At 43.7% G+C, this 420,148-nt stretch overlaps 3 protein-coding genes across 4 annotated transcripts; 1 reads left to right on the plus strand and 2 right to left on the minus strand.

The window, feature by feature from the left end:
* Positions 1-26,417: 26,417 nt before the first annotated feature.
* myo5b (myosin VB) lies at positions 26,418-307,753 on the minus strand. Its single transcript, XM_072252190.1, has 39 exons — positions 307,264-307,753; positions 229,833-229,943; positions 219,653-219,824; positions 210,269-210,413; positions 196,966-197,122; positions 187,648-187,791; positions 183,416-183,497; positions 176,524-176,631; positions 175,429-175,538; positions 170,911-171,176; positions 163,811-163,892; positions 162,353-162,493; positions 157,584-157,706; positions 139,803-139,886; positions 117,041-117,184; positions 109,352-109,449; positions 100,986-101,072; positions 98,179-98,290; positions 96,001-96,212; positions 92,950-93,106; positions 88,387-88,626; positions 83,731-83,967; positions 80,132-80,225; positions 75,682-75,830; positions 71,443-71,562; positions 65,247-65,375; positions 64,618-64,683; positions 60,242-60,481; positions 56,228-56,325; positions 49,446-49,644; positions 47,450-47,543; positions 44,583-44,723; positions 43,203-43,354; positions 40,918-41,007; positions 37,803-37,953; positions 35,345-35,630; positions 30,107-30,281; positions 29,005-29,085; positions 26,418-27,106 (listed from the first exon to the last, which is right to left on the minus strand). The coding sequence occupies exons 1-39, from the start codon at positions 307,288-307,290 to the stop codon at positions 26,954-26,956; spliced, it is 5,457 nt and encodes a 1,818-aa protein (XP_072108291.1). The 5' UTR covers positions 307,291-307,753; the 3' UTR covers positions 26,418-26,953.
* An 18,060-nt stretch (positions 307,754-325,813) lies between these two features.
* cfap53 (cilia and flagella associated protein 53) lies at positions 325,814-367,142 on the minus strand. Of its 2 annotated transcripts, XM_072252191.1 has the most exons (8): positions 366,957-367,142; positions 364,386-364,612; positions 359,385-359,558; positions 354,938-355,241; positions 350,848-351,066; positions 336,404-336,620; positions 331,461-331,563; positions 325,814-326,214 (listed from the first exon to the last, which is right to left on the minus strand). In XM_072252191.1, exons 1-8 carry the CDS (start codon positions 367,053-367,055, stop codon positions 325,989-325,991), a joined length of 1,569 nt encoding a protein of 522 aa, XP_072108292.1. In that variant the 5' UTR covers positions 367,056-367,142; the 3' UTR covers positions 325,814-325,988. The 2 variants fall into 2 exon arrangements, with proteins under 2 accessions (XP_072108292.1, XP_072108293.1); XM_072252192.1 differs by lacking the exon at positions 359,385-359,558.
* A 124-nt stretch (positions 367,143-367,266) lies between these two features.
* On the plus strand, positions 367,267-394,961 carry ska1 (spindle and kinetochore associated complex subunit 1). Its single transcript, XM_072251736.1, has 7 exons — positions 367,267-367,610; positions 370,450-370,552; positions 372,017-372,141; positions 383,411-383,505; positions 388,047-388,181; positions 389,914-390,083; positions 394,266-394,961. Exons 2-7 carry the CDS (start codon positions 370,471-370,473, stop codon positions 394,412-394,414), a joined length of 756 nt encoding a protein of 251 aa, XP_072107837.1. The 5' UTR covers positions 367,267-367,610; positions 370,450-370,470; the 3' UTR covers positions 394,415-394,961.
* Positions 394,962-420,148: the final 25,187 nt, after the last annotated feature.

Here is a 420,148-nt window from a genome sequence, read left to right on the forward strand (position 1 = left end):
GCTTGGAGTCAATGGACTAGGCCATGCTCAAGGACTCGTCTGTGGATCTGAATGAGTACACCGTGGTGTCAGGGACTTTATAAAAAACAGTTGTAGGTCTTTCAGAGTCTACCCCAACCAGAAGCCCTAGATGGGGCATGAGATCCACAATCTGCTGAGGGCCAGAGCACTCTAGTCTGGTGACCAATAAGCTAAAAGAGGTCCAAGGACAATTTCCGGAAAGCCAAAGGCGAAGTGGCAATTTCTGCCTGAACTTGACTCAATGAAGGATGCTCAACAGTTGTGGCAGGGCTTGAATGCCATCACCTCTTATAAAGTGAAACCAAGTGAATTAAGCGACACCAGGGCTTTGCTTCCAGGTTAGCTCAACGCCGTCCATGCTCACTTTGACTGTCAAAATGTGGAGGGACCATCACGAGCTCCCACAGCTCCCAGTGATCCTACAATTTCAGTCTCTGAGGCCAACGTGCAAGCAGCCTTCAGGAGGGTGAACCCACGGAAAGCATCCCGATCAGACAGAGGACCTGGCTGAGTGCTAAAGATCAGTGCTGAACAACAGTCTGGAGTGTTGGCAGAGGTCTTTAACCTCTCGCTTCCGCAGGCTGAGGTGTCCACTAGCTTTGAGTGGGCTTCAGTTACACTGGTGCCCAAGAAAAACATGGTAGCCTGCCTCAGTGAGTCCACTAGCACTGAATACACAGTGATGAAGTGTTTTGAGAGGTTGGTGATGAAACATATCAACTCCTGCCTGAGGAGTGACCTAGATCTGCTCCAATTTGCCTACTGGTACAACAGGTCCACAGCAGATGCCATCTCACTGGCTCTTCACTCAACCCTGGAACATCTGGACTGCAAAGATGCACACATCAGATGCTCTTTATCAACTACAGCTCAGCATTCAATACAATCATACACTTAAAGCTTCAAGACCTTGACCTCAATACCTCGTGCAATTGAATCCTTGATTTCCTCATTTGCAGACCCCAGTTAGTTTGAATTTTCAACAACATCACCATCAACACAGGTGCACCAAAAGCTGTGCCCTTAGTCCCCTGCTCTACTCACTTTACACCTCTGACTGTGTGGCTAAGCACAGCTCCAATGCTATATTCAAGTTTACTGATGACAGTATCGTTGGCCGAATCAAAATAGGGGACTCAAGAGTTAGGGGGTCAGACAGGCGATTCTGTGGATGCAGGAAAGAAACACAGATGGTATTTTGCCTCCCAGATGCCAGGGATGTTTCTGATCGCATGTACGATATCCTGAAGTGGGAAGGAGAACAGCTGGAGGTCGTGGTACATATTGGTACCAATGAAATAGGTAGGAAAAGGGAGGAGGTCCTGAAAACAGACTACAGGGAGTTAGGAAAGAAGCTGAGAAGCAGGACCTCAAAGGTACTAATTTTGGTATTACTGCCTGTGCCACGCGACAGTGAGTATAGGAATAGAGTGAGGTGGAGGATAAATGCGTGGCTGAGGGATTGGAGCAATGGGCATGGATTCAGATTTCTGGATCATTGGGACTTCTTTTGGGGTAGGTGTGACCTGTACAAAAAGGACGGGTTGCACTTGAATCTGAGGGGGACTAATATCCTGGCAGGAAGGTTTGCTAAGGCTATTGGGGAGAGTTTAAACTAGAATTGCTCGAGGTGGGAACCAAACTGAAGAGACGGAGGGAGGGGCGGTTGGATCACAGATAGAGAAAGCTTGTAGGCAGTGTGGGAGGGAGGATAGGGAGGTGATAGAGAAGGGATGCGCTCAGACTGATGGTTTGAGATGTGTCTATTTTAATGCAAGAAGCATCATGAACAAAGCGGATGAGCCTAGAGCGTGGATCAGTACTTGGAGCTGTGATGTTGTGGCCATTACAGAGACTTAGACGGCTTAAGGGTAGGAATGGCTACTTGGAGTGCCAGGCTTCAGGTGTTTCAGAAAGGACAGGGAGGGAGGCAAAAGAAGTGGGGGCATGGCACTGTTGATCAGAGATAGTGTCACGGCTGTAGAAAAAGAGGAAGTCATGGAGGGATTGTCTACTGAGTCTCTGGGTGGAAGTTAAAAACAAGAAGGGGTCAATAAGTCTACTAGGTGTTTTTTAATAGACCACCCAATAGTAACAGGGACATCAAGGAGCAGATAGGGAGACAGATTCTGGAATGGTACAATAATAACAGGGTTGTCGTGATGAGAGATTTTAATTTCCCCAATATTGATTGGCATCTCCCTAGAACAAGGGGTTTAGGTGGGGTGGTGTTAGTTATGTGTGCTTAGGAAGGTTGTACTTGATCTGGTATTAGGAAATGAACCTGGTCAGGTGTCAGGTCTCTCAGTGGGAGAGCATTTTGGAAATAGTGATGTGAGGGGGTCCAGGAGTGCCCTTATTAACTATTTGTAGAGAGACAAAGAGAGTCATTTATCATTGATGGTTTGTTTTGAAAAAGAGAGAGACAAAGATTGACAGTTGGACTGTCACGTCAGGGCACAGGAGGTGACTTTGGGGTTTCACTTTGGAGATAACACTAAGCAGCTCGTAGGTTGCTATGCTGACCACCAGCACATCATTGATATTCCTTTCAAGGATTTGTTGCTTGCTTGCATTTCTTTGCAGACAAAGGAAGGAGGGACTGTTTGAATGACAGGTGATGCTCAGCCTGGTGAGTTAAATAGGAGGTCAGATGATACAGACTTCAGACACATGATCGGGACACTGAATGAGCATTGTTGTGCCCGCAGAGAAAGTGGTTTTTGGAGGATCGATCAGGCGGATTGATCCAGTTGCTCTGCCAGTGAAAATTCAAAGGCAAGACCGGTGGGGAGTTGTCCATGTGTCCGACCCTGGCCTGGGTAGACAGCTCAACCACACTGAAGTACGGTCCCCTTTGTTGTTAAAGTCACAGTCGGTGACTTGTGAAGGATTTTGGAGGACGACGAGAAGATCAACTGCAACAGCTCACCTGAAGATTCGCTCTCTCGCTCTCTCTCTCTCTCGCTCTCTCTTCAACTAAATCCCACAAACTGAACTGAACTTTACTCAACATTGTAAGACTGTATCTTTTTACCCCCAGACTTAAAGAAGCTTGGTTTTCAGACATATTTTTCCACACCTACTGATTTACTTATATATATGTAATTATTGCTAACCTGCTTGATTTGGGGATACGAACTGACAATAAACTGGAATGGTCAAAGAACACTGAGGCTGTCTACAAGGAGGGTCAGAGCCGTCTCTATTTCCTGAGGAGACTGAGGTCCTTTAACATCTGCCGGACGGTGCTGAGGATGTTCTACGAGTCTGTGGTGGCCAGTGCTATCATGTTTGCTGTTGTGTGCTAGGGCAGCAGGCTGAGGGTAGCAGACACCAACAGAAACAACAAACTCATTCGTAAGGCCAGTGATGTTGAGGGGATGGAACTGGACTCTCTCACGGTGGTGTCTGAAAAGAGGATGCTGTCTAAGTTGCATGCCATCTTGGTCAATGTCTCCCATCCACTACATAATGTACTGGGTGGGCACAGGAGTACATTCAGCCAGAGACTCATTCCTCCGAGATGCAGCACAGAGCGTCACAGGAAGTCATTCCTGCCTGTGGCCATCAAACTTTACAACTCCTCCCTTGGAGGGTCAGACACCCTGAGCCGATAGGCTGGTCCTGGACTTATTTCATAATTTACTAGCGTAATTTACATATTACTATTTAATTATTTATTACTATTTTCTACTACTATTCTATTACTATTTATATACCAAGAAAGTGGATGAAGGGAAGGCAGTGGATATTGTCTACATGGACTTCAATAAGACCTTTGACAAGGTCCTGCATGGGAGGTTAGTTAGGAAAATTCAGTCGCTAGGTATACATGGAGGGGTGGTAAATTGGATTAGACATTGACTCAATGGAAGAAGCCAAAGAGTGGTAGTAGAGAATTGCTTCTCCGAGTGGAGGCCTGTGACTAGTGGTGTGCCACAGGGATCAGTGCTGGGTCCATTGTTATTTGTCATCTATATCAATGATCTGGATGATAATGTGGTAAATTGGATCAGCAAATTTGCTGATGATACAAAGATTGGAGGTGTAGTAGACAGTGAGGAAGGTTTTCAGAGCCTGCAGAGGGACTTGGACCAGCTGGAAAAATGGGCTGAAAAATGGCAGAGGGAGTTTAATACTGACAAGTGTGAGGTATTGCATGTTGGAAGGACAAACCAAGGTAGAACATACAGGGTTAATGGTAAGGCACTGAGGAGTGCAGTGGAACAGAGGGATCTGGGAATACAGATACAAAATTCCCTAAAATTGGCATCACAGGTAGATAGGGTTGTAAAGAGAGCTTTTGGTACATTGGCCTTTATTAATCAAAGTATTGAGTATAAGAGCTGGAATGTTATGATGAGGTTGTATAAGGCATTGGTGAGGCCGAATCTGGAGTATTGTGTTCAGTTTTGGTCACTAAATTACAGGAAGGATATAAATAAGGTTGAAAGAGTGCAGAGAAGGTTTACAAGGATGTTGCCAGGACTTGAGAAACTCAGTTACAGAGAAAGGTTGAATAGGTTAGGACTTTATTCCCTGGAGCGTAGAAGAATGAGGGGAGATTTGATAGAGGTATATAAAATTATGATGGGTATAGATAGAGTGAATGCAAGCAGGCTTTTTCCACTGAGGCAAGAGGAGAAAAAAAAACAGAGGATATGGGTTAAGGGTGAGGGGGGAAAAGTTTAAAGAGAACATTGGGGGGGGCTTCTTCACACAGAGAGTGGTGGGAGTATGGAATGAGCTGCCAGAGGAGGTGGTAAATGTGGGTTCTTTTTTAACATTTAAGAATAAATTGGACAGATACATGGATGGGAGGTGTATGGAGGGATATGGTCTGTGTGCAGGTCAGTGGGACTAGGCAGAAAATGGTTTGGCACAGCCAAGAAGGGTCAAAAGGCCTGTTTCTGTGCTGTAGTTTCTATGGTTCTATGGTTCTATTTCTATGACTATTACCATTTACTATTTACTAATAGTAATATTACTATTACTATTTCTATTACTATTTCTTATTTATGGTGCAACTGTAACGTAAACCAATTTCCCCCGGGATCAATAAAGTATGACTATGACTTATCTTCACTTAGTTTACTGTATTGCGTAGTTACTAATAAATATTATTAGTTTATAGCAATACTAGACTCCAAAGTGGTTTCTATTTCTTCTGGTTCTTTATTCCCATCACTGGGTACGTGATCAGAATTCTATCTCCTTTACCATACCATTGGAGACGGATAGGAGCAGATAAGTCAGGAAAATGTGTAATTGGAGTAAGGGGAAATATGAAGCTATCTGGCAGGAACTTGGAAGCATAAATTGGGAGCATATGATCTCAGGGAAATATAGGGCAGAAATGTGGCAAATGTTCGGGGGATATTTGCGTGACGTTCTGCATAGGTACATTCCAGTGAGACATGGAAAGGATGGTAGGGTACAGGACCCATGATGTATAAAGGCTGTTGAATAGCTGTTCAAGAAGAAAAGAGAAGCTTACGAAAGGTTCATAAAACTAGATAATGATAGAGATCACAAAAATTATAAGGCTTGTAGGAAGGAGCTTAAGAATGAAATTAGGAGAGCCTGAAGGGGACATGAAAAGGCCTTGGCAAGCAGGATTAAGGAAAACCTAAGGCATTTTGCAAGCATGTGAACAGGAGGATAAGACGTGAGAGAATAGGACCAATCAAGTGTGACAGTGGAGAAGTGTGTATGGAACCGAAGGAGATAGCGGAGGTACTTAATAAATACTTTGCTTCAGTATTCACTACGGTAAAGGACCTTGGTGATTGTAGGGATGACTTACAGTGGACTGAAAAGCTTGAGCATATAGACGTTAAGAAAGAGGATGTGCTGGAGCTTTTGGAAAGCATCAAGTTGGATAAGTCACCGGGACTGGACAAGATATTACCCAGGCTACTGTGGGGGGTGAGGGAGGAGATTGCTGAGCCTCTGGCAATGGTCCTTGCATCATCAATGGGGATGGGAGAGGTTCCGGAGGATTGGAGGTTTGCAGATGCTGTTCTCTTATTCAAGAACGGGAGTAGAGATAGCCCAGGAAATTATAGACCAGTGAGTCTTACTTCACTGGTTGGTAAGTTGATGGAGAAGATCCTGGGAGGCAGGATTTATGAACATTTGGAGAGGCATAATATGGTTAGAAATTGTCAGCATGGCTTTGTCAAAGGCAGGTCGTATCTTACAAGCCTGATTGAATTTTTTGAGGATACGACTAAACACATTGATGAAGGTAGAGTAGTAGATGTAGTGTATATGGATTTCAGCAAGGTATTTGATAAGGTACCCCATGCAATGCTTATTGAAAAAGTAAGGAAGCATGGGATCCAAGGGGACATTGCTTTGTGGATCCAGAATTGGCTTGCCCACAGAAGGCAAAGAGTGGTTGTAGACAGGTCATATTCTGCGTGGAGGTCAGTGACCAGTGGTGTGCCTCAGGGATCTGTTCTGGGACTCCTTCTCTTCGTGATGTTTATAAATGACCTGGATGAGGAAGTGGAGGGATGGGTTAGTAAATATGCTGATGACACAAAGGTTGGGGATGTTGTGGATAGTGTGGCGGGTTGTCAGAGGTTACAGCGGGACATTGATAGGATGCAGAACTGGGCTGAGAAATGGCAGTTGGAGTTCAACCCAGATAAGTGTGAGGTGGTTCATTTTGGTAGATCAAATATGAAGGCAGAATATATTATTAATGGTGAGACACTTGGCAGTGTGGAGAATCAGAGGGATCCAAGTCCACAGGACACTCAAAGCTGTTGTGCAGGTTGACTGTGTGGTTAAGAAGGTACATTAGCCTTCACCAACTGTGGGATTGAGTTCAAGAGCCGAGAGGTAATGTTTTTTTTAGATTACGAGAACACTCAGTCCTCTTTTATTGTCATTTAGAAATGCATACATGCATTAAGAAATGATACAATGTTTCTCCAGAGTGATATCACAGAAAACAAGACAGAGCAAAAACTAACACTGACAAAACCACATAATTATAACATATAGTTACAGCAGTGTAAAGCAATGCCATAATTTGATAAAGAACAGACCAGAGGCACAGTGAAAAAAAAGTTCTCAAAGTCCCGAGTCCCCGATAGCAGGCAACAAAAGGGAGAAACTCCCTGCCATAAACCTCCAGGCACTGTCAACTTGCTGAGACCTTGGAAGCAGCCGACCCTGAGTCCATCCGTCCGAAAACTCCGAGCTTCCGAGCAGCCTCTCCGATACAGTCTCCCAAGCGCCTTCAACCTCTCCCCGGCTGCTGAAACACACAAAGCCGAGGATTTCAGGGCCTTCATCTGGAGTACTCCATCTGCTAATGTTATAGCTATATAAGACCCTGGTCAGACCCCACTTGGAGTACTGTGCTCAGTTCTGGTCACCTCACTACAGGAAGAATGTGAAAACTATAGAAAGGGTGCAGAGGAGCTTTACAAGAATGTTGCCTGGATTGGGGAGCATGCCTTTTGAGAATAGGTTGAGTGAACTTGGCCTTTTCTCCTTGGAGCAATGGAGGATGAGAGGTGACCTGATAGAGGTGTATAAGATGATGAGAGGCATTGATCATGTGGATAGTCAGAGGCTTTTCCTCAACGCTGAATTGGCTATAACGAGAGGGCATAGTTTTAAGGTGCTTGGAAGTAGGTACAGAGGAGATGTCAGGGGTAAGTTTTTTACACAGAGAGTGGTGAGTGTGGGGAATGGGCTGCCAGCGATGGTGGTGGAGGCGGATACAATAGGCTCTTTAAAGAGACTCTTGGATAGGTACATGGAGCTTAGAAAGATAGAGGGCTATGGGTAACCTGAGGTAATTTCTAAAGTAAGTATATGTTCGGCACAGCATTGTGGGCCAAAGGGTCTGTAGATTTTCTATGTTTCCATTATATTCTTGCTTTCTTTTATTCATTTGCTTAGTTTGTTGTATTTTGCACAGCAGTTGACACCGAATTTGATGAGGTCTTTCATTGATTCTATTATTGGATATATTGAGTATGCCCTCGAAAAAAAATCTTAGGGTTGTATATGGTGATATATTTGTACTTCGATAATAAGTTGGACTTGGTTGTCAGTGGCTATTTGAGATATGCTCTATTGGGAGCATATAATCGATATTGGAAGCTTAGCCCCTCTACCACACCCCAGTGATAACAACTTGAAGTAATTCTGCTCCAATGTCTTATGGTCTTCTTGTGCTCATGTTCAGTTAAGTTTCAAGTTTGAGAATGAACCTGAAACCAGCTAGGATACTGGCTTTCTTCTTCCCTGCTGCAGTTAAATGCAAATTACATTTTATGTTTATTGCATTGCTGAGAGAAGCACTCTCTATGTGCCATGCAAAATTATTAATTGAGAAAGACCTTCCCTGCACAAGGACTCGCTCACTTCGCCGTCTATTATCTTCATTATTAAACGTATAAAAATGATGCTTAGAATGAGAAAAATTAGTTTGCTGCCATCAGGCTAGCTCTTACAAATGAGACATGTACAATTTACAGTCAGGAACCACGTGGTTCATTCATTGTTCCCATTTTCTTTGGAAATTAGTAATGAGGAGTACTCCCAACCACACAACTTTATCATTTCCTGTCAGAGTCACCTGATATACAGCTGTGGCCAGCCACAACTGTATGGCTAGGCACAGCTCAAATGGCATCTATAAATTTGCAGACAATACAGCTATTGTTGGACAATTTTAGTTGGTAATGAGGATATGTACAGGAGCGAGATACATCAGCTGGTTAAGTGGTGTTGCAGCAACAACCTTTGGATCTCCCCCTCCTCCCACTTTCAAATCTCTTACTATCTCTTTCAGTTAGGCCTGACAAAGGGTCTTGGCCCGAAACGTCCACTGTACCAGTTCCTATAGATGCTGCCTGGCCTGCTGCGTTCCACCGGCATTTTGTGTGTGTTGCTTGAATTTCCAGCATCTGCAGATTTCCTCATGTTTGCGTTTTTAAATTTCACGACATATGGCTTTGCTATTTCATCATGGTTGATCCAATTTTCATCTCAGCCCCAGTCTCTTGCCTTCTCCCCATATCCCTTCATGCTCTGACCAATCAAGAATCTATTAATCTCTGCCTTAAACTTACATAAAGACTTAGCCTCCATAGCTGCTGGTGCCAAAAAAGTTCCATAGATTAACCACTCGCTGGCTAAAGAAATTCCTCCTTATCTCTGTTCTAAAAGGACATCCCTCTATTCTGAGGCTATGTCCTCTGATCTGAGACTCTCCCACCATAGGAAACATCCTCTCCACTTCCACTCTATCAAGGCCTTTCACCATTTGATAGGTTTCAATGAGGGCACTCCTTATTTTTCTGAATTCCAGTGAATACAGGCCATCAAACTCTTTATAATGACAAGCCATTCAATCCTAGAATCAATTTCATAAACCTCCTTTGAACCCTCTCCAGTTTCAGCATATGCTTTCTAAGATAAGGGGCCCAAAACTGTTCACAATGCTCCGTAGCTTTATAAAGTCTCAACACTATATCCTTGCTTTTATATTCTAGTCCTCTTGAAATGAATGCTAACATTGCATTTGCCTTCCTCACCACAGACTCGACCTCCAAATTAACCTTTAGGGAATCTTGCACAAGGACTTCCAAGTCCCTTTGCCCTCAGCTTTTGTGCATGTTCTCGCCATTTAGAAAATTGTCAACCCTTTCATTTCTTCTACCAAAGGGCATGACTGTACACTTCCCAACGCTGTATTCCATCTGCCATTTCTTTGTCCATTCTCCTAATCTGTCTAAGTTCTTCTGTAGCTTCTCTACTTCCTCAAAACTACCTGCCCCTCCACCTATCTTCAGATCGTCTGCAAACTTTGCAACAAAGCCATCAATTCCATCATCCAGATCATTAACATATAAGGTAAAAAGAATCAGTCCAACACAGACCCCTGTTGAACACCACTGGTCACCGGCAGCCGGCTAGAAAAGGCTCCTTTTATTCCCACTCCTTGCCTTCTGCCAATCAGCCACTGCTTTATCCATGCTAGAATCTTTCCTGTAATACCATGGGCTCGTAGCTTGTTAAGCAGCTTCATTGGCTGTCACCTAGTCAAAGGCCTTTTGAAAATCCAAGTACACAACATCAACTGATTTTCCACTGTCTTTCATGCTTGCTGTTTCTTCAAAGAATTCCAACAAATGTGTCAGCTAAGATTTTCTCTTGATGAAATCATGAAGAGCCTATTTTATCATGTGCCTCCAAGTACCCAGAGACCTCATCCTTAATAATTGACTCCAACATCTTCCCAACCGCTGAGGTCAGACTAACTGGCCTATAGTTTCCTTTCTTCTGCCTCTGTCCCTTTATGAAAGGGAGTAACATTTCCAATTTTCCAGTCTTCCAGAACCATTCCAGAATCTAGTGATTCTTAAAAGATCATTACTAATGTGTCCACTATCTCTTCAGCCTCCTCTTTCAGAACGATGGTGTGTACACCATCTGGTCCAGGTGACTTATCTATCTTAAGACCTTTTCAGTTTCCCAAGAACTTTCTCTCTAATTAGGGTAACTTAACACACTTCATGCCCCCGACACCCAGAACTTCCACCATACTGCCTGTGCCTTCCACAGTGAAGACCGGTGCAAAATATTTATAAAGTTCATCCGCTATTTCATTCTCTCCTATTACCACCTCTCCAGTGTCGTTTAATTTAAATTTATTATTTTTATATTTTTTTTTATCATTATTGTACTCCTTTATCTTACTGTGTTGTTTTTGTGCTGCATCGGATCTGCTGTAACAATTATTTTGTTTTCCTTTACACTTGTGTACAGAAAATCGAGTCTTAAATCTTGCATCTAGTTCAGTGCACAGTTGAGCTAAAATTTCAGAATGTGAAATATTACTGTCCACATGGGAGAGTCAGATACATCAGGGAGATTGAAGTCCTGGTTTGTTTAATTGTTATTCAACTATACCTGTGAACAAAGACAAATGAAACAGCGTGTCTCCAGGGCTAAGGTGCAAAACAAAGTGCCAACAGTCGCACACGACAGAAGACTCATAGTCATAGTCATACTTTATTGATCCCAAGGGAAATTGGGTTTCGTTACAGTTGCACCAACCAAGAATAGAATATAAATATAGCAATATAAAACCATAAATAATTAAATAATAATATGTAAATTATGCCAGAAAATAAAGTCCAGAACCAGCCTATTGGCTCAGGGTGTCTGACCCTCCAAGGGTGGAATTGTAGAGTTTGATGGCCACAGGCAGGAATGACTTCCTATGACGCTCTGTGCTGCATCTCGGTGGAATGAGTCTCTGGCTGAATGTACTCCCTGTGCCCAACCAGTACATTATGTAGTGGATGGGAGACATTGTCCAAGATGGCATGCAACTTGGACAGCATTCTCTTTTCAGACACCACTGTCAGAGAGTCCAGTTCCATCCCCACAACATCACTGGCCTTACGAATGAGTTTGTTAATTCTGTTGGTGTCTGCTACCCTCAACCTGCTGCCCCAGCACACAACAGCAAACATGATAGCACTGGCCACCACAAACTATAACTATAATAGCAGAAAAACATAATCACAAAGAAAGAAACTCTTAGTTAGGAATATGGATGATAGAAAAATGGAGGGCTATGTAGGAGGGAAGGGATTAGATTGATCTTAGAGTTGGTTAAAAGGTCAGCACAACATTGTGGGCCGAAGGGCCTGTACTGTGCTGCACCGTGTGATGTTCTAGGCAGTAAAGAATCACTTCTCTCTTTAAACATTCTCTTCTGCAACTGCAGAACATTTAAAAGACTTCATTATTTTGTAACTTTACCAAGTATTAATTTCTAAGTAAAGATTTTAATAAGGCTAATGATTGCATTGCAGCGCACACAAAATGCTGGAGGAACTCAGCTGCACAGGCAGCATCCATGGAAATGAATAAACTGTCGACATTTTAGACTCAGACCCTTCATCAGGACTGAGAAGGAAGGGGGAAGATACCAGAATGAAAATATAGGTGGAGGGGATGGAGGATACCTAGAAGATGATAGTTGAAGCCAGGTGGTTGGGAAAGGGAAAGGCGAAGGAATCTGATAGGAGTGGAGAATGGACGATAGGAGATAGGGAAGGAGGAGGGGACCCAAGGGGAGATGGTAGGTAAAGTGCCAGTGGCGAATAGAAGAAGAGGGGAGGAGAAGGGAATAAATTTTGCCAGAAGGAGTAATTGATGTTCATGCCATAAGGTTGGACTCAGATGGAATGTGAGGTGTTGCTCCTCCACCCTGAGGATGGTCTCATCGTGGCATGAGAGGAGTCCATGGACCAAAATGTCTGAATGGGAATGGGAACTGGAATTAAAATGTCTGGCCATCAGAAAGTTCTGTTTTTGGTGGGTGGAGTGGCGGTGCTTGACAAAAGCGATTCCCCCAATTTACGAAGGGTCTCGCCAGTGTAGAGGAGGTCACGTTGGAAGCACTAGCTACAATAGAGGATCCCAGCAGATTCACAGGTTAAATGTTGCCTCACTTGGAAGGATTATTTGTGGCCCCGAATAGAGGTGAGGGAGAAGGTGAATAGGCAGGTGTAGCACTTTGACCACTTGCAGGGATGAATGTCAGGCTGGAGATTAGTGGGGAGGGATGAACGGACAAAGGAATCACAGAGGGAGAGATCCTTGTGGAAAGCAGTGAGTGGGGGAGGAGGTAGAGATGTGTTTGGTGATAGGATTCCTTTGGAGATGGCAGTAGTTGTGGAGAATGATGTTTTTAGATGTGGAAGCTCTTGGGGTGGTAGGTAAGGACAAGAGGAACTCTATCACTGTTAAAGAGGCAAGAAGAGGTGAGTGTGCATGTTCATGAAATAGAGGAGATGCCTGTGAGAGCATCATCAATAGTGGAGGAAGCAAAACTCTGTTCTTGAAGAAGGGGGATGTCTCTGATGTCCCGGAAAGGAAAGCTTCTGCCCGGTCACAGATGCAGCAGAGCTGAAGGAACTGAGAAAAGGGAGTAGCATTTTTACAGGAAACGGTGGGAAGAGGTATGGTCAAGATAGCTGTGGGAATTGATAGGTTTAGAAAAGATGTCGGTCGACAGTTTGACTCCAGAGATAGAGGCAGAGATCAAGAAAGAGGAGGGAGGTGTCAGAAGTGGAATAAGTGAATGTAAGGGCAGAGTGGAAGTTACAGGCAAAGTTGATGAAATGGGTGCATGAAGGACCATTAATGCAGTCATCAATGTAGTGGAGGAAGGGATGGTAAGCATTACTGGGGAAGGCTTGGAACATGGACTGTTCTGGGTAGCCAACAAAAAGGCAGGCGTAACTGGGGCTCCTGTGGATGCCTATGGCTACCCCTCGAGTCTGGAGAAAATACGAGAAACCGAAGGATAAATTGTTGATGGTGATGACTGTTTGTTTATTTCCATGGATGCAGCCTGGCCTGCTGAGTTCCTCCAGCATTTTGTGTGTGTTTCTCTAGATTTTCAGAATATGCAGAATTTGTTGTGTTTATAATAATTCCATTCTGTGTTTAAATGTTATATCTTTGTACCGTCCCTCTCCCCTTAATTTCCATTGAAAATATTGTTTCCATAGCAACACATCAGAAAGCAAAAGAGAGAGTATAAAACAGAGCAAAATTTAGTGGGAAGGTGGTGGATTGGAAAGCTTTTACAATCCAACAGAAGGCAACTAAAAAGCCATAAGCAGGGAAAAGATGAAATATGAAGATACAGTAAGCTGGCCTGTAATATCAAAGAGGATACCAAAAGTTTTTTTCAGATATATATAAAGAGTAAAACAGAGGCGAGAGTTGATATTGGAAGTACTTTGCATAAGTCTTCACTGGGAAAGACACTAGTGTTATGCTGGAAGTTCAAGACTGTCAGGGAGCAGAAGTGAGTGCAGTTGCTATTACTAGGGAGAGGGTGCTTGGGAAGCTGAAAGTTCTGAGGTTAGATAAGTTCTGTAGTCTGGATGGACTACAGTCCAGGGTTCTGAAGGAGGTAGCTGAAGAGACTGTGGAGGCATTAGTAGTTATCTTTCAAGAATCAATAGATTCTGCCATGGTTCCGGCAGTCTGGAAAATTGAAAATGTCACTCCACTCTTCAAGTGGAAGGGAGACAGAAGAAAAGAAATTATAGGCCAATGGTCAGGAAGATGTTGAGTTGATTAAGGATGTGGTTTCGGGGTACTGGGAGGCACACAATAAAATAGATCAGAATCAGCATGTTTTCCTTAAGGGAAAATATTGCCTGACACATTTGTTGCAATTAATATACCGGGATTTTGAACCTTTGAAAAGACAGAGAAGGAGGTAAAGTGTGTGTGTGTGTGGGGGGGAGGGGGGTGTTGCAGTATTAATCAGGGACAATATCACTGCTGCACTTGGGAGACATAACAGAATGGTCAAACTCTGAATCCTTTTGGGTAGAACTCAGGAATAGGAAGGGTGCAATTACACTGATGAGATTGTACTACAGATCCCCAATATCCACTGGGACATTGAGGAACAGATATGTAATCAGATTAAGGAAATATGTAACAATAATAGGGTTGTTGTATTGGGAGTTTGCAAGTACCCTAATATAAATTGGGACCTTCTTAGTGCAAGGGGATTGGATGGGGCAGAATTTGTTAAGTGTATTCAGGAGGGTTCTTAAATCAATATATGAATGGTGCAATGAGTGGAGGGGGTGTACTGGACCTGGTGTTGGGTAATGAGCCTGGGCAGGTGACTTGACCAAATCAGGTGGTGAGCATTTAGGGAACAGTGACCACAACTCCTTAACTTTCAGGATAGCTATAGATAAGGATAGGCATGGTCCTTCCGGGAGAATTTTAAATTGGAGTAGGGCAAATTATGAGGGCATTAGACAGGAACTAAGAAGAGTTAATTGGAAACACCTGTTTTTTCTGGCAAATCCACATCAGATATGTGGATGGTGTTTAAGGATCAATTGCACAGAGAATAGGAAAGGTAGAGTCATTGAAAAGTACAGCACAGAAACAGGCCCTTTGGCCCATCTAACCATGCTAAAACCATTAACATTGCCTACTGTCATTAACCTGCCCTCCATACCCCTACTATCCATGTACCTATCCAAATTTTGCTTAAGCATTGAAATCAAGCCTCCATGCACCACTTGTGCTAGTGGCCTTTTCCACACTCTCATGACCCTCTGAGTGAAGAAGTTCCCCTCATGTTCCCCTTAAACTTTTCACCTTTCACCCTTAACCCATGACCTCTAGTTGTAGTCCCACCCAACCTCAGTGGAAAAAACCTGTTTGCATTTACCTTATCTATGCCCCTCATAATTTAGTATACCTCTGTCAAATCTCCTCTCTGTCTTCTATGTTCTAACGAATAAAATCCCAACCTATTCAATCTTTCCTTATAACTCAGGTCTTTCAGACCCGGCAACATCCTTGTAAATTTTTTCTGTACTCTTTCAACCTTGTTTACATCTTTCCTACAGTAAGTGCCCAAAACTGCACAAAATAGTCCAAATTAGGCCTCACCAATGTCTTATACAACTTCAACATAACATCCCATCTCATGTACTCAATACTTTGACTTATGAAGGCCAATGTGCCAAAAGCTTTCTTTATAGATGCTGTCTACCTGTGACACCACTTTCAATGAATTATATACCCGTATTCCCAGATCCCATAGTTCTACCACACTCCTTAAGTACCCTGTGTGAGACCAAGCATACTCTTTGTTCTGTCACACTACTGAGTACTGTGTTATATGTTCACTGTATAAGATCCACCCTGGTTGGTCCTACCAAAGTTCAATATCTCACACTTGTCTGTATTAAATTCCATCTGCCATTTTTCAGCCCATTTTTCCAGCTGATCCAGATACCTCTGCAAGCCAATGATAACCTTCCTCACTGCCCATTACACCGTCAATTTTGGTGTCATCCACAAATTTGCTCCTGTTAGAAGGAAGGACAGCGATGGAAAGATAAGAGAACCTTGGATGTTCAGAGAGATGATGAAATTAGTCAGGAAGAAAAAGGAAAATTATATAAAGCTTTGGAAGTCAGGACCAAATGGAACACATGATGAGTATAAGGAAGCCAGAAAAGAACTAAAGAAGGGAATTAGGAAAACCGGGAGGCGCCATGAAAAGTCCTTGGCAAGTAGGATTAAGGTGAATCCCAAGGCATTCTACACATACATTGAAAGCAAGAGGACGATAGGACCACTCAAGGATAAAGGGAGGAACATTTGCTTGGATGGGGAGAGTGTGAGTGAGATACTTAATGAGCACTTTGTTTCAGTAGTTACCAAGTAAAAGGATATGGAAGACCAGATCATCAGTGCTGAGACTATAACTACGTTAGGGCATCTAGAGTTCAAGGAGGAGGAAGTGTTGGGTCTCTTATTGAGTAGTAAGGTGAAGAAGTACCCAGGGCCTGATGGGATTTACCCCGGGTTATAGAAGGAGGCAAGAGATGAGATTGCTGGGCCCTTCACCAGTATCTTCGTGTCCTCTCTAGGCACAGGCAAGGTCCTGGAGGACTGGCGAGTGGCTAATGTTTTACCTCTACTTAAGAAAGGAACTACCGACTGATGAGTCTCATGTCAATTGTATGGAAGTTGCTGGAGAAAATTCTTAGGGATAGAAAGTGTGAACCTTTGGAAACTCACGGCCTAATTAGGGAGAACCAGCATGGGTTTGACAATAGACAATAGGTGCAGGAGTAGGCCATTCGGCCCTTCGAGCCAGCACCGCCATTCACTATGATCATGGCTGATCATCCACAATCAGTATCCAGTTCCTGCCTTATCCCCATTACCGTGTTTGTGCACAGCAGGTTGTATCTCACCAACTTGATTGAGTCTTTCGACAAGGTGATGAGAGAGGTTGATGAAGGTAGGGCAGTGTATATTGTCTACATGGATTTTAGTAAGGCATTTGACAAAGTCCCTGGCGGGAGGCTAATCCAGAAGATTAAGATGCAGGGGGGTTGCGGTGAATTGGCTGTTTGGATTTAGAACTGGTTTGCGCATAGAAGACAGAAAGTAGTGGTTGAAGGGACTTATTCGAACTGGAGGTCTGTAATTAGTGGTGTTCTGCAGGAATCTGTGCTGGGACCCCTGCTATTTGTGACGTATATAAATGACCTGGACGAAAATGTAGATGGATGATACCAAGATTGGTAGAGTTGCAGATAGTGTAGAAGACTGGAAAAAATACAGCACGATATAGATCAGTTGCAGATGTAGGCAGAGAAATGACAGACAGAGATAAATGTGAAGTGTTGCACCTTGGTAGGGCAAATGCAAGGAGACAGGACAGTGTTAAGAGCAAGGTCAGTGTTGCTGAGCAGAGAGACCTTGGGATCTAAGTTCATAGCTCCTTGAAAGAGGCTACACAGAGCGATAGGCTAATGGAATGTATTGAGTTCAAAAGTCAGGAGGTTGTTTTGCAACTTTATAAATCTCTGGTTAGGCCACATCTGGAGTATTGCTTACAGATCTGGTCGCCCCAACTACAGGAAGGATGTTGAGGCTTTGAAGAGGGTGCAGAAGAGGCTTACCGGGATACTGCTTGGTTTAGAGGGCATGTGCTAGCATGAGAGGTTGGATAAACTTTGGTTGTTTTCTTTTGAGCGTCAGAGGCTGAGGGGAGATCTGATAGAGGTTTAAAAAATCATGAGAGGCAGAGATAGAGTAGATGGGGAATATCTGTTTCCCAGGGTAGAAGTATCTTAATACTAGAAGGCGCTCATTGAAAGTGGGGGGGGGGGGGGGTAAGGTTTTTACTAGAAGAGTGGTGGATGCTTGGATTGCACTGCCCCGGTATGGTGGTAAAGGCAAATACATTAGAGATTTTTAAGAGATGTTTAGGTAAGCAAATGAATGTGAGGAACATGGAGGGATATGGACATTGTGTAGGTAGGAGGGATTAATTTTAGTGTGTTTTTGATTTACTTTTTAGCTGGTTCGGCACAATATTAGCAGCAGCGGTACATTACAATACATAATAAACTAAACCACAGTAAGTTTATACATCTCTTTTTCTCTTTTTTTGAACTACTTATTTAATTTAACTTCATAAAGAATTAGACAAATAGTGCAAAAAGTTAGAGAAAAGAAAAAGTAGTGAGGTGGTGTTCATGGGTTCACTATCCATTTAGAAATCTGATGGCGGAGGGGAAGAAGCTGTTCCTGAAACATTGAGTGTGTGTCTTCAGGCTCCTCTACCTCCTCCCTGATGGTAGTGATGAGAAGAGGGCATGTCCTGGGTGATGGGCATCCTTAATGATGGATACCGCCTTTTTGAGGCATCACTCCTCAAAGATGTCCTGGATGCTGGGGAGGCTAGTGCTCATGAGGAAGCTGAACATGGATGACACGTTCACATGGATTTTAGTAAGGCATTTGACAAGATCTCTCATGGGAGGCTGATACAAAAGATTAAGATTAAGTTTAAAGTCAGTGCGAATTGGTTGTTTGGATTCAGAACTGGCTTTCGCACAGAAGACAGAGAGTAGTGGTCGAAGGGACTTATTCTAGCTGGGGGTCTGTGATGAGTGGTGCTCTGCGGGGATCTGTACTGGAACCTCTGCTGTTTGTGATGTATATAAATGAAAACGTAGATGGGTTCTTTGGAACAAAGAAGGTTGAGGGGGGACTTGATCGAGGTATTTAAAATTATGAGGGGGATAGATAGAGTTGACGTGGATAGGCTTTTTCCATTGAGAGTGGGGGAGATTCAAACAAGAGGACATGAATTGAGAGCAAAGCGCAAAAGTTTAGGGGTAACATTAGGGGGAACTTCTTTACTCAGAGAGTGGTAGTTGTGTGGAACAAGCTTCCAGCAGAAGTGGCTGAGGCAGGTTCGCTGTTGTCGTTTAAAGTTAAATTGGACAGCTATATGGACAGGAAAGGAATGGAGGGTTATGGGCAGGTCGGTGGGACGAGGTGAGGGTAAGAGTTCGGCATGGACGAGAAGGGCCGAGATGGCCTGTTTCCGTGCTGTAATTGTATATATGGTTATATAGGTGCGCTGGTAAGTTTGCAGATGATATGAAGATTAGTGTTATGGATAACATAAATGACTGGTAAAGATACAATAGATCAGATAGATGCAGATATGAGCAGAGAAATGACACATGGAGAAATGGCACCCAGCCAAATGTGAAGTGTTGCACTTGGTAGGGCATCTGTAAAGAGACAACACATTATTCAGTGCAAATTCCTTAACAGTGTTGATGAGCAGAGGGATCTTGGGGCCAAGTTCATAGCTCCCTGAAAGTGGTTACACAGGTTGACAGGGTGGGTAACAAGGCATAGAACATAGAATAGTACAGCACAGTAAGGCCCTTCAGCCCACAATGTTGTGCCGACCCTCAAACCCTGCCTCCCATATAAGACCCCACCTTAAATTCCTCCATATACCTGTCTAGTAGTCTCTTAAACTTCACTAGTGTATCTGCCTCCACCACTGACTCAGGCAGTGCATTCCACGCACCAACCACTCTCTGAGTAAAAAACCTTCCTCTATTATCCCTCTTGAACTTCCCACCCCTTACCTTAAAGCCATGTCCTCTTGTATTGAGCAGTGGTGCCCTGGGAAGAGGCGCTGGCTATTGACTCTATCTATTCCTCTTATTATCTTGTACACCTCTATCATGTCTCCTCTCATCCTCCTTATCTCCAAAGAGTAAAGCCCTAGCTCCCTTAATCTCTGATCATAATGCATACTTTCTAAACCAGGCAGCATCCTGGTAAATCTCCTCTGTACCCTTTCCAATGCTTCTACATCCTTCCTAATGCTTCCACATCCTTCCTATAGTGAGGTGACCAGAACTGGACACAGTACTCCAAGTGTGGCCGAACCAGAGTTTTATAGAGCTGCATCATTACATCGCGACTCTTAAACTCTATCCCTCGACTTATGAAAGCTAACACCCCATAAGCTTTCTTAACTACCCTGTCCACCTGTGAGGCAACTTTCAGGGATCTGTGGACATGTGCCCCGAGATCCCTCTGCTCCTCCACACTACCAAGTATCCTGCCATTTACTTTGTACTCTGCCTTGGAGTTTGTCCTTCCAAAGTGTACCACCTCACACTTCTCCGGGTTGAACTCCATCTGCCACTTCTCAGCCCACTCCTGCATCCTATCAATGTCTCTCTGCAATCCTCGACAATCCTCTACACTATCTACAACACCACCAATCTTTGTGTCGTCTGCAAACTTGCCAACCCACCCTTCTACCCCCACATCCAGATCGTTAATAAAAATCACGAAAAGTAGAGATCCCAGAACAGATCCTTGTGGGACACCACTAGTCACAATCCTCCAATCTGAATGTACTCCCTCTACCACCACCCTCTGCCTTTTGCAGGTAAGCCAATTCTGAATCCACCTGGCCAAACTTCCCTGGATCCCATGCCTTCTAACTTTCTGAATAAGCCTACCGTGTGGAACCTTGTCAAATGCCTTACTAAAATCCATATAGATCACATCCACTGCACTACCCTCATCTATATGCCTGGTCACCTCCTCAAAGAACTCTATCAGGCTTGTTAGACACGATCTGCCCTTCACAAAGCCATGCTGACTGTCCTTGATCAGACCATGATTCTCTAAATGCCTATAGATCCTATCTCTAAGAATCTTTTCCAACAGCTTTCCCACCACAGGCGTAAGGCTCACTGGTCTATAATTACCCGGACTATCCCTGCTACCTTTTTTGAACAAGGGGACAACATTTGCCTCCCTCCAATCCTCCGGTACCATTCCCGTGGACAACGAGGACATAAAGATTCTAACCAGAGGCTCAGCAATCTCTTCTCTCGCCTCGTGGAGCAGCCTGGGGCATATTCTGTCAGGCCCCAGGGACTTATCTGTCCTAATGTATTTTAACAACCCCAACACCTCCTCTCCCTTAATATCAACATGCTCCAGAACATCAACCTCACTCATATTGTCCTCACCATTATCAAGTTCCCTCTCATTGGTGAATACCAAAGAGAAGTATTCATTGAGGACCTCGCTCACTTCCACAGCCTCCAGGCACATCTTCCCACCTTTATCTCTAATCGGTCCTACCTTCACTCCTGTCATCCTTTTTTTCTTCACATAATTGAAGAATGCCTTGGGGTTTTCCTTTACCCTACTCGCCAAGGCCTTCTCATGCCCCCTTCTTGCTCTTTTCAGCCCCTTCTTAAGCTCCTTTCTTGCTTCCCTATATTCCTCAATAGACCCATCTGATCCTTGCTTCCTAAACCTCATGTATGCTGCCTTCTTCCACCTGACTAGATTTTCCACCCCACTTGTCACCCATGGTTCCTTCACCCTACCATTCTTTATCTTCCTCACCTGGACAAATTTATCCCTAACATCCCGTAAGCGATCTCTAAACATCGACCACATGTCTATAGTATATTTCCCTGCAAAAACATCATCCCAATTCACACCCGCAAGTTCTAGCCTTATAGCCTCATAATTTGCCTTTCCCCAATTAAAAATTTTCCTGTCCTCTCTGATTCTTTCCTTTTCCATGATAATGCTAAAGGCCAGGGAGCAGTGGTCACTGTCCCCCAGATGCTCACCCACTGAGAGATCTGTGACCTGATCCGGTTCATTACCTAGTACTAGATCTAGTGTGGCATTCCCCCTGGTCGGCCTGGCCACATACTGTGACAGGAATCCATCCTGGACACACTTAACAAATTCTGGCCCATCTAAACCCTTGGAACTAATCAGGTGCCAATCAATATTAGGGAAGTTAAAGTCACCCATGATAACAACCCTGTTATTTTTGCACCTTTCCAAAATCTGCCTCCCAATCTGCTCCTTTGTATCTCTGCTGCTACCAGGGGGCCTGTAGAATACCCCCAGTAGAGTTAACTGCTCCCTTTTTGTTCCTGACTTCCACCCATATTGACTCAAAAGAGGATCCTGCTACATGACCCACCCATTCTGTAGCTGTAATAGTATCCCTGACCAGTAATGCCACCCCTCCTCCCCTTTTTCCGCCCTCTCTATCCCTTTTAAAGCACTGAAATCCAGGAATATTGAGAATCCATTCCTGCCCTGGTGCCAGCCAAATCTCTGTAATGGCCACTACATCATAATTCCATGTATGTATCCAAGCTCTCAGTTCATCACCTTTGTTCCTGATGCTTCTTGCATTGAGGTACACACATTTCAGCCCTTCTACCTTACTGTCTTTACACCGTTTATTCTGCTTCTCTTTCCTCAAAGCCTCTCTGTATGTTAGATCTGACTTTACTCCATGCACTTCTTTCACTGCTCTATCGCTCTGGGTCCCATCCCCCTAGCAAATTAGTTTAAACCCTCCCGAACCATGCTAGCAAACCTACCTGCAAGGATATTGCTCCCCCTCGAGTTCAGGTGCAACCCATCCAATCTGTACAGGTCCCACCTTCCCCAGAAGAGATCCCAATGATCTAAAAATCTAAAACCCTGCTCCCTGCACCAACTCCTCAGCCACACATTCAACTGCCATCTCCTCCAATTCTTACCATCACTGTCATGTAGCACTGGCAGCAATCCTGAGAACGCCACCCTTGAGGTCCTGTTCTTCAGCCTTCTGCCTGGTTCCTGAAACTCACACTTCAGGACCTCATCCCTCTTCCTACCTATGTTGTTGGTCCCAACATGTATCACAACTTCTGGTTGCTTTCCCTCTCGTACTAGGATGTTGTGCACCCAGTCAGAGACATCCTGGGCCCTGGCACCCGGGAGGCGACAAACCATGCGGGTGTCCTTCTCACGTCCACAAAATCTCCTGTCTGCTCCCCTGACTATAGAGTCTCCAATGACGACAGCTCTCCTCTTCTCCGTCCCACCCTTCTGCACCACCAGGTCAGACTCAGTGCCGGAGGCCCTGCCACCATGGCTCACACCTAGTCGGTCGTCCCCGCCAACAGTATCCAGGATGGTAAACATTATTCAGGGGAATGGCTACAGGGGTGCTCTGCACTACCTGTCTGCTCACCTTCGCTTTCCCCCCTCTGACTGTCACCCAACGACCTGCTTCTGACAGCCTAGGTGTGACTACCTCCCTGTAGCTCTCATCTATGACTGCCTCATTCTCCCTTAGGAGTCGAAGGTCATCCAGCTGCTGCTCCAGATTCCTTACATGCTCTTCCAGATCACCCAGCCGTATGCACTTCTGGCAGATGTGACTCTGCGGGAGAGGGGAGTTCTCCCAAGACTGCCACATCTCACATGAGAGGCACATCACCATCTCAGGAGACATTGTAAAAATTAACTGCGAGCTTAGCTTGTCCTCCGCCTCTTCTCGTCGAAGCCATGTGGCTTGCTTGCCTGTAATAGTCAAGGCATTGAGTTCAAAAGTCAGGAGGTTATGTTAAACCTAAGTTAAAGGTTAGGAGAGGCATAAAATAGACAGACAGTATCTTTTTTCCCCAGAGTTGACATGTCTAATACCCGAGGGCATGCATTTAAGGTGAAAGGGGGCAAGTTCAAAGGAGATGTGAAGGGCAATTTTTTTTTACATAGAAGGAGGTGGGTGCCTGGAATGCACTGCATGGTAGAAGCAGATACATTTGAGATTTTTAAAAGATGTTTAGATAGGCACATGAATCTGAGGAAAATTGAAGGATTTGGGTATTGTGCCGCTAGAAGGGATTAGCTTAGTTAGCCACGTGATTACTAATTTAATTGGCTTGCCACAACATTGTGTTCTTGTGCTGTACTCTTGTATGTTCTAACTCCGCAACAGAGATTGAATTGACATTGTCTTGCTGAATGAAGACACTTTCCCATCCAGTCTTCAGAACATCCTATGCTGACCCCATCTGAATAAATGAATCACTTTATTCCTCAGGGACACACGAGTCAGATTTCAACAGTACAACAGTCTGTGTAAAACAGTTTTTAATTACCTCAGCTGTGCTTAATTCTTTTCCAACAATATCTGAACATAATGCTGCCTCTCTTTCTCATGCAACTTAATAAAGTCATATATACTTATACCATCGTTTTTTCTTTCATAAATCTAAATTAAAAATAAATGACTTTTAAACCTTGAAAAAATCAAACTTGCCTAACTTAAAATATTACAAAGAAATGTTTTCTCAATACATTTATGTAATCTGTCAATATTTGAACACAGTACTTTAATATCTTCTTTTGTAACCAGAAATACTTTATTATTTTACCCAGTTCCATTATCCAGTGTAGTTTTCATTAGACACTGCAAAGATAACGAAGAATTCAAGTCTCAAAATTCAATCTTTGCCTCTTCAGGGCTTCCACTTCATTGTTCCAGTGTAGAGGTGGGAAGAGCAGCTGGAGAAGTTGGAGTAGGAAAGTATGAGGATCAAGTATTTTGCTTGTGAACGTGTGTGAATTCTCTGAGATTTTTATGGAGCTGTCAGCTTGGCTTCATAGAATAATGACTGACAATGAGAATTCATACACTGTGCCCTTTACAGACCATGTGTGTAATATGAATACACATCGTATGTCTACAACTGTGTTTGTGTCAACAGTAATCAATTCTCCTGCAACAAGTTCAATATAGGAACATGCAAGTGGAAAAAAATTTTGATTCAGGACTAGGTGTTGGAGTGATTTAGTCAGAGGTGTAAAAGGCACATGGTTCCCACACATTGGCTAGTGTTGTAGGACAGAATAGGACAGTTAAATGGAATGCAACTCTCTATAAAACAGCAGTAAACTATATTCAATTCATAAATGTCTGCTAGATTTAAATATCATTCTGCCATGGATGGTCCCAAGCCTGGCTGTGAAAGGGGGAGGGGTTGGGCGCAGGGCCAGCAAACCTATCCCATAAAGACCCAGAGTTACAGAAACACCAACAGAAGTTGCAGAGGCCTCATCCCTGGAAGAGGAAGGATCTTTGAAGATGGAGACAACTTGAAAGACTGGCCCAGGACAGAGGACTCTGGCAAGCTGCTGTTGGTGGCTGTACGGGTGATGGGCTTAAGAAGAAGATGATTTAAATATGACGATTCTGACTTTGCCAGTGTGGTTTTGTTGTCTCTGTAAAGGAGACCTCTCTCAGGTGTTAGATATTGCAAGATCTGTACAAATAATGATTGGCAACGTCCTGAATTGCAACACAATGGGGAAGTTTCTGCAAATCACAATTGATCAATAAATCTATTCACCAGGAATGTTGCGCTGTCACCATCTCACAAGCTGTGAAGCTTTTGTGGTTGTGACATGATGCATCATATCAATGTCACCAACTGAAATGGTGATCGTTTCTGGGGGTTATGTGGGGACACAATGAAATTGATCCCTCAAGCAAGGCACAGTTACAGAGCGAACAAGCTCACAGTGGAAGCTTGCAGCAAACTGCTCAATACCTTTTTGGCCAACTTTCATACATAGAAGCATGATTTTTCTCAAACAACAGTGATAAAACATATCCACACCAGCATAAATGAGGGGAAAATAGATTAGACCAGGGGTTCCCAACCTTTTTTTAGGCTATGGACCCCTACCAGTAACCATGGAGTCCATGGACCCCAGGTTGTCAACCCCTGGATTAGACCTATAGAAAGGTGATATTAACCCTAGTTTGGCTGTATGTATTGACCAGACCCAAATCCCAGCCTTCCCTTACACAAACACAAGACATTCTGCAGATGATGGAAATCCACACACTAAATACCAGAGAAACTCAGCAGGTCAGGCAGCATCTATAGAGGGGAATAAATAGTTGAATTTCAGGCTGAAACCCTTCACATCAGTACTGGACCATCTTGATGATCCAGTCCTGACTGGATATCCAGTCCTAATGTAGGGTCTCAGGGTCTTGGCCTGAACTATCGCCTGTTTATTCCTCTCCATAATTTCTCTGAAAAATTAGATTGTATCTCTATAGAATACACTGGAAATAATTCAGGAAATATGTAGCTTGTATGGTTGATGGTTGGTTTGAACTGTTCTCCAGTCTTGGAAATTTACTTGCAAATGTTTCATCACCATCCGAAGAGACATCATCAGTGAGCTGTTAATTGTAGCGTCTTCTGAATGCATGGGCTTTATACACTTAACAATCAGCTGATTGGTTGTCATTACGGAAACTTAATTGTGATGTGGGGAGGAAATCTCATCACTGATCGGTTGTGTGGAAAGCTTTGTGCGTTGTGGTTTGGAATTTTACCTCAATGGATCATAAATAGGATCAAGGTCTACATGTCTGTATACAGAAATGTTCATGATAGAATTCCTAGAAGCATGGTTTTCCACAAACAATCCTGTAAACATTCAAATGGACCTTGATCCTATTTATGAGCCAATGCGGGCATAATTCCAGACCACAATGCACAGAGTTTGCCACACAACCAATCAGCGATAAGACTTTCTCCCTACATCACAACTGAGTTTCCGTAATGACAACCAATCAGCTGATTTGTAAGTATATAAAGGCCAAGTATTCGGAGGACACCACAATTAACAGCGCATTGATGGTGTCTCCTCGTATGGTGACAGAGAACAATTCCACCCAACCATAGATTGCTCTGTCACTGAATGTATTAGGAATGCAAAGTAGGCTCTTCCATTTCAGACCTGATGAATTGTGACAGGAAGCCAAAGATGAGTTGCAAAACATGCAGAAATCACGTTACAAATCCAGCCTCCTCTTCTTCTGGTTATAAAGTTTACATGGGTCATAAATATCAAAATCTGTGGCGCGGTCTTCTCTGTTTTTATATTATACTCAACAAGTTGTCATTGCTTTGTTAATTATAAAAATAAGACATTGTCTATCACTGCAGATGCATGATGTTCCATCTAAATAAATTACAGATGGTTTGTGTGAGATGTTTATTCGCAACGATGATGGGTTATTTCGAGTTTTGATATGCTTGTGTGATTCATTGTTCCAGTAATCACTGAGACGCAGCAACCTTCAGGTTTCCTCCTTCTCTGTAAACGTGCACAGAAACCCTTTGCTCTACACTCGGATGAGGAAAGTCAAGTTCAGGTTTGCTGGGATGTGTATGGTGTCCAGGTTGAGTGACGAAGGGTTGAATGGGAACATAACAGGAAACATGCGCTTGAAGTCCAACAGTAGCTGAGGCTGTTCATTGCGGTCTTGTAAACTGGACTGCACGGGGAGAAAACAATGATCAGTTCTACGAACAGGTACACACGCATGTATTCTTATACAAGTAAATTTCACAGCACAGCTACGCACTAGTGCACAAAAGTTTTACTCCACAAGAAAATACTTATACATAAGTAAATTCTACTACACAAGTATAAGACCATGACATAAGAGCAGAATTAGGCTATTTGAGTCTGCTCCACCATTCCATCATGGCTGACTTATTATTCATCTCAACCCCATTCTGCTACCTTCTTCCCATAATCTTTGATGCCTGACTATCAAGAGCCACATCAACTTCCATTTTAAATATACTCTATGACTTGGCCTCTGCAGCTGTCTGTGGCAATGAATTCCATAGATTTTACCACCCTCTGGCTAAAGAAATTCCTCCTCATCTCTGATCTAAATAAACACCCCTCAATTCTGAGTTGTGTCCTCTGGTTCTACGCTCCCCATTATAGGAAACATCATCTCCATATCCACTCTATCTATGCCTTTCAATATTTGATAGGTTTCAATGAATCCCCCCACATTCTTCTAAACTCCAGTCAATACAGGCCCAGAGCCATCAAACACTTCTTATACTTTAACCCTTTCATTTCTGAAATCATTCTCGTGAACCTCCTCTGGACCTTCTCCAATGCCAGCACATTATATGCACTCATTCAAACTTTGTATATGTTTATGTACAATAAGGTTCTTTAAGGCTGTCATAGCTGTTTGGGGGGGAGGGGATGGTGGGGATGAGCTCCCACTACCCATTAGATGCTCCTAATGGCATGTGCCTCAAATAGTCTCTGGCAACCAAGCCCAGCTCTTGACCTTCGTGGGTGGCTTAGCTACAAAACTCGGTAGAACCATTTCTACTGACAGGAGGAGGGGCAAAGGCAGGTTACTTACACCTTAAAACCAGTTGCCCTGGACATATAGGTTCCTTCAACCACTATCGGCAGCTCATCTAGAAGGAGGAAAACTCTGATCTCCAAGCTCTGCTGCCTTGTGACTATACCCATTCACGGGGAAGGCTTCGGAAGCAAACCTCAAGGGGGAAATCCAGAGCTGGAGTCCTTAAGGCAATCCTACATTGAGTTCAGTGCTGACTGCCAACCCTGAGAAGCCGCTGGTGCCAAACAGTATTGTTCTCTGCCGTTCCTTTGCATTCATCAGCTGCGTGGGGAAGGAAGCTGTTACGTGGATAACAGCCTGTTCTTCATATCGTACTGCCCTGGCTTGTGTATCACATAGACAGCTAGAATGCAATATCCATGGTCAACCCTAACCAACGGAGGGCCTCTCTCACACAAGGAAACAGAGTAGTGATTATATTTTCCTTTTTTATTCGCTCTCAACTGAGGACTTTTCTCCACCAGAAAAAAAAACAGATATTGTTGTTGCCGGAATGTATGGTGATACTTGCTGGCTGCCACCAGCATCTCCCCAGGTTGCACTGATGTTCATGCAAAGGGCACATTTCACCGAAAGTTACGATGTTCAGGTGATAAATAAATCTGATCTCTGAACAGTACAGCATGGAAACAGACCCTTTGGCCCAGATTGCCTATGCTGAACATGATGCCAAATTAAAATAAACCTATTCTGCCTACTCATGGTCCACACCCGTTCCTCTATATTCATGTGTCTGTTGTGTTCTGGATCATAGCCCTCATTCATCAAACTTCTCTTAAATGCTGAAATCAAACCCACATCCACACTCTCACCATCTTTTCTAAAATGTCAGCAATCAACACAATTGCAAATTTGTCTTAATTGGTAAAGGTGAGTAACTGAATGGCATTTTTCAAAGAAAAACTTTGACAATATCTTGCCAAATTATTCTCAAAGCATCATGTCTCCAATCTCTGAGCGAACACCTTATTGATCCATGAAATGCTTACCTGAATATTTCTAATGAAGGATACAGTTACACGTTCTTCAAACTCATTTAGTGGTGTGTATAGGTTTAATATTTTGACAATCTGTTTTGAAAAAAAGAACAATATTTTATTGAGTTGAATACATAGCAATCAGATAAACATGACACATCCAAGGTCTGGGGGAGTCTGGTCCCAGAGGGCACAACCTCAGAATATGGAGATGTCCATTTAGGACAAGAGATGAGGAGGAATTTCTTTAGCCAGAGGGTGGTGAATCTGCGGAATTCACTTCCACAGATGGCTATGGAGGCTAAGTCATCAGGGTGGAGGCTGGTAGGTTCTTGTTTAGCCAACCTCTGCTTTTAATAAACCAAATTACTTTGCCTCCACATTGGTCTGTGGCAATGAATTCCACAGTTTCCTCACTCTCTGGCTAAAGAAATTCCTCTTACCTTTGTTCTAAAGGAACATCTCTCTATTCTCTGTTTTGAAAAATTAATATCTACCACCTCTACATTCTTCTCCTGTTCATTGATATTAATTCCAGTTTCCTTCTTCTCACTGTTATTGACGTAGTTGTGGGGATCTCTGGAGTTGATATAGTCAGCATAAGATATTAACACGTCTGACGCTTCGTAGCAGACTAACACAGAAAATGGAGGAACTCAGCAAGTGAGGCAGCATCTAAGACCATAAGACATAAGAGCAGAATTGAGCCTTTTGGCCCATCGAGTCTGCTCCACCATTCCAATATGGCTGATTTAAGGAATAAGGGGTCAACGTTTCGGGCTGAGACCCCATATCAAGGTGCTTAACAATGGAGGAGGAAGAATTTTTTCAGCCAGAGGGCGTTGAATCTGTGGAATGCATTGCCACAGACAGATGTGAGTATATTTAAAGTGGAGGTTGATAAAATCTTGATTAGTCAGGGCATCAAAGGTTATGGAGAGAAGGCAGGAGAATGGGATTGAGAGGGAAATGGATCAACCATGTTGAAATGTTTCAGACTTGATGGGCCGAATAGCCTAATTCTGCTCCTATGTCTTATGGTCTTAACAGCTGTTGAATTGACTGAAGACTGACAGCTCAGCCAGAACCACATGAATAGTGAAAGGCCATTTACCTGTTGTGTGGACAAATCTTTACACATCGAGCAGATGGCTGCAGCATCTTCAGTGGATTTCTTCTTCACTTGGAGAAGTTGTGCAGCTTGGATTAGAGGCTCCAATGTCTTCACGGCCCCACTTTGTTGTAAGTTTTTTCCTCGCAACCACTCTTCTAGCTGGCTGATGTTATATCTACCGAAACAAATCTGATAGTTATTTACACAATATTTTTAGAGAAAAAAAATCCAAATAAACCTGAGGAAAACTCATATAAATCTTTGAATTAGGATGAAGGAAAGGCCATCAAATCTGAGGCGTCACTTCATAACATCACTACTGATCGAACTGCAGCACACACAAGTGCTGGAGGAACTCTCCAGATCACACAGCATCTATGGAAATGAACAGACAGTTGAAGTTTCTGGCTGAGACCCTTCATCCGTATTGGAAAGGAAGGGGGAAGATGCCAGACAAAAAAAGGTGGGGGAAGGGGAAGAAGGATAGCCAGAAGGAGAAGCCAAGCAGGTGGAAAAGGTAGAAGGCTGGAGAGGATGGAATCTGATACAAGAGGAGAGTGGACCATGGGAAAAAGGGAAGGAGGAGTGGCACCGGAGGGAGGTGATCAGTACGTGGGGATAGAAGAAAAGGGGAGGACTTTTTTAAATAGCTATTTTAAAATGATAGCTATTTGTTGAATTATTTGTTGAAAACATTCCATTAACTGTCCCATTATTCTTCCTCAATGTCTTGTCTTCCCTCCTCCCCAATGCCAAACCAACTCATTATACAACAAAATCAACTATTCTTCACAACCATGTCATGGCTTTTTCACTAAGTGGTGGTGTAGGAGCCTGAAGACACACACTTAATGTTCAGAACAGCCAGAGAAAGCAGGATCTCCCAGTGGCCACACATTTTAATTCCACACCCCATTCCCATTCTGACATGTCTATCCACGGCCTCCTCTACTGTAAAGATGAAGCCACACTCAGGTTGGAGGAACAACACCTTATATTCCGTCTGGGTAGCCTCCAACCTGATGGCATGAACATTGACTTCTCTAACTTTCGCTAATGCCCCACCTCCCCCCGTACCCCATCCATTATTTATATACACATTTTTTCTCTCACTCTCCTTTTTCTCCCTCTGTCTCTCTGACTATACCCCTTGCTCATCCTCTGCCCCCCCCCCCCCCCCGTCTTTCTCCCTAGGCCTCCCATTCCATGATCCTCTCGTATTCCTTTTGCCAATCACCTGTCCAGCTCTTGGCTCCATCCCTCCCCTTCCTGTCTTCTCCTATCATTTTGGATCTCCCCCTCCCCCTCCCACTTTCAAATCTCGTACTAACTCTTCCTTCAGTTAGTCCTGACGAAGGGTCTTGGCCTGAAATGTCGACTGTACCTCTTCCTAGAGATGCTGCCTGGCCTGCTGCGTTCACCAGCAACTTTGATGTGTGTTGTTCAGAACAGCTACGTCCCCTCTGCCATCCAATTTCTGAATGGACAGTAACCTCTACCCCTCACCACTGTGCTCTCTATTTCCACTATTTATGGATTGAATATTTATTTCTTATTGCAATTAAAAGTATGTTTTATGTTTTTCAATGTACTGCTGCCACAAAACAGCTCATTTCACAACACATGTCAGTGATAATAAACCTGACTCTGGTTTTGTACAGTGAAAACCTTTGTTTCACATGCTGGCCTCACAGATCATTTCATTGCAATAAACCGCCATGTTGCCTGTTTTAGAGTGTCTTTGCCAAAGGGAGGGGTTAAGAACAAACAACATAGAACAGTACAGCACAGGAACAAGCTCTTTGACCCACAATGTTGTACCGAACCAATTAAATTGGTAATCAAATGGACAACTAAACTAATCCCTTCTGCCTACACAATGTCCATATCCTAATGTCCTCATGTTCACATGCCCATCTAAATGTCCCTAATATTTCTGCCTCTACCAGCACCCCAGGCACTGCATTCCAGGCACTCACCACTCTCGCTGTAAAAAAAAATAATACTTACCCTCACATCCCCTTTGAATTTACCCCCTCTCACCTTAAATACATGCCCTCTGATATTAGACATTTCAACCCTGGGAAAAAGGTACTGTCTCTCTACTCTATCTATGCATCTTATAATCCTATCAACCACTATCAGATCTGCCCTCAGCTATGCTGCTCCAGAGAAAACAAACCAGGTTTGTTCCACCTGCCGGTATAAGACATGCATCCTGATAAATCTCTTCTGCACACACTCCAGACCCTTGACATCATTCCTACCATGGGGCATGGACCAGAATGGTATGCAATACTCGATGCATTAAACTTGGTTTCTCTGGGGCACTGGAACCTCAGGGACAATCTGATAAATGAGAAGCATAGACAAGGGAAATAATTGAAGTATTTTTCCGCCAGGGTGAATATGTCATATTCTGAGGGTCATGGATTTAAGGAGGGGTGGGGACAGAATTTAAAGGTTCAACACATTGCTCAACCCACTGACTTTTTCCAGCAATCTGTGTATTGCTTGAGATTCCAGTGTTGGCAGCCTCTTGCGTCTCCAAGATTCAAGATTGTTCAATGCTATTTTGAGTACACGAGTGCAAAGGAGAACAAAATAATTGTTACTCCAGATCTGATACAGCACAAAAAACGCCCACGAAAGATAAAGAACACAATAATAAAAAATATCATGAAGGATAAGTGCATAAGATAGCTTATATGCATTGATTGAAAGTGACGCTAGACACAGGAGTGTTTGTACATGAGATAGCTGACAGGAAATGATAAAGTAATGGCGGTTGGGGGTGTGGAGGGGTGGGTTAGTGGGTGGAGGTGTTGATCAGCCCTACTGCTTGGGGAAAGTAACTGTTTTTGAGTCTGGTGGTCCTGGTGTGGATGCTACATAACCTCCACCCTGATGCACTGTATCCACTCTTATTGCACTGTAATCTTCTGCAAAACAAATTCCATTACAGCGGTTAGTGGTCTATTACAGGTCTAGGACCTGGATTCAATTCCCACCGCTGCATGAAAGGAATTTGTCCATTCTCCCTGTGACCACGTGGGTCTCCTTCGGGTGCTCTGGTTTTCTCCCACATTCCAAAAGTGGACTGTTCAGAAGCTCTATTGGTCACATGGGTGTAGTTAGGTCACAGGGACTCATTGGGCCAAAAAGACCTGTTACCGTGCTGTGTCTCATAAGGTGTACATGCAAACACCACACAGATATTGCCTAGGTCAGTTCTCACCACCAGTGGTGATGATAGAGGCAGCCTACGGGTTACTAGGTTAGTTGGTCACATGGGTGTAATTGGGCAGTGCGGGCTTGTTGGGCTGGAAGGACCTGATATCTCTATATAAAAAACTATATTAAAAATTTAGAGCTGTATCTCTAAATAAAAAAACTATAACCTCAATATTTTGCTTGCTTTTTACACTATTTATTTTTTAATATATTTCCTATGGTAACAAAGTAATTTTTATTGAGTATTGTACTGTATTGCTGCAGCAAAACAACACATTTCATGATGTATAAGACCATAAGATACAGGAGCAGAATTAGGCCATTTGGCCCATCAAGTCTATTCCACCATTTCATCATGACTTATCCAATTTCCCTCTCAGCTCCAACTTCCTGCCCTCTCCCTGTATCCTTTTATTGCCCAACAAATCAAAGATCTATCAACCTCTGCCTTAAATGTACCCAATGAATTGGCCTCCACAGCCATCTGTGACAGAGACCTATGGAGAAGAGGGTTCGGTGGGTAATAAAATGGACGAGTTCACGGCGCTAGCCAGGCGTCAGAGAACATTTCGGAAGTGCAATGTGATGTGTTTCACTGGAACGGGGCTGCACGAGGACATACCCGATCAAAACTTTTCCATGGACGGCTTCCAGACCATTCCGGCTGACCGGAAGTGCACTGAGAGTGGTAAGCATAAAGGAGTTGGGTGCTTACTGTTCTGGTTAACAACAGATGGCGCAATCCTGGTCATATTACAATCGAGGAACATGTTTGTAGACCAGATATTGAACTTTCTGCTGTTGGACTCCAGCCATATTCCACTGAGATACAACACTGGGCGGCACGGGAGGTTGTTCCTGCCTGTGACCATCGAACTTTGTAGCTCCTCCCATGGAGGGTCAGGCACCCTGAGCCAATAGGCTGGTCCTGGACTTACTTTCCATCTGGCATAGTTTGCATTTTGTTGTTTGATTGTTTGTGGTTTTTGTATTGCTATATTTATGCTCTATTCTTGGTTGGTGCGGCTGTAACGAAACCCGATTTCCCTCAGGATCAATAAAGTATATCTATCTATCTATCTATCAAATTCCACAGATTCACCACTCTTTGGCTAAAGAAATTCCTCCTCATCCCTGTTTTATATGGACATCCTTCTATTCTGAGGCTGTGTCCTCTGGTCTTAGACTCCACCAACATAGGAAACATCCTCTCCACATACACTCTTTCAGATCGGTTTCAATGAGATCCCCCTCATTCTTCTAAACTCCAGTGAGTAATATATCAGTGATATTAATGCTAATTCTGATTAGGATTCAAACTCAATCCTCTTCCACCATGTAAGGAATTATTCCAGCTATTGAAATGGTTTTCTTAAATGTCTATTGACTTAAGTTTTACCACACACTTGCTATCTTGATATCATATTTACCTCAAGAATTCACGCTCGCTATTAATCAGTTCCTGCATTTTTAGGAAGCAATAACAAACTTGCATGGCAGGGTAGAGTTACGTCTCTACCAAAGGAGGTGTGAGGCGCTCCTTCCCTCTGCTAGCCTGCAGGTCACCCTTGGGCAAGGTGTAGCACCTGCTTAGCCTCCCGATCAGGGTCAAGTGCAGGCATGGGAGCAGGTGGTGGATGGTCGTACGAGCAGCTGATGCATATTACGTCCCGGATACGTGACCACTATGTCAGGCAGACAATCTCTGAAGAGTATTGACAATGGCTGGGGTCACCTGTCTTGTAAAGACACTGCCCAGAAGAAGACAATGGCAAACCACTTCTGTGGAAAAAATTGCCAAGAACAATCGCGGTAGGTAATGGAAAGACCATGATTGCCCACGTCATATGATGCACATAATGATGATGAGGAATAACAAACTAAATTCTTTACCAACACTTTTTATCTTGTTATTTGGGCTTGGAGATTCCTAATTAATCTTCAACTGCAAAGGGGTGAGAGGGGATTAATCTGTAGAGCCTTGGCATCCTGCACCAACCATACCTGATCTGCATTCCCGTACTCCATGAGCAGACGTCCTTCCTCAGCAGCAGATTGTTGAGCGTCACAGCATTGATGATGTAGAAAAGTTGCCGAAAGACCTGCTGGATAATCTCCGGATCCAGTCCATGCTCACACATAGTGTGGTTTAACAAGTTCAGTTGGCGCAACATGGCATCTAGCGTGTAGCTGTCGTCTCCGTCCACCCTGCTGGAAGAACGCTTCCTGTAGCCCGTGGGTTTCATGCTCGACAGACCCTGGATACTCTCATTCTCCAGCATTGCAGACACTTCATAGGAAAGCAGCAGTATTAACATCCAATTAGCATTACAACAAAACTTATGACAGGGTAAATGCAAGCAGGCTTTTTCCACTGAGGTTGGGTGAGACTACAACGAGAGGACATGGGTTAAGGGTGAAAGGTGAAATGTTTAAGGGGAACATGAAAGGGAACTTCTTTACTCAGGGAATGGCGCGAGCGTGGAATGAGCTGCCGACAGAAGTGGTGGATGTGGGTTCAATTGCAGTATTTAAGAGAGGTTTGGATGTACACGGACAGGAAGGGTATGGAGGGCTATGATCCAGGGGCAGGTTGATGGAACCAGACAGATTAATAGCTCAGCACAGACTAGATGAGCCAAAGGGCTTGTTTCAGTGCTGTACTGATCTATGACTCTATAAGGAAGGATGGGAGTGGCATGGGAGGAACAGAGTCCAGGTGCACATTGACGGAGCTACACATGGACTAAATGGGCTGAAGGGCCTGTTTCTGTGCTGTAGTGATCTATGGCTCTATGACTCAACATGGATGGGAGGAGTGTGGAGAAATTATGGTCGATGGGACTATGCAAGGATTAGATGGGCGGAAGGGCCTGTTTCTGTGCTGTGGTATTCTGTGACTTTAAATTGTTTACTTAGTCTTTTGCTGAGGAACATTAAAAATCAACCACATTGCTGTGGAATCACAAATACCAGTTGGCAAGGCCTTGCAGAGGGCAGTTTACAATCAGCCCCATTGGAATTGGACACGGATGGTGGAACCAGGTAAGATTGTAAGACAACCTGGGAGTTTCACGGTGGAATCCTAACTTCCATACACAGTTATACAACTCATTAATTAAACTTGAAATCCTCGATTGCCGCGATGGAACTTGGTGTCGGTTTTGGAATTGGATTATTATTGTCGCATATACCAAGATACTGTTAAAAGCTATGATACTATGTTTTAGTTTGGAGAAAATCAGAAGTCAAACTTTTGATCCTTGATTTGATTTTGAGAAAAGGTGGGGTTCATTTGCCCACTACTATTATCTGATTTGAGTTAATTAAGATAGTTTCCTTCTGATTTTTGTTTAAATGGATTTGAGTTGGCGGATTGATGTTTTTCTTTTATGGAAACTTGTATGGCGTATAGCTCCGGGGTTGTGCTCCCAATGGGTTTTTATTTTGTTTTAGTTAGTAGGGCTTCTTTTTTTTTTTCCCTTTTTTTCTTTCAAAAAAAGATATTCTTAACACTATTTTTTTCTTATTATTATTGATATATTGTTTAGCTTTGTTAATCAGTTATTTGGTAATTTAATTCTTCATTGTACATACTGACTTGATTACCTTAACGTATTTTTTTGTTGATCTTTAATAATAATTAATAAAAGAAGATTTTAAAATGAAAAGCTTGTCTTACACATTGTTCATATAGCTCAGAGGGCATTAAGGTAGAACAAGGCAAAACAATAACAGAATGCAGAATAAAGTGTAACAGCTACAGAGAGAGTGCAGTGCAGGCTGACAGTAATGTGAAGGATCAAAATGAGGTAGATTGTGAGGCCATCTTATGTACTAGGAAGCCATTCAATAATCTTATAACAGTGGGTAAGAAGCTGCTTCGAGCCTGGATCGGTGAGTGTGGTACTGGAATTGGTTTATTATTGTCATATGTACTGAGGTACAGTGAAAAGCTTGTCTTGTAGACTGTTCATACAGATCAGATCATTATGCACTTTTGGGTATTTAGCAGTCTAGGGGCCCTGCGGTAGCGTGGCGATTTGTGCGACGCCACGGCAGCTTGGGGTGCTAGAGTCCGGAGTTCAAATCTGGTGTACCTGTAAGGAGTTTGTTTGCTTCCCCCCGTGACTACATAGGTTTCCTCCGGGTGCATCAGTTTCCTCCCTAGTCCAAAGACGTACGGGTTAGAAGGTTAATTGGTCATTGTAAATTGTCCTGTGATTATGCTAGGGTTAAATAGGTGAGTTGCTGGGCGGTGAGGCTCACTGGGCTGGAAGGGCCTGTTCTGTGCTGTATCTCTAAATAAGATAAATGAAATACGGAACATTGAGGGAGAACAATGTAACACAATAACAGAATGCAGAATAAAGTGTAACAGCTACAGAGAAAGTGCAGTGCAGGCAGACAATAAAGTGCAAGAAATAGAATTTAATAAGGATGCCTTGATGACAAGACTTACCTATCATTGGCTGAAGGAGACCTTCTGCAACCTTAACCAGTTGCTGATAAATCTGAATGGAGAGGTCACTCAGAACTTGGCGGTACTCCGTGAGGTCAAAGTTCTTCAGGCTGTGCTCATTCTGCCGCGAGTTATTCTGTTTCATGAAATCCTACAGGAATTGAGATGGAGGGTGAGAACGCGCAGCTCCGCAGATGCTTTAATGGCAAAGGTTGCTGGCATAATGAGATCATACACATAAGAGGTTCTGCAGACGCCGGAAATCCTGAGCAACACACACAGAATGCTGGAGGAACTTAGCAGGTCTGGCAGCAGCTATGGAAATGAATAAACAGTCGACATTACCAGGCTGAGATCCTTCCTCAGCACAAGAAAGGAAGGGTGAAGAAGCCAGAATAAGAAGGTGGAGAGAGGGAGGAGGGGAAGCTGGTAAGAGATGGGTGAAGCCAGCTGGGTGGGGGAGGGTGGGATGAAGTAGGAAGTTGGGAAAGGGAAAGGACTGGAGAAGGAGGAATCTGATAGGAGAGAACTGTGGAGGAGGGGCACCAGAGAGAGGTGACAGGCAAGTGAGGAAAAGAGATTAGTGGGTACCACATAGAGAAATGAAGAAGAGTGAAAGGGAAGGGGGAAAATTACTTAAGTTGGAAAAATTGATGTTTAAGCCATCAGGTTAGAGGCTACCCAGTCAGATATGAGGTGTTGCTCTTCCAGCCTGAGAGTGGTTCATCTTCACAGTACGGGATGTAATGGACTGACATGTCAGAATGGGAATTGGAATTAAAATGGCTGACCACTGGGAGATCTTGCTTCCTATGGATGGAGCGAAGTTGCTTAACAAAGCAGATATGAGTGCATGTCTTATGAGAATCAGAACCACAATCGGGTGGGAAGATTGAATGGACTTTTCTCCATTATAGGAAGGATGTGGAAGCTTTTGAGATGGTGCAGAGGAGATTTAGCAGGATGCTGCCTGAATTGAGGGGAAACTTCTTTACTCAGAATGAGCTGCCAGTGCAAGTGTGGATATGATTTTAATATTTAAGAGACATTTTGACAGGTACATGGATAGCAGGGGTATGGAGGATTATGATCCAGGTACAGGTCGATGGGACTAGGTAATTTAAATGCCTCAGCATAGACTAGATAGGCTGAAGGGCCTACTTCTGTGCTGTAGTTTTCTGTGACTCTATTAGAGAGCATGTGTTATGAGAACATGTTGAGCAAGCTAGTGTTTTTCTTTTTGGAGCAAAGGAGGATGAGAGGCAACTTGATAGAGATGTACAAGATGATCAGAGGCATAGATTGAGTGGACAGCCAGAGACTTTCTCCCAGGGTGGAAATGGCCAACACCCTTCTAAAGTATGGTACTTCAGTAGGACCAACTAGTATAAGTCTTACATGGTGTATGGTAGGAAACCGAGGAGTATGGTAGAACAAAGGGATCTGGGAATACAGGTATTTAATTAATTGAAAGTGGCATCACAGGTAGATAGAGCATTGGCCTTCATAAATCAAAGTATTGGGGACAAGAGATGGGATGTTATGCTGAAGTTGTATAAGACATTGGTGAGGCCATATTTTGATTGTGTGCAGTTTTGGTCGCCCACCTACAGGAAAGATGTAAATAAGGTTGAAAGAATACAGAGACAATTTACCAGGGTGTTTCTGGCTCTGGAGGACCTGAGTTATAAGGAAAGATTAAATAGGTTAGGACTTTATTCCTTGGGACGTAAAAGACTGAGAGCAGTTTTGATAGAGGTACACAAAATTATGAAGGGTATAGATAGGGTGAATGCATGCAGGCTTTTTCCACTGAGGTTGGGTGAGACTAAGGGTGAAAGGTGAAAAGTTTAAGGGAACATGAGGGGAAACCTCTTCACTCAGAGGGTCGTAAGAATGTAGAATGAGCTGCCAGCATAAGTAGTTCATGCAAGCTCGATATTAACATTTCAGAGAAGTTTGGATAGGTACACGAGTGGTAGAGGTATGGAAGGCTATGGTCCCAGTGCAGGTTGATGGGGTTAGGCACCTTAAATGGTTCAGCATGGGCTAGACAGTCCCTCCCACATAGCCCAAACACAAGAAATCCAAAGCAACACACACAAATACTGGAGGAACTCAGCAGGTCAGGCAGCATCAATGGAAATGAATGAATAGTTGACTTTTTGGGACAAGACCCTTCATCATGACTGGAAAGGAAGGGGAGAAGTTGATCGTTTCAGGCCGAGATCCTTCATCAGGACTGGAAAGGAAGGCGAGATGTCCTTCCTCTTTTCCACAGATGCTGCCTAGCCTGTTGAGTTAGTTCCTCCAGCATTTTATGTGTGTTGCCTCCCACATAGCCCTCGATGTGCCTATCTAAGAGTCTCACAAATGACCCTAATGGATCTGCCTCTACTTTATCTTGGAACTAGTGAAGGAAGAGATGGTTTTTCATTGATTCTATCATATTTCGTTGTTCTACTGTGAGTGCCTGTAAAAAAAAATGAATCTCATGTTGTATATTGTGACATATACATAGTTTAATAATAAGTTTATTTGACCTTTGAAAGCAGATAATTGTTACTACAGACTTTAGGGGAATATCCAATTGCTTTTAAAAGAATTTGATATTAGGCCACTTTATGATATGCATGAATTAAAGATTCAAGATTAACACACACAAAAACTCAGCAGGTCAGGCAGGGTCAACAGAAGTGAACAGGCAGTCACCATTCCGGGCAGAGACCCTTCACCAGGATTCCAATATCTGCAGAGCCTCTTGTGTTTAAGATCAAAGATTAGATTTATTTGTCACACGTACATTGAAACATACAGCAAAATGCAGCTCCCAAATGTTGCTCAACTTTCAACGTCAACATAGTATACCCGCAGCTTAATAACCATAAAAATATGTCTTTGGAATGTGGGAAGATACTGGAGCACCCAAGGAAACCCACATCATCACAGGGAGAACTTAAAACTCCTCAATTTTGTCAGCTTGGATGAGCACGGGATATAGTGTCCTACCTGTTCCAACAACGACATCCTGCACTTTAATGAATGATCCCTTATTTTTGAGAATGAACAAGAGAACATAACCCACTCACAAACGGAAATGATAAACCAGATTTACCTCATCCCCACTGTATTGTTTTAAACAATGTAATAGGCGGCAAGTGTTGGATAACCAAAATGACATCATTTCAAAGTCATCATTGTGTTTCTGTAAAAGAAAGTTAAAAAAAAACTTTAAACATCAGAGCGATTTGATGTCATTGCTGAGAATAGAATAAAATAACAAAAATAAAGTAACTCGGACCCAGAACACATGCAAACTTACAACTCAACAATATTTTATTCTGCTTGTGCACAAGGGGAACAGCACGGCCCTTGTCACCCACACTATTCTGAATTCTCAACAGAGGAATGCCATTTTTATACAGAATTTGCCAGCAGTTGTTAATATTGATTATTTGGTAAACTGTGCATGCCTGAATTCCTTATTTGCAAGATCAATCACCATTCATGATAGACCTGTTAAAACAATAGAAACTACAACCTGACAACTGATGATACTCTGAAGTTAGTAAAGTAATTGTCCCCCGAGTTTGTGTGTGTGCCTTGCATCATTTATCTCAATTCCAGACACCTGGGGCACAAAGGGAAGCTTTGTTCTTCAAAGACCGTTCTTGCCTGACTGTCTGCACTCTATCTTCAACTTACCCTTGTCTGGATATTATGTTAACCCTTACCTTACCACCACTTCCACTAATACAGTTTAAAAACAAAGTACTTCCAGTTTCCTTCTTGGCTCACTGTGAAACTTAACAACACAATCAGGAAGGTCACAGATTCAGTCTTTGAGTTTGCATTGAATTAGCTGACCCTGGCTGGGGTGGGGACTACAAAATTTATCGACCCACTTTACCTGTGCAGTATGGAGGGGAACAGAAATAATCCAAGGCTCTGGTCCTGCTAACTATCGAGTGATGATTGGCTGACTGGCAGAAGGAAAAGAGTGGGAATAAAGGGAGCCTTTTCCTGGTGGTCTGCTAGTGATTAGTGCTGATCTTCAGGGGCCAGTGTTGCAACCGATTCTTTTCACGTCATGTGTCAGCGATTAGAATGGTGGAATTGATGGCTCTGTGGCCAGACTTAGCCATAGTCATACTTTATTGATCCCGGGGGAAATTGGTTTTCGTTACAGTTGCACCATAAATAATAAATAGTAATAGAACCATAAATAGTTAAATAGTAATATGTAAATTATGCCAGTAAATTATGAAGTAAGTCCAGGACCAGCCTATTGGGTCAGGGTGTCTGACCCTCCAAGGGAGGAGTTGTAAAGTTTGATGGCCACACGCAGGAATGACTTCCTATGACGCTCTGTGCTGCATCTCGGTGGAATGAGTCTCTGGCTGAATGTATTCCTGTGCCCAACCAGTACATTATGTAGTGGATGGGAGACATTGACCAAGATGACATGCAACTTAGACAGCATCCTCTTTTCAGACACCACCATCAGAGAGTCCAGTTCCATCCCCACAACATCACTGGCCTTACAAATGAGTTTGTTGATTCTGTTGGTGTCTGCTACCCTCAGCCTGCTGCCCCAGCACACAACAGCAAGCATGATAGCACTGGCCACCACAGACTCGTAAAACATCCTCAGCATCGTCCGACAGATGTTAAAGGACCTCAGTCTCCTCAGGAAATAGAGACGGCTCTGACCCTTCTTGTAGACAGCCTCAGTGTTCTTTGACCAGTCCAGTTTATTGTCAATTTGTATCCCCAGGTATTTGTAATCCTCCACCATGTCCACACTGACCCCCTGGATGGAAACAGGGGTCACCGGTACCTTCGCTCTCCTCAGGTCTACCACCAGCTCCTTAGTCTTTTTCACATTAAGCTGCAGATAATTCTGCTCACACCATGTGACAAAGTTAACTACTGTAGCCCTGTACTCAGCCTCATCTCCCTTGCTGGACATACTTGTGGACAATACAAAGATAAGTGGAGGGGCAGGCGGTGTTGAAGAAGCAGAGAGTATGCAGAAGAACTCAGACCAGGGGTTCGCAACCTTTTTTTATGCCATGGATCCTTATCATTAACCGAGAGGTCCATGGACCCAAGGTTGGGAATCCCTGACACAGACAGAGTAGAAGAATGGGCAAAGAACTGGCAGATGGAATACAGTGTCAGGAAGGGTATCGACAGGAAATGATGAAGTAGTGGTAACACATTTAACTCAAAATTATTTCAGTAGGTAACCAACACCCATTAGAAGATGACAGGAAAAGTGGGATCTTATGATTTTTACACAAATATATCAAAGTCTAATAAATTGTCAGACCGTCCCTCAGCTATGGCATAACCTGCAGAGTATTTGGTGGTCAGATTGATGAGCTGATCGTTTACCTTTAATACTTTTTTGATGCTATTGATAGTCCCAGTTAGCAGTGAGTGGACCTTCTGGTCATCGTTGAGATAATCTGCGTGTCTAAGGCACATGAAGAGGATATATGCCGGCAGGCCGGGCACGGTGGCAGACACTGCTTGGGGTTTCAGATCTACAAAGTACAGAAAACAAGTGCCATCAGCAATCTATATCAACTGAGGAGAAAGCTGAGAATTAATCAGAATCAGGTTCGTAATCACTGCCTTAGATGTTGTGAAATGTGCTATTTTCCGGCAGCAAGACATAAAATTAGTAGAAAATACAAAATTCCTAAATATTGTAAAGAATGGAACGACGGTTCATGGTCCATTCAGAGATCTGGTGGCGGAGGGGAAGAAGCTGAGCGTTTGTCTTCAGGCTCCTGTACCTCCTCCCTGTTGGCAGTGATAACAAAGAGACATGTCCCAAGTGGTGAGGGTCCTTAATGATGGATGTCGCCTCTTTGAGATATTTGTCAGTGGTGGGGAGCATTGCGTCCATGATGAAGCTGGCTGAGAGTACAGCCCTTCTTGATCCTTTTCCAACCCTCTTTCGATCCTGTGCATTTCAGTCTCCATGTTAGTCACTAACGTAGCCAGACAGAATGCTCTCCACCATATCGGTGTAGAAATCTGTCAAATCTCCTCAAACTTTTAATGAAAAGTTTGGTGTGCCTTCATGTAAATGCATCAATAAGTTGGGCCTAGCGATGTCCCTGGGTGTCCACATCTTCAGAGATATTGACACACAGGAACGTAAAACTACTCACTATTTCCACTACTGATCCCTCCATTAGTTCATTCCAGTAACTCATATAAAATAATTAATGCTGGAACTACTCCTTTCCATTCTTCATACTTTGCAACATTGTACAATCTACTTCTATCTTCTGCCCAACATCCACAAACAGCAGTCTCAGCAGAATGGCGTATATTTGAAATGGAATATCGAAGCCTGGATAGAGAGCGTGTAGGGAGGATGTGGAGAAGTCTAGGACCAGAGGGCACCGCCTCAGAATAGAAGGACGTCCATTTTGAACAGAAATAAGGAGGAATTTATTTCACCAGAGGATGGGGAATCTGTGGAATTCACTGCCACAGACAGCTGTGGAGGCCACGACATTGGGGTATTTAAAGAGGAGGTTAATGGGTTCTTCATTAGTCAGGGCATCAATGGTTACAGGGAGAAAGCAGGAGAATGGGGTTGAAAAGGAATATAAAATCAGCCCTGATCAAATGGCAGTGCATGCTCGATGGGCTGAATGGCCTATGTCTTATGATCTTATTCTATGTGTGCTGTAACCAGAGTTTCATAGAGCTGCACCTTTATTAACTTAAGTATCTCCCAGTTTAACAGCATACCTGTGATGAGCCTGCGAATAAGTAGCGGTTCATCCTCCTTATAATATTCCAGCATTCCCTGGAACTCCTTCTCCTTCCGTTGCACAGTGACCTGTCGGGTTAGCTGTTCTCGTCTTGCCTCTTTCTGTGCTGTGTTTCGGGCTTTTGGTATTCAAACACAACACTAAGTTAACGAGGTCAAACTAACAATGATTAAGAAGCATAACAGTTTACAAATGCAAGAAAGAAATATTGGGTAACACACACAAAACGCTGGAGGAACTCAGCAGGTCGGGCAGCATCCGTGGAATCGATGAGTCGACGTTTCGGGTCAGAACCCTTCGTCAGGACTGTAGAGGGAAGGGGCAGAGGCTCTATAAAGAAGGTGGGGGGAGGGAGGGAAGGAGAAGGCTGGTAGGTTCCAGGTGAAAAAACAGTAAGGGGAAAGATCAAGGGGTGGGGGAGGGGAGACAGGGAGGGGATAGGCAGGAAAGGTGAAGAAGGAATAGGGGAAAACACAATGGGTAGTAGAAGGAGGTGGAACCATGAGGGAGGTAGTAGGCAGCTGGGGGAGGGGGCAGAGTGACATACGGATAGGGGAAGGGAGGGGGAGGGGGAGGGAATTACCAGAAATTGGAGAATTCTATGTTCATACCAAGGGGCTGGAGACTACCTAGATGGTATGTGAGGTGTTGCTCCTCCAACCTGAGCTTAGCCTCATCATGGCAGTAGAGGAGGCCATGTATGGACATATCTGAATGGGAGTGGGAAGCAGAGTTGAAGTGGGTGGCTACTGGGAGATCCTGGGCTGTGCTTTCTACAAGCTACCGCCATCAGGAAGGAGGCACAGGAGCATCAGAACCCACACCACCAAGTTCACAAACTCACCCCTGAACCATCAGGCTCTTGAGCCAGAGGGGATAACTTCACTCACCCCATCACTGAACTATTCCCACAACCTAAGGACTCTTCATCTCATGTTCTCAATATTTCTTGCTTATTTTTTTTTTCTCAGCTCTAGCTGGTAAAATCTGAGGTACAGGCATAGCCAACACACTCATTTCTCAATTGCTGAGAACTTTTGGACTATTCTAGTGGTGTTTAGTATTGTGGCTTTCTGAAGATTTACATAAATATTGCTGTGTAGCCCTAATTGTTTAATGCTATTGTGTAGTGACTTGGGGATGATACCAGTTGTAGATATTACTACAGGGACAATGTATACCCTGTTCATGTTCCGAAGTCTTCCAATTTCCTCTTTTAATTCAGAGTATTTCTGGTGTTTTTCACTTACTGATTTCTGTATGTTATGTGTGTTTGGAATGGCAATATCTATTCAATAAGTTGTTCTTGCTTGTTTGTCCTGTATTATTGTATCTAGATGGTTATTATTATTGTTATTATTTCTTCTTTCCTTTTGTAATTACACAGTTTGTTGCCTGTCATTGATTCTATTATGGATATTGGATTTATCAAATATGCCTGTAAGAATATGAATCTCAGCATTGTATTTGGTGATGTGTATGTACTTCAATAGTAAATTTACATTGAATTTTGAATTTAACCTACTAACTTCGGAGTGTGGGAGGAAACCAGAGCACCGGACGGAAACCCACATGGTGGATGGGGAGAACATACAAATAACAATGGAATTGAATTCCAAGCTCCCTGAGATGTAGTATCATCGTGCTAACCTCTAGGTTAACATGCCACCCTAAATTTGGAGACGACTGAGCTAAATTCTGTTCTTGTCATACATCCCTATTCAGGCTTTTCCCTCATTCCATCAGATTATCAGATTTCTGCACGGACAGCACGATCCACCCACAGGGAAGAGATTAGATTAGATTAGATTACGAGGACACGCAGTTCTCTTTTATTGTCATTTAGTAATGCATGCGTTATTGCCTTTTACATGCCTCACAAAATAAAGTTTCCCACAGTGTGACCTGTGGAGCCTGTTGATTTAAGGTTCTATACATTATTTCAACAAAAATAAGATTGCCTTGGAACGTGTTTTTTAAAACTTTTTTTAAGAGGTCCTTCTGGCCTATCGCGCTGCACTACCCTGCAACCCACCTACTTAACCTGAGCACTAAAATAGTCAGTTTACAATGGCCAGTTCCTTGGACCCTGAGAGGAAACTGGAGCCCCAGGAGGAAACCCAAGCATTCACAGGAAGAATGTTCAAACTTTCTTACACAGGATTTCGGAACTGAACTCTGAACCCTGATGTTCCAAGCTGTAAGAGCATCGCGCTAGCCACTGGGGGTTACTGTGGTCCCTCAAATATGACATTTTAAAGAAAACACATAGAATTTTAGACTAGTTAGCAAAGCTGGTAGTTCCTCAAATGAAATTTTGTTTTCATATCAGAATATAACACGGTCTGACACAGTGATAGGTTCACATTTGTATCCCCAACTTCTGATCAGTACCAACAACTGAAAAGCAGAAAGATAGAATCCATCTTTCCCTCACGTTGGGTGAGATTGGAACTAAATGCCATGGGTTAAGACTGGTAGGTGAAATATTTAAGGGAACATGAGGGGGAAGCTTCAGCAGTCAGAGGGTGGTGCAAGTGTGGAACGAACTGCCATCAGAGGCGCTGGATGCAGGTTGGATTGCAAAACTTAAGAGAAGTTTGGATAGGTGGGATACTGAGGGCTATCGTCCCGGTGCAGGTAGGTGGGACTAGACAGATTAAAAGTTTGGCATGGACTAGATGGGTCAAAGGGCATGCTTTTTGTGCTGTTAACGTTTTATAACTCTACATGGATGGAATGGGTGTGGAGCAATTATATTCCAGGTCCAAAGCACAGTTTAGCATGGACTAGATGGACTGAAGGGCCTTTTTCCGTGCTATATGACTCTAAACGCAATTATACCTTCAAGCTCTTGCACTTTCTTCATGTGAATCTTGAGTTGCTTCTTCAGTTTCTTCTCATTCTTCTCCTGTTTTTCCACCAGCTCCTTAAGGTCCTAGAAAAGAAAATGAAAACAGTTTGGAGGGAACAACACTTGCTTGACTAAATTGATGGTCTTCCACAGGGTATCCAGCAACCTATCTTGGCAGCCTCCAACCTAATGGCATGAACATCAATTTCTCCGTTCTTCGGTCATTTTTCCCCTCCCCCTTCTCTCTTTTTTCAATTCCCTATTCTGTCCTCTTACCTCTTCTCCTTATCTACATGTCCTTTCGCCTTGGTGTCCCTGTCTCCCATGGTCCACTCCCCTCTCCTATCAGATTCCATCTTCTCCAGGCTTTTCTATCTGTCACCTCCCAATTTCTTACTTCATTCCCCTCCCCTACTTGCCTCACTTCATCTATCACCTTCTAGATTGCTGTCCTTCTCCTCCCCTATCTTCTTGTTCTGGTATCTTCCCCTTCCTTTGCAGTACTGAAGAAAGTACGCTTTGGCCCAAAACGTTGACTGTTTTTCTCCCCCTCCATAGATGCTGCCTGACTTGCTGAGTTCCTCCAGCAACTTAAGTGCATTGCTCTGAATTTCCATTATCTGCAGAATCTCTTGTGTTCCTCCCTTGTTTCTCTTGTAATGGCAGTCAATTGCTTTCTTGCTCATCTTTGTTCCACCTTCAATACTCAGACATCCAGTCAGATTTAGGATATGGCCAACTGGGCGTTGAATGGGCTCAGGTACTGAGACAGCTTTGACTTTATAGGAAGCCACAAAATGCACAGCCAGTCTTTGTGTTTAGTAAACTTAAAGTGCTTTGTGACTGGCAACACTGGACGTAATAAATACAAGGATAAAGTATAAAGCAGCCATTGGCCAAGGTGAGGGATGACCTGGGTCATTGGGAGACCGAATCAGTCAGTCTTAGTAATGGAGCTGATATATCCTTCTTTTTGAAGCCCTCCGTTGATTGGGGTCATCCATGCATGTTGAGCCCTAGCTGACTAAGTATCTGCAAGCCAGGGCAGTACGATAAGGAGAGCAAGCTGTGGCCCATGTTGTGGGCTCCCCCTCTCCACATAGATTCATCCAAAGGAATAGCAGAGACTGATACAGTTTGGCACCAGAGGCATCGCAGGAGCTCCCAGTCAGCGTTGAACTCAGCATAGGACTGCCTTAGGGATTCCACCTAAAAAAATTTCCTTGGGGTTTATTCCCTAAGCCTCCCCCATGAGTGGGTACAGCTGCAAGGCAGCAGAAGTATGAGACTAGAGCTTTCCTTCTCCAAGATAAGCTGACAAGTCCCATCTGCCTGAAGAAGTGGTTTTAAGGCACCAGTAACTTGCCATTGTCCCTTGTCCTGTCAGTAAAAATGGTGCCACTGGGCTTAGTAGCTAAGCCACATGTGAAGGCCAGGAGCTGGACTTGGTTGTCAGAGGCTATTTGAGATGTACGCAATTGAGACCCTATAATAGGCAGTGGGAGTTTATTCCCCACCACCTTCCCCAGCTATGACAACCTTAAGGAAAAGTTCCGCCATGACTAATCTATTATCCCTCTCAACCCCATTCTCCTGCCTTCTCCCAGTAACTTTTGACACCCTGACTAACGAAAAACCCATCACCCTTAGCTTTAAATATACTCAATGGCTTGGCCTCCACAGCCACCTGTGGCAATGCATTCCAAAGATTCACCACCCTCTGGCTGAAGAATTCTTCCTCATCTCTGTTCTGAATTGATGCCCCTCTATTGTGAAGCTGTGCTCTTTGGTCCTAGACTCTCCCACTATGAAAACATCCTCTCCACATCCACTCTATCAAGGCCATTTAAGAAAGGTCACACACACACACAGAATGCTGAAGGAACTCAGTGAGACAAGCATCTCTGGAGGGGACTAAAGAGTCAACCCTGCGGGCTGAGACCATACATCAGGACTGGGTCATGTCTACGTGATGGATTTCCTTACCAGGTTCTCATTGGTGAGACGGGTGATCTCCTGTTGTATGTTATACTCAATGCGTGCATCTGGAGACATCTGTAGTGTCTGTGTGAGCACCTGTTGCTGCTTTTCCATCTCCTCCTTCAGACTCTCGATCTGCGTCTGCAGTCTCTCCACCTCTTCGTCGTGTTGCTTGATCTGAGACTGCAACTGTGCCTCAAGTAGCCTGCAGCACAAAGGCAACAACTATCAGCCGGAGGGGTTTGTTCATACACACTCCAAGGCCACCTTATTAGGTACACCTGTACATCTTAATGCAAATATCTAACACAGATATCCAATCCTGTGGCAGCAACTCAATGCATAAAAGCATGCAGGCATGGTCAAGAGGTTCAGTTGTTGTTCAGAACAAACATCAGAATGGGGAAGAAATGTGATCTAAGTGACTTTGACTGTGGAATGATTGTTGGTGCCAGACGGCGTGGTTTGAGTATCTCAGAGTCTGCTGATCTCCTGGAGTTTTCTTGCACAACATTCTCTGGAGTTCACAGAGAATGGCGCGCGAAAAAACTCTCATGTGAGCGACAGTTCTGTGGGCAAAAATACCTTGTTAATGAGAGAGGTCAGAGGAGAATGGGCAGACTGGTTCAAGCTGACAGGAAGGCAACAGTTACTTAAATAACCACACATTACAACAGTGGTGTGCAAAAGCACATCTCTGAATACACAACACATTGAATCTTTAAGTGGATGGGCTACAGCAGCAGAAGACCACAAACATACCCTCAGTGGCCACTTTATACCGAAGAGATACCGAATAAGGTGGCCAATGAGTGAGAGAGAGAGTGTGTGAGTGTGAGAGGGAGTGAGAGAGAGAGAGTGTGTGAGTCTGAGTGCGCGCACGCATGCGTTGTTATGCCATTTCTTAATTACTCAAAACATTGTGACTTTGGTACTGAATAGTTCCATGCTGGTATCTTCCACCAACCACTCATCAAATTTATTTTTGTTTAAAGTTTTCCAGATTCTCTTGATTCTATTATATCTTCTTATATATGGAAGAATAAGTGTTCAAAATTAAATAAAATTCATCTTCAGAAAGATAAAAAGAATGGAGGATTAGCCTTACCAAACTTTAGATTTTATTACTGGGCAGTTAATATAAGAAATCTTACATTTTGGTTATATTACATTAATTGTGAGGATTGCCCGATGTGGGTTTTTTTTTAGAAGCTAACTCTGTTGATGAATTCTCTATTATTTCTCTTCTTAGATCCTCATTTCCTTTGTCTCTGAGTAAGTTAACTGACAATCTGGTAGTTAACCAAACTATGAGAATTTGGATACAATTCCGAAAATACTTTGGCTTACTGAGATTTTCTCTTTCGAGTCCCATTTTTTCTAATTTTTTTTTTAAACCCTCCATGATTGATGTGGCTTTTAAAGAATGGGATAGATTAGGTATTAAATGCTTTCAGGACTTGTTTGAGAGGGAACTCTTTTTTCGTTGAACAACTGTCATCTAAATTTAGTTTACCTAAAACTCATTTTTCTCGATACCTACAAATAAGAGATTTTTTTACGGTCTCAAATAAGTACATTTCCTAAAAGTCCTGATCAGAATCTATTAGATGTAATTTTTAATTTGAAACCTTTTTATAATGGATCTATATCTAATATTTATAATATGGTGTTGGGAATGAGAAGTGTTCATTTAGATAAAATTAAAAATCTTTGGGAACAAGAATTATAGACTTCAGTTTCTGAGGAAACTTGGAATCCAATTTTTAACTGGTTAACACTTCATCGTTATGTGCCCGACACTCTCTCCTTCAATTTAAAGTGGTCCATAGGGCCCATATGACCCTTGTTTTTATTTGGGTATATCTCCGTATTGTGATAAATGTAATAATGGAGAAGCTTCACTCATTCATATGTTTTGGACATGCCCGAGTCTTGAAAAATATTGGAAAGAAGTATTTCAAACTTTCTCGATACTTTACAAAGTAAACTTTAAGCCTAATCCTTTGACCGCTTTATTTGGTATTGTTGGAGGAAAGGATATTATTTTGGAGTCATCTGACTTACACATTTTGACTTTTATTTCTCTTATGGCCAGAAGGACACTTTGCTTGAATGGAAAGATGTGGGCCCTCCTATTCACGCTCAATGGTTACGTGATGTGATGTCATGTTTAAATTTAGAGAAGATTCGATGTTCAATCTCTGAACCTAGCCAAGATTTCCAAACATTGTGGGGACCTTTTTTGAATTATTTTCCAAACCTTTGATTTGCTGTTAAAGCACAGATGATGACTAATAATTTTTTTTCCTTCTTTTCTTTACTAATCAGCTTCGGTCTTGGTAGTGGGTTAGATTTTTTTTATATAATAAAGTTACTATATTTCAATGCTACGAATTAATCTGTATGAATATAGGGTAAGGAGTCTTTATATGCGATTTAGTATAATATATTGATATATAGTTTTTCTTGTACTCTGTATTCTTATATGTAAAATTAATAAAAATATTGGAAAAGGAGAAGAAAGCTTTCCAGACTGTTGAGTATGGATTGTTCATATTCTAGTCTTTGTGCAACCTCCCAAGGCAATTTGTATCAATGTGCAATCATTCTGCAGTTCTTACTTTGGCCAACACCAATTCCACAACCTACAGACTCATTTTCAAAGACTCTGCAAATATAATTTAGTTTCTGATTTGCACAATTTGTTGTTTGCACATTTTTTGTTTGTCAGTCTTTATGTATATTTTCATAAATCCTATTTCATACTATGTGCCCTCTAATCCATCTTGCTATTTCAAGATTCAGGATTCTAGGTTATCTATCATGTGTACATCAAAACATACAGTGGATTGTGAGGAGCTAAGGATGATGCCTTTGCAAATCAGTTTAAATCTCCTCTTCTCATGTTTTCTTTTTCCTTTTCATGGGTGCCGGGGTCATGTTGGAGTCCATGATCTACAGCTGCACTCAAACTACATTCTTCATGGACGGTAGGTTCTCGCTCTTGGAAGAGCCTGGCTTTTCAAGATGCCCAGGTGCAGCCTGGAAGATGTGTGCCTTCGGGAAGTGGCCCCGTGGACGACCCGATTTCTCACCAACATCGCCTACTGAATCATGACGGGAGATTGAGAAGTTGAGACGGCGGGCAGTGCGTACAGCTGTCGACGCCTCCTGCACTTGAGCTATCTCCCTCTTTCTCTCTTGATGCTAAGTGTGAGTCTGTTGGAATTTGAGTCTGGGTCTCAGACAAGAGACACAGCAGATTGGAACATTGGAACAGAGAGCTATTTGGTCTTCCTTCTTGCTGTGGCAGAAGCGATATCTCTCCTCCTTGCTAGGGGAGGGAGAGAACCTGTCTGAGATGTCAAAGTGTTGGGATGGACAGCAGTTATTGAGGAACCCCTGATGATGGTATCTAGGGGCTTGCATGTTGGGTGGGTGGTGGGGGGGTGGTGCTTGTGCTGGAGCAAGTGGAGGAAGGGGGAGGGTTGATGCTTTTGCTGCTGTCTGTGAACGGGAGGGGGAAGGAGAGACTTTGGGGTTCTAGCTTCATTCTTTGGGTCTTTGTTCTCTCTGTTTTGTGGATGGCCGTGAAGAGTAAGAATTCCAGGTTGTATACTGTATACCTTCCCTGATAATAAATGGAACCATTGGACCATCGAGAAAGTGTCAATGGCGTTAACAATCAACAAACCCAAGGGTGTGCTGGGGGCAGCCACACATTCTAGTGCATGGCAGAACAACGCATAACGCAACAAATCACAACATTTTATACCTTAAAAGCGCCATGTAAAAAATACCAAATGCTTTTGGTCCACAAAACACCGAATGTGGACTCCTGACATGTTTTACAGTTATTCAAAAAGAAAAGGCAAGCAAAGTTTGACCTGGCAACTTGCTTTAGGCCTTGATATGCCAGGCCAAGCTCTCCATCTTCATTGAGGTAGCGCCAGTCTTCAGCCTGGCTGCAAGGGTGTGACAGGTAAAAGGAAACAGGAACAGGGGAAAGAAGGAGAAAGGAGCAAAAAAAGTGTCATTCAGAAAGAGAAAAGCCAAAGTCACCACAGAAAGCAAGAAGAAACACCAACATTTCAGAGGTTTACGAGGGAAAATAAGGTAGAAATCCCAGAAATTAAGGTCAGCATTACTAGAATTGGCTGCTCTCACCCTAACAGCAAGTGTAAAGTGTATAGAACATTGAGGATTGTGCAAATGTGTCCTATACCCACATTCCACTCTGTTAGTGTGAAAGTGAGAGAACACAGCAGCACAAGGAGGTGCTGGGGATCCAGAGCAACACACAAAATGGTGGAGGAACTCAGCATCTATGGAGGAGAATGAACACTCGGCGTTTTGGGCTGAGACCCTTCATCAGGACGGGAAAGGAAGGGGGAAGATGCCAGGATAAGAAGGTGGGGGGGGGGGAGTGATAGGTGAGACCAGGTGAGGGGGAAGGAGGGTTGCGTTGGGGAGGGGGATGAAGTGAGAAGATGGGTGGTAATCGATGGGAAAGGTAAAGGGCTGGAGAAGAAAGTTCAAAATAAAATTTATTATCAGAGCACATACATGTCACCAGATACAACCCTGAGATTCTTTTGCTGTGGGCTACTTAGCAAATCTAAAAATTAGTAAATGTAAATTGTAAACATTAGGAACGGTAAACTGTAAAAATGCAGATATAAATAAATAGCAATAAATAATGAGCATGAAATAACAGGATAAAAGAGTCCTTAAATGAGGGTAGCTATCCCCTTTTATTCAAGAACCTGGATCTGAGAGTCTAACATACGAAGGATCTGATAGGAGAGGAGAGTGGACCGTGGGAGAAAGGGATGAAGGAAGGACACCAGAGGGAGGTGATAGGCAGGTGAGGAGAAGAGAAGTGGTAAGAGGGGAGCCAGAATAGAGCATGGGTCGGGGTGGGGGTGGAATCACTGGAAGTTAAAGAGGTCAGTGTTTCTGCTACCCAAATGGAATACGAGACCATAAGACATAGGAGTAGAACCAGACTAATTGGCCCATCAAGTCACAGCTGATCCACTATCCCACTCCACCCCACTTTCCCGCCCTCTCCCCGTGACCTTTGATGCCCTGACTACTCAAGAACCTATCAACCTCTGCTTTAAATGTACCCAATGACTTGGCTTCCACAGCAACCTGTCGATTCACTACCCTCTGGCTAAGGAAATCCCTCTTCATGAGGTGTTCCTTCTTCGGCCTGAGAATGGCCTTAACACAGTAGTAGGGGAGGCCATGGACTGACATGTCAGAATGGGAATGACAGGAGGAATTTCACACAGAAAGATGGAGGTGAGTTTATGGAAGGAGCTGCCAGGGGAAGTGGTTGAAGCTGGTACAGTGCTATCATTTAAAGAGAACATGGATAGGTCCCTGGAGGGTCAAGGCTTAGAGGGATATGGGCTGAATGCAGGAAACTGGGACTAGCTGACTTGGCAGTGCGGTTGGCATGGATTTGCTGGGTTGAAGGGCCTGTATTCGTGCTATATTCCTCTATCATTTTTTCAAAATCTCCTTTTCATATGTAAGGGGTTTCTTCTTTCATGTTACTTGCCAAGGCTAATCAAATGCCTTCTCTGTAGTGTTATAATAAAATGGCTTCTTTGTAATGTTAACTGCTGAGGTAAGGGGTTCTCTGTAACAGCATGTTTGGGTTATAATTACTGATAACGGGACTTGTATTCATTTGCTAACCAATTGGGATAGATGTTATTCTTTCTTGTGTGTCTGAAAGCTGTTGTTTGCGCAGGATTTGGGCAGAATGCGCCATGGGGGAGGAGAAAAGACGCACCCGAAGGGATGCTGTGACCCGGTGAGCGGACCAAACCCTGAGCGGGGGCTCGGGACCCGGCAGAATTCGGAGGAGATCGAATGGTGGAAAGTGGATATTGCGTGAGCTCCAACAAATTAATTGTGCACAGACTGAATAAAGATACAGTGGTGCCTTTGGTTCATTTTATTATAGTTCAAGTAAGAATTATAAAATCTTAATTATTTAACCACATCCTGTGTACGGCTTGTCACTACGGGGTACTGATTTGAAATGGGGGACACATCACACAGCATTCACCCAAACAAGAGTTATAAGATTTGGCCAGGCAGAGGGTTATCACCCTAAGATCATGCCACTAGGCAAAGTGAGCATTACGCATATTAAGAAGGTTGGATCTCGTTCCTGCTGTTAGCTAATTTCCCCTGAGGTGCAAACAGAAATAATAGAAAATCAGTAGTTGCCACAGATTTGCTGACAGAGGAAAAATGAGATTAGTATTTATTTATAACCCTGATTGGTATCCACTGATTTGGGTTAGAGCAAATGCCTGAATCAGGTAACTTGTGTGATGAGATATCTTGTAAAATAAAATGTGACCCTGTTCTGAGATCTGAAATGCAATTCGGTTAAGGACAACCACCAGCAAAACTCTTTTATTCCATCAGAAACACACGAGAAATTCTGCAGAAAATGAAAATCCAGAGCAACACACGCAAAATGCTAGAAGAATGTAGCAGGTCAGGCAGTATCCATGGAGAGGAATAAACAGACACGCTTTGATTCAAGGACTCAGTGAAGGGTTTGATGGGTCCCGATGAAAGATCTCGGCATGAAACATCAACTGTTTATTCCTCTCCATAGATGCTGCCTGTTCTGCTAAGTTCCTCCAGCATTTTGCATGTTTCATTCCATTAGCCTGAACTTTACTTCTGAACTATGCAGACAGAATCTGTTCTGCGCTCTCTCTTTAAATAAATAAATAAAACCAACATACCTATTAGTCTCACATATGCCATTGTAGGCCTCAATTGCATCGTCCTTGTCTGTGTTTTCATCACTTCTTTTCCACTCATATTTTTCGGTCACGTTATCCTACAACAGGAATTGAAAATTACTTTATCTGACATGTCCAAACGTAACTTTTAATTCAGCCAAAATGTGCGTTCTATGTGGAACACCAGGGAAATAATCACTCCCATCAGGAAAGAGGCTATGTAGCATCCATACCAGAACCACCAGACTCAAAAACAGGAAGGCTCTACAGCGGGTGGTCAAACACTGCCCAACACATCACTGGCACCAGCCTACCCATCACTGAGGACATAGATACAGACAGGTGCTGGAAAAGGGTCAGTAACATCATGAAAGATCCACCCACCCTGCTCATGCACTGTTTGCCACATTCCCAGCAGGAAGGAGGTTATGTAGCATCCACATCAGGACCACCAGACTCAAAAACAGTTACTTTCTCCATGCAGTGAGGCTGATCAACATCTCCACCACTACTTTATTATTTCCCATTAGTCACCTTATGTACAGCCTTATGGACTTACTATCGATTTTGGGAATGAAAGGGTTACCATATGAGGAATGTCTGGCAGCTCTTGGGCAGCATTCCCTGAAATTCAGGAGAATGGGGGGGGGGGGAGAATCACATGGAATCATTCCAAATGTTAAAAAGCCTGAACAGATTAGATATGGCAAAGCTATTTCCCATGGTAGGGGAGTCTAGGATAAGAGGGCATGACTTCAGGATTGAAGGACATCCATTTAGAACAGAGATGCAGAGAAATTACTTTAGTCTGAGGGTGATAAATCTGTGGAATTTGTTGCCATGAGTAGCTGTGGAAGCCAAATTATTGGGTGCATTCAAAGCAGAGATAGATAGATTCTTGATTAGCCAGGGAATCAAAAGGTATGGGGAGAAGCAGGGGTGTGGGGATGACCGGAAGAATTGGATCAGCCCATAATTGAATGGTGGGACAGACTCAATGGACCGAATGGCCTACTTCTGCTCCTATATCTTATGATCTTATGTATATAAGCTATCCGATGTATTTCTATTTACTGTATTTTTAATTATTGTGTTCTTTATCTTATTGTGGTTTGTTTTTGTGCTGCGTCAGATTAAGAGTAACAATTATTTGTTCTCCTTTACTCTTGCGCACTGGAAATGACATTAAAGAATCCTGAATTACGGTTTTGCAACAAACATTAAATCTTAATGATGCATTCACAACTTGTGAAGACCAGATGGATAATTTTAAGGTTATGATAAGAGACACAGGTCAAGTGGACAGCCAGAGACCTTTTCCCAGGGCACAAATGGCTAATACCAGGAAGCGTCATTTTAAGGTGATTGGAGGAATGTATGGGAGGGGGATTGAATATCAGAGATATATATGTAACGCCGTGGTTCACATTTTTACTGTTACTCTGTAGGTATTTCATTTAGCAGTTCTGTGAGAGCTGCCTGTTCTGCTTTCAGCATGGTTGGGTTACTGTTGAAAATGGGGAATGTGTGTCATCCAATTAGGATGTTGGAACTGGGGGGAGATTTTTCTTGGTGAGGGACACCAAGGTTAGTCTTGGGCCTTTTGTTTGGTGGGAGATGAAGGGAGAAGACGCTGGAGAGAACCGGTCATAGGATTTGACCTGCTGCGGGACCACGATTCAATGGAGCCAGGAGCCAAGATCAACTGGGGATTGGTGAATATGAATTTTGGGAAGAGTTGAGCTCCAACTTGTGCACATTTGAATGTTTAATTAAAATGGGCCCTTTTCTTTTTGTTTCTCTTTACTAACCCTTTAGTTAAGGTTCATAAATATAATTCCTTATACATACATACACATTAAAGGAATTATAAAGATAATAACAAAACATATATATATATATTTTGTTATTATCTTTTTTTACATGGAGTGCATGGAACATCCTGCTGGGGGGGGTGTTGGGGACTGGTGATAGTCACATGGATGATAGAGAAATTGAGGGCTATGTAGGAGGGAAGGTTTCGATTCATCTTAGAGTAGGATACGTGGCCTGCTGTGATCCATGAAATGAACAGAAATCCCTACGAGATCCATGAAGCTGACAAATGAACTGTCTCATCGCCTCGGTAAGCAGGACTGGTTAGCACAAAGCTTTACCGCACCAGCGACTGGAAGATCAGGGTTCAATTCCTGCCGCTGTCTATAAGGATCCTGTACGTCCTCCCCGTGACAGAACGAGCACAAGTATCTTTCCTACCGCACCTCACAACATTAATCTCATCCCTGAGCTTGCTATGTTTTATGTTCTTTGTTTTCAGAAATAAAATAATAGGAGAAATTACTTAAAGTTAGACTCAAGGCTCTCGGTTCCTAAATGTCACTGGTTTGGAACTCGGAATGTGGAAGGAAACCGGAGCACCCGGAGAAAACCCATGAGATCACCAAAAGAACACAGAAATTCCTTGCAGACTGTGTCGGGATTTGAACCCCATCACTGATCACTGGAAAGCTACATTACTGTACCTTCCCCAATAATAAACTAACTCCAGTCCCAATCCCAAGCACTCCTTCCAGCCTCTAACCCAAAGTTTTAACCTCCTCCAGAGAAAATTCTGCATTTTCTGGGCAGAATAACAGGTCAGTAGTGACTAGATGGGCCAAAGGGCCTGTTTCTGTGCTGTAGAGCTCTTTGACTCTCTGCTCCCCAAAGCCATCATGTAAGACTCCACTTCTCCAATGTTGAACTTCAGTCAATATGGACGGCACAGTCGCGTAGCAGTTAGCGCAACGCCTTACAGCAGCTGTGAGATCCAAGTTCCATTCCTGTCGCTGTTTGTACGGAGTTTGGACATTTTCCCTGTGACCACGAGTTTCCTCGGTGCGCCAGTGTTCTTCCACAGTCCAAAGACATATGGCTTAGGGTTAGTAAGTTGTGGGCCTGTTATATTGTTGGTGACACTTGCGGGCTGCCCCCAGCACATGTTGGACTGCATCACGGCCTGGTTCAGAAATTGCGCCATCTTGGATCACAAGACCCTGCAGCGGATAGTGAGGTCAGCTGAGAAGATCATTGGGGTCTCTCTTCCCGCCATTACAGACATTTACACCACACGCTGCATCCGCAAAGCAAACAGCATTATGAAGGACCCCTCGCACCTCTCATACAAACTCTTCTCCCTCTTGCCATCTGGCAAAAGGCACCGAAGCATTCAGGCTCTCACAAGCAGACTATGCAACAGTTTCTTCCCCCAAGCCATCAGACTCCTCAATACCCAGAGCCTGGCTTGACACCAACCTACTGCCCTCTACTGTGCCTACTGTCTTGTTTATTATTTATTATTTATTGTAGTGCCTGCACTGTTTTGTGCAATTTATGCAGTCCTGGATAGGTCTGTAGCCTAGTGTAGTTTTTGTGTTTTTTTTTTCTTTACGTAGTTCAGTGTAGTTTTTGTATTGTTTCATGTAGCACCATGGTCCTGAAAAACGTTTTCATTTTTACTATGTTCTGTACCAGCAGTTATGGTTGAAATGACAATAAAAAGTGACTTGACTTGACTTGAGATACAGTGCGGAACAGGGCCTTCTGGTCCACTGAGCCACACCGCCCAGCAACCCAACGATTTAACCCTAGTTAATGGGAGAATTTACAATGACCAACTAACCTACCAACCAGTACATTTTTGGACTGTGAGAGAAAATTGGAGAACCCGGAGGAAACACTTATGCTTATGGGTAGAATGTACAAATTGCTTACAGAGCATGCCGGAAATAAACTCTGAACTCTGACACCGCGAGCTGTCGTAGAGTCATGCTAACCGCTATGCTACTGTGGCACCCTGTTTCGAAGTACATGTGATTGATAAAACTAATCTCGATCTAATCCAGTTCTGCCCGTCCCTCCCACTGCCACTTTCAGTACACAACATTACCGTGGTCATGTGATTGATAAGGCTAATCTCGATCTAATCCAGTTCTGCTCATCCCTCCCACTGCCACTTTCAGTACACGACATTACCGTAGTTTTTGCCTCCTCATTCTGCTGAGCCGCTTTGACTATCTGAGTTCTCAGCATGAGGACCTCCTCCTTCCGCACCTCCAGCTCCTCGCTGGCCATTTTCAGCTGATGTAGAAGTACACCGTAGGCATTTTCTGATTCATCATTAGAGTCCTCCGCCGCCGATCTCTCTGCCACGGCTTTCCTTAGATCATTGAGTTCGTTCTTCAGCTTCTTGTTTTCCGATTCGAGCTCATGTCGCTGTGAAGTGATGTCAAATTGGAAAATACCTTTGCTTAATTATTTCAATTACAGTTTACCATTTTATTATTGATTTTCCAGTAAATTACATTTCAAAATAGAGTGATACACTCAATGGCCATTATTATTTAGTACACCTGCTCGTTAATGCAAATATCTAATTAGCCAATCATGTGGCAGCAAATCAATATGTAAAAGCATTCAGACATGGTCAAGAGGTTCAGATGTTGTTGTTCAGACCAAACATCAGAATGGGGAAGAAATGTGATCTAAGTGACTTTGACTGTGGAATGATTGTTGGTGCCAGATGGGGTGGTTTGATTAACTCAGAAACCTGCTTATCTCCAGGGATTTTCATGCACAACAGTCTCTAGAGTTTACCGAGAATGGTGCGAAAAACAAAAAAAATCCAGTGTGTGGCAGATTTGTGGGCGAAAATGGCTTGTTAATGAGAGAGGTCAGAGGAGAATAACCATACTAGTTCAAGCTGACAGAAAGGCAACGTTAACTCTAATAACTACACATGCAGAAGAGCATCTCTGAATGTACAACCCGTCCAACTTTGAAGTGGTTGGGCTACAACAGCAGAAGGCCACGAACGTGCACTCAGTGGCCACTTTATTAGGTACAGGACGTACATCAAGTGTATATTTCGAAAGCAAGAGTTGCAGATGCTTAAAATCTGTAATCTATAAGTTTGCCAGTGACATAATTATTGTTGGCAAAATTTCAGATAGTGATGAGGAGGCATACACGAGCAAGATAGATCAGCTGGTTGAGTGGTGTCTCAACAACCACCTTACACTCATCATCAGTAAGACCAAGGAACTGATGGTGAACCTCAGGAAGGGGAAGTTGAGGGAACACACTCCAGTCCTCATCGAGGGATCAGCAGTGGAAAGGGTGAGCAGTTTCAAGTTCCTGGGTAACAGCATCTCTGAAGACCTATCCTGGGCCCAACATGTTGATGCAATTACAAAGAAGACATGACAGTGGCTGTATTTCATTAGGAGTTTAAGGAGATTTGGTATGTCATCAAAGACTAGCAAATTTCCACAGATGTACTGTGGAAAGCATTCTGACATTCCTTTTCTGGTTTGGACTGAACATTTAACATTGTCTCTGAAAGTCAATGTCATTCTCTCTAAACCCATATTAAATTTGATACACACAGTGAATACATCTATCCATCGTCCTTCATTCTTACTGCTTTCGGACTGACTTGAATTTTCACACTATCTCCATTGCTTCCATTGACCTTAAGAAAACTTTTGAAAAGGTAACACCTAGAAGGTAACTGAAGTCTAAGACATAAGAGATTCAACAGATGCTGGAAATCCAGAGCAATACACACAAAATACAGGAGGAACTCAGCAGGCCAGGTCAGTTGCTTTGTTTGTGTTTGTAAGACCCAGCTGGGCATTGATAATATGGAATGCAACAAGTCCGGTTCACTGCTTTTCTGGCGAACAGCAGGAGAGCTGCGTGGCCGCTATTGCAGCAAGGACTAGGCCTCAAGCCAGGGTGTCGCCTGCTTGCAGCCATCCAGGAGAGGGTCGTTGGACTTGGTCTGGTGGTGGTGTGGTGCAATGCAGCATCCATGCTGGGGGTGTTGGTGCTGCCCTCTTGTGCTCACTTGGCAAAAGGCAAGCTGTATTGTGTTTTACTGCAGACTGCTGCAACATTCATACTCTCAGGGACTTGGACGAAGTTTTTTGTGTGACTGTATGTTTACTGCTATCTTATATGTGCCTTGTACTGTGAATAACTGCTGTTACTGTTACTTTTGCATCTTTGCCCTGGAGTAACACTGTTTCGTTTGACTATTCATGGGTATTCATGTTTGGTTAAATGGCAAATCAACTTGAACTTGAACGTGATCTATGTCGGGGAATAAACCATCGACATTTTGGACTGTGATCATTCATCAGAATTTATGCCTTTGTCCACTGCATTTTCCCATCTATAAATTTATGCATTTTGAAGGACTGAAATCATGCAATTTGTTGTTTTGTTGTAGCAGTACAGTGCAATACATAAAAATTACTATAAGTTAAAATAAGAAATACAGTATATTAAAAATAATTATGTAGTGCAAAAAGTCATCACTGTCGCCATCAGGTAGATGGGACAGGTGCCTCAGGACTCGCACCACCAGGTTCAAGAACAGTTACCATCAGGCTCTTGAACAAAACGGGATAACCACACTCATTTAAGGACTCTTTTATTCTCTTATTTAATGCTCATTATTTATTGCTATATATTTATACCTGTACACAGGTTGTTTTCCATTGATCTGTTTACAGTTTCTGTTCTGTAGATTTGCTAAGTATGCCCACAATAAAACAATCTCGAGGTTGTATGTGGTGACATGTATATACTCTGATGATAAATTTTGCTTTGAGTGGCGGAGGGGAAGAAACCGTTCCTGAAGTGTTGAGTGTGTGTCTTAAGACTCCTGTACCTCCTCCCTGATGGTAGCAATGAGAAGAAGGCACGCTCTCTTCTCATTAAACAATGATATGGTAAATATTTTTTATAGAAGCATGATGGTTCCTCTCAGGCACTCTCCCAGGGGAGATCACTGACCTTTACCAGTATTTTTATTGAATTTTCTAAAGAAACATTTTTTAATTGATTTGCTGTACATGAGCATGCTAGAGAAAAAAAACTGCTGAACTTGGCACTATATGAAATGTAGGAATCGTACATTGAGCCATTTCTACAGAGATATCTAGCCTGCCAGGCAGGTCCTCAACTCGTAATACAGACCTAGAGTCTACAAGTGCTGTTAACTGAACACATTAAGCCATCTTCACTCTGTGACATTCACCGTAATATGCTAAAGGTCATGGGTTAAGGGTGAAAGGTGAAATACTTAAGGGGAACCTGAGGTGGAGCTTCTTCACTCACAGGGTGGTGAGAGTGCAGAACGAGCTGCCAGTGGGAGTAGCGGTTGAGGGTTCAGTCGTAACATTAAAGAGACGTTTGGATAAGTACATGGATGCGATGGGTATGGAGGGCCATGGTACAGGTGAAGGTCGTTGGGTCTACGCAAAATAACGGTTCAGCACAGACTGGATGGGACGAAGGGCCTGTTGCAATGCTGGGGTGCTCTATGATTCCATACATCCATCTGCTGATCTCCTACTGAAAACCAACCTGTACTCCTTTGCCTGCGAACTCTGACCAGAATCATTCACTGATCCCCTCTCCTCAGATGCTGCTGACCAAGCTGCTGGGCTTTTCAGCATCTGCAGTTTCATTTTTAAACATCCAGTCTCCGTGCACTGGGTCCTTCCACATTCCTCCAAGCAGGCTCAAGGGCAGCTTCTAACTCGCTGTCACAGGAACACCGCTCAACTTTTCCTCATAAGACAAGCTCTCTAATCCAGGCAGCATCCTGGTAAATCTCCTCTGCACCCTCTCTAAAGCTCCCAGATGCTTCCAGTAATGTCATTTTGATGGACCGTGGATGAAGATCTCTTTTGGGGCTTTTGCTGTTGCTTGTATGGTGGGTGGGGAGTGGGGGGGGGTCTGTGCTTTGCTGGCACAAGATAGAGGGCATGGGGGTCGATGCTTTCACTGCTGCTTCTGTGAAGGTTGGGGGAGGGTGAGTTTCAGGCTACAATGTTCTATCATTCATTCTATGGGGTCGCTTGTTCATGGACGTCTGTGAAGAGTACGAATTTCAGGTTGTGTATTGTATAATTTTCTGATATAAAAGAAACCTAAGTCTACAAAAATAATCTAATGAGATGACCAGACCGAACACAATACTTCAACTGTGGTTGCTCTCTTCTTCCCTGTTCTCTCGCACAGAAGGGACAAAAGCCTGAAAGCACATACCACTAGGCTCAAGGATAGATTTAATCCAACTGTTATAAGACTATTAAATAGTTTCCTAGTATAATAAATTGGATTTCTGTCCTCACAATCTATCTCATTGTGATCTTGCCCCTCTTGTACTGCTCTTTCTCTGTAGCTGTTACACTTTATTCTGCATTCTGTTACTGTTTTACCTTGTTCTACCTCAATGCACTGTGTGATGATCTGATCTGTATAAACAGTTTGCAAGACAAGTTTTTCATGCATTGCAGTCCCTGTGACAAGAATAAACCAATTCCAACACCTACCTTTAAGCTTTCATAGGCCATTTCTGCAGCTTGTTCGTTATCTGGGATGCTGTTGTACGCATTTGCCTTTGTGGAAGGAAAGCAAATTTATTGTCACAGAATGAAAAATAATGCTCAAATCAGAAATAAATAAACTGTCATTATTTCCCTCTGATTTTTCTCCACAGACACTGGATGAGTTTAGGGTAGAGCTCCAAAGTAGAAGGGAATTTTATTTTGTTTTATTTAGAGTTACAGCTTCGAATAGGCCCTCATGGCCCAATAAGCCGAGCCACCCAGTAACACACCGATTTCACCCTAGCCTAATCACAGGACAATTTACAATGACCATTTAACCTACTAACTGGAATGTCTTTGGAATGTGGGAGGAAACCGGAGCACCTGGAGGAAACCAAATGCCCATGGATGGAATGTACAAATTTGCTTACATAGGACGCCGGATTGAAATCTGAACTCCGATGCTTCAAGCTGTAATGGTGTCTCGATTACCACTACGTTACTATGGTGCCTATTTATTCTACCAGGCAACCACTCAATCGTTTAATGCCAGAGAGGGGAAAAGATGTCTGTATCCAAACCAGCAAGCAGGACTGAATACAGTTGGCTGCAGTTCGTAGTGATTACAATACCATCGTTTTGGTTTCCTTTTGCTCCAACTCTGCGCGTAATGACTTTCTCTCTTGTTCCAGCTCCCGCACTCGTTTCTGCAGTTTCAGGAACAGAGTCATGTCCATAGCAGCGTTCTCCAGACCTGCTTCCTGTGAAGGACACGGCATGAAGTTCATCAAACACAGATACTTCCACAGTCTACACACAAAGACCTATGATTACATGTACTGACATACAAGAAAATACACTGGATTCCAGATAATTGGATCATCAATTAATCAGGGCAGCCATTTATTTGGAACAAGTCTTAAAAGAAAAAAATCTAATCTAGAAAATAGCTGGGATTCCCTATGTATATTTGAGATATTGTACCTCTTAATTGGGACAGGAGACTTGTCAAACAGATTCGGATTAGTGTCAGTTGTGTGCACTTGTGTGGCCACTGGCCACTACGCCATGTTTAGAGCAAACATTTTTTGAATTGTGTCAGTTGCATATGCTTGTGTTCAAAAAGCAGAAATTTTTGTTACTGATAGTTGGTGAGAAAATAAGCAGTAAGACAATCCAGAACTGTTTACCTCACTGCATTTTCAAGCATTGAGGCTTTGAGATTTCAGAAACAGCCGAGAGTAAAAATGAAATGGTTTCACTGCTTCAACAAGTTAGGCACTACGAAGAATTTGAAGACATCGAGAATCATCTTGAATGTTACTATGAAAATAAAGATTTGGAGGATGCAAAGATCTCCAGGCTGCACACAATTATTCCTTGATTAAATTAACTGATAGATAAGAAGGTATTTCACAGCTTTGCACTGAAACATTATTGGACGGTAATGTAATAATGTTGGTTTAATGTATAGCTATTCTATATTTTTGTCCACGGCATCACAACAGACCCTGTATGGGTCCCATATGTACTCAGTGGCCACTTTATAAGATACATCTGTCCATCTGTTTGTTATTGCAAATATCTAGTCAGCCAATTCTGTGGCAGCAACTCAATACATAAAATATAAAAGCATGCAGACATGGTCAAGAGGTTCAGCTGCTGTGCAGACCAGACATCAAAATGAGCAAGAAATGTGATCTAAGTGACTTTGACTGTGGAATGATTGTTGGTGCCAGATGGGGTGATTTGAGTATGTCAGAAACTGCTGATCTCCTGGGATTTTCATGCACAACAGTCTCTAGAGTCACAGAGCATGGTGCAAAAAACAAACAAAAAAAAACATCCAGTGAGCAGCAGTTCTGTTTGCGAGGACAATGCGTAAAAGCATGCAGGCATGGTCAACAGATTCAGTTATTAATGTGTGAGGTCAGAAGTGACTGGTTCAAGTTGACACGAAGGCAACGGTAACTCAACCATGTGTTACAACAGTGGTACGCTGAAGACACAACACATTGAACCTTGAAGTGGGTGGGCTACAGCAGCAGAAGACCACAAACATACACTTAGTGGCCACTTTATTAGGTACGGGAGGTTTCTAATAAAGTTGCCCCTGAGGGTATGTCACAGCTTTGCATGAAGAAACCTGTCTGTCCTGTTGGGGGCGATCTTTCATTGATTCTATTCTGTTTATTGGATTTACTGTGAATGCCCGCATACGAATCTCAGGGATGTCTGTGGTGACATATTATGTACTTAGATAATAAATTTATTTTGAACTTTGGATAAAATCTAAAGATTAAACATGATCTTTGTTTGACAATTATACATAGAAACATGTGGTGAAATGTGTCATTTGCATCAATAACCAGCAAAGTCCAAGAATGTGCTGGGGCAACTCAAACATGTCACACTGTTTCCAACAGCAATATAACATGCTCACAACTTACGAACACTAAGCAGTACATTTCTGGAACGTGGGACGAAACGGGAGATGGACAGCCAATGTCAGGCGTGCGTAAAAAGAGCTACCTTTCAATCAAGATGGCAACAGAGATTTAAACTGTAGAGCTTTGTGGCAGTTTCTCTGAGTTGGGGAGTGACCAAGCAAGAAGAGGGATTAATTAGAAAAGGCCAATAGAAAGAACACAAGTGCAAGTGGAGCAGCCAGTTATTTTTGAGAGTGCCAGTGTTTAGAGTGGCTTTGGCTCATCAGTCTTAGGCAATATCTGGCTTGGGTGAAATAAAGTAATCGGTAAGTTTCTCTCTTTCTGTTCATATTTGTTCATTCCTCACCTGTTAGGGCATATGGATTAGTGAGAATGGCTCTGGGGTAGTGTTTTGTACAGTGTCTGGGATATAGGAGGTCTCGGAGACCTGATTCTGCTCGAGGCACACCAAGTTGTAGTTCCTGAGAGAACATATTGAGGAACTGGAGCTGCAGCTCGATGACCTTCGACTCAAATGGGAGAATGAGGTGATAGGCAGGAGCTACAGGGAGGTAGTCACCCCAAGGTTGCAGGAGACAGGACACTGGGTGACTGTCAGGAGAAGGAGGGGAAATGCACAGCCAGTGCAGAGTACACCTGTGGCCATTCCCCTCAATAGTAAATATACAACTTCAGATACAATTGAGGGGGGATGACCTACCACAGGGAGCCATAGTGACCAGGTCTCTGACACTGAGTCTGGTTCTGTGACTCAGGACAACAGAGAGGTAAAGAGGACTGCAGTGTTGTTAGGAGATTCCCCAGTCAGAGGGACATAGACAAGGTCCTGTGGGTGCAATTGAGACACCCAGATGCTATGTTGCCTCCTGGTGCCAGGATCAGGGATATCTCGGATCAGGTCCGTGGCATTTCCATGGCATGGCTGAGGAACTGGTGCAGGGGGCAGAGGTTCAGATTTATGGATCATTGGGATCTCTTCTGGGGAGTACGACCTGTAGAAAAGGGATGGGTTACACCTGAACCCAAGGGGGGCCCAAAATCCCTGTGGGCAGCTTGGCCAGAGTTGTTCAGGAGGGTTTAAGCTAATTTGGCAGGGAGATGGGAACCAGGTAGTACTGAGGATGAGCTAGTTGCTTTACAAACAGGTAACGTGTAGTGAGACTGCTAGCAAGGAAGAGCTAAAGATCGGGCAAAATAGCAGTCAGCTGGATGAGTTGCAAGGTAAAGAGTGGTCAAAATTGAAAAGGATGAATACAGGACCGAAGGCATTATATTTGAATGCACGCAGTACACAGAATAAGGTTGATGAACTTGTAGCACAGTTACATTTTGGCATGTAAGATGTTGTAGGCATAATTAATCATGGCTGAAAGATTATAGCTGGGAGCTTAATGTCCAGGGATACACATTGTACTGAAAGGACAGGAAGGAAAGCAGAGGGGATGGCATTGCTCCACTGGTAAAAAGTGAAATCATTAGAAAGTAGTGTCATAGGGTCGTAAGGTGTTGATTCAATGTGGATAGAGCTGAGGAAGTGCAAGGGTAAAGAGACCCTAATGGGAGTTGTACACAAACCCCCAAACAGTAGTAAGGATGTGGTCTACAAAATACAAATGGAGATAGAAAATGCATGTCGAAAAGGTAATGTTACAATAGTCATGGGGGATTTCAATATGCAAGTATATTGGGAAAATCAGGTTGGTGTTGGATCCTTTGAGGAAGGATTTCGAGAATGCCTATGAAATGGCTTTTTAGAGCAGCTTGCCGTTGTGTCCACTAGGGGATCAGCTATTCTGGATCGGGTGTTGTGTAATGAACCAGAATTGATCGGGGAGCTTAAGGTAAAAGAACCCATAGGGGCCAGCGATCAGACTATGATTGAATTCACCCTGAAATTTGAGAAGGAGAAGCTAAAGTCAGATGTATCAGTATTACAGTGGAGTAAAGAGAATTAGAGGCATGAGAGAGAAATTGGCCAGGATTGATTGGAAAAGAACACTGGCAGGGATGATGGCAGAGCAGCAATGGCTGGAATTTCTGGAAGCAATTCAGAAGGTACAGCATACATACATCCCAAAGAGGAAGATATATTCTAAAGGCAAGATGACACAACAGAGGCTAACGAGAGAAATCAAAGCCAATATAAAAGCCAAAGAGAGAGCATAATAGATAAAAAATTAGAGGATTAGGAAGCTTTTAAAAACCAACAGAAGACAACTAAAAATAGTGATTAAGAAGGTAAAGATAGAATATGAAACTAAGCTAGCCAATAATATTAAAGAGGATACCATAAGTTTCTTTGGTACATAAAGTGTAAAAGAGAGGTGAGAGTGGATATCAGATCACTGGAAAACAATGCTGAAGAGGTACTAATGGGGGACAAGGAAATGGCAGATGAACTGACTAAGTATTTTGCATCAGTCTTCACTGTGGAAGACACTAGCAGAATGGTGGAAGTTCCTGGTGTCAGGTGTCAAGTGTGAGAAGTTACCATTACTAGGGAGAAGGTTCTTGGGAAACTGAAAGGTCTGAAGGTAGATAAATCACCTGGACCAGATGGTCTACACGCCAAGTTTCTGAAAGAGGTGGCTGAAGAGATTGTGGAGGCATTAGTAATGATCTTTCTAGAATCACTAGATTCTGGAATGGTTCTGGAAGTCTGGAAAATTGCAAATGTCACTCCATTCTTCAAGAAGGGAGAGAAGCAGAAGAAAGGGAGATAGTCTGACCTCCGTGGTTAAGAAGATATTGGAATTGATTGTTAAGGATGTGGTTTTGGGGTACTTGGAGGCACGTAATAAAATAGGCCATGGTCAGCATGATTTCCTCAAGGGAACATCTTGCCTGATGAATCTGTTGGAATTCTTTGAAGAAATAACAAGCGGGACAGACTAGTTGAACCAGTTGATGTTGTGTACTTGGATTTTCAGAAAGCCTTTGACAAGATGCCACATATGAGGCTGCTTAACAAGCTACGAGCCCATGGTATTACAGGAAAGATTCTAGCATGGGTAAAGCAGTGGCTGATTGGCAGAAGACAAAGGTTAATTTGCAGGTTGAGTCTGTGGTGAGGAAGGTAAATGTGATATTAGCATTCATTTCAAGAGGACTAGAATATAAAAGCAAGGATGTAATGTTGCAACTTTATAAAGCACTGGTGAGGCCTCACTTGGAGTCTTGTGAACAATTTTGGGCTCCATATCTGAGAAAGGATTTTCTGAGACTTGAGAGGGTTCAAAGGAGGCTCACGAAAATTATTCCACAATTGAGCGGCTTGTCATACTAAACAGCATTTGATGGTTCTGAGCCTGTTTATACTAGAATTTGGAAGAATGAGGGGTGATCTAATTGAAACCTAATGAATGGTGAAAGGCCTTGATAAAGTAGATGTGGAGAGGATATTTTCTATGGCAGTAGAGTCTAAGACCAGAAGAAGCGGCTCAGAATAGTGGGGCATCCTCTTAGAACAGAGATGAGGAGGACTTCAGCCAGAGAGTTGTGAATCTGTGGAATTCATTGCCACAGGCAGCTGTGAAGGCCAAGTCATTGTGTATATTTATGGCAGAGGTTGATAGGTTCTTAAATGGTCAGGACATGAAGGGATACAGGTAGTAAGCAGGAGATTGGAACTGAGAGGGAAAATGGATTAGCCATGATAAAATGGCAGAACAGACTCAATGGGCCAAATGGCATAATTCTGCTCCTATATCTTATGGTCTTATAGGAAAACCAGAAAAAACACACGTGGTCACAGGAAGACTATACAACCTCCTTACAAACAGCGTCGGGAATTGAACCCTGTACTTGCTGGAGTTTGGAAGAACGAGGAAGGATCACATTGGAGTCTATCAACTGTTGAAAGGACTAGATAGAGTGGACATGGAGAGGTTGTTTCCAATAGTGGGAGAGTCTAGGACCAGAAAGCACAGCCTCATAATAGAGGAACATCCACTTAGGACAGAGATGAGGAGGAATTTCTTTAGCCACAGGATAGTGAATCTGTGGAATTCATTGCCACAGATGGCCAGGTCGTTGTTTTCACTGAGCACCTGTTCTTCGTTATCAGGCTAGACCAGTTGAACGTGTTTATTTGTTAAACAGCTGTGGAGGCAGTCATTGGGTATACTTAAAGCGGAGGTCGGTAGGTTCTTGATGAGTTAGGGTGTCAAAAGCTATGGGAAGAGAACAGGAAAGTGGGATCGAAATGAAAATTAAAGCAGCCATGGTTGATTGACGGAGCAGATTCGACAGGCTGAATGGCCTATTTCTGATCCTGGTTGTAAAAAGCAAGCTGTGGTTAGAGATCTCTCACTGTATTAGTCGGTTGGAAGTCTTTGTGTTGCCAAGTTATGAAATTGTAGAATCTAAAATCAGTCACCTCAACCAGCTGCACGGCGTCCTCGGTGTCCCCGATGTCAGACATTGAGATGGAGGGATAGTTGGAATCAGATTCGAGGCTGCTTTGATTGGAGGGGTTTCTCCGGTGGCCTGGCGTTTGCTAAAATAATGTGAGAAAATAATTGAGGAATTAGTGGAACAAGACAGAGCAAGGATCCGGGAATTAGATCTTCATTTACATCATCAATTATTCTCCCAGGAACAACTCTATCATTTGTATTCACGCTCTGTGCATCTTGGGTCATTATTTAATGAAATGCATCAGTAGTTATTGGGCGGCATGGTAGTACAGCATCTGGAGTAACACGTTACATTACTAACAATCAGGGTTCAATTCCCACGGCTGCCTTTAAGGAATCTGTACGTTCTCCCCACAACCACTCCGGGCTCCTCCCACATTCTATACGGGTTAGGGCTAAAGATGGTGGAGAGGGTGCAGAAGAGATTCACCAGGATGAGCCTGGATTAGAGAGCGTGTGCTATAACGAGAGGTTGGACAAACTTGGGTTGTTTTCTCAAGAACAACAGAGGCTGAGGGGAGATCTGAGAGAGCTTTATAAGATTATGAGAGGCATAGACAGCATCTTTTTCTTTTTCCCAGGGTTGAAACATCTGATACCAAAGGACATGCATTTAAAGTGTGGGGGGGGGGGTAATTTCAAAGATGTGAGGGGCAAGTTTTTTTACACAGGGAGTGGTGGACTCCTGGGGTGGTGGTAGAGGCAGATACATTAGAGACTTTTAAGAGGTGTTTAAATGGGGACATGAATGTGAGGAAAGTGGAAGGGTGCGGGCATTGTGTGGGCAAAAGAGATTAGTTTAGTTGGCCCTTTCACTATTGCGTAGGTTCACAAGGTTAATTCCTGGGATGGCAGGACTGTCATATTTCGAAAGATTGGAGTAACTGGGCTTGCATACTCTGGAATTTAGAAGGCTGAGAGGGGATCTTATTGAAACATATAAGATTATTAAGGGATTGGACACGCTGGAGGCAGGAAGCATGTTCCCGCTGATGGGTGAGTCCAGAACCAGAGGCCACAGTTTAAGAATTAGGGGTAGGCCATTTAGAACGGAGTTGAGGAAAAACTTTTTCACCCAGAGAGTGGTGGATATATGGAATGCTCTGCCCCAGAAGGCTGTGGAGGCCAAGTCTCTGGATGCTTTCAAGAAAGAGATGGATAGAGCTCTTAAAGATAGCTGAATCAAAGGTTATGGGGCTAAGGCAGGAACTGGATACTGATTGTGGATGATCAGCCATGATCACAGTGAATGGCGGTGCTGGTTTGAAGGGCTGAATGGCCTACTCCTGCACCTATTGTCTATTACTAATTTAATTGGTTTGACACAACATTGGGCCAAAGGACTTGCTCCTTGTGCTGTACTGGTCGATGCTCGATGTTCTTTGGTGACACTTGTGGGCTATCCCCAGCTCATCCTAGACTATGTTGGTTGTTGGTGCAAATGATGTACCTCACTCAATGTTTCAATATTGCGATGTACAATGTTGCCCCCTCCCATCACTGCTGCCCTCCAGTGTTCACTCAGTGGAAGACAAGCTGGATCAGGACAACAGCCCATGCACCATCAATCTACAGACCAGGGACTGGGGCGATATTTTTTTGGTGACTATGTTTTTCTGTTTCTGTAAGAATATGTGCTGTGTGCTGCTGGCTCTATGTTTTGCCCCCTGGCCCTGGAGGAACGCTGCTTTACTTGGATGTATTCATGTGTATGGTTGAATGATAATTGAACTTGAGCTTCAATGTGACAAAGGAAGATAATTTTAGGCAATACACAAATGCCTTCAAGCAGTGTTGAGATGTCACGTTAAACACTGCCGCTGACAAAGGAATCGTGCTGAGCGGTAACGAAGATTAAAGTTCTGCTTTCTTTGTTGTGTACTTAGAAACGTACGATGAAATGTGTTGTTTTGTGTCAAATCAGGTCAGCGGGGATATGCTGGGTTGAATCTATTTGGTAGAAGACATGGACGGTTCTAAGCCCGGCTGCGACAGGGGCTAGCAGTCCCATCCCATTAAAAATCCAGAGCTGCAGAAGCTCCAGAGACGACTTCCTGGGAGAGGAAGGATCTTCGACAATGGGCTACACCTGGGGATAACTTGGGGGACTGGCTCAGGTCAGAGGGGTCGGGAGAGCTGTTGTCAAGAGCCGATGCCCCAGAAGGGGTGATGGGCTTAAGAAAGTTGTGTCCTGCACTCCTAAAGACCAACAAATCATGGAGAGGATAAAATGCTGGAGGAACTCAGCAGATCAGAGAGCATCCATGAGAAATGAAAAGCCTTGACCTGATATATATATTTATTTAGAGAAACAGTGAAGAACAGGCCCTTGTGGCCCACCGAGCTGCACCACCCAGCAACCCGTAAATTTAACCCTAGTCTCATTACAACGAGCAATTAACTTACTAACGGTTACGTCTTTGGACTGTGGGAGGAAACCGGAGCACCCGGAGGAAACCCAGGCACTCAGGGAGAATATACAAACTTTCTAACAGAGGACACCGGAATTGAACTCTGAATTCTGATGCCCCGGGCTATAACAGCGTTGCTGTAACTGCGGCACTACCACCACCCCTACCCCCCACTCCAGAAAACACAAAATGCTGTGGGATCTCAGCAGGTCAGGCATGCTCTCCAGAACTGCTGTCCATCTTGATCCACATCTGTGGCTCTCCGAGACAGAACAGAGGCAAAAGACGCCTCAGTTCTGTGCCCTTGTCAGAGTTGGATTGCAGTGTAAAATTGCTTTTTTGTTTTGTTTTTGCAGTTTAACTTTTCCAATGCCAGCTTGTATTTTATATAAAATCACCAACATACAGTATAGCTGAATCTGTATCTTTCTAGAAGCTTCTCTGCAGCAGGTGTCACACCACTGAACCTGCTATTTCACAGACTATTCTTATCACTGGAACGTCTTGTTTTCAGATCACAGAACATTACAGCACAGTGCAGGCCTTTTGGCTCACAATGCTGTGCCGACCTTTTCAAACATAAACATAGAAATCTACAGCCCGTTACAGGCCCAGGACTTGGACAAATTGTTAGAATGGGCAAAAAAGTGGCAGATGGAATACAGTGTTGGGAGATGTATGATAATGCATTTTGGTAAAAAGGAACAATAGTGCAGACTATTATTTAAATGGGGAGAAGGTTCAAACATCAGAGGTGCAGAGGGACTTGGGAGTTTTTGTACCAAATTGAATCTCTGGTAAATAGAAGGCAAATGCAATGTTGGGATTTATTTAAAGGGGAATAAAGTATAAAAACAAGGAGATAATGCTGAGCCTTTATAAGACACTAGTCAGGCTGCACTTGGAGTATTGTCAACAGTTTTGGGCCCCATATCTCAGAAAACATGTGTTGTCATTGGAGAGAGTCCAGAGGAGGTTCATGAGGATGATTCTGGGAATTGAGGGGTTAATATAGGAGGAGCCTTTGGCAGCTTTGGGCCTGTATTCACTGGAATTTAGAAGAATGCTGGGGGGATCTCATTGAAACCTACCAAATGTTGAAAGGGCTAGATAGAGTGGATGTGGAGAGGATGTTTCCTCTGGTGGGGGTATCCAGAACTACAGGGCACAGCCTCAGAATTGAGAGGTGACCCTTTAGAACAGAGATAATGAGGATTTTTTTTAAGCCAGAGAGTAGTAAATCTGTACAATGCTCAGCCACGGACTGTGGTGGAGACCAAGCCTGTGCATATATTTAAGGTGGAAGTTCATCGTTTCCTGATCGGTCAGGGCATCAAAGGATATGGCAAGAAGGCAGGTGTATGGGGTTGAGTGGGATCCAGGATCACCATGATGGAATGGGGGAGCAGACTCAATGGGCCGAATGGCCTAATTGTGCTCCCGTGCCTCATGGTCTTATGTCTAAATGACCGGGAGAGAAATTGAAACTATTTCTCTACTTCAGTAAGTTAGGAGTACAAAGAATTTGAAAGTATTGGCAATCATTTTCAATGTTATGATGAAAATAAAGATTTGGAGGATGCAATCATCCATAACATTGTATGAAAGCAATCCAGTTTCTTCACTTCAGCTAATTGGGGCAGCCACTTAACTGGACCAAAATGTACTGGTCTTGTTGTGTCCCAATGAAATGGAATCCATTGTTAACCAGAAGTATTCAGATGTAAATGTAGGCTTTTTAAACTACAGTACTTGTTTGTATTAGTCTGTAAAAGTTTATAGAAACACCTTAACGAACGTCATCTCCTCCTGCAGATTGTCATAGCGCTGCTCCAGACGGGAATACTCCTTCAGGAGGTTTTGATAGCGAGATCGTTCTTCGTCTATCTCCTTCCTTGACTGCGCATTTTCCTTTGCTATCTTCTCTGAGAATTTTTCTGTAGACACAGTACAATCCTGTTATAGGCGGTGGCTTGGGGCAGAAAAGAATGTGCCTAATCAGATTTCTAATTTTCCTGTGATTCACATTTTAAAGAAATACTTCAATTGCACCTCATTAGGGAGATGAAGTGACCCCTGGGAGCCTGTTTGGATCTGCTGTGCCATTCCACTTGCAAAAGGCATAGACAAAAGATGCACAATAGAGGTGGCACTATGGAGCATCAAACACGTTAGAATTCTGCAGTAGAAGGAACTTGTAACATAAACAAAGTAATTTTTACTATTACCCATGGAGGTGAGGGGTGCAGAAATGTTTTAAAGAGAAAGTTCTACATCAGTTAGGACATTATGGGCAAAGGATGAATATTCTGTGATTGCAGTCACCTGCAAAACGTGTGATCTCCCCGCAGCGGCCATTTTATTAGCTACACGTGTACACCTGCTCATTACTGCAAATATCTCATCAGGCAATTATGTGGCAGCAATTCAATGTATCACTCAGTGACCACTTTAATAATTACCTCCTGTACTTTATAAAGTGCCCACAGAGTGTATGTTTGTGGTCTTCTGCTGCTGTAGTCCACCCACTTCAAGTTTCACTGAGTTGTGTGTTCAGAGATGCTCTTCTGCATACCACTGTTGTAACGTGTGATTATTTGAGCTACTGTCACCTCGAACCACTCTGGCTATTATCCTCACACCTCTCTGAGTAACAATGCATTTTTACCCACAGAACTGCCACTCATTGGATGTCTCTTTTGCTTTTCGCACTGTTCTCTGTAAACTCCTCTAGAGACTGTTGTGTGTGAAAATTCCAGGAGATCCTCAGTTGTTGAGATACTCAGACCTTACCATCTGACACCAATAATCATTCTATGGTCAAAATCACTTAGATAACATTTCTTCCCCATTCTGATATTTGGTCTGAACAACAATTGAACCTCTTGACCACTTCTGCATTGAGTTGCTGCCACATGATTGGCTGATTAGATATTTGCATTCATAAGACACAAGGGCAGAATTAGGCCACTTGGCCCATCGAATCTGCTCTGCCATTCAATCACGGCTGATCCTTTTTTTTACCCCTCCTCAGCAATACTTCCCAGTCTTCTTCCCCATAACCTTTGATGCCATCTCCAATCAAGAACTTATCAAGCTCTGCCTTAAATGTGCCCAATGACCTGGTCTCCACAGCTGCCTGTGGTAACAAATTCCACAAATTCACCACCCTCTGGCCAAAGAAATTTCTCCGCATCTCTGTTTTAAGTGTACGTCCTCTATCCTGAGGTTGTGCCCTCTTGTCCTAGGCTTTCCCCACAGCAGGAAGCATCTTTTCCCCATCTACTCAGTCTAGGCCCTTCAACATTCAAAAGGTTTCAATGAGGTCCCCCCTCATCCTTCTAAATTCCAGCGAGTACAGACCTAGAGCTATCAAACGTCCTTCGTATGATAACTCTTTCATTCCCGGAATCATCCTTGTGAACCTCCTCTGGACCCTCTCCAAAGCCAGCACGTCTTTTCTAAGATGAAGGCCCCAAAACTGTTCACAATACTCAAGATGAGGCCTCACCAGTGCCTTATAAAGCCTCAGCATCACATCCCTGCTCTTGTATTCTGATCCTCTTGAAATGAATGCTAACATTGCATTTGCCTTCCTCACCACTGACACACCCTGCAAGTTAACCTTTAGAGTGTTCTGCACAAGGACTCCCATATCCCTTTGCATCTCAAACTTTTGGATTTTCTCCTGTAACAGTGCAACAAGGTCATCCGCCTTACTTCCTATACTCTATGCGTTAGGATAAAATACTTTGCATACTGTATTTGCTACCCTTTTTTGATTCTGCATCCCTAACGCACTGACACCCTGCAAGCTGCAATCTTGCCCTATCACCTACTCTTCCTGACAGTCTGACTGCACGCTATCTTTGCTTTTTTTGCTATCTGTCCTATCCTGAGTCTCTTCACTCTGGTTCCCACCCCACTGCCTAATTAATTTAAACCCTCCCCAACAGCTCAAACAAACCTGCCCACGAGAATGTTGGTCCCCCTCGGGTTCAGGTGCAACCCATCACTCTTGAACAGGTCATATCTCCCCCAGAAGAGATCCCAGTGATCCAAGAACCTGAAGCCCTGCCCCCTGCACCAGCTTCTCAGCCACACATTAATCTGCCAAACCATCCTGTTTCTACCCTCACTGGCTACCCGGGAGGTCCTTCTTCGCAACTTTCTACCTAGCTCTCTAAATTCTCTTTTCAGGACCTCTTTGCTTTGCCTTCCTATGTCATTGGTACCGATATGTACCAAGACATCTGGCTGTTCTCCCTCCATCTCCAAAATGCTGTCCACGTGCTCCCAGACATCCCTGACCCTGGCACCTGGGAGGCAACATACCATTCAGGTGTCCTGTTCACATCCACAGAACCTTCTGTCTGTTCCCCTGATTATTGGGTCCCCTCTCACTACTACTCCCCTCTTCTCCCTCTTTTGCTTCTGCCAATAAAGTGGCCATGTGTGTGTGTGTGTGTGCACGCGCGCACTCCTGCCTTACCTGACATTGCATTTAATTAATAATGATTTCTTACTGTAGTTTGTTAACAAACCAAGAACACGAAGAATGTAAAGTCATATGATTTATTAAATCCCTCTGTTCAACTATACCAGAAACTCCAACCTCCATTTGCAAATAATTCGAGGATATTATTGTCGAAAGAATTAATTCTTTCGCTAAAGTTCAAAGTAAATTGATTATCAAAGTAAATATATGTCACCATATACAATCCTGAGATTCATTTTCTCGCGGGCATACTCAATAAATCCATACCTGAATAATAACCAAAACAGAATCAATGAAAGATCGTCCAACTTGGACCACCAATAAATAAGCAATATTGAGAGCATGAGATGAAGAGTCCTTCAAAGTGTGTCCATTGGTTGTGGGAACATTTCAGTGTTGGGACAAGTGAAGTTGAGTGAAGTTTGAAAAGACACAAACCAGATTAAACATGTTGATGTGTATGTAAAACATGGCAGCCATAAAATGATCATGTTAGTTTCATCTCTTGACCAAAATTTCTTTGTTATGTCCTTTGGGTAACTGTTTACAGATCCCTCGCTATTATCCAGTAATTCACTCTTGTTTAGTTAGTTTTGTTTTGCTGTGATAATAGAGGCATACAGTACAGAAAATGGATTTCTGGGCTGAACGGCATGATCTCGAATTCCATTTATGTATTTTAGAACAGATGATTTGCCATAACTCAAGGAAAAGTTTTATATTAATGTTAAATAATAATGTTTTGTATTAATGATTTCAAATGTTATAATAAGGAAAATATTTGGTGGGGTAGAGGTACATTTCCACTGAAGCAGGTGTAAGGTGCTCCTTCCTCCCACTAGCCTGCAGGTCACCCTTGAGCGAGGTGTAGCACCTGCTTAGCCCCCTCCCCCCACTGCCCCCCCCCCCGATCAGGGTCCCATGAAGCCATGGGAGCAGGGGGTGGATGGTCATAGGAACAGCTGGTGAATATCACAGGTCCTGGTTATGTGACCATTGACGCCAGGCAATCACTGAAGAGTATTGATAATGGCTGGGGGTCACCCATCAAAGACCACGATCACCCACGTCATACGACATGGCACATAATGGTGGTGATGATCGAGGAGGAAATGTTATCTTGTTTCTGTGAGTGAATTTGTCACTGTGGTTTTAGTAAATCCTAGTCCTGTAATTTGATTTATTTTTATTTATTTAAGACTCACAAATTTCTACAGGTGTACCATGGAGAGCATTCTAACTGGTTGCATCACCTCCTGGTACGGAGGGGCCACGGCACAGGATCAGAAAAAGCTGCAGAAAGTTGTCAACTCAGCCAGCTCCATCGCAGGTACTAGCCTCCACAGCACCAAGGACACCTGCAATAAGTGATAGCTCAAAAAGGCAGCAACCATCATGAAGGACCCCCACAATTCAGGACATGCCCTCTTCTTAACAGAAGAACTTCGTGCCAGCGCGCTACTTCATCGGCTGAGGTACAGGAGCATGAGGACTGGGACTGCCAGACTGGGTAACGGCTGTGAGGCTAATGTATACCCTGCCACCACTGAGGTCTCATCGCTAGAACACCAAGCTGTTTACTGTTTACCTGTGCTAACTTATTATATGTTATTAACTTATTTATGGTAATATCATGCTGTGTGTGATGTATGGTTTGTTGGTGCGTCATAGTCCTGAGGAGCACGGTTTCATTTGGATTTATTTATGTTCAGACAACAATAAACTTGAACTTGATCTCACCTGCTGCGTCCTTGCATTCGCTCATGATGCGTTGGTTCAGTTCCTCCTTTTCATGTTTCAGAAGTGTGTTCTCCTGTTCCAGTTCCAGCACACGCTGTCGAGACAAAAAGCAAGGGTAACGTGTCAGCAATTCATCAGCCTCTTGTTCCCCGAGAACGTCGCTTTGTGCTGTGCTGTGCCTCCGTTCACAACCACCAATTCGCACATCTCAATACTTCAAAGTATATTTATTCTCAAAGTACGTCTATCTCACCATATAAAACCATGAGATCCATTTTCTTGTAGGCATTCAGAATAAATACAAAGAAACACAATAGAATCAATGAAAAAACTGCACACAACAAAGAAGGACAAACAACCAATGTTCAAAAGACAACAAACTGTGCAAATACAAAAAAGAAAAAGAAACAAAATAATAAATAAATAATAACTTATTGTGTCAATCTGCCTGCGTCACTTTCCATGACATCCTAGCAATGCATATCAAAGTTGCTGGTGAATGCAGCAGGCCAGGCAGCATCTCTAGGAAGGGGTACAGTTGACGTTTCAGGCCGAGACCCTTCATCAGGACTAACTGAAGGAAGAGTTAGTAAGAGATTCTCTATCATCTTCCGCCTTAAATATACCCAAATCTCTTACTAACTCTTCCTTCAGTTAGTCCTGACGAAGGGTCTCGGCCTGAAACGTCGACTGTACCTCTTCCTAGAGATGCTGCCTGGCCTGCTGCGTTCACCAGCAACTTTTATATGTGTTGCTTGAATTTCCAGCTTCTGCAGAATTCCTGTTGTTTCCATGACATCCTAATTGGTTTGGCATGGTCTCTGCTCCACATGTGACCGCAGGAAACTTCAGAGAGTTGTGGACACAGCTCAGAGCATCATAGGAACCAGCCTCCCTTCCACGGACTCTGTTTACACTTCTCACTGCCTCACCATAATCAAAGATACTACCCACCTCATCCCTCCCATATGCAGAAGATACCATCAGGTTGGGAACCCTTGTTCTACCTGAATGTACTGTATTGATGATTTGATCCGTATGAACAGTCTGCAAGTCAAGCTTTTCATTGGATCTTGGTACATGTGACAATAACAAACCAAACCCAATTAAATGGTTTCCTAGTATGATAAGAGGGACTCTTAGCCTCACAGTCTACCTCGTTATGATCTTGCACCTTATTGTCTACCCGCGCTGCGCTTTCTCTGTAGCTGTTGCACTTTATTCTGCATTCTGTCATTGTTTTACCTTGTTCTACCTCAATGCTCTGTGTAATGGTTTGATCCGTACAAACAGTATGCAAGACAACATTTTAACTTGGAACGTGTGACAATAATAAGACCATAAGACATAGGAGCAGAATTACACCATTTGGCCATTGAGTTTGTTCCATCATTTCATCATGGCTGATCCAATTTTCCTCTCAGCTCCATTCTCCTATCTTCTCCTCATAACCCTTCACGCCCTGACTTATCAAGAACCTATCATCTTCCGCCTTAAATGTACCCAATGACTTGCCTTCTACGGCCACCTGTGGCAATGAATTCCACGGATTCACTACCCTCTGACTAAAGAAATTCCTCCTCATCTGTGTCCTAAATGGACGTCCTTCTCTTCTCAGGCTGTGCCCTCTGGTCTTAGACTCCCCCAATGTTGGAAACATCCTGTCCACATCCACTCTTTTGAGGCTTTTCAACATTCAATAGATCCCCTCTCATTTTCCTAAATTCCAGCGAGTAGAGGCACAGAGCCATCGAATGCTTCTCATATGAAGCCTTTCATTGCCAGAATAATTTTTGTGACTCTCCTTTGAACCCTCTCCATTGTCAGCCTACCCTTTCTTAGATAAGGCTGCATGCGCCAGTCGTGCCTGTTACAGCCGTTCCGACTAGTTTTCTTACTTTTTTAACTTACGTTATTTGTTGCATCTTTTTCTCACAGTAACACGCTGAAGCTGCACCCTCTCTAACATGCTGGTGGAGAGAGTTTTATTTGGGTTTTTAGCGTTGGAAATAGTTACACTCGGACACGTCTTATTAGCGGGACAGCAGTATGGTCGCATTGTTTATTCCAGGGACCAGCTGATTGCGCTAATGCCGGCTGGTTTAGTGAACAGAGTGGCGGACACCCCTGCTGAAATCTGGAGGAAAACACACAGAGGATGCAGAGGGGGATCAAAAAGGTGAGGGAAGAGGACCGGGTCGAGACAACAGAGACTTATGGAGAAGAGGAGTTATAAGCCGTGTCGCCCCTCTCTCATTATGGGCAATGTGAGATCGCTGGGTAATAAAATGGATGAATTGACGGCACTAGCCAGGAGTCAGAGAACATTTCAGAAGTGCAATGTTATGTGTTTTACTGAAACGTGGCTGCACGTGGACATACCCGACCAAAAAGGGCTTCCAGACCATTCAGGCTGACTGGAAGTGCACTGAGAGTGGTAGGCGTAAAGGAGGGGGGCTTGCTGTGCTGGTTGTTGTGTACATCCCTCCCTCTGCCAACCCGACGTCGGCGTGTAACATCATTTACGCCGTTGGGCACAGGATTACATTCAGCCAGAGACTCATTCCACCGGGATGCAGCACTGAGTGTCATGGGAAGTCATTCCTGCCTGTGGCCATCAAACTATGCAGCTCCTCCCTTGGAAGGTTGGACACTCTGGGCCGATGGGATGGTCCTGGATTTATTTCCGTCTGGCATGGTTTACATATTATTATTTGATTGTTTGTGGTTTTGTATTGCTATGTTTGTACTCTGTTCTTGGTTGGTGCAACTGTAACGAAACCTAATTTCCCTCGGGATCAATAAGGTATGTCTATCTATCAATCTATCTAAAACTGCTCACAATCTTCCAAGTGAGGCCTCACCAATGCTTTATGAAGCCTCAACAATACATCCTTGCTTTTACATCCTAGACCTCTTGAAATGAATGTTAATGTTGCATTTGTTTTCCTCATCACCAACTGAATTTCACAGATTCAGCGAGTAAAATTATAGATTTTTTTTTCCCCAGCATAGAATGAATATACTTATAAAGAATTGCTTTGAAGTGGTCAGTAAGCATTTTCCGTCATTATTTGTTTGTTTAGAGATACAGTGTGGAACAGGCCCTTCCAGCTCAATGAGCTGCACTGCCCGGGACCCACCAAAACTGCCTCAGAATACCGGGGGTCCTTTTAGAATGGAGATAAGGAGCAATTTCTTTAGCCAGTGAGTGGTGAATCTGTGGCATTCTTTGCCACAGGCAGCTGTAGAGGCAAAGTCATTGGGTGTATTTAAAGCAGAGGCTGATAGGTTCTTGATTTGTCAGGGCATGAAGGGATACGGGGAGAAGGCAGGAGACTGGGACTGAGAAGGAGACTGGATCAGTCATGATAAAATGATGGAGCAGACTCGATGGGCTTAAGATTTAACCCTACAGGACAATTAACAATGACCAATTAACCTACATCTTTGGACTGTGGGAGGAAACCCACGCACTCATGGGGAGAACGTACAAACTTCTTACAGACAACGTCGGAATTGAACCCTAAACTCTGACACCCCAAGCTATAGTAGCGTCGTGCTAACTTGGTTGATGTTGACTCGTGTTGTTCAGTTACCTGCTGAAGTTCTGCTTTTTCTCTTGCAGAAGAATCCTCCAAGATTTTGCGTTCTTTCTGTGACTTCTCAAGTTCCTTGTGGAGTTCGTCAATCTCCTCCTGTAAACTGGTTGCTCTGTTCTCCTGGCCCTGCTGTTCCCGGCATCGCTCCAACTCCTTCTGGAGTTTATCAATTTCGGTCGCCCGTGCTGTATTCACTGCCATTATCTGCTCGGTTAGTGCCTTGTACTCCTTGTTCTGTGGAATGGATCACAAACATGGGTTAGGCGTTGCCTGGATTGGAGAATACATTGAAAAACTTTAAGATTAACTTTATTTGTCACATGGATGTTGACATACGTCATTCTGCATCATTTCAAATCAGTGGGAAATCTGCTAGGCAGTCTGCAAGTGTTGCTTCTGGTGTCAACACAGCATGCCCACACCTTACTAACCCTAATCAAATTAAACCCGGGCACCTGCAGGAATCGCGCGCGGTCACGGCAAGAATGTACAAGCTCCTTATAGACTGCAGTCAGAATGGAACCCTGGTCTTATTATGTGATTGTGATCTTGTGTGGGCTTACAGTATGTGACTGTTGGTAAATGTGTCTTTGCACCTTGACCCTTAGTGACGCTGTCTTATTTGGCTGTATTCATATATGGTTAAATGACAATTAAACTTGAATTGAATTGAATTACAACTGGCTCTGAAATCTTACACAGTGCCACCCATACAGGGAATGAGAAATTTACTGCATGAGGAAGGGTTGAGTGAGCTAGGGAGTAATAGAAGATAGGAGACAACTTGACAGAGGAGGATACGTTTAGCAGAGGCATTGGCAGAGTGGACAACCGTTACCTTTTTTCCCCAGAGTGTGGGTTGGATGTCAGAGACAGGCCTTTCACACAGAGAGTAGTGGGTGCCTGGAATGCACTGCCTGGGTCGGTGGTAGAGGCAGATACATTAGATACTTTAAGAGACGTTTAGATGAATAAAATAAAATGGAGATTTATGGGCCGTGTAGGAGGGAAAGTTTAGATTGATGGTGGAGTAGGTTTATATAAGTCTGCACACCATCATGGGCCGAAGAGCCCATTCTGTGCTATATTGTTAAGACCATCAGACATAGGAGCACAGTTAGGCCATTTGGCCCATTGAGTTTGCTCTGCCATTTCATCATGGTGATTTATTAACCTTTCAACCCCATTCTCCTGCCTTTGACACCTTTACTAATCAAGAAATTACCAACCTCCATTTTAAATATACCCAATGATTTGGCCTCTGCAGCCGCCTGTGCCACTGGATTCCACAGATTCACCACCCTCTGGCTAAAGAAATTACTCTTCAATCTCCGTTCTAAAGGGATGTCCCTCTATTCTGAGGCTGTGCCCTCTAGTCCTAGACTGCCCCTCTGTAGGAAACATCCTCTCCATGTCCACTCTGTCGAGGCCTGGGGTTCCTAATCAGGGATCCACAAAGCCCTTGCTTAGTGGTGTAGGTCAATGGCATAAAAAATTGAGAACTCAGCCAGGGTTACAGGGCAATAGAGGCATGGTGCAGTTAAAACAGAAAGCAACAAATACTGGACTGAAAGTGTTATATTTGAAAGCACTCAGCATAAGAAATAAAATGGACGATCTTGAAATTCAGCAACAGATTGGCAAGTATGACATTGTGGCCGTCTCTGAAACTTGGCTAAAGGATGGCTGCCATTGAGAGCCAAACATCCAAGGATATATGGTGTATCAGAAAGATAGGTTAGTAGGCAGAGGGGGTAGTGTGGCCCTGTGTATGCGAAATAATATTAAATCATTAGAAAGGGATGACATAGGATTGGAAGGTGTAGAGTCTCTACGGGTTGAGTTAAGAAATGGCAAGGGTAAAAGGCCCCTAATGGCAGTTGTATACAGGCCTCCAAACAGCAGCCAGGATGTGGATTACAAATTACAACAGGAGATAGAAAAGGCGTGTCAGAAGGACAATGTTGTGATAATCATTGTGGATTTTAACATGGAAGTGGATTGGGAAAACCAGGCCAGTACTGGACCTCAAGAGAGAGAATTTGAAGAATGCCTAAGGGATGGCTTTTTAGAACAGCTTGTTGTCGAGCCACCTAGGGGGTCGGCTGTGCCGGATTGAGTGTTGTGCAATGATCCGGAAGTGATAAGAGAACTTAAGGTTGAAGAACCCTTAGGGAACAGTGATCACAATGTGATCAAGTTCACTTTGAAATTTGAGAAGGAGAAACTAAAATCCAATGTGTCAGTATTTCAGTGGACTAAAGGAAATTACAATAGCATGAGAGGGGAACTGGCCAAAGTTGACTGGAAAGGGACACTAGCAGGAAGGACAGCAGAGCAGCAATGGCTGGAGTTTCTGCAAAAAATGAGAGAAGTGCAAAACAGATATATTCCAAATAAGAAGACAGTTTCGAATGGAAGAACAACACTACCGTGGCTGACAAGTGAAGTCAGAGCCAAAGTAAAAGCAAATGAGAGGGCATACAAGGAAGCCAAAGCTAGTGGGAAGCTAGAGGATTGGGAAGCTTTTAAAACCTTGCAGAAGAAAACTAAGAAGGCCATTTGGAAGGAAAAGATGAATTATGAAAGGAAGCTGGCGACCAATTTCAAAGAAGATACTAAAAGCTTTTTTTAAGTATCTAAAGGGTAAAAGAGGGTTGAGGGTAGATATAGGACCAATAGAAAATGACGCTGGAGATATTGTAATGAGAGACGCAGAGATGGCAGAGGAACTGAGTGCATATTTTGCATCAGTCTTCACAGTGGAAGACATCTGCAGCATACTGGACATTCAAGAGTGTCAGGGAAGTGAAGTATGAGCAGTGAAAATTATGACTGAGAAGGTGCTGAGGGTGGATAAATCTCCTAGACCTGATGGAATGCACTCTCGGGGTCTGAAGGAAGTAGCTGGAGAGATTACGGAGGTATTAACAATGATCTTTCAAGAATTGATAGATTCTGGCATTGTACCAGATGACAGAAAAATTGGAAATGTTACTCCGCTATTTAAGAAGGGTGGGAGGCAGCAGAAAGGAAACTATAGACTGTTAGCTTGACATCAGTGGTTGGGAAGTTGCTGGAATTGATTGTTAGGGATGAGACTACGGAGTACCTGCAGGCACATGACAAGATAGGCCAAAGCCAGCATGGTTTCCTGAAAGGAAAATCCTGCCTGACAAACCTACTGCAATTTTTTGAGGAAATTCCAAGCAGGGTAGACAAAGGAGATGCAGTAGATGTGGTGTACTTGGATTTTCAGGAGGCCTTTGACAAGGTGCCGCATATGAGGCTGCTTAGCAAGGTAATAGCCCATTACAGGGAAGTTACTAACATGGGTGGAGCATTGGCTGATCAGCAGAAAACAGAGAGTGGGAATAAAGGGATCCTGTTCTGGCTGGCTGCCGGTTACCAGCGGAGTTCCACAGGGGTCGGTGTTGGGACCGCTGCTTTTTACGATGTATTTCAATGATTTGGACTATGGGATTAATGAGTTTGTGGCTAAATTTGCTGATGATACAATGATAGGTGGAGGAGCGGATAGTGTTGAGGAAACAGAGAGCCTGCAGAGAGACTTAGATAGTTTAGGGGAATGGGCAAAGAAGTGGCAAATGAAATACAATGTTGGAAAGTGTATGGTCATGCACTTTGGTGGAAGAAGTAAATGGGCAGACTATTATTTAGATGGGTAGAGAATTCAAAATGCAGAGATACAAAGGAACTTGGGAGTCCTTGTGCAGGATACCCTAAAGGTTAACCTCCAGGTTGAGTTGGTGGTTGAGAAGGCAAATGCAATGCTGGCATTCGTTTCTAGAGGTATAGAATATAAGAGATGTGATGCTGAGGCTCTATAAGGCACTTGTGAGACCACACTTGGAGTATTGTGTGTAGTTCTGGGCTCCTTATATGGGAAACGATATAGTGACATTGTCCTGACGAAGGGTCTCGGTCCGAAACGTAGACTGTACCTCTTCCTAGAGATGCTGCCTGATCTACTGTGTTCACCAGCAACTTTGATGTGTGTTACTGACATTGGAGGGGGTTCAGAGAAGATTCACGAGAATGATTTCAGGAATGTAAGGGTTACTGTATGAGGAATGTCTGGCAACTCTTGTGCTGTATTCCCTGGAGTTCAGGAGAATGAGGGGAGATCTCATAGAAACATTCCAAATGTTAAAAGGCCTGAACAGATTAGATATGGCAAAGTTATTTCCCATGGTAGACGATTCTAGAACAAGAGGACACGACTTCAGGATTGAAGGACGTCCATTTAGAGCAGAGATGCAAGTAAATTACTTCAGTCAGAGGGTGGTAAATCTGTGGAATTTGTTGCCACGAGTGGCTGTGGAGGCCAAGTCATTGGGTGTATTTAAGGCAGAGATAGATAGGTTCTTGATTAGCCAGGGCATCAAAAGGTATGGGGAGAAGGCAGGGGAGTGGGGATGACTGGAAGAATTGGATCAGCTCATGATTGAATGGCAGAGCAGATTCGATAGGCCGAATGGCCTACTTCTGCTCCTATATCTTATAGTCTTATGATGTAGGCCTTTTAATATTTGATAGGTTTCGATGAGACCCTCCTCATTCTTGTAAACTCTAGCGAGTACAGACCTAGAGCTACCAAATGTGTTCTTTCCATACTGAAAGCTCTCTCACCTGATCATCCACTTTCCGTTGAAGTTGAACAACTTTGTTCTCCATGCCGCTGGTGAGCTTCTTGTAGTGTTCCACTGATCGCGCTTCAATGCGCAACACCTTCAGCTCGCGACGTGCCTTCATCCGTCTGTAACAACACTGCAGGTAAACGACTGCATTGCGAATCCTGCGGAATCGCTTGCGAGTCATCCAGCCCCTCACGTTCTTCTGAATGACGGTAGCTTTGTGCTGGAATAGTAACTGTGGGAAGAGCAAAGTGCAGGAGCGACATCAAAGACAACCTGGATAACCAGAGACACCGGGGAAATGGGCAGGAAAATTACACAGATTCATACACAACCAGTCCACAGAGACACCGGAGAAATGGGCAGGAAAATTACACAGATTCATACATAACCAGTCCACAGAGACACCGGGGAAATGGGCAGGAAAATTACACAGACTCATACATAACCAGTCCACAGAGACACATGGAAATGGGCAGGAAAATTACACAGATTCATACACAACCAGTCCACAGAGACACATGGAAATGGGCAGGAAAATTACACAGATTCATACACAACCAGTCCACAGAGACACATGGAAATGAGCAGGAAAATTACACAGATTCATACATAACCAGTCCACAGAGACACCGGGGAAATGGGCAGGAAAATTACACAGATTCATACATAACCAGTCCACAGAGACACTTGGAAATGGGCAGGAAAATTACACAGATTCATACACAACCAGTCCACAGAGACACATGGAAATGGGCAGGAAAATTACACAGATTCATACACAACCAGTCCACAGAGACACATGGAAATGGGCAGGAAAATTACACAGATTCATACATAACCAGTCCACAGAGACACCGTGGAAATGGGCAGGAAAATTACAGATTTATACATAACCAGTCCACAGAGACACCGGGGAAATGGGCAGGAAAATTACACAGATTCATACACAACCAGTCCACAGAGACACAGTGAAAATGGGCAGGAAAATTACATAGGTTCATACAAACACACACACTCTCTCTCTCTCACACACATATTCACAGATACACACACTCTCTCACACATTCACACAGACACACACACTCTCACACATTCACACAGACACACACACTCTCTCTCACACATTCACAGACACACATGCTCTCTCACACATTTACACTTACGTACACACACACACTCACACATACATACATACTCACACACTCTCTTACAGACACATACACACACACACACACATACACACAACAGCCAATGGATATCCACATTCTCCATTTTGGGGGAGAAATCTCTTTAAAATAATCAGAGAGACCACAGCCTGTACCTATACACTAAGGTACGTATCCAGACGAGATTGAGAGGGACATAGAACAGAGAACAGGCCCAAAGTAATTTAACCACAATGATCACGGAAATGAAAAAGTGATGGGACTAGGCAGAGCAACAGTTCAGCACAGACTAAAGGGCCTGTTTCTAGGCGGTAATAATCTATGATTCCATAAAGATGGTTTTGACATCCATTGCTGAGGATTATATTGTGTCATATACACTTAGTGGCCACTTTATCAGGTATGCCTCTACACTTGCTTGTTAATGCCAATATCTAATCAGCCAATCAAGTGGCAGCAACTCAACGCATAAAAGCATGCAGACATGGTCAAGAGGTTCAGTTGTTGCTTAGATCAAACAGAATGGGGAAGAAATCCAATCCGAGTGACTTCGACCATGAAGTGATTGTTGGTGCCAGACAGGGTGGTTTGAGTATTCAGAAACTACTGACTTCCTGGGATTTTCATGCATAACAGTCTCTAGAGTTTATAGAGAATGGCGTGAACAAACAAAAAAAATCCAGTGAGCAGCAGTTCTGTGGTCAAAAACACCTTGTTAATGAGAAAAGTCAGAGGAGAATGGCCAGACTGCTTCAAGCTGACAGCAACTCAAGTAACACTTGTTACAACAGTGGTGTGCAGAAGAGCATCTCCGAATGCACAACACATCGAACATTGAATTGGATGGGCTACAGCAGCAGAAGACCATGCCGGGTTCCACTCCTGTAACTAATAATGTGGTGACTGAATTAAATTTTTGTAATTTCTACTTTAATTCTGTAGTTTATGGTAAACAATTTTTATTGAAAATTATTGTGTTCATTAATTAAAATGCATTCATTAAAATTTAATATAGATTAAAACACTTTTCAAAGATTCACAAAAATTTGTTTTCATTAAATTTGACTTAACCCTCACTTAAATTAGAGAAATAACATGCATTTAAGCATAATTTTGGTATTTTGTAGTGTGAGTACAAGAGATGGTAAATTATATTGCTGAGAAAACATACTGTTCTACCACAACGTTCAGGGTTTGCTGAGGTGTTTTAAGTTTGAATTGCAGACAAAGTTAAAGGAATTAATTAATGTGTGTTTCAACAGCGTTGTGATATTACTGTGAAGGAACAGTGAAGAATATTATGTCTTGTCATCTGACCCTTGAAGAAGGATGTTGAAGCATTCATTAATAATTACCTCATTTTTCACACTATTCCTTCCCTTCTGCAAATTAACATTACAGGATAGGATCAGCCATACCATATCAAAAAGCTCTTAACACTGTATTGTGTACACAGTCATAGAGTATTACATCACGGAAACAGGCCCTTCAGCCCATCAATTCCATGCTGAACTGTTATTCTGCCTAGTCCCATCCACCTGCACATGGCCCATAACCCTCTATTTATTTATTTATCTATTATTATTCTTTTCTTTATGTATTTGCACAATTTGTCTCCATTTGCACATCAGCTGTCTGTCTTTGTGTGTAGTTTTTCATTGATTCTATTGCGTTTCTTTATATTTACTGTAAATGCCCACAAGAAAATGAATCTCGGGCTTGTATAAGATGGCATAAATGTACTTTGATAATAAATTTACTTTAAACTTTGAACATACGCCTCCCATCCATGTACTTATCCCTTATATGTTGAAATGAAATCCACATCCACCTCTTCTGCTGGCAGCTCATTCCACACTCTCACTGCCCTCTGAGTGAAAAAGTTCCCCATAAACTTTTCACCTTTCACCCCTAACCCATGACCTCTAGTTGTAGTCTCACCCAACCTCAGTGGAAAAAGCTTGCTTGCATTTACTGTATCTACACCCCTCATAATTTTGTATACCTCCATCAAATCTCCCTCAATCTCTTTTTGTGGACTCCCTACACAATGTGAATTCTCAAAGATGATACGTAAAATTTAATTCCATGTAAATAATTTACAAATTCATGCATCTCATATTGTTGGTACCACCAAAACCTGATGCTCTGGCTTGTGATTTCACCACCTTTGGTTTCCAGGGCTAGGAACAAATCGTTGAAACGTTTATTTATTTAGCAATACTTTCAAACCACGCCACCCAGCAACACCACAACCCCGATTACCTTAACCTCATCACAGGGCAATTTTTCAATGACCAATTAATCTATTCAAAACATCTTTGTAGCATGGGTGGAAAGCAGAGCACCTGGGGAAAACCCACTCATTCCGGGGGGAAGACGTACAAAGACTCCTTACGGGCGCCGTCGGAATCGAACTCCGAACTCCGGAAGGCCCGAGCTGTAATAGCGTTCTGCTCACCGCGATGCTACAGTTCAGTCCATCAATATTTAAATAGAGCTAACCAATCAGGAAATGAATCACAATGAAGATCCTATGTCAACTGCAGAGTGGTATGAACTGCACACTTTATGTTTTCATAGAGATACAGCATGGTAACAGGCCCAACGAGCCCTCTCTGCCCAACTACACCCACGGCCAATTCTCCAACTAACCCGTATGTGATGGGAACGTGGGAGGAAACCAGAGCACTGAAAAGCATTCGGCTACCTTGCCATCTATCATTTCATGGGCATCAAAGTCACTTAGCAAGGAGCTACTGCTGAAATACAAATGTAAACTTTTTTAAAATTCAGAACAAGTCAGAATGAGCACAAGTATTGGTCCTACCCCATACCATAACATTAATCTGTTTTCATTGTGAAGTCTCTTCGAGGGACGCCTTCCCTGAAAAAGTTTAAATCTTCTCTTTGACAGGAGTTGAGTGAGACCCACTCTCACTGATCCCCTTTCTCTGATTTCTGCTGCTCTCGGACTCCTCAATCATCTTCTAACTTGTCCTCTCCCCCACACACCCCACTTCTTTACTCTGGCATCTTTCCCCTTCCTTTCCAGTCCATAAACATCAGCTGTTTATTCCTCTTCACAGATGCTGCCTGACCTGCTGAGTTCCTCCAGCATTTTGTGAGAGCTTTGTGGTCTTTACTAGAAGATGTATGAAGTCGTGTGGTGAAAGCAGAAGCTTTCTGTCAGCCCAGAATCACCACCATAGGAACATGGAATGTAAAGACCGTGTATGAACGTGGAACTTGCTGTCACAACCTTGAAGCTGAACATGGACTACACCTGGGGACAATCTGAAAGACAGGCCCAGGACAGAGGACGTTGGCGAGCTGCTGTCGGCGGACTACACCTCTGTAAGGGTGATAGAGTTAACTAACTCACTTACCTCACGGTACACCTGACGCACAGACCTCCCCCGAGCGTACGCCTGAATTGTGATAGCTGCGTTGCGAAATTTCAGGAACTTGCGACGGGCTGCCAGCATCCTGCACTGTTTCTGCAAGATTATCGCTGCTCGCGATCTCCGCAGGAAGTCCGCCAACCTTAGAATGAACAGAGAAGAAAGTCAAAGGAAGAGCAACTTTACATGCAGCACAACTCACCCGCTGCTCAATTCACATGCCTGCACCTGAGACACCCCTTAGCAATTTCAACTCATTTATGGAATACAAACGCGAGGATGTCAGCTTGAGGCTCTACAAGGCTTCGGTCAGACTGCACTTGGAATATTGTGATCAGTTTTGGGCCTCTTATCTAAGGAAAGGTGTGCTGACATTGGAGCCAGCAGGAGGTTCACAAGAGTGATCCCAGGAATGAAAGGGTTAAAGTATGAGGAGTGTTTGATGGCTCTGGGCCTGTACTCACTGGAGTTTAGAAGTATGGGGGGGGGGATCTCATTGAAACCTATCGAATATTGAAAGGCCCAGACAGAATGGATGTGGAGAGAATGTTTCCTATAGTGTGGGAGTCTAGGACCAGAGGACACAGCCTCCGAGTAGAAGGACATTCCTTGAAAACAGAGATGAGGAGGAATTTCTTTAGCCAGAGGGTGGTGAATCTGTGGAATTTGTTGCCACAGGCCAAGTTATTGAATAGATTTAAAGCAGAGATTGACAGGTGGTTGATGAGTCAGGGTGTTAAAGATCGCGGGGAAGACAGCAGAATGGGGTTGAGGTGGATAATAAATCAGCCATGATGGAATGCAGAACAGACTCGATGGGCTGAATTGCTTAATCCTGCTCCTCTGTCTTATAGTCTTAGACTCTTATGGAGCTCAGCAGGCCAGGCAGCATCCATGGAGGGAAATAAACGTTTCGGGCCGAGTCCCTACATCAGGACTGGGAAGGAAGGGGGCAGAAGCTAGAGTAAGAAGTGGGGAGGGGGAGGGAGGAAAAAGCACAAGCTAGCAGGTAATGTGAGACCAGGTGAGGGGGAAGGTGTGAGGTGGTAGAGGAAAGATTGAAGAAGGAGGAACCTGATAGGAGAGGAGAATGGAATTTGGAAGAAAGGGAAGGAGGAGGGGAACCAGAGAGAGATGATAAACAGGTGAGGAGAAGGTAACGGGTGAGGGGGACCAAAATGGGTAATGGAAATATTTTATCAAAATACCTTGAAGTACTGAAAATGAATTAAAATCATTATGATAAAAAACATAATAAGAAATGTTTTTATATTTGTTATCTTCCTCAGAGGTGTAAATCCTATTTAACTGTCTCCCAATCCCCAGCTAATCTCTGACCGCAAAGTTCAAAGTATCTTTATTATCAAAGTGTATTATCATCATATACAATTGTGAGATTCATTTTCTTGCGGGCATTCACACTAAGTACAAAGAAACACAATAGAAGTCCTGTACACAACAGGATAGACAAACAACCAATGTGCAAACGACAACAGACTGGGCAAATACAAAAAGAAATCATAATAATAATGAACTAAGCAATAAATATCAAGAAAATGAGATGAAGAGTCCTTAAAAGTGAGTCCATAGGTTGTGGGAACTGTTCAGTGATGAGGTGAGTGAAGTTGAGTGAAGTTATCCCCTCTGGTTCAAGAGCCTGATGGTTGAGGGGTATTAACTGTTCCTGAACCCACTGGTGTGAGTCCTGAGGCTCCTCTAACTTCCTCCTTATGGCAGCCATGAGAAGAGAGCATGGCCTGGGTGGTGTGGTTCCTGATGATGGATGCTGCTTTCCTGAGACAGCACTTGGTGTAGATATGCTCAGTGGTGGCGAGGGGTTTACCTGTGATGGACTTCTGCACTTCCCACTGTGCAGGTGTGGAAACTGGAGATGAATTGAACAGGTAAACAGGGATAATTGATGGTTCTGATGAAGAAATGGAATTGTTCCTCTGAGGGCCAATATGGAACTGAAGGATCAAATAGCCTTCTTCTGTGTCATTATACAATGTAATTATTTTCTAATTCAATGCTCTTCAATTAGGCTCTCCTGTTGAAGCTGCTGGACTGGTTTTGAGCATTTGTCATGGTCAATGGGACTATTCACAGCTAACAGCTCATCGAAGGGTCAGCGGTGGAAAGGGCGAGCAGCATCAACATCTCAGAGGATCTATTCTAGGCCCAACACATTCTAGAAGGCACGCCGGAGGCTCTACTTCGTTAGCAGTTTGAGGAGATCTGTGTTAATGAGTAGGTGCAATGGTACACCAATGAAAGTGTCACCATTGACTTTTGCAAATCTCTACAAGAGCTTTCTGACTGGCTTGCATCACTGTCTGATACACAACCCCAATGCACAGGATCACAAGAGGCCAAAGGGCATTGTAAAATCAGCCAGATCCATCAGAGGCCCAACCCTTCCCACCATCGAAGATATCCTTACGAGTTGATGCCTCAAGAAGGTGGCATCCAACACTAAAGGCCTTGACATCATGCATCATTCCCTCTTCTGTGTACTACCATCAGGGAGGAGGTACAGGAGTCTTAGCACCCACAATGAATGATTCAAGACAGCATTTTCCCCTCTGCCATCTAAATGGTTCATGAACACCATCATATTATTCCTTTTGATTTTAAACACTATCTAATTTGTAATTTATAGTAATTTTATACCTTTGCATTGTACCTCACTATTTTTTTTGCCCTCATCAATACTACATATATATATTCAGAACTATTTTGCTCACTGTGATTTCAAGCATTCTGCCTTGGAGATGCCAGAAATGATGGGAGTGAAAATGAAATGATTTCACAACTTCAATAAGTTCAGAACTCTGAAGAATTAGAAGGTATCGACAATCATCTTGAATGTTACAATGAAAATGAAGATTTGGAGGATGCAATTCATTATCTGCACTGATTTTGTTCATTTACAGTCAATTAAAAACATACAGCAGCATACACTGGATAAATTCCTCTGATGATAACTATTAGGAACTAATACACAGAAACTGAAGATTGCGCAAATGGATCTACCTGCGTGCCTGATAACCTCGGACGTATCTTTGAATTGTGATGGCAGCCTTCCTCATCCTCCTGTACTTGATTCTCTGCAACCAGCCACGAACCGTCTTCTGGATCATCATACAGGCAGCCCGGAACTTGTCGGCTCGAAGCTTTTCCAGGTACGCCACCTGACCAGCACGGAAAAAGATCTTGGTTTTGCCAAACTGGAATTTATCCGGATCCTGACAAGACAGAATAGAAGTTCAAAGGTCAAAATAAATTTATTAGCAAAGTACGTGTATGTCACCATATACAATCCTGAGATTCATTTTCTGCAGACATTTACAGTAGAACAAAGGAATATAATAGAATCAATGACAAACTACACACAAAGACAATACTTTACTTTATACTTTATTGTCGCCAAACAATTGGTACTAGAACGTACAATCATCACAGCGATATTTGATTCTGCGCTTCCCGCTCCCTGGATTACAAATATTAAATATTAAAAATAGTAAAAATTAGTAAATATTCAAAATTTAATTTATAAATCATAAATAGAAAAGAGAAAAATGGGAAGACAATGTGTAAAAGACAAACTGAGCAAGTACAAAAAAACACACAAATAAAAATAAATAAATAAGACTGAGAGCATGAGTTGTACAGATGGTGGAGCATTCGGACGCAGCAGCCTCTGGGGGGGCAAATCAAAGGTGTTTTTTCTTTGTTAAATGTGTTTTATTATGATTGCAAGATGGTGCTGGGCTCCAAGAGCTTCAGGTGCTTTGGGCTACCCTATCAGTGAGCTGCTTGTTGATTGGAGGAGCCGGCCAGGCTGGCGGAGGAGTCCTGTGGCGTCGGAATAGTTGCCAGTGTGTCGGGGCAGCCGGATTGGGTTTGGAGGACAGGCCTGGTTACAGATGGTGTTGCTGCTTGCTACCCGAAGGCACTGGAGTGCTGCACAAAGGCGGCGTGCAGTGTAACCGTGGGTGATTGTCTTGTACGTTTCTCTTGCGATCGCAAGACCCTGTTGGCCATTGATAATGTAAGGTGCCAGAAGCCTGTTTGCCCTGTTTGGTGGCATGGCAGGTGGCATGGGAACCGTGTGGCCTCAGCTGAAGTGAGGATTGGGCCTCAAACGACGGGTTTGCCTGCTGCTGCAGACCAGGAGAGGGATGCTGGAGGCGGTGTAGCATGGCATCTGTGCTCGGTTGCGGGCTGTCCTGCAGTGTTTGACTGGTGGACTCGCAGGCTGGATGGCAGTAGCTGTGCACTGCTGGGAATCTGTACAATTCACTTGTAGGTCTTCCACTCTGCTTCTTGGAGTACATACCCGGTTTTTTGCTTACTATTTTGTACATGCTCAGGAGCCTGACGGTTTTAGGGTAATAACTCATCTTGAACCTGGTGTTGTGTGCCCTTTGGCTACTGCACTTCCTTCCTGATGGCAGCAGCAAGAAGAGAGCATAGCGTGGTTGCTGGGGGTCCCTGATGATGGTTTACAACTCCCACTGATGTAGGAAACAGAGTAACTTATTGAGAGATCTGAACGGTTTGCAATGCCAAAGGCGGGATGTAAACACAGAGCAAAACAAACAACATGCAGACCTTAGCAAGAGAAGGCACCTCTCGTCACCTGTTGACAAAGACTGGCCTTTTTAACTAACAGTTAATTTGTTCACATATATACAGAAAAGGGCCAGTAACATCCCACCAACTCTACTCATGGATGAAGCCAGGACCGTCAGGCTTCACCTAGCACCTTCCAGCGACCCCCCTTCCCCTTCCCCCACCTTTTAATTCTGGCATCTTTCCCCTTCCTTTCCAGTCCTGAAAAAGGGTCTCGGCCCGAAATGTCGGTTCTTTATTCATCTCCATAGATGCTGCCTGACCTGCTGAGTTCCTCCAGCATTTTATTGCTTTGTTTCCAGCATCTGCAGTATTTCTTGTGTTTAAGACTCAAAAACAGTTCCTTTCCCCAAGCAGTGAGGCTGATCAACCCCTCCACACCCCCAATCACCGCTACTTTATCATTTCCTGTCAGTCACCTTATGTCCAATCAATCTATGTATATAAACTCTCTCATGTATTTATATTTATTGTGGTTTTCTTTTGCATCGGATCCAGAGTAACAATTATTTTGTTCTTTACACTTGTGAACGGGAAATGACATTAAATAATCTTAATTCTTGAAGTCATGATTACCTTGATAATATTATCCAGAAGCCTCCTGCAGGTCTCTTTCTTATCATTCAAAATTATGTTCTTCTTCCTCATTAGGACCCGATATCTGTCAAAGAATTCGTGGTACGTCCACCTATTGAGAAATAGCAGATGGTATTTAATCTGGGCAAACAAGGCATTGCAGGGTTCTGAGGAACAATGATATACAGAGAGCCCTGGGGATTCTGGTCCATAGCTCCCTGAAGGTGGATCACAAGTAGGTAGTGGAAAGTGGACAGTTTGTTTGCCTTCGTTGGTCCATAAGAACATATATGGTCCAATTTAGGTCTATAACACAACAGCAGGGATGCGATGCTGAGGCTTTATAAGGCACTGGTGAGGATTCACCTTGAGTATTGTGAACAGTTTTGGGATCCTCATCTGAGAAAAGATGTGCTGGTATTGGAGAGGGTCCAGAGGAGGTTCACAATGATGATTCTGGGAATGAAAGGGTTATCATACGAGGACGGAGTGACGGAGGATGAGAGGTGACCTGATAGAGGTGCATAAGATGATGAGAGGCATTGACCGTGTGGATAGTCAGAGGCTTTCTCGAGGGCTGTAATGGCTAGCACGAGAGGACACAGTTTTAAGGTGCTTGGGAGTAGGTACAGAGGGGATGTCAGGGTGAGAGCGGTGAGTGCGTCGAATGGGCTGCTGGCGACGGTGGTGGAGGCAGAAACGACAGGGTCTTTTAAGAGACTCCTGGATAGGTACATGGAGCTTAGAAATATAGAGGCTATGGGTAACTCGAGATAATTTCTAAAGTAAATACATGCTCGGCACAGCATTGTGGGCCGAAGGGCCTGTATTGTACTGTAGGTTTTCTATGATTCTATTAGCTCTGGGTCTGTACTCACTGGATGAGGGGGACCTTTCAAATGTTGACAAGCCTAGACAAAGTAGATGTGGAAAGGATGTTTCCCGTGGTGGGGGAGTCTAGGACAAGAGGGCACAGCCTCAGGATAGAGGGGTGTCCATTTAAAACAGAAATGCAGAGAACTTTTTTTCACTAGAGGGTGGTGAATTTGCAGAATTTATTACCACAGGCAACTATGGAGGCCAAGTCTTTTGGTGTATTTAAGGCAGATCTTGATAGGTTTTTATTTGGACACAGCAATAAAGGTTATGGGGAGAAGGCCAGGGAATGGGGCTGAGATGGAGAAAAAAGGTCAGCATGATTGAATGGCAGAGCAGACTTGATGGGCCAACTGACCTAATTCTGCTCCTATGTCTTATGGTCTTATATATTGGAGCAGAATTAGGCTATTCTGTACATTGAACAACTTCTGCCATTCCATCATGGCTGACTTATTATCCCTCTCAAACCCATTCTCCTGCCTTCTGCCCGAAACCTTTGATGCCCTGACTAATCAAGAACCTATTAACCTCCACTTTAAATACACCCAATAACTTGGCCTCCACGGCCATCCATGGCAATAAATTCCACAGACTCACCACCCTCTGACTAAAGAAATTCCTTCTCATCTCTGTTCTAAATGGACGTCACTCTATCCTGAAGCTGTGCCATCTGGATCAAGACTCCCCCACCACAGGAAACATTTATCTAACAAAATATCCACTCTATCAAGACCTTTCAATATTCAAAAGTATTCAATGAGATCCCCCCTCATTCTTCTAAACTCCAGCGAGGGCGGACCCAGAGCTACCAAACACTCCACGTGTTAGCCTTTTCATTCCTGGTATCATTAACCTGGCATTATATCCTGGCAATCAGGGGTGAACATACAACTCTGTGAAGTGCTTGTGTGCTCCCTGTGACCGCATCAGTTTTGCCCAAGTGCTCCAATTTCCTGCCATGTTCCAAAGCCATACGGTTAGGGCTGGGGTTAGTAAAACGTGGGCCTGTGATGTTGGTGGTAGAGCACGGCAACATTTGTGGACTGCCCCAACACATCCTTGGATGCAAACAATGCATTTCACTGCATGTTTCGATGTACATGTGACAAATAAAGGAGGCGGGAGGAGAAGATGGCGGCACGACGCAGTGAGCGCAGCCTCTCCGGTGAAATGATATCGTATTTGTTAAATAGGGTACCATGCACAATTCTGATTTGATGGAGACAGCCGTGAGAAGTACAGAGGAACATCTGGAGAAACTTCTGAAATGCCCGGTTCGCTGCCGCTGCTACTGTGCGATCGAGAATCTCTGGAGGGAAAGCCCCAAAATCCTCGGCTTTGCCTGCTGCTGGCGGCCGGGACTGGGGTCGAAGTGCTTGGCAGAGATGGTACTCGGTGCTCAGTGTCAGAGGGCTGGTCGGAGGCTCAAAGTTTTCGGGCGACTCAGAGTCGGACTGTGGTCGGGCATGGCAGGGAGAGTTTTCTTCCTTCTCCCGTCTGCGTGAGATGTGGGACTTTCAGAGACTTTGAACTTTTTTACCATGCCCATGGCCTGCTCTTCGTCAAATTACGGTATTGCTTTGCACTGTTGTAACTATATGTTATAATTATGTGGTTTTTGTCAGTTTTTCAGTCTTGGTCTGTCCTGTGTTTTTGTGATATCACACTGGATGCATTACTAAGTGACAATAAAAGAGGACTGCGTGTCCTCATAATCTAATAATCTAATCTAATCTTTAATCTTTCCCTACGGAAAGCAGCAGGAATTGAACCCCAGTCACGGGTAGTATAGAGCTTTATACTAACCACAATGTTACCATAGCGCCCCCTAAGTAAGCAGTTATCATTTAAGATGGGATCTTTATTCTACAGTCCAAGCTATAGATTTGAGATTAACCTCAGTACAGTGGAAGGAGCAGTACACCTACCTGGAGGGATATCCTGCGGCACTAATACGGATCGTCTCCAACACCCCACAGGCCCGGAGTTGCTGAACAGCTCGTGCAGGGTCAAACCTGGAAAAGAAAGGAGAAATTCAGAAAGGTTGCTGGTTCAGCCTACCCACCATCAGGGACAGAGATACAGAAAGGTGCCAGAAAAGGGCCAGTAACATCATGAAGGATCTCACCCACCCTGCTCATGGACTGTTTGTCCCACTCCCATCAGGGAGGAGACTACGTAACATCCACACCAGGACTACCAGACTCAAAAACAGTTACTTTCCCCAAGCAGTGAGGCTGATCAACACCTTCACCCACTAACCCACCCCTCCACACCCCCGACCACCACTACTTTATCATTATATTTCTCATTATCATTATTTTATCTTTATCATTAGCAGTATTTTGTGTTTACTACTTTATCACTTCCTGTCAGACAACTTATGTACAGACACTCCTGTGCCTAGAGTCACTCTATGACATACAATCAATGTATATAAGCTATCTTATGTATTTATATTTATTGTGTTTTTATTATTATTGTGTTATTTATCTTATGTGTTTTTTGTGCTGCATTGGATCCGCAGTAGCAATTATTTTGTTTTCCTCTACACTTGTGCACTGGAAATGACATGAAACAATCTTGAATTCCCAATCCATTTACTGTTTAAGAACATGTTTAATTGTACTTGGGTTGAGAACCACTGCTGATGATGATGGGATTTAATGCAGGCAAGAGTGAGGCGTCATGGCTTTGTGACTGGTAGGTCATGTTTTCTGAACGGGTTTCCAGGGAAGTTGATGGACAAAAGGCGCTGGATGTTGTCTACATGGACCTTGACAAGGTCCTGCATGGAAGGTTGGTCGAGAAGGTTCAGTCAGTCAGCATTCAGTATGAGGTAGTGAATTGGATTTGACATTGGCTTTGCGTGAGAAGCCAGACAGTGGTAGTATACAGTTGAGTGGGGTGGCCACAGGGGTACTCTACGCTGGCTCTTTAACCTCTTTCCTCTTCCTGACTCTCACCCAGTTTCCTGTGTCCTGCACCTTGGGTGTAACTATTATGTCCTATCTATCACGCCTTCAGCCTCCCGAATGATCCAGAGTTCATCCAGCTCCAACTTCTTAACACGGATTGTTAGAAGCTGCAGCTGGATGCTCTTTTTGCAGGTGTGGTTGTCAGGGACACTGGAGGTCTCCCTGCCTTCCCACATCCCGCAAGAGGAGCATCGCGCTATCCTGTCCAGCATCCCCACTGCTCCAAGTGTGCATAAGAAAGAAAGAAAGAATAAGTAATGAGAGAAGATCTACTTATGGCCTATGCCTCTACTCTCCAAAGCCTTGATGAGCTGAAGTATCAACTGCCCACTCCGAGACGAGCTGCTCCGCATAAACTAAACTTCTTTTTATTTATTCCTTGACAGGAGTGATTACAAGAATGGTTCCAGGTAGGAGAGGGTATGAGGAACGTCAGGCTGTAATCACTGGAGTTCAGGAGAATGAGGGGGGAATCTCATAGAAACATTCTGGATGTTAAAAGGCCTGAAGAGATTAGATATGGCAAAGTTATTTCCCATGGTAGGACAAGAGGGCATGCCTTCAGGATTGAAGGACGTCTATTTAGAATAGAGATAAGGAGAAATTACTTTAGTCAGAGGGTGGTAAATCTGTGAAATTTGATGCTGTGAGCGGCTGTGGAGGCCAAGTCACTGGGTGTATTTAAGGTAGAGATAGATAGGTTCTTGATTAGCCAGGGCATCAAAGGGTATGGGGAGAAGGCAGGGGAGTGGGGATGACTGGAAGAATTGGATCAGCCCATGACTGAATGGCGGAGCAGACTTGATGGGCCGAATGGCCTACTTCTCCTATATCTGATGGCCAGATGTCTGATCTTTGTCGGGGTGTAGTCAGAGGTAAGTGCAGGTTAGAACACAGAGCATTACAGTACAGCAGAGGCTCTTCAGCCCACGATGTTGTGCTGACCTTTTAACCTACATTAAGATCAATCTAACCCTTCCCTCCTACATAGCCCTCCATTTTTCTATCACCCATGTGTCTATAGAGATTTATAAATGTCCAAAGTGTTTCTGCCTCTACCACCACCCTGGCAGGGCATTCCACACACCCACCACTCTCTGTGTAAAAAAAACCTACCACTGACGCACCCCTCCATAATTTCCTCCAATCACCTTAAAATTATGACCTCTCATACTAGCCTTATCCACTCTGGGCAAATGTTTCTGGCTGTCCACTCTATCAATGCCTCTTATCATCTTGTATACCTCTATCAAGTCACCTCTTATCCTCCTTCGCTGCAAAAAGAAAGCCATAGCTCACTCAACCTATTCTACACCACAAGACACAGGAGCACAATCAGGCCATTCAGCCCATTTCAATCATGGCTGCTCCATTTCCCTCTCAACCCCATTCTCCTGCCTTCTCCCCATAACCTTTCACGCTCTGACTAATCAAGAACCTGTCAACCTCTGTCTTAAATGCACCCAATGACCTGGCCTCCATGGCCACATCTCGTAAGACATGCTCTCTAATCCAGTCAGCATCCTGGCAAATCTCCTCTGCACCCTCTCTAAAGCTTTCACATCATTCCTATAATGAGGTGACCAGAACTGAACACAATACTCCAAGTGTGGTCTAACCAGGGTTTTATAGATCTGCAACATTACCTCACAGGTCTTGAAACAATCTCCAACCCTTGACTAATGAAGGCCAATAGATAATACATTTTCTTAACCACCCTATCAACTTGTTCTGCAACTTTGAGGAATCTATGGATGTGAATCCCAAGATCCCTCTGTTCCTCCAAACTGCCTCTAACCCCGTCTTCTGCCTTGAAATTTGACTTTATAAAGTGAAACACTCCACACTTTTCTGGGCTGAACTCCATCTAAAACTTCTGAGCCCAGCTCCTGTTGCAACCAATGACAACCTCCTACACTATAACAGTACACTTCTCAACTACTTTCTCTGGCAGCTGATTTCGGACACTCACTTGCCTCTGGGTAAAGACGCTACCTCTCAGCTCCCTTTTAAATCTCTCCTCTCTCATCTTGTGTCTGTGCTCTCACTTTCCATTGTTGTAATACTGAAAAGAGGATTTTTATAGGATTTTAAACATAGAAAACCTACAGCACAATACAGGCCCTTCAGCCCACAAAGCTATGCCGAACATGTCCTTACCTTAGAAGTACCTAGGCTTACCCATAACCCTCTATTTTTCTAAGCTCCATGTACCTACCCAGGAGTCTCTTAAAACACCCTATCATTTCCGCCTCCACCACTGCCGCCAGCAGCCCATTCCATGCACTCACCACTCTCTGCCTAAAAAACTTAACCTTAACATCTCCTCGGTACCTACTTCCAAGCACCTTAAAGCTATGCCCCCATGTGCTAGCCATTTCAGCCCTGGGAAAAAGCCTCTGACTATCCACAAGATCAATGCCTTTCATTATCTTGTAAACCTCTATTAGGTCACCTCTCATCCTCCGCTGCTCCGAGAAGAAAAGGCCGAGTTCACTCAATATATTCTCATAAGGCATGCTCCCCAATCCAGGCAACATCCTTGTAAATCTCCTCTGCACCCTTTCTATGGTTTCCATGTCCTTCCTGTAGTGAGGTGACCAGAACTGAGCACAGTACTTCAAGTGGATCCCATGCCTCCTTACTTTCTCAATAAGCCTTGCATGAGGTACCTTATCAAATGCCTTGCTAAAATCCATATACACTACATCTACAGCTCTACCTTAATCAATATGAGTTTAGTCACATCCTCAAAAAATTCAATCAGGCTTGTAAGGCACAACCTGCCTTTGACAAAGCCATGCTGACTACTCCTAATCATATTATGCCTCTCCAAATGTTCATAAATCCTGCCTCTCAGGATCTTCTCCATCAACTTACCAACCACTGAACTAAGACTCACTGGTCTATAATTTCCTGGGCTATCTCTACCCCCTTTCTTGAATAAGGAAACAATATCCTCAACCCTCCAATCCTCCAGAACATCTCCCATCCTCATTGATGATGCAAAGATCGTCACTAGAGGCTCAGCAATCTCCTCCCTCGCTCCCCACAGTAGCCTGGGGTACATCTCATCTGGTCCCGGTGGTTATCCAACATGATGCTTTCCAAAAGCTCCAGCACATCCTCTTCCTTAATATCTACATGCTCAAGCTTTTCAGTCTGCTGTAAGTCATCCCTACAATCGCCAAGACCCTTTTCCATAGTGAATACTGAAGTAAAGTATTCATTAAGCACCTCTGCTATTTCCTCCAGTTCCATACACACTTTTCCACTGTCACGCTTGATTGGTCCTATTCTCTCACGTCTTATCCTCTTGCTCTTCACATACTTGTAGAATGCCTTGGGGTTTTCCTTAATCCTGTCCACCAAGGCCTTCTCATGGCCCCTTCTGGCTCTCCTAATTTCATTCTTATGTTCCTTCCTGCTAGCCTTATAATCTTATAGATCTCCATCATTAACTAGTTTTTTGAACCTTTTGTAAGCTCTTCTTTTCTCCTTAACTAGATTTACAACAGCCTTTGTACACCACGGTTCCTGTACCCTACCATCCTTTCCATGTCTCGTTGGAACGTACTTATGCAGAACCCCACGCAAATATCCCCTGAACATTTGCTACATTTCTTCCGTACGTTTCCTGAGAACATCTGTTTCCAATTTATGCTTCCAAGTTCCTGCCTGATAGCCTAATATTTCCCCTAACTCCAATTAAACGTTTCCCTAACTTGTCTGTTCCTATCTCTCTCCAATGCTATTGTAAAGGAGATAGAATTGTGATCACTGTCTCTAAAATGCTCTGCCACTGAGAGACCTGACACCTGACCAGGTTCATTCCCAATACCAGATCAAGTACAGCCTCCCCTCTTGCAGGCTTATTTACATATTGCATCAAGAAACCTTCCTGAACACACCTAACAAACTCCACCCCATCTGAGCACCTCACTCGAGGGAGATGCCAATCAATATTTGGGAAATTAAAATCTCCCACCACAACAACCCTGTTATTATCACACCTTTGCAGAATCTGTCTCCCTATCTGTTCTTTGAAGTCTCTGTTATTATTGTGTGGTCTATAAAAAACACCCAGTGGAGCTATTCCACCCACAGAGACTCCGTAGACAACCCCTCCATGACTTCCTCCTTTTCTACAGCTGTGGCACTATCTCTGATCAGCAGTGCCATGTCCCCACCTCTTTTGTCTCCCTCCCTGTCTAAAGTCTGGCACTTGAAGTAGCCATTCCACAACATCATATCTCCAAGTGCTGATCCACGCTTTAAGCTCATCCACTTTGTTCATAATACTCTTTACACTAAAATAGACACATCTCAAACAATCGGTCTGAGTGCATCCCTTCTCTATCACCTGCCTATCCTCCCTTTCGCACTGTCTCCAAGCTGTCTCGATTTGTGAGCCAACCTCCCTTCCTCCGTCACTTCAGTTCCATTCCCACCCCCAGCAATTCTAGTTTAAACTCTCCCCAATAGCCTTACCAACTCTCCCCACCAGGATATTGTTCCCCCTAGGATTCAAGTGCAACCCGTCCTTTTTGTACAGGTCACACCTGCCCCAGAAGAGGTCCCAATGATCCAGAAATCTGAATCCTTGCCCACTGCTCCAATCCCTCAACCACACATTTATCCTCCACCTCACTCTATTCCTGTACTCACTGTCACATGGCACAGGCAGTAATCCCGAGATTACTACCTTTGAGGTCCTGCTTCTCAGCTTCTTTCCTAACTTCCTGTGGTCTGTTTTCAGGACCTCCTCCCTTATCCTACCTATGTCGATGGTACCAATATGTACCATGACCTCTGGCTGTTCACCTTCCCACTTCAGGATGTCGTGGACACAATCAGAAACATCCCGGACCCTGGCACCTGGGAGGCAAACTACCATCCGTGTTTCTTTCCTGCATCCATATCTTGTTCTCTCAACTTTATATTCACAGTACAATAAACATCTGTTAATACAGCAAGCTACTTTATATTCACAGTGGAATAAACATCTGTTAATACAGCAAGCTACTTTATATTCACAGTGGAATAAACATCTGTTAATACAGCAAGCTACTTTATATTCACAGTGGAATAAACATCTGTTAATACAGCAAGCTACTTTATATTCACAGTAGAATAAACATCTGTTAATACAGCAAGCTACTTTATATTCACAGTAGAATAAACATCTGTTAATACAGCAAGCTACTTTATATTCACAGTAGAATAAACATCTGTTAATACAGAAAGCTACTTCCAGCACCATGGCTTGAAGGAAAGGCCATTTTTCACAAGTAGCAGTATATTTTATTTTCCTGCATGCCAACAGAAGCAGGTGCTGATAGATAGCTTTTCCTGGCTTTAAAAATAAATATCTCACTTGTGCATTATTGCCCAAGATTGCCTTTGGGAAAAAAAATACCTCCAGCCAAATAACAGACTTGTCTCAATATCAGTAAGTCACGTCAACAAGGCAAGAAATAAAGAAACTGCAAATGGTCCAACTGTTTACTATAAGCTGTGAACAGTTATTTTGAGGCTGATAGTTTGGCATTAGAAAGTGAGTGTGTACTGTTGCTATCGGACTTTCACACAGCAGGTTTCTAATTACAAAACAAATGTTGTTCCAGTGTGATGACTACATCTATTTAAACACACTGTCAAGGTAATAGGTATGAATTAAAAAACTGTACTTACTTATTGCCAATGGCAACTACCAATACTTTCAAATACCAGATCAATATTCTAATCACAGGATCGGAAAAAGCTGCAGAAAGTTGTAAACTCAGCCAGCTCCATCATGGACACTAGTCTCTGCAGCATCGAGGACATCTATAAAAGGCGATGCCTCAGAAAGGCAGCCTCCATCATTAGAGACCTCCATCACCAGGACGTGCCCTCTTCTCATTGCTACCAGCAAGGAGGAGGTACAGGAGCCTGAAGACACACACTCAACATTTCGGGAACAGTTTCTTCCCCTCCGCCATCAGGTTTCTGAATGGACAATAAACCCATGAATACTACCTCACTATTTTCCCTCTTTTTTTATACTACTTATTTAATTTAATTTTTGATCTATTTTCTACTTTTTTCGTTAATTTGAAACAGATGAGCTTTAATTTTGTTTAATTGTCGCCGTTCTGTTACTCTTTACTGTAGTGATAAAGCATGTTACAATACCTACATACACCAGAATCCCAATATTCCAATAGCAACATAATACACACACCAAACCCAGAAATAGTACATCTATAGATAACCATAGCACATTATTAGAACTGAAACAGTACCATAGCACATTATTAAAACATGAAATAGTACCATAGCATATTATAGGCATCTGTTAGTCTCTTGAGACCATGGATTTGCGCCTTGGAAGGTTTCCAGGACGCGGGCCTGGGCGAGGTTGTATGGAAGACCGGCAGGTGCCCATGCTGCAAGTCTCCCCTCTCCACACCACCGATGTTGTCCAAGGGAAGGGCATTAGGACCCATACAGCTTGGCACCAGTGTTGTCGCAGAGCAACGTGTGGCTAAGTGCCTTGCTCAAGGACACGCACGCTGCCTCAGCCAAGGCTCAAACTAGCGACCTTCAAATCACCAGACGAACGCCTTAACCACTTGGCCACGTGCATAGCACATTATTAGAACATGAAACAGTACAGTACACGAACAGGCCCTTCAGCCCACCATGTTGTGCCAAACCAAATAAATTAATAATCAAATGGCAACTAAACTAATCTCTTTTGCCTACTCAATGTCTATATCTCTTCATTTTCCTCACATTCACGTGCCCTTCTGAACGTCCCTTAAAAGTCTCCAATATTTCTGCCCCTACCACCACCCCAGGCAGCACATTCCAGGCACCCACCACTCTGTGTGACAAACTTGTCTCTCTTATCCTCTTTGAAATTACCCCCCCTCACCTTAAATACATGCCCTCTGGTATTAGACATTTCAACATTGGGAAACGATATTGTCTGTCAACGCCTCTCATAATCTTATCAACCATTATGTTCTTATGAGATCTTCCCCCAGCCTCCGCCACTCCAGTGAAAACAACCAAAGTTTGTCCAGCCTCTCATGATAGCACATGCTCTCTCATCCAGGCAGCATCCTGGTAACTCTCTTTTGCTTCCTTCCAAAGCCTAACATCCTTCCTACAGTGGGGTGACCAGAACTGTAGGCAAATTACTTTGGAGATTCTAGAGACTGCAACTCTGCAGTACTCCAAGTTAAAATGTATGCATGACCCTGACCTTGGAATAAACCCCTTCACCCAGTGACAGAGTACCATATTGATCAATGCATAATACTTACGAGAAAGCACACTTCCCATCGTTTGGCTTGATGCAGCGCACATAATGCGGTGTCGTGGCATTCAGCGTCTCCATCAGCAGATGCAGTGAGTTCCGAAACTGAAAGGAAAATGGATCTCTCAAATTCCGCAATTTTTTAGGCCGCAGAGAAGCAAATGCAGCTTAACAGAGGAGCATAGGACTGTATCTATCTGTGTCAGAGCGCGAAGAATCTTACTGTCTACCGCATTGTGATCTTGGACCTTATAGTGTATGCGACTCAAGATTCAAGTTTATTTGTCACATGTCCATCGAATGAGTGGCTGGTAGCGTAGTGGTTAGCACAACACTTTACGGTACAGGCCACCTGGGTTCAATTCCCACCACTGCCTGGAAGGACTTTATACATTCGCCACTGGACTGCGTGGGTTTCCTCTGGGTGCTCTGGTTTCCTCCCACAAGCCAAACATGGTTGGTAGGTTAATTGGTCATTGTAAATTGTGCCACGATTAGGCTCAGATTAAAACCGGGGGACTGCTGGGCTGGAATGTGCTGTATCTCAATAAACAAACACACAGTGAAATACGTTGTTTGAGTTAACAGCCAACACAGCCGAGAGTGTGCTGGGGATAGCGTGCAAACATCACCACGTATTCCGGCTTTCTCTGGAACTGTTACACCGTATCCTGCCTTGTCATCGTTCTACCTCGATGGATTGTGTGAATGGCTCACAGGACAAGCTTCTCACTGCATCTCCCTACATGCTACAATAATAAACCAACTCCATTCATTTGAGAGAAGATAGATCTCCTGGGCAACACGTTTCAGGTTCTGTTACAGGATGGACATCTACAGTCACAGATGCAACAACTTTCACCCTTTACATTCTGTGTCCAGTCTTGCACTTACAGAATAGTTTAACCCACACCTCAATGCAAGTGCTTAGGGTTGGCCCTCAGAGTATTAAACACAACGGGCCCTTCAGCCCTTCAATTTTCTATCATTTATCTGCCAATATAAGAGTCTTCTAAATGTGTCTGCATCTACCACTCACCACTCTCTGTATTAAAAACCTACCTCTGACATCCCCCTCTCCATGCTTTCCTACAATCACATTAAAACCATGCCCCCTGGTATTAGCCATTTCTGTCCTAGGAAAATGTCTCGGGTTGCCCACGCGATCTATGCCTCTTCTTATCTAGTACACCCCTATCAGGTCACTTTTTGCTCCAAAGAGAAAAGCCCTAAGCTCACTCAACCTTACCTCATAGGACATGCTCTCTACTCCAGGCAGCGTCCTGAGAAATCTCCTCTGCACCCTCTAAACCAGATCTGAACACAATGCTCCAAGTGTGGAGCTGCCACATTACCTCATTTTAGAGCAGGGGATACAGTATAACACACATAGAGTGCTGGGGGAAATCTGCAGGTCAGGCAGCATCTCTGGAGCAGAATAAACAGTCAGCATTTAGGGCCGAGACCCTTCAACAACACTCATAATTTCCACATGATACAGTGAAAAGCACACTGGTCATACTGATCAATTGATTACACAGTGCACTGAGTACAAAGTCAAACAATAGCAGAATAAGGTGTAAACAACAGGAATTCTACAGATGCAGAAGAAGATGTAACAGCTTAAGAGAAAATGCAGCACAGGTAGATGGTAAAGTGCAGGGTCATAATGAGGTAGATTGTGAGGTCAAGAGTCTATCTTATCGTACAAGAAAGTATTCAACAGTCTGATTATTTGTGCTCATTGGAGCTGGTGACTGCAATTCAAAGGTTCTTGGGAATTCAGGAGTGAGGCACAAAACCTGTTGGTTATGGACCTCCCATAAGTTCAAAGTTAATTTATTATCGAAGTACATAAATGCCACCATATACAACCCTCAGATTCATTTCCTTGCAGGCATACTCAATAACTCCATAATAGAATCAATGAAAGACCGCACCAACTTGGAAGTTCAATCTGTTTGCAAAGACAGCAAACTGTGCAAATACAAAAAGAGCAAAATAATACTGATAAATAAATAAGCAATAAATTCACTGAAAGGTTACATGTATATTGCTGATTATTTAAAAATACTTTTTATATGGACTTTTTCAGTCCTTTGGGTCTTATGTACTTTTGCCCATTCTTCTTGTTTTCTTTGTGTGGGGGAGGTGAATTTGAGGCTTGATGTTCTTGTTGCATTTTGTGCGGGTGAGGGTGGTTGGGGGGGCAGAGAAATTGACGATTGAGGTACAGTTCTTTTTTGTGCGGAAGGGTGAGGTTGCTGCTTTTCTTTGAATTGACTTTCATGGTTTCCTTTGTTCCATGGCTATCTGGAGAAGACAGATCTTAGAGTTGCATACGGCATACATCAATAATAAATGAACCTTTGAAATACAAGCAAGCATAGGTTCAAGATATATTTATTATCAAAATATGCGTGTAGCATACATTTCTGAGATTCATCATGGGACATAGGACGTAGAATAGATCAAGTGAAAATACGAGGAAAATAACAATTTTACACTCTAATCCAATATTCTGCTTTCTGGAACCATGATGGATATTTCCTGCCAGCTTGCTGGCACCTACAAGTAGTCAGTGGTCCTTTTCAATCTTAGCCCCCTTGCCCCTGTCCCACAAGCTTCATTCAGTTGATAATATCACTCGATGTGACCAGCCTTCCTCTGCACATACTGGAACCAAACTTGCAATCTATCAGATTAACAGAATCAAGCATCAAGATTGTTTAACGTCATTTCCTGTACACAGGTTCAAAAGAAAACAAAATAATTGTTACTCCGGATCTGATGCAGTGCCAAAAAAAAATACAATAAGATCAAGAATACAGTAATAATAAAAACACGATAAACATAAATGCATAAGATAGCTTCTATAGATTGATTGATTGTATGTCCATAAAACGAGACTAGGCTGTACGTAAGGTGATGGTCAGGAAATAACAAAATAACAGTGGAGTTAGTGGGTGGAGGTGTTGATCAGCCTTACTGCTTGGGGACAGTGACTGGTGTTCAGTCTGGTGGTCCTGGTATGGATGCTACGTAGCCTTCTCCTTGATGGGAGTGGGACAAACACTCCATGAGCAGGGTGGGTGGGATCCTTCTTGATGTTACTGGCCCTTTTCCGGCACCTTTCTGTATAAATATCCTTCATGGTTGGCTGGTAGGCCGGTGCTGGTGGTGCACTGGGAAGTTTGGACTACCCACTGTACAGCCTTCCTCTCCGCCGCAGTGCAGTTTCCGTACCACTGGCTGATGCAGCTTGTTAGGATGCTCACTACTGTAGAATGGCATGAGTTTCGATGTGCACAGTCCACCTCTGTTCAGCCTCCTCAGAAAGGAGAGGAGTTGGTGAGCCTCCGAGAGCACTGCAATACGTCATGAGATTTGTTGTTGTCATTCAAAACCAGCCTGCAGCAGGGCTGCACAGAGTGACATGCACAAACAGGGTGAAAGAAGGGATTAGGTATTAGAAAGTGACAAAATTAATCAAATTTATGAATCATGGTCACCTTCTACAGCAACCCTTCTCACCAACAAACGTTCACCTCAAAGACACTGTAATCATTTGTTTGAGTGCAGCTGGCTCAAGATGCAATTTTAAAACAGCAATTAGATTAGCTTTCCTTTAGTATTACAATTTATGGCCTAGCAAAGCAACGAGGACTCCTCTTCACTGGAGTCTGTCCAGAATTCACGTCTGTAATTCATTTAAACTGAAGAATCGATGGGCCAGTGGAGACTCCTCGTCCTCCCTTTCTGCAGATAATAACTTGCTGAGCTTTAGTTAAAGAGTCATAGAGCACCACTGCACTGAAACAAGCCCTTCAGCCCATCTAGTCCATGCTGAACTATTATTCTGCGTGGCCCCATTCACCTGCACCAGAACCACGGACCTCCATGCCCCTCCCATCCATGTACTTTCCCCCCTCAAGTCCTGGCAACGCCCTTGTAAATTTTCTCAGCACTCTTTCAATATCGTTTTTTTTTTATTGATATCTTTCCTGTAGGTAGGTGACCAGAAGTGCACACAATAGTTTCATGTGTATGCAGGTATTGAATTTATTTAGAGATACAGTGTGGAACAGGCCATTCCGGCCCTTCGAGCTGTACTGCCCAGTAACCCACTGATTTAACCCTGGCCTAATCACCAGACAATTTACAACAACCAATCAACCTACTAATCAGTATGTCTCTGGAATGTGGGAGGAAACCACAGCACCCGGAGGAAACCCAAGCAGTCATGGGGAGAGTGTACATGGAGAGGACGCAGAATTGAACTCTGAACTTCGACCCCTGAGCTGTAATAGTGTCATGCTAACCACTCTGTTACTGTGGCGTCCCAGACAACAAATTCCACAACATATGTCAGAGATATCTGATTCTGAACAGAGGATGCCCACACTTTACTAACCCTAACCCGTATGCCTTTGGAACGTGGAGGAAACCGACGCAGTCACAGGGGGAACGTACAGACTCCTTACAGACAGCAGTAGGAATTGAACCCGGATCACAGTTGATAACGTTGTAAAGCATTACGCAAACCCCGCCACTGTGTCACCCGCTGCTTTTTGATCCCGATACACACCGTAGCAAGTTTCTACTTCAACATGGTTGAATTCTTTACTGCTAATTTACAGAAAAGGTTAAAATATCATTCAAAACCAGTCAAATCCAGGCAATGTTGGACTGTACAAGACACTTCTCAAATAATTATGGATTTACTTGCTACATTTTACAGAGAATGCATGCAGTTCACCTGCCTGGTGAAATAATGATTCTAATTTTGCTGTGAAAGCAATTAATGACATCAAAGAGCTTTTCCAAAACAGTCTGAGCGTCTGGAGTGTGCAGCGGAGAGCAGAGGCTGCGGACTGTCCGGCAGGGAGTAGCCAAAAGCACTCTAACAGATTACTGCAGCAGCCTCACTGTGTGCAGGGAAGCAAGCCAGCGGCAGCAAGATCAGGGGTAGCCATGACAACTGCGGTGGGAGTGAAGGCTACAGGTTCCATCACCCACTCCCCTTCATCCTGAGCTCGGCTCCTTTGAGTCCTCATCTGCTTGTTTCCATGTGGTGTTAACCCACATAATCAGAGTGATGGGTGCCAGAAGGTATGTTGGCCCATCGAATATGTTCGGACATTCCACCATGGCTGATTTATTATCCCTCTCCATTTCATTCTCCTCTCTTCTCCCAGAAATCTTTGACGCCCTGACTAAGCAGGGACCTATCAATCTCTGCTTTAAATATACCCGACAACTTGGCAATAAATTCTACAGATTCACCACCCTCTGGCTCAATAAATTCCTCCTCATCTCTGTTCTAAGAGAACATCCCTCTATTCTGAAGCTATGCCTCTGGTCTTGGACTACCCCAGTGTAGGAAATATCCTCTCCACATCCACTCTATCTAGGCCTTTCAATATTCGATAGGTTTCAATGAGATCCCCACTTATTCTTCAAGTACAGGCCCAGAGCCATCAAACATTCCTCATACATTAACCCTTTCGTTCCCGGGATCATTCTCATGAATCTCCTCTGGACCCTCTCCAATGCCAGTACATCCTTTCTTAGATATGGAGCCCAAACCTCCTCACAATATCCCAAATGCAGCCTGACCAATGCCTTATAAAGCCTTGCTGGAAAACCTGACTTGCTGGGATCCAATTACTCACTGAACTCGGTCCTAGAGTAAGTGTAGCTCATTCCCACCCCACAGGATTGAAACAATATACTAACAGAGTGTGCAAAACAACAGCTATTAGCAAAAAAATTGATATTTAGTCAGGGAATGGCTTGAAACTTTATGAGATAGATGATATTAGATGATAGGTAGATGATACTTTATGAGATATCTGAATGCATGATGAAAGCTTCCTGTGGTGGGCCCAGGAGAACCCCCACCAGAAAGATGACATAACAAAATTGCTTTACTTAAAAATGTTCCACTTTTAACTTACTGAAAGGGTGTTCATCTGCCAAAAAATGGAATTTCCCGGTGGCTAAATAGCTGAATTCCTATCCCCATTCCAATATGTTGGTTCACAACCTCCTCTTCTGCCACAACAAGGCCACTCTCAGGGTGGAGGAATAGCACCTTATATTCCACCAAGGTAGCCTCCAACCCGATGGCATGAACATCGATTCTCCTTCTGGTAATTTCTCCCTCCCCTTCTCTCTTCTTCTATTCCCCACTCTGGCCTCTTACCTCTTCTCCTCACCTGCTGGTACCCCTCCTTCTTCATTTTCGCCCATGGTCCACTCTCCTCTCCTGTCAGATTCCTTCTTCTCCAGCCCATTACCTTTTCCATCCACCTAGCTTCACCTGTCATCTTCCAGCTTTTCCTCCTTCCCCTGCCCCTTCCTTTCCAGTCCTGATGGCCGGTCCCAGCCCAAAATGACGACAGTCCATTCATTTCCATAGATGCTGCCCGACATGCTGAGTTCCTCCAGCATTTTGTGTGTGTTGAAAAGATGCTTACTGCACTCTCATGAAAGTGCTCACTCAGACTTGGAAAACTGTTGTGCAGACAAGAGACAGCCGTAGCTGAGGTACTGAGGCCAGAAATCGATAGCTTCAGGAGGCTGGAAACTGAAGGCAAAAGTAGGTGACTGATGAACCACACTGACGACCGTTGTGGATCTGTCAATAAGACCCACCAACTTGCTGGTAAGTTTGTTAAATGAGTGCTCTTCAAATATTTTAATAATTTTTTTTATATATTGTAGTCTTGATTTGATTTCAACCATCCCTATCTGCCCTGAGAAGACATCTGGGCGGTGTGCGAGTGCCACTGCAGTTTGCTCTACCTGAGGCCTAGTTGCCACTCGTAAGTGGACTTGACTGTGTAACTCTATAACAGTCCTAGTACAGGTCTTCAGTACTGGCGAAAGCCTGGTCACCAAGGGATGAGCAAGGATCTGGGAAGGGCTGGTGTAAAGTTGAGATACAGGCCAAGTCCTGTGCAATCCAGCCCAGTAGATTTTCCTCCTATTCACCTTAAGAGTTTAATTTTAGAATTTTATTTAGAGATACTGCATGGTAATGGGCCCCATTCTAATTTGCTCTTTAGCTATGTGCCATGTCGTATGATGCGGCTGATCATGGTCTTTTCGTGACCATGATTGTGCTCGGCAAATTTTTCTACAGAAGTGGTTTGCCATTGCCTCCTTCTGGGCAGTGCCTTTACAAGACGGGTGACCCCAGCCATTATCAATACTATTTATAGATTGTCTGCCTGGTGTCCGTGGTCGCATAACCAGGACTTGTGATATCCACCTCCTGCTCCTGTGGCATCTCGTGACCCTGACTGCGGTGGTTGGGGGGGGGGGGGGTAAACAGGTGCTACACCTTGCCCATGGGTGACCTGCAGGCCAGTGGCCAGTGAGGGAAGGAACACCTTACACCTCCTTTGGAGAAATATATCTCCACCCCACCATCACACCCTTCCTTCCTTTTACACCCTATGACTTATTAACCAGTATGTTTTTGGACTGTGGGAGGAAACTGAAGCGCCTCGTGGTCACGGAGAGAACATACAAACTCCTGACAGAGAGTGCCAGAGTTGAACCCCGGCCGCTGGTGGCGCTTGCTGCAGTACCGTTACACTAACTGCTGCACTACCGTGCCACCCCAAGCCGCTAATTTAAAAAAAATCTCTTTCTGCTTGGGAACGGGACCAAATGGAGCCCATACCTGATGTCCAACAGTTTTCTTGTGCTCTTTGCTGGATGTCTTCATGGCAGGCTTGAGAGGACGAACGTTTATTTTTCCCGTTTTCACTTTGCCAGTGGGAGCTGAAGAGTCCTCCTCCTGGAACAGGTCGGCCACCAGCTGGTACTGAAACCCAAGGAAAAGGGGGCAACAAGACAGAGACTTGGGTTATTCAGGTCCTTTAATGAACTACCCACATTGTCTCTCATGCTAACTCACTACTTTTTCTCTCCTTTTGCACTATTTACTTAATTTAACTTTTTTAATATATTCTGAGTGCAATTTACAGATTTTTTATTATCATAATTGTAGTGTACCGCTGCCACATGACAACAAATTTCCTGACGTATGCTGGTGATATTAAAGATAGATAGAGAGTTAAATAGACAGACATACTTTATTGATCCCAAAGGAAATTGGGTTTCGTTACAGTTGCACCAACCAAGAATAGAGATAAATATAGCAATATAAACCCACAAATAATTAAATAATATGTAAATTATGCCAGATGGAAATAAGTCCAGGACTAGCCTATTGGCTCAGGGTGTCTGACCCTCCAAGGGAGGAGTTGTAAAGTTTGATGGCCACAGGCAGGAATGACTTCCTATGACGCTCTGTGCTGCAACTCAGTGGAATGAGTCTCTGGCTGAATGTACCCCTGTGCCCAACCAGAACATTATGTAGTGGATGGGAGACATTGTCCAAGATGGCATGCAACTTGGACAGCATCCTCTTTTCAGACACCACCGTCAGAGAGTCCAGTTCCATCCCCACAACATCGCTGGCCTTACAAATGAGTTTGTTGATTCTGTTGGTGTCTGCTACCCTCAGCCTGCTGCCCCAGCACACAACAGCAAACATGATCGCACTGGCCACCACAGACTCGTAGGACATCCTCAGCGTCGTCCGACAGATGTTAAAGGACCTCAGTCTCCTCAGGAAATAGAGACAGCTCTGACCCTTCTTGTAGACAGCCTCAGTGTTCTTTGACCAGTCCAGTTTATTGTCAATTCGTATCCCCAGGTATTTGTAATCCTCCACCATGTCCACACTGACCCCCTGGATGGAAACAGGGGTCACCGGTACCTTAGCTCTCCTCAGGTCTACCACCAGCTCCTTAGTCTTTTTCACATTAAGCTGCAGATAATTCTGCTCACACCATGTGACAAAGTTTCCTACCGTAGCCCTGTACTCAGCCTCATCTCCCTTGCTGATGCATCCAACTATGGCAGAGTCATCAGAAAACTTCTGAAGATGACAAGACTCTGTGCAGTAGTTGAAGTCCGAGGTGTAAATGGTGAAGAGAAAGGGAGACAAGACAGTCCCCTGTGGAGCCCCAGTGCTGCTGATCACTCTGTCGGACACACAGTGTTGCAAGCACACGTACTGTGGTCTGCCAGTCAGGTAATCAAGAATCCATGACACCAGGGAAGCATCCACCTGCATCGCTGTCAGCTTCTCCCCCAGCAGAGCAGAGTGGATGGTGTTGAACGCACTGGAGAAGTCAAAAAACATGACCCTCACGGTGCTCGCTGGCTTGTCCAGGTTGGCGTAGCCACGGTTCAGCAGGAAGACGGTGGCATCCTCAACTCCTAGTCAGGGCTGGTAGGTGAACTGGAGGGGGTCTAAGTGTGGCCTAGCCATAGGCTGGAGGTCAATGCCACCGGTCTGTAGTCATTGAAGCCACTGGGGCGCGGCGTCTTCGGCACAGGGACGAGGCAGGATGTCTTCCACAGCACAGGAACCCTCTGGAGACTCAGGCTCAGGTTGAAGACATGGCGAAGTACTCCACATAGCTGAGGGGCACAGGCTTTGAGCACCCTGGTACTGACACCATCCGGGCCTGCAGCCTTGCTTGGGTTGAGACATTTCAACTGCCTTCTCACCTGTTCAGCTGTGAAGCTCACCATGGTGGTTTCATGTGGGGAAGGGGTATAGTCATGAGAGCAGGGTGGGGGGCTGTGAGGAGGGGGTAGGAGGGGAGAGTGGAGTATGTGTTGGTTGGGGGCCGACAACAGATGAATCATGTGGGGGATGGGCAGGGGCCACAATGTCAAATCTGTTAAAGAACAGGTTAAATTCGTTGGCCCTGTTCACAATCAGTCCACACCTGATTCTGATGACGCAAAGGTTGGTGGTGTAGTGGATAGTTGTCAACAGGCCAGACAGCATCTGTGGAGAGGATGAGGCCTTTCATCAGGACTAGGTGAAGGGTATTGGCCCGAAACATTGACTCTTTATTCCTTTCCGTAGATAATGTCTGACCTGTTGAGTTCCTCCAGCATTTTGTGTGTGTTACTCTGGATTTCCAGCGCCTGCACAATCTTTTCTGTTTCTCCTTGCAGGCAGTGGTGGGAATTGAACCCGAGTTGCTGGTATTGTAAAGCATTATCGTGCTACCATGTCGTGCTTTTCAAAAAAAAAATTATTATTGTGTTCTTTACCTTATTCTGTAGGTTACAACAGGACATTGAAAGGATGTAGAACTGGGCTGAGAAGTGGCAGATGGAGTTTAACACAGAAAAGTGTGAGGTGATGCACTCTGGAAGGTCGAACTTGAAGGCAGAGTACAGGGTTAATGGCAGGATTCTTAGCAGTGTGGAGGAAAAAAAAAGATCGTGAGGTCCAAGTCCATAGGTCCTGCAAAGTTGCCGTGCAAGTTGATAAGAGTGATTAAGACCATAAAATGGAGCAGAATTAGGCCATTTGACCCATTGAGTCTACTCTACCATTTCATCATGGCTGATCTATTTTTCCTCTCAGCCCCAATCTCCTGCCTTCTCCCTGTAACCTTTCATGCCTTCCCTGACCAATCAAGAGTCCATCAACCTCTGCCGTAAATATACCTAATGACTTGGCCTCCACAACTGCATGTGACAATGAGTTCCACAAAATCGCCACTCTCTGGCTAAAGAAATTTCTCCTCATCTCAATTCTATATGGACGTCCTTCTATTCTGAAGCTGTGCCCTCTGATCTTAGACTCCCCCAACCAAGGGAAACATCCTCTCCACATCCACTCTATCCAGGTCTTTCAACATACACAAGAAAATCTGCAGATGCTGGAAACTCAAGCAACACACACAAAATGCTGGTGGAACGCAGCAGGCCAGGCAGCATCTATAGGAAGAAGTACAGTCGACGTTTCGAGTCGAGACCCTTTGTCAGGACTAACTGAAAAAAGAGATAGTAAGAGATTTGTAAGTGGGAGGGGGAGGGGAGATTCAAAATGATAGGAGAAGACTGGAGGGGGAGGGATGGAGCTAACAGCTGGGAAGTTGATTGGCAAATGGGATACGAGGCTGGAGAAGGGAGAATATCATGGGATGGAAGGCCTTGGAAAAAAAAAAGGGGGAGGGAAGCACCAGAGGAAGATGGAGAACAGGCAAGGAGTTATTGTGAGAGGGAAATAGATAAAATAATAATAATAATAAATTAGGGATGGGGTAAGACGGGAGGGGGGCATTATCGGTAGTTAGAGGAGTCAATGTTCATGCCATCAGGTTTGAGGCTACCCAGATGGAATATATGGTGTCATTCCTCCAACCTGAGTGTGGCTTCATCTTAACAGTAGAGCAGGCCATGGATTGCCATATCAGAATGGGAATGGGATGTGGAATTAAAATGTGTGGCCACTGGGAGATCCTGCTTTCTCTGGGGGACAGAGCGTAGGTGTTCAGCGAAACGGTCTCCCAGTTTGCGTCGGGTCTCGCCAATATATAAAAGGCCACAGCGGGAGCACCGGACGCAGTATATCACCCCAGCCGACTCACAGGTGAAGCGTCGCCTCACCTGGAAGGACTGTCTGGGGCCCTGAATGGTGGTGAGGGAGGAAGTGTAAGGGCATGTGTAGCACTTCTTCTGCTTACAAGGATCAGTGCCGGGAGGGAGATCGGTGGGAAGGGATGGGCGGGATGAATGGACAAGGGAGTCGCGTAGGGAGCAATCCCTGTGGAAAGCAGAAAGGTGGGGGGGGGTGGTGGGAAAGATGTGCTTGGTGGTGGGATCCTGTTGGAGGTGGCGGAAGTTACAGAGAATTATATGTTGGACCCAAAGGCTGGTGGGGTGGTAGGTGAGGACAAGAGGAACCCTATCCCTAGTGGGGTGGCAGGAGGATGGGGTGAGAGCCATTGTGCGTGGGAGAGATGTGTTTGAGGGCAGAGTTGATGGTGGAGGAAAGGAAGCCCCCTTCTTTAAAAAATGAAAACATCTCCTTCATCCTGGAAAGAAAAGCCTCATTCTGAGAGCAGATGCAGCGGAGACGGAGGAATTGAGAGAAGGGGATGGCATTTTTACAAGTAAAAGGGTGGGAACAGGAATAGTCCAGGTAGCTGTGAGAGTCTGTGGGCTTATAGTAGACATCAGTAGATAAGCTGTCTCCAGAGACAGAGAGATCAAGGAAGGGAAGGGAAGGGAGGTGTCAGAAATGGACCAGGTAAATTTGAGGGCAGGGTGGAAGTTGGAGGCAAAGTTAATGAAGTCAACGAGTTTAGCATGCGTGCAGGAAGCAGCGCCAATGCAGTCGTTGATGTAGCGAAGGAGAAGTGGGGGACCAATACCAGTATAGGCTTGGAACATGGACTGTTCAACATACACTAGGTTTTAGTGAGATCTCTCCTCACTCTTTTCAGTACCAGCGTAGAGCCATCAATTGGTCCTCGTATGGTAATCCTTTTATTCCCAGAATCGTTCTCATGAACTTCCACTGAACCCTCTCCAATAGCAGCACATCCTTTTTTATAAGGGGCCCAAAACTGCTCAGAAGCAGTAATTTAGTTTTCGTTAGCTGGGGGCAATGCTGCAGCTCTGTAAATTTGGGTTAGACCACACTTGGAGTATTGTGTTCAGTCTGGTCACCTCATTATGGGAAGCATATGGAAGCTTTAGAGAGGGTGCAGAGGAGATTTACCAGGATGCTGCCTGGATGAGAGAGCATGCCTTATGAGGATAGGTGTGCCTGAATAGGGTTTTCATTTATCTTAATATCATGAGGTGTATGGGGTGTCAGGGAGGGGTAGCACCTCTGGTGGGGGAACATGTCGCGTCCTTTTCAAGGCGGTTAGTTCACCTTCTGTCCCCACCTGGCACTCAGCTCTCACTTGGGACTCCCCGTAGCTGTTTGCATGCGACAGCGGCCACACTCCGGGCAACAGCTTTGACAAGCCGGCTAAATCAGGTGAGGGTAGCTGACGGGCCTCAAACCCTCGGTGAGATAGGGGGTTATCTATCCCAGCATGTGAAGACAGACTCCGGTGGATTGAGCGAATGAAACCAATGGAAGGTCCAATGGTCAAGAAGGTGGTCTCTGCAAAGGTTGTGGAAAACGTAGAGCGAGACAAGACATAGAAGATGTCCTGGTCATCCACTGCGCCTAGTTCCGTCTCTCTGTCTTGCCACTGGATCCAGATGGGAATTGGGAAGAGACAGTGAGGCTGACGCTGCGCAACTCTCCCTCACTTAAATCCAAGTCACGCGCTAGTCTCGACACCATCATCATCATCATCATCATAATAATGGTGTCGAGGTCTTCATCGACGACGATGGATGAACAACCAATACTAGTATAGGTTTCTCCCGCTATCCGAAAGTACTGCGTTCCTAAGAAACCTTTCGTAAGCCGAAATGGCGTAAAGCGAAGAAGCAATTACCATTCATTTATATGGGAAAAATCTTTGAGCGTTCTCAGACCCAAAAAAAACCTACCAAATCATACCAAATAACACATAAAACCTAAAATAACACTAACATATAGTAAAAGCAGGAACTGTAATTATTTTCTCCAGTTCTTCTGGGAAGTTTTCAGCAGCTTCAGTACCAGCCGAAGCACTCTCTCCAGTAACCTTTAAGCTATGAAGCTGCCCTTGCTTCAAAAACCGATCAAACCACCCATGACTACCTTTAATTCCACTTTCGCAACACTTTCATCACCATCGTCCAGTGCTTTCTGTTTCAGCTTATTAAAAAGACTGACTGATTTCTCCTTAAGTATAAGATAATTTAACGGAACACCACGCTTTGTACACCAATCAATCCACTCAAGCAATAGACTTTCCATTTTACCCATTACTGGATGCTGACTAAAAGAGACCACTTTGCTACTAGCAGAACCAATAGTAACATCGGCAGCTTTTAAAATTCTTTCTCTCTGCGTGTAAATAGTACGAATGGTGGATGCAGGCAAGTTCAACGCGTGGACAATGTCCTTACTTCATTCACCACGATCGAACGCTTAATTACGTCCAGTTTTACGCTAAGCTTAACACCCTTACGAGCTCTCTTAGGTTTTTCTGATACCTGAGGACACATTTTGCTAACAGATGCACAAAATAAATGGAGATAAAGCACAGATGCTCACAGACACAGTTCAAAGCTATGGCAGCTTGGTGCCAAGATGCTGAGTGCAGTTCCCGGGGAAGGAGCTTGGCAGCGCCACTCTCGCTGCTCGGGGTGCGTGCTGCCTCTATAACAGCTCGCTGCAAAACAAACGCCAAATGCTATTTTCGCTTTTCGCCTTTTTTTTGTAAAAGCGAAACTCTTATTCGGATTTCTTTCGGTTAGCAAAAACAGGTACTAATGTAGGTCTTTCGTAAAAGTGAAGTGGCGTAAAGCGAACTTTTGAAAAGCAGGAGATACCTGTAAAGGGTTTAATCTACTTTCTGAATATTCGATATCATAAAGTTCAAAGTAAATTATATTATCAAAGTACATAATTTGTGGACACCATATACAACCCCGAGATTCATTTTCTTGTGGGCATACACAATAAATCCATAGAATAATAACCATAACAGAGTCAATGAAAACCTGCCCAACCAGGGTGTTTAACCGGTGTGCAGGAGACAACAAACTGTGCAAATACAAAAAGAAAAAACAATGATAATAAATAAATAAGCAACATATATAAAGAATATGAGGTAAAGCGTCCATTGGTTGTGGGAACATTTCAAAGAGGAGGCAAGTGAAGTTATCCCCTCTGGTTCAGGAGCCTGATGATAACTGTTCCGGAGTCTGGTGGTGCAAGTCCTGGGCCCATTGTATCTCCTTCCTGATGGCAGCAGCGAGAAGAAAGCCTGACCTGAGTGGTGGGGGGGGGGGGGGGGGGTGTCCCTGATGCTGGATGCTGCTTTTCTGTGACTGTGTTTCATGTAGATGTGTTCAATGGTGGGGAGGGCTTTTCCTGTGACAGACTGGGCTGTATCCACTATTTTTTGTAGGATTTTTTGTTTAAGGGCATTGGTGTTTCAATACCAGGCTGTGATGCAGCCAGTTAATACACTCTCCACCACGCATCTGTAGAAGTGCCATTCTTATTGCAGGACAACGTTTAAGAATATCAGAAATAGCAAGAAAAAAACATTTGGTCCTTTCATTCTGTTCCACCATTCATTAGGGTTCGGGGTGAATCTGTAAATCAACAACCTTTTTGTGCTCTACCCCCATATTCCTTTATTCGCCCAGTATCCAAAACTCAGAAAGCCAATAGGAGGATTAGAAAGGTGTATGGAGTGTAGGCATTTATTTGTCACGGAATTCAAGAGCCGTGAGATATTGTTGCAGCTCTATAAATCTCTGGTTAGACCACACATGAATCTGAAGTGCCAGAGATTCGTTCGAAGTTTCCTTCAAAAGAAAATGTTTCTTGTGACGGGCGAGAGCTGATACACAACAAAATCTTCCTGCTATCGGCCTCCCAACAAGCAGCTCAAGGGAAATCAGGTCACTGTTACCGAGACATCAATCAGTAAAGTGGTTTATTGAAGAAGCTGCCAACAGCTGATCAACATTTCAGAGAAATAGTGACTGAACTATTCAATTTAATGTTATTTTACTTTAAGTTAATAAAGTCCCCCGCCACCACTACTTTACTTCCTGTCAGTCACCTTACGTACAGACACTCCTGTGCTTAGTCACTTTATGAACGTACAATAACCTATGTGTATAAGCTAACTTATGTATTGTACAGCTACAGAGCAGAACAGGCCATTCTGGCCTTGCGAGCTGTACCACCCAGCAATGCCTCGATTTACCCCAGCCTAATCACTGGACAATTTGCAATGACAAATTAACCGTCCAACCGGTACATCTTTGGACTGTGGGGGGAAACCGGAGCACCCGGAGGAAACTCATGCGGTCAAGGGAGAAAGGACAAACTCCTTACAGGCAGTGGCAGGAATTGAACCAGGGTCACTGGTGCTGTAAAGAGTTGTGCTAACCACTACACTACCGTGCCATTTTTAAAATTATTATTGTGTTCTTTATCTTATTCTGTGTTTTTTTCGTGCTGCATCAAATCCAGAGTAACAATTAATTCTGTTCTCCTCTACACTTGTGTGCTGGAAATGACATTAAACAACATTGAATCCTTTCTTCTTTGAAGAAATTATATACTTCCAGCAGATAAACCAAAAAGGAATTCATCCATACCTTAATAGGTTCACCTCTAAAACACTCATCACAGCTCTGTCATTAAGTTCAGAGAGCCAACCCACTGTAAGCTAAAGAAATTGCATTTCTGTATTAGTCCTGCCCAATCCTGCACAACGAGGTTTCCTCCACTTCATCGTAAGACCTTATTCTTAAAATTTTAAAATTTTAAGGAGGAGAAGGTGGCGGCGCAACACAGCTCACAGTGGCCACTCCGGTGGTGATGTCTGTTATTTGCCAAGTAGGGTGCCGTGCACAATCCTGATTTGATGGAGACAGACGTGAGAGAACGGAGGAACATCTGGTGAAACTTCTGAAATGCCTTCTTCGCTGCCGCTGCTACTGTGTGATCCAGAATCTCCGGAGGGGAAGGCCCCGAGTCCTCGGCTTTGCTTGTTGCTCGGCGGCCGGGGCAGGGTCAAAGCACTCGGCAGAGGATGGTGCTTGGTGCTCGGTGTTCGGTGTCAGAGGGCTGGTCGGAGGCTCGAAGTTTTCAGACAGACTCAGAGTCCGCTGTGGTCGGGTGCTTCCAATGGTGCTGCATCGGCAAGTTTATGGTGCTGGAGGTTCATGGCAGGGAGAGTTTCTCCCTTCTACTGTCTGCATGAATGATGGGCTATCGGAACTTTGAGACGTTTTTTTTACCGTGCCTATGGTCTGCTCTTTGTCAAATTATGGTATTGCTTTGCACTGTTGTAACTATATGTTATAATTATATGCTTTTGTCAGTTTTAGTCTTGGTTTGTCCTGTGTTTCTGTGATATCATTCTGGAGGAACATTGTATCATTTTTTAATGTATGCATTTCTAAATGACAATAAACGAGGACTGATTGTCCTCATAATCGAATCTAAAAAATTTTATTTCGAGGTACGGGCCCTTTTGGCTCACCCAGCCTACACTGCCCAGTGACACTCATCTGACCAATTAACCCACGTCTTTGGACTGTGGGAGGAAACTGGGGCACCCAGAGGAAACCCACGCGGTCACAGGGAGAATGTACAAAGTCCTCACAGAGAGAGGCGGAAATTGAACCTGGGTCATTGTTGTGTGAAGTGTTATGCTAACCGTTACATGAATGTGCCCCCTCGAGTTGCTCATTAAAAACAGTCTGGTTCTGCCTGGGAAAGGGACCAAAGGAAGCCCATGCCTGATATGGTGCTCTTTTCTGGGTGCCTTTGTGGCAGAAAGCATTAAAGACCCACAAGTCAGAGAACAGCATTATCTTTGCTTATGTAGCTGACGTAACCCAGCGGTACAGTGGCATAGCGGTTAGCACAACGCTTTACATCATCGGCTGAAAATAAGACAACAGTGGCCCTTTACCCACTATTTTTACAGTTCTGGTCACCTACCTACAGGAAAAAATATCAAGAAGATTGAAAAAGAGTAGAGAAAATTTACAAGGATGTTGTCAGGACTTGAGGATCTGAGTCATAGGGAAAGGATGAATACGTTAGGACTTCATTTCCTGGAGCGTAGGAGAATGAGGAGAGATTTGATGGAGGTATACAAAATTATGAGGGGTATAGATAAGGTAAATGCAAGCAGGCTTTTTCCACTCAGGTTAGGTGAGACAAGAACTAGAGGTCATAGGTTAAGGGTGAAAGGTGAACTGTTTATGGGGCACCCTGAGGGGGAGCTTTGTCACTCAAAGGGCGGTGAGAGTGTGGAACAAGCTGCCAGTGGAAGTGGAGGATACTGATACAGTTTCAACATTTAAGAGAAGTTTGGATAAGTATATGGATGGGTTGGGTATGGACGGCTATGGCCCCGGTGCGGGTCGATGGGACTAGACAGACCAGATGGGCTGAAGAGCTTACTTCTGGTCTGTGATGCTCTGTGACTCTATGACTTTAAATAGTGCAAAATACTGAGGTAGAGTACATGAGTTCATTGTCCATTCAGAAATCTGATGCTGGATGGGAAGAAGCTGTTCTTGTGTGTCTTCAGGCTCCTGTATCTCCTCCCTAATGGTAGTAATGAGGAGTGGGCTTGTCCTTGATGGTGATGGTCCTTATTGATGGATGCCACCTTCCAGAGGCTTCACTTGTTGAATACGTCCTTGCCTAACTAGAAATTCAGGCTTCCCCTTCTTCACAAAGGCAAATCCAGTTTCAGGTGTCAGTATTACAGCCCAATTCTCACCACACATACAGCAGGAAGCAGCAGGGTATCGAGGCCTCAGTAGGGCTAAAGTTCAGTTTAAGCTTACAAGGGGCATGCACAGGGAGGGTGCTCATGGTGTTTTTCCAGGCAGAGGATTGGGAACCAAGGATTGGTTCCTTGATTGTTTAAAAACACAGCTGTGATGGACAACCTATTTAAACAACCTTTCTCTACATTTTTGCCCTGATGCAACCCGTGAAATAATTTCCCCGTCTCGGGGAACACCTGTGCAAAAAATATTATATCCACAGCTCACAGTACATTAGTGTGATCAGTAGGTTCAAAATAATCCAAAAATAATTGTCAATGCTCTTTTGTGTAGAGGATGAAGTTTTAACCAACCTTCCTTGAAAAAAACAAATAGCTAAGCAGAGTTTACCTTTCTTGAAATTAATCTCTTTCTTTTCCTTTCATAATATTTTTAAAACTCATAAGGCAAATATAATAAATTTCTGTAAATAACTGGCTAATGCCAAAATGGGATTTAATTTTTTAAAAGATGGGCTCAGTAGATTTAATTTAAATAAAGGTTGCAAATTGATTTTAACTAATGCTCTTTACAACAAAAAAATTTATTGACAATGTTAAATAGTAGAACTACTTATAACCATAAGCCAGAGCAATATGAATAAAAATATAGACTGCGGCACAATTTTATACAATAACTTGAAAAGACATTTTCTTACTAAGTGACATGATCGGCTCAAATATAGGCCTAGGCACGAAACCTGTACTTGTTTTTTGCTGCACAAATACTCAATTCTGGGTCAAACTTGAGATAAGCTCACACGGATTTCATCTTCTGATGCTTGTTAAACAAGAAAAAGCTTGCTCACACATGTTAGAAGTTGTTATCTGCAGAAAAATATTAATTTCTTTCCTATGAATGGCAGGATACTCTTCTTTCACAGAAATCCAGAGCTTGTCCAGGGGCAGGTCACAAAATCTCATCTTGAGTGTATGATCAGACTGCAGCTCACAAAATTCTTCCTCTTCTTTCAAAGTCAAGTTCTCAGGCTGAGCAGAAGATTCAGAGAAAGGGTCCTACACCCAGTCACACACTTGTGTTGAAAGGGAGGAAAAGTACTGTTCAATTTTGTTCTGCAGTTCTTCCAGATGGTTTTCAATAAGACTCGAGACTTTCTGATATCCTTCCCCACTCAAGCCCAAACAACAGTGGAAATACTTTAAGATTTCCTTTTGCAACATGATTTTTCCAAAGATTCAGTTTCCTTTTAAATCCATGAATCTTGTCACTTGAAGTCAAAACGTTTTCTCCAGGGCCTTGCAGAGACTTGTTCAACTGATTCATATGATGAAAAATGCCTGTTAAGTAGGCTAGTATCTGCAGCCATTCTTCATCTTCAAAGCACTCAGCAAAATCTGGCCTACTATTTTCTTGAAGTACTCCTGCAATTCACCTTTCAGCTCAAACACCCTGTTTACAACTCTTCTTCTGCCAAGCCACTGGATTTCTGTACATAGCAGGAGATTGGTGTGCTCTTTGCCCAGGTTTTCACACAGATCTAAAACATCCTCGAGGGAACTGGTTTTTGTTTAATAAAGTTAAACATTTTTGTAGCATCATCCGGAACTTTTTTCATTTAATCTCCAAGAGTTTTTGACATCAGTAGCTCTCTGTGAAGACAGCAGTGTGTTGTGACAATGTCAGGATTTTTTTTTACAAGAGAAACAAAACCTCTCATGGAGCCAACCATTGATGCCTAAACAGTTCCTCCACGACAGACCTTTTGTTTCCAGATATGAAGTCAAAACATTAAATATACCTTGGCCTTTACTTGGTTCAGGTAGCTCTTTGCAACACAAAAAGTTTTCTCGAATTTCACCATCATTTACAAATCTTACAAATGCTACAACATGCCATTTATTGGTGAAACCTGTTGGCTCTCAGCCTGGATAGAGAAGCTGTTCTTTTTCAGTTTATGACACAAAACCTCTTCAGCATCTTTTGACATGTCATCAATACATCGACTTATCGTACTGCTTGAGAGTGGCCACCTTCTTGCCCGAACACAAACCACTCAAGAACCCACTCTTGAGCTACCATATGCAAACGACTGCACTCTTCTCCAACGACACTACGGTAGTAAGGGACATTGACAATCAATTCGCCAGAGCCAGCAGAGCCTTCGGGCACCTCCAGAAACATGTGTGGAAGAACCACCAGCTGTGTCTTTCCACAGAAATCCAGGTGCACAGGGTTGCCATTGTTATCCGGCTCCGAAGCCTGGGTCTTGTACCGCAAGCAAATCCGGTTGCTCGAGTGCTTCCATCAGTGCTGCCTCCTCTCCACCATGGCTATCAGATGGCAGGATCGTGTCTCCAACAGTGAGGTCCTGGAGAAGCCTCAACTTCCCAGCACTGAAACCGCTCTGCTGCTCAGGCAGATCGGCTGGTCAGGCCACTTGTCTCGCATGGACAACTCCAGGTTACCGAAAGTAGTACTCTACAGAGAACTCTCTCAGGGCAAGAGAGATCATGGTGCTCCGTGCAAGAGGTACAAAGACCAACTTATGCAGCAGCTCCCTCAGGTAAATATCGAGGTCAACGAGTGGCAGCAGCTGACTCGTGACACTGGAGGATGCTGATCCACGGAGCAGCCAAGAATTTTGAGGAATCCTGAAGAATGACTGCTGAAGAGAAGAGGAGACGACGGAAGGATCCTACTACCCAAACACCTGCATCCCGGTTATTCCCGTTGTCCCTTCTGCTCTGGAGTCCATAGATCCAGAATTGGTCTCTACGGTCACCAACAATCATGCTGTCACTCCTGAGGACTCTTCCTTCCTCCTCTTAGCAAGCGAAGAACTGGCCATCATCGAGCGTGAAACCTTTTCAATTTCTCCTACTGCATCTTGCCCTAGCATTTTACCCACTATAATTTTACATGCTGGCATTATTAGGTTCTTACCAACAGGTGACTAATCCTTTTCTGGGTAATAAGCTCTGCTATTAAATAACTTGCCTCCTTTCTCCTTTTACTGACTGTGACTTCATTAACAAATGCTTTACTCTGTTTTGAGTTTCCAATAGCCTTTTAAAATAATAAGCAATTTTACATGTCACATGACTGTGACTTGTAGTTAAGTGTCTTTTCAATATTGCTGGAGCCATTGCTACATTTGTAAGTTGTTTGCCACAGACTAGGCACAATGGGATAGGACATCTTGGATCCCCAGTCCATGGAAAACCCATTGATAAGTCTTTTCATTGTAAAGGCAGTCTTTTGTGTGTCCATTGTTGCACGAGTACAGTGAAGTAACTCAGAAGATTGTAACTCATAAATCGTCACATTGAACCATTAGACATGTCTGTAAAACGCAGGGGTTAATAAAACATAAAAATGGGCGAGTCCATTCAATGCTTGGAGAATGCACTTCACACTCTTCATCAGCCTACCAGCCTCCCCTCTGTGCAAAACAGCGCTCACCAATTATCAATAGCTTCCCCTATCTAACTGCAAAAACTGAGAATAGACTCAGCAAATAAACACAGTCCTACTGTGCACTGCCATGTGGGCGGAGAGGCCTCCAAAGAGATTGCTAACGGGGCTGCTCAGTCACTGCACCACTGCGAACGCTAGCATCACGCATCACGCACTCAAAAACGATGTTTTTTTTTATCACAATCTCTCACGGAACCCTCGAGAAACCTTGCATTAAAGAATGGATGAATTCATTTTATTTGTTGACAGCATATAATTTGGAACACATTTGAATCAATGAAAGACTACACATAAAGACAGACAGTCAATGTACAGAAGACAACAAATTGTGCAAACACAAAATAAATAAATAAATAATACCAAGAACATGAAATGAAAAGTCCTTGAGAGTGAGGTTGTGAGATAATTTCAGAGTTGTAGTGAGTAACTATAGCTGGTTCAGGAGCCTGATGGTTGAGGGGTGAGTCCTGAGGCTCCTGTACCTCCTTCCCGATAGCAGCAGCGAGAAGAGAGCAAGGCCTGGATGGTGGGGGTCCTTGATGATGGTGCTGCTTTCCTGTGGCAGGACTCCTTGTCGATGTGCTCAATGGTGAGGAGAGTTTTGTCTGTGATAGATTGGGCCATATCCACTACCTTTCTGAATGTGTTTCCATTCTTGGATATTGGTGTTTCCATACCAGGTCATGTCAGGATACTCTTCATTGTGCAGCTACGTATACTAGCTCAGATGGACATCTCGGTCATTTGGGCTGAAGGGTCTGGTTTCTGTGCTGTTTGACTCTGATTGTAAACCTTCATTATCAATAACCCAGTTATGGCAGTGAAAACTGCTGAACATACAAATGAAGCTGAAGAATCAGAATTACAGAACTATTTAATTTTTGAATAGAAAATAAGACCATGTAGAGTAACATGGTACTGTAGTAATTTTATGTATTGCACTGTATACTGCCACAAAGAGAGAGAAACAAATTTCATGACATATGTGAGTGATGATAAACCTGAACCTGATATGGGTTTCACTTGTGGACATCTACAGTCAGAGTGGGAAGGGAGCAGGGAGAGGGCAATCATGTTTGGGAAAAGGGAAAGGGAGAATGGAGGGAGTGGGAAGCACCAGAAGGACAGTCTGTATTGATCAATAAACCAATTAAGACCATAAGATTTGGGAGCAGAATTAAGCCATTTGGCCTACCAAGTCTGCTCTGCCATTTCATCATGGCTGATCCATTTTCCGTCTCAGCACCAATCTTCTGCCTTCTCCCTGCAACAATTTATGCCCTGGCCAATCAAGGATCTATCAACCTCTGCCTTAAATATGCATAAAGTCTTGACCTGCACAGCAGTTTGTGGCAAAGACTTCCACAGACTCACCACTCTCTGGCTAAATAAATTCCCCCTCATCTCCGTTCTAAAAGAACGCCCCTCTATTCTGAGCTGTGCCCTCTGGTCTTAGACTCTCCCACCTTAGGAAATATTCTCTCCACATCCACTCTATCAAGGCCTTTCACCATTCAATAGGTTTCAATGAGGTCACCCCTCATTCTTCTGAATTCCAATGAATACAGGCCCAGAGCCATCAAACACTCTTCATGTGACAAACCATTCGATCCTGGAATTATTTTCATGAGACTCCTTTGAACCAGCTCCAGTTTCAGTACATCCTTTCAAAGGTAAGAGGCCCACACCTGATCACAATACTCCAAGTGAGACCTCACTAGTGCTTTATAAATCCTCAACATTTCATCCTTGCTTTTATATCTTAGAGGTAGAGCCCAGTGGAGTGGTCATTCTGGGAGCAGTTGTCAGAGGCAGAGTAGTAAGGTATTAGCTCAAAAGGGCATCAGCAAGAACAGGTGGAGGCAAGGTAAGCAGATAAGTCATTCCTTAGTTCTTTTTTTCTGAATTAACTCTTGAGAGAATAGGGGGTATGTGTACAGTGCCAGCGTGCTGTTCTGGGTGTCCAATGTGGAATTTCCGGGATACTCCCAGCCTCTCCAATGACCACATCTGCACCAGCTGCCTTAGAGATGGTGTTCAGGAATTGGAGCTGCAGCTCGATGACGTTCAGCTTGTTAGGGAAAGTGAGGAGGTGATAGTCAGGAGCTACAGGGAGGTAGCTACTGGAGACAGATAAATGAGTGACTGTCAGGAGAGGGAAGGGAGAACATCAGGTAGTGGAGAGCACCACTGTAGCCATCCCCCTCAACAATAAGTACTCCAATTTGAGTATTGTTGGGGGGGGGGGAAGGCCCTATCTGGGGAAGAAATAGCAGCTATGCCTCTGGCACTGAGTCTGTCCCTGTGGCTCAGAAGAAGATGGCACCAGTAATAGGGGACTCTATAGTTAGGGGGACAGGTAGGTGATTCTGTAGACACAAAAACACGGATGGTAGTTTGCTCCGAGCTGTCAGGGTCTGCGATGTTTCTAAACATATCCACAATATCCGGAAAATGGAGGATGAACAGCCAGAAGTCATGGTACGTATTAGTACCAATGACATAGGGAGAAAAAGGGAGGAGATCCTGAAAACAGAATTCATGGAGTTAGGAAGGAAGCTGAGAAGCAGGACCACAAGGGTAGTCTCGGGACTGCTGCCTGTGCCACGCGACGGTGAGGATAGGAATAGAAGGAGGTGGCAGATAAACTCGTGGCTGACGAATTGGAGCAGTGGACAGGGATTCAGATTTCTGGATAATTGGGACCTCTTCTGGGGCAGATGTGACCTGTACAAAAGGGACGGGTTGCACTCGTATCCGAGTGGGACCAATATCCTTGTGGGCAGGTTTGCTAGAGCTAGGGGTGGCAGAGCCCGGGTCCGAGAGCTGGGGACAACCTGAGATTTGGACGATTAAACACGGGGGCAGATTGAACAGGTCGGGTTTTAGGGCCAGAGGCGATGCACAGCTTGCTGCTCCATGAAGTTTACTCACCCCCGCCCTGAACTGAGGCGGTGGCCTGCAACTAACAGGCTCCTGAATCAGCTGTGACGCGGGGCTTCATGTCTCACTTTCGACTGTGTCTCGCTGTGGACTCACTTCCACGCATGTCAGCTATTTGCTTACTTTTATCGCTTGCACCATTTATATTTTTCTCTCTGCACATTGGGTGTTTTTTTTTAATGGTTTCTATTGGGTTTCTTTGTTTTGTGGCTGTCTGTAAGGATATTGATTTCAAGGTTGTATAAAGTATATATAACAAATGTACTTTGAACTTTGAGTCCCAGACGGTCAATTCTCCAAAAGCCGCTGTAGAGTAGAAATTCAATTGGACCAGCTACCTAAATACTGCTGCTATGAGAGCCGATATGGTTGGGTATGCTGTTGTGGGTGACTCATTTCTTGAAAGCCTGAGGGACTTCCACTGTCTACAAAGCAGAAGTGAGGAGTATGACTCATTTCCATATATGCAGAGTGGACGGCATTCTAATCGGCTGCATCATGGCCTGGTGCAGAAACACCAATGCCCAGGAATAGAAAATGGTGGATACAGTCGAGTCCATCACAGGTGAAGCCCTCCCCACCATTGAGCACTTTTACGTGAAGCACTACCACAGGAAAGTAGACTCCATCATAAAAGACCACCCCCACCCAAATATTCAGGCCATGCTCTCTTCTCCCTGTTGCCATCGGGCAGGAGGTTATTCTTTGTCTATAACACACACAATGAAGGGAGAAGGGTCTTGACCCGAAATATCAACTGTTTATTCCCAACCGTCGATCCTGCCTGACCGCCGAGCTGCTCCTGCATGCTGTGTGCATTGCTTTAGATTTCCAGCTCCCGGAGTACCTCTTGTGTCTACTCGTTGTTTGTGTTTCGTTTCTCTCTGATCCTGTTTTATTTCTTTGCTCTACTGTGAGTGCCTGCAAGAAAATGAACCTCTGGGTAGTATATGGTGACATACAAGTTCAAAAGTTTAGAAGTTTGAAGTAAGTTTATTATCATGGAATATATACATCACCATATACAACCGTGAGATTCATTTTCTTGCTAACACTCACAGTAAATACAAAGAAACACGATAGAATCAATGAAAGACCGTGCACGATAAGATGGACAAACAACCAATGTGCAAAAGTCTACAAACTGTGCAAATACAAAAATAATAATAATAATAAATAAGTAAATTTGACAACATGGGATGAGTGGTCGTTGAAGGTGAGTTCATATGTAGGTTATGTTCAGTTCAATGTTGGGATGAGTGAAGTTGAGTGAACGTATACATATATATACTTGGATAATAAATTTACTTTGAACTTTGAAAAGAAAAACTAATGTAATATGTGAATTATTGAGAGAACTGAGGCACATTTGTGGTATTAGCATGTTCCTTGTTCTAGAAAGCAATACTTGAAGATGAAAATATTCTGAATGCTTCAGGTTAGTAAACAATTTCTTCCTCCCATAGACCCGCTTTTGGGAGAGGTTGTTGCCTAAGTTTCTTTCGAGTGTATTTCAAAATTCAGATTTGAGATTTATCATAATTGATGAGATGCTTTATTTAATACTGTACACTTGCAGCTCTTACTGGTTTCATCACTCCCTGGTATGAAGGCTCCAAGAAAGAAGACACAGAGGGATGCAAGCTTCCCAGCTACTGAGGATATCTTCAAGGGGTGGAGCATCAAGGAGTCGGAATCCATCGTTCAGGATCCTCAGTGTCCAGTATACGCCCTCTTCTGATTACTACCATCAGGCAGGGGGACAGCAGCCTGAAGATCCACACTCAATGGTTCTTCCCCTCCACCATCAGAATTCTTAACGGTCCATGAACCCATGTACATTACCGCACTATTCCCCTTTTGCACTATTTACTCATTTACCAATCTATTTATTTTTTATTGTAAATTATAGTAATTTTCATGTCATGCACTCTGGTGTTACCACAAAACTACAAATATCACAACATATTCAGTGTTAGTCTTCCTCATTCTGACTTATTGTACAGATACTGTATGCAGCAGACAGCACAGAAACAGGCCCTTCAGCCCATTTGGTCCATGATGAACCATTAAATTGCTGAGTCCCATCGACCTGCACCCGGACCATAGCCTTCCATAACCCTACTATTCATGTACCTATCCAACTGTCTCTTAAATGTTGAAATCACGCTCGCATTCACCACTTGCACTGGCAGCTCGTTCCACAGTCTCACGACCCTCATGCTCCCCGACACTTTTCACCTTTCATCCTTAACCTATGACCCACCATGACCCATGATGTAGTTCCATCCAAACTCATGGAAAAAGCCTGCTTGTATTTACCCTATTTATATCTCTCTAACATTTTGTATACCTCTTTCAAGTCTCCCTCAATCTTTTACGTTCCAAGGAATAAAGTCCTAACCTATTCAATCTTTCCTTCTAACTCAAGTCCTCCAGTCCCAGCAACACGCTCAGACATTTTCTCCGTTATCTTTCAACCTTATTTACATCTTTCTTGTATGTGGGTGACCAAAAACTGCACACTATACTCCACCAGGCCTCACCAATGTCTTATACAACATCAAAATAACATTCCATCTCCTGTACTCAGCACCTTGGTTTCTGAAGGCCAATGTGCCAAAAGCTTTCTTTACAACCCTATCAAACTGTGCCAGCACTGTCAATAAGTTATGGGCCTGTATTCCCGGATCCCTTTGTTCTATCACACTCCTCAATGCCCTATGGCTCTCTGCGTAAGACCTACCCTAGTTGGTCCTATCAAAGTGCAACACCACACATTTGTATGTACTAAATTCCATCTGCTGTTTCTCTGCCCATTTTTCCAGCTGGTCCAGATGCTTTGATAGTCTTCCTCAGTGTCCACTACATCCCCAATCTTGGTGTCATCTGTAAATTTGCTGACCCAGTTAACCACATTATCATCCATTAGTCTTGCGAGACCATGGATCTGCGCCTGGAAAGTCTTCACTCTCCAGGGCGCAGGCCTGGGCAAGGTTGTATGGAAGACTAGCAATTGCCCATGCTGCAAGTCTCCCCTCTCCATGACACCAATGTTGTCCAAGGGAAGGGCATTAGGACCCATACAGCTTGGCACCAGTGTCGTCGCAGAGCAATGTGTGATTAAGTGCCTTGCTCAAGGACACAACACTTTCCCTCGGCTGGGGCTCAAACTCACGACCTTCAGATAGCTAGTCCAATGCCTTAACGACTTGGCCACATGCTCACACACATTATCATTCAGATCATTGATATAGTTATATCATTGATATAGGGAGTCTTCGATTGAAGTACTGTGCAGACACAACAGAAGCATACCCGTGTAGGTCCGATGAAGAGCTTAAAAAACCCTGTCTCTATAAAAGAGAGGTACCGTCTAGTGGAGTGGTCATCATGGGAGCGATTGTTGTTGGAGTAGTCTGAGTCAGAGTAGTAAGGTTTTGGCTCAACAGGGCTTCGTTGAGAACAGGCGGTGGCAAGGTAACTAGATAAGTTCATTCCTTATTTCTTATTTCTCTTTTTCTGAATTAACGCTTGAGAGAATGGGGGTATGTCTGCAGTGGCAGTGTTCTGTTCTGAGTGACAGATGTGGGATTTCTGAGAGACTACTAGCATGCTCGATGGCCACATCTGCACCGGGAGCATCAAGATGCAGCTCCTTGGAGACCATGTTGAGAAACTGGAGCAGCAGCTCGATGACTTTTGGCTTGTTTGGGAAAGTGAAGAGGTGATAGACAGGTGCTACAGGGAGATAGTCACCACAAGGCTACAGGAGGCAGATAAATGGGTGACTGTCAGGAGAGGGAAGGAGAACGTCAGATTGTGGAGATCAACCCTGTGGCTGAACCCTCAACCATAAGTATTCCATTTTGAGTACTGTTTGGGGGTGAGCGAAGTACTGGGGGAGGGAACAGTGGCCTTGCCTCTGGCACTGAGCCTGGCCCTGTGGCTCAGAGGGTAAGGAATTGAAAAGGATGGCAGCAGTGATAGGGGACTTAATAGTCAGGGGGACAGATAGGTGATTCTGCGGACACAAAAAGGAAACATGATGGTAGTTTGCCTCCCAGGTGCCAGGCTCTGTGATGTTTCTAAACGCATTCACAATATTCTGAAAAGAGAGACTGAGCAGCCAGAAGCCATGGTACTTATTGGTAGCAACAACATGGGTAGAAAAAGGGAGGAGGTCCTGAAAATAGAACGCAGGGAGTTAGGAAGGAAGCTGAGAAGCAGGACCTCAAGGGTAGTAATCTCATGATTGCTGCCCGTGCCACGCGACAGTGAGGATAGGAATAGAATGAAGTGGTGAATAAACTTATGGCTGAAGAATTGGAGGAGTGGGCAGGAATTCAGAATTCAGTATAATTGAGACCTCTTCTGGGGCAAGTGTTACTAGTATAAAAGGGAAGGGTTGTACTTGAATCTGAGGGGGGGGCCAATATTCTTGCGGGCAGGTTTACTAGATCTGTTGGGAGTGGTTTAAACTAATATGGCAGGGGGATGGGAACCAGTATGATAGAGCTGAGGATGAGGCAGCAGGTTTACAAGTAGATGATGTATGTAACAAGAATGTAAGGAAGGACAAGCCAATGATTGGGTACAAATGCAGACGGAGTAAAGAGTTAAATTGTACCACAGAAGCAAAATTCAGAAGGGCAAAGAACACAGGACTGAAGGTGAAAACAGCAGGCCAGGCAGCATCTCTAGGAAGAGGTACAGTCGACGTTTCAGGCCGAGACCCTTTGTCAGGACTAACTGAAGGAAGAGCTAGTAAGAGATTTGAAAGTGGGAGGGGGAGGGGGAGATCCAAAATGATAGGAGAAGACAGGAAGTGGAGGGATGGAGCCAAGAGCTGGACAGGTGATTGGCAAAAGGGATATGAGAGGATCATGGGACAGGAGGCCCAGGGAGAAAGAAAAGGGGGAGGGAGGATGCCCAGAGGATGGGCAAGGGGTATAGTCAGAGGGACAGAGGGAGAAAAAGGAGAGAGAGAGAAAGAATGTGTGTATATAAATAAATAACGGATGGGGTACAAGGGGGAGGTGGGGCATTAACGGAAGTTTGAGGTCAATGTTCATGCCATCAGGTTGGAGGCTACCCAGACGGAATATAAGGTGTTGTTCCTCCAACCTGAGTGTGGCTTCATCTTTACAGTAGAGGAGGCCGTGGATAGACAAGTCAGAATGGGAATGGGATGTGGAATTAAAATGTGTGGCCACTGGGAGATCCTGCTTTTTCTGGCAGACAGACTGGGAGATCCTGCTTTCTCTGGCGGACAGACTGGGAGATCCTGCTTTCTCTGGTGGTCAGACTGGGAGATCCTGCTTTCTCTGGCGGACAGACTGGGAGATCCTGCTTTCTCTGGCGGACAGACTGGGAGATCCTGCTCTCTGGCGGACATACTCAGGAGCGGACCCGACTAGTTTTGAACTCGAGAACCTCCACTCCCAGGTCCGGCGCCGATGTCGTTGTGCCACCAGCCGGCCCGTCATTGAGTATATTTAAAGCAGAGTTTGATTGGTTCTTGATTAGTAAGGGTGTAAAAGACTACAGTGGCAAGGTAGGAGAATGGGTTGAGAGTTGAGAGGGATAATAAATCAGCCATGATGCAGAGTCAGTGGGCCAAATGGTCTAATTTGCTCCTATGTCTTAAGGTCATATGGTCTAATTTCTGAACCAGATACAGGTCACAGCAGTCTGAGTCACAAAACAGTGGCAAAGATACTGTATTCTGAAATGTGCTTTACCTTGCTGGCCTTCAGTATGTTGATCTGCTCTTCATGGACCGTGTCCCTGTTCTTCTCTAGGAACCCATCACACTGATACTCCACCTGTAAAACACAACAGCAGCCCGAGCTTTAACAGTTCCTTTTCTCATGGCAGTGTGAAGGATATCAGAGAGAGAAACTCGGAAAATCGCAGCCACTTCAATCAGAATCAGAATTAGGTTTAACGTCAAAGATTTATTATCAAAGTATGTATGCAGTCTACAACCCTGAGATTTGTCTTCCCACAGACAGCCGCAAAACAAAGAAACACCGTGGAATCCGTTCAAAGAAAACATCAAAACCAAAAAAAAGAACAAATTGTGCAAACAGCAAAAAATGGATGTCAAACATCAATCTGCAGAGTCCATGAAACAGTTCAGGAATGTTCAGTTCAATCTAGTACTGTGTCAGTCGTTGACTCAGGCCACAGAGACAGTCTGCCCCACCCCCCACAATCAAAATAGCACAAAATAGCAAGCAGAAAAGGAAAGAGAAATACATCATAACATGAACTACAGAGTCCAATCCACAAACTGCATCGATTAAACCTTGCCCGAGATACGAGTCTAGTACCATCCTCCAGCAGCATTGACTAAGAGTGAGAGAGAGGCTGTTCACCTTCCTCCAGGAGCACCAAGCAAGGGTGAGGCAGAAACTGGTCACACGCAGGCACAGTATGATTGAGTTTCTCATACAAATGGAGGGTGCAATAGTTCAATCTAAAACCAGTGTATTATGCCTAAACATTGGAGACTACAATGGGATGAGGGAGAATTTGGTTTGTGCAGATTGGGAAAACATGCTATATGGTGGGACAATTGAGGAACAGTGGAAGACTTTCAAAGTGATTTTTCACAGTGTTCAACAGAAGTCTATTCCAGTTAAGAGCAAGGACAGTAAGGGTGGGGAGAGCCAGCCTTGGATAACTAAGGAAATAAAAGGTGGCATCAAACTACAAGCTTATGCATACAATGTTGCCAAGAGTAGTGGGAAACTGGAAGATTGGGAAAACTTTAAAAGCAATAAAGAACTACTAAGTGAGCAATAAAGAAAGGGAAGCTAGATTATGAAAATAAACTAGCATAAAATATAAAAACAGATAGTAAAAGATTTTATCATTACATAGATCGGAAAGAGGTGGCTAAAGTGAACGTAGGTCCCTTTGAGGACGAGAAGGGGGAATTGATATTGGGTAATGAGGAAATGGCAGAGGCTTTGAATTACTATTTTGTGTCAATCTTCATGGTGGAGGACACATTTAACATGTTGAAGAGAGATGTTATGGATGTGATGGGAGGTGAGGACCTTGATACAATAGCTATCACTAAAGAAATAGTGCTGAGCAAACTTGTGAACCTGAAGATAGATAAGTCCCTTGGTCCTGATGGAATGTATCCTGGGGTACTGAAAGACATGACAGAAGTTATAGTAGAGGCTTTGGTGATAACTTACCAAAATTCTCTGGACTCTGGGTAGATCCCGGTGGATTTGAAGATGGCAATTGTCATGCAACTTTTCAAAAAAGGATTAGGCAAAAGGCAGGTAACTATAAGCCGGTTAGTTTAACATCCGTAGTTGGGAAAATGCTTGAAGCTATTATTAAAGAAGAAATAGCGTGGCATCTGGAAAGAAATGGACCCATCAGGCAGACGCAGCATGGACTCAGGAAAGGCAGGTCCTGTTTGACAAACTTACTGGAGTTCTTTGAGGATATAATGAGCACAGTGGATAGAGGGGAACAGATGGATGTTATTTACTTGGATTTCCAGAAGGCGTTCAATAAGGTGCCACATAAAAGACCTAAGGTGCCATAAGATAAGGATGCATAGAGCTGGGGGTGATGTATTAGCATGGATAGGGGATTGGTTAACTAATAGAAAGCAGAGAGTTGGGATACATGGGTGTTACTCTGGTTGGCAATCAGTGGTGAAGCGATGTGCTGCAGGGGTTGGTGCTGGGCCCACAACTGTTTACAATTTACAATAATAATCTAGAAGAGATGACCGAGTGTATTGTTTCAAAGTTTGCTGATGATACCGAATTGAGTGGAAAAGCAAATTGTGCAGAAGATAGAGAGTCTGCAGAGAGATATAGATAGGTTAAGTGAGTGGGCAAGGGTCTGGCAGATGGAGTACAATATTTATAAGTGTGAGGTCATCCACTTTGGAAAGAAAAATGAAAGAGCAGATTATTATTTAAATGCTGCTGTGCCGAGGGACTTGAGAGTGCTTGTGCGTGAATCACAAAAGGTTGGTTTATAGGTGCAGCAGACTGTCAAGAAGGCAAATGGAATGTTGGCTTTCATTGCTAGAGGGATTGAATTTAAGAGCAGGGAGGTTATGCTGCAACTGTACAGGGTACTGGTGAGGCCGTACCTGGAGTACTGCGTGCAGTTCTGGTCTCCTTACGTGAGGAAGGATATACTGGCTTTGGAGGTGGTGCAGAGGAGGTTCACCAGGTTGATTCCAGAGACGAGGGGGTTAGACTATGAGGAGAGATTGAGTCGGCTGGGACTGTACTCGCTGGAATTCAGAAGAATGAGAGGAGATCTTATAGAAACACATAAAATTATGAAAGGGATAGATAAGATAGATGCAGGTATCTGGTAGGTGAGACTAGAACTAGAGGACATAGTCTCAATATTCAGGGGAGTAGATTTAGGACAGAGATAAGGAGGAACTGATTTTCCCAGAGAGTGGTGAATCTCTGGAATTCTCTTCCCAATGAAGCAGTGAAGGCTACCTCAGTAAATATATTTAAGACAAGTTGGATAGATCTTTCCATGGTAGGGGAATTAAGGGTTATAGGGAAAAGGCAGGTAGGTGGAGATGAGTCCATGGCCAGATCAGTCATGATCTTATTGAATGGTGGAGCAGGCTTGACGGGCCAGATGGCCGACTCCTGCTCCTATTTCTTCTTCTCCTATGTTCTTCCTCTAGGAGCAGTAAGCAAGAGCGAGAGAGAGCGACTGGTCAGACGCAGGCACCTTCCTTTGGCAGCAGCGAGTGGGAGGAGGAGAAACCAGTCAAATGGAGGCAGGTGGCACTGAACTCCCAGTCGCCTGCCACTCTCGTCCTTGTTGACTTCAAACTTGCTCGAGGCTTTGATTGGCGGGATCGGCGAGAAATTGAGTCGATCTTGGGTCACGTCCTGTCACCAGGCTCCTTGGCCTCCAGGCCATGCACTCCGACCTCACCAAGCTCTCTCAGAGACAATAAAGCTACGGACCGCCCAATCAGCCCAAAAACACACCATCAACATGCAAATCACAGGTTCCAAATGCATGGAAAAGCTTCGGAGCAGAATCATCTTTGAAAGAAGTAGAAGTTTCATGAACTGTCTGAAGGACATGTCCTTCGGTCACGTTATTCTCTGCTGCCATCTTCCAAGTCTTATCGCTGGAACATGTTGGCAAATGTGGTGCTTTGCGGCAGCAGTACATTGCAATACATAATAAAAAGTCTATCAATTACAATGAGAAATATATACAGTATATATAAAACTATGCAAAAAAAGAGCAAACACAAGAAAGTGAGGTAGAGTACACAGATTCATTGTCCATTTAGAACTCTGATGATGAAGGCTCCTGTACCTCCTCCCTGAAGGTAGCAATGAGAAGAAGTAGTGTACATAGGTAGTGAGGTAGTGTACATAGGTTCATTGTCCATTCAGAACTCTAATGATGAAGGTGAAGAATTTGTTCCTAAATCATTGAGTGAGTGTCTGTAGGCTCCTGTACCTTCTCCCTGAAGGTAGCAATGAGAAGAAGGCGCGTCCTGGGTGTGGGTCCTTAATGATGGATGCTGCCTTTTTACGGCATCGTGAAAAGGAGGATCTCCTGGTGCCACCCATTCCAATTTGATTTCCAATTCCCATTCCGACATGCTGGTCCATACCCTCCCACTACTACCATGAAGACACCAAACTCAGGTTTTATTTTGTTCATTTATTTATTTACAGATACAGTGTGGAACAGGCTGTCCCGGCCCAACGAGCCACACTGCCAAGAAACCCACTGATTTAACCCTACCCTGGCCCATCCTACAGGACAATTTACAATGACGAACTAACCTACTATCCGGTACATGTTGGGATGTGGGAGGAAACCCACACAGTTCACAGGGAGAACAGGAAACTCAGAAAAGACAGCGCCAGAATTGAACTCTGTGGCCTGCAGATATCAGACACTGAGCTGAATTCAATATGCCTGGACTCTTTTCAATTTTGCGTTTTTCACTCATTTTTTTTGGTTGCCATTGGCCCGATTTGTTTATTTTCAGTGCGTGGGGGAGGGAATTGATATTTTCCTTTGAATGGGTTCCATGTTTTTTCTTTGTTTCATGGCTATCTGGAGAAGACGAATCTCAGAGTTGTACACTGCGTACATACTTTGATAATAAATGCACTTCGAGCCTTTGAACTCTGGAGCGCTCCGAGTTATAAAACATCACACCAGCTGCCACACTACTATTTTGAACAACACCTCATAGTCCGTTTGGGTAGCCTCCAGCCTGATGGCATGAATGTTCATTTTCCTAATTTCGGGTAATTTCTTCCCCCTCCCTCATTTGTCCTTCCAAAGTGTAACACCTCACACTTGTTTGCATTAAATACCATCTGCCATTTTTCAGCCCATTTTTCCAGCTGGTCCAGATCCCACTGCAAGCTACAGTCAGAATCATGGTGTTGTCTACAAATCTGCTGATGGAATTCTCCTTGTTATCATCTAAATCTTTAACAGAGTTGACAAACAACAACGGGCCCATCAGCAATCCCTGTGTCACACCACAAGTCACAGGCCTCCAGTCAGAGAGACAACCATTCGGGTGAATAAATAATAAATCTTAAAATGGGCATAACACCTCATTAACACTAATCTGAAAGTGATATAAAACAGTAGTCGATGTGATGCTGCAAGAGTGGAGAAATCACTGGATGATCTCTGGCAAACGTGGATTAAAATTCTCCATTATAAACATGAGAAAGTCTGCAGATGCTGGAAATCCGGAGCAGGATGCTCAAAATGCTGGAGGAACTCAGCAGGTCGTGCAGCATCTATGGAGGGGAATAAACGTTTCAAGCCGAAACCCTTCATTAGGCCTGAAAAGCAAGGGGTAAGAAGCTAGATTAAGAAGGTAAGGGGAGGGGAAGGAGGACAATTCTGTTTTTACTATAAAAGCTTTATTTGATTTATTTATTCCTCCTCAGTCTAAAGGTAGTCACAGTAAAGGTAGTTGTGGTAAAGATGGTCATAGCAGTCTAAATGAGTCTAACTGGTTGTTGTGGTCTAGTAGCAGTCTAAATGAGGTAAAATTTACAAGACTTGGAAAACAATCTGGAGAAAGATTGACTGTTTATTCATTTCCAGGAGTGTGCAAAAAGAGTTACTTTTTGATCAGGTCGGTGATTGTGATTTAGAAGGCAGAGTTTCACAGTAGTTATTCTGATTTGAGAAGCAACCAATCAACAATCGGCAATGCGTAAAAACAGCTACCTTTCAGTCAGGTCCACGTTCAACATTTAAAAAGCAGAGCTTCGAGCCAGTTTTCTCTGAGTTGGACAATCCACACCGGGGCAGGGAAAAAAGCTTCTTTTTAACCAGGGCGGCGGTCAAGATTTTGAAGGCATATTTTTGTGGCAGTTTTTCTGATTTAGGGAGCAACTCAAGTGCAAGCTGTGCAGCCATTCAATCTGAATGGGCCAGTGTTTCGAGTGGCCGTGGCTCATCGGGCTCAGATGAGACAGGTTTGGGAGAGGTACATTGTCTTGTAAGTTACTCTCTCTCTGTCCTTATTTATTCATTCCTTTATCTGTTAGGGCATAGCAGATTAGTGAGAATGCTTCCAGGGGCAGTGTTTTATACTCTGTGTGGGATGTGGGAAGTCTCCAGTCTCCAGATAAACATCTGCATCAGATGCACTGAGTTGCAGCTCCTGAGACAACGTATTAATGAACTGGAGCTGTAGCTCAATGACCTTTGACTCATACGGGAGAATGAGGAAGTGGTCAACAGGAGCTACAGGGAGGTCGTCACCTCCAGGTTGCAGGAGACAGGACACTGGGTGACTGTCAGGAGAAGGAGGGGAGATGCACAGCCAGTGCAGAGTACACCTGTGGCTATTCCCCTCAATAATAAGTATACAACCTTAGATGCTATTGAGGGGGACAACCTACCACGGGGAGCCACAGTAACCAGGTCTCTGGCACTGGGTCTAGTGCTGTGGCTCAGAACAGCAGAGAGGTGAAGAGGGCTGCAGTGGTGATAGGAGATTCCTCAGTCAGAGGAACAGAGACGAGGTTCTGTGGGCTGTGGAGGGGAGGTGGGGAAGATAGAGACATTTGGATGGTATGTTGCCTCCCTGGTGCCAGGATCAGGGATGTCTTGGATCAGGTCCGTGGCATTCTCAAGGGTGAGGGTGTGCAACCAGAAGTCTTAGTACCACTGACATAGGCAGACAAGGTGAGGAGGTCCTGAAGAGAGATTTTAGGGAGCTGGGTAGAAAGCTGAGAAACAAGACATCCAGGGTTGTCATCTCTGGATTGCTGCCTGTGCCACATGCCAGTGAGGGTAAGAATAAGACGATTTGGCAGGTAAATGCATGGCTGAGGAACGGGTGCGGGGGGCAGGGGTTCAGATTTATGGATCATTGGGATCTGTTCTGTGGAAAGTATGACCTGTACAAAAGTAACAGGTTACACCAGAACCTAAGAGGGTCCAATATCGTTACGGGCAGTTTGGCTAGAGTTGTTCAGGTGAGTTTAAACTAATTTGTCAGGGGGATGGGAACTGGAGTGAGAGTGCTGACGATAAGGTAGTTGTTTACAAACAGAAGCAATGTGTACTGAGACTCCTAGCAAGGAGAGACTGACGATCGAGCAAATTTGCAGTCAACAGGATGAGTTACAACGTAAGAGGTAGACAAAATTGATAAGGGTGAATACAGGACTGAAGGTGTTATATCTGAATGCACGCAGTATACGGAATAAGGTAGAGGAACTTGTAGCAGTTACAGATTGGATTGTATGATATTGTAGACACCACTGAATCATGACTGAAAGAAGATTATAGCTGGGAGCTTAATGTCCAAGGATACGCATTGTATCGAAAGGACAAGCAGGAAGGCAGAGGAGGTGGCATTGCTCTGTTGGTTAAAAAAAAGAAATTAAACTATGAGAAAGAGTTAGCACAGGGTTGGAAGGTGCTGAATCACTGTGGATAGAGCAAAGGAACTGTGAGGGTAAAGAGACCCTGATAGTAATTGTACACAGACCCCCAAATAGTAGTGAGGATGTGGTCTACAATTAAAACAGGAGATATGAAATGCATTGCAAAAGAATATATTACAATAGTCATGGGGGATTTCAATATGCGGGTAGATTAGGAAAATCAGATTGGCACTGGAATCTAAGGGGGGAAATTTCTAGAATGCCTATGAGTTGGCTTTTTAGAGCAGCTTATGGTTGAGCTCATGAGGGTATCAGCTATTCTGGTTTGGGTGCTGTGCAATAAACCAGAATTGATTAGAGAGCTTAAGGTAAAAGAACCCTTAGGGAGGGGGGAGGAAATGTCAACTCAGACCATGAGAGGCCTGCATCGGGCATTTTCATGCCTTACAAGGCGCAGATTGGAAGTCTGTGTGGGTCGCCACTCCTCGCACAGACACGAGAGCAATGTGTGGTTAAGTGCCTCGCTCAAGGGCATAAACACGCTGTCACAGCTGAGGCTCAAACTAGCGACCTTCAGATCACTAGATGAATGCCTTAACCACTTGGCCACGTGCCCAAGTGTGCCCTTAGAGATAAGTGTTCATAATATGAGAAGGAGAAGATAAAGTCAACTATACCAGTACTAGAGCGGGGAAAAGGGAATTACAGAGACATGAGAGAGGAGCTGGCCAGAATTGACTGGAAAAGAACACTGGCAAGGATGACGACAGAGCAGCAATGGCTGGAATTTCTGGAATCAATTTGGATGGCACAGGAGATATACATTCCAAAGAAGAAGAAGCATTTTACAGGCAGGATAACAAGTCAAAGCCAACATAAAAGCCAAAAAAGAGCAAAAATTAGTGGGGAAGTTAGAGGATTGGGAAGCTTTTAAATACCAACAGAAGCCAACTAAAAAAGGCATGAAGAAAGTAAAGACTGAATATGAAAACAAGCTATCCAATAATATTAAAGAGGATACTAAAAGTTTCTTCAGATACATAAAGTGAAAAAGAGAGATGAGAGTAGGTATCAGATAGCTGGAAAACGACGTTGGAGAGGTAGTAATGTGGGACAAGGAAGTGGAAGATGAACTCAATAAGTATTTTGCATCAGTCTACACTGTGGAAGTTCCAGGTGTTGGGGGCACGAAGTGTGTGAAGTTACCATAACTAGAGAGAAGGTTCTTGGGAAACTGAAAGATCTGAAGGTAGATAAGTCACCTGGACCAGATGGTGCACACCCCATCGTTCTGAAAGAGGTGGCTGAAGAGATAGTGGAGGCATTAGTAATGACCTTTCAAGAATCACTAGATCCTGGAATGGTTCTGGAAGACTGAAAATTGCAAATGTCACTCCAGTCTTCAAGAAGGGAGTGAGGCAGAAGAAAGGAAACTATAGGCCAGTTAGTCTGACCTCAGTAGTTGGGAATATGGTGGAGTCGATTGTTAAGGATGTGGTTTTGGAAGTCTTGGAAGCACATGATAAAATAGGCTGCAGTCAGCATGGTTTCCTCAGGGAAAGGTCTTGACTGACTAATCTGCTGAAATTGTTTAAAGAAATAACAAGCAGGAAAGACAAAGGAGAATCATCTGATGCTGTGGACTTGGATTTTCAGAAGGCCTTTGATAAGGTGCCACAAATGAGGCTGTGTAACAAGCTATGAGTCCATGGTATTACAGGAAAGATTCTAGCATGAATAAGGCAGTGTCTGATTGGCAGGAGGCAAAGAGTGGGAATAGAGGGAGTTTTTTCGGTTGGCTGCCTGTGGCTAGAGGTGTTCCATAGGGGTCCGTGTTGAGACTGATTGTTTTTACATTACATGTCAGTGACTTGGATGACGGAATTAATGACTTTGTTGCAAAGTTTGCAGACTATACAAAGATTAGTGGAGGGGGTAGGTAGTTTTGAGAGGTCAAGAGGCTACAGAGGGACCTAGACAGATTAGGAGAAGTGGTCCTATTTCCATAGATGCTGCCTGATCTGCTGATTTCCTCAATCATTTTGTATGCTTTGATCTGGATTTCCAGCAACTTACTAAAAAGATGGATGCTTGAACATGTTGGTCAACAGGTTTCAGCAAGTTCTTCTCCCTTTTTCTAGCCCATAAGACCATAAGGTATGGGAGCAGAATTAGACCATTTGGCCCATTGAGTCTGCTCCACCATTTCATCATGGCTGATCTATTTTTCCTCTCAGCCTCAATCTTCTGCCTTCTCCCTGTATCCTTTCATGCTCTGACTAATCAAGAATCTATAAACCTATGCCTTAAATATACATAATGACTTGTCCTCCACAGCCAACTGTGGCAAAGAATTCCACAGATTCACCACTCTCTAGCTGAAGAAATTCCCCCTCATCGCCATTCTAAAAGGAAGCTCCTCTGTTCTGAGGCTGTGTCCTCCAGTCAAAGACTCTCCCATGACAGAAAATATCCTCCCCACATCCACTCTGTCAAGGTCTTTCACCATTCGAGAGGTTTCAATGAGGTTTCTGCTAAATTCTGGTGAATATAGGCCCAGAGGTTCCTCAAGGTTGTTATAACCAGGAGTGGTAAAGGAGATAAGCTCCAACTGCCTATTAAATGCTTCCAATGGCTTGCATCTCAAATAGTCTCTGGTAACTAAGTCCAGCTGCTAGCCTTCACATGTGGCTTAGCTACTAAGCCCAGCGGAACCATTTCTACTGACAGGAGAAGGGGCAAAGGCAGGTTACAGGTGCCTTAAAAACCAGCCTCTCTGGGCAAATGGGGCTCGTCAGCCATGGCTGGAAGCTCATCGAGGAGAAGGAAAACTCTGATCTCAAACCTCTGCTGCCTTGAGGCTAAACTCACTCATGGAGAAGGCTTCGGGAGTAAACGCCAAAAGAAAAATCCGGAGCTGGAATCCCTAAGGCAGTCCTACATTGACTTCAATGCTGGCTGGCAGCTCCAGTGACGCTGCTGGTACCAAACTATACTGGCCCTGCTGTTCCTTTGGGTTCATCAGCTGCGTGGAGAGGGGGAGCTTGCTACATGGGCAACAGGTTGTTCTCCATATCATACTGCCCAGGCTTGCGTATCTAGATAACTAGGATGCAATATCCATGGTCATATCTGACCAATGGAGGTCTCAGCTCAGACAAGCCCCGAGCCATCAGATGCCCTTCATATGAAAAGCTATTCAAATCCGGAATCATTTTCATGAACTTCCATTGAAACCTCTCCAGATTCAGCACATCCTTTCAAAGATAGGGAGCCAAAACCGCTCACAATACTCCAAGTGAGGCCTCAGCAGTGATTTATAAAGTCTCAACATTACATCCTTGCTTTTATATTCCAGACCACTTGAAATGAATGGAGTATGATTGGAGTATGGCACAGACACAGGAGAAGCATTGCCGCACAAGTCCGGTGAAGAGCTTTAAAAAGCATCAAGTTCTCCAGTGGAGGTCTATGATTGGAGTACGGCACAGATGCAGTAGGAGCATTCCTGTGCAGGTCTGGTGATGAGCTTTGAAAACCCAGTCTCCATAAAAGAAGGGTACTGTTTAGTGGAGTGGTCATCGTGGGAGCGGTCGTTGTCAGAGTAGTAAGGCTTTGGCTCAACAGGACTTCGGCAAGAACAGGTGGAGGCAAGGTAGGTAGCTAAGTAAGTTCATTCCTTATTTCTTTTCTCTTATTTAAATCTTGAGAGAATAGGAGGTATGTCTACAGCACCAGTGTTCTGTTCTGGGAGTCAGATGCGGAATTTCTGGGAGACTACCAGCCTCCCCGATGGCCACACCATCTGCACCAGGTGCATCGAGATGCAGATCCTTAGAGACCGTGTGAACCAACTGGAGCTGCAGCTCGATGACCGCTGGCTTGTTAGGGCAAGTGAGGAAGTGATAGACAGGAGCCACAGAGAGGTAGTCACACCAAGGCTACAAGAGATAGATAAATGGGTGACTATCAAGTGAGGAAAGGGAGAAGATCAGATAGTGGAGAGCACCCCTGTGGCAGTCCCCTTCAACAATGAGTACTCCATTTTGAGTACCCTTGGGGTGGGGTGGGGGGAGGGACAAGCAACAGCAGCCAAGCCTCTGGCACGGTGTATGGCCCTGTGGCTCAGAAGTGTAGGGAATAGAAGAGAATGACAGCAGTAAAAGAGGAAAAGATAGGCGATTCTGTAGATGTGAAAAAGAAACACAAATGGTAGTTTGCCTCCCAGGTGCCAGGATCTGCGATATTTCTGAATGCATTCATAATATCCTGAAAAGAAGAGGGTGAGCAGCCAGAAGTCGTGGTACATATAGGTACCAATGACATTGATCGAAAAAGTGAGGAGGTCCTGAAAACTGAATACAGGGAGTTAGGAAGGAAGCTGAAAGGAGGACCTCAAGGGTAGTAATCTTGGGAGAGGAATAAAATGAGATGGTAGATAAATGAGCGGCTACAGAAATGGAGCAGGGAACAAGGGTTAGATTTCTGGATCATTCAGACCTCTTCTGGGGTAGGTGTGACCTGTACAAAAGGGATGGGTTGCACTTGAAACCAAGGGGGACCAACATTTTTGCGGGCAGGTTTGCTAGAGCTGTTGGGAGTAGTTTAAACTAATATGGCAGGGGGATGGGAACCAGTATGATGGAGCTGAGGATGAGCCAGCAGGTTTACAAGTAGATGTTGAGTGTGACGTGAATGTAAGGAAGGACAGGCCAATTATTGGGTATAAATGCAGGCAGAGCAAAGGGTTAAATTGTACCACAGAGACAAAATTCAAAAGGTTGAAGAATGCAGGACTGAAGGTGCTGTATTTAAATCCGTGCAGTATCAGAATAAGGTGGATGAACTCGTGTCGCAATAAGAGATTGGTCAGTATGACATTGTGGGCATCACTGAGTTGTGGCTGAAAGAAGGCCTTAGTTGGGGAGCTTAACATCAAAGGATATACTTTGTATCAAAAGAACGGACAGGAAGGCATAGGTGGTGGTGTGGCTCTGTTGGTAAGAAAAGGAATTACATCTTTAGAAAGAGGTGACATAGGGTCAGAGAATGTGGAATCTTTGTAGGTGGAGTTAAGAAACTGCAAGGATTAAAAAAAAACATTATGAGAATCATATATAGGCCTCCAAATAATAGCCAAGACGTGGGGTTGAGATTGCAAAGGGAGCTGGAAAAGGCATGTAATAAGGGCAATGACACAATTGTAATGGGGACTTCAATATGCAAGGGAATTGGGAAAATCAGATTGGTGTTGGGAATAATGACAGAGCAGAGATGGATGAAGTTTCTGGGAATAGTTCACAAGGTGCAGGATAGATATGTCCCACAGAAGAAGTTCTCAAATGACAGGAGTAGGCAACCGTTGCTGACAAAGGAAGTTAAGGACTGCATAAAAGCCAAGGAAAGGGCATATAAGGTAGCAAAAGTGAGTGGGAAGTTGGGTGATTGGGAAGCTTTTAAAATCCAACAAAAGGCAACTAAAAAGCTATGAGGGGAAAAGATGAAATATGAAGGCAAACAAGCTAATAATATAAAGCAGGATATAAAAGTTCTTTTCAGTTATATAAAGAGTAAAAAGGAGGTGAGAGTTGATATTGGACCACTGGAAAATGATGCTGGTGAGGTAGTAATGGAGGACAAAGATATGGCAGATGAACTTAATGAATACTTTGCATCAGTCTTCACTGCGGAAGACACTAGCAGTGTGCTTGAGGTCTGTGAGTGTCAAGGAGCAGGAGTGAGTGCCATTGCTATTACAAAGGGGACTGTGCTAGGCAAACTGAAAGGTCTTAAGGTGGATAAGTCACCTGGGCCAGATGGACTACATCCCAGAGTCCTGAGAGAGGTTCCTGAAGAGAGAGCAGATGCATTGGTCATGATCTTTCAAGAATCACTTGATTCTGGCATGGTCCCAGAACACTGGAAAATTGCAAATGTCACTCCACTCTTGAAGACAGGAGGAAGGCAAAAGAAAGGAAGTTATAGGCCAGTTAGCCTAACCTCAGTGGTTGGGAAAGGGTTGGAGTCCATTACTAAGGGCAAGATTTTGGGGTACTTGGAGACTAATGATAAAATAAGTCAAAGTCAGCATGGTTTCTGTAAAGAGAAATCTTCCCTGACAAATCTGTTAAGAGTTCTTCAAGGAATTAACAAGCAGGGTGCACAAAGGAGAGGCAGTGGATGTCATTTACTTAGATTTTCAGAAGGCACTTTATAAGGTACCATACGTGAGGCTGATTAACAAGATAAAGCCCTGTGGCATTACAGGAAAGATACTGGCATTAATAGAGGAATGGCTGACTGATGAGAGACATTGAGTGGGTATAAAGGGGGCCTTTTCTGGTTGGCTGCCAGTGACTAGTGGTGTTCCTCAGGGGTCAGTATTGGGATCACTGTTTTTCATTGTTTGTCAATGATTTAGATAATGGAATTGATGGCTTTGTGGCAAAGTTTACCAAATATACAAAAATACGTGGAAGGGTAGGTAGTGCTGAGGAAGCAATGTGATTGCAGCAGGATGTGGATAATTTGGAAGAATGGGCAAAAGGTGGCAGATGGAATAGAGCTTTGGGAAATGTATGATATTGCATTTTGGTAAAAGGAACAATAGTATGGACATTATCTAAATAGGGAGAAAATTCAGTCATCAGAGGTGCAGAGGGACTTTGCAGTCCTCGTGCAAGATTCCCAGAAATTTAATTTACAGGTTGTTCTCACTGGAATTTAGGAGAATGCGAGGGGATCTCATTGAAACCTACCGAACGTTGAAAGGACTCAACAAGGTGAGTATGGAGAGGATGTTTCCTATGTTGGGGCATCCAGACCTGGAGGGCACAGCCTTAAAATTAAAGGGCGATGTTTTAGAACAGAGGTAAGGAGGAATTTTTTTGGCCAGAGTGGTGAATCTGTGGAATGCTCTGTGATGGAGGCCAAGTCCGTGAGTGCACTTAAAGTGGAAGTTGATAGTTTCCTGATCGGCCAGGGCATCAAAGGATATGTTCAGAAGGCAGGCGTATGTGGTTGAGTGGGATCCAGCATCCACCATGATGAAATGGCCAAGTAGACTCGATGGGCTGAATGGCTAATTCTACTTCTATGGCTTCTGGTCTAACATTGCATTTTCCTTCCTCACCACAGACTCAACCTGCAAATTAACCTTTAGGAAACCCTGCACAAGGACTCCCAAGTCCCTTTACACCTCATTTTTTTTTGTTTTATATTCTAAACTTTCATTTCTTCTACCAAAGTGATGACCATACTTCCTTGTATTCCATCGGCCATTGCTTTGCCCATTCTCCTAATCTGTCTAAGTCCTTCTGTAGCCTCTCTATTTCCTCAAAACTACCTGCCCCTTCACCTATCTTCATATCGTCTGCAAACTTTGCAAGAAAGACACCGATTCCATCATCCGAGGTGTTGATGTATAATGTTACAGAACCCTGTGGAACACCACTAGTTACCGGCAGCCAACCAGAAAGGCTCCCTTTATTCCCACTTGTGCCTCCTACTAATCAGACACTGCTTTATCCATAGTCATACTTTATTGATCCCGGGGGAAATTGGTTTTCGTTACAGTTGCATCATAAATAGTAAATAGTAATATAACCATAAATAGTTAAATAGTAGTATGTAAATTATGCCAGTAAATTATGAAATAAGTCCAGGACCAGCCTATCAGCTCAGGGTGTCTGACCCTCCAAGGGAGGAGTTGTAAAGTTTGATGGCCACAGGCAGGAATGACTTCCTATGACGCTCTGTGCTGCATCTTGGAGGAATGAGTCTCTGGCTGAATGTACTCCTGTGCCCACCCAGTACATTATGTAGTGGATGGGAGACATTGACCAAGATGGCATACAACTTAGACAGCATCCTCTTTTCAGACACCGCCGTGAGAGAGTCCAGTTCCATCCCCACAACATCACTGGCCTTTTGAATAAGTTTGTTGATTCTGTTGGTGTCTGCCAACCTCAGCCTGCTGCCCCAGCACACAACAGCAAACATGATAGCACTGGCCACCACAGACTCGGAGAACATCCTCAGCATCGTCCGGCAGATGTTAAAGGACCTCAGTCTCCTCAGGAAATAGAGACGGCTCTGACCCTTCTTGTAGACAGCCTCAGTGTTCTTAGACCAGTCCAGTTTATTGTCAATTCTTATCCCTAGGTATTTGTAATCCTCCACCATGTCCACACTGACCCGCTACAAGCCCATGGTATTACAGGAAAGATCCATGCTGGAATCTTTCCTGTAATACCATGGGCTTGTAGCTTGTTAAGCAGCCTCGCGTGGCAGCTTGTCAAAGGCCTTCTGAAAATCCAAGTACACAACTTCAGGTGATTCTCCTTTGTCTATCCTGCTTGTTATTTCTTCAACGTATTCCAGCAGATTTGTCAGCCAAGATTTTCCCTTGAGGAAGCCATGCTGACTATGGCCTATTTTATCATGCGTCTCCAGGTACCCCGAAACCACACAACACACACAAAATGCTGGAGGAACTCAGCAGGCCAGGTAGCATCTATGGAAAAGGGTACACTTGACCTTTTAGGCTGAGACCCTTCAGCAGGATGTAGAAAAAAAGGTGAGGGGTAGAGTTAAAAGGTGAGGGGAGAGGAGGGAGAAACACAAAGTGATCGTTGAAACTGGGAGGGGAAGGTGTGAGGTAAAGAACTGGCATATTGATTGGTGAAAGAGATACTGGGCTAGAGAAGGGGGGAGTCTGATAGGAGAGGATAGAAGGCTATGGAAGAAAGAAAAGTGGGGAAGGAGCACCAGAGGGAGGCGATGGGCAGGCAAGGAGATAAGGTGAGAGAGGGAAAAGGGGATGGGGAATGGTGAAGGGTGGGGAGTTTTGCCAGAAGTTCAAGAGATCGATGTTCTTGCCATCAGGTTGGATGCTACCCAGACAGAATATAAAGTGTTGTTCCTCCAACCTGAGTGCAGCCTGATTGCAACAGTAGAGGAGAACATGGATTAATATATGAGAATGGGAATGGGAAGTGGAATTAAAATGGGTGGCTAATGGGAGATCCCACTTCTTCTGGCGAATAGAGCGTAGGTGCCCAGCAAAGCCGTCTCCCAATCTACGACGGGTCTCACCAATATACAGGAGGCTACACTGGGAGCACCGGCCAGAGAATATGACCCCAACATCCTCACAGGTGAAGTGTTGCCTCACCTGGAAAGACTGTTTGGGGTCCTGAATGGTAGTGACGGAGGAGGTGCCACATCCTTAACAATGGACTCCAACATCTTCCCAACCACTGAGGTCAGACTAACTGGCCTATAGTTTCCTTTCTTCTGCCTCGATCCCTTCTTGAAGAGTGGAGTGACATTTGCTATTTTCCAGTCTTCCAGAACCATTCCAGAATCTAGAGATTCTTAAGACCATAAGACAAAGGAGCAGGAGTCAGCCATTCGGCCCATCGAGTCTGCTCTGCCATTTTATCATGAGCTGATCCAATCTCCTATTTAGTCCCACTCCCCCACCTTTTCACCACAACCTTTGATGCCCTGGTTACTCAGATACCTATCAATCTCTGCCTTAAATATACCCAATGACTTGGCCTCCACTGCCGGCCGTGGCAACAAATTCCATAGATTCACCACCCTCTGACTCAAAAAAATTTCTTCACATCTCCGTTCTGAATGGGCACCCTTCAATCCTTAAGTCATGCCCTCTCGTACTAGGCTCCTCCATCATGGGAAACAACTTTGCCACATCCACTCTGTCCATGCCTTTCAACATTCAAAATGTTTCTATGAGGTCTCCCCTTATTCTTCTAAACTCCAAGAAAAACAGTCCAAGAGCGGACAAACATTCCTCATATGTTAACCCTCTCATTCTTGAAAGATCATTATTAATGCCTCCACAATCTCTTCAGCCACCTCTTTCAGAACTCTGGGGTGTAGACCATCTGATCCAGGTGACTTATCGAGCTTCAAACCTTCCAGTTTCCCAAGAACCTTCTCCCTAGTAATGGTAACCACAAATTTCATGACCCCTGACACCTAGAACTTCCACCATACGGCTAGTGCCTTCCACAGCGAAGACTGATGCAAAATACTTAGTCAGTTTGTCTGCCATTTCCTTGTCAAGGAAGGGTTAGACTTTGGAGTAGGTTAAAGGGACAGCACAATATTGTGGGCTGAAGGGTCTGTACTGTGTCAATGTTAATTTTCATTGAATGCAAATGAAGGATTCAGAAAGGATGGTGACTCTGCAGACCTGGGGCACCACAGTAGACTAGATATTACAGGTCGGGGCTTTGGAGTTCAATTCAGGAGTGCTCTGTAAGCGAGTTTGTATGTTCCTTCCCATGTGTGTGTGTGTTTCCTCTGGGTACCTGGGTTTCTTCCCGCAGTAATTCGGTGAGTGTTAAATCAGCGGGTTGCTGGGCTTGAAGGGCCAGCTCCACAGTGTATCTCTAAATCAGGGTTTCCCAACCTGGGGTCCTAGTACCCCTTGGTTAATGGTGGGGGGGGAGAGGGTGGTCCATGGCATGAAAGATGTAGGGACCCTCTGCAATAAAAGGATTAACATGCATGGTTGAAATTAAAAATAGATTGTAGAATAATCACTGTATTGTGAATTACCTTATCAGCAAAATGTATAACAAGGAAAGCCATATTGGACATTCGGGGTTTCTGAAAGTACGGGCTGCTCGAATGGCGATCATACAGTTTCTGGGCCCAGCTCTGGTCCGTGCCTTTCGGCATCTGAAAGGAGAAACCAAACCAAGTTAACTCAGAAACTGATCAGTGGCACAGAAAAGCAATCAATATTCGTAAAGCAATATTTAATATAACATCGTTGATGTGCTTGTGTCACAGCAGAAATGAGATACCGATCCCCTCTTCTGTCTACTTCTGCCTCTGTAAAGCAGACAGTGTCGTCAAAGACCCCACCTACCGTACGTCTTTAGACTGTGGGAAGAAACAAGACATTCTATTTTCTCTCCATCTCCCATAGAAAAGCCTGAAAGCATGTCCCATCGGGTTCAAGGGCAGCTTCCTATTCCACCCTGCTGTTGTAAGATTATTAAACAGTTCCCTAGTAGGATAAGATAGATTCTTGGCCTCACAATCTACCTTGCCCCTTTTGCTCACCTGCACTGCACTCTCTCTGTTGCTGTTACACTTTATTCTGCATTCTGTTATTGTTTTACCTTGTTCTTCCTCAATACACTGTGTAATGATCTGATCTGTGTGAACAGCGTGCAAGACAAGCTTTTCACTGGATCCCAGTACGTGTGACACTAATAATCCAATTCTAAACAAAACAAGGTAAAATTGATGTATTTATTTTATTTGGCGATACAGTGAGGAACAGGCTCTTCTGGCCCATGAGCCCCACCACCCAGCAACCTACCGATTACACTCTACCCTAGTCACAGTACAATTTACATTGACTAATTAAAGTTCAAAAGTTCAAAGCAGATTTTATTATCAAAGTACATATATGAGAACATCAGATAACAAGACAAAGTGTCCTTAAAGTGAGATCATTGGTCATGGGAACATTACAATGTTGTGGGAACATTGCAAGTGAGTGCAGTTACCCCTTTGCTAAAGAGTCTGATGGTTGAGGGGTAGTAACTGTTCTTGAACATGGTGGTGCGAGTCTTGAGGCACCTGTACCTCCTACCTGATGGCAGCAGCAAGTAGAAAGCATGACCTGAGTGGTGGGGGTCCCAGGTGATGAATGCTGCTTTCCTATGACAGTGTTTCATGTAAATTTGCTCAGTGTTGGAGAGGGCTTTACCCATGATGTGCTGGCTAAACCCACTAGGTTTTGCAGGATTTTCCATTCAGGGGCATTGGTGTTTCCATACCAGGCCGTGATGCAGCCAGTCAATATACTCTCCACTACACATCTATAGTAGTTCGTTAAAGTTTTAGATGTCATTCCAAATCTCCGCAGACTCCTAAGGGAGTCGAGGCACTGCCGTGCTTTCTTCACAATTACCCTTACTTGCTAGGCCCAGGACAGGTCCCCTGAAATGATAACACCTAGGAATTTAAAGTTTCTAACCCTCTCCACCTCTGATTGTCCGATGAGGACTGGCTCTGGACCTCTGGTTTCCTCTCCTGAAGACTACAATCAGTTCCCAGGTCTTGCTCATATTAAGTGAGAGGTTATTGTCATGCCACCACTCAGCCAAATTTTCAAAATCTCCCTCCTGTATGCTGATTCGTCACCACTTTTGATTTGGCCCAAAAGAGTGGTGTCCCAGCAAACCTGAATATGGGATAGGAGCTGTTCCTAGTCACACAGTCAGAGGTGTAAAGTGAGTCGGGCAGGGGGGTAAGCACACAGCCTTGTGGTGCACCTATGCTGATGGAGATTCTTTTGTTGCCAATCCGTACTGACTGGGGTCTACAAGTGAGGAAATCCAGGGTCCAACTGCACAAGGAGGCATTGAGGTCAAGGTTTTGGAGATCATTGAATAGTTTTGACGGGATTAAGTGCAGAGCTGTAATTGATAAAGAGCAGCTTTAAGCTACTAACTGGTACGTTTTTGGACTGGGGGAGAAAACTTGCACACCTGGTGGAAACACAGGCACACACAGGGAGGAACGTACAAACTTCCTCCCCATAACCCTTGATGCTCTTATTAATCAAGAGCCTATCAATCTCTGCTTTAAATAACTTGGCCTCCACAGCCGTCTGTGGCGAAGAGTTCCACAGGTTCAGCACGCTGAGGCTAAAGAAATTCCTCCTCATCTCTGTTCTAAATGGACGTACCTCTATTCTGAGGTTGGGTCTTTTGGTCTTAGACTCTCCCAGCATAGGAGACATCCTCTCCACATCCACTCTGTCTAACCCTTTCTTCTAAACTCCAACAAGTTCTTTACTTTATACTTTATTGTCGCCAAACAATTGGTACTAGAACGCACAATCATCACAGCGATATTTGATTCTGCGCTTTACCTTTAATTGATCAGATTAAACTTTTATTTACCAAATGGTCCCCAATCTCTTTGTCTTTGATTGGTCGGACTAACGCTATTAAGATGATCATTTTGCCTGAATTTTTGTATATATTTCAATCGGTTCCAATTTTTATCCCAAAATCTTTTTTTGATAACGTGGATTCAAAAATTTCCTCATATATTTGGCAGAATAAAAATCCTAGGCTAGGTAAAAGATATTTACAGAAATCCAAGAAGGAGGGGGGACTTGCCCTCCCAAATTTTAGATTCTATTATTGGGCAATTAATATTCGATATTTAAAATTTTGGCTACAAGATTTGGACGCATCTTTAAACCCTCATTGGGTAAATCTTGAATCTAATTCATTACAAGGGTTTTCCTTGGGTTCGGTTTTAGGAACTTTACTTCCTTTTACTTCTTTTAAATCATATAAACAAATGAATAACCCAATAGTTAAACATACTTTACGTATATGGTTTCAATTCCGAAAATTTTTTGGGTTTAATCAATTCATTCTAGCAAGTCCCATTATATCAAATTTTCTTTTTCAACCTTCCATGATGGATCAAGCTTACTTTGATTGGAAAACCAAAGGTATAATATCTTTTCGCGATTTATTCTTGGATAACTGTTTTATGTCTTTTGATCAACTCTCTAATAAATATAATTTACCCAGATCTCACTTTTTTAGATATTTACAGATTAGAAACTTTTTAATTACTGTCTCTCCTAATTTTCCACACCCATATCCAATGGACACTTTGGAAAAGATCTTAGACTTAAATCTTTCTCAGAAAGGTGTAATAGCAATTGTATATAATATAATTATGAATTTATGTCCTGATGCCTCTAATAAAATTAAAGCTGACTGGGAAAGAGAACTTGAGATTAATATACCGACTGAAAAATGGGAAAAAATTCTTCAGTTGGTGAATTTATCCTCTGTATATGCTAAGCATAGGTTGATACTGTTTAAAGTAGTTCACAGGGCTCATATGTCCAAAGATAAACTATCTCGTTATTACTCTTATATTAATCCAATATGTGACAGATGCCAGTCTGAGATTGCTTCTTTAACTCACATGTTTTGGTCATATCCCTTGTTGGAGAAATATTGGAAAGATATTTTTGATATTATTTCAACGGTCCTAAATCTAGACTTACAACCTCATCCAATTACTGCTATCTTTGGATTACCAATGATAGACTCAAATAATTTAACCTCTTCATCACGAAGGATGATTGCATTTCTTACTTTAATAGCTAGAAGGTCCATCTTGTTGAATTGGAAAGAGATCAACCCTCCTACAGTATTTCATTGGTTTTCACAAACTATGGTGTGTCTGAATTTGGAGAAAATTAGAAGTGCAGTTTATGACCCTTCTATTAAGTTTGAAAAAATTTGGAGGCCATTTATTCAGCATTTTCATTTGATGTAATTTGATCATTTCCAAACTGGTTTTATTTCTCTGTACTGTTGTTGGAGGGGAGTGGAGGCGTCGACGCTGAGGTTTTCTTCTTTTCCATTTTTAAGTTGTTAGTTTTGCCCCAGTCTTTTAGTTTAGTGTAGTTTTTTTTCTTTTGGGATGGGTTTTTTTTTTGTCTTTTTCCTTTTTTTTTGCTTTATATTATCTGTGATCAGTTCTACATGTAGGGGAGTTTTGGTAATTTCCACTATTTGGTTTTGCAATTACTCTTTTTTTAAATGTAACAATACATCTCATATTATCTGTATTATTGCTATGTTTTGTTTCTATATTTTGAAATTAATAAAAAGATTGAAAAAGAAAGAAAGATTCTGCGCTTCACACTCCTTGGATTACAAATATTAAATATTAAAATATTAAAAATAGTAAAAAATTACTAAATATTAAAAATTTAAATTATAAATCATAAATAGAAAATAGAAAAATGGAAAGTAAGGTAGTGCAAAAAAACCGAGAGGCAGGTCTGGATATTTGGAGGGTACGGCCCAGATCTGGGTCAGGATCCGTTCAGCAGTCTTATCACAGTTGGAAAGAAGCTGTTCCCAAATCTGGCCGTACGAGTCTTTAAGCTCCTGAGCCTTCTCCCAGAGGGAAGAGGGACAAAAAGTGTGTTGGCTGGGTGGGTCATGTCCTTGATTATCTTGGCAGCACTGCTCCGACAGCGTGCAGTGTAAAGTGAGTCCACGGACGGAAGATTGGTTTGTGTGATACCCTGAGACCACAACCTTGACAATCAACATCTTCCCAACCACTGAGGTCAGACTAACTAACCTACAATTTCCTTTATTCTGCCTCCGTCCCTCAAGGAAACCATGCTGACTTTGGCCTTACTGGCATGCTCATTGTCCTGTGAGATAGTCTGTCCCGTCACTACCCTTTGTGACGACGAAGACATTAACACCTCAAATGAAACGTGGGTGAAACTCATTGGCTGCCTTTACCCTGCATTCTTCATCCAACAGGTCCAAGATGCCCAGCTTGGCCTCAATCAGGTCAATGCATGGCTGGTTGTCGGAAAAGTCGATGAGCGTCCAGGGTATTTGTTCCTTCATGTACTCTTCCTGCTCCAATTTGAAGACGTGCTGAAAAACATTGAAAATACACAACAAATTGTGATAATACCGGTACACATAAAATGTATCCCTTAACACTTACAGATCTGTTCATTCGTAGAACACCACAGCACAGAAATAAGCCCTTCAGCCCATCTATCCTGTGCCGAACTATTATTCAGCCTAATCCCATTGACCCACACCTGGACCACAGCTCTCCTTAGACCTCCCATCCACCACTTCCACTGGCAGCTCACTCCACATTCGTACCACCCTCTGAGCTTCTACTCATGCTCCCCTTAAACATTTCACCTTTCACCCTTAACCTATGACCTCTAGTTCCAGTCTCATCTAACCTCAGTACAAAAAACTTTTTTTTTATTTAGTCCATAAGACTATAAAAACTTGAGACACTGGCTGAATTCTGCTCCATTCACCTCATCGAGTCTGTTGACAATTCCATCGTGGCCAATTCATTATCCCTCTTAACCCCGTTCTCCTGCCTTCTCCCTGTAACCTTTAACACTCTGACTAATCAAGACCTATCCATAGCCACTTTAAGTATATCCAGTGACTTGGCCTCCACAGCTGTCTGTGACAATGAATTCCACAGATTCACCACCCTCTGGCTAAAGAAATTCCTCCTCATCTCTGTTCTAAATGGATCTCCCTATATTCCGAGTCTGTGTGCGCTGGTCCTGTACTCCCCCACTTTAGGAAACATCCTCTCCATGTCCACTCTATCAAGCCCTTTCAATATTACCCTATCTATACCCCTCATAGTTCTGTATACCTCTATCAAATCTCTCCTCTAAGGATTAATGGAGTTGTGATAAAAATGGACATCAGGTAACTGACTACGGAAGCTTTGTGACTGGTTACCAAATCTATCCATACTATCCTTTGGTCACATACTTACAGATACAGATTGCGACGTCTCACTGGTTTAGGCAGGGCATGGGTGGGGCTCACTCGACAGGGTATATAAGGAGGTGTCTCTTGGGGGACTGGGCACTTGACTAACTTGTGCCTGAGGAAGACGGTTGGGTTTACCATTGAAATGTTGCAATCAGTATCTGTGATACTGATGTTACTGATGTGACTGTTAGCGCCAAAGGATAAGAAGGATAGACATCGGGTAAACCTGCCGAAATTAGAACTGAATAAAACTGTTTGTTAAAATATATAAGCACATACATGGAGACACAAGAACATGTGCGCACATACCTGAAGACACATGAGCAGGTTCACACATACATGAAGGCACATGAGCAGGTTCACACATACATCAAGGCACATGAGCAGGTTCACACATACATGCACAAGTACACAATACAGTGTTCTCACCAGGTTAAATTGCTGCTGCAATTTCTCATTAGCGTAGTTGATGCAAAATTGTTCAAAACTGTTGATATCAAAAGTTTCAAACCTGAAGTGGACAGAAAATAGACATTATCTCTCTGAAAATAACTGTTTACTGTTGAACTAGTTTCACAAGAGCAACCCGAACAATGATCCAACACTTGCTGGAACAGCTAACCTCCAGTTGTCAGTCTGTACCATTCTTGTACTCCTCAGTGCACCTATTCCTTCCCAGAACTTTCCAGAAGTTCATGCTAGCAACAACATTTTATCAATTGATTATCAGCTGTGATTGTGTTGTGCTAATCACTATGCTACCGTGGTACCATGTATTGTCATGTTTGCTCTACATCCCATTGTGAAGCACGTTGAACTACATCGTCTGTACAGAACATGCTCTGTCGGTGTAGGTGTAGTGATCTACAGGTGTAGTGGACAGAGAGGAAGGCGACTATGGATTGCGGTAGGATCTGGACCAATAGAAAACTGGGCTGAAAAATGCCAGATGGAATTTAATGCAGATGAGCTTGAGCTTTTGCACTTTGGTAGGACCAGCCAGAGTAGGTCTTACACAGTGAATGGCAGGGCACTGAGGAGCGTGCTAGGACAAAGGGATCTGGGAATACAGGCCCATAATTCCTTAAAAGTGATGCCACAGGTAGATAGAGTCATAAAGAAGGCTTTTAGCACATTGGCCTTCATAAACCCACGTATTCAGTACGGGAGTTGGGACGTTATGTTGAAATTGTATAAGATCCTGGTGAGGCCTAAATTGTAATATTGTGTGCAGTTTTAGCCATCTACCTACAGGAAAGATGCAAATAAGATTGAAAGAGTCCAGAGAAGATTTACAAGGATGTTGGTGGGACCTAGAACCTGAGTTATAAGGAAAGGTAGAACAGTTTAGGACTTCATTCCCTGGAACGTAGCAGATTGAGGGAAGATTTGACAGAGGTATACAAAATTATGAGGAATTTCGACAGGGTAAGTGCAAGCAGACTTTCACCACAGGGGTTGGGTGGGGCTACAACTGGAGGTTACGGGTTAAGGGTGAAAGGTGAAAAGCTAAGCGGAACCTGAGGGGAAACTTCTTCAATCAGAGGGTGGTGACAACGTGGAATGAGCTGCCAGCAGAAGTCATGCATGTGAGGTTGATTTCAATGTTTAAGAGTTTTGGATAGATACATAGATGGGAGGGATGTGGAGGGCAATGGTCTGGTAGAGGTCAATGTTTCAAGGTGGATTAATAGTTCGGCATGGACCAGATGGGCCGAAGGACCTGTTTCTGTGCTGGAGTGCTCTATGACCTTATAAATAATCTATTATTATTATTAATTTTGAATACACCTTTCATGTTCTCCATCAGTCCTCTTAGCCTACTTTGTCACTCTTCGTAGCTGAAATGCTTTCTGCGGCGATAAGCACTTACGAGCAATTAATTCACAGAGTGAGCGGTTCATAACAGATGATGGCCTTTTCTCCCCTTATTGTGACACAAATCCCTCATGAACTTACACCCAATCATAATCCACAAAACAACTTCAACAGAAGAGATTCTGTAGATACTAGAAATCCAGAGTAACATAGACAAAATGCTGGAGGAACTCAGCGGGTCAGGCAACACCTACAGAGAGGAATAAACAGACAACGTTTTGGGCTACAGCCATTCATCAGGACTGGAAAAGAAGGGGGAAGAAGCCAGAATAAATGGGTAGGAAGGAGCTGGGAAGAGAAGAAACAAGCAGGTGATAGGCTGGTGGGGAGGCAAGAGGCGGGGAGAAGTGTGAACAGAATACTGTGAGAAGCTGGGAGGCAATAGGTGGAAAAGGCAAAGGGCTGAAGAAGAAGGGATCTGATAGGAGAGGAGAGTAGACCATGGAATAAAGGGAGGGAGGGAGGAAATCAGGAAGAGGAAGGTGCAGGTAATGGGGAGGTTCTGAGGATGAGGGAAGGGAAGGAGAAGGGGTAATGGTGCCAAAGGGACATGGCAAAACACAGGTAAGATTTATTTCCTCTCAGATAGGTAACTTATGAAGACACGCCCTAGGGTGCCATGGTAGCATATTGGTTAGCACCTCTCTTCCAGCTTGGCACATTCCAGAGTTCAGAGTTCAATTCCTGCGCCAAACGTAAGGAGCCTGCATGTTCTCTCTGTGAACCGTGTGGGTTTCCTCTGAGTGCTCTGGTTTCCTCCCGCAGTCCAAAGACGACCCGGTTGGTAGGTTAATGGGTCAATGTAAATTGTCCCGTGACGAGACCGGTGGATTGCTGAGCAGTTTGGCTCATTGGTCTGGAACGGCCTGTTTGGCACTATATCTCTAAATAAATAAATACTGAAAATAAATTAAATTATCCCCCCAAAATAATCATCTCATCCATTTCATCAGATCAATCCATAAAGCCTACCTCTGCACCGTCTCTAAAGCTTCTGCACCCTTTCTATAGAGGCGACCTGAACTGTGCAGGTAATGGGGAGGTTCTGAGGGTGGTCTAACCAGAGTTTTATAGAGTTGAACATCACTTCATGGCTCCTAAACTCAATCCCCTGAATTGTTGCCAGTAGAAACCGCAGTATGGCTTACAGAGACCAAGAACTGTGGATTTATAGCTGGTCCATTAAAAAAAGGCATCTTGGAGCTACAAGAACACGGGGGCAGCTGGCCAGATTTACGCTGGGTTAGAGAAGGTCAGCAAAATCTTCAGCCAGCTGGCGGGAGTATTCAAGGACATTTTCAACCTCTCATAGCTATGGGCAGAAGTTCCCACTTGCTTCAAAAAGGCAACAATTATAACAGTGCCTACGAAGAAGAATGTGAGCTGCCTTAATGACTATCACCTGGGAGTACTCACATCTACAGTGATGAAATGCTTTGAGAGGTTGGTGATGACTAGACTGAATTCCTGCCTCAGCAAGGACCTGGACCCACTGCAGTTTGCCTAAACCACAATAGGTCAACGGCAGACACAGTCTCAATGGCTCTTCACATGTCCTTAGGCCACCTGGACAATACAAACACCTATGTCAGGATGCTGTTCATCGACTATAGCTCAGCATTTAACACCATCATTCCCACAATCGTGATTGAGAAGTTAGAGAACCTAGGCCTCTGTACCTCCCTCTGCAATTGGATCTTCGACTTCCTAACCAGAAGACAACAATCTGCGCGGATTGGTGATGACATATCCTCCTCACTGACGATCAACACTGGTGCACCTCAAGGGTGTGTGCTTAGCCTCTCTCTATATCCATGACTGTGTGGCTAGGCATAGATCAAATAGCATCTATAAATTTGCTGATGATACAGCTATTGTTGGTAGAATCTCAGATGTTGATGAGAGGGCGTACAAGAGCGAGATATAACAACTAGTGGAATGGTGTCACAGCTACAACCTCATACTCAACATCAGTAAGACGAAAGAGCTGATTGTGGACTTCAGGAAGGGTAAGATGAAGGAACATGTACCAATCCTCATAGAGGGATCAGAAGTGGAGAGAGTGAGTAGTTTCGAGTTCCAGGGTGTCAAGATCTCTGAGGACCTTTCCTGGTCCCAACATACTGATGCAGCTATACAGAAAGCAAGACAGCAGCTAGACTTCATTAGAAGTTCGAAGAGATTTGGTAGGTCAACAAATACACTCAAAAACTTCTACAGATGTACCGTGGAGAGCATTCTGATAGGCTGCATCTTTGTCTGGTACAGGGGGTGGGAGTGGGGGTGGGGTGCTACTGCACAGGACCAAAAGAAGCTGCAGAGGGTTGTAAATTTAGTCAGCTCCATCTTGGGTACTAGCCTACAAAGTACCCAGGACATCTTCAAGGAGCGGTGTCTCAGAAAGGTAGCATGTATTATTAAGGACGTCCAGCACCCAGGGCATGCCCTTTTCTCACTGTTACCATCAGGTAGGAGGTACAGAAGCCTGAAGGCACACACTCAGTGATTCAGGAACAGCTTCTTCCCCTCTGCCATCCAATTCCTAAATGGACATTGAACCCGTGAACACTACCTCAATTTTTTCAATATATATTATTTCTGTTTTTTGCATGATCTTAATATATTCAATATATGTATACTGTAATTTATTATTTTAATTATTATTATTTTTTTTCTTCTTCTTCTTCTATATTATGTATTGCATTGAACTGCTGCTGCTAAGTTAACAAATTTCACAACATATGCCGGTGATAATAAACCTGATTCTGATTCAATGTCGGCCACCCATTTAAATTCTACTTCCCATTCCCTTTCTAACGTATTTATCCATGGTCTCCTGTCCTGCACAATGAGGCCATTCCCAGCTTGGAGGAGCAACTCCTCATATTCTGCCTCAGCAGCCTCCAATCTGACAGCATGAATATTGATTTCTCCAACATCTGGCAATTTCTCCTCTTCCTGGCTTCCCTCTTACCCCTTCTCTTCTCACTTGCCCATCTCCTCCCTCTGGTGCTCCTCTTTCTTCCATGATCCACTCTCCTCTCCTATCAGATGCCTTCTTCTTCAGCCCTTTACCTCTTCTACCTATCTGCCTCCCAGCAGCTTCTTACTTCATCCCCTCAGTCCCACTCATCCACACTCCCCCCTCACCTAGTCTTACCTATCACCTTGGCTTGGCTTAAGATGTCAACTGTTTATTCCCCTCCATAGATGCTCTCCGACCTGCTGTGTTCCTCCAGCATTTTGTGTGTGTTACTCTGGAATTCTGGCATCTGCAGAATCTCTTATGTTTTTAATTTGGCGATGGTTTTTTTTTCAGTGCCCCGATGAACCATAAATATGCACTTGTCAGGCAGCATCACCATCAGCAGGCTTGGCTGCAATCTCCGAACAGCACTCCCACCGTCTAAAATAACAGCCTCTGGAGAATTCCCAGGGACAGCACAAAAGATAATTGGATTGCGGAAAATGTCTCAGGCAGTCCTTTCAACTTGGGTTTGAGTCTGACCTTGTACAAAGTTGGTTTTTAATAATCACAATTTAGCTTCTAACGGGTTGATGTCTGCAGGACAAGAATAGCACTGGAGGGGCCATTGTGGGAACCGAAAAAGACATAACACAGCACTTCTCTCCTCCACAGCTCAACGTGTGCACATGCAGAGGGACTGACTTCCAACCTCACCACCGGACTGCATAAACATATGGACCCAAAGCACAGTATTGTCCATTCCAGGCTGGAATTCTTGAACCATGATACGTACAGTATCCACACAAAAATAACAGTCTTGATGAAGGGCCTTAGCCTAAAACGTCAGCTGTTCATTTCTCTCAAGGGACACGGGAGTTCTACTGCAAGAGCGAGGAACGACCCGAAGCTGGGCCAGATTGAAAAGGTCAGGGTGTCAGGGGTCAGAGGTGAGGGACAGGCTGGTTCAGCTCACTGCCTTGTGTGGTTTGTTTGTCTCTGCACTGAACTGAGGCTGTGGCCTGCAACGAACAGGCTCCTGGATCAGCTGTAGTCATGACTGGCTTCATGTCTGTGGACTCACTTCCGTGAACTTCAGTTCTGAATGTTAATTGCTTACATTTATTGTTTGCATGATTTGTTTTTTTTTCCTCTCTGCACATTGGGTGTTTGATGGCTTTTGTTAACGGGTTTCTTTGTTTTGTGGCTGTCTGAAAGGAGACAAATCTCAAGGTCACAAGTAATTCTGCTGTTATGTTTTATGCTTTCGATAGGTACTGCCTGATGTGCTGAGTTCCTCCAGCATTTTGTGTGTCCAAAAGTGACATTGACTCAACTGTTAAATGACTTGAATGAAGTCTGTATGGATGGAAGGGTAAGACAGTGGTTAGTTCCAGCAACCTGGTTTCAGTTCCGCCACTGTGCATCAGGAGCTTATGTGTTCCTCCTGGGACCACGTGGGTTTCCTCCAGATAAAATGAATCTCATTAGTATATGGTGACATATATGTACTTTGTTAATACTGTAAGTATGCTTCAAACTTTGAACAGGTTAGCAGGTCAATTAAGGGAGGGCTGTGTCACCGAAACCAAAAGCCGCAGCCACTGCACCAGAATATATGGATCCCGATCGGCCACTACAGCCACCTGAGGACCCAACAAAAGACAACCCCCTTAGGAGAACATCATACCCTAAACATCTCTGAGGATCTATCCTGGGCCCAATGTACTAATGCCATTGGAAAGAAGGCACGACAGTGCTATATTTCATTCGGAGAATCAGGAGACTTGGTATGTCAACAATGACTCTTGCAAATTTCTAGAGACGTACTGTGGAGAGTATTCTAACTGGCTGCATTTCCATCTGGTACGAAGGTGCCATTGCACATGATCAGAAAAAGCTGCAAAAAGCTGTAAACAGCCAGCTCCATCATGGGCACTAGCCTCCCCAGCATCGAGAGCACCTTCAAAAGGCGATGTATCCATCACTGAGGACCCCCATCACCCAGGACATGCCCTCTTCTCATCGCTACCATCAGGGAGGAGGTACAGGAGCCTGAAGACACACACTCAACATTTCAGGGACAGCTTCTTCCCCTCTGCCATCAGATTTCTGAACAGACAATGAACCCATTCACTACTTGTTTCTTTTTTTTTGCTCTCTTTTTACATTACTTACTATATACTTATTGTAATGTATAGCTTTTTATTTGAGCTCCAAATTCCAGCATCTACAGTCTCTTCCATCTCCTTTAGTTGGACTACATTTGGCATTCTTTGATCGTCGTGCTTGGGCCCTGAGATCCTGTGGAGCAGAGGCCATTGCTGAGCACCTGTCTCCATTGTCGATGGCCTGGTTGGAGTTCATCAATGTTTCTGCAATCCATTGTATCCACTGCACAGGGGGCTGGCCTAGACAGCTTCACCAGAGCCCTGTTAGCCGATCTTACCCGTTTCTACCTCTCATGATGGGAACATAACTTTTCTTTCCTTTTTTTGGTTTCATGGCACAAGACAGCATAACAATAAACTTCAGGACATATGCCAGTGACATTAAACCCGATACTGATTCTGATACCTGACTCGCGTGATCGCAGTAACACTTGTCACTAAACCGCACTCATTATCAACCCCAGTTCCCAGTTTGGCGGGACGCAATGCCATGTAAACCCTGCTCAGTTGCGTACCCGTAAATATCCAGGACGCCAATGAACGAGTGCTGTTTGCTGGTTGTATGAAGTGCCTTGTTGATTTGTTCCACGATCCAGTTGAAGAGCTGGGCGTAGATGTGCTTGGCCAATGCATTCCTGGCATTGAGGGCATGCTGCCTGGCCATGGACTTCACATACGTCTCTGACGTGGTGACGAGCTTGCGATGACAGAGCCAGTGTTCCATCTGGTCGTGTTCAACCCCCAGCAGATCACAGAAGTAGCTTAGGTGCTTATCCTTCTTCTGAAAGTACAGAGATGAATGGTTAACAAGCTAGAGTGCTGTTCATCTTTTGATAGCTAAAAAGCTGTTAATACTTGATATGTTAATAATCGATTTTCAAATTGTTAATAATTGATATTTAATATGTCAAGATTTGATATGCTAGATATAATGAGAGATTTTCTGATAGTTATGATGGCACATTTACAGTAATTTTTAAAGAGAAACATGAGAAACTCTGCAGATGCTGCAAATCCAAGCAACACACACAAAATGCCAGAGGAACTGAGCAGGTCAGGCAGCATTTATGGAAAAAGTACAGAAACAGAGATGGGGTTTTGGGGGTTAATGTGCCTGATCCGTTTTGTTTGTTTTTAGTGTGGGAGGAGGGATTTGGGGTAGATGTGCTTGTTCCATTTTTGTTTCTTTTTTTCATGCGGGAGGAGGGATTTGGAAGTCGATATGCTGATCTGTTTTGTTCTTTTGTTTTGCGGGGAGGTGGGATTTGGGGGTCGATGATCGTGCTGCCTTTCTTTTCTTTCTTGGTTTCATGGTTACCTAGAGAATGGAAGAACTTCAGAGTTGTATGCTTTGGTAATAAAATGAACTTTGAACATTTTGAAAGAAAATGAAAATAATTTTTATAAACCTTTCTTGAATGTTTTCTTGCACCTCTTTATCAGCTGAGTATGATCAAAGCCTCTCAAAGTCCAACACTATGTCCCCGTCATGAGAGGAAGAAACAGGCAAGGTTGGCTAACAGGGCTCTGGTGAAGCCGTATAGGCTAATCCCCTGTATAGTGGACACAATAGATTACAGAAACATTGGTGAACTCCAACCATACCATTGACTTCAGAGGACAATGGAGACAGGTGCTCAGCAATGGCCTCTGCTCCACTTAGGATCCAAGGGCCCAAGCAAGCACGATGATCAAAGAATGCCAAATGTAGTCCAACTAAAGGAGATGTAAGAGATTGTAGTTGCTGGAATTTGGAGCTAAAGAAACAATTGTAGAACGATCGTCTAGAGGAAGAGGTTTAGAAGTTAAGATATGACAACATTTAACAGAGATGATTATCTTTTAACTGTTAATAAAAATGTCTCACACCTCCAACACACATCAAAGTAAGAGATTTGAAAGTGGGGGGGGAGGGGGAGATCCAAAATTTGAAAGTGGGAGGGGGAGGAGGATCTCCCCCTCCCCCTCTCAAATCTCTTACTAGCTCTTCCTTCAGTTAGTCCTGACAAAGGGTCTTGGCCTGAAATATCGACTGTACCTCTTCCTAGAGATACTGCCTGGCCTGCTGCGTTCACCAGCAACCTTGATGTATGTTGCTTGAATTTCCAGCTTCTGCAGAATTCCTCGTGTTTGTGTCTCACACCTGTCTGCATTAACAAAAAACTATTGAATGAGGACTAGCATGCATTTTTACATTCTAGAAAGACAAACCAGAGCAGCAGAGAGATCTTGGGATCCAAGTTCACAGCTCCCTTGAAAGTGGCTACACAGGTCGATAAGGTGGTTAAGAAGGTTTATGCGGTTTGATTTTATGAGTAGAGGCTTTGAGTTCAAAAGTCAGGAGGTTACGTTGCAACTTTATAAGACTCTGGTTTGGCCACATCCGGAGTATTGCACACTGTTCTGGTCACCCCACTAGAGTAAGGGTGTTGAGGCTTTGGAGGGGGTGCAGAGAAGGTTTACCAGGATGCTGCCTGGTTTAGAGCACATCATGAGAGGCTAGATGGGCTGTTTGTTCTGGAGTGCCAGAGACTGAGGGGAGATCTGTTTGAGATTCATAAGATTGAGAGGCATAGACAGAGTGGACAGAGAGCATCTGTTTCCCAGGGTTGCAATGTCTAATACCAGAGGGCATGCATTAAAGGTAAGAGGGGATAGGTTCAAGGTGGATGAGTTTTTTTTACTCAGAGGGTGGTGGATGCCTGGAATGCGCTGCCTGGTCTGGTGGTAGAGGCAAATACATTAGAGGCTTTTAAGAGATGTTTGGATAGGCGCATGGATCTGAGGAAGATGGAGGGATATGGACATGGTGTAGGTAGGAGGGATTAGCGTTTGGGCACTTTAGATTTGTTTTTCAGCTGGATCAGCACAACACTGTGGGCCAAAGGGCCTGTTCTTGCGCTGTACTGTTCTATGTTCTAGGACACTGAAGTGTGCAGTAGAACAAAGAAATCTGGGGAGAGAGATCCATAATTCCTTGAAAGTGGCATCACAGATAGATAGGGTTTTAAAGGGTTGAGTCTCTTCATCAGCTGTGCTCTGACCTAGTTTAACTTCATATTTGTATGAATTGAATTCCATTTTCTAATTCGTTGCACATTTTTCCAGTTGGCCTGGATCCTGTTGTAACCTTAGACATATCTAGGAGCCATGTATCTATTTTCTGTCTGCATTGTATTTTGTGTTGCGAGTTTATTATGGGTAGCTAGTCACGTGGGTTGGGACGTGGTTGAAGTGAAGAGTTTAGTTACATATTCATGCTTTGTCTTTACTTCAGTTTAGTTTGGGTAAAGCCAGGGAGTGGGCCGGGGGGGGGGTGATATCACTTTATGATCTACTTAAAGACATTAAATACTCTTAAATATGTTTAAGAACGCTTCACTGCACTTAAATACACTAAGACTATTTTGTTAGTTTTAGTTTCATTAGTTTTTATCGTTTCAAGATCGCTTGTTTTGTTGGTTTGAACTACTTGCTTCGAGTTTACAACTTTGTGATTGGTGGAGCGCGTCAAACAGAGTCAACACCCACCCCTCCATGCTCAGTCTCTGAGTGGGTTTGGTTTCTTTTCAAGTAACTGCTACAGACACCCCTCGCTCTCCGCTATACCACTAGCCGGTCTAGAATTCATTACGCAGAGACTGGTTTAAATAGCGCTCAGTCCCCAGTACATTACCGAGGCAAAATTTAAATGTCCATAGGACAGTCACTGAACAAAGGTTGGGCTCACCAACAACCATGAGACGGCCTACTGACACGAGGTGGAAGAGCACGAGGCTCGGTGCTAGGAAAATAACCTCTTCCTTAATGTCAACCAGACAAAGGAGATGGTTATTGACTTCAGACAACTCACACCTCTTTACGTTGGTAGCACGGCAGTGGAAACCATGAGCAGTTTCAAACTCCTGGGAGTATTCATCACACACAACCTCTCATACTTCCAGGATGCATCCTACACAATCAGAAACGCTCACTAGTGCCTCTACTTTCTGCAGAGGCTGAACTGTGCACATCTGTCTGACCTACAGGTGTACAGTTGAGAGCATCCTAACATGCTGCATCATTGCTTGGTATGGAAATTACTCCATGGCAGAGAGGAAGGCTCTGCAATGGGTAGTCAAAAAATACCCAACGCATCACTGGCACCAGACTACCCATCACCAAGGACATATAGACAGAAAGATGCCAGAAATGGGCCAGTAACATCATGAAGGATCCCACCCACCTTGCTCATGGACTGCTTGTCCCACTCCATCAGGGAGGAGGCTATGTAGCATCCACACCAGGACAACCAGACTCAAAAGTAGTTGCTTTCCCCAAGCAGTAAGGCTGTTTGGCACCTCCACCCACTAACCCACCCCTCCACATCCCCAACCACCACTACCTTATCATTTTCTGTCAGAGTCACTTTATGTACAGACACCTGTGCCTAGCGTCACATTGTTCACTCAATCTTTATGTACCGTGAGTGTATGACATGAGTGATCGTGGTCTTTCCATCACCATGATTGCTCTTGGCAAATTTTTTTCACAGAAGTGGTTTGCCATTGCCTTCTTCTGGGCAGTGTCTTTCCGGGACAAGTGACCCCAGTCATTATCAATACTCTTCAGAGATTGTCAGCCTGGCGTCAGTGGTCGCATAACCAGGACGTGTGATATACACCGGCTGCTCGTATGACCATCCACCGTCTGCTCTCATGGCTTCATGTGACCCTGATCGGGGGCTAGGTAGGTGCTACACCTTGCCCAAGGGTGACCTGCAGGCTAACAGAGGACAGGAGCGTCTTACACCTCCTTTGGTAGGGACATACCTCCACCCTGACACCCCTTTATGTATGTACATAAGCTAATCTTACGTATTTTTATATATTGTGTTATGCTTATTGTGTGAGTTTTTTTTTGTGCTATATCAGATCCCGAGTAGCCATTAATTTGTTCTCCTTTACACTTGTGTACTGGGAGTGACAGTAAACTATCTTGAATCTTGAAACCTGCAGGGTACAGGATGTAACTACTTTATAGCAGTGACTTACAGCAACACCACACGAGTCCATATCTCTCTCTGAAACAATCTCTACGTTTCCCAGATGGAGAATGGAAGCGATCACTCTATAAACGTTCACCTGGTGTGCATCCTTCACACCTGAAGGGCAGAAACATATCATTAACACCATCACCAGTAAATGCGGAAATACAAACCTTCACATTGATAACTTCATAACTCCAAAAGCAAACTGCTCAGTATACCTCATCTGAGATATTGACACCCTGAATAATCAAGTACCTATCAATCTGTGCTTTAAATATACCCAATAACTAGTTCTCCACAGCTGTCTGCCGCAACGGACTCCACAGTTTCACCACTCTCTGGATAAAGAAATTTCTTCTCGTCTCTGTCTCAACATAGAGATCAAATGTTAGGACCCAACATTTGAATCTCCGAAGGGTAGGCCCCAGAATCCCCGGCTTTGCCTGCTGCTGGCAACTGAGGCTGAGGTCGAAGGGTTCGGATAGAGATGGTGCTCGGTACTCGGTGTCGGAGGGCTGATCAGAGCTCGAAGTTTTCGGACGACTCAGAGTCAGACTGTGGTCAGCATGGCAGGGAGAGTTTTCTTCCTTCTCCTGCCTGTGTGAGATGTGGGACTTCCGAGAAACTTTGAACTTTTTTTACCGTGCAATGGACTGTTCTTCATCAAGTTATGGTATTGTTGCTCTGTTGTAACTATATGTTATAGTTATGTGGTTTTGTTAGTTTTTCAGTCTTGCTCTGTCCTGTGTCTTTGTGATATCACACCGGAGGAATATTGTATCATTCCTTAATGCATACATTACTAAATGACAATAAAAGAGGACTGCGTCTCCTCATAATCTAACCCTTCAGTCTAACTGATGTTGTCAATGTTATTTATTTATTATATGCACATTGTCAGTCTTTGTGCGTGGTTTTTCATTGATTTTACTATATTTCTCTGTTCCACTGTGAATGCCTGCTAGAAAATGAATCACAGGGTTGTATATGGTGACATATATGTACTTTGATAATAAATTTACTTTGAACTAAATCACCATCAGTTGAAATTTGAAATGGGGCTTTTGGGAAGAGTATAGAATTGAACCCCTGGCCTTACCAAGTAGAGCAAAGGCATCCCAAGTTTTCTCAAAGTCTTCAGCATCGTTAACTCCGTCTATTAACGTGTTGCCACCCTGGGTGGTGTAGAAGTAGTCTTCTGCACTGCCTGAAAGATAGCAAAGCTCTGGTTATTCATAAACACAGATGTGCAGATGGTCAGGTCTGTGTTCTGCTCCACCCCGAAGGATAATATTACTGAGGCACCAATATTATTGTTCATCAGCAGAACAGCTTACTGCTAGAAAAGACAAATTAGTTTTAATCTACACACTTAAAGCTAAGTCTAAAGGGATTGTCATTCCCCCCGTCCCCCAGTTTACAGCAATTCTAAGTTACTGTGAAGATTCAGTCAGGTTTGGTTTCATGTTTCAATCATATTCACACCAGGTTAGTTTTAGAACATACAATAGTACAGCACATTACAGGCCCTTCGGCCCACAATGTTGTGCCGACCCTCAAACCCTGCCTCCCATATAACCCCCCACCTTAAATTCCTCCATATACCTGTCTGGTAGTCCCTTAAACTTCACTAGTGTATCAAAATAGTCCATCCACACTGACAGCTTCACTGCAATTAAAATTATGTATTTCGTATCACTTAGATATTCCTTCCTTGGTAATTTCTGATTATTTATCACCAGGACTGAAAATTTAACTGGAGTCAATGTCATACGGCACTACAGCACAGAAAGACACCTTTCAGCCCATCTAGTCTGCCTAGTCCCATTGACCTGCAGGCGGACCATACCCCTCCCATCCATATACAGTACTTATCCAAACTTCTCTGAAATGTAATCAAACCTGAAGCTCTCTCTCCCACTGGAAGCTCCTTTCACCCTCAAACCACAGACTGAGTTGCCCCCTCATATTCCCCTCAAACATTTTACCGTTCACCCTTAACCCATGACCTCTGGTTCTAGTCTCACTCAAACTCAGTGGGAAAAAGCCTGCTTGTGTTTACCCAAAGTAGGAACGACAGCAGCTAGATTTCATTAAGGCGGCATCAATCACCCATCGCCTGGGCCTAACGAACTAATGGCTTTGCAAGGAAGGCATGACAGTGGCTGTATTTCACTAGGAGTTTCAGGAGACTTTGGGGTGTCAACGATGGCTCTCGTAAATTTCTACAAACGTACCATGGAGAGTATTCTCACTGGTTGTATCACTGTCTGGTATGGAGGGGCCACCGCACAGGATTGAAAGAAGCTGCAGAAGGCTGTGAACTCATTCGGCTCCATCATGGGCATGAACTTTCGGAGCACCCAGGATATCTTCAAGGAGTGATGCCTCAAAAAGGCGGCATCCATCATTAAGGACCTCCATCACCCAGAACATGCCCTCTGCCCATTGTTACCATCAGGGAGGGGTTTACAGGAGCCTGAAGGCACACACTCAGCGATTCAGGAACAGCTTCTTCCCCATTGTCAGATTTCTAAATGGACATTGAACCCATGAACACCACCTCACTACATTTTTGCAATATATATTTACTGTAATTGACAGCTGTTTATTATCTACTGCAATGTCCTGCGGCCGCAAAACAACCAATTTCAGGACATATGCTGTTGATATTAAACCTGATTCTGATTCTATGCCTCCCATAATTTTATAAACCCCTCATTCTCCAAATAGAATATTAAGAGTTTGAGTTTAAACTCCAAAATAAAGAACATTGTCAGAGCTGTCAGCAAATCAATCTGTATTAACATGATATCTTGTTCTCATTATCCTCTTAAAACTCATTGCCAAGCCATCGTTAATAAGCAGCTGTAATTATCTTCTATATGACAATCTGAGTGTTAATTGCTAACATTAGCTTCTTGGACCATGGTTAAATGGCTATTTCTACACAGATCACATACAAAGGAATGCACTTTAGAATCCACCAAATTGTCAGCTCATCAGCAGAACAATTCCAGAGCACCTGGGAAATTGATGAATGAGTCACCTTGAGAGTGTCCGTGACAAGGCAATATGTCACACTCCCTTTCATTCCCATAACACTCCAAAACAATGTAATGTAATGCCGAGACTCTCTAAGGCGTCGGTCAAACGCACTTGGGAGTACTGTCAGCAGCTTTGGGCCCTTTAACTAAGGAAAGATGTGCTGGCGTTTGAAAGGGTCCAGAGGAGGTTCACAAGAATGATTCCAGGAATGCAAAGTTTAACATATGAGAAGAGTTTGATGGCCCTGGGCCTGAACTCACTGAAGTTTAGAAGAATGAGGAGAGAATCTTATTGAAATTTATTTAATATTGAAAGGCCTGGACACAGTGGATGTGGAGGGGATGTTTCCGACAGTGGGATGTTCAGGACCAGAGGACTCAGTCTCAGAATAGAGGGACATCCCTTTAGAACAGAGACGAGGAGAAACTTCTTTAGCCAGAACGTGGTGAATCGATGGAATTCACTGCCACAGCTGGCTGTGGAGGCCAAGTCATGACTTTTGCACAGTACTGTACTTGTCAACAAGGAGCAGAAAACAACTTTGCAAATTAGGCAGGGGCATAGGATGTTGGGAAAGGCAAGGGTGGAGCACTGTGAGAGGGGTGTGGGACAGGCGGCAGAGGAGGAGTCCCAGGGGTGGCGAGTGCATACATACACATCCAGTCCTGAGACACCAGGCAATATCACTTTATTCCAACTACTACGTTGACTCAGGCCTAGGGGGCCGGCGTCGGGCATGATGACGGACTCTCCACTTCTCCCTCTCCCTCATCAGTGTGTTCAGTTCATCTACATTAGCCGCGCCGCTGTCTTCTAGCATGTTGACCACAGTCTTGGGAGGGTGCCCAGGGTTCATCCTCCCGTGCTTGGCTCCCAAATGATGACTAGGCTGGCAGGTAGCTCAGGGTGGCGTAGACAGTGCCCCGCTAGTTGCAGTCTCCTCGCCTCAATTTTAGTGGTGAGCATCGGTAGGTTGTTATAGAGCTCAACGTTCGTCATGTGCTGTTGCCAACTCACGTCAAGAGCCATCCGGAGCATTCGTGTATAGCAACCATCTAGAGACTTCCGCATCGTCTTGGTGAGTGTCCACGTCTCGCATCCGTACGTGAGAATGGACTCTATGACTGCTATGAAAATCCTCTTTTTAAGCCCTCTGGTCAGGTTCGACTTCCAGATTTCCTTCATGTCATTCATAGCCCTCCACGCCAGCGCCTTCTGTATATCTTTATGTCCTTCTCCAAACTCATCATTCTTGACCCGAGGTACTTGTAGTCAAAGACTTTCTTAATTTATTCCAGACAACTGATTTATTGATCATCACAGAACGTCTCTCTGGTGCTTACTGCTCCTTCTCCTCTCCCTTTCCCTTTTCCCAACCATGATTCCCCTCCTCCCTCTCCCCCTTCCCACTCTCTGTCCACAATAGAGACCCATAACAGAATCCAGTTTATGCTATATGTCATGATTTTTTTTGGCAGCAGAACAGTGCAATACATAAAATTACTGCAGTACTGTGTAAAAGTCTTCAGTACCCTAGCTATAAATATGTCCGTAAGACTTTTGCACAGTATTGTATGTCAGTGATAATAAACTAGATTCAGATTCTGAGTCTGGTCTGCCATTCAATCATGGCTGATTCAAAGTGCCTATAAAAGCATTCACCCCCACCCCCCCCTTGGAAGTTTTCATGTTTTTTTTTCTTCTTACAACATTGAATCACAGTGGATTTAATTTTCTTTTTCGATACTGATCAACAGAAGAAGACTCTCCATGTCAGAGTGAAAACAGATCCCTACAAACTGATCTGAATTAACTACAAATATAAAACACAAAATAATTGATTGCATAAGTTTTTGCCCTCTTTAATATGATACACCAAATCATCACCAGTGCAGCCGATTGGTTTTAGAAGTCACATAATTAGTTAGATGGAGATCTGTTTTTGGAGACCTGTGTGCAGTCAAGGTGTTTGAATTGATTGTAGTAAAAATACACCTGTATCTGGAAGGTCCAATTGCTGGTGAGTCAGTATCCTGGCAAAAACTACACCACGAACACAAATGAACACTCCAGGCAACTCCGCAGAAAGGTTATTGAAAAGCACAAGTCAGGAGATGGATACAAGAACATTTCCAAGTCACTGAATATCAGTTAAGTCAATCATCAGGAAATGGAAAGAATATGGCACAGCTGTAAATCTGCCTAGAGCAGGTTGTCCTCAAAAACTGAGTGACTGTCAAGAAGTGGACTAGTGAGGGAGGCCACCAATGGACTAATGACCACTCTGAAAGAATCAGTGGCTGAGATGGGAGAGACTGTGCATACAACTGTTCCCAGGTGCTTCACCAGTCACAGCTTTATGGGAGAGTGGCAAAGAGAAAGCCACTGTTGAAAAAAAATTCACATGAAATCTCGGCTGGAGTTTGGCATGTGGGAGCATCTGAAGTCAGCCGGAAGAATGTTTTATGGTCTGATGAAACCAAAATTGAGCTTTTTGGCCATCAGACGAAACGCTATGTTTGGTATAAGGCAAACACTGCACATCATCAAAAACACACCATCCCTACCATGAAGCATGGTAGTGGCAGCAGGCCCTGGAAGGCTTGTGAAGGTAGAGGGTAAAACGAACGCAGCAAAATACAGGGAAATCCTGGAGGAAAGCCTGATGCAGTCTGCAAGAGAAATGCAGCTTGGGAGAAGATTTGTTTTACAGCAAAACAAAGACCCAAGGCATAAAGCCAAAGCTACACAGGAATGGACTAAAAGCAACAAAATTAATATCCCAGAGTGGCTAAGTCAGAGTCCAGACCTCAATCCAGTTGAGAATTTTTGGCTGGACTTGAAAAAAGGTCTTTCACTCAAGCAATCTGACAGAGCTTGAGCAGTTTTGTAAAGAAGAATGTAGAAAAATTGCAGTGTCCAGGTGTGCAAAGCTGATAGAGGCCTATCCACACAGACTCAAGGCTGTAATTGCTGCCAAAGGTGCATCTACTAAATACTGACTTGAAGGGAGTGAATACATATGCAATCAATTATTTTGTGTTCTATATTTGTAATTAATTTAGATGTGTAGACAGGGACGATGGAGGGGAGATATTGTTGTACCGATCTCTAAGTGAAGTCTACTACCCATTATTCTGTGACAGTGAACCCTAGTTTGAAATGCCTGCTTTGGTGGAAACAACTTCTGTGCATTCCCTACATAAAACACTTTAAAGATTCCGTATGACAATCAGTTTATGTTTAAAACCTATTCTTACGAATTTTATTCTTATGATTCTTTATTGTGTTCTTTATGCTTATTGTAGTTTTTATAAAGCTCTGTGGGATCTGGAATAACAATCATTTTGTTCTCCTTTACACTCATCTACTGATGAATGACAATAAACTATCTTGTTGAAGGAAACATCTTTGATCATTTCTGACTGTTCATGATGATGCCCTGATGAGCTTCCTCAGTGACGGCTCAGAGATTGGAACTGGTTTATTATGGTCTCATGTACGTCCAACAAACACAACTAACTTCCCATGTACCCCATACAACTTCAACAGTGGGATGCTTTCCCTTAGGTTCCCAGTGACACCAGATTTGCCGTTACACCTTGATACAGTTCTCATTCAAAAATGTGCGTGATGAACAGGACAGTTGTTCTTTTCCCCAAATCTCAGGTCCTTGGGTCCATGTTTACACTACGGCTGTTAAAAGGTCCAAGGTTAAGGGTGAAAGGTGAAATATTTAAAGGGAACCTGCAGGGGGAGCTCCCTCACTCAGAGGGAGGTGTGAGTGTGAAACGAGCTGCCAGCGGAAGTGATGGATCCGATCCAGAGTATCACCATTTCATTCTCCTTTACACGCCAGCCACATTAGCAGAAGAAAAACCTCCAGTATTTCTGGGACCTAGCTGTGGAGAAACTGTCACTCATATTAGTGAACTTAGGTTTGAAGCTCAAAGATCGAACAGATGTCCAGAGATCAAGGCGCAATGGTCAAAGGCCTGAGTCTGTGAATCTCTGCAAATTTGCTGGGGAAGGTCCAAGGCCCAATGTTTCCGAATTCACGAGTCTGCTGGGAAAGTCCAAGGTCCAATGTTTGCGAATTCACGTATATGCTGGGAAAGTCCAAGGCCCAATGTTTGTGAATTCACAAGTCTGCTGGGGAAGTCCAAGGCCCAATGTTTGTGAATTCACAAGTCTGCTGGGGAAGTCCAAGGCCCAATGTTTCTGAATTCGTGAGTCTGCTGGGAAAGTCCAAGGCCCAATGTTTGCAAATTCACGTATCTGCTGGGAAAGTCCAAGGCTTAATGTTTCCAAATTCACACATCTGCTGGGAAAGTCCAAGGCCCAATGTTTGCGAATTCACAAGTCTGCTGGAGGCGGAAGTCACCTGGCCTGGGGTTAGAGGACTGTGTATGTGGGTGGGTGGGTGGGTGGGTGGGAGAGAGGACCGAGCCTTGTTTTGCTGCTGTTGCTTTGTCGCCTGGCATGCTCTCATTTGTTGTGTCCTCTGCTGTCCTGCTGATCATGCTGGCCATGCTAAGTGGGCAGCAGAATGTGAGGCGACACTTGCGGGCTGCCCCCAGCACAACCTTGGATGTGCTGGCTGTTAACACAGATGATGTGTTTCACTATATGTTTTGCTGTAATGGGATAAATAAATCTGTATCTGGAAATAGGCATGACTGAACATCAAACGTAATCAATTAGCTGAAAAACATTTGAAGAAGTTCCAGTCAAGGTTTCAAGCTGAGACCCTTCATCAGGATTTCTACCATCTGCAGTACCTCGTGTCTCTGAAGAAGGTCCAGGCCCTTGACAAAATGGAATCGAACATTACAGGAAAAAGCCGAGAACAGCTCTTTGCCGAGTCTACGTTGAATTAAACAGGCACAAAGTCAGTTGTAACATTTTGCATTTATATAGATTTTTTGGGCAAGATAACTTACTTAAATAAAGTTCCTTGAATTCTGGGCGATTGGCGGAGGCACACAGCTGATAGAAGATATGGTAGTTGCGCTCATCTTCTGCCTGATAAAGAGAAAAAGCAAACCTGATTCCTCATGGACAGGTAGACTGGGGGTAAGTTAGTAATGCCAACAACTAAATCACTATATATATAACTCTTCATTGTAATTTAGTTTTAAAGCTATACAGTGCCTTTAAAAAACTATTCACCCCCCCCTCCCCGGGAAGTTTTCATGTTTTATTGTTTTACAGTGGATTTAATTTGGCTTTTTTTACACCGATCAACAGAAAAAGACTCTTTCATGTCAAAGTGAAAACAGATCTCTAGTAAGTGATCTAAATTACTTTCAAATATAAAAAACACAAAATAATTGATTGCATAAGTATTCACCACACCTCCCCTTCTTTTAATATGACATGCCAAGTCGTCACTGGTGCAGCCAATTGGTTATATTGACATCACTGTGCACAGTCAAGGTATTTCAATTGATTGTAGTAAAACCCCAGCAAAGTTAATGTGCAGGAGTAGCCAAGTCAGAGACCAGACTCAATTCAATTGAGAATTTGTGTCTGGACTTGAAAAGGGCTGTCCACTCATTATCCCCATGCAATCTGACAGAGGTTGAGCAGTTTTGTAAAGAAGAATGGGGAAAAATTGCAGTGTTCAGATGTGCAAAGCTGATAGAGACCTATCCACACAGACTCAAGGCTGTAATTGCTGCCAAAGGTGCATCTACTAAATACTGACTTGAAGGGGGTGAATGCTTGTGAAATCAATTATTTTGTGTTTTATATTTGCCATTAAATTAGATCACTTTGTAGAGGTCTAGTTTCCCTGTGACACAAAAGAGTCTTTTCTGTTGATCAGTGTCAAAATAAAGCCAATTAAGATCCACCATGATTCAATGTTGTAGCAATAAAACATGAAAACTTCCAAGACGGGGTGAATACTTTTTATAGGCACTGTATGCATTGCAAAAATAAATTTACTTTGAACTTGGAACATACTTGATGACCTACGACAGTGATATTAAACCTGTTCCTGACTCTGATTGCCAACATTCAGTCTCTGTGCCACCTGAACTCCAACTAGCTGAGAAAACACAATCCCAGACTCAGTTTCAGGTTTATTATCACTGACCTACGTCTTGAAATCTGTTGTTTTGTGGCAGCACTACATGCAAAGAAATTACTATAAGTTCCAGTAATAAAAAAATTTAAAATAGTGCCAAAGGAGGAATAGTGATGTGGTTGGTGTTCTTGAGGTCATCAACCATTCAGAAATCTGATGGCAGAGGGGATGAAGCTGTTTCTAAAGTGTTGAGTGTGTGTCTTCAGGCTCCTGTACCTCCCTCCTTAATGGCAGCAATGGGAAGAGGGTGATGGGGTCCTTAGTGATGGATGCCCATTCACTCATTTTGAATTGTCATCGATCACAAGGTATACCCAGAGTAACATTCAAAAACCTATCTCACCCTTACCAGCTTCCTTCACTGTTAAAATAACGAGTTAAAATGCTATTGGTTTAGGCTACGTCCACACTACGCCAGATAATTTTGAAAACGCCGGTTTCCAGTAAAAACGACAGGCGTCCACACTAAACGTTTTTCAAAATATCTCTATCCACATTAGATGGATATTTGGGCGAATCTCCTCCTACTGGGCACGCGCAGGACACACAGAAAACAAGCGAAGAGGAAACGATATACTTGGTGCGCGTTTGTCCAGTTACAGAGTAGAAAAACTTAAAAGGAATTGCTCTTGGCTCTCACACAGGAGGACTTAAAACTAAAAAAAAAACAAATATTGGAGCGTATGAAGGCAACCGACAGGGAGTTCAGGGACAGTATGACCCGGCTGACGACGAACATTGAAAAACTGACTCACTCTGTTGCATTAATAAAGCACCTTGTTAAATGTATAAAATGTCTGCATCAGTGTTATCTTGTATTTCCATACAATGTTACATTAGGCTGTTACACATCTATTGTAAGAGAAATACTTGCATAACTAGGTGAACCATCTTCATACAAGCAAGGACAGAGAACAGGGCAAAGTGAGTATACTTATTTATTCAGTAAGCTATGGGTCAAATTATTTGGTGAGTACATTTCTAACCCTTCTGGCTTCAGTCTCGTTGCTGTCTGTTCTGAAATTGTTAAGTGGTGGCGTTCAAAAAAACAACAAACATCTGTTTCGGCATGTCATGACAGCGTTTTTAAATAGTCAAAAAAGCTCACTTTACAATTTAACTCTCACATCGTTCACACTGACTGCGCGTTATAACAACTTGCGCAGTACCAAGCAGAAACAGAAAAAGCATTGTTGTTGTGGTGTTGTCATGACAGCATTTTTAAATCTCTCTGTTTACCCTGTACACACTACAACGGATATTAAGCCTTTTCAGATTTATTCACTCTGCAGACCGTTTCTGAAAATCTCCGTTTTCGGGGGATGAAAACGCTGTTTCAGTGTAGACATAAGGTCAAAACAAAGAGAAAAATCTTCGTTTTCAAAATTATCCGGCGTAATATGGACGTACCCTCGTACTGCAGATGATGTATTTCTATCATAACCATTACGATGTAGATATTGACATCTGAAAAGTATATCAATATAGATGACCCAAGATGAGAATGCTTACATTGTACTTGGCAAATGCGCAGCTGTTCTAATGTCTTGTGTTCTAGAGTCATTTTATTCTGAGAAGCTCAACTTCAGTCTGTATCCAATTCTATGAAACTAATTCTGTCCTCACCCAAAGTGGCAACAGAAAACAGGAAAGTATACAATAAATAAATGGGACACAGTTTGAAAATGATTGGAGCAAAGTCTAGGGAGAATGTCAGGTTTTTTTTTACACAAAGAGTGGCAGATGTGTGGAAGGGGTTGGGTTAAACATAGAACATTAATACAGTACAGGCCCTTTGGCCAACAATGTTGTGCCAACCTTTTAACTTACTTTAAGATCTAAACTTTCCCTCCCACACAGTCCTCCATTTTTCTACCATCCATGTTCCTATCCAAGAGTGCCTAATGTATCTGCCTCTACCAACAACCCTGGTCAGGCATTCCAAGCACCCACCATGCTGTGTGTAAAAATTTTACCCCACCCCCATACTTTCCACCAATCACCTTAAAATTGTGCCCCCTTGCATTAGCTGGGAAAACGTCTCTGGCTGTCCACTTGATCTATGCCTCTGATCATCCTGTACACCTCTATCAAGTCATCTCTCATCCTTCTTTGCTCCAAAGAAAAAACCCCAAGCTCGTTCAACCTACCTTCAAGGACACGCTCTCTGATCCAGGTAGCATTCTGGTAAATCTCCTCTGCAACCCCTCTAAATACATTAGGGATATTTAAGAAACTCTTAGACACGTGGGTGATAGAAAAGTGGAGGAAAAGTGGTTGATCTTAGAGTAGGTTAAAAGGTCAGCACAACATTGTGTACTTTAAGGCCTGTACTGTGCTGTATTGTTCTATGTTCTAAAAAACAAAACAAAAGATATAGAAAATCATAGAGGAGCAACTCAACAGAATACAATTTGTATGCTCAGCCTTGAACACTGCAGGAGGCTTCAGAATTTTAGATTGTGTAAGATAAGAAGAATTTAAGTGGATTAATATTCAGCACATTATAATCTTGGCCCACACTGTGCATTCATGAACTTCTTTTATGCTACATCTGACTAATCCAAAAATACTTTAATGTTTTGACTGTTCATTCCTGAAACATTGGTAGCTGACCAATCATGGACAACCAGGGTGGTGTGAGATGTCATGTTCCCATTTTCCTCTCAGGTCATTTCCTATGAAAACCTTCTACACTATCCACAAAACCACTAACCTTCACATCATTTGCAAATCCTTCCAATTCTTTGTCTAAGTCATTTGTAAAAGCCACAAAGAACAGGAGACCCAGAATAGATCCTTGCAGTACACACCTGGTTACCAACATCAAGACGGAATATGCTCCATTTACAGCACCTTCTGCCAAGCCAATTCCGAATTTATGTAGCCATCTGATTTTCTGAATAAGCCTATCATGGGGAACCTTGTCAAATGCTGTACTAAAATCCATATATAACACATCTGCCACTCAACCTTCATCCATTTATGCTAAGAAGCCAAAGTTGTCTATCTCCCTTTAAATAGAATATTCCAAATTATTTTACAATGGTTATTCAACCTATTGCAGACGTGTGTACCAACCTGGAAAACCACTCTTGACTTCTCCAGCAGATATGTCCGCATGTTGGCACCAATTATGTAATATCGGCGGTCAAAACCAATTTGAATATATTTCCCAAAGCGACTGCTGTTATCATTCCTTGTCGTCTTAGCATTACCAATGGCCTGTTTAAAATAAAGAATAATTACAACATAGCAATATAACAACGCACGAGTTACATACACCCAGTGGCCACTTTATTAGCTACACCTGTACACCTGCTTGCTCGATTGATTGAGCTACATTGCAGAATAAGCCCTTCAAGCCGTGCTGCCCAGCAATCCCCGTTTTAATCCTAGTCTAATCACAGAACAAGTCACAATGACCAATTAACCTACCAAACGGTATGTGTTTGGACTGTGGGAGGAAACTGAGACACCAGGAGAAAACCCATTTAGTCACAGGGAGAATGTAGGAAGTCGTCACAGGCAGCAGCAGGAATTGAGCCTGAGTCACCTGCACTGTAAAGCACTGTGCAAACCACTAGACTACTGTGCAACTATCTAATCAGCCAATCATGTGGCAGCAACTCAATACATAAAAGCATGCAGACATGGTCAAAAGGATCAGTTGTTGTTCAGACCAACCATCAGAATGGGGAAGAAATGTGATCTAAGTGACTTTGACCATTGGTGCTAGATGATGTTGTTTGACTATCTCAGAAGCTGCTGGTCTCCTGGGATTTTCAAGTACCACATTCTCTAGAGTTTACAGAGAATGGTGCGAGAAACAAAATAACAGCTAGTGAGTAGCAGTTCTGTGGGAAAAAATGCCTTGTTATTGTGAGACACACAAAAAATGCTGGTGAACACAGCAGGCCAGGCAGCATCTATAGGAAGAGGTACAGTCGAAGCTTCAGGCCGAGACCCTTCGTCAGGACTAACTGAAAGAAGAGATAGTAAGAGATTTGAAAGTGGGAGGGGGAGGGGGAGATCTGAAATGATAGGAGAAGACAGGAGGGGGAGGGATGGAGCTGAGAGCTGGAAAGTTGATTGGCAAAAGGGATACGAGGCTAGAGAAGGGAGAGGATCATAGGAAGGGAGGCCTAGGGAGAAAGGGGGAGGGGGGAGCCCAGAGGATGGGCAAGGAGTTATAGTGAGAGGGACAGAGGGAGAGAGAGAGAAAGAAAGAAAGAAAGAAAGAAAGAAATAAGGGATGGGGTACGAAGGGGAGGTGGGGCATTAACGGAAGTTAGAGAAGTGGATGTTCATGTCATCAGGTTGGAGGCTACTCAGACAGAATATAAGGTGTTGCTCCTCCAACCTGAGTGTGGCCTCATCTTGGCAGTAGAGGAGGCCGTGGATAGACATATCAGAATGGGAATGGGATGTGGAATTTTAATTTTTATTAAAAATTAATCACACATTTTAATTCCATGTCGCATTCCCACAAAATGTTGTTCAGCTCACTACCACATGAGGCTTTACTGATCTCAGCGCTGAACTGCTTCTATAGCTGAATCCTGCAGCCACTGGCATTAACTTCTGAATTGAACTGCCTGTGCAGCTGCAGCCTGCAGCCACCAGCGCTCGACTCAGCACTGAACTGGCTCCGTGGCTGCGGCCTGCAGCCACCAGCGCTCGACTCAGCACTGAACTGGCTCCGTGGCTGTGGCCTGCAGCCACCAGCACTCGACTCAGCACTGAACTGGCTCCATGGCTGTGGACTCAGTTTTGGGGACTCCAGTTCATGTTGTGTGTGTGTGTGTGTGTGTGTGTGTGTGTGTTTTTACTGTTTGCGTGATTTGTTCTTTTTTTGCATATTTACTGTTTGAAGGTTTTTGTTGTGTGGGGTTTTTGTGAACTCTATTGTGTTTCTTTGTTTTGGACTGCCTGCAAGAAGATGAATCTCAAGGTTGTATATGGTGTACATATTTTGACAAGAAATGTACTTTGAAATTCAATTAACTCAAGTTACCAAGCAATTTCAACCTCTGCCTCTTTCAATTCCATACACAACATTGCACTAAGGTCAACAACTGTGCATTAGAGTCACAGAGCACTACAACACAGAAAAAAAACCCTCAGCCGATTGAGTCCATGCAGAACTATGATTCTGCCTCGTTCTTCCCATGGACCTGCACCATTGTGCCCTCCTCTGCAGTTGCCTCTTGGTCTGTCACACACCAAGTCACTTTATTACCCCACATTATAACTCGGTTACAAACACCAGAACACTTACATTCACACAGAATGCTGAAAGAACTCAGCTAGTCAGGTGGGATCGATGGAGGGGAATAAACAGATAACAGTTCGAGCCGATACTCTTCATCCAAAGCTGGAAAGGGAAGGGGGCAGGCAGAAGGCGGGGGAGGGCAAGGAGCTAAAGCTGACAGGTGAGTAAGGTGGTGGGTGGGTGGAGAGGGGTGGAATGAAGTAAAAATCTGGGAAGTGATAGGTGGAAGAGAGAAAGGGCTGAAGAAAGAGGAATCTGATCGGAGAGGAGAGTGGACCACGGGAGAAAGGGAAGGAGGAGATAGGCAGGTGAGGATAGGAGCAGAGATGAAAGGGAAGCCACAATGGGGAATGTAAAAAGAGGGAAGGGGAGGAGAACGAATGACCAGAAGGGCTTTGGGAAGAACAGGCAAAGGCAAGGTAAGTATGTACAGATGTAGTCAGAAGTTTACATACACCTTAGCCAAATACATTTAAACTCAATTTTTCACAATTCCTGACATTTTTGGGCAGAACTGAAAAAACGTGTGCGAGCAAGGAGGCCTACAAACCTGACTCAGTTACACCAGTTCTGTCTGGAGGAATGGAACAAAATTCCAGCAACTTACTGTGAGAAGTTTGTGGAAGGCTACCCAATACGTTTGACCCAAGTTAAACAATTTAAAGGCAATGCTACCAAATACTAACAAAGTGTACATGAACTTCTGACCCACTGGGAAAGTAATGAAAGAAATAAAAGCTGAAATAAATTATTCTCTCTACTATTATTCTGACATTTCACATTCTTAGAACAAAGTAGTGATCCTAACTGACCTAAGACAGGGAATGTTTTCTAGGATTAAATGTCAGGAATTGTGAAAAACTGAATTTAAATGTATTTGGCTAAGGTGTATGTAAACTTCTGACTTCAACTGTAAGTTCATTCCTTATTTTTTACTTAACTCTTGAGAGAATAGGGGGTATGTCTACAGGGCCAGTGTTCTGTTCTGGGAGTCAGATGTGGGATTTCCATGAGACTACCAGCCTCCCGATGGCCACATCTGTACCAGGTGCATTGAGATGCAGCTCCTTAGGAATTGTGTTAAGAAACAGGAGCTGCAGCTTGATGACCTTCAGCTTGTTTGGGAAAGTGAAGAGGTGTTAGACAGGAGGTAGAGGGAGGTAGTCACCCCAAGGCTACAGGAGACAGATAAACGGGTGACTGTCAGGAGAGGGAAGGGGGAATGTCAGATAGTAGGGAGTACCACTGTGGCCATCCCCCTCAACAATAAGTACTCCATTTTGAGTACTGTTGGAGGGCAACGACCTACCTGGCAACAGTGGCTGTGCCTCTGGCACTGAGTCTGGCCCTGTGGCTCAGAAGAGCAGGGAACTGAAGAGGATGGCAGCAGTAATAGGGAACTCTATAATTAGGGGGACGGATAGGTGATTCTGTGGATGCGAGAAAGAAACACAGATGATAATTTGCCTCCCAGGTGCCAGAGTCTACTATATTCCTGAATGTGTCTACAATATCCTGAAAAGGGAGGGTGAGCAGCCAGAAGTCGTGATATATATTAGTAGTAATGACATAGGTAGAAAAAGGGAGGAGAATACAGGGCATTAGGAAGGAAGTTAAGAAGCAAGACCTCAAAGGTTGTAATCTTGGCATTGTTGCCTGTGCCATGCGACAGTGAGAATAGGAATAGAATGAGATGGCAGATAAATGCCTGGCTGAAAATTGGAGAAGGGGGCAGGGATTCAGATTTCTGGATAATTGAGACCTCTTCTGGGGCAGGTGTGACCTGGACAAAAAGGATGGGTTGCACTTGAATCTGAGGGGGACCAATATTCTTGCAGGCATGGTTGCTAGAGCTGTTGGGAGTGGTTTCAACTAATATGGCAGAGAGATGGGAGCCAGTATGATAGAGCTGAGGATGAGCCAGCAGGTTTACAAGTAGATGACGGATGTAACATGAATGTAAGGAAGGACAAGTCAAGGATTGGGTACAAATGCAGACAGAGCAAAGAGTTAATTTGTACCACAGATGTAATACTCAAAAGGGCAAAGAATGCAGGACTGAAGGTGCTGTATTTAAATGCGCATAGCATTCAAAATAAGGTGGACAAACTCATGGCGCAATTATAGAGATTGGTCAGTATGACGTTGTGGGCATCACTCAGTTGTGGCTGAAAGATGGCCATAGTTGGGAGCTTAACATCAAAGGATATAGTTTGTATTGAAAGGTCAGGCTGGAAGGCATAGGCGGTGGCGTGGCTCTGTTGGTAAGAGATGGAATTACATCTTTAGGAAGAGGTGACATAGGGTCACAGAATGTTGAATCTTTGTGGGTGGAGTCAAGAAACTGCAAGGGTAAAAAAACCATTAGGGAATCATATATAGGCCTCCAAATTGTAGTCAAGATGTGGGGCTGAGCTTGCAAAGGGATGTGGAAAAGACATGTAATAGGTTAATATCACAATTGTAATGGGGGACTTCAATATGCAAGGGTACTGGGAAAATCAGGTTGGTGTCAGATCGCAAGAGAGGGAACTTGTTGAATCCCTATGAGATGGCTTTTTAGAGCAGCTTCTTCTTGATCCTACTTGGGGAAAGGCTATCTTAGATTGGGTGATGTGTTATAACCCAGATCTTATCAGGGAGCTTAATGTAAAGGAACACTTAGCAGGCAGTGAGCATAATATGATTCAATTCATACTGCACTTTGAGAAGGAGAATCATAACTCACATGTATCAGTATCACAATGGAATAAAGGGAATTACTGAGGCATGAGAGAGGAGCTTGTACTGGTGGATTGGAGGAAGATACTGGTGGGGATGAGGTAAGAGGAGAGATGGCTGAAGTTTCTAAGAATATTTCACAAGGTGAAGGATAGATATGTCCCACAAAAGAAGTTGCTTTCAAATGGCAAGTGTAGCAGCCGTGGCTGACAAGGGAAGTTAAGGGCTGCATAAAAGCCAAGGAAAGGCATGTAAGGTAGCAAAGGAGAGGCAGTGGATGTCATTCACTTGGACTTTCAGAAGGCATATGATAAGGTGGCGCTCATGAGGCTGTTTAACAAGATAAAATCTTGTGGCATTACTGGAAAGATACTGGTATGGATAGAGGATTGGCTGACAGGCAGGAGGCAGCAAGTGGGAATAAAGGGGGCTTTTCTGGTTGGTTGCTGCCAGTGACTACTGGTGTTTCTCAGGGGTCAATATTGAGACCACTTCTTACATTGTTTGTCAATGATTTGAATAATGGAATTGATGGCTTTGTGGCAAAGTTCATAGGTAATACGAAGATCGGTGGAGGGGTAGGTAGTGCTGAGGAAGCAATGCGATTGCAGCAGGACTTAGACAAATTGGAAGAATGGGCAAAAAATTGGCAGCCGGAATATGGTGTTGGGAAATGTATGATAATGTATTTTGGTAAAATAACATCCAGGTGGTCTTTTACAAACCTGAGATGTGCAGTAATGTTTTTTTTTTGGAGAGGGAACAGTGGTTTCCTCCGTGGTGTCCTTCCATGAACACCATTCTTGTTCAGTGATTTTCTTATAGTGGACACATAAACAGAGACTTCAGCAAGTCCTGAGATTTCTGCAGGTCTTTTGCTGTTACCCTTGGGTTCTTTTTCACCAACATTGCACGTTGTGCTCTTGGTGTGATCTTTGCAGGATACCCAGTCCTAGGAAGAGTAGCAACAGTACTGAGTTTCCTCCATTTGTCGACAATTTTGCTTACTGTGACTGATGAACACTCAGGTCTTTAGAAATGCTTTTGATGCACTTTACTTTGTTTATTTATGTGTAATTCATCTGTAGATTTTATTCTTAATTTCCTAAGGGAGGAGAAGATGGCAGCGTGACGCAGCGCACGCGGTCGTTCCGAATTGATATCGTATCTGTGAAGTAGGATGCTGTGCACAATCCTGATTTGATGGAGACAGACGTGAAGAAGCACAGAGGAACATCTGGAGAAACTTCTGAAATGTCTGCTTTGCTGCCGCTGCTACTATGCGGTCAAGAATCTCCGGAGGGGAGGGCCCCAAATCCTCGGCTTTGCCTGTTGCCTGTAGCCGGGGCCGGGGTCGAAACGCTCGGCAGAGATGGTGCTCGGCGCTTGGTGTCGGAGAACTGGTCGGAGACTCGGAGTTTTCGGACGGACTCGGAGTCGGACTGTGGTCGGATGCTGCATCGGCAAGTGTGCGGCGCTGGAGGTCCACCGTCTGCGTGAGATGATGGGACTTTCAAGAGACTTCGAGACTGTACCATGCCCGTGGTCTGTTCTTATCAAATTACGGTATTGCTTTGCACTGTTGTAACTATATGTTATAATTATGTGGTTTTTGTCAGTTTTTCAGTCTTGGTTTGTCATGTGTCTCTGTGATATCATTCTGGAAAGACATTGTATCATTTCTTAACGCATGCATTACTAAATGACAATAAAAGAGGACTGCGTGTCCTCATAATCTAATCTAAGTTATTGTGTGTTACGTGTATGTGATGTGGACTACTGTGCTTTACATCCTGGTCCAGAGAAACGTTATTTCATTTGACTGTGTACATGTATATAGTTAACAATAAACTTGACTTGACTTCACTTGACTTGAAATGGGAGATTCTGCCTCCTAACTTTCTGTTGTAAGCAAATCCAAAGAAGATCAACATTCAAGATTGAAGTCTATCACTTGTACGTTGAAACGTACAGTGAAATGCATCATTTGCATCAACTGAGGGTGTGGTGTGGACAGCCTATTATTGTCGCTACACATTCCAGCACCAACATAGCATGTTATAACATACATAGCATGTCATTCTTTCCCTCGGCCAATCGGCTCTCTAATCAGTCAACCTATAGCTGGGGGGGGAGGTGTTGGAATGTTTGAGGTAACTTATTTTTCATTCTTTCTACTTCTCTTCTAATATTTGTATATCTTTGCACTTGTAGTGCTACTGTGACACTGTAATTTCCTTTGGGATCCAAAAAGTATTTATACTTTATTATTTATAAAGTATCTATGTCATACAGTGATGCTAGGAAGTCTGTGAACCCTGTAGACTTTTCTCTATTTCTGCATAAATATCACCTAAAATGTGCAGATCTTCACATATGTCCTAAAATAAATAACACAAAAATATCATACTTGTTCATCTATTTATTGAGAAATAATGTTTTCTACAAAAGCTTTCAGGTGTTCCAATCAATGAGATGAGATTGGAGGTGTGGGTTGTAGAGGTGCCCCGCCCTATAAAAAAGACAAAGTCAGGTTACTGACAGAGCCTGCTCTTCTCAAGAAAAACCTGTTTATATGCACCATGCCTCAATCGAAACAACTTTCAGAGGACCTTAGAAGAAGAATTTTAGAGAAAATTCATGAAACTAGAAAAGGCTACAAAAGCATTTCTAAAGACCTGAATGTTCATTGGTCACAGTAAGAGAAATTGTCGACAAATGGAGGAAACTCAGTACTGTTGCTACTCTCTCTAGGAGTGGGCATCCTGCAAAGATCACACCAAGAGCACAACGTGCAATGTTGGTGAAAAAGACTCCAAAGGTAACAGCAAAAGACCTACAGAAATCTCTAGAACTTGGTAAAGTCTCTGTTCACATGTCCACTATAAGAAAAACACTAAACAAGAATGGTGTTCATTGAGGAAACGACTGTTCTCTCTCCAAAAAAAACATTACTGCACATCTCAAGTTTGCAAAAGACCACCTGGATGTTCTGCAATGCTTCTGGGACAACGTTCTGTGCACAGATGAGACAAAATTGAACTTTTTGGCAGGAATGCACATTGCTATGTTTGGAGGAAAAAGGGCTCTCCACACCAACACCAAAACCTCATCCCAACTGTAAAGCATGATGGAAGGAGCATCATGGTTTCGAACTACTTTGCTGCCTCAGGGGCTGGACCGCTTGCAATCGTTGAGGGAAAATTGAATTCAAAATTGTCTCAAGACATTTTACAGGACAATGTCAGCGCAGCAGTCCATCACCTGAAGCTTAACAGAAGTTGGATAATGTAACAAGACAATGACCTGTAAGACAAGAGTAAATCAACAACAGAATGGTTTAAAAAGAAGAACATTTGTGTTCTGGAATGGCCGAGTCAAAGTCCTGACCTTAATCCTATAGAAATGTTGTGGAAGGACCTTTCACAAGCAGTTCATGTAAGGAAGCCCACCAACATCCCAGAGCTAAAGCGGTTTTGTCAGGAGGAATGGCCTGAAATTCCTCCAAGCTGATGTGCAGGACTGATCAACAGTTACCAGAAATGTTTGGTTGAAATTATTGCTGTAAAAGGGAGTCACACCAGTTACTGAAAGCAAAGGTTCACATACTTTTTCCAACAAGTACATGTAATATTGGATCATTTTTCTCAATAAATAGATGAACAAGGATAATGTTTTTGTGTTATTTATTTAATTGGGTTCTCTTTATTTAGTTTTAGGACTTCAAAGAACTGATCGCATTTTAGGTCATATTTATGCAGAAATTGAGAAAATTCTACAGGGTTCACAAACTTTCTGGCACCACTGTAGCTAAATCAAGATCGTCACAAATTTACAATGACTTAAGGCTGATTTATACTTGTGCGCCAAATCGACGCCGTAGGTACGGTGTAGCCGTGAACCCTACACAGAGCCTACGTGGATCCCTACGCCATAGCCTGGCACACACCTCTCCCAAAATGTAACTACACGTCGCGGCAACTCAGACCGTAACAACTGTGATTGGTCCGCTTGGTAGCATCGCATTTCCTCCTACGCTGCAATAGCTTCCCATTGGGTGACTGAAGGGCAGGGAAGGAACTCTGGCTGCAATGCTTTCCATAAAGCTTTACAGACCTCCGAAATTATGGAGGATACGTTTCCCTTTTACGAAAAAAGTCGCTCGCTTTAAACTTGTTTACCCCAAGAAAGACTACCATGACCATGAAGCCTTGCAAGGGCAGGTGTGTGCGCATGCGCAACGTGCGAATGCATGACGTGTACGTGCCCAAATTGCAGAGAGGCGCAGACACACCAACGCACAAGTATAAATGCTCACAATAGCATTGCCCACCTGCGTAGGCTATGGCGCAAGCTTGACGCACAAGTATAAATCAGCCTTTATTCTGAATGAACGTGCTTACCTCCATAATTGGACTTGAGGCCAGGACCTTCTCCTCAACATTTGCTTCGCTGGCTGAGCCACCCACCGTCGCAAAGTAGCGCATGGCGTACTTGGCCGACACTGTCTTTCCAGCTCCAGACTCGCCGCTCACAATGATCGATTGGTTCTTCTCATCTCTGAGGCAGAAAAAAAAGACGTTTACAACTTAAATCTGTGCCTCTCCATTAGAAAGCAGTGCATCTCACCTCTCCACTCTCAGTCCCGGTGCAGGGTTCAAAGCTCAAAGTACATTTATGTCACTGTATACAACCCAGAGATTCATTTTCTTCCAGGCATTCACAGTAGAACAAAGCAAAACAATAGAATCGATGAGAAGCTGCACGCATACAAAGACTGACAAACAGCCAATGTGCAAAAGAACACAAACTGAACAAATACAGAAAGACAAATAATAAAAAAAATATAAATAAGATTCAAGCTTAAAAACTGTTTAATGTCATTTCCAGTACACAAGTGTAAAGGAGAATAAAGTAATTGTTATTCCAGATCCAAATCAGCACAAAAAGCACAATGTAAAGAACACAATAATTTTAAAAACACAATAAATATAAACACATAAGATAGCTTGTACACATAGATTGATTATATGTTCATAAACTGACACCAGGCACGGGGGTGTCTGTACACAAGATGACTGACAGGAAATGATGTTAGTGGTGGTTGGGGGTGTGGAGGGGTGGGTTAGTGGGTGGAGGTGTTGATCAGCCTTACTGTTTGGGGAAATAACTGTTTTTGAGTCTGGTGGTCCTGGAGTGGATGTTATGTAACCTCCTCCCTGATGGGAGTGGGTTGAACAGTCCATGAGCAGGGTGGGTGGGATCCTTCATGATGTTACTGACCCTTTTCCAGCACCTTTCTGTTTTTATGTTCTTGATGATGGGTAGGCTGGTGCTGGTGATGCATTGGGTGGTTTTGACTACCCTTTGTAGAGTGAGTAATAAAGTTGGACTTCACCTAAACGCTAAAAAGACAGAGTACATGGTGTTTAACTGCGACGAAGGTACTCCCAAGACCGTAGAGAATGATACCATTAAGAAAGCCTTTGTCTACAAGTACCTCGGGTCAAGAATGATGAGTTCAGAGAAGGACATAAAGTTATGGAAGGCGCTGGCGTGGAGGGCTATGAACGACATGAAGGAAATCTGGAAGTCGAACCTGACCAGAGGGCTTAAAAAGAAGATTTTCATAGCAGTCATAGAGTCCATTCTCATATACGGATGCGAGATGTGGACACTCACCAAGACTATGCGGAAGTCTCTAGATGGTTGCTATACACGAATGCTCCGGATGGCTCTTGATGTGAGTTGGCAACAGCACGTGACAAACGTCGAACTCTATAACAACCTACCGATGCTCACCACTAAAATCGAGGCAAGAAGACTGCAACTAGTGTGGCACTGTCTACACCACCCCGAGTTACCTGCCAGCCTAGTCATCATATGGGAGCCCAAGCACGGGAGGATGAACCCTGGGTGCCCTCCCAAGACTATGGTCAACACGCTCCTAGAAGACAGCGGCACGGCTAATGTAGATGAACTGAACACACTGATGAGGGAGAGGGAGAAGTGGAGGGTCCGTCATCATGCCCGATGCTGGCCCCCTAGGCCTGAGTCGATGCAGTAGTAGTAGTAGTGTAGAATGAGTGGAGGTGTAGATTACCCTACTACTTCGGGATAGCAAAGAAATAATATTGAGAACATGAGTTGTGGAGTTATTAAAAGTGAGTCCATGGGTTGTGGAATCAGTTCAGAGTTGAGGTGAGTGAAGTTCTCCACACTGGTTCAGGAGCCTGATGGTTGAGGGGTGATAACTGTTCCTGAACCTGGTGGTGTGGGACCTGAGGCTCTGGAATCTCCTTCCCAATGCTTCACCCCATGATGCCTTCAACTTCCTATTCATACAGGTACTTTATTAAGATCAAAGGTTAGCTTTATTTGCCAATGCACATCGAAACGTAGTGAAATGTGCCATTTGCGTCAAGTTAAATCAGTGAAGATTGTTCTGGGGCAGCCCACAAGTGACACCATGCTTCCGTCACCAGCATCGCATTCCCACAATTTACTAACCTTCACCCTAACTCAGCTTACTAGTTCTATTTCAGATCGCTGGCGTTTTTATTATTGCCAGTCATTATTTGAGAGGGTTTGTTTATTTATTTAGAGATACGGCACGGTAACAGGCCCTTCACACCCAACGAGCCCGTGCCGTGTAATTACACCCATGTGACCAATGAAGCTACCAATCCACATGTACGCGGGAGGAAGCCGGAGGAACTTCACGTGCTGCCGTGGAGACCGCACCATCTCCTTACAGACATTGGTGGGAATTGAATGCGGATCACTGGCGCAGTATAACGCTAATCACTAGGCCACTGTGACTCCCTATGTTAAGCACTCTTACCTCTATCAGTGGAGGACATTATCATTGAACACAACTACCAAAGAACAGCCTTCCCTTTCAAACACAAGAGATTCTGCAGGTCCTGGGAAACCTTGAGCAACACACACATAAGGTTGAAGGAACTCAGCCAGTCAGGCAACATCTATGTGGGAAGAGCAAACCAGAACCCATGATCCCTAGAACTTGCCTTCATATTGGAAAATTCTCTCAATCTCTAGGAAAGTTGAAAAGGGGAACCCAGGGAACAGTGGGTCTGTTGAGGAGACTTGGAATGTAACCGAATACTCTCACAAATTTCTGCAGATGTACTGCAGAGAGCCTTCTAACTGGTTGCATCACCGTCTGGTATGGGGAGCGGGGGGGGGGGGGGGAATGTACAGCATCAGAAAGAGCAGCAGAAAGTTGCAAACTCAACCAGCGCCATCCTGGGAACCCTCCTCCCCAACGTCCTGGGCACCGTCCTCCCCAGCGTCCCGGGCACTCTCCCCCCCCCCCAGCATTCCGGGACATCGTCCTCCCCAGCGTCCCGGGCACCGTCCTCCCCAGCGTCCCGGGCACTTTCCTCCCCAGCGTCCCAGGAACTGTCCTCCCCAGCGTCCCGAGCACTCTCCTCCCCAGCGTCCCGGGCACCGTCCTCCCCAGCATCCCGGGCACCATCCTCCCCAGCGTACCGGGACACCGTCCTCCCCGGTGTCCCGGACATCTTCAAAAGGTGATGCTTCAAACAAGTGGAATCCTTCATAAAGAACCCCATCACCCTGGACATACCCTCCTCTCACTGCTACCACCAGGAAGGAGGTACAGGAGCCTGAAGACACACACCTAATGTTTCAGGAACAACCTCTCCCCCTCCACCACCAGATTTCTGAATGGACAATGAACCCATGTACACTACGTCAATTTTTTTTGTACTTATGTAATTTAATCTTTTATAATACAGTATTTTCCATTGTAATTTAGAGTTTTATTATTATATATTGCAATGCACTGCTGCTGCAAAGCCACAAGTTCTGACACAGGTGGGTGATATTAAACCTGGTTCTGATAACGCTGGAACTTGCAACAGCTCAGACGACAACCTGCTGGTCTGATTCCAGTTGTAACGCAAGTCCTCTGGATTGTAATGTGTCAAGTCAGAAGGCACGTCTCGGGGGGGGGGGGGGGAGATGGGCAGCCGGTGGGGGAGGAGCGAGCCTCAGTAGGGGGGGGGGGTGGCAAGACACAGTGGGAGTGGCAGGACATTGTGGTGGGGGGGCAGGACTCAGAGGGGGAGGGGCTCATCCCAGGGGGGCAGGGACACGTCCCAAAGGGGCAGGGGCTCGTCTCAGAGGGGATGGGACTTATCTCAGAGGGGTGGGGGCAGCTCTCAGGGGGTAGGGACACGTCTCAGATGGTAGGGGCTGGTCTCAGGGGGGTAGGGACACATCTCAGAGGGGTGGGGACAGCTCTCAGGGGGTAGGGACACGTCTCAGAGGGTAGAGGCTCGTCTCAGGGGGGGAAGGACGCGCCTCAGAGGGTAGAGGCACGTCTCAGAGGGGTAGGGGCTCGTCTCAGAGGGGTAGGGACACGTCTCAGATGGTAGGGGCTGGTCTCAGGGGAGTAGGGACACGTCTCAGGGGGGAGGGACACATCTCAGAGGGTAGAGGCTGGTCTCAGAGGGGTAGGGACACGTCTCAGAGGGGCACGGGCTCGTCCCAGAGGGGTAGGAGCTAGTTTCAGGGGGGTAGGGACACGTCTCGGAGGGGTAGGGGCTGGTCTCAGGGGGGTAGGGGCTGGTCTCAGGGGGGTAGGGGCACGTCTCAGAGGGTAGGGGTTGGTCTCAGGGGGGTAGGGGCTCGTCCCAGGGGGTTACGGGCTCATCCCAGAGGGGTAGGGACACGTCTCAGAGGGGAAGGGGCTCGTCCCAGAGGGGCAGGGACACAGCTCAGAGGGGTAGGGGCACGTCTCAGAGGGGTAGGGGCTCGTCTCAGAGGGGTATGGACACGTCTCAGAGGGGTAGGGGCTCGTCCCAGAGGGGCAGGGACACAGCTCAGAGGGGTAGGGGCTCATCTCAGAGGGGTAGGGGCTCATCTCAGAGGGGTAGGGGCTGATCTCAGTGGGGTAGGGGCTGATCTCAGTGGGGTAGGGGCTGGTCTCAGGGGGGTAGGGGCTCGTCCCAGAGGGGTAGGGGCTCGTCCCAGAGGGGAGAGTAGAAGAGCACAAACCAATAGATAATTCAGTAAGAATGGGAGTGGGCTGGATGAATCGAATGACAGGCAGCCCAAGCTGACAGACCTGTTGTGCATTTCTGTGATATTCGTATTTATTAAGGAATTTGTTGCATTCCTTACCACTCAACATTTTGCATAAATGTAAATACCTTCTCTCCAGGCAACCCAATATTATGCACATAAACCCAAATTCAAGTACACGCTCAATTTCCTGTCATTCAACTGGACAAGTGTATACAGCTAAACAAAACACAACTGTACATATAGCTCATGCAAATAACAAATAAGGCCATATTGCCCATTGAGTCTGATCCATTTTATCATTCTTCCTCTCTCAGCCCCAGTCTGCTACCTTCTCTCCGTATCCCTTCATGCCCTGACCAATGAAGAGTCTACCATCCTCTGCCATAAATATACAGAAAGACTTGGCCTCCACAGCTGCCTGTGGCAATGAATTCCACAGATTCATCACCATATCGCTAAAGAAATTCCTCCTCATCTCTGTTCTGAAAGGATGTCCCTCTATTCTGAGGCTGTGTCCTCTGGTATTAGACTCTCTCACCATAGGAAACATCCTCTCCACATCCACCCGATCAAGGCCTTTCACCGTTCAGTAGGTTTCAAGGAGGTCACCCCTCATTCTTCTAAATTCTAATGAATACAGGCCCAGAGTTATCAAAAGTTCTTCATATAACAAACAATTCAACCCTGGAATCATTTTCATGAACCTCCTTTGAACCCTCTCCAGTTTCAGCACATCCAAGATAAGGGGCCCAGAACTGCTCACAACCCTCCAAGTGAAGTCTCACCCGTGTTTTATAAAGTCTCAACATTACATTCTTGTATTTATATTCTCGTCTTCTGGAAATGAATGTGAACATTGCATTTGCCTTCTTCACCACAGACTCAACCTGCAAATTAACCTTTAGGAAATCCTGCCCTGCACAAGAATTCCCAGGTCCCTTTGCATCTTAGTTTTTTGTATTTTCTCTACATTTATAAAACAGTCAACCCTTTCATTTCTCCTACCAAAGTGCATGGCCATACACTTCCCAACACTGAATTCTATAAGCCATTTCTTTGCCCATTCTCCTAATCTGTCCAAGTCCTTCAACAGCCTCTTTACTTCCTCAAAACTATCTGCCCCTCCACCCATATTTGTATTGCCTGCAAACTTCTCAACAAAGCCATCAATTCCATCATCCATGGGCTCATAACACATTATGCAGTCTCTGGTGTGGCAATCAAATCACAAACAGGAGAAAATCTGCAGATGCTGAAAATCCAAGCAACACATACAAAATGTTGGAGGAACTCAGCAGGCCAGGCAGCATCGATGGAAAAGACCCTTTGGGCCAAGACCCTTTGGCAGGACTGGGGAGTGCTGAGGAGTAGAGTTAAAAGGTTGGGGGAGGGGAGGGAGAAACACCAGGTGACGGGTGAAATTTGGAGAGGGAGGGATGAAGCAAAGAGCTGGGAAGTTGATTGGTGAAAGAGACAGAAGGCCATGGAAGAAAGAAAAGGGGGGAGGAGCACCAGAAGAAGGCGATGGATGGGCAAGGAGATAAGGTGAGAGAGGAAAAAGGGGATGGGAATTGGTGAAAGGTGGGGGGGGGGGCATTATCACAAGTTTGAGAAATCAATGTTCATGCCATCAGATTGGAGGTTACCCAAATGGAATATAAAGTGTTGTTCCTCCAGTCTGAGTATGGCCTCATCATGACAGTGGAGGAGGCCATCAATGGACATATCGGAATGGGAATGGGGAGTGGAATTAAAATGGTGGCCAGTGGGAGATCCTGCTTGTTCTGGCGGACGGAGCATAGATGATCAGCAAAGCGGTCTCCCAATCTACGTTGAGTCTCACCGATATACAGGAAGCCACACCAGGAGACAGTATATGACCCCAACAGACTCACAGGTAAAGCTTTGCCTCACCTGGAAGGACTGTTTAGGGCCCTGAATGGTAGTGAGGGAGGATGTGTAGGGGCAGGTGTAGCACTTGTTCTGCTTGCAAGGATAAGCACCTGGAGGGAAATCAGTGGGGAGGGGCAAATGGACGAGGGAGTCGTGTAGGGAGCAATCCCCACAGAAAACAGAAATTTGAGGGGAGGGAGAGATGTGCTTGGTGGTGGGATCCTGTTGGAGATGGCAGAAATTTCAGAGAATTATGTGCTGGATGTGGAGGCTGGTGGGGTGGTAGATGAGGACAAAAGGAACCCTATCCCTGGTAGGATGGAGGGAGGATGGGGTGAGGGCAGACATGCATGAAATGAAAGAGACGTGGTTGAGGGCAGCGTTGATGGTGGAGGAAGGGAAACCCCTTTCTTCGAAAAAGGAGGACATCTGTGAGTCTGTTGGGGTCATTTATGTGTTCGGTGCTCCCAGTGTAGCCTCCTGTATATCGGTGAGGCCCGACGTAGATTGGAAGATTGCTTCGTCGAGCATCTACTCTCCAACCACCAAAACAAACAGGATCTCTAACTGGCCACCCATTTTAATTCCACTTCCCATTCCCATATGTCTATCCGTGGCCTCCTCCACTGTTGTGATGAGGCCACACTTAGGTTGGAGAAACACACTGGATTCCGTTTGGGTAGCCCCCAACCTGGTGGCATGAACATTGATTTCTCAAACTTGTGATAATGCCCCCCACCCCCTGCCCCTTTCATCAATTCCCATCCGCTTTTTCCTCTCTCACCTTATCTCCTTGTCCACCCATCGCCTCCCTCTTGTGCTCCTCTCCCCTTTTTCTTTCTTCCATGGCCTTCTGTTTTTTTCACCAATCAACTTCCCAGCTCTTTACTTCATCGCTCCCACTTCAGGTTTCACCCATCACCTAGTGTTTCTCTCTTCCATCCCCAACCTTTTAAATCAGCCTTTTTTTCTCCAGTCCTGTCTAAGGATTTGGCTCGAAACGTCAACAGTTCCTTTTTCCATTGATGCTGCCTGGCCTGCTGAGTTCCTCCAGCATTTTGCATGTGCTGCTTATATGTGGGACCTTGTCAAAGGTCTTCCAAAAATCCAAATATGCAACATCAACTATCCTGCTTGTTATTTCTGCAAAGAATTCCAACCGATTTGTCAGGCAAGATTTTCCCTTGATGAAACCATGATGACTATGGCCTATCTTATCATGCGCCAAGTAACCCAAAACCGCATCCTTAAAAATTGACTCCAGAATCTTCCCAACCACTGAAGACAGACAAACTGGCCTATAGTTTCTTTTCTTCTGCTTCTCTCCCTTCTTGCAGAGTAGAGTCATATTTGTAATTTTCTAGTCTTCCGGAACCATTCCAGAATCTAGTGATTCCTGAAAGGTCATTACTAATGCCTCCACAATCTCTTCAGCCACCTCTTTCAGAACTCTAGTGTGTACACCATCTGTTCCAAGTGACTTATCTACCTTCAGACTCTTCAGTTTCCCAAGAAGTTTCTCTCTAGTAAAGGGAACTTCACACACACATCATGATCCCTGACTCCTGGAACTTCCACCATCCTGCTGGTGTCTTCCACAGTGAAGACTGACACAAAATATTTATTCAGTTCACTGCCATTTTGTTGTTCCCCCATGATTACCTCTCCAGCATCGCTTTCCAGTGGTCCGATATCCACTCTTACCTCTCTCTTACACCTTATGTATCTGAAGACACTTTTGGTATCCTCCAAAATGTTATTGGCTAGCTTACTTTCGTATTCCATCTTTAGCTTCTCAATGACTTTTTTAGTTGCCTTCTGTTGGTTTTTAAAAGCTTGCCACAAATAAAGTAACGAATAATAAGGTGTATCTTGCGATTGATGTGCAGGACGAACAATTACACCATTAGTTGGAGCTGCAGAGGCTGCTGTGACTGGACATGTCGCATTTTACCTTATAAAGCAAGTGATTACTTTGGTAACGACAAAACACAAAACCCTGATAATTGATATCTCAATCACAGTATATCATGTCCCAAAAAGAATCACTTTCAGTCATACTGCACTCTAAATCCATTACTTTCAGTGTTTTTGCAAAGGCTGGAGAGAGTGGACGTCGAGCCAATCGAGTCTTCCCTGACATTCCACCATGGCTGATTTATTATCCCTCTCAACTCCATTCTCCTGCCTTCTCCCTGTAGCCTTTGATATCCTGACTAATCAAGAACATATCAACCTCTGTTTTAAATATACCCAATGACTTGCCCTCCACAGCCATCTGTGCAATGAATTCCACAGATTCACCACCCTCTGACAAAAGACGTCCTCCTCATCTCTGTTCCAAAGGGACATCCTTGTATTCTGAGGCTTTTTAGCAACAAAGCTGATTTCCAGCAGGAAGAGTCTGATGACTCCCCGTGTGCCTCACAACCAATCGCTCCCAACCTTCTCCACCTCACTCCCAATCCCAGAGTGTCATGTCTCCATCTCCTGCCAGGTATATTGTTTCCTCTGTTTCATTATTATTTTAGGGTGTCATATCCGTGGGGGGTGGGGTTCCGAAGTGAGTGCAGATAGCCTCAGACCACAAGAAAGAGTCAGTTCAGCACTCAGGAGAGTGCCGATGGCCTCAGGCCATAGCTGCAGAGTCAGTTCAGTGTTGGGTGGCAGCCTCCAGTCTCAAATACAGTCAGTTCAGTGTTGGGGTGACGGCCTCCGGTCTGAAATACAGTCAGTTCAGTGTTGGGGTGACGGCCTCCGGTCTGAAATACAGTCAGTTCAGTGTTGGGCTGACGGCCTCCGGTCTGAAATACAGTCAGTTCAGTGTTGGGCTGACGGCCTCCGGTCTCAAATACAGTCAGTTCAGTGTTGGGCTGACGGCCTCCGGTCTCAAATACAGTCAGTTCAGTGTTGGGCTGACGGCCTCCGGTCTCAAATACAGTCAGTTAGGTGTTGGGCTGACGGCCTCCGGTCTCAAATACAGTCAGTTAGGTGTTGGGCTGACGGCCTCCGGTCTCAAATACAGTCAGTTCAGTGTTGGGGTGACGGCCTCCAGTCTCATGCAGTCAGTTCAGTGTTGGGCTGAGTGCCAATAGCCTCAGGCTGCAGCTGCAGAACCAGTTCAGCGCTGGGGCGAGTGCTGATGGCTGCAGGCCAGAGCTGTGTAGTGAACCTCAGTTCTGGGGCGAATGCTGACGATTGACGGCCACAACAACGGAGTCAATTCAGCGCGAGGCAAGTAAAGCCTCACAGAGTAGTGAAGTGAACGCTAACAAGTATTCATTTCGAGATTCAGACACGATGTACATTGTCTGTATTTGGGAGGGAGGGGCAGAATGCAAAGGGAAGATACAATCATGCACTTGATACTCAGCAGTACCTTGAGCAGCTGAAACAACAAAAGAAAGTGCTTGTTCATTTCAAAGGTATTGAAAGCTGTTTTATTTTCTGATGATTAAGGCTTCTTGGCAAAAATCACAAATTCATCTGTGTGGAACAATTCAGTACCGACTACAACCTGCGGGATTTAATTGAATCTGAACCTATTCTATTGTTTCGTATTCTTTTCAAAACACTTCCCTTCTCCCAAATCACTCCGGCCTTTGGGCATTTCGTTCCCTCCTCCACTGAAATGAAAGATTTATGTCAAATTTACTGCCCACTAAAGCCTCCAGACAAATCACACTACAGCAGTTCATTACAGTTGATCTGTTCTAAACCACTATCTCATTGAATTTACCGTGCAGTTCTATACAAAATAAAGCTGCACTTCAAATTTAATCTTGCTGAACTACATCAGTGAAAGCAATAATCTTTAATAGACGTACATCTCAAACCATGCAAGCCATCACTACTTTGGCCCTAAAAGTTGGTGGACTGTAGCATACGTGTGCTGAGATTTAAAAGTTTCTGTAACCAAATGCAACTTCAAATTTCATCCGTAATCTGGACTAAAACCTTCACAAAACAGAACAGGAAAGAATAGAGGAGAGAAAAAAAAACACAACATATCAATTCAGTTACGAAAAAGGCACTCCAGAGGCTGTATTTCACCAGGAGTTTGAGGAAACTCGGTATGTCACCAATTACTCTTGTAAATTTCTACAGATGTACTCTGCAGAGCATTCTAACTGGTTGCATCACCGTCCGGTACGGAGGGGTCACTGCACAGGATCAGAAAAAGCTGCAATATTTTCAAACTCAAGCAGTTCCATCATGGAGACTAGCCTCGCCAGTATCGAGGACACCTTCAAAAGGCGGTGCTCAAAAAGGCAGCACCCAGCACCCAGGATATACCCTCTTGGCATTGCTATCATCAGGGAGACGATAAGACATAGGAGCAGAATTAGGCCATTCAGCCCATCGAGTCTGCTCCACCATTCCAGCACGGCTGATTCCGGATCCTACTCAACCCTATACACCTACCTTCTCACCATATCCTTTGATGCCCTGAACAATCAGGAAACGATCAACTTCTGCCTTAAATATACCCATGAACTTGGCCTCCACCGCAGTCTGTGGCAGAGCATTCCACAGATTCATCGTTCTCTGGCTAAAAAAATTCCTCCTCACCTCTGTTGTAAAAGATCACTCCTCAATTTTGAAGCTGTGCCCTCTAGTTCTGGATACCCCCACCATAGGAAATATCCTCTCCACATTTACCCTATTTAATTCTTTCAACATTTGGTAGGTTTCAATGAAATCCCCCTGCATTCTTCTAAATTCCAGTGAATACAGGCCAAAAGCTGCCAAACGCTCCTCATGTGTTAACCCTTTCATTCCCAAAATCATCCTTGTGAACCTCCTCTGGACTCTCCAATGACAACACATCCTTTCTGAGATATGGGGCCCAAAACTGTTGACAATACTCCAAGTGTGAACTGACTAGTGTCTTATAAAGCCTCAGCATTATCTCCTCGTTTTTATATTCTATTCCCCTCGAAATAAATGCCAACATTCTATTTGTCTTCTTTACCACAGACTCAACCTGTAAATTAACCTTCTGGGAGTCTTGCACAAGGACTTCTAAGTCACTCTGCATCGCTGATGTTTGAACTTTCTCTCCATTTAGATAATAGGCTGCACTATTGTTCCTTTTACCAAAATGCACTATCATGCATTTCCCAACACTGTATTCTATCTGCCACTTTTTTGCCCATTCTTCCCATTTGTCTAAGTCCTGTTTCAATCACGTTGCCTCCTCAGCACTACCTAACCCTCCACCTATTTTCGTATCACCCGCAAACTTTCCCCAAAGCCATCAGTTCCGTTCTCCAAGTCATTGACAAACAATATGAAAAGTAGCGGTCCCATTACTAACCCGAGGAACACCCGTAGTCACCGCAGCCAACCAGAAAAGGCCTCTTTTATTCCTACTTGCTGCCTCTCCTCTAACCACGTCAGTATCCTTCATGTAATGTGATATGGTTCATCTTGTTAAACAGCCTGTGTGGCACCTTATCAAATGCCTTCTGAAAGTCCAAGTAAATGACTTCCACAGCCTCTCCTTTGTCCACCCTGCTTGTTACTTCCTCGAAGAACTCTAACAGGTTTGTCAGGCAAGATTTCCCTTGGCAGAAACCATGCTGACTTTGACTTATTTGATCAGTAGTCTCCAAGTACCCTGAAACCTCATCCTAACTACTAGACTCAAACACTTTCCCAACCACTGGGGTTAGGCTAACTGACCTACAATTTCCTTTCTTTTGTCTTCCACCCTCCTTAAAGAGTGGAGTGACTTTTACAAATTTGTCAGAGGAGCCTGAAGACACACACTCAACATTTCAGGAAGTTTCTTCCCCTCCGCCATCAGATTTCTGAATGGACAATGGACCCATGTACACTACCTCAGTATTTTCTCTCCAGTAAGATTAATGGTGAGACCATAAGACATAGGCCCATCTTGTTCATGGCAAACCATTAATCTGCCTAGTCCCATTGATCTGCACCTGGACCATAGCCCTTCATATCCCTCCCATCCATGTTAACCAAATATCTCTTAAATGTTGAAATTGAACCTGCACCGCTTCTGCTGGTCAGAGTCAGAATCAGAATCAGGTTTATTAGCACCAGCACGTGACGTGAAATTTGTTAACTTAGCAGCAGCAGTTCAATGCAATACATAATTTAGCAGAGAGAGAGAGAGAAAAAATGAAATATAATAATAAATAAACAAGTAAATCAATTATGTATATTGAATAGATTATTTTTTAAAATGTGCAAAAACAGAAGTACTGTATATTAAAAAAGTGAGGTAGCGTCCAAAGCTTCAATGTCCATTTAAAAATCGGATGGCAGAGGGGAAGAAGCTGTTCCTGAAACGCTGAGTGTGTGCCTTCAGGCTTCTGTATCTCCTACCTGATTCCATCTCACTGTTCCCCTTAAACATCTCACCTTTCACCCCTTAGTTGTAGTGTCACCTAATCTCAGTGGATACGCCTCATAATTTTATATTCCTCTAACGTCTTATTTGCATCTTTCCTGCAGGTAGGTGACCAAAACTACACACAAAACTCCAAATCAGGCCTCACCAACATCTTATACAACCTCAACATAACATCCCATCTCCTGTAAATACTTTGATTTATGAAGGCCAATGTGCCAAAAAAATACAACAGAAAGAAATATGTTTACGGTTTTATGAGCATTTATCAGAAATTGAAATATGAAATATTATTATTGGTCTAGAAAGATTAATTCAGTAAATATCAGTAGATTACAGCCATGTCCACTCACCTGGCCATCTGCTTATATGCCTCTTCGGCCACGGCAAAGATATGGGGGTCCATGTCCCCCATATTTTGCCCACTGTACGCCTGAATGACATCCTCTCCATAAATCGGCAGCTGCTCATAAGGATTAATAGCGACCAAGACGATACCTAAAAAGACAGAATTGCCCCATGACATGTTGAAAATAGACACACTGATGTTTTCACATTGGTTATCTGCATTCTGGTGAGATAAAACAAGGCATTATGTTTTCTGGAAGGATCCAGAGAATGGAGGTGGTCACAGTGGGTGTAAAACTTAAATAACATTTTATTTACCACAGCAGATACGAAACACTGGGGGGACTCAGCAGGTTGAGCAGCAACTTTGGAAAAGAAACAAGTGTCAGCGTTTTGGGCCAAGACTTTTTTTCAGGACTGGAAAGGAAAAGGGGAAGATGCCAGAATAAGAAGGTGGAGGAGGGAGAGGACAAGCTAGAAGGTGATAGGAGAAGCCAGATAGGTGAAAGAGTTGGGGTATGAAGTAAGAAGCTGGGAGGTGATTGGTGGAGGATGTAAAGCGATGAAGATGAAGGAATCTGATAGGAGAGCAGAGTGGATCATGGCAGGAAGGGCAGGAGGGGGGCCACTAGGGGGAGCTGATAAGCAAATGAAGAGAAGAGAAGGGGTAAGAGGGGAGCCAGGAATTTACATTTACAGTAATGAGTTTTTTTTCCTCAGAAGGAACTCCATTGAATATACTTCTGTTTTACTCTTCCCTCGAACAGAAGAAAATGGTATAAATTTAATAAACTGTTTCAGCAAATTAATTTATTTGTTGATTTTCAGGGCCTAAATCAGATTAACATTTATTGTGCAGTATCTAGCAAGTTAACTCAGTATATTTGTATCAGATTTTGTTAAACTACACCCGTAGGAAACCTACGTGGTGACAAAGAGAACACAGAAACTCTTTCAGACTTTACATCACTCCATAGCGGCCAAAACTGAATCTCGACCAGCGATTGTTAGTGCTGTTGAGAGATGCGCAAGAACAAAGACGTCATCAATAAGCCATTGATGCCCAAAAGATAAAAACAACTGTTGTCCCATTTTCAACCTCCCTTTTCTCTCAAAGTCCTTGAACAGGGGGCTGCCTGCTTTACCATCAATAAAATGTCTCTCTCTGCCATAACTCTCCAGACAACCTGCACCACTCCACACCCTGCCTCAGTCCCCTTGTTATTGATCAATGTGTCTTTAGCTGGCTGTTCTAAGCCTCTCCATCTCTCTACCTGCATTCCAATGCTCATTAAGACATATTCATCTGACATTGCTGGTAGTCACCTGTCCCAATACCTCCAGAACATTACCTTGCAGAGCTGCAACTCAATCCCCTGACCAGAGAAGGCCAACACACTTCAAGCCTTCTTAACCCCCTGTGCTGTAGACTAGGCAGTGAGCTCCCTGCATATGAGAGACATCATCAACAACCCATGCCTGGGATGGCAAGGCCTCGGCTCTACAAACTTCCACTGACAGGGGAGAGCAAGTGCAAGGGACAGGTGTGGCATGGTCCAGGCACAGATGCGGAACTGTGAGGACAAAAGGCGGGTATTGAAGACAGTGGAGTCGGGGTCACAGGGTGCCTGGACGAAATAGGGTCTTCCTAAGCACAAGGTCACTTGGGCAGAGCTTCGGAGAATGGGGCCCTTCTGCATCCCTCTGCTCCTGCAGCGCGCGTATGACACTCTCCCTACACTATCACAGATGCACACGAGGGCTGAGAGAGGACCCCAGCTGCAAGCCTGGTGGTCAGCGGGGCTCACTGGAACGCATACTGTCAGGATGCAAAACAGCTTTAGCACAACGACGGTTTAGATGGCCTCACGACAAGGCCCTGCTGTCCCTTGCTGACACACTGGAGCAGGAGAGGTGTAAAAAGAGACCAGCTGGCAGGGAGACAAACAGAGCAGTCAATTTCATCAAGGAGAGGACCACGCCAATCATATCAAAGAGGCCTAAATCCAATCTGCTGCAAACTGCCACATCATGGGAGATGAGGGTCAATATGGGGAGGAGGTTGCAGTTCCTGTAGGTGGTGCAAACCACATTTCAACCAGACATGGTACTGTGGTCCACCAAAGACAGGAAAATCATCCTGGTGCAGCTCACAGTACCATGGGAGGAAGGATGTGAGGAGGCTCACGAGAGGAAGGCCTTGAAGTACCAGTCCTCAGTCCAGGAGAGCAGGGACGAAGGACGGCAGACATGGCTATTCCCCATGGAGATCGGCTGTAGAGGGTTCTGGGCAAGGTCGGTATGAAGGTTGCTGTCTGCACCAGACAGCAAGAAAAGAGCAAGAACCAAACAGCTCGCAGTATGGAGGAGGCAGAAAGACCCTCTTGCTGGATATGGAGCAGGTGAGAGGAGATGAGCTGGAGGTCAGGAGCAGATGGGCAGTGACTAGGCCACCACTGCTGACCTGCCAACTGGAGAGTGTAGTGGTTAAAGGTCAACGGTTGGGCACCACCTGACAACATCTGTCCCTAGCCAAAGGTCACGGTTACCTCATCAGGTAACTGAAGAAAGCACCCCTGGTGTATGATGCAAGTGACATCAGGTTCACCAGTGACCTCCAGGAAAGACTGGATGGCAACCTTGAAAGGTCAGTGTCATTGGAAAGACAGCTGACCTCCAGGACAGATTGGCACAGGCACACAAGGCTAACAACCTTGTGTGTAACACTTGCAAAAGGGCACCATACAGGTTATGGATAAACTAAATACGCAATACCCTCAGAGTTTCCCGAGAGGAGGGGAGGATGAAAGACTAAATAGGATGGACATAACGTCAGTGGCCGGGACTGGAAATATGACAATGAAGAGGCTCAAGCAAACAACACAAGCCGGGGCAGCATTCATTGCAAAGTGCCATTGCAGATAAATCTGTAAAACCATCAAAGGGCCGAAGATACACCAAAGCAGGTCCAGCTGCGGAACAAAGACAGCTCAAGTGCAACAAACAGAATCAACATCCAGTAGTCGATGGAGAACTCCAGCCAGAGAGCACCGAACAGAGCTGAAGATCTCTCCGCACCTGAGCCGCCCCCATGCCAAAGGAGAAACCAAGTGAGTGACCCCTCCGAGATCCTAATCCATTCATCAAGGAAAGAGAGGATCAGATGGCCTTGATCATCGGACAGTGTATCTTGGAAGCAGTTTGATGATGGCCTGGACTGCATCTTGGAAGCTACACTGGCAGGACCTGTTCATAGGAAAATCGACTCCCTCACAGCCATTATGTTCAACTTCACTAAAGAGCGATTCAGCCCAGTGGAGAAGAAAGAGGACCCTAAACCATCACAGCAACCAAACAGGAGGGAAAGAGAGATTCGCCACCTGAGAGGCAAAATAAAGACCATGAACAAACAATTCAAGAAGAGTTCACCTGATGAATAAGAAGGTGTCAAAGATCTAACCGGCAAACTGCAGGAACAACTGCACAAGCTCAGGAGGGTGGAGCAGCTGTGAAATTGATGCACCTTCAATTACTCCAAAAGACTGAAGTAGGGTAAGTACTGAAAGGCTTTTATTCGCAGTAAAATGTGACCTCCATCATGCTGAGTATCCGCCCCTGGACTGAGGAGGAGGAGCAGTGACACAATCACCTTTATTCAGGGGTCTGTGGGAGGAGCCACAGGGGCAGTCAGCAGAGGGGCGTGTCCAGACAGGTAACCCAGTTATAACACATATATATGGTTTACCACATTCACCCCTCCTTTTTTTTTTAAAAAGAGTCCCGCGGGGTGAAGTGACTGACAATATTACAAGAAGTATATTTACAGGTCAAGTCTATCAGGCAGTCGAGTCCGTCGCTGTGATCTACGTAGCACCAGCGACGGCGGTTGTGCTGGCTCCGGCCTGACTTGAGGTGCCAGCACGTTAGGCGTCGGTAATCCCTCGTGCGTGTGCGTCGCGCCCGGTATGCCACAGAAAGCGAAGAGGGAAGGAGAGCACAGCTTGTTAAAGACCCACTCAGGTTCACCAGGGCTCTTCTCAGTCGGTGAAAATCTGGCACCCTAGCCAGCTCAAAGCAGGACGTGGAATCACACAGCCATCCACGTAGGGATCAGGGACTAGAATTCAATCTAAATGCCCCCCACCCAAGAATCCCAGCAGCTGAAAATGTGTCAGAGCCCACGTGGCAGGAGGTCCAGGATATCATCAAAAGAGCAAAGACATCTGCCACCCCAGGACCAAGTAGTACAGCCTACAAGGTAGATAAGAAATGCCCAAACTCCTCCAGAAGTTGTGGAAGATAATGAGGAAGACTTGGACCAAAGGCTCTATCCCACCAAGCTGGAAAATGGCTGAAGGATGCTTTATTCCCAAGGAAGAAGATTCTTCTACAATCATCCAGTTTCGGGCAACCTCTCTCCTTAGCGTGGAGTGCAAGATATTCCTCTCGGTGCTTGCGAGAAGGCTGACCTCTGACTTAATGGAGGACCACTATATCACACATCCATCCAGGAAGGTGGCAGCCCAGGTTTCTCTGGGTGCCTTGAACACACCTCAAAAATCAGCCAATTTATCCACGAGGCCATGCAAGGGAAAGGTGACCTAACAGTCATCTGGTTAGATCTAGCCAATGTCTATGGATCAATTCCACAAGTCCCCATCCAAGTTGCCTTGGACCACTACCATATCCTGCCAATAACGCGAGGCATGATCACCAGCTATCTGGGAGGATTCAAGCTATGCTTCACTTCAGCCCACTTTACAACCAGGTGGCAAGACCTCCAAAATTCCAACGGGTTGTACCATCTCCCCCATCTTGTTTGTCATGGGTATGAACCTCGTCATATCAGCAGCAGCAGACGTAAGCCGAGGCGTGTTGGAGCCCAGCATCCGACAACCTGCAAAATGGGGGTTCATGCATGACATCGCAGTAATGACTGTAACCCATGTCCAAGCAAGATGGGTATTGGAAACCCTGGACATTGTAGCTACCTGGGCCAGGATGACCTTCAAGGCCAGAAAGTCCAGATGCATGGTGATCAAAAAGGGCAAGGTTACTAGCAGGTTCAGTCTTCAAGTATAGGGAGAAGCCATTCCATCCATAGAAGACAACCCAGTAAAGTGCTTTATAAAGTGGTTTAATGCAGCAATGACAGACATTTCTGCCTCTACAGTGTGGCACCAAGTTGCCTTTGGTCTTCCTCATTTTCTCTGCCCTTCAGGGGTCTAGTGAAGTGCTGTTTTGAAGATTGTGTTGGCCTCTTTTCCCATCACGTGCCCAATCCATCTCCAACATTTCCTCATGATGATTGTAGCCATGTCCTTGTTGCCACTGAAGAGGTAGGGTGTGGTTGGAGATCTTTCTTGGCCAGAAAATACAGGGGATCTTCTGAAAGCTCATGGTGTGGAATGATGGCAGTTTGGCAAGGTCGCTCTCTGTCATGCGTCAGTATTCTGACCTGTACAAGAGTATGGACAGAACACGGCTCAGGTACAGCTTCACCTTGGTGTGGACGCTATACTTGGTTGATCCTTATACGTTGCTCATTGATCCAAAGACGTTTCTAGTCATGATTGTTTTATAAGTGCTAATAGTCACAATTCTTTTATAAGCGTTAACAGAACAAAGAAATTTGAAAATATGGAGCCACAAAATTCTAGTAGTTAAGGACAGAGATCTAAAACACTAAATATGATGGGTTTGCATGCTCCGCCTTTCTTCTATCTCAAAGATAAGAAACATTTGATTGAAATTGGTAGATAAAAGTCTGCCAATCAGAGAGCCCCTACTTTCCAGAATGGTATAAAGAATTGTAGCCACTAGGGGACACACAAACAATTTTTATATGTATAAATTAAGTGCTAAACTGACAAGAAAGTAACAATTAAGCAGTCTAATCTAGTAAAGGAACATCCAGAAAGTCATCAGGCATGGAATCTGGGGAAACCTGGCTGTGTGGATTCAGAATTGGCTTGCTCACAGAAGGCAGAGGATGGCTGTAGATGGAGCGTATTCTGCCTGGAGGTCAGTGACCCACAGTGATCCAAAGGGATCTGTTCTGGGATACCTGCTGTTGATGATTTTTATAAATGTCTTGGATGAAGAAGTGGAAGTCTGCAGATGTCATGAAAGTTGAGTTATGGATAGTGGTATGGAAATGGACAGTGATATGCATATGGATAGTGGTATGGATATGGACAGTGGTATGGATATGGACAGTGGTATGGATATGGATAATGGTATGGATATGGACAGTGGTATGGATATGGATAATGGTATGGACAGTGGGAAGGAGGGAGGAGAAGATGGTGGCGCGACGTAGCGCGCGCAGCCGTTCCAAATGATATCGTATTTGTGAAGTAGGATGCCGTGCACAATCCTGATTTGATAGAGACAGCCGTGAGAAGCGCGGAGGAATATCTGGAGAAACATCTGAAATGCCTGCTTCGCTGCCACTGCTACTGTGCGATTGAGAATCTCTGGAGGGGAAGGCCCCAAATCCTCGGCCTTGCCTATTGCCGGGGCCGGGGTCGAAGCACTTGGCAGAGATGGTGCTTGGTGCTCGGTGTCGGGAGGTGGTCGGAGGCTCGGAGTTTTCGGACGGGCTCAGAGTCGGACTGTGGTCGGATGCTTCCGGGATGCTGCATCGGCAAGTTTGCGGTGCTGGAGGTTTACCGTCTGCGTGAGATGATGGGACTTTTGAGAGACTTCGAGACTGTACCGTACCTATTGTCTGTTCTTATCAAATTACGGAATTGCTTTGCACTGTTGTAACCATATGTTATAATTATGTGGTTTTTGTCAGTTTTTCAGTCTTAGTTTGTCATGTGTTTCTGTGATATCATTCTGGAAAAACATTGTATCATTTCTTAACGCATGCATTACTAAATGACAATAAAAGAGGGCTGTGTGTCCTCATAATCTAATCTAATATGGATAGTGCTTTGGATATGGATAGTGGTATGGATATGGATAGTGGTATGGATATGGATAGTGGTATGGATATGGATGGTGGTATAGAGGGTAGTCAGACCATAAGACCATAAGGTATAGCAGCAGGTGTGGTCACCATGGGATATTGATTGGGCAGAGCTGGGGTGAGAAGGAGCAGATGAAGTTCAATATAGAAAAGTGATTCACTTTGGAAGGTTGAACTTTAAGATCGAGTACAAGGTTAATAGGATTCTTAGCAAAGTTAAAAGTAAATTTATTATTAAAGTACATACATGTCACGATATATAGCCCTGAGATTCATTTTCTTGCAGGCATACTCAATGAATCCAATAACTATAATAGAATCAATGAAAGCCTGCACCAACAGTGTGGAAAAACAGAGGGATCTTGGGGTCCATGTCCATAGATTTCTCAAAGTTGCCACAAAAATGCATAGGGTGGTTAAGACGGTGCATGGTGTGTTGACCTTCTCTGGTCAGGGGATTGAGTTGCAGCTCTGCAAGGTAATGTTCTGGAGGTATTGGGACAGGTGACTGCCAGCAATGTCAGATGAGTAGGTCTTAATGAGCACTGGAATGGAGGCAGAGAGATGGCGAAGCTCGGCACAGCTGAAGACACACTGACCAGTAACGGGGGAACAAATATGGAAGCCCTTGAGGCAGACCGGGGACTGGTGCAGGCAGCCTGGAGAGTTATGGCAGAGAGAGGTTCACCACGAAAAGGAGGTGAAGGCTTTGGAGGAACTTTCAAAACCTGAGATCAGGAGATTGCTTAACAGTGAGCCAGTGATGGGCAGTGTAGTGGCGATGAGTGTTGTTGAGAGTTAGGGCACTGGCAATACTATTTTATTTATTTAGTTAGAGAAACAGCATGGTAACAGGCCCATCAGGCCCAGTGACACCACACCGGACAATTACACTCCTGTGACCACTAACCTACGAACTCGTACTCCTTTGGAATGTGGGAGGACACCAGGGCACCCAGAGGAAACACACATAGTCACAGCAGGATGTACAAACTCCTTACAGACAGTGGCGGGAATTGAACCTGAGTTGCTGGTGCTGTGATAGCCTTACGCTTGCTTGCATCATATACCAGGGTGCTCTCTACAGTTGCCTGATGAGGTAACCATGGCCTTTGGCCAGGAGCAGATGTTCTCAGGTGCTACCCAACTTCCGACCCTTAACCTCTACACTCTCCAGTTGGCAGGTCAGCAGTGGTGGCCAAGTCTCTGCCCATCTGCTCCTGACTTCCAGCTCAATTCCTTCTGCTCGCTCCATATCCAGCAAGACGCCCTCTCTGCTTCCTCCCTGATCTTGCGAGATGCTTGGTTCTTGCTCTTTTCATCAAGGCCCAGTGCAGACAGCAACCTCCATACCAACCTTGCCGGGAACCCTCGACAGCTGATATCCTTGAGGAATAACCATACCTGCCGTCCTTTGTCCCTGCACTCCTGGACTAAGGACTGGTACTTCAGGGGCTTCCTCTCATGAGCCTCCTCACATCCTTCCTCCCGTGGTGCTGTGAGCTCCACCAGGATGATTTTCCTGTCTTCGGTGGACCACAGTACAATGTCTGGTTGAAGTGCGGTTTGCACCACTTACAGGGACTGCAACCTCCTCCCCATATCGACCCTCATCTCCCATGATTTGGCAATTTGCAGCAGATTGGATTTAGGCCTCTTTGATATGACTGGTGTGGCCTCTCCTTGATGAAAATGGATGCCCTGTTTGTCTCTCTACCAGCTGGTCTCTTTTTACACCTCTGCCACTCTGGTGTGTCAGCAAGGGACAGGAGGACCTGTTGTGACACCACTTAAACCATCCTTGTGTTAAAGCTGTTTTGCATCTTGACAGTACATGTTCCAGTGAGCCCCGCTAACTACCAGGCGTGCAGCTGGGGTCCTCTCTCAGCCCCCATGCATGCAGCTGTGATGGTGTTGGGAGAGTGCCATACACGGACCGCAGGAGCAAAGAATTGCGGAAGGGCTCCAGTCTCCAAAGCTCTGCCCAAGTGATTCTGTACTTGGGAAGATCCAATTTTGTCCAGGCGCCCTGTGACCCCCAACTCCACTGCCTTCGATAACCACCTTTCATCCTCGCGGTTCTGTACCTCTGCCTGGATGACGTCCCACCTACCCCTTCCACTTGCACTCCACCGTCATTGGAAGCCAGCTGAACTGAGGCTTTGCCGTCCCAGGCATGGGTTGTCAATGATGTCTCTCAACTGTGGGAAGCTCAGATTCATATACAGCACATCCACTACATGACCTTCTCAGCCCAGCTCTAGATCTGTCAGTAACCCATTGTAACCTGCAGCAACCTTCTACACCATCCACAACTCCGCCAGCCTTCATGTTCCCCCAGTGGCGGCTTTTAGCAACAGGATGACCTCACTGATATCGCATCAGTTCCAGATCACATTCGTTTACTCACCACAGTAGGTGTATATGGCATTGGATTCAAGGAAGCGGACCTTCAGATTGTGGAGCACCGCAGGCTCATGGAGATAACTGAGCGCAGTCAGGTCATTCTCACCGACAAGTATATCTGGATTACGGAGGAAAGGCAGCTGATTTGCCTTCGAATTGACAGGATGCTCGAGAGGCTGCAGTAAATCAGAGAATCACAAGAAGGAAAAAAGTCAGATTTAGTAAACTCTCATCAGTGAGGAGGTTATATAGCATCCACGCCAGGATCACCAGACTCAAAAACAGTTACTTTCCCACGCAGTGAGGCTAATCACCACTTCCACCCACTAACTCACCCCTCCACACCCCCAACCACCACTACTTTATCATTACCTGTCAGTCACCTTATGCACAGACACTACTGCGACTAGCTTCAATTTATGGACATACAACAATCTATGTATACAAGTTATCTTATATATTTATATTTATTGATTTTTTTATGATTGTGTTCTTTATCTTATTGTGTTTTTTGTGCTGCATTGGATCCAGAGTAACAATTATTTTGCTCTCCTCTACACTTGTATACTGGAAGTGACAATAAACAACCTTGAATCTTGAATTGTGAGTCTTGTGAACATTCTAAAGACATACACTGAATACCATGGCATATACAGTAGATTATTTTTTTGTATAGGCTAGGACCACTCCACTGAAAAAACTGTGACTTATGCCTGCTTGAGGCCTTGTGCTACCATTCGGAAAAATATACTTGATGACCGACCTGCCTAAAGTTGTAAGTGGGTGAACGTTGCACATTGGTTTGTTGGGGCAAATAGACTCTTTTATACATCGGTTGTTTGTCTGTCTTTATGTGCAGTTTTTCATGGATTCTGCTGTGTTTGTATTTACTGTGAATGCCCACAAGGAAATGAATTCGAGGGCTGTATATCTGTAACACACACAAAAGGCTGGAGGAACGCAGCAGACCAGACAGCATCCCTGTGACCTGCCGAAGGGTTTCGACCCGAAACGTCGACTGTGCTTTTTTCCGTACATGCTGCCTGGCCTGCTGAGTTCCTCCAGCACTTTGTGTGTGTTGCTCAGATTTGCAGCATCTGCAGATTTTCTATTGGTTGTTTATATGTACTTTGATAATAAATTTACTCTGAACTTTTAAATACAAAGTATTATTTTCTTAAAGCTGCAGTTGTGAAAAATCTGAAACAAAAGCAGAAGGGGCTGAGATTACTCCACAGGGCCAGGAACATCGAAGGAGGGAGGAAAGGAGGAAGGGATGGAGGGAGGGGCAGAGGAACGGAAAGGCAGAGGGAGGGATGGAGGGAAGGAGGGGAGAAAGAGACGAAGGGACGGAGGGAGGGAGGGAAGCAGAGAAGGGGGAAGGGAGGGAGCATGTAAGAAAAGGGGATATGGATGGAGAGGGGGAGGGAGGGGAAGGAAGGTGGGGTGGAGGGAGGGAGGGATAGAAATGTTTCACATCAATCAGCCTTAATCTTTGTTGATTTTCTTGGTATTCCCGTCGAAAGGGTTGAATATTTTAGTCGGTAAAGTCATAGCAGCACAGAAACAGGTCCTTCAGCCATTCTAGTCCATGCCAAACTCTTATTCTACCTAGTCCTGTTGACCTGCACTGCACCATAGACCTCCACACCCCTGCCACCCAGGTACCTATTCTAATTCCTCTTAAATGTTGAAATCAAACCCACATCCACCAATTGAATTGACAGCTCGGTTCCACACTCTCACCACCACCGAGTGAAGATATTCCTCTTCAGGTTCCCCTTAAGCATTTCACCTTTTACCCTTTTACCCATGACCTCTAGTTCTAGTCTCACCCCACCTCACTGAAAAAAATGTGCTTACGTTTACCCTATCTATACCCTCATTGTATGTCTCTATCAAACCTCCCCTCATTCTCCTACACTCCAGGGAATAAAGTCCAAACCTACTCAATCTTTCCCTGTAACTCAGGTCATCAGGTCCTGCCCGGTTGCTCTTTACATGGATTTTACTAAGGTGCTTAACAAAGTCCCTCACAGGTTGCTCTCTCTATCTTATTGATATCTTTCCTGTAGGGAGGTGACCGGAACTGCACACAACACTCCAAATTAGACCTCACCAACATCTTACACAACTTCAACGTAACATCCCAACTCCTGTATTCAGTACTTTGATTTACGAAGGCCAATGTGCCAAAAGCTTTCTTTATTGTCCTATCTACCAGTAACACCACTTTCAAGGAATTATAGATCTGTATTCCCAGATCCCTCTTCTACCACATTGCTCAATATCCCGTGCAAGTCCGAACCTGGTTTGTCACCACTGCAGCCCCTGTTCCAGAATGCAACACCACACACTAGTCCTAATTAAATGTTTCTTAATGCAGACAAGTATGGCACTACTTTATCAATATTAAAAGCCTCCAACCTGTTGGCATGAATATCGATTTCTCCTTCCTGTATATAAGGGGTTTCTTTTTTTTAAATCACTGCGTAGTCTAATTAAAATGGCTTCTTTGTTATGTTATAATCGAAGGGCTTCTTTGTTATGTTAACTGCTGAGAAAGTCCTCCCGCTGGCAGTTTGTTTGGATCATGTTACTGATAAGAAGGTGTTACAAACCAATGGGGATAGTTGTTATGCTTTTGGTGTGTCTGTAAGATACTGTACACGCGGGGTTTTGGGGAGAAGGCGGGAGAGAGAGACAGAGGATGGACCAGGTGCTGTGAGTCCGCTAATGGGGTCGGACCCCGAGCGGTGCGTTCGGCGAGGAGAAGAGACGGAGACGGACTCATGTGGAGCGTCTGGTCCACCACCGTTGTTGGTCCCAGGCGGCCGGTCGAGGTGGTCCGAGGGGTTGCAGGGTGAAGAAGAAGGGTTCTGAGCTCCAACTGTTTGTGCACGAAGTGATTGAACTCTGATAAGTGTGGTGCCTTTTATTTTCCTTTTATATTTTATTCCCTATTAATTATATAGTTCCAGTAATATCTATAAACTGTAAATCATTTAATCGTATCTGGTGTATTGTCTGTTATTTGGGCGGGGTGGGGTACACCACACAGCATCCACACAAATTAATTACCCAGTTTGGCGGAGCCGAGGCGGTTTCCCTAGACGACAGCGAGCTGAGCAACCCTCAGGTTGGCCAGGGGGGCTACACGTAAAAAAAAATCTTCCCGTCCCCTCTTCTTCTATTCCTCACTCTAGACTCTTACCACCTTTCACTTGCCTATCATCTCCTCCTGTGTCTCCTCGTCCTCTCCTCCTTCCTCTACTCCCATGGTCCACTCTCCTCTCCTTTGAGATTCTATCATCTCCAGCCCTTTTCTTTTCCTACCTACCTGGCATCACCTATCACCTTCTAGCTATCCTCCTTCCCCTCCCTGCACCTTTTTATTCTGGTGTCTTCCCCCTTCCTTTCCAGTCCTGATGAAGGATCTCAGGCTGAAGCATCTCTAACTTCCGCTAATGCCCCACCTCCCCCTTGTATCCCATCCATTATTTATTTATATAGACACATTCTTTCTCTCAATCTCCTTTTTCTCCCTCTGTCCCTCTGACTATACCCCTTGCCCATCCTCTGGGTTTCCCCCCCTCCCCCTTTTCCTTCTCCCTGGGCCTCCTGTCCCATGACCCTCTCGTATCCCTTTTTGCCAATCACCTGTCCAGCTCTTGGCTCCATCCCTCCCCCTCCTGTCTTCTCCTATCATTTCAGATCTCCCCCTCCCCCTCCCACTTTCAAATCTCTTACTCACTCTTCCTTCACTTAGTCCTGACGAAGGGTCTCAGCCTGAAACGTCGACTGTACCTCTTCCTAGAGATGCTGCCTGGCCTGCTGCGTTCACCAACAACTTTGATGTGTGTTGCATCAACTGCTTATTCATTTTTATAGATGCTACCTGATCTGCTAAGTTCTTCCAGCATTTTGTGTGTATTGCTCTGGATTTCCAGCATCTGCAGACTTTAGAACGTAGAACATAAAACAATATAGCACAGTCACAGGCCATTCAGCCCACAATGTTGTGCTGAACAAGCTAAAAAGTAAGTCAAAAAACCCCCAAACACTAATCCCTCCTACCTACACCGTGTCCGTATCCGTCCATCTTCCTTACGAACACGTGTCTATCCAAACGTCTCTTGAAACTCACTAATGTATTTGCCTCAAGCACCATACTAGACTCTCTGAGTAAAAAACTCACCCTCACATCCCCCCTGAACATACCCCCTCTCACCCTCAATACTGCCCTCTGGTACTGGACATTTCAACTCTCTGTCCACTCTGTCAATGCCTCTCATAATTTTGTAAACTTCTTTCAGATCTCCCCTCAGCCTCCAGTGCTCCAGTGAAAACAACCAAAGTTTATCCAGCCTCTCATGATAGCACATGCCCTCTAATCCAGGCAGCATCCTGGTAAACCTCTCCTCTCCAAAGCCTAACATCCTTCCTTTAATGGGGCAACCAGAACTATATACAATAGTCCAGATGTGGCCTAACCAGAGTTTTATAAAGTTGTAACATAACCTCCTGACTTTTGAACTCAATGCCTCGACAAATAAGAACAAGCATTGCATGGGACTTCTTAACCACCTTATCCACCTGTGTAGCCTCTTTCAAGGAGTTATGAACTTGCATCCCAAGATCTCTCTGCTCAGCAACATTGTTAAGGATCTTGCCCTTAACAGTCTACTGTGTCCTTGCAATTGCCCAACCAAGGTGTAACATTTCACATTTATCTGGGTTGAACTCCATCTTCCTTTTCTCTGCCCATATCTGCAACTGATCTATATCATGCTGTATTCTTTGCCAGTCTTCTACAGTATCCTCAACTCCACCAATCCTGGTATCATCCGTAAACTTGCTAACCCACCCATCTACATTTTCATCCAGGTCATTTATACACATCACAAACAGCAGAGGTCTCAGCAGAGATCCCTGTGGAACACCACTAATTACACACCTCCAGCTCAATTAAGTCCCTTCAACCACTACTCTGCCTTCTCTGCGTGAGCCAGTTCTGAATCCAGACAGCCAATTCACTACAGATCCCATGCATCTGGATTGGTCCCCCGTGAGGGCCTTTGTTAAGCACCTTAGTAAAATCCATGCAGACAACATCGACTGCCCTACCCTCATTGATCTCTCTCGTCAGCTTGTTAAAAATCTCAATCAAGTTGGCAAAGTGCAATGTGCCACACACAAAGCCATCCTGGCTCTCCCTAATTAGGTTTCCAAAAGTTCATACAGTATATCCTGTTCTATATCACATTGTCCCTGATCTCAGTGCCCCACCGTTCAATGTGCAAGTCTACCCTGGTTTGTCCTGCAAAGTTTGTAATATTTGGATAGATGTCTTTACATGGGCCAATTCTAAAAACCAATTGCCTCTGCTGATGACCCAAGATTTGTTATACCTGTATGACAGGCCCTCCAATAACTCCGGTAAAGATCGCTCCAAAAATTGAAAATATGTATTTGATCCTTTATTTGCAATTTGTAAACATACAATCTTGGAACAATGAAACTTAAGTGTACTAGATGTAAATAAGTGTAACTAAGTGGTCAACAAAAGCTATGGCATCTGTAGGTCCCCCGCTCCAAACTGCCCCAAAGAAAGCACAAATACACAACCTATATATAGAAAGGGTACAGAGGAGATTTACAAGGATATTGCCTGGATTGGGGAGCATGCCTTATGTGAATAGGTTGAATGAACTCGGCCTTTTCTCCTTGGAGCGACAGAGGATGAGAGGTGACCTGATAGAGGTGTATAAGATGATGAGAGGCATTGATCGTGTGGATAGTCAGAGGCTTTTTCCCAGGATTGAAATGGTTGGCACAAGAGGACACGGGTTTAAGGTGCTGGGGAGTAGGTACAGAGGAGATATCAGGGGTAACTTTTTTTTTTACGCAGAGAGTAGTGAGTACGTGGAATGGGCTGCCGGCAACGGTGGTGGAGGCGGATACAATAAGGTCTTTTAAGAGACTTTTGGATAGGTACATGGAGCTTAGAAAAATAGAGGGCTATGGGTAAGCCTAGTAATTTCTAAGGTAGGGACATGTTCGGCACCAATTTGTGGGCCGAAGGGCCTGTATTGTGCTGTAGGTTTTCTATGTTTTATTCCCTTCACTTTACCACACTCCCACCCATGTGACTAGTTACCATAATAAACGTGCAGCACAGCTCAGAATACAATGCGGATAGAGAACAGGCACACAGATACACAGACACGTAAACCCACATCCTACGGGAGAATATACAGAGAAAATGGACAGAAGATAAATCTCATTGTAATTAAATGAGGAAGAGGGGCAAGGCAGAAGGAGAATGTAAAAACAAAAATGAGTGTGTTAAAATCCTGCTTCACTAGGAATCAATGCAACTAACATCTTGAACACGAGAGATTCTGCAGATGCTGGAAATCCATAGCAACACACACACACACACACCCCTCAGCAGCATCTGTGGAAATGAAAAACAGTCGATGCTTCAGGCTGAGACCCTTCATCAGGACTGGAAGGGAAGGGGAAGAAGCCAAAATAAGAATGTGGGGGAGAGGGGGAGGAGGAAAGGCTGGATGCTGATAGGTGAAGCCAGGCGAGGGGAAGGTAGGTGGGTGGGGGAGGGGTTATGAGGAAGAAACTGGAAGGTGATTGGTGGAAGAGAAGGGGTGAAGAAGAAGGAATCTGATAAGAGAGGACGGAGGGTGGGATTTCTTCTACTTCAACCCCTTGAGTCGCCTACTTCTATAGCTACTGGGTTACACACACAAAACTCAGGGACTCAGCTAGCCAGGCAACATCTATGGAGAAGAATAAAAAGTCAGCATATCAGGCCAAGACCCTTCACTGTTTCCTCTCCATAGATGCCCCCTGACCTGTTGAGTTCCTCCAACGTTTTGTGGATGCAAGTAAGACACTGGGTAGCTGGAGAATATTGAGAGAGTAAATGCACAGGCCCTCTAAGAGGACCACAAACCTTTTCCTGGTTTGGAGGTTTGCGTGCCTCAATTACCCGGAGAGCTATGCTGCCTTTGTGCTTTGACTCTTGGTAGGGTCACCCATGCCAATTAGGTCAAAGGGTAGAGGCCAGGCTAAGCATGGTCCACTGGTCCTCCAGATTTGGGGTCTGACTGGTCAAACAAAATTGCTATGGAAACAGCAACAAAGAATCCTTCTATATCTGTGTGTGACGGTATTCCTGAATCTCCACATGGGACTTGCTTGACTGACAGCAGTGAAAACCAAGAGGACGCCGCTGACACGATGAAGGAAGCCATGAATGCCACCAGAGATGGAGGACCTTTATTGCTGCCCTAAACACCACTGATGACACAGGTAGAAGAGTTTTGGAGAAGTTAAAATGAAGGAGGCAAGGTCAGAGTTCATGACATTTTCAATTACACAATTGGCCTATGCGGTAGGGTAACTCTAGGCAGTCTCTAGAGTAGGTTACATGGTCGGCACAACATTGTGGGCCGAAGGGCCTGCCATGTGCTGTAGATTTCTATGTTCTATGTTCTAACCACAAGGATAAACAATGATCGCTCTGGAGTCAAACAGTAGATAACAGAATCCTCTCCAGCTTCACACTGGCACGCTGGAAGTCATCCCGTTCAGCTTCTGCCAGACGTTTCAAACGCGACAACCCATATCATTAGCTGTCTGGCAATGGTCACAGTCTTGACTGAAACAGGACACAAGAGAGGGCAGACACTGGAATCTATAGTATAGTATAGTATAGTCATACTTTATTAATCCCGGGGGAAATTGGTTAAAAAAATCCGGAGGGAGGGAGAAAACCAGACTTGCTGAAGGATCTCTGTGGGTCAGGCAGCATCTGTGGAAGGAAACGGAGAGACCCATTTTGGGACAAGGCCTTTCATCTGATCCTGAAACTTTAACTGTCCACTTTCCTCCACGGATGCCGCCTGACTTGCTGATTTCCTCATCACTAGAGATTCTGAAGATGCTGGAAGTACAGACCAACACACACAAGTGCTGGGGGAACTCAGCAGGTCAGGCAGCATCGATGGAGAGCAATAATCGGTTGATGTTTAAGGCTGAGACCCTTCATCGGGATAGGAAGTCAGAATAAGAACAGGAGTAGGCCCTACCAGTATTTTCTTCCCGTGGTTTAAATGTCTAATACCAGAGGGCATGAATTTAAGGTGAGGGGAGTAATTTCAAAGGAGATGTGATGGGCAAGTTTTTTTTACACACACAGTGTGGTGGGTGCCTGGAATGCACTGCCTGGGGTGGTGGTAGAGGCAGAAGCTTTAGAGACTTTTAGATAGATGTGAATGTGAGGAAAATGGAAGGATGTGGACATCGCGTAGGAAGAAGAAATTAGTTTGGTTGGTTATTTGATGACTAATTTAATTGGTCAGCTCAACATTGCGGGCCAAAGGGCCTGTCTCTGTTCTACGTTCCAAACACATTGTAGTGTAATCACTCGATGTTCTCCTCGGTAACAATACACTCACACACATCAAAAGGAAGCTGACGTCGTTTTAGATATGATTCCTTTTCTGTTCCTTCCCCTGCACCACAACCAGCCCCCCCAACCCTGCTCTAACAAATCCTTCAATTGGTGTCTCATCACAACCATAGCTGCCAAAACCTGCAATCTTTAAAACAAATGGTAGACAGAATATAAAGGAAAATAACTATTAGGACAAGGAACTTTTGGAAACTACATTCTTGAAACAAGATTCAAGATCCAAAGCACACAGTGAACCACATTGTTTGTGTTCAATAAACCCAAGGATGTGCTGGGGCAGACGGCAAGAGTCACCACACATTCCAGCATATCACACCCACAATGTACAGCAGAACAACACAGAGCACAACAAGCAACAGACCAACAACAAAACAACCCTCGTTTCACCGACACAGTCCTCCAACCCCAACACAAGCCGTCTTCAGCCTCAGACCTGCAGACAAAGGATATGTTTTCAGGTCAGAAAGAGAGCCTTTGCGATAGAGGCCTTCACAAATCAGGGTATTGAGTATAGGAGTTAGGGTGTTATGTTGGAATTGTACTAGATGTCGATGAGGCCAAATTCGGAGTATTGTGTGGAAATCTGGTCACCTACTTACAGGAAAGGTGTCAATAATCTTGAAAGGGTGCAGAGAAAATTTACAAGGATGTTGCTAGGACTTGGGTTCCTAAGTTTTAGGGAAAAGTATATAAAAATTGCAAGGGGGAGAGATATGGTGAGTGGGTGCCAGGGTGGAGATACGTCTTTACCAAAGGAGGTGCAAGTCCCTCCTTCCGTCCGCTAGCCTGCAGGTCACCCTGGGGCAAGGTATAACACCTGCCTAGTCCCTCAATCAGGGTCACGTGAAGCCATGGGAGCAGGTGGTGGATGGCAATATGAGCAGCTGGTACACATCACAAGTCCTGTTTACGCGACCACTAATGTCAGGCAAACAACCTCTGAAGAGTATTGATGATGACTGGGGTCACCTGTCTTGTAAAGACACCGCCCAGAAGAAGGCAATGGCAAACCACTGCTGTAGAAAAATTTGCCAAGAAAAGTCATGGTGTTGGAAAGACCATGACTGCCTGCCCATGTCATATGACTCAGCTCATAAAGAACGAATGAACAAGATAGAGTGAATGCAAGCAGGCTTTTTTCCTTTCATTTTGGGTGAGGCTAGGAGTCAGGGTGAAAGGTGAAATGTTTAAGGGGAACCTCTTCACTCAGAAGTGGTGCAAATGTGAAATGAGCTGCCAGCAGAAGTGATGGATGTGGGTTCAATTCTAACATTTAAGAGGGAAGTTTTGATCAGAACCAGAATCAGGTTTATTATCTCCCGCATCTGTCGTGAAATTTGTTGACTTTGTGATAGGTACACGAAAGGAAGGGGTTTGGAGGGTTATGGTCTGGATGCAGGTAGAATAGATTAGGCAGAAGACCAGATCGACACAGACTAGATGGGCTGAAGGGACTTTTCCCGTGCTGTAGTGCACAATGGCTCTGTAGAGACTATAAAACAAAGGAGCAGAATTAGGCAGATGAATCTGTCCTCAGTCTCCCTCCTTTCAAAAGGCCACTCCAGTGCCTGCGCAGTTCAAGACAAACCTCTAAGAGCAGCTCAGATTAAAGTCACCTCAGACCCAACATGAGGCAAGAGTTCAACATTGACCCTTTTCCCCACATTCCCAAAGAGATACTGACCGTTTCATCTTCCAGTTTCAAGTGAAGAACCTCATCACCGTCTCTGTAGTCCTTGGTGATTTCTGCGGATTTCCAAACATCCTCGGGGTCCGGAATCCAAACTTTTGTATACTGCAAATCAAATTTCAGCTTATTAGTGTCTATAGAAGGCATCAGGTTACATTGAATACATTCTCTTCACACCATAATGAACAGGATTAGACTCTGTTACGTTGTGTGTGAGATGAAAGCAAGTTACTGCTAAAAGTGACCAATCCTCTGAATGTAGCTACTGAAACCCCATCATCCATCATCAGGGACCCCCAACGTCCAGGTCCTGCTCTCTTCTCACTGCTGCCATCAGGAAGCTGGTACAGGAGCCTCAGGACCCACACCACCAGGTTCAAGAACAGTTACTACCCCCCAACGTGAATAAAAGGTGATTACGACACTCACTTGCCCCATCATTGAGATGTTCCTACAGCCAATGATCTCATTATCTCATGTTCTTGTTATTGATTTATATTTGCATTTGCACAGTTTGTTGTGTTCTGCACTCTGGTTGATCTTTCATTGACCCTGTTATATTTACTATTCTATAGATTTGCTGAGTACGGCTACAAGAAAATGAAACTTGGAGTTGTCTATGGTGATATATATGTACTTTGTGTCTGTGAACTCTGTGGAGATTTGACATGCTAATATGATGAACTGAATACTGAGGCTCTGGGCCTACTTCAGGCTGCTGTGGGATTTGAATCCAGGGAGCCAATTTGGTTCGGAATGCTGTGTTGTTGCTTGCTTCTATTGTTTCCATGATTTGCTTTGTGTTTTTTTTCTCTTTCTCTGTGGGCACAGGGGGTTGGTCGTTTTTTTAATTGGATTCTTTCAAGTTTCTTGCTTTGCGACTGCCTGTAAGCAAACAGACCTCAGAGTTGTATAATTTATACATTCTTTGATGATAAATGCCCTTCAAATTTTTGATAATAAAATTTACTTTGTACTTTGAACTTTCAGTAAGTTATTACCCCTCAACCATCAAGCTCTTGAACCAGAGGGGATAACTTCACACATCTTCATGCACCCCATCACTGAACTGCTCCCACAACCCATAGACTCATTTTCAAAGGCTCTTCATCTCATGTTCTCAATATTTATTTATTTATTATTATTTCACATTATTTTTCTATTTGTTTTGGCACAGTTTATCATCTTTTGCACGTTGGTTGTTGTCTGTCCTTTGGGGTACAGTCCTTCATTGAATCTATTGTTTTTCTTGTATTTACTATGAATGCCCACAAGAAAATTTATCTCAGGATTGTGTATGGTGACATACATGTACTTTGATAATAAATTTACTTTGAACTAATATTAACCAGTCATCCTTGCAAGATTCACCAAGCGAGTGTACCAAAAAATCTTGATATACACTCAGTAGGTACTGTACCACCAGTACCACCAGTACACCTGCCTGTTAATGCAAATATCAAATCAATCTTTCTTGTGGTAACATCTCCATGCACTAAAGCATGCAGACATGGTCAAGAAGTTCAGTTGCTGTTCAGACCAAACAGCAGGATAGGGAAGAAATGTGATCTAAATGACTTTGACTGTGGAATGATTGTTGGCGCCAGATGGGGTGGTTTGAGTATCTCAGAAACTGATCTCCTGGGATGTTCACGCACAACAGTCTCTGGAGTTTGCAGAGAATGGTGCAAAAATTTTTAAAAAAACATTCAGCGAGTGTAAGTTCTGTGGAAGTAAACACCTTGTTACTGAGAGAAGTCAGAGGAGAATGGCCAGACTGGTTCAAGCTGACAGGAAGGTGACAGTAACTCAAATAACTCATTACAACAGTGGTGTGCAAAAGAGCATCTCTGAACCCACAACACATCAAACCTTGAAGTGCCTTGTTGAGCTGCAGAAGCAGAAAACCACTAACAAACACCTAGTGGCCACTTTATTAGGTACAGGAAGTACTGAATAAAGTGGCCACTAAGTTTATGTTCCAAGTACACTATATTTTATTTCAGAAACTAAAGATAAGTTGACTCTTCCTGGTGCAGGGTCTTGACCCAAAACATCAACTACTTATTCCTCTCCATAGGTGCTGCCTGACCAACATTTGTATGTGTTACATTAAAGGGTGTGACTATAGGAACAGAACAGATCAGAAGCCAGAATAAAGTGGAGGAAGAGAAGCTAGAAGGTGTTAGAAGAAGCGGGGGAATGGAGATGAAGTAAGAAGATGGAATGTGACAATTGGAAGGGGTGAATAAAAAGGAATCTGATTAAAGAGGAGAGTGAACTATGGGACAAAAGAAAGGAGGGGCACCAGAGGGAGGTGCAGAGAAGACCAGCAGGAAAAGGGGAGCAAGAATATGGAATGGAAAAGGAGAGAGTGGGAGGAGAGAGAAATTACCAGTAGTTGGAGAAAATCAATGTTCATGCTATCAGGTTGGAGGCTACCCGATGTAATGTGAGGTGTCAGTCCACGGTAACACATGGAAATCTGCAGATGCTGGAAATTCAAGCAACACACATAAAAGTTGCTGGCGAACGCAGCAGGCCAGGCAGCATCTGTAGGAAGAGGTACAGTCGGCGTTTCGGGCCGAGACTCTGCTGTCATAATGAAACCACTGTCAGTTTGGAAAACCAACACTGCAAATTCGTGCTCATCCCCTCCGCCCACCTCCTTGCTCCAGCATCTTTCCAGTTCCTTTCCAGTCCTGATGAAGGGTCTCAGCCCAAAATGTCGACTGTTTAGCCCCTCCATTGATGCTGCCTGACCTGCTGAGTTCCTCCCACATTTTGTGAGAGTAGCTCTGGGTTTCCAGCATCTGCTGAAACTCTTGCATCTCCATTAAACAGTTACTGAGCAGACAACTTCAGAGCTCTACTGTCCAGTCAAACAGAACTGACCCACTTACGTTTATTGGGGGAAAAAAATAAACTAACTACAATAAGATGGGTCTTGAAAGTAAACAAACAATTCTTTCTTTTGACTGAAGACCTTTGATGAGTGGTGTGCTGAGAGAAGCTGGTGAGTGGTCGTAGATGGTTGCCTCTTTGACTGGAGGCCTGTGCCTACTGGTGTTACACAAGGATCAGTGCTGGGCCCTTTGAAGTTTGTCATCTGTATCAATGATCGAGATGATAATGTGATACTTGGATCTGTGAATAACACCAAGACTGGGGGGTGGAGTGGACAGTGAGGAAGAGCTTGCAGCGAGATTTGGACCAGATGGAAAAGTGAGTTGAAAAAATGAGAGGTGGAATTTAATGCAGACTAGTGTGAGATGTTACACTTTGGGCGGACCAACCAGGGTAGGGCACTGAGGAGTGTGGTAGAACGTGGGATTCAGGAAATACAGGTCCATAATTCTTTGAAAGTGGTATCACAGGTAAACAAGGTTATAAAGAAAGCTTTTGGCACATTGGCCTTCATAAATCAAAGTACTGAGTACAGGAGTTGGGATGTTATGTTGGAGTTGTATAAGGCGTTGGTGAGTCCTAATTTGGAGTATTTTGTGTAATTCTAGCCACCTATCTACAGGATAGAAAGGATACAGAGAAAATTCACAAGGATGTCACTAGGAGTTCAGTTAAAGAAAAAGGATGAATAGTTTATTTCATGAAGCATAGAGAATGAGAGGAGATTTGACCAAAGCCAGTGAAAGTGTGGAACAAGCTTCCAGTGGAAGTGGTGGATGCGATTTCAACATTTAAGAGAATTTTGGATAGGTACGTGGATGGGATGGGTCTGCAGGGTGACGGGACTAGGCAGAATAATGGTTCGGCATAGACAGATGGGAGAAGGAGCTGGTTCTGTGCTGTGGTGCTCTATGACTAAGAGAACTCGATAGGAACTGTTGTACTAGTGTGGAAGACAATCTTTCCTCTCGACCTCGACACATGAAGATACCAATACAACATGAAAAAGAGGTGCTGGAGGATCTCAGCAGGTCAGTCAGCATCTATAGAGGAAAGTGTATTGTTGATGTTTCAGAAACTCTTCATTTGGACTGACTGAAGTGATGAGCATGTGGGGAAGATAAACCAGAATTAGTGTAGATAGGTGCCTGGTAGTGAGATGGTCCAAAAACCATGCTTCATGAATCTATGGGACCTCTCCAATCAGATTCCTTCTTCTTCAGCCCTTATCTCTTCTACCTATCCCCTCCTCCACCCATCCACCTTCCCCCTCACCTGGTCTCACCTATCACCTGTTAGCTTCTATTTCATCTCCTCCCCCCGCCCCCAGCTTCTTATTCTGGCTTCCCCACCCCCTTCTTCCCGGTCCTGATGAAAGGTCTTTGCTTTGTTAACTGTTTCTCTCCCTCCACCAATGCTGCCTGACCTGCTGAGTTCCTCAGCATTTTGTGTGTATTGTTCAAGATTTCCAGCATCTGCTGGATCTCTTTATGAACCTGTGCAAATCTGGTGTGGCTGTGATGAGCCAAACTATATTTATTTTTAATTTTATTTTTATTTAGAACCACAGCACAGTAACAGGCCCTTCCAGTCCGAGGAGCCTGCGCCTCCCAGTTACAGCTACGTGACCAATTAACCAACTAACCTGTACGTCCTTGGACTGTAGAAGGAAACTACAGCACGCGGAGGAATTCCGCGGTCACAGGGAGAACATACAAACAGGCCTGAAAAGTGGCAGATGGAGTTCAACCCAGATAAGTGCGAGGTGGTTCATTTTGGTAGGTCAATTATGATAGCAGAATATAGTATTAATGGCAAGACTATTGGCAATGTGGAGGATCAGAGGGATCTTGGGATCCGAGTCCATAGGACACTCAAAGCAGCTGTACAGGTTGACTGTGTGGTTAAGAAGGCATACGGTGCATTGGCCTTCATCAACCATGGGATTGAGTTTAGGAGCCAAGAGGTAATGTTGCAGCTACATAGGACCCTGGTCAGACGCCACTTGGAAAACTGTGCTCAGTTCTGGTCGCCTCACCACAGGAAGGATGTGGAAACCATAGAAAAGGTGCAGAGGAGATTTACAAGGATGTTGCCTGGATTGGGGAGCATGTCTTATGAAAACAGGTTGAGCGAACTCGGCCTTTTCTCCTTGGAGCGATGGAGGATGAGAGGTGACCTGATAGAGGTGTATAAGATGATGAGAGGTATTGATTGTGTGGATAGTCAGAGGCTTTTTCCCAGGGCTGAAATGGTTGCCACAAGAGGACACAGGTTTAAGGTGCTGGGTAGTAGGTACAAAGGAGACGTCAGTTGTAGGGTTTTTAAGCAAAGAGTGGTGAGTGCGTGGAATGGGTTTCCTGCGACGGTGGTGGAGGCGGATACGACAGGGTCTTTTAATAGACTCCTGGATAGGTACATGGAGCTTAGAAAAATAGGGGGCTATAGGTAAGCCTAGTAATTTCTAAGGTAGGGACATGTTCAGTACAACTTTGTGGGCCGAAGGGCCTGTATTGTGCTGTAGGTTTTATACGTTTCTAAACTCCTTACAGACAATGGCAGGAGTCAAACCCGGGTCACAGGCACTGCATTAGCGTTATCCTAACAACTGCGCTCCTATGCAATTTTAAGTGGACACAACTTAGGATTTCAGACACAAGCAACAATCACCTTGAGAGAGTGAAGTTTTTATCCAGTAATTTGTTTTTGCCTTCAGTGCTTTAAGCTCCAAAATTAAATGAAAGAAAAATTTTAACAACCAAGTCCTTCTAGCCAACAGAAACTATCAAAGTAAGTCCTATTGTGGACACTGCAAGTACGTTTAATTTCAACTGCAGATACCAAACATTTATCAAGTTAGTGATGTAGGAGTGAAAGCAAACAATCTGTGATATTTAGGTCATCTAGGCTGCTGAATTGGAGCTCAATTCAATTTTCATGAACAGCTCCCAGAAACTTGGCTCAGAGATCATGTGTGTGAAGTACACGTCTGCCTGCTAATTATTGACAGAGGATATTACTTTTGCACAATTTAAACCATAATGTCATCAACTAATTTTCCCCTCAAGGATTGCAAAAGGCATAATTGGGCTGTTATGTTGAAGTTGATATTGACTATTAATTAAATTGGTTCAGGACAACATTGTGGGCCAAAGGGCCGGTTTCTGTGCTGTAGAGTTCTATGCTCCAAGTCAAGTTGGGTGTCTGAGCATTTTACATCTTACATAATGCTGCAAAGCTCATACATCAATGGCTTTCGGCCCGAAACATCAACTGTTCCCTCTTTTCCATAGACGCTGCCTGGCCCGTCGAGATCCTCCAGCATTGTGTGTGTGTTAAATGCCAGTGCTTGCTGGCAAGTTGCTGAATCTATGTTCTCGCCGTTGCTTGGTTCAATCCAATCGAAAGAAGCTGCAGAGGGTTGCAGAGGGCCCAGCAGATCTCTGCTGCACCTGATGACCCTGTGATCTCTGTCTTGGAGGCTGTCTTTAAAGAGAGTGAAACCTTGCAAGGCGGAAGGTCCCGATGGAGTACTTGGTAAGGCTCTGAAAATCTGTGCCAACCAACTGGCGGGAGTATTCAGGGACATTTTCAATCTCTCACTGCTATGGGCGGAAGTTCCCACTTGCTTCAAAAAGGCAATAATTATACCAGTGTCCAAGAAGAATAATGGGAACTGCCTTAATGACTATCACCGAGTAGCACTCACATCTACAGTGATGAGATGCTTTGAGAGGTTGGTCATGACTAGGCTGAACTCCTGTCTCAGCAAGGACCTGGACCCATTGCAATTTGCCTGTCACCACAATGGGTCAACAGCAGACACAATCTCAATGGCTCCTCACACAGCCAGAGACCACCTGGGCAACACAAACACCTCCGTCAGGATGCAGTTCATCAACTATAGCTCAGCATTTAACACCATCATTCCCACAATCCTGATTGAGAAGTTGCAGAACCTGGGCCTCTGCACCTCCGTCTGCAATTGAATCCTCGACTTCCTCACTGGAAGACCACAACCTGTGCGAATTGGTGATAATATCTCCTCCTCACTGACAATCAACATTGGTGCACCTCAGGGGTGTGTGCTTAGCCCACTGCTCTACTCTCTGTATACACATGACTCGGCATAACTCAAACACCATCTATTAATTTTCTGTTAATACAAAAATTCTTGGTAGAATCTCAGGTGGAGACGAAAGGACGTGCAGGAGCACAATATACCAACTAGTGGAGTGGTGTCGCAGCAACAACCTGGCACTCAATATCAGTAAGACGAAAGAGCTGATTGTGGACTTCAGGAAGGGTAAGATGAAGGAACACATACCAATCCTCATAGAGGGATCAGAAGTGGAGAGAGTGAGCAGTTTCAAGTTCCTGGGTGTCAAGGTCTCTGAGGACCTAACCTGGTCCCAACATATCGATGTAGTTATAAAGAAGGCAAGATAGTGACTGCACTTCATTAGGAGTTTGAAGAGATTTGGCATGTCAACAAATACACTCAAAAACTTATATAGATGTACTGTGGAGAGCATTCTGACAGGATGCATCACTGTCTGGTATGGGGGGCTACTGCACAGGACTGAAAGAAGCTGCAGAGGGTTGTAAATTTAGTCAGCTCCATCTTGGGCACTATCCTACGAAGTACCCAGGACATCTTCAAGGAGCAGTGTCTCAGAAAGGCAGCGTCCGTTATTAAGGATCTCCAGCACCCAGGGCCCGCCCTTTTATCACTGTTACCATCAGGGAGGAGGTACAGAATCCTGAAGGTACACATTCGGCCGTTCAGGAACAGCTTCTTCCCCTCTGTCATCCAATTCTTAAATGGACATTGAGAACACTACCTCACTTTTTTAATATAAATTATTTCTGTTTTTGCATGATTTTTAATCTACTCAATATACATATATTGTAATTGATTTCCTTATTTATTATTATTTTTCTTCTATATTATGCATTGCATTAAACTGCTGCTGCTAAGATAACAATTTTCATGACACGTGCCAGTGATAATAAACCTGATTCTGAATTCTGAAACTCAGCTCGCTCCTTCACGGACACAACCTTCCTCACCATTGAGGACATCTTCAAAAGGCAGTGTCTCAAGAAAGCAGCATCCATCGATAACAGGGGTCCCCGATCTTTTTATGCCATGGACCCCTACCATTAACCGAGGGGTCTGTGGACCCCAAGTTGGTAACCCCTAATCTGCAAGGATCCTCATCATCTGTGACTTTCCCTCTTCTCTTTACTTCCATCGGAGAGAAGGTACAGGAGCCTGAAGAGCCAGACTCCATGATTCAGCAACAGCTTCTTCTCTGCCACCATCAGATTCTGAACGGTCTGTGAACTCCAGCTCACTATTCCTCTTTCCCACTAATTATTTTTCATTGTAACTTATTATAATATTTACGTATTGCACAGTACTGCTGCCACAAAACAACAAATTACATGACCCTTTCTCCCTCTTGTCCGCTGCTTCCAGAAGAAGGTCCCTGCATTCGAATGCTCTCTCTTTCTCTTCCTTTCACTCACTGCCGGATGATGGTGCTGGAGTTCTGGGTCTTGGGCAAGGTTTAATTGACACGGTTTGTGGTCTGCAGTTCACAGGACGATGTGTATCCAATTGCTCCGATCTTATTGCCATTTTCTGCGATTTTAATTGGGGCAGACAGGCTCTGAGGCCTGAAGTTAAAGATTTTACCACAGCAGTGGAGAGCGGTAGGAACAGACAGTTTAGGAAAGCGTTTAATTGGAGCAAGGGGAAATATGAAGCTATCAGGCAGGAACTTGGAAGCATAAATTGGGAACAGATGTTCTCAGGGAAATGTACGGAAGAAATGTGGCAAATGTTCAGGGGATATTTGCGTAGGGTTCTGCATAGGTACATTTCAATGAGACAGGGAAAGAATGGTAGGGTACAGGTGTACAAGGGCTGTTGTAAATCTAGTCAAGAAGAAAAGAAGAGCTTATGAAAGGTTCAAAAAACTAGGTAGTGATAGAGATCTAGAAGATTATAAGGCTAGCAGGAAGGAGTTTAAGAATGAAATTAGGAGAGCCAGAAAGGGCCATGAGAGGGTTTTGGTGAGCAGGATTAAGGAAAACCCCAAGGCATTCTACAAGTATGTGAAGAGCAAGAGGGTAAGACATGACAGAATAAGACCAATCAAGTGTGACAGTGGAAAAGTGTGTATGGAACCGGAGGAGATAGCAGAGGAAGTAGTACTCACTACGGAAAAAGGATCCTGGCGATTGTAAGGATGACTTGCAGTGGATGTTGTTCCCTTATTCAAGAAAGGGAGTAGAGATAGCCCAGGAAATTATAGACCAGTGAATCTTACTTCAGTGGTTGGTAAGTTGATGGAGAAGATCCTGAGAGGCAGGATTTATGAACATTTGCAGAGGCATAATATGATGAGGAATAGTCAGCATGGCTTTGTGAAAGGTAGGTTATATCTTACAAGCCTGAATGAGTAGAGCAGGAGATGTAGTGTATATGGATTTAAGTAAGGCATTTGATAAGATACCCTATACAGGCTTACCCCATGCAGAAAGTAAGAAGGCATAGGATCCAAGGGGACTTTGCTTTGTGGATCCAGAACTGGCTTGCTCATAGAAGGGAAAGAGTGGTTGTAGACTGGTCATATTCTGCATGGAGGTCAGTGACCAGTTGAGTGCCTCAGGGATCTGTTCTGGATGAGGAAGTGCAGGGATGGGTTAGTAAATTTGCTGATGACACAAAGGTTGGAGGTGTTGTGGATAGTGTGGAGGGCTGTCAGAGGTTACAGTGGGACATTGATAGGATGCAAAACTGGGCTGAAAAGTGGCAGATGGAGTTCAACCCAGATAAGTGTGAAGTGGTTCATTTTGGTAGGTCAAAAATGAAGGCAGAATATAGTATTAAATGGTAAGACTCTTGGCAGTGTGGAGGATCAGAGGGATCTTGGGGTCCAAGTCCATAGGACACTCAAAGCTGCTGTGCAGGTTGACTCTGTAGTTAAGAAGGCATACGGTGCATTGGCCTTCATCAATCATGGGATTGAGTTTAGGAGCCGAGAGGTCATCTTGCAGCTATATAGGACCCCGGTCAGACCCCACTTGGAGTACTGTGCTCAGTTCTGGTCGCCTCACTACAGGAAGGATGTGGAAACCATAGAAAGGGTACAGAGGAGATTTACAAGGATGTTGCCTGAATTGGGAAGCATGCCTTATGAGATTAGGTTGACTAAACTCGGCCTTTTCTCCTTGGAGCGACGGAGGGTGAGAAGTGACCTGATAGAGGTGTATAAGATGATGAGAGGCATTGATCGTGTGGATAATCAGAGGCTTTTTCCCAGGGATGAAATGGTTAATGTGAGAGGGCACAATTTTAAGGTGCATGGAAGTACGTACAGAGGAGATGTTAGGGGTACGTTTTTTTTTTACGCAGAGAGTGGTGAGTGCGTGGAATGGGCTGCCGGCGACGGTGGTGGAGGCGGATACGATAGGGTCTTTTAAGAGACTCCTGGATAGGTTCATGGAGCTCAGAAAAATAGAGGGCTATGGGTAACCCTAGGTAATTTCTAAGGTAATGACATGTTCGGCACAACTTTGTGGGCCAAAGGGCCTGGATTGTGCTGTAGGTTTTCTATGTTTCTCGATTAAACTGAATGGAATATGCCTGGACTCGTTTAATGATTTGTGGTTTTTTATTCTGTGTTTTTTTGGGGGTTTTATTTTGCCGTTTCTGCAACTTGTTTTATTTGCATGTTGGGCGTTTGATTATTTTCTTTGAATTGGTTCCATGCTTTTCTTTGATTTGTAGCTGTCTGTGGGAGGATAATTCCCAGGAGTATGTACTGCATGCATACTTTGATAATAAATGTACTTTTTATCTTTGAACTTGTCAGTGATAATCAACCTGATTCTGAATCTGTGCTTTTAGTGCCAGGATTTCTGCTGAATTCTAAATTCATCTATTTGGTTTATTTCTTTATTTTCCCATGAATGCCTGCAAGACAACAAATCTCAGGGTTGCATATGGTGATAGTTACTTGCTTTGATAATAAATTTACTTTGAACTTTGCATCTCTGTTCTAAAGGCACCTGTGAAACTGTGTCCCTTGGAGTTGGAGATTTGAAATGCAGGAACACCTTCATACTTACAGTTAATGAGTAACTTCATTTTCAGGGTCACTCTTGTGAATCCAGACAAAGTCCCTTCACGTGTGTTGATTCTGGCAGACCGTGAGCTGTGGACAATAAGTTCTAGGCTGGGAAATGACAGGTTGTTGGTAAGGGACTAGCTGAGGACTAACAACTTTCGAATTTCAAAGTAAATGTATTATCCAGGACCTCTGTGTCAGTAAATACTCCCCTGATGTTTATTTTCTTGCAGGCGTTCACAGTGGAACAGAAAAATACAATAGAATCAGTGAAAAACTACACACAAAGACTGTCAAACAACCAATTTGCAAAAAGACAAACTCTGCAAATGAACTGCCAGTGAAAGTAGTGGATGGGGGTTCACTATAACGGTTAAGAGAAATCTGGATAGGTACATGGATGGGAGACATACAGAGGGCTAAGCTCCAGCTGCAGGTTGACGAGACGGAGCAGCATAATAATTCGGCATGAACTAGACGGGCAGAATAACTTGTTTCTGTGTTGTAGTGCTTATGACTCCATGAAGACCATTAGACATAGGAACACAATCGGGTCACTTGGCCCATCAAATCTGCCAATATACTACATACATAGATAAATAAATAAACAGATAGAGAAATAAACAAATACACAAATAAATACATCAGTACATAAATAAATAGGAAAAATAAAGAATACTGAGAATGTGAGTTGCAGAGTCTTGAAAGTGAGTCTCTAGGTTGTGGATTTAAACGCAAACAACAGGAATTCTGCAGATGCTGGAAATTCAAGCAACATACATCAAAGTTGCTGGTGAACGCAGCAGGCCAGGCAGCATCTGTAGGAAGAGGTGCAGTCGACGTTTCAGGCCGAACCTGACGAAGGGTCTCGGCCTGAAACGTCGACTGCACCTCTTCCTACAGATGCTGCCTGGCCTGCTGCGTTCACCAGCAACTTTGATGTGTGTTGCTCTAGGTTGTGGAATCAGTTCAGTGCTAAAGTGGTTAAAGCTATTCCAGCTGGTTCAGGAGCCTGATGGTTGAGGGATAATAACTGCTCCTAATCCCAGTGATGTGGTACGCAAGCCTCCCGTACCTCCTTCCCAATGACAGCAGGGAGAAGACTCTTTTGGTGTGCTTGACAGCTTCAGCATTGACCTTCTAGTAGCAATGCTTACGTTGACACTGGTGTTATGGAATATCAACCAAGGAACTGGTTGTGGACTTCAGGAAGGGGAAGTCGAGGGAATGAACACCAATCCTTCGAGGGATCAGCAGAGGAAAGAGTGAGCAGTTTCAAGTACCTGGGTGTCAACATCTCTGAAGATCTATCCTGGTCCCAACATATTGATGTAATTACAAAGACGGCACATGAATGGCTATACTTCATTACGAGTCTGAGGAGTCTTGGTACGCCACCAAAGACTCCAAGACTTGGTACATCACCAAAGACCCCAAAACTTGGTACGCCACCAAAGACTCCAAGACTTGGTATCTCACCAAAGACTCCAAGACTTGGTACATCACCAAAGACTCCAAGACTTGGTACATCACCAAAGACTCCAAGACTTGGTACGCCACCAAAGACCCCAAAACTTGGAGCCTGAAGAAACGCACTCAGCATTTTAGGAAGAGCTTCTTCCCCCGCGCCCCCCCCCAGGATTTCTGAATGGAAATGGACAACAACCCCATTTACATTACCTTATTATGTATTTCTTTTTTTTTGTTCTCTTTTTGCACTACTAATTTACTTTTATACATATTTTCTTATTGTAACTTGTAGCTTTTCCATTATTATGGATGGCAGTGTACTGCTGCCTCAAAACAAATTTCATGATATATGCCAGTGCTATTAAACACGATTCTGATTCTCTTCACAATGAGGCAAGTTCCCTTCTCTTTTGCCCCACCCTATTGCATGAATACTCACAATTACTCTAAGGCAGGCCAAGCTTGTCCTGTTGTTCATTTGGATCAAGGTACATTTATTCAGTCACAGGCATCACGTGGTATATTTAGCCTATATACCAAGATTATGAGAAATCAATTGCATTCTTATGTAATTTATAAATCTGAGAGCATCCCGAACCTTTGCGTGATTTGTCCACGTCAAATTTCAAAGTAAACTTTTTACCAAAGTATACATGTCATATACCCTGAGATTCATTTTGCTTGTGAGCATTCACAGCACAGCAAAGAAATACAACATACCACACACAACAAGATGGACAAAGAACCACTGTGCAATAGACAACAAACTATTGTCTAAACAGACTAAAGAGAAGGAGGAGAAGATGGCGGCGCGACACAGCGTGCGCAGCCACTCCGGTGAATGATATCTGTAATCTGTCAAGTAGGGTGCCATGCACAATCCTGATTTGATGGAGACAGACGTAAGAGCATGGAAGAACATCTGGTGAAACTTCTGAAATGCGTTTTTCGCTGCTGCTGCTACTATGTGATCCAGAATCTCCGGAGGGGAAGGTCCCGAGTCCTCGGCTTTGCTTGTTGCTCGGCAGCCGGGGCAGGGTCGAAGCACTCGGCAGGGATGGTGCTCGGTGTCAAAGGGCTGGTCGGAGGCTCGAAGTTTTCGGACGGACTCAAAGTCGGCTGTGGTGGGGTGCTTCCAATGCATCGGCAGTTGTCAGTGCCTGGAGGTTTATGGCAGGGAGAGTTTCTCCCTTCTGCCGCCTACTATCGGGGACTATCGGGAGTCGATCAGAACTTTGAGGCTTTTTTTTTTACCGTGCCCATGATCTGCTCTTTATCAAATTATGGTATTGCTTTGTACTGCTGTAACTATATGTTATAATTATGTGGTCTTGTCAGTGTTAGTCTTTGGTTTGTACTGTTTTTTTTGTGACATCACTCTGGAGGAACATTGTATCATTTCTTACTGCATGTATGCATTTCTAAATGACAATAAATGAGGATTGAGTGTCCTCATAATCTAATCTAATCTAAACTGTGCAAATTAAAAACTAAGTAAATAAATAATATTGAGAACATGAGTTGTAGAGCCCTTGAAAATGAGTGGTAATACAAAGATGAGAAAATCTGCAGATGCCGGAAATCCAGAGCAACGCACATGAAATGCTGGAGGATCTCAGCAGGTCACGCAGCGTCAATGGAAAAAAAGTACAGTCGACGTTTCAGGATGAGACCCTTCATCAGGTCCCATAGTTGGTGGAATCAGTTCAGTGTTGGGGAGAGTGAAGTTATTAATGCTGGTTCAGGAGGCTGATGATTGTAGGGTAATAACTGTCCCTGAACCTGGTGATATTGGGCGTAAGGCTCCTGTATCCCCTTCTTGATGGTGGTGGCAAGAGGAGAACATGTTCTGGATGAAGGGTCTTTTCCCGAAACGTTGACTCTTTATTCCTTTCCACAGACTCTGCCTGAGCTGCTGAGTTTCTCCAGTGCTCCGTGTCTGTTACTCTGGGGGGTGGGGGTCATCGACGACGGATGCTGCTTTCTTGTGGCCGTGCTCCACTCAGACGCCCACTTGGTCATATTTGAGTTTTGAAGTGTTAAAACTCCATGGCTACACCCAGAGTTGATACACTGGTTATTAAACTGCGGGGTGTCCAGGAAGGGGTAGCATCTCTGGTGAAGGGGCTTGTCGTGTCTGTTCTGGGGGAACTCACTCACCTTCGGTCCCCACCGGACATTCATTTTTTACCTGTGGCTCCAGTTAGGTGCTTGCAAATGACAGTGGCCACATCCCAGTACACTGCTTCGACAGGGGGGCTGAACCAGCTAACGGTAGCTGCCAGGCCTTGGAGGTCTAAGCCAGCTGACAGATGCTGCCGGGCCTTGGGGGGGGGCTAAGTGAGCTGCCGGGCCTCGAGGGGGGGGCTAAATCAGCTGACGGTAGCTGGAGGGGCCTCGGGGGGCTAAATCAGCTGATGGTCACTTCCAGGCCTTGGGGGGGGCGCTAAGCCAGCTGACAGTCGCTGCCGGGCCTCGGGGTGGGGGGGGGGGGGGGGCTAAGTGAGCTGCCAGGCCTCGGGGGTCTAAATCAGCTGACAGTAGCTGCTGGACCTCGGGGGGGGGCTAAGCCAGCTGCCAGTAGCTAGCGGGTCTCGGAACACGTTTTCCGAGCATGCAAAGTCATCTCCAGCGGACTGGGTGGGTGAGATCTACAGAGAGCTCCAACAGCCAAGAAGACTGTTCACAACGCTCCATGGAGAGCAAAGGACATGATAAGGCATGCTAGAAGTCACAGTCATCCACCGCAACCAAGAAAGACCTCAAATGTGACAACTGCTTGTACCACTGGACCTGGTCTTCTGACATTGAGAGAGTGGAACTACCCCAATGCAAAGGCTTTACTACTTTAAAAACTCTCCCGCATTGGTTTCCTGTCATCATTGGATACTATAGACAAAAAACCGATTACACACCAATTAAATTTTTTCCATTTTTATTGTTGCCCTTTCACACAACCATCTTATGCCCCCTTTTTGAGTTGCTGATGTCCAGAATGTACCTATTCACAGTCCTCCGTACCTGACCAATTCTAGAAGTTTTATAGAACATTTATAATATGTGAGACTGTTGATAACTCAGCCAGGGACATCCAATGAGAAACCCCGAAGGTGATCAGAGATTAGAGTACAGAAATCAGACTTCAAGATTCGCTGCTCCACTGTGAAGTCTCTTCAAGTGGTGCTACCCTGAAGAAGTTTAAATCTTCTCTTTGACCAGAGTTCATTGAGACCCTCTCTCACTGCTCCTTTTTAGTGATCTCTCCTGCTCTCTGACTCTTCAACCATGTACTCACCTAAACTCACTACCATAGCCACACAGCTTTGCTAGGAATTTGAATGCTGCCACCTTGTTTCTTGTCCATCTATTACCTCTCAGCTTCTTACTTCATCCCCCAACCCTCCCCTCCCCTACCCACCTGGCCTTACCTATCACCTTCTAGCTTGTTCTCCTTCCCATCCCCTCACCTTTTTATTCTGGTAACTCCCCCCCCCCCCCCCCCGAGTCCTGATGAAGGGGCTCAGCCCAAAGGTTTGACTGTTTACCTATCGATGCTGCCTGACCTGCTGAGTTCCTCCAGCATTTTGTGTGCGTTACTCTGGATTTCCAACAACTGCAGAATCTTTGGGCTCATGAATGTCAACCTCTCTGAAGATCTATCCTGGGTCCAACACACTGATGCAGTTACAAAGAAGGCACAAGAACAGCTATATTTCATTACGAGTTTGAGGAGAACTGGTATGTCACCCAAAGATACTCGCAAATTTCTACAGATGTACTGTAAAAAGCATTCTGACTGGAAGTATCACTGTCTGGCGTGGAAGGTCCACTACACAAGATCAGAAAAAGCTGCAGGAAGTTGTAAACTCAGCCAGCTGCATTATACACACAAGCCCCTCCAGCTTCCAGGATACCATCAAAAGGTGATGGCTCAAAAAGGCAGCATCCGTCATTCACACCCAGGACAGGCCCGACTTCTCATATGACATAGGGGCAGAATTAGGACATCAAGCCTGCTCCACCATTCCATCATGGCTGATCTATTATCCCTCTCACCTCATTCTCCTGCCTTCTCCCCATAACCTTTGAAACCCTGACTAATCAAGAACCTATCGACCTCCACTTCACATGTACTTAATACTCAGTATTCTCATTGCTATCGTCAAGGAGGTGGTACAGGAGCCTGAAGACGCACACTCAACGTTTCAGGAACAGCTTCTTCCCCTCTGCCCATGAACACTACCTCACCATTTTTCCTCTCTTTTGGCACTGCTTGCATAATACTTCTACTGTTAGAAGTTTTCATGTTTTATTGTTTTACAACATTGAATCACAGTGGCTTTAATTTGGCTTTTTTGAGGCTAATCAAAAGAAAAGACTCTTTTGTGTTGAAGCAAAAACAAATTCCTACATATTAATCTGAATTTATCACAATTATCAAACACAAAATAATTGATTGCATAATTATTCAATCCCTTCAAGTCAGTACTTAGTAGATGCACTTTTGGCAGCAATTACAGCCTTGAGTCTGTGTGAATAGGTCTCAATCAGCTTTGCACATCTGGACACTGCAATTTTTCCCCATTCTTCTTTACAAAACTGCTCAACCTCTGTCAGATTGCATGGGGATTGTGAGTGAACAGCACTTTTCAAGTCCAGCCACAAATTCTCAATTGGATTGAGGTCTGAACTCTGACTTGGCCATTGCTGGAGAGTAACTTTGTTGTTTTTAAGTCATTCCTGTGTAGCTTTGGCTTTATTCTTGGGGTCATTGTCTTGCTGGAAAACAAATCTTCTCCCAAGCCGCAGTTCTCTTGCAGACTGCATCAGGTTTTCCTCCAGGATTTCCCTGTATTTTGCTCCATTCATTTTACCCTCTATCTTCACAAGCCTTCCAGGGCCTGCTGCAGTGAAGCATCCTCACAGTACGATACGACTATACTACCGCGCTTCACGGTAGAGATGGTGTGTTTTTGGTAATGTGCGATGTTTTGGCTTATGCCAAACAAAGCGTTTAGTCTGATGGCCAAAAAGCTCAGTTTTGGTTTCATCAGAACATAGGACCTTCTTCCAGCGGACTTCAGAGTCTCCCACATGCTTTCTGGCAAACTCTAGCTGAAGTTTCATGTGAGTTTTTTTTCCCCAACAGTGGCTTTCTCTTTGCCACTCTCCCATAAAGCTGTTACTGGTGACAGTTGTATGCGCAGTCTCTCTCATCTCAGCCACTGAAGCTTGTGACTCCTCCAGAATTGTCATTGCTTTCTTGGTGGCCTCTCTCATTAGTCCCCTTCTTGCAGTCACTCAGTTTTTGAGGATGGCCTGCTCTAGGCAGATTTACAGCTGTGCCATACTCCTTCTCTTTCTTAATGATTAACTTAACTGTATTCCAAGAGATATTCAGTAACTTGGAAATTTTCTTGTATCCATCTCCTGACTTGCGCTTTTCTAAAACCTTTTCACAGAGTTGCTTCGAGTGTTCTTTTGTCTTCATGCTGTAGTATTTACCAGGATACCGACTCACCAGCAGTTGGGCCTTCCAGATACAGGTGTATTTTCACTACAATCAATTGACTACTCACAGCTCTCCAAAAACAGAACTCCAATTAACTAATGATGTGACTTCTAAAACCAGTCGGCTGCACCAGTGATGATTTGGTGTGTCATATTAGAGGGGGCACATTATTATGCAATCAATTATTTTATGTTTTATATTTGTAATTAATTTAGTTCACTTTGTAAAGATCTGTCACAATGGTGGGGCATTGGGAGCAAGAGTGGACCCAAATGCAAGACACATCTTGTGAGGGTAATTAAATTGAGTTTATTGTTTGTTACCAGGAGAGCAAAGCAGAAGCAGGAATAGCAAACTGGACAAGGACTCAGGACTACGACTAGGCTGGGACAAGGGTCTGGGCTTGGACTCGGAATCGGATCCCAGAACTAGCGGCGACATGAAGAGGCTATGGTATGGACTCCGAGCCAGGGACTGGGCAAGGACCCAGCACCTGGGTCTTGCCTCGGGCTCGGACCCCAGAACCAGGCATGGACATGACATGGGCTAGGGAGAGGAGGAACATGGGAAAACAGAGCCTTGGTCTCGGGAGAGCAGGTACACGGAACCATGAATACATACACAGAAAACAGAGTCGGGACCCCTCCTTGGGTACAGGACATAGGGCTGGGACTCATGACCCTCCAGTGGGGCAACGGCAAGATGGCCTGACTTACCCCATGGAGGTGAGGACAAGACAAGACATGACCCCCCCCCCCCGCGGGGCAACGGCAAGACGGCCTGACTTACCCCACGGAGGCAAGGACCAGACAAGACCAACACAAAAGAACACCAGACAATACCTATCTAGCTCCGGCGATAGAACTAGACCAAAGTGCAGGTGAGGGCTGCAGACGAGGGCTAGATGCAAGAGGGGTAGAGAAGGGATACAGACAGGGGGGTAGGACAGGAATCATAGACCGCCAGGGCTAGGACTTGACTCGGAACTTGGAAGCCGCCAGGGCCAGGACTTGACTAGGTACTTGGAAGCCACCAGGGCCAGAACTTGACTAGGTACTTGGATGCCCCCGGAGCCAGGACTTGACTTGGATCCTCCGGGTAGTGGCGAGTTCTCGACTTGGCCCGGGAACAGTAGACAGCAGTTCTTGATTCCCTCCGGCGGGTTAACTGACGGACCCTCCTCAGTGAGGAAACTTTGCAGGCTCGCTTTGGCGAGGTAACTGGACAGGGTTGCTCCGGTGAGGAGAGGTGAATTACCGGCGCTCGCTTCGGGGGGAGACAAGGCTTGCTCCGGCCAGATGGCATTGGTACGCCATAACTTTGGTGACTTTGCAAACGCTCCCGCACCAAACAGCTGAAAGCCGGAGGCTACAAACTACCGGTTCAACCGAGAGTAAATTGCCTCTAATCACCAAGGCTGAGGGACACGGGAAAACAGGGAACCAAAGGGAAACAGGGAGTCAATGGTCCGGATCGTAACATAAACAAAGTAAATTTAAAGAGACCCCGATCCGGACCATGACAAGATCGGTTTTCACTTTGTCACGAAAGAGTCTTTTTCCGTTGATCATTGTCAAACAAAAGCCAAATTAAATCCGCTGTGATTCAAGGTTGTAAAACAATAAAACATGAAATCTTCCAAGGGAGTTGAATACTTTTTATAGGGGGAGGGGGGAGGGGGGAGGGGGGAGGGCAGGGAGGGGGGAAGGGGGGAAGGGGGGAAGGAGGGAAGGGGGGAAGGGGGGAAGGGGTAGTATTTATTATTGTAATTTATAATTTTTTATTATGTATTGCAATGTACTACTACCACAAAACTACAAATTTCATGACATATACCAGTGATATTAAATCTGATTTGGATTTGGATAATTGTCTTTTCAAAAATATGTTCTCACTCTTTCTGTGTCCCTGGTTGCCTGAGAAAACGCAAACTGAACTGAGCTGGGTGGTCTTGAATGGTTTATTGAACAACACAAATGGTGCTTCTGTACAGATGATTGCTGCCTTGGGGAGTGTCTTCCCCAATTTACATATCCTTAGAGTGTTATTTCAAACCATATCTCATGAGATGTCACCAAGAAAGACTCACATTACTCAGTATAATTTCCCGTATGAAACAATGCAGGAAGCGAAAGTCCTATATTTGGTAAGTGAAGGTGTGTCCCATGTACGCGTAATCTTGTAACCTTATTTGGCTTGTTGTCTGCTACGTGAAGTGAAAGAGTCCCTGATGAAGGGTCTCAGCCCGAAATGTTGCCTGCATTTACTCCTCTCCATAGATGCTGCCTGACCTGCTGAGTTCCTCCAGCATTTTGTGTGTGTGTGTTACTGTGGATTCCCAGAGTCTGCAGAGTCTCCGGTGTTTGTGAAAAGGATAAACTTTTTGCAGTGTCCAGCTCATGACATCATTAAACCCCAGGGGCAACTCCCATCACCCAACCTGACAGCTGCGTCATTTCAATCGTGAGCTTGCATGTTTCAAACAGCGCCGGCTCCCATCTTTCTTTCAAAATATGGGGTCAGAGGTTAAGCTGCCAACGCCTCAGTTTACCTGCATCATTCCCAGCTATAGGGAATGCTTGACATACCTGCATTTTGCTTGGCTGGAAATAATCCTGTAATCTCCTTGTTTAAACCTTAGCTGTCAGTGGAACATAAATCTAGCATTATGAAAATCAGTCGCCATACCCTGAAATTGAAGGACATAGCAAAGTACACGCCCTTCAGCACACAGTGGTATGCTGACCTTTCACCCACTCTAAAATCAATCTAACAATTCCCTCTCTCATAGTCCTCCTTTTTTCTATCATCCATGTGCCAAAGACATACAAATCTCCTCCTTTGCTTCCCATAGAAAACCAGGATCTATCCCATCCATCCCCAGGGACTTACCCATAAGATATAGGAGCAGAATTAGGCCATTCAGTCCCTCAAGTCCCTGCGCATTATCTAGCCTAATATATCTGCCACTACCACCATGCCTGGCAGGATGTTCCACAAACCCCCACTCTCTGTGTAAAACTACCTCTGATATTCCTCCACACTTTCCTCCAATCACCCTCAAAGTATGCCTCTTCATATTAGCCATTTCCATTCTGGGGAAAAGTCTGAGGATTTAATAAAAAAACTATAATATCAATAATATCGAACACAGAACAGTAGGGCCCTTCAGCCCACGATGTTGTGCTGGCCCACTGACCTACTCCAAGATCTATTTAACTATTCCCTCCCATTTAGCTCTCCATTTTGTTTTTTTATAACCCTTCTTTATAACCTGAGACAGGGTGTCCAGGAAGGGGTAGCACCTCTAGTGAAGGGACTTGTTGTGCCCAATCTGGGGAAGCTCCCTCACCTTTGGTCCCACCAGACACCCAGCTCTCACCTGCGGCTCCAAGTAGCTCAAAGTTCAAAGCAACTGAAGACACACACACACTCAGTTTTTCAGGAACAGCTTTTTCCCCTCCACCATCAGATTTTTGAATAGTGCATGATTATCTCCTCACTAATCATCTTTTGCACCAGTTATTTAATTTTTATATATCCTTATTATAATTTATACTAATTTTTCCTCTGTCATCAGTCTTGTGAACGGCCCAGAAACACAACCTTGTTATTCCTTTCTTTGCACTGTTTAGTTTCAGACTTGTAATAATTTTGTTTTGCACTGCAAAACAACATATCTCACAACACAGGAGATTCTGCAGATGCTGGAAATCCAAAGCAACACACACAAAATGCTGGAGGAACTCAGCAGGTCAGGCAGCATTGACGGAAAAGAATGAACAGTCGACGTTTCTGGCCAAAACCCTTCTTCAGGGCTGGAAAGGAAGAGAACAGAAGCCAGAGTAACAAATTTGGTGGCGAGGGGGGGGAAGAGGACAAATGAGAGGTGAGACCAGGTGAGGGGAAAGGTAGGTGGGTGTGGTAAGGGTGTTGAGGTACGAAGCTGGGAGGAGGTGATAGATGGAAAAGATAAAGTGCTGAAGACCTATTCGTAACATATTTTACAATGTATGTCAGTGATAACAAAGCTGATCCTCACACTCCTGAGGTGGCCCAACCAGTTTTATAAAGCTGCAGAGTAACTTCGTGACTCTTGAACATAATGCCTCAAATAATAAAGGCAGGTATGTCAACTTGTATGGCCACTCTCAGAGAGATCCGAAATAAAATGACAATATTAGAGTACAGAGTAGGTCCGCCAGATCTGTGAACAGGAAAAGTTGATAGATCCAGATACATTCGGGACTTTTAAAAGATATTTAGATAGGCACGTGAATGTGAGGAAAATGGAGGGATATGGAAAGGTTAGTTTAGTTAGTCAAGTCAAGTCTATTGGGACATCGACAGGATGCAATACTGGGCTGAGAAGTGGCAGATGGAGTTCAACCCAGATAAGTGTGAGATGGTTCATTTTGGTAGGCCATATACGATGGCAGAATATAGAATTAATGGTAAGATTCTTGGCAGTGTGGAGGATCAGAGGGATCTTGGGGACCAAGTTCATAGGACACTCAAAGCTGCTGCGCTGGTTGACTCTGTGGTTAAGAAGGCATATGGTGCATTGGCCTTCATCAACTGTGGGATTGTGTTTAAGAGCCGAGAGGTAACGTTGCAGCTATATAGGACCCTGGTCAGACCCCACTTGGAGGACTGTGCTCAGTTCTGGTCACCTCACTGCAGGATGGATGTGGAAACTATAGAAAGGGTGCAGAGGAGATTTACAAGGATGTTGCCTGGATTGGGGAGCATGCCTTATGAGAATAGGTTGAGTGAACTCGGCCTTTTCTCCTTGGAGCGACGGAGGATGAGAGGTGACCTGACAGAGGTGTATAAGATGATGAGAGGCATTGATCGTGTGGATAGTCAGAGGTTTTTTCCCAGGGCTGAAATGGCTAACACGAGAGGGCATAGTTTTAAGGTGCTTGGAAGTAGGCAGAGAGGAGATGTCAGGGGTAAGTTTTTTTTTTTTTTTACGCAGAAAGTGGTGAGTGTGTGGAATGGGCTGCCGGCGACGGTGGTGGAGGCGGAAACGATAGAGTACTTTAAGAGATTCCTGAACAGGTACATGGAGCTTAGGAAAATAGAGGGCTATGGGTAACCCTAGTTAATTTCTACAGCAAGTACGTGTTCGGCACAGCTTTGTGGGCTGAAGGGCCTGTATTGTGCTGTAGGTTTTCTGTGTCATTTAACTACATACGCATGTATAATACATATATATATATATATCTCCATATAATGTGTATAGAAACGAGTCAGTGTTTCTCCAAACCAGGGTGTAAAGCAGATTAATTTACAAAGGTAAGGATGAAATCTATAGATGAATCACTCATAAATAACAAACTAAAGCACATTAATATTAAATATTGTAAGGTACGGAACAGATTAACCAGCGACACTTCAAATATGATGCAGCAGGGGGTTCAGAAGCCTAATGGTCTGGGGGGGGGTGGCGGGGCGGGGAGAAACTGTCTCTCATCCTGACCGTTCCTGATTGCCCATCTGATGACCAATTTAATTGGTTGAGCTCAACTTTGTCCTGAAGGGACTGTTCCTGGGCTGTACTGTTCGATGACCTATGTTCCAAAAAGTTAACCATTCAGAGTGAATACCTCTCAATTTCTTTGCTCTCCACAGATATATATAACTTAATTTAGAATTACAGCACGGCAGTTGCCTCTTCCAGCCTAACAAGCCCACATCACTCAATCAATCAATTACACCCATACACCAACCCGTACATCCGTACATCTTTGGAATGTGGAAGGAAACCAGAGCACCTGGAGTAATCCTATGTGGTCACGGGGAGAGCGTACAAACTCCTTACAGACAGTAGCGAGAATTGAACCCCAGTTGCTGGTTCTGTAAAGCGATGGGCACAATGTTATGCTGCTTTGCTGCTGTGTGAGATGGTGGGTACTGTGTTTTTGCAAAGCAATGAGGTTTCATTTAGCTGTATACATGTGCATTGGTTGAGTGGCAATAAACTTGAACACGATGGATAATTGTTTTTAGTGGTGGAAAATCAACATTCCTTCCCTATCCACTTGGTCAACCCCTTACCAACTGTAGAAACTGTGATGGTAGTCACTTTACTGGAAGGTGAACGTAGACCGAAGACAGGAGAGTGGAGGCCTATCCTGCGGTTTCAGGACTGTCTGCGAGTGTGTGTGGGAGAGAGGGAGGAATGGGGCTTGTTTTGCTGTTGTTGTTTTGTTGCTTGTTGTGTTCCTGTTGTTCTGCCGGGAATACGATGCTGGCACTGGAATGTGTGCTGACACTTGTGGGCTGCCCCCACCACACCCTTTGATGTGTTGGTTGTTAATACAAACAATGCATTTCACTGAATGTTAACATGTACATATGATAAATACATGTGAAATGCTGGAGGAACTCAGCAGGTCAGGCAGCATCTTTGGAGAGGAATAAAGAGTAGACATTTTGGGCCGAGATGTTTAAGTCCTGATGAAGGGTTGCAGCCTGAAACGTACACTCATTATTCCTCTCCGTAAATGCTGCCTGACCTCCTGAGTTCCTCCAGCATTTTGTGTGTGTGTGTGTGTGTGTGTGTGTGTGTGTTACTTCAGATTTCTAGCATCTGCAAAATCTCTTGTGTTTATGCGATAAATAAATCTGAAACTGAAATAATCACTGATTCAATCCCTTGTGTTGGTTCTGTCACGCAATAAGATTAGTGACATTTTCCTTTACTGACCTTATATCCGTTGATTATCTTGACACCAAAACACAACACAGCTGGATCAGGGGACATGAAATCCGGATGAATTTATATAAGCAATACCCCTTACAAAACAATTTGCAAGGACTGTTTCAGTGCCTAGAAACCTGCTGATATGTACTGGCCATTTAACGGACCACCGCTCTGTACACAGTCAGACAAATAGTATCTACCCTGAGAGGATATTCACTCATGGTCCATTTATTTCCTCAAGGACATGGGTCTTTTTTAAAGCAAAGCACACAAAATGCTGGAGTAACTCAGCAGGTCAGATAGCATCAATGAAAATGAACACAGGAACTAGAAGCACGAGTAGCCATCTGGCCCGTTGAATCTGCTCCACCACTGAATTAGATCATGGCTGATCTGGCCATGGACTCATCTCCACCCATCTGCCTTTTCATCATAACCTTTAATTCCCCTATGCAAAAATCTATCCAACCTTGTTTTAAATATATTTACTGAGGTAGCCTCCACTGCTTCACTGGACAGAGAACTCCACAGATTCACCATCCTCTGGGAAAAGCAGTTTCTCCTCATCTCCGTCCTACATCTATTCCCCCAAATCCTGGCCGAACAGTCAACACTCGGGCCAAGACCCTTCATCAGGACTGGAAAGGAAGGATGAAGATACCAGAATAAGAATGTGGGGGAAGAGAGGGAGGACAGCTGAGGTGATGGGTGAAGCCAAGCAGATGGGGGAGGGGAGGATGAATTTAAAAAACTGGAAGATGATTTATTTTTTTAATCTTGTTCTGGGAATAAGTAGAAAATCAAATCAATTATCTAAAATTGGAGATCAAGCATGGGACAAACATTCAGCCCATCTGTTCCACCATTCTATCATGGCTGATTTATTATCCCTCTCAACCCCATTCTCCTGCCTTCTTCCCATAACCTCTGACACCCCAACTAATCAAGAAACTATCAACCTCTGCTTTACATATACCCAATGACTTGGCCTCCACAGTCATGACCACGTCCATTCTTTGTATTAAGCATAAAATACATTTTCTGGAAAATACAATATTACATTACCTAGGCAAAAAGCAGTGATTAGAAAGCAAGATCAAGATTAAAGTTTATTTAACACACGTGTATCAAAGCACAAGTGAAATTCTCCATTTGCATTAACAAGCAATGCACACGAGGGTGTGTGGGAGACAGCCCGCAGCTCTCACTGGTGCCAATGCAGCATGCCCACAATGTTTGGCAAATGCCCAGCGGAATATATTAGCTTATCGCCACACACATCAGTGTGCAATGGAACACCTTGTTCACATCAAGTACACAGAGAAAATAAATATGGCAACAAATGCAAAACCACTGGAAAGGCGCAAAGATTGTGGTGCAGTCTGAAGTATAAAAAAAATTATAGCGTGAGTGGACGAACAACCAAGAAAGCCCGAGTTAGGAGCACGAGAAGATGCCAGCACCACCGGTAAAGAGGCAGAAATCCTTCAACATCAACATTTATTTTGCTCACCTGCTCTCTCTTTCCATTCCCCATTCTGGCCCACTCTTACCCTCACCTGCCCATCACCTTCACGTAGTTCCCCTCCTCCTTCTCTTTCTCCCATGGTCCACTCTCCTCTCCTATCAGAATCCTCCTTCTTCAGCCTTTTACCTCATCTCCCAGCTTCTTACTTCATCCTCACCTTCCTCCAGCCTCCTACCTTCCCCTCCTCCTGGTTTCTCCCATCACCTTCCAGCTTGCACTCCCTTCCCTTCCCCTCCCCTCCCCAACCACCTTATTCTGGCTTCTTCCCCCTTCCTTTCCAGTCCTAATGAAGGGTTTTGGCTCGAAGCATCATCTGTTTATTATGTAAGCCGTGCAAAAATAGAACAAAAGGAAAAGAAGTGAGTTAGTGTTCATGGGTTCATTGTCCATTCGGAAATCTGACATGGAAGGTATTGAGTGAGGCTCTTCAAGCTCCTGTACCTCTCCTTTGATGGTAGCAATGAGAAAAGGGGTAACGGGTGTCCTTAATGATGGATGCTGCCTTTTTGAGGCATTGCCTTTTGAAGATGTCCTCAATGCTGGGGAGGCTCGTGCCCACGATGGAGCTGCCTGAGTTTACAGCTTTCTTCCGAACCTATGCAGTGGCCTCCCTGTACCAGATGACAATGATGCCACATTTACCACCCTCTGCGGGGTCTGTCGTCCAGAGCAGAGCAGTTACCATTCAGGCTGAGATGCAACCTGGCAAGACACTTTTTAGTACCACACCTACGGGAGTCAGGGAGAACACCGATGGACAAGCCTAATGGTCTCAAACGCCTACAGAAGTGAATTTTCCTGACGAGATCACCAGGTGAGGTTACTGGCATCATGGGTACCAAGGAATAAAAAGCTGTTGACTATATCAAGCAGGATTGTATTCACACTATCCCCCACTTCCTTGGGTAATCAACCAGCTATTTCATCTTGCTGCCATTAAGGACAGCATGAGACAATGTTCGTCATCGTTTTCCTGTACCTTACCAACTCATTGTGTTGATCCATGATATAACCCTGAGTGGTGATTGCTGGTACTGTAAAGCAATTGCACTAACCACCACCCTACCCAGCCACCCCATCTTACGGCCGTCAGATAACTGGTGCAGGAACCTGAAGCTACACATTCAATGTTTTAGAAACAATTTCTTCCTTACCGTCAGATTTCTGAATGGCCCATGAACACTACCTCACACCATTTTGCTCTTTTTGGACTACTGATTTTTAAACTGTTTCTTATTATAACTTATAGTATTTTTATTGTATTGTACTGTACTGCTGCCACAAAACAATAAACTTCACGACATATGTCAGTGATAATAAACCTGATTCAAATTTGAGTACCTTCCATCTTTGGATGAAGGAAAGGGGATTATTAGTTATTTTGTGATTTGTAGAATATTTTGTCTTTGCCCTATACTGCTGCAACAAACAACACATTTCACACCATACACAGTGATAATAAACCTGATTCTGTTCCTTACTGAGGAACACTTTCAAAGGACGAGGTAGTTGCAGTAGCTTGCAATGACAATTCAGAAAAAGCTGACTGGGGCAGGAACAAAAAAATCCCCAAATAGGAATCAACAAAAATTAAGCTCAACAATTCCAGCATTGACCCCTGGGGAAATATCAGCTTCCAAATCTGAAAGTTAACCATGTATCACACCTCTCTGCTTTCTAGCTTTTAGTCAACTACAGTGACCTCTTTACTAAGTACACATGCTCGTTAAATAACTAATTAATCAATCATGTGGCAACAACTCAAACATAAAATCATGCAGACACGATCAAGAGCTTCAACTGTTGTTCAGACCAACCATCAGGATTGGGAAGAAATGTGCTCTGAGTGACTTTGACCATGGAATGATTGTTAGTGAGAGACTGGGTGGTTTTGAGTAGCTCACAAACTGCTCGTCTGAGATTTTCAGGCACAACAGTCTCCAGAGTTCACAGAGAATAGTGTAAAAACCTTGTTAATGAGAGAGGTCAGAGGAGAATAGCCGGACTGGTTTAAGCTGAGAGGAAGACGGCAGTAACTCGAATAAGCACACGTTATAATAGCTGTGTGCAGAACAACATCTCTGCAAGCACAACGTGACAAACTTTGAAGTGGATGGGCTGCAGCAGCAGGTGACTACATTGGATTCTACTCTGAGATCTAATAATCAGAATCATAACATCATAAGATATAGAAGCAGAATTAGGCCATTTGGCCCATCGAGTCTGCTCTGTCATTTTATCATGGCTGACCCAATTTTCCTCTCAGCCCCAGTCCTGCTTTCTCCCCTTATCCCTTCGTGCCCTGACCAGTCAAGAATCTATCAATCTCTGCCTTAAATAAACATAAAGACGACCACCACAGCTGCCTGTGGCAAACAATTCCAGAGTCACCACCCTATATTCTGAGGCTGTGTCCTCAAGTCCTAGACTCACCCACCATAACAAATACACTCTCCACATCCACTGAATCACGGCCATTTGATAAGTTTCAATGAGGTTAACCTTCATTCTTCTGAATTCTAGTGAATACCGGCCCAGAGCCATCAAATGCTCTTCATATGACAAACCGTTCAATCCGGGAATCATTTTCACGAATCTCCTTTGAACACTCACCAGACTCAGCACATCCTTTCTAAGATAAGGGGTCCAAACCTGCTCACAATACTCCAAGTGAGGCCTCACCGATTCTTTATAAAGTTTCAACATTACATCCTTGCTTTTATATTCCACTCCTCTTGAATTGAATGCTAACACTGCATTTACCTTCCTCAACACAGGCTCAACATGCAAATTAACCTTTTATGAAACCCTGCGCAAGGACTCCCAAGCCCCTTTACACCTCAGTTTTTTTTATATTTTCTCCCCATTAGAAAACAGTCAACCCTTTCATTTCTTCTACGTTGTATTCCATCTGCCACTTCTTTGCCCATTCTCCTCATCTGTCTAAGTCCTTCTGTAGTCCCTCTACTTCCTCAAAACTACCAACCCCTCCACCTGTCTTCATATTGCCTGCAAAGTTTGCAACAAACCATCAATTCTATCATCCCAATCATTGACATATAACGTAAAATGAATCGGTTCCAACACAGACCGCTGTGGAACATCACTAGTCACCAACTTTTATTCCCACTCTGCCTCCTGCCAATCAGCTAGAATATTTCCTGTTACATCTTGGGCTCGTAGCTTGTTAAGCACCTCATGTGTGTCACCTTGTCAAAGTCCTTCTGAAAATCCAAGTACACAACATCAACAGATTCTCCTCTGTCTATCCTGCTTGTTATTCATTCAAAGAATTCCAACAGATTGTCAGCCAATTTCCCTTGAGGAAACCATGCTGAATACGGCCTATTTAATCATGTGCCAAATACCCTGAGGCCTCATCCTTAACAATGGACTCCAACATCTTCCCAACCATGGAGGTCAGACTAACTGGCCTATAAGTTTCCTTTCTTCTGCCTCTCTTCCTCCTTGTAGAGTGAAGTGACATTTGCTATTTTCCAGTCTTCTGAAACCGTTCCAAAATCTATTGATTCTTGAAAGATAATTACTAGTGCCACCACAATCTCTTCAGCCACCTCGTTCAGAACGATGGGGTGTGCACCATCTGGTCTGGGTGACTTATCCACCTTCAGACCTTTCAGTTTCCTAACAACCCTTCTCTCTAGTTATGTAATTTCACACACTTCTCATCACTTGCCACCTGGAACTTCCACCATACTGCTAGTGTCTTCCACAGTGAAGACTGAAGCAAAATACTCATTCAGTTCATCTTCCATTTCTTTGTGCCCCATTACTACTCTCCAGGATCATTTTCCAGTGGTCTGTTGTCCACTCTCGCCTCTCTTTTACACTTTATGCATCTGAAGATCCCCTTTAATATTTGGTATCCTCTTGAATATTATTGACTTAATGACTTTTTAAGTTGCCTTCTGTTGGCTTATAAAAGCTTCCCAATCTCTAACCTCCCACTAATTGTTGCTCTATTATATGCCCTCTCTTTGGCTTTAACGTTGACTTTGAATTTTCTTGTTAGCTGTGGTTGTGTCATCTTCCTTTAGACCACTTATTCCTCTTTATATATCCTGTGCTTTCTGAATTGCTTCCAGAAATTCCAGCCATTGCGGCTCTGTCGTCATCCCCACCAGAGTTACACAGAACAGAGAACATACAGCACATCACAGGCCCTTCAGCCCACAATGTTGTGTTAACTATGTAACCTACTCTAGAAACTGCCTACAATTTCCCTAGTACATAGCCCTCTATTTTTCTATGCTCCATGTACCTATCTAAGAGGCTCTTAAAAGACCCTATTGTATCCACTTCCGCCACCGTAGCCAGCAGTGCATTCTACGCACCCACCACTCTCTGTGTGAAAAACGTACCCCTGAAATCCCCTCAGTACGTATTTCCAAGCACCCTAAAACTATGCCCCCTCGTGTTAGCCATTTCAGCCCTGGGTAAAAGCCTCTGGCTATCCACACCCTCATCACCTTATACATCCAGATCGGGTCACCTCTCATCCTCCATCGCTAAAAGGGGAAAAGGCCAAGTTCACTCAATCTATTCTCATAAGGCATGCTCCCCAATCCAGGCAATATCCTTGTAAATCTCCTCTGTACTCTCTCCATAGTATCCACATCCTTCCTGTAGTGAGCTGACTGGAAATGAACACAGTACTCCAAGTGGGGTCTGACCAAGGTCCAATACAACTGTAACATTACATCACGGTTCTTGAACTCAGTCCCATGGTTGATGAATGCCAACACACCATATGCCTTCTTAACAACACTGTCAACCTGCGCAGCAGCTTTGAGTATCCTATCAACACAGACCCCAAGATCCCTCTGATCTTCCACACTGCCAAGAGTCATACCATTTATATTATACTGTCTTCAAACTTGACCTACCAAAATTAACCACTTCACACTTTCTTGGGATGAAGTCCATCTCAGCCCAGCTCTGCATCTTATCGCTCTCCCGCTGTAACCTCTGACAACCCTCCAGACTATCCACAACACCCCCAATTTTCCAATCAATTCTGGCCATCTCCTCCCTCATGCCTCAGTAATTCCCCTTACTCCACTGTAATACCAGTACATCCGACTTTAGTTCTCCTTCTCAAATATCAGGGTGAATTCGATCATATTATGATCACTGGCCCCTAAGGGTTCTTTTACCTTAAACTCTCTAATCAATTCTGTTTCATTGCACAACACCCTATCCAGAATAGTTGATCTTCTCATGGGCTCAACTGTGAGCTGTTCTAAAAAGCCAAATCGTAGGCGCTCTAGAAGCTCCCCCCTCTTGGAATCCAGCACCATCCTGATTTTTCCAATCTACCTGCATATTTAAGTCCCTCATGATTATTGTAACATTGCCCTTTTGTCATGCATTTTCTATCCCCTCTTGTAATTTGCAGGTCACATCCTCATCGCTGTTTGAGGGTCTGAATGCAACTCCCATCGGGACTTTTTACTCTTGCAGTTCCATAGCTCTATCCACAATGATTGAACAGCTTCCAACCCTATGTCTCCTCTTTCTAATGACTTGATTTCATTTTTTTTTAACCAGCAAAGCAATGCTGGCCCCTCTGCCTTCCTGACACTCCTTTATATATAATTGGACATTAAGCTTCCAGCTATAATCTTTCTGCCGTGATTCAGTGACGCCTACAACATCATACCTGCCAAACTGCAACTATGCTACAAGTTTATTTACCTTATTCTGTATACTGCACGCATTCAGATATACCACCTTCAGCACTGTATTCAAGTTTAATATCACTGGCATAGTTGTGAAATTTGTTGTTTTGCAGCAACTGTATATTGCAATGCATATTTTTTTTTTTAATTACAATAAATACTATATACAGTGGTATGCAAAAGTTTGGGCATCCCTGGTCAAAATTTCTGTTACTGTGAATAGCTAAGCGAGTAAAAGATGAACTGATTTCCAAAAGGCATAAAGTTAAAGATGACACATTTCTTTAATACTTTAAGCAAGAAAACTTTTTTTATTTCCATCTTTTACAGTTTCAAAATAACAAAAAAGGAAAAGGGCCAAAAGCAAAAGTTTGGGCACCCTGCATGGTCAGTACTTAGTAACACCCCCTTTGGCAAGTATCACAGCTTGTAAACACTTGCTGCCGCCAGCTAAGAGTCTTTCAATTCTTGTTTGGGGGATTTTCGCCCATTCTTCCTTGCAAAGGGCTTCTAGTTCTGTGAGAATCTTGGGCCATCTTGCATACACTGCTTTTTTGAGGTCTATCCACAGATTCTCGATGATGTTTAGGTCGGGGGACGGTGAGGGCCATGGCAAAACCTACAGCTTGCGCCTCTTGAGGTAGTCCATTGTGGATTTTGAGGTGTGTTTAGGATCATTATCCTGTTGTAGAAGCCATCCTCTTTTCACCTTTGGCTTTTTTACAGACGGTGTGATGTTTGCTTCCAGAATTTGCTGGTATTTAATTGAATTCATTCTTCCCTGTACCAGTGAAATGTTCCCCGTGCCACTGGCTGCAACACAAGCCCAAAGCATAATCGATCCACCCCCGTGCTTAACAGTTGGAGAGGGGTTCTTTTCATGAAATTCTGCACCCTTTTTTCTCCAAACATACCTTTGCTCATTGCAGCCAAAAAGTTCTATTCAAAGGGTTCAAAGGGACATCTAAACAAGCCTGATGCATTTTGGAAACAAGTCCTGTGGACTGATGAAGTTAAAATAGAACTTTTTGGCCACAATGAGCAAAGGTATGTTTGAAGAGAAAAGGGTGCAGAATTTCATGAAAGAAACACCTCTCCCGTCTTGTAAAGACACTGTCCAGAAGAAGTCAATGGCAAACTATTTCTATGGAAAAATTTGCCAACAGCAATCATCGTCATGGAAAGACCATGATGGCCCACGACATACAACACGGCACATAATAAATGAATGAACAGAGATGCTAACTTAATACCATTTCCAAATATATTGTCCATCCAACATATATATACATGATTCTAAAGGATAGGGGAATGTGGAAGAATGTCGATTATACACCCAGTGGTTTGTGTGGGCACCCACTGTCTGCAAAGTTTGGTGTAACATGATCATTACAAAGCACACCCTACACAATTACCAACACCTCTCTTGTGCAACCTTCCAATTGATAAGCCTACGGTTTATGTGACTCCAAACCCATTACTGTAGTATGATTACATACAACATTACAGCATAGTACAGGATCTTCAGCCCACAAAGTTATGCCAACCTTTTAACCTAATTCATGATCAACTAACCCTTCTATTTTTCTGTCATCCATGTGTCTACCCAAGAGTTACTTAAATGCTCCTCGTGTCCCTACCTCTACCACCACCACTGGCAGGGTGTTCCACATATCCACACTCCTCTGTGAAAACCTTGCCACTGATAGCCCACTACGCATTCCTCCAATCACTTTAAAATTATTCCCCTTGGTATGAGCTATTTCCACCTGGGGAAAAGGTCTCTGGCTAGCCACTCAATCTATGCCTTTATTAATTCACCTCTCATCCTCCTCACTCAATCTATCTGCATGACATGCTCTCCAGTCCAGGCAGCATCTTGGTAAATCACTCTGCACCCTCCCTAAAGCATCCACACCCTTCCTATAATGAGGCAAGCGAAACTGAACACAATAGTCCAAGTGTTGTTTAACCCATTTTATAGAGCTGCAACATTACCTCATGGCTCTTGAAATCAGTTCCCCAACTAATGAAGTCCAACATACCATATGTTTTCTTAACAGCCTTATCAACTTGTATAACAACTTTGAGGTGTTTATGGATGTGGACCCCAAGATCTCTCTCTCCCTCCACACTGCCAAAAATCCTGCGATGAACCCTGTATTCTGCCTTCAAATTCAACCTTCCAAAATGAATCATTTCACACTTTTTTAGGTTGAATTGCATCTGCCACTTTCAGCCCATCCTATCAATGTCCCACTGTAATCTACAACAACCCTCCACAGTATCCACAGCTCACCAACCATCATGTCATCTGTAAACTTAAGAACCCACCCTTCCATTGTATTTAGTTCAGTGGTCCCCAACCACCGGGCTGCGAGGAAATTATATGATTTGGCGATATGAAACGATATGAGTCAGCTGCACCTTTCCTCATGCCCGGTCACGCACTGTTGAACTTGAAATAACCCGCCAAATCATACCAAATAACACATAAAACCTAAAATAACACTAACATTTAGTAAAAGCAGGAATGATATGATAAATACACAGCTTATATAAAGTAGAAATAATGTATGTACAGTGTAGTTTCACTTAACAGAATCGAGAAGATTAAGCCAAAACCGATTTGTAGAAAAAAAATCAGGTGCCCGCGCAAGGCTTCATGGTCATTGTAGTCTTTCTTGCGGTAAACACAAGTGTCCCGTATTTGACTGCTACTTTTGTCCTTTATTTGGGAGTGAGAAAGTTGGCATCCCTACTTGAACACCACACCCCCCCTCCACCCCAAGTCGGCTGGTCCGCAAGGATATTGTCAATATTAAACCAGTCCGTGGTGCAAAAAAGATTGGGTCTCACTGATTTAGCTTATATGGATCAATGTAAAAGCCTGACTCTACTTCAACCCAGGAAGCCAAAGAAAGTTGGCAGTAACCGTCGACTCCTACTACACTTTATCAATGCAACATAGAAAGCATTCTTGTGTTCAAGAATTCAAGATTGTTTAATGTCATTTCCAGTACACAAGTGTAAAGGAGAACATAATAATTGTTACTACAGATCCAATGCATAAAAAACACAATAGGATAAAGAACACAATAATACAAAGTCACAATAAATATAAATACATGAGATAAGGGTGGCGGGGTGGAGATCTTTTTCTACCAAAGGAGGTGTAAAGCACTCCGTCCCTCTGTTAGCCTGCAAGTCACCCTTGGGCAAGGTGTAGCACCTGCTTAGCCCCTGATCAGGGTCACATGAAGTCACGTGGGCAGGTGGTGGATGGTCGTATCAGCAGCCAGTGCATATCACAAGTCCTGGTTGTGTGACCACTGACGCCAGGGAGACAATCTCTGAAGAGTATTGATAATGGTAGGGGTTACCCGTCTTGTAAGGACACTGCCCAGAAGGTGGCAATGGCCAGAGGGCAAACCACTTTTGTAGAAAAATTTGCCAAGATAAATCACAGTCACGGAAAGACCATGATCGATCGCCCATGTCATACACATAAGGATGATGATGATCTTATTGTGTAGCCATTAAAAATTGGTGAGGGTAAATTGGGGACATGTTGAAGTTCATCAGCCTCCTGAGGTGCTGGTAAACTTCAAGGCCCTCTGGCCCTCAACGCTTACACTATTGGAAACGTTCTCTCCATGGATGAAATCTGAAGCACACTGGTTGAGGGGTTGGTGAAGAATCAGAATCAGGTTAATAACAATAATAATAATTTGTCAAGAAATTTGTTGCTTAGGGGCAGCAATACAATGTAATAAAAACTATTAAGTATATATATAATTGAATAAGTAATGTATAAAGAAAAACAGTGAGGTAGTATTCATGAGATTATTGTCTATTCAGAAATCTGATGGTGGAGGGAAGAACCTGTTCCTAAAGCATTGAGTGTGTGTCTTCTGGCTCCCATACCTCCTTCCTGATGGTAGCAATGAGAAGAGGGCATGTCCTGGGTGATGGGGGCCCTTAATGACAGATGTTGCCTTTTTGAGGCATCAGCTTTTGAAGATTTCCTCGATGCTTAGAATGGTCATATCAGTTAAGGAGTAAAAGCAAACAATTTGCTTTGTGATAGCCGAATGAATAGGGTTTGGAAAGTTCACACCAGTCATTACCTTTCAACTATCAGGCTCCTGAACCAGCATCGATAACTTCACTCACCACAACTCTGAACTGATTCCACAACCTATGGACTCATTTTCAAGGACTCAACAACTCATTTTCGCAATATTATATATTTATTATCATTACGTTTTCCTTTTTGTATTTGCACTTTTTGTCATCTTTTGCACAATGGTTGTGTGTCTGTCTTTGTTGTGTAGCTTTTCACTGATTCTATTGCGTTTCTTTGCATTTACTGTGAATGCCCACAAGAAAATGACTCTCAGGGTTGCAGATGGTGACACATATGTACTTTGATAATAAATTTACTTTAAACTTTGAGCTGTCTAATTGGGCACTAATTGTCATATACAATAGTCCCAATCAACAGCTAGATATTGTGTAGGACATTGTGTTTGGCAATGAGAAGAGACTGGATAAACTGGGCTTCTTTTCATTGGAGTGGAGTAACCATAGTTCCAAATGCATTTGGAACTGTGAAGGGTAAAATAAGGGCCGTCCTCATCAAGGGATTAGAAGTGGGGAGAGTGAGCAGTTTCGAGTTCCTGGGTCAACATCTCTGAGGATCTACCCTGAGCCAACCCTTAATGCAGTTATGACAGTGGCTATATTTCATTAGGAGTTTGAGGTGACTTGGCAAGTCACCAAAGACACTCACAAATTTCTACAGATGTACCATGGAGAATATTCTATCTAGCTGAATCACTGTCTGGTATGAGGTGGAGTGGTCACTTCACAGGATTGAAATAAGCTGCAGAATGTTATGAACTCAAGTCAGCTCCATCATGGGCACTAGGAGGTTGAAGGTACACACTCGATTCAAGTGTTTCTTCCCCTCTGCAGTCAGATTTCTGAACGGACACTGAACCTGAACACCACCTCACTACTTTAATTTATTTATGTACAGTAACTTGCATTTTTTATTGTTCTGTAGATGCATTTGTGTTATTGTTCTGTATTGTAATGTACTGCTGCCCAATAATAACAAATTTCATGACCTATGCTGATGATATTAAACCCGATTCTGATAGTGAGAAACACATTCCCTCAGAGCTGCCCATAACAGAGGAAATCAGTGTAAGGAGTGTCTGTTCATAAGGTGACTCTGACAGGAAATGATAAAGCAGTGGTGGTTGGGAGTGTAGAGGGGTGGGTTAGTGGCTGGAGGTGTTGATCAGCCTTACTGCTTGGAGAAATAACTGTTTCTGAGTCTGGTGGTCCTGTGTGGATTCTGCATAGCCTCCTCCTTCCACCATGGCTGACAAATTATTCTTCTCAACCCCATTCTCCTGCCTTCTCTCTGTAAATCTTTGACGCCCTGACTAATCCAGGATCTATCAACTCCTGCTTGAAATATACCCAATGCCTTGGCCTCCACAACCGTCTTTGGCAATGCATTCCACACATTCACCACCTTCTGGCTAAAGAAATTCCTTATCTCTGTTGCAAAGGGACGCTCTTCTATTCCAAGTCTATGCCCTCCAGTCCTAGACTCCCTCACTCCAGGAAACAGCTGAAATCTGAAACACACTGTTTGTGGGGTAGTGGTGATGGAGGAAGACTGTACCAGTTACAGAGCAATTCGGATTGGCATGTGATTTGCTGTGGATCAGAAGTGCTGGCTTTGAAAGGCAGGTATGAGCACAGTGAGTCAATAGCTATTCTGTGCTCACTGTAATCTTGCAAATTAAACCAAAAAGCAGAAAACACTTTCTATAATGTGAAGCAAGGCAATATATCAAAGGGTGGTTTTATATTGAGGGAAGTGGTTAACAGTGGCAGAGGAATGTGCTCTTTAAATAAACCAACCAAAACTTATCTGAATATCATGCAAATCATCTTACACAGAGCCCTGTGTGTCATGAACTTTCAATGCTCATCCTTAAAGGGCTTCATAGCCCTTCGAGTAAAACTATTAAACTGATTGAGTTATCAATATAAAGATAAAGATTATCTCAAAGATTATCTCTATTGCTCACCTGTACCTCGAAACATACAGTGAAATGCGTCGTTTGTGTCAACGACCAGCATAGTTTGAGGGCAGCCGTAAGTATCGCCACACTTCCAAAGCCAACATAGAACTCCCACAACTTACTGGCCCTAACCTGTGTGTCTTTGGAGAAATCTGGAAAACCAATGAAGTCACACAAGCAGAAAGTACAAACTTCTAACAGAATACCGGGGGGGGGGGGGCGGGATTGAATCTCGATCCAAAGCGCTGTAAACATTACAATACTATGCTATCGTGTCACCCCCAATATCAAAATATAGCATTTGGCATATCTTCAACGTAGTGTGTCCATGAAATCCACAAGTACATGTGAATGGAAATCAAATCTTTTTTTAAATGGTTCTTCACAAACAATACAGGGCAGACCCCCATCATCCAGGCCACTCTCTCTTCCTGCTACCTCCGTCGGGCAGCAGGTATTGGCGCCCGAGGCCGCCTCCAGTTCCAGCAACAGCTATTATAACCATCAGGCCTCTGAACCAGTGTGGATAACTTCACTCAGCGCAACGCTGAAATTATTCCACAATCTACTGGCTCACTTTCAAGGACTCCTTACAATTCAAGTTCTCAGTATTATTTTTATTTATTTACTGAGATACAGTGTGGAACAGGCCCTTCCGGTTGTTAAGCCACCCGGCAAAATCCCCCAATTTCATCCTAACCTAATCACTGAACAATTTACAACGACCAATTAACCTGGTAACTGGTAGGTCTTTAGAGTACAGAAGCACCCGGGGGAAACCCACGACTCACAGGGAGAACGTACAAATCTCTCACAGACAGCGGTGAGAACTGAACCTGGGGCGCCTACATTGTTTAGTGTTGTGCTACCCACAATGCCACTGTGCAGCCCCAGTAATATATTTTATTTGCACATTTCGACTTCTTTTGCACATTATTTGTTTGCCAGTCTTTGTTTAGTTTTTCATAAAACTCTATCATGAAAAAAGAAATGATGATAATAATAAATAAATAAGCATTAAATATCGAGAGCATGAGATAGAGTCATTAAAAGTGAGATTCTCCCCACTGTCTGTATAGAGTTTGGACACATGGCCTTCCATCAAGCATTCCAAAGAGATACTGGTTAGGGTTTCTGAGTTGTGGGCATGCTATTTTGGTGCCAGAAGCATGGCGACACTCGCAGACATCCCCCATCACAGTCCTCACTGATTCCAATTCATGCAAACGGTACATTTCACTGTATGTGCTGATGTATAACTCTAAACTGCAACTGGTGATGAGGCTCTGATTGGGGACCTTCAGAGCTTTGGGGAAGTGGAGTTACCCCTTAGTCATTCATTGCTCCCAGGGCCGCTCTGACCCAGAACAGTAGCACCTGCAAGGGTTCCTGCTCAGGATTCGAGCGAAGGCCAACGGCAGATCCGGCAGGTTCAGTAACTGAACTTATGACGGAGAAGGCAGATGAGCTACGACCTCACATGTCAACGGCTATCGTACAGACGGATGAACATTTGGGAGGGGAAATGGCCATTTCTTTAGTTCGCCCAATGGTAGGCAATAGCAAACCACCATTGCTAGATATTAGGTTTCCTAGAATCTATTTGCTAAGAAAACCATGGTCAAACTCACAAAATGTATTGCACAACAACAGCGTCAAGAGGATCTTCAAGGCAATTCTGAAGAAGCTTTGCTCGGTAGGGTTGATTCTAGGCAGCAGGGGATCCCCGACCGTCATCAAGCTACTGCTCATAAAATTCAAGTAACACAAAAGAAAATTATTGCCACTTGGAATGTAAGAACCCTATATCAAGCAGGAAGATTGGACAATGTGATAAATGAAATGGAGAGACTAAATATTAACGTCATGGGAATTAGCGAAGTTGGTTGGATAGGTGCTGGACCATGTCAGAATGGAAATAAAACACCTATTTATTCTTGTGGAACATCCCATACTAATGGAATAGGAATTCTTATGGATGAAAACATGGCAAAAAGCGTTTTAGAACATTGGGCAATATCAGAAAAAATGCTCCTTGTTAGATTCAGAGGACAACCATTTGATTTAGTAATTATACAGGTATATGCACCAACAACAGATGGAACACATGAAGATATAGATAAATTCTATGAAGAGCTTGAACAAGCAAAGAATGGATGCAAATCTCAAGATATTGTTATTATCATGGGAGGTCTAAATGCTAAAGTTGGACAAGGTGCTGATGGAAATACCACAGGAAAATTTGGACTGGGGAAAGAAATGAAAGAGGTGAGAAATGGGTAGAATGGTGCAAGATGAATAATCAGGTCATTATGAATACCTACTTTAAAAACCATCCAAGACACTTGTGGACCTGGAAAAGTCCAGATGATAACACTAGAAATCAAACTGACTTTATTACTATAAACCAAAGATTTAAAAACTCAGTGACTCAATGCAAAACATATCCAGGTGCAGACTGTAATAGTGACTATAACCCAGTAGTATGTCATGTAAAAGTAAAACTTAAGAAACTAAAGAAGCAGAAACCTGAACAATCCCTTGACTACTCGCAATTAATTAAAGAAGAAAACTTAAGACAAAAATTTACAATTGAAGTAAGGAATAGATTTCAAAGTCTAGAAATAGAATCTGTTGAAGATGATAGCAATCATGTAGAAATGAAGTTTGGAAATGAAGTTTAACTCTCTGAAGGATGCCTTGGGAGAATCAGCAAAGTCACTGATTCCAAAAAAAGAAAAAAGCACAAAGAATAAATGGGTGACAGACGAAATCAAAAGTCTAATGGAAGAAAGGAGACTGAAGAAAGCAAATCCTATGGAATACAAGTCCTTACGTAAAAAAGTTAAAAGCTTATGTCAAAAAGCCAAAGAAGAATGGTTAAACCAGGAATGTGAGCAAATAGAAAGAATCCCTATTACTGATCCAAAAAGGTTACATCAACAAATCAAGAATATCACTGGTAAAAAGCTCCTCTGTTCTTCAGATGGATGTTTGAAAGCAAAGGACGGTACCATTATCATGGAAAAAGATGAGATTATGAACAGAAGGACTGAGTATATTCAGGGATTGTTTGAAGACGATCGAGGCGAAAAACCAGAAACTAAGAAGAACATTGAAGGTCCAAGTATTTTAAAATCTGAAGGTCGTAATGCAATAAATAAGATGAAGAGAGGAAAGGCAGCAGGTCCTGATGAATTAGTAATAGAACAAATTATTGCCCTTGAAGATTATAGAATTGAAAAACTTACTGATTTAATCAATGACATTTATGAGACTGGATTAATACCAGAAGAGATTGAAAAATCAGTATTTATCACTCTTCCTAAGAAACCTGAGCAACAGAATGTGAATTACATAGGACCACAAGTTTAATGAGTCATATCACTAAGATACTTCTAAGAACTTTGATGACAAGAGCTAAAAGTAAGATACAAGCTGAAATAGGTAAAGAGCAATGTGGTTTGGTGAAAGACAAAGGTACAAGAAACGCAATATTGATGTTAAGGATACTATCAGAATGAGCTACTCAAGTGCAAAAAGATTTGTTTGTTTGTTTTATTGACTACACAAAAGCATTTGATAAAATGAAGCACAATAAGTTATTTGAAATATTACAGGAAACTCTAGATCTAGATTTGAAAGACATCCGCTTAATCAGAAACCTGTACTGGGAACAAACTGCCACTGTAAGAATAGATGGAAAAGTGAGTCAGTTTACGAAAATCAAGAGAGGTGTTAGACAAGGGTGTGTTTTCTCCCCCGATTTGTTTAATGTGTACAGTGAAACAATATTACAAAAATAAGAGACATCTTGGGAATCAAAGTTGGTGGTGTAAGCATCAATAATTTCAGATACGCGGATGACACTGTGTTAATTGCAAGTACGGAGGAAGAACTACAAAATTTAATTGATATAGTTGTTGAAGAAAGTGCAAAAATGGGTCTATCAATCGCAAAAAGACAAAATGTGTGGTGATATCCAAAAAGAAGGAGAATCCTATCTGCAGGCTGAGAATAAACGGGGAAGACATTAAACAAGTAAAGAACTTTTGCTACTTAGGAAGCTGGGGACATCAGATGGCAGGTGCGACATGGACATCAAAAGAAGAATAGGGATGGCAAAAGACACCTTTACAAGAATGAAGAGTATACTGACCAACATTAAACTAGGCATGACAACCTGCCTCAGAGTACTGAAATGTTACGTTTATCCAGTTATGTTATATGGATCAGAATGTTGGACAATATCTGGTAACATGAGGAAACGAATTGAAGCAGCAGAGATGTGGTTTTTGAGGAGAATGCAAAGAATATCATGGATGAAACAAATATCTAATGAGGATGTCAAGAGCAAACACAAAAAGAGAAATAATGTATGAGATCATGAAAGGGCAACGTAACTTCATTGGACATGTGATTAGGAAAGAGGAGTTAGAATGCACGGTAATTATGGGAAAGATGAAGGGAAGAAGGCAAAAGGAAGGCAAAGACAAATGATGATGGAGACAGCAGCCAGAGAACTGGAAATGAATGGTGGCCGATTAGGAAAAGGGGAGGTGCAACGAGACCTGGGTGTCATTATACACCAGTCATTGAAAGTGGGCATGCAGGTACAGCAGGCGGTAAAGAAGGCGAATGGTATGCTGGCATTTATAGCGAGAGGATTCGAGTACAGGAGCAGGGAGGTACTACTGCAGTTGTACAAGGCCTTGGTGAGACCACACCTGGAGTATTGTCCCCTAGTCTGAGGAAGGACATCCTTGTCACAGAGGGAGTACAAAGAAGGTTCACCAGATTGATTCCTGGGATGGCAGGACTTTCATATGATGAGAGACTGGATCGACTAGGCTTATACTCGTTGGAATTTAGAAGATTGAGGGGGGATCTTATTGAAATGTATAAAATCCTAAAGGGATTGGACAGGCTAGATGCAGGAAGATTGTTCCCAATGTTGGGGAAGTCCAGAATGAGGGGTCACAGTTTGAGGATAAAGGGGAAGTCTTTTAGGACCGAGATGAGGAAAAACTCCTTCACACAGAGAGTGCTGAATCTGTGGAATTCTCTGCCACAGGAAACAGTTGAGGCCAGTTCATTGGCTATATTTAAGAGGGAGTTAGATATGGCCCTTGTGGCTAAAGGGATCAGGGGGTATGGAGGGAAGGCTGGTACAGGGTTCTGAGTTGGATGATCAGCCATGATCATACTGAATGGCGGTGCAGGCTCGAAGGGCCGAATGGCCTACTCCTGCACCTATTTTCTATGTCTATGTTTCTGTCTCATGTTCTCGATATTTATTGCTTATTTATTTGTTATTATTTTGTATTTGCACTTTGTTGTCTTTTGCACACTGGTTGTCTGTCCTGTTGGTTGCGATCTTCCATTGATTCTATTACAGTTCTTGGGTTTATTAAGTATGCCCACAAGAAAACAAATCTCAGGGTTGTATATGGTGGCATATATGTACTTTGATAATAAACTTACTTTGAACTTTGAAAAGAGATTCTGAAGCATTTAAGAATATTCTTTGCCCCATTGTATTTGACATGCAATCTGTGATTAGGCTAGGGGCAATCAGGTGGGTTTTATTGATTTAATGGATTACAGATACAGCACACAACAGGCCCCTCTGGCCCTTCATCGTTCACTGCCCAGCATCCCCTGACAACCTTGATTTTAACCTGACTGTAATCACGGGACAATATCCAGTTAACCTCGTCTTTGGATGGTGGGGGGGAAACCAGAGCACCGGGAGAAAATCCACAGATTCCACAGGGCTGAGGTACAGATCCCTTACAGAGGAAGCTGGGACTGAACTCCGAATTCCAACGCCCTGAGCTGTAATAGCACCATGCTAACGTAGTGCTGGGTGATGTGGCTCGGAGAGTCAGAAAGGCCTGGTCCACACTGTATCGCTAAATAAACAAATTCTAACTTAATCCCGCCAAAAAGTAGATTCTCATTAGATTTTATCCTTCAGGAATTCCAGGGTAATAATTAGCCATTATGCCTCCAAGCTTTGCATTTTTAATCCACTTGGGCCTCATTCCAGCATTCCTGATTTGGTGTTTCGTTGGATGATACTTAATTCCAAAGTTAATCTAGTCCCCAGCCGATCGATACAATAGAGTAACAGAGTCATGTAAAATTAGAAATGTTTAAGGTAGTAAAAGATATACAACATAGTGTTTGAGACTAATGGACAATTTTGCATCATAGAATCATAGCACTACAGCATAGAAACAGCTGCTTCAGCCCATGTAGTCCGTGCAAAACCGATTCTGCCTAGTCTCATCAACCTGCATCTGCACCATAACCCTCCACACACCTCCCAATCATGTACATCCAAACTTCTCTTAACCACTGAAACTGCGGCAGGAGTGCCGTCTCTCTCCCCCTCGTTAGTGAGACTGAGAGCCTGTGGGATGTCAACCTGTTGGCTGAACAGTGGTTTTTGATGGACTATAGGTCATGGTGTCTTTGGGAGCTTTGCTGTTCCTTGCATGGGGGGGTGGTGAGGGGCTGATTCTTCCTGCTGGAATACTGGGGGGGAGGGGTGGGGGGAGGTTGCTGCTTGAGCGTGGGAGGAGGGGGGGCTTTGGAGTTGTAATGTTTTTCTGTCATTCATTCTTTGGGGTTTTCCATCTGTTTCGTGGATGTCTGTGAAGAGTAAGAATTTCAGGTTGTATACTGTATACATTCTCTGATATTAAATTAAACCACTGAAACCAAATTCACCACTTCTGCTGGCAGCCCGTTCCACACTTTCACCACCCTGAATGAAGAAGTTCCCCCTCGTGCTCCCTTTAATATTTCACTGTTCACTCTGAATCTATGATCTTCTGTTCTAAACTGAACTTCTCAGCTTCTTCCCCACATTCATCTGCAGGAGCAGTGGGTTCGAGTGAGGCTGCAGACACTTGAAGACTCTGCCAGTTCCATCGCAGGAACAAGCCTCTCCACCACTGAGGACACTTTCAAGGGGTGGTGTGCCTTCAGAAGGTGGAGTCCATGATTAAGGACCCTCACCATCTCCTCATTACTACCATCAATGAGGACACACAGGAGCCTGAAGACCCACACTCAACAATCAAGGAACAGCTTCTTTCTGCTGCAGCATCATATTACTGGTGGTCCATGAACCCATGTCATTCCTTTGTTGCCCAACTCATTTGCATAATTTACAGTAATTCTTATCTCTTGCACTGTGCTACTGCCAAAAAACAACAAATTTTACAACACATATCAGTGACAGATTCCGCTGTAACCCATCTGCAAGTTCTCAGGTGATACCACCATGGACAGCCGTATCACAAATCATGATGAGTCAAGATAGAGAGCTTATTGACATGGTGTCATTATAACAATCTTTCCCTCAATGTCAACAAAACACAAGAGACAGTCATTCAGTTAGAAAGTTGGGTGGTGCAACTACACCTGTCTCATTCAATGGTGTTGAGGTTGGGAGGGTTGAGAGCTTCAAACTCTTAGCTGTGAACATCACTAATAGCGTGACCTGGGCCAGTCACGATGATGTTATAACCAAGAAAGCTCACCAATGCCTCTTTTCCCTCAGGAAGCTACAGAAATTTGGCAAGTGCCCAACAACTCTTACCAATTCTTAATCAATGCACCATAGCGTTTAATAATATTTATTTATTATTCCCTTCTCTTTGTGTTTGCACAGTTTGCCTTTTGCACACTGCCTAAACGTTCAAGTTGGTGCTGTCTTTCATTAATTCTATTTTGGTTATTAGTCTATTATGGATTTATTGAGCATGCCCACGAGAAAATGAACCTCAGGGTGACATATAAATACTTTGTTAATAAATTGACTTTGAACTTTAGAAAGATCCTGTCTGGATGCATCACGGCTGGGTATGGCGGCTGCTCTGCACATGAGCACAGAGAGCTGCAGAGACTGTGGACACAGCTCAGCACATCACAGGAACCAGCCTCCCCTCCGTGGACTCTGTCAATATTTCTCACTACCTCAGTAGATGAACCATCATAACCAAAGACCCCTCCCCCCCATCCCAGACATTCTCTCTTCTCCCTTCCCCCACCAGGCTGAAGATGCAGAAGCCTAAAAGCACGTACCACCAGGCTCAAAGATTCCGATTCATTCAACTCAGCACAAAGCAGTAAAGTATCTTGCAGCCATTATCTAATCAAATTGCTTAAGGCTTCAAGAAAGGAGTACATTTGTTCCCACCTACATTGCTGAAGAATGTCAGAGCACTTACAAAACCCATTTAACAAAAGGCCTTTCAGAATCACTGATAGACCGCACCAGTAGGGCGGACAGCAGTCAGCAATAGACAACAAACTGTGCAAATACAAAAAAAAAGGAAAAATACTAATGATAAATAATAAATATTGAGAATGTGAAATGAAGAGTCTTTGAAAATGGGTCCATAGATTGTGGGAATAGTTCAGTAATGGGCCAAGTGAAGTTGAATGAAGTTATCCCTCTGGTTCAGGAGCCTGATAGTTGAGAAGTAATGACTGTCCCTGAACCTGGTGGTGTGGGCTCTGAGGCTCTTATACCTTCTTCCTGGTGGCAGCAGCAAGAAAAGAGCATGCTCTGGGTGGTGGGGGTTCCTGATGATGGATGCTGCTTTCCTGCAACAACGCTCCGTGTAGATACGTTCAATGGTGGGGAGGGCTTTACCAATGATAGACTGGGCCGTATCCACTACCTTTTGTAGGATTTTCCATTTAAGGACATTGGTGTTTCCATCCCAAGCGGTGATGTAGCCAGTCAATATACTCTCCACTACAGATCTATAGAAGTTTTCCAAGGTTACAGATTCAGCAAAGCATCTTCACAAGGAAGTAGAGCGCTGCCCAGCTTTCTTCATAACTGCATTTACATACTGGACCCAGGACAGATCCTCTGAAATTATAACACCGAGGAATTCTGCATTGCTGCAAAATGACAGAATTCATGACATATGCCACCGACATTAAACCTGGTTATGATTACAATAGAATCTCTCCATTGCATCAACGATTGGATGTGAATCAGAATCAGGTTTATTATCATTGATACAGTACGTCATGAAATTTGTTGTTTTGTGACGGCGGTACACTGCAACACAAAAATCTACTATAAATTACAAGAAATATATACTGGAAAGAATGGAAGATTAAAGGTGTAAATACAGCAGGTGATCTCTATGAGAATGGGTTTTTTATGTCATATGTGGATTTGCAGAGGAAATATAACTTTGTAGATAAAGGGAATTTTTGGAAGTATTTACAAATAAGACTAGTAGCATATTCAAAAACGTGACCCACGAAGTAACTCTTTAACTGAATACTTTACATTACCACTGCAAGTTCATAAAGCATCTGTGTTTTATAAAATGTTCAAGCATTCTGTGGGTGAACCATGTAACAATCTCAAAGCACTATGGCAGAGGATCTTGGAAGCGATATTGAAGATAATGAGTGGCCAAATATTTTATCAAATGTGGGTAGACATATTAGGGAAGCGAGAGGGAAATTTATTCAGTATAAGATAGTAGACATATTATTGGACACCAACTAGACTGTACAAAATGGATTGTTGATAATAATTTATGCTGAAAATGTAAAAATGAGGTGGGCACATATTTTCACATGATTTGGGAGTGTTTCATGGTTCGTCCATTTTGGTGTAAAGTTCTCTATTTGTTAGGGAATTGGTTGGGTTCCACACTGCCCTTGTGCCCATGGCTTTGTCTCCTGGGTGATAGGACAATGATACCTAATGTAAACAATGACAAATTTACTATTTTCAAGGTGGGTCTCATCACAGCTGCAAGAATTATATTGCAAAACTGGAAAGTACACAGATGTCTCACTGTGAAGGAATGGACTGAGGAAATGATTAAGATTTCATCATATGAACACATGTTGAGAAGAGTTAACAGTGAGGGAAAAGTGCAAGAAGCGTGGGATCAATGTTGGTTGTATGTTAATTTAACTTAAATTAGAACTTCTTTCTGTCTCTAAGTTTTATTTGTTTTCCTGTCATAGGATGGCTGTGTAAATATGCTGTACTGTATCTGCTCTGTGATATGCTGTGCTGCTTTGTAAAATAAGAATAAATAATAATAAAAGTTTGAACTAAAAAAAGAAATACTGTATATAAGGAAGAAATCAGCAGTGGAAAAATAGAGCAGAAGTGGTGAGGTACTGTTCATAAACCTGATGGCAGAGAAGAAGAAGCTATTTATAAATCATTGAGTGTGTGTCTTCAGGCTTCTGTAGCTCCTCCTTTCTGGCAGCAGTGAGGAGAGGGCATGTCCGGGGTGGTGGGGGTCCTTGGTGAAGGATGTTGCCTTCCTGAAGATGTGCACGGTGAAGCAGCACTTGTCCTTGAAGAGGAATGACATCAACTGTTTTTAAAGTCTGTTTCTCCACAGACATTTAAAGGTTTTAGATTGCAGAAACAAAAGTCATTTGAGGGAACTATTTATAAGATTTATTGCTCCAGCAGATAACTTAACTTCCTACCATGAACTCTTAAGATGCAGTACACCAATTGCAGAGAAAAGATGTGAAGAGAAAGGCGCAATGCACAGAATTCCCCTAAACAGAGAACATACAGCAGTACAGCGCGGAGAAAGCCCTTCTGCCCACAGAGACCTGCACAATGTGTGTACGTGTACCTCACATACGGTTAGCCCCAGTTGACCATACTCAGCCAGTCATCCTCCAAGTCCTTCCCCTCCATGCACCTCTCCAAAGCCCTTTGAAATGCTGCAGTTATACTCGCCTTGACCATTTCTTCTGGCATCTGCACCCTCCACGGAGCACTCTAGTGTGCAGCAAAGCATCAATAAATACACAGACTTGCAGTACCCCAAAGACTACTCGTTCACCCAATAATTTGACATACCACACGCTCTGTCTCTCTCTCTCCTTAATAAGGGAAAAAGAGGAGTGCCTGTTTTCAGGCAACATCCTGGTAAATCTCCTCTGCACCCTCTCTAATCCAGACAGCATCCTGGTAAATCTCATCTGCACCCTATCTAATCCAGGCAGCATCCTGGTAAATCTCCTCTGCACCTTCTCTAATCCAGGCAGCATCCTGGTAAATCTCCTCTGCACCCTCTCTAAAGCAGAGCACAACTGTTTTTAAAGTAAGTTTCTGCACAGGTAATAGATCTGAAAGGGTGTAGACTACAGAAGCAAGGGAAATATTTAAAATATATTGCTCTCATAAATAATTTATCTTCTGACCAAGAATTCTTAAGATTCCACACACCATTTGCAAGTTGCAGAACAAATGTGAAAGAAAAGGGAAAATACACATAAAATGGGAATAAAACACACTTGAGCCTTGTTTTATAATCAGATTTATCCCTTCCCAAATCACAACACAACCATCTTCCAGTCTGCTAATACATAGGCATCAGCAGAACCACCATCTGTACATGAGAAAATCTGTGCGTTTCTGTTCCTCATTGGAACTCCACAACAATGCCTGGTTCTAAATTTACTGCAGTGATGATCAGTTTATTATCAAGCTGTTTGGGTACTTTAGTGTGAAGATCCATATCTGGTTTTTCTAATTAAATCACCAATTTTTTAATGACTTCATTGCCACAAACAGCTGTGAAGGCCGAGTCTTTGGGGACATTTAAAGTAGAGATTGAAAAGTTCTCACCTTCCCTTCATTTCTCCCTGGGTCCCCTCTTCCTCTTCTTTCCCCCATGGTCCACTCTCTGCTTATATCAGATTCCTGCTTCTCCAGCCCTTTACCTTTCCTACTCACTCGGCTTTACCTATCACCTTCCAGCTAGCCTCCTTCCCCTCTTCCACCTAACCTGGCATCTTCCCCCTTCCTTCTCAGTCCTGAAGAAGGGTCTCAGCCTGAAACCTTGACTATCTATTCATTTCCATAGATGCAACCAAGCTCGCTGAGTCTCCACTATAATATCTCTGCTGCTTTGGATTTCGAGCATCTGCAGACTCTCTCATGTTATAGAAACATAGAAAATAGGTGCAGGAGTAGGCCATTCGGCCCTTCGAGCCTGCACCGCCATTCAGTATGATCATGGCTGATCATCCAACTCAGAACCCTGTACCAGCCTTCCCTCCATACCCCTGATCCCTTTAGCCACAAGGGCCATATATAACTCCCTCTTAAATATAGCCAATGAACTGGCCTCAACTATTTCCTGTGGCAGAGAATTCCACAGACTCACCACTCCGTGTGAAGAAGTTTTTCCTAATCTCGGTCCTAAAAGGCTTCCCCTTTATCCTCAAACTGTGACTCCTCGTTCTGGACTTCCCCAACATCAGGAACAATCTTCCTGCATCTAGCCTGTCCAATCCCTTTAGGATTTTATATGTTTCAATAAGATCCCCCCTCAATCTTCTAAATTCCAACGAGTATAAGCCTAGTCGATCCAGTCTCTCATCATATGAAAGTCCTGCCATCCCAGGAATCAATCAGGTGAACCTGATTGCAAACATTGAGTTCGTCACAATGATTCTCCATCCGATGACGCTCTGAAAGGCATTCAGAACAATTTGCAATTCTGCTCATCAATAAAATTACCCATCTGGTCTCCATCAACTCATGATCTGCCATCAAAAGTTGATGTTTTGCAACACCGTAATACAAGATTGAAGATTATTTCTGTCTTTTCCACAAGTGTAAAAGAGAACAAAGTAATTATCACTTTGGATCCAATGCAGCACAAAAATAACACAATAAGATTTTAAAAACACAATAATAAGAACAAACACAATAAATATAAATACATTAGGCAGTTTATACACATTGATTTTTTGTCTAGAAAGTGATACTAGATTCAGGAGTGTCTGTACATAAGGTGACTGACAGGAAATGATAAAGTAGTGGTGGCTGGGGGTGTGGAGGGTTGGGTTAGTGGGTAGAGGTGTTGGGGAAAGTAACTGTTTTAGAGTCTGGTGATCCTGGTGTGGATGCTGCGTAGCCTCCTCCCTGATAGGAGTGCGTGAGATCCCTCATGATGTTACTGGCCCTTTTCCAGGAAGCAGAAATCGATATTCAAGCCATCAGGTTCGAGGGTACTCAGATGGAATATTAGGTGTTGCTTCTCCCCCTGAGGCACAAGAGGAGGTCATGGGCCGATACATTGAAACAGGAGTGGGAATCAGAATTAAAGTGTTTGGCCACTGGGTAGTCCCGCTTGGGGTAGATGGTGTGGAGGTGCTTGACGGTGGAGTCCCACAATTTAAGGCACTCTCAACAATGTAGAGGGGGCCACATCAACAGCACTGGACACAATACGCCAACTAAAGGAACCCCTTAATAAAGATGTGGAGAAATGGGGTCCCGGACCATAAAAATGGGACAAACATTTAGAACAAAGATGAGGAGGAATTTCTTTAGCCAGAGGGTGGTGAATCTGTGGCATTCAAAATAGAGGTTGATAGGTTCTTGATTAGACAAGGCGCCAAAGGCTACAGAAGAAGGCAGGAGAATGGGGTTGAGAGGGATAATAAATCAGATGATGGAATGATGGAGCAGACTCGATGGGCCGACTGGCCTAATTCTATTCCCATGTGTTAAGGTTTTAAAACCATAAGGCACTGGAGTAGAATTGGGCCACTCAGCATCCATCTTTAAAGGCACTCAGCATCTGAGACACTCTCTCTTCTCATTATTACTATCAAGGAGATGGTGCAGGAGCCTGAAGACACACACTCAATGTTTTGGGAACAACTTCTTCCCCTGCATCATCAGATTTCTGAAAGGACAATGAACTCATGAAAACTACCACCTGTCTCTATTGAATCAAGTCATGTACGGTACTTGGGCTCCCCATTCCATCCCACAACGTACTGTATGTGGGCTCCCCGTCCCACAACGTATGGCACACGGGCTCCCCATTCCACAACATACTGTACGTGGGCTCCCCGTCCCACAACGTGCGGTACGCGGGTTCCCCATTCCATGGTACAATGTACAGTACGCGGGCTCCCCACTCCATCATACAACAAGCGGTACGCGGACTCCCCAATCCATCGTACAATGTATGGCACACGGGGTCCCCATTCCATCGTACAATGTATGGCACGTGGGCTCCCCATTCCATTGTACAACGTATGGCACACGGGGTCCCCATTCCATCGTACAATGTATGGCACGTGGGCTCCCCATTCCACAACGTGCGGTACATGGGCTCCCTACAGTGTACAGTATACAGGCTCTCCATGGTACAACGTACGGTACGCGGGCTCCCCATCCCACAATATATGGTACCTGCGCTCCCTATCCCACAACATACGGTACACAGGTTCCCAATTGCACAAGATAATTGACACAGATTCGTTGTCCTCTTTGGTACTATTTATTCATTTTTATCGTATTTTTGCACTGAATTGCTGTCACTAAAGAACAAGCTTTCTGACATAAGCATATATATGTCCCTATGTCCAGAAGACATAGGTGCAAAATTAGGCCATTCGGCCCATCAAATCTGCTCTGCCATTCCATCATGGCTGATTTATTCTCCCTTTTAACTCCATTCTCCTGCCTCTCTCTGTAACCTTTGACGCCCTGACTCATCCTGAGCTAATCAACCTCCACTTTACATTTACCCTCTGCCATCTGATTTCTAAATGGACACTGAACCCATGAATGCTACAACACTATCTCAGTACTTTTGCTTTTATTTCTGTTTTTTTTTACACTACCAAGACTAATCATAAGGACTGAAGGAAACAAGAGCCAGCAGAGCATTAGAAATTGCGAGGGACCAAAGTCTGTTTAACTCCACTGCAGAGAGTCCTAAGCCCAGCTGCAAAACAAGAAGTACTGAGTACAGGACCAGCAGCCTCATCCCGTAAAAACACAGCACTTACAGAAACACCAACAGAAACTTTCCGAAGACCTCATCCCAGGGAGTGGAAGGGCCTTCAGCGGACTACATATTGAAAGACAGAGAGACTGGTCCATGACAGAGGCCTCTGAAGAGCTGCTGACAGCTGCCTATGCCCCACAAAGGGTGATAGGCTAAAGGAGAGGACGAAAGCCTGATGAGATGACCAAATATCCATTCTGACAGTTCACTTTTCCTATCAATTTCGTCAATGTTTATCAATACGCCCTTTATAAAGTCTATTTCCTTTAGAACTCATTCGAACAGCCATAATCCAATCGCTCTGTCCATTTGGGAGGCACGGTCGCGTAGTGGTTAGCAGACTTTAGATTACCGGTGGCCTACGTTCTATTCCCACTGCTGTAAGGTGTTTGTATGCTCTGCCTGTGATCACATGCGTTTCTTCTGGGTTTCCAGTTCTCCCCACAGTCCAAAGGCCTACCGGTTGGTAGGCTAGTTGGTCATTGTAAATTGTTCTGTGATTAAGCTAGGGTTAAATCAGAGGACAACTTGGTGGTGTGGCTCAAAGAACTGGAAGTAATTTTATGTAATGCAGTGCTCTGCTGCCGCAAAAAGAAACAAATTTCATGACACATGTAAGCGATGGTAAAACTAATTTGATAAGGGTCTCAATTGTGGACTCAGAGTGGGAGGTGGGGGGGAGAAACATTCTGTAGCGATCAATCACCCAGTTGTTTGGAATCAAATGACATAGCCTGGTGTCTCAGGGCTGGGTGTGTCTACACCCGTGCCAACTCCCACTCCTGGCATTCCTTCTCTCCCACCTGTCCCACATTCCTCTCATGGCGCTCCACCCTCACCATTCCCAACATCATTTGTTCCTGCCAGATTTACAAACTCGGTCACCATTCCATGCTGACAAATACAGTACTGTGCAAAATTCATAGGCACCTTAGCTATGTTCAGTATATGTGCCTAAGACAATTGCACAGCACTACACATTCTGAACAAGTTCTCTTCGAAGTTCAAAAGTTCAAAGTAAATTTATTATTAAAGTGCATATATGTGATATCAATCCAGTGTAGCTGAGTAGCGAGTAACAGCTCTAGAATGAAAACTTGGATAATTTTGCTTTCATAGCCTTTCCAAGCAAACACCGGATTGTATTCACGATCTCTGTGATGCCAACTGCACAACAGAAAGGTCAATTGATTCTAAATTGCTTATTTCCTGCACAATACTCTGCTGAAAGCATTTTCTCTGATCTCGTTTTTTGTATTGAGTTGAAGAGGTCCAAAGCTTACTGTCTGCTCCAAATACACACATCTATTACTTCTTTAAGAGATATTCACAAAGCACAAAGTTCACAAAGCAAAAGCAATACAACTCACTGCAGTTAGTCAGTACAGCCACTCATAAATCCCTGTTAGGGGAGTGTATGTTGCCTCTTCTTCCCCTTTCTTCTACATGGATTAAACTTTTTTTAGTTTTGAATTTGCTGAAAGTATGTAATTATGATTTTAATTTAGAAATACTGCACAGTAACAAGTCTTTCCAGTCCAACCAATCTAATTACACCCACATGACTAATTAACCTACTAACACATACCGTACATCTCTGGAATGTGGGAGGAAACTGGAGCACCCGGAGGAAACCCACACAGTCACGGGGAGAACGTACAAACTCCTTACAGACAGCGGCAGGAATTGAACCCGGGTCGCTGGCATTGTAAAGCGTTGCGCTAATTGCTACCCTACTGTGCTGCCCCACAAATTCTTCAATAAGTGAAGAGGAATGAACATAGAACGCTACCGGCCCTTCAGCCCACAAAGTGCCGACCTTTTAACCTGCTCCAGGATCAACCTAACCATTCTGTCTTACATAGCCCACCATTTTCTCATCATCCATGTACCTGTTTAAGAGTTTCTGAAATGTCCCATGTATGACTCCCTCTACCATCACCCCTGGGAGGGTGCTGCACGCATTCACCACTCTCAGTCTAAAAAATCATACTTCTGACATCCCCCTATACTTTCAATCACCTTAAAATTAAGCCCCCACGTGTGGTGGGGTGGAGATATGTTTCTATCAAGGGAGGTGTAAGGCACTCGGTCCCTCCACTATTCTGCAGGTCGCCCCGGGCAAGGTGTAGCCCCCGATCAGGTTCTCATGAAGCCATGGGAGCAGATAGTGGATGGTTGTATGAGCAGATGGTGCAGATCACAAGTTCTGGTAATTCGACCACTGATGCCAGGCAGGTAATCTCTGAAGAGTATTGATAATGGCTGGGGTCATCCATCTCATAAAGACACTGCCCAGAAAAACATTTCTGTAGAAAAATTTGCCAAGAACAATCATGATCGTCCATATCATACAACACAGCACATAATGATAATGATGATCATTTTGTCTTAGTCACTTCTACCCTGGGAAAGAGTTGGTGCTCTCCACTCAATCTATTCCTCTCATCATCTTGCACACCCCTATCAAGTCAGCTCTCATCCTCCTTTGCTCCAAAGAGAAAAGCCCGAGCTTGCTGAACCAATCCTCATAAGTTGCACTCTCTAATTGAGGCAGTGTGCTGGTAAATCTCCCCTGCACCCTCTCTAAAGCTTCCATATCCTTCCTATAATGAGGCGACCAGAACTGAACACACTATGGTCAAAGCAGAGTTTTACAGAGCTGCAAAAGAAATTTTAAAACTTTTTGTAGTAGTCTTATCAAACATGCCAGACGAGCTGAAGACAGTGGCACGGTATGTAAATAGACTCCCTCCTTCGTGGGCATGCTCTACTGCATGAATAGCAACACTTGAGTAATATAGCTGAAGACACTTTTCAATTAACAAAATGTCAAACTTTGCCCCAAAGTATCCACGGGGCAAATTCTTCTTTAAATTTACTTAGTGATACAGCACAGAATAGGCCATTCCAGCCATTCGAGCCATGTTGCCCCAGCAACCCCTGACAAGCCCCGTTAACCCTAACCTAATCACAGGACAAGTTACAAAGAACAATTAACCTACGCAGTACGTCTTTGGACTGTGGGAGGAAACTGAAGCACCCGGAGAAAACCCACGCATTTCACAGAGAGGACGTATGGAGAGTCTGTGCAGAGTGGTGCCAAAATTGAACTCTGAGCTCCGGAACGCCAAGAGCTGTAATAGCGGTTTGATAAACTATTAGAAAATACTTTCTAATACAAGAACATGAAGAAGACTGCAGATGCTAGAAATTCAAGCAACACACATCAAAGTTGCTGGTGAACGCAGCAGGCCAGGCAGCATCTCTAGGAAGAGGTACAGTCGACGTTTCCGGCCGAGACCCTTCGTCAGGACTAACTGAACGAAGAGCTAGTAAGAGATTTGAAAGTGGGAGGGGGAGGGGGAGATCCAAAATGATAGGAGAAGACAGGAGGGGGAGGGATGAAGCCAAGAACTGGACAGGTGATAGGCAAAAGGGATATGAGAGGATCATGGGACAGGAGGCCCACGGAGAAGGAAAAGGTGGGGGGGGGGAACCCAGAGGATGGGCAAGGGGAATAGTCTGAGGGACAGAGGGGGAAAAAGGAGAGAGAGAAAAAGAATGTGTATATATAAATAAATAACGAGGGGGAGGTGGGGCATTAGCAGAAGTTAGAGAAGTCAATGTTCATGCCATCAGGTTGGAGGCTACTGAGACGGAATATAAGGTGTTGTTCCTCCAACCTGAGTGTGGGTTTATCTTTACAGTAGAGGAGGCTGTGGATAGACATATCAGAATGGGAATGGGTTGTGGAATTAAATGGGATGTGGGAGGTTGCGTTCTCAGCCTCCTTGCTCTACTCTTTGCACTCATGACTGTGTAACTAGATTCTGTTCCAACTCCATCTACAACTTTGCAGATGATATCACCATTGTCGGCCGCATTTCAAATAACAATGAGACAGTGTACAGGAAGGAGAGAGAGGGCTGAGTGACATGGTGTCATGAGAACAATCTTTCCCACAATGTCAACAAAAAAGGTGGTCAGTGATTTCAGAAAAGGGGAGGGGTGTAGCTGCATCTATCCACATCAATGGTGTTGAGGTTGAGAGGGTGAACAGCTTCAGGGTCTGAGGTGTGAGCATCACCAACAGCCTGTCATGACCCAGCCACGAGAAACCTCCTGGTTCCCTTGGCTGAGTGAATCTAGGGAAGACAACTCTGGCCCTGCCACACTGGTGAGATTGGGGCATGCTCGATCCCACTCCAAACCGAGGTTTGTATAGATGCTGGGTAATTTGCTACCATTGCAAATTAGTGCCACGAAACAACAGACGGTACACTGCATAGGATTAAGGAATTATATTTATGAATCTTAACTTAAATAAAGGGTTCATAAAGAATATCAAAAATAACAAAAAAGCAAAAGAAAGTAAACAGTCAAATGTGCACAAGTTGAGCTCATCTCTTACTTCTCTGTCACTCATGCTCTGGGCCCTCGGTCAATGTGGAAGTACACACCACTTTCGGAACGTCACTCGCAATCCACTTTGAACAAACGGGTCTCCCACCAGATCATTTGCTACAACTGGTTCTCCCCAGCATCCCTTATCTTCAACAATAATCCAAACAGGTTGAAAGCAGAACTGCTAAATGAAATACCCACAACGTAACAGTAAAGATGTGAACCAAGGGATCACACACGTATTTACCTCAGCCAAGAAAATTCACCAACGCCTCTACTTCCTCAGGAGGCTAAAGAAATTTGACATGGCTCCATGGCTCCCCAGTTTTTATTGGTGCACCACAGAAAGCATCTTACCTGGCTGAATCACTGTGTGGTACGGCAACTGCTCTGCCTGTGACCGCAAGAAACCGCAGAGCGTTGCTCAGCGCGTTTTAGATAGACTTTTACATAATAGGGGAATTAAGGGTTATGGGGAAAAGGCAGGTAGATGGAGTTGAGTTTACAGACAGATCAGCCATGATCTTATTGAATGGCGGGGCAGGCTCGATGGGCCAGATGGTCGATTCCTGCTCCTATTTCTTATGTTCTTATGCATCACAGAAACCAGATTTCCCCGCATCGACCCTGACTATACTTCTTTCTGCCTCCATAAGGAAGCTGGCATAATCAAAGACCCCAGACATCCTCTCTTCTCCACTCTCCCAGGGCAGAAAATGTAAAAGCCTGAAAGCATGTACCGGCAGGCCCAGGGACACCTTCTATCAGACTATTAAATGGTTCCCCAGTACAACAGGGTGGACTTTACACCTCACAATCTACCTTGTTATAATCTTGAACCAGCACTGCACTTTCTCTGTTGCTGTTACACTTTATTCTGCATTCTGTTGTTGTTTTAATTGTTCTAGCTCAATGTAATGTATAATAATTTGATCTGTATAAACAGTATGCAAGACAAAGCTTTTCACTGTATCCCAGTATATGTGACACTAATAAACCAATTACCAATATTTGTATTCCCTGCTGAAAATCTTTAATACATCAGCCTTACTGCCGCTATAAAAAATCCTAATTGATCGCAGTTTTAGTCAGGCAAGTCGAATTAAATCCTTAATTGAAAATCTCTGCTCTATGATGCAAGACTTCAAAGTCTCAGTATTGAAGGCAATTAGTTAAGTGCTAATCAAATCTAAATTTCTTACATGTGTGTTGTAAATGCAAGAGCAGAGTCTAGCAAAAGTACTTGCCATCTGCTTTTGGTGACTTACAACCCAAAAATACTTCAGTACTCTGTTCAATAACTCCACCAGGGATGGCAGCAAGCCTGGCTGTGAAAGGAGGAGGGTTGGGCATGGAGCTAGCAACCCCATCTCGTAAAAACCAACCACAACAGAAACACCAACAGAAGCTCCAAACACCTCATCCCTGGGAGTGCAAGGATCTTCGCGTAGAAGACGTATAAGATGGCTACACCTGTGGGGTGGATGTAAGTCTCAACCAAAGGAGGTGTAAGGTAGCAAGGTGGAGATACAAATGAGGTGCAAGGCCTCACTAGCCACCAGCCTGCAGGTCACCTTTGGGCAAGGTGTAGCGTCTGTTTAGCCCCCCAACCCCCGACCAGGGTTACATGAAGTCATGGGAGCAGGTGGTGGATGGTCGTATGAGCAGCTGGTGCCCATCACCTCCTGGTTATGCGACCACTGACGCCAGGCAGACAATGTCTAAAGAGTATTGATAATAGCTGATCACCCGTCTTGTAAAGTTACTGCTCAAAAGAAGGCAATGGCAAAGTACTTCTGTAGAAAACTTTTCCAAAAACAATCATGGTGATGGAAAGACCACAATTGCCCACTTGATATGATATGGCACATAACAAACAAACACCGTGGACAGCTTGAAAGTCAGGCCCAGGGCAGAGGACTCTGGTGAGCTGCTGTTGCCCCCAGTAGGGGCAATGGGCTGAAGAAGAAGACTGTGTTAAATGCACCATTGTGATTTGGTTGTAACAGTATTGGTGCTACTTTAAATGGAAACCAGGATTCATATTCAGATTTATCACACGTACATCGAAGTATGCAGTGAAATGCATCATTTGCCTCAGGATGTGCTGGGGCAAGTGTAGCCACACATTTCAGCACCAACTTTACATGCCCACAATGTTCTGCACAACAACAGCAAAACAAGCCCCTCTCCACACAGACACAGACAGGCCACCCTTGGGCCTCCAGTCTTTGTCCCCAGATTCTCAGAAGCTGGGCCTCCAACTTCGGACATCACCCCAGGACTCGCCAATCACATTTAACCACTGGGCCTTGGCTGTGTGACTCACACAGACCTCCAACCTGACCCAGGCCCTCACCTTGAACATTCAACTTTCAGGCTTCTGTCTCTGGACTCACTGTGCTTTGCCCTCTGGACTTTACTAAGTTTGATTTTCAGGCCTCAACCTCTGGACTTGCAAGGACCTCCCACCCTGGTGACCCAGGGGAGAGGGTTCATCGGCCTTCATGGGACCCACCCTGGGGTTTGCCAATCCCAACACGCTCACAGTGGACAATAGCTGTTAAGGCTGCTCACCTTGCTCTTCTTGGGCACTGGTATCATTGTTGCCTTTTTGAAGCAGGTGGGGAACTTCTGACTGTAGCCATGAGAGATTGAAAACACATTTGAATACCCCAGCCAGTCGGTTAGCACAGGTCTTCTGAGCCTTACCAGGTACTCCATTGGGGCCTATCACCTTACGAGAGTTCACCCACTTGAAAGACAGGCATTGGTCTCCAAGACAGATCACAGGGTCACCGGGTGCCTCCAGAGTATCCAGGATATCTTCAGGAAGTGATGCCTCAGAAAGGCAGTGTCCATCATTAAGGACCTTACACCACCCAGGACATGCCTTATTCTCATTGCTACCATCAAGGAGGAGGTACAGAAGCCTGAAACCACACACTCAACAATTCAGGAACAGCTTTTTCCCCTCTACCATCCAATTTCTGAATGGACATTGGACCCATGAACACTACCTCACGACTATTTTTTAATTTCCTACTTTTGTACTACTTATTTAATTTAACTCGAAGGTCACACAAGTGACCATCAGATGTGGAATTCACCAGGGTAATGCACTATCCCCACTGCTGTTCTGCAGAGGCCTGAACCCCCCTCAGCCAGATCCTCTCAAAGAGTGGAGTGACCATCAGCCACCTCCTGTACATGGATGGCATCAAGCTGAATGCCAGAAATGGATACTTACTCTCTAATCCACCCGACAAGGGTGTACAGCAGAGACATCGGGATGTCATTTGGAAACAGCCAGATGGTAGAGAGAAGAGGCAAACTCATCAAGACTGAGGGAGTCAGGTTACCCGAAGGCCACATACCAGATGTACAGGACAGCAACAAACACCTGGGGATCCTGCACACGCATGGAAGCCATGACGAAGACACAAGGAAGGCTGCAACATCCAAGTACCTCAAAGAGTGAGGCAGGTCATAAAAATCCAGCTGAATGGGAAGAACCAGATCAGAGCCATCAACACATTCACCCTACCAGTCATCAGAAACCCAGCTGTAATAGTGTGCTGGCCTAGGAACAAACTGGAAGCCACTGACATCAAGACCTAGAAGCTACTAACAAGAATGGGGGATTCCATCTGAAGTCCAACATCGAGTGACTGTACAGGAGGACAGGGACTTGGAAGTGTCAACCACAGTCCTGGAAGAAATGTGGAACATCCATGAGTATGTCAGGAAGATGGCCCCCCAAGGACAACCTGCTAGGAGAATACCTCAGGCAGCAGGCAGGGGGCATGGAAATGTAAGGGGGTGAAGCAGAGCCAAAGGACCAGAGGCCACGGCCGGACAAACCACTGCATGGGATGTCCCATCACCAGATAGCAGAGGCGTCTGACATTGTGAAGTCCTACCAAAGGCTGGAAATGGCAGGGCTGAGGGGCTGCTCATGGCTGCACAAGACCAGGCGCTGAGCACAAGAGCAATGGAAGAAGGGGTCTACCACACCAGACAAGACCCAAGATGCAGACTGTGCAAGGAATCCGCTGAAACCATCCAGCAGGGTGCAGGATACAGGGAGGGACAGCATACACTGAACGGCAGAACCAAGCTGCAGGAATTGTGTACAGGAACATCTGCACTGAGTATGGATTGGACACTCCCAAGTCCAAATGGGAAATGCCCGAGAAGGCAGTGGAGAATGACAGAGCTGAGATCCTGTGGGATTTCCAAATACTGACTGATCAGCAGGTACTGGCCAACCAACCAGACATAGTAATACTGGACAAGGAACAGAAGGCGGCAATTGTAATAAATATGGCAATCCTAAACAACAGCAACATCAGGAAGAAAGAACATGAGAGGCTGGAGAAACACCAGGGCTTGAAGGAGCAGATAGAAAGGTTAAAGCCAGCATAATCCCGGTGGTGATAGAAGCACTTGGGGCTCTGACACCTGGACTGGGAGAGTGGCTCCAACAAATCCCCGGAACAACATCTAAGATCTTGGTCCAGAAGAGTGCGCTGCTAGGAACAGCAAGGAGTCAGTGCCAAGCCCTCAAGCTTAAACCCCAAGAGATTCTGCAGATGCTGGAAATCCAGAGCAACTCACGCAAAGTGCTGGAAGAACCCAGCAGGTCAGTTAGCATGAATGGAGGGGGAATAAAAAGTCGATGTTTAGTCCCTCTATCAGGACTAATTAGTGTTTTGGGCTAATTAGTGTTTACGATCGGTCTAAATTCTATAAGCTCACTAATGTCACATTTTCTAACCAGTCACCTTTCTGCTCACACTTCAGAATCAGGTTTATTATCACCGGCATGTCACGTGAAAGTTGTAAAACTTAGTTCAATGCAATACATAATCTAGCAGAGAAAAAATAATAATAAAAACTAAAATAAAAATAATAATAAATAAATGAGTAAATCAATTACGTATATTGAATAGATTAAAAAAAATGCAAAAATAGAAATACTGTAAATTTTTTTAAAAGTGAGGTAGTGTCCAAAGATTCAATGTCCACTTAGGAATCAGATGGCAGAGGGGAAGAAGCTGTTCCTGAATCGCTGAGTGTGTGCCTTCAGGCTTCTGTACCTCCTACCTGATGGTAACAGTGAGAAAAGGGCATGCCCTGGGTGCTGGAGGTCCTTGATAATGGATGCTGCCTTTCTGAGACACCGCTCCCTGGAGATGTCCTGGGTACTTTGTAGGCTAGTACCCAAGATGGAAATTGAGGTACAGCATGAAATAGACTCTTCCAGCCCTTTGAGGTGCACTGTCACAGGAACTCACCGATTTAACCCTAACCTAATCACTTACAATGATCAATTGACCTGCTAACCAGTACATCTTTGGACCGTAGGAGGAAACCGGAGCACTCGGAGAAATGTTCCCTCCGTTTTTTTTTTACAGCTGCGAGAACCAACCATGACTCTGAACAGGAAACACAAACCACAGTTTACAACACAAGTAAACAATGTCAGGCAGTTAAAACAACTGACAGGCACAACGGCAATTGTTAAACATTTTGACTAGACAGTATCAACCTTCAGCAGGCCGGCAGTTTATTAACAATGAGCTACCGACTTCCGTTCTGTGTCTATTGTCACAATTGTAACAGTGTTGTAATTTGAAACACTGACAATGTAAAATACGTTGAAGCTCTAAAATGTTTCAAAGCTGTGCTACGTTTCTTATTTGGAAAATTTAAGGATTATATTCATTAACAATTAATTATTTCACAATTATATTTTTTATAATTTTTAAAGAGTCTTTTAAAAGACGCTTAGGTTCATGGAGCTTAGAAAAATAGAGAGCAATGCGGTAGGGAATTTCTAGGCAGTTTCTAGAGTAGGTTACATGGTCGCCACAACATTGTATTAACATAGATTTATCTATATTAAAAATCTATATTAACATAGATTTCAAAATTATATTAACATTATATTTTTTAAAATCCAACAAAGGCTCTGTGTGCAGGAGTGGTTCTGTTACTGCATGACTGTGCGCGCACACACACACACACACACACACAGCTTAGGGAGAACAGTGACCTAGAAGAAACCCATGCATACGGACTCCCTATAGAAGAAATCAGAACTGAACTCAGACACTCTGAGCTATAATAGCATCATGCTAACCACTATGCTACCATGGTACCCAAAACTTTGTCACAATGAAAGAGATCTTGAACAAATCCGTCACAATTTTATTGCCATTATTCAATGTCTAAGCATCAGTAAAGCAACTGTTGTCATTTTACTCATGACAATTCAGCAGAATGTGCCAAAAATAAACAATGACAACATCTTAGAATGAGAAGATATGCAATTTAATTTACTGGAACACATCATGTTTCTTGCAAGATACTGACACAACTTCTTTGTATTTCCAGAATTTCCACCCCCTGCCTTGTCCCACACTACCAGGTTCAGAAACAATTATTACCCTACAACCATCAGGCCCCTGAACCAATGCAGATAATTTCCCTCACCCTCAACACTGAACTGATTTCACAACCTGGAGACCTGCTTTTTAAAGCTCTTGTTCTTTGTATTATTTATTACTGATTTATCTATTACTATTTGATTTCTGTTTTTATAGTTGCAGCTTGACGCCTTTTCTACATTGATTGTTTGTCGGTCTTTCGTTGTACATTGTTTTTCATTTATTCTATTATGTTTCTTCTACTGTGAATACCCATAAGAATATTAATCTCAGGGTTGTATATGGTGACATACAGGTACTTTGATAATAAATTTACTTTGAACTTCATGTTAGACTTGTGGTCTGATTAGGCTCCGACTGTACATGCCAGGTAACCAACTGGATATTCTCAATTAGACCTACTGCTCTGTCTATGACTACACAGGATCTCACCTGGTCCTTTGACACCATCTCTTTGGTCAAGAAAGCACAGCAGCATCTCCACTTCCTGAGGAGGTTGAGGCGAGTGAGACTCCCCACCACCATCATTTTAACAAATTTTTATAGGGACTCCATGGAGAGTGTCTTGACCAGCTACATCACCATCTAGTACAGGAATTGCAAGGCATCCGATCACAAGTCCCTACAAAGGATTGCAAGAGCTGCTGAGAAGATCATTGGGATCTCCCTTCCACCCATCTGAGATATTCATGAGGAGTTGTCAATGATCCCTCCCATCCATCCAACAATCTGTGAATAGCGTTAGAACAAGAACAAGAACTTAGGATGGGAAACAGCTTCATCCCCCAGGCCGCAAGACTACTGAACTGCCTGTCACCACCCAGGTCTCTGCACGTATGAAGCAGCAATAGTGTTATACTGTTTACATTTTAACTTGTCATAAATGCACCTTATTATTTGTTAATTTATTTGTGGTAATATTACTTTACATGTTGTGTGTGAGTTATGTGTACTGTGTTGTGCACCTTCACCTTGGTCTGGAGGAACATCATCTCATTCGGTGGTATACATGTGTACGGATGAATGACAATACACTTAAACTTGATTGAACACAGATAGGGTGCATGCACACAGTTTTCCTCCCCTGCAGCTGTGGAATCAGGAACTAGTGGGTATTGGTTTAAGGTGAGACGGTAAAAGATTTAATATGGACAACATTTGTTTGCACGCAGAGCAGGGTCCGTTTATGGAACAAGCTGTCAGAGGAAGTGGTTGAGGCAGGTACAATGCCAACTCTTCAAAGACAAGTTGCATAGGCACATGGATATGAAAGTTTTAGATCAGGGGTTTCCCAGCCTAGGGTCCACAGATCCCTTGCTTAATGGCACTGGTCCTTGGCATAAAAAAGATTGGGAACCCCTGGTTTAGAAGGATATGGGCCAAATGCAGGCAAATGGGATAGGCTTCAATGAGCTCCTTGGTTGGCAGGGACTAGATGAGCCAAACAGCCTATTTCCTGACTATTTGCGCAGAGAATTATTTTCCTTAACTCACCTCTAATTCTTCTCCCGGTTATCCTTCAGCTAAGAGAAACAGGTCATAGTCGTAGACCTCCCATAGTCATCCCATCTAGTTTGTGCCAAACCATTAACTTGCCTAGTTTGAATCGACCTGAAACCGGACCATAACCATCCATATCTCTCCCATCATGTGCCTACCCAAATTTCTCTTGAATGCTGAAATCAAACCTACATCCGCCACTTCTATTGGCAGCTCATTCCACACTTGCACCTCCCTCTGAGTGAAGAAATTAACCCTCAGGTTCCTCTTAAACATTTCACCTTTCAGCCTTAACCTATGACCTCTAGTTGTACTCTCACCCAATCTCAGTGGAAAAAGCCTGCTTGTATTTACCTTATCTATACCACTCATACTTCTGCACACCACTATCAAACTCCCCCCAACTCTCCTACGCTCCAGGGAATAACGTCTGAACATTCCCCCATAACTCAGGTCCCAGAGTCCCGGCAACATTCTCGTAAATATTCTCTGGACTGTGAGGAGGAATAAAGGGAAAGGTTAGGATGAGTGTAAACAGGGGTTGGTGCAGACATGTTAGGCCAAATGTCTGTTGTCATAGTATACTCCTCTATGGCACACCATGGTGTACCCCTGTATGGTTTTATAATAGTTTCCAGCTGATAACTGTGCACGTCTCTGAATGAGGATGACATGGAAGTTTGGCGATTAGCACTGCGCTTTACAGCGCTAGTGATAACCAATCAGTGTTTAATTCCCACCGCTACAAAGGAGCTTGGACATTCTCCCCGTGACTGTGTGGGTTTCCTCCGGATGCTCTGGTTTCCTCCCACAGTCCAAAGACGTACCTGTTAGGGTTTGTGAGTTGTGGGCATGCTATGTTGGCACCAAAATCATAGCTGCTCTAGTGGGCTGCCACCAGCATGATCTTCACTGATCTGATTTAATGTCCACGATGCATTTCACTGTATGTTTCTGTGTACAAGTGATTAATAAAACTAATCTTAATATGACAGTGACTGGGGATTAGTTTTCACCTTCTAACCTGAATAGTTTCAACCAGGAGGCAATAACTAGACTCGTTTCATATTAAGAGATAACAGAACAGGAAAAAGAAACTGCTAGACGGTTTACACTTTCCAGCAGGTGTCTGTAAGGAGTTTGTACATTCTCCCCGTTAGCACATGGGCTTCCTCCCATAGTCCGAAGGCTGGTAGGTTAGTTGATCATTGTAAATTGTCCCGTGATTAAGACAGAGTTAAATCGGGGGTCGCTGGGCAGTCCAGCTTGTTGAGCCGGTAGGGCCTATTCTGTGCTGGATCGCCAAATAAATAAAATTAAAAATAATTATTTTCAAAATAATAGTTCCAAAATACTTTAGCAGATTGTTCATAAAGGTAGCAGCAATCAAGTGAATATTCTGACAAAAACAAGATGACCAGTCACAAATCAAGCAAAACAGGAGTTTATGAAAACAGACAGACTTTGTCCCTGATACCACTTACACTGGCTATCTGCCAAAAACCAAAGAATCGGTCTTCAAAAGAACAAGTTCTTTCCTTCTGCCTGTTTCTCAGTCATATTTGGTGCATCAGGTTACAAGCAAAAGAGCAAAGGTTATTTCAACTCGAATCCTGCAATTATGGCCGTGTGACATCCTGGCTGCCAGTGAGCAGATCCACAGAGAGGCGCCACCACAAAACGGTAGCATCCACCACCCAGGCCATGCTCTGCCATCGGGAAAGGGATACCGGACCCTGAGAACCCACACCACCAGGTTCAGGAACAGTTACTACCCTTTGGGAATGTCGAATACTGGGTGAAACGCGAAGTCTTTGGGGTAACTGCAAGTCTGTGTCTTTGCTCACACTTGAGTGCTCGGTGGTGGTGCCAATGCGTGTTCTTTGCCGGTGGGGAGGAGGGGGATTGTTGCTCGCTACCGCTTACACGTGAGAGACAGGGGAGTGGGGGGGGGACTTTGGGGTTCTAACATTTAACTGTTGTTCATTCTTTGGGGCACTCCTCTGTTTTCGTGGATGTTTGCAAAGAAAAAGCATTTCAGGATGTATATTGTATACATTTCTCTGATATTAAATTGCACCCTTGAACCTTCTACAGAGGTGATAATTTCACTCACCTCAGCAATGAACTGGTTCCACAATCTATGGACTCACTTTCAAGAACTCTACAACTCATGTTCCAGATATTATTTATGGCTTCTTTATCTATTATTATTATTATTATTATTGCTCTATTATTTATCTATTGCTTTTCTTCTTGTATTTGCACAATTCGTTGTCTTTCTTGTGTGTAGTTTTTTTTTCATTGATTCTATTCTGTTTTTTGTTTGTGTTTATTTTGAGTGGCCACAAATAATTGCACAAAATGTTGGGGGAGCTCAGCAGGTCAGGCAGCATTACAGTCGACATTTCGGGCCGAGACCCTTCATCAGGACTGGAAAGGAAGGGGGCAGACGCCTGAATAAAGAGGGAAGGGGACGGGGACGGGGAGGAGTACAAGCTGGTAGGTGAGACCAGGTAAAGGGGGAAAGGAGGGTGGCTGGGGGAGGACAGACGATGTGAGAAACTGAGAGGTGAAGAGGAATAGTGCTGAAGGAGGAATCTGAACCATGGGAGAAAGGAGGAAGGGTATCTGAGGGAGATGGTGAGCAGGTCATGGGGGGGAGGGAAGAGGGGAAGAGAAGCGGCCTCACCACCTTTCTTCTCCAATCCTGAAGGGTCTTGGCTCAAAATATTGACTGTTTATACTTCTCCGTGGATGCTGCCTCACCTGCTGAGTTCCTGCATCATTTTGAGCATGCTGTTCAGGATTTCCAACACGTGCAGATTCTCTTGTAACTCAGCTAATGAAGCATCCTTTGTTGAAGGCAGTCAACTCTCAGCTGATTCAATACCTTGTCAGAGGTCATCTGACCGAGTGCATTGCATAGTAAAGATATACTATATTTCTTAAACACAAGAGATTCTGCAGATGCTAGATATCCAAAGCATCACACACAGAATGCTGGAGGAACTCAGCAGGCCAGGCAGCATCTATGGAAATGAACGAACAGTCGACATTTCAGGCTGAGACCCTTCATCAGGACTGGCAAGGAAGGGGGGAGCAGTCAGAATAAGGTGGGTGGGGAGGGCAATGGATATGAATTTGCAGTGTTGCTTCTCCAAATGAGAGTGCTCTCGTCATGGCAGTAGAGATTGTGTTGGGCCAACACCTCATATTCTGACTAGGTAGCCTCAAACCTGAACATCAATTTCTCCAACTTCTCCTCCCCCTTCTCTCTTTTTCCATTCCCCATTCTGGTTCCCCTCTCATCCCTCCTCTTCTCCTTGTCTGCCCATCACCTTCCTCTGATGCCCTTTCTCTTCCATCAGATTCCTTCATCTCCAGCCCTTTACCTTTTCCACCCAGAACCTCCCAATTTCTATCACCTGCCAGCTCGTCCTCCTTCCCATCCCCCACCTTCTTATTCTGGCATCTTCCCCCTTCCCTTCCAGCCCTGATGAAGGGTCTCAGCCCAAAACATCAACTGTTGTCTGATGCTACCTGAACTGCTGGGTTGCTCCAGCATTTTGTGTGTGTTGTTATATATCTTTGCTCATATAAAAAGCAGAACTAAAGGGAGCAACTAGAGGTCATGGGTTAAGGCTGAATGGTGAACTGTTTAAGCGAAACATGAGAAGAAACCTCTTCTCTCAAGGGGTGGTGAGAGTGTGGAACAAGCTGCCAGCACAAGTGGTGGATCTGAGTTTGATTTAGTCATAGTCATACTTTATTGATCCCAGGGGAAATTGGTTTTCGTTACAGTTACACCATAAATAATAAATAGTAATAAAACCATAAATAGTTAAATAGTAATATGTAAATTATGCCAGGAAATAAGTCCAGGACCAGCCTATTGGCTCAGGGTGTCTGATCCTCCAAAGGAGGAGTTGTAAAGTTTGATGGCCACAGGCAGGAATGACTTCCTGTGACGCTCTGTGTTGCATCTCGGAGGAATGAGTCTCTGGCTGAATGTACTCCTGTGCCCACCCAGTACATTATGTAGTGGATGGGAGACATTGACTAAGATGGCATGCAACTTGGACAGCATCCTCTTTTCAGACACCACCATCAGAGAGTCCAGTTCCATCCCTACAACATCACTGGCCTTACGAATGAGTTTGCTGATTCTGTTGGTGTCTGCTACCCTTCAACATTTAAGAGAAATTTGGATCGGTGCAGTATATGGATGGAAGGGAGGGGCATGCAGGGGCTCTGGTCCGGGTGAAGATTGACACAAAGGACCTATTTCTCTGCCTTCATGTTCGATGATTATATATACTAACATTATATCAGAGATTGACAATAGAAAGGTCAGGGATATTTCCAGTGACATACGCGTGTGACTTTTCAGGTGCACCTGTATTTCTTTTCAAGAATCCTCCCCTCCCAAGTACAAATGCCAAAGTTCAAAGTAAATTTATCAAATATACATGTCACAATATACTATCCTGAGCATGAGGAATTCTGCAGATGCTGGAAATTCAAGCAACACACATCAAAGTTGCTGGTGAACGCAGCAGGCCAGGCAGCATCTCTAGGAAGAGGTACGGTCAACGTTTCGGGCCGAGACCCTTCGTCAGGACTAACTGAAAGAAGAGTTAGTAAGAGATTTGAAAGTGGGAGGGGGAGGGGGAGATCCCCCCTCACTCCCACTTTCAAATCTCTTACTAGCTTAGTCCTGACGAAGGGTCTCGGCCCGAAACGTCGACCGTACCTCTTCCTAGAGATGCTGCCTGGCCTGCTGCGTTCACCAGCAACTTTGATGTGTGTTACTATCCTGAGGTTCATTTTCTCACAGACATGCACAGTAGATACAAAGAAACACAATAGGATCAAAAACAGACAAACAACCCCAACCTCTGTGTGCAAAAGACAAACTTTACAATATATAAAAAAAAGAAAGAAATAATGAATAACTACATCTGCATGAAGAGCATCCAACTGCAGCTCCTTGAAGACTGTGTTGGGGATCTGAAGCAGTAGCTGGATTTTCAGCTTGGAAGGGAGAGTGAGGAGATAATCGATCAGAGTCACAGGGAAGTAGTCATACTGAAGTTGCAGGAGGCGAGTAACTGGGTGACCGTCAGGAGAAATGGAAATGTGAATAGGCAGTTAGAGCAGAGCGCGCCAGGCTCAGTAATAAGTACTGTATACCATTTTGGATACTGTTGTGGGGGGATGACCTCCTGGAGAATGCCACGCCGACCGGGTTACTGGCACTGAGCATGGGTCCATGGTGCAGAAGGGAAACAGAGAGAAGAGGGGAGAGATAGTGATAAGAGACTCAGTAGTTAGAGGAGCAGACAAGAGATTGTGTGGACGGATGGTACGTTGCCTCCCTGATGCCAGGGTCAGGGATATCTCAGATAGCATCCACAGCATTTTAGAGGGGAAGGGAGAGCAGCCAGATAATCTTGTTGCACCTTTACAGATTGTCAGGAATGATGTTGTGACCATCACTGAATCGTGGCTGAAGGATGGTTGTAGTTGGGAGCTGAATGTCCAATGTTGCACTTTGTATTGAAGGGATAGGAAGGTAAGCAAAGTGAGTGGGCATGGCTCTACTGGAGAAGAATGGCATCAAATCAGTAGAACGATGTGACATACAATTGGAAGATGTTGAATCGTTGTGGGTTGAGTTAAGAAACTACGAGGGTAAAAGGACCCTGATGGAAATTATACACAGGCCTCCCAACAGAAGCTGGGATGTGGACCACAGATTACAACGGAAAATAGAAAAGGCGTGTCAAAAGGGCAATGTTATGATAGTCATGGAAGATTTGGAAAAATCAGGTTGGTAATGGATCCCAAGAGAGTGAGTTTGTTGAATGCCTACGAGGTGGCTTTTTAAAGCAGGTCGTCACTGAGCCTATTAGGGGATCAGCTATACTGGATTGGGTGTTAAGTAATGAACTAGAGCTGATTAGGGAGCTTAAGGTAAAATAACTTTTAGGAGGCAGTGATCACAATATGATTGAGTTCAACTTGAAATTTGATAGGGAGAAAGTAAAATCTGACATAGCAGTATTTCAGTGGAGAAAAAGGAAAGTACAGTGGTATGAAAGTGAAGTTGATCAAAATAAATTGGAAGGAAATGCTGGCAGGGATGACAGCAGAGCAAAAATGGTATGAGTTTCTGGAAAAAATGAGGAATCAGCAGGATAGATTTATTCCAAAAATAAAGAAATACTCAAATGGCAAAATAGTACAACCGTGGTTAACAAAGGAAGTCAAAGCTAATGTAAAAACTAAAGACAGGGCATACAACAAAGCAAAAATTAGTGGGAAGATAGAGAATTGGGAAGTTTTTAAAAACCTACAGAGAGCAACTAAAAGAATCATTAGGAAGGAAAAGATAAATATGAAAGCAAGCTATCAAATTCGATAGTAAGAGCTTTTTCAAGTATGTAAAAAAAAGAGATGAGAGTAGATATAAGACCGCTAGAAAATAAGGCAGGAGAAATAATAGTGGGGGACAAGGAGATGACAGATGAACCAAGTTAGTACTTTGCATCAATCTTCTAGTGGAATTCACTAGGTGTGCCAGATGTTGAAGGGTGTGAGGGAAGAGATGAGTGCAGTTACTATTATAAGGGAGAAGGTGCTCAAAAAGCTGAAAGACCTAAGGGTACACAAGTCACCCAGACCTGATGAACCGCACCCTAGGGTTCTGAAAGAAGTAGCAGTAGAGATTGTGGAGGCAATAGCAATGATCTTCCAAAAAAAATCAATGGACTCTGAAATGATGTCAGAGGACTGGAAAGTTGCAAATGTCACTCCACTCTTTTAAGAAAGGAGGAAGGCAGCAGAAAGAAAATTATAGATGTTAGCCTGACTTCAGTAGTTGGGAAGATGTTGGAGTCAATTGTTAAGGATGAAGTTATGGAGTGATTGGTGAGGCAGGACAAGATAGGACAAAGTCAGCATGGTTTCCTTCAGGGAAAATCTTGCCTGACAAACCTGTTGGAATTTTTTTAAGGAGATTACAAGTAGGATAGATAATAGAGATGCAGTGGATGTTGTATATTTGGACTTTCAGAAGGCCTTTGAGAAGGTGCCACACATGAGGCTGCTTACCAAGTTAAGAGCCAATGGTATTACAGGAAAGTTACTGGCATGGTTAGGGCACTGACTGATTGGCAGGAGGCTGTGCATGGGAGTAAAAAGATCCTTTTCTGGTTGGCTACCAGTGACTACCGGTGTTCCACAGCGATCAGTGTAGGGACCGCTTCTTAGCTTTGTTGCCACGTTTGCAGATGATACGAAGATTGATGGAGGGGCAGGTAGTGTTGAGGAAACAGGTAGGATGCAGAAAGACTTAGATTAGAAGAATGGGCAAGAAAGTGGCAAATGAAATACAATGTTGGAAAATACATGGTCATGCACTTTTGTAGAAGAAATAAATGTGCAGACTATTTTCAAAATGGAGAGAAAATCCAGAAATCTGAGAGTGTTGTGCAGAACACCTTAAAGGTTAACTTGCAGGCTGAGTCGGTGGTGAAGAAGGCAAATGCAATGTTGCATTCATTTCGAGAGGTTTAGAATGCAAAAGCAGGGATGTGATACTGAGGCTTTATGAGGCACTGGTGAGGCCTCACCTTGAGTACTGTGAACAGTTTTGGGTCATCAAAAAAAGGTTGTGCTGGCATTGGAGATGTTTCAGAGGAGGTTCACAAGGATGATTCCGCAAATGAAAGGGTTATCATACGAGGAACGCCTGTACTCAATGGAATTTAGAAGGATGAGGAGAGAATCTCATTGAAACCTTTTGAGTGTTCAAAGGCCCAGACAGAGTAGATCTGGAAAGGTTGTTTCCCATGGTGGGGGAGTCTAGGACAAGAGGACACAGCCTCAGGATAGAGAGGCATCCATTTAATACAGAGATGCAGAGAAATTTATTTGGCCAGAGGGTGGTGAACTTGTGGAATTTGTTACCACATGCAGCTGTGGAGGCCAGGTTGTTGGGTACATTTAAGGCAGAGATTGATAGCTTCTTGATTGGACATGGCATCAAAGGTTACGGGGAGAAGGCCGGGGAGTAGGGCTGAGGAGGGGGGAAAAAAGGATCAGCCACAATTGAGTGGCAGAGCAGACTCGATGGGCCAGGTGGGCTAATTCTGCTCTTATCTCTTACAGTCTAATTATGAACACAAGTTGAAGAGTCCCATTAAGGTGAGTGAATCCAAGATGGTGCTGGTGATACACAGCAATGTTTTTCAGGCAATTCTCAAAACCTCCACATATACTTCTTCTGAACTAACTTTCAACTTAGTCCAAGATCAATCTAACCTCTCCCTCCTATCTAGTCCTCGAATTGTCTTACACCCATGTGCCTATCTAACCATCTCTTAAATATCCTTAATGTATCTGCCTCTACCACCACCCCATTGGTGAAATATCAATGCCCTTGAATGGAAAAGCCTATAAAAAGTAGTGGGTACAATCCACTCCATCACGGGTAAAGCCTTCCCCACCATTAAGCACATCTACCATGGTGGTCATGTTCTCTTCACACCGCTGCCATCAGAGAAAAGGTACAGGAGTCTCAGGTCCCACACCACCAGGTTCACGAACAGTTATCACCCCCCGACCATCCGGCTCCTGAACCAGTGTGGATAACTTCACTCACAACTCTGAACTGATTCCACAACCGAAAGGCTCACTTTCAAGGACTCTACAACTCATGTTCTCAGTATTTTTTTTTAATTCCACAATTCTTTTGCACATTGGTTGTTTGTCCATCTGTGTTTATATAGAGTTTTCATAAATTCTATTGCAGTTCTTTAATTTCTGGTAAATACCAGCAAGAAAATGAATCTCAAGGTGACGTTCATGCTTTGATAATAAATTTACTTTGACTTTGACTAGAAAGGGAAATTACTCATTGAACTGGCTAAATCACTTAGGTCAATTAGTTTGCATCCCAAAACACAGAAGAAACAAAGAACAGTTCAGGTCATTCAGCCCACAATGTTGTGCTGACCTTTTAACCTACCCCATGATCAACCTAACCCTTTCTTCCCACATTGCCCTCCATGTGTCTATCTCAGAGTCTCTATAATGTCCCTAACATATCTGCATCTACCACCACTCCTGGCAGAGCGTTCCATACTCTTACCACTCTGTAAAATACTTACCTCTGACATCCCCCCTGTACTTTCCTCCAATCACCTTTAAATGATGCCCCCTTGTAAAGTAATTTCCACCCTGGGAAAAAGTCTCTGACTGTCCACTCAATCTATGCCTCTTCTCATCTTCTACACCTCCTCTATCATGTCACCTCTCACCCACAATGCCGTGCCTACCTATATAACCCACTCTAAGCTCAATTTAATTATGCCCTCCCACATACCCCTCCATTTTTCTATCACCCACGTGTCTATCTAAGTGCCCCTAATGTACCTGCCTTTATCACCCACCCCCCCCCCACCCAGGGCATTCAATGCACTCGTCACTCCCAGTATTAAAAAAAAACACTACCTCTGGCATCCTCCCTATCCTATCCTCTCCTCCAGTCACCTTAAAATAATGCCTCCGAAGTTTGGATCTTGTGATAGGCTGAATTTCCAACACCTCAAGATTGTTTTGCGTCTACGGCATAACGTGTGCAGTTTATTTAACAGCACACAAGGCGAGTCTGCCGATTACAACAACTACAGAACATTACAGTCACTGGCAGCAAAACAGGCGTTTAATTAACATGTGCATTCTCCAGGTAGAGACTACGTTGCCCAGTCACGCAGTGACGGGGAAGGTTTCTGCTTTGGCGAATTGCACCATCATCGCTTTCCAGCGCTAAATGAAAGTTTAGTTCAGTAAACAACCGCGTTCCTTAAACCGTCATTCAGTGTTTTCTATCTTGAATGAGAGGCAACGGCTGATAAATATCAACCCATGTAAACGCTGTCACCATATGAACACCAACAATTCCAATCCCATTCCAGGTGCGTCTGCAGAGGGGCGGGGGTAACATCGCACCGTCCCCATTTAATGCTGCCCCCGGGGGGGGGGGGGAGGAGAGAACAGGTGTCGCCTGTCGTGTGGCGAAACAGGTGAAAGAGGGTGGGGAGAGTTGAGGTGCGAGAACAGATGAAACGTCAGTGTAAAAGATCAGTTAAACTAGATAGGGCCGGGAGAGGGGGCAGCGGAAACAGGTGATGGGGGAAGGAGGAGAACAGGTGTCCCGGGTCGGGGAAGGTGGAGGTGGGGCAACAGGCGACCAGGGTCGGAGACGAGGGGAGGGGGTAGGAACCCGGGTCGCGGAGAGTAGGGGGGGGCGGGGTAACAGGTGTCTCGGGTCGGTAAGGCAAGGCAAGGCGAGGCGAGGCGGGGCGGGGGCGGGGGCGGGGGCGGGGGCGGTGGGACGGAGAACGGGTGTCCCGGGACAGTAGGGTGGTGACAGGGGTCCCGGGGGGGGGGGGACGGAGAACGGGTGTCCCGGGACAGTAGGGTGGTGACAGAGGTCCGGGGGCGGGGGGAGAGGGTGAGGGAGACAGAGGTCCCGGGTCGGTAGGGTAGGGTAGGGGGAACAGGGGTCCCGGGTTGGTAGGGGTGGGGGGGAACAGGGGTCCCGGGTTGGTAAGGCGGGGGGTGCGGGGAGGAAGAACAGGTGTCCCGGGTTGGTAAGGCGGGGGGGGGAGGGAGAACAGGTGTCCCGGGTTGGTAAGGCGGGGGGGGGGGAGGGAGAACAGGTGTCCCGGGTTGGTAAGGCGGGGGGGGGAGGGAGAACAGGTGTCCCGGGTTGGTAAGGCGGGGGGGAGGGAGAACAGGTGTCCCGGGTCGGTAGGGTGGGGGGGGTGGGGAACAGGTGTCCCGGGGCGGTAGGGTGGGAGGGGGGTGGGGAACAGGTGTCCCGGGTCGGTAGGGTGGGAGGGGGGGTGGGGCACAGGTGTCCCGGGTCGGTAGGGTGGGAGGGGGGGGTGGGGCACAGGTGTCCCGGGTCGGTAGGGTGGGAGGGGGGGTGGGGCACAGGTGTCCCGGGTCGGTAGGGTGGGAGGGGGGAAAGAAACAGGTGTCCCGGGTCGGTAGGGTGGGAGGGGGGAGAGAAACAGGTGTCCCGGGTCGGTAGGGTGGGAGGGGGGAGAGAAACAGGTGTCCCGGGTCGGTAGGGTGGGAGGGGGGTGGGGAGCAGGTGTCCCGGGTCGGTAGGGTGGGAGGGGGGAACAGGTGTCCCGGGTTGGTAAGGCGGGGGGGGGGGAGGGAGAACAGGTGTCGCGGGTTGGTAAGGCGGGGGGATGGAGAGGGAGAACAGGTGTCCCGGGTTGGTAAGGCGGGGGGGAGGGAGAACAGGTGTGCCGGGTCGGTAGGGTGGGGGGGAGGGAGAACAGGTGTCCCGGGTCGGTAGGGTGGGGGGGAGGGAGAACAGGTGTCCCGGGTCGGTAGGGTGGGGGGGAGGGAGAACAGGTGTCCCGGGTCGGTAGGGTGGGGGGGGGGAACAGGTGTCCCGGGGGTGGTGGGGAACAGGTGTCCCGGGGCGGTAGGGTGGGAGGGGGGGTGGGGAACAGGTGTCCCGGGGCGGTAGGGTGGGAGGGGGGGTGGGGAACAGGTGTCCCGGGTCGGTAGGGTGGGAGGGGGGGTGGGGAACAGGTGTCCCGGGTCGGTAGGGTGGGAGGGGGGAGAGAAACAGGTGTCCCGGGTCGGTAGGGTGGGAGGGGGGGTGGGGAGCAGGTGTCCCGGGTCGGTAGGGTGGGAGGGGGGGTGGGGAGCAGGTGTCCCGGGTCGGTAGGGTGGGAGGGGGGTGGGGAGCAGGTGTCCCGGGTCGGTAGGGTGGGAGGGGGGTGGGGAGCAGGTGTCCCGGGTCGGTAGGGTGGGAGGGGGGAACAGGTGTCCCGGGTCGGTGGGAGGGGAGCGGGGGAACAGGTGTCCCGGTTGGGTAGGGTGGTGGGGGGGGGGGGAAGAGAAGCAGGTGTCCCGGGTCGGTAGGGTGGGAGGGGGGAGAGAAACAGGTGTCCCGGGTCAGTAGGGGGGGTGGGGACAGGTGACGAAAAGCTGGCGGGTCTCCCGGAGATGCAGCCACACGGGAAATGGTTACAACTGAAGGGGCAGAGGCGCGGCGACACCAGACTCACTCAGTCACTCACTCACCTTGCTGTAAAGTTCCGAGACCGACATGTCGCCGATGTCCAGCCACCGGGAGACGCCGCTCCGCTGGGGCCGCCTACACTGCGCGTCGGGAGGGCGGCAGCTTCCCGGTCGCCATGTTCAACGCTGCTCTCCTGCTCTCCCTCTCTCCCTCCTTCCCTCCGCCTCCTCCCTGTCTCCTGTCTCCGCCTCCCAGCGACCTCTCCCCAGGTGCCGAGTTTTCCGCCCAGTCCCGGGTGCCTCCCGCAGCCTGACCGGAGGGAGGGAGGGAGGGAGCCGTGTCGGCCGGAGGGGAAACAGTGGGTGCGCTTTCCTCCAGAGAAGTCAGGTGGAGGAAAAGGAGAAAAATAAAGGTGACCTGGGCACAGGCGGGCAGAGCTTCCCCGCGGAAATCGGGCAGCGGCGGTGAGACATCTACCGGCCACTTCCGCCTTCTCAGGCTGCCCAACCGGTGCGACTCCCCCTGCCGAGGGACCGGGACCGGGACGGTGACAGTGCGGGTCCGCCCGCCGGGGGACCGGGGAGGACGGTAACTGTTCGGGTTTCTCCCGACCCTCTCTCTCGGGACGAGAACTCCGAATCAGGTTTGTTGTCGCTATCTTAACGTGAAATGTGTTGTTTTGCGGCAGCGGCACGGTGCAAAGATATAAAGTTATTACAATTTTTAAAATAAATGAAACTAGTGCAAAAACCAGTTTTATTATAGTCACGGAACACTATATGACGGAAACAGGCCCTTCGGCCCGTCTAGTGTGTGCCGAACCATTAATCTGCCTAGTCCCAATGACCTGCACCAGACCACAGCCTTCCATATCCCTCCCAGCCATGCACCTCCCAAATGCTGCGATTAAACGCGCTGAAAGTTATTCAACACTCTCACCACCTTCTGAGTGAAGAAGTTTCCCTCGTGTTCCCCTTCAACATTTCACCTATGACCTCTTGTTCTAGCCTCAGTGGAAAAAGCCTGCTTGCAGATACCCAATTTATAATCTTAATTTTATATACCAAAATCAAATCTCCATGGCGTAAAAAAGGATTGGGTACTCCTGTTCTAGTGAATAAAGCCCTATAACTCTGTATCTGGGTTCCCAAGTACCAACGCAGAATGGACCCTTCCAGCTCCGCTGTCATCCGACTTAATCATAGGAACTGGAGAAAATCTGCAAATCCAAGAGACAGACAGACAGACACAGACACACACACACACACACACACACACACCAGCAATCGCACAAACTCCTTACACACAGCGGCAGGAATTGAACCCGGGTCTCTGCTATAAAGCGTTGTGCTAACCACTATGCTACCGTGCCACTTAAATTCTCTTGTATTTATGATGTGAAATGTGTGTTTTTCTGCAGAAGCATGGTCCACAGATATAAACTTGGAACAAATTACAAGATAAATAAGCGGTGCAAAACAGAATTATAATCAGGTTTATTATCACGGACTTAAGATGTGAAATTTGTTTAGTGGCAAGTGTACAGTGTAAAGAGAAAAAGAGACTGTACCATAAATTTTACAAAAAAGGAATCAGAATTAGTTTTAGAATCAGTAGCATTGTTTTCCGATACTCTACAGTGCAAAGACATAAAGTTGCTACAAATTACAAAATAAATATATAGTGCAAAAATTCAGATCCATGTTTGTTATCACTCTTAGTGGATGTGAAATTTGTATTGCCTCAGTGGTATAGAGCAAAGACATAAAATTACTATAAATTACAAAACAAATAAATAACACCAAAATGAAACAGAATCAGGTTTATTATCAGTCCGATAAGATGTAACATTTGTTGTTTTAGAGCAGCATTATAGTGCAAAGACATAAAATATACAAATCACAAAAATTAATTTTCAGACATCCGAGAATCCTTTAATTAGATTGAACAAATCCCGAAATGGTGCCACATGGTGAGGAAGTTTTCTTCAACTCTCAGCTCTTCCATGAATTCACTAGACTTTTTGCCTACCCCTCCAATAGGTCTTTTCCACTTACTCTCTCATAGAGACCGATAACTTTACAAGTCTTGAATACGAATCAGGTGTATGATCACTGTCTCATATGGCAAGAAATCTATTTTTTTTACATCAGCAGCACAATGCAAAGACTATAAGTTACAAACCAAATGCACAGTTTTAAAAAAAGAAACAGTGAGGTAGTGTTCATGGACCGTTCAGAAATCTGATGGTGGAGGGGGAGAAGCTGTTCCTGAATCTTGAACCAGATGGGATAACTTCACTCAACCCAACACTGATCTGTTCCCTCAACCTGCCTCGCTTTCAAAGACTCTTCATCTCATGTTCTCTATATTTATTGCTTATTAACTTATTCTTCCTTTCTTTTAGTAATTGCCTGTTGGGTGCAGTCTTTCATTGACTCTATTGTGTTTCTGCTATTTACTGTGAATGTATGCAGGAAGGGTAAGACAAAGGAACACATATCAATCCTCATAGAGGGATCAGAAGTGGAGAGAGTGAGCAGCTTCAAGTTCTTGGGTGTCAAGATCTCTGAGGACCTAACCTGGTCCCAACATATTGATGCAGCTATAAAGAAGGCAAGACAGCAACTGTACTTCATTAGGAGTTTGAAGAGGTTTGGTATGTCAACATATACACTCAAAAACTTCTATAGTTGTACTGTGGGGAGCATTCTGACAGGCTGCAGCACTGTCTGGTATGGGGGGGGGGCACAGGACGGAAAGAAGCTGCAGAGGACCATAAATATAGTTGGCTCCATCTTGGGTACTATCCTACAAAGTACCCAGGACATCTTCAGGGAGCGGTGTCTCAGAAAGGTAGCGTCCATTATTAAGGACCTCCAGCACCCAGGACATGCCCTTTTCTCACTGTTACCATCAGGTAGGAGGTACAGAAGCCTGAAGGCACACACTCAGCGATTCAGGAACAGCTTCTTCCCCTCTGCCATCCGATTCCTAAATGGACATTGAACCTGTGAACACTACCTCACTTTTTCAATGTATATTTCTGTTTTTGCATGATTTTTATCTCCAATATACATATACTGTAACTGACTTATTTATTTATTCTTTATTACATTGAACTGCTGCTGCTAAGTTAACAAATTTCATGACACATGCCGGTGATAATTAACCACATTCTGATTCTGAAAATGAATCTCAGGGTTGTATATGGTGACATATATGTACTATGATAATCAATTTACTTTAAAGTTTTGAACTTTGAGTGTCTGTAGTTAGGCTCTTGTACCTCCTCCCGGTGACAGTAATGAAAATAGGGCATGCTTCTGATGGGGAAGGTCTTAGGTAGCACTTTTTGAAGAGAATTGTGCCTGTGATGGAGCTAGTTGAGACCGCAACCCTCTGCAGCCTCTTGCAATCCTGTGCATTGGTGGCTCCATACCTTCAGGGGACGCAACTAGTCAGAATGTACATCTATAGAATTTTGTGATATACCAAAACTCCTAAAGAAGTATCACTTCTGATTTGCCTTCTTCATAATTGCACCAATATGCTGGCTGTAGGAGAGGTCTTTCAAGACGTTGACATCCAGGAAATTAAAGCTGCTCACCCTTTCCACTACTGGCCCCTTGATGAGGACTTGTGTGTGTCCAGTGACTCTCCCTTCCTGAAGTCCACAATCAATTCCTACGCCCTACTGACATTGAGTGTCAACTAGCCCATCTATCTCACTCCTGTAACCTCAACCGTCCCTCTAGCTCCCAAGACCACTTAGGTTTGTCAGTGTCCTCCAGTTACAACCCTGAGGATCCTATTTCTTAATTACCTTAAGGCCAAAGACCATTATTGCTGAAAGTAACCGGTGAGGAACTCAGGTAGAGTTTGGGACAACAAAATAATGTTCCTTTCTGTCACAGGGTGTGCGGGCAATGACTGTGGAGGAATGACAGAACTCGGAACGTAGAGACAGCAACAAGAATTTGTTCATTATAATTCCAAAATTACTATTATGTATTGAAATGTACTGCTGCTTCATAACGACAAATTTCACATCATATGCCAATGGTATTAAACCTGATTCTGATAATATTGGTGGCTCAATCGAGCGACACGGCAAAAAATAACATTATTCTTGAACCTTGCGAATAGTACTAATCAGGCATCCACTTAAATAAACCATGTAACACAGAGTCCCCGAGCCAATCAAAATAAACTTAACAAATTAAACTGAAGGCACCAGGAGACCGCAATACTAAGAGCAAGTTACTCAAGAAAAACACAAGGAACTCTAAATGATTAAGGATGCTTGTTAAACAACGATAAACAAATTCAGGTGCTCTTAAGACAGGGGAGCCCAATGCTCTTGAGTGCCCCACACAGGCCCGAAGAGCTCATTACACCTTTCCATCCGAAAAATAAAACAGAAACTACTGATGCTGGAAAATCTGAAACAAAAGTCGGAAATGCTGGAGGAACTCAGCAGGTTAGGCAGCATCAGGGGAGTTGTCGTTTCGGGCTGAGTCCTGATGAAGAAACCGGGATGAGGAGGTGGAGGAGGAAGGAGTACAAGCTAGCAGGTGATCGGTGGGTGGGGGGGGGGGAGGGGGATGAAGCAAGAAGCTTGGAAGTCAAACGGTAAAGGCCTGGAGAAGAAGGAATCTGATAGGAGAGGAGAAAGGCCCATGGGAGAGAGGGAAGGGCATCAGAGGGAGGTGATGGGCAGGTGAGGAAAAGAGAAGGGGTTAGAGGAAAGATAGATTGGGGAATGTAAAAAGAGAGAAGTGGGAGGGAGGAGAAATTACAGAAGTTGGAGAAATCAATGCTCATGTTGTCAGGTTGGAGGCTACACAAACTTCCCCTCCCTCCCTCCTCCTTATTCTGGCTTCTTTCCCCTCCCAGTCCTGATGAAGGGTGTCAGCCTCAAACATCGACCGTTTATTCCTCTCCATAGATGCTGCCTGGCCTGCTGAGTTTGTCCAGCATTTTGTGTGTCTTGCTCTGAATTTGCAACTCTGCCGTGGGTGGTGCCAAGCCCGGCTGCGAAAGGAAGAGGGTTGGGCATGGATCTAGCAGCCCCATCCCCCTAAAAGCCCAGAGTTACTGAAATGTCAACAGAAGCTCAAAAGACCTCATCCCTGGGAAAGAAATGATCTTCAAATGGCCCAGGACAGACAACTCTGATGAGCTGCATAGCAGTCTATGACCCAGTTTGGGCGATGGGCTTAATTAACTTTTGATTTCCAACAGCTGCACAATCTCTTGTGTTTATCTTTGCGAATATTCTCTGCTTCCTTTCTAGTTTAAAGACATTGTATCATTTCTTAATGCATGCATTACTAAATGACAATAAAAGAGGACTGTGTGTCCTCATAATCCAATCTAGTCCAATCCTTCCCTTTGCTGTGTGACCAGAACTACTCCCCAAGTGTAGTCTCACCAGTGAGACTCGAGGTCCTAACTCTTATACTCTGTGTCCTGACTGATGGAGACAAGTGTGTGAAACGCCTCCTTCATCACCCTGTCTACACATCGTCACATTTTCATGTAACATTGCTCTTTTACCCAAACTCTCTCTGTTTACATGACTGTCCAGAGCCCTGCCATTCACTGTGCAAGCCTTGGTCTGGGGTGTTCATGAGGAGCATTTGATGGCTCTGGGCCTGTACTCAAAGTACAAAGTAAATTTATCATTAAAATACACATATGTCACCAAATCCAATCCTGAGAATCATTTTCTTGTGAGCATACACTGTAAATCCAAGAATCAATGAAAGACTGCATCCAATGTGCAAAAGGCAATAAACTTTGCATATGTAAATACAAAATGAAAAGCAAAATAATAATAATAAACAAATAAGCAATAAATATCAAGAACATAAGATGAAAACTCCTTGAGCGTGAGTCCATAGGTTGTGGAAACAGTTCAGTGTTAGGGTGAGTGAAGTTATCTCCTCTGGTTCAAGGGCCTTATGGTTGAGGGTTAATAACTGTTTCTGAACCTGGTGGTGTGAGTCCTGAGGTTCCTGTACCTTCTCCCTGATGGCATAAGGGAGCAGAGAAAAGCAGGGATCATGGGGGTCTTTAAGACCATAAGACAGAGAAGCAGAACTAGGCCATTCTGTCCATCGAGTCTGTTCTGCCATGGCTGATCCCAGATCCCACTCAACCCCCATACACCTGCCTTCTTGCCATATTCTTTGATGCCCTGACTGATCAGGAAACAGTCAACTTCTGCCTTAAATATATCCACGGACTTGGCCTCCACCGCAGATTCACTACTCCCTGGCTAAATAAATTCCTCCTTACCTCCATTTTAAAAGGTCACCCCTCAATTTTGAGGTTGTCCCCTCTACCCCTCTAGCTCTGGATACTCCACCATAGGAAACATCCTCTCCACATCCACGGTAGTCTTTTCAACATTCGATAGGTTTCAATGAGATTCCCCCCCCCCCATTCTTCTAAATTCCAGTGAGTACAGGCCCAAAGCTGCCAAACTCTCCTCATTTGTTAATCCCTTCATTACTAGAATCATCCTCGTGAAACTCAGATGATGGATGGATGATCATTTGATGATTGACAGCACTATGTGCTCTGTAGTGGAGAGGGCTTTACCCCTGATTGACAGCACTATGTGCTCTGTAGTGGAGAGGGCTTTACCCCTGATGGACTGGGCTGAACCCACTACTTTTTGTAGGATTTTCTATTTGGGGTCATTGGTGTTTCCATACAAGGCTCTAAACTCGCTGGATTTTTGAAGAATGTGGGGTGATCTCATTGAAACCTATGGAATATTGAAAGCAACACACTCAAGGAAGACCCTGGAGAGACTTGTTCTGGAGCTGCTCCGGCCTATGGTCAGGCCACACTTAGATCCCCTCCAGTTCACCTACCAGCCCCGACTAGGAGTTGAGGATGCCATCGTCTTCCTGCTGAACCGTGTCTACGCCCACCTGGACAAGCCAGCGAGCACTGTGAGGGTCATGTTTTTTGACTTCTCCAGTGCGTTCAACACCATCCGCCCTGCTCTGCTGGGGGAGAAGCTGACAGCGATGCAGGGGGATGCTTCCCTGGTATCATGGATTCTTGATTACCTGACTGGCAGACCACAGTACGTGTGCTTGCAACACTGTGTGTCCGACAGAGTGATCAGCAGCACTGGGGCTCCACAGGGGACTGTCTTGTCTCCCTTTCTCTTCACCATTTACACCTCGGACTTCAACTACTGCACAGTCTTATCATCTTCAGAAGTTTTCGGGTGACTCTGCCATAGTTGGATGCATCAGCAAGGGAGATGAGGCTGAGTACAGGGCTATGGTAGGAAACTTTGTCACATGGTGTGAGCAGAATTATCTGCAGCTTAATGTGAAAAAGACTAAGGAGCTGGTGGTAGACCTGAGGAGAGCTAAGGTACCAGTGACCCCTGTTTCCATCCAGGGTGTCAGTGTGGACATGGTGAAGGATTACAAATACCTGGGGATACGAATTGACAATAAACCGGACTGGTCAAAGAACACTGAGGCTGTCTACAAGAAGGGTCAGAGCCATCTCTATTTCCTGAGGAGACTGAGGTCCTTTAACATCTGTCTGAAAAGAGGATGCTGTCTAAGTTGCATGCCATCTTGGTCAATGTCTCCCCTCCACTACATAATGTACTGGGTGGGCAAAGGAGTACATTCAGCCAGAGACTCATTCCACTGAGATGTAACACAGAGCGTCATAGGAAGTCATTCCTGCCTGTGGCCATCAAACTTTACAACTCCTCCCTCGGAGGGTCAGACATCCTGAGCCAATAGTCCTGGACTTATTTCATAATTTACTGGTATAATTTACATATTACTATTTAACTATTTATGGTTCTATTACTATTTATTATTTATGGAGCAACTGTAACGAAAACCAATTTCCCCCGGGATCAATAAAGTATGACTATGACTATGACTAAATTCTGGAGGAACTCCGCAGGGCAGGTATCATCTATAGAAAAGAGAAAACAGTCGATGTTTTGGGCCAAGACCTTTCTTAAGTCTGACCTGCTGAGTTCCTCCAGCATTTTGTGTGTGTTGCTCTGGATTTCCAGCATCTGCAGATTTTCTTGTGTTTGGCCTAGACAGAGTGGATGGGGAGAGCCTCGGACCAGAGGGAACAGCGGCAGAACAGAGGGACGTCCATTTAGAACAGAAATGAGGAGAAATTCCTTTCGCCATTGCAAGACATAAAATATACTATAAATTATAATAAGCTGTACATTTTTTATAAATTAAGAGGTGCGTCACCATCTGAGGTTTGTGTGTTAGAGCAGTGGCTATAGAAAGGTAGATAAACTGAAATTAAAATAACGAACAGCATTTTACACCTAATGTGATCAATGCCTTCCACTGTCAGATTTCTGAACAGTTCATGAACTCCACCTCATTGTCCCTCTCTTTATGTTTGTATTATGATATATTACAGTAATATTTATATATCACACTGTACCGCAGCCACAAAAAAAAATCATACGTCAGTGATAATAAACCTAATTATGATCCTGAGATTAACCATTCCGGGCATGTCCTCTTTCCATCGCTCCCATCAAGGGGGAGGTACGCGAGCCTGAAGACACATACTCAATGTTTCAGGAACAGCTTCTTCCCCTTCACCATCAGATTTCAGAACGGTCTATGAACCAATAAACACTACTTCATTCATCTGCTCTCTCGTTGTATTGCTGATTTAGTTTTGATAAATCCTTACTGTAACTTACAGTAATTTTTAGTAATTTCAGTGTGTTGGCTGTTCTTCGTATCTGGTGAAGACAGGAGACCTGTACGGGAGGTGGGTAGTTCCACTCTCTCGACCTCGGGAGTCTGGGTCCAGAGCTACGAACAAGCTTCACAACTGTGTCTTTCTTGGTTGTAGTGGATGACCATGACTTTTTCTGTGACGTATTTTCAGCTTGGCTCTCCGCGGAGCGTTGCTGAACTGCCTTCCTGGCCGTTGGAACTCACTGTAGATCGCATTCACCCAGTCCGCCATTGCTAACTTCACACGTTTTTCAGGCAAATCGCGAACTCACCGGGTTATGAGACCTTGCGGCTACGGCTACGCTCACCTGGCTTTGCGGTGTGGCCGCTGCCGCATGCAAACAGACACTTGGAGCCACAGATGAGAGCTGAGGGTCCAGCGAGGGCCAAAGGTAAGTGAGCTGCCCCGGAACGGACACGAGAAGCCCCTCCCTCGACACCTTATGCATCCGTATGTACTGCTGCTGCAAAACAAGAAGTTTTACATCATGTGTCGGCGATTCTAAACCTGATTCTGACTTCAGGATTAACAGAGTGGAAACCACTAACAGTATTGAAGAAAATGGTTGAACTTGCAGAGACGATAGATCTTGTGTGCACTCTGCCGAACGTCAGTTAGACTTTACACCCTGCAGCTGCAATGCCTCAGAAGAGAACATCATCATCATCATCATCAGGTGCCATGCCCAGTTTGAGCTTTGACTGCCATGGCCCACACACTGCTGTTTCAGGTCAAGTGGATCAATTCATTGGTATTCATTTCCAGTTCTCTGGCTGCTGTCTCCATCATCATTTGTCTTTGCCTTTCTTTTGCTTTCTTCCCTTCACTCTTTTCCATAATTACCGTGCATTCTAACTCCTCTTTCCTAATCACATGTCCAATGAATTTATGTAGCCTTTTCATGATCTCATACATTATTTCTCTTTTTGTGTTTGCTCTGTTCATGACATCTTCGTTAGATAATTGTTTCATCCATGATATTCTTTGCGTCCTCCTCAAAAACCACATCTCTGCTGCTTCAATTTGTTTCCTCATGTTACTAGATATTGTCCAACATTCTGAGCCACATAACATAACTGGATAAACGGAACATTTTGGTACTCTGAAGCTTTGATGAGAACATTGAACCTATTTGCTGACAGGTTCTGTAAAAGAATCAACGCTTCCTTACTTGTGATGAGTTTCTTGAATGTGATCGTAGGCTGAATCCATCCAAGTGGACTGTTCGCTGACAATCACATTGCTTACCTAAACCAGAGCAACACACACAAAGTGCTGGAGCAACTCAGCAGCTCAGGCTGTGTCTCTGGGAATGAATAAACAGTCGACGTTTCGGGCCGAGACTGGAAAGGAAGGGGGAAGACGCCGAAATAAGAAGGTGGGGGGAGGGAAAGAAGGATGAGCTGGAAGGTGATAGGTGAAGCCAAGTGGGTGGGGAGGGAGATGAAGTGAGAAACTAGGTGGTGATAGGTGGAAAGGGCAAAGGGTTTGGCCTTGTTCAAAACAGAAAATTCAAAGTAAATTTATTAACATGCATACTGTGGTAAACCATATATATGTTGTAACTGGGTTAGCTGTCTGGACACGCCCCTCTGCTGACTGCCCCTGTGGCTCCTCCCACAGAATCCTATATAAAGGTGTTTTGCCCTGTTCCTCCCCCTCAGTCCGGGGGCAGACACTCACCGTGGAGGTCGTATTGTACAGTGAATAAAAGCCTTTCGGTATTTTACCTAACCTCAGTCTTTTGGAGTTATTGAAGGTGCTTTAATTTTATTCGCTATACACATAAATGTCACTATATAGTACCCTGGGATTCATTTTCTTCATTCACAGTAAGTACAAAGAAACACAATAGAATTAATGAAAACCCACACACAATAAGACAGACAAGCAACCAATGTGCAAAAGACAAGCAAATGTGCAAATACAGTAAGAGAAAACAGTCAAAATAATAATAATAAACAAATAAGCAATAAATATCGAGAACATGAAATTAAAAGTGTTTCTCTCCCTCTCCCCCTCTCTCTCTCTCCCTCCCCCCCTCTCTCCCTCCCTCCCTCTCTCCCTCCCTCCCTCCTCCTTCCCTCCACCCCCTTGGGCCACCCTAACACCCTGAGTCAGAAGAGTCTGCAGATGCTGGGATCTGGAACATTCCACAAACTGCTGGATGAACTCAGTGAGTCGAAAGCAGCCATGGAGGCAAAGGGGATGGTTGACCTCAGTCGGGCTATCCATACAGAAATCTAACGTCACTTCAAATGCACAAGCTCCTTTCTACATTAACAGTGCTGAGGTTGAGAGAGTTGAAGCTTCCATTTCCTCGGAGTGAACATCACCAATAGCCTTTTCTGGTCCAACCACATAGACACCATGGCCGGAAAAGCTTACCAGTACCTCTCCTCCCTCAAGAGACTAAAGACACTTTCATTTACCCTTTGACCCTTACCAATTTTTACTGATGCACCATGGGAAGCATCCAGTCTGGATGACCATGGCAACAACTCTGCACGTGACCACATCAAACTGCAAAGAGTTGTGGACATAGCTCAGTATATCATGGACTTCAGCCTCCCCATGGACTTTGTCAATACTTCTCACTGCCTCAGTAAAGCAGCCAACATAATCAAAGATCCCACCTTACCTCAGATATTCTTTCTTCTCTTCCCCCGCCCCACCCTTCATATAGAAGATACAAGAGCCTGAAAGCATGTACCACCAGGCTCCAGGATAGCTTCTAACCCACTGTTATCAGACCATTGAACAGATCCCTAGTAAAGTAAAATGGACTCTTGACTTCACAATCTACCATCCGTCTTATGGTCTACCTGCACTGTGCTTTCTCTGTAGATTGTTGAGCACCTTCTTGCTGCTACTTATAACAAAACAACAATTAACTGTGACTGGATCAATCATAAGCATGTTTATTTTACTTGCTGCAAGGAAAAACTAGCACCGCACAAGAGCTGGTGATAGCTTTGAAAAGGACAGGGTGCATTTTATTGGTCTGCTTCATCAGTGTATCTGGCATTCTTCCAGTAAGGCAACTGCATGTCTTTCTGCAGTTGGTCATGTACTCAGGGTCCATCAGAATAATTTTGCATGGACACTCATAGCAAAGCACTCTGCTACAATACATGTTCCATTTGGTTACAGAGAAAAATGCCATTTTGTTACCTGTCTGCAAGCTATTACATCTTATTTTGAACTTTTTTTTCCACCTTGTACTACCTCAGTGGGGTGTACAGGGTGTTCAGGGAGGGGTAGCGCCACTGGTGAAGGGGTTTGTCATGTTCATTCCAGTCAGATCACTCACCTTTAGTCCCCACCAGACACTCAGCTCTCATCTGTGGCTCTAAGTAACCGTTTGCACTCAACAGTGGCCACACCCCAATGCACCACTTTGACAGGCGGCCTCATACCCGGTGAGATAGGGACATGCCTGTCCCAGCATGCACAGTCAGCTCCAGCAGACTGGGCAGATGAGATCTACATTGAGATCCAATGGCCAGGAAGGCCATTCTGCAATGCTCTGTGGAGAGCCAAGAGCATGACAAGGCACAGAAGACATGATGGTCATCCATTGCAACCAAGGACGACCCCAGTTTGCGATGCTTGTTTGTACCACTGGACCTGGACTTCTAAGATTGAGAGAGTGGAAATGACCCAATACACCAGCTTTTCCACTTTAAAAACTGTCCCGCACTGTTCTTGGATACGATGGACAACCACCGCCAGCACCACTACCTCAATGTACTGTTGTAATTCTTTGAAGTGTATGGACAGCATGCAAGACAAGATATTAACTGTACCTCAGTACATGTGATAATAAATAAACCAATTTACCAACTTACCAAGTCTGGTCCACCTCCAAGTCCATCTTCGATGTTCTCAATTGGCATGGTAGTTACCAAGGCGTGGGGAGGAGGTGATGTTAGCAGGGACAGGGTAAAAAGGAGAGGAGATTCCAGTTGAGAATTCTATATATGGTTCACATGGTTCCCCACAGACTGTGTGTAACTTGTACAAACACACATGTAATGGTGTTACTAATTGTGATGAGACAAAGACAGATACCTGGGATTGTTTTTCCCTCTTTTCCTTACAGTGACTTAGTGACCTTAGGACACAAGTTGCCCCAGGTTCAGCTGTTGACAAGTTAAACCTGAAGTCAGATCGAGAGTGCCAGAGGTTTTCTCTTTGGTGCAAAGGAGGTTGAGAGATGACTTAATAAAGGTGTACAAGATGATGAGAGGCATAGATCTAGTGGACAACCAGAGCAGAAATAATTAATATGAGGGACCATAATCTTAAGGTGATTGGAGGAGAGTATAGGGGGGAAGTCAGAGGTAAGTTTGTTTTTTTACACAGAATGGTGCAATGCACTGCAGGGGTGTTGGTAGAGGCAGGTACATAAGAGGGATTCAAAAGAGCCTTTGACAGGCACATGAATTATAGAAAAATGGAAAGCTATATAGGAAGGAAGGATTAGATTGATCTCAGAGTGAGTTAAAAGGTCGGCACAACATTGTGGGTCAAAGGGTCTGTACTATGCTGTAATGTTTTATGTTCTGTGAAAGGACAAGTAGAAACCTTAATGTTTTAACCTTTATGGAATGGTTTTCAGAAATTATGCAGAAGAATCCACAGTAGATGCAAAAAGAAAATGGAACAAATATTTTTAAAATAGAAAGGGTAAACAGCAGATTAATAGATCTAAGAAAACTTACTTGAGAATTGGCATGGGTAAAAAGTTGAATCTTCTGTTCTGGAATTTTTTTTATTTTGTTCACAGGCTTTGATAATCCCTGTAATCCCTACGGGGAGTCTAGGACCATGGTGCACAACCTCAGAATAGAGGGACGTCCATTTAGATTAGAGATGAGGAGTAATTTCTTTAGCCAGAGGGTGGTGAATCTGTGGAACTTGTTGCCACAGGCTGTTGTGGAGGCTAGGTCTTTGGGTTCATTTAAGGCAGAGGTTGATAGATTCTTGATAAATCAGGGTGTGAAGGGTTACGGTGGGAGGGCAGGAGAATGGAGTGGAGAGGCAAATGGCAGACTGACTCAATGGCTTAATTCTGCTCCAACGTCTTATGGTCTTATGAACTTATGTTCACGGCAAGCCAATGAACAGTAGTTGCCTGAGAAGTAATGTTAGGTTTGAAGAACCCTTGCACCCCTATGAGTCAGAGACTTCATAGAAGATATTAATTTATATGAAATTGCTACATTAACAATAGGTGAAGAATAAATTAGTTCATAGACTTCTGGTAAAGTGAAAATTGACAGGTGCTTGATTAATCGGGGCATCAACGGTTTCGGGGTGAAGGCAGGAGAATGGGTTGAGAGGAACAATAAATGGCAGACCAGACTTAATGGGCTAAATGGCCCAATGCTGCTCCTACATAATGTTATGATGCATCGGTGAATTTCAATTTCTAATGATGCTGGCTTGTTATACTTACCAAAAGGTAACAGAATGATTGGGATATACTTAACAATGAGGTGCAAAATGAGCATCCAGGGTAGTTCACAGGGATGTTATTACCTACAATGGCATCATTAATGAGTATTAATCAGTGTATCATTCGTGTAGTTAATTAGCAGCCCTATGAATCATAGGAAATTGAAATTCATTGATGTACCAGGAGTTGTATGAACTAATTTATATTCCAACCCATTAAATTATTAATACTGCAGTTTAATATTCACTCGGTCTCCACTGTATTAGGTACACCTGTACACCTGCTCATTAATGCAAATATCTAATCAGCCAATCATGCGGCAGCAATTCAAAACATAAAAGCATGCAGGGGTTCATTTGTTGTTTGGAACAAACATCAAAATGACTTTGACACTGGAATGATTGATGGGGTGGTTTGAATATCTCAGAAACTGCTGATCTCCTAGAATTTTCATGCACGACAGTCTCTAAAGTTTACAGAGAATGCTGCAAAAAAACCAAAACATACAGTGAGTGGTAGTTCTACCAGTGAAAATACTTTGTTAATGAGAGAGGTCAGAGGAGAATGGACAGACTGGTTCAAGCTGGCAGGAAGGTGACAGTAACTCAAATAATGACGCATTACAACAGTGATGTGCAGAAGAGCATCTCTGAACACACAATACATCAAAACTTGAAGTGGATGGCTACAGCAGCAGAAGATCATGGATATCTACTCAGGGGCCACTTTATTAGGTACAGGAGGTACTTAAAGTGGCCACCGAATGTAAATTAAAACAATTCACCACAGAAAATACCTGAAAATATTTTTGCAAGGGGGTATTTTTAATCAAAGTGTTACGGGGCCATTAAAGCATTACGAGACTTTGTCAGTAACTTGGTCTTTGGAGAGGAAATGCTATCCAATCAAAAAGGTCTCACTGGAGAGTACACTAGCAAAATGCTGCAGATGATGGAAGTCTGAAACAAACTTCTGGAAATACTAAGCATATGCAGCAACGTTTGTAGAGAGAGGAACAGAGATGGCATTTTAAAACATTACACAAACTAAATGCTGGAGAAACTCAGCAGGTCAGGCAGCATCTATGGAAAGGAATAGAGAGATGACTTTTCAGACCGAGACCCCTCATCAGGAATACAAATGCACAGAAACACTCTAGGTGGCCACTTTATTAAGTATCTCCTTAATGTCAAGATTTCACATTGGTTTCCTTACAAGAGAACTAGAAAAAGTTAGAAATCAAACTTGTTTTCAGATGCAGAGAAGGGAAAAGGATGTTAAAAAAAAACAAAGGGGGCATTTGTAGTTATGAGAAGTGATTGAATGATGCTAATTATGAATACAGGAGATTCTACTCACATCATTCTACAAATGCACAGTAACGAGCATCCTAACATGGTACAGAAACTGCATAGCAGCAGACAGAACTAGTCAAAACTGCCCAGTGTATCACTGGCACCAGCCTCCCCACCGTCAAGAACATATATACAGAAAGGTGCTGGAAAAGGACCATAACATCATGAAGGATCCCATCCATCCTGCTCATGGACTGTTTGCCCCACTCCATCAGAGAGGAGACTACACCAGGACCACCAGACAATGACAGTCACTTTCCTAAAGCAGTAAGGCTGATCAACATCTCCACTCACTAACCCACCCCTTCACACCCCCAACCACCACTACTTTATCATTTCCTGTCAGTCACCTTACATACAGACACTCCTGTGCCTAGCATCACTTGGATAATCAATCTATATATATAAACTATACTACGTATTTATATTTATTATGATTTTTTTATTATTGAGTTCTTTCTCGGTGTATTTTTTTATGCTGAATCAGATTCAGAGTAATAATTATTTCATTCTCCTTTACACCTGTGCACTGGAAATGACATGAAACAATCTTGAATCTTGAGCAAAACACACAAAATGCTGGAGGAACTCAGAAGGTCAGGCAGCATCTATGGAAATGAATAAACAGTTGAAGTTTTGGGTCTTAGCCTGTTTATTCCTTTCCATCGACACTGCCTGACCTGCTAAGTTTCTCCAGTATTTTGTGTATGTTGCTCTGGATTTCCAGCTTTTTTAGAATCTCCTGTGTTTATGGTCTTAGCCCTAGAATGGAATTAACATCTTCCTTCTCACTGAACTGCTTCCACAACCTATGGAGTCACTTTCAAGGACTCTTGAAAAAGTAAATTTATTATCAAAGTACATATATGTCACCATATACAATCCTGAGATCCATTTTCTCGATAAATACAATAACCATAATGGAATCAATCAAAGACCACACCAACGGGGTAGACAACCACTGTGCAAAATACATCAAACTGTGCAAATACAAAAAGAAAAATAACAATAATAAATAAATAAGCAATAGATATCTTGAACATCAGCTGAAGGGTGCTTGAAAATGAGTCCATAGGTTGAGGGAACACTTCAGAGATGGTGTGAGTGAAGTTGAGTAAAGTTATCCCCATTGGTTCAAAGGCCTGATGGTTGAGGGGTAGTAACTGTTCCTGACCTGGTGGTGTGAGTCCTGAGGCTCATATACCTTCTTCCCGGAGGCAGCAGCCAAAAGAAAGTATGTCCTAGGTGGTGCGGGGCCGGGGGGTGGTGGGGGGGGGGACCCTGATGATGGACCCGAACACCCAGGTCATCTCATGTTCTTTGTATTTATTGCTTACTTGTTTATTATTATTATTTTGCTCTTTTTTGTTGTTTCTTTGAATTTACTATGAATGTCTGCAAGAAGATGAATCTCAGGGTTGTATATGGTGATGTATATGTGCTTTGATAATAAATTTACTTTGAAATTGAGGAGGAGTTCATTTACTGATCAATAGCAAACCAACAGATACACTGCTTGGATTTGGCAAGGATTACTCATTTCCGAACCTTGGTTAAAATATGGACAAAAGATTTAAGTTTCAGAAATGTGGTATAAATGCCTATCTTTGACACTGATGTAGTACCTAACCAAGGGAGGCACCAATGAATCTTGTAGAACCGCACTCAATGGTCATCAATGATAAACACTCCAATGGCTGGCCTCAAGCCTTGAGAAAGAAGGCAATGGTTGTTATACTAACTTCTTGATTAGAAATGGTGCCACAGGTAATGGGGAGAAGACAGGAGAATGGGATTGAGAAGGATAACAAACCAGCCACGACGGAATGGCGGAGCAGACTCAATGGCCTGGATGGCTGAATTTTGTTCCTATGCCTCATGGTCATAAAGTCTATTTCCTGCCCAATTTTGGAAATTAATAGATCAGGCTGAAACTCCTGGAGGGGTTTTGAAGCAGATTCTGGTGACCTGCTTTCTTTGGGGCATCAATAAAAATTGGAAAGGCTCAAAGTGAACATGTCAAATTTCTTTAGCCTCCTGTGGAAGGAGAAGCGATTCTATTGATGTTGCGGAATACATCACTTGGTACAAAAGGGAAAGAGGCAAGTACGCAATGTTGGGACTCTTTAAGGTGATGATGCGGGTCAGGTAGAAGGAACTTTTCTGACTGTGTTTGGATAGGTAGGAAGTTAAGCAAGTGAGATTGAAGATGGGTTAGGAATTCACTGTGATGTGTTGGCACTGGTGGTTATTCATCATGTCCAATGATGACAGGGAACCTTTGTGGGAGAGATTTTAAAGTGGAGATGTTGTTGTACTGGGGTAGTTCCACTCTCTAGACCTCAGAAGTCCGGGTCCAGTGGTACAATAAAGCACTACAACTGGAGTCTTCCTTGGTTGCAGTGGATGACCATGACTTCTCTGTGCCATATCATGCCCTTTGCTCTCCACGGAGCATTGCAGAACTGCCTTCCTGGCCATTGGATCTCACTGTAGATCTAATCCGTCCAGTCCACCAGAGCTGACTTTGCAAAATTGGACTGGCATGTCCCTATCACACTAGGGTATGAGGCTCGCTGACTACCCTCACCTGGTTTAGCTATCTGTCGAAGCGACGTACCGGGATGTGGCCACTGTCTCATGCAAACAGTTACTTGGAGCCACAACTAAGAGCTGAGTGTGTGGTGGGGCCCACAAGTGGAGTGAGCTGCCCCAGATAGACAAAAGAAGCCCTTCTACTAGACATGCTAAACTCCCTGGATTCCCCATACACCTCACTACATGGCACTACATGCAACAAAAATCAACAACATTCAACAACTTTTTTTTATGTATTAAAAAGATTCGGAGGATAGAAGAGAATGATGTAATGTGATTGCTAATATTGGATGAAATTGAGAACTCTGTGAGGACAAAATGTGTGTCGTTATACTGTAGGTGGTAATCTAAAAAATACTTATCCAGTGTGAAAGGAAACATGAACTAAAGAATGCACAACTTTTTGGTTCAATATTTTAATTAGTAAAGTTATAATCAAACTAGTAAAGTTACACAGAAACATGTAACACATTCTAGGCACCATTATTAAATACTTTACACAATTTAAAAAAAAGTTCTTCTAAGAATTAAATACCATTCAAATACCCTTATAAATCAAATGAAACCATGGCATCCATCCATAAATCTAACACACTTCACTACAATGCTTTCTCCTCCATGGGTGAATTTGCTCAGTGTCAGTAAGGGGTTTGGAAAGAGCTGCCTGAAGTTTCTTCTGGTAGGCTACCTCTTCCAGTTTTGCTGCCTCGGTTTCCCGCTGTCTCTCTGCTTTCTCCCTCTCGCGCTGTTCCTTTTGGTAGTTGATCTGAGTCAAGAGGTCCTGCTGATTGGCTTTCCGTTCTTGTTTCGCCCTGCAGTCAAAGAATGATATTCATTCAGATTTATCAAATGTACGTCGATTGCATGTCTTGTGAGGAGATATTGAGTCATAGAGTACTACAGCACAGAAACAGGCCCTTTGGTCCATCCGCTCCATGCCGAGCTACTAATCGACCATCCAGCTGCACTTGGACCATAACCCTCCATACACCTCCCATCTAGGTATGTATCCAAACTTCTCTTAAACATTGAAATCGACCCCACATCTACCAGTTCTGCTGGCAGCTTGTCACACACTCTTACCAAATTCTGAGTGAAGAATTTCCCCCTCATGTTCCCCTTAAATATTTCACCTTTCACCCTTAACCTATGACCTCTACTATTCTCACCCAACCTCAGTGGAAAAAGCCTGCTTGTATTTACCCTATCTAAATCCCTCATAATTTTATCTTTATCAAATCTCTCCTCATTCTCCTAGGCTCTAGGGAATAAAGGCCTAACCTATTCAATTTTTCCTGATAACTCAGATCTTCCAGACCTGGCAACATCTTGTAAATTTTCTCTGCATTCTTGTAAACTTATTTACATCTTTCCCGTGTGTAGGTGACCAGAACTGCACACAGCACTCCAAATTAAGCCTCATCAATATCTTATACAACTTCAACATAACGTCACTGGGTTTCTCCATCCTGGGAGGACCTAGCAGGAAGGGGACCTGAATACATCTGAGGATAAACGGGGGAGGGTTCGGAGCTGGGGCCCCACAAACACCAACATCGTGTTGTTAAATGTGATGGGATGTCCCACTGTAACCTATGAAACCTGCTACACTATCCACACCACCAGCAACCTTCGTGTCATCTGATAATGAATGATTACAATCATTAACTACAAGACTTCCAGGAATGTTTATTATACCAGTATGAAGGCTAAGGCACAGAGCTCAGAAATTAGAATTCATGTAGAGTACAGAAACTCCCATTCCTCAGGTGTCTTTTTAAAGACCAGTGGATCCTCTTCTTTTCTACCAAAATAAATAAGAGTAATCCAAATTTTAGGGACCTGATGCAATCTGATGCATTATTTCAGTAGAACCTCTCTACCAATTTCAGAAAAAGTTTGTAAATTTTAAATAATTACAGCATTGAAAGTTGCTGTGAATAGTGCAGTGAAATTTCACCTTCTAATAATCATTTGGCACCATCTGTTGGTCATTCCAACACACTGCACCCAATTCCCTTTCATTAAAGAGGCATCCTCAGAATGCACGGCACTTCTCTCAAGCATTAATTTTATTAGCCATATACATTAATCTGTATTAGGAATTTGATGTCGTTTGTTGGTCAAGGCATGGCATGCAACGCAACAGCTGTTGAATAATTGTCTAGAGAGCACAGACTCAGAATACAAAGGTATCCCTCTGGAAGAGAGTTGAAGAGAAATTTTTTCAGCCAGAGGGTGAATCTGTGGAATTTATTTCCACAGATGGCTGTGGAGGGCAAGTCATTTAGTATATTTAAAGCAGAGGTTGATAGGTTCCTGATTAGTAAGGGTGTCAAAGGTGAAAGGGAGAAGGCAAGAGAATGGGGTTAAGAGGAATAATAAATCAGCCATAATGAAATGGTGGAGCAGACTCGATGGGCCAAACAGGCTAATTCTGCTCCTATGTCTTATAGTCTTACATAAAGACTAAACAATTATGTAAAAATAAAGTACAGATATGGAATAAAATGTGCATAAATACCAGTGTATATTTACAATGTAGACAGTATTATAACGGTAGTTTAAAGTGTTTACAGTACAGTGCAGTGACAGGGGTAATCGATGATAGAGGGTGGTAAGGAGGGTGTCTAATTAGAATGGTTGATCAGAGTGAGGGAAGACTGAACTTTTAAGATGGTGTGAAGTTTGTGTTTTAATAGTCCTATTGCACTTTCCAGAAGGCTGGGTGGCTGCCTCCTTATCTTGCTTTATCGACAGATTGCGTCTCACAACTGTGCACTTTCTCTTCCACCTTCACCTGTAAAATATTTTCACTGCAGCACAGAATCTGCTATCAGTGCAGTGACCAGAATGCCCACAGTCATCGAGCTGAAGTCTAACGATCGGTTTGTAAAGTTGTAGCACAACATCACTGCTGATGTCCTGACTGATGAAGGTCAGAATCAGAAACCTACATCCTTTTGACCTCATTATAGAAACATAGAAAACCTACAGCACAACACAGGCTCTTCGGCCCACAAAGTTGTGCTAAACATGTCCCTACCTTAGAAATTACGAGGCTTACCTCAAGCCCTGTATTTTCCTAAGCTCCATGTACCTATCCAAAAGTCTCTTAAAAGATGAGAGGCATTGATTGTGTGGGTAGTCAGAGGCTTTTTTTCCAGTGCTGAAATGGTTGCCACAAGAGGACACAGGGTTTAAGGTGCTGGGGAGTAGGTACAGAGGAGATGTCAGGGGTAAGTTTTTCACTCAGAGAGTGATGAGTGTGTGGGATGGGCTGCCGGCAATGGTGGAAAAGGTAAAGGGCTGGAGAGAAGAGAAGACCATAGAAAAATGGAAGTGAGGAGGTGCATTAGGGGGAGGTAATAGGCAGGTTAGAAGAGGTAAGAGGCCAGAGTGTGGAATAGAAGAAGAAGGAACTTTTTTTTTAAACAGAACGAGAAATTGATAGTCATGCCATCGGGTTGGGGACTACCCAGACAGAATATGAAGTGTTGCTCCTCTGCCATGAGGGTGGCCTCATCATGGCACAGGATGAGGTCATGGACTGACACGTTGCAGTGGGAATGAGAATCAGAATTAAAATGTTTTGGGGCTGAGTAACACACACAAAATGCTGGAGGAACTCAGCAAGTCATGCAGCATCTATGGAGGGGAATAAACAGTCGACACTTTGGGCGGAGACCCTTCATAAGGACTGGAAAGGAACGGGGCAGAAGCCAGAATAAGAAGGTGGGGAAAGGGAAGAAATACAAGCTAGCAGGAGATAGGTGAGACCAGATGAGGGGAAAGGAGGGTGAGTGAGGAGACTGAAGTAAAAAGCTGGAAGGGGATAGGTTGAAAAGGTAAAGGGCTGAGGAAGGAGGAACCTGATAGGGTTAGAGTAGAGTGGTAGATTAGCAGGCTTACATGTGACAGGGTGGGTAGAGGTACAGTCAAGGGCCAGTAGGTTTGTAAAATATATCAGTGGATAGTCTGTCTCCATTGTCCTCTCTTATTAGATTTCTTCTTCTTTAGCCCTTTATCGTTTCCTTTTGTCCCCTCCCAGCTTCATCTCCTCTCCCTCACCGATGCTTCCCCTCACCTGGTACTTCTGCCTCTCCCACCTTCTTATTCTGGCTTCTGCCCTCATGCTATCTATTCCTCAGGAAGGGTCTCGGCATTCCCCTCCATAGATGTTGCCTTATCTTCTGAGTGTAATTGAGGAACAAGTCCAAATTTTACAAGTTGGGTTAATCAGTGACAACACAATGAGAAAACTTCAGGAACATAGAACAGTATAGCCCAGGAACAGGCCCTTCAGCCCACAGTGTTGTGCTGAACTAATTAAATTAGTAATTATGTGGCCGACTAGACTAATGCCTTCTGCCTACACAATGTTTATATCCTTCCATTTCCCTCACATTCATGTACCTATCAAAATCTCTTGAAAGTCCCCGATGTATCTGCCTCTACCACCATCCCAGGCCATACATTCCAGGCACCAACCACTCTCTGTGTAAAAAACTTGTCCCTTTCATCTCCTTTGAAATGACTCCCTTTCACCTTAAATGCATGCCCTCTGATGTTAGACATTTTGACCCTCAGAAAAAGATACTGTCTTTCTACTTTACCTATGCCTCTCAATCTTATAAATCTCTCTCAGATCTCCCCTCAGCCTCTGCTGTAAAGAGAAGACATCCCAAGTCTGTCCAATCTCTTGTTGTAGCGCATGCTCTCTATCCAGTCAGTATCCTGGTAAACCTCTTCTGCACCCTCTCCAAAGCAGGTTTATATGTTTAAACAAAACATAAACGATTAGCTTTATTTCTCATATGTACATCAAACATTGAAACATATCATGAAATGTATCAAATCAAATCAATGAGAATGTGCTGGGGGGCAGCCCACAAGCTTTACCATGCTTCTGGCAACATAGCACATCCATAACTCACTAACCCTAACCAAAGGTTTTTGAAATGTGGGAGGAAAACAGTGCATCCCTGAGGAAACCCATGTGGTCGCTGGGAGAAAATACAAACTCCTTACAGACAGTGGCAGGAATTGAACCCTGATTGGTACATTGCTAGCACCATAATTGACTGCACACTACCAGTTAATTGGAATTAAGGTAGAGGCAAAGATGACCACAAGACCATTAGATTTTGGAGCTGATTTAGGCTATTCTGCTCAACAAGTCTGCTCTTACTAATGCTACAGAAATGGATTAGTAGTCTTGTAGGGAAGCAAATTCAAAGGCAAGCCAGAATCAAAGGGTCACAGGTGTTGAGTTGATTGAGAGGAACATTCCCCACCATCCAGGTCACACTCTCTTCTTGCTGTTGCCATCCAGGAGCTGCAGGAGCCTCAGGACCCACAACACCAGGTTCAGGAACAGTTACAGGATTACCCTACAACAATTAGGCTCCTGAACCAGATTCACTCACCTCAACTCTGAACTGCTTCCACAACCCAAAGTCTGACTTTTAAGGACTCTACTACTCATGTTCTTAATATTATTTATTACTTTATTATTACGACTCTTTTGTAATTGCACACTTTATCTTCTTATGCGCATCGGTTTGTCAATCTTCGTGTGTACTTTTTTCATTGACTCTATAGTGTTTCCTTTTATCTACTGTCTGCAGGAAAAAAATCTCAGAGTTGTACATGGTGATATATTTCTACATTGATAATAAACTTACTTTGAATTTGAACTTTGAATGTTCAACCCATTAAATGCAATGTAGTTCATCCATCGTGGAGATAGCAGTCACTGGAGAAAACTGGGCATCATGGTAGACAGCTATTACAGCTCGGGGGTGTCAGAGTTCAATTCTGGCATGCTCTGTAAGCAAGCTTGTATGTTCCTTCCCATGTACATGTGGGTTTCCTCCCACAGTCGAAAACATACCAGTCAGGAGATTTATTAGTTATTATAAATTATCCTGTGATTAGGCTAGGGTTAAACTGGTGGGTTGAAGTGGAGTGTGGCTCGAAGGGCCAAAAGGGGACGTATCCCTAAATAAAACAAAAACAAATAAATAAATAACATTAAAGCTAATCACACATTTACCTGACCAGTTTCTCCTCCTCCACTTGATTCTGCTCTTCCACAGACTTCTCCAGTTTTGCTCGCTCAGCTGCCAGTTGTTGTGGGGCCTTCACATTTCTCTCCACTGAAAACAGGCATCAAACATTTATTGAGAACCTCTTTCCCAGGTTGAAACTGTATCCACTGGACATTCAAAAAGGGGCAGAGAGAAGGCTGGGAGCATGAGCACCATGTATGGGAAGATCTGTAAGGTAGCTTGCTCATAGACACGATAGATTGTGCAGATGCTGGGAATCCAAAGCGACACACACAGAATGCCCCTTCATATTCCCCTCCATAGATTCGGCCTGACCAGCTGAGTTCCTCCAGTATTTTGTGTGTGTGGATTGCTCATAACTCTGTCAAGTCACATTTAAGTTTATTGTCATCTGACAGTACATATATATTACCAAATGAAACAATGTTCCTCCTGACCACGGTGCATCCACAAAACATACAGCACACACAGCACTTAAGAGAAAATATTACCATAAATAAGTTAATAAAATATAATTCAACATGGATGTAGTGCACAGCATAGGTTAGCAGTAAAGAGTACAGTAAACATTCGCTGTTTTTGTGACAAAAGCTCGGTGGTGGCAGGGTGTTCTTTAGTCTTAGAGCCAGAGGGAAGAAGCTGTTACCCAGTCTGGCAGTTCTAGTCCTGATGCTCCTCTACCTCCTTCCTGATGGTAGTGGGTCAGAGAGATTGTGGGATGGGTAGTAGGAGTCCTCAACAATGCTTCAGGCCCTTTGTCTACAACACTCCCAGTAAATGTTGCAAATGGTGCGGGGGGGGGGGGAGAGAGGGAGACTCTGATGGTCCTCTCAGCAGTTTTTACTATCCTCTGTAGGTTCTTGTGTTCTGATGCTGCGCAGACTCCATACCACACAATCTTTCAGCCAGACAGGACATTCCTGATGTCCAATTGTGAGAAGGAAAGCATAGAGGAAACTGTCAGCTCATACCAAGGTGATCAGGGCTGGAAATGCAATAAGGAATAAGGACTAGAATAATGGAATAAGGCTGTGCTCTCTTCTTGCTGCTACTATCAGGCAGGAGGTACAGGAGCCTCAGGACCCACACCACCAGGTTCAGGAACAGTTATTACCCCTCAACTATCAGGTACCTTGAACCAAGGGTCATCATCTTCTTCTCCTTCCCCTCCTTCCCCCCATCACCCCTACTGGGGCAAAGGTTGCTGACAGCAGGTTACTACAGCCCACTGTCCAGCTGACTTCAGAGTTTCTGGCAAACTCTAGCCGAGACTTCATTTGAGTATTTTTCAACAGTGGCTTTCCCTCTGCCACTCCCCCACAAAGCTGCGACTGGTAAAGCACCTAGGCAAGAGTTGTTGTATGCAGAGTCTCTCTCATCTCAGCCACAAAAGCTTGTGACTCCTCCAGAGTTGTCAGAGGTCTCTTGGTGGCCTCCCTCACAAGTCCCCTTCTTGCACGATCATTCAGTTTTGGAGGATGGCCCACCCTAGGCAGATTTACAGCTGTGCCATATTCTTTCCATTTCTTGATGATTGACAACTGTACTCCAAAGGATATTCAGTGACTTGGAAATTTTCTTGTATCCATCTCCTGACTTGTGCTATTCAATAAACTTCTGGTGGAGTTGCTTGGAGTGTTATTTTGTCTTCATTGTGAAGGTTTTGCCAGGAAACTGACTCACTAGCAGTTGGACCTTCCAGATACAGGTGTAATTTTACAACAATCGATTGAAGCACCTTGACTACACATGGTGATCTCCATTTAACTAATTATGTGATTTCTAAACCAACTGGCTGCACCAGTGATGATTTGGTGTGTCATATGAAAGCAGGTGAATACTTAGGCAATCAATTTATGTTTTGTATTTGTAATTAATTTAGATCACTTTATAAAGATCTGCTTTCACTTCGGCACGAAGGAATCTGTTTTTGTTGACCAGTGTCAAAAAGGCCAAATTAAATCCACTGTGATTCAATGTCGTAAAACAATAAACACAAAGACTTCCAAGAGGGATGAGTACTTTATGTACTATACGTACTTTGACAACAACTTCACTTTGAACTTTGAATAAGCAGGCAGAGCACATGAGAAAAGTGATTAGTGGAGGCACAATATTTAGGAGGCTCTAAATTAAAACTGGCACAACTGGAATACAAGGAAGAAACTCATAACACAAGAACAAATGAAAATTGGAGCAGGAGTCGGTCTCCTGGCCCCTCAGGCCTGCCCTACTATTCAATCAGAGTCAGAATCGAGTTTAATATCATTGGTTTTATGTCATGAAATTTGTTGTTTTGCAGCAGCAGTACATTTCAATACATAATAAAAAGAACTATAAATTAAATTAAGAAATATTTTAATAAGTTGTGCAAAAAGAGGGCAAAAAGTAATGAGGCAGTGTACATTGTCCATTCAACAATCTGATGACAAAGGAAAAGCTGTTTCTGACCACTGAGTGTGTGTATTCAGGCTCCTGTACCTCCTCCTTGATGGTAGCAATGAGAAGAGGGCATGTCCTGGGTGATGAGGGTCCTTAATGATGCATGCCCCCTTTTTTGAGGCATCGCCTTTTGAAGATGTCCTTGAGCTTAGGGAAGCTCTTGCCCATGATGGGACTGACTAAGTATGCAACTTTCTGCAGCATCTTCTGACCCTGTGCAGTGGCCTCTCCATACCAGACCGTGATGCAAACAGTTAGAATGCTCTCGACATCTCTCGTAATTTGCGAGAGTCTTTGGTGTCATACTAATATGTAACACACACGTAACCCTGGAGGAACACAGCAGGTCAGGCAGTATCTCTGGAGGAAATGTGATTGATATTTTGGGCTGAAACAGTTCATCAAATGGAATGCAGATGAGTGAATTACAGAGGTACCTAGGTGTACTTGTGCATGAATCACAAACAAATTAACAAGCAGATCAAACAAATAGTTAAGAATTCAAATGGGGCCTTGGCCTTAATAGCAAAGATTTGGTGTGGACTATTTTCTAAACAGGGAGAAAATTCAAAAATTGGAGGTGCAAAGGGACTTGGGAGTCCTCGTGCAGGATTCCCTAAAGGTTAACACGCAGGTTGAATCAGTGGTAAGGAAGGCAAATACAATGTTAACATTCATTTCAAGGGGAGTAGAATATAAGTGCAAGGATGTAATGCTGAGGCTTTATAAAACATTGGTCAGACTGCACATGGAGTATTGTGAACAGTTTTGGGCCCCTTATCTAAAGCTTTGGGCCCCTTGTGACAACAAGGTTTCACTCCCAGATGAGTTCAATGACTTTTATGCTCACTTTGACCGACAGAACATGGAGGCACCTTCATGAATTCCCTCAGCCTCTGATGACCCTGTGATTTCAGTCACTGAGGCCATCATAAGAGCATCCTTCAGGATGGCAAATCCACAGAAAGCATCTGGCTCAGGCGATGATTTGGCCACGTACTGAGACCTGTGCTGATCAAGTGGCTGGAGTTGATTACAGACATCTTCACCTCTCATTTCAGAAGACTGAGATACACACCTGCTTCAAGCGGGCTTCAGTCATACCAGTCCCCAAGAAGAACATGGTAAGCTGCCTCAATGACTGTCATCCAGTAGCATTTACATCTACTGTGATGAAGTGCTTTGAGAGGTTGGTCATGAAGCATATCAACTCCTGCCTGAGGAGTGACCTGGATCTGCTCCAATTTGCCTACCATCACAACAGGTCAAGAGCAGATGCCATTTCATTGGCTCTTCACTTAATCCTGGAACATCTGAATAGCAAAGATGCAGACATCAGGATGTTCTTCACTGACTACAATTCAGCATTCAATACTATCATTTCCTCAAAACTAATCAATAAGCTTCAGTATCTCCCTGCGCAACTAGACACTTGATTTCCTCACTTGCAGATCCTAGTCTGTACTCCCCCGATACCTCCCCTATACCTTCCTCCAATCACCTTAAAATTATGCCCCCTCATACTGGTCCTGGGAAAAAAAATCCTCTGGCTATCCACTTGATCTTGTACACCTCTGTCAGGTCACCTCTTATCCTCCTTCATTCCAAAGAGAAAAGCCCTAGCTTGCTCAACCTTTCCTCCGAAGATATGTTCTCAAATTCAGGCAGCATCCTGGTAAATTTTCTCTGCACTATCTCTAAATCTTCTACTGTCATCACCGATAATAAAATAAAATAACTACAATAACTGAGCCCAGAGCACATTCTCTCTTCCAACTCACACACTGTTTATGTTACTTGTGCACAAGGAGAACTGTGTGGCCCCTATTACGATCCTGCTCTGAAGCCAGGACAGAAAACTACTATTTTTATACAGAACCTGCTCATCAGTTACAGATATTGACCACTTGGTAAACAGTACATGTTTGAATCCCATACTTGCAAGATCAATTGCCATTCACAATACAGGTGTTAGAAGTTTAAGCTGACAACCATTGATATTTTAGAAGTTAGTAAAACAATTGCCCCTTAGTTGGGTGTATTTCTCATCCTTCAGCTATTCCAATCTCATCTGTCTCCAGTAGTCCCTATTGTATAAAGGAGTGTTTTTTGGAAGACGTTTCTGGAAAGGTCTCACTGCAGAGGCCTCACTCATCTGGCTTGAGTAACACTGCTGCAGTCACCACCCCCCACCCACCCCACCCGTCTCATCTGTAGTAAGCAGAGATGTCTCCAGTAATCTCACTTCAAAGGTCTCACTTGACTACAACTGCTCCAGGCTAACCTTGCCTTAATGCTTGCCTTACCAAAACTTCCCCATTACATCTTCCCCAATAATAAGACAACCATAATGAACACAATATTCCAAAATGTGGTCTATCCAGAGTTTTATAGAGCTGCAACATTACCTCATGACTCTTGAATTCAATATGGATTTTGGCAAAAGAATAAAAATGATTGGGAAAAAGCAAAACAAGATTCTTACATTTCTCTTGAATCTGAAGTCTGCGTGTTTCCATCACTTCCTTCTGGAGGCGGTCTTGAGCCTCTTTCTTCAAGCGCACCCGTTCTTGGCGTTTGGCCCATGTTTTCTCCATGTCCGCCTCAATGAGCCGGTTTGCTTCCTCTTCCTGACGCTTTTCATCCTCTGCCTTCTGGGCCAAGTAATTTCGGTACAGCTGCTGTTCTCGTCTTAGGTCCATCTGAGATAAACAAAATAATCAAAAATTAAAATAATCATTAAAACAAAATTAACATGGTTTTGAGCAACATTAGCTTCCTCCCTTCTGGTCACTCATGCCCCCCTAGGTCAGCAGGTCCCCTAATCAGTTGGGATTTTAATTTGTATCTCTTGATTGTGTTGAGGTCTTGGCATTACTAATTTAACCACCATTGCCAAACCACCTCTCCATGAGGAATCAGATTTGTTCTTTCTCTTTATCAACAGACTTGATGGGCCAAATGGCCTAATTCTGCATGTGTGTCTTATGGTCTTAATGATGGATGATGCTTCTTTTGAGGCTTGAAGTTCAGAGTCACTTCATCAGCAAATCCAGAGTTTGAGGCCTGGAATTTTGGGTCCCTTCATAGGCGAGTTCAGAGTTTGATGCCCAGAGTCCGTGGTTCCTTCATTGGTGAGTCTGGAGTTTGAGATCCCTTTATCAGTGAATCTGGAGTTTGAGGACTGGAGTTCAGGGTCTCTTCATCGGGAGTTTGGAGTTTGAGGCCTGGAGTTTTGAGTCCTTTTATCAGTGAATCTGGAGTTTGAGATCCCTTTATCAGTGAGTATGGAGTTTGAGGCCTGGAGTTCAGGGTCTCTTCATTGGGAATCTAGAGCTTCAGGGATGGAGTTTGGGGTCTCTTCATCGTGACTCTGGCATTCATGGTCCCTTCATCAACAAGTCTGTAGTTCAAAGCTCAGAGCTTAGGGTCGTATCAATTTTCAAGACTAGATAGTTTGATCCAAAAATTAGAGTTTGGCCTTTTACTGTGAAATCAGGAAAATAAAAGATACCCTAATTGTCTCCTAGGTCTGTTAGACTATTCAAAGTGGTCATAGCTGATTTTTGACTAAATCTACCTCTACCACCACCTCCGGCAATGCATTCTACACATGCACTGTGTAAAAAAAATCTACCTCTAAATTCATTCCTATACTTTTCTCCAATCAATTTAAAATTATGCCCCCTTGTATTAGTCATCTCCATTCTGGAAAGAAGTCGCTGGCTGTCCACTCAATCTATGACTCTTTTCATCTTGTAATCTCTATAAAGTCATCTCTCAGCCTCCTTTACTTCAAAGAAAAAAGCCTAGTTGGCTCAGGCTAGCTTCATAAGACATGGGTGGGGAGGGTGGGGAGGAGAAGATGGCGGCGCGACACAGCGCGCGCGGCCGCTCCAAAATTATATCGTATTTGTTAAGTAGGTACCGTGCACAATCCTGATTTGATGGATACAGATGTGAGAAGCATGGAGGAACATCTGGAGAAACTTCTGAAATGCCTGTTTCACTGCCGTTGCTACTGCGTGATCGAGAATCTCCAGAAGGGAAGGCCCCAAATCCTCGGCTTTGCCTATTGCCGTGGTCGAAGCGGTCGGCAGAGATGGTGCTCGGTGCTCGGTGTCGGAGGGCTGGTCGGAGGCTCGGAGTTTTCGAACAGACTCAGAGTCGGACTGTGGTCGGGTGCTTCCAGGATGCTGCATCGGCAAGTTTGCGGCGCTGGAAGCTCATGGCTAGAAGAGAGTTTCTCTTCCTTCTACCGTTTGCGTGAGATGATGGGGCTTTCGAGAGACTTTGAGACTTTTTTTTTTACCATGCCCATGGTCTGTTCTTTATCAACTTATGGTATTGCTTTGCACTGTTGTAACTATATGTTATAATGATGTGATTTTTGTCAGTTTTTTTAGTCTTGGTTTGTCTTGTGTTTCTGTGATATCATTCTGGAGGAACATTGTATCATTTCTTAATGCATGTATTACTAAATGACAATAGAAGAGGACTGTGTGTCCTCATTATCCAGGCAGCATCCTGGTAAATCTCCTCTGCACCCCCTCTAAATGTTCCACATCCCTCCTATAACTGAGGCAACCAGAACTGAAGACAATACTCCAGGAAAGATCTAACCAGGTTTATTATCACGGACATATGTCAGAGTCACAGAACACTATAGTCATAGAAACATGCCATTTGGCTCATTTAGTCTGTGCCGAACTATTAATATGCCTAGTCCATCGACCTGAATGGGACCATAGCTCTCTATACCCCACCCATCCATGTGCCTATCCAAATTTCTCCTAAATGTTGAAATCGAACCCAAATTCACCACTTCCACTGGCAGCTCATTCCACACTTGCACCTCTGACTGAAGAAGTTCCCCTCATGTTCCCCTTAACAGTTCATCATTCACCCAAGATCTATGACTTCCAGTTCTAGTCTCACCCAACCTCAGTGAAAAAAACTTGTTTGCATTACCCTATCTTTTCCCCTCATAATTTTGTACACCTCTATCAAATCTTCCCTCATTCTCCTGCACTCTAGGTTATAAAGTCCTAACCTATTCAACCTTTCCCTATAATTTGAGTCCTCGAGTGCTGGCAACATCATTGTAAATTTTCTCAGCACTCTTTCTATCTTATTGATATCTTGTATCCTGTAGGTAGGTGACTAGAACGGCACACAATACTCCAAATTCGGCCTCATCAATGTCTTAAACAACTTCAACATAACTTCCCAGCTCCTGTTCTCAATACTTTGATTTATGAAGGCTAATGTGCCAAAAACTTTCTTTACGACCCCATCTACCTGTGACGCCACTTTCAATGAGTTACAGCACTGTATTCCTATATTCTGAGAATACACACCTCAATGACCCCTACTACTCACTGTGTAAGTCCCACACTAGTTTGTCCTCCCAGAGTGTACCTACCATTTTCCAGCTTCTCCAGATCCTATTGCAAGCCATGATAGCCTTCTCGTTGTCCACTACACGCCCAATCTGGATGTTATCTGCAAAATTGCTGATCCAGTTAGCCATATTATCACCCAGATCATTGATACAGATGACAAATAGCAATGATCCTGCGGCACACCACTAGTCACAGGCCTCCAGTCAGAGAGACAACCATCTACTACCCATTCTATGGCTTCTACAGCAAAGCCAATGTCCAATCCAATTTACTACCTCAACCTGAGTGCCAAGCAACTGAACCTTCTTGACTAACCTTCCATTCGGCCCCTTGTCAAAGGCCTTATTAAAGTCCATATAGGCAACATCTAATTCCTTGCCTTCATCAACTTACCTGGTAACTTCCTCAAAGAACTCTATAAGATTGGTTAGGCATGACATACCTCATATAAAGCCATGTTGACTAATCCTAATCAGTCCCTGTCTATCCTAATACTTATATATCTGGTCCCTTAGAATACCTTACGTAATATATTCATTTTGATAGAGTTAATTCGACCAATCAGCAATAACGAAAGAGGCGACCAATTTAATAGTATCCTTCTTACGTGATTCAATAGGGTAAGAAAATTTTCTTTAAACAGACACATAGTTTTTAGTGATTGTTACACCTAACCAGACCTATCCTTCTCCATAACTATACTGAAACTAATGGCATTATGACCATCAGATGCAAAGCGTTCCCCTACACAAACTTCTGCCACACACCCTGCCTCATTCCCTGAAGGAGATCTTGTATTGCACTCCCTCTGGTTGGGACCTCCATGTATTAGTTAGGGACACTGAACACTGTCCAATCTAGTCCTTTTATAGTATAGGCATTACAGTCAATATGTGGAAAGTTAAAATCACTTGCCATCACAACCTTATGTTTCTTACAACAGTCTGCAACCTCTCTACAAATTATTCCTCTGAATCCTGCTGATGGCCGGAGGTCAATAACATAATCCCATTAATATGGTCATCCCTTTCTTATTCCTCATTTCCACCCATATAGCCTCAGTAGACAAGCTCTCTGGACAGCCCTGTCTGACACTTTCCCTGAGTCGTAATACCACCCTTCCCTTTTAATCCCACTCATCCCATGTCATGAAATTTGTTGCTTTGTGGCAGCAGTCCAGTGCAATATATTAAAAAAATACTAAAATTTACAATAAGAAATATCTTAGAAAATAAGTCTTACAAAGAATGCAGCATAACACCATAAGACATAGGAGCAGAATTAGGCCATTCAGCCCATTGAGTCTGCTCCACCATTCAATCATGGTTGATCCCAGATCCCACTGAACCCTATACACCTGCCTTCTCGCTATATCCTTTGATGCCTTGACTCATCAGGAAACAATCAACTTCCTCCTTAAATATACACGTGGACTTGACCTCCACTGCAGTCTGTGGCAGAGCATTCCACAGATTTACTACTCTCTGGCTAAAAAAAAAATCTCCTTACCTCTGTTCTAAAGGGTCCCCCCCTCAATTCTGAGGCTGTGTCCTCTAGTTCTGGATACCCCTAACAAAGGAAACATCCTCTCCTTATCCACCCTATCTAGTCCTTTCAACATTCTGTAGGTTTCAATGAGATCCCCCCACATTCTTCTAAATTCCAGTGAGTACAGGCCCAAAGCTGCCAAATGCACCTCATATGTTAACCCCTTCATTCCTGGAATCATCCTTGTGAACCTCCTCTTAACTCTCTCCAATGACAACACATATTGAGATCTAGGGCCCAAAACTGTTGACAATACTCCAAGTGCAGCGTGACTAGTGTCTTATAAAGGCTCAGCATTACCTTCTTGCTTTTATATTCTATTCGCTTTGAAATAAATGCCAACATTGCATTTGCCTTCTTTACCACAGACTCAACCTGTAAGTTAACCTTCTGGGAGTCTTGCATGAGGATCCTAAGTAGCTCTGCACCTCTGATGTTTGAACCTTCTCCCCATTTAGATAATAGACCGCACTATTGTTCCTTTTACCAAAATGCATTATCATGCATTTCCCAACACTGTATTCCATCTGCCACATTTTTGCCCATTCTTCCAATTTTTCTCTTTCCAATATTTTTATTAGTTTCTACAAAGGAGAATACAGAGTACAAGAAAGTATATATAAAAGGTCAAAAAAGATTTTTAAAAACTACCAATTACATTACATCTATCCATAATAACAATCTCATTACCTGTATTCATGTAAGTTAGTCAATAGCTATATTGAAATATACTCATTTATTACAAAAAACAGAATCCAACCCCTACTAAGACCGAAGCTGTTTATTAAGGAGAGAAAAGGTAAAATACCTTCTCATATAATAAAAAATAATAATAGCCAACATCTGAATTTAAACAACGAATTGAAGGTTTTGAAAATAATTCAGAAAAGGTCCCCACAATGTTTGAAAGTCTTGACGAGATTCAGAAATTGAACAACGAATCTTCTCTAAATCTTAGCATGACATAATGTCGCATAACCATTGAGCATGAGTAGGAGGAAAAACATCGTTCCATTTAAACAAAAGCGCCCTCCTAGCTATAAGAGAGCTAAAGGCCAAAACATGTAAATCAGATGTCTTCAGCTTGATATCTTGTCCGGCAACAATACTAAATAGCGCTGTCAGAGGATTAGGGTTAAAATTGACCTTGAAAAGTAAAGAAAAAGTTTGAAAAACTTCCTTCCAATTTTTTTCAAGACTCGGACAAGTCCAAAACAGATGAATTAATGAAGCTTCTCCATTATTACATCTGTCACAGTAGGGAGATATATCCGAATAAAAACGAGATAGCTTATCCTTAGTCATGTGAGCTCTATGTACCACCTTAAGTTGTTTATGAGGGAATGGCGAACACATAACAATGAAGTATTAACCAGTTTAAAAATTCCATTCCAAGTTTCCTCAGATATTGATGCCCGTCAACCTTGTTCCCAGAGATTCTTAATTTTGTCTTAAGGAACATTCCCTGTCTCCAATAACATGCCACAAATATCAGATATTGAACCATTATAAAAAGGTGTCAAATTGAAAATTACATCCAGTAAGTTCTTATCCGAGCTTATAGGAAATGTGCATAATTGAGACCTTAGAAAATCTCTCATTTGTAAGTATCTAAAAAAGTGAGTTTTGGGTAAGCTATATTTAGCTGACAATTGCTCAAATGAAAAAAAGATTCCTCCAACAAACAGATCCCAAAAACATTTAATACCCAACTTATCCCATTCTTTAAAAACTAAATCAGTCATGGAGGGTTTAAAAAAAAGTTAGAATAAGTGGGACTTGAAAGGGAAAATCTCAATAAACCAAAGTGTTTTCTAAATTGTATCTGGATCCTCAGAGTATGTTTAATGATTAAGTTATCAGTTAGTTTACTTACAGATAAAGGAACTGAGGATCCAAGAAGAGAAATAATATAAAATTTATTAACAGAGTTAGCTTCTAAAGAAACCCATACTGGACAGTCTACATGATTAATATAATATAGCCAAAACGTAAGATATCGTATATTAACTGCCCAGTAATAAAACCTAAAATTAGGTAAGGCTAAACCTCCAGACTTTTTAGATTTCTGAAGATGAACTTCATTTAATTAAGGATGTTTATTTTTCCATATATAAGAGGGCAAAATAGAATCAGGAGAGTCAAAAAACGATTTAGGAATAAAAACGGGTAAAGCCTGAAAAAGATAGAAAAATTTAGATAGAACATTCATTTTAATAGAATTAATTTGTCCAATCAAAGATATTGAAACAGGTGACCAATTTAGTGATCCCTTTTTACACTGTTCAATAAAGTAAGAAAGTTTTCTTTAAACAGGCGTTTGTAATTCTTAGTGACTGTTACACCCAAATAAGTAAATTGATTCCTTACTATTTTAAAAGGGAGATTAGTATTAATTGATACCAAATTATTTAAGGAAAATAATTCACTCTTACGTAGGTTCAATTTATATCCTGAAAACTGGCTAAAACGGGAGAGTAAAGAAAGTACACAAGGTAACGAGGTCTCAGCATTAGAGATAAAAAGCAATATATCATCAGCGTAAAGCCAGATTTTGTGGGTGATACCTCTCCTTAAAATACCACAGGTATCATTAGATTCTCGAAAAGCAATGGCAAGGAGTTCTAAAGCTAGATCAAAGAGCAAAGGACTCAACGGACAACCTTGTCTAGTTCTGCGGTGAAGTTTAAATGGTTTGGAATTTTGAAATTTAGTAAGAACCCGAGCAAAAGGAGGTAATAAAGTAAGTTAATCCATTGAACAAAATCTGGTCCAAAATTAAATTTTTCTAAGGTTTTAATTAAATAATTCCATTCAACCCGATTGGAGGCCTTCTCAGCATCTAAGGATATCACACATTCCGATATCTCCTCAGAAGGAGAGTAAGTAACATTTAATACACGGCGTATATTAAAATGGGAATGTCAGTTTTTAATAAATCCAGTCTGGTCATCAGCAATAATAGAAGGCAAGATATTTCCAGTCCTGTGAGCCAGAACTTTAGAAAGGATTTTAGTATCAACATTGAGTAATGAAATTGGCCTTGTTCTTTTTTAGGATAAGCAAAATAGAAGCTTCATAGAAATCTTCATAGAAAGATTCAGGCAAGCTACCCAATTTGAAAGAATCCAAAAAGACTAAGTGTAACTTCGGTATAACTAATGAGGAAAAAGCCTTATTCTTTTTTAGGATAAGCAAAATACAAGCTTCATAGAAATCTTCATAGAAAGATTCAGGCAAGCTACCCAATTTGAAAGAATCCAAAAAGACTAAGTGTAACTTCGGTATAACTAATGAGGAAAAAGCCTTATAAAATTCTCCAGAAAATTCATCTGGACCCGGAGCCTTCCCTGAGTGTAGTAAATGTATAGCCTCGAAAATTTCCTCATAAGAAATGGGTTGATCCACCTGTTTGCAATTATCTGCAGAAAGTGCAGGGATATTCAATTGATCTAGAAAATTATTCATTACAGTACTATCCTTAGGGGAATCAGAACTATAAAGTTTAGAATAGAATTCTCTAAAGGTATCATTTATTTCAGAGTGATCAGTTGTCCTATCACTATTATTATGATTGTGATTATGAGGACACGCAGTCTCCTTTTATTGTCATTTAGTAATGCATGCATTAAGAAATGATAAAATGTTTTTCCAGAATGATATCACGAAAACACATCACAAACCGACTTAAAAACTAACAAAAGAACACATATTTATAACATATAGTTGCAACAGTGCAAAGCAATACCATAATTTGATAAGAACAGACCATGGCACAGTAAAAGTCTCAAAGCCTCTTGAAAGTCCCATCATCTCATGCAGACGGTAAACCTCCAGCGCCGCCAACTTGCCGGTGCAGCATCCTGGAAGCACCCGACCACAGTCCGATTCCGAGTCCGTCCGAAAAACTCCGAGCCTCCGACCACCTCCCGACACCGAGCACCATCTCTGCCGAGCACTTCAACCCCGGCCCCAGCAACAGGCGATACGCAAAGCCAAGGATTTGGGGCCTTCGTCTCCGGAGAATCTCGATCGCACAGTAGCAATGGCAGTGAAGCAGGCATTTCAGAAGTTACTCCAGATGTTCCTCTGCGCTTCTCACGGCTGTCTCCATCAAATCTAGATTGTGCACGGCCCCTAGTTACACATAACTGATATTCATTTGGAACGGCCGCGCGCGCTGCATCGCACCATCTTCTCCTCCCTCACTTTAGTTTTACAAATTTCTTTAATTTGTCGTTTAACTACAGAAGTTTTTAATTGGTTAGTCAATACTTTGCCTGATTTATCTCCATGAATGTAAAATTGAGTCTTATCTTTAAGAAGTTGAGTTTTAATTGGATATGTTAAAATGCCAAAATCTGTTTGTTTGATAAAGGCCAGGGGGATTTAAAGATAGAAATACAGAAGCTTGATCTGAGATAGCAATCTCTTTATATTTACAGGAACGAACTGATGAAACCATTTGACTATCGATAAAAAAAAAATCAATCCTGGAATATGTATGATGGACATGGGAAAAAAACGAGTACTCCCTATCTAAAAGACGTAAAAAAACGCCAAACATCAACAATACCACACTTCAATAAAAAAGATTGAATAAACAAAGCTGATTTATTAAGAGTCACTGGCTTAGAAAATGATCGGTCTAAAATTGGATCTAGACAACAGTTAAAATCTCCTATCACCAGAGAACAAAGACTCAGATCTGGTAAAAGCAAAAAAAAACACTCAAGGAAACCTGGATCATCTATCGTTTGTACATTTGCGGCATACACAATGGCAAATGCTATTAATTTATTATCTAGTTCTCCTGAAACTATAACAAAACGTACATTGGTATCCGACACTACTTTACGTTGGGCAAAGGAAAATGTATTATCTATAAGAATCGAAACTCCTCTAGATTTGGCCTGAAAAGAAGAATGAAAACAAAAACTATTCCAATGGCTAAAAAAAATGCAAATTATCACATTTGCGTATGTGAGTTTCTTGTAAGATAATAATAGGGACCTTAAATTTCTTAATACAAGCAAAAATCTTATTACGTTTAACAGGGTGATTTAACTCTTTCACGTTAAAACCGAGTATATTAATAGTTTGGTCCATTTTTAATATTATTTAAAGGAAGGGTTAAAATGTAAGTTAAAACCAACCCATAAGCCTTGAGAAATGGTAACCAAGCAACAAGTTGGCTAAAAATTCGAAAACAGCTTCTGAGAAAAAAAAACATACCCCTGCCTCCCAAAGAAAGAAGGCCGACCAATAGAAAACCAGCATCTACAACTACGGACAACCCCCCAAAAAACCTGGTGATCGCTCCAATTAGTTTCAAGGTTATTATTTATTCCAACCTAGACAAAACAATATCCAAACAAGAAATTCAATTCTCGTATATCAAAAATACAGTATTAAAGAGTACAAAAGGAAATTAGTTACAAAGGTTTACCAAAAGTAAAAGATGGCATTATTCATACAGAAAGACATTAAACATTAATCTTGTATCTTCATGAAAAAACAGACTAAGCAGTGAGCTTCCAAATTTAAAAAATCTTTGTGCTTCAGCATTCAAACGAAACCATTCCAAGGATCCATCTTTAATGAGATTCTCAGTCAAACTGGGTAGCCAGGGGACGGCTTGAAACCCTTGTTAAAAAAAAGTCCAACAAAGCTTGTTTAAATTTGCATGTTCCTGCATAACCTCAAACGAATAATCTTCGAGAATCTTAATATTCCAACCTATAACCAATCATGCCCCTTCAACAGGATCCATGAGTTAAAAGTTTCTCATTTAATCCTGTGTCTTCATGTAAAGACAAATTAAACAGCTAGTCTTCGAATTTAAAAAACCTTTGTACTTCAACAGTCGAACGAAACCATTCAAAAGATCCATTTTTAAGTGTGATTTTGAGTCAGGCTGGGTAGTGAAAGGAAGGCTTGAAACCCTTGTTAAAAATCATGGACATAACTTCTTTGAACTTAGCATGTTCCTGCATAACCTCAGGTGAGTAATCTTCAACAATTCTAATCTTACGACCATTATAGTCAATCATGCCTCTTCAACGAAATTCACAAATTAACAGTTCCTTTGTTTTAAATTCATGAAAACAGATTATTACTGACCTTGGTCTATCTCCCTTAGGTCTAAACACAGGAGATCTGTGAACTCGATCAATCATAGGCAAAGACGTTAAAATTTCCGGAAATAATTCTTGCAAAAAGTTTACAAAAAATTCCAAACGATGATTACCTTCGATTAATTCTTCGAGACCCAGAACCCATAGGTTGTTTCTTCTACTTCTATTCTCTAGGTTGATCATCTTCTGTCTTCACTTTTCGTCGGACTTCGATAGCTTTTCACAAAGCTTCTGCAATTCAGTCACTTCCATTTCCAGAGACGACAAAATTGCTTCATTATTTTTTATACGTTTATCATGTTCATTAAGAGTTTGTTGAATAGAATCCGATTTACCATCTACTTGTTTAAGTTCAGAGCTGAAATGTTGAAACTTCTCAGAGGCTTCTCGTGTATGATTTTGCAGCAAATCCATAATAGAATCCAAAGAAGCAAGGAGATCATCCTTTTTAGTACTCTGGCCCTCCTTCCAGTCATAATGAAAGAATATCACACTTAAAAAAGAAGTTTCAAGACAGGTTGGAAATATTAAGATAATTCGAGTTGGAGCAATGGCAGGTTGCTGTTACTCCATCAGCCACCACCAGGAAAATTCCAATCTTTCTGTCCTGCTGCAATCGCATTGCTTCCTCAGCACGACCTACCCCTCCACCTATCTTCACATCATCCGCAAAGATTGCCACAAAGCCATCAACTCCATTATCTGAATCACTGACAAATATTGTGAAAATATACTGACCCCTAAGGAACACCTCTAGTCACTGGCAGCCAACCAGAAAAGGCCTCTTTTATTCCCACTCACTGCCTCCTGCCTGTCAGTCATTTTGCTATCCATGCCATTATCAAGAATATAGTGAAGCAGTGTTCATGGGTTCATTGTCCATTCAGAAATCTGATGAAGGAGGGGAAAAACCTGTTCATAAAACATCAAGTGTGTGTCTTCAGGCTCCTGTATCTCCTCCCTGGTGGTAGTAATGAGAAGAGGGCATGTCCTGGGTGGTGAGGGTCCTTTATGATGGATGATGCCTTTTTGAGGCAATAGTTTTGAAGATTTCCTTTACAGCTGCAACATTACCATATGGCTCTTGAACTCAATACTCTGACTAACGAAGGCCAACACATCATATGCAACTCCACCATGGACAGTCCCAAGCCCAGCTGCAAAGTAAGGATGATTGGGCATGGGGCTAGCAACCACATCCCATAAAAACCCAGTGTTACAGAAACACTAACAGAAGCTCTGAAGACCTCATCTCTAGGAGAGGAAGATGGGCTACTTCAGCGGTCCACAACCACTGGGCTGCAGACTGGTACCGGGCCGTAAAGCATGTGCTATTGGGCCACGAGGAAACGATATGATTTGGCGATATGAGTCAGCTGCACCTTTCCTCATTCTCTGTCACGCCAACTGTTGAGCTTGAATGCACACGAGGTCATTACGCACGCGTCATCCATGTCAGCGCAGGAAGAAGATCAATTCCTCGAGCTTGTGGGCTGAAAAGTATCTTTGACATAACATCTCTGCTGGCATTCTGGATCAAAGTCAAGGCTAAATATCCTTGAGATAGCCACAAAGACACTGAAAACATTGCTTCAATTTCCAACATATCTCTGCAACGAATGCAACGAAAACTAAATTGCGGAATAGACTGGACATAAGGAACCCCCTTTGCGTATCGCTGTTTCCCATTCACCCCTCTATGGCACCATCTTGTTGCAGGGAAACAAGCCCAGGGCTCCCACTGATTCAGCGATATTGGTATGTGGCAATGATTTTATATGTTATTGGTATGTGGCAATAATTTTATTATGTTCATACGGGGGAAATATGTGCTGTGTGTTTAATATCCAAAAGTTACTTAAAATGTTATGATGCTATTGACTTATAACTGACTTATAATTGACTTATCACTATATTCATGCGAGGAAAATATGCGCTGTGTGTTTAATATTAAATTCGTTAGATAAACCCTTTTGGAAATGAAATTGAGTGTATTAGCCACTTATCACCTATATTCCGGTCGCGATTAACACCGCACCCCCCCCCCCGAACAGAATCGCCAAAAACGATTTGTAGAAAAAAAATCAGCACGTACACGCATGTGCACTGGTGCCCGCGCAAGGCTTCATCGGGGTAAACACAATGTATTTGACTGCTACTCTTGTCCGTTGGCAACCCTACCCCCCTCACCCCACCCCCCCGCCCCCGGGTCGGCCAGTCCACAAGAATATTGTCAATAATAAACCGGTCCGCGATACAAAAAAGGTTGATGACCCCTGGGCTACTTAGAAACATAGAAAACCTGCAGCACAATCGGCCCACAAAGCTGTGCTTCTGTACTTTTGGAGACAAACTGAAGGACTGGCTGTGAGGTACAGGCGTTGTAGGGAGCCTAAGTCTCTTGGGAAAATAAACTGGCTCCACCACAATAGGAGGAGTTGGTGTTTTATTAAGTGTTCACAAAGTCCCAAACTGTGAAAATATATGTATAGTGAAAAAAAACTAATTTTAGGTATATAATTAGAGGTTTAGGACAGGTGGCAGAGAAGGAATCTCAAAATTTCAAAATTCAAAATAAAATTTATTATCAGAGTACATACATGTCACCCTTCATTTCCTGCAGGCATACTTAGCAAATCTATAGAACAATAACTGTAAACTGGATCAATGAAAAACAAATTGTGCAAATGCAAATATAAATAAATAACGAGTATGAAATAACAAAATCAAGAGTCCTTAAAGTGAGACAATCAGTTGTGGGAACACTAGAAATAGAATGAGTGTAGTTATCAACCTTTGTTCAAGAGCCTGATGGTTGAGGGGCAGTATCTGTTCTTGAACCTGGTGGTGTGAGTCCTGAGGCTCTTGTACCTTCTCCCTGATGGCAGCGGTGAGAAAAGAACATGAAGGGTGGGTTGGGGGGGTGGTGCGGGTGCAGACACACTCAGCCCTGAAACACCAGGGAAGGTCATTTGATTCCAAACAATTGGTTTATTGATCATTACAGAATGTCTCTCTGGGGCTCCCTGCCCTCTGCCCTCTCTCTTCCCCTTTTCCCAACCATGATTCCCCTCTCCCTACTCTCTTCCCATTCTCAGTCCACATTGAGACCCATATCAAAACCAGGTTTATCATCACTCACAAATGTCACAAAATTTGTTTTTTTTTTATATATATTGCAGCAGTACAATGCAATACATAAAATTGCCACAGTACAGTGCAAAACTCCGAACCACTTGAGCTATACATATGTGTCTAAGACTTTTGCACAGTGTTGTATATAAAATGCACTGTATATATAATATAATATTTACACAGATCAACCAATATTCAACTCCTTCCTCCAGTTAGTTCATGAGCAACTAAGGTCTATCGCCAACCACCTCTGGGGGATACTACACTGAGACCCATTTATTACCTTTAACACCCCCCCCCCCCCATTTGTCCTTCTGTACACTGCACATGTGCAGTTTCTCACTAATAATACTGGTCCGGAAGCAACGCCTCGGTTTTGCCAAGATATATCCAGAACCGCCAAACTACAAATGAATGAACAGATAAACAACAAATGTAAAACAAATAAAGATTTATGTATGAATAAACTTAAATAGTATTCCCCGTGTGCAATTGTGTCTGTGTTACTTCGCAGTTGTAACATTGCAGTGCTGTCCAAGGCTGGTGACAGAGCCCTATGTCACACCAGCCCAGGACTAAAGGTTCTGGCAAGCTGCTGTTGGGAGCCTATGGTTCGGTAGGGAAGATGGGCTTAAGAAGAAGAAGATACCATACACCTTCTTAACCACCCAATCAAAAAACATTACATTATGCAGAATGGGTACCTTCTTCTGCATCAGCGCCTGGGCATCATCGGCTTCTTCCTTCAGTGCTTGATCCATTAACTTTATATCCAGAGCCTGCTCTTCCTCCTGCTCCTTCGTGATTCGCTTCACCTTCAGTGCCTTCGCACTGTCCAGAGTATCGCGGAGTTTCTTCTGCTTCTGCACTTTCTCCCTCTCAAGCCGCTCATCTTCCAACTTTGAAAGACGCTGCTTTTCTTTCTATGATGACATGCCACATTATTATGAGAAATTTTACATTCTGGGCTTTTCCTTGAATACAGATGGAGAGAACTTAGGATTCAAGATTGTTAAATGTCATTCCCAGTACACAAGCGTAGAGAACAACAAAATAACTGTTACTCCAGATCTGATGCAGCACAAATAAAAAACAATTAGATAAAGCACATAATAATAAAAAATACAATAAATATAAATACTACATAAGGTAGTTTATATACATAGATTGTATGTCCACAAAGTGACACCAGGCACAGGAGTGTCTGTACATAAGGTGACGGACAGGAAAGGATAAAGTAGTGGTGATTGAGGGTGGGGAGGGGTGGGTTAGCGGGTGGAGGTGTTGAACAGCCTTGCTGCTTGGTGAAAGAAACGGTTTTTGAACCTGGTGGTCCTGGCGTGGATGCTACATAGCCTCTTCCCTAATGGGAGTGGGACGAACAGCCTGAGCAGGGTGGGTGTGATCCTTCATGATGTTACTGGCACTCTTACGGGTCGAATTAAGAAATGGCAAGGGTAAAAAGACACTAATAGCAGTTATATACAGGCCTCCAAACAGCAGCCGGGATGTGGACTGCAAGTTACAGCTGGAAATAGAAAAAGCGTGTCAGAAGGAAAATGTCAAGATAATTATGGGGGATTTTAATATGAAAGTGGATTGGGAAAGTCAGGAAGGTACTGGATCTCAGGAGAGGGAGTTTGTAGAATGCCTACGGGATGGCTTTTTGGAGCAGCTTGTCCATAAGCCCACCAGGGGATCAGCTGTTTTGGATTGGGTGCTGTGTAATGAACCTGAGGCGATTAGGGAGCTGGAGGTAATGGAACCCGTTGGAAGTAGTGATCATAATATGATTGAGTTCGGTTTCAAATTTGAAAAGGAGAAGCTGGTATCAGGTGTATCGATATTTCAGTGGAACAAAGGAAATTACAGTGGTATGAGAGAGGAACTGGCCCAAGTAGATTGGAAAAGTAAGCTAGATGGAGGTATGGTAGAACAGAATTGGATGAAATTCCTACAAGAAATAAGGAAAGTGCAGGAAAAATATATTCCAAGAAAAAAGAAAATCATGAATGGAAAAATGGCACAAATGTGGCTCACAAGAGAGGTTAAAACTAAAATAAAAGCAAAAGAGACGGCGTACAAGGAAGCAAAAATTAGTGGGAAAACTGAGGACTGGACGAAATTTAAAAACTTACAGAAGGAAACTAAGAAAGTCATTAGGAAAGAAAAGATGAATTATGAAAGGAAGTTGGCAATTAACATTAAAAAGGATACTAAGAGTTTTTTTTAAATATGTGAAGAGTAAAACTCAAAAATCAGAAGTGCAAAGTGACTTGGGGGCTCTCGCGCAGGATACCCTAAAGGTTATCCACCAGGTTGGGTTGGCAGTAAGGAAAGCAAATGCTATGTTGGCATTCATTTCAAGAGGAATAGTGTATAAGAGTAAGGAGGTGTTGATGAGGCTCTATGGGGCACTGATGAGACTTCATTTGGAATACTGTGTGCAGTTTTGGGCCCCGTATCTTAGAAGGGGTGTTCTGATGTTGGAGAGAGTTCAGAGAAGATTTACAAGGATGATTCCTGGAATGCAGGGGCTAACATATGCGGAGCGTTTGTCGGCTCTTGGATTGTATTCATTAGAGTATAGAAGAATGAGAGGGGATCTCATAGAAGCATTTTGAATGTCGAAAGGGTTGGACAGAGTAGACGTGGAAAGGCTGTTTCCCTTGGTGGGTGAGTCCAGAACAAGAGGCCACAGTCTTAGAATTAGAGGGTATCCGTTTAAAACAGCGATGAGGAGAAATTTTTTTAGCCAGAGGGTCGTGGATTTATGGAATTCATTGCCACATACACCTGTGGAGGCCCGATCATTGAGGATGTTTAAGGAGGAGATTGATAGGTATCTAATTAGTCAGGGTATCAAGGGATATGGGGAAAAGGCCAGAAATTGGAACTAGATGGGAGAACAGTTTAGCTCATGGTGGAGTGGCGGAGCAGACTCAACAAGCCGAATGTTATACTTCTGCTCCTTTGTCTTGTAATCTTATGATCTGCCGGCATTATATAAAATCTTGGGAAAAATTCATACTTATGCAAGGAATTTTAGGTTCCAATTCAGATTAATTTATCATATGTACATGTTGTGAAATGCATTGTTTGCATTAACAACCAACACAACCCAAGTGTCATCACACATTCTAATGGGTGAAAGAAAGATATCCTTTGTAGGGATATGTGATCAGGTGCTTTGCAATTCCCATACCAGACAGTGATGTAGCTGGTCAAGACCCTCTCAATAGAGGGGTGGAGGGGAAGCCTCACTTGCCTTGATCTCCTCAGGAAGTAGAAGCATCGCTATGCTTTTTTGACAAAAAGTGTTACTAGGTGATATTGTCCGTAATGTGCATTTCCAGAAACTTGGTGCTCCTAACTCTCTCCAAGGAGGAGCCTTGTATATCCAGTGAGGAGTAGTCAGCCTGCATCTTGCTATGGAACACAATCATCTTTTGGTCTTGTCCACATTGAGACTCAAGTAGTTGTGCTCACACCATTCTACCTCCTCTCTGAACCCCATCTTGTTCTCATTGTTGAAGCCAACCACAATTGTGTCAGTGAACTTGACGATTCCATTTGAACTAGATCTGGCCATGCAGTAATGCGCCAGCAAAGAGCACAGAGCCGGGCTCAGCATGCAGCCCTGGGGAGCGCGAGTGCTTAGCTTAATGGAACTAGAGATGTTTCTGCCAACATGAATGACCGTGACCTTTCTGTCAAGATGTCCAGGATCGGATCCAGTGACAGAGAAAGGGGTTGAAACCCAACAGAAGGGGGGGTGGGGAGAAGGAAGGGGGTAGCAGGAGGGGGGGAGAAGAGAGGGGGGGGAGAAGAGAGGGGGGGGAGAAGAGGGGGGGGAGAAGAGGGGGGGGGAGAAGAGAGGGGGGGAGAAGAGAGGGGGGGAGAAGAGAGGGGGGGAGAAGAGAGGGGGGGAGAAGGGGGGGAGAAGAGAGGGGGGGGAGAAGAGAGGGGGGGAGAAGAGAGGGGGGAGAAGAGAGGGGGGAGAAGAGAGGGGGGAGAAGAGAGGGGGGGAGAAGAGAGGGGGGGGGAGAAGAGAGGGGGGGGAGAAGAGAGGGGGGGGAGAAGAGAGGGGGGGGAGAAGAGAGGGGGGGGAGAAGAGAGGGGGGGGAGAAGAGAGGGGGGGGAGAAGAGAGGGGGGGGAGAAGAGAGGGGGGGGAGAAGAGAGGGGGGGGAGAAGAGAGGGGGGGGAGAAGAGAGGGGGGGGAGAAGAGGGGGGGGAGAAGAGAGGGGGGGGGAGAAGAGAGGGGGGGAGAAGAGAGGGGGGGGAGAAGAGAGGGGGGGGAGAAGAGAGGGGGGGGAGAAGAGAGGGGGGGGAGAAGAGAGGGGGGGGGAGAAGAGAGGGGGGGAGAAGAGAGGGGGGGGAGAAGAGGGGGGGGGAGAAGAGGGGGGGGGAGAAGAGAGGGGGGGAGAAGAGAGGGGGGGAGAAGAGAGGGGGGGAGAAGAGAGGGGGAGAAGTAAGGGGGAAGGGAAAGAGAAGGAAGGGAGGGGGAGTAAATAAGGGAAAGGGGGAAAGACTGGTTTTATTTGTTACATCAAAACATACAGTAAAATGCTTCATTTGTGTCAAATCAAATCAGTGAGGATTGAGCTGGCAGCATCCGCAAGTGTCGCCAGCATAACATGTCCACAGCTCACTAATCGTAAGCTTCAGGTATTTACAATGTGGGAGGAAACCCACCCATAAAGAACAGAATGGATTTCAGACATTGAACATATAACAATATTAAAATTTGGTAAAATAATGTGTTACTCTGTTGAGGCATTTTCTTTTCTTACCATCACCCCTGCCTCGTGTTCTTTCTGATGCTTCTGATCCACACGTTTCGCGTTGATCTCCGCTATTTGCTTCAGCTGAATAGCCAGGGCTTCCTGCTTTTTCCGGTTTTCCTCTCTCAGCTCTTTCTCTGCCCTCTCCTCTTTGGCAAGTCGGTCCTTCTCCCACAGTTCATCAAAGAGTTGATCCTCTTCCTTTTTCTGATTCTGCAGTCTCCTGTTGAATTCGATTTGTGCCTGCCAGTCTCTGGCCAGCTCCTGCTCTCGTTGGTGGGATAGTTCTGCCTGAAGCTCCTTGCATTGCTCCCTAAAATATAAGCACAAAATACAGTGCATTCCGGTTAACTGGGCCATTGGTTAATAGGGGTAGCCACTTTTGGGACAACTTTTAATGAACAAAAATGAAATTGAGAAAATAACAGGGTTTATTTGGGACACCGTGCTGCTGAACTGAGAGACAGACTGCTGCCAAACAGTTTAACTGATGTCAGTCAAGTGCACTTCACAAGTTAGATACAACACTGTGCTCAAAGCAAATATTTGCATGTGTGTTCAAAAATCAGAGATTTTTGTCACCGATATTTGGCAAGATAAACAGTAAGACAATTCAGAACTGTTTTGCTTACTGCTGCTTCAAACATTCCAGCTTGGCAATGTCAGAAACAGTTGAGAGTGAAAATGAAACACTTTCACTACTTCCACAAGTTAGGAACTACAAAAATTTGGAAGGTATGGACAATCACGAATGTTACAATGAAAATGAAAATTAAGGATGCAATCATCAATAGCATTGTATGAAGGCAGTCCATTATCTGTACTAAGTGTCTATGTTGATTTTGTTCACTTACAGCTATTCAAAAGAACATAGAGGGCTATGGGTAACCTGAGGAAATTTCTAAAGTAAGTACATGTTTGGCACAGCATTGTGGGCCAAAGCGCCTGTATTGTGTTGTAGGGTTTCTATGTTTCTAACATGGCAGCGTACACTGAATGAATTCCTACTTCAATAACTATAAGGGACTAAAATACAGTTTTATTACTAGTATTAGTACTATGTTATTGTAATAGTATCGCTAGTGTTCCAAGTTGTTCTGTATTTCATTTGAATACAAAACTTGTTACTCATTTAAACTGTAGTTTGTCTTTTTGTAGAACACAGAACATACCGCACATTTCAGGCTCTTCGACCCACAGTGTTGTACCAACCATGTAACCTACTCTAGAAAATGCCTAGAATTTCCCTACCGCACAGCCCTCTATTTTTCTAAGCTCCATGTACCTATCTAAGAGGCTCGTAAAAGACCCTATTGTATCCACCTCCACCATCGTCGCCAGCAGTGCATTCCACGCACCCACCACTCTGTGTTAAGAACTTAACCCTGACATCCCCTCTGTACCTACTTCCAAGCACCTTAAAACTATGCCCTCTCGTATTAGCCATTTCAGCCCTGGGAAAAAGCCTCTAGCTATCCACCATGATCAATGCCTCTGATCATCTTACACACCTCTATCAGGTCACCTCTCATTCTCCATCGCTCCAAGGATAAAAGGTCAAGTTCACTCAACCTATTCTCATAAGGCACGCTTTCCAATGCAGACAACATCCTCGTAAATCTCTTCTGCACTCTTTCTATAGTATCCATATCCTTCCTGTAGTGAGGTGATCAGAACTGAACACAGTACTCCAAGTGGGGTCTAACTAAGGTTTTATATAGCTGTAACATTATCTCACAGCTCTTGAACTCAATCCCACGGTTGATGAAAGCCAACACACCATACACCTTCTTCACAACTCTGTCAACCCGCGCAGCAGCTTTGAGTGTCCAACGGACATGGATCTCAAGATCTCTCTGATCCTCCACACTGCCAACAGTCTTACCATTAATTCATACTATATCTTCAAATTTGACCAACCAAAATGAACTACTTCACACTTATCTGGATTGAACTCCATCCGTCACTTCTCAGCCCAGTTCTGCATCCTATCAATGTCCCACTATAACCTCTGACAACCCTCCAGACTATCCACAATACCCCCAACTTTTGTGTCATCAGCAAACATACTAACCCACCCTTCTACTTCCTCATCCAGGTCATTTATGAAAATCACAAAGAAGGGTCCCAGAACCAATGTTCCCTCTAATTTTTAGTGTCAGTGTGCACAAAAATCTTATGTTGTGCAATTTTTTTTCCTGTGACAAAAGTATGTGCGCACTGACTGCACACATGGGACAGTTTATGTAGGTTTACAAAATATTTGACCTAAAACTGCACAGAATAACATATATATTTAAGTCACACACACACAAAAAATGCTGGTGAACATAGCAGGCCAGGCAGCATCTCTAGGAACAGGTACAGTCGACGTTTCGGGCCGAGACCCTTCGTCAGGACTAACTGAAAGGAGAGATAGTAAGAGATTTGAAAGTGGAAGGGGAGGGGCAGACCTGAAATGATGGGAGAAGACAGGAGGGGGAGGGATGGAGCTAGGAGCTGGAAGGTTGATTAGCAAAAGAGATACGAGGCTGGAGAAGGGAGGGGATCATGGGATGGGAGGCCTAGGGAGAAAGCGGGGGGGAGCCCAGAGGATGGGCAAGGAGTTATAGTGAGAGGGACAGAGGGAGAAAAAGAGAGAAAAAAAGGGAAAGAAAGAAAGAAAAATAAATAAATAAATAAATAAATAAATAAGGGATGCGGTACAAAGGGGAGGTGGGGCATTAACGGAAGTTAGAGAAGTCAATTTTCATGCCATCAGGTTGGAAATATTTAATCTGTATCATATTTAAGTCACTCAGTTATTTTTTTCTCTCTCCTGTCTTCGACATTTACCCATTCTTTGTAAACTCTTGTTTCGACTAATAGAACTTCCACCCCATTGATAGCTTTTGATTCTTATTAACATATCCAAATAACATTCACCTAAACGGTTTCTCAGCTTGTTTTTGAGTTGATTCATTAGGCTAAAACCTCGCTCACAGTCCACACTAGACGCAAGAAAGGTTCCCCCAATGTCCATCAGCTGTGCAAGCTCGCAAAACTGTTCATTTTGAAGTACAAATGCCACCATTTGAGCAAAGTTTGAAATCGGTTTGGATATAATTTTTTCTTGCATGGAAAATTTGAAATCATTAAACTGTCTAACTATTACAATATTCTCAGCTAGAAATTCATGATATTTTAGACATAAGGCATTAACTTGTTCATCACCAAGTGTGAAATCACAATCTGCAATTGCAGAGAAATTAAAAGCTGACCATTCTTGTACCTCAACTTTGATCTCCTCTGGGTTTGATCATTTTCGCTCATCTGCACTCTACCATAACATGCGTAGCACTCCTGTAACGGGTAATGACGGGTTCTGTTGCCTGAGCTTTTGTACACCGTCCAAATGCAATTTACTTGCCAAACGATGCTTCAAAAAGTCAAGTTTCAAATATCATCCCACTTCTTTCCACTAGCAAATTCTCCAGCAACTTTCGCATCACAACAATACAAACAATACAAACTTCAGTTTCCGAATCATACATGAATATTTCTCGTAGCTGAACATTCATGACGTCATGAGCTTTCGGTGTAACAGTTTCTACTGTTTTGTGAAGCCATTCAACTTTAAACAAATTTGCAGTTCTTTTGTGCTTCACGCCCTTCGCTTCTTTTGAATTTGACATAGTGAATCAATATTTTTTCCAATAAAAACTTAGTAAGCTATCCACAGGATTTGAAACAGATCTTTGTAAATTTCACGATATGAACACTGTCCACTAAATATGGCTGCCGCCGTGATGCAGCTGTACAAACCGGAACAAGATAGGTGAGAAGACATAAATTAGTGACGTGCATTGTGGTATTTGAAAAACCGACTAATTAGTTAACAGAAACAGTTAGCTATAAGATTATTTTCAATAAGTATAATTATTAACTACTACATTATTTTAGGTAACTAACCTTTTGTGCGCACAGTAATTTCCTTTGTGCGCTGGTTGAAAAACGTGTGCGCTCGCACACGCGCACAGCTTAGAGGGAACTATGCCCAAAACTGATCCCTGAGGCACACCACTGGTCACCAACCTCTATACAGAATACAAACCATCTACAACTGCCCTGTGGGCAAACCAATTCTGGGTCCACAAACCAAGATCTCCTTAGATCCCATGCCTCCTTACTTTCTGAAGGAACCTTGCATGGGGAACCTAATCAAATGCCTTACTGAAATCCATATACACTACATCCACTGCTCTACTTTCATCAATGTGTTTTGTTACTTTCTCAAAGAATTCAATCAGGCTCATAAGGCACGACCTGCCCTTGGCAAAGCCATGTTGCTTATCCCTAATCAGATTATGTCCCTCCAAATGCTCATAAATCTTCTCAGGTTTTTTTCGAGGGTTTCAGACATTGAAAAGTGAGATATTATGCTCAAGTGCACAGTTTATTTCAATACAAAACATACCGAAATTGCTGATCAAGTTTTTCTGCGATCAGTTTTTGACGCTCCTGCTCCCTTTGTATTTTAAGGTCTTTTACTTGTTGCCTCATTTTTGCTTGTCGTTCTAAAACTGTTTCTCCCAAAAGGTTCAGTTGATTCATGTAATCTTTCTCCTCAGCCTCCAGAAGATCTCGTAACCTCAAGTGATTGAAAAAAAAAATTATTTTAAAGGAATTGCAGGTGTATTGGAAAAGAAATTTCACTAACATTAATGTGATTTTTAGCTAAGCAAAATTAACTGAGATCAAGTTGACTGGATTAAAATTATTCAATTTAAAAAGGCCTGTACTCACCGGTGTTGAGAAGAATAAAGGGGGATCTCATTGAAGCCTATTGAATATTGAAAGACCTGGGATATGGAGAAGATGTTTCCTATGTAGTAGGAGTCAAAGACCAGAGGGCACAGCCTCAGAATAGAGGGACATCCCTTTAAAATGGAGGAGAGGAGGAATTTCTTTAACCAAAAGGTAGTGAATCAGTGGAATTCATTGCCACAGACAGCTGAGGAAACCAAGTCATTGGGTATATTTAAAGCAGAGGTTGATAAGTTCTTGATTAGTCAGGACATCAAAGGTTGCAGGGAGAAGGCAGGAGAATGGTGTTGAGAGAGATAGTAAATTAGCCATGATGGAATGGCAGAGCAGACTCAATGGGCCAAATGACCTAATTCTGCTCCTATGTCTTATGGTTTAATAGCAAAGACTTCTTTGCAGGAAGTTTTAGTGAAGAGATTCATAGAAAAAGCAATATTGAACAGGACTTCCGCCCATGATGTTGTGCCAAACTAATTCAAAGGTTCATTTATTAGCAAAGTATGTATGCAGTATACAACTCTGAGATTTTTCTTCTCCAGATTGCCACAAAACAAAGAAAACCATGGGAGTCATTCAAAGAAAAATATTAACACCTGCCCTGTACAAAAATATCTCGCAAATGGCAAGAAAAATAATCGCATAAATGGCTAAATGATCATCAACCCCACCACACAAAAAAAATGAAGCAAACGGCAACAAGAACATCAATTCCCAGACTCCCAACCACAACCCCTCCCCCCACACACACACAAAAAACTAAAAGATCACCCCGAGTGGGAACAAGAAAGAATGGGCAAAAACACAGTGTAAAAACACATAAAACTGAACCTAGCTAACCCACTTCTCCCTTCACAAGGGCCACCTTTCCATTCCCCACACATTCTTGAGTCTATCTAGGAGCCTTTGAACACGCTATTGTAATGGCAGAGCATTCCAGGCATCCACCACTCTGTGTAGAATATGTGATTCGCGTTCTAGACTTACTGCCTCTCGCCTTTAAATGCTCAGCCTGGGAAAAAGATACTGGCCATCTATTCTGTCTATGCCTCTAGTGATTTTATGAGTCTCCGTTAGATTCACAGCCCTCAGCCTCTACTCATCCTAAGAAAACAACTGCAGTTTGTCCAACCTCTTCTTATATCACAAGCCCTCGAATTTGGGCAGCATCCCGATGAACCTCTTTTGCATCCTCAACAAATCACTTACATCCCTTCTGTAATGGAGCAACCAGAATTGAATGCAATACTCCAGATACAGCCTTACCAGAGTTTCATAAAGTTGTAACATAACTTTCTAACTGTTGAATTCAGTGCTTCCGTGAATAAAGGCAAGTACACCATATACCTTCTTTACTACCTATCAACCTGTGTAGCTATGGACTGGACCCCAAGATCCTTCTGTTCATTAACATTGTTAAGGGCCTTCCATTAGCATGTATACTGTACTTGTTCTTTCATATCTGATCTTCATTGAGGGATCGGAAGTGGAAAGGGTGAACAGTTTCAAGTTCCTGAATCAACATCTCTGAATATCTACAGTATCCTGGGCCCTACATATTGATGCAATCACAAAAAATGGCATGACAACCATCAACCATCAGGCTCTTGAAAAAAAGAGGGTAACTACAGTAATCTATTGATATGGCCCACAATCAATAATCTCACTTTAAGGACTCTTTATCTTGCTATTTTATGCTGTCATTATTTATTGCTATTTACTTATATTTGCATTTGCACAGTTTTTTGTCTTCTGTGCTTTTAGCTCTTTCATTGATCCTGTTTACAGTTACTATTCTATAGATTTGCTGAGTATGCCCAAGGGAAAAAGAATCTTAGGGTTGTATGTGGTGACGTGTGTACTCTGATAATAAATTTTACTTTGAACTCTAAGTAACTATATTTCATCAAGAGTTTGAAGAGACTTGGTATGACAGCAAAGACTTGCGATTTTATAAATTTTACTTTGAACTCTGAGCAACTATATTTCATCAAGAGTTTGAAGAGACTTGGTATGACACCAAAGACTTGCAATTTCCTACAGGTGTACCATAGGGAACATTCTAATGGGTTGCATCACATGGGATTGGAAAAAACTGCAGAAAGTTGCAAAGTCAGTCACCTTTGTCATGGGCACTTGCTTCCCCAGCATTGAGAACATCTTCAAAAGGTGATGCCTCAAAGAGGTGACCCCATCACTCAGTTCATGCCCTTTTCTCATTGCTACCATCAAGGAGGAAGTACAGGAGCCTGAAGACGCACACTCAGCATTTTAAGAACAGCTTCTTCCCCTCCATCATCAGACTTCTGAATGGACAATGAACCCACAAACCCCTCAAAATATTTTATTGCTCTTTTTGCACTACTTATTTATATATATATCTTTTGTAATTTATAGTTCTTTTACTATTATATATTGAAATGCCACAAAACAACAAATTTCAAGACATGTGAATGATAGTAGACCTGATTTTGACATACAGTTGGCCAAAATTAAACTCCATCTGCCATTCTTACTAGATCTTATTCTGTGTTTAATCGGACTTTATTCATTCTTTTCTTTCTCTGCAATGAATTCCCATTGCTTATAGAGCTGGACTGACAATTCCATCATTCGGTATACTCCCAGATGACCTTGTAATTCCATATTCAGCTCACACTTCAGCTTGTGATTAATTTTGTTTGAACTGAAGAATGATAAAAAAAAAGGAACACAATCGAGCACAAAACAAAATAATGCACCATTTGTGTCAACAACTAACACAGTCCAAGGATGTGCTTGGGGCAAGAGTCACCACACTTCCAGCACCAACATAGCACGCCCTCAACTCACTAACCCTGACCTGTACGTCTTTGGAAAATGGGAGGAAACTAGAGCACCAGGAGGAAATCCACATGGTCAAGCATATAAACGCTCTACAGACAGCAGCAGAATTCAACGTGGGCTACTGGCACAGTAATATAATTAGAATTAGAATAAAATAGAACAAGTCTCAAGACAATGCTCAATGCTCAAGGCAACAAGATTGCAGTGCTATTCCAGTCTGTGTAAAATAGATATTTACAATACATGAAGTATGGCTTAATTTTTCAAAAAAAAATCCCATATTTACCTGCAACAAGTGACGTTGATAGTTCATAACACTCAAAGACCATTGACAAGCCATTGGTGTAGCATTATTCAGCTGTACAACAGCCCTCGGGAACAAACTCTCTTGGCTAAGACGTTTCTCTACAGTGTCCGGGATAAGATGGGTCTTCAATAGTGTTACACTAACTGCAACACTACTGTGCCACCCCTAGAAAATATCCATACTCAACAAATTTTGGGCTCAGTATCAAGCCATGCATTACATTTAGTAATAAAAACACTCTAATAACTGGATATTGAATAAGTAAAGGAAATCATAGGTCCATTTTGCAATTTGACAAAATCTTTCCTTCTACTATACCTTAAAATGTCACAAGGTTTGTATTAATATTTTGAAGAACTTATCATTGGGCTGTTTTCTCTGTAGCGGTGGAGGCTGATGGGAACCCTGATAGAAGTTTATAAAATTATGAGGCAGGAGTAGAGCAGACAGCCAATTTCACATTCCTGTGGTTGAAACTAGAGGACATTTAAAGTAAGAGCAGAAACATTCATAAGAGATGTGTGGGGCAAGTGATTTTTTTTAAACACAGAGAATGGTGGATGTGTGGAATGTGCTGCCAGGGGAGTTAGAGACTGATGTGATAAAAATATTTGAAAGACTCTCAGACAGGCAGATGAATATGTAGAAAATGGAGGGATGTGGACCACAAACACACGAGATTCTGCAAATGCTAGAAATCCAAAGCTACACAAAGGAACTCAGCAGGTCAGACAGTATCTATGGAAATTAATAAACAGTCCACGTTTTGGACCAAGGCGCTTCATCAGTACTCAAAAGGAAGAGGGAAAATGCCAGAATAAGAAGGTGATAGGTGAAGTCAGGTGGGTGGGAAAGGTAAAGAGCTGGAGAAGAAGGAATCTGATAGGAGAGGAGAGTGGACCATGGAAGAATGGGTAGGAGGACAGGTACCAGAGGAAGGTGATAGGCAGATGAGGAGAAGAGGTAAGAGGCCAGAGTGGGGATAGAAGAAGAAGGAAGTGGGAGGGAGGGAAATTTTTACTGGAAGAGAAATTGATGTTCATGAAATCATGTTGGAGGCTACCCAGACAGAATATGAGGTGTTGTTCCTCCAACCTGAGAGTGGCCTCATCATAGCAAAAGAGGAAGCCAAGCACCAACATGTCAGAACAGAACTGGGAACAGGAATTGAAATGGTTGGCCACCAGAAATTCCTGCGTTTTGTATATGGAGTGGAGGTGCTCAACAAAACGGGCACCTAATCTACGTTGGGTCTCCCCAGCGAAGAGGAGGCTGCTTTGGGAGCACAGCATATACACCAAGTGCAGGCGGAAGAGAGTAGTTTAATTCGGCACCATTAGTTTAATTAGTTTGGCACAACAACACATGCTAAAGGGCTGGTTCCTGAGTTATGCCATTCTGTGTTCTATGTTCTAAACTACCATTACCCATAATGTCCGTCTCTCAAGTTAAAGCAAATGTTGTTACAGATTTTCCGAGGTTTAATTTCATCTTTAAAAGTCAGTACTGCCATTGATTTACCTTTCTCTTCGTTCTTCGATGTTGTCTTTATAAAATTCCATTGCCCTTTTGAGTCTGTGTCTGATGGTGCACAGTAACCATTTATGTTGTTCTTCTAACTCTAGAATATTCTTTGTTTTGCATGCTTCAAAGTCTTTTACAAAGTTTCGATATTCATCACGAACTAAATCCAGTTCAGCTTCTTTCATCATTTTTGATTGAATCTTGGGTCCCGTGCGTTTCTCCATCTAGAATACGTAACAATAACATTGTTCAACTTTCACCTTGCCACATCCTTCCACAACCAAAAGAATTCCAGTTGACGCCAAGAGATTAGTAACACAAATTAAGGAATTGGTAAAGAGAAGAGTAAACTCAGGTGAAAAGTTTAAGGAGAACATTAGGGGAAGCTTCTTCACTTGGAGGGTCGTGAGGGTGTTGAATGAGCTGCCAGCATAAGTGAGATCAATTTCAATGTTTAAGCGAAGTTTGGATAGGTACATGGATAGAAGGAGTATGGAGTGTTGTGGTCCCGGTGCAGGTCGATGGGAATAAGCAGTTACTAAACCAATGCTGTTGCTGGCAACCCCCATGAATTGTTATCCTTATATGATCACCCCACAATTGATCCCATATAAAGTGTTCCAAAAGTCAAAGAACTGTACTTGACCCTTTATTAGCAACTAACAAAACCAACAATCTTGAAGCAGTGAAACTGAACACAATGAAGTGCAAATAAGTATACTTAAGTGGTCAGCAAAAGAGGCAACATCCGTCAGCTCCCAGCTTAAAATTGTCCTGAACAAAGCACAAATATGTAGCTTATTCCCTTTCTTTTTTAAACTATACCTTCACTCACAGGACTATTTACTATAATAAACACACAACACTGAATACAATCTATATAGAAAGCAGATGAATGGCTCCTACTCCCCTTATGTACAGACACTCCTGTGCCTAGTGTCACCTTATGGACATAGAATTAATCTATGCATATAAGCTATTTTATATAATAATTTTTTTTATTACTGTGTTCTTTATTTTTGGATCTGGAGTAACAAATATTTCATTCTGCGTTACACTTGTATACTGGAAATGACATTAAACAATCTTAAATCAACAGAATGGGAGTGAGAGTACATAATTTTCAATCCTAATTAGCAGCTATACAAAGAAGGCCAATCCACAAATTATCCTAATCCTGCTAAAAGGCAACACACAGAAGAGAAACATACAAAAAACGCAGGCGGAACTCAGCAGGTCTGGCGGCATCAATATAAATGAATAAACCGTGAATGCATTGGGTCGAGACCCTTCATCAGGAATCCTGATGTCAGGTGCCCTGATTCAGTATCTCAGCCTTAAATGTCAATTGTTCATTAACCAGTTCCTCAGCATTTTCAGTATGTTGTACTGGATTTCCAAAATCTGCAAAATCGTTTCCATTTATGATTTTGTAATCTACCTTGTTATGATTTTGTACTTTGTTTACCTGCACAGCACCTTCTCTGGTACTGTTATTTATTCTGCATTCTGTTATTGTTTTACCTTGTTCTACCTTATGCACAGTTGTAATTAATTCATCTGCATGAGCAGTATGCAGGTCAAGTTTTTCACTGTAACTCGGTACACGAGGCAATAATAAGCCAATTTGCCTTCTGTTTGGGGCTAGCTGATGTGATTAATTCTCTTAACACACCACCTTCACACAGTTCTCTCACCAATACTTTATTACTACTATCTCTTTCTTCTCCAAAGTCTTTGAAGTACCATGCTCATCTCTCACAACTTTGCACTACACCATACATGTGACAATAATCCAATTCCAATTAATTATCTATAAAATATAGTCAGATTTTCTCAATTTCAGCAGCCAACTTGGCACACGATCTAACAAATGATCAGGGAGAGCCATTCGAAACATCTGTTCCTATGTTTATTTACTGTCTGGGTCCCTCTCTGACTTTCTATCCTGAGCCCAACATATTGATGCAATTGCAAAGAAGGCATGGCAACGCCTATATTTCATTAGGAATTTGAGGAGAATTGGTACATCACCAAATACGTTCGCAAATTTCTACAGATGCACCGTCGAGAGAATTCTAACTGGTTGCATCATCGTCTAGTATGGAAGGGCCACTGCACAGGATCAGAAAAGCTATTCAGGAAGTTGTAAACTCAGCCAGCTCCATCATGGCCACAAGCCTCCCCAGCATCGATGACATCTTCTAAAGGTGATGCCTGGAAAAGGCGGCATCGATCATTAAGGACCGCCAACACCCAGAACATGTCCTCTTGCCTTCTTCTCATTGCTATCAGGAACAGCTTCTTCCCCACTACCATCAGAGTTTTGAATGATCAATGAACCCACCTTCACTATCTCAATATTTTGCTCACTTTTTGATCTACTATTTTAATTTCATATATATGCAGTATATAGATAGATAGATATAGATGTACTTATTATGGTAATTTATACTTTGCAATGTACGGCCGTGCATAACAACAAGCTTCACAACATATGCTCGTGATATTAAACCTGATTCTGATTCTGATTCTGATATCCCGGGCAAACCCGAACCGGTTACTCACCACGGCCACAGTGCACGGAGCTGGGCCCGTCACCTCCCTGCAGCGAGGGCCGCACCGGTAACGAGTCGCCGCCGCCGCCTCTCCTCCCACGGGCAACATGGTGGGGAAACTCTGGGTGTTTTACAGAGAAGACTCTCTGTGCAGCCGCGGCCACAGAGACGCCACAAAACTTCCCTCTACTCGGTCACCCCGGCAACCAACAACAGATCTGCCCGGAACCGGAAACAAGCCCGTTGCCAGGGATATGCGTCTTCACCATGGCAACAGCGCTGCTTTCAAATCAACGGAACATTTCCCACATTAATTGCATTGGACGTTCGTGTTATCAAAGAATTTACTTTGCAATCTAGTAATTAAAATGCAATGTTTTAATCTGTAATCGCTCAAACGATTTCTATGGGGAAATTAACGAGGTTTCACGGGATCTCGCGAGACCGCTTCCGGATCGGCGCGAATTTCAGAGAAGTGCCGTTAGTAACGCTTCGTCTCGTTTTTTAAAAAAGAAGATTGTTAGTAATTTATAATTGTTTCTGCTACGAGCTGTGAAAATCATACGGCGGGGGCGCTGATTTGAAGTGGCCTCCCGCTTCGTGCCCGGACGGAGGGATTCTCCAGGAACCGATCGGCTGCGTCCTCCCTCCCCGTCAGGATCAGGTTAATATCACTGGCATATGCCAGGGAAACCGTTGTTTTGCGGCAGCAGTACCGTGCAATGTATGTTGCTATGTTACAAATAAATAAATAATGCAAAAGAGGAAAATCGTGTTCATATAAGTAGTGCAAAAAGAGAGGAAACAATACTGAGGAGTTGTTCATGAGTTCGTTGTCCATTCAGAACTCTGATGGCGGAGGGGGAGAAGCTACTCCTGAAAAGATGTGTGTGTGTGTGTGCTTTCAGGCTCCTGTACCTCCTCCTTGATGGTAGCCATGAGAAAAGGGCACGTCCTGGGTGATGGAAGTCCTTATAGATGAATGTCTGCTTCTGAAGATGTCCTCGATTGGGTGGTGGGGGTGTTGCATGCACGGTGGAGTCGGTTGAGTCTGCAGCTTCTTTCGATCCTAAGCATTGGAGCCTGTCAGTGATACAACCAGTCAGAATGCTCACTAACATGCATCTCTAGAAATCTGCTGGAGCGCTTGGTGACTCCTGGTGAAATATAGCAACAGGGGTGCCATCTTCTTGATTGCATCAGTGGGTTGGGCCCAGGTTAGATATATTGAGATGTTGACACCCAGGAACTTGAAACCGCTCATTGCCGATCCATCAATGAATCAGAATCGGGTTTATTAGCACCGGCATGTGTAGTGAAATTTGTTAACTTAGCAGCAGCAGTTCAATGCAATACATAATATAGAGAAAAAAATACAGTGTATGCATATTGAATAGATTAAAATTGTGTTTAAAAAAACAAACAATATATATTTAATAAGTGAGGTAGTGTTCACAGGTTCAATGTCCATTTAGGAAACGGATGGTGGAGGGGAAGAAGCTGTGCCTGAATTGCTGAGTGTGTGCCTTCAGGCTTCTGTACCTCCTACCTTATGGTAACAGTGAGAAAAGGGCATGCCCTGGGTGCTGGAAGTCGTTAATAATGGATGCTGCCCCTTGAAGACGTCTTGGGTACTTTGTAGGCCAGTACCCAAGATGTGAAGCTGACTAAATTGACAACCCTCTGCAGCCTCTTTTGGTCCTGTACAGTAGCACCGCGCGCCCCCCCCCCCCCATACCAGACAGTGATGCAGCCTGTCAGAATGCTCTCCACGGTACATCTATAGAAGTTTTTGAGTGTTTTTGTTGTCACACCAAATCACTTCAAACTCCTAATAAAGTATAGTCGTGGTCGTGAGGTCCACAATCAGTTCCTTGGTGCTGTTGATGGTGAGTTGCAACACACCCTCAGTGGAAAAGAGGGCATGTGCTAGATGGTAACTTGGTTTGTTATTGTCACACGCACTGAGGTGTTTTAACAGGACAATGCATTACACAGTGCACTGAGGTAGTCAAGGGAAGATGAGAACAGAATGTACAATAAGGTTACAGGGAACGTGCAATGCAGGTGGACAATAAGGGGCAAGATCACAACGAGGTGGATTGTGCATCATACTAGGCATCCATTCAGTAGTCGTAACGGTGGGATAGAAACTGCCTTTGAGCCTAGTGGTGTGTACTTCCAGGCTTTTCAGGAGGTAGTGCCTGAAGAAGGCAGTATCTGTCATTAAGAGCCCTCACCATCTGGTACATACTCTCTTCTTGTTATGCCATCACAGAAAAATTACAGGAGTGTGAAGATCCACCCTCAACAACTTAGGAACAGTTCCTTCCTCTCTGCCATTAGATTTATAAAATATTTCTTTTAAAGAAGTTCAAGACTTGTTATTAAGGCTGTTCAATGTACTGATATATGCGGTGGATTTCAGTTAATTGTGCAGTCAGTTAATCAGGGCAGCTGCTTATTTGGGACAACTCCTAAAGAACAAAAACTAATGGAGTAAATAACTGGGATTCCCTTTGTTCATTTGGGACACTATGCTGCTTAATTGGAACAGGAGACTTTTGACAAACAGTTTTCTAACTTGTGTCAGTCACGTGCACTTGTGTGGCCATCAGACATTACACTGTACTTAGAACAGTTTTTAAATAGTGTCTGTTGTGTTCAGAAAGCAGTGATTTTTGTCACTGATAGTTGGTAAGAAATGAGCAGCAAGACAATTCAGAACTGTTTTGCTAACTGCAGTTTCAAGCATTCATTCGTGGAGATGCCAGAAATGGCCAGATGTGAAAAAGAAACAATTTCATGACTTCAAGAACTGCAAAGAATTTGAAAGTATGGACAGTATTCTTGAATGTTGCAATGAAATTGCAGATTCGGAGGATACAGTTGTCGAAAGCATTGTATGAAGGCAGTCCATTATCTACAATAGGTGTCTGCACTAATTTTGTTCATTTACGGTCAATCAAAAGAACATGGCAGCATGCACTGGATTAATTCCTCCATTGATCACTATTGGGAACTAATGCACAGTTTTATAGGACTGTAGTAGTTTTGATAGTGCTCTAATTTGTACATACACATAATTTGTTACTTGGTTAAGTATTAGTTTGTATTTTTAACACGTTTTTGACTTTCCATGAAATGTCGGCTATTTGGGCCAAAGTATACTGGTCCTGATGTGTCCCAGTTAACTGGAATCCACTGTACTATTCGTGTGTGTGTAATGGTCAGCGCAACACTTCTTACAGCTTTGGGTGTTGCAAGAGTTTAATTCTGGCACCATCTGTAAAGAGTTTGTACTTTCTGTCTGTGACAGTGTGGGTTTCCTCTGGATGCTCTGGTTTGCATCCACTGTCCAAAGTTGGTACATTGCTCATTGTAAATTGTCCTGTGATTAGGCTAAGGTTAAATAGGTGGTTGCTGGGCAGAGCAGCTCAGTGGGCAGGAATGATCTGTTCCATGCACTATCTCTAAATAAATATATTGTTACATTATTTTAGATTTAAACTGACTTTGTGAAGATGGCCTCTTTGGAAGATGTATCCCTTCAGCTGAATGATAAGATAGCTTCCATCAAAAGATTGTTTCATCTGAAGAGCATAGGTAAGCTGAATGAATTGACTTGGTACTTTTCAGCTCATCCTCATTTGTGAAATTTACTGGTCAATAAGCTTTGAAAACATTAAACTTATGTGTTGCTTTGGAGAAAGATTTGGTCTTGTGAATCAATAAAATGCATGTACATTTGGTTGCAATTTCAATTAAAATGTAGTAGAAATAAAACATTACCTTGTCAGAAATGCTGTCAGTAACTCAGCATGGAGACCAAGGATTCCCAACCTTTTTTATGCCATGGACCAGTTTCCCAAGCAAGAGGTCCTTGGACCCTAGGTTGGGAGCCCCTGATCTAGAAGAACTGGGAAACAAGATCATATATTTTTATAGCTATACTTTTGTGTATTGACCTGGCCCATGATGTTGTGTTGACAAGCTAACCTACTCCAAGATCAATCTGACTCTTCCTTCCCACAGAGCCCTCTATTTTTCTTTCATCCATGTGCCGAATAGTCTCTTCAATCTCCCTAATATATTCCAGTCTATCAGAACTGCTGGCAGCATGTTCCATGCTCTTGCAACGCTACACTTAAAAAAAAACACAACAACTACTTCTTACATCTCCCCCCCTGAACTTTCTGCCAATCACCTTAGAATGATGCCCCCTTGTATTAGCCATTTCTGACCTGGGAAAAAGTCTCTGGCTGTCCGCTCAATCTGTACCTCTTATCGATTTGTACACCTCTGTAAAGTCACCTTTCATCCTCCTTTGCTCCAAAGAGAAATGTCCTAGTCACTCAACCTATCCATTTGTAATGAGAAATGTTTCTTTAACTCCTAAAACACATGCTAAAATATGCATGTAAACATTTTTACAAACAGCCCTTCCAACTGATGCAACACTTCATCAACAAATCTGTTGGGGTCATCTGTTGTATCCATTGCCCCCATGTGGTCTCCTCTACATTGGTGAGACCTGACGCAGGTTGGGGAAACCACTTTGTTGAGCACCTGTTTCATTCACAAAAAGCGGAATTTCCTACCCCATTCCCATTGAAACTTGTTAGTCCATGGCCTCCTCTTTTGCCACGATGTGGCCACACATGGTGGTGGGGTAACACCTCATATTCCATCTAGATAGCTTCCATCCTGATAGCATGAATATTGATTTATTCCGGTAATTATTTTCCCTCACCTGGTTCACCTTCTTCCCTTTCTCCTATAGCCCACTGTCCTCTTCTGTCACTTTCCTTCTTCAGCTCTTTACCTTTTCCACCCACCTGGCTTCACCTATCACCTTCTTGCTCCTTCACCTCCCCCTCCCACCTTTTTATTCTGGCAACTTCTCCCTTCCTTTCCAGTCCTGATGAAGCGCCTCGGCCCGAAACATCGACTATCTATTCAATTCCATAGATGTTGCTTAACCTGCAGAGTTTCTCCAGCATTTTGTGCGTGTTTCTCTGGATTTCCAGCATTTGCAGAATCTTGTTTTTGCAAATATTTTTTTTTCAGGAAATGACCCTTCCCTTACAACAATTCTTCAGAAGATTGGACTGGAGTTGGCTAACATTCAGAATAATTTGGATACATTTCAAGCACGGATACAGCTACAACAAACTGAAATGAAATCCTTGAAGGTAAGGCTTTTGTATTGTATTTGCCAAAGCAATAAGTATCTATCATCAATTAAAACTATATTATCTTTGTCAATAAATTGTATACCAATTTTTCTGAGCATTTCAAATACCAAAATTCAGATGTTCAAAATCAAGTTTAATATCATTGGCGTATGTTGTGAAATTTGTTGTTTAGCAGCAGCAATACAATGCAATACATAATAAAAACTATTAATTACAATGGGAAATATATTAAAATAAAAAAATGAAATAAGTATTGTAAAAAGAGTGAAAAAAAATTGAGGTAGTGTACGTGGGTTCATTGTCTAATCAGAAATCTGATGGTGATGTGGAAGTAGCTATTCCTAAAATGTTGAGTGTTTGTCTTCAGCATCCTGTACCACCTCCTTGATGGTAGCAATGAGAAGAGGGCATGTCCTGGGTGATAGGGGTACTTAAACATGGATGCTAACTTTTTGAGGCATCGCCTTGTGAAGGTATCCTCGATGCTGACGAGACTCGTGACCATGATGAGCTGGCTGAGTTTTTCAACTTTCTGCAGCTTTTTTGGATCCTGCGCAGTGGCCCCTTCATACCAGACAGTGATGCAACCCGTTAGAATGCTGGTACGTCTGTAGAAATATGCAAGAGTTCCACCAAGTCTCCTCAAACTCCAGATGAAATATAGCCACTGTCATGCCTTCTTTGTAATTGCATCAATATGTTGGACCCAGGACAGATCTTCAAAAGATGTTGACAACCCAGGAACTTGAAACTGCTCACTCTGTCCACTGCAGATGTCTCAATGAGGACTGGTGTATGTTCCCTCAGCTTCCCCTGCCTGAAGTCCACAATTGATTCCTTGATCTTACTGACATTGTGTGCAAGGTGGTTGTTATGACAGCATAGAATAGAATAGAAACAGAAAACCTACAGCACAATACAGGCCCTTCGGCCCACAAAGTTGTGCTGAACACGTCCTTACCTTAGAAACTACTAGGCTTACCCATAGCCCTCTATTTTTCTAAGCTCCATGTACCTATCCAAATGTCTCTTAAAAGACCCTATCGTATCTGCCTCCACCACCGTTGCCGGCAGCCCTTTCCACGCACTCACCACTCTCTGAGTAAAAAAACTTACCCCTGACATCTCCTCTGTACCTACTCCCCAGCACCTTAAACCTGTGTCCTCTTGTGGCAATGATTTCAGCCCTGGGAAAAAGCCTCTGACTATCCACACGATCAACGCCTCTCATCATCTTATACACCTCTATCAGGTCACCTTTCATATTCCGTCGCTCCAAGGAGAAAGGGCCGAGTTCACTCAACCTATTCTCATAAGGCATGCTACCCAATCCAGGCAACGTCCTTGTAAATCTCCTTTGCACGCTTTCTATGGCTTCCACATCCTTCCTGTAGTGAGGCGACCAGAACTGAGCACAGTACTCCAAGTGGGGTCTGACCAGGGTCCTATATAGCTGCAACATCACCTCTCGGCTCCTAAATTCAGTTCCACAATTGATGAAGGTGATTACACCGTGCGCCTTCTTAACCACGGAGTCAACCTGTGCAGCTGCTTTGAGCGTCCTATGGACTCGGACCCGAAGATCCCTCTGATCCTCCACATTGCCAAGAGTCTTACCATTAATACTATATTCTGCCATCATGTTTGATCACTCAACCAGCTGATATATCTCGCTCCTCTATGCCTCTTCATCACCGTCTGAAGTTCTGCCCACAATAGTTGTGTCATCGGCAAATTTATAGATGGTGTTTGAACTGTGCTGAGCCAGTCAGTCATGAATGTAGAGGGTAAAGTGGTCCCTGAGGTGTGCCAGAGTTGTTTGTCAGCATGGTGACAATGTTATTTCCAATCCACACAGACTGGTCTCCCAGTGAGGAGGTCAAAGATCGAGTTGCAGGTTGCACATTCATCACTAATGAAATAGAAACATGTATTAAGGAGATGTTCTTTAAGGTTGTCATAGCTAGAGGAGGTAGAGGGGATAAGCTTGCACGACCTGTGAAATGCTCTCAATGGTGTACATCTCATATGGTCTCTGACAATCAAGTCCAACACCTGGCCTTCACTGATGGAATTGTTTCTACTGACAGGTTACTGGCACCTTAAAATTAGTTGTCTTGAGCAGATGGGGCTCATTAGCCTTGGTTGGCAGCTGAACAAGTAGGAAAACTCTGATCTCAAACCTACATTGCCTTGGGGAAGATGTGAGTAAATCCCTGAGGTACTCCTGCAACGCCATTGGTGCCAGAATGTATTGGTCTCTATCACTCCTTTGCATTCATCAAGTGCATGGAGAGGGGGAGCCTGTTGCTTGGGCAACAGCTTGCTCTCCATGCTGTACTGTTCTGGCTTGTATATAAAGTAGACGGCTAGGATGCAACATCCATGATCAACCTAACCAACAGAGGGGCCGAGGGGATCAGAGAGAGAATGTGTATTTTCAGTGTGCCTTATCACCTAGTTTTATTCATTGAAGTGAATGGGAATCCCTGGCAAAGCCTGCAGTTATTGACTATCTCTGTCTGCCGTTTAGGCTTCCCACTTGACCTGCAGTAATCTAACCAATTAAGGTTTTCCTGCAGTGTTGAAAGATGGACAACTCCAAGATTTTGAACAAATATTTCCTTCTCACTATCCTGTGAGACTTGGTAGAAACTTAGGAGGTAGTCTATCCGCTTGCTACTGTCCTCTTCCCAGGTGGTAGAGGTCGTGCATTTAGAACATAGAACATTACAGCACAGGTGTTGTGCTGACCTTTTAACCTACTCAATTAATCCTTCAATATAACCTTTCTCTCCCATATAACCTTACATATTTCTATCATCTATGTACCTATCTAAGAGTTTCTTAAATGCCCCTAATGTATCTGCCTCTCTATACCACATACTCACCACTCTGTGTTTAAACAAAAGAAAACTTGATCCATGAGCACTACTTCATCATTCCCTGTTTTACACTATTATAACTTATAGTAATTGTATGTCTTCGCACCATACCGCTTAAACAATAAGCTTAAGCAATAAACTTATCAAACAATAAGCTTCATGATATACAAGTCAGTGATAATAACCCTAATTCTGATTCAATACACTCACGACTACATGATCAGGTTCAGCTCTAACTCCATCTACAAGCTTACAGCTAACACCACTGTAGTGGTCAAATGTATGGGATGTCCATGGAAGGGTAGCCCCTCTGGTAAAGGGACTTGTCATGTCCATTCTGGGGCAGCTCACTCACCTTTGGTCCCCACTGGTCACTCAGCTCTCATCTGTGACTCCAAGTAGCTGTTTGCATGCGACAGCAGCCACATCCTGGTACACCGCTTTGACGGATGGACTAAACCAGGAGAGAGTAGCCAGTGGGCCTCATTCTCTGGTGAGATAGCAACATGCATGTGAAGTCAGTTCCACAGACGAGGTGGATGAGATCAGCAGATGGCTACAGCGCCCAGGAAGGTGGGTCTGCAATGCTCCGTGGAGAGTGACAGGCATGGCAAGGCAGAGAAGAAGTTATGGTCATCCACTGCAACCAAGGAAGACCTCAGTTGTGATGACTACTCGCACCACTGGACAGCCAAGATTGAGAGAGTAGAACTGCCCCATTTCAACAGCTTTTCCACTTTTCAAACTTCTGGCCCGGGTTTTTCTCATCACGGGATATGACGTACAACCAACAGTGATCTGACTCACAAATGTTACAAGATCACCCCTTGTATTAATGATCAGAGAGGCACAGAGGGAATCTGTATTTACTGACAATTAACCTTTATTGTCTCAGCTAAAAGGCACATGGGTTCACAAATTTACTCCCTGTGTACACACCCATTAGAATTCCTGACCCTCCATGAACAGTCAATGAAGAGAAAAGGTATTACAATCAGACCATAAGAGCAGAATTAGGCCATTTGGCCTGTCAAGTCTATTCCGTCATTCAATCATGGCTGACCCCCTTTTTTTCCCCCTCCTCAGCCCTTCTCCCTGTAACCTTTGATGCTGTGGCCAATCAAAACCACTTTATATACACCCAACAGCTGGGCCTCCACAGCTACGTGTGATAACAAATTCACCACCCACTGGCAAAAGAAATTTCTCCACATTTCTGTTTTAAATAAACTCCCCTCTCTCCTGAGGCTTTGCCTATGGCCTATACTCCCCCACCATTCTTTCCACATCGACTTTATCTAGGCCTTCCAACATTCAAAAGGTTTCAATGAGATCCCCCCACCCCCATCTTTCTAAATTCCAGCGAGTACAGGCTGAGAGCCATCAAACATTCCTCATATAATAACCCTTTCATTCCCAAAATCATCCTTTTGAACCCTCTCAAATGCCAGAACATCTTTACTTGGATAAGGAGCCTAAAGCTGTTCACAATTCTCAAGGTGAGCTCTCACCAGTGCCTTATAAAGCTTCAGCATCACATCCCTGCTCTTGTATTCTGGGCCTCTTGCAATTAGTGCTAACATTATATTTGCTTTCCTCACTACCGACTCAACCTGCAAGTTAACCTTCAGGTTGTTCTGCACAAGGACTCCCAAGTCCCTATGTATCTTTGATATCTGGATCTTCTCCCTGTTTAGAAAATAGTCTGTACAATTTTCTTACACCAAAGTGCATGACCATGCATTTTTCAGCATTGAATTTCATTTGCCACTTTCTTGCCCATTTTCCTAATCTGTTAAAGTCCTGCAGCCTTCCTGTTTCCTCAACACTATGTGCCCCTCCAGCAATCTTGATATCATCTGCAAACTGGTAACAAAGCCATCTATTCCATCTTCTAATCATTGATATACAGCATAAAAAGAAGTGGTCCCAACACTAACCCCTGTGGAACACCACTAGTCACTGGCAACAGGATCCTTTTATTCCCACTCGCTGTCTCCTACCAATCAGCCAATGTTCTAACCATGTTAGTAACTTTCCTATAATACCGTGGGCTCTGAACTTGGTGAGCAGCTTAATATGTGGCACCTTCTCAAAGACCTTCTGAAAGTCCAAATACACAACATCCACTATATCCCCTTTATCTATCCTACTTGTAATCTCCTCAAAGAATTCCAACAGGTTCATCAGGCAAGATTTTCCCTTAAGGAAACCATGCTGGCTTTGTCTCACCAAGTGCTCCATAAACTCTTCCTTAACAATTGACGCCAACATCTTCCCAACCACTGAGGTCAGTCTATAATTTCCTTTCCCCTGCCTCCCACCTTTCTTAAAGAGTGGAATGACATTTGCAATTTTCCATTCCTCCAGAACCTTGCCAGAGTCCAATAATTCTTGGAAGATCATTACTAATGCCTCTGCAATCTCTAACTCTACCCCTTTCAGAACCCTGGGGTGCTGTTCGTGTGGTCTGGGTGACTTATGCACCTTTAGGTCTTTCAACTTTTTGAGCACTTTCTCCCTTGTAATAGTAACTGCACTCACTTCTCTTGCCTCACACCCTTCAACACTTGGTACACTGCTAGTGTCTTCCACGGTGAATACTGACGTAAAATACTTATTTAGTTCATCTGCCATCTCCTTATACTCCGTTATTATTTCTCCAGCCTCATTTTCTAGCATCCTACATCCACTCTCATCTCTCTTTTATTTCTTATATACTTGAAAAACCTTTTCCTATTCACCTTGATATTGTTTGCTAGCTTGCTTTCATATTTTATCTTTCCCCTCCTAATGCTTCTTTTAGAGCAGTAGCTCTCGGTAGGTTTTTAAAAGCTTCCCAATCTATCTTCCCACTAATTTTTGGTTTGTTGTATGCTCTCTCTTTTCCTTTTACATTAGCTTTGACTTCCCATGTCAGCCACAGTTGTACTATTTTGCCATTTGAATATTTCTTTGTTTTGGGAATACATCTAATCTGCATCTTCCTCATTTTTCCCAGAAACGTAAGCCATTGCTGCTCTGCTGTCATCCTTGCCAGCATCTACCGATTTACTTTGGTCAACTCTTCTTTTGTACCATTGTAATTTCCTTTACTCCACTTAAATACTGCTACACCAGAGTTTACTTTGTCCCTATCAAATGTCAAGTTGAAATCAGTGATATCGTGAACACTGCTCCTGCCATTACCAACCCAATTTTCCTAATCTACCTGCATGTTAAAGCCTCCTGTGACTATCATAACATAGCCCTCTTGACACGCCTTTTCTATTTCCTGTTGTAATCTGTGGTCCACATCCCAGCTGCTGTTTGGAAGCCTGTATATAACTGCCAATCAGGGTCCTTTGCATTTTCTTAACTCAACCCACAAGGATTCAACATCTTCTGATCCTGTCACATCTTTCTGCTGATTTGCTGCCATTCTTTATCAGCAGAGCCACGCCACCTTCTCTGCCTACCTTCCTATCTCTTCAATGCAATGTGAACCTTGGACAGTCAACTCCCAACTACAACCATCATTCATTCCGCCGTGATTCAGTGATGGCCACAACATCATACCTGAAAATCTGTAGTAGTGCAACAAGATCATCCACCTTATTTCTTATACTATGTGCATTGAGATATAACACTTTGTGTACTGTATTTGCTACCCATTTTGATTCTGCATCCCTAATGTACTGATACTCACCCTGCTGGCTGAAACTTTGTCCTATCATCTGCCTGCCCTTCCTGACAGTCTGACTGTACGCTATCTTTGCTTTTTTATCATCTGTCCTATCTTGAGTCCCTTCACTCCATTTCCCACCCCCCTGCCAAATTAGTTTAAATCCTTCCCACAGCTCTAAGAAACCTGCTTGCAAGAATATTGGTCCCCCTCAGCAACCAATCCCATTTGTAGAGGTTATACCTCCCCCAGAAGAGATTCCGATGATCCAAGAACCTGAAGCACTGCTGCCTGCACCAGCTTCTCAGCCACACACTTATCTGCCAAATCATCCTGTTTCTACCATCACTGGCGATCCAGAAATTACTATCCTGGAGGTCCTGCTCTGTTTTCTGCCTAGCTCTCTAAATTCTCTCTTCAGGACCTCTTTGCTTTTCCTTCCTATGTCATTGGTACCAATGTGCACCACGACATCTGGCTACTCTCCCTCCCCTCCAAATGCAGTGGATGCGATCTGAGATGATCCTAACCCTGGTACCTGGGAGGCAACATACCATCCTGATGTCCCGTTCACCTCCACAGAACTTCCTGTCTGTTCCTCTATCACTATCACTTCCCTCTTTTCCCTCTTTCCCTTCTGCACCACGTATGTGCTCAGTGCCGGTATTCTGGTCTCTGTGGCATTCTCGTAAGAGATCATCCCCCGCAACAGTATCCAAAACAATACACTCATTATTGAGGGGGAATGGCCATTGGGGTGCTCTGCACTAACTGCCTATTCATCTTCCCGAATAAACAGGACCTTTTCAGAATGGCAGGCAGTGACTAGTGGGGTACCGCAAGGCTCAGTTCTGGGACCCCAGTTGTTTACAGTATATATTAATGACTTAGATGAGGGAATTAAATGCAGCATCTCAAAGTTTGCGGATGACACGAAGCTGGGTGGCAGTGTTAACTGTGAGGAGGATGCTAAGAGGATGCAGGGTGACTTGGATAGGTTAGGTGAGTGGGCAAATTCATGGCAGATGCAATTTAATGTGGATAATTGTTGAAAGGCATGGACAGAGTGGATGTGGCAAAGTTGTTTCCCATGATGGGGGAGTCTAGTACGAGAGGGCATGACTTAAGGATTGAAGGGCGCCCATTCAGAACAGAGATGCAAAGAAATATTTTTAGTCAGAGGGTGGTGAATTGATGGAATTTGTTGCCACCGGCAGCAGTGGAGGCCAAGTCATTCAGTGTATTTAAGGCAGAGATTGATAGGTATCTGAGTAGCCAGGGCATCAAAGGTTATGGTGAAAAGGCGGGGGAGTGGGACTGAATGGGAGAATGGATCAGCTCATGATAAAATGGCAGAGCAGACTCGATGGGCCGAATGGCCGACATCTGCTCCTTTGTCTTATGGTCTTATGGTTATCCACTTTGGTGGTAAGAACAGGAAAACAGATTATTATCTGAATGGTGGCCGATTAGGAAAAGGGGAGGTGCAACGAGACCTGGGTGTCATTGTACACCAGTCATTGAAAGTGGGCATGCAGGTACAGCAGGCGGTGAAAAAGGTAAATGGTATGCTGGCATTCATAGCAAGAGGATTCGAGTACAGGAGCAGGGAGGTACTACTGCAGTTGTACAAGACCTTGGTGAGACCACACCTGGAGTATTGTGTGCAGTTTTGGTCCCCTAATCTGAGGAAAGACATTCTTGCCATAGTGGGGGTACAAAGAAGGTTCACCAGATTGATTCCTGGGATGGCAGGACTTTCATATGATGAAAGACTGGATCGACTAGGCTTATACTCTATGGAATTTAGAAAATTGAGGGGGGATCTGACTGAAACGTATAAAATTCTAAAGGGATTGGACAGGCTAGATGTAGGAAGATTGTTCCCGGTGTTGGGGAAGTCCAGAACAAGGGGTCACAGTTTGAGGATAAAGGGGAAGCCTTTTAGGACCGAGATGAGGAAAAACTTCTTCACACAGAGAGTGGTGAATCTGTGGAATTCTCTGCCACAGGAAACAGTTGAGGCCAGTTCATTGGCTATATTTAAGAGGAAGTTAGATATGGCCCTTGTGGCTAAAGGGATCGGGGGTATGGAGAGAAGGCAGGTACAGGGTCCTGAGTTGGATGATCGGCCATGATCATACTGAATGGCAGTGCAGGCTCGAAGGGCTAAATGGTCTACTCCTGCACCTATTTTCTATGTTTCTATGTTTCCCATTCCTTCTCCTGACGGTCACCCAGCTTCCCGCATCCTGCAACAAAGGGGTGACTACTTCCCTGTAACTCCAATTGATGATCTCCTCACTCTCCTGTGCAAGCCAAAGATCATCCAGATGCCTGTTGCAGATCCCTTACACAGTCTTCAAGGAGCTGCAGCTGGATGCACTTCATGCAGATGAAGTTCCCTGGGAGACTCTGGGTCTCTCAGGACTCCCAACATCCGGCACGAAGAACCCACGATGGCCATTTAAACCACACAAAGAATCCCTGACACAGTAAGAAAAAAGGGAAACTTGTCAGAAGCTTACCCAGAGCCAATGCCTCTTCCATGCTGTAGCCGCCTTTGAGCCAAAACCTGGCACTCCCACCCTGACTTCTTACCCGGGAAAGGAATCTTATGCTGTCCAGGCTCTTCTCGTGGTCCAGATCTCCACGTGTCTGTGGCGTCCTCCTCATCGATGGTGGCTGGTCTCTGGTTGCTGGAGAGTTATCATCATTACGTCTTTGGAGCTCCTGACTCTCCGATTAGATTATCCCAGAGCAAGAATCAGTTCAGAGTTCACAAAATGGAGGGGGGGGGGTGGAGAGAGACAAAGACAATTGGTCAGCTCCACCTATCCCTGATTCATCCAAATCCACTAATTTGTAGAATGTACTTACTCTGACCAACGCAAATAATGATGAATTGGCATATAGGAAAGAGATAGGGAGCCTGGTGGTATGATGTCATGTCTGCAAACTGGGGGGAGGGGTGGAGATAGTGTACGTACCCTTTTTTTACATTAATGGTACAAGAGATTGTTTCTAGGAGTAAACATCACCAGTAGTCTATCCTGATATATACCACAAAAATGCCATGGATAGAAATCTCACCCATGACTATATCCTTGGGATTTGGCAGACTTTCTCCGACCCTCATCAGTTTTTATCATTGCACCCTGTTCGGATGCATCATGGATTGGTATGGCCATTGCTATTCTCAAAACCATTGCAGACCAGACCCAGCTAAGCACATCATGGAAACCGGCCTCCCTTCTGGGGTCTGTCTATAATTCTTGCTGCTTTGGAAAAGTCTCCAATCTAATCAAAATTCCCACTCTATCCAGTAATTTTCTTTTTGCCCCCCCCCCCCCCCCATCAGTCAGAAGATATAAAACCCTGAAAGAGGTTCCAACATGTTCAAGGACATTTCTCGGTCCTATCTCTTCTCTCTTCCATTCCCCATTCCGACTCCCCTGTTACCCACTCTCATCTATCATTGCCTCCCTTTAATTCCCCTCCTCCTTCCTATCTTCTTTCTTTTCACCCATCATTGAACACATCATCCCCTCCTCCACCCACTCTCACCTATCTCCTGCCAGTTGTCCTCCTTTCCCTCTCACCACCACCTTATTCTGGCTTCTTTCCCCTTCCTTTCCAGTTCTGATGGAGGGTCTTGACCCAAAATGTCAACTGCTGGTTCCTCAAAGCAGATGCTGAGTTCCTCCAGCGTTTTGTGTGTTCCTCTATGTACTGGTTATGAAATGATCTGTGTGGATGGCATGCAAGAAGTATTTCACTATACCTTGATACATATGACAATAATAAATTTATCAACTTATTTTGTTTACAAAATATACTGGCACAAGTTTGTCAAATGTTATCATCCTGAGGATGAAATTTTGATTTGACCTGCTTATTCTGTGTAAGATTATTCTGCTAGTATAGCATGTTTACTAATCTTTGTAATCTTACCAGTTATGTGAATTCTTGATTTTATTGCTAAAATTGTTGCATTTTGATGGAAATTTGCTTATGGAGCATAGAACAATACAGCACAGGAACAGGCCCTTCAGCCCACAATGTTGTGCTGAACCAATTAAATTAGTCATCAAATCGCCGACAATATCCATATCCCAAACATGAGAAAATCTGCAGATGCCGGAAATCCAAGCAACACGTACAAAATGCTATAGGAACTCAGCAGGTCAGGCACCATCTATGGAAAAGAGTACTGTTGACATTTCAGGCTGAGACCCAGTCCCGAAATATCAATGTACTCTTTCATAGATGCTGCCTGGCCAGCTGAGTTCTTCCAGCATTTTGTGTGTGTTGCTTCAATATCCATACCCTCCAATCTTTCTCACGTGTCTATCTAAACATCTCTTAAAAAATCTCGAATGTATCTGCCTCTACCAGCACTTCAGGCAGTGCATTCCAGGCACCCACCACTCTGTGTAAAGGGGAAAAAAAAAACTTATCCCTTTCATTTCCTTTGAAATGACCCTTTCTCGCCTTAATTGCATGTCTAGTATTAGATATTTCAACCCTTGGGAAAAGATACTGTCTATCTGCTATATTTATGCCTCAGAATCTTATAAATATCCATTAGATCTTTCCTCAGCCTCCACTGCTCTAGTAAAAACAACCCAAGTTTGTCCAGTTTCTCTTTAATCATTGCAATTCTGTAAATCCTTTTTTATAGTTCAATTTTATTTCGAATAATTTTTTTCTCTAGGATCTGAAGAATTCAGTTCAGAAGAATTCAGAAGTAGCACATCATTTACTGGAAAATATTCCAGCTCATCTTCCCAGGAAAACTGCACAGAGTAGGTAAGTCAAAATGACCTCTACCAGGATATGTCCCAATGGTTTAAAAGATAAACTACATTGTAAACAGTGATTTTTGCTCTACATTGTAAGTTGTGATTTTAAGAGGGATCTTGGGGTCCAGGTTCATAGCCCCCTGACAATGGCTACACAGGTGTTGCATCTTGGTAGGTCAAATGTAGAGAGACAGTACACTGTTAAGTGCAAGACCCTGAACAGTTGATGAGCAGGAGGATCTTGAGATCCAAGTAGCTACATGGGTTGGTAGGGTGGTTAAGAAGGCATAAGGTATACTTGCCTTTATTGAGGCATCAAGTTCAAAAGTCAGGAAGTTATGTTGCGGCTTTATAAAACTCTAGTTAGGCTGCATCTGGTTGCCCCGTTATAGAAAGGGTGTCGAAGAGGTTTACCAGGATGTTGCCAAGATTAGAGGGCATGTGCTATAATGGGAGGTTAGACAAACTGAGGTTTTTTTCTGGAGCAGCAGAGGCTGAGGGGCAATCTGATAGAGGTTTATATCATTATCAGAGGCATAGATAGGGTAGACAGACATTATCTTTTTCCTAGAGTTGAAATGTCTAATATCAGAGGACATGCATTTTAGGTAAGAGGGGGTAATTTCGGTCAAGATGGCATAAGCGAATAATGATTCCTCTGGCGACATCTTACAGATAGCAAATATTTCCAAGTATTTCACTTTTTCTACGCCTTCTGCTTGTCCTTTTTGTCTTGTGTTATGGAAACTATTTGAGCCTGTGATGTACAGTTTGAACCTTGATCAACTAGTCCAGCACTGTGCTGTGTCTGGAGAGCTGCCTCACGGAGATCAGAGACAGGGACAAATAGGTCTGAGAACGCAGGCTAACTCGTGGATAAGGCCAGAGACGAGGTGCGGGATCATGAACAGCTCCATCTCGAAGCAGCAAAGTGAATGGAGGATGGGTCAGCAGCGTTCGGCCTAGGGTCGATGGTCATTTATGGAAGGACTGAGTTTGTGTGGCTGCTCTCCTTGTATGCAGATGAAAGGACATTTCCCATGTTCTGAGATTTGTGATTATTGGACTGTACATTATAATGGTTTCCTTCAGTTTTTCAGTGCTTTCTTTCTTGTGGTTGATTGGTGGATGATCTGATAACTTTTTTTGCATGTAAGGGGTGGGGTTGAGAGCCTTGTGCAACTGTTGCTGTTTGTTTCTATGAGTGAGGTGGGTCGGGGATTGTTATGTGTAGGGGGTTGTTATTGTGGCTGTTTTTTTTTCTGCAGGCGAGTGGGGGATTTTGGGGTCTGTGAGTTTTATTTTTTCCTGCTGGGGGGGAGTTAATGTCGTTTCTTTCATCAACACCCATGGTCTTTCTGTATTTAATGGCCATCTGGCGTGGACAAATATCAGAGGTGTATGTATTACACATACATACTTTGACAATAAAATGAACGTTTGAAACTTTGATTTCAAAGGAGACATGAGCGGCAGTTTTTTACACAGTAGTGGGTGCCTGGAATGTGCTGCTTGGAGTGACAGAAAATGGAAGGATATGGACATTGAGTAGGCAGAAGGGATGGCCTTTTGATGGAGGTGAGAGGGAAATCAGCCATGATGGAATGGTGGAGTGGCCTAATTCTTCTCCTCTGTCTCGTGGTCTTATTTCTCCATCCTTTTGGAAGGAATTGCATGAAAACATTGGATGGTTAAAACCTGTAACCCAAACTAGTATACACTGAGTGTATATTTATGATCTTCTACTGCTGTAGCCCATCCTATTGAAGTCTTGACATGTGCATTCAGTAATGCTCTTCTGCACACCACTATTGTAGCACTTGGTTATTTGAGTTACTGTTGCCTTCCTGTCAGCTTGAACCAGTTTGACTACCCTCCTCTAACCTCTCTCATTAACAAGGTATTTCCACCCTCAGAACTGCTGCTCACTGTTTCTCACGCCATTCTTTGTAAAACTTTAGAAACAGTTGTGCATGAAAATTCCAGGAGATCAGCAGTTTCTGAGATACTCAAACCACCCTGTCTGGCACAAACAACCATTCCACGGTCAAGGTCATTTAGATCACATTTTTTTTCATCCTTCTGATGTTTGGTCCGAACAACAATTGAAACTCTTGACCATGTTTGCAAGGCAAACTTCTATGTACAGTATTGAGTTGCTGCTGCTTGATTGTCTGATTAGATATCTGCATTAGCGAGCAGGTGTACCTAATAAAGTGGCCACTGAGTGTATGTTCTCTACCAATCACGATGTTATCTCTTGTTGAGGTTTAAAATGCTCCCCTTGTCACTCTGACTTACCGGCCTGTAACTATCTGACAGTATAGGATTCCCTTGCTTTTTAAATCATATCGAATCCTAGACAACATTTATTCCTCACTCAGCATCACTGAAACAAATTATATAGTTGATGTTGTTACCCTTACTGTGCAGAAATAAACCTAGAATACTGACTAAGTTACAAACATAGGAGATTCTGTAGAGGCTGGACATTCAGAAGAACAGACACAGGATGTCGGAGGTCAGGCAGAAGAATAAAGAGTGGACATTTCGGGCTGAGGTCCCTCATCAGGATTGCAAAGGAAGGGGGAAGAAGCCAGAATAAGAACATGGGGCGAGGGGAAGGAGTAGAAGCTAGAAGGTGATAGGTGAGTTGAAGAGGAAGGTAAGCGGGTTGGAGAGGGGGTTGTAGTAAGAAGCTGGGAGGTGATTGATAGGTGGAAAGGGGCTGATGAAGAAGGAATCTGGTAGGAGAGGGGAGTGGACCACGGGAGAAAGGGAAGGAGGAGGGGCATCAGAGTTGCCCCGGAATGGGCATCACAAGCCCTTTCACCAGAGGTGCTACCACTCCCTTGGCACACCATACACCAAAGTTTAGGTGATCTTTAGACTATTATACTTTCACAAAAACCCAGTAATTAGTTGATTTACTGATATTAACTTCAGGAAAGGAAATCTGTTATCCTTGGCTGTGACTAAGCTTTTGCCTCTGAATTGGCCCAGCAAACTACCAAGATAATAATGTAGGATCAACAACAAATGCTGGATTTTTTTAGTGGGAAAATTGCATGAAATAAATATTTCAGTAAAACAATAGGTTCTCAGTTCTGACTAGATGAGACAGAAGGATGCAAACTCCAGTGATCTACTTGCTGATCAACTACAAAACCGTGTTTATTAGGACAGAACAGGGCAAGCATTAAAATACTTATCTAGTTGTGCATGGCCCCCTCCTATTGCATCACTCCTCCCATTCTGCTCAAGCCTGTTGATGAGGCCTCAAAGAACTACTTTTAGACCTTTTCCACTATATGAAATGCTGCTGTAAGTGGACTAATACACAGCACCAACTGAAACCACCGAATTAGAACTAATCATCGCTTGTCACCACTCTTCATGAGTTCCTCCCCTGCGTTCACCACATTCCCACAGCTGTTCCCACCGTATTGCATCTCATGGTGTATCCCCCATAGCAGTATCAAAGCTCCTGCAGTCAGTTCTGCTACATTCAAGGCCACAGTGGTGGTGAGACATTTGACAGACATAAAGATTAACCCTTTACAATACAATAATTTTAGCTGGAAATATTTAATGGTACAAAAGATCCCCAAAGGAAAATGTTAGAGGAAAAAATGTTTAGTTTTTAAATGTGTAGTTTTTTTTGGGAGAAACTAACAATCATTTGGTAGATACCCATCTCCCTGCAGTTATAATCTGAACGCTGGGCTCCAAGGAGCAAGTAGTTCTATTGTTTTCAGCCAAGTTGCTTCCTGTGTGTTCTAATCAAGAGTAGCAGAGATTGGATAATTTGTGCCTCATCTTTACTGAATATTTCAAACAAAGATACTTAAATTGAAAACTAAGAAATTAGATATTGAGCTTGTTACAGTTCCTGCTGTCATGGGAAAGCAACCTCCATCTTCAAAGACAGCCACAAATCAGGCCATGCTCTCTTCTTGCTGTTGCCATCAGGAAGAAGATACAGGAACCTTGGGTTCCATGTCACCAGGTTCAGGAACAATTATTACCCTGCCACCGTCAGGCTTTTAAACCATCTTGGGTAACTTCGCTCACCTCAACACTGAACTGATTCCACAACCTATGGCCTCACTTTCAAGGACTTTCATCTCATGTTCTCAATACTTATTGCTTACCTAGTTATTTATTTTTTATATATGAACAGTTTGCTGTCTGTTGCACATGAGTTGTTTGTCCATCTTGAATGTGGTTTATCATTCATTCTATTGTGTTTCTTTGTATTGACTGTGAGTGCCCGCAAGAAAATGAATCTCAGGGTTGCATATGATGACATGTATGTACTTTGTTAATAAATTTACTTTGAACTTTGAAAAGTCATTCTGTAAACAGTTTCTTGGTAAATGAAGGGAAATTAATAATTGTAAACATTCATCTGGATAGTTAAATATTTCATTGTCATGTGATGTTTATCAAATTTAAACACTTAAAAATATGGACCCTAGATCCATGAAGATTGGTCTTTTATATGATTTCTGTTTAATAATGGCTATATAATTTGTGTATTTCCAGTACAGCAGATCCAAAAGATGAAAAGGTTGCAGGGAATCCTGTTCAACCTGAGCCTGCAAAGAAATCTGTCAAGTCTAAATATTTTGTTCGTGAAATAGAGTACCTCTTAATGGAGGAATTTAACCATGTTCCTGGGTGAGTTTCTGAATGTTTCTGGCCTTCAACAGATTTTCAGTAGGATTTCTTTAGAACCCAGAGAATTACACAAAATGTGCAGCACACCTTTGCACAGTCTTTGCACACCTGGTGACTTCAAGGTAGTTTCTGTTTGCTTTTCATGCATACATTTGGTATCCTTCTGTGGTGATGTCGGTGGAGGTTACACTCTTTCTCTGGAGATGTGATGGAGAATTCATTTATGGCAGCTGCAGGAATTCAAATTCAAGCCATTAAATTTGAGTGCTGGTTGACCACAAAACAACTATAATTTAAAACTTATGTGTATCCCATTTCAGAGAATGAAATCTCCCATCCTTACTCAGTTTGGTCTAGGCATGAATTTCATTGTATTTAGAGATGCAGCACGGTAACAGGCTCTTCCATCTCAATGAGTACACGCTGCTAAATTCAGACCCTCTAATGTGGTTGGCATCTAACTGCCCTCTGAAGAGGTCTGGCATGCCATCCAATTCAGGTTCCAATTAGGGAAAGCCAATTGGCTGAAACAGGTTTCTATTGTTCAGACTGGGAAATGTCAGAAACAGCTGGGACTGAAAGTGAAACAGATTTACAATTCAACAAGTTAGGAAAGAATTTGAAGGTATCAGCAGTTATCTTGAATGTTACAATGAAAATGAAGATTTGGAGGGTGTAATCATCAAAAGCATTGTATGAAGGCGGTCCATTATCTACATGAGGTGTCCAAGCTGATTCTGTTCATTTACAATCATTCAAAAGAAAGTGTACACTGGATAAATTCCTCTGTAGATAACTATTAGGAACTAATACACAGTTTTATAGTACTGTAATAGTATTGATAGTGTTCTAATTTGTTCTGTATTTCATTTAAATACGTAATTTGTTACTCAGTTAAATGGTAGTTTGTGGTTTTATACCTTTTTAACTATTTCCGTGAAACTTTGGATATTTGGAGCAGCCACTTAATTGGGCCAAAATATACTGGTGCTGATGTATCCCAATTAACCAGAGTACACTGTATTTCTTCTCTGAGGGCAGTGAATCTCTGGAATCCTCTGCCTCCAAGGCTGACAGAGGTCAGACTATTAGAATAATTTAAGATGGAGGTTGATAAGTATTTGACAGATATTTGGGCTGTACTCTACCTTGTGTTAGTGAATAAGGAAGGGTGAGAGTGGAAGCTATCTGGGGGAGCCCTTTGGGAGCAGTCAAGGTAGAAAAAGATATGGATGGTCTTGGGATTAAGGCCTTAAATTGGGGAAGAGCTGATTTCAGTGGGACCTGGAGAAAGTTGGTTGGGAGCAGCTGTAGAGGAGAAAATGGTGTCTTTCCAAAAGCCAGTTCTGTATCCAGTTGGCTGTATCCCATGTGATGAAACCTATCAGACCAGCCTACCACATGGGACCTCAATCTAAAATCTTTCTTAATGTTCTTAGTTTAAATCATTAAAAGACTGTAGAGTGAGATTGTGTTTAACCAACCAGTAACTATAGCCACCACTTACCCTGTCCACACTGCACCAGAATATATGGATCCTGGACTGGCTTCTACAGCCACTTGAGGACCCACCAATAGACAACCCCTTAGGAGAACATCATACTTGACTACTACTAACTGACTGACACTTGTGCTAGAAATGGCATTAAACAATCTTGAATCTTTTAAAATCCATTTTTTATTATTTGGATTAGATATTAAGTTGATCTTTTAAAAATATTTTTGTATTTAGGTACATGAAAGGCCGTATGACCTACGATCAAATTAATGCTGTCATCGATGAGCTTAACACCGCTGTGAAAGCGAAGTACAAGATCTTAAACCAGCCATTGAAATCCATGTCTAACATCACTCGTAACCAGTACAATACTTTCAAAGAACAGGAAACCAAGGAAACCAAAGGTACAAAAAATTGTACAGTAATAACTATCAAGCTATGGTTTCTCAATTTTTAAAGTATGAAACATTTGATTACATGAAAGTGTAATGTTAAAAAGATTAAGTCTTTATTGCTTAATTCCCACATAATCTAGAATCTTCTGATATTTAATCAGAAACTTGAGCACACAGGCTAATGTGCCGATTTAATTTATATGATGCTATTCCTGATGTAATAACTTATTATCTACTGAGTTTATTCAGATTAGTGTAATTCCTTTACATTATCTTAACAATTTCATTCTTGTTCCACACGGCCATAAGATATAGGAACAGAATTAGGCCATTCAGCCCATCAAGTCTGCTCCACCATTCCAGCGTGGCTGATTTATTATCCCTCTCAACTCCATTCTCCTGCCATCTCCCTGTAACCTATGATACCATAATTAACCAAGAATCTATCAACTTCCACTTTAAATATGCTCAACAACTAGGCCCCCTAGTTCACTACCCTCTGGCTAAAGAAATTCCTCCGCACCTCTGTTCTAAGTGGATGTTCCTTTACTCTGCCTTCTGGGCTTAGACTCCCCCACTATAGGAAACATCCTCTCCACATTCACTCTATCTAGGCTTTTCAATATTCCATAGGTTTCAATAGCATCCTCCCTCATTCCACTAAATTCCTGCGAGTACAGGCCCAGAGCCATCAAACTGTCCTCATACATTAACTCTTTCATTCACGTGAGGCTCCTCTGGACTCTCATTCATTCATTCTTAGATAAGTGGCCCAAAACTGCTCACAATACTCCAAGTGTGGTCTGACCAATGTCTTACAAAGTGTTAGCATTACATCCTGTAACCTCTATTCAACCAATAACATAACCTTGAGGAACAATCTTTTCTACAATTTTAAAAAGTGGATGCACAACATCTATTGGTCTTCCTGTTTGAAAAGTTCCCTCTTGAAAAGTTACCTCCAAGTACCTTAGCAATGTGCCTTTAATAAAAAAAAACACAAGAGATTGCTTATAGTTTTCTGAATCTGACTTTTAAAAATGGGCACTACAGTTGCAACTGTATACTTGACCTGAGCCCTTACTGTTGAATGTTAAGTTGATGGGCTTTGAGAAGAATGTTGTTGGATTTGGATTGGAGTGCACCAGCTGGCTGGATGGTATGTATGCCAAATCCTGGGACAAATGCTGGATGTACTGCCATCTAATGAGAACAGAAAGGAACTGAGGTGGGAGGCAGCCCTGAAGTGGACAGCCAGATAGAGGAATGTTCTGGAACAGGGGTTCCCAACCTTTTTATGCCATGGAGCCTTACTATTAACCTAGGGATCTGTGGAGCCCAGGTTGGGAACCACTGTTCTGAGATCAGTATCCTGGGAGCAGTAACTGCAGCAAAGCCTACAGAAAGCTTCTGAGCTGAGAGAATTGAGCAACTGTCCTTGCCAGTAGAGCTGGCTACTTGACCAGAACCTAGTATCTTATTTGGGATGTGTATCAGAAACATTTTGAAATGGGTTTCGATTGGTTATGGTTACCATGGGTTCAGGTTAAGTTTGCTATTATGCATGAAGAGATCTCTAACAGGGGTGCCATAGAGATAAACTTTTCCTCAGAATGCAAGACTAGTAGTGATGATATGAAGCACTGAATGTTCTCTTCTGTTGCTACTCAAACTCCAGCCTGGCAGATTTCCTGTGCATTACCTTCAATGCTACTATATCCTTCCTTAATAAGTGGGCATGGTATTCCAGGTGGTGGCTTCATCAGTGACCCATACAACCAACAAAATCTCCCTACTTTTTAAACTTCAGCTCCTTTGTAATCAAGGCCAGAATTCCGTTTGCCGATTTTCCACACAGAACAAACTGCCGGAAGCTCAGATTGAGATTCATTTATTTATCACATGTACGTCGAAACATACAGTGAAATGCATCATTTACATTAACAACCAACACAACTTAAATGTCCCTACACATTCCAGCGCCAACAATTTAGGTACAATTACACTGTTTTAACTGCAATATGTGTACAATTACAGCATTTAAAAGACATCTGGACAGGTAAATGGACAGGAATAGAGGAATTTGGGCCACACTGGTTAATGGGAGTAGCTTAGGGAAGTACCTTGGTTGGCTGGGGCAAGTTAGACCGAAAAGCCTGTTTCTGCACTGTATAACTTCGTAACTATATATCACTCTACATATACCTGCCCTACAGAATTTATGAAAATATAAGTTTTTGCAGATCCTGCTGTCTCTGATTCCTAGCACAGTTTTTGCAAAAAAAAAATCTTTTGGTACTTCATCCCTATGTAATCATTCCTTTGTGTTTTTTGTATATCAATGACTTTTTTCCTGGAAGTAATTTGTTTCTAAGCATTTTACAAAAGATATTTACTAAAGATTGGAGGAAAGTATAGGGGGTGTGTTGGGGCAAGTTCTTTACACAGTGGTGGGTGTGTGGAATGCCCCACCCAGGTGGTATTAGAGGCAGATACATTAGGAGCATTTAAGAGACTCTTAGATAAGTACATGGATGAATACAAAAATGAAGGGCTGTGTAGGAGGGAAGGGTGTTCTCTTTGGAGCGAAGAGGAATGAGGGGCAACTTGACAGAGGTGTATAATAGGATAAGCGGCATGGAAATAGTGGACAGCCAGCATCTTTTTTTCCCAGGGTGGAAAATGGAAATGGCTCAGGGGACTTGGCTGGTGGCGTAGTGGCATCAGTGTTGGACTTGGGACGAAAGGTTCCGAGTTTGAATCCAGCCGGCTCCCCTGCACGCTTTCCATCCGTGCTGCTGTAACTTGTCTCGTACGCGGTTCCCCAGTACGTCAGAGAGGCGTGGAGGGAAATCGTACGCTAACCGGAGAAACTCCGGATGCAGCATATCTTTCCTTTCCTTTTATACAAGCAGTATGATTTATGGAGATTGGAGGAAAGTGTGGAGGAGGGAAGATGAGAGGTACTTTTTTTTTTAACACTGTGTGCTGCCAGGTGTGGTGATTGAGGCAGATGCATTAGGGCATTTAAGAAACTCTTAGGTACATTGATGATAGAAAAATGGAAGGCTTTGAGGGAGAGAAGGGTTAGATTGATTTTAGAGTAGATTAAAAGGTCAGCAGAACATCCTGTGTGCTAATGTTCTATAGTTTTCAAAGTCTTAGAAAATGAGGGAATTCCTTTTACACTTCAGCTAGTGTTGAAACAAAGATTGCAGTTTGAGAAGTCCAAAAATTCAAGTACTTTAATTGACTCTTTAAGCTTGCATCCAATTCCTAGTTTCCTTCAGTTGGAATTGGATTTCTCAGCCAGCAACACAGTGAATTGCCAAACGATAACAGGCCTGAAATTCTATACAGAAGCTGTAATCACCCAAACTAAAGAGCTACAAATTGAGCTAAGCTAACACACGGGTATGCTGAAGAAATAATTTGATGTTTTAAAATCTAAATTGATTTAATGTTATGTTTGAAATTTGTCCAGGCTATTGCTGAGGTAGGCTTTTAACTGACAAGACAAATAAGACCATAAGACATTGGAGCAGAATTAGGCCCATCATCTGCTCTGCCATTCCAATATGGCTGATTCATTATCCCTCACAATCCTGTTCTCCTGCCTTCTCCCCATAGCCTTTGACGTCTTTATTAATCAAGAATCTATCAACCTCCACTTTAAATATACCCGCAATGAGGTCCATAGATTTACTACCCTCTGGCTAAAGAAATTCTTTCTCATCTTTGTTCTAAATGAAATTCATCTTAGTCTATTTTGAAGCTGTGCACTCTGAACCTAAACTTCCCGCTATAGGAAACATCCGCTGTATCTAGGTGTTTCAATATTCAATAGGCTACAATGAGATCCCCCTTCATCCGTCTAAACTCCACAAATACAGCATTGGAATCATGAAACGCTTCTCATACATCATCAATTAATGTATAGTGCTCTGGTAAAAGGTCTTTAAGATGCTGCTGAATGCTTGGTTGCCAACTACACCAATTTCATTTAACACTCTCAAAAGCTGGAGGATCTCAGAAGGTCAGACAGCATCTATGGAGAGGAATAGTCATTTGACATTTCCAACCAAGACCCTCTATCAGGATACAGTAGATAGAATCTGTTTCTGTTTCATTTATTGATTTCTATTCTTTCACTAGAACCAAAGGTTATCTAATTTTTTTTTCCTTTTATAGGTCAGTGTTTCTTTGTAGAAGCTGATATAAAGGACTTCACGCGTCTTAAAGTTGACAAAAAACTTAATGGAATCTTCAATATTCTGCGGCATTGTCACCGAATACGGGAAGTCCGGGGCAATCACCTTGTGCGTTATGTGCTACTTTAAGAGGATTGTGAATTACTTTGGTATATTTTTGTGCATATGAATGCTGAAAACTAAAGGAACAATTTGGTAGTCATATTGCAGTAAGGAAAATTATTGGTTTTATTTTAGTTTCTCTATCGCTAAGTGATTTTCTGCTAAGGAATGATCTCTACCAGTACTGAAGAAATGTCTAAAGATATTTTAAATGGTTAGATCTTTCCCTTTAAGCACTCCCCTTGTAATATCCTGATATCATACATCACTTTAATAGCTTTACACACACTTCGATCTGTGTATCCAAAATGAAATGAAACGGCTTTCTCCTGGTCTGTTATAATTAAAGATAGCATTTGTAGTAGCTGATGCAAGTTCATGAAATGCAATGGAAAAATGAGATAAGCCTCATACCTCTCTGTAGAGCTGGGCAAAACTTCACAGATCAAGCATGAATAAAAGTTCCTCACATCCCTTGGATTTATTATATATTTAAACAAATAATGCAAATTTCAGTTGCTATCTCTGCATAACAGCACACGAGAAAGTGAAAAGATGTTGAATAATAAAAGATTAAAAGAAAAGATTGTCTGCATCGACATACAGAGAAATGTGTTGTTTTGCTTCAATGACTAACACAGTTGGAGGATTCTGCTGGCCAGCCTGCAATTGTCGCCACACTTCCGGCACCAACACAGCATGCCCACAAGTTACTACTAATCCTAACCCATACAGCTTTGGAGTGTGGGAGGTAACCCGAGCACCTGGAGAAAACCCAAGTGGTCAAGGGGAAAATGTACAAACTCCTTGCAGACATCAGCAAGAATTGAACTCTAATCGCTGGCGCTACAGAGTGTTGTGCTAACTGTCCTATAAACTATCAAGTTTGGGTGAGGTCAGCTTTGTCAAATCACCAAGCTAATAGGCATAGGCCTTTTTATAAATAAATACATGCAATAAGGTTTCCAGGTATTCATTATTTTTAATGCAGTTTGAGGAATTAGTTTCTGATTCTATTAGAGTCAGTGAGAATTATAGACCAAACATATTCAGTCATGTCGTAAGCTCTGTAAAACATTTAAAATACAGCTTAAGTTGTTTTCTTTCCCTTTTCTGATGTGTTAAGTTAATACTTCAGTGTGATTCATTACTGACCTGTGGTTGCAAGAACCTGAACCACAGCCCTCCAATGCTTCCCATCCATGTACTTATCCATGACAGAAGAGGGTGCATACTTCTAAGGTGATTGGAGAAAAGTATAGGAGAGATGTCAGAAGTAAGTTTTTGACACACGCAATGGTGGGTACATGGATGGTAAAAAGAAAAAATGATGGGCTATGTAGAGAGGAGTAGGTCGAAGGGCCTGTATTGAGCTGTTATGTTCTATGTTCTAATTGCAATTGTACCTGCATCGACCACTTTCGCTGAAAGCTTGTACCACACTTTCAGCACCCTCTGAATGAAGTTGTTCTCCATCATGTTCCCCTTGGACATTTCACCCTTACACCTAACCAGGGCAGAACAGCAGCAGAGTTACAGGGCAGGGGAGAAAAATTCATGTGCACGAGGTGCTATTTAAAATGAGAATTGCAAATGGTTTATTATTGTCACAGTGCAAAGCTTGTCTTGTATAACGTCCATACAGATTCTGTTCATACAGGTACAAAGACTTGGATGGTTCAGGGGCAGGAATGGTTACTTCGAGTGCCAGGCTATAGATGTTTCAGAAAGGACAGGGAGGGAGGCAAAAGAGGTGGGGGTGTGGCACTGCTGATCTCATGGCTGCAGAAAAGGAGGAAGTCATGGAGGGATTGTCTACTGAGTTTCTGTGGGTGGAAGTAACAAACAGGAAGGGGTCAATAACTCTACTGGGTGTTTTTTATAGACCATCCAATAGTAAGACGGACATAGAGGAACAAATAGGGAGACAGATTCTGGACAGGTGTAATTATAACTGGATTGTCGTGGTGGGAGATTTCAATTTCCCAAATACTGATTGGCATCTCCCTAGAGCAAGGTGTTTAGATGGGATGGAGTTTGTTAGGTGTGTTCAGGAAGGTTTTCTGACGCAATATGTAGATAAGCCTACAAGAGGAGAGGCTGTACTTGATCTGGTATTGGGAAATGAACCTGGTCAGGTGTCAGGTCTCTCAGTGGGAGAATATTTTGGAGATAGTGATCACAATTCTATCTCCTTTACCATGATATTGGAGAGGGATAGGAACAGACAAGTTAGGAAAGCGCTTTATTGGAGTAAGGGGAAATATGAAGCTATTAGGCAAGAACTTGGAAACATAAATTGGGAATGGATGTTCTCAGAGAAATGTACGGCAGAAATGTGGCAAATGTTCATGTTGATATTTGCATGGCATTCTGCACAGGTACGTTCTAATGAGACAGGGAAAGGATGGTAGGATATAGGAACCGTGGTATACAAAGGCTGTTGAAAATCTAGACAAGAAGGAAAGAAAAGCTTACGAAAGCTTCAAAAAACCAGGTAATGATAGAGATCTAGAAAATTATCAGGCTAGCAGGAAGGAGCTTCAGAATGAAATTAGGAGAGCCAGAAGAGGCCATGAGAAGGCCTTGGCGAGCAGGATTAAGGAAAACTCCAAGGCATTCTGCAAGTATGTGAAGAGCAAGAGGATAAGACGTGAGAGAATAGGACCAACCAAGTGTGACAGTGGAAAAGTGTGTATGGAACCGGAGGAGTTAGCAGAGATACTTAGTGAATACTTTGCTTCAGCATTCACTACAGAAAAGGATCTTGGCGATTGTAGGGATGACTTACAGTGGGTTGAAAAGTTTGAGCATATAGACATTAAGAAAGAGGATGTGCTGGAGCTTTTGGAAAGCATCAAGTTGGATAAGTCTCCGGGACCGGATGAGATGTACCCCAGGCTACTGTGGGAGGTGAGGGAGGAGATTACTGAGCTTCTGGCAATTATCTTTGCATTATCAATGAGGATGGGAGAGGTTCCGGAGGATTGGAGGGTTGCAGATGTTGTTCCCTTATTCAGGAAAGGGAGTAGAGATAGCCTGGGAAATTATAGACCAGCACATCTTACTCCAGTGGTTGGTAAGTTGATGGAAAAGATCCTGAGAAGCAGGATTTATGAACATTTGGAGAAGCATAATATGATTAGAAATAGTCACCGTAGCTTTGTCAAAGGCAGTTCATGCCTTACGAGCCTGACTGAATTTTTTGAGGATGCGACTAAACACATTGATGAAGGTAGAGCAGTAGATGTAGTGTATATGGATTTCAGCAAGGCATTTGCTAAGGTACCCCATGCAAGGCTTATTGAGAAAGTAAGGAGGCATGGGATCCAAGGGGACCTTGCTTTGTGGATCCAGAATTGGCTTGCTCACAGAAGGCAAAGAGTGGTTGTAGACGGGTCATATTCTGCATGGAGGTTGGTCACTAGTGGTGTGCCTCAGGGATCTGTTCTGGGATTCCTTCTCTTTGTGATGTTTATAAATGACCAGGATGCGGAAGTGGAGGGATGGGTTTGTAAATTTGCTGATGACACAAAGGTTGGAGGTGTTGTGGATAGTGTGGAGGGTTGTAAGAGGTTACAGCAGGACACCGATAGGATGCAGAACTGGGCTGAGAAGTGGCAGATGGAGTTCAACCCAGATTAGTGTGAGGTGGTTCATTTTGGTAGGTCAGATATGATGGCAGAATATAGTATTAATGGTAAAACTCTTGGCAGTGTGGAGGATCAGAGGAATCTTGGGATCCGAGTCCACAGGATATTCAAAGCTGCTGTGCAGGTTGACTCTGTGGTTAAGATGGCATATGGTGCATTGGCTTTCATCAACCGTGGTATTGAGTTTAAAAGCCGAGAGGTAATGTTACAGCTATATAGGACCCTGGTCAGACCCTACTTGGAGTACTGTGCTCAGTTCTGGTTACCTCACTATAGGAAGGATGTGGAAACCATAGAAAGGGTGCAGAGGTCATTTACATGGATGTTGCCTGGATTGGGGAGCATGTCTTATGAGAATAGGTTGAGTGTGGCAGTGGCAGATGGAGTTCAGCCGGGAGAAGTGTGAGGTGGTACACTTTGGAAGGACAAACTCCAAGACAGAGTACAAAGTAAAGGCAGGATACTTGCTAGTGTGGAGGAGCAGAGGGATCTGGGGGTACATGTCCACAAATCCCAGAAAGTTGCCTCACAGGTGGATAGGGTAGTTAAGAAAGCTTATGGGGTGTTAGCTTTCATATGTCGAGGGATAGCGTTTAAGAGTCGCGAGGTAATGATGTAGCTCTATAAAACTCTGGGTAGGCCACACTTGGAGTACTGTGTCCAATTCTGGTCGCCTCACTATAGGAAGGATGTGGAAGCATTGGAAAGGGTACAGAGGAGATTTACCAGGATGCTGCCTGGTTTAGAGGGTATGGATTATGATCAGAGATTAAGGGAGCTGGGGCTTTACTCTTTGGAGAGAAGGAGGATGAGAGGAGACATGATAGAGGTGTACAAGATATTAAGATGAATAGATAGAATGGATAGCCAGCGCCTCTTCCCCAGGGCACCACTGCTCAATACAAGAGGATATGGCTTTAAGGTAAGGGGTGGGATGTTCAAGGGGGATATTAGAGGAAGGTTTTTTTACTCAGAGAGTGGTTGGTGCGTGGAATGCACTGCCTGAGTCAGTGGTGGAGGCAGATACACTGGTGAAATTAAGAGACTACTAGACAGGTATATGGAGGAATTTAAGGTGGTGGGGTGTTATATGGGAGGCAGGGTTTGAGGATCAGCACAACAATGTGGGCTGAAGGGCCTGTACTGTGCTGTACTATTCTATGTTCTATTATACGATAGCATCTTTTAAGAGACTCCTGCATAGGTACATGGAGTTTAGTAAAATAGAGGGCTATGGGTAACCTTGGGTAATTTCTAAGTAAGTACAAGATTGGCACAGCATGGTGGGCCAAAGGGCCTGTATTGTGCTGTAGGTTTTCTATGTTTCTAGATCAATGCATTACAAAGCGCATTGAGTTAGAATAAAATAAAATAATAATTCTAAATATATTGTAAAAGCTACCAAAAAAAGTGCAGTCAGGTGAACAATAAGGTGCAAGACCATGAGGAGGTACTGTAGATTGAGAGGTCAAGAGTCCATATTATCGTACAAGAGGGCTGTTCAAGTCTGATAACAGTGGGATAGAAGTTGTCCTGGAGCCCGGTGGCACGTGCTTTTAGGTGTTAGTATCTCCTGCTTGACGAGGGAGGGAAGAAGTGAGAATGTCCCGGGTGGGTGGACTCCTTGATTGTGCTGGCTGCTTTACTGAGACAGCAAAAAAATGTAGACAGGGTCAAGAGAGGAGAAGCTGATTTCTGTGATATGTTGAGCTGCATTGAACCCTCTGCATTTTCTTGCGGTCACATGCAGATCAGTTGCAGTACCAAGCGATGATGCATCCATTTAGGATGCTCTCTATGGTGCATTAATGAAAATTGGTAAAGGTCGATGGGGACATGGCAAACTTCTTTAGCTTCCTAAGAATTCTTTGGAAGTGGTGGATGCATTGTAGAAGCAAGCAACACAGAAGTGGGCCCTTTCAGTTCACCGCATCAATTTCTATCAGGATGCCTGTGTCTAGTTCAAGATTCAAGACTGTTTAATGTTATTTTCTGTACACAAATCCAAGGAGAATGAAATAATTGTTATTCTGGATCTGATGCGGAACAAAAGATAAAAAGACACAATAAATATAAATACATAAGATAGCTTATATACATTGATCGTATGTACATAAAGAGACACTTGGCTGAACACAAGGTGACTGACAAGAGATAATAAAGTAGTGGTGGAGTTAGTGGGTGGAGGTGTTGATCAGCCTTCTTGGGGAAAGTAACTTTTGAATATGGTCATCGTGGCTTGGATACTACATAGGCTACTCCCTGTTAGGAGTGGGACAAACAGTCCGAGAGCAGGGTGGATGCAATCCTTTAGACATTACTGGCCCTGTTCCAGTACCTCTCTGGATATGTCCTTGATGGTGGGTTGGCTGGTGCCATTAATGCAATGACTACCTGTTGTAGAATCCTCCTGTTCCTGCAGTGCTGTTTCCGTACCAAGTAGTGATGCAGCTTGTTAAGATGCCCTCTACTGCACATCTTTGCAATGACTTATGTTTGAATGTGTAAAGTCCAGCTCTCTTCAGCCGCCTGAGAAACTAGAGGTGTCGCTGAGCTTTGTTGACTGTGCATGATGACCTCTGAGACCATGAGAGGATGTGCGTGATGTGGATTCACAGGAGTTTGAAACTGTTTGCAGTTCCCACTGCTGTGTCACTGATATAAAGAGGGGTGTAAGTGATGTGAGTTCTCCTGAAGTCAATAACCCATTCCTTTGTCTTGTTGACATTAAGGAAGAGGTTATTTTCTTGGCACCAAGCCCTGTGCTCTTGCTCTTCCTCTTCCTCTTCCTCTTTGTAGGCTGTTACATCATTGTTGATGGTGTCTATCATGTCATCAGCAAACTTGACAATGTGATTTTTCTGGCGTTTGGCTGTGCAATCATATGGTCATAATCCAATTTGCACTATAGTATTCCTCTATACCTTACCTATCCCAAGTGAGTTTTCAGATGACCTTTAATTGTTGTAATCATATCTGTCTCCACCTCTAGCAGTGTGAGCCTTTAATTGTGGGTCACTGCCCAGGGAAAATGATTCGAGTAATCTATCCTGTCTAAGACCTTCTTAATTTTGAAATTATAAAGTCATCTCCTGCCACATTACTGATCTGCTTTCATCAATCTCCTCATTAAGCTTAGATTCGTGAGACATGATATCCTCTGCACGAACCCATGCTGATTCGTAATCTGCTTTCGTCTTTCCAAATGAATACAAATTCTATTCCCCAGAATCTTCTCCAGTAACTTCTCTACCACAGTGGACGGTGAGGACCAGAAATGCTCTTACTGTTCTGTGATGGAAGAAAAGAGCTAAGATCAGAAGTATGTTCTATTTCTGTTCATTTTCTGTTACAGCAGATTTTGAAAATCTAAACTCCTTATTTATTTAGAGCAGAGGTTCCCAATCTAGGGTCCATGGACCCCTTGCTTAATGTTATGAGTCCATGGCATAAAAAGGGTTGGGAGCCCCTGAATTAGAGACAGTGTAGAACAGACCCTGCTAGCCTAATGAGCTGTGCTGCCCATTGGAGCAAACTCACGCATTCATGGGAAGGAACGTACAAACTTGCTTACAGAGAACACCAGAATTGAACTCCAAACTCTGGTGCTGAAATAGCATTGTGCAGTTGTAAAATAAACTCCTGTGAATGCTTCTGCAACAATTGATTATGTTAGAAGTCCTTATTGCTATCTTTATGAAAAAAAATCTGTGCGGCAGAGCAGTTACATAAATTGCTCTGATGTTTAACTGTAAGGGAAGGTTTAAGATAGTAGCGAAAACTGGGGTTAGGTGCTGTAGGGAGATTCAAAGTTTAAGGTAAATTTATTATCAAAGTACATATGTCATCTTATACTACCCTGAGATTCATTTTCTTGTGGTCATTCACAATAAATACAAGAACCATAATAGAGCAATAAAAATTTGGACAACCAGTGTTCAAAATACATCAAATTGTTGTCAAAAAATAAAAACAATCAGAATAAATATTGAGGACATGAGTTACAGCATCCTTGAAAGTGTGCAAGTAACATTATATACAAAATACTTAATTTAGATTAAGATAATAGATTATGACGTGGTTACAGATCATTCTGAAGCTTAGTCTCGATGGATGTAGCAGATGGAAATGTTGATCTAAGTGTTGAATGACTGGACAGCTTAATCTACAGCTGCATAAGTCCTTCACTAACTAGCAAGGCAGCCTTTCTGAAAATTTGTCAATAAATTAGAATCACTTTTTTATTCCCACTGACATGTGAAGTTTCTTGTTCTGTGGCAGCAGTACGTGGCAATAAATATGAAAAGAATGACTAAGTTACAATAAGGAATATTTTTTAAAAAGTCCTACACAAAGAGTAAAATAGTGAGGTAGTGTACAAGGGTTCATCCTGAAATCAGATAGCGAGGGGAAGAAACTGTTCCTTAAATGTTCAGTGTCGATCTTCAGGCTCCTATACCTCTTCCCTGACAGTAGTAATGGGAAAAGGGCATTTGCTGGATAAGTTAGTGCCCGTAATGGAGCTGGTTGAATCTACAACCTTCTGCAGTTTTTTCCAATACTGTGCATTGGAGCCTCCATACCAGGCAGTGATGTAACCAGTCAGAATGCTCTCCACTGTACATCTGTAAAAGTTTTTGATGACATCAAAATCAGGTTTAATATCACTGGCGTATGTCGTGACATTTGGTGTTTTGCAGCAGGGGAACAGGAGCATAATAAAAATCTATAAATTACAGCAAGAAATGTCTATAGAGTTAAATAAGTACTGTAATGCAAAAAGAGAAAAAAAGTGAGATAGTGTACTGTACATGGATTCATTGTCTGTTCAGAAATCTGATGACAGAGAGAAAGAAGCTGTTCATAAAATGCTGCATCAGTCTTCAGGCTCCTGTACCACTTCCTGATGGTGACAATGAGAAGAAGTCATGTCTGAGTGATGTTGGGGGGGGGGGGGTGCTGTCCTTAATGATGGATGCAGCCTATTTGAGGCATCACCTTTTGAAGATGCTCTTGATGCTGGAGACATGCCAAACTCCTAATGAAATGTAGCTACAGGTGTGACTGCTTCATAATTGCATCAACATGTTGGACTCAGGATAGATCTTCAGAGATGTTGACACCCAGCAACTTGATACTTAATGAGATAATATTTAATGGTAAAGTAGTACAAGCTCAACTTTGTTTATCCTCTTCTTGAAGAACATCTTCAAACTATTTGTTATTTTGTTCCTCTTCATGGGATTTATTACACAAAGTTCAAGTTCCAGAATCTGACTGAACATATACTGTATACAACCAAACGAAACAATGTTCCTCTGGACCATAGTGCACCCACAAAGCATATTACACACAGCATTTATACCAAAATCTAGTATAGAATTCAAAATGGGTGTAGTGCACAGCACAGGTAAACAGTAAACTAGAGCATTTAGCTTCACTGTCTTTGTTGAATTCAGTGCACTCATCCATATCGTTCATGTTGGATTTATGTAGTCAATGGTCCCTGCCATCTGGTTGATGTTTACTGTTTAACACTGGTCTTCCAATTCTTTCTGTTGATCCTTCAGTTTATCACAATCTTCCTGAGCTTGTAGCCTCACATCCAGCTGAATCCCTTGCACCAGCAGAATGTTGTGGTTTTAACGCTGTAAACTGAATCTATAACCTAAAAAGTGCCATCACTTATGTGTTCTGTGGGTGCACCGTGGTCTGGAGGAACAGTGTTTTGTTTGGCTATGTATGTGTAGTCAGATGACAATAACCATGAACTGTAACATTGATCCTCCCTATATTTTCTTTCCATAGAACCACAGAACATTACGGCACAGAAACAGGCCTTTTGGCCCTTCTTGGCTGTGCCGAACCATTTTTCTGCCTAGTCCCACTGACCTGCACCTGGACCATATCCTTCCATACACCTCTCATTCATGTACCTGTCCAAGTTCTTCCTAAATGTTAAAAGTGAGCCCACATTTACCACTTCATCTGGCAGCTCATTCCACACTCCCACCACTCTCTGTGTGAAGAAGCACCCCCCCCCACAATGTTCCCTTTAAATTTTTCCCCCTTCACCCTTAACCTATGTCCTCTGTTTTTTTTCTCCCCTTGCCTCAGTGGAAAAAGCCTGCTTGCATTCACTTTATCTATACCCATCATAATTTTATATACCTCTATCAAATCTCCCCTCATTCTTCTACGCTCCAGGGAATAAAGTCCTAACCTATTCAACCTTTCTCTGTAACTGAGTTTCTCAAGTCCTGGCAACATCCTTGTAAACCTTCTCTGCATTCTTTCAACCTTATTAATATCCTTCCCGTAATTTGGTGACGAAAACTGCACACAATACTCCAAATTCTGCCTCACCAATGCCTTATGCAACCTCACCATAACATTCCAACTCTTATACTCAATACTTTGATTTATAAAGGCCAATGTACCAAAAGCTCTCTTTACGATCCTATCTACCTGTGATGCCACTTTTAGGGAATTTTGTATCTGTATTCCCAGATCCCTCTGTTCTACTGCACTCCTCAGTGCCCTACCATTTACCTTGTATGTTCTACCTTGGTTTGTCGTTCCAAAGTGCAATACCTCACACTTGTCTGTATTAGTCTCCATCTGCCATTTTTCAGCCCATTTTTCCAGTTGGTCCAAATCCCTCTGCAAACTTTGAAAATTTTCCTCTCTGTCCACTGCACCCAATCTTTGTATCATCAGCAAATTTGCTGATCCAACTTACCACATTATCATCCAGATCATTGATATAGATGACAAATAACAATGGACCCAGCACTGATCCCTGTGGCACACCACTAGTCATAGGCCTCCACTCAGAGAAGTAATCCTCTACTACCACTCTCTGGCTTCTTCCATTGAGTCAATGTCTAATCCAATTTACTACCTCTCCATATATACCTGGCGACTGAATCTTCCTAACTAACCTCCCATGCGGGACCTTGTCAAAGGCATTACTGAAGTCCATGTAGACAACATCCACCGCCTTCCCTTCAGCAACTTTCCCGGTAACCTCCTCGAAAAACTCTAATAGATTTGTTAAACATGACCGACTACGCACAAAGCCATGTTGACTCTCCCTAATAAGTCCCTGTCCATCCAAATACTTGTAGATCCTATCTCTTAGTACTCCTTCCAATAATTTACCTACTACCGACATCAAACTTACCGGGCTATAGTTTCCCGGATTACTTTTAGAACCTTTTTTAAACAATGGAACAACATGAGCTATCTTCCAATTCTCTGGCACCTCACCTGTAGATACCGACATTTTAAATATATCTGCCAGGGCCCCTGCAATTTCAACACTAGTCTCCTTCAAGGTCCGAAGGAATACCCTATCAGATCCTGGGGATTTATCTACTCTGATTTGCCTCAAGATAGCAAGCACCTCCTCCTCTTCAATCAGTATAGGTTCCATAACCTCACTACTTGTTTGCTTTATTTCCATTGATTCCATGCCAGTTTCCTTAGTAAATACAGATGCAAAAAAAACCATTTAAGATATCCCCCATTTCTTTTGGTTCCATACATAGCCGACCACTCTGATCTTCAAGAGGACCAATTTTATCCCTTACTATCCTATTGCTCTTAATATACCTGTAGAAGCTCTTTGGATTATCCTTCACCTTGACTGCCAAAGCAACCTCATGTCTTCTTTTAGCCCTCCTGATTTCTTTCTTAAGTATTTTTTGCACTTTTTATACTCCTCAAGCACCTTATTTGCTCCCTTTCAAAAGCACTGCATTTTGAACAATAACATGGTCTATGGATTGCATCAAAGATGTTATGTCATGTTGGATCTGACTGTTTATTATTGCAGCTTAACAATTCATTTGCTTGTATTTTAAGTAGTTCCTGTACACATTAAACTGTTTAGTATGCTTCCTGGTGGTCACAGAATGTATGTGCAATTGTTCATTGTGTTCCTTAGTAGTTATATTGCTATAAATCTGGAAAGTTCTGGAATCTTCTCTTAGTGTTGCATTGTTTGAATTGGGGTATCTCATTGATTGATTCTAATCTAAACATTTTAATGGAATTTTCCTTATCTATGTAGTAGAAAAAGAGCTGCACCACAAGGCATGTGCCATCTTAGTTCTTTTGTCTCTCCCTTCGCTTAGTAGACCTCTATCACTGTTCGTTTCCAACTGTCTTTGTTCTATTAATGCTTAATAAAGCAATCATGAAGCAGCAGGTTTCGTGCCAACCCCTATGGAACACCACTGGTCACTGGCAGCCAACCAGAAAAGGATCCTTTTATTCCCACTCACTGCCTCCTACCAATCAGCCAATGCCCTAACCATGCCAGTAACTTTACTGTAATACCGTGCGCTCTTAAGTAGGTAAGCAGCCTCATGTGTGGCACTTTGGCAAAGGCCTTCTGAAAATACAAATGTACAACTTCCACTGCATCCCCTTTATCTATCCTACTTGTAATCTCAAAGAATTCCACACGTTAGTCAGGAAAGATTTTCCCTAAAAGATACCATGCTGTCCTATCTTGTCCTGTGTCACCAAATACTCCATAACCTTATCCTTAACAATTGACTCCAACATCTTCCCAACCACTGAGGTCAGACTAACTGGTCTATAATTTTCTTTCTGCTGTCTTCTTCCCTTCTTAAGGAGTATTTAAGTCATTTATGCCTAAGGCATTTGCACAGTACTGCATATTTAAATGGATAAAATATTGACTGAACTATTTGTATGGCCATTACTCTTACAGTATATTTAAGCACAGTACCACTTACTTGACATTAATCCCTTTAGTCCTTGTTCAGCAGCAGACTTTATAACCGTGATTATCCTTGCTTTATGAATCATCTCTTTATGTAAAGCCCTGTCCACCATTGAGTACACCTACTTGGAGCACTGCCACAGGAAAGCAGCATTTATCACCAGGGACCCCCGCCACCTAAGTCAGACTCTCTTCTTGCTGTTGCCATCAGGAAGAATGTACAGGAGTCAGGACCCACACCAAGTTCAGGAACAGTTATCCCTCAACTATCAGGCTCTTGAAGCTGTGGAGATATCTTCACTTGCCCCATCACTGAACTATTTCCACAACCAATGGACTCACTTTCAAGGATTCTTCATTTTCTGTTCTCAATATTTATTCTTTATATATTTATTATTCTCCTTCCTTTTTTTGTACTTGCACAGTTTGTGGTCTTTTGCACACTGGTTGTTGATCTTGTTATATGCAGTCTTTCATTGATCCTCTGACAACCGAACTTCAAACGTTTGGCCAGAAAATTGATGTCCAAGGAGTTCTTTACTGGGCTAAGTAAATGTTGCATTGAACTCTAACCATGGATTGGATGGACCAACACATTTGATGAGGGAATTAAATGCAGCATCTCCAAGTTTGCGGATGACACGAAGCTGGGTGGCAGTGTTAGCTGTGAGGAGGATGCTAAGAGGATGCAGGGTGACTTGGATAGGTTGGGTGAGTGGACAAATTCATGGCAGATGCAATTTAATGTGGATAAATGTGAAGTTGTCCACTTTGGTGGCAAAAATAGGAAAACAGATTATTATCTGAATGGTGACCGATTAGGAAAAGGGGAGGTGCAACGAGACCTGGGTGTCATTATACACCAGTCATTGAAAGTGGGCATGCAGGTACAGCAGGTGGTGAAAAAGGCGAATGGTATGCTGGCATTTATAGCGAGAGGATTCGAGTACAGGAGCAGGGAGGTACTACTGCAGTTGTACAAGGCCTTGGTGAGACCACACCTGGAGTATTGTGTGCAGTTTTGGTCCCCTAATCTGAGGAAAGACATCCTTGCCATAGAGGGAGTACAAAGAAGGTTCACCAGATTGATTCCTGGGATGGCAGGACTTTCATATGAAGAAAGACTGGATGAACTGGGCTTGTACTCGTTGGAATTTAGAAGATTGAGGGAGGATCTGATTGAAACGTATAAGATCCTAAAGGGATTGGACAGGCTAGATGCAAGAAGATTGTTCCCGATGTTGGGAAAGTCCAGAACGAGGGGCCACAGTTTGAGGATAGAGGGGAAGCCTTTTAGGACCGAGATTAGGAAAAACTTCTTCACACAGAGAGTAGTGAATCTGTGGAATTCTCTGCCACAGGAAACAGTTGAGGCCAGTTCATTGGCTATATTTAAGAGGGAGTTAGATATGGCCCTTGTGTCTATGGGGGTCAGGGGGTATGGAGGGAAGGCTGGGGCGGGGTTCTGAGTTGGATGATCAGCCATGATCATAATAAATGGCGGTGCAGGCTCGAAGGGCCGAATGGCCTACTCCTGCACCTATTTTCTATGTTTCTATGTTTCTATGTTTAAAACAGTGAAGTTGTGTATATATTGTTGGAAAAAAATCTTGTGCATTTGATGTTTATAGTATCTATGTTAATCAGGTGCAAGTGTAATTTTCTGAGGCCTCAGAAAAAATACTTTGATAGAAATGTCCTAACTGTGGACCCTGCCAGGAGTCTGGCTGCTCTTGCAGGTGGGCAGCTGAAAGAAGACGTCTATCATGCAGGTGAGAATGATTGCATTCCAGCCAATTAGGGTTTCTTTGTAATTGTATTTAACTCTCGTCTTTTGTTTCATTCTTGTTAAATCTTGACTGAAGCACAGCAACAACAACGCTCCCTGCTTACCTTAATCCACATTCCGGGAAAGAAGATCAGTGATTTGGATCGATGCTGTTTAGGCAGTGGTATTAATTTAGTTCTAGGTTGCTGCTTTTGACGACCCATTAGCTTTTAGGTAGTTTGACGACATTAGCTTTAGCTAGCAGCCCTTTTGGTTTAGCGTTTAATTTCCTCTGTTCTGAATAGTTGTTATTAAAACTCAGTGAACCGTTCATTCCGTGTCTGTATCTCTCCTTCTGCCCTTGGGTCATCACTGAACTCCCGTCAAGAAAAGCATAAAATTCTGGGAGTACTCAGCAGAAAGAGTTTTTTCATTGACAGGAAACATTAACTTTGTTTCTTCCACCACACCTGCTGAAAATTTATGTTAAAGATCTTCAGCATCTGCAGTTTTTTTTTGCAATTAATATATTTTTAATATTTATGGTTGGGAAGCAGGGCCGGATTTTAGGCAGGGCTAGGCTGGGCTGCAGCCCAGGGGCCAGAGCTACAGAGGGGCCCAAAATAGGTAGCTATCATCATGGCCGACAAAAAAAATACGAGAGTGGAGCGCAGAAAAAAAACGATACAAGAAAAAGAGGACCGTGAGAAAGAAGCATTAAAAAAGACATTGAAATTGGCAGAATTTTTTAAACCTGTTCTCAATGACGCAGTGTACCATCGCTCTTGTCACAGTCTGAGACGGGTGGACAAACGGAGACTTGTTCAACAGCTAGTGCTAACACCAGCGTTAGCACAGGAGCACTGTCCTTGCCACAGTCAGCAGCTAACGTTGAAGAGGCAGAGAGCATGACTTTGGAATTCCCGACCACAGAGGCCTCCGAACAACCAAGCCATTAATGTTAACGTTACCACTGCTGAGGATCCTTACAGCACTGATCCTGTTCGCCGGGGAAAGGAAATGTTAGATGATTCAGTCCGAGCGTACTGGGCTAAGAAAGGGCCGGAGTCCTGCCAGAATTAGGATGTGGATATCAAAGCTTCAAAACGAGTATATGAACAGCAAAGATGTTTTTTCTCCAAATTTCACTTCAAATGCAAGCTCGTAAATGGTGAGTACATATCAAGGCAATGGCTCTTATATTCCCCTCCCACCGGCTGTGTGTTTTGTTTTGCATGCTGCATCTTCAGTGATGGTAACATTCAGTCCATCTTCGAAACTGGCTTTAGCGACTGGAAACATGCCGCTGAGCGCATAGGAGAGAATGAAAATAGTGAACACCACAGGAAAACGATACTGACCTACGTTGCACTAGCGTCTGACAGTGGAAGAATAGATACAGAACTGCAAAAACAGTTCGAGTCAGTGTGTCTACTGGACTGACGTATTGAGAAGAGTGGTGGCAGTTGTGAAGTTTTTGGTCAAGAGGGGACTGGCTATCTGAGGCTCCAGTGACATATTTGGCAGGCCTGATTTTAGTGATCTGATCAAGGACTTTGCTGCGAAGAAATCCAGAAGAGCTAGGCTTTAATTTTGAAAAACAAGCATCTGTCTTTGTAAATATCTAAGCTAGTGTGTCAGTGCTGTTCCTGTTTTTGTGGCAATAGGCTAATAGTTGACTGTTTACAAAGTTAGTAAGTAATAATTGGTTTTTACTCTGCAAGCCGTACAGTACAGCAATAGGTTAGTATGTGCTAGATCCTATTTTTCAAAAAGATCGTTGGAGTATTGTGAAGTTTCCTAGTTTGCCATAGTGCCATCTCTCTTGGCCTTTTTGTCTCTCATTTCTATTTTACTTTCTCAGAACACACGGTTGAGAAAAATACCTAGATAAAAATGCTTTGGCATTGTTTGAGAAATAAGGCCTATGGTATGTGCAGCAATAGCTGAATAAAGATTTAAGATTGGGTACATCATACTTCGTCTCCCTCATAACTTTACTAAGCCAACTAAGCCTAGGTCAGTTTTTGAGTGTTTTAGATGCTGTCCTTCAAACTAAGAATCTGCATTACTTTCTGTCCTCCCTCTTAAGGCCTGTAAGATTATAGCCTACGTATTGTACTAAACCAATATCTTGGTCCACAGCTTTGATATTTAGACCAGTACGACCTTTGTTTTTGTTCTTGCCTTTTTTTTGCTTGGTACAGCAGCATTTTACAGTGTCGGCAGGGGCCCATCAGGGCCTCCAGCCCAGGGCCCCCCGGCCCTGTTGGGAAGCTATGATGATTCATCATTCTATGTGTGAATGCATACATTAATTAATATTTGTTCCCTTGTGGAAGAGCCAGCGATCAGACACAAGAGATTTGTATCATAACTATGCCAACTTTTGGCTTCAGAACATAGGACAGTTCCTTTATAGGACACTTTAGAACCCAATGCAGATTGGGGAACCGCTTCGTCGAGCACCTCCGCTCCGTCCGCCACAACAGACAGGATCTCCCAGTTGCCACCCACTTCAACTCTGCTTCACATTCCCATTCGGACATGTCCATACATGGCCTCCTCTACTGCCATGATGAGGCTAAACTCAGGTTGGAGGAGCAACACCTCATATACCATCTAGGTAGTCTCCAGCCCCTTGGTGTAAACATTGAATTCTCCAACTTCCGGTAATTTCCTCCCCCTCCCTTCCTCTATCCCTATTTCACTCTGCCCCCTCCCCCAGCTGCCTATCACCTCCCTCATGGTTCCACCTCCTTCTACTACCCATTGTGCTTTCCCCTATTCCTTCCTCACCTTTCCTGCCTATCACCTCCCTGTCTCCCCTCCCCCACCCCTTTATCTTTCCCCTTACTGGTTTTTCACCTGGAACCTACCAGCCTTCTCCTTCCCACCCTCCCCCCACCTTCTTTATAGGGCCTCTGCCCCTTCCCTCTACTGTCCTGACGAAGGGTTCCGGCCTGAAACGTTGACTGATCGTTTCCACGGATGCTGCCCGACCTGCTGAGTTCCTCCAGCATGTTGTAAGTGTAACATAGGACAGTTCTCTGCCAACCTTTTAACATACTCCAAGATCAATCCAACACTGTCCTCCATTTTTCTTTCATCTGTGTATTATCTATCTAAGAGTCTCTTAAATATCTTTGATTTACCTACCACCTACCCCTGGCAGGGCATTCCACCCACCTACCATTCTCTGTGTAACAACCTACTTCTGATATCCCCCCCACTATACTTTCCACCGATCACCTTAACATTATAACTTCTTATATTAAAAATTCCCTCTGTATTTCCTGTGAAGAGCAGGATTGGAAATTAAGAATGCCTAGCACAGAGTTTCTTATAATGTCCCTAATGTATCTGCCTCTACCACCACCTCTGGCAGCGCTCTCCACACACCCACCATTCTCCATGTAAACTACCTATTCCTGATATCCCCTCTATACTTCCCTCCAATCACTTTAAAATTATACCCCCTTGCATTAGCAATTTCCACCCTGGGAAAGTCTATAGTTCAATCATCACCTCTCATTCTCCTGGTTCACTCAACCTTTCCTCATAAAGCATGCTCTCTTGCATTGGTTAGACCGCACTTGGAGTATTGTGAGTAGTTCTAGGCCCCTTATCTAAGAAGGGATGTGCTGGCATTGGAGAGGACCCAGAGGAGGTTTACGAGAATGATTCCAGGAATGAAAGCGTTCACGCATGAGGAGTGTTTGATGGCTCTAGGCCCATACTCGCTGAAGTTTAGAAGAATGAGGGAAGATCTTATTGAAACCTATCAAATATTGAAAGGCCTAGAGAGTGGATGTGGAGAGGATGTTTCCTATAGCAGGGAGTCTAAGGCCACAGGGCACAGACTCAAAATAGAGGGGCATTCCTTTTGAACAGAGATGAGAAAGACTTTCTTTAGCCAGAGGGTGGTAAATGTGTGCAATTTATTGCCACTATCGGCTGTGGAGGCCAATTCATTTGGTATATTTAAAGCAGAGGTTGATAGGTTTTCGATTAGTAAGGACGACAAAGACAGGAGAATGGAGTTGAGATGGATAATAAATCAGCCACGATGGCATGGCAGAGCAGACTCAATACTGAATGGCCAAATTCTGCTCCTATGTCTAATGGCCTTATACCTCTAATCCAGGCAGCATCCTGGTAAATCACCTCTGCACTCTCCAAAAGGAATGGTTATAAAACACCACACTTTTATTTTGGTTATAACCTCACTCGGCCACATGTTCCCTTTGACCCTCATTAATTCTTATCAATCCCACACAGAAAGCATCAAGTCTTGGTACAGCAACGGCTCTGACCATGACTAGAGAAACTGCAGGGAGATGTAGACACAGATTAGCACATCACAGAAACCACTCTCCCCTCAGTGAACTCTGTCTATACTTCTCACTGCCTCAGTAAAGCCGCCAGCATATCCAAAGACCCTACCCACCCTGGATATTCTCCCCTCTCCCATTGAACAGAAGATATAATAGCCAGAAATCATGTCCCACCAGGCTCGAGAACAGCCTCTATCCCACTGTTATAAGACTACTTATCAGCACCTACAGGAAAAATGTAAATAAGGTTGAAAGAGAACAGAGCTAATCCACTAGGATGTTGCGGAGTCTGAAGGACCTGAGTTATGAGGAAAGGTTGAACAGGTTAGGACTTTATTCCTTGGAACGTAGACGATCGAGAGGAGATTTGATAGAGGTACCCCCAGATCCCTCTGCTCCTCCACACTACCAAGTATCCTGCCATTTACTTGTACTCTGTACTTCGTACTTTTTACTTTGTAAGTATTCCTGACTCCTCTGAACAGTCAAAGAATAGGAAAGGTATTACCTGGACAAAGGAGTCTACACTGGTCAGGCGTTCCCCGTAGTCCCAATTCACTCACCATGTGTTTTACGCAAGGTTGCTCATGATTGTATCTGTGATGGTTATTCTTTGAAGTTACCGCTACCAGCACACACAAAGCATCCACTTTTATATATATTTCTTATCAATTCAAATATTGCATCCCAGTGTCATTGGCCACAGGTCATGTGTCCAACCTTTAATACCTTGTTATTGGCTCTGCTACAAGCCAGCATCCATTTATTGCCCTCTTCCCATCAAGTGACAGTCAATAGTTTATGGCTCTTTGTTCTCGATCAGCAATAAGCTTGATTCATGCAGAACAGATATTGACTCCAACAATCAAAAACCTTCATACTATATCAAACCGAGGAACATCCCACAAGTAACTTCTAATTTGGAAATGATCTCCAGTCCAGCAGATTACCTGGAGCACCATTGTGTCTTCCTTAAAACATTGATCAAGCCCAGCACTTCAAGCTCACAAAATGGAGAACAGAGTTTCTTCAAAAATGGCGGCCTTCATCCCCAAGCGCATGGCAAAAACAAAGACAATTAGTCTGTTTGTTTCCAATGTCCTTGATTCATTTCAAGTCACTGATTTGTAGACTGTCATTCTTTCTGGCCAACACTTATTTATCAATTATTATTATTTTGTTTTCTTTTTGTATTTGCACATTTTGTTGTCTTTTGCACAGCAGTTGTCTGTCTCTGTTGTGTAGTTTTTCATTGATTCTATTGTGTTTCTTCATACTTATTGTGAATTCCTGCAAGACTTTAGATAGTGACATGGATGTACTTTGATATAAATTTACTCTTGCTCTCCATGGCATCTGACTGACAACTGAAAGTCACTCTTTTCCTGACTTCATTACATCATCATCCCTGAGGCCTGATGTGGACATTCTGTCAGAAACCTCAAGGAAGGTAGTGATAGTAGAGCTGACTGTGCCTTGGGAAGACCAGATTGAGGAGATATCCGAGCATAAGAAAGGCAAATACTAGGGGCTGGTAGAGCAGTGCCAGTGACAGGGGTGGAGGGCACAACGCCAGCCTGTAGAGGTGAAGTGTGGAGGTTTTGCTGGCTGTTCGCTCTGCAGAATCTACTCTCTCCCTGGCATTACAGGAGGGAGAAGAACCACCAGGACCATCACAGAGCTGCTGTGCAAGCCTCCAAATGGCAATGGATCAAGAGGTGTTACCCTGGACCAGTGCTGCTTTGACACAAGCCAGGGCCTGATCAACCCTGGCTGGGTTGTGTGGGCAAGACTGTCTGATCTTGAAAGATCAGAAATATGGACGACCCCAGGTTACATCGCTGATGATGTGTCCCAGCACAGCCTAGGATATCTCTCAGCATCATGAACTTTGAACTTTGAAATGTAGAATCATGCAGCAAATAGGCTGTTTGTTAATATCTCCCGAAATAGAATTCACCTCAGAAAGGATGTTGGCCGAATGAGATAGCAACCCACCCCACCACCACTACATCCATGTCGGTCACTCCTCACCACAGCCCCTCAGCACCTTTTATCCCCCCATTCACTGCCACATTACGTACACACTCCACGTCTCATACCTACAACGACGCAGTCACTGTCCTGTGTTTCATATGCCTCGATGATACCCAGAAGAATTCCTCTTGCCAAGAATCAATTTGACACTTGATCACTCTCTGTCAGTCACCTTATGTTCAGATACTCCTGCACCTAATGTCACTTTACGTACATACAATCAGTCTGTGTACATAAGCTAATTTTATGTATATATGGACACACTCAAACAGTTACTTGTTCAATGTCATTTATAAAATTACTTTTATATTTATATTTATTGTGTATTTTTTAAATTGTGTTCTTCATATTCTGTGTTTTTTGTGCTGCACTGGATCCAGAGTAACAACCACTTTGTTCTCCTTTATGTTCGTGTACTGAAGAATGACAGTAAACTATCTTCAATCTTGAATCATGAATCTATAAACAGAAGTGATTCTGCAGTTGCTGGAAATCCAGAGTAACAACAAAATGCTAAAGGAATTCAACGGGTTAGGCAGTGTTTATTGGAAGGGAATAATCCTCCATAGATGCTGCTTGATTTGCTGAGTTGCTCCGGCATTTTGTGTGTTACTCTGGATTTCCAGCATCTGCAGAATCGCTTGTCTTCATGCTTTACAGTTCTTTGTTCTGTGTTCCTTTCGGGCGAGTTGCTGGATTCGTACTGTTGTCACCCCTAGCTTATTTTAAAGGGGTTTCCCCCAACGATGTAGAAATAGGATATTAAAGGTGTTTATTTATTGTTGAGATAACATCCTGTTTCCCTGCGGCAGCACTCTGTCATACGGAAGTGGCTAGGAACGGACCCAAGTGCAAGACACAGACACTGAAGTACTAGGGACAGGACTAGGATACAGGGTGAGGGCAAGGACATAGACACGAAAACCGGGAACCCAGAACACGACTGGACAAGAGAGCTAGAAGCCCGGGCTTGGACTCCGAGCCAGAGACTGGACAAGGACCCAGTACCTGGGTTTTGCCTCTGGATCGGACCCCAGAACAAGGCAAGGACGAGGCTTGGCAGGCAGGCAGTTTGAGGCTGGAGTCTTCAGGCTTGAGGCTAGAGGCAAGGCTTGGAAGGAGGCAGGAGGCTGGAGGCTGGAGTCTTCAGGCTTGAGGCTAGAGGCGAGGCTTGTCAAGAGGCAGGAGGCTGGAGTCTTCAGGCTTGAGGCTAGAGGCGAAGCTTGGCAGGAGGCAGCAGGCAGGAGGCTGGAGTCTTCAGGCTTGAGGCTAGAGGCTAGAGACGAGGCTTGGCAGGAGGCAGGAGGCTGGAATCTTCAGGCTTGAGGCTAGGCAGGAGGCTGGAGTCTTCAGGCTTGAGGTTAGGCAGGAGGCTGAAGTCTTCAGGCTTGAGGCTAGGCAGGCTCCTCCTGGGCAGGGCACGGTTCACCTAGGCAGGGTGTGGATCACCACCCGACAGAGGCATGGGACAGGAAGGGACAGAACCAACCGCAGGTAACGGCAAGGTGCCCTGGCTTACCCAACGGAGGCAAAGGACAGAACCAACCGCAGGTAACGGCAAAATGGCCTGGCTTACCTGACGGAGGCAGGGGACAGGAAGGGACAGAACCAAACGCAGGTAATGGCAAGATGGCCTGGCTTACCTGGGCGGAGGCAAGGGACAGGAAGGGAGCTAGGTACAGGGTGGCTCCAGGACAAGACTGCAGGCAAGACTAGGCGCGAGTTACCAGCAAGACAAGGCAAGGCTTCTGGCAAAGCAAGGCGAGATGAGAACTTCAGGCGAGGTGAGAGTTACCGGCAAGACAAGGCAGGGCTTCAGGCGAGGAAACAGAAGGCAGAGGAAGGGATACAAGGAGTAAGGACAAGAACAATCCAGCAGCCACGCCCTGGTCTCTGAAGCTATTTATGCAGCCAGCCCAACGAGCATCAGCGGCCTCAATTAGAGCTCAACTAGAACAGAAACAGGATAGACAGGAAAACCTGCAGCAAGGGTTCATGGACCAGTCCGTGAACCGGAATACAGACTTCACGGACCGGACCATGACACACTCGGGTCCTCGACTGCGCACTATGCTCCAAGACATTACGGTGATCAGAATCAGAATCAGGTTTAATATCACTAACATGTCATGAAATTTGTTGTTTTACAGAGCAGAATATTTCAATACATAATGATAAAAACAATAAATTACAACACGATACACATAATAAATTAAATGTAGTGCAAAAAAAGAACAAAAAATAGTGTGGTGGTGTTTATGGGTTCACTGTCCATTCAGATGTCTGATGGTGGAGGGGAAGAAGCTGTTCCTGACATATTGAGTGTATATCTTCAGGCTCCTGTACCTCCTCCCTGATGGTAGCAATGAGACGAGGGCATGTCCTGGGTGACGGAGATCCATAATCATGGATGCTACCCTTTTGAGGCATCATCTTTTGAAGATGTTCTGGATGCCGTGGAGGCTACTGGCTGACTTTACAACTTCCTGCAGCTTTTTCATCAACTGCAATGTTTGTTTATACTCTTTCTTTATCCAGATGCATGTCAGGTGCCTCTCCATTAGACGCAAAAAAAATTTCTTCACCCTCTCCCACTCTTTACCCTCTCACACTATCTACCTTTGTCTGTCTATCTCTGTCCTCTCCCTTCCTCTCTCTCCCTCTCCCTTTCCCACTCCCGCTCTCTCCCTTTCATAGAAACATAGAATAGTACAGCACAGTACAGGCCCTTCAGCCCACAATGTTGTGCCGACCCTCAAACCCTGCCTCCCATATAAGCCCCCACCTTAAATTCCTCCATATACCTGTCCAGTAGTCTCCTAAACCTCATCAGTGTATCCGCCTCCACCACTGACTCAGGCAGTGCATTCCATGCACCAACCACTCTCTGAGTAAAACAACTTTCCTCTAATATCCCCCTTGTACTTCCCACCCCTTATCTTAAAGCCATGTCCTCTTGTATTGAGCAGTGGTGCCCTGGGGAAGAGGCGCTGGCTATCTACTCTATCTATTCCTCTTATTATCTTGTACACCTCTATCCTGTCTCCTCTTATCCTCCTTCTCTCCAAAGAGTAAAGCCCTAGCTCCCTTAACCTCTGATCATAATGCATGCTCTCTAAATCAGGCAGCATCCTGGTAAATCTCCTCTGTACCCTTTCCAATGCTTCCACATCCTTCCTATAGTGAGGCGACCAGAACTGGACACAGTACTCCAAGTGTGACCTAACCAGAGTTTTATAAAGCTGCATCATTACATTGCAACTCTTAATCTCTATCCCTCGACTTATGAAAGCTAACACCCCATAAGCTAACACCCTATCCACCTGTGAGGCAACTTTCAGGGATCTGTGGACATGTACCCCCAGATCCCTCTGCTCCTCCACACTACCAAGTATCCTGCCATTTACTTTGTACTCTGCCTTGGAGTTTGTCCTTCCAAAGTGTACCACCTCACACTTCTCCGGGTTGAACTCCATCTGCCACTTCTCAGCCCACTTCTGCATCCTATCAATGTCTCTCTGCAATCTTCGACAATCCTCTACACTATCTACAACCTTTGTGTCGTCTGCAAACTTGCCAACCCACCCTTCTACCCCACATCCAGGTCGTTAATAAAAATCACGAAAAGTAGAGGTCCCAGAACAGATCCTTGTGGGACACCACTAGTCACAATCCTCCAATCTGAATGTACTCCCTCCACCACGACCCTCTGCCTTCTGCAGGCAAGCCAATTCTGAATCCACTTGGCCAAACTTCCCTGGATCCCATGTCTTCTGACTTTCTGAATAATCCTACCGTGTGGAACCTTGTCAAATGCCTTACTAAAATCCATATAGATCACATCCACTGCACTACCCTCATCTATACGCCTGGTCACCTCCTCAAAGAACTCTATCAGGCTTGTTAGACATGATCTGCCCTTCACAAAGCCATGCTGACTGTCCCTGATCAGACCATGATTCTCTAAATGCCCAGAGGTCCTATCTCTAAGAATCTTTTCCAACAGCTTTCCCACCACAGATGTAAGGCTCATTGGTCTATAATTACCCGGACTACCCCTACTACCTTTTTTGAACAAGGGGACAACATTCGCCTCCCTCCAATCCTCCTGTACCATTCCTGTGGATAACGAGGACATAAAGATCCTAGCCAGAGACTCAGCAATCTCTTCCCTCGCCTCCTGGAACAGCCTGGGGGATATTCTGTCAGGCCCCGAGGGCTTATCCATCCTAATGTATTTTAACAACTCCAACACCTCCTCTCCCTTAATATCAACATGCTCCAGAACATCAACCTCACTCATATTGTCCTCACCATCATCAAGTTCCCTCTCATTGGTGAATACCGAAGAGAAGTATTCATTGAGGACCTCACTCACTTCCACAGCCTCCAGGCACATCTTCCCACCTTTATCTCTAATCGGTCCTACCTTCACTCCTGTCATCCTTTTTTTCTTCACAAAATTGAAGAATGCCTTGGGGTTTTCCTTTACCCTACTCGCCAAGGCCTTCTCATGCCCCTTTCTTGCTCTTCTCAGCCCCTTCTTAAGCTCCTTTCTTGCTTCCCTATATTCCATCTGATCCTTGCTTCCTAAACCTCCTGTATGCTGCCTTCTTCCACCTGACTAGATTTTCCACCTCACTTGTCACCCATGGTTCCTTGACCCTACCATTCTTTATCTTCCTCACAGGGACAAATTTATCCCTTACATCCCACAAGAGATCTCGAAACACCGACCACATGTCCATAGTACATTTCCCTGCAAAAACATCATCGCAATTCACACCTGCAAGTTCTAGCCTTATAGCCTCATAATTTGCCCTTTCCCAATTAAAAATTTTCCTGTCCTCTCTGATTCTATCCTTTTCCATGATAATGTTAAAGGCCAGGGAGCGGTGGTCACTGCCCCCCAGATGCTCACCCACTCAGAGATCTGTGACCTGACCCGGTTCATTACCTAGTACTAAATCTAGTATGGCATTCCCCCTGGTTGGCCTGAACACATACTGTGACAGGAATCCATCCTGGACACACTTAACAAATTCTGCCCCATCTAAACCCTTCTCTCTCTCTCTCTCTCTCTCTCTCTCTCTCTCTCTCTATCTATCTATCTATCTATCTCTCTCTATCTCTCCTTCTCTCTCTTCTTCTTTCTCCCTCACTCCCCTCACACTCCTCTGTCTCCCCCTCTCCCTCTTCAGCCTCTCC

The sequence above is a fragment of the Mobula birostris genome, chromosome 3 (genome assembly GCF_030028105.1).
Source record: "Mobula birostris isolate sMobBir1 chromosome 3, sMobBir1.hap1, whole genome shotgun sequence".
Classification (NCBI taxonomy): Eukaryota; Metazoa; Chordata; class Chondrichthyes; order Myliobatiformes; family Myliobatidae; genus Mobula; species Mobula birostris.

What these genes read in the sequence shown, in the direction of transcription:
- myo5b (XM_072252190.1), bottom strand. Translation starts at nt 307,290, where the DNA reads ATGTCGGTCTCGGAACTTTACAGCAAG. An exon ending in ACATACTGAAGGCCAGCAAG is followed by an intron (nt 117,185 to 139,802) that starts GTAAAGCACATT and finishes CTTGGGTTTCAG; the next exon opens with TACCAGCTGGTGGCCGACCT. An exon ending in TGGCCTATGAAAGCTTAAAG is followed by an intron (nt 60,482 to 64,617) that starts GTAGGTGTTGGA and finishes ATCACTTCACAG; the next exon opens with CGACATGAGCTCGAATCGGA.
- cfap53 (XM_072252191.1), bottom strand. Translation starts at nt 367,055, where the DNA reads ATGTTGCCCGTGGGAGGAGAGGCGGCGGCGGCGACTCGTTACCGGTGC. An exon ending in ATCGAAGAACGAAGAGAAAG is followed by an intron (nt 359,559 to 364,385) that starts GTAAATCAATGG and finishes CAATCACTTGAG; the next exon opens with GTTACGAGATCTTCTGGAGG. An exon ending in ACTTCAGATTCAAGAGAAAT is followed by an intron (nt 331,564 to 336,403) that starts GTAAGAATCTTG and finishes GCCTGTTTTCAG; the next exon opens with TGGAGAGAAATGTGAAGGCC.
- ska1 (XM_072251736.1), top strand. Translation starts at nt 370,471, where the DNA reads ATGGCCTCTTTGGAAGATGTATCCCTTCAGCTGAATGATAAGATAGCT. An exon ending in AGGAAAACTGCACAGAGTAG is followed by an intron (nt 383,506 to 388,046) that starts GTAAGTCAAAAT and finishes GTGTATTTCCAG; the next exon opens with TACAGCAGATCCAAAAGATG. An exon ending in GGAAACCAAGGAAACCAAAG is followed by an intron (nt 390,084 to 394,265) that starts GTACAAAAAATT and finishes TTCCTTTTATAG; the next exon opens with GTCAGTGTTTCTTTGTAGAA.